This window comes from Misgurnus anguillicaudatus, chromosome 18, assembly GCF_027580225.2.
Source record: "Misgurnus anguillicaudatus chromosome 18, ASM2758022v2, whole genome shotgun sequence".
In the NCBI taxonomy this organism is placed as follows: domain Eukaryota; kingdom Metazoa; phylum Chordata; class Actinopteri; order Cypriniformes; family Cobitidae; genus Misgurnus; species Misgurnus anguillicaudatus.
This window is the reverse complement of record NC_073354.2, coordinates 5,835,647-6,310,967: the sequence shown is the minus strand read 5'-3', so window position 1 is coordinate 6,310,967 and position 475,321 is coordinate 5,835,647. Positions and strand designations below refer to the sequence as shown.

General features: G+C 37.5%; 10 protein-coding genes and 3 long non-coding RNA genes across 24 annotated transcripts; 5 read left to right on the top strand and 8 right to left on the bottom strand.

Annotated features, from left to right (window-relative positions):
* The first annotated feature begins 27,158 nt into the window (after positions 1–27,158).
* Positions 27,159–53,541, top strand: LOC129430122 (uncharacterized). Of its 2 annotated transcripts, none has more exons than XR_012358560.1 (6): positions 27,159–28,002; positions 28,097–28,212; positions 49,392–49,486; positions 49,602–49,748; positions 51,608–51,857; positions 52,017–53,541. It is a non-coding gene; the product is annotated as an uncharacterized lncRNA (long non-coding RNA). The 2 variants fall into 2 exon arrangements; XR_012358559.1 differs by having other exon boundaries at positions 27,160–28,002; positions 49,575–49,748.
* Positions 53,542–118,626: 65,085 nt separating this feature from the next.
* Positions 118,627–134,515, top strand: LOC141350497 (uncharacterized). Its single transcript, XR_012358558.1, has 4 exons — positions 118,627–118,724; positions 119,416–119,454; positions 119,660–119,766; positions 132,450–134,515. It is a non-coding gene; the product is annotated as an uncharacterized lncRNA (long non-coding RNA).
* Positions 134,516–227,462: 92,947 nt separating this feature from the next.
* On the top strand, positions 227,463–231,151 carry LOC129430744 (uncharacterized). Of its 2 annotated transcripts, none has more exons than XM_055188252.2 (4): positions 227,463–228,319; positions 228,756–228,950; positions 229,558–229,643; positions 229,753–231,151. In XM_055188252.2, the coding sequence occupies exons 1-4, from the start codon at positions 228,287–228,289 to the stop codon at positions 230,705–230,707; spliced, it is 1,269 nt and encodes a 422-aa protein (XP_055044227.1). In that variant the 5' UTR covers positions 227,463–228,286; the 3' UTR covers positions 230,708–231,151. The 2 variants fall into 2 exon arrangements, with proteins under 2 accessions (XP_055044227.1, XP_055044226.1); XM_055188251.2 differs by having other exon boundaries at positions 227,464–227,647.
* An 81-nt stretch (positions 231,152–231,232) lies between these two features.
* Positions 231,233–233,356, bottom strand: LOC129430742 (uncharacterized). Its single transcript, XM_055188248.2, has 2 exons — positions 232,464–233,356; positions 231,233–232,246 (listed from the first exon to the last, which is right to left on the bottom strand). Exons 1-2 carry the CDS (start codon positions 233,190–233,192, stop codon positions 231,494–231,496), a joined length of 1,482 nt encoding a protein of 493 aa, XP_055044223.2. The 5' UTR covers positions 233,193–233,356; the 3' UTR covers positions 231,233–231,493.
* A 1,689-nt stretch (positions 233,357–235,045) lies between these two features.
* On the bottom strand, positions 235,046–254,730 carry LOC129429356 (poly(A) polymerase alpha). The gene is made up of 13 exons (XM_055185979.2): positions 254,611–254,730; positions 252,341–252,425; positions 248,661–248,714; positions 248,413–248,532; positions 248,183–248,292; positions 244,080–244,204; positions 243,834–243,967; positions 243,660–243,733; positions 243,310–243,497; positions 239,691–239,747; positions 239,481–239,534; positions 239,357–239,392; positions 235,046–236,328 (listed from the first exon to the last, which is right to left on the bottom strand). The coding sequence occupies exons 1-13, from the start codon at positions 254,702–254,704 to the stop codon at positions 236,233–236,235; spliced, it is 1,227 nt and encodes a 408-aa protein (XP_055041954.2). The 5' UTR covers positions 254,705–254,730; the 3' UTR covers positions 235,046–236,232.
* A 1,053-nt stretch (positions 254,731–255,783) lies between these two features.
* On the bottom strand, positions 255,784–267,451 carry LOC141348980 (poly(A) polymerase type 3-like). Of its 2 annotated transcripts, XM_073855684.1 has the most exons (10): positions 267,275–267,450; positions 266,173–266,343; positions 264,979–265,045; positions 264,819–264,900; positions 264,613–264,722; positions 264,476–264,529; positions 259,757–259,868; positions 259,577–259,666; positions 256,052–256,190; positions 255,784–255,939 (listed from the first exon to the last, which is right to left on the bottom strand). In XM_073855684.1, exons 1-10 carry the CDS (start codon positions 267,280–267,282, stop codon positions 255,834–255,836), a joined length of 939 nt encoding a protein of 312 aa, XP_073711785.1. In that variant the 5' UTR covers positions 267,283–267,450; the 3' UTR covers positions 255,784–255,833. The 2 variants fall into 2 exon arrangements, with proteins under 2 accessions (XP_073711785.1, XP_055041955.2); XM_055185980.2 differs by lacking the exon at positions 255,784–255,939 and having other exon boundaries at positions 256,048–256,190; positions 267,275–267,451.
* A 1,740-nt stretch (positions 267,452–269,191) lies between these two features.
* ak7a (adenylate kinase 7a) lies at positions 269,192–294,814 on the bottom strand. 2 transcript variants are annotated; one of them, XM_073855674.1, is made up of 18 exons: positions 294,597–294,814; positions 294,358–294,513; positions 293,839–293,947; positions 292,926–293,020; positions 292,219–292,329; positions 291,607–291,690; positions 291,410–291,498; positions 291,011–291,101; positions 289,990–290,067; positions 289,762–289,911; positions 274,878–275,010; positions 274,421–274,522; positions 273,111–273,239; positions 272,955–273,020; positions 272,480–272,677; positions 272,142–272,362; positions 269,376–269,534; positions 269,192–269,289 (listed from the first exon to the last, which is right to left on the bottom strand). In XM_073855674.1, exons 1-18 carry the CDS (start codon positions 294,666–294,668, stop codon positions 269,254–269,256), a joined length of 2,079 nt encoding a protein of 692 aa, XP_073711775.1. In that variant the 5' UTR covers positions 294,669–294,814; the 3' UTR covers positions 269,192–269,253. The 2 variants fall into 2 exon arrangements, with proteins under 2 accessions (XP_073711775.1, XP_073711776.1); XM_073855675.1 differs by lacking the exons at positions 294,358–294,513; positions 294,597–294,814 and adding an exon at positions 294,168–294,197.
* LOC129428078 (uncharacterized) lies at positions 277,184–289,195 on the bottom strand. The gene is made up of 5 exons (XR_012358557.1): positions 288,697–289,195; positions 280,298–280,352; positions 279,694–279,844; positions 279,381–279,539; positions 277,184–278,043 (listed from the first exon to the last, which is right to left on the bottom strand). It is a non-coding gene; the product is annotated as an uncharacterized lncRNA (long non-coding RNA).
* Positions 294,815–296,604: 1,790 nt separating the features above from the next.
* galca (galactosylceramidase a) lies at positions 296,605–308,320 on the bottom strand. The gene is made up of 17 exons (XM_073855676.1): positions 308,117–308,320; positions 307,951–308,019; positions 307,793–307,856; positions 305,949–306,062; positions 305,707–305,845; positions 305,585–305,624; positions 305,373–305,500; positions 304,865–305,020; positions 304,658–304,782; positions 300,199–300,326; positions 299,994–300,083; positions 298,926–299,015; positions 297,967–298,111; positions 297,706–297,886; positions 297,116–297,279; positions 296,937–297,013; positions 296,605–296,854 (listed from the first exon to the last, which is right to left on the bottom strand). The coding sequence occupies exons 1-17, from the start codon at positions 308,243–308,245 to the stop codon at positions 296,708–296,710; spliced, it is 1,986 nt and encodes a 661-aa protein (XP_073711777.1). The 5' UTR covers positions 308,246–308,320; the 3' UTR covers positions 296,605–296,707.
* Positions 308,321–308,815: 495 nt separating this feature from the next.
* lgals8a (galectin 8a) lies at positions 308,816–316,307 on the top strand. Its single transcript, XM_055186758.2, has 9 exons — positions 308,816–308,981; positions 309,397–309,485; positions 309,848–310,058; positions 310,154–310,273; positions 310,485–310,535; positions 310,766–310,792; positions 311,513–311,601; positions 315,774–315,939; positions 316,133–316,307. Exons 1-9 carry the CDS (start codon positions 308,943–308,945, stop codon positions 316,280–316,282), a joined length of 942 nt encoding a protein of 313 aa, XP_055042733.1. The 5' UTR covers positions 308,816–308,942; the 3' UTR covers positions 316,283–316,307.
* An 8,286-nt stretch (positions 316,308–324,593) lies between these two features.
* On the bottom strand, positions 324,594–355,834 carry zdhhc14 (zDHHC palmitoyltransferase 14). 2 transcript variants are annotated; one of them, XM_055185890.2, is made up of 9 exons: positions 354,713–355,834; positions 344,755–344,915; positions 338,349–338,507; positions 338,093–338,230; positions 335,766–335,814; positions 333,912–334,014; positions 333,585–333,694; positions 330,653–330,755; positions 324,594–325,738 (listed from the first exon to the last, which is right to left on the bottom strand). In XM_055185890.2, exons 1-9 carry the CDS (start codon positions 354,964–354,966, stop codon positions 325,367–325,369), a joined length of 1,449 nt encoding a protein of 482 aa, XP_055041865.1. In that variant the 5' UTR covers positions 354,967–355,834; the 3' UTR covers positions 324,594–325,366. The 2 variants fall into 2 exon arrangements, with proteins under 2 accessions (XP_055041865.1, XP_055041864.1); XM_055185889.2 differs by having other exon boundaries at positions 324,594–325,783; positions 354,713–355,833.
* Positions 355,835–355,980: 146 nt separating this feature from the next.
* Positions 355,981–361,552, top strand: tmem242 (transmembrane protein 242). Its single transcript, XM_073855673.1, has 4 exons — positions 355,981–356,112; positions 356,929–357,035; positions 359,824–359,955; positions 360,054–361,552. The coding sequence occupies exons 1-4, from the start codon at positions 356,043–356,045 to the stop codon at positions 360,162–360,164; spliced, it is 420 nt and encodes a 139-aa protein (XP_073711774.1). The 5' UTR covers positions 355,981–356,042; the 3' UTR covers positions 360,165–361,552.
* Positions 361,553–363,160: 1,608 nt separating this feature from the next.
* arid1b (AT-rich interactive domain 1B) lies at positions 363,161–466,708 on the bottom strand. 7 transcript variants are annotated; one of them, XM_073855666.1, is made up of 22 exons: positions 465,532–466,708; positions 460,578–460,766; positions 448,233–448,373; positions 435,442–435,540; positions 404,749–404,992; positions 399,823–399,912; positions 397,267–397,437; positions 389,590–389,932; positions 387,411–387,536; positions 383,689–383,816; positions 383,316–383,422; positions 380,678–380,818; positions 379,620–379,829; positions 379,261–379,468; positions 372,740–372,878; positions 372,518–372,666; positions 368,366–368,498; positions 368,166–368,285; positions 367,990–368,068; positions 366,813–367,557; positions 366,571–366,701; positions 363,161–366,362 (listed from the first exon to the last, which is right to left on the bottom strand). In XM_073855666.1, the coding sequence occupies exons 1-22, from the start codon at positions 466,552–466,554 to the stop codon at positions 364,602–364,604; spliced, it is 6,477 nt and encodes a 2,158-aa protein (XP_073711767.1). In that variant the 5' UTR covers positions 466,555–466,708; the 3' UTR covers positions 363,161–364,601. The 7 variants fall into 7 exon arrangements, with proteins under 7 accessions (XP_073711767.1, XP_073711769.1, XP_073711770.1 ...); XM_073855668.1 differs by having other exon boundaries at positions 367,990–368,063; positions 368,167–368,285; XM_073855669.1 differs by having other exon boundaries at positions 372,518–372,660.
* Positions 466,709–475,321: the final 8,613 nt, after the last annotated feature.

Below are 475,321 nucleotides of genomic sequence, written 5' to 3'. Positions count from 1 at the left end.
AAACATTTTCATACACTGTAAAAAATTACTTGTTGCACTTAAATTTTTGAATTTTAAATTCATTTCAACTTTCTTGACTAGTGAGGAGTTGCTATAAATTATAAAAAAGTTGAATTAGCTTAAGTTATTTTTATAATGTATACAATAATAAGTTGATTAAACCTAAACATTTAAATGCAACATGGAATTTTTACTGTGTAGATACTTTCTACCTTTTACCATATTTTAACAGTTTTACAATTTTCTAAACATATTTTTTATATTTATTTTGTATTTACTATAGTTTTGTTTATTATTAGTTTAGAATAAAAAAGTAGGAAGGAGTTGATGTGTCCAAAACTTGAACTGGTAGCATTATGTCACGACTGGTAACAGGAATCAGGACGCAAGTGCAGGGTTCACCATGAAATAAATAACATTTAATATAAAATGAACAGAAACAAAACACGAGGAGTAAAACAGCAACACAGGAACATCCAAAATGTGACACGGGGAACAGACAGGGTAGTAATGACAATGACAATGATCCGGCCACAGGTGAGAAACAGACAGCAGTATAAATACACAACACTTAACAGGGAACAGGTGTGATGAATCAGTCCGTGAATGTCCAGGTGACGTAATCGGAGAGACAAACAAAACATGACACGGATCACCGTGACATGACCCCTCCCTCTAAGAGTGGCTACCAGACACTCACCTAAACAAAACAAACACAAAAGTCTGGTAGCGAGAGTCCAAGGGAGGGGTGGAGGGCTTGAGGACCCTGGCGATGCCGGCAGCCGCCGGGACGAAACCAACAGGACGGTGGGCCGGACTGCGCCAGGAGAACCGGAGCGATCGCTCCGAGAACCGAGGCAGACGAATTACCCCCCTCCTGGGAATCGCCGATGATCCGATGCCCCCCGGAAGTCATCTCCCGTCCCCTCGCGGAAATGGGGACCCTCACTTCGGTAGCCACCCCGGGGAAATGATTGGGCGTGGTCCGTTCCGGATCCCCCTACGAGCGGGACGGTGGTCCTCCGAGGGACCGTCGACGACGACGACTCAACCGTTGGGGGACCGCCTGGGCCGATCCTCCTCCCGCAGGCCCGCAGGAGCGAGCGATCGCTCACGGTGGTCCCCAAGAGACATCGGGGCTGGTGGAGAATGAACCCCGATGTCACTACTCCCCCTCTACGAAACTCCTGGGGGAGCCGCCCTCCGTGAACCCGCTGCGTCCAGTCGGACCGGATCATTCTGTCACGACTGGTAACAGGAATCAGGACGCAAGTGCAGGGTTCACCATGAAATAAATAACATTTAATATAAAATGAACAGAAACAAAACACGAGGAGTAAAACAGCAACACAGGAACATCCAAAATGTGACACGGGGAACAGACAGGGTAGTAATGACAATGACAATGATCCGGCCACAGGTGAGAAACAGACAGCAGTATAAATACACAACACTTAACAGGGAACAGGTGTGATGAATCAGTCCGTGAATGTCCAGGTGACGTAATCGGAGAGACAAACAAAACATGACACGGATCACCGTGACACATTATGCTATTGAAATGTTTAATGTTTAATTCAACTTAAAAATTCACTTTAGGTGAATAATTTTAGATAAAAAAAACATAACTTGACAAATCAGCACAATAAGATTAAACACATAAAAACACAGGTAGGTTACCAGGACTGTTTCTAAAAAAGACAGTAAAATCAATAATTAAACATGTAAGGAATAATTGATGGCAGGCCATTGAAATATAAAAAAATAATGCACACACAAGGTGGTAATGCGGCACGGCAAAAAAAAATCGAATTATTTAAAGGACCGGAGTGAATTATTCCGCTTATACCACGATTACGAAAATCATTGCTCTGGTGTCTATTTTTAAGACATTTGATAAGTTAGGTGTGTGGTTTACAGAAAAATAATCAACACCCATAGAACTTTTCTCAACCAATCAGAATCAAGCATTCAACAGACCAGTGGTATAAAGTAACTTATTACACGGCTCTCTGGAATGCTTGATTCTGATTGGTCAGTTGAGACATTTGCAGGTTCGTTCTTTTCAAATAATAACCGCTCCAAAGTAATAACGCGTCGGGTCCTGATCCCTTACATAATGCATAAAACCTCAAAGATTAGTTGGTGTCATAACTAAAATCACTTTCACTCTTAAATCTCACACTCGGGTAAGTATGCGTTTAGCGCCGTTAAAAAGAAGGGCATTGCCGTATGTACTATGGCAGTCCATTTCAGATCCTCAGGGCGGTAGCACCAAACAATCTGTCTCCTTTCATTTTACGAAATGTTGTGGAATAACTAAAAGATTTTGTGGCATAAACTGAAATGCTTTAGGTGGCGCACAGGTCGTCCTTTATGTTATTTTTATTGAGACTAAAATGTATTTCTTCCACTCATTCCATTATTTCCCACTGAACCTTGCAAGCTAAGCCCAGACAGGGCTGATGACCTTTGACCCGAGGACTTCACTAATTTGTAAAAACCCTCTTCTTCACCGCACCTGCCCTTCCTCCTCTTTAGTCTAAGTGCAGGGAGCACAAAATCTTATCTGACCTCTTCTGACCTCTCCCATCTTGTCTCTTTCCTTCTTGTCTTTTGTGAGGCAGGTGGGTCTTTTGTAGCTCCAACAATGTTTCATGTCGGGAGGGGAAGCACTTAAAAAACTCATCCAGCATTTACACATGGCCGGTCAAAGCTTAGACGTTTTTGAATGAGACACTCGTGTGGAGACCCACAGCCTTAAAGCCGCCTGCATGGTGACCTAGAGATATTGTAAACAAATTACTCCATGCTTGTGCTGTTTAAGCAACAAGCAGTGAATGTCCCTTTATAGAGCGAGGCATGAATATGGTTACAATGGAGCCGGACATCTGGGAGACATCTTCTGCCCGCAAACATCCTGATCCCGGCACATCCCTAGAAGGCAGATTCCCAGAGTCTCGATCATGGCACCAGAGGTCCCACTTTCACACTCTAATTATGACCGGCCACACCAATGTGCTGCCAAACAGCTCCGACCACGTCCCACACATGAGCTGGTGTCGTCGTTCAGATATGGCATTCCATGTAAAGTCTCGGTCCCATTGGGCCTGTCCTCTCTCTGCCACGGGAAGAGTCAGATCTCTCTGTGGTGGTAAAGTAGCCCCTTATTTGTCAGGCCAAAATGACCGGGACCCACACAGAGACATGGAAGGAAAATGAAGGGTCTGAGCGGTGTGCGGTCGCAGCACACGGGGTGTCACCGGGGGTTGCGGTTTGGGTTTTGACCGTGCTGAACGACCGCAGATTCCTGGGTCTTCAAAGGACGATAGGGAATCTTCCCAGCGGTCCCGTGCTCCATATATTCAATTACTAATCTCAGTTCCCCTGACCACTGCCCAATCACGCTCCATCCTGTGAGCGGGACGGACCCACGAGGCAGAGAAAACGCCAACCAGGGAAAATCTGCTCCAGCTGGGCTGCCGTGGGAATGAGAGGGTATGGAGGGGATTTTTTGCTACGAAGCGAGGACGCACTGGGGCTGTTCAGCAGCTGTTGGTTTTAAAGATCTGTCCACAGCAGAGATATGACCTGAAGGAAGGAAGAAAGTTTGGTTTTGACTTCCCCTTCTCATTTAAGACGTGTGTAAGGGCGACTGATTAAAATGAAATGAAAAGCATGAGAAGAACCACACTGATGCAGAGAGAGCACGCAAACGCCACACAGAAAGACACATTGGTCAGCCAGGACTTGAACCAAGGATGCTTCTTGCTGAGATGCAACAGTAATGCCCAATGAGCCACTATGTAGGGGAGAGCGGGGCACAAAGCTTTGGCTCTATCATAAAAAAATATTTAAGTTAGATTAATAATTTTTTTACTCAATACCACATTTCTGCTACAAATGAACACTTAAAGGAATATTCCATTTTCTTAAAAGAAAAATCCAGATAATGTACTCACCACCATGTCATCCAAAATGTTGATGTCTTTCTTTGTTCAGTCGAGAAGAAATTATGTTTTTTGAGGAAAACATTGCAGGATTTTCCTCATTTTAATGGACTTTAATAGAGCCCAACATTTAATACTTAACTCAACACATAACAGTTTTTTTCAACGGAGTTTCAAAGGTCTATAAACAATCCCAAACGAGGCATAAGGGTCTTATCTAGCTAAACGATTGTCATATTTGACAAGAAAAATAAAAAATATGCTCTTTTAAACCACAACTTCTCGTCTAGGTCCGGTCCAGTGCGACCTAACGTAAATGCGTAGTGACGTAGGGAGGTCACGTGTTACATATATAAAACACACATTTGCGGAACATTTTAAACAATAAACTGACACAAAGACATTAATTAGTATCAGTTGACATTCAACAATGTAGGAGCGGTCCTCTTTCAACACACTTGTAAACACTGGGGCGGAGTTTCGCGTTCGTCTTCTGTGATCTCTTGACGTCATAATGTATTGCGTGGGGTCACGCTGGTGCATCACGACTGGATCTAGACGAGAAGTTGTGGTTTAAAAGAGCATATTTTTTATTTTTCTTGTCAAAAATGACAATCGTTTTGCTAGATAAGACCCTTGTGCCTCGTTTGGGATTGTTTATAGTCCTTTGAAACTCCGTTGAAAAAAACTGTTAAGTGTTGAGTTGGGTGTTGAGTGTTGGTGTCTATTAAAGTCCATTAAAATGAGAAAAATTTCTTCTCGACTGAACAAAGAAAGACATCAACATTTTGGATGACATGGTGGTGAGTAAATTATCTGGATTTTTCTTTTAAGAAAATGCAGAGGTGTCAAGTAACGAAGTACAAATACTTCGTTACATTACTTAAGTAGATATTTTGGGTATCTATACTTTACTTGAGTAATTATTTTTCAGACGACTTTTTACTTCTACTCCTTACATTTTCACGCAATTATCTGTACTTTCTACTCCTTACATTTTAAAAATCGCCTCGTTACTTCTATTAATTTCAACTTGTTTTCTTTTTTTACATTCCGGCTTGTCATCGTTAAAAAAACCTATCTTGATAAATTGCATCATCCAGATGAATCCGATTGTGGTTGGATGAGAAGTATAAACATACACCATTTCGACTCCCTATTGGTTTGTACGCAATCCCCGCCCCCCAGCTGACTGCAGATGATCAAAAGTTTGTTCGATAGCGCTGCACAGAGAAACATAGAAGAACCGCGAGAGCGATTAGAAAGCATGCAGAGTGTCTCCCCTCGCGATGCTTTGATATCATCCGCCATCTGTTTGTACAGTAACAGAACGCGGCATTCTGTCTTCAAATGGAAAAGTACGAAATAAAACTCGCGCATCACTTTCAGGTCAGTTCACATTCACAAGCCTGTGTAAATGTATAGCTGGCGGCTGGCACCAACTCATCTGTGTGATTTAAATAGTGTAACAATTATATCATGTAACTTCAGTTGTTCAACTTAAATGACATTGTGCTGCGTTGCGTTTTGAAGCATGGCAAAGATATCTATGCTAAAGACATTGTTGTTTTGTATATGCTAATAACTGCCGTAAATTTTATTTGCATTAACAAAACCTACTTAGCTGAATGCTTGAGTGTTAAATCAATGAAACACATAACCATACATACCAACTTTTGCTTTTGTTAATAGACATCAGCTGTTTCCTTCAACCTGACTTTTAATTTACTTACAATAAAGACATTTAGTAATTCTCCAAAATTGCTTGGATTTATACTGACTAAAGTAAAGTATACTAAAGTCCATTAGCTACACAAGTACAGATGAGGAAATATAGGCTATAATATATAATTGCATATTTGTATAATTGTAGTTTGTGTTGCTGTCAAAATACAATTATAAATGATAACAATAGCATATTTCTATTCTCACACATACTATAGTTGTGTGTGATTTTGTTGTTTTTTAACTAAAGAGGGCACCACTGTAAAAGTTTGGCCACCAGCGGCACTGCTCTGAAGATTGACTTTTTGCACCATTATAATATTTATAGGCAACTAGTCATTATATCTTCCTCTCTATGGAACACATGTTAATGCTCAGTAGTACACATATATGGTTCTTTAATGCAGTTGTTATCAAACATTTTTTGCGGCCTCCCTTGTGTACAGTGGATTGACATAAATATTCTAAAACTTAAAATTTGAATTAAACAAAACATTTTAAATTATACAATTTATTGCTTTTGTTTAGTAGCCTTATTTTTCTGAGGTTTAATTACACAGAATTTATAATAAAGTAATGTATTTCATAAAATATTATAAAACTGGGGCCCCTGGCACCATCTGGCGACATCCAGTTTGAGAACCACTGCTTTAATGTATTTGTTTGCATTGTATTAAAATGCGTTAATTTTTAATGGGCATATACCGTATGTGGTTGAAACAGATAGCCTAGTGCAGGGGTAGGCAACATGGAGTGCCGATGTCCTGCAGTGTTTAGCTCCAGGTCTAATCAAGCACACTTGAACAAACTAATAAAGGTTAAAGTCACCTGAAACTACAGGTAACCAAGGTTTTATAAGGGTTGGAGCTAATCTGCAGGACATCGACACTCCAGGACTGACGTTGCCTACCCCTGGCCCTAGTGCATCCCAAATTTTTTAACATTAACATTTTAATAACACTATAGTTATTATGGCCTTTAGAAACGTTTTTTAGAGGAGATAGGGTAGTGCCCAAAAGGCCCCTGTGGTGCGGCCTAGGCTGTTTTCTCTAATGACATGTTTTTCCTTACATTACTTTTACTTTTATACTTTAAGTAGTTTTGAAACCAGTACTTTTTCACTTTTACTTGAGTAAAAAGCTTGAGTTGATACTTCAACTTCTACAAAAGTCTTTTAAAACCCTAGTATCTATACTTCTACTTGAGTAATGAATATGAATACTTTTGACACCACTGAGAAAATGGAATATTCCTTTAAAGTTTGTTTGTGGGACCTGCACTGAAAAAAATGATTCATTGAATTCAATAATTTTTTTAAGGTAAGTGGTTGCAATCAATCCCCCTAAGCTACATTCAAACAAAAAAGATTAGTAAAGTAAAATAAAATATAAAACTTTTGTTTAAATGTAGCTTAAATAAATTGATTGCAACCACTTATCTTAAAAAATTGATTAAATTCAATTAATCATTTTTTTTCAGTGTGACGTTATTGAACAATTACACCGAAAGTGACAGGAGTGCCAACAACTTAAACCATAAGTGGGGTTCATTGTAACAAACAGAGGATTTGTTGTAACACCTGCTAGAAAATTTAGTTTAATAACTTAATACAATTCTGTCTATATGCTAAAGGTGGATTTTGTTTATATATCTGCCCACAATAGATAGATATCCACACCTTCATCCATCCATAATCCTTCATCTAACCATCCTACCCAGTCTGACGAGGTTTCGTTATATAGTCACGTAATTTTTTGATTCTTTTTCGTGATATTATCACGAATTTCCAGGTTTTTTGTGATCGTATAACGAATTCCTGTTGTTGTGTGATTATCACGTATTGGTTACTCAACTGCTTTTTCCTATTTTTAAACCATTGTCGCTTCGTGGTAGGGTTAGATTTGGTGCTTGCATAAGAATGTCACTTTATAAATTGGTATATACTATTTTTTTCTGATTTTTTTATATATGTCGCCTGGCGTTAGGGTTAGAGTTGGGTTTGGGTAGAAATTATGTTATTTTATGTAAATCTAACCTTAAACCGAAGCGACAATGGTAAGAAAATTGGACAAAACAGTTAAGTAACCAATACGTGATAATCACATAAAAACAGGAATTCGTGATATGATCATGAAAAAACGCAGAAATTCGTGATAATATCACGAAAAAAGAATCAAAAAATTACGTGACTATATAACGAAATTTCGTGAGACTGGGCTGAACCATCCTTGTATTATGCATCAATGCACATAAATCGATTTTTTTGAAAGGGCTGCACAATTAATACAAAAAAAAAAATCATAATTGTGAGTTATTTTCCATGATATTATATTAGTTATTATTTTGATCAATAGTATTTAGATTGTTTTCATTTAGTTATCATTGCATACCTGAGGTTTAATTGTAAGACAACTAACCCCGGTGTGTAAAAATGGTTTTAATCCCAGCTGCAGTTACTAGGAGCTGCTGACATGTTTCAAAATAGTATTATGTTTTAGATAACAAGACAGTAAATAAAATAATACAAGGTTGGATTGGTGACTTACACACACAATAAAATAAAAAAACATAAGATGAAGAAATTTACTTCCATGCCTCCAAAACACTCTTTGTTCAATATCTTAACCAAAACACATCAAAACTTCTCACAAATTCACAGGAGATCTTCTGACAGTAAGAGAAAAAGACCAAAAGCACCGATTGGTCGGCCTTGTATAAATATGTAAAGTAGGCGTGTTACAATTAACCTCACATTAGTTTGTGCCTCGCTCACCCCCTACTCCAGATAGTTACGTAATACGCTAAATGAATTAGTACAAAAAACTGCACATGACTAATTAGTGAAAATTATAGAACAATTCAGGACATGACATTATTTTGACAGAGGAGTCAATTACTGAAAAATGTTATATATGCATTCGGCAGATGCTTTTAACCAGAGACCAAAATTTTGCTTCTTAGAACAAAATGACCCAACCCATTTTTTAGGACATATAAGAATCCATCTTAGCGCAAGTGTTTGTCGATTTGTCGTAGCGTTGTTCCCACACACAGTTTTCTTCCGCTTCATTTCTGATCATTGTCTTTTGGTCGATGTAATCAGTGTTTTGCACAATAACCATCACATCACTAGACTCCAGACTGGATTACTTTCCTTTCTTTTGGACTGGACTGAAGGCAAAATTTGTTTTTATAATTCAAACTTATGTCAGTGTTTTGTGATTGGTTAATGGTGTTTTCTCTCAAGGTTGCTTATTGTATTTTATAAAGAGAATGTTTCTTTTAATAACACACAGTGATAGTGCATTCAGGATCTGTCATGTTTCACAGTGTTTGTATTTAGTCCGAGTGAATAAATTATTTTGGTTATTCATGACTTCACACTGTACATCTGTAAACATTTGTGTTTAATAACCCAATCTCGAATAATTATTCATAGTTTCACTGAGAAGCAGGCACATACAGTAATGCCTCCCAAAATGTTTGTGTATGGCTCTGGGGAAATTCACATCTTTTATTACAGAATGTAAGAACGGCCTTGGGGACATGAATACATTTCATTATGCATTATTTTTCAGCGTAAATTCTACATTTTTATTATATTATTAACCTAAATTATAAAAATTCAGTTTTTATTTTATTTTTAATACATGTGTTAGATATGAAGAGCTCAGATGCAAAAGCTGCTAAACACCAACTCAAAAATTGAATGATGATATTGACCGAATGCTCTCGGCACATTAATGCGTTTCTGGTCATTCAGAAATATTATTTTGTTGGTAGAATCCATTAAACGGCACGACAAAGTTCTCAAAATGCATGGAAGATGATTTGGATGAATGATGGAGCGCGTACATCAAGGTGCAAAAGTTGGTAACGCTTTAGATTGCAGCCCGGAAAGTACTGTGTAAGTACAGCGAATTTACAGTGTATGTTTCTGTAATTATAGTACACTTATGAAGTACGTACGTGTAATTATAAGGGAACAATTTATAATATTTGGGGAATAAAGGGGTAACAACCAGGAAAAATACAAATAATGCAGTAAAGTACTGTGTAAGTACAGGGAATTTACAGCGTATGCTTCTGTAATTATAGTATACTTATGAAGTACGTACGTGTAATTATAAGGGAACAATTTATAATATTTGGGGAACAAATGGGTAACAACCAGAAAAAATACAAATAATATATGCAGTAAATATTTTATAACTAAGGGCTAATTATTTTAATATTACATGATATGTATGACTTATGCTAAAAACGTGGGAAATTACAAATTATTAATACAGTAAGTAATTCATAACTTCGGACTAACGATTCAAATACAGTCTAAGTCAATTTTTTTACCCCCTTGTTTCACGTAGTTACAGAGTAAGTATAGCATCTGCGGGCTTTAAATAAAAGTGGCACTTGTTACCCCCTTGTTTCACGTAGTTACAGAGTAAATACAACATCTGCGGGCTGTAAATTAAAGTGGAACTTGTTACCCCTTTGTTCCCAAAATATTATAAATTGTTTCCTTAAAAATACAAGTATGTACTTTAGAAGTACACTATAATTACAGAAATGTATGCTGTAAATTCGCTGTACTTATGCAGTACTTTACTGCATATAGTATTTGTATTTTTCCTGGTTATTACCCCTTTATTACCCAAATATTATAAATTGTTCCCTTATAATTACACGTACGTACTTCATAAGTAAACTATAATTACAGAAACATACGCTGTAAATTCGCTGTACTTACGCAGTACTTTCCGGGCTGTAATCTAAAGCGTAACCCAAAAGTTTTATACCCAGTCAAAGCAGGTTTGCCGAATATATTGACCGAATTTTTGAGCCTTTATTCAGAAAGGACAGTGAAGAGTGACACTTTTTTAGAAGTGGATTTTTTTGCATTTACTTAGAGGGTTTTGCAGCGAAAGACAGTCAAACTAGTTAAATACCAAAGAAATTTCTAAAGTGACATTTTTGAAAATACGACTTTGATTTCAATTACTGACTGATAACCTTTTCATTGCCATTAAATTGAAATCACTGAACCTAAACATAAGAGCCTGATAAAAAAATGCTAATTTGCAAGAAAACTTTCTTTAGATGTCAAATAAATCTTTGGTGTCCCCAGAGTACATTTGTGAAGGTTTAGCTTAAAATACCCCACAGATCATTTATTATAGCATATTAAAAATGCCACTTTTAGGTGTGAGCAAAAATGTTGCGTTTTTGGGGGTGTCCTTGAAAATGCAAATGAGCTGATGAAATGCAAACACTGATCACCATAATGGTGGTTTGTTAAAACTGAAACTCAATTGTGCTGTCTATTATTTTCTCTCTCTCTCTCTGTCTGCACTAAATGGCAGTGTCATGGTTGGATAGTACAGTTTAAGGGGCGGTATTATTATACAGTAATAAGATCCCCTTCTGACATCACAAAAGAACACAAATTTCAATTAGCTCTTTTTTCACATGCTTGCAGAAAATGGTTTACCAGAACTAAGTTACTGGGTTGATCTTTTTCATATTTTCTATGTTGATTAATGCTTTATAGCACTTTAAAAAGGAAAAAGTCCGATTTTCATGATATGTCCCCTTTAATATACAGCTGTATTATATTTGAAGAGTTTCGTTGCAAAACGAGATAAATCCATTTTTTAACATTTTTGTCGAAACATGTTTATTATTATGTTATCATGTTATTATTTTGTTTTATGGTGCTACTTAGCTTTATTTTTTAAGTTATGAAGGTTTAAATCAAAACAAACCAACTGCAGTTGAATTGAAATTAATTGGAATGCACAACCAAAAACCGTGATCTCTGAACAATTAACAAAACGGTGGTTATCTCGTTTTGCAACGAAACTCTTCATTTATTATATTTCAATTGGACCTGTGCCTGTGGATTTAAATGTCTGTCAGATCTATGCATTCCTACTGCTTATTTGTTCATTAAATAATGTGACTATATGATCACAGTCTCTTCTCAGCTATCAAGAATGTTTCAAACTTTCAGCTTTACTTAAAATCCATTTACACGCATTTTGCAGAATGCAAGATATTCGTGTTGGTAACAATTTGTAAAAAAATATAAAAAGCATGCACAGAAAACACAATAAATGCATTGTTTCAAAATAGTTAACAACCATTGGCAGAGCTTCGCCCTAAAAATGGGGGGAAGGGGGAGTGTGAAACTACGTTGTTTCCATCGCTATTGTATTCAAAGGCATGCTGACAGCCGTTCCACACAGTCCGATATTAATTTTCCCCCGCAGAACAATTCCATTTGTATAAATGAAACATGAGCTCAGGTCGTGCTGATACAAGCTCTCCAGATACTTGATGACACACTGGAATGGGTGAAACAGTGAAGCGTAGCCTGTATATAATGAAAAACCACACCTACGGTCGAAATAATTGCCATCACACTTTCCAAGTCGCAGTCATTTGAATTCCTGCAGTCAGACCTCCACGAAGCACCCAAACAGAGGTGAATTACAGCGCCGTTTAGGCCGCTCTTCTCTACCTCGGGGGGGTCAGCGTGTAATTGTTGACGCTGGAGTCCACGCTCGTCCCGAAATATGAAATCTTCTCATTTGATTTGAACTGTTATTATGTCGTAAAAGCAAACTGGCTGTGAAACTGCGGGCCCGCCGGTTGATTTTGCTTTCATCAAGTGCAGACTGGTTTAATTACAGACTACACCATCAGCCATCATTCAGTGCACAAACCTCCACTGTTGTTTTAGTTTCATTCTTCTGTTTGAAGCTAATCACAAGGTGATTGTGCTGTTTGCCAGAGGAATCTCGAAACAGGGAGACCGTGTGATCTCTCCCGCAACGTTCAAGGTTGGATAAGCTTTACTCTCCGTCAGGTATTCAGTCTGATGCTGTATTTCAACAGAAGAAAGGTACAGGAGGTTAATTTGTCAGACATTAAAAACTAAATCACAAGTATTTTTTATATGCAAACATGATAACAAAAATTCATGTGGGAGATTTGAATTTGACAGGATTTTTTATTCTAACTCTAATAGTATATTGTGAGGTTTATGATTAAATTAAACTAGAAAAAAATAAAATTAATATCGTATTTATATCAAGCCTGGTCTTACTGTTAATACATAGTATTAATATTTACTAAAGTTTGAGAATCAGACACAGTTGATCACTTTAAGTCTAAACTTAAGACATTCTTCTTTAAAAAAGCATTCACATAAAATGTCAAGTAAATGTACTTATCCCGCAATAGTTAGTTTGTCCAGAACAAAGCATTCACATAACTCATCTGGGTAATATACTTATGCCGCAATAGTTAGCCTGTCTGGAACCGAGCAGATATTAAACCACAATACTGTATGACACTTGCATTACATGTGAACGGTCCCTATGCTAATAGGATTCTGTTTCTCTCTCCGTGTCTCGTCCTCCATCCCGAGGACAATGATACAAACAGACCCAGTTCCTGCTGCTGTGAAAGTCATCACACCACTGATCTACTGGCTGTCCTTCAATGTGATGCCCAGCCGATGCACGTATAAAAAAGACCACCGGTTGAACCAGTTTAATCCGCTTACCCGTTTCATATCCCTATTGTGTTTATATATATATATATATAAATATATACATGCATCTCTCTCAAGGGTTTTTCTCCTTCTAGGTGTTTTCCCACATGGTTTTTCTCCTAGGGGTTTTTTCATCCCCGGGAGAGCACTTTACTGTATACGTTACATTATTATTACGCTCACTTGTACGGTTTATTCTTCGCCCCTGTATTCAACTTCTTATATTATCTATTGATTATTCTGTGTTTTCCCCTATGTAAAGCTGCTTTGAAACAATTAACAATTGTGAAAAGCACTATATATAAATAAAATTTAATTGAATTAATATGTAACTTTCAAAAACACAAAACATACTACTTTGTATGTTTAAATAGATGAAGCATAACATTTAGACGTATTTGCAACATGTAATCGTAGCATTATTATGTTTTTATAGCTACAAAATGTAAAACATTTACAAATCTTTCATACCATAAAATTTGCTGTATAATTTCCCTTAAACCATTTTATCGATAATGTTACCACACTAACCCGACCCCAAACTTTATCCTAAACCCAAATCGTTTATTAAAATCATCTACTGTTAAAAATAAAAAGCATAACAGACAGACAAGTATAATCACAATATTTATAAATATTTATAAAACGTATTTATTGCGAAATTTCAAAAGCACAGTATTTAAAATGATAAATGTCAAAAGTGCATTGACTGAAAGACAAAAATGTCATACATTTGTGACGTAGCACGCAAGAGCAAATGAACGTTTGATATCACTGCAGTAAAGTAATGTGACGTAAAGCTTCTTGAGATGCAATATTTAAATTCAAATTCATAACGAACTTAAGATTTGACATTTACGGGCGCTGATGACAACTGGGATCAAGATCGCTGGATAAAAGATTACAGTGAATGAATAAATGTAAAAATTTTTGTGATTTTGTGTTTTGGTGTATTTATTATTGCATAGGAGAAAACGCCTTTTGTGTGTCATGGCAAACAAACTAAATATTACAAAATAGTTAAATCAATACAGAAATGTTATTCATTTTAAGGTTTAAAGCGTAGTTTTGTTTAATGTTGTGTAATTCTCTGAAAGTCATTTCATTAGGTAAATAAGTAAAAAAATATGAGTAAGAAACACCAATGAACGCGATTTTAATATTTATAAATATGTACAAATCTGTACGTCAGTAAAGCTGTTAATACATGTATGTAAACAATTAACATATTAATTCACTTACAACCAGTGTTGGGGAAAGTTACTTTTAAAAGTAATGCATTACAATATTAAGTTACTCCCCAAAAAAGTAACTAATTGCATTACTTAGTTACTTTTCATGGAAAGTAATGCTTACGTTACTTTTAGTTACTTTTGCGTTACTTTTTCTTGGCTAAAGCTTGATCTCTTTCAGGCCTTGCAGGTGTTTTTATGACTGAAAAGTTCTGCATTCAGAAATTGCATATTTCATCACAAAAATGTTTAGCTCTGGCCTGCCATCTCAGTTTCTGACTCAAACTGTTTCCACACAGGCACAGAGAGTGCATACGTTTAGTTTAATTCAGTACATATTTTTTAATCAAATTAATTAAACTAAAAAAGTAACTTGAGTTACTTTTTTGAAAAAGTAACTCAAATATTAATGTGTACATTTAAAAAGTAATGCGTTACTTTACTCGTTACTTCAGAAAAGTAATATTATTACGTAACTCAAGTTACTTGTAATGCGTTACCCCCAACACTGCTTACAACCACACTTTACATAAAAATACACACATATTTTCATAAGATCACATTGTTGTATCTTATTGTCATACCCAATTTTTCTTATAAATCAAATGTGTCATTTAAAAGGGACATTTCACAAGACTTTTTTAAGATGTCAAATAAATCTTTGGTGTCCCCAGAGTACATATTTGAAGTTTTAGCTCAAAATATCATATAGATCATTTGTTATAGCATGTTAAAACTGCCACTTTGAAGGTGAGAGAGAAAATGTGCTAATTTGGGTGTGTCCTTTAAAATGCAAATTAACTGATCTATGCACTAAATGTCAGTGCCGTGGTTGGATAGTGCAGATTTCTTACATCACAAGGGAAGCCAAATTTCTAATTTTTTCACATGCTTGCAAAGAATGGTTTACCAAAACTAAGTTGGGTTGATCTTTCATTCTAGGTTGATAGAAGCACTGGGGGCCCAATTATAGCACTTAAACATGGAAAAGTCAGATTTTCATGATATGTCCACTTTAAATAATGATTAAGTGACACATTTAAATGGAGTAATTAACAAAGACACAAAACATCAGATAAAACACCAGTGGATTTTGTGTGTTTTTAAACAATTTGATATGAACTCTCTTTTTTACATATAGACTACATATTTTTGTTACCTATTTGCACACAACGTGCATATGACAAATGTCGATGAACTACTGTATGCCATATTTCATATGGTTCTTGTCTCCACTGAAAAAAGGAGAAAATGAACTCAAGGAATCTGAGCTAGTGGTATACATGTAATATATCACTTGGATTATAAAATTGAAATGATATGACAGGACTGTGGTTGAGGCCTTCAGTGCGTGTGGGAATAAATATGTGCTTCTCATTTACTAGCAGATCATTTGCTCCTCATTTTTACGTGACTTTTATATCTGTCTGTTTTATGGCAGCACATCTTTAAAAGTGTTTGCTCAGCAGTTACAGAAGTAAGTGAAGGCAGATACTTCTCACTTTCACTCAAACCATGTGCTTTAGGTTGTGATGCATTTCTCTTCACATTTAACCTTAGACACAACAACATCCTGGGGTCCTGAAAACACAAACATTTGATAACAACACTTAGGGCCCTATTTTAACAATCTAAGTGCATTGTCTAAAGCACACGACGCACAGTCTAAACGGGCTTGTTCGAATCCACTTTTGCTAATTTAACGACGGGAAAAATGGTTTGTAGGCCGAGCGCACGGTCAAAAAGGGTTGGTCCTATTTTCGTAATGAGTAATGGGAGTTTTTTTGGGCGTAACGTGCAATAAACCAATGAGAGTCTCAGCTCTCATCCCCTTTAAAAGCTTGCGACATGCCGATTCCCTATTTAGATGGCCGAATTTGTAAACTGATAAACTAAGCAGAGGAAGAAGTCCACCAGATTAAGATTGATGTTAAAAAATTTGTTGTTTTTCTTTGTATTGAAATTTAAATTTTTTGGATTAAAACCTTTAAAAGCCGTTTTCTTTTAGTCATGGAAGTAAAAATAGCAGGCTTTTCATTGCTGTAAATGTATTCATAACCTACATCATCAAAAAAATAATTTACACGTATGTAAGAAAAGGTTTGTACTCTAAAAATACTTTATTTGTAACAAACAGGAGATAAAGAGAGTTTTTCAGCACTCGGTCAGTGCCATGTTTTAAAATGTGTTTAAAAAGCATTACTTAAAAATGTTTCTCATCTTACCATATCCACAGGTATAAAGTCATCATATACAATAAATCCGTGGGGTAGCAATTAAAAAAAAAACATTTAAAAATAGATGTAATATTTGCATTTGTGTAAAGCAAAACATTTAATGACTTACACCAATAAATCACAGTACCAGGCTGCAGGTGAAGCAGCTCTTTACGCCTTCTAACGTCTCAAGAGACTCAATAAAAATCTTTTATATTTTTATCCTTTAATTTTTCATATTATAAAAAGGATTGTGTTCTGCTGCGCATCCATGTGTGTGATAAGCAAACGTGCATTGTTGTCCCGTATTATGAACATGGTCATTAAATAACAAAAACGATATTGCGCCACACTTAAAAAATGTATTCATTCAATTTGCTCAATTTTTTTAAGGTAAGTGGTTGCAATCAGTTCATTTAAGCTAAATTTTAAAAAAGTTTTTTGATTTGTTTTTCTATTTTTTTTGTTTAAATGTAGCTTAAATAAATGGATTGCGACCACTTACCTTAAAAAATTGAGTAAATTGAATCCTTGATTTTTTCAGTGCATGGACTTTAGAACAGGTTTAGTTGGTCAATGGCGTAGCCTATTTTAGTTGCCTCAAAATAGCAATGCCCCAACCATCCACCTGAACACACCTCATTTTCAGACCAGAACACCAATGGGCGCAAAATTGGGTGCAAATACATTTGCTATTTAAACAACGTAGCGCTAAACGTGAAAATGATCACTGTGCCGGGTTGAAATTAGCAATAGACACTTGCACTGTACATTGCACCACATTGCACCGGGTGCATGATAGGGCTCAGTGTTGACTACGTAAACGTGAATCTGTGACTGTTATAATGGTCTAGGTATGCGTGAGTATAACCAAAACAATGTCAGCCTACAGAGCTGCTGCTCAAGGTACTGAGATTATTTATCTTCAAAATGTTTACAGAATGTTGGCGCTTTATAGTCCAGGGTCACTTGTAGTAATAAACCTACCTCATTGTCCACTTAAAGACAACTGCTCAATGCTTTCGCCGTATTAATTGTTTGTATTAATCGCTCTATAAAAGAATGCATGTGTGTGCAGGCATGCAGTGTTTCTTTACAATGTAAATTCGCCATCTACTGGCCTGGCACACGTAATACAGCGCATTTAGTCGTCTTCGCAGATCAAATTCAGTCCTTTATCCAACAATCTTGATCCCAGTTCTCATCAGTGACCATAAATGTGTGGTGCGCCTCAGAAATCTTTACAACACATTGCTTTACGACACTGATATCAAATGCTAATCTGTACGTTGTGATTGGTCTGAATACCTCTGACGTCAGACAGAAATTGTGACGCTCCTTACCATGTTTGAAAGATTCGCTCACAATGCAATGCTGACAGGAGTTTACTTACATTTTAGTGTAACTGACCCTTAACTTTTGAACGGTGGTATATATTGTATTAATTGTGTCTTAATAAATATATTTATAGAATAGTAATAACTGCCTATAAATAATTATAAAGGGGGTTATAAATTATTATATGCGTGGGCTTCATAGAAAGTGTTACCGAAACGTTCTGTTTCTTCATGGTCTCAGCTGACTCCTGGTTGCTAGGATAGAAATCAAACAAGGCTATTTTTTATGGGTTAACACCATCCGCAAAATGTATGGATGTACCAAAACCTTTCCATTTCAACTACTTCCTTAAAAATTAAATGTATACGCCTGCATGTCAACTCTACTGTGAGCCACCAGAAGTAAAACTTTTGTCCTCAAGTGCAACCGGCAATCTTTTAAAACAGGCAGACAGAAGCCGGAGACCTCATGTGGAGTGAAGCGCCGTGAGCAGATCAGTGAGTTTGAACAGAAGGAGTAAAGCAGGAGACGCTGGTGAATTTGGACTGTATGGAGTTTGACCTCTTCTGTCTCAAGTGCATGATGGGGAATCAATAGGGGGGTCTGGAGGACCCAGGGGTCATTGTGAGCGTGTCTGTGAGACGTGGTCTTATTGTGAATGCTTACGAGAGCTCTTTATGACGTGATCACCTGTGTTTGGGCAGGTGGCTGGAGAAGAGCTCACATCTCCTCGCATGAGGGTCCTCTTTGTCCCTCGCTTAAAAGACTCTGTCTCATTAAAAGCCTTTTAAGAGGTTAAGGAAAATAGACTTTTCTGTGGAGCGAGACAGAGGCGCTTGAGGGTGAATATGAGGAGAAAAAAGCTTTATTCAATTGTGTGGAACCTGTTTTCACATTATATATACTGTATATATAGTATAACCTCTAGATTGCTTGGCAGATAATTGTTTGTCAATGCTACTGTTGTCGGTCACCTATTTTAATTACTTTGAAGTCACAACTGCATTTAATGCCATACACACAGGTGCCAGACAAGAGAGAAATTGTATTCGCCTGTCTATAAATAATCTACATTTAATTTTGATTGATTTTCACTGACTTACTGTTTTTATCAAATGATTAATATGATTTAACTTGCTTGTTTTTTGAGCATGAAACATATTTTTGTAATAAGCATTCAAGCTAATGACCAAACAAGCAGCTTATCACAACAGAACCTTAATATACAGCGTTTGGGTCTCATGATTGTCCAGCTTGGTCTCACTGTTATTATGTAGTAGTAATTATATGTAACTTTCAAATACACAAAACATATTATTTAGCACGTTTAAATTGATGCTGAAGTTTTCAAAATAGATGTATTCACATCATTTAATCATAACATTATTATTTTTATACAGCTACAAAATGTAAAACATAAACATTGCTGTATAATTTCCCTTCAACCATTTTATCGATAATGTTAACATCCTACCACAAACCTTACCCTAAACCCAAACCCCTTTTTATACAACATTTAAAAAAATATGTAATGTATTCTTTTTATACATAACAAACAAAAATGTGTAGGAAAATTTTAGTAACAATAGTAACAATATAGCATTTAAAAGATGCCAATAAAGTCCTAAACCTACCCAAAACAGTTTTTTAAAATCATTTTAAAGTGTTAAAAAAATAATCACAATGATTTATTTATTGTGCAATTTCAAAAGCAGCACCAAAAGTAGTTAAAATGATAATGTGCTGCAGTGTGGTCCTCTCTGGAGTTTATGAAGTACAGAGAAATATTTATATAGAAGTTATTAATCCACTACGTTAATCCATCTTCTCTTTGTCATGGCGCACATTTCAAATTTCAAAAGCACATCGACTGAAAGACGGCAATGTCGCAAATCTGTGACGTAGCATGGAAGAGCCAATGAGCGTTTGATATCACTGCCGTAAAGCAATGTGTCGTAAAGCTTCTTGAGGTGCAATATTTGAATTCAAAACGAACGCAAGATTTGATGTTTACAGTCGCTGATGAGAACTGGGATCAAGATCGCTGGATCGTGATCGTATACATTTTTATGATGTGGATTACAGCGAATGAATAAAATGAACATCTTTTGTGAATTTATGTTGTGTTTTGTGTAATTAATGTTGCATAGGAGAAAACGCCTTTTGCGTGTCATGGCAAACAAACTAAATATTACAAAATGGTTAACTGATTACAGAAATGTTATTTATTTTAAGGTTTTAAGTCTAGTCTTGTTTAATATTGTGTAATTCTCTGAAAGTCATGAACATTTCACTAAATGAATAAACTGTCTTAAATAAATACAACTGAAAACATGTCATTAATATGGAGTAAGAAATGCCAATGTCCGCAATTTTAATATTTATAAATAGGAATATGTACAAATCTGTAAAGCTATTAATACATAAATAATTAACGTTTTAGTTTATATCAACACGTCAGTAATATACGTTTCAGTGTGTATGAAAATGGAAATGGAAATGTAAAAAGAAATGGAAATGTCAAAATACCTGTGAAATATTGTTTGTGTGCAAATATGAATTTTTATTTTAGTTTAACTTTAAAGTTAAACTTTATTTTACTAGGGCTGAAACCAACGATATAAAATTGGGCAAGATTTTTATTTTGACCGGTTGGTGGAACTTTTGTTATGTTTTGGTAATGGTGGTCATCTTGATTGGTTTAATGCTGCCTTCACAAGCTTTTACTAAAACCTTGATGACATCACACGGGCGTGGTTTGTTGCCTGCTGTGAAGCCTGAGAGCCTCACAATCCTGACTGAATGGTGCTTTGAGTCTGATGATTTCAGGACTGTTACATCTTACAGATATTATACCCTAACCCCAACCCTAAACCACAATGAAGGTTTTAAGTTTGAGGGTTTGATGCGTGATGTCAGACTCAAAACACGAGGATTTAGTGATTTAGCTATCAGAAATTTGATAATTCCCACTTCTAAAAATTGATTACAACCTTCTTGAAAAATGGATGCCCCCAGGTTAAAATGTTAATTAAACACTAAAACATACAATAATGATTACAGCTTCAAATGATTATTAATTTATAGAGTATGTACTACTTTAACAACAAGACAAGGCAATGAAGCTCTTGCAGATAAAAACTATTATAAAACGGTTAGTTCCAATCCTTGATTCTGATTGGTCAATAGGTGTGTTTTATTCACGATAAAACACAGCTATGACCGCTTCACCCAACGGTTCTATATATCACTGCGCTCTTAGCAACACCCTTAGCAACCACACGTATCAGTTTGATGTTTTTATTTGAGCTTTCATGCATATTACACATTGGAACACATTTTTGTTCACAGTCAGGGACTATTTTTTCTAGCGGAAGGAATGCTTTTTATTGATTTAACTTCATGAAAGTTGCACAAATTTTTTTTGCTTTAATATTGTGTGGTAACTGTTTTATAAAAGCAATAAGGTACTCGAGGCAAGTGCTGTATCGTGAATAAGTAAAGGCTGAAGGGCTTCGCGTCGTGCCTAACAACGCCCTTCAGCCTTTACTTATTCACGATACAGCACAGCCTCTCGTACCTTATTGCTTACATAAAGCACACGTGCCGCAGTAAATACCTCTCTCATCCATCATTTTTAAAGTTTGAGGCCCGCCCACTTTGGGAATTTGAGTATCAAAATTATTTCCAATCTTCCCAGATGTAAACACAACATCAGAGGGCATTCATGTGCAATACCCAGGAAACTCGTATTTATGATTATTCCAATATCGTAGCATCAATTTGCGCAGATGCTGATGTTTAGGGATTTATTTGAACGTACAATGCAAAAATCCTATTCTTACTCAGCTTTTTAGTCAGGTTGTCTGGTTGTTCTGTGAGATGAAGAGACAACAAAATACAAAAATATGCCACATTTCCAAATGGCCGAAAACCTACTGACCTTCTTTATCAGTCATTTTGTTTGGTTATTCTCAACCCATTCTCACTCCCCAAGGCGTCAAAATCTGAAGCATGTCCAAACGCCTTCAGTGTCAGTATGAAGACGCGAAGGGTGCCCCTATGCGTCACTATATCGTCGAAATGGGAACTCCGTTGCTTTCATGCTAATCCCTCAGCGTCGGATATAGACGAAAGGGAATCCCGGAAGGTGATGCCGTCACGTTATGCGACGATCGGCAGGATCATGCCGCTTCTGGACGGTAACTACTCAATATTTGTTCCAAATTTTTTGGTTGGGGTTAGAATGACTTTCTGTTACATAAAATTACATCCTAACCCAAACCCAACTCTAACCCTAACCCCAAGCGACAATTGTTTAAAAATCAGAAGACAAAAAGTATAAACCAATACAGACATCCTAACCCAAACCCGAACTCTAACCCCAAGCAACAGTGGCTTAAAAATCAGAAGACAAAAAGTATAAACAAACTGACATCCAAACCCCAAATCTAACCCCAACCCCAAGCGACAATGGTTTAAAAATTGGAAAAAAATTGAGTAGTTACCGTCCAGAAGCGGCATGATCCTGCCGATCGTCGGCATAACGTGACGGCATCACCTTCCGGGATTCCCTTTCGTCTATATCCGACGCTGAGGGATTAGCATGAAAGCAACGGAGTTCCCATTTTGTCGATATAGTGACGCATAGGGGACCCCTTCGCGTCTTCATACTGACGCTGAAGGCGTTTGGACATGCTTCAGATTTTGACACCTTGGGAAGTGAGAATGTGTTGTTATTCTTTTTTATTCCAGCATCTATGTTCATGGAAAGTAGAGAGAACTGGTTAATCCATAAATAAGTTGGGGGAAGAGCAATTTGGCATTCCCAATTCCCCTAACCTGCATGTTTTTGGTTTGTGGGTAGAAACCGGAGTACCCGATGTAAACCAACTCTGACACAGGGAGAACATGCAAACTCCATACAAAAAGCTAAGGCACCTGACCTAGCCGGGACTCGAACCAGTGTTTTTCTTCCTGTGAGTGCTATCCATGAGCAACTGTGCCGCCCACCTCAAAATCATTTTAATACGAGAAGAATTACAACATTATTTGATTTGTTTGCATAAATCGTATATCCTCAAGTGGGGTTGATTTCTAAGAAAAAACACCTAACATCTTTTATTCTTTAAAACAAAATAAACTTTGGTTACTTTGTACATTAGCACACAATGAACTGACACCCATATCGGCCTAGAAAATCATAACTTTTAATTTTCTCTCTGTCTTAGTACACAATGTAACTACAGAAGAGTCAAATTTTAAACAGAAAAAATATACAAACTCTTTGGTTACTTTTGAGCGTGATGCTAATGGTCTAATCAGATTCAATGGATTGTGCTAAGCTATGCTAAAAGTGCTAGCGCCAGACCCGAAGATCAGCTGAATGGATTCCAAAACGATAAGAAACAAATGTTTAACTCTAGGGGAGCTGGAAAATGAGCAAATAAAGTGGAGTGTCCCTTTAAATAAAACCTCTTTTAATAAAATAAACCTCTGATGATGACCGCCTTTGTGATTTAAATAATTGGCTAAGACTTTAATTCCATTTTTTTATGTGGGGTTCATTTGAATCCTGTACTGTAGGTGAAAAACAAAATACACACCTGATCATTCCTGCAGTCATGAAGACCAAAGAATTGCCCATAGGAAATAAAACTGCTAGCAAGACCAAACAAGCTTATATAAAGAACAGTAAAGCTTTGAACTAGAAGAACCATGATGTACATTGTAGCAAAATGAAACATGCCTGGAGGAATCTAGACACTAACATCCAACTGTCCTACCAAACAGACCGCAACAAACACTAACCAGATAAAACCCAGTTCTGCTTTTTAGACAAATATAGTCAAAAATAAAACTGGTAAAACAGTCAGCCAGAGATTCCTGATAAAGGGAAAGATTTTTTTTGCATGATCTAATCCACATTGGAAAATATGCATGAATGGTTTGGGGTGAAAAGTTGGTATTGTGAAGAGGCCAAGCCCGGATGAATGGGGAAAATTGTGAAACCTAAAAATTGCTGTCCACAGATGCTCTCCATATAATTTGGAAGGGCTTGAGAAAATCTGCATAATTTAAACACACAAAGGTCATAGAAACAAACCCATGACAAATCAAGGCTATAATTATAATATAATTAATATAATTGTTGAAAAATGCATGTTTTTTATATATAATTCATAAAATGTTCAGTCTATGATTAAAGCAGTGGTTCTCGGTTTCCGTCCTACATATTTTGTATGTCTCCCTTACGTAACAGCAGAATTGAGACTCACGGAATAATGATTTTACATTTCCTTTGGTGTGTAAGTGTGTATTACTACATGTTAACGATATGCAAAATGTACAAATCTCAAAGTAAATGATGACGTGAGTTATCGTCTCCAACGTAAAGGCAGGGTCCATGATCTCTGAAAGCCAATGTTGACATTTGAAATCACCTAAACCAACACGCCCCTACCCCAATAGAATCTGGACCTTCTTTTAATAGACCTGCCCCACACATACGCAACCCAGGCAGTGATGCCGTTTAGTAGACACACCCCTTACTGCTGATTGGGTACAAGTATGTTTTGGTACTCGGCCAGACTCAGCGTTTTTCAGAAATCGTCCACTCTGCCTTTAAATCTCTTTTCTTGGACTACAACAAACACACAGATTTTAGGCAACAGTTTACTTCCTGGGCCGGTTGACGTGGACATGATGATCATTATCATAACTCCGCCTTCTGACTCACATCCTGTAAGTTGTCTATGTTTTCATATTTAAAGAATTTACTACCGACAAAAAGAGTTTTGTGCAGTGCAAAGTCACGCTTTTTTGTCGTTTCTACGATTACAAATGCAGACATGGTTTTAATGTTTTAGTATCCTTACCTTACCAATCTGTTTTTTGAACCATAAAACACACAAACACATTGTATTACACCAAATACACATAGCGTTGATTTTAGCAACGTAATAGAGGCTCTTTAAACTGTTTAACTTTCTTCTTGAAACAAAGGTTTTGAGGTTTTTCATGGAAAGTGTGTATATGCTGCATATATACAGGATATATGCCCATACATGATAACATATATGCTGCATATATGCAAAATTGAGGTGCATTTACAGTATGTGCCTATACAGGCCATATAGGTCTCTTGTTTTGTTTCTTCATAGTCACATATAAGCCCTATACATAGAAGATATGTCTACAAGCAATTTGACGGTGACATGTTGGCGTAGATGGTGTCTCGTGATCAGAAGGTTGGGTGTTCAAATCCCGACAGTGGTGAGATTGGAGAGCAGGTTGTTTCATGACGAATGATTGGGGTCTTGAATCCCGGCAGGTGCAGGCTGTCATTGGTTGGACTTTTATTTATGTTGCCTAGCAGCTATGGATTTTAATAATTGTACTAATATATAGGTGAACATATAGGTGCATATATGTACATATAATATAGGAAAACTGACAAATTTTATATATGTCACATATATTCAAAACCTATATCAAAACCTATATGTTTATATAGGTTCTTTCCGTGTGGGATAGCCCAATTATTAGAGCAGTGCAAAAGTCATGGGTTCGATTCGAAACACAAAAAAGCAAAGGAGCATAAAAGTGGTCATTACAACTTTTCAAATATATGTATACTGTATAACACAGCATCTCGAATTGTCAAGCAGGAGTTATGATTTCATTAAGTAGCGTTTCAGCTCTAAAATGGCCAACAGCGGTATTGTAAATTGTGCATAGAGTTATGCAAAACAATATATACAGCAGCGAAGATATACTTTCTATTTATACTTAATTATTCTGATCCATGCATATATGCCCTACACAATACCAGGACTAAGTTATCAAATTAAATGTCAAAAATTTGTTCAAGCACTTGGATATGTCAGCTAAAATTAATGCTCACTGTCTAATGAAAACCTAGCAATTTAATATATTGATTTCCATCCCATTGATGCTTCTTAGATGATGTTTGGACATTATGTATTTATAAAGTTAGTGCTTATTAGTGATGGGCAATGCAGCTCTTTTCATAGATTCGGCTCTTCTGGCTCGGCTCCCTTAGAAGAGCCGGCTCTTAAGGCTCCGACTCCGGCTCTTTCATTTTTGTATCAATGGAGCGTCAACTTTTGTATCAATTGTAAAAGCCTTATTTTTATAATTTTTTCGTTAGAAAAATATACACAGTTACTATTATTTAACATTACAATAAAACTTTACAACAATTGAACAATGAACACAGAACCACAGCAAACAAATAAATAAAGGCAAAATTTGTCTTTTTCGCTTTTCACTCATGACTTAACTTTCTTCTTCTTTTTGGTAAATGCCTTAACTTTCTTCATACGCGCTTAAATCCGGCTACCCCGCCTCTCTCTAACACAGGGGTGGGGGGCATTCCTGGTCCAGCAGGGCCACTGTCCTGCAAAGTTTAGCTCCAACCCCAATCAAACACACCTGAAAATCTAATTAAAGGCTTGCAGGATTGCTTGGAAGTGACATTCAGGTGTGTTTGATTAGGGTTGGAGCAAAACTTTGCAGGACGGTGGCCCTCCAGGACCAGGAATGCCCACCCCTGCTCTAATGCTTTGTACCTTCCCATTTGATTGAACGCATTGTGTGCCACATGCAAATAGGTCCCACCCCTGCCTGCGAATGAAGATTCGACTCTCCGTGACGGGAGTCGGCTCTTCTCGTCCGCTACTAAAAATCTGCTCTTAAAGCCGTCTCGTTCGCGAACGACCCATCACTAGTGCTTATATTTCAGATTTCACTTTGTTATCAGTAAATAATACTCAATCATTCATACAAAATGTATTTGCATAGCTAAACGTTACACATTTACATACAGTACAAGCACTTCATGGGATTCAAATCCATCATCTTGTCATTGCTAGCGCTGTGCTCAGAACAGCTTTACAGCACACAGACAGTTAACACAAAAGTTAAAGATGTTAAAGATCATGCAAAGTTATATGTATTAATATTTATTATTCATTAAAACATGTTTTTGTCATTTGGTGATGTCAAATTTATCCCCCTTAAATGTTGTCCCCACTTTTATAAACAACTAGTTAATCATGAGACAGATAAAGAGTTAAAAGAGGATGTTTTTGTGTTTCTTAGTGAAGTTACTATGAAAATATAAACTGAATTTATTAGCATATTTGCATAAATACAGTATATGTAAAAACTGCACAAAGTTTGTCAAATGAGGCAAAAAGCAGGATCAATTTTCCTGCTGGTGTAAATAAACGGGTGACTGTTTCGAAAAGCAATTAGTTAGTGAGAAAAGCAGAGCCGGGTTAGTCAGCGTGATTAAACGTGATCATGTTAATCCAACTGTATCTAGAACTGGATGAAATCTGTGCTATTTTAGCAAGGCGGCATCACGGATAAACAAATTTCTGGTCTAACGCAAACGTGGCATTATACGTGACACAAGGTCATCTCTGCTGTGCTAATAACGCTCCACTTCTCTGCTCTGTAGCAGGACTCTATTTATAAAATCATATTAATTAGCCAGTATTTTTAAGTCTTTGCATCTGAGTAATTTCCTGACACTCGAGGTCTCTTTCCTGTCACTCATTAGCCTTTATTATGCGACTCGATTTTTTTTCTTTGCAAGCCTCTCATCCGCTGAAGCACGGTCGCTCGTGGACCACCAGCTGGAGGCACTTAAGTCTCCACAGTTTAGATGTCTCGTGTCCATGGGAATCCGCATCATTAGCCCAATTCAAGTCCTACAGAATGGCACAGAACCTCTTTGACATTCACATACAAATCCTCTCGGCACAGGCATCAGATTTGTTTTGAACTTGGCAGCCTCCTCGACCTCCAGGTAACGTCATGCTACCGAATCAGTCGGGCAATTTGAGCGACTTTCATTGAGATTGGCGGAAGAGGCAGGGGATAAACATGAGCACACCCACACGCGACAACGACATGGAATGCAGCAGCTGAAATTTGCATGCCGCTCGGTAATACATTAGTGAACATCACTTGGCAATCTGTTCATTCTGGCTTAATTGGATTTTAATACTGCCTCTGATCTTGTTTTCTAATTAACGGCAGTGGCTGGCAACCAAGCAGAACCGTGCAGAGAACAACACCTTTGATCCCGGCCATATGGAGCTCCTCCAAGCATGCCTGGGATAGAGAAATCCGTCACCTCCACGCTGGGTGTAAAGGTACGGGGGCGAAACAGGGAGGGTGGCGTGGCGAAGACCGACGCTCCGGGTGGCTTTCCTATTGATTAATTTTCCTCACGATCGGTTGTGATCACAGATTAATAAAACATGAGCCGGTGAACTGATGCAAATAAGCCCTTGCATGCTTTAGGGAAATGTCAATTGCTTTTCTAATCTGTTTATTTCTCCCCTTGTGGCCGTGCTGTCTCTCCTCTGTTTCTGATGAAGACCTGCTGAAATATATTCCTTTTCTTCCTCTGGCATGTCTTGTGATGTAGGCAACACATTTTTACACGCTCAACTTCCTTTTGTTATTGAATGCTATTTGATGACAAAAAGATGCCCTCGTACGAGAAATGACACGTAATGTGTGATCAATAGATATTCTTATGTGGCCTGCTTGAATCATGACGCAGTAAACTGTAATAAGAGAAAGCCTATTTGCCAACTGCAAATAAGATAACGTATGACATTGTGTGCTAAACTTCATGACAAATGTTTGAAGGGGAAATGAGATCACAGTGGTCAGATAATAACTATTAAAATGTTTGCATCGTGACATTTTTTTTCTTTGATAGTGTGAGATCCTAAATGCACCGACTCTGGAATTGACCAATTTTACGCATAATCGTCCGTACCGCTAACCGGCAGGTCTGTCTCACCACATTCCAATTCCGAGCCGGTCCTTTTGTTGCCAGCGGTTCAAGCAATAACGTCACAGCCACACATGGAAGCACACACTCGCAGAGGAAGCAGCACCCGACCATTATCCAACAGCAGTATCTGTTTTGTGGACCCGGCCAGGGTGCCGTGGGTGCGCTTTGTGTCCTGTCTCAAATGGCACACTTTGGACTTGTGGATATCTTCAGAGTCCACACTTTGATGACATCATGTAGTGCAGACCTTATGACCCTTGACGCGAGTCCACGAGGTGCGCACCGAAGTCGTATTGTGGGACAGACTTGAGCATCTTGTCGGAAATAGGAAAAGAATTTGCCCATCAGTGTGAACTCCTCCCTTTCGTCGTCTGATTGGTCTGATTGCTCTTGCTCAAGGACTTTTGGGTTGGTGAAGTGCGTGAAACCTGCTGCAGTGCAGGCTTCCCCGAATACCGCATCAAAGGTGCAAAGGTGGCGCTGATGAGCACACTTCGGAGCTTAAAAAAGACAGATGGGACACCCTATGAACTCGTAGACTAAGCAAAGCCACAAGACAGGGCCTTAGGGCCTTTTGAATCATGGTACTGATGTCATACGCCCCAAGCGACAATGATTTAAAATTGGAGAAAACAATGAGAAAACAATAAATAAAATGACACGAGATCCGTGGGAGTAACACGGAAACAACATCAGTGGTCCCGTCACGGAAAAAAGCTGAATTCCGTGACATGGTCACGGATAAAGTGATCAAATTTTCCATGACTATAACACGGATTTCCATGAGATCATGTTGATTTTCCCCATGGTGGGTTTTTGTGTTTGTCTTGTTTTGTGTCCCTTAACCTCGTCTGCGATTGGGTTCTTCCCCCGCTGTCTCGCTCGGTCGTGATAGTGACCAGGCGGGCAGTTCATGACAGTGTTAGCTTGTTTCATGTTTCACTCTGTTCATACCTTACCATGGGATTGTAATTTATCCTGGGTATTCAGATTGTATTTTTTCCCATTGTACATGTGTAAACCTGGGTTAGTACAGTAGTTTAAATATAAAAATCTTTCATACTCACTTATATGGGAACGAACCGCGGGAAGCTCTTAAAAGCACATCCATCTATCAATAAAGGATTATGTTATGTGTGTTTTTTTAAGTTTGAGTATGTTTTTAATGCTTTTTTCTCATAAAATGCATTATTTTTCATATATTTTATCTTAGGGAACAATAGATCAAATGTATTTTTTCCTGAACATTATAAAACCAACATACAGCTTTGTACTAGGCATTTTACGGAGGACATCTTCCTCAATCTAAGACAGTAGCTGCGTTTACATGGACATTTGTAATCTGTTTAAATGATCAATCTGAATAAAAATGCTCCATGTAAACACCTCAATCGGACTAAAAAGTGCCAATCTGATTGAAAATCGAATCCGCTTGTTAGGGGTGGTTTATACCGTTTGTAATCCACTCAAAATGACATGTATACACTTGATCGGATGGATAACTGAAACTGGGATGCTCTGCGCATGTGCCATCTTTTCTTTTTTTAATGGCGGTTGGCAAACCCACTGAAAGGTGCATTTCCGCCACCTACAGGACGGGAGTGTCGAGCATATGCACACGTGCAATGACGTAGAATTGCTGTAATGACATGTGACGCAAATAACTCGAGTTCCCTTTCAGTCGGTCACTACGACGTCACGTCGTGACCGACGAATTGGGAACTCGCTTAGAGAGACCAATCTGCTTCGTATACTACTAAAACGCCAATGAACTTGGCATTGAGATATTTGCATAATGTTGGCGCCGCCCCGCCAGGTGCGTATATAAGGCGCACGTGCAAATAGGGAAATCAGCTTTTTCGCTTCGAAAGCCGGCTTTATCTGACTGAGAAGCTACTATCTGCTCTTCTGGGAACGGTTGCTGAAGTTGATTGACAAGCAGTACTAACACAGCGGACGCTCGCAGTATTCCACTGCTCTGCATATTTTTTGTTTTGAGTTTAGTGTGTGCGTTGCCTTTCCCTGTGCGCATCATCAGCTGAGCACCTAAAGAGTGATTTCCCTAAAAGAGTGATACGTGAGAGCTCTGTGTCTTTTTAAAGACAGCCACTCTCTCGTATATTCGGAGATCAGCGTCCTTTCAGGATTGCTTTTCGTCCGTGCGATCTTGGATGTGAGAGGTATAAGGGTTCCAGTTACGGTCACGAGCGCTGTCTTCATGCTTGGGCATCAAGCACTCTGAGGCTGCGCTCGTGGAGAGTTTTTGTTCTCTCTGTGAGAGCATAACCCTCTTGGATTGCGGAGACGACTGACGTTTCTACGGGAATGCTGTCCGCGTCTTTGCAGTGCTGACACCGCCATGGTGCGACTGTCAAGCGCTCGCATGACGCTCTTCGCATCACTACGCTGAGGAGGACAGAGGATGCGTCCTCCACCTACCGGCCTTTCATCCTCAGCCGGTTGAGGTTCCGGTGGAGACGGCAGAGTCGTGTTCTACGATGTCTGCCGAATCCATTGGACCTCCTTCTGGTCCCGTTCACTTCTGCAGCATCAGAGGGGTGTCCAATTTTCCTCCGAAGTGGAGTCGTTCCGGAGATGGCGGCCGTGCCCGCTTGAGCGGCGGTAACGGTAGAGTTGGAGGGGTTAACCCCTCTCCGCCCGAACCGTACCGCCCACGTGATTGGTATTTCGGAGCTGCTCGGGCCTCTCGGTCCTCTGCTCCTGTGCCTTTCTTCCAGACGGCACGAAGAGCTGACGTGGTTTGCGGCCATCCGGCCGTTCAGCTTCAGCTTTCACCCCTCACCTCCCTCACCAATGGAGCCGCTAAGGGCAGGGACCCTTCAGTGGAGCGGGGGGTTGCGATGCAGCTGCGTTCCTGGAGGGACCACCCAACCCTTACCACCCGTGTTTTTAGATAGTCGTCCGGTTACGGGCGCTGTCCGTCAGGCATGTGGAGAGGCGGCTTAAGCCCAGCACGCAAAAAAGTTGCGACGGGTTCAACAAGGATTTACGAGGGAGGCTGCGACCTTCAGTCGTGCGATGTTCACGACAGTGGTTCAAGATCGCCACCTTTGGCTGTGTCTGGCTGACGGACGCAGGCGAGAACAACTTCTTGAATGCTCCTGTCTCACAGACCGGCCTCTTCAGCTAGGCCGTGGAGTCGTACAGCTCCGCTGCGCAGACTGAGGCGATCTCTGTGGTCATGCCCCGGCGAAGGAGAGCTGCCCTTGGTAAAAACCACCACGCCGGTTCCTCAGTCTGCCTCTCGCCGTCGGCGTCCTGCGGCGACCACCTCCGTTCCCCTCTTCGGACCCCATCTCGGCAGCGCGGGGGGAACCGGTCGTCAGCAGCTCGCCCCGCCCTTAGCCGCTTCCCGTGAGATCGGGAGTTTAAGTGGCCAGTAAGCGGGCGACCTGGATTGGCAGAGGATCACTCTTCAGGAGACGGTGATTCGCTCCTTCCCCCGATAGAGGGTCGGGTGGAAAATTCTTGGTTTGCATATGTTCCACCGGCTGTTTAGCCGGTGCCCACTAACCACACACAGAGTGCATTCCTCTTCCCTCTTCAGGTCTCCAGAGGATCGAGAGAGCCGTGAGCGGGCACACACCAGCTCACCCTACCTCTCCTCTATCGCCAGCGGGTGTTCTGAGGAGTCCGAGCCCTCCACTCAGGAGACCGGACCACCAGCAAACCCGTCGGAGTCTGCGTCCTCAGCTGAGGAGACCGGACGACCGTTTCCCTCAGCGGGCTCAGGTCAGTGTCACACACACACATACTGTAGATGCTTATGCTGTCACGGCAGACGCACCGGCAGTCCCGCCTGTCCCGCTTCGCTGCCCCGCCGCGGGTACTCCGGTAGTGTCGTTAATTCTCCTCGTACGGTGCCTGGGTGCTTGGCTTCAGTTCCCAGCCCGTTTCGTTGGGTTTTACGCACGATCCGCCTCGGTTACGAAATACAATTACTGGCACAACCCCAAAATTCTCGGGCTTTCGTTTCACTATAGTGAAAGTATCCGATGCACATGTACTGCGTGCATAAGTCGATGTCCTGCTGGCGAAGGATTATCGAGCCGGTCCCTCTTACCGAGATGATGATATGATGATAGGGTTTTCCAGCCTTTATCTCATAGTACCCAAAATACGCGGTGGGTTACGATCGATTTGATTTACGCCCGGCTCTACGAAGGTGGTCTTTTTTTTTGGATGATAACGCCGAGGCTCGTATTTCAATATTCAGATCGGTTGCAGCTTTAGACCTGTAAGACGTGTACTTTTGTGTCCATCTCCCCTCGCCTTAGACCGTTTTTTCGCTCTGCGTCATGGGGTGGGCATATTAATATTAAGTACACCATTCGAGCTGTCTCTCTCTCTCCGTGTCTCCATGAAAGTGCTAGTCACGGCATTAAAATATCAGAGAGAGAGCGTTGTTCGCATTCTGCTTTATTTACGTTGACTTATAATAGCCCGTTCTTGGCAGACGTGCGCGAACACAAAGAGTTAATGCTTCGGCATCTCGCTCGTTTAAGTCATCAGGTCGACTGGGAAAGAGCAACTTTGCCCTGTGCAGAGGATTCTTTTTCTCAGTATGGAATTAGACTCGATCAACTAATTGGCGTGTTTTACAAGAGCGCGCAACTAGTCAGTTCTGACTTGCCTCGGTTTAATTCGAGGGAAGTACGCGGTCCCTCTGATACAATTTCAGAAGCTCCTGGACATATGACAGCATGCTGCAGCCGTGACACTGTTCGAGCTGCGTCATATGAGACCGCTTCAGCGTTGGCTTTACGATCGAGTCTCGAGGAGAGCGTGGCGCACCGGCATACATTGTGTAAACACTACACCTGCGTGTCATTTAAATTTCCCCGTAGTAGACCCAGCATTTCTGATAGCAAGATATGCCTCTGAGGGTCTCCTGGCATTCTGTAGCATGCGATGCCCTAAGCACGGGATGTTCAGCCACGTATGACGGGCCTGCAGTCTGGGGTGTGCATAGCACCCCAACTGCCGCGAGCGGTGCGCTGTATATCTGGGACTTGTACGCTCCGCTATGGAGATGCGAGGGAAGGATGTATTTGTTGACACCGATAACTTTGCGACTGTTGCGTTATTTACCGTTAAGGCGGTTTTGCGCTCTCGTCACCTGTCGCATCTCGCTCGTCATCTCCTCCTTTGGAGTCAGAAGCATCTGAGGTCCCTTCGTGCCATTTACATCCCGGGATCGCTCAATACAGCGGTACGCGCTTCCGAGCTGCGCCCCCGGCGAATGGCGACTCCACCCCCAGACGGTCCAGCTAATTTGGAAGAAGTTCGGTTGTGCGTAGATAGATCTGTTTGCGTCGCCGGACGATACCCACTGTCGCCTATTTTATTCACTAACCGAGGGCAGCCTCGGCGTGGATGCGTTGGCACACAGCTGACCGCGGGGGGTGCGTAAATACGCATTCCTTCCAGTGAGCTTTATTGCGCAGACACTGTGCAAAGTCAGGCAGGACGAGGAGAGCCTTTTATTAATCGTCCGTACTGGACGACCAAGAATTGGTTTTCATAGTTAATGCTCCTCGCGACAGCCCTCCCTGGCGGATTTCCCTGAGGAAGGACTTTCTTTCTTAGGAAGGGGCACATTTGGCACTCGCGCCCCGACCTGTGGATATCCATGTACGGTCGTTGAGCGCGCGCAAGGTTTAGGTGATTTATCGCAAGCGGTATCTAACACCATCGACGCGGTTCGAGCACCGTCCACAGGACGGGCTTACGCGCTTAATGAAACCTTTTCGTCACCCGGTGCTCTTCGCAACGCGAGGACCCAGAGAATGCCCTTTAACATTATGCTTTTATATCTTTAATATGGGTTAGATGGTAGGCTGTCCCTCCGCCATTAAAATTGATATCGCCGCTATTTCTGCTCATCACTCACTTATCTACGGCAGATCAGTTGGCCAGCATGATTTAATTATTACATTTTAAAGAGGCGCTCGCAGGCTAAACCCCTCGCGCCCTCCCTCTTTTTTCCTGAGACCTGTCCATGGTGCTGAAGCCTTCAGGTCTCCGATTTAGCCTTTGCAGTTTGCGAGTCTGAAGTTTTTATCAATGAAAACTCTGACCCTGCTAGCATTGGCCTCCATGAAGAGAGTAGGAGATTTACATGCATTCTCTGTTGACGATTCGTGCCTTTAGTTTGGTCCTGCTGTCTCACTGAAGACCCAGACCAGGCTACGTGCCCAAAGTTCCCACCACTCCCTTCAGAGATAAGGTGGTGAGCTTGCAAGCGTTGCCTTTGGAGCAGGCAAACCCAACCGAGGCTTTGTTGTGCCCCGTACGCGCACTGCGATTCTACGTGGTCCGCACGCAAAGCTTCAGGACCTCAGACCAGCTCTTTGTTTGTTATGGTGGCCAGCAGAAAGGGAAAGCTGTCACTAAGCAGAGGATGTCTCATTGGATAGTTGATACTATCGCCCTGGTTTATAATTTGCAGGGCATTCCTTGCCCCTTAATTTGAGAGCGCACTCCACTCGGAGTGTTGCCTCATCTTGGGCATTAGCTCGTGGTTCCTCGCTAACAGACATCTGTAGAGCTGCTGGTTGGGCGACACCTAATACGTTCATTAGATTTTACAATGTTCGTATCGAGCCTGTATCCTCTCGTGTTCTGTCCTCACCAGGGAGGACACGGAGGGCAGACTCGCAAGTCGGCTTGCAGACTCGCAAGTCGGCTTGCAGCCTCCGACTGAGGCTCCAAATTGAGTTTCAGTATGGAAGGCTAACAGAGCAAAGATGCGTAATGGTTTGATTTGCTCTCTCCACTGCCTTGACAGCCTTTGTTGCGGAGCATTGGCTGTCAGCCTTTCACTAGCTGTATTCTTACGAACCTACGTGTTTGGCCAGGGCCCCACATTGTGTCCCAACGGGTTCCTTTGTGAGTATTATTCCGTGGGGTTAATCCTACCAGCCCACGTTTCCCTTAGCAGAGCACTGCATTGCTTACACAGCCACGGCTGTCATTTATACCTCAACTACGATTGACTTTCGCCCACCAATTGCCCTTAACGGGGCGGTGGCTTCCGCAGCGTCCCTATACCGCTCAGATAGGGCGCTTCCCAGTCGCTGGCACTACTGTGGGTTAAAGGAACATCTAGTGCCCGGCCTTCTGCCTTAAAACCTAATTCTCCTTATCCTTAAGTGGAACCGGAGGGCTTTACGCAGACACTGGAAGAGGTCAGCCCCTAGTGGCGTTTTGGTAGGGATTCCCAATTCGTCGGTCACGACGTGACGTCGTAGTGACCGACTGAAAGGGAACGTCTCGGTTACGGATGTAACCCTCGTTCCCTGAAGGAGGGAACGGAGACGTCACGTCCCGTCGCCACAGGTGCTGCCACCTGCTGTTTAGGCCGGTCACCTTCCGGCTTTCTCAGCGAACAGAAGCTGATTTCCCTATTTGCACGTGCGCCTTATATACGCACCTGGCGGGGCGGCGCCAGCATTATGCAAATATCTCAATGCCAAGTTCATTGGCGTTTTAGTAGTATACGAAGCAGATTGGTCTCTCTAAGCGAGTTCCCAATTCGTCGGTCACGACGTGACGTCTCCGTTCCCTCCTTCAGGGAACGAGGGTTACATCCGTAACCGAGACGTTTGTTTTGTTGAAGGAAGTCACAAGAAGTGATTGTCTTGTTAATCTTGTTCCTATTATCCTTCCAATTCCCCATAAAGTGATAAAAGACAGCGTTGTCCGGTCAGTCCATGATTTATTCTCTGATCCACTAACGCATGTGTTTGGACTCGCTCTCGCGAACGGTCCCTGCAGCACCGCGTGAAGTAAAATACACTTTTTGGGCACACGTGATTGGGTGTTTTTGCTGCTGCTTTATAATCAGTGAGGCACAAAGCAAATCTTGAAACAGCGTGAAACTATATTTGTGCAATGTGCGCATGTCAAATGATCAAATCTGATGTAAATCTTGTGTCATATAAACACGCACATCAATCCGATCACATTATTAAGTGTTCATGTAAACGCTATGATAGGATTTATTAATCGGAAGGATTTTAATCCGATGGAGGCAAAATGTGTCCATGTAAACGTAGCTAATGCTAGCTTCACACAAAGGCTCATTCTCATTCCCACTGTATCAGGACAACCTGTTGATTATTGACCACAACATGTAAGTATTTTTTATTCTTTGGTGATGTGTTTTCTAATAACAATCATAATTGGTAGCAATGATGTAAACAAAATGCTAGCCAGTTAGCTAAAGGCTAATTCTGATTTGACAAACGCTGGCTAACCCCCAACCTGTTTTTAAATCCAACGAGTCTGACCTCCCTAGTAAGGCCATACTGTACAATGGGAATCTGCAACCCATTAACAGCATGGCATACAATGACTCCTCTTTCTCTAGAAACACAACAAGGTCTCGGCCCCTTTATTCACCGTAATTATTCAAATTATAGAAATTGTGATTAGGGCTGGGTATTGCCAAGGGCCTCACGATACAATACATATCACGATACATGTAGCATGATACAATGTATCACGATACGATACGATGCTGTGCATTGCGATACGTTGCGTGTTGCGGTACATTGCAATACTTTTCCTTTTTTCTATCAAACATGTAAAAAATAAAGCTGATTTTTTTTTTCTTTTTTCTTAAAGCCAAAGTGCATCGACACATCGGCTTTGAAAGCTGTGGGCGTTTTTAAATTTTCTGCCATTTTCTCACTCCCCCCGCTAACTTCTCAGACATTGGCCGAATGGCAGTTTTGACAAACAACTTGACAGCGACAACTACAGTAGGGGCGGAGGAGGTTGTTTGACGCACACAGAGGGATTTGATGTGTGTGTGTTTTTTAAATATCGATAGTAGAGATTGAAATATTGATAAACTATCGTGGAAAAATGTATCACGATAGTTCGCTGTATCTGTATTTTTGCACAGCCATAATTGTGATATCAGAATGTAAGGAAGAAAAGAGCTGTAGTCCTGTATCAGCTGTTTGTTTTAGTCCTTTGAAAGCAATTTCTGTGAAAGAGAATGCCTTTGCAGTGAAATTGGATCATTGTAACTTTGCAAATACTTTTTATGATCAGCATTAATGCACAATAAATAAAGTTGAAAAGGTGAAATCGCATAACAGCATGCGATTTAATAACTGATAAATCACAAGCGTCTATCTGTGAAAATGTCAGCATGCACATCCGGTCTGCCTGCTAAAAGCAAATACAAATATAATGTCAAAAGATTTCCTGTCACATTTGACATTTTTATAGATCTTTTTGATGCCATAATTAATTACTGTAGCAAACATATGAATGTTTAATGAGGTAAGCACTGATTGTGATTGGTTGCCTGTTACTAAACAACATCATTCTTGCCTTAAATACTGTACTGTATGCATATGGCATAGTTTTATAGTGCAGAGGTTAAACCCCTTTTCAAAATCAGATGTGGGAAATGTTGTGTACTGATTCATTTAAATTTACTGTGCACAAAAAGTTTATTTTACATTCATATTAAAAAGGGACACAAGTACTTATTGTTAATTGGGCATTTGCTTTTTATACAAATCAAATGCTTCTTCATTAATTTGTTTAGTTTTACTCATGAAAAACATGGCAAACGTTTTTCTAAATAGTGAATAACTGAAGTACATCTGTGCTCCTTGACCCACTTCAGCAATAGTTATTGAAATGATGTGTTTGCCCTTCAGAATGTAATTATTCAACAGAATGTGTTGTATCTTTAAGAGCAGGGCTTTTTGGCTAATATCCCAATACATACAGTCCTACTCTGTACTAATGACAAAACACTATTAAAGCAATCATTGAATGTTAAATATCAAGGTCTAAGTCTAATTCTTCAATTTAAAGTGCACAAGTTAATGCTTGGTGCTGACCCTTCTGCTTTGTCTCATTTTGCTCTAAACAGCACTTTACATTTTCACACAATAAACTAATCAAAGCAAACATGTTTTAAACCTGCCTTATTTATTGAATATACATCAAGTCAAGTTTCATTTTAGATGACATTATTTAAGGATTCACTGTAAGAATATATTTGAAATCTCTCTTTATGTACATGATTTTATATATACACAATTAAAATTGAACAAAATCACATTGCATTTTGTACGTTTTTTTATTACAGTTCTGTTTTTGTACCTGCATGTTTCACTTGGTTATCCAGTTATCTCCCTTTTATTAGACCCATGATCCCTCACTCTCCCTCACCTGATCATCGTCTGTCATCATCACACCTGTCACTCATCAGTTTATCAGTTCATCATTATTTAAGTATGTGGTTGTTGTCATTATTTGACCATTCTCGTTTGTATATCGTTAGTCGTATGTTGAGGCTTTGTTCCAGTTAATGGTGCATTTTGTGATGCAACTGTATGTTAGATCCTTTATGTTTGTTAAAAGTTATATGTTTGCTTTATCTCATTGTCCTTGTATTCATCCCACACCAAGCCATAACAACAAGATGGCTAATTCGTATGTTTTTGTACAATTTCCTTTTGCTTCTGTGACGTCTGTCTGCCTGTGTCTGCATGTTTTCAACCTTAGTGTGCTTTTTTGGCACGACTTTTGTAAACAAAGATTTACAGAAAAGCTAAATTAGTTAAAGAACAGAATAAAGAAGTAATGTACATTAAGTGACTACACATATAATAGAGATACAGCGCAACTTCTAAATGGGCGTGTCCGAATCCACTTTTGCTAATTTAACGACGGGAAAAATGGTTTGTGCATCGAGCGCATGGTCGAAAAGGGTTGGTCCTATTTTTTTAATGAGTAATGGGAGTATGTTGGGCGTAACGTGCAATAAACCAATGAGAGTCTCAGCTCTCATCCCTTTTAAAAGCCAGTTGTGCTGGCGCTATGTCTAATCCCTATTTAGATGACGGACTTTGTAAACTGAAAAACTAAGCGGAGGAAGAACATCCCCAGTTTAAGATTAATGTTAAATAATTGTGAAAAGGTTTGTACTCTAAAAATTCTTTATTTGTAACAAACAGGAGATTTACAAACGGCTCTCAGCACGTTTCAGCACTTGGACAGCGTCAGTTTTTTTAGCAAAGAGTTTTTTTAAGCATTACTTAAAAATGTTTCTCATCTCAGCATATCCACAGGAACAGAGTCATCATATACAATAAATCCGTGAGGTAGCATTTAAAAAAATAACATTTAAAAACAGATGCATTTGTTTAAAGCAAAGCATTTATTTACTTACCAGGCTACAGGTTAAGCAGCTCTTTGTGCCTTAACATCTCATAATCGGTCCTCATTTATGTCCAAGAGACTCAATAATAATCTTTTACATTCAATCCTATAATCTTTCATATTTAAATTTTTTTTTGTGCTGCTGCGCATTCGTGTGTGTGATAAGCAAACCCACGTTGTCATCCCGTTTATAGGCGCATATTACTAATGCGCTCTTTAAATAACAAAAAAAAAAACTTATATTGACTTTAAACTTTAGACCAGGTTTTTGTTGGTCAATGGTGTAGTCTATTTTAGTTGCCTCAAAATAGCAACGCGCCAACAATGCGCTTGAACACACCTCATTTTCAGACCAGAACGCCCATGGGCGCAAAAGGGGGCGCAAATGCATTTGCTATTTAAACAACGTGGCGCTAAACGTGAAAATAATAATTGCACAGGGTGGAAACTAGCAAAAGACACTTGCGTCGCGCATTGCGCTGCATTGTGACGGGTGTAAGATAGAGCCCTAAGTGTCTATAATGGAAATATTATGTCAGGTCAGATACATTTTCTCTTATAATGACATGCAGATACACATTGTGATGCTAACGCTCTAAAAACATGGTTCTTAAAAGTACTAAAAGCTCGTAATCATAGGGGGACCGCTAAAAAGCACCTTTGAACCATAAGTTGTGCTAAAGCATGACTACACTGTAAAAAAACACAGCATTTTTGTCTAATCAATGCATATTTTTTGTTACTTTAACTTAGCAAAATTAAGATAAACAATTTTAAGTTGAATTTTTAAGTTAAGTCAAGTTTTTTAAGCTAAAACTTAAAATAGTAGGTTGAATTGATTTGCTAAATCCAGTTGTTTTAACTTTGTGCTGAATTTGATTACAGTGTATAACACTACTTGTGTTTCAACAAAGTAAAACATGGTTCTCGACAAGTGATGAGTTGCTGTAACTTATTAAATCAAGTGAATACAGAAATTATTATTTATAATAAATTTGCTTTAGTTATGTCAACTTAATTTTATAAGTTATACTGTAGCAACTCATTACTAGTCAATACAGTTTAAAGGACAAAATACGTTTGTACAGTGCAGGTGCAACAGGTTCTACATAGGTGATGTTTAGCACTAAAAATGGTTCCTGTCTGATTACAAGCCAGTAAACCACTTTTAGGGGGCGTGCACACCAAAGCTTTTACGCATGCAGCTGGTGTATGTTTTCAATTGTTTCTAATGGAAGCGCGGCGTTTTTCGCTTTTTCCGCACTCAACACTGAGAGGTAAAAACAGGGGCATAGCACAAGGTCCCGGGCCCTATGCATAGGCAGTCCTGATGGGCCCCCCATTTTATTTTTCTAATCACCACTGTATGATAACCAACTTGATTCAGTCATATTTTATTTTGCTAAATGAACAAGACATTCAATTTTTTACATTACTTAGAACATTTATTTTGCTTTATTACTTTAAGGCATGAATTAAATTTTAAATGTGCCATTTTAGTTTTGTAAATTATCAAAAAGCTCCTTTCATAATAAAAGACAAACAAAAATTGTGTCACTAGTCATTTTTATTTGGAGAAAAAAGGCAAAATAAAACAAATGCTTTTGCTTACGTGCTATAGCTTCCTCAAATGTATAGCTTATACTGAAGTTTTTTCCCCAGTAAATGCCCACTGGCATTTATAATGTTTAATATAATGTTGACATGATATGTGCCAAGATACCTATGACACTGATTAGCCTATTATTGCTTATTCTGATATTATAGCATATTCATTTAAAAATAAACATGTTTCAAATTAGGCTATTATAATGGAGTTTTGTATGCAAACAGCATTGTTAGTATACAGTTTATTTCTTTATTTGAATGTAGTCTATAACCAAATGATCATCTGAAAGTGTATGTTCTGCTTTTTCAATGGGTTGTCTCAGTTTATTTTTAGCATTAATAATCGCGGGGATATTCAAACAGTTTAGCACTAGATTGTGATCGTGTTCTAGTTTGTGCTCACCTTTCTTTGAAAATAAGTCAGTCACAAATCGTTTCCCCTCGTTTCCTTCTCCTGTCTTTCCTTTCTTTTTAGTGCCTGATTTAGCTTTCTTTAAGAAAGACAATTCAACCGCACAGCAGAAATTTGCGCTTCACCAGACGCTCAAAAGCGTAAATGCGCGTGCAGATTTACTAAACCATTTGGCGCATTAGCAAGGGCTGGGACCGTGAGACTTTAAATAGTTTTTACTCAGTCCGATGCCCCTGGTTAAAAAATATTCAACTTGGGCCCTGTCCCAAATGGCGCACTTCATGTGGACTTTCGGTCTTGTGGCCTTAAATTGTGTGTGCTTGAGTCCGTAGGGCGTCCCATCTGTCATTTTTACGCTTTGAAGGGTGCTCATCAGCGCCTCCTTTGCCCCTTTGATGCGGTCTTCAGTGAAGCCCGCACTGTAGCAGGCTTCGCGCACTTTACCAACCCAGAAGTCCTTGCAAAAGAGCAATCAGACCAATCAGATGACGGAAGGGAGGAGTTAACAATGACGGGCAACTTCTCTTTCTATTTCCGGCGTGGCGCTCGAGTCTGTCCCAAAATACAACTCCGGTGCACCCACGTGGACTCGCATCAAGGGTCCCTTAAGTCTGCACTACATGATGTCATCAAAGTGTGGACTCTGAGGAGGACCACAAGTCCGGAGTGTGCCATTTGGGACAGGGCCTTGGAGTGAAAAGCTCAGCTCGTCAATGTCAGTTATCACACTTCCGTCCAACCACAGTGGAGGAGGGGCAGGACAAATATCAAAACGCATCGTTCAACGACACATAAACAAAGCACTCAGCTGAAGAAAGCTGGCAGTCGGCTTAAATAAAGCTGTGCGTTTTCAGCCACATAAAAAAGCTTTGCTGTGCACACACCTTTAGGGCTATTTAGTCCTTGTGTTCTCCTAATACAGAGATCAGTTTCTCATTGTTTGATAGCGTGTGAAATGTCTGGTGTATGCTTTTTATTTTTTGGTAGAAAATTGTCTGAATATCTGTGTGCATTCTGGCTTTGGTCACTGTGTGGACACAATCTCTCCTCTTGTGGCAGTCATGTCTGCCCAGTGAGCTTTAAGGGCTCATTATAGTCGTGCGTAGGTCGTACGGCGTAGCCGCCGGGCAGGTTTTCATTTATACTTTTGCGTCGTCCTCCGCGCCGACGCGCAAACACACGCACAAACCGCTGGTAGGCAGTATCCACGCGTGTAACCACAGTAGCAGGTGGACCGTCAGAGAAGAAGAAGCTTGGCAAGTTAACCCACAAACGAAGAAGAAACAGCAACTTGTTGTGTATGATTTGAGAAGACCAGCAATGATGGAAGTAAATAAACAGCGGCTTTTGTTGCAGTTTGAGTAAAATCACTCCTCAACTTGTCTCATCTTTGTTTTCACCGTCGCAAACGGAAATACCTATGACGATTTTTTTTTACCTGACGGGAGGGGTTCTGGTGGACCAATCACAGCGCTTGTGGTCCGCGTAGATCTGACGCGCTGTTAAAATTTTTGCGAGGTGCACGTCAGGCTACACAGAGCTAAGTAGAACTTACGCACGACTATAAATCGCCGTCGCAGCTACGCCGTAGGACCTACGCACGACTATAACGAGCCCTTCCACTGAGTCTGTCTCTAATCAAGACTGGTTTATCATTGTGTAAAGATAGTTTGTCATTCTGTAATCTCTATTTAGGGTTAAATTATATTACATTACATTTAGCAGTTGCTTTTATTCAAAGCGACTTACAAGGATTAGGAAACAATAAAGCGATTTGTCACGTGGAGGCAATAATACGAGAAGTGCTTATACCAAGTTACTTGTTTTCAGAATTCCTAAACGATGCCTGTTGAGACAGAGAGAGAAAGGTTGGGGTGTTTTGTATACAATGTATTTTACTTTGTTATTGTTTTCGTGTTTTCCAATGAGTGTTGTGGTTCTGGTTCAGAGCATCAGTATGATGATAAGTATCTCTCTCTCTCTCTCTCTCTCTCTCTCTCTCTCTCTCTTCTCTCTCTCTCTCTCTCTCTCTCTCTCTTTTTCTGCCCTATCTGTTTGTTTGTCTCTTTTTTATCACTTAATGCTTAATACTTTGATCATTGTTACTGATTTGAGGATTGCTGTGCATAAGAGGGTCTACTGTTATCTCAGATGTATAAAGCGCTTTACGATTAGCAGGTCTTTGATCCTTTTCTGACTGTCCTTACAGTGAGAGCAGCTGAAATGAAAAGTGAGAAGTTTAGAAACAGTAACTCAGCGCATGTAATTAATGCCCAGTGGCGGAGACAATCAATTCAGCCGTTGTTCCAGCGATGTCAATCAGTCATCTCCCTCCGGCAAAACAGTTTTGAGTCAGAGCGATGCACCTTTATACCTGTGGAATAATATCCAGTCATGTCAATCAAGTCAGTGAGCACAACAAAAGTATGTAAAGGATTATCACATGGCATTAAAAACTGATCCAAAATCAAAAACGTAATGATCTTTGTATGAGTCATCCGTTCAATGAGACTTCCTCCTGCTTGTTTGCAAGAGCAATGTTTTTGTAAAAAACTTAATTTTTTTTATCTTATTCGAATTTTCCACAAAGTTGGGAAAAGCCTGCATGAGTTATTTTATCAAGACTAAGTGAAATGTAATAAATCAATGTTGGTCATTGATCATTGCCATCATTGAAATATTACAACACAAGCATAACAATGAATGAAATTGTTTTGATATACACCAGCATATGTTTCACCTTGTATGTTAATATTGTGCTCATGGTCATGGGAACATTTTTGATGACCAAAGAGGGTTGACATGCTAATGGTGTGTCAAGAGAAGACAAATGTGGCCACACAGGTTTGGGCTGAACTACGCTAACAGTCACCACACCTTCTGTAAGCTGATTTTTGATTGAAAGAAAGTTATGCTTTGACACACTAATAAGTATATAGAATATATAACATCACACCCATCACAAGCATTTGATGTTTTTAATCATCCTCGTAACTGCACCGAGATTTATCCAAAGAAATTTGCATAGTTACTTCTGAAGTACAGTACACTCCACACCTCAGCCAGGTGTTTTTACATGTATGAGTTGACCACAACACCCAAAACCACAAAGCACATTCATTCGTTTCAAATGATTAACTTGTTGACTGTAAAGCAGAAGAGTGACGTGTCAAATCATAATCCTCTGCATGTGAAGCCGCTGCAGGTAAACTCGGTTATTGTGAGTCTTAGCCACTGGCCTGACATTAAAATCGCAGGAATGTTCTCTGAGCTTTTTGATTTATGATGTTTGTTGGCTTGCCAAACGGCCTGTTATGCGTGTTGGGACGGATTGATTGAAAGATCCTGAGATTCCAAAACCTAGTGAGTTACCTGTACACCACATAGCTAATAGAGATGAAACCTCACAAGTGACCGACTGAGAAAATTCTCCACAAGCTTCATAAAAATAGTGCTCATAACTCATAATTGATTTCAGTAAAGTTGGATTTTAAAGGGCATCTATTATGAAAAAAATCAAGTTTTACAAAGTGTTTGGGCATAAATGTGTGTTGGCAGTGTGTGAACACAACCACCCTACAATGAAAAATAATATATGTATTCCTTCTTTTTAAATCCCTATTAAATCAAAGCAGACAGATTAGACATGCTGTTTTGATTCTCTTAGCAATGTGATGTCACACTGCTAAAGCCCAGCCCACAGTCGCTGACGTTGTCTGCTATTTTTTTCTAACCAAAGCATCACTTTTGGTATAGGGAGAGAAGAGCAAATAGCTTATTTGCATTTTAGGGTACATACAAGGAAACTTCAGGTTTTTGTTCCCACGCAAATAGGGTCATTTTGGACATGCTATAATAAATGATCTGTGGGGTACTTTGAGCTGAAACTTCACAGACACATTCTGGGCACAACTGAGACTTATCAATAATGTCCTTTAACAACAACAACAACAACAACAATAATAATAATAATAATAATAATAATAATAATAATAATAATAATAATAATAATAATAATAATAATAATAATAATAACAGCAATAGCAATAACAATAACAATAATATTATTATTATTAATAATAATAATAATAATAATAATAATAATAATAATATTACCAATAATATTAGTATTATTAATACCAATAATAATAATAATAATAATAATAATAATAATAATAAAAATAATAATAAATGTTTGTGAAAGATATTGGAATAAATACTATAGATCCTTTTACTGTTTGTACACAATTGATAATGTAACAATGTATGCGCACGCATTTTGGCAAGGGAAGTATGGGGAAAATCAGCAGGTTTAAGCAACACAGACAGAGAAAATTATTTTAAAAAGTTGACTTTATCAAATGGTATCCAGCTACCAGATCCGTGTACTATAGTGGAGTGGATAGAAGACGTTAGCAGATGGCCAAATATACAGATATATACATATATTAGTATATTATATTAGTGCAGTAAATGCAACAACCAGACATTTTGATGCTGGGAAACCGTTTTGATAAACTTTCTGAGTTGCTAACACGTTAGAACCAATGGGGAACAACACCACTTCTGTTGCCAAAATGCACGCACAACTATTTGATCACATGGGCTGTATAATAATGTATATACTGACTGAATAAAGTTCCACAATGCATTCTGGGATTGCCTTCTCCATAAAGATTAATACATGCAAGGCTATCTTAGATTTTGGCCAAAAGAAAATATTTTATTCTGCTATCCACCTTTTAAAGCACCTATGACCTCATGGAGTCACTAGGTTTTCAAACATAGCCTCAGTGTTGGTTACTTGATATTTTTTATCTATTTTATTATTTTCCTATATGTTAAAATATTTCCTGGATTCAGGTATTCTGTTTGTAATAGATATTTCACATTGCATTCTCTTATCTCTTTTATGCTGTGTGTTGCTGTGACTTGTGTGAGAACTAGGCTATCTGTTAAAGTCCTGCGGTGAGTCAGAATGTCAACACTGTTCCTTCTCTGTTTAGACCAGATTAACTTGTCAAACGACTGGTCGTTCACCAGACTGGTCTTTCTGAGGGAATCTTAGAGTCTGATCCTTCATGGGCCAATGGCAAAGACTTAACAAAGCGCATGGCTGATCAGAAGGAAAACACCGTATGGGGGGATGTATACCTGGATATGGCAATGTGGTTCATATGGATTGGCTCTTTCTAAGTCCTGTCTGGCAACCAGCTCACAAAGTCTGAACATTGATCTTCTGCATCCCCCTCTTCACTGTAAAACAAGTTGGTTCAACTTAAAAAAGTAAGTAACCTGGTTGCCATAAAATGTTGAGTTAATTCAACTTAAAAATATTAGTTGACACAACACTTTTTTGAGGTTTTTAAATTAGCTCAAAATTGTAAGGCAACCAGGTAACTTACTTTTTTAAGTTGAACAAACAAAATAGTTTTTACAGTGTTTATCCTGTAGACTGTATTAAAAGATGGACGACACGACATCGCTTCCTTCCATTGTAATGAATTGAAGCCAAAAAGGTCCGACTATGGGCGCTGCCACGTTACGTAAAAACGTCAGTTTGGAGCCAGGGGCGAAGCCGCGGTATCAAACTTCCACTCAAACTCTTGCATGCCCAATTCACAACGGCGATCATAACGACACGCCCTGTTTCTATAGCATCAAATTACTAGCTAAAATGAAACTTATCACAAAAAAGAACAATTGAACATATATCAGCGTGATAACAATTACCTTAAATGACCAAAACCATCTTTCGGAAAATTTTATTGGAAGTGTAAATAATTTTTTCATTTAGAGCCAAGTTGCATTCGTTTGCCTGGAGAGGGCGGAGTTTATGACTTGTACTGCAGCCAGCCACCAGGGGGCGATCAAAGAGCCAGCGGCTTGACTTTTAAAGACGTATAAGGCACACCCGGTTTACCCTCATTTATTGTTTTTCTCTGTCTCTGCCTGAAGTGTAATTTATATTCATGCATAGGTCCTGTGCCGTAGCTACGCTGTAAGCTGTACGTAGCTTTGCGTAGCTTGATGCACACCTCGCCAAAATTTTAACGATGCATTTGTTCTGTGCTGACTACAAGCGCTGTGATTGGTCCACTAGAACTGTTCTTGTCAGGTAAAAAAATGCTACTGTGGGTTACACTCGTGAATACTGCCTACTAGCGGTCTGCATGTGTAATTGCACGTCGACGCGGAAGACGACGCAGAAGTATATGTTTCTTTTTTCCATTGCGCTATAAAATAGTCTTGTTATTTTTTCTGTATTGGAATAAAATTGAACTGTAATTTGTTGACAGACCAACAGTAAAGGCGTAAATGTAAAATCCATGTTCAATATTTTGCAAAAAGGTATTCAACATGCAGTGATGTGTGACTTCAAAAGTCATCAAAACTGTAGCCATTGTTTACGTCATAAAGTACCGACACTTGTAACAGCAAACTCTTGTTATATTGACAACATGGTTACAATGTAAAATTAACTCAAAATTTTAAGGCAGAATGAAAATTTACATTTTTAAGTTGAAACAACAAATCTTTTTTTACAGTGTCTTGTTCATGAACAGTGACACAATGACTTGTCATTGTGATGCCAATTACATGTTCAGTGACAGAAATATTTAATTTTGGGTGATGAACTAAACATTTTGAAGAAGTTACACTCACCTAAAGGATTATTAGGAACACCTGTTAAATTTCTCATTAATGCAATGGTGTAATGATGTGGGGAATGTTTTCTTGGCACACTTTAGGCCCTTTAGTGCCAATTGGGCATTGTTTCTGACCATGTCCATCCCTTTATGACCACCATGTACCCATCCTCTGATGGCTACTTCCAGCAGGATAATGCACCAAGTCACAAAGCTCGAATCATTTCAAATTGGTTTCTTGAACATGACATTGAGTTCACTGTACTAAAATGGCCCCCACAGTCACCAGATCTCAAATCAATTTGGGATGTGGTGGAACGGCAGCATCGTGCCCTGGATGTGCATCCCATAAATCTTCATCAACTGCAAGATGCTATCATATCAATATGGGCCAACATTTCTAAAGAATGCTTTCAGCACCTTGTTGAATCAATGCCACGTAGAATTAAGGCAGTTCTGAAGACGAAAGGGGGTCAACACAATATCAGTATGGTGTTCCTAATAATCCTTTAGGTGAGTGTAGTAACATAAAATAATAATAATATAATATGTTAGGAAACTTTGAACTAAATGACTTGTTTTAGAGGCAATGTCTGTCATTTGGTAATAATTGTTTTGTGTTTTGGCATGTAGGTGCATAAAGAATTTGGGATGTCTGCATGGGAATCACGCTCCATGAGCTGATATATGGGTGAAACAGCAAAGAGACAGGGATTAAAGTACAACACGTAAGAGCCCTTACATCACAGCTTGCTCTTACATTTGCCATACCTGCTCCTGTTTAGTGCTTTGATTTAATTGGTAATTATTTTCCAGGGTTAATGCCTTAATTCAAATTGTCAGTGTATCGTCAGGAGCAGAGGATTAGGAGCCCCGTGGAGACGCAAGGAGAGATGAGACACTGGCAAAGGGAGGACAGCTCATTTTTACACAGGCAGAGAGGGAGGACAGCTCATCTTTGATCCGGCAGGGGCTTCGCAGGCCAGAGGGGTGACAGCTGCATTTTCTTTAGCCCACATTTGAATTTGAATTCTATCTTATGATGCAGCTATGTGCCGGCTTGGCAGGGCAGTGGGTTAATCTGCTCCGCACAAACGCCCGGCCTTTCTTCCCACGTGCCCTCGCAGAGATTTGAGTAATTAAACTTGAATCGAATGCATAAAAAAAACTTCACTTGTACCGGTGGCTGTCTTGCTTGTGCCAGGAGTGAATAGTCAGGGCTGCCCTGTCTCTCTAATCCCTCTTACTACTTCTGCCCTTCTGACTTTGGCTGGCCTTGTGCTGGAAGCTTGGCATTTCTCTCCGGGAACAGCTTTGCATGCGGGAGAATGTAACTTCTGAGCCCCTGCAGTGCATTGGAATAAACATCTGTGTTGGTTGTCAGCTAAAGGATTCTGCTCCAGCAATTTCACACAGTCGAGTCAAGATTACGTCACTCGCCATAATTGATACTGATGTTATCAAAACCGGCCCCTTTTACTTTCTTGACAAATACCCCTGATGGAGTGCAACACTATGGTCCTCCTATCCCATCTTCTACATATAGTGAAATAGATTTGGGGTGGGCCCACATTAGGCATGGTTGCCTTGAACCGTGCCCGAGTGCGATTATCCCATTCCCCCACAAACTTGCCCTCACACTGTAATTTTTCGATCCGAGCACTCTCTCGTCATTAGGATGCGATTGTTTTGAAGAAAACACAAAGTAAATCGTTCTCTCGACACGTGAAACCCATCGTAAAGTTAAATGACTATAATATTGCTTAGTTGATCTATCGCTTGTGCCGCTCAGACCAGTGGCGCAGCGTCTGGCCATGCAGGGTATGCACATGCAAATGGGTCCGGGCCAATAGGGGGCCCAGCCCTGGGCCCACCCCAGCTTTTAATAAAAACATTTTTTTCAATTACATTTTTATTTGTGGCCGCAATAAATATTTTTTTGTATGCATATCATGTGTAGTGATATCTTGTCTAATGTCTAATTTCTCCGTCATTTCTTGTTTGCGTTTATAATTTTTTTGCACTCTGCGGCTGCCGTAAACTACTATGCCATCATTTTTTTACATGACGCATCGCCGCACCGAAAAAAAAAAAGAAAACACAGTGTGAGAGGTTACTATAGCGACTATCTACATGAACATTAAGGATGGCGAAGAAGTTAGTCACGAGTCAAGAACTACCCAAAACATTTCGTTTTTCTTTATTTAAATCTACCCTTTAAAGTAAAAAAGTAAAGTAAAAATATTTGACTACCCTATTAAAAGTATATGTTGTTAACAGATCTGCGTGCAACAGTTAACAGTGCCAAAGGCAAGGTTGGGGGGGGGGCTTTGGCTTAAGGGGGCCCGTACATTTTTTTTGCATATGGGCCCGGGACTGACTTGCTACGCCACTGGCTCAGACGTTCACGTTACCATGATCAGCGCGCATCAGAAAGTTTTTTACGGAGGCAGATGAAGTTGAATGACGCAACTGACGTCTCGCCATTTCAACAGCGCTTTGATGCGATTTGCGCTAACAATGTGCGATCCGAGTTACGGAGCATGTACACTAGTCCGTATTAGGTATCTAGTCCTTTGCATTATGGTTCATGCTTACTGTACGGTGAACGTGATTTCACCAAGTAAGATGTCCATAATGTAAGGGAAAAAAACAGAACATGAGGTGAAACGATGTTTTCACTGTAAAATGATATTGTTTGTTGGAATGTATAGCATGTGCAGGCAATTTAATGAAAGAGACTCGAGGGCCCACAATCTGTTGAAGGGGGAAATGCTTACAGATTTAATATTAAAAAAGTCCTTGGGCATAATACTTCTTATATGACCAAAATATTTCATTGTATACAGGGTGCTGTAATTGTAATTAAGTGGCTGGATGACAGGATAAGGAGATAAGGTCCGATTTGGCACAGTCTTCCATCGCAGGCGCCTCAGTGGCCGACGTGCAGATCCCACATCAAAGTGAGAGTGGAAAAAGTCTTGCGGGGATGACCTGTTACACCAAACAACAAATAAAAGACACAAGACAGACAAAAAGAGGGAATTGATCGCGCCCCACGTTCAGTAGGTGGCATCGGGCCGACAGCATCGCTGTGAGGTAATTACATCTTATACGTCTCGGTGGGCATTATACGTGTATGTTTTCATTTACAACACAGGGACCTCCAAGGCCTGGACAAAAATCCCATTTAATAGTTACCTGTCAAGCGTAATTAACTGTGTTTTTCTTATCCCCTGCTTTTCATGTTGCCTGCAGCGAGACGTTCCTTTCGAGTTGTGTCTGTCTCAGCACCTTTGCCACCCAAAGCTCGGAGACGGTTTTAATTGCAACACGACAACCACAAGAAACACACAAAATCCTCATAAAACTATAGGAGCTGGCTGCGTTCCCAATGAGGGCAGCAAATCGGGGCGTAATTACAGGTAAGCAAACTCTCCATCTCAGACAGCTCAGCGGGGAGAGAGATGTTTCAATATTTTAAGTACGGTCACAGCTTGGTGGTTTATTTAGTCTTTGAATGCTGACTGTAGGCATGTGCTCTGTGGCAAATAAGCAAATATTGACCAGTTATTAATCAATTATTAATTAATCCTTCTTATCTTACCTCTTTTTCATGATGTAGTTTATTTTGGTTTTTGAAACAAAAGAGATTTTACAACCACACCTTCAAGGATTAATTGTAATTGTGCCCTTAGTGAATTTTTGTTTGCAGCATCTTAAGTTTTATTTTTTAAGTATTTTCTGCGATATCTCTCTCGAGAAACCATGCTTGTGCATTTTTTCCAGATTCCATCATAAACTAGTGCATTGCGTACCATTTAATTATGCTGTCGAATGATCCCAGTTTCAGTGCGGATAGTGACAAGGTTCTGATCTCTGCTTCTTATCAGTTTGGAGACATTTTTGTTATGAACGTTGATCTGCATTTAAAACCCTCAATGATAACTGCATTGTTGTGATGTCACCATATTGACACAGTATAATTGTTCCTGCCTTTTGTTCACACAGGACGCGTTCTAGGAAATGTTTCAGCAATGTTACTACACATAAAAAATACGCAACATTTTTGTCAAGTCAACATATATTTTTATGTTGCTTTAACTTAAAAAAATATATAAAATAAAATACTACTTTAACTTATTAAAAAAAATAGGTTCTTTTAAACCACAAATTCTTGTCTTGCACTATCCGTGTGAAGCGCCAGCACGACCTCACATAATGTGTCATCACGTCAAAAGGTTACGCATGACGTATGCAAAACTACGCCACAGTGTTTAAAACAGTGAGGACCATTCCAACATTGTTGTATGAGGAATTATACTAATCAATGTCTTTGTGTCAGATTAATGTTTAAAATGGTCCGCAAATGTGCGTTTTGCATATGTTCGACAGCGACACATGCGATACATACATTACATTCTCCTATAGGCCCATGCACAACCTACACATACAATGTATGCAGAATTTAAAAAATCGGGCAGTGAGCATACAGTATGCGCAAACTCTTCTGATGACGAAAATTGCGTCATGCACACTGTACGCAGACCCTTGCGTACGCATAATATGTGTGGACCATACTTTAGCCTTAACCCTAAAACATTTACCAATTTTCTGGGATCAATGAACTGTGTGAATGGGATTTTAGTGTCGGGTAAAAATAATGAGGTTTAGGAATATAATAAAGCTTTATAATAAAGTCATACAATTATAAAGTTGTAATATTTTGAGAAAAATATCAAAAAAGGTCTTTTACAAGAATATAATCAAGAAATACAATTGAGTATTGAGTATATTGAGAATAATATTAAAATAACCATATTATTTGTTTACTTCATTTAATTATTATTATTATTATTACTACTTTATTATTATTATTATTATTATTATTATTATTATTAAATATGTATCAATAATTACAAACCAGTATTCATCCCATCTAAGTGATAACAGATTAGGCTACATTTACAACCATTGTTTTTACTCTTTAAAGTATAATTTTATACTTTATTTGCTAACTAATTTTTAAGCTTATGTTCACCCAAAATGAATTTTTTTTTTATAATTTAGCCACCTTCATGTCCTTTAAAACCGATTCTTTCTTCTGTGAAACAAGATATTTTGAGAAATGTCTCTATGGTTTTGTATCATATAATTAAAGCCAATGGGGGCCAATGTTGTTTGGTTACCAACATTTTCAATGCTATCTCATGGCAATTCATACATATTTTACGAAGTGGCTAATTCGTATTAATTGCTATCACCGCATTTATACATTTTTGCACAATTTGGCATGACCCCTGTGTCGTTGGGTTTAGGGGTGGGGTTTCGTTTCTTTTATGATTTGCATGATAAACTTTGTACGCATTTATATGAATTAGCCAATTTTTGTGAGATCAAGTTGACATTCTTCAAAATATCATCTTTTGTGATCTGCAGAGGAAAGGAACTCATGCTGGTTTGGGATCAGTGTGCGTAAATGATGAAATAATTTTCATTTTTGGATGAACTATCCCTTTAGTTACTAGGAAATTACCCAAATTATTTCAGATTTTGAGAAAAATGCAAATCTCATTAAAATTACAGGCTACAGAAAGACTGTTTTGTTTTGACCTCTTGAGGTTGATACTGAGAATTTATTGAATGTTAAGCACTGCCTGCCACTGACCATTTTATCCATTAAATAAAGGCTCTTCATGAAATGTGTTTACAACATTAACAGCATGGACCCCACCATGATGTTGTCTTTGTCCGCACAGCTGAATTATAAAAGTTTTGCTGTTATCCGCATATCTGCATGTAGTTCCAGCAGAAGGTGCATGCCAGAGGTCAGAGGTTATTATGGCTTTGTGTCACATGACCTGCTATCTCTTATTTCCAGTGTGAGTTTGTCTTGATCGACCAATCAGAGCAAGACTGCAGGCGTCCTATTAATCAGCCAATTGAGCTTTTTGTCACTTTTACATGTATTCACAGTAAATTTATCTGACACAAAATAATTTCCCCAATCATTCCAAAAGTGACATTCTGCTGAGTCTAGAGAAGTCGATTCGTGTCGACTCCACCCTGAGCCGTTCTTCTCCAGGACATCTTCGCCTACAGGGCTACCCGAGAGCCAGCGCAGTGTGTGGGAAAGCGTCCCTCCCTGCCCGTTCTCCAACATGCCTCACAGCTATTTCCACAGTTTGCATAATAACTGGCTACGTGCGGGGATCTCTCTAGAAAGCGTATCTTGGTAAGCGGAGCGGTGGAAGTTCTCTGGAGACGGGATTCCACCAGGAGATGGGAAATCACAAAATAACACTAAAAAAAGAACAAAACACTGGAGTCTTGCTGTTTTAACGATACTTTGGGAAGTTTTCAAACGGAGGCTCACACAACTGTATTTCAATAATCAAGGGATTGATATGTGAATGTGAAATTATTTAATTAGTCCCTATGAGTAATATTATTTGCTTCTTTTGTGCAAACCATTTTAGTTGAAAGCCTACATTTTTTTATTTGTTTTGTTATTCTTCAAAGCAATATCAACTAACACCCTGAAAATCTGAAAGTCACAGCCTATACTTATTCAACTAGTCCTATGTGATTGTTAACATGCTGTTGTCTAAGCACTAAGCACTCTTAAAAATTAAAGGTTCTTTGTTGGTCTATTGTGGTTCCATAAAGAACCTTTAACTTTCACAGAACCTTTCAGTTACACAAGATAAGAAAGTAATTATTATTTTTGGAACATTTGACTACAGGATTTTTTGAGGAATCAAAAATGGTTCTATATACCATCACTACCACATATATTTTCAAGAGTGTTGGATAAACAAGTGTGGCGCAGTTGCCAGTTCTCTGTCAATTAAAGTAACCTTAACAGAAATAGCTGTAAGCAAGTTGTTTAAACAAACTTTGAATGTCCCTGCAGCTGATGTACCATAATTTGCTTTGGAAGAAAATTATCAGGTAGATTTGCAAGGTCAAACGCATTTATTATTGGTTGGTCTATAAGGCTATGTTTACATTAGTGCACTTTCATTTAAAAATGCTTCACTTTAGCTATGGTTAGCCTACGCCTGCTGTCCACAACAACTACACAAGAGATTTCGACCCTCATAAACGGAGACTTTTGGAAACGCGTCAGACCCACTCTGGGTTTGCGTCTCATTGTGTAATGTAAAAAATGAAAGTTGGATCTACTTAAAGGATTACTACACTTTCATAAAAAAACTGATCATTTAGGCTATGTTTACATTAATGCGTTTATCAGAGGTGGGTAGTAACGAATTACATTTACTTCGTTACATTTACTTGAGTACATTTTTTGGGTAACTAGTACTTTTAGAGTAAATTTAAGAATGGGTACTTTTTACTCTTACTCAAGTACATTTCTATTGAAAAAACTGTACTTTTACTTTGATACATTCGGCGGCGTTAATGCGCTACTGTCAAGTTTATAGGGCGTGTTCGAAAGTTTCGCGAAACAGGCTGCGTCACCCTTTAGCGCGCGACCGCGCGGTCATTAGCGCGCGCGACCACGCGTAGATGATAGAGAAGCAGATTAGGGCGCGTGTGCTTTGTGCGAGATATCGGAGGCAGATCATGCGTGGCTTCAAGTTCGATCTATGTTTTCAATCCAAGAGGTCAAAAAGAATAGTTTCATAATGCGATGCATGCTTTGTTCACTAAACGAGCTGACATCTCAGCGTACAGGAATTCAAGATCCAACCTGAAGTAAGTGTCACAGTATGTCTATTTGAACACTATTAATGGTCATTTCACACACTGTCCGAGTTTTTTTGCCATGCACTCTTGTGCTAGTGTAAGTTAAACCATACAAACAAACAGCACGTTCACATCTGCACATGTCCATATAATTTTCCCACAACTAAACAAACTGAACAGCATAATGTAATGACGTCTTGCATTACCTCACTAATGTGTAGAAAATACATTCAAATAAAAACGGAATTGTATTTTATTTAAATCCTTCCTATAGAATGAATGAATAAAAATAAAAGAATAAAGTTTGATTTTAAAGAAACATGTATTATATATTATAATAAATGTAGAGTTGATTTGCACAAACAAATAAGTTCCATATGAAATTCTAAAATGATCATTTTTATTAAGCTCCTATTTATGTTCAGTAATTGCACTTTAATGGCAATTAAAATAACCTATTCATATAAAAACATGATAACAAACAGACACACACGTTCTTATTTGTTTACTGTTTGCATGTTTAAAGGCAGATGCTGACAAGTTTGTGTTGTGAACATGAAAATAAATACAGAGTTAACCGTCAGAAAAACATCTGTGTGTGTGTGTGTTTGAGATTTTTTTCTCAAATGACACATTATGTGATGTTAATGTACCCTTTGCAGGACTGAGATAGGCTGCTTTACTTGTATATAAGCAGAACAATGAGACTTTTAAGGAGAAGTTTGTAAAAACCCTCCAAGTAATATGAAATTCAGTGCTTTTGTGCTACTTCTTTATCAGATCGGAAGTAACGAGTAACTAACTACTTGAGTAGTTTTTTCATCTAATACTTTTTTACTCTTACTCAAGTAAATAATTAGATTGATACTTTTACTTTTACTTGAGTACATTTTTGCATAAGTACTTGTACTTTTACTTGAGTACAGATTTTGGGTACTCTACCCACCTCTGGGGTTTATCCTTTAAAACGTGTTACTTTTGCTACGTTTAGGCCTTTCATTTACACTACACCACAGTTTTCGACCCTCATAAAGATTCGTTCACAAACGCGGCAGACCCTGTTTTAGTTTGAGAACTCAGACGTTGCGCTGAGTGTAAACGAACAGCTGATGTTAACGTGACAGCGCATCATTTTCAAAGTAAAAATATTTTTATTCAGGTAAATGGAGGTTTGCAACAGAGGTTTTGCCAAAAATAGTAAACATCTACCAACCAGCTATTATAAACACTATATCAGATTGTTTTAACATGTATCCTTATAGATAATGTCTGTTTTATATTTATGTTTGAGTATTGTTAGGTTTGAATATTGTTGTAATGTTGTTGTTGTTTTGTTTAAATTTAGTTAGCTTATTACGAAAGATAGACTGTAATTTTAAACGTCATATAGGGTGTTGTAAAGGCCAATATGAAGGGAGAATTGTAATGGGTCAGACATGATTTTCGAGTTTAATTTAAGTTTTGTTTGCTACTTTAAAATGAATTTCGTTTCATATAATTTGTATCTTAATTTTAATCGATGTTTTGTTGATAAGTTTTGTAAATATAAATTAAAAACAATAAAATCAACGTCATATTAACATGGTCAGGCGCTAGCCTGGTTTAGGTCGTATCTAACCAATCGCTATCACTTTGTTTATGTAAATGAGGAAGAGTCATATCACTCCCTGGTTAAATACGGTGTACCGCAGGGTTCGGTTTTAGGTCCTATCCTGTTCTCGTTATACATGTTACCTCTAGGAGACATTATCAGGAAACATAACATAAGTTTTCACTGCTATGCGGATGATACCCAGCTTTACATCTCCTCACATCCCAGCGAAACACACACGTTTTCTAAGCTAACAGACTGCCTTAGCGATGTTAGTGACTGGATGGCACATAACTTTCTTAAGCTGAACTCCAATAAGACAGAGATACTTATTATTGAACCGAATCGCTACAAACATAATATGTCAGATTACAAGTTGCACATAGATGGCTGCACTGTGGTGCCATCTTCCACGGTTAGGAACTTAGGTGTGATGTTCGACAGCAACTTATCCTTCGATAGTCATATCGCCAACGTCTGCCGCACAGCATTCTTCCATCTTAGAAATATCTCGAAAATACGCCATATACTGTCTACATCTGACACAGAGAAGCTTATCCATGCTTTTATGACCTCTAGAATAGACTATTGTTACTCGCTACTCGGGGGATGCCATGCAAATCAAGTAAACAAGCTTCAGCTAGTTCAAAACGCTTCCGCAAGGGTACTTACTCGATCTAAAAAGTATGACCACATAAGCCCAATTCTGGCCTCTTTACACTGGCTACCAGTTAAATATCGCATACAATTTAAAATATCACTAATCACCTACAAAGCTTTAAATGGCCTAGCACCCTCATATCTTAGAGAATTACTATCAGAATACAATCCATCACGCACACTACGGTCGCAAAATTCTGGTCTCTTGATTATCCCTAGACTATCAAAAGTGTCTAAGAGTGGAAGGTCATTTTCCTACTTAGCCCCTAAGCTCTGGAATGATTTACCAACCGATGTCCGAGAATCAGACACAGTCGATAATTTTAAATCTAGACTTAAAACTTTTCTCTTCAACAAAGCATTCGCATAATTTGTCTAGTAAAAGTACTTAACTCGAAATAGTTATCTGTACGGAACAAAGCACTCGCGGTCATAACACAGACCAACCAAATAAATAAATAAAAACCTTATCTTAACCTATAGTCGGATTGCGATTTTGGAACTTTCGTGTTCTTGTGAATAGTATGCCATACAGACCCGTTTGCCACTGAACCTGCATTAACGATGACAGTGGGGCTTTTGGCCTTAGTCAAACGGGTTGGCACGTATGGTTGGGTTGTGATTTTGGCGCTTTCTTTCTATTGCGAATAGTATGCCATACAGACCCGTTTGCCACTGAACCTGCATTAACGACGACAGTGGGGCTTCCGGCCTTAGTCAAAAGGGTTGGCACGTATGGTCGGGTTGCGATTTTGGCGCTTTCTTGTGTCTTGTGAATAGTATGCCGTACAGACCCGTTTGCCACTGAACCTGCATTAACGACGACAGTGGGGCCTCCAGCCTTAGTCAAACGGGTTGACACGTATGGTCAGGTTGCGATGTTGGCGTTTTCTCGTGATCTTGTAAATAGTATGCAATATAGACCCGTTTGCCACTGAACCTGCATTAACGACGACAGTGGGGTTACAGGCCTTAGTCAAACGGGTCGACAGGTTTCATTTTCTCTTAAAAATCGGAAGGTGACCCTTAGTTACCATATATACCGTCGCAGTCGATTTGCAAAATCCTCAACTGTGGATAAAACAATTATGCCTCAATAGTTAGTCTGTCTGAAACTAAGCTGATTAAACCACATCACTCTGTGACACTTGCATTACATGTGAACGGCCCCTACGCTAATATGATTTTGTTTTTTTCTCCCTGTCTCGTCCCTGGGTCCCATTGACCCTGAGGACAATGGGACAAACAGACCCAGTTCCGGTAGATGTGAAAGTCGGCACACCTCTGATCTACTGGTCGTCCTTCAATGTGATGCCCAGCTGATGCCTGACCAACGACCACCGGCAGGACCCGCTTAATATCCGCTTAATCTCTGCTTAATCTCTGCTTAATCTCCGCTTAATCTCCGCTTAAGCTCCTTATCCGTTTATATGTGTGTATATACATGTATATCTCCCAAGGGTTTTTCCCTCCTAGGACTTTTATTTTTATTTCCTCGGCTAATCAACCCGGGGTTTTTGTTTTTTTTCTCCTAGGGGGTTTTTTACCCCGAGGAGGTAGCCTGCTTGGGCTTAACTTAGCTTCTTCTTCTAGACGTTACATTAGTAATATGCTCGCTCATAATGTCGCGTCATAGCCGCAGCAAATTTGACTGCTTATGCTATTGTGTATTATGTTATGCTATCTGTCGTTTTTCTGTGCTTTTACTGCTTCTATTAATGTAAAGCTGCTTTGAAACAATTGAGTATTGTGAAAAGCGCTATATAAATAAAATTGAATTGAATTGAATTGAATTTAATGCTCCTTTAGCCGATTGCGCTTTTTGCTATTTCTGTTTTGCTAGCGGAGGACGTGCACGAACCTTGCATACTTTTAAAAATTAACATCATATTAATTTTTGTTAATTAATTGCACACTGAACAGTGACAGGTATAAGGGAAGATAAGTTATTTGGCGTTTGATTGAAGTTTGCATTTGCTGAAATTAATTTTTTCAAGTTCGCTACTGTTTCATAGTGTTCACTTGAATGCTTCCTTTTTAAATCATCCTTTCTGTTTGGTATATAACATCAACATTAACTTATTAATCATATAAATATGTTGTAGGGGGGAGCTAGAACAATATAAGACTTTCCCAAACACATTTTTATAGGTTCAAAAATAGTGTCTGTTATAGTTGCCAGCAAAGATACCAGGTATAAATTTTTGTCAATATCGCACACCCCTAGGCTGCATAAATGGGCAAAGGTAAGCTATTAATAGAGTTATAAGTTATTTTACACTTTTATGTGCATGCCCAGTTACGTGATTGGTCATGTTTCATGCATTTATGATCGTGTATAGTGTGGATGAAGATTCTTTTTAAAATGCCAGTATAAACAAGGATCGTTTAAACAAAATGCCGTTTTAAAACGCAAATGCTCTAATATAAACAGGGCCTTACTCACCCCCATGTCATCCAAGATGTTTATGGATTTCTTTCTTCAGTCGAGAAGAAATTTCTTGAGGAAAACATTCCAGGATTTTTCTCCATATAGTGGACTTTAGAGGGCCTCCACAGTTTACAGTTTCAATGCAGCTTCAAAGGACTCTAAACGATCCCAACTGAGGCATAAGGGTCTTACTGTATCTAGCAAAACACTCGTCTTTTTTGCCAAAAAGTACTTTTAAACCACAACTTCTCGTCTTGCACTAGTGTGTATTGCGCCAGGGTGACCTTTCGTATTGCGTAATCATGACGAAAGGTCACGCATGACCAGTGTTGGGGTTAACGCATTAGAAGTAAAGTGTATTACGTAATAATATTACTTTTAATATTACTAAAGAGTAAAGTAACGCATTACTTTTTAAATGTACACATTAATATTTGAGTTACTTTTTAAAAAAAGTAATGCGAGTTACTTTTCAAATTAATTAAATTACTATTTAAAAAATTATAATGTACAAAATTAAACTGAACGTAGTCACGTAGAATTATGGACTCTGTGCGTGAGAACCTGAGTGGGAACAGTTTAAGTCAGAAACGGAGATGGCAGGCCAGAGCTTGACATTTTTGCGATGGAAATATACAATTTATGAATGCAGAACTTCTCAGTCATAAAAAACACCTGCAAGGCCTGAAAGAGATCAAGCCTCAGCAAAGTAACAAAAAGTAACGCAAAAGTAACTTAAAAGTAACACAAAAGTATTACTTTCCATAAAAAGTAACTAAGTAACGCAATTAGTTACTTTTTGGGGGAAGTAACGAAATATTGTAATGCATTACTTTTAAAAGTAACTTTCCCCAACACTGCGCATGACAGATGCAAAAGTACTGCTCCAGTTTTTACAAGTGTGGAGAAAGAGGATCGTTCAGATGTTGTTGTTTGTGGAATGATACTAAATAAAGTCTTTGTGTCAGTTTATTGTTTAAAATGATCACAAGTGTGCATTTCACATATGTAACGCGTGACCTTTTGAGTTGGAATTTTAAAGTGCACCTATTTCATTTCTAAATATTTTTATTTTGTGTGTTTGGTATAATACAATGTGTTCGCGTGGTTTATGATAAAAAATACGTTATTTTCCACGAACCATTAATTTTTGTAGCTCCAGATTTCACACTCTTCCTGAAACGCATGGATTTGAAAAGCTCTGTGTCCCTGATTGGTCAGCTAATCTGTATGCTGTGATTGGCCTGAATACCTTTGACTTCAGCCAGTAATGTGAAGCTCATTACCATGTTTGAAAGATTTGGTTGCTAACAGGAGTTAACTTACAGGCTGTGAGTCCGAAGTGGGAGGAATTATGATAATGTCAGCCTTCTCTACATCACCAATCCCAGGAAGTAAACTGTTTCCTACAATCCGTGTGTTTGTTGTAGTTCAAGAAAAGAGATTTATGTTGTAACCTCGTCACATCATTTACTTTGAGATTTGTACGTTTTGCATATCGTTAATACACACTTACACACCAAAGGAAATGTAAAAACGGGAATCGGACAATTGGTGCTCTTTAAACTGCATTAAAACTGTGAAATATTGAGGTCCACTAAAGTCCACTACATGGAGAAAAATCTTGAAATGTTTGCCTTAAAAAAAATTAATTTCTTTTCGACTGAACAAAGAAAGACATAAACATCTTGGAAGACATGGGGGTGAGTAAATTATCTGGATTTTTTATGAAAGTTTTTTTTTACTTTGTTCAACTTTATAAATGAAAGTAAGAAAATTCAGGTTGAAAAAACGTTTTGTGTATACAGACCAAAACGGAGACTTATGTGAACGAAGGCATGGGTTCCCACATTCGCTCCCTGATTGGATCATCAAGACCAAGATCAAATGACCATTACATTCCAAAAGGACAACAATGACCAGATGTTATGAGCATTTAAACAATAACACGCAAGAACAGCAGGCTTTGCTGACATTAAAAGAACAAACAAACTGATCACAAACTCAAAGGTCATAGAGTACAAGTCTGTTTACACAGCCATTAACTCTAGAAAAGTGTTTAATAAGTCGACTGTCAGGGCCAAGGTCAAGTGCACAACCTCATCCTATACAGCACTCTTAAAACGGCTGGGTTATTTTTGACCCATTATTGGTAAATATTAGACAGAACACATGCTGGGTTCAAAATGACCCAATGTTGGGTTGTTGTTATACCCCCAATGTTGGGTTGTTGTTGTTGTTGTTATGCATCCATGGGGTGGGTGATTCTCACGAAAACTTGGTTTTAAAAATGTCAAGCATCAAAATTTAAAAATTGCTTAAATTTACTTTTTTTCCCACCAGACATTGAAAAACAAAGTCTGGAGTAAATGGGAACATTAATTTAAAAACTTTTACTTATCATTTAACACTTTTTGTAACATAAATTAAAAAATTTGTCCTAAGAAATCTCATTACCGCAACAGTCAGAAAACATTAACACTGACATATTTTCAAAATGACATGACAAACCTGAAAGAACATAATTTGGAGATTCTGCACATGCATTTAAAATCAAAGTATTATGCTTCTATTAATTAAATTAACATTTAATAAGCATCTGTTGCGGTAATGATAATCAAAATGTCGTGTAAGCATTCTGACAAGACAATATTTCAAATTAACTGTAAAAAATGATCTTACCTGGTAGCCATCTTGAAGTAACTGGTCCATGTGCTTGGTCACTCAAAATCAAACTTTATTAAAATTCTGTATGTGTGCTTAAACTGTTCTCAAAAGTGTTGCGGAGGATGAGAACATCAGGCATGGACACATCATTTTCCTAATTTTTCTTCATTATTATTATACATGAATATTCAGTAAATATTTTTTCTGTCATCTAAAGTAGTCTAGCAAAACATCCATTTATTTTTTTTCTTAATATTTTTGTGTTAATTTGATTAAATTACAACATAACGCATGTTCAAACACAGCCGGCAGAGGTGGGTAGAGTACCCAAAATCTGTACTCAAGTAAAAGTACAAGTACTTATACAAAAAATTACTCAAGTAAAAGTAAAAGTAACAATCTAATTATTTACTTGAGTAAGAGTAAAAAAGTATTAGATGAAAAAAACTACTCAAGTATTTAGTTACTCGTTACTTCCAATCTGATTGAAAAGAAGCGTAAAATCCCTGAATTTCAGACTACTTGGAGGGCTTTCACAAACCTCTCCTTAAAAGTCTCATTGTTCTGCTTATATACTACTAATAAACCTAGGTTAAAGTAAAGCAGTCTATCTCAGTCCTCCAACACCACATAACGTGTCATTAAAAAAAATCTTAAACAAACACTGACTGTTTTCTGACAGTTAACACAACAAAATTTGTCTGGATCTGCCTTTAGACAAGCTTACAGTAAGCAAAAAAGAATGTGTGTGTCTGTTTGTTATCATGTTTTATATGAATAGGTTATTTTCATTGTCATTAATGTGCAATTAATGAACATAAGGAGCTTGATAAAATGCTTATTTTAGAATTTCAAATGGAACTTTTCTGTTTTTGCAAATCAACTTTACATTTATTATAATATATAAAACATGTTTCTTTAAAAACGTACTTTATTCTTTTATTTTTATAAGTATATAGATTATTTAGGAAGGAATTAAATAAAATACAATCCAGTTATTATTCGTATGTATTTTCTACATTTAAGTAAGGTGTCCGGTTATGTGTAGGGGAGAAATTTTTCAGATTTTTTAAAAAGTTTTTTTAAATTTTTAAAGATAATGTTTCAGACAGAGATATATTTTTGCTGTGGTTAGTAACTCACAAGTGTGGTCTATCAATACCAGGTGGAATTTTGAACAAATGTAAAATGACTAGTATAATTTCACTTTGAACATAAGTGGTGAATTGTTACTTTTTTTTAACACAACAAAACAATGTAGATTTTCGTGTTACACTTGTTTTTATTAACTATACATGACTATGACCTCTTTAATATGTAACTGCAAACATATTTTGTAATTTATCTTTGAAAAAAATAATGAAATTATATTTTCATTTTAAATTTCAGTTTTATCAAATGTTTCAAAAGCAACAAACAGTACAAACTTAAATTCAACAGTTTGAACACTATGAAAATTAAATTAAATAAAATTAGAATAATATAAATGGTACAAAAGTAAGTGTTACTTTCGTCCTGACAGGATCTCCTCACATTTAAACCAGATTTACTTTTATTTTGAAAAACTCTTGAGAAGTCAAACTTCAGGATGTGTTAGAGCACTAAATAACCTGAAGATTGATGAATCGAGAAACATAACGCGTTATAAGAAAACAATGACCGCTTTTGGAATTTACTTATGGTTGAAAACACCTTTCTGGATCTACACCCGGAAAATGGTGAGTAAATAACGCGATATTTGTCAGCTCTGTCAAGGGTTGCAAAGATGCTGTCATAGTTTGGGATGCAAATGTTATCAGTCCTCTGAAAAAATCGCTTTGTTACTTTCGTCCAGCGTTACTTTTGCCCCGGTTCTCCCGTATTATATTAATGCAAGACTTAACACTATGCTGTTCAATTTGTTTAGTTTTATGAGGAAATGATATGGAAATGTGCAGATGTGAACGTGTGTTGTTTGTAAGGTTAGAGTAATTTTCATTGCTTGCACAAGAGCGCATATGACAAAAACAGTGCGGGAAATTATATTATAATAAGGCACTGCACAAAGTGACACGTACCGCCGTGTTGTTTCAGGTTGGAGCTTGAATTCCTGTACGCTGAGATGTCAGTTCGTTTTGGTGCACAAAGCATACATCGCATTATGAAACTATTCTTTTTTACCTTTTGTAGTGTAAACATAGACCAAACTTGAGGCCACGCGTGATCTGCCTCCGATAGATTGCATAAGTCATCCTCCGCTTCAGTCATCTCCTTTCATCTATGTTTCATCTACGCGCGCTAAAGGGTGATACGTAGCCACCCCTCGCAACGCACGCAGCCTCTCTAACGTCTCGCGAGACTTTCGAGCAAGCCATATAAACTTAAAAAATAAAATATATTCATTAATTATTACCATTTGAAAGTAGCGTAGTAACGCCACCGAATGTAGCGAAGTAAAAGTACAGTTTTTTCATTAGAAATGTACTTGAGTAAGAGTAAAATGTACCCATCCTTAAATTTACTCTAAAAGTACTAGTTACCCAAAAAATGTACTCAAGTAAATGTAACGAAGTAAATGTAATTCGTTACTACCCACCTCTGACAGCCGGACACATTGCGGTAATGAGAATTTCAGCAGAAAATGAGATAAAATTTCCAATTATAAATTCTTATGTTAAAATCACACATTGTGCAAGGTAGAACACAGTATTGTGTTAATTCTGATGCTTTTTAATGTTACTATATTACACATTTTAAAGCTAAAATCATTAGTGCCGTGGTGTTTCAATGGTTTCGTGAGAATCACCCGGGTATAATAACCCAGCAGTTGGGGTATAACAACAACCCAGCATTGGGTCAATTTTAACCCAGCGGTGTGTTCTGTCCAATTTTACCTAATGCAGCTTAAAAATAACCCAACCATTTTTAGAGTGAGCAGAGATGCAAACAAGTCCCAAAAAGTGGGCATAAGAAAAAAATGCTTAAATGTATAATTTCTAGAAATCAACAGCATAAACATCCCACTTCATTTGAACAATTTTACATCACATATAACCAGGTTTAATCCTCTAACTTATATATCTATAACAGCACTGGGACGTTCGCCTGTGTTCGTATACAAGCAGTATTGAGTGAAAGCAGAGAGGGGAGTGGAGTTTTTGCCTAAAGCGAGGATCAGGTTTTTGAACGATGGAGCGTCTGTGTTTCATCTCGCTCCAGGATTGCTTGGAGCGGGGTTTCTCTCACTAGCAAGTGCGAAGAAAACAAGAATGTGAAACGAAAAACCCGGAGCCGAGCTGGAGTGGAGGAATTACGCAACACTTAGGGAAAAAATTCCTGTTACATATACTTACTGTATGTTTAGCTTGGCATCAAAGTGAGTAACAAAATCCCACAGACTTGCATTTAGAGATAAGCACGAGTTACATATAAGCAACAGAATGTCAAAGAGACCGGGAGGTCGTAGCACTTTTGACTTTTTCCAGAGAGCAACAGCACCCATCAGAAATCCCTAACAACCCCTCTGAATTCCCAAGCAAATTCATAGGAAAATGAATCTCCCACCTCACATATACTCAGAAAATTTGTTTTGAAATTATTATTGGTTTTCTGTAGCTCAACCAATGCCAAGCGTATGGGTTTGATTCCCAGGGAACACACAATCTGATAAAGTATACTTTAAAATGCACAGTAAGCCACGATAAAAATGTCCACCAAATGCATCTGTTTTCAGGATAATATGTTGTTTATGTGACATATGCAAGATAATTACATAATGTTTTTTTAAAGCATAATGATATACGTTGACACATTATTTTATGGTGTTAACCGAATAGCCAGCATGCCATGTAACCCACCAAAACTCCATAATTCATCATGTAAGAGTTTAAGTAATCATAACTGACCATGATGAATGTAGCAGACATTGTGTAATTATTGTCATAGTTATCTTTGTCATCGCTGATAGCTTACATCACACTGTCACAATCGATTTTCTGTGTGATTAATAGCCACAGTCGTGCGAAAGCATTAAGGGATTTAAGAGCGCATGGGTCTGCGTTACATTAAAGAGCTTCACATATACAGTACTGGCTGAAGAGAGATTTAACATCTCAGAGTCTATTTCACAAGAGTGAGATTAATCTTTATTGCTGATCTGGGGTCATTTCTACTGTGCAGTACAGTTTCAGGTTGTGTTACACTTACTGTTTTTTTTTCTCCCCAAAACTCTCTGTGTTTGTTATCTGACCTCATCAGTTATTGTCAGTCTCCCCATCCAATTCATCTTCTGTGTTGCTTTGTCATCTCTGGAGATAAGGTGTCACATCTGCAAACAAGAGGCCATTGAGGAAGACATGCTACTGTATCAACCCGCGGTATAGAGATGACCAAGATCTTTGCACTCGTAGTCAGACGATATGGTCACTTTACTGAAACCCTATCATTCATTTTTATGCCCTTTCTATTTATCCTGGGGTTGTGAGAAACAGCTCACTAAAACTCATGGGACAAGCAGTAATACTGTATGTCAGGTCAGTGGCGGGGTGGCCGTCGGGAGGGTCGGGACTTTTCCCGGTGGGCCGGTGGTGTTTTGGGGCCGCGCGATGGCCGGCCCGGTCTGATAGTGATTATACGTTGCGTCGTAATGATTACGAGTTAATATTAGCAAAAGCATCTGGGGCCGCGGCAGCCTGATTTGCGGCCGCTTCCCGCTGGTCAAACTGTGCAGCCTCTCTCTCTCTCTCTCCCTCTGCTCCACACAGTAGGCTATAATACAAGCGATCGCTCAACCCGTTCGGCAGGTCAAACCATGTCTAGGATTTTCACAAATATAGGGGGATCACCAAATGGAATAGCCCATCTGCCTCTGATGTAAAAAGCTGCTGAACACACCTCTTTTTCCTCGTCACATTTTGGGAATCTAACTTTGCAGTATCACATTTTATATTTCCTACTACTAGATTTCCATATTAATAGACGAGAGTATTCAACTTGAATATATAAATATCCTCACAACATTATTATTTCTCAAAACTTTGACAAAAATTATTTTCAAATTAACTGTATTCTTACAGTTATTCAAAGATGCACACATTATTCCAGATATGATTTGAATATTAGACTATTAGAGATTATATAATATCTACATATAAATTAACATTACAGCATAATGAAATTAATAAAAAGACAAGGAAGCAGGATTGGCATGTAAATTGTATTGTTATTATTAGCGGGAAAAAAAGCAATATTACTGAAATAAACTCTGAGGTAATGCGCCAAACACGTTAAAATAAATAAGCAATAACCGTGAAAAAAAACCATTATTATCTCTCAAAACTTTATATGACAAAAATTATATTTAAAGGAAATATTCTTACAGTTATTCAAAGATGCACACATTATTCCAGATATGATTTGAATATTAGACGAGATTATATAATATCTACATATAAATTAACATTACAGCATAATGAAATGAATAAAAAGACAAGGAAGCACGATTGGCATGTAAATTGTATTATTATTATTAGCGGGAAAAAAAGCAATATTACTGAAATAAACTCTGAGGTAATGCGCCAAACACGTTAAAATAAATAAGCAATAACCGTGAAAAAAAAACATTATTATCTCTCAAAACTTTATATGACAAAATTATATTTAAAGGAAATATTCTTACAGTTATTCAAAGATGCACAAATTATCCCATATTACTCCGTTTATGAGCACATTCATCTCTGGCCTCGCTCTGTTATGTAATAGCTGATTGAGGCGCGCATCTCCGTCTTTCAACCAGGTATCATTTTGTATTGTTACTCATTTAGGAAAATTAGCCATGATTTAATGATTTAATTATTATTATGAAAATGTTTTTTTGGGGGGGCAAATTGATTACGATTTGTATTACCCTAGTTTTACTACAAATAGGCTACGAAACCTTTTTTTTACCACGGAGGGCCGGTGGTATACGAAAATTTCCCGGTAGATTTTTTGGTCCCACTCCGCCCCTGTGTCAGGTGATCGGGGCAATAAAGGAATAGATCACCCTAAAAAAAGAGCCCATATTTTACTCACCCTCAAGCCATCCTAGGTGTATATGAGTTTTTTCTGGCAAACACATTCAGAGTTATATTAAATAATATCCTGCCTCTTTTTAGCATTATTGTGGCATTGGATAGTGCCCCATTTTTAAAACTCCAAGAAGCGCGTGCATCCATCAAAAACCTAACCATACAGTTATTAAATGTCTTTTGAGGCAAGGTGATGTTTTTTTTTCTTTGTAATGCTGGGACAACTCTCTCGGAATATTATTTAATAATCGTATGGATTCGTTTTTGCCATTATGAAGCCATTATAAATCTGAAAAGAGCCAGGATATTATTTGAAAAAAACTACAACTGTGTTTGGCTGAAAGAAGAAAGTCATATATACGCCTGAACTATTTCTATAAGGACATGTCAATCAAATTCTGTTTAATCTAAGTGAAAAAAGTGCATTCAGGCTTTACATTTTAAAGGACACCTATTATGGCCATTTTTACAAGATGTAAACTAAGTCTCAGGTGTGCCTAGAATGTGTCTGTGAAGTTTCAGCACAAAATACCCAACAGATCATTTATTATAGCATGTCCAAAAAGCACCTATTTGGAAGGGAGAAAAAAGTGCTGTTTTCATGTCTGTATCTTTAAATGCAAATGAGCTGCAGCTTTCGATCTGATTCCTGTGAATACAGTCTGGGACAATAGTATATTTAGCTGCATTAGCGCTACAATGTGCTAACAAACACATTTAGAAAAGCTTTTGGATTAAATTAACCAGTCAGTCGTTGGCTGTGGGTGGGGCTTTGTTTGTGTGATGTCACATTAACAAGAGAATCAAAACAGCATGAGACTTCTCTGTTAATGGGGATTAAAAAAAGAAGGAGAGGGGGCATTTTTTCTCATTGTGTGGTTGTTGTGGCTCATATATGTCCAAACACTTTTCCCAACTTGATTTTGCACAATATTTGCCCTTTGCAGTTTATGCATTCCCTGGTATTTGAACCCTGACCTTGGTTTTAATGTAGCCATGCAAAAACAGTAACCCCTGTTGACCAACACTCAAGATAACTTTCTACACAAGTTTTTATGAAGGTTGTTATTTATTAAAATCATTTATACCACAGGTCTGTTGAATGCTGTATTCTGATTGGCTGAGAAATGTTCTGTGGGTATGCATTAATTCCTGTAAACCGCACACCTAACTTGTCAAATGTCTTAAAAATAGGCACCAGAGCAATGTTTGTGGTAACCGTGTTATAAGAGGAATAATTGATTCCGGTCCTTTGAATGATTTGAAAATAATGCACACCCGCGGTGTAACACATTGCACCTTGGGTGTGCATTATTTTCTTATAATTCAATGGCCCATCGTCAATTATTCCTTACGTAATTTTACATGTTGAATGGTGACCAACCATATGCCTCAACACATCTTGTAATTGGATATTTGCTCAAATTTTCTGTAATGTTTAGGGTCACTCACTCATTCTTTACCACATTTTACAACAATAGTAAACTCACTAAAACTATAGTGTGACACTAATGTAACTTTGGGATTTATTTTGTGTATCAAACCATGTATTATTTTTAACAACTTATATTTTACTCTCACAGTGAGAGGCTTTTCAAAATCTATTGAAGGTGCAGGTTTATGTTGGACTCCTATTATTTATTAAGTGCATTTCAGACGGTTCATGGCAGTCACGAGTGTCTAGTTTATTTTTATTAGAAGACAAGTGGAAAGCAACAAAACGCGTGCGGTTTCACAGGTGGAGCGGAGGTAGTCGGCATACGATGCTTGTGCACCCAAAATCCAGACCCTTCTACGTGCAATGCACTGCAAGTGCAGCTGAATATACAAATATTTGCACTAAATGACAGAAATGAATATGTTGACACAATTAAATTTTGTTGACAAAAGTAATTTAAAACATTTAATTTGCCATTATATTAAATTTTTTTAACTTTTGATCAGTAGTCCATGGGATTATTACACACACACACAAAAGGTTTTGCAAGTTAATTCAACCTACTATTTTAAGTTTTTGCTTGCGAAAAGTTGACATAATTTATAAAATCAAGTTGAAATTCTTTAACTTATATGAAGAGTTTGGTTCAAAAACACCAATTTTGACCAATTTGGGTAAAAACGTGTTTTCTATAAGAAAGTGACAAGATGAAAACCACTATTTTTTGTTACAAACTTTCACATAGCATCTTTAGGTTATAATAACATAAAAAATCTAATCCATAACTTGATCTTCAAAAATGTATGGTTCTTTTTTCCGCAAAATGCAATAAATCCATTACAATATTTTTTTCACAATGCTATAAATCTATTGAATCAATATATAAATGTGTATTCATCTTTGCCATGTTATATTCATTCAGTTGACTAGTGCTATACACTGATTAAAAAAATAAACATTAATGGCATTAATCAAAACACTTACTTTGTCATATTAAGATCACTGTCATTGCTGCTGTCATCCTTGGGACGTCGCTGAACTTTTTTGACAGCAATAAGCTGTAAAATGTTTTGGTCCTGCTTGATTTTCGTTGACTTTGAGTAAAATAATGTTACGTTTTTAATAAGATCCACCGGGGTCAATGTGTTAGCATGACAGAAGCTTGATGCTGTTGTGTGAGAACAAGCAACAGCCGACATTTTTCCGTCTCCCAATGCCTCTCACGTAAATTATTATATTTTGATGGCTTACGTTTCTTATTGTCTTTCTTTCCTTCTTAAACTTTCTGAAAAAATACACTTTTTTTAATTATATTATTATGACTAAACTAAATGCTAACATAAGAATCTGAATCAGAATGAACTTTATTGCCAAGGAATTTGTATCTTTTTATTTTTGGTATGCATAATGCTTTTCAATACATAGTTAAACAGCAATACAACAGCCAGATACATAGTTAAGCATTACAGGAGTAAGAATACATATAAACAGAAATTCAAGAAAGTTTAAATAAGACAGGACAAACAAATACAAAGGTCAAATCACTATAGGGAGCTCCAAAGGTGACAATCCACTCTGACATAAAGGAAACCTATATTTGTGAAATAAATCCCAAAATCAGGTTAGAAGAAAGAGTTGTTAATGAAGAATGAGAGCTAATATCTGCTTACACTGACTACTATTATCATTCACCTTTGTTGGCTTGTCATTCAGTCATTGTTGATGAGATCTGGCTGTTATCCAGAGCCTTTTCAACACTTAAAGAAATTGCATTCTACGCACTATGAAAGGGTGGAAGTAAACATGTACCAGACAGAAGAGTCATGTCTTTCTTAAAACAACAACTCATAACAATGTGGTGATTTGACTCAAAGGTTTTTCGGTGAAGGTTTCTCCGAGAACAAGACCGTAGATTTAAGTTGAAAGAGATCTCGGGTCGCACCAATTCACACATTTGCTTCACACTTTCTCCCATCCTGTCATTCAGAAGTGATAAACTGTGCATTCACTGTATCCTTCAAGTGCTTGGTAGATAGATGAGCCTTGACTCATGTAAAGATTTACTTTGTGTTTCCACTGGAATGCCCATTGTCCAGCATCTACAAGTACAGTCTTACTTCGATTATGCCATATAAATCATGTTTAAGGTCATAAGCATTTTCTTTTATTGGGGAAAGTATATAAATGGCTAAACCACAGGTAGATTTCTGACCATTACCGCAATTCGAAAGTAAACGCCTTAAACAGCTTTCTGCCTCCATGTTTAAAAGATAAAGTCACGAACGAAAGTAAAGCATTAAAGTCGGCCCTCAACTCATGCAATTAACAAAGCAACTGCACAATTAAAAACTTGTGTTACGTTTACAGGTTTTGCAGACATGCTTTTGACAGATTTCCCCCTGGCTTTTGGAATGACTAGGCGGGCTATAGGCGGGCACGTCACTGCCTGCGTGAAACCTTCAAATCCCATGTGAACACAGTATTCTGTGAAGCCGGTTTATTGATTTGCATGTAATGCATGAAACCGGTTTCTCCTGCGAACATTTTTTGATAGATATACTTGCATACATCTGATGTCCAGAAATGGCCCACAAATGCTCCCCAACTGTCTTCCCTCATATACTGGAGATCTCCCAGCAACCTGCTGCTGTATAAATACAATATACTGACAACTTTCATTCTGTGTACTTAGATGTTTTGTGTTAATCAACTTTGGTTGAATACCCATTTAAAATCATGAGTGCCCTGTAGGCTTCAGTTTCAAAGCAGCTTCACCAACATCTAATACACAGTGATAAATTATCATGTCCTAACTTTCTCTTTCTGTCAAGACAAATGATATGGTGAAGGTCCCAGAGCAGGGCGCACTTACATGTAACCGTGTCTCTCTGGGGTTCATCAGCGCACCGCTCTTGAACTCACAGACACTCAAAAGGCCTTTTGTCCCAGCCATACAGAAAAACTTGCCCCACCTCCGGCATCGTTCTCACCGTTAGACGCTAACTGTGCATAATCCCCCCACACCCGCCGAGACCCTACGAGCAGCAGACGGCTTTTATGTTCACATGCTGGTTTACCCTGTCAAAATCCAGCTTTACAATAGACGTGCAAAGAGATTGACCATCCTGCACAGACACCCATTGAAGTACAAAAGCACCAGGGCAAAAACCACACCTGCACCTTTATGGGACAGGAAAGCGAACGCCTGTGCCGATACTATGCACGGCATCGGACGGCGCGCGAGTGGCACATGATACGAGCTTAGTGAAACATGAGCTTGCCGAGAACATTAACAGGGAGTGAATGTAAAGTGTGTCACTTGGACAGGGAACAGCGTGAGGTGGAATGATGTTTACACAGGGAGTGAATGTTGGCCATTATTAGACGAGGCGATTTTCCTAATGAACGTATTTGCTTACAGCAGCGCTCGGCTAATAGCGACATTATCCCAATGACCTGTGGCATCTCATAAACCTCTTTTCATGTGCTGGTAATATACTCTTACAGGATCGAATTTACATAAATCATCTATTTTATTGCTCGCAGGACTGATGCAATGCTGCAGAATCCAGACGCAAACCCATTTAAATTCACAGGGCCCGAGACCAATTTTTTGGGGAGCAAGAGGGCCACCTTTATCACAGATTTACCACATTTAAAAAAAGTTTACTGCATACAAATACTTTAATCTGTGTAATAATACTTTGTGTTTTTGTCTTGTCCGAGATAAAGTCACCAGACCACAGAAAAAACCTCCACACATTTTTCTCAATAATCACACCACGCTGCATCTGAAGCGTGAAACCGGCTCGGTCAGTCAGCGAGTGTTAAAAAGCCAAACAAGATAAAGCCGCTTCTGGTTTTGATTTCACCTGAGAGAGTGTCTTACCCCTCTTGCACAAGAGCGAACCTGTCCTCTGCTTGGACAGCGGCCAATGAACATGCTAAAACCAATTCTGATCCTCAATGTGTTTCCCTCTCATCCATAAACCCACCTCCTCTGGCAGGTATTGATAGTGTATCATTATGTTATTACTGAGGGACTCGGTAATAACAGCGTTGAGCCCATTTGCTCAGTTTGGGTTGGGGGTCATATTGGCGAAAGTGTCTGGAAACATCCCAGTGACTTGACGGTCATATTGTGTGTGTGTGTGTGTGTGTGTGTGTGTGTGTGTGTGTGATAGAGAGAGAAAGAGAGAGAGAGAGAGAGAGAGAGAGAGAGAGTCCAGATTTATATCTAAAGAAGTACTAGCCCCCCCTACTGGTCTAGAACTCTATATTGGTAAATAAAGTCATGAGACAATGTTTGATGTATCCCAGTAAGCAATTTTGCGTTTGACGTCTAATAGCCGTCCAGACACAACCCAGACATCTAGGCTAAAACAAGATTTGGTCTGTCAGTGAAAATTTATTAGACGTCTAACCATATCCTACAAATAATAATAATAATAAAATACAATTATAAATAAATAAATAAATGAAAGCAAACACCTTGTTACTCGTAGCCGGACTATATCAGGTCTATACAGTAGTAGTCTATACTAACTCAAGGCATTTCTTGGTATAGTCACAAAAAATATTTGATTTATTTATTCATGTTCATGGACATGATTTTCGTGTCATTAAACACGAATGTCTTTTTCATGTCCCTGGCACAATTTTTTTCATGACATTTTATGTATTGTTTTTCCTTTATTTTCTATTTTTAAGGCATTGTCGCTTGGGGTTGGGGTTACAGGAAAACACCACAGTTTTTCAATATACTATGTTTTTACCTCAATTTAGATGAATTAATTCATACCTATCTTTATTCAATGCATGCACTTTTAATCTTTGTACAGTGCGTCTTGAATATGTGAAGAGTTTGGTTCCAAAACGCGATAAACGCCATTTTTGAAAAAAATGAGTTACTGCCAAAATCAGTATTATATCAGGTCATTATTTAAAAGTAAATAATTAATTTTACGCAAAATCCAATGTCCGCCGTGTTATTCTGTCATCTTTTCTCCCTTTTTTCCCAAAATGCGATAAACGCCACTCCTCCTTTTTTACAGAATGCAACAAATCCATTCCTGATATTACAGCGGATCATTCACGCAATGTAAACAAACATGGCGGGGCGCGCTGAGTACACGGAGTCCTAGTGTTCCTCATCTACTTTGTACTTCGTGATCAACAAACAAAACAAAATAATACTTTAATGGCATTGATAAACCTGTGATGGTTTTCTGTGACGGGAAAGATTGTCATCAACATCTTATAATTTACGCGAAGCACTCGGGAGACTGGTGCTTATCTCCCGACAGCATCAAGCCTATCATGCTAACACATTGACCCCAGGAGATCTTATGAAAAACTTTACATTATTTTACTCAAAGTCAACGAAAATCGAGCAGGACCAAAACATTTTACAGCTGATCGCTGTGAAAAATGCTAAGCAACGACGTCAAGTACGCTGCAATGACAGTGTTCTTAATATGACAAAGTAAGTGTTTTGATTAATGACATTAATGTTTATTTTTTATCAGTGTGTACAACTAGTCAACTAAATGAATATAAAATGGCAAAGATGAATTCACATTTGTACCTTGCATTAATAGATTTTTAGCATTTTGAAACAAAAACTGTCATGGATTTATTGCATTTTGTGGAAAAAATAATTCGTTTTTATAATAAATCTTTGAAAATCAAGTTATGGATTTGATTTTTTTATGTATTTATAACCTAAAGATGCTGTGTGAAAGTTTGTAACAGAAAATAGTGGTTTTCATCTTGTCACTTTCTTGGTATAGAAAACACGTTTTTACCGAAATTTGTCAAAATGGATTTATTGCGTTTTGGAACCAAACTCTTCATGTTAGCATTTACCCTAGCCCCATTTATTCTTATGGCTCCAAACAAAAGTTTTATTTTGTCCCACCATATTTACACGTGTAACTACTCATGTAACAGTCTTTAAAAAGGGAAAACATGGAAGTGTTTGGTGGCTTCTAAATTCATCCCTGTTTGGAGCAATAGGAATGAATGGGGCCAGCCCAAATGCCAACACATCCACGAGGCGCCGCACAAAGACCAAAAGTGCACGCATCGAAAAAAAGACAGGCATGTATTAATTTATCTAAGTTGTGGTAAAAACATAGTAAAATATTGAAAAAAGAATTAAACACGAACAAATTTAAGTTGGGGTTTGGGTTAGGATGTCTGAAATGTAACAGAAAGTTGTTCTAACACCAATTCCAAGCGACAATGATAAAAAATCAGGAAAAAAGAGAAAATTACAGTAAATGACACGAAAAACATGAAAAAGCTGTGCTATGGACACGAAAAACGATTTAATGGAAATTTGTGCTGAGTTACACGAAAAAGACATGATCTCAATGACACGATAAGAAGCAGAAAATTGTGTCCATGAACACGAATAAATAAATCAAATATTTGTGACTACACTCACCTAAAGGATTATTAGGAACACCTGTTCAATTTCTCATTAATGCAATTATCTAATTAACCAATCACATGGCAGTTGCTTCAATGCATTTAGTGGTGTGGTCCTGGTCAAGACAATCTCCTGAACTCCAAACTAAATGTCAGAATGGGAAAGAAAGGTGGTTTAAGCAATTTTGAGCGTAACATGGTTGTTGGTGCCAGACGGGCCGGTCTGAGTATTTCACAATCTGCTCAGTTACTGGGATTTTCACACACAACCATTTCTAGGGTTTACAAAGAATGGTGTGAAATGGGAAAAACATCCAGTATGCGGCAGTCCTGTGAGCGAAAATGCCTTGTTGATGCTAGAGGTCAGAGGAGAATGAGCCGACTGATTCAAGCTGATAGAAGAGCAACTTTGACTGAACTAACCACTCGTTACAACCGAGGTATGCAGCAAAGCATTTGTGAAGCCACAACACGCACAACCTTGAAGCGAATGGCCTACAACAGCAGAATTCCCCACCGGGTACCACTTTAGGCCCCTTAGTGCCAATTGGGCATCGTTTATATGCCACGGCCTACCTGAGCATTGTTTCTGACCATGTCTACTTCCAGCAAGATAATGCACCATGTCACAAAGCTGGAATCATTTTAAATTGGTTTCTTGAACATGACAATGAGTTCACTGTACTAAAATGGCCCCCACAGTCACCAGATCTCAACCCAATAGAGCATCTTTGGGATGTGGTGGAACGGGAGCTTTGTGTCCATATTGATAGGATAGCAAGATGCTATCCTATCAATATGGGCCAACATTTCTGAAGAATGCTTTCAGCAACTTGTTGAATCAATGCCACGTAGAATTAAGGCAGTTCTGAAGGCGAAAGGGGGTCAAACACAGTATTAGTATGGTGTTCCTAATAATCCTTTAGGTGAGTGTATACCACAACTTGCCTTGAGATTGGGTTGAACCTAGATGATGAAATGATTATATATAACAAAATTAGGTTTTTATTTAAACCTTACTGAGAATTGTAAAACATTTTAATGTGAAAACTTGTATTATCTTACACAATTTTGCTTCCAAAATTATGATTCTTGTTTAAAGTGGCTTAGATATCAAGAGTATGCAGTATGTCTCATTTACAAAACCCTCTTTGTTATTGCCATGGTGACGCGTGCAAGACTGAAAATTACAGTGGATGCATTTGCATTGGACGCTGAAAACGTAAAGAAAAACAAACAGCCGACAAAGACGCCAGACCACCTTTAAACTCCAGGACCACCTAAATGTTTTCCATCTTGTGCTCACAGAAGCCATAACGCTGTAATGTTTTAATTGCTCTGGGACTGCAAGGCTAATAAGGTTTCTAAATCAGTCTGCTTTATTTGTTTTCATTGCGACTTGCGGCAAAAGGAAAATGCAGCGGGTCTAATTGGAAGACTGTCATTAAGAGATATTCTTTCTTCCTTTAGTAATAGTTTTGCGGATTTGTTTTATAGCTGACTTGTGTTCCTCTTGTCAAAGGAGCTTCAAGATGGAAGTTATTTAAACCTAATATAGCCGTGTCATAAAATACAGTAATTCCACAGATCCTTGGAGATGCGGTGTATAAAAGAAGACCACCATTTTCTTATTGCAATATGGACCCTTTACCTCCCATTCCACATAAGCAATTTTTTGTGATATATAGCAGATATATTATTTTATTTATTTTGACATTTTTTCAAAGCAGAACTTTGGGGGCATTGGATTCACAAGCAACAATCCATCCACATGGGTATCAATAAAGTGCACCAGTAAAAGTGAAGTTTGTCCACTAGTTGCATGTTACTAACAGTAAATTCCATTGTAATTTGAGTTCGGCAACATCGTTGAACTTTGTTGTCGTATCCTAATTGAGTTCCCGCTAATTAGCATTGGAAAGAAAAGCGAGGCGTCAAGGGTGTCACCCCGATGAACGTGTGACAGGTGAGTTTGACACTGGAGGGAAGGTCTGGATACCTGCTTCCCGACACAATGCCATCGCAACTCAATTATCACCTGCTATATATACATGTCGCATCAAGGGAGGCCAAGACGGCATAAAAACAAGACCTCAATCAACACAATGTCTGGAACGCATGTGAGAAAGTCAAGGAGACGCTTTTGTCATTTTCTCACAGGTACTTCAAAATGAGCCTTAACTTTAACACTTTTTGACACAATGCAAATCAGCGCAATTCATTTTAATTAGAAAAGACTGTGTCATAGACCTAATGTGTGGGATTGATTTCAATGTGATACAAGTCATTCTTCTATTGATGATTTGGTAGGATTGGACAATATTTAGATACAACTATTTGAAAATCTGAAATCTGAGGATGCAAAAAAATCGAAATATTGAAAAAAATCACCTTTAAATTAGGTCCTTAGCAACTGCGTCCTCTAAAGTTTTCTTATACATATACGGTAGGAAATGTACAAAATATCTTCAAGGAAAATTAACTTTTCCATTTTTCCAGCATTTCCCAACTCGCCTAAAGTTAAACATTTGATCTTAACCTTTTTGGAATCCATTCAGCTGATCTCCGGGTCTGGCGCTAGCACTCTTAGCATAGCTTAGCATAATCCATTGAATCTGATTACACCATTAGCATCATGGTAAAATATAACCAAAGAGTTTCGATATTTTTCCTATTTAAAACTTGACTCTTCTGTAGTTACATCGTGTACTAAGACCGACGGAAATTAAAAGTTGTGATTTTCTAGGCAGATACGGCTATGAACTATACTCTCATTCTGGCGTAATAATCAAAGACTTTGCTGCCGTAACAATGATATTACATAGTGCCTGAAAATAGTCCCCTGTTATTGAAAGTTACTAAGGGGACTGTTTTCGTCTGCTGCGTAATATCATTGCGCCTCCTGCAGCACGATGCTAATGGTCTAATCAGATTCAATGGATTATGCTAAGCTATGCTAAAAGTGTTAGCGCCATACCCAGAGATCGGCTGAATGGATTCCAAAAAGGTAAAAATCAAATGTTTAACTCTAGGGGAGCTGGAAAATGAGCATATTTTCAAAAAAAGTGGAGTGTCCGTTTAATATCCTAATGATTTTTGGCAAAAAATAAATATAATTTTGACCCATACAATGTATTCTTGGCTACTGCTACAAATATACCCGTGCTACTTGGGGTCCAGGGTCACATATATTTTTAGGTTTAAAGTGAAAAGCATAAATTGTTGTGAAGGACAGGAGCGAATCCTCCTTGTGTTTGTTTGTTTATATATTTCTTAACACCATTCCAGCATCTATGGTAAAAACTCTGGCATCTCCAGTTCACCCAACCTGCACGTTTTTGGCCTGTGGGAGAAAACCGGAGTACCCGGAGTAAACCTATGAAACAGGGAGAACATGCAAACTTCACACAGCAAGGCCTCTCAACCCAGCTGAACCTACCGACTGTGCCACCACAAATCATCCTTTTGCTCCTCGACAGAGACTCAAAGATCTGCTAAAAATCCAGATATCAGCTCTCAGTAATTGTGCTCATTCAAACAAAGAGATGACGTGACTATGCAAGAAACATAATTTGGAGATATACTGTAGCACCCATAAAAGAGACAAGCTAAATGTGATGACGATAGATTTATTATAAAGTCTTTGTGTTATTCATTTGTTATGACGTTGATCCAGGTTTTTGTCATTTGAAACAGAAGTATTATCAATAAAATTATTGACTAAACTTGGTATGAAAATTGGTACCACAATCTCATTGCAATTCATATATATTTTACAAGGTGGCTAATTCGTTTCAATTCGTACGACCACACTTGATTTCCTTTCACCCCTGTGATGTTATGGGTGGGGTTTCAATATTGTTTTTTATGATAGTAGTATGTTTTTTGTACGATTTAACTCATACGAACTCATACGAATTAAAATAAATACAAATTCCTGTGAAATCAAGCTGTATTTTTATCCTTAGCTGAACTGTTTTAAATGGAGCAATACTGTTGATATAAAGTTCACAAGTTTCTAACATGCATATTGCTCTTTCCCAACTGTATTGATGCTGTTGTTGTTGTTGTTATTGTTAGTTAGTGTGGTGATGTTAAAGGATTAGTCCATTTAAAAAAAATCCAGATAATTTACTCACCACCATGTCATCCAAAATGTTGATGTCTTTCTTTGTTCAGTGAAGACAAAATTATGTTTTTTGAGGAAAACATTCCAGGATCTTTCTCATTTTAATGGATTTTAAGGGACCCCAACACATAACAGATTTAATGCAGTTTAAAATGGCAGTTTCAAAGGACTCTAAATGATTCCAAACGAGGCATAAGGGTTTTATCTAGCAAAACGATTGTCATTTTTGACAAGAAAAATAAAAAATATGTACTTTTAAACCACAACTTCTCGTCTATCGCCGGTTCTGTGACGCGCCAGTGCGACCTCACGCAATACATCATCACGTCAAGAGGTCACGGATGACGAATGCGAAACTACACCCCAGTGTGGAGAAAGAGGACCGTTCTGACGTTGTTGTATGTGGAATGATACTAATGAATGTCTTTGTGTCAGTTTATTATTTAAAATGGTCTGCAAGTGTGCGTTTCATATATGTTACACGTGACCTTTCCACGGCTTTACTCAATTACGTTAGGTCACGCCGGCGCGTCACAGGACCGGAGATAGACGAGAAGTTGTGGATTAAAAGTGCATTTTTTTGTCAAAAATGAAAATCGTTTCGCTAAGACCCTTATGCCTCGTTAGGGATCGTTTAGTCCTTTGAAACTCCGTTGAAACTGCAATTTTAAACTGCATTAAATCTGTTACGTGTTGGGGTCCATTAAAGTCCATTAAAATTAGAAAAATCCTGAAATGTTTTCCTCAAAAACATAATTTCTTCTCGACTGAACAAAGAAAGACATCAACATTTTGGATGACATGGTGGTGAGTGGTGGTAAATTATTTGGATATTTTTTAAAGAAAATTGACTTATCCTTTAAGTAATATATATAATGTTTATTGCCACCATTACTCATGTTTGTGTATTACTTGTTTAGGTTTATGTGTGTGTACGTAAAACTATTGCATTTAATACATACGGGGTGGTTTCCCGGACAGGGATTAGACTAAAATAAAAATAAGAGCTGTCCAAACTGAAAACAACTTGCATTGACATATCTCTAAATACATCAGTGCCCTTTGTTTTGCCCCAAAATGCACACAAGTAATGTTTTTAGTAAGTGTTTTTTTCTTAAACTAGTTATATTTCATAATTAAACTGAGGCCTAGTCCTGGCTTAAACTAATCCCTGTCCGGGAAACCACCCCATGAATTATTAATAATTTACCAAAGAATGAGATTGTTTTAATATCTGAGTTGGTTCCCTTTTGTGCAAACGTCTCCTTACAGTTTTTTAAACAAGACCCCAGTTCACCTTTACAGGTTAGGAAGAGATCCAAATCTTTATCTCGGACGAAGTGAGCAATCACATTCTGGGTTTCATATAGTAAATGTTTATTTGCCCTGATAAGAATCCATATAATGCCATTTTGCATTTAGTGAACAATATATTTCAGATTATGTACAATACCTGTCAACCCTCTGGTTTTCCCAGGATTCTCTCGTATTTTTCCATTCTATCCCACTATCATCCTGTTTAAATATTTGTCCCGTATTTTAATCTCTCTATAAAATAATATGTTTGATACATTCGTCTGCGGTAAAGCAAGTGGCATTATATATAACATTAGCATTTAGAGGTTGTGTTGGGGTTAAAAAAAAATTCCCTTATTTTAAAATCCCAATGTTGATCTAAAGATTGATTCAAGTATTGATTAAGACAGTTGCCGACACTTATTAAAAATCCACAATGTAACGGTTTATGTTCACCGGCCCTTGTCGGCACGCATACAGCAGACTTCTCCTGATGTGCATCACCTTCAGCTCTCTAATATCCTCACAGTTTCAGGCCTCGCTCCTTTTGTTTAATGGCTGGCTGAGTCCTCTCTGGTGATTTGTCCTTTCCTCATCTGCATGGGCCGTAGAAATTCCCCCCGGAGCGCCGGAGAAGCTATTGTTCTCATCACAGGTTGGGTTCCTCCGCCTGAACCTGCTCTCGCTGATGAGTCGGAGCAAGAAAACGCAGGCTACGAATAAAAGACAGGCCTGACAATGATTGATGTCTGAGCCCTCTCCCTGATTCGCTGATTAAACCCATCAATCTATATGCAGAGGAGTTGTCCGATGCAAATGGATCCAATCTGCCGAAACAGAGCGGTATTGTCTGCGTGTTTTGCCAGAGCTGGAGGGAGCGCGATTGGCAGCTCTGGGCTCGTGGCTGGAAACGACACGCCGGTGCTATCGGAGGTTGTTCTGTGTTAATAGAAAAACTATTACACTCAAAGAGATATTCATATTTTGAGAGGGGCGGGGTTTCTGCTGTGTTAATTATGCATAAATTCTCATGTGTACAGTAGAGAGGGTGGAAAGATGTTACTCTGGCGCATGAGTATACGTATGATGAAACGCTTATTTTATCATTAGTGGGACTTGTGAAGAAACATCACGGTTATTATTGCTAATAGTTGGGGTTAGGGATTTGAACAAAGCACTGACCCTTGTATATCAGATATATCAGACCTAAAATATTTTGCGGCGGAAAATGGTGGGTGTCTTTCAATAAACATACAAAAAAGGGGCACTTTGAGAAAGAATATTATATAGGCCATATATTTACACTGTCATTTACACATTCAGATTTTTGTTGCGGTCTTGATAAATGTGAACTGGAATGGTTTATAAGATTACTTTTATTGCATGCAATATGGCCAGCCTGATCTCATGGGAATTTGTACATATTTTACGAATTGGTGAATTTGAAGATAAAAAAGGTACAAAAGTTGTCCCTGGGACGGTACCTTTTACAGCACAGTCTCACAAAATTACATACCTATAGACATGTAATTTTTTATTTCTTTCTATTTCTATGTTTTTTTTTCATGATCGTATCATGAATTTCTGTTTATGTGTCATTGTCATGTATTTACGGAGCCCCTAAGGGGACATGGAGCAAAAATTAAATAAAGTTTAGTATTGCCTGCGCACGTGAAACTATTGTGTGTACACGTAAAACTTTCACGTGTGCACGTGACCCCAATGCGTGTGCACGTGAAACTACTGCAAACGAAAAAAAAAAATCTGCACATGAAGGTTTCGCGTGAGCACATGAATGTTTCACGTGAGCCCATGAAACTAAGCTTTTGATTTTTTTACTCCAGTGTCACCTCAGGGGCTCGGTAAGTATTAGTTTTTTTCTATTTTCTTACCATTGTCGCTTTGGTTTAGATTTACATAAAATGACAAACCCAACTCTAACCCTAATGCCAGGCGACAATGGTTTAAAAATCAGAAAATATAAAAAAACAAATCAGAAAAAATAGCATAAACCAATACTTAAGTGACATCCTAATGCAAACACCAAATCTAACCCTAAACCGAACGACAATGGTTTGAAAAAAAGCAGTTGAGTAACCAATACGTGACAATGAAACATAAACAGAAATTCGTGATACGATCACAAAAAAAGTGGAAATTCGTGACAGTATTACGAAAAAAAATTACTATAGGTATGTCATTTTGTGAGACAATTTTGGTACAGATATGTACCTTTGAGTAACCAGTATGTACTTTTAAGGTACCTTAACCTTTTCTGTAAGCCTAGACAAGTTGATTCAACTTAAAAAAACATAGGGTAACACGCTGCCCTAAAAATCTAAATTTTGTCTTGTTAACAAACAAGTAATTTTAAATCTACTTAAAGTTGCTGAAGAGGCAATTTAAATTTTTCGTTCACTGAACATAAAATGTCTTGTTCCAGCAATATATATCCTTGTTAGATTAACTAAACATTTTCTGTTCTACAAATGGTCACTTAACAATATGAGAAACTTTATTTCACATTTTATTTTAATATAGTTCTATAAAACCTTTAATGTTAAGAGAACTCATTAATTAAGGCCGCAAATGTAACATCAAGTAAAGCAAAGGCTTTAACTTCACACAGAGACACTCAAGTCTCAATAATGGTGACAGTAATCAAATCTCATGTAGTGAAAAGCTGAGCTCTTAACTTCACCACAAAAATAATAAGCAACAATTATAACAAAAACAACTGGAGTAGTAGAAATAAACAGTATCAGTTAATTTATGCAATGCATGATGGGTAACATTTTCGAAATCAATAAGCTAAAATAAATTACAATTAATAAATCACAATTATACCGAGCCCCTAAGGTAACAAAAGTAAAAAAAATCTAAAGTTTAGTTTCATGTGCTCACGTGAAACCTTGATGTGCTCACGTGAAACCTTCATGTGCAGAATTGTAGTGTAGTTTCGCATGCTCATGTGAAACTATTGTACGCGCACGTGAAACTTTCCGTTTCACGTGCGCGTGCGATAGTTTCACGTGAGCATGCGATAGTAAAAAAAATTCTGCACATAAAGGTTTCACGTGAGCACATGAAACTAAACTTTATTTAAATTTTGCTCTATGACCCCTTAGGGGCTCCGTACAATTTCTTGTTGAATGACAGAAATCATGCAATTCGTGCATTAGAAAATGTGGACATTTTTCAGGGTTTAAGTTTACATATGAAGAGTTTCGTTGCAAAACAAGATAAATCCGTTTTTAACATTTTGTCAAAACATGTTTATTATTATGTTATCATGTTATTATTTTGTTTTATGGTGCTACTTTGCTGTATTTTCTAAGTTATGAAGGTTTAATTCAAACCAAACCAACTGCAATTGAATTATTAATTGTAATGCACAACCAAAAAACGAGATTTCTGAAAAATTTAAAAAACGGAGTTATCTCGTTTTGCAACGAAACTCTTCATATTTTATTTAAGATCAATCAAAATGAGGGTTAACAGTGTACTTTTGAAAATAGTGTACTTTTTTGAGAGTGTACAAAAAATTATTTGCTGCCTTCAATTTTTTGTTTAATCAACTCAGATTTACAAGTCATTTCAACTTACTTTTATTTATCTTAACTAGAGATGAGTTGTTATAACTTATAAAATATAGTTAAAATATGTCAACTTCATTTTATAAGTTGTAGCAACTCATCTCTTGTTAAGATAAATAAAAGTAAGTTGAAATGACTTTCAAATCTGAGTTGATTCAACTTAAAAGACAACAAATCATTTTTGATGGTGTATGATTATAAAAAACAATAACGAAATCCCTTTCCTAATCCCACCACTAACCCCAAAGTCACAGGGGCGAAATCAAGTTGTACAAAAACGTACGAATGTGGTCGTACGAATTAGCCACCTCGTTAAATATGTACAAATTGCCATGAGATTATGTTTATTTGGCCTACGTAAAAATTTGGCTCTACATCAGATGATCTATAAGATCGGATTAATGCGAGATAATACAAATGTATGATGTGCACATTTAAATTGCGGATGAGAGTGATGATCTTTCTTCATAGCCTTCATAAATTGTTTATTGAGTAGTATAGAAAGCAAAATGAAAATAAAACTGTTATTTAATTGCACACAAACGCACTGGATGGAGTGAAGAGTGATCTGTTTACTTGAGAGATCCAATGTGTGGCACAGATCAATTGCACCTGAAAAATAAACACAGAAAGTTATGTCTAAAGTGTAATTCAATTGAGAAGAGAAAATAGATTTGCGTCGAAATATAAATTCACACTGAGATTTAAGGATGGGTCTTCTTCCAGTAGCAAGCCACAGCTCCGACAAACAGCGTTCAATAAAACCCAGAAGAAAAGTTGCAACGAGGTTACCATAAAACCTTGCAATTAAACCAATCTTGTGTTTGAAGAGTTGAGAGGAGATGAGCAGAGGAAGCCATATGGCAGAATCCGCCTGTGTGGTTGGTTTGTGCTGCAGGAAACGCCGTCATGTCATTTCTTCATTCCCTCAGGCTAAACCTCGCAATGACACCAGCAGGAAATTATGTTTGGATGAGAAATTGTGTAACATTTCAAATGCTATTCAGCCATTTCTTGCCATCGCAATATTGTAAAGAGAGTTGTAGATCAAGTGTCAGGACCTGATATTCATTGTACATTATGTTGTACAGGCTGGGCATCAAATTGGCTCACGGTCAAAGATAAGTCTATTTTACTCTGCTAAAGTATGTGAATCACCAAATAAAAATACTTAAACATGCAATTGGCAGTGGTCATTGTGACATACAGCTAGCCCCATATACCCAAACTCTTCTGATTGGTGGAGCCAATGAGTGACAACGTAACCAATGATTAGATTGGAACGCTGAAATATCTCCGATGTTGCTTGGAGAAGTTTTCATTTAGTTAAAATACAAAACCTTCAAGCCATTTAATGCTGCACGAACCTTGATCCCACATTGACCTCTGACCCTACCTGAAACACCAGGTGTCAGTGTCAAGATCACTTGCTCGCCCAAAACCCGGTCCGCTCTCGCGAGTGTGCCAGGCAATCTAACAGCGCTTCTTCCTGACAACCAACGCCAGAGCCAGTTAAAAAGAGCAATAAAGCCACGAAAAATGAGTAAAGGAAGGCAAAGGGAAGCAGAGGGAGAGAAAGCAAGCAGGAGCGATGCCAGGGGGACCAACGGGCCGCTTTCCCCATCTCCCATAATCACCAGGGCGATGCTCGGATGCCTCCCCTATTTGCATAATGCCATCCTGACACTTTTACTTCCGCCATCCATCACCAGCGGTGTGAGTCCTGCGCCCGGCTTCATGCCTCCTTCTCCCCCCTGAATGCGTCCTGTGTTTATCTGCCCAAGCACAAAAGATTGATTCCCTGCTGTCTCTCAGCCTTATGTTCGGCAGATAGGGATTTTCGCAGAATGATGAAGCACCCAGTCAGCTAATGATAAACAGAAAACACATATTCAAAAGGACGGTCCCTCTTTCTTAGAGACGTCTGTCTTTTTTCCTTCCCGCACTTTCTCTCTCTGTTATGTTTTGTTTGGTTTTTTTCCCCGAGATGTGTGTGGGAAAAAACGGATGTCAGGTTAAGGAACTGAACACACTCTGCCGGGACTTCAATTTGAAACGCAATTGTTTTGCTGTCAACTTGCCCCGAGTTTTTCCTTGATTTGCTCTGGGGGTGAAAAAAGAAGAAATGGGTGTGTAGGAGATAGCAATTAAAATAAAAAACGGCGTTTTGATGGCCGGCCTTGTTTCTCGACGCTGGATCTGACAGCTCGGCTTTTGTGAAGACGTTACGTCGGGGAGATAAGAGACGTACACGCGTGTGCATGGAAGAGCATTAAGAGAACAGGCGATGAAACAAGATCGTCGTTATTGTGCCGTTTTGTTGTGGAAGGTTTAAATGACCCGGAAACAAGAAGTCAATTGCGATTAAAGCAGTGCGCAACATAAATGTATTTCAAATGTTTTTTTTTTCTCGAATGGCCGCAGAGATCAAAGTTACACCCCAGCTTCAAAATCACTCGAGCTCCGTCTGCGAAGTTTCATCTAACGATGACAAAATAGCATTAGCTGCTGTCACTTCTAAGAGAAGAGAGATTATTTTATTTATTGAAATGAGATTGAAATGATAAATCCCACCCCTCCTGATAAAATAGTTGGCCTCATAATCCTCGGCGTGGGGATAGGGATTTGAGAAGATGAAGGGCGAGAAGGAGAAATTCATAATGTATAATAAAACAAAAGGTGTCGTGGGAAACATCACTGATATTAAAATCAGTGGCAGACAGATCTATATGAGAAATGCAGATTTGCCCGTAGTAAATAACCACAGCCAGAGTGAATACTTTTGATTCAAAGAGAGACTGACAGCACAAAGAAACGAGAAAGACATTTACCCAACTAAAGAAAGAAAGAAAGAAAGAAACGCTGTGTTTGGAAAAGGATATTGAACACTACAGTGCATATACGGCTTACTGTTTTATGTAAAATAGTATGCAGTGTGCAATGATATATAATGATCATTTCAAACAATAGTATGGTGTATTATAATAACATGTTTGAATCAATATGTGATGTATAGTTATAATTGGTCAATTATTAAAAAAAACTTTAATTAAACACGTAATGAGCTCAGATTATGACGGTGTACACCATGCAATATACTGTACATGCAGGTTGTTGGACATTTTGCCAAATGTAGTACAGGTCAGTCCTCAAATCAAGTTTAGTTTTATAGCGCCTTCACAGTTTTGCATTGTTGCAAAGCAGCTTTACAGTAAATGCATACAAGACAGCAGAGGCAAGGGAAAAACCAAATATTATGATGACATGTTTTCCATATGATATACATTAGCAATACTAACTAGAAAATAATATCTGTATAGGTTTGCAATCCGAATGTTATGTTCATTGTGTTCATTTAAGTAAAGTATGTACATCTTTTTACAAAATACGAACTTTGATAAGAGGACTAAAATATCCCTAAATCTGATTTATTTGTTAACATAATTAATATGAATATAAACCAAAATGTGGATATAAACATTCCTTCTTCAAATGCAAGAACTTGTTAATAATATGATTTATGAGATTACTTTTGTCACGGTTGTGCCAATCATGAAGGTGATTGTGTGAATAATATTGAGATGACTGCAAAAAAGGACTTGTATGTAAAAAGTAAATTACAAGTTTCGCTTGATTTCTGTACTTAAATCTTGGGATTAAGGTTATTAGGTGTGAGCATTAATGTATTATTTTTTAGTATGATATGTGACCCTGGACCACAAAGCCAGTAGCACGGGTATATTTGTAGAAATAGCCAACATTACATTGTTTGAGTAAAAATTATCAATTTGTTATGCCAAAAATCATTAGGATATTAAGATCATGTACTATAAAGATATTTTGTATTTGGTTTCTTTCCGTAAATATATAGAAAATGTATTTAGCATTAGTAATTTATGGGTTTGTAGTCATTTTAACACTGGTCTGAAGTCAGTATGCTCAGAGGTTACAACTGTATTTTGTCTTCTTTAAAGCAGCTTTAGAACTGCAGCTCCTCCCATTCCCGTATTTCATCCAATCAGCTCTTCATCTTGTAGGACAAACCCTGTTTTTGTTGCAGCAGACTGAAAATTAAGAAAGTAAATAGAGAAATAAAATCCTGTAGTGTTTTCATGACTGGTCTGGATTTGGGATTGTATTCATTTGTTGATGTTGTGTGGGGATAGTGCCAAAAATATCAGCAGATTGATGCCCACAAAATGATGACTGAATGATGAGATGAATGCAAAAAGTATTTCTGAACAGAAAATATAAACATAAGACTAAATAGACAGAACATATGTGGAGCAACACATCTGTGCATGTTCTTTAAAATTTCTTTAAGACAAAGTCATCTTGTTGAGAAGTCAAAATAATTTTTGACGAAGATTTATTGTCTGTTGAGAGAAAGTAAATGCCGAACAGATTTTTATGTGTCCCAATATCTTTGTCGTGGTGTTGCTGTTACGTCCACAGTCAATGTTGACTGTCATCTTCTAATTTTCCGTCTGCAAGAATGTTTTGTGGACATTTTCTTCACGGCTCATCCACATGATCTTACTTTAACAGCCTGCGTTTCTCAAGACATATGGTCCTCGGTGTTCACCTCAACATCAAGAGGGGCTTTTGAAGACATGAAAACACACAACTCAGGGTGTCTGAGATACTCTCTATAGAAGAAGGCAAACATACTTCAACAACAGCTTTCCTCTTCCTCCCCACCTGAAAAAGTAAATATCACCAGATTTATGCCCAAAACATTCAAGAGATGACTGCAAAAAAGTATTCATATGAGATCTTGAAAGAGAAAAAAAATATATAATGTCTTCCAGTGTTTTAAAGACAACTGGATTCTGTATTCATTACTTGTGTTATTACAGTAGCTGATGCTGAAGTTAAAAAATATGATTCCTCCTGTGATCTGTAGATCATTATTACAGTCAATATTAAATCAAAGTTGACCCTATTAACTTTAGTATTACACATTTGTGCGCATGACTTATCAATTCATATAATGCTGAAGAAAAAAATCATCATAATCAGCTTTTAAAATCTTTCAAACATAAAGAAATTACTTTTTTTCTTTTTGGGACACGAGTTAGCCGATATGGGCTCTTGGTCAGTGTTAACCAATAGCTGAATTGTTTTGCTAGTCATTGTTTTAGGTTACTCTTGGAAAATTTTATAAATGCACAATGCAGTATTTTAATGTCTATTAACATCAAAGGTGACTGTGATTATATAAAGTATATACTGTAAATCAACTGGACCAAATTGAACAGATGCTGAAATGTTAGCTTTTTCTCTATGTAAATGGATAAGGAAATTAAATGACAGATCCCTAAAACCGTTTGAGATTCTCTTCTTCGGGAATAAAAGGTCATTTACCGCATATTACATCACAGAGGTTTAATGACATTGTGATGATGAATGATGTTTTGGTTAATGGTAGCAACACAGATAAAAGACAGAAAAGCCTGCACGAAAACATCTACACGGCGCTTTAACACCATAGCAGTAGTTCATGTTTGAAAGTGACAATTGACTACCAACAGCATTGTCTTAATTAGTTACTAGTAAGTTAGGCCTTAATTAGATACTTTTTAAGATAATTTTTTTTAATAGTTTTTAAATCATTTTTAGCCTTATTAATAATACAATTTAAAGTAATTATGAACACTATTACTTTTATTTCTGTTAATTAGATTTTTAAGTAATTATTGTTTATAAGCACTTTATTGGATTAAAGCTCAATTACAGCACAATTACAAAAAATGCTTCTTCAGTCTCATTCACAATGGTAGTAAAGCCAAGGTTATGACAATAATAGCAAATAAGAAACAAAAGAAGCACCCCTGAGAGTGAACTTGACCTTCATACTTGACCTCGTATATGAGTGCTAGTTACTTTTCAAGGGTGCATCAGAATGGATTATAAAGAAAGGGTTAACATCTATGTCCCAATTTTTGTTTCATTCAGAAAAGTGTCACATTGCAAAAGTTAAAAAGATTGCAAATGCCGTTTAATGTTGATGGTAAAGCTGAACCGGACAGGGGTGCTTTTTCCAAACAACGACGTAACTCGCTGATGAACCAACATAGTACGATGCATAGTTGGAGAAACTAACCAACTTGTCATGACTGTTTCCCGAAAGCATAGTAACTTTATCGCACATTCGTCGTTTGAACCATGGTGGTTTAACAACATAGTTGATGATGTCACGTGGCAGGTGAAGTACTAATTAATTTGTGCAAATCGATTTAATGTCAGATTATTGCTGTATTGACTGATTTTGTTATCGTGATTTAGTTATTTGTTGTATATTTTCAAGGTATTTAATTAGGGATGCGCAAGTTCCCTATTACATCACTCCTCCCAGGGATTCCCCAGGGTCTTAAAGCTTGTAGGACTGCGCACATGCGCAGTTTTGAAATACAGCGCTTTAATTCTGTTTACAAACTTAAAGATGTTAAATAAAATTGTAATATATTTAGAATGATGGATATAGAATGTACTACATGTTTTTTGCTTATTTTGTTCAAAAGCATGAACAACGTAAGTCTGCATATTATAATAACTAATAACAAGGAACGATGCTTCTAACGACTGGTGAAGAGCTGTCGTTCAAACCACAAAGTTTGCGATCCAGCTTGCGAATGTTCGTTTGAACTACGGTTTCGGGAAACACCAAATCCTTGACCTGCGTCAGTAATGTAGTAACTTACGACAGTAGTTGGCTAACGATGCTTTTGGGAAACGCACCCCAGATCGATGCAATTCGTAGATCTCATGACAATTGGGTATTTTATTAATTCGTAAAACCACATTTGTACATTTTTGTATGATTTGCTTTTGCCCCTGTGATGCAGGGATTAGGAGTGGGGTTTCATTATTGTACTTTTATGATAATCAAATGTTTTGGTACGACTTACTTCGTACAAATTCATACGAATTAGCCAACTCGGAAAATACGTAAAATTTTTTGATGAGATCAGGCTGGACAGATTCCTGTGTTTATGACCATAAGCATGATGGGGTTGACATGAATGTATATTAGACCTGTCTATCAGTATTTGCCACAGACAGAAAATCTGAAAGAATGTCTTTGTGTTTATGAGTGTTCAGTCATTTGGCTGCAGGCAGTCTGGTTCTCATGTTCGTAGGTCATGTCCAAACAAAGTCTCCATCTCTTTACAGTCTCTGCATTATATTACACATCAAGCCCCAACTTGCTAATTGTGTGTATGTTAAGCTAAAGAGGAAACTTAACCTGACCAGTGGACATCTCTCCCTCTCTCTCTCTTTCTCTCTAGTTGTCATATGTGTGGCATATGTTTAATAGTAATAATATATTAGTACAAATGAATTTTTAGTGTAATCATATGGCCATTTTTATTATTCATGTTATTATTAATTACTCTACATTGTCAAAAATTTAAGTTGGATCAACTTAAAAATTTTCTTCAATTGGTAACGCCTATAATTTCTGTTTTTATGGGTTTGTTTTGTCCTTTTTAATTTTTATATATATTTTAGTTGGCTAATTCGTATAAATTTGTAAAAAGTGAATCGTACAAAAACGCATGATTAAGTTAAACAATTTCAACAAGTTATGTAAACTTTCAAAGTCAAAACTTAAAATAGAAGGATGTGACTTGCAAAACCACGTTTCATGCTGCGTTTTTGTCACAGGTGCAAAAGTAAATTGTGCTAAAACATGCCAATGTGTTTGTACGAATTAATATGAATTAGCCACCTCATAAAATGTATACGAATGTGCTAGATAAACTTGCCTTGGGATTAATGTGACACTTTCTGTACTTTGTTACATTTTTTTTGTTTCATGCTAAAAGTATTTGCTGTGGTGCTTTAAGAATGTGCAAAAGTACTAAATGCTGGTGTTTAAATGTGTTATAAATGTATGGTGACACATAGGTCCCTCCGTATATGACACCCAGCCCCCAAAATGATAATATTTTGAAATCAAATCCTATTCTCCTGTGAGAAGGGGGGAAGCTTTCATTAAAATACTTCATGCATGCAAATCTTCCCCACAAAGAGACAGATATTTCACTCTATTTTTGTGTGAGAAAATCCTGAGAAAATCCATCAAATCCTTTGAAAATCCAATAATATTTGCATAGAGCTTAAAACACGCAAAGTCACTGAATATGAATTAAACCGAAAGCCCCCTGCTTATGCATTCAAATGGATTCTGACTCCTACAGGTAAACCCAAATCAGGGTCTTTGGTTAAATGGTACTCGTTGGATGGGCGAAAAAATTTGAAAGACCAACACGCATGCAGTGAAGAAGACACTTCATTCATTGCCATCTTTACAATGACGGAGGCTATTTACAATGTACCAAAAGGGGTGTCAGGTGTTGAAAACAACAGCAGCTTCATATGTAAACACCTATCTTTGTCTTTCGCTTCAGTGATAATACACCAAGGCCAAATGACTGAAGGCTGACCAGTTTGCTCTCTGCCAACCCTGTAATGACAAACACACATTGGCAACACAATAAGAACTCAACAGGCAATCTATTCAGCAATTAATGAGGTAGGAATCAGACCTTCTGAAGATGACACTCGCTGAAGAATACAAGCAAAGCTTTCTACAGCCTTGCCGTCTGCTTGCCCTTGATGCTTTTCATTGAGTGTCTCTACATTGTCCAAACCAAAGTGCTCAAAGAGAGCTCGCAAGGCCAATGTTAAAGCGAAAGTTTAGCGATGCATGGAGTCAATACCCATAAAGTACAGCAGAAAGTTGGGAGGTTTAGGAAGCTACTTTCACACTGTGGTTTGGCAAACTACAAATGTATGTAGCACCACAATCCTGGAAAAAACGTTGTTTGACTAAGAGCTACTAACACAAAGCAGCTACAGGTAGCTAAATTGAAATAGTCTTTCTTTATATAAAACTTCAGAACCATTTTTAGGCCAAGACCCCTTGAGCATACTGTTTCAAATTAAGCATTTTTAACCTGGCCTATAATAACATACATATAGTGCCAAAAAATGTTTTTACATATAATGCTTACATTACAATATTATTGAATTAATAATTCTTAATATGCATTATCACATACTTTTAATGTACATAACCATTATTTTGCTCAATAGATGATAACATGGAAATTTTGCCAGTAATTTGTGTACATATTTATTTGGCTATTTCTTATAAATTCATTCTAAGTAAATCAAACAAAAACATATGATTATTAAAAAAAACAATGTCACATACAGGGTTGCCAAGTCCATGGTTTTCCTGAAGAATTGGGCTACTTTAGTACTGTTGCCGCAGGCTGTTTTTTATGTCCACGGCACTCTTACCGTGGGTTCACACCAGCCGCGTTTGAGCCGTCAAATTCGCGTCTAGTGCGTCTAGTTTGCCACTTGAAAATTTTGAGTTTACTTGCTTAATTCGCACGTGAAAGACGTGCGTGAAATTCTAGTCATCGAGACATTCACATGGAAATTCGTGGGGCCTCGCTGCCTGTAATCACTAGTACTAGAGCAAGCTCCGGATTGGTTAACATGGTGCGTTTTTCCGCCAAAGTTCCAATTTTTCAACTCTCAATTCGCACCATTCGCATTTCAATGTTAAGTCAATGTGAAGACACGTTGACGCGAAATTGAGGCGGAATCGTGTCTACCATGCCGCACTAAACACCTCATTCGCGACTCCAGACATGTGTCAACGCGTCTTCACATTTACTTAACATTGAAATCACTCGCGCTTGACGGCTCTACCGTGGCTGGTCTGAACGCAGCATTAGGGCGCACTTAGGGTTGGGCGATATATCAAATACGATTGTCGTGTGCGTCTCGTCAGTAAAGCCGGTTCCTTGATTAGTAGTAAATCACCATCACCTGTTTTCAGATAGAGTTGCATTTACTACACAGAGCCGTAGTTCACTGACAAGCTGGGCCATATCGCATTAATTATCGCAGGCAATACGTCCTCGATAATTAATGCGAAAATTCCCCGATTGTCAGTGAACTACGGCTCTTTGTAGTAAATGCCGCTCCATCTTAAAGCAGCTGATGGCAATTTACTACTAATCAAGGAACCGGCTTTACTGACGAGATGTTCATGACAATCCCCCGATATATATTGCCCAGCCCTAGGCGCACTTACACTATCCAAACCAAAGCATGCCCCGGCGCGATTGTCCCCTCTCCCTACTCCCCCAGACTCCCTCACACTGTACTTTTATCGATCCAAGCCCAGGCGCGCTTTCATCATTAGGATGCAATTGTTTTGAACAAAGCAGGAAGTAAAGCGCTCTCTTAACACTGGAACCCATCGTAATGCTAAGTCTGTGTTTTTTATTCGGAGTCGTTTGGTGCACAGGCAGCCCTCTCACATGTCATCATATTGCTTAGTTGGTCTGTACCATGTGCAGCTCAGACATTTACATAACCCTGCTGCGCGCATCAAAATGTTTTTACGAAGGCAGATGAAGGTGAGTGGCTGCGCAATTGATGTCTCTCCTTTTGAACTGCGCTCTGGCGCAATTTGCAATCACGTTGCGCGTTCTGCGTTTGAGCCCAAGTGAACCGCGCTTGAGCCCACCTCCCCAAGCTGGCCAGGAAGCGATTAACCAAACCGAGCCTGTGCACTGTAGAAAGCATTCATACTAGTCAAACAAACTTTTGGGGGTTTGGTTTTGTATAGTGTGAGTGCGCCCTTAATTCTGCTGGGTTATTTTTAACCCAATGTTGTGTAAATATTGGACAGACCACATGCTGGGTTATTAAATAAACCTATGCTGGGTTGTTTCAACGCAATGCTCATGGTTAAGTTAACAAAAACCCAACATGTGTTCTGTCCATTATTTACTCAACATTGGGTTAAAAATAACCCAGCAGAATTTGAGCAACCCCAATAATGTTTACCCCCCTCGAAAGTGTTTTGGGGTAGTTTTGAGTAGCAATTTTTGCTGTGTAAACCTGGCAACCCTGGCCACTGTGAATTGTACAAAAACACATGAATGTGGTCGTACGAATTTATTTCAATTAGCCACGTCGTGAAATACATACAAATTCCCATGAGATTGTCTTTTTCAAAAAAACGTAATATTTTTGATATAAAATACAAATTGGAGGACCCTTTGCAGTAGTCTTAGGTGTCACAGACTACCTGTTGAAGACACGTGAAGTAATGCTTTTCCTATCAGACATGTATTTGTCTGACCTAGAAACATTACAGACATATTATAAGGGTGACTGCATTATCTGAATTTGTTAATTAATACACAAAAACGCTCTCTGAACTTGAATCTCCAAAAATGAATCTGTCAATCCTTATTGAACCAGTCCAACTGCATGTGTTTTTGTGTAAATATATTATTGTAGGACCTACACTTACGGCCATATGCTCCAAGCAAACGGACCTACGGTTTCCTTTTCTCTTCTTATGTGCTATATGGATGTCTTTCATCATCCATTCCTGCTATATTTCATGTGAGGTTACTCTGTCATGGCCCAATAGAACATTACAAACAGTAAAGAGCACCAGTGAAGGATTACCTGTGGTGTTGACAGCCCTCACCTTCTTGAGCTTTCAGCTTTGACTTATGCCCTACAGTAGGAATAGAAAAGCTTTTATGGGTCCACCAAAGGTAAAACGAGCAGCCTGAAGCCTCAACGCTGAACTGTACTCACGTGCATGTGTGTGCAGTATGAAATAACATGCAGGCGTCTCACGTGGCCGACGTCTGATCCGTGCAACAAAACTTCACGGCAACGACTCAAGAAAACTTTTAATTAATGGAATGTGTATCGTTTTAACATATGATCAAAATTAATCAGCCCTCGATTTGAGATATTAAAATCAAATTAATCATGTGAGAAAGCAAATGATGCTTGACACATCTCCAGCTGTGCCGAGTCCTTGTTTTTTTCTCGCTCTTGCTCATCTCTTCAGGAGGACATTAGTGCACACCACTTGAGTCAACTGTTACTGTCACTCCAAATAGTTCACATATGGTAGCTTTAATATGTTGTGTTTGGTGGGTTTGCTCACTCTAGCGTCTGTATTAATAGATGTGAGTTTGCACTGCTTGACTGACACTTAAGAGTTCATCCATGGCAAAAATAACATAAAGGGAGGGTGTAAAATATTCATAAGTTTCAGTTTCAAGGTGATATTTTCTACTTTAAATTACTGTTTCCTCAGTGCATTTACAATAAACCTTCATTGATGTCAGTTTTGGAGTTACTAAAAATACTGATGCTAAAACTTCATTCGGTGTCCCTATAAACACATTTTTAGTAGTGTGACAGTAGCTCGTCGTTTTAATTAACAAGCTACCTTCTCCAAAAAGCAGCATTGTCTTTGGGGGAAGACGAGAAATGTTGTCTTGGGCAATAAAACGTAGGGTTTGGGGGCTCTATTGTCCTCTATAGCAAGGCTTCCCAAACTTTTCAGCCCACGACCCCCAAAATAAAGGTACCAGTGATTTGCGACCCCAATCCTCAGTGGCGGTTAAAGTAGGCTATACAAACATTGTGGGCAATGGCGCACACTAATATGCAAACACAAAAGAACATAACAGTCTAAGTGCAATAAGATTATTTTTTATTAATTTACATTAATTATATTAATTTACTTTCATTTCAACATTAATCGCACCTAATGCATGGAGCACAGCAAGTCCATTCTTGTCACAGTTGCACGCAACGGCACACACAAACTGTAACTGACGAATACAAGCCGATTGGCTAAGTTTGATACAATTGCGGACTCTAATTCTAAAGCTGATGGGATATTGCTGGGATAAAGCTGATAAAGAAAGGCTGATGGCATTTTATTTTAAATTAAACTACTATTTTGTATTTGTTGTTACAATTATTTGACTTTTGAAAATGATCTTGCGACCTACCTCGTTGTCTCGCGCCGTTCTATGCTGGTGAATGATCTCAGCTGCAGAGTGGATATTTGACGAGCTCCCTGATCTCTGCTTTAATCCAGTATGCAAACATTTCTCATCATGATTGTAAATGTGGATTTAAAACCCCCATTTTGAGGAGCTGAACGATATATCTTGTTGCGATGACGCACATGCATTTTTGTTTATTAGCACGTGATGCGATATTCTTTTATGCTGCTGAATGATCTCTGCTTCAGCACGCTAAGTGACGAGCTAACTTACCTGATATCTGCTTCGGTCCAGTTTGCTGACATTTTTCGTCGTGAATGTTAATCTGCATGTAAATCGCTCATTTTAAAGAGCTGAACCATAACTTCATGTTGCCATGACACATGCGTCCTCACTACAGCATTATATCACTATTGTTTCTATGTCTCATTTATTATTTCACGATAACTGCTTCAGTCCAGTTTGCCGACATTTCTAATCATGATTGTTGATCTTCATGTAAATCTCTTGTTTTAAAGAGCTGAACCATAACTTGACCGTAACTTGACCATAAGATGACGCGCACGTCCTCACTAAGACACGTCCATTGCGGCATTGTTTCGGCTTCTTGAGGGCTTTCCGCGTATTCTAGGTAATGTTAGTAGGCCCTCTTTCCGGGCACGATCCCAGAAGATTTACGGGACGTGTTTGTGTTCACAGTCACACACAAGCTTGTCTGCCAATTTTATGGGTATTTTTCTGGGACCAAAGTGTTGTGTGAATGAGGTTCGACACTGATGCAGCGAAGCGATAAAAATTGGTCCACTCTAGGTTTATTTAACAACTGCATACATAAGAAAAACATACACAGTGTCACTTTTGTGTACATGTGTGCTATTACATTGTACTTACATTTAAAGTATGTAGTTACACTCAGTCTCTAATGTGGCTTTCACGTAGGACACGGCTGCGCTATGAAACCCATCCATTTCAATGGCTTGCACGGCACGAGGGCGTTTTGTTGTGTTGAGCAAAGCGCGAGCGCCGCGGTCAAAGTTTAAAATAGTTTAACTTTTGCGCTGCGCTCTGTGACGATTACCCATGTGGCCAATAGAAACGGGGCATCCAAACAAGCAAAATGGACGAAAAGCTTATACTCGGAATTCTCTGAGATTTATAATACAAGTTTACGCTCCTACAGAGACATCGGAAGGAAAGCCGAGTCATGGAAATGCGTAGCAATTCAAGTTTGCATGTCAGGTGTGTTTTAATTCAAGTAGCATGTTGTAGGTAGGCAGCTTAAAGTTACATGAAATGGAGACGGGTAACATCAGTCTCTGTATTCCTCGTCGACTATTTAACCCAAATATAAACACTGTAGTAATTAATTGAAAACCCGCCTCCTATGTGATAGCCGCATAACCCTAAACCCATCCTTAAAGTCCCACTTTATGGAAAATCTGTTTTTTATTTTTGTTTATATGTCTATGTGGTGTTTTTGATATGTTTTAAGACAAGTCATGTGCAAATGCATCATTCAACACCACTGCTGAGTATTTTCTCCATAAAATTGGAGACAGTCTCATTGCCGCAGTTTAAAATCGCCTTGATTTCCAACGTCACAAACATGTAAGCAATAACATCAATACAATTGAACATGTGGATCAGTAGTTTGAGTTATAGAAATTATGTATGGATGCTGCATAGACTTGGCACTGAAACTTGGCAGTTATGTGTCTGAAACGGCCAAATGTAGCATCTATTTATAAATATATCTATGGTCCATGGTGGTGTGAAAGAGGTGAGGCGGGGACTAATTCCCTTATTCATATCTATGGTCCGAGTTGTTTAATTGAGTAAAGGCATGAGCTAAATCGCATATTCATAGATCCACATATAAAACGAGGCAAGAATCTAGAGTTACATTGAAGCTGTTTTAAAGCATAAAGAAATTATGTGACAGGTAAAACTTTTAAATGCAGTCAGTATTCCACTTTTTTAAAAGGGGACATGTTATGAGACTTATTTAAGATGTCAAATAAATCCTTGGTGTCCCCAGAGTACATATGTGAAGTTTAAGCTCAAAATACCATAAAGATAATTTATTATAGCATGTTAAAATTACCACTTTGTAGGTGTGAGCAAAAATGTGCCGTTTTGGGGTGTGTCCTTTTAAATGCAAATGAACTGATGAAATGACTGATCACCATAATGGTGTTTTGTTGAAATTGAAACTCAATTGTGCTGTCAATAATTTTTTCTCTCTCTGACTCTCTATTTCTCTCTCTCTGTGCACTAAATGGCAGTGCTATGGTTAAATACTGCAGATTAAGGGGCAGTATTATTGTAATAAGACTTTCTATGTCACAACAGGAGCAAAATCTGAATGGTTTTTCACAATATGTCCCCTTTAAAAAGATGGGCATACGATTTGAATACGAGACTAAACACACACAAATGGAATGAACTTGAAAAAAGCACAGGCAAGTTGTTGTTTATACGAGCTTAAAATGAGACTAAAACGATCACAAATTCAGGTACAGATTGTGGAAAATATCACAATTGTTGCAGTTCGATCAGTGTTGCAGGAAGGTGGGACCTAAAGAGTGCTTCCTACATTAGTGCTTCCTACACTAGTTTTAACCAGTTTGGGAGCTAAACCAGTCAAACAGTTTAGGCTGATTATTCAACAAAAAAGCAATGTGCCCAATACTGGTGTGATGCCAGTTCTTGCACATTTTTCATATTTTTTTCTCTAATATTACAAGTATTTAATTTTATTAGATTCATTTAAATACTCACTTAACAAAAAAGATGACTAAGTGCCTAGCTGAGAGCCTGTAGCCTTTCATCGGTCAAAGCACGAATGGATGGGTAAAGTAACAGCCGATCACTTGATCGTGAGTGATGAATGGCTGAGTTGATAATCTCATCGCAGGGCTACAGGGATGATCCGATAAGAGCCGTGGAAACCTCACCGCCTTGCAGACTGCTCTGTGACGCATGCAGTGAAGGGCTTAGCACGCAAACAGTCCAAGAGAAGAGTTTGGAAAATGTTGTTAGAATTCTCTATACTTCAGAGCAACATGTTTCTGGATGAAGATGAAACCAATCACTGGTTGTTGTTAGCCATTTATGACTGTAGCGTGACGCTTTTGACTTATTGATTTGAATGAGGAATCGCTGGATGCACATTCATCAAACTGCAAAACCCTCCACCAAACTTCCCATCCATCTTGTCAAGTTAGTCTCTCTGTTAACTGATGGTAAACTTAATGATAAAGGGGAGACCCTGTAGTGATCCTGCTGATTGAAAGCCTTCTGTTTTGAAATGTAAATTCACTTACGAAGGTATGGAGGCATTCAGATAAAGGGCTAAAGCTCTCTCGGGATGATTCCTGCAATTGGCGCCTCAGCTAAGGCGTGTCAGGTGGCTTGATGAATCCATGGGGAGGCTGCACCTCAACACCGCGTTCTCTTCAGATCATCATCCCCTCGTCCTTATTCTGTCAACGCCATTGATGAGGCTGTCAGGGACCCTGCTCATTTGAGGAGAGTGCCTGCCTCTCTTTGCATATGCACAACAAGAAGAAGGGAAGAGAGAGACACGCCAGGTGCTTGAGGAGGATGCCGCGGGGAATAGCATCAGAGGCCGAGGACATGAAGAACATTCCCAGTGGAGTCGGGGAGGCCAGGGATGCTGAGATATACCCCCTTCCAACGGCAGGAGCCTCGAGCTTCACCGAGGCGGTGGGGTGCGGGTTGTAGGGTGCTGTAATCATAAAGTTCAGGAAGAGGAACGGAAACGTGGAGGCGTTACACTAAAATACTCTTAAAGCGTTTTGAAGAGGTCCCATAAGTTTGAGATTAAGTTGCGTCACCAAAACGGCGAAGCGACCAGGATTTCTCATCCGCGATTAATAGAGGGCGCTAGAGTTGGCCATGAATTGGAAACTCTAATTAGCGGCACAGCGGGGAGATTCTGCAGAGTTGATACAGCACTGAGCGCGTGCAGACTGGTTTCTGCATTAATGATCTGGAACACACTGAGAACCGCTAAACACGCAGTGCTGCAGGGGCTGGCGCAGAGGCGGGTGGGTGTCCTGTCCCCTCTCACATCCCAGCAGGTCAGTGAATGCGTTACAGTAACAAGAGACTCCTAATTAGACCCCGACAACTCACGAGGGTCTGACATTAATATTAATCCACCTCTAAGTGCTGTGGTTGGGTTTGTACTCCATATGCAAAACCCATGTAGTACAGCAAAGTGATGCAGGAAGATAAATGCAGAGAAAATTAAGAGGAAAAGGCAATACTGTAGATCTCTCCAGGGCATCATGCAGATTACAGTACACTTAGGAGACACAAGTCCTCGATCATTTGGGAGACCAGCCAAAATGTCTGATTAATGTACATTTTGTTAGTATAGTGTTACAGTTTGGTTAATAACAGTGCCATTGTGTTTTGCTTTGGGAAAAAGTTTTTCGATTCAATTGGACTGATCAAATTTAAAAGCAATTAAGATTAACAGCTTTATTGAAGTATAAATATACAAAAAGTGATGTAATTGCGAAGGTGTATATTGTAGGGGATCTAAATGGTGCGGGGCAGGGGATGTGGATATGGGGGATTCATGCCTGCAAGTTTGTTGCATGTGAATCTTGGCATGATTGTGAACAGTCTGAAGGTGTAATCATTCCAGGTGCCAAAGAGCACAGACAAAAGATACAGATGGGGTGACGGGCGAAATGTTTTAAATCTTCCTTCAGCTGTTCTTCTTCTTGAGAAAGAGGTGAAATAGTGTCAAGAGCCGGGTGTGAAAGTTCATGAAAAATCTTAACGAAGCCTGTGGGTGACTTGTAAATGAATCTCAGCGAATAAGAAGTGGTGTTAAAAAGCAATTAAAACATAATAAATATATCAATGTTAAGAAGAAAGTCAATGCTTTAAATGAACTTCCTTATTGAGTCGAAGACCACAACAACCAATGGCGACATCTACATTACTTTTGCTGTATTTCTCTAAAGTTGGCTCCTTTTGTGTTTCACAGAACAAAGAAAATCATACAGGTTTAGAAACGTCATGAGAATGAATAAATGACACAATTTTCATTTTTGTCTGAAGCAGCCCTTTGAAGCGAACTCTCCCTGTCTGAGAAAACAAAACACACACTCTGCAGGAACAAGCTTGTGAGGGGACGGGGGTCAAAAAGTTTGTGCATTCCTAAGAACCACAAAGCCGAGAAACCAGACAGAAGATTTGGGGGGAGCTGGCAGACCTCGGGTCCCAGAGAGAGTACTTAAGGGTAGTTTCGTTGCCTTCGGTATTCCAAAAGTTGGAGGCCCCATCAGGATGATATTGTCACAGAATGCATACCTGGAGGAGAGAGAGAGGGGTATTTGAGCTGTGCAGGAAAGCATCTGTTATTATGGTGGACCGGGCTGTTTGTCCTGCTGGGAGGTCTGGTGCACAGGGTACTTATTAGCCTAAGGACGAGACTTTGTGGACAGATTTAAAAGCATCAGCCAGGATGATTCACATTGGTGCCAAGTTAAGCCACAGCGTAATTAGTGAAGCTCAGAGGAATGCTCTTCATGTGGCCACGTACAATGGCCTCTTAGATAGATGCTGAAACATGCTCTTGCACTGTCCATGCATGCACGTACAGTACGGCTGTGATCTGATTCACACATTCCCTCACATCTTTCTGTTTAACACACACACAGAAGTGCAGAAAGGACAATTACTCCCATTAAGGTTGCCCAGATGCTTCCTTGATTAAATTTGACCACACAAACACAAATGAAAGCAAATGAGCGCACTTGAAGGGCTCCCTGAGCATATGTTCTGCAGGTCGTGAAGTCTGAAATTCATGCCGAATTCTCGTAGGGTAGATTTGTACATAGCAGGGTAAGATTGACCTCAGTAGCTCACAAGCTAGAGCTTCTTCTGTCCAAACTTTTATCCTCGTTCTAAAAAAGTCTGTAAACACTGCGTCATCTTAAGAAATATCTGCATACACAGGAAACCACTTAAACCGACTCAAATCGATGTAGTATACATGCCAGACCAGTTTGTGGCGCTGTAATTTTCCCAACTTCCATAATAATTTGTTGCTCACTGTAGCAGATTTTGCTTTAGTAAAGCTAATAGGCTCACTACCTTATCCAGCACAAACACAAGTTTTGTTTCTGTTACATGGTGTAGCCGTGTCCCACTTAGTTTGAGACGTGGGGTGATGATATCATTGTATCACAAAATAAATGAATTGGCTGTATACACAAAAAAATCGCTGTTTCAGGCTCCTAAAACCCGGGATGCATCTGGACGTGTGCAATAGGGAAATATCTGCTGAGCAAAAGGGGGCGATATCACTAGCTGCGTTTTCCTTACAGATTTGGACAAAACTTCAGCGTTATTTTTTAAATGTCGACAAAATACTATTTTCCATTTCCATTAACCAATGACATAGGTAGTTTTTCCTCTCGCGATAAGTTATTCCAAACATCACGTCGACAGATGTTGGTAGGTTAACTAATATTACATCCAGCGCACTAGGCATTGTTTTCAACCGAAGGACACATAAGAGTATTATACAAACATAAAAGCCAGGGAAAGCCCTTCATACTTAAGAGCGGCAGTGTATAGGTGTTTCTTGGAGGTAAAAGTACATAATTTTAAATCAAAAGAGATAGAGTGTTATCCGAACATTATTGGCGAGGAAAGCCTTGAGGTGACAGTTATTGATGTGTTTCTGGGTGGTTTTAGTACATAACACTTCATCTTCAAATAATAATTATGTTACTTACTTGCAACAGGTGACCTGAAAATGCCATTGTAGTTTTGTGATTTCCGAAATGCCTGAAAAACGACCTCATGCGAGCGTACCTTTTTTTTTGATATTTGGGAGTTTTGCGAAATTGACGTTCTTCCATTGGCCATATTTTTTAATTAATAATGTCAATTTGCGCAATTTAAAGGATAATTGAAACGCAGCTACTGATGATCACTGATCAATAGTCCTGTTGTATTTTGGCTTTCCCATTCAACAACATAACTCATTGCTTAACCACAATTATACAATGCATTGTTGAAGAACTTGAATAGTTAGTCACACTGTTTTGCTAAAAACTTTGCCGCATATCCATTGTTTGAAGCATTATTTCCTAATGATTCATTCAATCGCAATTCCCACACACATGCGCATTTGGAATAAAATAAAATGGATTGCAATTTACTTGCGTATTTCTCTCAAGAGCACATTGTAAGTGTAAACAGTCTGAGAGCTGTTCCAATGTACAAATTCATATGAATTATGGGGCGGTCACACAACACTTTTCATTCCTTTGACTTCCATGCATACGCATGTGAATACAACAGATAGGAAACGGAAGCTTGTGCGAAGATATTTTACTGCATACATGTCTTGTGAACTCTTACCGGTGAATTCGTATTACGTGAAGACACGTGACCAGTAGAAATTTGGTACGTCACTGCATGACCTGCCTCTACTGAAAAGCAAAGATAGGCGAAGCGCTCTCTTCCATATTCACAACAAGTGTTCGAAAAATATTTGCATGCTTAAAGTCTAGTGTAGCCAAAAGATTGTGTGGCAATATCCATGTTTTGCATTATCGCATCAGTCAAAATGAACAGTAAGTCCTTCTTCCATTACAGACCTACAAACTAAATGACAAATTAATCTGTCTAATGTATTAGAGTCATGCATCTGTCAGGCACTTTTATCCTTAGCAACCTACTTTGAATTCAAGGTACAGTATACATTTTATCAGTATGTGCGTTCTCTGGAAATCAAACCCATTGCCTCTCCACTGCAAACCCAATGCTCTTCCTACCGAGCTACAGGATCAAAATGAGAATGCAGGGTAAGGTAGAGAAGCCACTTTTTATCCAGGTATAAAATAAACCTAAAAAGCACTGACTTGGAAATGCCCTTCTCTGTAGACTTCAATAGTTTGTGTTTGACAGCATTGAATGCTGCAGACAAATGCAGAATAATTAGTATGGAGTTAAGCAAGGATGTTTTGTCTGATGTGAATGCCTTAGAGGCTGGCAGGACAGCTCCTCTAGATAAGGATGTGTTGACAGCAAAGAACAGATACGGAAGGGGATCAGAGGACATCAATTTGATTAGAGAGGATGGGATTGATGGGAGAGTGTTTGCAACAATGTTGGGTGAGGAGAATATTATTGTCTGAGCCAAGACTACAGGAAAACTTTGTGGAGGGAGTGAAGCAGACATAGAAAGAGTTGGTTTGGAGTGGAATGAAGAGATTTAGTAAGTTAGAAGAGTCTTGCTAAACATGATCATGGATAGGTTGAGTAGATGGGAAATTGGTATTGGAAAAGTTTATTAAGTTTGGAAAAATCCAATTAACCTCTGTAATTAGTGAGTCAACAAGATGGCAACCTACGGTAGTGCTAATGCCTCGACTACATAAGTGGTCTTTTCAAGATTTGAAAGTAGGACTGTACCTAAAGCATGTGTAAAAACTTTGGGCTTTAGTCTGTTCTTATATTAGACTCTCCAATGTTCACCTCCAACACATTCCCACTCCCAAGGCAAGGTCAAAATCCGAAGCATGGTCAAACGGCAAAGGTACCCCTTGTAGTGGTATTTTTTGTTATGCATAGTACTTCTTTGTTTTCTGTTGTTTGGATTATATATCAAATAAAGATGCTTTTAGTGGTGCTCTGATGATAAAACCAGATCTTTAAATCTGATGTGCGACAGAGTAAACAAAATGCTTACACTTCTGTACCGAAATTTGTTAAACCCCCGTTGTCTTTATAGACTTCAATAAGCCATCTAGATGATAGGACTTGATTGGAAAATGCAAATAGGCCATTGCATTTCAAAGGTTTGAGATAGCCTACTAATATTGTATGAGGTCTTATCAATTATCTAATGATCAAAAGGTGAAGCAGTTTCTGTAAGTTTCGCTTAAGTAGCGACAATTAAATGATTGAGTTCAAAGTCAGCCCCCCTTAACCATCACATCGAAAGTTGTCTCCTTCAAATTACACAACTTACCCACGCCTCATTGCCGCATTAAACACCAAAGAAGATAACTCCCAAGCTGGTGTGCTTTTCAAGTTAGGACTCCATTAACTTGGCAAGTGGCAAAATGAGGTTTTATCCCGGTTCTGCTCGGTTGAACTACAGACCATTTGAAGCCCTGAGTGAATGAGCGTTCCTGCGCTCATACAGAGGCTCTATTAATTACCCCGGCTGTGTTGAAGCTCGGGTGCGCCGGGGGGTTCAGGAGCTAATGCTTCCCGTTTGACCGTGGATGCTCTGTCTAATGCTTCCCCCAGGAGGAGTTTCACTAATTAATCCACCGTCTTCAGTAAGGCGATACCCCCCCCCCCTCCGCACAGATCTTTAGGGACTGAGAGAGGAGGAGGAGGGAGGACCGTTTCAATTATGCTCATACAATACTCAAAATCTGGAGGTGTGGTTGCAGAGTGGATTTTGATCAGCGAAAACCTCTGAGCTGCTGTAGTTCTAAAGCAGCGTGAGCCAACTGAGATCTCGGTTATCTGAACAGCCTCTTTATCTGTTTAAGGATAGGTATGGGCATGCAAACCATTTATCTATCTTCTGAACCCAATTGTCCTCTCCAGGGTCAGGACTGAAGCTTACCCAGCATTTTGATATATAGATGTCCAGTGCATAGATCTATTTTTTTTTAAGTCTATAGATTTTCAGGCAAAATGGAACAACAAAACTCAAATATAATGATGGACCACTCAATGCTTACGCACCAGTGACACAATTTGATATCTCCAATTCACAGTAGTTGTGTTGTGTCATCTACATAAATTACATTATCTATTTATATACATTTTCATTATATTTATTAAAGGGGACATTTCACAAGACTTTTTTAAGATGTCAAATAAATCTTTGGTGTCCCCAGAGTACGTAAGTTCTAGCTCAAAATATCATATACATAATTTATTATAACATGTTAACATTAGCACTTTGTAGGTGCGAGCAAAGATGTGCAATTTTTGGGTGTGTCCTTTAAAATGCAAATGAGCTGATCTCTGCACTAAATGGCAGTGTCATGGTTGGATAGCCTAGATTAAGGGGTGGTATTGTCTCCTTCTGACATCACAAGGGGTGCCAAATTTCAATGTTCTATATTTTTACATGCTTGCAGAGAACCGTCTACCAAAACTTAGTTACTGGGTTGATCTTTTTCACATTTTTTAGGTTGATAGAAGCACTGGGGACCCAATCATAGCACTTAAACATGGAAAAAGTCAGATTTTCATGATATGTCTCCTTCAAATAAAATTTTCCTCAATGGATCAAACACATTTATTTCCAGAATGCTGATATTTACACCAAAGTCTTTAAAACAGACACAGGAAAGGTTTGACTACTGTATTGTCATATGTTGATAAATCTCATCATACAGTATTTAAAATTTAGCCGTCATTATGTTATGTCATGTTTAATTATCAATAGTAATGGCCAGGATATTGTGACTAGTGCATTCCTGTGAAGTGAACAAATAGCGTTTGGACCTCCTTTTGGCACAGAGACTCTGTGATGGTGCCAGTCGTTTAATAGGAGAATCCAAGCGTCTGGCCAAAGCCTGACTAAAGTGTAAATAACACCAATGAAATCAAACAAGATAAACAGAAAACTATGTTTTTATAATTGTTGCTGTGTTAAAGGCAAGTAGTTCACTTGTTTATGCCATGTTTGGGATGGAGTGTATCGCATAACTGTATGGCCAGTGTTGGGGTAGTTACTCAAAAAATGTAATTAGTTACTAGTTACTAGTTACTTCTTTAAATTGTAATGAGATTACTTTACTAGTTACTGCATTTGAAAAGTAACTTCACTACTTATTACTTTACTTTCCTTTTTCTTAATTTACCACATAGATACATGGACATGGTTTAGGCGGGGTCGGCTGATGATGAGTGACTACTTTAAATGAACGGCCAGGGCTCTAGACTAACTTTTGCACTGGTTGCACTGGTGCGCCTAACATTTTTTCTTAGGTGCACCAGCACAAAAGTTAGGTGCACCCTAATTTTTGACCCCATCGGATTAATAGTTCGCCCAAAAATTAAAATTCTGTATAATTTACTCACTCTCATGTTGTTACAAACCTGTATAAATGTCTTTGTTCTGGTGAACATGAACGAAAATATTTTGAGGAATGTTTGTAACCAAACCATTCATGAACCCCATTCACTTCCGTATTATTTCTTCCTACTATAGAAGTGAATGGGGCTCATGCTTGGTTTGGTTGTTGACATTTCTCAAAATGTGTTGCTTCGTGTTTATCAGAACGGGGGAATTTGTGCGGGTTTGTAACAGAATGAGGGAGAGTTAATGATGACAGAATTTTTTTATTTTTGGGTGAACTGTCCCTTTAACACCGCAAGTTTAGCGCCCATGGTGGTTTAATACAGAATATAAACATGTAGGCTATTTTATAATTTTCATGTTGTCATTCCATTTTCCTTATACGAGTCATGCACAGTCCTGTTTGATAACCCGCATCCGCGCGATTAAAATAACAGTTGACCCGTTATCCGACATCAGCATCAATTTATTTCATACCCGTTTTACATAAAGACTGCGACCGGCCGCACAGCAAATCGTGATGTAAGTAGAAACCTTTAAAGATCTTCATGCAGAACACAGAAATAAGCACAGGACCATGCCCAGCTAACAGGGAACGTTCCCACAACATTCGCTAACGTTTTTTAAAAGTTCTTTAAAGGTTAGAGCAAAACGTTTTTAACACAACGTTTATGCAACGTTCCTATAACGTTATTAAAGGTTGAATAACGTTCTTATGATGTTGATGAACAAACGTTCTTCGAACAACGTTCTCAGAACGTTCTCTTGAGGTTATTTCTAAACGATGAAGGTTGTCATAATGTTACGGAAAAACGTTCTTCGAACAACGTTCTCAGAACGTTCTCTTGAGGTTATTTCTAAACAATGAAGGTTGTCATAATGTTACGGAAAAACGTTCTTAGAACAACGTTCTCAGAACGTTCTCTTGAGGTTATTTCTAAACAATGAAGGTTGTCATAATGTTACGGAAAAACGTTCTTAGACCAACGTTCTCAGAACGTCCTTTTGAGGTTATTTCTACACAATGAAAGTTCTCTTAATGTTACGGAAAAACGTTCTGAGAACAACGTTCTCTGAACGTCCTTTTGAGGTTATTTCTACACATTAAAAGTTCTCTTAATGTTACGGGAAAACGTTCTTAGAACAGTGTCCTCGGAACGTCCTTTTGAGGTTATTTCTACACAATAAAAGTTCACTTAATGTTACGGAAAAACGTTCTTAGAACAACGTTATTGGAACGTCCTCTTGAGGTTATTTCTAAACAATGAAGGTTGTCATAATGTTGTGAGAAAACGTTCTTAGAACATTGTTCTTGGAACGTCCTCTTGAGGTTATTTCTAAACAATGAAGGTTGTCATAATGTTGTGAGAAAACGTTCTTGGAACAACGTTCTCGGAACGTCCTTTTGAGGTTATTTCTACACAATAAAAGTTCTCTTAATGTTACTGAAAAACGTTCTTAGAACAATGTTGTCGGAACGTCCTTTTGAGGTTATTTCCTCACATTGAAAGTTCTCTTAATGTTACTGGAAAACGTTCTTAGAACAACATTCTCGGAACGTCCTTCTGAGGTTATTTCTACACAATAAAAGTTCTCTTAATGTTACTTGAAAACGTTCTTAGAACAATGTTCTCGGAACGTCCTTTTGAGGTTATTTTTAAACGATAAAGGTTGTCATAATGTTACTGGAAAACGTTCTTAGAACAATGTTCTCGGAACGTCCTTTTGAGGTTATTTTTAAATGATAAAGGTTGTCATAATGTCACGGGAAAATGTTCTTAGAACAATGTTCTCGGAACGTCCTTTTGAGGTTATTTCTACACATTGAAAGTTCTCTTAATGTTACGGGAAAACGTTCTTAGAACAACGTTATCGGAACGTCCTTTTAAGGTTATTTCTACACAATGAAAGTTCTCTTAATGTTACGGAAAAACGTTCTTAGAACAACGTTCTCGGAACATCCTCTTGAGGTTATTTTTAAACGATGAAGGTTGTCATAATGTTACGGGAAAACGTTCTTAGAACAATGTTCTCGGAACGTCCTTTTGAGGTTATTTTTAAACGATGAATGTTGTCATAATGTTACGGGAAAACGTTCTTAGAACAACGTTCTCGGAACGTCCTTTTGAGGTTATTTCTACACATTAAAAGTTCTCTTAATGTTACGAAAAAACGTTCTTAGAACAATGTTCTCGGAACGTCCTTTTGAGGTTATTTCCTCACATTGAAAGTTCTCTTAATGTTACTGGAAAACGTTCTTAGAACAACGTTCTCGGAACGTCCTTTTGAGGTTATTTCTACACAATAAAAGTTATCTTAATGTTACGAAAAAACGTTCTTAGAACAATGTTCTCGGAACGTCCTTTTGAGGTTATTTCCTCACATTGAAAGTTCTCTTAATGTTACTGGAAAAGGTTCTTAGATCAACGTTCTCGGAACGTCCTTTTGAGGTTATTTCTACACAATGAAAGTTCTCTTAATGTTACGGAAAAAACGTTCTTAGAACAACGTTCATGGAACATCCTCTTGAGGTTATTTTTAAACGACGACGGTTGTCATAATGTCACGGGAAAACGTTCTTAGAACAATGTTCTCGGAACGTCCTTTTGAGGTTATTTCTACACATTGAAAGTTCTCTTAATGTTACGGGAAAACGTTCTTAGAACAACGTTCTTGAAACGTCCTCTTGAGGTTATTTCCTCACATTGAAAGTTCTCTTAATGTTACTGGAAAACGTTCTTAGAACAACATTCTCGGAACGTCCTTTTGAGGTTATTTCTACACAATAAAAGTTCTCTTAATGTTACAGAAAAACGTTCTTAGAACGATGTTCTCGGAACGTCCTTTTAAGGTTATTTCTACACATTGAAAGTTCTCTTAATGTTACGGGAAAACGTTCTTAGAACGACGTTCTTGGAACGTCCTCTTGAGGTTATTTCTAAACGAAGAAGGTTGTCCTAATATTACGGAAAAACGGTCTTAGAACAACATTCTCGGAACGTCCCCTTAAGGTTATTTCTACATGACGAAAGTTGTCATAATGTTACGGGAAACGTTCTTAGAACAACGTTTTTGGAACGTCCTTTTGAGGTTAATTTCTAAACAATGAAGGTTGTCATAATATTACGGAAAAACGTTCTTAGAACAACATTCTCGGAATGTCCCCTTGAGGTTATTTCTACATGATGAAAGTTGTCATAATGTTACGGGGAACGTTTTTAGAACAACTTTTTTGCAAAGTCCTCTTGAGGTTATTTCTAAATGATGAAGGTTGTCATAATATTACGGAAAAACATTCTTAGAACAACATTCTCGGAATGTCCCCTTGAGGTTAATTCTACATCACAGCCAACATTGCAAGGTGGGGCCCATGTGGGCCCCATATGGGCTTCCTATGTGGGCCCTATATGGGTTTGTCCATGGGTTCCACTATGGCCCCACTTGGGTTGCCCACATGAATTTGATATAGAAACTGAGTGGGGCTTATGTGGGGCCCACCTGGGCAACACACATGGGGCCCATGTGGGCCCTATATGGGCCCCATATGGGCTTCCAATGTGGGCTGTACATGGGTTTGTCCATGGGTTCCACTGTGGCCCCACCTGGGTTGCCCACATGAATTTGATATAGAAACTGAGTGGGGCCTATGTGGGGCACACGTGGGCAACACACATAGGGCCCATATTGCACCCACGTAATGAAGCCCACGTTACATATCAGGGCCCAGAATGGATTTTTAATGGGTACTGGACTGGTCTCTTATTATGAAATAATTATACTTTTAATGCTTAAGTGTAATTTACTTAAATAATATATTTGTTTTAAATTGAAAACCGATAAAAGCAAATCATTTCAGTTCGGTAAATATCAGATTTCAGCATAAATATTCAACAGTTCATTCATCTGTAACATCACAAAACATGAAGGAGGTGCAATATGAGAAATCAAATAAAAAAACTGTAAAGGTTCAATATATCAAAATACTTTATTGTCAATTTATAACAATACAATGCTAAAATAATCATGAACATTTCAAAACTGCTAAGGCAGGTAATGACTAACAATTTAACATAACACTTAAAATAAGCATTGAAAGAAGTCAAACTCTTAAAATACTTTGAACTCAAAAACAACACAAACATTGCTCACTCTTCTGGAGATGGTCTTCTGATCATCAATTAATCTTTGCTCAAACGTTTTATGAAGAACTTCCAAAGCATCCACAGCCAAACTCATTAAATGTCCTTGCACGTTTGCTTTGATTCATCCCTGTGCAGTCCGTGAACTTGTACCGTAGAATTACATTTTCTAAAAACACAACTCAGGATAAATTACAAGTGTAACAGTTGTGAGAGACTCCTGCTGCTCCGATAGAAACCGTATCCTTGCGCCTGAGCGGAAATTCTTGTAGTTTAAATGTTTATCATCTTTATAGTTGAAATTTTAAAAGTCTGCATATTTTAGCAAAGATTATTTAAAATATTATATTATATTATGTGAAAAAAATCACAATTAAAAACATTTGAAGGAGGACTACTTTGTCAAGCGTAATGTGTCGTAGCAGTGAGCAGATTGTAATAAGGTCTCCTTATATGAAACACCTGACTCCACTAATCAGACTCCTTTCAGAATGTTTAAAACATTTCTTTAATTAACACACTTATCAAACTGATGAACTTTCTGACATTTCTTATTTTCACTCATGCTCAGCTGTGCAAATTTAAATTAATAATTGGCAGGTAAACATTACAAATATCACAAATAAATGTTAACAATAATGCATTTTTATTTAAAATGTTTTATACTGATCATATCCTATCTGTGATATTATTTGCTCTTTGTATAAAAGTGACTATAAACCAAAAGTAATAATTTTAAGAGTTTAAATGTATATAAAATGTATTTTAAGCATAATTTGTTTTGCCCACATAGGTGCCATGAGGGCCCCACGTTATTATCCCACATGGGCAAACCTATATGGGACCCACATAGGGAAACCCACATGGGACCCATATATATTGCCCATGTTAAGCCCATGGCCACATGAAACCCATGTTGCCCATATGGGACCCATGTGGGGCCCACATATCAATGTTAATTAAATTTAAAAAATAATGCATTTTTATTTAAAATGTTTTATACTGATCAAATCATATCTGTTATATTATCTGCTATTTGTTTAAAAGTGACAATCAACCAAAAGTTATTATTTTAAGATTGTAAATGTATAAAGATATATTTCAAGCATAATTTTTTTTGCCCACATAGGTGCCATGAGGGCCCCACGTTATTATCCCACATGGGCAAACCTATATGGGGCCACATAGGGAAACCCACATGGGACCCACATAGTCAACCCACATGGGACCCATATATATTGCCCATGTTAAGCCCATGGCCACATGAAACCCATGTTGCCCATATGGGACCCATGTGGGGCCCACATATCAATGTTAATTAAATGTAAAAAATAATGCATTTTTATTTAAAATGTTTTATACGGATCAAATCATATCTGTTATATTATTTGCTATTTGTTTAAAAGTGACAATCAACCAAAAGTTATTATTTTAAGATTGTAAATGTATAAAGATGTATTTCAAGCATAAAAATGTTTTGCCCACATAGGTGCCATGAGGGGCCCACATTATTATCCCACATGGGCAAACCCATATGGGGCCCACATAGGAAACCCACATGGGACCCATATATATTGCCCATGTGAAGCCCATGCCCACATGTAACCCATGCTGCCCAGATGGGACCCACGTGGGGCCCACATGTCAATGTTGGCTGGGATGATGAAAGTTGTCATAATGTTACGGGAAATGTTCTTAGAGCAACGTTTTTGGAATGTCCTCTTGAGGTTATTTCTAAACGATGAAGGTTGTCATAATGTTACAGGAAAACATTCTAAGAACATTGTTCTTGGAATGTCCTCTTGAGGTTATTTCTAAATCATAAAGGTTGTCATAATGTTACGGGAAAACGTTCTTAAATCGACGTTCTCGAAACGTCATGTTGAGTTTATTTCTACACGATGAAGGTTATCATAATGTTAGGAGAAAACTTTCTTAGAACAACGTTCTCAAAACGTCCTGTTGATTTTATTTTTACTTGATGAAGGTTGTCAAAATGTTAAGAAAATTTTTTAGTAGAAAACGTTCTTAGAACAACGTTCTTGAAACATCCTTTTAATGTTATTTTTACAGTACTTGATGAAGGTTCTCGTTTTGTTAAGAGAAAACATTCCTAGATCCAGCATTTTCTAAACTTCCTTTGATGATATTTGTACTTGATGAAGGTTCTTGTAATCTTAAAACGCTCTTGTTAAATAAAATAAAAAAAAACAAGATCATTGCACATCATTTATCTTTAAACCAAGTAATAAGAACAATGACAGACTCTAAAATTTACCTCCAGGTAAGCACCAGGCCAAGAGCTTAACATTAAATAATAGTTGCAACTACATGCGTTAGCCTAGTGCTAACTAGACATTCAGAACACTCTGAGATGTTTGTTGGTCCAAATAAAGGGTCTTTCAGGGTCAAATGTTTCGCAAATCCTGCCTTGAACTCACCTAGATTGGAGAAGCAATCGTCAGTAAAATAACAAAAAAGGGTTTTTATCCTCTGAATTTGATTTATCTTCATGGTAGTGAAAACAACACAAACTTGCCCTTACAGCTTAAAACACAGTGTCTTAGACATGATGTTAACACACCAACTAGTGTAAGGGTCTGTGGGCAGATCAGGGTTTTGGTGCAAGACTGTAGTCTTATGCAAAGTATTGCCTTTATATGTAAATAGACAACAGGTCAGAGATTCAAAAAGAAAATGTATGTAACATGGTTCAACTCCCTACTTTAGAAACTTGTGTGTTTGCACACCATAGATGGACAGCTACATGACACACTGCAATAAAGGTAATTTTCGATATTGAAACTGCCTGGCACTTTAATATCAATGTGTTGAAAATGACAACAAGACAAAAAATGTGGCATGGCTTTACATTTGGAAGATTATGTCACCGAGCCCACTGTGTGTGTATAACCCATGCAGGTTAAAGCCAGTTGTGCAAAGTCCTGTTGTCCTGTACACTATGAACCAGGAAGGGTTTTTTTGGGGAACTGTGTACATTACGTACAAAAGCTTTGACAATCAGAGAGACATTGTGTGATTGAAATGGTACAGAAAAAAACGAGAAAGTAAGTTGGAATGGAAGATGCTCCAATCATTCATATACATTACATGGTCAGATGATGCTAGAAAGAATCAAGCCACAGAGGAGAAAACCAATAAGTGCATAAGAATTTTAATGAAATTTATGTGATGGATAGGTTGCCCTTAAATTAAGGTGACCAGCTTTTTCAAATGACAAGTACGGACATGTCCTAATGATTAAAATATCCTTGAAATCTTATTTGTTATTGTCTAGAAATTTAAAAACAGGGTCAAAACCTTTTTAAATGTTTTCATCTTTTATGTGGGTTATGGAGAACACACCAAAAACGGGGACATCCTTAAATTACATTTTTTTTTTTATGGGAAAAGTGGATCACTGTTTTGAATCTTGACTTAATTATAAAAAGAAATTATAAACACTTACAGGAACAAAGTAAATGAAATAAAAAAATTACAAATATTAAAGTAGTATCTAAAAAATAACGAAAATGTGCAGCATCTCGTTTATGTAATCTATCTATATTATCTGAAATTTAAAATATTTAATGTTCCCAGATGCTTTCTTAAATAGGTTATAAATTAGTAGAGTAATATAAACGTCTAATAACGCTTATATGTATCACTACTGTCCGTTTTCAGCACTGGATATATTTATTTTGATATATTTATATAATCTAATATTTTATGTTGTGATGTATATTTTTTAAAACAAATTGGCGCGCAAGACGAACCGCGCATGCGCATGAAGAAACGTTCCAGATACATTCCACGCGGTGAGATCCAAACCGCGTTAGGTAAGTGTGTATATTATTTATCTTTCTTTATTTTCTTTGAAAAGTATGACCTAGCTAATATGGCATAAAGTAAGTAACGTTAAATTGATCAGTCACTCTTTTCTCCATCATACGTGTCGGATTGTGTTTGTTTATGGGTCTGGCTAGTGGCTAACTGTGAAGTTAACTGACTCAATACCTGGTCTGACATAAAAATATTTTGTTTTCCCAAAGACGAGGGCAGACGACAAGCATGAATAACCGCTGTGTGGACGTTATTTGTAAATGTGGTAACTTAGTTGACACGCTTTTGCAATGATTAGAACTTGCAACTCAAGTTTACTTACAATGTTTAACGTTATTTCGCTTCTCATCGAAAATAATCTACACTACAGGGACTTTGATAATGTTACTTTTATTTATTCTTTGTGGAAGTCAGTACAGTACTACTGTGCAGTACTTATAACAGAAACAGTATTGCTGTTTCTGTATGTTTGTGAATAGTAAACAATGTTTGCAGTATATCTGTAAACCATACTGTATAAGCAGTAACTTATACATGTAAGTTAAAAATGCACAGTAGGCTATACACAATGCAGCAGCAGCAGCAGTATAAGGCAAGTTACTGCTTATATAATAGATATTGTTAGTATAAAATACAGCATGGCATGTGGCTCTTGAATATATTTGTAATATTACTTTTCTCCTCCAGTAACATCTTTGAAGGTTTCATGAAATTCAGTCTGGCTCGGTATGTTGAGAATAATTCTTAAAAAAATGTAAAATAACTAGATAAATCTGTTAAAGATGTATTTACCTGTTGTCTGCATAATTTTTCATAAGTCCAAGATTGAACACATTGTGTACCATTTTAGAGGTCTGCTATAAGTGATGTGGGATTAAGATGGGAATAATGCAGCCTGCAAAGTGCTAAATTATAATTTATTTTGTTTCAGATCCGCTTGGTAGCAATGGTCCAGGTGATGCTGTAAGGAAGGTTTTGCAAGTTGCCACATACAATGGATCGAAAGGGAAAGAAATACCTTTGGCACTGTGATTATTCGTAAGTGTTTCAAAAGTTTCTGTAACTCAACTGATATTGCTTCTACAGGGAGTGCAGAATTATTAGCCAAGATGTATTTTTGAGGATTACTTTTGTTATTGTACAACTACAGTGCTCTTGGTCAATTCAAAATGTTAACAAACCCTCAAACCTGAACATTTAAGTAGTAAAAGTGAAATTTTGCCTTTCTTAAGAGAATATTTCTATGTACACCATTATTAGGCAACTATTAGTGTGCAGAATTATTAGGCAACTCAGGGCTCCAAACTGCGACTAAAATGGTCGCATTTGCGACCAAATATATTTATGTGCGAGTGAAATTTCTGTCAAGGTCGCCATTGGCGACAATACAAATTTACTCCCTTTGATTGTTAAATTTGCATTATATGTGCATGTTTTATAACCAGTAGCCTATCGCTTCATTCGTTTTGTTAACTTCATGAAATGAGATGCGTTGTGTGAACGTCACCCCTCGTTCAGACAGCCAGCGACGTTATCGCTGTGTGTCGCACGTCTCTTTCAATGAGGTGTGTCTAAATCTGCTTGTCATAAACAAATGAGTACCATCCACGCCAGTAACTGACGAGAGAATGATGATGTGAACTCCACTGCTTTGTTCTCATTGGTAGTCGCTCCCGAAAGTCACTCGACCTTTGCATAAAGTAAAACTTTTCTTAAAGGGCCATTTCACCAATAGGAACATTAATCTTTATGGAAAGTGAGTCATATTTGTAGTCAAAATGTAACATAAATGTAGAATTTTGTGCCTATTTGACCGAGAAAAGACAAAATGTGACTTTAGAGCACAATTGTATGAAAAACTACAACTCCCACTATGCACCACAATGCACAGCTCTGCAAGCCACTCCCATTAATCGGAACACGCCTCAGATATGATATTGTGTACATAAATGCCACGTTAGTAAAACAAAGAAAATAGCCCCCACCACTGTGTCTGACAGACACCAATCATGACTTACTTTTAAACGTGATGTTACATTGTGTTACACACAATAACACTCTGGTCTGGTGTGTAGCAAAGTCTTATTCAAACAGTAACGTGCGGTTTGAGATCTGCAGTACAAATGTCTTTTCAAGTAGTTAAAAAAGGGTATGCATTTTAAATGTTTATTTAGTTTTACCAATTTTCTTTTTGTCTCGTGTTTACTGTAATTACATCTGTGTTATAATGACACACTTAAAATAGAACACTTACTTTAGTTAGACATCCGTTTATCCCTGCATCCTGCACACAAACGCGTCCCCTACATAATATCTCCACAGACGCGCTGCCTCAGCTCTTGGAGCTTGTGCTCGTAAGCCGAAACACGTCTTTGAAATAAGCACGCGCCCAGAAACATTAACAAAACAAATGTTCATATCCTTATCTGATCCAGAAATGTTACACCGAAAGCACACAGCGCGAGTCCGTCCAAGCTCAGATAATCCGCAGCGCGTTTGCTCGGAAACCGAAACGCGTCCGTGAAATAAACATGTCCAAACGCGTGCAAAGTTGCTCTCTTGCCTAAAAACCTTTACCAAACGAACGTCCATATCCTTATCTGATGCAGAAATGTTAGAAAGAGGGCACACAGCGAGAGAACAGGCAAGCTTCTCTACACAGCAGAGGCGGATGGTTGCAGCGTCTTCCCCGGGCTCCTCTACCCAGCCGACGCCCAGGCTCCGGCCTACTCCTCGGGCTTCTGATCTGCCTCAGCTCTTTGCTGTATTGTGGTTCATAAAGGTGCAATGAACAGCAGATTAGAGCATCACGCTTGCGAAATCACCCTCTTCTATATTATATTGATTAACTTCCACTGTTATTGTAACATGAAGTCTGACTCGCTCCACAACTTCTGTTTAGCTTAGCTTAGCATAAAGATGGCGGCTGATCGTTTTTTCCCGTCTGTGTTCGTATATTTTCGTAAGTCCCACCCACTTATCTGTAATTGGTCTGAAGCGTGAGTGGGTCCCACCCATAGCCCTCACCTTGGAAAAATGAGGAATGAGTGTCTGTAGTCTTTCACACTCAATAGAGATACAGAATTTCCTTCTTTCAATGACGCAAAATGACGATTTGGAAGTGCCTCACTGAAATCAGTATTTCTCCCCTCTCAGGGGAAACTGAGGGAATGATGCACGATCATTCAAAAACATGACTGGGGTTCTAACGGTACAAAGCTTAATGCAAATGGGTGAAGTTTCCCTTTAACTTTCTCGTGTCGCTGGACACGCGCATACGGTCGCCAACGGTCACTTTCACTCGTGTCGCCGGAAGTCGCCCAGGTTTCCATTGAAATGAATGAGATTGCGTCGCTCTGCTACTGCTAACAAAAAGCAGGCTCCAGCAGCTGTGCCAGAACGAGCGCGGGAGAGAACGCCAGAGACACAGGGATTCATCTTTCCGCATCAGTCAGTGAACACCGTGCCGAAAGACATTTCAAGACGTCCTGGATTTTAGACTATTCGAACGACAAAGATGCTAAACGGAGCGTTTTTTTGTGCATATACGTGCATACACTCAAGCCCAATGTGCGTTTTAAAAATCACGCAAACACATGATTTCTTTGGGCTTGACAGGAGATATATGCACAAATGATCTTGTAATGCCACAGTCTCTGCAAATATACTCATAAAAACAGACAATTATAAGTGAGCAGTTGATCAGATGTGTCAGTAGCTACGTTTACATGGACACATTTTGCCTCCATCGGATTAAAATCCTTCCGATTAATAAATCCTATCATAGCGTTAACATGAACACTTCATAATGTGATCGGATTGATGTGCGTGTTTATATGACACAAGATTTACATCAGATTTGATCGTTTGACATGCGCACATTGCACAAATATAGTTTCACGCTGTTTCAAGATTTGCTTTGTGCCTCAGCTGATTATAAAGCAGCAGCAAAAACACCCATTCACGTGTGCCCAAAAATCGTATTTTACTTCACGCAGTGCTGCAGAGACCGTTCGCAAGAGCGAGTCCAAACACACGCGTTTGTGGATCAAAGAATAAATCATGGACTGACCGGACAAGGCTGTCTTGTATCACTTTATGGGGAATTGGAAGGATAATAGGAACAAGATTAACAAGACAAATCACTTCTTGTGACTTCCTTCAACAAAACAAACTCAAATATTTGCGTCACATGTCATTACGGCAATTCTACGTCATTGCACGTGTGAATATGCTCAACACTCCCGTCCTGTAGGTGGCGGAATTTCGCCTTTCAGTGGGTTTACCAACCGCCATTAAAAAAAGAAAAGATGGCACATGCGCAGAGCGTCCCAGTTTCAGTTATCCATCCGATCAAGTGTATACATGTCCTTTTGAGCGGATTATAAAAGGTATAAACCACCCCTAACAAGCGGATTAGATTTTTAATCAGATTGCCACTTTTTAGTCCGATTGAGGTGATTACATGGGGCATTTTTATTCAGATTGATCATTTAAACGGATTACAAATGTCCATGTAAACGCAGCTAGTGTAAAGATCAGTGCTTCTCTGTTCTTAAAGGGACAGTTCATCTTATAAGAAAAGCTTATGTTTGAGTCGTTATGTAAATCAGACTACAGAAGACAAAAGGAAAATCGCTTTTATAGCTTTAAAAAGATCAATTATATTTAATTTATAGAATGAAAACAGTGCTATATTAATTTGATACTGTTTCTCTACCTAATCAATACTGTTAGATCTTACTTTATTTGTAAATTTGTTCTTTTCTATTTATATGTTTGTAATTTCTTGATTTGTTCTTATTTAATTTTCCAACATCACTTTTTTGCTGAAAATTATTCAACTCATGACTCAAAAACCATAATGCAATTCATTTAACCAGTACTATATTGTAAAATTAAGTAATTTTAAAATACATGTACTGTAGGCATTCAGGTCCACCCTATTCCAAGGCCAACTTAAAATTGTTTGGCCTTGTGACTGATGGTCTGATTATGGCAAAATAAAATTATTGCAGATGTCAAATGGTAAGGGAATGCTACTTGTTACAGCTTTCCACATGTATTAACCCATTTAATTAAACATGGTTTTGGATAACCTACTAGTCAAATGTTTACATTTTAAATTTACAACCTAAATTGTCCGTCAGAATTAAATAATTGAAATAATGGTCATAATGTATTTTTTGCATTTGTTATGGTGTGCATTTTGTTTCTGCGCGTGTGGGGGGATGTTGGGTTCCTTCCTCATTTTTTGTCCTTGGCCAATCACATGCCTTAAGAATAAACAAGTTAAGTTACCCCTTATGAGGCCATAATATTTATTCTGGGGGAGTCCCCCACCTCCCGGCCCCATCAGAGGCCACGTCGCCCCTCGAGGACCCTTTTCACCCCTGACCATTTTCATGCCTGCTAAAAGTAAGTGCATTGTTATGTGGCTCTTAAAAAAATTATTTGGCGCCTGTTTTTTTCCCCTATAGGAGCCAATGGCTCCTTAATTGATTTTTTTTGTTTGGAGCCCTGCAACTAAATGAAAAACAAAGATTTTACCATCTCACTTGTTTTTTTCACCTGTTAAAGTGAGAATAATAAACAAACTCTACATTTACAAAAAAATTAATAAAACAATAAAAAATAAAAAAATATATAAACTCAGTGACCAATATAGCCACCCTTCTTTTCGATAACAGTCACAAGCCTTCCATTCACGGATTCAGTCAGTTTCTTGATCTGGTCTGAACCAACATTTTGTGCAACCACAGCCTCCCAGACACTGTTCAGAGAGGTGTACCGTTTACCTTCAGTGTAAATGTCCTGCTTAAGAAGGGCTCAAAAGATCTCAATAGGGTTTAAGTCAGGTGAAGAAGGGGCCATGTCATTAGTTTTTCATCTTTAAAGCATTTACTGGCCAGCCATGCAGTGGAGTACTTTGATGTATGTGATGGAGCATTGTCTTGCAAAATAATCAGTCTTCTTGAAAGATGCAAACTTTTTCCTGTACCACTGCTTGAGGAAAGTGTCTTCTACATTACAGGCAGGCAGGCACAGACAAGTATAATTAAAGATAAGCTTGTTGGACCTTTTTGGGTTGAAAATGGAAATAAAAAACAACTCTCAGACCTACTGACAATTTTTAGAAGACACTTTCTTCAAGCAGTGGTACAGGAAAAAATCTGCATCTTTCAAGAAGACTTTTTTTATGCAAGACAACGCTTCTGCACATGCATCAAAGTACTCAACTGAGTGGCTGGCCAGTAAAGGCCTTAGAGATGAAAAACTAATGACATGGCCCCCTTCTTCACCTGACTTAAACCCTATTGAGAACTTTTGATCCCTTCTTAAGCAGGACATTTACAGTGAAGGTAAACAGTACACCTCTCTGAACAGTGTCTGGGAGGCTGTGGTTGTGGCTGCACAAAATGTTGGTTCAGACCAGATCAAGAAACTGACTGAATCCGTGAATGGAAGCCTTGTGACTGTTATCGAAAAGAAGGGTGGCTATATTGGACACTGAGTTTATATATTTTTTATTGTTTTATTGGTTTTTTTTTGTAGATGTGGAGTTTGTTTGTTGTTCTCACTTTAACAGGTGAAAAAAAAAACAAGTGAGATGGCAAAATCTTTGTTTTTCATTTAGTTGCATAATAATTCTGCACACTAATAGTTGCCTAATAATGATGTACATAGAAATATTCTCTTAAGAAAGCCAAAATTTCACTTTTACTACTTAAAGGGACACTTCACCCATTTGCATTAATCTTTGTATAGTTAGAACCCTAGTCATGTTTTTGAATGGTCGTGCATAATTTCCTCAGTTGCTGCTGAAACAGGAGAAATATATATTTCAGTGTTGCACTTCCTTCTTTCAATGATGTAAAAATCATCATTTTGCATCATTGAAAGAAGGAAGTCCAATATCTTTCTTGAGCAGGTGAGACTACAAACAGCCCTTTTCTCAGTCAAATTGGCACCAAATTCGAAATGTATGTTACATTTCGACTACAAATATGAGACACTTTCAATGAAGATTAATGTTTCTGTGGGTGAAGTGCTCCTTTAAGTGTTCCGGTTTGAGGGTTTGTTGGCATTTTGAGTTGACCAGGAGCACTGTAGTTGTACAATAACAAAAGTAATCCTCAAAAATACAGCTTGCCTAGTAGTTCTGCACTCCCTGTATAGGGCTTATTCGCAAACACTGGAAGTAGCTAACCGCGGCCATCTTGTTGACATGACATCTGTCCTGCCCCTAGAGTTGAGGGGAGCAGTAGCCTAAATGGCATCATCTCGTCAGTATTAAGAGAAGATAAGCTTGATTGGTGTGGAACCATATCAAATAGACCCAATAGCCTTAAGTAAAGATCCGTCCTTATTGCCAGGCGTAACTTATCTGGATATTTATAACTATATCGTTCATACAGTATCCGCATACATCATACAAGCACTGAAGGGCTGTTCACATTATAACGATAACTATATTATCGTCCACATCACCAAACAATACGTTTATGCTAATTCGCTCACGGCACTCGCGCAAATCACTTGCCTTTAATATTGCTTGTATGTCCTCAACACGCTGCGTTTCGCGTAACTCTAAACAGTGAATATAATAGTTTGTGTAATCTCTTACCTTTTGGCATAACAGTTAGTTAATGTAATAGATTAAAAAAAACATTATGTCAATTTTCACAGCAACTGCAGGTAATCTAATGTTATAGACCTCAATGAGCTTCACTGTCATTTTAAGTGCTCGTGCAGTTGAAGTTCAATTCATTGTATCTGCATCGTTATAGTTTTGGTTTGAGCTCCGCTATTCTCTTTAATATAAAACGATTTTCAAAACTATATTTTTTATAGTTATTGTTATAATGTGAACGGCCCTTAATTCCCTACCTAGTATCAATGCCAGACCTATGTTCATAAAGTTATTAATCCTAATTTAATAACTGTCTCAATTTATGGCAGCTTAATTGAAAGAGCAGTTTCAGCCACTGCGTACAGCTAACCATATGTGATTAAATGATGGGGACAGACTTTGCTGTGAGGCATATATTTCTAACGTTACCTGTGGTAAAATGATGGGGACAGACTTTGCTGTTGGGAGTCTCTCCTTCTCTGGTTCAACTCCTCTGTCTCCTTCCTTTCATGTTTTCTGACAGTCGGTATCGCATAAAAACTAATTCCGGGGTTCTTTTTGCTGTTGTTAGAACAGTCGTGTATTACACCACACACCATCGCGCGGTTTAAAAAAATTACATCGATAATACCATGCATAATACCCACGCTGCCTCGCTTGTCAATTGACAGACTGACAGTTCTATGTCAACAATATGGCCGCCGCGAACATTGATGACGTAGATCGAATAACTCCTATACAAGTTCATTTAACAAACATTTTTTTTTTATGTTTCTGTAAAGCTCAGAGGTAGAGCATTGCATTAGCAATGCAAAAGTTCATGGGTTCGAAACTCTAGGAACACATACTGAAAAAATACATAATACCTTGTAATGCACTGTAAGTCCCTTAAGATAATAGCGTTTGCCGAATGCGTCAATGTAATGTTATAATCAATTATACCCCATGGCTGTTGAATGCTTCTGATTAACAAATGTTTCACAGGTATGCATTATTTTTCGATAAATGCACACCTGACCTGTCAAATGTAACCAACCAAGCAATGTCTTTTGTAACCGTGGTATAAGAGGAATAATTGACTCTGATCCTTTGAGTTATTTAAAAATAATGCACACTCAGCTTCGTGATGTGCCGCATTACCACCTTGAGTGTGCATTATTTTGAATTATCCAGCTGCCCGTCATCAATTATTTCTTACGTATGCAACCATTATTTCTGTTTCTGATCGGCTTTTAGAATTAGTAGGAAAGGCTAATCTAATGATTTGAGCAGTCGATCAAATATTTGTGACAGGAAAAATCTGGCACAACATTCACCTGCAGAAACACTATTTAAACACTTTGGGGCAGTTTCCTGGACAGGGTTTGGACTAATCCAGTTATATTAGGATATTATATTAGGCCTTAGTTATATTAGGATTAGAGCTGGGCATAGATTAATCTAGATTAATCTCATACAAAATAAAAGTAATTTTTTGCAAAATATATGAGTTTGTGCTGTGTGTAAATATTATGTATATGTAAACACACACACATACATATATGTACATTTAAGAAATGTTTTATTTATATATAATGTTTTTATTTATATATAATATATAAAAATATAAATAAATATATATACACATGTAAATGTTTCTTAAATACATACATGAATGTGTGTGTATTTATTTAAACATAATTATTACACACAGCACAAACTCATATTATGCAAAAAATAACTTTTATTTTGCATGTAATTAATCTAGATTAATCTATGCCCAGCTCTAATTAGGATATTAGTAGTTTTTTACAAACATACCTTACAAAAACCAGTACTGGGGTGAATCTTAAGACAAAACATGTTAAAATATATCAGTGCAAGATGTTTTTAAATTAAAGGTATTGCGGAGGATTTTCTTTTTCCGGGTGGATCATCAAGACTATTGGTCCTCCTAGTTGTCAATCAGGAGTGTTTCGCAATTGCATTTTTTAAAAAATTGAAGAAGTCGGTTCTTTTCAAAAATTTTAGAAAATCCTCCGCTACACCTTTAAGGCAGCTCAAACATGCATTTTAGTCTGGGACTTATTTGGTCTGGGACTATTCTGGATAAGCCCTGTCTGGGAAACTGTGTATTTATCAGGGAGCTACACTGCGACCAAAATGGTCGCATATGCGACCTTTTGAACTGCCGTTGCGACCCTAATTTTTAATGGGTCGCAAATGTGCTACCTAATGTTTTAGACAATATGCTATGATTTACTATGAGCATTTATTAAAACATAAATGTGGATTTTAAGAATACGTTTTATAACGTGCTCTGAGCCATCAACACGTTGGCTTCATTTTGCGTGAAAGCACGTCGTGTCTCTCCCCATCAGTGTGCGTTTGCGTGCTCAGCTGTTTCTCAATGAATAATTAGGTGCGACGCGACGCAAGCGCAGTGTCTTCCATGTTTCTGAACTTGAGCAGAGGTCTTTCTTCACTGAGGACGCGGGACCCGTATGGTTCCGGGTTTATATTTTAAATGGTCTGTCGGGTCCGGTTAGGTCCTAGTTTAATTACTTTGGGTCCCAAGTCTGATTAATATTGAGTTTATAACCCGAGTCGATCGGAAAACTGCCATGAGCGCTACCGCGCTAAAGCTCGAGTGCAGTTTAGCGTGCCTTCGGTTTCTATGGCGATGGTTCTTGTTACGACCACGCGCTGCGTTTTCTTTCTCACATGTTTTTAATAATCTTATTATTAATAAACCATATATTTTCTAAAACCATATCCATATTAAGTTTGCACAGATTGTAGTAAAAAAGCAGTGCTAATGTCAAGCCCATTGCACTAAACGAGCAAAGCAATGTAAAGTTTGTCATCGGGACAGCGAGTAGATTTGAAAATAAAATAAGTGGAATAATATTATTGAAATAATAAGTGGATTAAGCTTTTTAAATCGGCAAGAGAGAAATAGAAAGATAGAGCAGAAGCAGTAAAAGTGCCTATTTAATAGTAATTATTACCATTATAACATCAGTCATAACATCAGTCACATTTATAATCTATAGACCTGCACTGTCTATTAATATACTATACATAGTATTGTATTATATTGAGTTTGATAAAAGGGGTCTAATTGCTTCATATATCAGTGCAAAAACAGTAAGTGTTTTCGTGGTACTTTGACAAACAGTGTCAGCTTTGTTAATGGCAAAGAAAGTTTGGAGTGTTTAGATTAATGAAATATAATGTGAAATTAATATTAATTTTCAATAAATCAAAGTAGGGATGCATATCAATTAATCGCGATTAATCTATAGCAGAATAAAGGTTTTTGTTTACATCATATATGTGTGTGAACTGTGTATAATAATTATGTATATATAAATATGCACACATGCATGTATAATTTTAAGAAAAAAATATATTTATATACTAAGTATTTATATTTATATATAATATAAATTATACATAAATATACAAATGTATATACATATGTAAACATTGCTTAAATATATACATGCATGTGCGTGCATTTAACTATACAAAGTTATTATACACAGTACACACACATATATGTAAACAAAAACTGTTATTCTGCTATAGATTAATCGCGATTAATTGATATGCATCCCTAAATCAAAGTATTGTGTTGTGTCACACATTATTAGTTCTTCGTCACATGTATAGTAGACCATTATTTGTCAGTGGGTAATGATTGCCCTTTTTACCGGTTACCTCCACCAAGTAAATTTCAGATCTGTGGGAAACACTGACTGCAACGTTTAAGAAAACAAGGCGGCATGTGGTTTAAAAGATGGCAAGTAAAATAAAAAGCATATCTGTATGCAATACAGTTTCATTATTGTTCATTATTAACCAGAGCGCCTTAATATAACTTGAAAAAAATATGTGCGACCAAATCATATTTTGCGCCAGTAACTGAAAAAGTTGGTAGCGCAAGTGCCACCAGTGGAAAAGGTTAGTGTAGTTCCCTGTTTATACATGTCAAAGACAAATAAAAAACAAGCATAAGTACTAAAGTAAACGATAACAAACATATCATCATTAGTAAACGCCAACCCCATTCTCTTCTATTGTTACAGTTGTACAAATGACAGTGCATCATTTTATATCATTCTATACCAGTTTGTTTTTACAAACTATATCAGCACGCTGATATAAAGCCAAATCACACAACTACTAGAGCAATATTAAACATTAGTTTGACTCATTAGTAAGGGTGTCACGATTTCGATTTTAAATCGAAATCGATCGAAATTAAGCCACAACCTCGAACTTCGAATTAAAAAATTGGATCGTCGATGCTGCCACGCCCCCATGTCACGTCCGGTCGGCTTGCCAAGCGGGGGAAAATAAACTCTCAGAAGTGCCTTTAAAAACATCCATCCAGCGGAACGCGATTTATATTTTAAAACACGAGGGATGTATTGCTACAACTCCTTGAATGCATATCATAAACAGGATTACTACCTAGTGATCTGCCTTCGGACAGAGCGCAGCTCTCTGCACGTGCACGAGAGAGCCGCCAAGATGCAGCGGGTTATATTTTAAACAAAAGATATAGTTTGCCTCAGCTCGCATGAAACGCATAAAAACTGAACAAATACGTAAGGATTATTACTTTAGTTTATGTTTAGACTTTGGACAGATGCGAGATGCGCATGCACGTGAGACAGAGAGAAGCGCAGCTGCTTATGACGCACCGGTTTTAGTTCAGATAATAGGAGTCCAAGACGCGCGCATTAAGTCTATCTGCGTGCAAGAAGGAATTCTCTCTCTACAAGCTCTCTCGCGTAAAGTAAAGCCCACAAAGCCCCATGCGAGGAAAAGCACGCAATGTGCATGTTAATGTGAAACTATAATAATAATAATAATAATAAAGGCATATAATTTTTTGTCTTAAAAAAATTCATTTAAAAATCGAGAATTGAATTGAATCGTGACATCAGAATTGAAAATGTAATCGAATCGAGGATTTGGAGAATCGTGACACCCCTACTCATTAGTGCCAAACTACTTGCTTCTGCTATGGATTCCTGATACGGATGAGTTTTTATTGCATGTGACAAGAAAGAGGGAAGAGCGTGACACAAAAAAATTACATACTACGCTGTATGCACTTGTTTATCCTAGTACTTTTGCACTTGTTTTAAGTGTCTGACATGAATTTACACACAAACCCTGTTTTCACAGACAAGACTTAAGGATAGTCCTAGACCAGTGTTTCCCAACCCTGGTCCTCGTGCACCCCCTCCCAGAAAGTTTTAGATGTCTTCTTATTTAACACACCTGATTTAACTCATCAGCTTGTTAGGGGCACATGTTTACCATTTTAGAAGGAGGCTGATGAGTCGAATCAGGAAAAACCATCCAAAATGTTCATCTTGTCAAAATCCATTGTCCATTAAACATATCCTTTTAGACTGTATTACATTTACCCCTGTAAGAAATCGTTTTTACTCTGTTGATAGTTTTGAAAAGGTTTTTAATCAAGTGAGCCCAAGCATGGTTTTAAGATTTTTAGAGGAAATAAATTTGAAACATCTATTTTAATCTTCCTTTGATTTAATTATACTGTATTCTCGCCATGAATATAGCCTTTGAAGCTGGTATGCCGTTAAAAAAGAAAGAAAGAAAAGAAAGTCGAATCAGGTGTTTTAAATAAGGAGACATCTAAAACTTTCTGGGAGGGCGTGCCCGAGGACCAGGGTTGGGAAACACTGTCCTAGACAGTCTGCTCTGGTGGCTGCATTATCCAATCGCAAATATGTAATTGTACGACTTTAAGCCTCCATTACTAATTTTAAAATGACCAGTGGCAAATGATAGAAATGGTAAAGCAGTTCACGGGATGGTACTGGTGGAATATCTCTGGCGGTTGGAAAAGACTCTCAGCCAGTCAGATTCGAGAAACAGAATAAACATTTTCTATAAAAAGCTATAATCACACTTTTACTCAAGCTATATTGTGTTATTAAATGATCTATTCTGCATTTCACAAAGTCTAACCTGGTTGCAATTATTTACACATTTTAATCATTGTCTACTGAAGCTTAAAGCTATTATTCATGTCTGTATTTATAATGTTCACATCCAGTGTAGACCGTCTCAATCTGATGTTCCAGCTGTGATGCCTTCATTGCAGACACCTTAAAGTATGTTCCACATCGAGGAACAAGGGTAAGTCATATTCTGACTATACAAAGCTTAATGCAAATGGGTGAAGTGTCCCTTTAATGGCGCGCTCCGATTATTAGCATCAGTTTTAAGAAGGTTGTGGTCATGACAGTGTTGCCTTCTAAATCAGCTTCTTTTTTGTCCACAAATCAAGTGACTTTTAATAAATGAGTAAAAAATGAACAAATAAAAGAGTAAACTATTGCCCTGCCTAAGACTTATCTCTTTAACCAAGCATTTACCTAATTCATCTCCTATACATACTTATGCCGCATCTATTATACTGTATGAATGCCTTTAACACTACATGTGATGGGCCTCTTTACTAATTGCACCTTGTTTCTGTTTCCCTGTCTCATCCTGGTTCACCGAGGAAATCTGAGACGGACAGGTCCAATTCCAATTTGGAGGGATGCTCATCCCACCATTCATCCGCCTGATGCCCATCCTCATGCTGCTAAATTGATGACTGCTCACATATACTCACCGGCCACTTTATTAGGTACAGCTTACTAGTACCGGGTTGGACCCCTTTTGCCTTCAGAACTGCCTTAATCCTTCGTGGCATAGATTCAACGAGGTACTGGAAAAATTCCTCAGAGGTTTTGGTCCATATTCACATGATACCATCATGCAGTTGCTGTAGATACGTTGGCTACACATCCATGAAGCGAATCTCCAGTTCCACCACATCCCAAAGGTGCTCTATTGGGTTGAGATCTGGTGACTGTGGAGGCCATTTAAGTACAGTGAACTCACTGTCATGTTCAAGAAACCAGTCTGAGATTATTTATTCTGCCGGAAGTAGACATCCGAAGATGGGTACACTGTGGTCATAAAAGGATGTACATGGTCAGAATCAATGCTCAGGTAGGCTGTGGCATTGACACGATGCTCAATTGGTACTAATGGGCCCAAAGCGTGCCAAGAGAATATCCCCCACACCCATTACACCAGCACCAGCAGCTTGAACATTGATACAAGGCAGGATGGATCCACATTCTCATGTTGTTGACGCCAAATTCTGACCCTACCATCAGAATGTCGCAGCAGAAATCGAGACTCATCAGACCAGGAAACGTTTTTCCAATCTTCTTTTGTCCAATTTTGGTGAGAATTGTAGCCTCGTTTTCCTATTCTTTGCTGTCAGGAGTGACACCCGGTGTGGTCTTCTGCTGCTGTAGCCCATCCACCTCAAGGTTCAGCGTTTTGTGGGTTTAGAGATGCTCTTCTGCATACCTCACATTTTTATTTTGCTTTTACCTCCATTGTACCGAACTGTGACGCCTGAATATATATATATATATATATATATAGCATAGTATATACTAAATTCTATAGCTGAAATTAATAACAGGGTCTCTTTCCTTGGTTACAAACTGCACCACACTACAGCTGTAACATGTAAGATGGGAACTGGACCTCCTGGCTAAGCCTGGTTTTCTCACTGGGTTTTTATTTCTGTCTCCCTGAAAAAGTTTCCCCCTTGACCAATGTTTCTGTGTGGCTTGCTTACTAGGAAACTGCTGATATTAACCTTATAACGTCTTTAGAAAATTATGTTAATACTGGTATATAGTTTGGAGTTGGAGTATATTACATACACTGTTCTATCACTGTTCTATTACTGTATGTTCATAATTTAGCTTGGAATGGAGTAATTCTTATTATATTATTTATATAAGAATTAACTCCATGTAACCTCAAATACTCCATCCTTAACTGTATTTAAAACTTTGAGGTTCTTTTCTGTGTCGTCTTATATTCTATTACATGTACAGATGATTTGGTAAGATGAACTATTGTGAAAAGCACTGTATAAATATAATTGAATTGAATTAAATTGATGTTTGTTAAACATTTTTGAAAGGATATTGTACTAAGACATAAAGTTGGTGAAATGCTCAAAAATGTTTTGTAACCTTTAAATAATGGAAAGTAAGAAAGCTGGATATTGTATTGTTTTGAATTATAAAAAAATAATGTTTAAAGAATATTTGTGAAAATAAAGTTTTGAAAATATTGTAAGAAACTTTTTATAACCTTTGAACACAAATGTTTAAAATGATAACTATATTGTTGATATAATTTTAAAATAACCATTAAAAGAATGTTATACAGTATGTGAAAGTTAGGTGAATGTTGTGAAAAATGTTTTTGTAACCTTTAGATAACGTTCTAATCATGACAAGAAAACTGGACATTTTGACGTTTTAAGAATGTTAAAAATAAATGTTCTAAGAACGATGTATTATGGATGAGAAAAAAGTTAGGAAAACGTTATATGAAACGTTTTTAGAACCTTTAAATAACGTTCTAATCACGACAAGAAAACTGGTCAATTTAACGTTTTAAGAATGTTAAAAATAAATGTTCTAAGAACGTTGCATTATGGATGAGAATAAAGTTAGGAAAACGTTATATGAAACGTTTTTAGAACCTTTAAATAACGTTCTAATCACGACAAGAAAACTGGACATTTTAACGTTTTAAGAACGTTATAAATAAATGTTTTAAGAACGTTGTATAATGGGTGAAAATAAAGTTAGGAAAACGTTATATGGAACGTTTTTAGAACCTTTAAATAACGTTATAATCACGACAAGAAAACTGGACATTTTAACGTTTTAAGAACGTTATAAATAAATGTTTTAAGAACGTTGTATAATGGGTGAAAATAAAGTTAGGAAAACGTTATATGGAACGTTTTTAGAACCTTTAAATAACGTTATAATCACGACAAGAAAACTGGACATTTTAACGTTTTAAGAACGTTATAAATAAATGTTTTAAGAGCGTTCTATAATGGGTGAAAATAAAGTTAGGAAAACGTTATATGGAACGTTTTTAGAACCTTTAAATAACGTTATAATCACGACAAGAAAACTGGACATTTTAACGTTTTAAGAACGTTATAAATAAATGTTCTAAGAACGTTGTATAATGGGTGAAAATAAAGTTAGGAAAACGTTATATGGAACGTTTTTAGAACCTTTAAATAACGTTATAATCACGACAAGAAAACTGGACATTTTAACGTTTAAATAACGTTCCAAAACAACGTTCCCACAACCAAAATAGAACGTTTGGAAAACGTTTTTAGAACCTAAATTTGTTAGCTGGGTGACTGTTCAAATATATTACCATTTAATGTGAAACTTTGTGAGGGTCGGCTGATTGACAGCTGAGCGGTCAGCAGTGTTTGAACACTCATAAGCGCTGCGCTTATATTTATTATTACCTTATAAATAGATGATATGATTGCAGTGATTCCAAAGAGATGTCCAAAAAAACTCAAGTAGAATGTTAAATGTTTAAAGTTTAATGTCTCTTTCTCGCTGCCCTGTGTAAACCCACGCGGAGGAGCTGGCATTTTGCATTACCTTAAATTACCTTAAATTATGCTCATACAAATAAAAGTAAAACAACATTCAAAAACTGTAATGTGTACATTTATTTATGTAAAGTTACACTCGCAATAATAACAAAACATTGTGCTTTTTTAAATAGGTAAAAAGTGTTTTGTGCTGCATCGGTTTGGGAGCACGTCACACAAAAAATAAACTCATACAGTATAGGCTATAGGCTTCTTTTGAATTCGTTTTGTTAATTTGCTAATTATTTAAGTGAAACACATTTAATATAGGCTTATTTATTTTATTATTTTTTCACCAAAGAAAGACGTAATCATCACGTTCTATTCATTTTAATGCTTTTTGCGCATAAGCTAAACCCTTGGGGGAATTATTTATAAATGAATCAACAACGCAAATCAAGGAATTAACTTATTTCTCTATTTAAGACAGTCTGGCAGGGCGGTAACAGCGATACAGCAAACACCGAAAAGTTTATAGGATTAGATTTGGAAGTAAGATTATGAAGAAAACAGCGGTCCTGACTCCTGGCTTTTTTCTATAAATTGGGCGCACGCGACATTGCTGTTCGGGTTACGTTCAAATAATTTCCTTCAAAAGAATTATGCTCTGGCTCTGACTCGATTGAGGTTTATTACCTAATTCCGTCTTCGGGATCGGACCTCTCGAGCCCTGACCGGTAAGTTAAGCAGGATCTTTCGCCACAAGTGTTGTATTGCCATGCTGGGCTTACAAATGCTCAGACAGGTTGCTCATCGCGTTGTCAGCAGTTGAAAGACACTTGTCGTCTGGGCATAGTGTGCATTTCACACGAATATTTTTGTACTTTCGAGCAATACGCTGAAAGTTGTGTGAATATCGCCCCAGTGGCTGAAACCCTCCGTCTTCATTTCCCGCTCCCCTTTGCACCAGCAGCTACGTCAAATCAATCTCTATGGCAACGGCACACGTACAGGGACACGCATGCACGCACCACTTAAACAGACAGAACTTTACACCCAGGCAAACACTGCTTGGGTAACGCAGGAAAGCGCGTTCCTATAGTCTAGTAAAGTAGTGTAGTTACCAATATTATTAGTGTAATGCGTTACTTTACTTCGTTACCCAAAAAAGTAATGTAGTTACTGTAATCCGTTACTTTGTAACTCGTTACCCCCAACACTGTGTATGGCTGTCCCGGTTTGCATTAGCAAGAGGCCAAATGCCGCTTTCAAGGAACAAACACGTCAGCGGATCATGAATCAATTTACTGGAAAGTTGCAATTGAACAATAAATGGAGATAATAATCTCAAAGTAATAACAGGAATACATGGTTGCCCGAGCAGCTTAGAGTCACATCAATGGAGTATGCTGCGGTTGTACGGCAATAAAGCTGTGGTCATTCTTAATAACAAAAGTGTGGATTTGTCATGTGTGTCAAATTTTCCTGATATCTTTTTAAACTGGGTATTATTTAAAAACTGTGTATTTTAGGTTATTGAAATAGTTTACACAAACACATGCTGACGCACAAACACACAGGAATGTTTTGCAATTTGTAATATTTCTCAAGGCTAATTTTAAATGTGAGAGACAACTCATATAGGGAATAAAACAAAGATTGATTATTAAATCAATTAAAGAAGAGGATTTTAAAAGGCTCTTTAATAAAGACTTCTAAGCTGTGAATCAAATAAACCAGCTCCAAGATTAATCACGATATTAATTGAAGCTTTTTTAATTTAAAGCAAAAACTATAAAAACAATTCAGACAAAAAAAACATAAATACATGACTGTAAAGACTCCTACTGTATGAATGCATGACGTACTCATCCCATAAAGCATTTTAAAGATGTTCTCAAATAAATGTCAATCAAAATATATTCATTGATTATAAGTACTAAATAACCTATTTGAGTACTTATTGGAAAATATTAAAAAATATTTAATTATAGGAGGTCACTTTTGAGCATGCTTGGGGTCAGTTTGCATCATCATCATGACTTTTCTGATTGGTGCAGAACATTTTAGGATTTTGTCAGCATTGAGCTTCTTCTACAGAAGCATACGTGATGCGTCTCTCTCAGGTTGTAATTATAGTGCTCATACAATATAGTACATGTATTGTGATACAGTTTCTGTTGCAGCAGAAGCAAACCTCAGGATTGACAATGAAGTAACCCAACAGTAATGTAAAAGACTCGGAGCATGCCAAAAAACATGAAAGATGTGATTAAAATCAGGGTTATTCCATTACCAATATTCACGTTCCTAAAACACATGTAAAATATAAGCAGTGTATTGTTGAATTTTTTTTTTTTTACTTGTTTTCTTAGCAGAATTCAACTTCAAACAATTTACCTCCATTTCATTTTTTAGTAAATAAATGCAAATAAATAATTATTTTCATTAAGAATTTTACTTAAATGCATAGCAATAAATAGTACATAAAAATCTGAAAATAATCTTTGAGTGGTTTCTTAATTTTTTTTCTGTGGCCTTATGTACAAAATTTTGGGCACTGTATATTTTAAGTATACATTTTAAAAACTCTATCTGTTGATTAACCCTAATACTGAAAGTCCCTTGGGGTCAATCTTACCCCCAAGCCACTTTCTTACTTAAAAAACATGATTCCCTTCATCACAGTGGAATAAGATTTTGTGACTTGGTTCGATCGTTCTAAAGAGGTGTAAAAAAATAACCAAAAGAGGCCCTTTGGGGGTAAAAATGACCCCAATTGAAATGAATGGGAAATGCAAAAAAATCATTTTTTATTAGTTTATTTGTCAAAAAAATCAATGCATCCAGAATAAATCTAAAAATGTTAACACAGAAAGATAGGCCTGGCACTAGAGCACAAATGAAGTATAGAAAATACATGCTTAATCACACACACACACACACACAAAGTTATATCTGCCACAGAGAGTATTTTTTACAGAATTTGGAAAAAATAGCCACAGATGCAAAACAAAGATGTAAATGCTCACACAGGTGTGTGCACGCAAACACACACAATTTCTGTGAAATATTTGAAATAATATTTATTTTTAATGTCCTTTCTCATGTTTATATAAACATAAATTCACAAAATGTTTCACTAAAGTATTGATGTTGAGCTGTTGTCCGTATCCAGTGAAATGAATGGGTCTCTATGGGCCTCTGCTGGTCGAAATGATTTAATTCTTTAATTCTAAACTGTAATTCTTTTATGTTTTTTTTTCTAAACACCTTATGGCAGAATGTAACACATAACATCTAGATCAAAATCTAAAAACAATTTAAATCAAACTTAGATAATAATTTAAGTGAATTTTTCATTAAAAAAAGTATATTTTTCAGGCAAGCTAATGGTGTAGTTGAGGAATTGGGTGGTAAACAGGTACAAAAATACTTCGTATCTCCCAAAACACAGCATTAATGTATAGATGGGAAGTAAACAAAAAAAGTATATATTTTTGTATAATTAAAAATGTATATATTTTTTGTAATCAATCTTTTATCTTCTGGGGTCATTTTTACCCCGCAAGGAACTGTAACGTATACAGGAAAAAGGGGCTTATGAGGGTTAATCAGTTTTCAGCAAGTACGGACCAACCTAGTTATCGATATCGGTTGACCTCTACAATTAACTGCATAAGTGATCCTGTAGCTCAGTTGGATAAGCATTGTGTTAGCAGCGCAAAGGTCATGTGTTTGATTCTTAGAAAAAACAAATACTGATAAACTGTATAGCTCGTAAGGCACTGTACAGTAAGTCACTTTGGATAAAAGCTTTAGGTAAATGTACATTATTTTGACCATTTGAAATCACCAGACAAATACTCGGTTTTCTAAACAAACAAATGTGTATATATTAATTGCATGTTTTACTGCTGATCCAAGTGGCCTAATTCAGAACATGTTTTTGAAAGGTCAGGGCCCAGTTAAAAAAGCCATGCTCCTTAAACAAACTTTAGCTATAAACACTGTGACGCCAGTTAATTGTTGGTTTCTCTCTCTCTCTCTCTCTCTCTCTCTCTCTCTCTCTCTCTCTCTCTCTATGATGCTCTGAATGCAGTGTCGCTGTCTGTACTGTGAGAGCAATAAAAGAAAGTGAAGGCTTGCGTATGGGATCCATTAGTTTGTTTATTAAAAGCGGTTCTCTCTTCTCCAAGGCACTAAACCACAGACATCTCTGCATGGGCCTGAAGACGCAGATGCGAGATGAGATGGGAGGACTCTGGTTAGATAAAAATATTTTATATTAACAAAAAGTAGCAAAAAAGTTACTTGGTATATAACATATATCATGCTGAATTAATCATGACATCACCACAATATTTTCTTGTAAATGTATGTTAACATGCAGGTCCTTCAGATCATTCTTGGATATTCGTGATGTGGACAGAAAGCTTTTTAAAGCTAATGCAGTGAAATAAAAAGTAAATCATGCAGATCAGATGTGTATTTGCCCCAGAGAATGATGGGAAATGTAGTTCAGTCACACAAGCCACTCGCCTCATTAACCTGATAATTGTGCAGTTTCTTCAAGCAAGATTTATTTGCATTTTATCAACAGTTTTGTATCAGAAAAAGACACAAAAGACCTTTTAAAAAGGTCTAAATATATGTCCTTTTTGGTACATACACTGCAAAACAAGACTTTCTTACTTTCTCTAAAAATTCTTAAATCAAGGTTTGCTTGATGAGATAAATTACATAATAAAACAAATCTAGTTTTTAGACCAAAAATATAAGATTTAAGTCAATTTGTGCTTAAAACAAGCAAAAATAACTGCCAATGGGGTGAAAAAAAATCTTGAAATAAGTTAACTTTTTCCTTAAACATTTAATTCAAGAAAATGTGTCTTATCCCATTGGCAGATACTGTATTTTTGCTTGTTTTAAGCACAAATTGTAAAAAAAAAATTAAAATCTCTACTGTAAAAAAATCATACTTAAAACATTATTACCACTAATACCAACTTAAGTCTACAAAATAAATTAATTTCTTTGGCCAAAAATATGTTTTAAATACATGCTAAATACATCTTGTAGTAGAAAGTAAAGTTTATTTAAATATATTTTTGAATTTAAACATATTACATTTTAAACTTTATATATTAACAGAATTTATTTCAGGGCAACAAATACATTTCTAATTGTATAACCCATAGAGCAAAAAATATATATTCCTGGCCAAAATATATGTTTTTTATAAAATGTTTAAAGTATAGGTATAAAATATTTAAGTATGTAAAAAATATAAAATTATAAGTATAGCTATGTTTGCAGTTGAGCAGCTTAAATTTAATTTTAACATTTTTAAACATGTTATGTTTACAGGTTTGTAACATACAAAGTTTTTCTTCCAATTCTATGTTAATATAAATGCTTTAAAATATAGATATTTATTTCAAAATATAGCTGGCCAAAAAATATATTGGTACAAATTAGATTTTTGTAAACATATTTTTGGCAATTTTTTGTATATTCTGAAATATATATTAAAATTATATTTGATTTTTTTTGTTTTTTGCCATATGGGTATTTCTATTGTTCTAACAAACATCCAGCTTAAACAAGTAAGTGCACTTATTGATATAACATTTGGGCATGACTTGAAGGCAGAAATTGTCTATTTGTTGAGATAAAATGTTGTAAGTACCAAAATACTTCCCACGTATTTGCATATATGTTGCATACTGTATGTACCCAACGTATATGCATATAATTATAGTCTTGACCCCACCTATTCAAAACAGCATTTATGTACGCAATAAGTACAAAGTATCAAATGCTCTTCTTGTTATATAAGTACACAGTATTTAAAGAGACCTCATTTAAAGTGGGGCTAATATTGACTTGTTATGAAACTATAGAGAGATATACAAGATTATTGCACAAAGGCTAATATTGCCTTGTATAACTATTGCTACAGGCAATGCAACTCCAGAGGTGATGTATAAAAAGACTTTGCCTGTTATCTTTTGTCTGACTGAATATCTCTCGCATGTTATGACTTAATAATTTCATCAGCAAAACCGCCTCATGCATTATCTCTGACACACTATCTCGGGTGGAAGATTTCACGATAATCTGCACCGTTATCCCGTATATGACCACAGGCGGTTGTAGCGTATTGTACCGCAATGTATCACACCAGATTTGCTGTCAAGATCGGTCCCCAAAAATCATGCATTAGGTAAAATTAGCCTCATTTGACACGTTCCTTTCTTTTAGATAAGATGCCAGATTGTCTCTACAACACCGACTGCAAAGGCGACTTTATTCATATATGCTGCAGTTTTCTCCAAATAAATGCGTGTGCTAAATGAATAAATGTAAATGTATGCAGTGCAACCGCGACTGTGAAACTGAGAAGGCTTGTGTCGGGATTATTTACTTTTGCTGGTTTACATTTTGGTTCAGCCATTGGCCATCAGATGTGCTCGAGGTTATTGCTGTAAAAGCACGCTCCAGCACCACCGCACATGTGGTCAACAGACCAGAGGACGATAACCCACAAAATTGGATTAGCCTGTAAAATCACAGATATCAATCTAAAGGAAGATCTCCACATGAGATAAAAGACAGAGAACTGCTTTCAGTCATTTGGGTCGACGTGCGTGTGGTCTTGGGTGGGTTGGCCGGTCGAGTTGAGGGACTTGTTGTGTCCAGAGGTCCAAGTTAAGTGTGACATGGCGCTGTTTGTGTGTCCTGCTCACTGATCCACTTTAATTGGTCGTCATTAGGCCCTTCATTATCCAATTGGGCGATTGCAGGAGTGGGAACCAGACCGTGGTGGGGAACGGTGCGCTGTGCTTAATCTGAATAACACAACTGTTGGCCAGGGCCACAAAATATTTTGCTGAGATTTTGTATCCAAACAACTAAACACAGATATCAGTTCTCTAATGGGAGTCTTTTTGTGGACATGGGGGTATATTTCATCTACACAATGGCACTTAGAGGGGGCCTGCTTTTAAAGTCAATGTTTTCAATCTGCAATCAACAGGAAAAACAAAGATGTGTTTACCTTTGTGAACAAGGCAGCAAAATTGCCATTGTATTAATGAAGGCATCCAGACAGATGACATCTAGGGCTATAGCAGCAGTCAAACTGTAATTGTTTGGCTTTGTGTCAGAGGACATTATGAATTAGACTTTTAAATACGTAACATTGAAAACAGCTCAGTCCACAAACTGGTGATTGAGTTATGAATTTTAGGTACACCTTTAAAAATAGAGGTGCTTCACCGTGCCATACGAGAGCCATTTTGGGCTAAATGGTTCCATAAAGAACCTTTAACACTCTTCTGAAAAAATAAATAAATGATTGTTTGCACAGTGCAAAAAATGACAGAGGAACATGCATTTGCTGACTAGTGTTGCCAGATCTTGCATGAAAAATACAGCAAACAACAAAATATTCAAGGTCAAGATCAAATTATTGGGACTGACAGCTTCTCACTATAATGACACCAAAAACTTGATCGCTTCATGAGCTAAAAGCCATAAATAGTTAAATGCCACAACTGTTTGTAAGTACAAAAAAGGTGAGGACCTGGCAACACTGCAAGACAGCGCTGAAAGAAGCAGCTTTACGTGTACAACACACAATGCCAAGATGGTTGTTAATTGTAAAACACAACTCTGTAATATTATTTTGGTCAAACTTGTGAATGATAACCACGCGAGACGGCAAAATGTTGCGATGGTTAACTCCGTGTCAATCATCGCCGTCTTTTTCCATACACACATGGAGCGATCATTTAGGGGATTAACTCCCGATTGTCACTCCCGAAAGTTAGCAGTGTGTACGGGGCCTAAGTGTACTCAGCTGTATGGCCATTTATTTTAATACACTAAGAATCAAGTTAAGTATTACTGGTACGGCACTGAGGCACTGAACTGAAGTAGAAATATACTTTTAATTAGTATGTTTGTAGTGTACAAATTTTACATTTAAGTACTATTCGGATGAGATTAGTTTTACATAGGGAGGTGGGGTAAAGTAATTTTTGTCAGACCTTCTCAGTGATTTTAGTCCAGTCAGAATGCTCCATGTCAGTAATCATTACAGACAATGTCAGTAAAGATTACGGCGACTTTTACCTTCTGTAAAAAGGTCCGGAGAAGTTACCTCAGGTAATACTAATCCAGTGCGAATAGACCAGCTGTAAATATACATGTAAATCGCATCATTTCCTTTTAATTTGCATTTACTTAAATGTTTTACTGAGATTTCTAATCCCATCCGAATCATAAATATTATAGACGTCCTGTGGTAAAATTACATTACGCCATCTACCCCTGTAAAACTAATCCCGTTCGAATAGGGCTTTAGTGTATAATTTTAGCACAAAATACAACAATGTACTACAGATGCAATTGCTGTATATTAATTCATATTTAATTAATATAATTAAATAATATTTTAGTACGTTCAAGTGTACTTTATTTTTACCTGGATTAAAAACCTAGATCATCAGCAGATGTGCTCTCAATTTTTTTTTAAACATTTTCAGCACAAAAAATTTGCAGGGTTATTTTCGACCCAGTGTTATGTCAAAAAGGGATGAATCCAGCTATTGGGTTAAAGGTGCGCTATGTAACTGTTAAGGGCTTGTTATAGTTGTGCATAGGTCCTACGGCGTAGCCGCGCTGGCATTGGTTCCGCATCGGTTTTCATTTATACTTTTGCGTCGTCGTCCGCGTCGACGTGCAAACACATGCGCAGACCGCTGGTAGGCAGTATCCACGCGTGTAATAGCCCAGTCTCACGAAATTTCGCTATATAGAAACGTAATTTTTTTTATTCTTTTTTCGTGATATTATCACGAATTTCCGCGTTTTTTTTTGTGATCGTATAACGAATTCCTGTCTTCGTGTGATTATCACGTATTAGTTACTCAACTGTTTTGTCCTATTTTCTTACCATTGTCACTTCGGTTTAGGGTTAGATTAACATAAAATGACATCCAAACCCAACTCAAACCCTAACGCCAGGCGACATATATAAATATATCAGAAAATAAATCAGAAAAATTTTTATAAACCAATACATAAAGTGGGACTTGACTTTATGTACTAATGCAAGCACCAAATCTAACCCTAAACCGAAGCGACAATGGGTTAAAAATAGGAAAAAGCAGTTGAGTAACCAATACAAGATAATCACACGAAAACAGGAATTCGTTATACGATCACGAAAAAATGCGGAAATCCGTGACAATATCACGAAAAAACTAACAAAAAATGACGTGACTATATCACGAAACCTTGTGAGACTTATATTGTATATTGTATTTCTAATAGTTTTTTTCTATTTTCTTACCATTGTCACTTGGGGTAGGAGTTAGAAACACTTTCTGTTACATTTTTAGACATCCCAACCCAAACCCAAAATCTAACCCCAACCCCAAGCGACAATAATATAAAAATAGGAAAAAACAACGAGAAAACAATACATAAAATGAAACAAAAAAGAAAGTCATCCCACGGACACGAAAAACTATTTATAGAAATGTTTGTGTGTCACGAAAAAGACGTTTGTGCTCAAGGCAAGAAAAAAAGCAGAATTTCGTGCCATGGACACGAATAACTTAATCAAATTTTGCGTGACTATAACACAAGTTTCCATGAAATCATGTTGGAGATTTCTGACCCAGCAATTTTTTAGAGAGGGCATTTCTCTTTAACACATCTTGTTCACATTGTAACAGTCCAAACACAACATATCAGCATCATCTCTATTCTATGTATCTCTCAAGTTCTGACTCAGCGACCGAAGCTGTCAGATGTTGATTGAAAGACGCCACACTTGAGAGCATTAGCGCCTTGTTCCTCTGGACCCAAAGAGCAGGACGCCTTTGAGCTCAGGCCAAACCATCTGAATCCACTCGGCCCATATGAGCGCTTAGCTTTCAAAGCAGATTCACTGAGGTCAGGCACCAACATCCCTGCACCATGTGAGCGAAGGGATCCCAGAACATCTAAGCCATTAGAAATGTGATACATTATATGCTTGATGTTTAAATTGTCATCATGATTGCATCTGGATGTTACAATTTGTACTTCTTGCATACAGCCATGGTGGTTAAAAACTAATTTGTCGGTTGACTTTTATAGGTGTGACCTGTTGAACAATAGAAACTGAGGTTAAAACGGTAAACCATGCCTGGAAAATGTCACTAAATTAAAATAGTATGGGCATTTTTCTTAGTAAATGTTGATGTATTATGGTTTAAATTTCAAAAATCTTGATTATTTTTTAAGTACACTTATAAAAGCGACTTTCAGTTGATTTAATACAGTATAACTTTTCATTATGTGTTCAAACTTTTTGCAATGCAAATGTAAAGTAAATGCAAAACATAAACACTATGAACTTATAGAAAATATTGTTTATTGAGAAATCAGTATTTCTCCACAAACAACTATAACTATTAAATATTTTTATGTTTATTTAATGCTTAAGCAAATTGCAAAATCAAACAAATCAATGTTTTTAGCCATCAAATCTGTCGCAATAACAAATTGCATATGCTGTAATATTTCGTTTGACCTCCTAGGGTTGACATTTTCTAATGTCACGCTCATCACATATTAACACCTTTTCCATAACATCTGACACGCATTATCTGAGACGGCAAATTTTCGTAAACGCATCCCATATTTTCCAGTTCTCATTTATAGCGCAGTCATGCTATTCCACATGTGAAACCCAAAGCAATCACACTGAGCATAAATTATTACAATTGAATCAACAGAGTATGGGCAGTCGTGTGTGTGTGTGTGTGTGTGGGAGAGAGAGAGAAAGAGAGAGAGCTCTTCTGATGTGGTCTGGCTCCTAGTTCACATACTAAACTCAATCCACGCATTACACTCGTATATCTCCAAACAAGAGGGTCGCGAAGGAAAATTAAGAGCAGAAGGCCTGCCAATGATACTGATCTCATCGTATATGAGGTGACTGAATGATCTGACAAACCCAAACAAATCAAATCTCGCTCACGGTGTCGCTTCTGGCCTCTCACTGCAGGGAGAAGTTTCCATATTCTTGTAGTCCAACGCTGTGAAAAATTAGTGAAGGATTTTTGTCTGAGGTTTGAGTTCTCATTGTGAGAGGCAGTCAAACAGCAGGGGGATATGAGAAATGACAGTCATGTGGTTTAAATCATCAACATTTTAAAATGATTCTGCTCCTTTTCATTTTTTATACCATATATTTTTTATGGAATTGACGTGGAAACATTGGGTAAATCCTAAAATTAGTTGGTTTTGGTTATTAACATACATTTTACAAATCATGAGTTAATTTTTGTATTTGTTATTCAATATTTGTTTGTTTTTATTTTATTTGTTTGTTTTTTACTTTATTTGTATTTATTGCATGGTCTGTTTGATTTCTTTTTCTTCTGAGTATTTAGCTTTGATATTTTCCCCCAAATAATTTATATGGCAGTCTACACAGCAGTTACAGCTGTTTTGTTATGGTGGCACATACTGTATTAAAAATATGCAGTTTGGTTCTAAAACACAATAAATCCATTTTGACTAATTTTGGTAAAAATGTGTTTTCTATACCAAGAAAGTGACAAGATGAAAACCACTATTTTCTGTTACAAACTTTCACATAGCATCTTTAGGTTACAAAAACATAAAATAAATTCAAATCAATAATTTGATTTTCAAAGATTTATTGTAAGAACAGATTATTTTTCCACAAATAATCCATGCAATAAATCCATGATAAGTTTTTTTTTTCAAAATGCTATAAATCTATTGAATCAATATATAAATGTGCATTCATCTTTGCCATGTTATATTCATTTAGTTGACTTTGGTATACACTTATTAAAAAATAAACATTCAATGGCATTAATCAAAACACTTACTTTGTCATATTAAAAACACTGTCATTGCTACTGTCATCCTTGGGACGTCGTCGCTGAACTTTTTGACAGTGATCAGCTGTAAAATGTTTTGGTTCTGCTTGATTTTCGCGTGAAAGTTTTTCATAAGACACCCTGGGGTCAATCTGTTATCATGACAGAAGCTTGATGTTGTCGGGGGAACAAGCAACCGGCATTTTTCCATCTCCTGAGTGCCTCTCACGTAAATTTATTAGATGTTGATGGCTTACGTTTCTTATTCCCTGCCACAGAAAACAACCACAGGTTTATCAATGCCATCAAATTATTATTTTGTTTTTGTTTGTTTGTTGATCAAGAAGTACAAAGTAGATGAGGAAAACTAGCATTCTGTGTGCATTCAAAGCGTCGCCATTATTGTTTACAATGCGTGGAATGGTGCGCTGTGATTGGTTGAGTGTATTTATTGCATTCTGCAGAATTCAAGGAGGAGGAGGAGTGGCGTTTATTTCGTTTTGGGAAAAAAGGGAGAAAAGATGGCACAATAACACGGCATATATTGTATTTGGCGTAAAATTAAGAATTTACTTTTAAATACTGACCAGATACAATACTGATTTTGGCGGTAAAGATTTTTTTCTAAATGCCGTTTATCGCATTTTGGAACCAAACTCTTCATATATAGGTAAGATTCTATGCAAATTCAAAATTTCAACATTTTAACATTGTGCGGTTTCTAAGGCGATAACAACTGGTTCGAAAGTCACAACCACATATTTATGATCACACATTACTAGTTGTAAGCCCCGTTGACATCCATAGTGAGAAAAAAAGAATACTATGAAAGTCAAAGGGCTTGATCGTTTTGGTAACAAACATATCTCAAAATATCTTCCTTTGTGTTCATCAGAACAAAAAAGTTTGTAACAAAAGTCTGTCATCATTTAATTACTCTCACTATCCCTTTAAAGGAATATTCCATTTTCTTAAAAGAAAAATCCAGATAATTTACTCACCACCATGTCATCCAAAATGATGATGTCTTTCTTTGTTCAGTCGAGAAGAAATTATGTTTTTTGAGGAAAACATTGCAGGATTTTTCTCATTTTAATGGACTTTAATAGACACCAACATTTAATACTTAACTCAACTCAACACAGTTTTTTGAAACAGAGTTTCAAAGGACTATAAACGATCCCAAACGAGGCATAAGGGTATCTAGGTATTTTATCTAGCGAAACGATTGTCATTTTTGACAAAAAAAATAAAGAACATGCACTTTTAAACCACAACATCTCGTCTAGATCTGGTCGTGATGCGCCAGCGTGACCCCGCGCAATACGTTATGATGTCAAGAGGTCACAGAGGACGAACGCGAAACTCCGCCCCAGTGTTTACAAGTGTGTTGAAAAAGGACCGTTCCTACGTTGTTGTATGTGGAATGATACTAATAAATGTCTTTGTGTCAGTTTATTGTTTAAAATGGTCCACAAATGTGCGTTTTATATATGTAACACGTCACCTCCCTACGTCACTACGCATTTACGTTAGGTTGCGCTGGACCGGACCTAGACGAAAATTTAAAAGAGCATATTTTTTTTTCTTGTCAAAAATGACAATCTTTTCGCTAGAGAAGACCCTTATGCCTCGTTTGGGATTGTTTATAGTCCTTTGAAACTCCGTTGAAAAAAACTGTTAAGTGTTGAGTTAAGTGTTAAATGTTGGGCTCTATTAAAGTCCATAAAAATGAGAAAAATCCTGCAATGTTTTCCTCAAAAACAAAATTTCTTCTCGACTGAACAAAGAAAGACATCAACATTTTGGATAACATGGTGGTGAGTTAATTATCTGGATTTTTCTTTTAAGAAAATGGAATATTCCTTTAACACCTCCCTAAAATCTCTTTCATTTTTGTTATTAACTCATAATAGTCTTGATTTCGTCATATTTAAAGATCCCCAACACAGATTTTTCTTTGCTTTTTCAGTTGAACTCTGTTAGACTTGTTATGCCTTCATTTTTTCTTACTGTTTTTTTTCACCTCCACCCCCCTCCGCACATAAGGGCAGGTGTCACACCTACGCTCTGCTGCGTGGCGGAGGGTGCAGGCAGCCGGGTAGATAAAGTGAGCTCTTCCTGTGTGAGGTTAAACCCTGTGCCTGCATTGCTCTAACCACAGCCAGTTGTCTTAAAGACTGGTCTGGGACCAGTATCCCCCAGCCAAATCCACTACAAGCAAAACCACACAACAGGTCACAGATCAGCATGCAAGGATAAGATCTAACAACATCTCCACATGTCGGCAAAGCTACATGTGTGGTTAAGACGCCCAGGTGCTTCTCGGTGCGAGATGCTTTGAGAACCTCCGTAAGTCTCTGGTCTCATGTGTGATCAGATCATATGTCATTGCGAGGGTTGAGGTATTGCCGTTGAGACAGTGGTTTTAAATTGTAATCGTTCATGTTTCTTTCCCCCATACGCGCCCATGAGGTGACTTCTTATCATCAAGTGGCTTTTTAAAAACAGCGCTGCTATTTATATGTCCTGTTCTTAAATTACCAAGGTTAGCTTTTATCACAGATCGTGAAGTAATATTTACGCTTCTGGTCCTCTGAGGATTAAAATATAATAGGTGGGTGTTGGTGAAGAATGGAAAATTGCCTTCCGTGACAATGTATTTATTGAAGGTAAAGGGTTTCTCACTCTTTCAAAACGGCCTTGTCATTATGTTGCTGAGAGCAAGGCTTTGATTGCTATAATCCTTTCTTGGTATTTATATTGCATGCTAAATTACAGCAAGGGAATTGAACTTGTATCAAGAGTGTTTTTGTGTTACTTAAAACCACACACACACAACTAAAGTTTATAGGTATGGGATCGACAAGGCCATACAATTCAGCCGTAACGCTTCACAATTGATAGGAAGCGTTCTGCTAGAAAAAAGGATATTTAGATGGGGGCAGGGGCACTGCAGACTTCTGTCGTGCCGTGACAAATAGCTTCCCCTTTGAATGGGACTTTGCAGGCCACAATCAAGCCTCGCCAAGACACTGCAATTGTGACAAATCAAATCTGCATCTATTAATAATTTTTCCAGGGTTCCTTTCGGCGGAGACGCATGTCCTCTCCCGTCAAGGAATGTGTGATCGAGCGTTGTCTTTTTCCGAGCCAAGGCAGGCATCTGTCACCTTGATAAACAATTCCCATAGCAGTATGAATAAACATCTTCATTGTATACCTCTGGCTAAATATCTTTTCTAATTTTCATTGGCTTGTTATTTTTATGTTTGACTCCTTTCTGATGTTATGTAAGTAGACTGGAGTAAAGGATGGAGTGCCGCAAGGCTCTGTTTTAGGTCTTGTAATGATCTCCGTGTATAGGCAAGGTGGTTAGATACCAAATATAAACTTATAGAAACTTAAAGATATATGTAAAACTTAAAGATATATGTTAAACAAGTAATCGTGTGCACATCCCACCTTCTGGCAGGTGAAGGACAAAAAACTACTAAAGTGAAAAAAATGTAATGTAAAATGTAATGTAAAAATGTAAAAAACGCAACACTGCTTTTAACTCCCATATTTTAAAAAAGCAACATTTCAACCCTGCTGGGTCTTCTTCAGGCAAAAGTAGATTTTTTTCAACTTAAAGAATTTAAACTTAAAGATTACATATTAAATGTTTTAACTAGCATAGAAATATTGCTAATAAAAATTGATGTAAAAAACCTATGTCAGGCATTTAAGATGTTCCATACCTGATCCTTAAATCCAAATTGTGTCTGCTTATTTTTACTATTGTTACATTGGATAGGTTTCTATAAATTATCAAAATTTTTAAAACAAATAAAGAGCTGAATTACATCTATATTTAAAAAAACAAATACAGTTACAACCAAACTTAAAAAAAACCTTTTTTTAATTTTACTTGTGTGCCCAATTCTAACTACGTGCTGATGGTGGCACACAGTAGTTGTGGCCCCCTACTCTACTACATCCGCATCCGCTTGAAAAAACTGATAAAACAAAGAAAGATACAGCTTCTCTGAGGTGGCAAATAACAGTTGCGAGATTAATTATCTGTAAATAAAGCAGATACAAATGTGCCTGTGGGCGGTTAGGGGGTGAGAGAGAGAGAGAGAGAGAGAGAGAGAGAGAGAGAGAGCGATAAGTATAAGTCTCAGAGGAGGGAAAGAGGGAGTGCCCTGGGGTTGTCATCCTTTCTTTCGGACCAGCAATCATGGGAAATATGTGTTGGCATCAAGAGCAGCGGGATGAAGTGGGACAGGTCTGTGGCGAGAGACATTCTGCTGTGACAGACCCGGCAGAGTGAGAAATGTGCTGCACACAACGCAACCCCACAAACATCGCACCCCGTTCGCCCCGCCTCTGTTTCTCTCTTACTCTCTGACTGTACCAGTGTTTCTCTATCTTTTTGTCTATGCCATTTTTGGATTTGCTTCTCTGTTTATAAAAACCTAAAGCAAACCCTGTAAAATGACGAGAACAGAATTTGCCTAATATTTTGTGACATCAATGTGTGTAAAGTATTACTCCACTTTCATAAAAATCTTTAAAAATGTAATTTACTCACCCCCATGTCATCCAAGATGTTTATGTCTTTCTTTGTTCATTCGAAAAGAAATTTAAGTTTTTTGAGGAAAACATTCCAGGATTTTTTTTTATAAAGTGGACTTTAGTGGACCTCAGCAGTTTTAATGCAGTTTAAAATCGAAGTTTCAATGCAGCTTTAAATGGCTCTAAACAATCCCAACCGATGCATAAGGGTCTTATCTAGCAAAACAATCGTAATTTTTTGCCAAAAAAGCACACCTTCTTGTCTAGCCATGTGATGCGCCAATTCCCATAGCAGTATGAATAAACATCTTCATTGTATACCTTTGGCTAAATATCTTTCTTTGCCTTTTTCTAATATTTATTGGCTTGTTTTTTTAATGTTTAACTCCTTTCTGATGTTATGTAAGTGGACTGGAGGAAAGGATGGAGTGCCGCAAGGCTCTGTTTTAGGTCTTGTAATGATCTTCGTATATTGGCGAGGGGGTTAGATATCAAATATAAACTTATGTGAACTTAAAGAATATATGTTAAACAAGTAATTGTGTGCATATTCCACCTTCTGGCAGGTGAAGGACAAAAAAAACCTAAAGTGAAAATAATGTAATGTAAAATGTTTTTCTTTATAAAGTGGACTTTAGTGGAAAATTGAAGTTTCAACGCAGCTTCAAATGGCTCTAAACAATCCCAACCAATGCCTAAGGGTCTTATCTAGCAAAACAATCGTCATTTTTTGCCAAAAAAGCACATCTTCTTGTCTACCCATGTGATGCGCCAGCGTGACCTTACATATTACATAATCACGTCAAAAGGTCACGCATAATGTATGTGAAACTGTTTACAAGTGTGGAGAAAGGGGACCATTCAGACGTTGTTGTATGAGTAATGATACTAATGAATGTATTTGTGTCAGTTTATTGTTTAAAATGGTCCACAAGTGTGCGTTTCACATATGTGACGCGTGACCTTTCTACGTGATTACGTAATATGTAAGGGCGCACTGGTGCGTCACACGGCTAGTGCAAGACGAGAAGTTGTGGTTTAAAACTGATGGGGTTTTATTAGCAAAAAATTACGATTGTTTTGTTAGATAAGACCGTAATGCTACGGTTGGGATCTTTTAAAGCCCTTTGAAGCTGCATTGAGTCTGTAAACTGTTGATGTCCACTAAAGTCCACTATATAGAGATAAATCCTGGAATGTTTTCCTCAAGGAAAATTCTTCTCGACTGTACAAAGAAGGACATAAACATCTTGAATGACATTGGGGGGAGTAAATTATTGGAGTAATCCTTTAATAAAAGACTGGTACATCACAATTTAAACATTGATAAAATCTCATCTTACCTTAGATTTCTATTATTTGTAGTCTGTCCCCAAAACATGATATGCACACACGTGTGTCTGTGTCCCAATAAGACCAGGATTGTTCATTAAGAAAGTAATGTTGACTTTTAAGGGGTCATATAAATGTCATGTGGCGTCACTTAAAAGTCTTTGTTCCAGGAGAACCAATCGAGATATGGAAGAGATCTCATTTGTGATTTTTCTTGTCTATTGTTATGTCCCACACTTTCCCCGATGCATAAGCTCTGAGTGCAATGCCATGTCACTTTATAAGGAAACGACATGCATTTCCAGCACTGCAGCGATCATAAAGAACAGATGTTTTAATATAACTGACTCCACTCCTTGCATCCCATATGCAATTCTGTTCAACATGCAAAAACTCAATGGACGAAATATAGAAATTGCTTTATGCATATTGAGGACACTTGTCATCCACATGTCACATAAAGCGTGGAAGGACAAGAGGCAGCGTCCCTCTGAGGCCTTTTTCTTCTCAAAAGTATCAAATTAGATTCAGGGAAATGGCCTCGCGTCTGCATGCAAAGCAGAGAGTTTTTCTGTGCTGCTTTGCATATAAAAAAACCGGGGCCCATGTAAATGGTACGCGATATACAGACAAATTGGTCATTCAGGATCGAAATGAAAATGACACTCGAGCGCAAACAGGAAATGGAGCCGCGCACCGTGAGAATTAGAGCCGTTAAAATGTCACGCCTTTCAGGTGTCCAGATGTATGGCTGAAGGAGACGCTGAGGAAAAATATGAAGATGTTGATGAAGGTGACATATTATTGGCTGGTTGGCCAGAACGCATTGTCTTCCAGAAATGCTTTAGGTGGTCTACGAATTGTACCCAATCAGCTACATCGCCCAACTAGAGAAGGCCACACTGAGATCTCGTTTCAATTGGTCCCATATTTTCCAAAATGGTTTTCACCTTTCCTTTAAGGGGTTCAAGGCAATCACCGCAACCCAAATCATAACTCACAAGTCTGTTTTCCTTTTTGGAAGTAAATGATATCTGTTCTCAAGACAGAAGACTAAATGACCCCTTCGACTTCTACTTTGTGTTTTGAATGAGTCAGTGTGGCAATTTGCCTGTTCAAATGGACATTACTGCAATGTAATGCCAAGCTCAACAACACGGGCTGCCCTGTTCACGCTGAGACAATCATCATTTGGACGTTCAGTTGTCAGGGAATGGAAAAACAGAGATATTATTCGCATTCTGTCGGTATGCAAGCGAGCCTGAAATGAAATGCTTTTAAATGTAATAATCCATATTCGGTGCATTTGAAAGTGTTTCAGCACAACATTGGCAACTCTGTTGGACTGCCGTGCAGGTCCGTCGTCTGATAATCTCAAGGGTCCACTCGTTCGGAGACCCCAGCACGACGGCTGACAAATGACCCTAATGAAATTGGACAATTCAGCACACGTGCATATAAAAGAGACCTTAAATATTGATGCGGTATAGATTAACCCAGTCCTGCATATTCTGACGTTTAATGTTTTAAGTACCTGACGGATGGAGTATAATTGTCTGAATTCAGGTTTTGTGAGCAGACGATTCGTACGCGAGATGATGTTGATATGTAACAAATGTATCTCTTTGACGGTAAAAATTGAGCATGCACATATTCTTTACAATCACCGCAAGGCACATGCAAGATTAAATTAAAGCTATAGATTTAAAACAGAACGTAAGCGTGGACTGAGCTTTATTACAGAGTTTCATCAAAAGACAATACAAGCAAGATCATTCAAACATCCAGGATGATCTACTGACTCAGGGATCCACATTCATGCGATCTTCAGTTACTCTACCTATTGTACAGTCTTGACTATTTATTTCACAAGAAGTGCTAAACTTTCTGAAAATGTTATTGTCCATCTCAGGCAGTAAAATCACTATATAATACATTTTATTTATGTATTGTTTTTAATTATTTCATAAAAGTTCAACATAATGGATTGAATATGATTTACAGTAAAACTTTCATCTGTATTTTTTCACAGTAAAATATTATTATGGGTAAAATATGCCAGAATGGGTAACAGGTTTGAAGATTTAGATGTATTTAAACTGCCCTATAATAGGTCAATTAATATATTTTTTACATTCACGTGTAATTGTGCCCGAATAAATGCCTTGGATTTTAAAGACAGAAAGGAAATAATGAGAGAAATTAAACGTGAGTAAGATTATCTCCTCTGCTCCTGTCACGGCCTCATAAAGATGACATGAATAACAATTATTCAAATTCACTCTGATCTGGGTTCTCACAGCAATCAGTTAATGTCTTAAAAATCAATTTCAGTCCCACGTGGACTGCCGTTGAATGCCCTGAGAGCAGGCAATTATTAAACACACACACAGACCAAAGCCATCATTAGCGGGAGATCGTAATAAAGCTCATGCACTGAGAGCGACTGAACGCTGCACGGGACACAAGGGAAGTGCAGGGACCTCGTCTAGTTTCTTACACCATGGTTGCCAGGTTTGTGATGCGACACAGTTCAATGATGCAAAAATTCAAGACCAAAATCTGGAAATGACACAGTAGTCCTAATATGGATTTTTAGATTAGGCCTACTATGTGTAACTATGTGTAATGTCAAAGTAAACATTTCAGCCACTGAATAAAACAAGCCTGATAATGTCCGCATTATTACTTAAATTGTTTTGTAAATAAAAAAACGAGCCTCCTAAATGAGACAGTACAGACTTTAGTACATTGAAAAAAATTATTCATTCAATTTACTCAATTTTTTAAGGTAAGTGGTTGCAACATTTAAACAAAAAACCACTTACCATAATTGAATATATCAATTTTTTTCAGATATTGTCTTTACTTAAACAATCAAGTAAACATCACTTAATATTTTCTGTTTTGAAGCCAAAGCTTAAAAAGTTTAATTGATTTAACTTTAAGCTTACAAAATCCATTAAACTAAATCATTCATGTAAAATGAACTTAAAATGATTAGTTTATGTTGTGATGAATACCCATAATCCTTTGCACCTGAATATTTTGATTATTTTCTGCTTTTTCACAGAATAAAAGCTGATAAGACCTTTCACTACTCAAATATTTGTTATTAAAATGTTGTTTTGTTGTAAATTATAATTTTGTGAAGTCACCGTTCAGGTGATCAGTGTTTCTGTGCATGAACCCTGTTCAGAACATTTTGTTGTATTTCTATCCACAGTACTGACAATGTATGTCAAAAACACAGTTTTGTGTGTGTTTCAGTGGAGAATCACGTTTTTTCAATGATTGATTTAAAGTCATTCATTAATTTTGTGTTATAATACCATTTATAACATCAAAAGTAATATAAAGTGATAAAAACTAAAGTTATATGCAACGGGTTTTCTCACAAATTTCTAGTAATGTCAACTAACCCGGTTTAAGAGTGCAAAATAGTATCTTTATTGATTGGTTGAAATTAGTTTGAACCGTATTTGGGCAAAATAGGTGGGCAAAATGAAAATGTTCTCACAAGAAATCGTACATATTTTACGAGTTGGCTAATTCATATCAATTCAAATAAAGTTAATTGTGCAAAATTGTACGATTCTCATGAAAAACAACAACAATGAAACCGAACTCCTAACCCCGCCCCTAACCCCAACGTCACAGGGGTCAAGGCAAATCGTACCAAAACTTACGAATGTGGTCGCATGAATTAATATGAATTAGCCAACTTGTAAAATATGTACGAATTCTTGTGAGATAATGTTACAATAATAACGTAATAATTATGTTTTTGTATAATTCACTTCATACAAATTAATACGAATTCATTCCATCTGTTAATTCACTTTGTAATCATAACAAACACAATCGGCATATTTGTGTCTATAAAATAGTATCTGTATTAATTTGGTCGAAATTATTTGAAACCGAATTTATGCAAAGTAGATGGGCAAATAGAGGTGCAGGTCACACTTTATATAAGGTGTTTATAACTTTATAACTATTATGTACTTTAACAGTTGATACATTTATTTATATGCATACATATTGTTGCATTGTAATTGCATTTAAAGCACTGGCTCTTAATTAACATGTTTAGTTACACTGTTAATGTTACACCTTACCATAACCGTAAATCTTACTCTAACCCCTAATCCTAACTCTAACCCTGCCATTACTCCTACTAATTAACCATACCTCAATATCATTAGCAGTAAAAGTGAGAAATTTCCAATTACACAGTAAATCCATAGTATAATGCTAGTAGATAGTACTTAAGGTCACCCAACATAAAAAGTAAGGCAACAATTTTATGGTAGGACTTGGCAACCCTCGTGTACACCTCTGAAGTGGCACAGCTCGTGGGCACCTCCCCCCCTGCCCCGCCGCTCCTGCAACCCCCATCCCGCAGACTGCCATTACAGAGTGGTGCTGATGCTCCAGAGGGATGACCCTGACAATCTCATTATGCATGTACCCAAAGAAGCCTCCGGCATTTGCATACAGAAGACAGACCAAATAAGGTCATAAATCAGTATCCCGTATTCAAATGAATTTGGGGTGGGTGAGGGAGACCCCTGGCTTGCACTTTAAAGACCTATATGCCACATACGGTGCGTAAGGGGCTCGTTCTCATTAAGAGACGAAACCCATCTGACCAGCCGACTTGTATATATCTCCTCGCATTGCCCAGGGACAAGCCGTCACCCCTAAACATCAATATTCAAATGCAGATGCGACGCAAGACTTTCACTGCCGCTCTGTCTTCTCCTGTGAAGTGAAGGTCAGGCATTATTGTACGGAGAAGAGAAACACTTTAGGCCTCTCATGTTTTCTATTCACATTAAGCGGCGTGTGTTTTAAATCGTGGGAATATGACGAGAATAACTTTACAGCGAGCGCAATTGTGATTACTGTAAATTTCACCTAGTGTCAAGGATAATGCCGATGTTTCAGGGTATTGAAAGGAAGAGAAATCTTTTAAAGATACAAACACAAAAAGGTCCACATTTAAATGCTTTTTATTCAAGGCGGCATAAAGTAAGACTGATTCAGCTGTCAGCCAACCGCAGATAAAAGTGAAAATGTTTACAGTTTTCAGACAGTCTATACTTGAATAAAAATTTCCATATGAAAATAAATCTCTCTAATATTACTTTCTCCTTGTCTCTCTCTTCCAGGTGGGGATGGGGTTCATTTTTTTTTTAAGTTACATGCAAATAACTATCCATCAATCAATTTGCCCGTCCCGGATCCATCATCGGTTAAGCAGAGATTGTGAAGTGGGCCATTCTACGAAACAAAACGCAATCCTCAGCGATTCATTCGAAACCTTCCCCTATTGCTTAGTTTGTCTAAGTCGTTTCAAAACCAAACCCTCTTATGAATCTCCGCACTGAATTTGCTTGTTCAACACGGCTGGTCTTGATCCACTGCGAAACAGGAGGCAACAAAATCTGCCTGTTTTATTGCCAGCCTTGAACCGGCTGACAGTGTCATTATTTCTCGCCGAACACATCGTGATGCAAATGTGGCGCTAATAATGCAGGTTGGAGGGGAAGATCGCTTTATCCACACGCGAGCGAATGAACTGAGGAGCGACTGTAACGGCAGGCAAATGGAAATATGCTTTTCTTTGCTGCATACAGTTGTAATGGCTACACGGTAACACTTATTAAATCATGAGATTTAGGATTTATACCTTGTTTATTCTAAAGAACTACAGCGGTGAGAAGCACAAGCCGAATAGTCTATAATGCTAACCCATTAAGATGGAAATAAGGGTAACCACCTATACCCTCGAGCAATTATATTCCTATAAAGATGGTTTGAAATGTTAATAAGATGAGTAATCTTGAGTGACTTAGTCTGACCTCAAAATATATACAAGATTGTATAATTTACACTTTTGTGGGGTGACATTGACTTAAATGGTTAATATGAACTGTCGAGTATGGAGAAGATATTCATGGTATTCTACAATAAAATGACACAAACTTCTTCGTGTTTCTGTAGCTCAATGTTGGGCTAGCAGCGCAAAGGTCATAGGTTTGAATTCTACATAACTTGAATGCAAGTTCATTCAGATAAGTGTCAAATACATAAATGTTAAAGGTGACAGGTAGGGACATTTCAACGCTGATGTTTTCAATACTATTTTCTTTAAAAGTTAAAACAAAAAATTCAAAGCAGGTTCTCAATTATATCTTGGTAAACACGATCATCACTACAAAAACGCATGAAGAGCCAGAGGCCCTGAAGTTTACTCAAAACCTTGAATCCCGATTTGGGAGAGAATTACTTGAAAATGAGTCAGGGTAAACAAAACATGATTAAATTTCCCTCTGGTATAAAAGTCAAGAATTTCGTCCTCTTGAACTACTGTATTAATCTGTGACAGCAAGAGCAACTCAAACAAAAGTTCGGTCCAAAGTTTATTTGAATATTCAAATACATCTTTCCTCGAATTAAAACTTTCTTGAGGAGTTGTTTGCAGATGCAGAATACAGTGACTGTGGTTGAAACCTTTCGTAGATCTGGTGGAGCAGTCAAGCTCAACCTGACAGTGTAATATCTGGCTTTTGTTATGTACTGCACTGAAACCTGAGATAAGAAGCATTTGATAAACCCAACTGTTTATTTTAGGGGTGTTTTGTGCCAACCAGTGTGCGAGTTAAACAATGGTCTTTGGCTAAAACAATTAAACTCATTAAGTGGTGGTGTTGGCGACGGGACCCCTGTGTGCACTGACAGGTATCAGCTCTCAGATGACTGGGCTTCAATGGTTTGGATGTTTAACTGTGCAAACACTGAGCATGTACGTGTACGACTCCCTCCATCCTCCTGCTTAACGGTTCATTTAATCATCAGATGTTCATGGCTAAACTTCTGTCACTAATAGTGAAATAAGTCTAGATGATTCAAGATCAGACGGCTGACATTCAGCAGTGGTAATTGATTTTAATCCCCAAAAAACAGTCTTGTAGATGTTCCTGTATAGCTCCTCTGGCAGTGCATGGCACTTAAAGGGTACCTCGATGTTGAATACTTGTAATCTTTAATACTTTATATTTGCCTTCTACTACTAAAATACATTGATAGAAACATGTAAAATATTTTATTGCTTAAAAAAACATGTAATACTCATTTTAAGCTGTAGAGGCCACCATTACGTTTAACACATTCTGGGTCAATTACGGTGAGCAGTAGTGAAGTATTTTTACTTAAAGGGACTGTAAGTAGGATTTTAAGTGGTTTATTAGTCAAAATCAATGTTTTTATTCATAAGTTTGTCCTCTTTGGTATCAAATGACTTCTGCCAGTGATCTGACTTTTCTTTGTAAGCTTAGAATTTCTTCTCTTTACTTACATTAAACGGGTAAGTCCAAGGAGGCTTCCATGTCTAAGCATTAGCACTAGCCTACCACAACGTGTTTCCACAACGCGTTTTCATTCAGAACACGTCAACCAGCTGAAACGGACAAGGAGATCAGTGGGTACATAACGGATACCGTAGTTGCAACACGCATTTGGAAAGGGGAGGCGCTAGAGAGCACTGTTCGTTTGAATGCAAAATACAATTTCACAACTAGATGGGGCTAAATCCTACTTATTGTCCCTTTAATTAAATTTTTTAAGTATAGACCAGTTCAAATGATGTAAACAACACTGGTCTAGAAACACTTCCTGTTACAATTTGTGACAGTTATTTTTTTATTTCACATGTATTATTATCTTTAAGATGTTTGTTTAACTACAGTTAATTCAGGTTTATATGTTCTGTTGGTTTATTTTATCCCAACGTTTATCTAGTGTTAAAAAACGGAAACAGGAAGTGCTTCTGGACCAGTGTTGTTTACATCTTTTGAAATGGTCTATTCATATTTTATCAGTGTTTTTCTTTGGAAAACATACTTTTCAAAGCATATTTTACTCCACTACATTTCATAAATACAAGTTTTTGTTTTACATGTAATATTTAAGTACATTAAACATCTAGTACTTTCTAACTTTTACTTAAGTAAAAAGTACTTTTACTTGCGTAAAAGTACGAAAGCATGCAATTTTCATGTAATTAGGTATTTACTAATTCCCCGCCAGCCTTTTTTTAAAAAGTTACCCGCCAGCATTTTTTGTGATTTTCAAAAAAGTTTTACAAAATGCCTTCCAGGACATTTTTCTTCTATAAATATATAAACATACAAATATATTTAAAAATAATAACAGACCCTCTGCTTTCAAACAAACAGAACAAACAAACAAAACGGTAAAAAAGTTTCATCCTATCTTCATTTGTTCTCTTTTTATAACCTTTCAAATATAGGTTTCTTCAAAAATACCAAATTTTAAGCAAAAAGCTAAAATAATAGAATTTTTGTAAAGCAATTTTGTTAAAGATCAGAATGATTATGAAAACATACACAGAGTTGTAAAAAAAGTTTTTGCTTCAGTTTTTTTTATAAATTGGGTAAGAGCGCCATCTAGGATAATAGCAGAATTACAGATTACCATAAAAACTCATCAGAAAAGTGTCATTGGAAGGGACATGTTTTCTCTTAACTCTTTCACCGCCAGCGTTTCTAAAAAACGTTGCCAGCCAGCGCCAGCGTTTTTCATGATTTTTACCAAAGTTTAATGCCTTCCAGAAAATGTTCTTATTTAAATATATAAACATACAATATACCAAATGAAAGAACAGACCCTCTGCTTTCAAACAAAAAAAAACCTTCAGTAGTTCTTTTGTAATCAGCTTTAGAATATGGGTAGGTTTCTGCAAAAACACCACATTTTGAGCAAAAAGCAGAGATAATTCCATTTTTGTGACACACTTTTCACAGACATGCAGACGCTTGCCATAGGGCAATACTTCCGGGTTTAAAAAGTTGTGCCACCTGTGAATAATAGCGGTATTGCGGAATGACGGATAATCTCGTCATTGGCAGGGAAGCGTTTTCTCTTGATTGAAAAGACTCTTGGTGAAAGAGTTAACTGACGAGATAACTCGTCAATGGCAGGGAAAGAGTTAAATACATTATTGATTCTATACTTTAGTATGATTCTATACTTTAGAATCTAGTGAAGTAATATTTTTCCCAAGACAAACACTTGGCAAAATGTAATTAAAATACTTAAGGTCTGTCCGTCTTTATCATAAACTCTTTCGACACATCTGCAGCAGGCATGTATTTTGACATGATGCATGATGCACATAGGTTTACATGATGCACTGAACACATATGTTGACATGATGAGCCACAATCCAAACATATATTTCGAATTTGTGCCTCTCGGAGAAGAAGTCACCGGCCCCCCCTGAGTGTTAATAGAATAGGTTTTGATTGCAACCTCTTGTCATCATGTATTGTGATATAAACAAAATGTCACCCTCCAAATAAAAAAGTTTTTTCAAAGTTTAATAAAACTAAGACATTTGTAATGTTTTAAGTCACATTCATATAGCTAGTGCCAGTGTTAATCCTATAATCCTATAATGAATCTTTGCACAACCCTTTCCTAATAGTGACCATGGATAAAAGTTTTTTTAACACATTTCAGGTTTGATCTCATATTTAAGAGTCGCAGCAGAGAGCATTTTTCTGTAAAAAACAAAAACAAAACTAAATTATGCACTGTTCCTTTACACACCGCTATCGTATGGCTTCAGAAGAAATATAGTGCATGTGGACTACTTTTATGGTTGCTTTATGATGTTGTATGGTTTTATGGTATGTGAAGGACCCTCAAAGTCCGCAAGTCTCTCAGCCTTGATGACAATGCATGTATATTCCTGTCTTGTCATGGATCATACATCCTGCAATGCCTTTGTTTTTCTTCCACTGGAGACAGAAATTAAATCCAGTATATTATTGAGCCCAGCAGATCATCATCTTCATGTGCACACAAACAATGGCGCAGAATATTCCTTCACTTACTCTGCATGAATGCAACAGCGCAATTAAGCTATATAAAAAGAAGAGAAAGCAGGCAACTGCAAGGCACTAAGCTTCCTAAAATGGCCCAAAAATAGCTATTTAATCACGCTTACAATAACACTACTGTTACAACATGGTAAAGATAACTGTGACATTTTATTTACCCAAAGAAAAGGTTTGGACGACGGCAATTAACCTTGCAATGGTTTTATCGATATGCGACGATTGTGCGATAACGTCATGAATAGGACCTACTTCTCTTGTATAAGATCTGCCATTAAACAGTAGCTTCAGGGCCCTCAAAGCTTCGGTACTCATAAACAAATGATTTATCTGAAGTTTCTGCATCAAAAATCTACTACTTAATTATTCGGCGGGGCGGGCGGATTCATCTCGCGCTGAGTTATGGAGTGGCTCCTTTATGAGTGAAGCTGATGGAATATCAAGCGCAGAGTCTCGCCATAAATCCTCAATAACGCAAACGTTTGAAGAATCTCTCAAAATAAAAATGCAAATGTGATTAAGAAATGGTTACCTTGCGCTGATACGGCAGCTCATTTTCGAAACCCCCGCTGCCTCGCACGCCACCGGCGCTGAGCAGCAACGGCGTAAATATAGCATCAGCCGTGTGCGATAACATCTGCTTTTACTACGCGCAGAAGAGAGGGCTCGCTGAAAATAAAAGTGTCCCGTGTTTTTAATCTTAGACGACTGCTTCGTCTAATGAGGGGGCATAAACTTTTAGAGGGGTTGCGATGGAGTGCAGGCTTGGAGATGCAAATGGAGGCCGTTTGAAAATGGCATCTGTACAATGCGGCGGCTTGTTAGCGAGCGAGAGCCAAACACTGAGGACAATCAAGACACCTCGTCACTTCCTTTTTATCTCTCATCACTCGCAAGATGAAAAATCACTATGAATCCGCTACATCCCTCCACATTAGCATAACAAAGCCCCAGAGGGGAGAGAGAGCGAGCGAGAGAGAGAGAGAGAGCATGGAACAGAAAGACAGAGAGAGCGAGAAGGCAAAAACCTCCTTAAATCCCCCAAAAGTCCCACCGACATGCTTGAAATGCTCAAACTCTCTCTCTCTGCTGCCTTTCTTTTCCAAACACACACACACACACACAGTTATAAACTTGTAGAGAGTGTGCAGCTGTCTGCCAGGCACCTCAACATCTCCCACCGCAACTCCTCACCGGTGCTACGCTGTCAGCAGAATAGATTAGAAGCATTAAAGACAGTTCTTGAAGAGGAAGAGAAAAAGAGAGTAAAACACACACAAAAAATCCCCACCATTTCTTTTCCCTCCCCCCAACCCCGTTCTCATCTCCTGTAAAGACACTGGATGAAGAAACATTATGCATATGAAAATGTGCTGTGATTTATGCATGCCATGTACATTCCATTATAGGACACCGGGGCTCTGCTCCGAAACCTAGTGAGCTTACTTGCTATCTACTGCGTTAAATAGCCAGCTATCTTCTAAAGCAGTGGTTCTCAAACTGGGGGCCGCGAGATGGTGCCAGGGGGGTCCCAGTTTTATGACATTTTATAAAAAACATTCATTTATCATGAATTCTGTGTAATTAAACCTAAAAAATTAAGGCTACTAACCAACAGCACTACTTTGTATAATTTAATATTTTTTGTTTAATTAAAATGTTAAATTTTAGAACAGGTATTTGTCATAAATTTTTTTTGGGGGGGCCACGATGGAATGCACTGTACACAAGGGGGGCCGCACGCAGAAAAAGTTTGAGGACTGTTCTAAACCAACAACCTATCTGAAATGAATCTTTATAAGATCTTAAACACTATGTAGGCAGCAAATAAACAGTAGATTGACTCCTGCTAGCACGCAACTAAGCTAAGCTAAGCTAATGTACCCTAACTAACATAATGTCCACCTCACACAACTATTCTATCCTGGGAAGGATGTGTGCAATGCCTCTGTACTTTAATATTGAGTAATGAAATCCTAACTCAATTATGCTCTCTAGCTTTTGAAACAGTCTCCGTTTATGATGCCATAACATGCTGTCTAGTTAGGAAGCTCACTAGATTTTGGAGCGGAGCCACAACCTAATTTTTTTCTTCTTCTCTGTGCACCCTGCCGCCCTGATCCAACCAGTTCTCATTATTTCTCAAAGCAGCCCTCGAAACAAGTAGAAAAAGAGCAGTTTTTACACAAGCCCTAACACATGTCATCCTCAGGGATGGGATCTGCTCCAATCTGGCCAGGTTTAAACATGCATTATTACATCTGTACCTAACAGCATGACCAGCCAACGAGACGCGTATCGTTCGCTAATTCCCATGCACACAGACTTACTGACATGTTTGGTTTGTTAATCACGTTATTGTGAAGATGAGGGACAGGTGGTTTAGGCAGGGAAAATGTAGAAGCACTCCTGCCTCTCCTCTCCAGCCTCCAGTGATTGAGGTCAGGCAGCCGTTTCCTTTCCGGCCGGCTAATGTGATTGCATCGGAGCAATCCTGCTAAACCACATCCTGCTCTGATCTGCATAGTAATTGGCTGTGCTCTCCTTGGATGTGACCTTGCTGAGGTGCTTTGTCACTTTCCCCTACACCGCCAATCATGCAGAGACACCCATCTCACGTCTTATCACGCTTCTTTGCACGCTTTTTCTTTTTGTTCTTGCCCCCCTCGTACGGTCTCCCAGAATGCACCTTTCTTTTTCCAGGCCATCAGGCTAACAAATAGGCCCTGGTCAGTAAGACAAATCCATCAAATCTTCGGCTGGAATTGGAGGCTAATGATGCTTTTGAAGGCTAGCTATCATTTTTTATGTGGAATGTGGAAATTTAAGGTGAACTGATTTGTTGTTACATTAACATTTCATGGCATACATGTGGTGTGGCAATACAATGTTTGAATGCGTCAGTGTGGTCTTGTCGGACACATGCCAGGGTGAGCAACGCTTATGGTCTGACATGTTGTGCGATGGTGTAATGTGTGGCTGAGCCAGGTTCAAATTCACTATTTTAAACCTTGACATTTGGGGGCGTGGTGCGGTGGTAGTGCATTTGCAGGTTCAAGTCTGGTCTGCATCATTACTATTGGCATTCTCATGGCTTGCTGCCTGTCTTCACTTTGCTATCCAAACGTGACACAGTTCTAACCATCAAAGTCTCTAATTTTTGTGTTCTTCATCGAGAGCCCGGCCAGTGCTCCCCCAGCAAGTAACTTTCCTCATGTTCTGCTAGCAATAGATGTATTTGTGATGGATCTTTAGGAGATACCGCAGTCATATTTATGTTTTATGAATGCGAGCCTCTAGAATGTCTTCCATTACACCCCCCAGTCGTACATTTGAAACAAAGGCCTCCAGATTCATATGTCCCCAGATGTCACTGACGAGGTACGTGGTGTCTTTTTTCGCTGATTTGATGTGCATTTCAAACAGCGAACTTCACAATGGCAGTGCTGATTTGCAATGGAGATTCTGTGTTTTTTCCATTATTCTCTCCTTTGGAAGCAAAACAGAGTGTCAAGTGAGTGACAAGTTTGTTTTCCTGTAAAGATTCCTACAAACTCTCAGCCCGTTATGTTTTGTTCTCTCCGTCAGTTTGACCTAGTTGTAGTCGAATGCGGCGCCTTTATTTCTCTCACTCCATCTTACGCCTTGTTGGGTCCCCGGTGCTTACTTGCATTGTTTATTAGAATACAGATGACTGCCAAACAAACAAACAAATGACTCGGTACCACTGGAAGTGATGAGGAATACATTAAATCAATATCTAAAAAGATTTTCAGCAGCCAAGCCAAATACAGCAAATTGGTCTACTGCGCATTTGTATTTGAAGACTTTCAACTTGTTTTAATTGTGTACAAACAGCATACGGTTTTCTTGTAAACATTATGCATGGGACCAGGGTTGAACGTGTTTCATTAGGTCCTTAAGAAAGATACGGGTGCCAGGGGACCGCACACCCAGCCCAACGGATTTAGCTGGAATGTTCCCAACTGTATTCCAAATGTAGGAATGCTTTGTTAGGAGCAAACCGCATCCCCTGGGCTGTCTCTTAGCGTAAGCCAAAGGCTGTGATGACTTTTCTCACACCAAAGCATCACCTCCCCCTCCCACTGTCTTTATCTCTTTCTCCTCTTCTGTCTATCTCTCACACTCAGAGCAATGGTGGCATAATTGTGCCACAGGGCTTTAGGCGATGACATATTTGTCACCTGGTGATGTGCCACTGCGTTCTCAAAACCATACCCTTCTTCCTGTTTGGGCTCTCTGAGATAAAGTCTTCTTGTTGACTCGAACTCTTTTTCACTCACACACTTTCCTTTTTTCTTTTGTCGGAGCTCTGAGGAAAGTTTTTCTTTATGAGCACGGGTGCTGTCAGAAGTCGACCTGCTCCTCTGAGACCCAGGCTGGGTATTAGTTACATTTAAAGTGCATTCTGCATCTGTTCGTTCATCGCTATCTTGGACAAAGTATCAGTAGGTGCACTTTACAAGAAAAAATAAAAAAGAAGAAATTAAACTAGTATATACAGTATACTTATCATGGGCGTCAATGCAAAAAAATGTGGATCCAAAACATTTACTGGAGTAGATGGCATTTACTTGGTTGGTTTGGGTCGGGTCAGCTTACTTTTGGGGGCTTTTCCATTGGGTGCAATACATAGTACCTGATACTTCTTTTAGTACCACTGCAATTGGAGTTCCAAGCGACCCGATACCAAAACGTGACGCGAAAACACTGTGGATCACTGATTGGTTTGAGAGAATTGTCACTACCAGCGTCATCACTATAATGTAAAAGATTAGCTTTACCTCCCTGCTAGTTTGCGCTTTCTCAAGCAAACATATCATCTGTGCTCTTCTATAAGTTTCCAAACTCCCTTTTAGTGATGAAAAACATCCACAGATTAGAATCAGGGACACCATAACAGTTTTTTTCCAGACTTGCAGTTTGTGGCGGCACATTCGCGACGTGCACGTCCGCATATTTACTTAAATGCAACTTAAATGAGGCTCAGCGGAGTGCCGTGTTTGAACAGAAACTGTCATGTGAGACAAAGGTAGTGATAAACACGATGTGCAAACATTTATTTGTGATGGCCAATTTTAATTTTGTGGCGGACTGAGAAATAACGTTAAATTAATGTATGGTAATGTATTACAACTAGAGGTCTTCTCGGGTACATTTATTTGGACCCATATTGACTCGAATCACTTTATACCCGAACCTGCCGTGCATAAAAAAAAACTTTTAAAAGAAAGACTGACCCGAGACAAACTCGAGAAAATTAGACCCGAGTTGGACCAGAACCAGTGGCATTTTTTTTAACCTGACTGGACCCGAATGTAAACGACACCGACCAACGTGTGTGCAGTCTGCAGCCCCACACGCAGCAGTCAGACAGAAACTCCGCTGGTCTCACAACCAATTTGACCAGCTGCTCCATTTGTTTTACTTTGTTTTCTGAAACGACACCCAGGTAACTGCTAAAATCTACATTTAAAATTGACTGACATGTCTGTCTCAACGAAAATTAACCTACAGCCAGCCACACAATGTCGCAAGCGCTCTTGGCAAACAGAGGAGAGGTTTGAAAAGGCGGGCCTTTCGGCAATAACACATTCATTTTAAATTACCCGAGACCCGATGCTGCTAATATTATACCCGACCCGTGTCCGAGGCACATGTGAAACTTTTAGACCCGAACCCGATCGAGTCTCGGGCTGGACCTCGAGTTTTTGGATCTAAGTGGACCCGTGAAAACCCCTAATTCCAACAAAGCTCTCACTTGTATGATGTCACAGCAGTAGGCAGCGCAAATATAACCACACGCCTATAATCCCTCCCACTTTGAAGTGATACTAAACTTGAGGGAAAGCTAACCAAGCCAAAGTGAGGTGAGCTGATCCGACCTGACCCAAACCAAACCACAAGGTACTATGCAATGGAAGAGCGCCATAAGAGCTTTGTTTACCTTGTTGTGTCACGAGTCCTGCAGGCGAAAACATGAAATGGAGTTTCTCGGACAAGGTTAAGATTAATCCAGGACTAGGCCTTAGTTATATTAGGACATTGAAGTCGTTTTTACAAACATACATTACAAAAAACAATACTGCTGTGTATCTTGAGACAAAACAATGGCACTAATATATATGTTAAAAGATTATTCAATTTTCTTAAAAAAAAATTCAGATAATTTACTCACCACCATGTCATCCAAAATGTTGATGTCTTTCTTTGTTCAGTCCAGAAGAAAGTATGTTTTTTGAGGAAAACATTCCAGGATTTTTCTCATTTTAATGGACTTTAATGGACCCCAAAACAGTTTTAATGCAGTTTAAATTTGCAGTTTCAATTTGCAGGACTCTAAATGATCTCAAACGAGGCATAAGGGTCTTGTCTGGCGAAACGATTGTCATTTTTGGCAGGAAAGGTAAAAAATGTGCACTTTTGAACCACGGCTTCTCGTCTTCCTCCGGTCATGTGATGGGCCAGCGCCACCTCACGTAATTGAGTAATGACGTCGAAAGGTCACGTGTTACATATATGAAACGCACATTTGCGGACCATTTTAAACAATAAACTGACACAAAGACATTAATTTGTATCATTCGACATACAACAACGTAGGAACGGTCCTCTTTCTCCACACTTGTAAACACAGGGGGTAGTTTTGATATGTCATTCGTGACTTCTTGACGTGATGACGTATTGCGTGAGGTTACGCTGGCGCATCACATGACCAAAGATAGACGAGAAGTTGTGATTTAAAAGTGCATATTTTTATTTTTCTTGTCAAAAATGACAATCGTTTCGCTAGATAAGACCCTTATGCCTCGATTGGGATCATTTAAATTCCTTTGAAACTGCAATTTTAAACTGCATTAAAACTGTTACGTGTTGGGGTCCATTAAAGTCCATTAAAATGAAAAAAATCCTGGAATGTTTTCCTCAAATAACATAATTTCTTCTCGACTGAACAAAGAAAGACATCAATAGTTTGGATGACATGGTGGTGAGTAAATTATCTGGATTTTTTTTAAGAAAATGTACTTATCCTTAAAGATATGTCAGTGCAAGATGTTTTTATACTAAAGCAGCTCAAAAATGCATTTTATTCTGGGACTATGATAAGCCCTGTCTAGGAAACCACCACTAAATTAGCCAAGTGGAATATATTGGAATGAAAACAGCAACATGGAAGTCAAGACTATAGCTAAAACACAGAGGTTCCTTTATTAGGCCATTTCTCAAGTAAAAATGGATTTGACTGAAAAGTGAACAGACCTATGCGCTAATTTAGAGAAAAAGTGAGTGGGTCCAATATCATTGGTCTTAAAAAGTGAGTGGGTCTTGTCTCACATGTAACGGTTCTGACGCCCATGATATTCATACTGTTTATTGTAACTATGTTGAAAGTGATATTGCCTCACCATAGATCATCTTGGTCCAAATTGTTCAGTAGATAAGAAAGAGAGAGTGAGGTTTCAGAATGAAACTGGAAATCCCTCAATAACCAATCCAATCAATATCCAATACTGTCACTACCTAAAACATGCTCTTTTTTGGCCATCGACTGTAGATGTATGCATAACAAGTACCATGGTACACGTTGGAAAAGGTTTAAACTGTTCGGTGACCTAATTGCATCCAGCCTCATCCTCCTGTTTGTGCTACGCTTCCATCGCTTCATTTCTTCATTCAAATTATTCATCAGGCGTTCAAGCATTTGGGTTTATTTCTCCCCAGCTCTTTTAGTTTTTGATACCTTTGGTGTGCTCTGGTGGGATTTCAGCAGAAGAAAAAAAGCAGTTCTTTTTTCCCTCCTGCGGTACGTTATTGTTGAAACACCTTAAGTCCCAGGTGCGAGGGGGTGCGAGCAGGACTGACAGACACGCCTGGCCTATTTAAATGCTTCAAAGGAGGCGAGCGAGGAGCATCTGTGTGCCATAACCCTCAGGATCATCATACATGTGATTCTTTTTCGCTCTCCTTCTGTAAGAAACTTGCAACGGTTACCGAGTAAAAATGGCAAGTCCTTTGGAGACACACCGGAAAGTTTAGCAATTAGCTTAATGATTATTGACATGCAGGTGTAAGAAAACACGTGTGTCTGCGAATAAAACTGCAAGTATGAGGAAAAAAAATTTTGTATTGTAAAAAGCTTAAAGGAATAGTGCAGCCAGATAGGAAACATCTGTCATTATTTATTAACCTTAATGTCATTGCAAACCCAAAAACCAGGAATGCACCGATAAAAATTGCTGTGCTGATATACATGTTCATGGAGAAATACAAAAATAAATTATTTCTTTTTAGAAGAGACAAGAGAGTATATCTTCAGTGTCATTGCATGAATTAAAAGTTTAATAGCAATCCCAAAATACCTGATATTACAACCATTGCCATTAATTGTCATTAATAGGATTTGTGTGATTCACTAAAACAACCAAGTGACTTTGCGCAACCCACTAGTGGGTCCTGACCCACCGTTTGAAAACCCCTGCATGCTGCAGAGGATATTTATTTATTATAGAAGATGTTAAGGTGCATACAAAAAATAAGTTCGATTATAGTCCATGCAAACAATAGTTTTGTTAGTGATAGTTCACCATATAGCAGTAATTCCTATTCACTATAAACTTTTGTATGGGAGGAACTTAATAAAGTTAAGTTTTCAAAACTAAAAATAAATGCACATGTGTTTGAAATGACATAAGTGACAGAATTAAAAAGATTGAAGTAACAAAAATTAGTAACATTAGTTGTGGCAAATAATCAAAATGTCACACATGCAATAATAAGTCAAGCGAGTGCCAAAGGTGAGAGAATAATCGGAGGTACTCTGCAGCATGTTGCCTTATTAGTATGCAGCCTATTTATTGGCGCACTGGCTCGGGGTTGAGCTCGGCACTGCGACCCCGCAGGGGGTTCTGGGAGAGCGAAATCCACAGCAAGGCGGGTGACAACAGCTGTTGTGTGACAGGGGACGCGTGTAGCACTGCTCATCAAATCCTGTCACTCACATTTTCCCCTAATTAAGGAGCATCTGTTTCCCTGCTTCATTTACACGCTTCCCTGCGACCCCTGACCTCGACGGAGGCAACGGCCGCGAACGGCACTGCGTCAAGAGAGCTAAAAACAACTTGAAATCAAACTCATCAAGTTGCACAAAACCGCAGGTACTGATGGGAATCTTTCGGCTTGAAATATGATTGCATGGGTGTGACGGATAATCTGTGTCTGTCGTGTAATCGCAGCTTCTTTAAGATTAATCCTTGACCGCTTGAAAGTGTATTTTATTAATAATGGTTTGAGCTGTTTTATAGGTAGTATATAAAAATCTGTGATACCCATGACCACAATTGATGATTCAGGGAAAAGTCAAACAAATTATTGAAATTAAACTCCTTCACTGTCCTGAAGAAACTCAAATATTGGCCTGTGTGTGCAGACGTGCACAAAAATGTACCAAGCCATCCAATTCCTCTGTATGTTTCTTACTTATATGTGCTTTTGAATATCACACTACATTGAAATTAATATGCAAGACTGCTGATGTATTACAACTGACAATAAATAAGACATAAATGTCATTTTTGAAAAAGCAAAGGTGACAGCGTTTGAGTTTTATTTTATCTGAAGCGAAGAAGTAGATTTAAATGCATTGTTCTTTTTTCCATTCGTCAAAATTGTTTTGCAGCCAAAAACTGACTTGATTGAAGCTAGGATTCATTAAAACTTAATTAATATGCATCATTATGTAAATGAGGGTGCTGTTAATGAGTTTTTAAAAGAAGCATTCCTTAATTAGTTCACTTTTAATGGCATCATCATTTATCTTTCTCTTCTTTGAAGCGAAATGATGAGCCAGACCAGACAGTATCAAAATGCTAATCTATATTTTATCATTTGGATATCTCTGATTTTTTTGCAATTGGAGGGGCTTTGCAACACGCAGAGGATCCACATTAGCAAGCATGAACTTGAAACATACCTAATGACAATTTTATTATATTTCAAAAAGAATTTTACAGCGGTTACACTAATGTTATAAACTACATAGCAAGTGTACTTTATAGACAATAGAATAGAATAGAATAGAATAGAATAGAATAGAATAGAATAGAATAGAATAGAATAGAATAGAATAGAATAGAATAGACTGAAAAAATAAAAACCTTGGATCAACTTAAAAAAAAAAGTAATCAATCACACACAATATTTAACATTAACTCAAAGTAATAATTTAATTACTTTTAATATGAAAAGTTTAAATCTATGCAACCACTTTTTAAAGGTTGGAACAAACTAATTATTTTAAGTTAGAACAAACTAATTAAACTAATATGTATAGGATAAAGTAAATTAATTATTTTAGTTGTTATTGTAGGAAAACCCTGAGTTATATACAATCCTGGTACCCAACATGGATGAATCCAGATAATATTAGTCAGACAGGCTGCTACTACAAAATATTTATAAAATGATTAGTAATTAAATCACACCACAGTGACATTTTTCTTGACTTGTTGGTTTACAATATTACAACAGCCCAACCAAAGTAAACACTGTTCACTTTAAGGGTAACCAAAAATTGTCATTAAAATATCAACATCTGTCAGAATTAAAGTCAACTGACACATATCAATCACATAAAGTTTATTAGTTTTCTTTAGATAAAAAGTATGTAATCCAAATGGATGGAAATTTTATGTGCAATCAAAATACATAAATGTTATCAATTAGGCTAAATGTTTTTAAAGTGTGGTAAAAGTGTAGTAACCATTTTTGTGTATTGATTACTATCAGCAAAACCATGATTTTACTACACTAACCATGGGGTTTTTGAAAACCATGTTTGTCAAAACCATGGTAATTTTGTGGTTACCATGGTTTTACTATAGTAACAGTGGTTTTTTGGTTTTAACCGTAGTAAAACCATGGTTAATTTTCGTAAGGGTCAACAGACGGTTCAACTGTAACAGACTTTTTTAAACAGGTCAGGTGGTCAAAAAGCGGGATCTCCAACTCAACAATGTGCATTTGCAAATTATGCTTAATCTAATAAAAATGCTCTGATCAAATGATAAATTTAATTGAATGTTTCGTTGCTAAATCATTGTATCCATGTAAAAAAATATGGATTCAACCATAAATATAAACTAAAATGTTTACTTTAAATGAAAAAGCTAATCATTTTAACTGTTTCAACTAGAAAATACAATTAAACCAACAGCAATGTTAGACTTTTTTCAGTGTAGACATAAAATAGAATAGACATAATATAGAATAGAATATAAATAAAATATACATAAAATAGATTAGAATAGAGTAACAAAATAGAATAGACATAAAATAGAACAGAATAGACATAAAATGGAATAGAATAAAATAACATAAAATAGAATAACATAAAATAGAACAGAATAGACATGAAATAGAAAAGACATATAATAGAATAGAATAGAGAAGAATAGAATAGAATAGAATAGACATAAAATAGAACAGAATAGACATAAAATAGAATAGAACAGAACAGAACAGAATAGAATAGAATAGAATAGAATAGAATAGAATAGAATAGAATAGAATAGAATAGAATAGAATAGAATAGAATAGAATAAATAAGAATAGAATAGACATAAAATAGAATATATTAGACATAAAATAGAATAGAATAGAATAGAATAGACATAGAATAGAATAGAATAGAATAGAATAGAATAGAATAGAATAGAATAGAATAGAATAGAATAATAGACATAAAATAGAAATGATAAGAATAGAATAGAATAGAATAGAATAGAATAGAATAGAATAGAATAGAATAGACATAAAATAGAATAGATTAGACATAAGATTGAATAGAATAGACATAAAATAGAATAGAAAAGACATAAAGTACAATAGAATAGAATAGACATAAAATAGAATAGATTAGACATAGAATAGAATAGAATAGAATAGAATAGAATAGAATAGAATAGAATAGAATAGACATAGAATAGACATAGAATAGAATAGAATAGAATAGAATAGAATAGAAATAGAATAACATAAAATAGAACAGAATAGACATGAAATAGAATAGACATATAATAGAATAGAATAGACATAAAATAGAACAGAATAGACATAAAATAGAATAGAATAGAATAAATAAGAATAGAATAGACATAAAATAGAATATATTAGACATAAAATAGAATAGAATAGAATAGAATAGAATAGAATAGAATAGAATAGAATAGAATAGACATAGAATAGAATAGAATAGAATAGAATAGAATAATAGACATAAAATAGAAATGATAAGATAGAATAGAATAGAATAGAATAGACATAAAATAGAATAGATTAGACATAAGATTGAATAGAATAGACATAAAATAGAATAGAAAAGACATAAAGTACAATAGAATAGAATAGACATAAAATAGAATAGATTAGACATAAAATAGACATGAAATAGAATAGATTAGACATAAAATAGAATAGAACAGAACAGAATAACATAAAATAGAATAGACATAAAGTACAATAGAACAGAACAGAATAAAATAGAATAGAATAGACATAAAATAGAATAGACATGGAATAGACATAAAATAGACCTAAATAGAATAGATTAGACATAAAATAGAATAGAATATTATAGACATGAAATAGACATAAAATAGAATAGAATAGACATGGAATAGACATAAGCTAGAATAAAATAGACATAAAATAGAATAGAGTAGAGTAGAGATGAAATAGACATAAAATAGAATAGAATAGACATGGAATAGACATAAAATAGAATAAAATAGACATAAAATAGAATAGAGTAGAGTAGAGATGAAATAGACATAAAATAGAATAGAATAGACATGTAATAGACATAAAATAGACATAAAATAGAATAGAGTAGAGATGAAATAGACATAAAATAGAATAGAATAGACATGAAATAGACATAAAATAGAACAGAATAGAATATATTTTTGTAGTTTAGTCTCTGTTGAGGGGGAACTAGAGCTTATTATAGCAGAGATGCCACTAATGAACATCAAGAAAACAATTACAAACACATGTACATCTTCTCTCATCCTCATGACTGTGAAAAGTCATCAACAGCTTCTTTTAAAAGAAAGAAAACAAGTAGATGGTGAAAATGTTTTTCACATGGCCCTACTGGGAGGGTTGGTGTTTTCGTCCTCACATCACACCCTGTACCTGCACCCCATCTTCCTGTGAGAGCCCATCAACTTCCTGTATGAAAACTGTGCCGTCTCACACTGTTAATTGCTGCAGTAAATCCGCTCTGATTTCTGTTCATTCTCTTCTTTGTGCATCAATCACTTAAAAGCAGAACAAGCAAAGTACATTGACAAAAGTATAAATGATTCATTCTGAGATGTTATATACATACACGTTATACATTCAACTATCTAAACCTGATGATTATGCATAATGCATAGCATTTAATTCATGATAACATTAAGCATATTTGAATTTTTAAGTTAACTACAAACTATGTGTGTGTCCTGACCCATGCAAAATTAATTGTTATTATTATTTTTATTATTATTATTATTGATATTATTATTATTATCAAATTCCCTCACAAGTATTTTTGCTTGTATTATTTACATGTGTATGGCTGCAGAATCTATTCTGTGCGACACATATAAATTACTGTTTAACGAGAAGCCATATTCCATAAATTATTCAAAACACCTGGGATTACAATATGAGATCAAATGATGGTAGAGGAGCGGCTCTCTTCTGGGAGCCGCATGCGTTCTGCTTCACATCCTCCTTTTCATCTTAAATAAGAGAAGAACTCCACGAGTCCAGAACGACACGCTCACACCTTCACTACATCTTCTACAGGACCACACAATCCCATCTGCAATCATTTCTTTATATCAGATGTAAGTTTTCAGATGACTTACATTTAAACCCATATAGTGTAAAGCTGTTTTTAGGCATGGCTAGTACATTTTATTTAAAGTAATAGATATTAACTTTTTTATTTTTTTACAGTCACATTAAAACTTTTTTGTGGAGGTTTTTACTATGCCTTATTATTTAGTATTGCTACTTTCAAAATACTTTTACATTTTTTTTTTTTTTGTTTCCTGAAACTTTTAGTCTTAACTAAATGAAAACCCATTATAAAATAATTCATTGACTATTCAACAGAATCAAACAAATGACATTTCAACATGTATTATATGCAAATTATGTACATCAATTTTACAAAAATGTACAGTTATGACTTTTCCACCTTGACCAACATAAAAAGTTCATGAGTTACTATTTACAAAGCAGTACATGCTTGCGATGAAGTATGAGATATGTGATGTTTAAGGACAACAAAATTCACAGTAAATACCCTCTGTGAACAGCAAAGTTTATTGTGTGTCATTTTCAATCAGGCTGTAATTTTGTCAAATTATTCAAAAGGGATGAAAATATTATTAAATAAAATGCTCGATACAAGATTAACCTTAGTAAGACAAAGCAGTCCGTCATTTTTTTAAAGAAATGTTTGAATTGTCATTTCCACCAGAATTTTATCTAACTACATAATTTTGCAATGACATTTGATGGTTGTAAAAATAAATGATTTAGAAAAAAAATTACAAATCCAACAGTTGTAGGCAAATTAAACTTAGTGAAAGTGTGAAATATTTTCTAAAATATGGCCCATAAGGCCAAATTGATGCTATCAAAAAAAAGTTTAATTATGATGGTTTATGAATAGTTATGAATAGTAGTGTTTCAGCTTGTGCAGATACACTAACTCAACCAACTAAAATAGAAAAACATTTTACATCTTTATTTAACTATACCACTCCCAGATCTAGAAAGAGTAGGTGTTTCAGACAGCAGATCACATGTTTAAAAAGATTATTGTATGTATTAAGTTTTATTGCATTGTATTATATTATATAAAGATTTTATGTATGATTTTAAAAAAAGTGTAATTTTCTAAGTGAGTTTAAGTGTAAAAAGCAACAGAACAGACATATAGCACAGAAAGCAAAATCACCATTTCATAAAAATATATACATATGCATAAATACATTTAAAAAAATACAAAAAGTTATGTTTTTGTGTGAGAGAGAAACTCCTCACCTGACGACGGCCGATACAGAGTTTGATTATAAGAGAGCAAACCAGAAAAAACAAGATGATTTATGTGCGTGTGTGTTACTGTGTGTCTTCATGCTATGATACTGTACAAACTATATCTACAGTTTAGCTAGATTTGTCTCCTAACTCAAATGATGTACTCTAGCGCCCCCCATAGGTTTTAACATCTATCTTTACCACAGCTGTAATCTTCAGTGTAGAGAACAACAGAGACCACTGGGCCCTTGTCTTTTCTTGTAACTTTCAAAGACTTTCCTCAATCGTGGTGTCTCCGATCAGTGACGCACACCCTAATTCCCAAAAAGCACTGAAACCCTGCGTTAAGACCGAAAAAGATGTGATTCTATTGTATCGTTCATCCCGGGGACAAGAGCTTTACTTCCTGTAGGCAAACGTTGTTCTCCCCCAGTGACACGTCAGGAGACTTCACATGACACTGAGAGTGAATTAGTGTCGTTGCATTAGCCATCTGCATATGCGTAGGGGCCCAATTCTGTGGCCCTCCAAGGACGACACTGACAGTAATGTTAAACTGATTTCCCCTGGGACAAACCGGAGCTCAGATTACAGAAAGCCAATGGGAAAGTTGTGGAGACGGTAAGGAAGGATTGCGTTTTTATGGGGTTTTTTTGGATTATATATGCATTTGGCAGACGCTTTTATCCAAAGTGCATTACAAGGTTTACAATTTTATCAGTATGTGTGTTTCCTGGGTTTCGAACCCATGACGTGTTGTGCTGCTAATGCAATGCTCTACTACTGAGTTATACGCTGGTATGAAAGGTGGTGGACAGAGCAAAAATTCTTACCACCTAGAACCAAAGGTTTTATTTCTTCAATACGTTGTAAAGTTTATGATATTAATGGCTAGCTGTCACATATGGGGGTTCGGACCCACTAGAGGGCCTCAACAAATTTCCAATGGGACTTCAAGAACGACTTAAAATGAATAAAAAATTAAACTTGAAATCACAATATTTCCTAGTGTTATTTTTGCAAAAGATATACATCGGTCTAGTTATGCCAAGCTGTTTTATTTTATACTGAATTTTATTTGGTATAAAGGGTGACCGAAGAGGGGGGGTCTCGAAATCATGTTGTGGACAATATGGGGGCTTTGAAGTGAACAGGTTGAGTCGTTCAATTTAAAAGTACAAAGGTCTAATCTCTTAATTTCTTTACATTTTCAACATATGCTAAACAATAACAGCTTTTAGGAAGCAATAGCTTGTCTGTGGCTGTCAAATTAAGAAATGTGCAATTTATAAAAATTGTGAGTTAGGATAAGGCTTTAATAAGTTATGAGACTTCTATATTACTTTAACCCTAATAAGTCCCTTGGGGTCAATATGCCACTTTTCTTTAGTTAAAAAAACATGGTTTCCTTCATCACAGTGGAATAAGATTTTGTGACTTTTTCAGATTATCTGTAAAGATTCATATAAAAAACTGGGCTTGATTCTAAAGAGGTGTTTAAAAAATTACAAAAAGAGACCCTTTGAGGGTAAAAATGACCCCAATTGAAATGAATGGGAAATGCAAAAAATCTTTTTTTTTCTTTTTATTTGTCAAAAAAAATCAATGCATCTAGAATAAATTTGAAAATTTCCACACAGAAAAGTAGGCCTGGTACTAGAGCACAAATGCAATATAGAAAAGACATGCTCAATCACACACACACAAACAGACACACACAAACATACAAAGGTAAAGCATTTTTTATAGAATTTGGCAAAAAACAGCCACAGATGCAAAACAAAGATGTAAATTGATGGGCTCTAATGCTCACACACACATGCGCGCAAACACACACGCATGCGCATAAACACACAGACTCACACACACAAAGTCACAGTAAAACTTTAACTTACACACACATTAAGACACAGACACACACATAAAGACACAAACACACATGCACGTGCACACACGTACACAGACACTTACATTCAGTCAAATTTCTGTGGCATTTTGTAAAAACAGACATTTCAAAATGCATCTATTTGAAAAAACTACTATTTGAAATAATATTTATTTTTAATGTCCTTTCTAATGTTTATATAAACATAAATTCACAAAATGTATCACTAAAGTACTGATGTTGAGCAGTTGGCCACATCCAGTGAAATGAATGGGTCTCTTTGGGCCTCTGCTGGTCAATATGATTTATTTCCTAAACTGTAATTCTTTTATGTCTTTTCTAAACACCAAATGGCCGAATTCAACACATAACATCTAGATCCATATCTAAAAACAATTTAAATCAAATTTAGATCATAATTTATGTGAAATTTTCATAAAGAAATTTGATATTTTACAGGCAAGCTAATGGTGTAGTTGAGGAATTGAGTGGTAAACAGGTACAAAAGTACTTCATATCTCACAAAACATAGCATTAATGTATAGATGGGGAGTAAACAAAAAATATATTATTTGTATAATTAAAAATGTATATATTTTTTGTAATCACTCTTTTAATTTCTGGGGTCATTTTTAGGAGCTTATGAGGGTTAACATGGTAAATGTCTATGTAATGTTTCTAAATGGAGCTAAGAGTAGGGATAAGCGGGACACAAACTAACGTGGGGTTAATTGTAACGCAGCTACTTTACATATTTATAAAGGGCTGAGCAATCTGTGCTTTTGGTCTTTACTGTCAGAAGATCTCCTGTGAATTTGTGAAAAGTTTTGATGTGTTTTAGTTAAGATATTGAACAAAGAGAACGTAAATTTCTTCATCTTTTTTTCTGAGTTGGGTGTGTAAGTCACCAACTCCAACCTAATATTATTTTAATCACAGTTACCTAAAACATAACACCATTTTGAAACATGTCAGCAACTCCTCGTAACTGATAGCTGGGATTGAAAACATTTTTGCACAGCGGGGTTAGTTGTCACACATGAAGCCTCAGGTATACAATGATAATTAAAACAATGTAAATACTATTCATTAAAATGATAACTGTGTCATAATACAATATCAGGGGAAATAACTCTCTTTTGCAGAGAGTGCAACCCAAAAAATCTATTTATATGACTTAAATATTTTTTGAATGATAAAGCCAAATAGCGTTATTTTGTGCCCTTCTCTCCCCTATTATTTATTGTCAAATTATTGCCAAATTTAATAAAAAATTTCACAAAAAAAATAGATTGGGTTATGTAGATTTGTGATGAATGGTTAGCATTACAATACTGTGAACATTTGCAAAACTTTCTAAGATGTTGTGATGTTGTGTATTTTTCTGGTTTTGCTTAAAAAGTTTAAAATACCTCAATTAATAGTAGCCGAGGCCCTCTCTCAAAGACTGCTGCTGCCCAGTATCGGATTTGGCAAAAAATTAAATAAGCAATTAATTAAATTTGGGGGAAATATATTTAATCTGTGTGATTGTGTCAATTAAATCCTGCATCAATCTTTGCTGTTGTCATGCCAATCTTTGTACATCTCGGTACATCTTCTGCCACACATTTTCAGCTTTTTATTTTGATGTAAAATTACAGAAAAAACTATATTTGTGTATTACGGAAAAATTATGTAATTTATTGTGCCCGTTATTTTACTGTATTTTTCCGGCACCCCAACTACTGGAATTTTACATTTTTTACAGATTATGTAAAATTACAGATTTTTGTATGACGGAAAATTTCTGTAATTTATTGTGCCTGCTATTTTACGGTATTTTCCAGCATCCCAGCTGCTGGAATTATAATTTTTACTGTGTTTTTTAATAATATAAAAATTACAGAAAAAATGTATTTTTGTATGACGGAAAATTTCTGTATTTTATTGTGCCTGCCATTTTACGGTATTTTTCCGGCACCCCAGCTGCTGGAATTTTACATTTTTTACGGATTTTTTAATAATCTAAAATTAAAGAAAAACATGTATTTTTGTATTACAGAAAACTTCTGTCATTTATTGTGCCTGCTATTTTACGGTAGTTTTCAGGCACCCCAGCTGCTGGAATTTTATTTTTTTTTTACTGATTTTTTTTACAGTGTGCAGTATATACCAGTTTACATCTTCATTGTTTCTGTGCAGCATTAAAAAGTCTGTGTGAAAAACCGTCTGTGTCATGATATAAATGTCACTTCATACTGTATCTCCGTGTTGTGCCTGCGGTGTAAAGACTGTTTAACTGTTCAGGAAAAAAACAAAAAAGATCCTGTTAACCATATAACAACAATTTATGATAGATGATTTGCACCACAGTCCAGAACAACACACGCACACACTGATGTGTTTAAGAGAAACATCACCGCACACATTTATCCCTCTTCTTCCAAGTACTTCACGAAATGTGTTAAAGCCAAGACACCAACTAAGAAGGGAGGGTACGAGAAGCGCGTCACGCCAGCGACTGACAAAATAACTGCAGATAATTAGAAGCTTTTGTAGCGCGAGCATCTTTCAACAAAGACACCTGCATTTCCGGCGACACACACACGGTGATTGTCATTTTTAATCTGGCTCTCCCGCGGGGCTCTCTGAGTGACTGCGGGGAGTCCGCTGGATGTGTGAATACGCGGGGACGAGAATTCACACAGCGATTCGCTCTGACAGAACCCCTGCTGATGGATTCATCTGCGCCTGTGCACGGTCCATCACAACACTGGAAAGTCTGGAGCGAAGAAACAGTAGGGTCAGCTGTTAAACTGTCATTTGAATGCCTTTGATTTTAGCGTAACGAATTCAATTAGCACCGGAGCGCCAGAGGAAAAGAACGTATTAGGAAAGGAGGTGGATAACCGAGAATGTTTCGCTTTTCTTGAAACTGTCGTATTACATGGTAATAAAACAAACGTCTTGTTTGTTTAATAAGCACATCATTTTGTTCTTCGGGTTTGTATACCCGACTGCTGTATGAAGGTCTCTGCAGCCCAGGCCCGAGCACATCGGGTTTGGGAAATTAGTGCGGCTTGCCCTCCTTCATCTCTCCCGCTGAATGGAAATCCACATCTGATCGCCAAGCCAATTTGCAAGCCTGTGTGGCACCCAACCCATCAGACCTAGTCGGCGTGCCGCCCGTTTGAATTATTCCCCCACCCGTCCAAAAAAAACAAATGTGGCGATATGCACGGCTGCATCCGAATGCCCATCTCTGGCATAGTCAGGATCATTTTGGCCTGATGCCAGACGTATTATATTGATCTCTCTTTTCTACGCAGTTCAATGGTTTCAGACAATGCGGATTTCCAGCAGAACATATTAGGCAAATAACATGAGCCCAGAGGCCGGCGCTCGGAGACCGACAGGGTTCATATCAATGCTTCGGTCTCAGCCTGCAGCTCAGAAGCAATCAAGATGCAACGCTTTCAAACCCATCGCCATTTACTGCAGTCAAATCATCTCCTGACCTAAAGCTCGGTGTTATTGAGTCTTTCTTCAGCTATGGACACCTTTGACCCTACAGATAATACACTTTTATAAAACACAGACCTTCACACTCTCACTAGATGATTACATTTGTTCACTAAACATGTGGAGTATAAATGCTTTACAAAAAATTCTTTCTGTAGATGAAATGACATTTTCAAGATGTCTGCGACTATCCTGGTCGCTCTGTCTAGACTTAATGTTTATTTAATTTTTTAATTTTTATTTATCTTGCCTTGTCTCCATTTCTTAGGCATGTTGAATAAAGAAAATCTTGACATTTTAAATATTGTGTTTATGATGACAAAATGTTTTCTTCACACATCACAGGTCTTGTATGTTTCTTCAACAGTGAACAAGTACACAAATATTTGCATACAAACTTTAGAAAATAATATGTTAAAAATTAAAAAGACCTCCTTGTTTCCTTGGATTCTTTTCCATGCTGTTCATATCAATACTGATCCTTATTGATTTGTATCTGCAAGCAGATCTGTTGGGTATCCTGTTGGCATGGCACTCTTTTGGCACGTTCCTCTCTTCTGTGCTTTCCAAAGCTAACATGGGAGCAGCCGGCTGCTTTAAACTGGCTGGGCACAATACAACCGTTAATGGGCTTGTCGATGAGATCATCCCCACATCTTCTGGGTAGCATTCCAACGGGAATCCTCTACAGGCTTGGCTTGCCAACCTGGCAGCAACTTACTCTCGTGTCTGTGAAATGATTAAGCGTCTTTTTGACATGTCTAACAAGTGTCATATGCCTGTGATTGGCAGGACTGTGATGAGTTTGCTTTCAGGATTAAAACAGAGGCAAGACATTTACAATCATCAAGCATTCAAAGTCATTCGTGATGCGTACGTCTGTGCAATTTCACAATTTTCACATCTTTGAATTTAAGTTCAATTGTTTTAATATGTGCAAGAACATCTGTCCTGCAAAACAAGCAGTATCCTCCCACCAATAATCACATATCTTTAACTGCAAGACCACTATTGTTATAAAGTGATTTAATGTAGTGTTTCTTTAAGAGTTCCTGTGAGTTAATGTGAACACTTCCCCTTTAAGAGAAAAAAGCCTGCACTGTGTGTGACGTTGACTGCATTGCAAAAGTACAAGTAAAGTTGTGTGTTGTTTACGCTGCTCAGTTATTACATATTTGGTGACGAGGATGCAAAGTAAAACCCTCACTGTATTGTTTCAACTGCCGAAATTGAAAAGGTCTGCATCCGTGATAGTATATTGCTGGAAAATGGCGACGTTCGGAACAGTCAGAGAGTTTGTGGAGGAAAATGGTGACTGGCTGGAATATGCGGAGCGCTTGGAGCATTTCTTCGACGCAAATGAGATTGCGGACGCAGATAAGAAGCGCTCTATCTTGTTAAGTGTTTGTGGAGCAAAGACTTAAAACTTATGAGGAATTTGGCGACGCCAAGGAAGCCGGGTGAGCTGCCATACAAAGATTTAATTACACTCGTCCAGAATCACCACAACCCCAAACCTTCAGTGATAGTGCAACGTTTTAAGTTCCACAGTCATTTTCGTAAGCCTGGTGATTCCATTTCTAAGTTTGTGGCTGAACTCCGCCAGCTGTCGTAGCATTGTGAGTTCAGGTTGACACTCGAGGATATGCTACGTGATCGCTTGGTGTGTGGAGTTAATAATGACGTAATTCAACGTAGATTGCTCAGCGAAAAGCTCTGGAAATTGCGCAAGGAATGGAGTCTGCAGCAAACAATGCAAAAGACATTCAGAAAGCGAATGGCAGTACAGGTGCTGGTGCAAGTGATGTGTTACATGTCAGTAAGCCTGTAAAGGAAAAGACAGTAGAATGTTACAGGTGCGGAGGAGCACATTATGCAAATGTGTGCAAATTTAAAGAGACAGTCTGCCATAATTGTGGCAAGAAAGGGCACTTAGCGAACAAGTGTAGAGGTAATAAAGTTAAAACAAATCCATCAAAGGCTGCGAGAAAATTTAAGCCAGCTGCACATCACCTGATAGACACGGAACAGGAGGAGTCCTGTACTTATTCGATGTTTAATCTGCAAAACGCTCGTACAGAACCCCTTTTTGCTACTATTCAATAAATGGAGCAAGTCTTAGAATGGAAATAGACACTGGGGCTTCAGCATCACTTATCAGTGAGGAGACGTATGGAAAGCTTTGGCCTACAGCTCAGTCCCCGGCACAATCCAAATCTTCCATCAAACTGAGAACGTACCCCGGTGAGATTATTCCAGAAGTGGGGGCTATGGCAGTAAATATTGCATATGGCAGCCAAGAGGCTGGGGCTCGGTTGCTTGTAGTAAAGGGGGCAGGTCAGAGTTTACTTGGGCGGGATTGGCTGAGTAAACTTCAGTTAAATTGGGGTGGAATCAAGCTAATACATCAGAGAAGTGCAGATGAGGTGATTGCAAAGTACTCAGACGTTTTTAAGGACAAACTGGGAACCTTGAAGGGCACCACAGTAAAACTTTCTGTGGATCCAAATGCTACTCCTCGTTTTTTCAAACCCCGAAATGTTCCATACGCAATGAGACATAAAGTGGAGAAAGAACTGGAGAGAGTACAACAACTCGGAGTTATTGAACCGTCACTATTAATACCCACAAAGGCTTGTTTAAATACAACAGGCTGGTTTTCGGAGTGTCATCCAGCCCAGCCATATTCCAAAGAACTATGGATAACTTGTTGCAGGGAATTCCTCACGTGGTTGTGTACCTGGATGACATTTCGGTCACAGGGAAAACAGAAGATGAACATCTCAGTAATTTGGAACAGGTGTTAAAGAGGATGTCGGAAGCAGGCCTTCGACTGAAACAGAGTAAATGCACATTTCAGGCAGAAAGTGTAACCTATTTGGGACATCAAATATCAGCCCATGGCCTTTGTCCAGTGCCAGAGAAAGTCAGGGCAATCAGAGATGCCCCCAAGCCAACAAATGTGTCCGAACTCAAATCGTTCCTGGGCATGGTTACTTACTATGGCAAGTTTTTGCCTGTTCTTTCTACCGTTCTGGCTCCTTTGTACCAGTTGCTACATCATGACTGCAGGTGGAAGTGGGGAGCTGAGCAGAAGGCAGCATTTAATAAAGTTAAAGACCTGCTGCAGTCAGCCAGAGTTTTAGTACACTTTGATCCAGAGAAAGAGCTCGCTGTGTCCTGTGATGCCTCACCGTATGGCATAGGAGCTGTGCTATCGCACATTATGGAGGATGGTTCAGATAAGCCCATTGCATTTGCATCAAGGACGCTGACAAAGGCAGAAAAGGGTTACTCCCAACTGGACAAGGAGGATCTGGCCATAGTATTTGCAGTGAAACGATTTCACCAGTACCTTTATGGTCGTCGTTTCTCCATTTATACAGACCATAAGCCATTGATGAGTTTGTTCAGTGAGAATAAGAGCATTCCTTCCATGGCATCTGCTCGCATCCAGAGGTGGGCGTTGACTTTATCTGCTTACCAGTACCACATTATATACAGGGCAGGAAAAGAAAATGCCAATGCTGATGCACTGAGCCGTTTGCCTCTCCCAGACACTCCGTCGACCACCCCTCTGCCTCTTGTTTAAAACGCTAGCTGATTCACCAGTAAGCTCAAGACAGATAAAAGCTTGGACCGAGCAAGACAAAACCTTGTCTAAAGTTAAAAGATTTGTAATGCAGGGCTGGTCAGCCGCAACTCAAGATGGGGACATGGCACCTTATGAGAAAAGAAAAGAGGAGCTGTCTGTACAGGATGGTTGCATTCTGTGGGGTTCGAGAGTGGTAGTACCGCCTCAGGGCCGGGCTAGAGTACTAGAAGAGGTCCACTTAGCCCATCCAGGTATTTCACGCATGAAAAGCTTGGCTAGGTCATTCGTCTGGTGGCCGAATATGGATCAGGATCTTGAGGAAAAAGTAAAGAACTGTATTGAATGCCAAAGTAATCAGAAAATGCCCTCACCGGTCTTGCTTCAACCATGGGAATGGCCTGACAAACCATGGTCCAGGGTCCATGTGGATTTTGCAGGTCCCTTCATGGGACAGATGTTTCTTGTTTTGGTGGACGCCTACTCAAAGTGGATTGAAGCACATGTGCTTAAGAACATTACAGCAGTAGTGACGATTGAGACGGGGCCACGAGCACCATATCAAGTGACAAGTTCAGAGGAAAGCTCTGTGCTGGGGGAGGTTGAGTTTCCTCAACAGCCGACAAGCACGCAGAATGCTGAGAGTGCAAGTGTTTCCGCACAATCAGAAGCTGCTCTGCCTCAGGACAGTGTACCAGAGTGTTCAGGACAAACGTTAGAGACATTTAGGAGATCTGAATGCCAAAGAAAAGCACCTAGTAGACAAAATTTATAGGTCTTAAGCAAAGAACATTCAAGTTCCCGGTGTTAAAAAAATGTGATATGGACTGGGCTGGTTGTAATCTGAGTTTGTCATGAAATAATCCGGTTATAGCATGAGCTGGATGTGGACTGGGCTGGTTGTAATCTGAGTTTGTCATGAAATAATATGGTTATAACATGAGCTGGATATGGACTGGGCTGGTTGTAATCTGAGTTTGTCATAAAATAATCTGGTTATATCTTGAGCAGGATATGGACTGGGCTGGTTGTAATCTGTGTTTGTCATGAAATAATCCGGTTATAGCTTGAGCTGGATATGGACTGTGCTGGTTGTAATCTGAGTTTGTCATGAAATTATCCGGTTATATCATGAGTTGGATGTGGACTGGGCTGGTTGTAATCTGAGTTTGTCATAAAATAATCTGGTTATATCTTGAGCTGGATATGGACTGGGCTGGTTGTAATCTGAGTTTGTCATGAAATAATCTGGTTATAGCATGAGCTGGATGTGGACTGGGCTGGTTGTAATCTGAGTTTGTCATGAAATAATCTGGTTATAACATGAGCTGGATGTGGACTGGGCTGGTTGTAATCTGTGTTTGTCATGAAATAATCCGGTTATAGCTTGAGCTGGATATGGACTGTGCTGGTTGTAATCTGAGTTTGTCATGAAATAATCCGGTTATAGCTTGAGCTGGATGTGGACTGGGCTGGTTGTAATCTGAGTTTGTCATAAAATAATCTGGTTCTAGCCTAAATTGGTTATGGACTGGGCTGGTTGTAATCTGAGTTTGTCATAAAATAATCCGGTTATAGAATGAGTTGGATGTGGACTGGGCTGGTTGTAATCTGTGTTTGTCATGAAATAATCCGGTTATAGCTTGAGCTGGATATGGACTGTGCTGGTTGTAATCTGAGTTTGTCATGAAATAATCCGGTTATAGCATGAGTTGGATGTGGCCTGGGCTTGTTGTAATCTGAGTTTGTTATAAAATAATCCGGTTATATCTTGAGCAGGATATGGACTGGGCTGGTTGTAATCTGTGTTTGTCATAAAATAATCCGGTTATAGCTTGAGCTGAATATGGACTGGGCTGGTTGTAATCTGAGTTTGTCATTAAATAATCCGGTTATATCTTGAGCTGGATATGGACTGGGCTGGTTGTAATCTGAGTTTGTCATGAAATAATCCGGTTATAGCATGAGCTGGATGTGGACTGGGCTGGTTGTAATCTGAGTTTGTCATAAAATAATCCGGTTATATCTTGAGCAGGATATGGACTGGGCTGGTTGTAATCTGAGATTGTCATAAAATAATCCGGTTACAGCTTGAGCTGGATATGGACTGGGCTGGTTGTAATCTGAGTTTGTCATTAAATAATCCGGTTATAGCTTGAGCTGGATGTGGACTGGGCTGGTTGTAATCTGAGTTTGTCATAAAATAATCTGGTTATAGCCTAAATTGGTTATGGACTGGGCTGGTTGTAATCTGAGTTTGTCATAAAATAATCTGGTTATAACCTGAGCTGGATGTGGACTGGGCTGGTTGTAATCTGAGTTTGTCATTAAATAATCCGGTTATAGCATGAGTTGGATATGGACTGGGCTGGTTGAAATCTGTGTTTGTCATGAAATAATCCGGTTACAGCTTGAGCTGGATATGGACTGGGCTGGTTGTAATCTGAGTTTGTCATTAAATAATCTGGTTATATCTTGAGCTGGATATGGACTGGGCTGGTTGTAATCTGAGTTTGTCATTAAATAATCCGGTTATAGCATGAGCTGGATGTGGACTGGGCTGGTTGTAATCTGAGTTTGTCATAAAATAATCCGGTTATATCTTGAGCAGGATATGGACTGGGCTGGTTGTAATCTGTGTTTGTCATAAAATAATCAGATTATAGCTTGAGCTGGATGTGGACTGGGCTGGTTGTAATCTGTGTTTGTCATGAAATAATCCGGTTATATCTTGAGCAGGATATGGACTGGGCTGGTTGTAATCTGTGTTTGTCATGAAATAATCCTGCTATAGCTTGAGCTGGATATGGACTGGGCTGGTTGTAATCTGAGTTTGTCATAAAATAATCTGGTTATAGCCTAAATTGGTTATGGACTGGGCTGGTTGTAATCTGAGTTTGTCATAAAATAATCTGGTTATAACCTGAGCTGGATGTGGACTGGGCTGGTTGTAATCTGAGTTTGTCATAAAATAATCCGGTTATAGAATGAGTTGGATGTGGACTGGGCTGGTTGTAATCTGTGTTTGTCATGAAATAATCCGGTTATAGCTTGAGCTGGATATGGACTGTGCTGGTTGTAATCTGAGTTTGTCATGAAATAATCCGGTTATAGCCTAAATTGGATATTGACCTGACTGGTTGCAATCTGAGTTTATCATACAATTATTTAGTTATAACCTGAGCTGGATATGGACAAGACAGGGAATAAACTGAGTTTATCATAAAATAATCTGGTTATAGCATGAGCTGGATATGGACTGAGCTGGTTATAATCTTAGTTGTATTTATTAATCTGATTACTCTGAGTAAGGTGAAAATTGGCTTTAATCTTAGTGTATAAACTCTATGGGGGTTTCCGGACAGTGATTATCTTAAACCAGGACTAGGCCTCAGTTTAATTAGGAAATATAACTAGTTTTAACAAACATAGCTTACTAAAAACATTACTTATGTGCATTCTGATGCAAAACAAAGGGCATAAAGATATGTCAGTGCAAGTTGTTTTCAGTTTGGACAGCTTTTACATTTATTTTAGTCTAAGCCTAGTCTAATCCCTGTCTGGGAGACCGCCCCTAAAAAAGCTGGCTTGTTTTTAACCCATAAAATGGTTAAATACAGACAAGCACAATAAATGGTTTAAATTAACTTAAAATATTCATACTTCACCCAACCCAACAGAATTGAAATAATGTATACAGTTATTAGCCAGTAAATACAAGTTACACATCATGACTGGCACCACATGCTCTGATGTGAAATGATGTGAAATAATAAGGCTAATAAAAGATTGAAAGAAAAACAGTAATAGCACTAAACCTAGATTAATTTGTTTAAGGTTGAATAAGTATTTGTGTGAGCTATTATTTCATTGATTTAATGTGTAGTCTGAGACATTAAGACATCCGTATGCAGTTAAACTGTCCACAAAGAATTAATTTATCAATTAACTCATCTTTGGACAAATCAATCACTTTCCCATTAAACAATGGTTTCCTTGTCTAAGTCTTCATGGTCAACATCTCTTCGACTTCACAGAGGACACACACGTGGGATTTTAATTCATGAATTCATTTGTGTCGCCACAGACCACCTATTCGCTCAGCGGCTGGTAAGGGGACCCTGGGGATCTCTATCACAGTTTTATATGCAAATATCCTTGCAGCTGGGCAGCTGGGCAGTGGTGCAGGCATGCTGCAAGGTTATTTATGCAAATATGAGTGCACACACACACACATAGCCACAGACATTAGAGATAGGATTTTAGATGAGTGGTTGCCGGTTAGGATGGGACAGTAAGGAGAGAATTCATGAAAACAGAAATCTGAGATTGAGGGAAAAAATGGTATGGACTGCCAACAAATGCATGCACACATAAAATGTTTAGCTTGTAATGCAATGCGAGTCTCTTAGGATAAAATCATTAGCCAAATGCACAATTGTAAATTAATCTGTTTCAAGGCACAGTATACACCAAGCAGTTTTGCCAACTCTCGTAAGCCAAATAAGCAACCATTTCAAAAACATTTATTGTTTTTAATGTCAAAATTATTTACCATAAATTATTTATTATCAATAAATAAGTCGGAAAAATGTTAACCTTAAACTACTCTGAGGTTACAAAAGTTATATCACAAACATCATCAAGTTGCAACAATGCGGGAGGACATGCACTGTCCTCTCATTACATTTGAGCAAACTGGAGAGATTGTCAGATTTTTCTAACAAGCCAAATAAGCCAAAAAACCAACAACCCATTTTTTTTTATGCCAAACTCACATTATAAACATACTTGGCAACTCTCTGACACCACATCAGTTTGGATAAAAGATCCTGCCAAAGGTATAAAAGTAAATCCACCAACAGCAAAACCTTACCACAACCTTACAAACATGTTTTGATAGCATCACAGAAGCACGGCAGACTTTTGTAGAAATAAAAACGATCCACTAATCATCCATTCATATTAAGACCGATTGAAGAAAGTATTCAAATGTCTAACTGAGGAGTGTCAAACTCATTTTAGGTTGAGGTATATACTGTACCATCACCATGTGAGGGCCGGAATTTGTTTTAAACCTTATACTGTGATGATAATTGTGTTAATATTAACTGAATAAACTATAAATTAATTAGCAAGAAAACTGGAAACAAAACAAATTTTTTAGAAACATTAAAGGGGTGGTTCAATTGTATTTCATGCATTCTGACTTATTAACACAGTTAAGAGTTCGTTTCCTCATGCTAAACAAATCCAAAGTGTCAAAAAAGAAGTTGGACGTGCAGGTGTTTTTGTTCCGAATGCACTTCGCCAGGGTTTGTACAAGTTTCGTAAAGTTATTTTTTCAAACATGGGTACATCTTGCATAGGGTAGACTTTACGTATCATTTCTTTCATGGGCAGTTTCCCCGAAAAAACACGAAGTGTGTTTTTGGATGTAAGAAGGAGAAAGCCAGCATTATGGAAACAATGAATATAGTTTAATATAATATTAACACTGGATATCATTGAAAGTCTCAACCGGGTCATGAGTTGCATGCGGTAAGTAAGACTTCTGTTTTATTTTGGAAATTGGCACGTAATTGCATATAATGTAAATGACACCAACATGTAGTGAATCATGAGTTATCCAGTGGGCATTTCTCAATGTCAAGGATACTTCCTTGGCAGGACTGGTCTTTCCAAGTCACTTCCTTCAGAGGCTAGGCGAGGTTCCTCTTTAGCATTCGGAGAACAAGTAAATGGAACACGCTAGCAAGTGCACGTCATTGCGTCATTACCTCAGTAAAAAGGTGTGCTTTTGGTGCTGCGCGCATAGGACTGTGGATGATTTGAGAGCTTGAAGAGTGCGAAGGATACACATATGCATCCTTTCCTGTATATGGTACGAAAGATTCAGTCCTTGGTTGAAATTCCAAAGATCCTCGACATTGGAACAGTCCTGTCGATGACGTAGCATCCTCGAAATTCTGGCTTCCGAGGATCCTTCCTTGACATTGAGAAACGCCCAGTGTTGATTTCTCGTGACTCGCTCCTCCCACAGCTCGTGACTCCTCCTCCCGAATGTGCTTTTCCGGAAACCATAGCTAGAGCTGATCTGTCTTTTATAAATCTGATAAAACTAAAGGCTCTTCGGAGTACTATAGGTACTCAAGATTAAAGGTACAGTGTGTAATGATTAGAAGGATCTCTTGACAAAAATGCACTAAAATATACATAAATATATTATCAGTGGTGTATAAAGACCTTTCATAATGAACTGTTATGTGTTTATTACCTGAGTATGAGCCGTTTTTATCTACATACACTGAGGGTCCCCTTACATGGAAGTCGCCATTTTGTGCCGCCATGTTTCTACAGAAGCCCTAAACGGACAAACTGGTTTTGTCACTACTGTATTTTGTCTTAAACAACAACATGTTTATCCTTGTGGCAGCTACTGTAGCTTCTCTATGTGTTTTGGTGAACGGTGGACTGAGCCATTGGTTGCAATTCACAATCTAGATGCCGCTAAAATCTACACACTGCACCTTTAACTTTAAATATGCAGAAACAGCATGTGTTATGGGAGTTTTAACACACTGGTATACTGTACAAAAAAAATATACACATACAGTACCGTGCAAAAGTCTTAGGCCACCATGCCAGAATTACATTTGTTGTTTTTGCAATCTTATAGTGATCATATATAATTATTTTTCAGTCTCTTTAATAGAATACATCCAGAAAATACAGAAAATGTATATATAGTATTAAAAACTGTATAAAAGTGTAAACTGATGTGTCGAGATTTTAGGGTAAACTCCACTTCCACTTGAGCAATAGCAGAAAAGGATCTCTTAAACCTAAATAAAATTAAATCATAATTTCTAATTTTAAAGAAATTAGTCTTTTTACTTCATTCTGTTTAAAAACGCTCAAGATGTGTTTAGTATCAAGAGAGGTCACACTAAACACGGACGATCCTAAAGAAGACACTTAGTCCTGAATTTTTTTATTTTTATATATATTTCCTGTATTTTCTGTTTGTATCTTAAAGCAACACTATGTAGTTTTTTGACCTTTAAATAATGTCTCTAAAATAATTTTAGTGATAGAACAACTTTTAACTGGACAAATTGTACTGTTGCTGCAACCTGAGCAGCCTCCTAGCTGCTACAAGTACACTCTGAAAGTGGTGGTGGAGGGTAGAGCACACCGCCCCCGCCCCTCCCCTGCCTGCAGAAGAGTGTCTGATACCAGGCACTGTTGCACTTTTCAAACACATGGGGGAGCTGTAAGTCATTTGTACATGGAAACTACATAGTGTTGCTTTAATACAATTGAAAAATAAATGGATGGACATTAAAATCTCTAAAACAACAAGTCTGGTGGTGACCTTTTTTTTTTGCACAGTACTGTAAATTTGTAAAAACCCACTGGTCTTAGAAAAGCCTTCGTTTAATTTCCTCTGCATGTTACCTTAACAGAATTATATCTTATGCTTATACCTTTACTCTCTGTATTGCCATATAATGCCCAAGTCATTCATAAACCATTCACTTTTCTTTAGAATTTATTTGTAATGAGAACAGGCATGAGAACGTCTATGTTTCGCCTGTGAAATCGTCTGCATTTTGCTGCTTTTCACACATCTCCTACTGAAAATGAATCAGACACTTGCAGCTTTAATGTCCCGCCTGAAAGGGTTTTTATAATATGTAAGCTTATTTAATATTTAATAACATTGTATCCTCATGCGGGACAGATTGGACACCTTTGTGGGCCGTATGTTTGACACCCCTGGTCTTACTATACTAAATAGTGTAATACCTCAACCAACTAAAGATCTCATCACTGATTGACTGCAGTAGACTACAGATAAAATTACTGGCAAACTAACTTCAGCTGAAGTGATCACTGAATCATTCATCTGTCAGTCTCTCTCTCTCTCTCTCTCTCTCTCTCTCTCTCTCTCTCTCTCTCTCTCTCTCTCTCTCTCTCACTCTTTTCGAGTGATGTGGTGGTGAATGTGTTAAAGCAGTGGGTTGTAAATGAGGACAAAACAAATGATCAGCACGCGCAGTTGGAACGCCACCCAACCGCGTACCACTCCTGTGCAAAACATCACACAGGAAATGTCTTTTTAAAATAAACAAGCTCTCACAGCAGACAATGGGCAAAATTAATGTGCAAATGTATGCAAGAAATTAAAAGGCAAAATTAGGCAGGCAAATGAGGAAGCTACTGTCTCAAATTGTTGGAATTATGAATAATTGTGGCAAATTCACCGCTTCTAATATGACTTTTCAGGCTGTAAACAAAAGCTTAATTGTGGAAATTCACAGGTGATTGTGAGCGGCCTTGAATTTTCTTTCTTAACTACCGATAACAGTAAATAAATGGCACAATCAAAAGACAGTTTGTCTTACTTCACAGCTGTCATATCGGCAAGGCTCGCTTTACTTCAGGACCGATGGTGGTTTGTCAAGTTGTCCAGACTTTCGCTCTTTGAGAAGTGCCTGTGGCTTTCTCAACAGTCTTTCACAGGTAGCAGTAAAGTGAAACCTCTCCTTGTGTTGTGATTGACTGCGTGAGCTAACATACTCATGGTTGCCAGAGCGGTTGTCTAAAAAGACATCGGAAAAGCGAACGTACGAAGAGAATAAAGCTCGTCTCTCCGTGTGTTGGACTGGGATGAGGTGTGGTGGAAGTCTCTGGAGACTGCAAGGTGCAGTTTTTTTTTTGATGATCTGCTTGACAGACCTTAGAAGTGCTCATAACACGCCAAGCCAGAATAGCCTGTTTTATATGCATACATACTGTATACCAGAATCTCATGCAGATCTTTTGGGGATTCATCATTATTGTGTGTTCATAAGTTTATATGTACCGGGACAAGTCAAAAAAACAAAAGCACAGCCAGGTTGTTAAAGAATAGTTTTATTATTGAAAGTAGATGAAAGAAATGAAAAGGACACAAATGTCAGATAAATGATTTTACTCCCCTAATGAATGATACACTGTCTCGACATCGAAGGCTTTTCACAGCAATTAATATCTGTAAAAAAAATTTTTTTATTTATTTTATTTTATTACTACTTGATTTTATAATGATTTTATAATGATTTTTTTAATTTAATTTAATTTAATTTAATTTAATTTAATTTGATTTGATTTAATTTAATTTAATTTAATTTAATTTAATTTAATTTAATTTAATTTAATTTAATTTAATTTAATTTAATTTAATTTAATTTAATTTAATTTAATTTAATTTAATTTGTATTTTATTATCTTTATTTTAATTTGTATTTTATTATTTTGTATTCTTTTCTTATTATTTTTGTGTAATAGGCTTTATATACGATGGAAGGAAAGTCTGAACACGCAGTGTTCTTGCAGGGACGGTTCGAGGCATAAGCGAACTCGTTTTTTTTTTACAATTAAATAACTTAAACAAGTAATATAAATGAATGAATAAATGAATGAACACGAAAGAATAAATGAATAATTCAAGACAAAAAATTCTTATTTTTCTGCACTACTAGCGTTTGAATCATGCGCAATAGACACCTCTCGTGCATTGACAATTCGCGCTGGCGCACAAGTGACCGTCACTGTAATAAATAATAAGCCATGTCACAAAAAAATAAGTATGCATGATTATTTACAGTATGTTTAGGTTGTGCAGCTAGTGGTGTGACAGATTGCAGTTGATCTGTGATTGACCCACGGTTCAGCTCGCATGTGATTCGCTGATTAATACGCACATTTAAATAGGGAGAGTTTATCATTAATCAAATCAATAATTCACACAATAAAGATGATTCATTTGATTTGATTTCGGTACCTAATGCTTATTTTAGCCTTAACTTAATGTGCAACTTTGTTCTTTTTATAAATGTTTGTAATTTTTTTATTTTTTAATAATAAAATGGTGGGAGAGGGGCCCCCAAACAAATTCTGCTTAGGGTCCCCAAGAGGCTCGGGCCGGCACTGTGTGGTAATGCAGCAAACTGACTGTTGTGAGATTTTTACTTTTTTCTTTTATATTCTTAAGAGTGTTATCTATGAAAGACAGATTCAGATGCTGTATTATGGTTGACATTTAAAGGGTTGTGGGCCCAAACGCACACTTCTGCTTTTAACTGGGACTATGAATTGAGCAAACTCAATGCCAATGAATTTACAAAGTCACACGGCTTCCTGTGAAAGGACCGAGCTGCTCATTCTCACATTCCCTCCTTCCTCAAAACTGACAGGAAACAGTAACAATAGAAGATGAAGTGAAAACTTTGTAAGAGCTAGATGCAATTAAGAGAGTGTTAATGAATTTTGTTTCATTATCCGTGAATCAACAGGCTTGTGTTAATTACGAGCGGTACAGAGTCTTCACTTCCACAGCTCTGTACTCAGACATAAAACACCCTCAGCTCGTACCTGGAGCCACAGGTGGCCCCTTAGATGAAATGATGGCCTCACTCCATTTTACTTGATGTACCTTCATCATGAAACAAGAGCCTTTGAACCTGAATGAAGATGAGTGAGAAAATTGTGTCTGGAATACAGAACCAGAATCAGGTGCCATAGAGACACAGCTACATTCATTTCTTTCTTTCTTTCTTTCTTTCTTTCTTTCTTTCTTTCTTTCTTTCTTTCTTTCTTTCTTTCTTTTAATTTTAATAAAGGTGAAAGTTTTTATCAACTGGATGTTGTTGCCCCGGCGCATACTACATTAAAGCAATGGTTTACCAAAAAATGAATATTTTACTCTTCCTAAAGCCATCCTAGGTGTATACGACTTCCTTTCTTCAGACAAACACATTTATTGTAAGTTGTTATTTATTTCAAACTGAAAAAAAGAAAAAAAAATTAAATACACAAATAAATATAAAAAAACAAAACAACATAAAAGAAAAAAAATTCACATAATACTAAACATGCATTAGGCTTATCATATCCTATCCCCAATAATTATCTATACAAAAACTCTGTAAGGATCCTGAGAGACTGATTGGATGCCTGAGTAAAATCAGCCCACGCCTATATCTCTATAACACTGTGGTGCAAAGATATCATTCTGGGGATTTTATAATGACCGTTAAGGGATAGGTTGCTAGGGTGCCCAAAATGGTTGCTAGGGTAAACTTACACCCCATTGTGGGGTATGTCCTGATACAGTCTAGCACTCTCTTCAAATTAAGTAACCCACATGTTTCTATGAAATCCTCGATCGGAGCTATTACTCGTCCAAGTTTGTTGCAGTGTTAAGTCTATATGGGATTTTCGCCCATTGTTTGTCTATGGGAAATTTAGGTCGCCTCTTACACACCAAGGGTACAACTTACACCCCATTGTGATGTATGTTCTTACATAGACCACCCTCTTGAAATGTTGTAACCAACATGTTTCTACAAAATCTTCCGGATCTATGACCCATCAAAATTCAGCACAATGTTAAGTCAATGGGATTTTTTGGGTGGTTTCCGCCCACCATAAATGCAAGCACCACTAATAAATTGCTATGGTCATGGTACCTGGATGATCTACTTTTATAGCTTATTTCCATATGTGTCTAATGGAACTGAATAGTCCAATATTTTTAAAGCCCATCCATCATCAAATAAATTAATCCCTATGACTCAAGTGGGTTAAAGCTCTGCGCTGTTTCTGCATTTCTGATGTTAATCTGGAGTACCTATAGAGTAGTATGACATCCTTTATATCTCTGAAGAGTCTTTAGTTTCATCAGATTTATAATAGAAAGATTAGCTTTACCGAATCTTTCCGATAACGTACGAAAAAATGAAGAAGGAGGAGTTACTACCGCAGGAGGAGCGAGTACGAGTCATGCAACACTATACAACACTGTTTTAACTTATGATTCACTACATGTTCGTGTCATTTACATAATATACACGCGCCTATTTCCAACATAAGACAGAAGTCTTACTTACCACATGTAACTCGTCATGACCCGGTTCTGAAAATCCACCGCATCAAACACACACGCAAAACTCCGCTGCTAATCCGGATAATAAACTATATCCATTGTTTCCATAAGGCTGGATGTCTTCTCCTTACATCTAAAAACACACTTCTTTTTTCGTGGCATTGTTGAGTTTTGAAATTAAACAAAGCTGAGTGGCGTGATAAGCTGTTAGCAAGCTCTAGCGTCTCCCGCTGATTGACGGGTGGGCGGGGTTTTCCAGGGGAAGTTTTCCGGGGGAAGCCCATATAAAGAAGTGATACGTATCGAAAACCACTAAAATGTCAGTTAGAACTGTAATCGAAAAAAACTAGCCGAAACTTGTACGAACCCTGGCGAAGTGCATTCGGTACAGAAATACTCTGAAACACGCCCAACTGCGGTTTTGACACTTTGCCTACGTTTAGCATGAGGAAACAACTTTATAACTGTGTTAATAAGTCAGAATGCTTGAAATACCATTAAACCCCCCCTTTAATATATGAAGTGAAATGACATGTTGAAATCAAGGTGTATTTTAAGCGTATTTATCAGTGATTCCAGGCGTCTGAAACCACATACTGTGAAAGTACGTACCTTATTAGCTGAAGTACTTACTAATCGACTGTTAAAACAGTACATTCTATATAGCATGAATATGGCTAGTGTAAATGAAATTCGGATGTACTACCAGGATGGCCATTCGTGCCAGTTCCGCCGGACACATCCTGAACATGTTTTCAGGTGCGTTCTGCGGAAGTCGCGTTGGTCGATCGCATACCTCATCAAGGTTTAATATTTCGGGTTCAATTTCAGAAAAGCAACCGTTACATTTTAAGGTAAGAATGAAACTACAACGATTGTATGTCTTAAAATAAATCAATCTTTTTTTATGTATTTTAACTGAAATGTGAGAACCTCGATGACGTATGCGGTCGAGCAACGTGACTTGAATCGAAAACATGTTCGGGACGTGTCCGGCGGAACTGGCATGAATGGCCACCCTACGTACTACATACGCCATGTTGATACATCACGTGACACACATCATCATATCAGCAGGTGAGCAACAACTTGAATTAAACCACAAGGAACAGCGGTTTTCCTTATGCATTTTAATTTGAAAAAGATCCACATCACCACTTTACGACATTTTTGAAAATGACGCCGCCTCTTCTTCTTTGGGTGACTCCTCTTCCAGGGGGCTCATGGGATAGTAAAGTGTCCAATGAATGCACACTCCAAAATCTTGCCGAAAGAAGTATTGTCAGTCATCCAGAAACTTTTCGCCTACTGTTTTTCGAATACTATAGTATGAATTTGGAACTCACCTATTACTCTGAAAAAATTATTAAAATTTCTCTTTTTTTTAAGGTGGTCACAATCAATTTATTTAAGCTACATTTATAGAAAAACAAAACAAAAAACTTTTGTTTAAATGTAGCTTAAATAAATTGATTGCGACCACTTACCTTAAAAAAATTGAGTAAATTGAATGAATCATTTTTTTTCAATGTACTTTCCACCTACTATACAGTATGGAAGTAAACGGTTTCAGACGCAGCGCATGTCTTACTGAAGTGAAGCTGGCGTGCCACAATTTTTTATCTAGATGCGATGTTTCCTCTCAGCAGTGGGGCTTCATTATTGTTTTTTATAATAACTATATATTTTTGTATGACTAACGTCATACTAATTCATACAAATTAGCCAACGTGTAAAATGTGTATGAATTCTTGTGAGATCAGGCTGGCATTACGTAAATCTTAAATGACACTCTTAAAAATAACGCACATCTGTTTAAATCAGAGGTTTATTTTAATCCTTTGGCTGCGCTGCTGCTTTTCAGAGTGCCCTTCACAATGCACGCTTCCTAATTCGTCCCACCGAGAGCAGAGACTACATTACCCATACACCCTTGAGTTTTACAAGCTTTTGCTGCTGTCTGTGTCAACAACTCAATGTGGTCTTGAGAGGTGTGTGTTTGTGTGTGAAACGCGCAACCATAGCTGCTTGGTTAAAATGAAAATACAATGAACACTTAATATGCCCTCCTTGTTTTAGACTCTGAGTAGTAAAAGAACAAGGTCAGAATCAGAGGACTCGCTGGCTGACATTAGCCTGGCTCCGCCCTCCGTCGTGCTTCCGCTTAATTTTCATTTCGCTTCAGCAGTACGTCTGGGATTGCTCTGTAGAGTTTCGTTTTCTCCTGCAAAAATCTGCAGGACCAATCAGCAAACAGATGGGGGTGGCTAAGAACGATGACGTTTAGGTCGTGCGTCAGTTTGAGTTGTAGTTCAGTAATGGCAGCGGAGAAAGACGTGAGAAAAGCTATTCGCTCCGTTTGTGCAAAACTGCTGAATATAGAGCAAGAACCAGGTTTGCTAAGTTTTGTTTGTTTGATTATTCTGACTTGTTGTTTCCAGACGGTTTCGGTGCATGATATACGTCACGACCACACGTTAGCGATTGGCTTTGGCAGATCCTGAGTGACTCTGGGCAGATCCAATAGTTTTAAACTTCAGCAATGGACCCTCCTTAACGGAAGTAACGCTTTGCAATGGAGAGTGGCCAGACTCTCTGTACAAATGAAATGAATGTACGAGAGTCTGGTTGGACCAGGCTAGGCTGACATCCCACCAAGCCAGAATGATAGCTGCAGGTCAGACGCAAGCTTTTTCCAATACCCTTTTGTAGGTACGTGAAAATCTCCCCTGTCGCGGCTGTCAGTTTGTTTCCCCTCGACGCAACTTCAGATCAGTTCCTCAGGCGATGTGCGGAGTAAAAACATTATTGAAATTGTAATATTAAATTAATTGCTAAACCAGAAGTGAACGAAATTTCAATTAATTTAAACGACGCGCACATGAGTTTTACCACAATGGGACAAAATGAAGTGATGACTTTCGAGTTTCAAATGGCCAATATTTTGTTATTCTTGAACCCATAGACATGGTCTTGATGTAATTTTAAAGTTTTTCTCAAGCTCTTTCTATCTGAACAACTAGTTTTAGCATTTATCCATGTTGAAAATTTTACTTGCATACCTTTATGTTTTTATTTATGTTCAATAGCTCTTTCTACAGTAGCTCTTTCTAAGGGTATTTTTTCAAAATCCTTTTTCACATTTTATTTATGTTCAGTAGCTATTTCTAGTTCAAGCAAATCCACAAACTTATAAAAGGATTTTTTTTACAAGGTCGTCTGTTGACTGCTGTATATAAAACCCCTTTAATATAAGAGTCGAGTCAGCAAAAAATGAAAAAAAATTATAGAGTACAGGCAACTCTTTTGAGCCACTTACAGCACTGGTTATGAGCACATACATTACATAGTAGTTAACATGTATAGTTACATGATACTAGATTGTTTAAAGAAGTCATGAAAATTGTGTTTAACAGAAAGCCACAACCAACATTTTAGTAACTATCAAACCAATAATCAAAGATGAAAAGAGTTAGGACAATGCTATACAATACAAGTCTTATTACAAAGCACATTAAAGGCGGAGTGCACAATGTTTGAAAGCCAATGTTGATATTTGAAATCACCTAAACAAACACGCCCCTACCCCAATAGAATCTGGACCTTCTGTTGATAGACCCGCCCCACACATACCCAACCCGGCCGTTGATTTGATTTGATTGGCTATAAGTGTGTTTTGGTAGTCGGCCCGGCTCCTTTTCCAACGCGTTTTTCAAACATCGTGGACTCCGCCTTTAAAGACATGTAAAAAATGTGTCTGAACTAAAGTAAAGTTTTCAGAAGAGCGAAATATGTATGTATGTATGTGAAGTGTTCGGTAACAAATCCTTTAATCACCTTCTGCTCTGGCTTTTTTACACAGAAATGTCTTTACACTTTCACGTTTCAATGTTAAGAGCTTGCTGTAGTGGTCTTTATCATTGAATATGCAGCCCGGTGTCAAGTGAAGAAGAAACTTCTCATTTTTTCTACTTTGAATAGTGACCATCATTATTCTTTCTACAAGGTACTTCATACCTTAGCATATGCAAATCAGCAACCTTGAGATTTTTGCCTCTTTTATTGACTATTGAAATCTTCCAGCAAATAACACAAAAACCTTGATTGTTTTGAAAATGACAAGAAAACCTCTCAGCAGAAGGTCAAACAATTTGTTTATGACCGTCCGACCTGTTTTTGAAATGGAGCGTTTTTCAGGCCAGCTGATCCGAAACATTTCAGAAAGTCACTTTGTTCAACAAAACATTTGTGTCCCGTCGCTATTTTTCAAATGCAAAAATAAGTCGCTAATTTTGTCTGTGCTCTTTCTAGACAGTGCAGGTTTAATTGCTAATTGTTAACTGGGAATGAATGCATTTGCATATTAATTAGGAAGGCCATTTACATTTTTAATTTGCTGCCTTCAAAGGGGGTGAGATAAAAGGTCGCACAATTTTAAATAATTTATGCTCCATCGCTGAAAAGAAGCTGAAAAGAAGTGCTCAGCTGATTTTAACCCCTGAGAGCTTTTACAGAATAAGGCTCTCCAAAAATTGTTTTTACAAATCTAATTAAACGGAAGACGGCTCCGAGCAGACAGGAACTCAGTCCGACACGCTCTCTGAAGATCTCCGTGATACGTTCATAAACTTTATAGTTTGTTTTGTTTACTTGGATGATATGGTGAAAAGATTGGGTTTACATTTGGGACTCCATCTTTTGGTATACAACTTATACATTTAATACAGGAAATCAAATGGTTATATAACAATAACATAAACTTCAATAATCATATAACCAACACAATCTCGTGGCAATTCGTACAACGAGGTGGCTAAATCAGATTCATTTTTACGACCACATCCGCCCCTGTGACGTTGGGATTCGGGTGGGGTTTCATTGTTCATGGCTCAATGCAAATCATTTTTTATACTTGCCCGATCGGGCCAGTGGTTTAGGTTTTCACTTGCCCTTCCAAAAATTTCACTGGCCCCAGTAAAAAAATGTCAGTGTCACATATTTAAAAATAATAATTCCAAAGTCAAATATAATTGTATATATATATTCAACAGACATGTTCCAACAAAAAAAGGTTCCCAACTTTTCTGCTTTACCTGTAAACTGACAGCAAACTGTGCAAAGTATTGCATTGTTTTTTTCGTCGTGTTTTACCCAAGTAAATGTCTGCTTCCAAGATGTTAAATAATATACATTGATATACTATTGAGGTTGTTGATGTAGATTATTATTATTATTATTATTATTATTATTACTAATACTGTTGCTGTTTTTTTTACAAAATATCAATATCATCACCGTCCTTTTATATAATATTATATTAATTGTTGTCAGTATTGTTACTATTTTTACTATTAATAATAATCATTATGTTTATTATTTATTATTATTAAGGTATTATTATGGGATTAGGAAGAAAAACAATCCTAAAATCATAACAATCCCTAGAATTATTATTGGTATTACCACCATTAATGTACATACTATTATTGCATAATATACATATTATTGTTATTATTATTATTATTATTATTATTATTATTATTATTATTATTATTATTATTATTACTATTATTATTATTATTATTATTATTGTTATTATTATTATTATTATTATTACTAATACTGTTGCTGTTTTTTTTTACAAAATATCAATATCATCACCGTCCTTTTATATAATATTATATTAATTGTTGTCAGTATTGTTACTATTTTTACTATTAATAATAATCATTATGTTTATTATTTATTATTATTAAGGTATTATTATGGGATTAGGAAGAAAAACAATCCTGAAATCATAACAATCCCTAGAATTATTATTGGTATTACCACCATTAATGTACATACTATTATTGCATAATATACATATTATTGTTATTATTATTATTATTATTATTATTATTATTATTATTATTATTATTATTATTACTATTACTATTATTATTATTATTATTATTATTATTATTGTTATTATTATTATTATTATTATTACTAATACTGTTGCTGTTTTTTTTTACAAAATATCAATATCATCACCGTCCTTTTATATAATATTATATTAATTGTTGTCAGTATTGTTACTATTTTTACTATTAATAATAATCATTATGTTTATTATTTATTATTATTAAGGTATTATTATGGGATTAGGAAGAAAAACAATCCTGAAATCATAACAATCCCTAGAATTATTATTGGTATTACCACCATTAATGTACATACTATTATTGCATAATATACATATTATTATTATTATTATTATTATTATTATTATTATTATTATTATTATTATTATTATTATTATTATTATTATTATTACACAATCATGTATTATTATCTGTTTAATTTATTATAATTATTTTTTTGTTTTATTATTATTATTTTGCTTACTATCATTGCTTTATAACAATATCATAATCTGTATTATTATCAGTTTAATTTATTATTATTTTTATTATTGGTTTGCTTATTATCATTGCGCAGAACAAACCATCGTCACAATTGTTGTTTTGTTTTTGTTGTCTGTTTTGTTTTTGTTGACTGAGGGTGAAGCACTAGCCCGATTGGGCAAGTGACAATACTTTTTACTGGCCCAAACGTCTCTCACACTTGCCCCGGGCCACCGGGCAGTCCTTTATGTTGAGGCCTGCTGTTGCTTTTTATAATAATAATAAAAAATTTCAATCTTTGTATTTTGTTGTCCAATGCGCTATGTTTGAAAATTTTCTATTTTAGGAATATAATAAGATTTAATTTTATAAAAGCTGTCATTAAAAAAACGCCACCATATGCAAACCTTAACAAAAAAATGGTGGTGCACCTTTATGTTACTACGTCCTGTCACTGATTAAGTTCAAAGATAAAAAATAATGCTATCTAGTAGTTGGTGTAAACTCAAAACGAAACAACTGCCATGAATCTTGTATTACTTTTACTTCAAAAATATCAATATTGGTTGTTTGTTTGTTTGTTTGTTCATTTATTTATTTATTTATTTATTCAGATACAGTATTGCCAAACAAAATATCACAATACTCATGTTATTGATATTTTCTTACAGCCCTACGAATTCAAATGAATTAGCCGAAACTTAAAATTCTCGTCAGATCAGCCTGATATAGCCTACTATAGTAAATACAGCATTTATCTCATTGGTACAATACTCATTAATATTAATAAATAGTTTTTTTTATATCGATCAATATAGTTGATGTTTCTATGACAAACACTTTGTTCGAACTATATTCAAATTCACAGTGCTTGCTGTTTGAAAATGTCATGAGCTAGCATTTATAGCCAAACTCTTTTAACTATGTGTGATGGTATATTATCTGTGGTGCTATGAAAAACTAGCGGCTACGATCTACAGTGTACATTCATTTCTTTTATTTGTAGCCAATCGAAGCACATTGTGATTTTTTTATTCTTTTCTTTAGCATTGATCCTAATTACACACTCCAAGAGCGGCTACGTTTAAAGCAGAATACGTCGTCATTGTCTGTTTGGCATTTGGCCTTTATGCCCATGCGCTTAAATTACCTCCTGACAATCCCAGCATGCATTAGAGAATTGAGGGAGAGAGAGAAGAGAAAGGGTGTGCGTGCGTCCCTCTGCGAGCTAAATCGCATTTATAAAAACGCAGAACTGCGCTGAACATCATGTTGAATGATTGTGAGAAGAAACGAAACATTCGATTGAATTGCAATCGTCTGAAATTAAAGTCTCTGGTCAGGTTTATTCTCTCAGGACCTGAAATGAAGTGAACGAACTCCATTCGGAGTTGACAAAGGGATGCCCTCTTGATTGAATAATTGATTTTCTGGAGCGGTCTGTGTTTAAGAGGGATAAGACGACATCCTTCAGGCAGTAATGACTGTAATTACTGCAATGACTGGTCATGTCAAATATGACGCTGAAAGGACTGTTATTAACCTTTATTATCCAGCCTGAGAAATTTGGGGGGGCGACAAGAGGCTTTGGGCTCTCTCTGCCCTGAGACCCACCTCAGCTGAACGTGTGGATGAACTGATTTGAGATCAGGTCTGTGAAGCTTATAATCGGCGGCTGGTTAATTGACTGTGTAGTCAGGGTCACTGAACTGTCCAAAGTATTGATTCTTAATGACGTCCCGCCTCCAGTTTAATCAAGTGTGATTGACAATCAGCCGGGCAGAATTTTAAAAGCAGGTTTGTGATGATTCATGAGTCATCAGTATGGTTTAATATTTATTTGTACTGTGAACCAGAGGTCAGGTGACCTGGCCGCCTGATGAATTCATAATGGTTTAATCGGCTGTTTTTTGGGCCATTGAAGACTAGCAACCAAGGACCCATTGAGCTACCGATGGATTTTAGGAAAGAGGGCCACATTTTGGCAGCTGTGCTCATTTGCATATTCAGTCAGTAATTAGGACGTTGAGCAGAGAGAAGATTGGGACCGGACAGAGGGTGGGGGGAAGACTCACCCACAGAATGAATAAGGGTGGGCAGTACCTTCTAAAAACTAAATATGTTTGTGTCGTCATTCTTTAAAAAAAAGCATATAACAGATTTTACGAAATATAATTTGGTTAAAGGATTAGTCCATTTTCTTAAAAAAAATCCAGATTATTTACTCACCACCATGTCATCCAAAATGTTGATCTCTTTCTTTGTTCAGTCGAGAAGAAATTATGTTTTTTGAGGAAAACATTCCAGGATTTTTCTCATTTTAATGGACTTTAATGGACCCCAACACATAAAAGTTTTAATGCAGTTTAAAATCTAGCGAAACGATTGTCATTTTTGACAAGAAAATTTTAAAAAGTGCACTTTTGGACTGCAACTTCTTGTTTGTCTCCGGTCGTGTGACGCGCCGGTGCAACCTCACGTAATTGCGCTATGCCGTGGAAAGGTCACGTGTTACATATATGAAACGCACATTTGCAGACCATTTTAAACAATAAACTGACACAAAGACATTAATTAGTATCATTCCACATACAACAACGTTGGAATGGTCCCCTTTCTCTGCACTTGTAAACACTGGCGCTTAGTTTCATCATCCGTGACCTCTTGACGTGATGACGTATTACTTGAGGTCGTGCTGGCGCGTCACATGACCAGAAATAGACGAGAAGTTGTGGTTTAAAAGTGCTTACTTTTCATTTTTCTTGTAAAAAATGACAATCGTTTCGCTAGATTAGACCCTCACGCCTCGCCCGACATCGCTTAGAGTCCTTTGAAACTGCATTTTTAAACTGCATTAAGAGTGTTACGTGTTGGGGTCCATTAAAGTCCATTAAAATGAGAAAAATCCTGGAATGTTTTTCTCAAAAAACATAATTTCTTCTGGACTGAACAAAGAAAGACATCAACATTTTGGGTGACATGGTGGTGAGTGAATTATCTGGATTTTTTTTGGGAAAATTGACTAATCCTTTAAGCTCAAGCATTGAAACATTTACATTATTTCAACGTGACATCATGAGAATACATGTGTGCTTTTTTACGTAAGTGTGAATGTACCACATATACATTTACTTTCGTTTTCATACACACTGAAACGTATGATACTGAGGTGTTGACCTTTTACTCTGTACATAATTAAAGCACCTTTGGCAGCAGTTACAATCTCGAGTCTTTTTGAGTATGACACAACAAGCTTAAAACACCTGGATTTGGGGACTTTCTGACATTTCAGGGCTCTGGCAAAATTTAAAAAGTGAAGACTTTCTGGATGCACTATATTGATCTGACATTCCTAAAACCAATGAGCTTTCCTTATCACATTGAAGCAAATCTACCACTGATTATGACCTTAGTCAATATGGCTGTAAATGTGGATTATTTAGTATAAATTTTAATGGTAAAACACAAAGAAAAAACGAACATGTTTGAAATACTAACAAAATTGTAATTATAAGCGTGCCTGTACTGTATGTTATGTATGGCTGGACCATTTATACATGAGTAACAATGAAGCAGTGGAGGATTGACTTCGTCTACAAACAGGTGAGTGGAAATATTACACTTTGTGTGTTTGTGATTGAAAGATTATAACTTGTTATCAAGCCTTTATATATTATATGTACAGAAGCATAATTATCATAACAATTCCCAGCTATAATTCACTCATAATAACACTCATAATCAAAAGTGTAATATTTTTGGTTATTATAGCTCATTTTAAAACATCTTTTAAAGCCAAAGAAGCAAAATTACGTAAACTCCACCTTATGATTAGTTAATTCTGATATTACAAAAAATTTAATTGTGTTTTAAAATGTTATTTTAGAATGGAAGAAAAAAGTGTTTCCCAAAAGTGAAAGATCAAGTGCACAAACCAAAACTGTATAGATCTGTGTAACACAAATGAATCATTACAACAGCTAAACTATAGACTAAACTTTAATTCGAATGTCTTATAAAGGCTCATGCTTAGATGCACCTGAAGAGAGGACGTCACCTAATTTATGTCATTCAAATATTTCCTCATCAGCTGTTAACAAATATCATTTTTTTGCATGCCATTTTTAAATAATATCCAGCAGGTGCATGCCACCAATAGAGCATCATTTATGAAAGAAAGCCCTTTTTCTGATAGTGCTGGGTTTAAACGCTGCATTAATAGATTAAAATTTATAGAAGGTCATTTTTGGGGGAATTTCTGTAAAGATGGAAAGGTTGCCTTCATTCCACAAAGACTTAACCAAGCTGCCAAATGTGACAGCTACAATGAAAGCAATAGCGACATCTACAGGCTGTGATGTCACACTGAACACTAATGTCTGATCTAATAATAATAATAAAAGATATTTAAGCTTAATATTTCATATGCTTGTGAATTTTGTGGACAGGAACAAGAAACAATTTTGCATCTGTTTTATCATCGTATCTACTGACGACTTTTCTGGACAGGTGTGGAAAATTATATTAGTAGAAAATTGGGTTGTGTGGTAGAAATTGGTGTGTTTGATGTGTTTTTTATTTTTTATTTTGTGAGAGTTCATTTGGAAACTAATGAACAATATATTATACAGCTATACAAAAAACAAAATGGGCAGTTTGTAAACCAAACATCTCACATTTTATAAATGATTTCAAATTATACAGCACCCCTTTGGAAAAAGTAAAAAAAAGCTCTGAAAACATATAATATTTTAAAAGTACTCAATTTTATGTAATTTGTTTCTCTTTTCTTCTCTGGTAACATATGAATAATACCTCATGTTCATGTGGCATTGAACAAAATGTGTTTTGTACTTGATGTTGATATTCAATAAAAAAAATGATTCTTTTTTTACATTTTACTGTTTCAAATTTCATTCATTTGTCACATACACAGTTATATTAACATACAACCTGTAGTGAAAAATATATTTTTATTGTTTGAAAAGTTGAAAAATGTTAATGCTGTTTTTTATCCATATATGAAGGCAATGAGTATGGAGCTATAAAACTCCAAAAAGGATCATAAAAAGGATTTAATGTCTTTTGATACTATTGCTTTATGTACAGTTAACATTTTCACTGTTGTCTTCTAATCTTCTCTACTATAGCGTTTGAACAAGACATCTCATGCCATGCTTCATGTCAATGATACCAAACACAACTGGTTCTTGCAAATTGTCTCAAAATTTGAAATATGCTTTTGCTGTATTGACATGAGCATTCTTTAAAAATAACAAATCTCTCAGTGTTCTTAATTGGACAAAAGCCCCACTGACTACTGCAATGACATGAGTGTAAGTGGGGTAATTCTTTATTATTTCTTATTGGTTATGCACGGTCACGTGGGCACAGGTGATCACTTCCGTTTTCTTTATTATCTCTTTGTCGGGTTGATTGTGCATTGGTTGGAGAGGTTGAGTAGCGGGAACCAACTTTCTGTTGACCGTATGAATGCCGGTTTTATCATGTTGTATGTGCTTAAATAAATACTAAAAGCAATATAAATCGTCAGTGCTTCATTGAAGTCAGGATGACCGACAGCGAACGAGTCACGAGCCCACTACAAAGCCTCTATGTGGCTATGGGATGCCGCAATAATTAGTCAACAGAAAACGGCGCTTCGTCTTGGATGCGTTTATTCATGCGCTGCATTGGAACGCAACGACGTGGATTGCAAGCACAAACAGGACACGAGACGCACGGCACTTAAACCGGTATGTAAATAAGTTTATTCTTACGCTGTTTTGCTGCTGGTCGATGCAGGACGCTATTGCTGGTTGTGCTTGATGTGGAGCGCGGATCTGTTTGTTTGGATAAACAACGGTGGACTGGAAGTTGTGTTGTTCGTCATACGTGTTACATGACGCCCTGGGATTCGCGCGCGTGTATAAACGGACTGCTTTGGAAGTTGTATATGTGTACGAGTTCGTTTTGATGAAGGAAAATGGATGAAGATGAGGTTGATGCGTGTGTGGAGAGCAAAAGGGAGCGTACGCTCACCGCAAAGGCTTGGGAGTTTAAGATTGAATCTCTACAAAAGGACCGTAAATCTAAAGTGAACAAAATTAAAAATGTGATTGCTTCAATGAAGGTGCTTATGCAAAATGATGAAAATTCATCTAAGGTTTGTTCTTTACTGGAAACACTGAAGCTTTTGAGAGATGAGGTCAATTTGCTGCATGAAAATGTTATTCCTTTACTACCTGTTGAAGAACAGATGAAACAAAATGAATGGTATGGTTCAATTTTACGGTTCAACAAAGGGTTTATAGAAGATGTGGAGCAATGGCTGTGTGATCTTAAACATAAAGGAACTTCACTGCCTCAAACTACAACAACAGTGCTTAAACAGAGTAATGAATGCCCTCTGTTATCTCACTCTACAATGGATGGAATACAGTCAATGACCATGGCTGTTCAAACGCCAGCTCCTTTAAATGATCCATTACCTGTTGCAACTTCTGATGTAAATGTGAATTCTAATACTATGAATCAACGTGAAGAATGTAATGTATTGACTTGTGAGGATTTCATGGATGAGATCAAACCAACGGATAGCATCTCAAACGTATACAGTAAAAAATCAAGTAAAAAGAGCTGCTCTTCTGGTTCACGATCTAGTAGATCCTCTACATCATCTGCACGTCTTCAAGCTGAAGTTGAAATGGCGGCGTTGTTGGCCAGTCAGCAAATGCTGCAACAGAAGCATGCTTTGGAAGAAGAAGAGGAACGTTTAAGGAAAAGGAAGGAGGAAATTGATCTTCAAACAAAAATAGCTGTGTCTATGGCTAAAGTTAATGTATACAGGTCTGCAACATCAGAGCAAAGTATACATTTGGAAGCAAGAAAAACCAGAAAGAAAAATGATGAAATTATCTCCTCAAGTTTGACAGCCGCTGCATTAGCTCAAGTTCATACACAGGTGGAATTACAGTCTCTGCCGGTTAACAGTTTGACAAGAGGTGCAAGAAATTATGAAAGTAATTCTCAGCCTCACTCTGTACTACAACCAAGGTCTATAACACCACTACAGTCAATTGTATCAGTGAATGTACAGCCACCATCTGTTTCAAGACCAGTATTAGCTGATGGAGAACAAGGGAATATACTACGTCTAATGGAGAAACAGAATGAAATAACTTCCATGTTGGTTCAGCAATGTAATATTTCATTACTTCCTCACAGAGATATTGTATCTTTTGATGGAGATCCTTTGCAGTACCAATGCTTCATACGATCATTCGAGGAGATTGTGGAAAAAAGGGTAAATGATTATGGTGACTGTTTTTACTTTCTCGAGCAGTACACCCAAGGTCAACCAAGAGAATTGGTAAGAAGCTGCTAACATATGTCTTCTGCACAGGGTTATTTGAAGGCTAAAGCCCTGCTTAAGGAACATTTTGGAAACGAAGTCAAAATATCTTCAGCATATATGGATAAAGTGCTTTCCTGGAAGTTCATAAGACCTGAGGATACAAAGGCCTTACAAGATTATTATCTCTTTCTCAGAGCCTGCTGTAATGCTATGGAGGATGTTCGTTACATGAAAGAATTAAACATGGTTACTAACATGCAAATGATTCTTTCTAAGTTGCCATTTAAGCTCAGAGACAAATGGAGAGCAGTGGCATGTGATCTGCAGGAAACCCGCAATGAACCTGTAACATTTAAAGACATTGTGAATTTTGTAGAAAAACAAGTCAAAATAGTTACAAATCCTGTGTTTGGAAATATTGCTGAGGTTCCTGTTGGTGGAGGTCGAAGTTTGATTCGTTCTAAGCCTAAGGGAAATAGTTTTGCTACCACTGTCTCTGTAACAGGAATGGAAGACTTAAGGAAAACGCACAAAGGTGTATCCTGTCTTTGTTGTGGCGAAGATCATCCTTTGAATTCCTGCACTGTTCTTACAAAGAAATCCCATAATGAAAAGATGGATTTTTTGAAGAGGAAAGGAATCTGTTTTGGCTGTTTATGTACAGGTCATATGAGTAGAGATTGTAAGAAGCGAATTACATGTAAAGTGTGTGGCTTTAAACATCCCAGCATCCTTCATATCTTCCAACGGGACAAAACAGAGGAACCAAAGCAAGCAGTGGGTAATGCTCTGATCTCTGTTCAGTCCAGTAGCCTTACTGGGGCCGGTGAAGATGCTTGTGCTTTGTCCATTCTGCCGGTACGTGTTAAATCTAAGAATGGAAGCCAGATTGTGGAAACGTATGCCTTTTTAGACCCCGGCAGCTCAGCAACCTTCTGTACGGAAAGTCTCATGAACAAACTTAATCTTTCCGGTAAGAAACTGAATATTCTGCTTAAAACCATGAACCAGGATAAATTGGTTTCCAGTTATGTTCTTAAAGGGACACCATGAAACTTTTGGCCACTAGGGGGTGCTAGACACGTATTTTTCACTTCTAGCGCCCCTAGAGCCCACAAGCGCCGCAGCACTGTCGCAAAGGAAAGGAACTGGCCAACCTTAAAACTAAACTAAAAACTAAACATTTAAAATGCTAAACGATCAACATTTTGAGACAACAGGGAGAAACGCAGTCATGTTACAACTTTCTGATGAGGAACTCGTCGTGGCAGAAGCCATTTCTCAATCTGAAGGTTGCAGCCTCCGGATGTCGTATGTCTAATACGTCATCAAGACTGTCTTATTTCACAATATTAACAATTACAAAGTTGACTATTATACTTAGTTAATCGTAAATTGTTGCAGTATGCTTATGACTTGCGAATGTAATGCTCAGTTTACCTTAATAACCCAGGCTTGATGACGTGTGCAGCCTGCATATTTGACCTCCGGAGGCTGCAGCCTTCCAATTCAGAAACGACCAGACGTATTTCCTTGCCTTTTTCCAAACAAATATTGTTGCATCCTCTCTCTCTCCCTCGCCACCAGGATTTTCCGCAATGGCGCTCGTTATTCCTCTTTTTTGTGTGAAAATCGCTCCAAATCCAAGTAAACCGATGCGTTTAGGTCTGCCGCTTTGTAATACGTCACGCGAGTGACAGCGGAACGCAACAAATGAGGAAAAGAGAAGAGAGAAACGCTCGGATCTGATTGGTGAATGAATAGGGTTTGGTTTTACACTGTGAGCAAGTTTGAGTGCTATAGCATCCTGGATTGTAATGTAAATATCATAGACACAGTAAAAAGAAAGGTAAATACGTGAACACAGCATCTGAATACAGGGAACTATATGCAATATAATCGCCGTACTTTATAAAGAACATCGCATTTATGTATGAATCAACAGTTTATATAAAAAATTGCCTTAAAGGGGAATCGAACCCGGGTCGCCCGTGTCATAGGTCCGTGACACTAAAGACTGTACCACAGAGTCACATAATAGATACTGCTCTCTACACTCCTTTAGTAGCCTCCAGCAAAATTCACGTTAAAAACAAATTGTGTGGAGGAAGTGACGTATGCCGTAAAGCAGTCGAATTTTGTAGTTTTTTTTGTGCTCTGGTTACTACCACAAACCCTAAGTTTTAAAATACGAGTAAAAGTGATACAGACCCCGTCAGGCTATGGTAGACATGTCATTCAACCTATTTAAAGTCGATGTACTATCACAAGGGTCTTGAAAATGTATTATGAAGGTTGAAAAATTACATGGTGTCACTTTAAGGATCTAGAAGTTGCAGGATTGGATCAGACACAATATTGTTCACTTTCTGAAGTATATACTCAGAAAAGTATGCCAGTATCTAAATCTAATATACCCATGCAGAGTGATCTGGTTCAATGGCCTTACTTAAATCACATACACTTACCTTCAATCGAAGCAGGAGTTGAACTCTTAATTGGAGCAAATGTACCAGAGGCAATGGAGCCCTGGCAGGTTGTTCGGAGCCAAATGAATGGACCATATGCGGTAAGAACCATACTTGGATGCACGGTGAATGGACCGCTCAAAGGAATGGAAAAGAATGGAGCTTCCTGTAATGACCAACCTTATGCGACTGTAAACAGGATCTCAGTTTCAAAATTGGATGAACTCTGGAAACAACAATTTAAAATTGATTTCCCTGAAAATGCCCTTGATGAAATGGTAGGGATGTCTAAAGAGGATAAACAGTTCATGGATCTTGTGTCTCAGTCTATAAAGTTAATAGATGGTCATTACAGCATTGGTTTGCCGCTCAAAAATAAAGATGTGGTCTTTCCAAATAACAGAGTTGTTGCAGAACAACGTGCTTTGAACCTGCAGAGGAAATTCAAGAAGGATTCCATATTTCAAGGAGATTATACTGCTTTTATGGATGATGTCATATCCAAAGGATATGCAGAGAAGGTACCTGTGGAGAAACTTGAAAGACATGATGGCCGTGTTTGGTATATACCTCATCATGGGGTCTACCATTCGAAAAAGAAGAAGATCAGGGTCGTTTTCGACTGTAGTGCCTCCTTTCAGGGAGTATCATTGAATGGACAACTACTTCAGGGACCAGACCTAACCAGCACCTTAATAAGTGTCCTTACAGCATTCAGAATGGAGCCTGTCGCCTTAATGGCTGATGTTGAATCCATGTTCTATCAGGTTAGGGTTCCTCCAGAAGATTCTGATCTTTTAAGGTTTCTGTGGTGGTCAAATGGTGACATGAGTAAGGATTTGGAGGAATTCAGAATGGTCGTACACCTGTTCGGAGCTTCTTCATCCCCAAGTTGTTCTAACTATGCACTCAAGAGATGTGCAGAGGACCATGGAGGGGTATTTAATTTCAGAACAGCAGAAGTCATCCGTAATCACTTCTACGTGGATGATTGCCTTACTTCAGTTCCTACCGAATCTGATGCAATCCAACTATACAAGGGACTTCATACAATGTGTGCTAAAGGCGGATTTCATCTTACCAAATGGATGAGCAACAGTCGTAGAGTGTTGAATGCCATACCAGAAGAAGAACGGGTGAATGAAGTGAAGTATCTTGACTTGAACAATGATGTGCTTCCAATGGAAAGAGTACTGGGTGTACAGTGGTGTGCAGAATCTGACACTTTCAAATTTAAAGTAGTAATTAAAGACAGACCTTTTACTAGAAGAGGAATACTAGGGCCCTATAATTTCCACGATCACGGAATCGCGGACGGAATCACGGAATTGGCTAATTAACACGGAATCTAGTATTAACGCGGAATTTTGCGGAATTTTACATTTTTTGAATAAAATTATGTTTTTGTGTGGGAGACGAACGTATGTCTGGGGAAAATGCAGACCGGGGAAGTAAATCTGGGCGACACGCCCCCTCCCGTCGTTTCAGACCCCCTCCAAAACACTGAAACCATGGTGCTGCGGCTCTCCACGACTCTGCTTTCATCAGCGAAAGCACTTGGTTCCGAGCAGGTCTCACATGACTTTTATGTGACCGGACAACTGTTATTTTGGAAGTTTTGTCAACACTCTGTTCACGGTGAGCGCAAAGATACATGCACTCTCTCATCCACGTATGTCTCACTGTAGCCTACCTCTCTCACATGCACACGCTCACGCATCTGTCCGAAGTGCGAACACAAATCATCATGTATTTGTTCAGTTTTATGCATTTCAAGCGAGCTGAGGCAAACTAACTATCCCTCGCATTTAAAATAAAATCATCTGCATCATGGTGCCGCTCTCTGTCTCTCTTTCGCTCGCACATGCAAAGAGCTGCGTGCTCATGCTTTCCTAAGTCATATCACTATCCTGTGTATGTTTGTAAAGTTATATGCATTTCAAGCGATTGTGTATAAAATATGGATCGCGTTCCGCTAGATTGATGTGTTTAAGGCACGAAGGCACCACTGCTTTGACACCTTGTTGTAGCCTCCTGCAACAACACTAAACAATGCATTGAATTGAGTTGTGTGTGTGTGTGTGTGTGTGCGCGGCGTGTGTGCGTGTGTAAATGCATCTTTTATAGTCATTAAGTAATCCTGTTATCCAGTTTTTCCCTAAAGCATTTACATTTTAATCATTAACATTAAAGGCACACTGTTTTTATGACTAAAATAACAGTAAAGTGTAAAAAATATAATTGCCAAAAATTAAAACGGATAAAACGGAATTTGGAAAAATTAAAACGGAGAAAACGGAATTTGGGAAAAAATAAAACGGAATTTGGGAAAAAATAAAACGGATTTTATAGGGCCCTAGAATACTTTCTGTTATCAGTGCCGTATATGATCCCCTTGGATTTTTGTCTCCAGTTGTTCTTTCTGCAAAAAAGATTCTTCAGGATCTTTGTAGGGAAAAGATTGGATGGGATAGCGTTATTCCCCTTAAGTATGTACAGAGATGGAGAAACTGGCTTGAGGATCTTCATGGCTTGGAGAAATTTGAGACCAAAAGATGTTTGAAACCTGTAGAGTTTGGAGAAGTCACGCTGGCTCAGTTACACCACTTCTCTGATGCCTGTGAAGAAGGCTATGGTGTTGTGTCCTACCTGCTTCTACATAACAGTCAGAGCACCGTACATTCTGCCTTTCTGATGGGTAAGGCTCGAGTAGCACCAGTAAAATCTACCACCATTCCCCGCATGGAACTTACCGCTGCCACTCTTGCCAGCCGAATGGATAGGCTATGGAAAAGGGATCTAAAGATGAAACTACAAGATTCAGTGTTTTGGTCTGACAGCACTGCTGTGTTAAAGTATATTCAAAATGAATCTTCCAGATTTAAGTGTTTTGTCGCTAACAGAGTGTCAGAGATTCTGAGAGCATCCAGCGCAGCTCAGTGGAGATACATCGATTCTGCCAACAATCCAGCTGACCTTGCCTCAAGGGGGCTTAAGGTGGATCTTTTTCTAAAGAAGCAGACGTGGACATACGGCCCTCCCTTTCTTATTAGATCACAGGAAGAGTGGCCAAACAACCCAATTGATTTGGAAAGGAGTTTGATACAAGATCCAGAAATCAAACGAGAAGCTGTGGTTAACACACTACTGGTTCAAACTGAGGAGAAAGATGATGCTGTTACACGGCTAATCAATCACTATTCATCATGGTCACGTTTGAAGAAAGGTGTGGCCTGGATTCTTAGGCTGAGGAGAATACTTCTAGCTCTAAGTAAAAGGAGAAAACAACTAAAGGAAACACTCGAGTCTAATCAAGTAAAGGTTAACATCGATGAAGATATGTGTAAACTACAATCCAATATGTGTGAAGGCTATCTATCAGTAGAAGAGCTAGATAAAAGTGAGATGGAGATTGTTCGCTTCTCGCAAAGGATGAGGTTTCCAGAGGAATTGAAATCTTTACAGAGAGGTGAAGAGGTCAAACGCAGCAGTCCTTTGTATTGTCTCAATCCGATACTTGATGCAGGTGTTATAAGAATGTATGGACGTCTGGATAATGCAGCTATGCCTGAAGAATCGAAGCATCCAGTAATCCTGTCTAAAGATCTGCATATTTCTGAGCTACTCCTAAGGCATATTCACGATAAGGTTGGACATAGTGGACGAAATTACATGTTGGCCGAGCTACGTCAACGATATTGGATACCAGGAGCAAGTTCGGCCATACGTAAAATTCTGTCCAGATGTGTAATCTGTAAACGACTTCAAGGAACAACAGGTTGTCAGCAAATGGCAAATTTACCTTCAAGTAGAATCTCACCAGATGAGCCACCATTCACTCGAGTTGGAGTTGATTGTTTTGGTCCATTTGAGATCAAACGTGGACGAAGTACTGTGAAGCGATATGGAGTCATCTTTACTTGTCTGTCTATAAGGGCCATACATATTGAAGTGGCTGCATCATTAGACACAGATTCTTTCATTCATGCTTTGAGAAGGTTCATAGCACGACGTGGTCAAGTATCAGAGTTACGTTCAGATAATGGAACTAACTTTGTTGGAGCCGAACGCCAACTGAGAGAAGCCATTAAAAATTGGAATCATGAAAAGATCAACGATGTTCTAAGCCAGAAGAGTATCAAATGGATATTTAATCCTCCTGCAGGATCTCATCATGGAGGCATCTGGGAGAGAATGATTCGATCAGTGAGGAAGATTATGAATTCTATCCTAAGAGGACAGAGTATAGATGAAGAGGGTCTTCATACTCTTTTGTGTGAGGTGGAGTCAATTATCAATGGCCGTCCTATAACTAGATCATCTATGGATCCCAATGATTTGGAGGCTCTTACGCCCAACCATCTGTTACTTCTGAAAACCCAACCATCTTTACCCCCTGGTTTATTTCAAAAGGAGGACATATATGTTCGCCGTAGATGGCGACAAGTACAGTACATGGCTGATTTGTTTTGGAGGAGATGGCTAAAGGAATATCTACCTCAGCTACAGGCACGGCAGAAATGGCTTGTAAAGAAGAGAAACTTTCAAGTAGGCGATGTCGTACTTGTTGTCAATGATGCTGCCCCTCGGAATTCATGGATTATGGGTAAAATTACTCATACTTTACCAGATAAAAGGGGATTGATTCGCCAAGTAAGGATTAAAACCAAGTATAACTGCTTAGACAGACCGGTCACCAAGATTTGTCTACTCCTCGAATCTGAAGAGGACTGTAATTAGGGGTCAAGCCCAGAATGGGCGAGACCCCTATTGGGATTGTTAGTTTTCTTATTATTATTATTATTATTATTATTATCTATTATTCTTCTTCTTCCGCCATTGCGTCTATGGCAGCCCATAGAACCGTACGTAGGAAAGTTATGAAATTTGGCACACTCATAGAGGACATTCCAAATAGTCACCACACCACATTTGGAGTGTCTATGTCAAACCCAATAGCGCCACCAACAGTCCAAATTTTCACTTACATTTTTGGTTATAACTGCTGACCCGTACGTCATAGAAACGCAATTCTTGTTTCTTCTGATTCCTTGGCTCATGCCGATTCGATTGCACCATATGACGTCATTTCCGTTATGCTAATTATTTCGATATTTTGAATTGTTTGTAAAACCTACTTTTTCGAACTCGTCCTAGAGCTTTTGTCCAATTTGCTTAAAGAATGTGTGTGTAGGATCTATAGACACTCATGGCAAAAAGTTATGGAATTCGTGTTGATTCACCAATCCGTTACCGTATAACGCGTCAATGAATTTTACGTAGAGCGCGAAAAAACGGATTTGAGGCTGTATCTTCACCAAAGTTAAGCGTATTCATACGAAACTTGGTAGTTTTGATGGCAGTCACGACCTGAGGGTCCATGCCCAGTTTCGTCACAGCGCCACCTAGTGTTTACGAGATTTGAAAAATGGCTATTTTTGCTTATAACTACTGCAAACTTGAGTCTAAAATTATAAAAGTGCTATTGTTAGATTCCTTGAGGCATGCCGAGTCAAACGATACCAAAAGGTTTTCGGTCGGCCATTTTGGGGGTCGGCCATTTTGAATTTTAACTTTTTTTGTAGGAAAGTTATGAAATTTGGCACACTCAAAGAGGACATTCCAAATAGTCCCCACACCGAATTTGGAGTGTCTATGTCAAACCCGATAGCGCCACCAACAGTCCAAATTTTCACTTACATTTTTGGTTATAACTGCTGACCCGTACGTCATAGAAACGCAATTCTTGTTTCTTCTGATTCCTTGGCTCATGCCAATTCGATTGCACCATATGACATCATTTCCGCCATGCTAATTATTTCGATATTTTGAATTGTTTGTAAAACCTACTTTTTCGAACTCGTCCTAGAGCTTTTGTCCAATTTGCGTAAAGAATGGGTGTGTAGCATCTAGAGACACTCATGGCAAAAAGTTATGGAATTCGTGTCGATTCGCCAATCCGTTTCCGTACACCGCGTCAACAAATTTTATGCAGAGTGGGAACAAACGGATTTGAGGCAGTATCTTCGCCAAATTTAAACATATTTACATGAGATTTGTTAGTTTTGATGGCAGTCATGACCTGAGGGTGCGTGCACAGTTTCGGTACAGCGCCACCTAGTTTGAGCATGTTGATGAGCAGGCCGCAATGGATTTGCGGCTATATCTTCGCAAAAGTTTTGCACATTGGCAGTGGTTCAGTGGTTCAGGGGTTAGTGCTGGTTGTCTACAAATCGGAAGGTTGGTGGTTCAAACCCCAGCTCCACCTGACCAAGTGTCAAAATGTCCATGAGTTATATGTCATAACAGTCATTGAAAAGTGATTTTTTTTTTGCTTATAACTACTGCAAAATTGAGTCTAAATTCATGAAAGTGCTATTGTTAGATTCCTTGAGGCATGCCGAGTCAAATGATATCAAAACGTTTTCTGTCTGCCATTTTCAATAACAAAGCATACCAACTTTTTCAAAACTCCTCCTACAGCGTTCGTTTGATTGGCTTGGATTTGGTACACACAATCTAGACTCTAGAGAAAAAGTTTTTGTCAGTTGTTGTATAGCACATCAACAAGTATAATGGCGAGCACGAAAATGGATTTGAGGCTATATCTTCGCAAAGGTTTTGCACATTGATGTGTGTATTGGCAGTGGTTCAGGGGTTAGTGTAGGTTGTCCACAAATCGGAAGGTTGGTGGTTCAAACCCCAGCTCCACCTGACCAAGTGTCAAAATGTCCATGAGTTATATGTCATAACAGTCATTGAAAAGTGATTTTTTTTTGCTTATAACTACTGCAAAATTGAGTCTAAATTCATGAAAGTGCTATTGTTAGATTCCTTGAGGCATGCCGAGTCAAATGATATCAAAACGTTTTCTGTCTGCCATTTTCAATAACAAAGCATACCAACTTTTTCAAAACTCCTCCTACAGCGTTCGTTTGATTGGCTTGGATTTGGTACACACAATCTAGACTCTAGAGAAAAAGTTTTTGTCAGTTGTTGTATAGCACATCAACAAATATAATGGCGAGCACGAAAATGGATTTGAGGCTATATCTTCGCAAAGGTTTTGCACATTGATGTGTGTATTGGCAGTGGTTCAGGGGTTAGTGTAGGTTGTCCACAAATCGGAAGGTTGGAGGTTCAAACCCCAGCTCCACCTGACCAAGTGATGAGGTGTCCATGAGTGAGACATCTAAGCCCAAATGCTCCCGATGAGCTGGATGGCTCTTGTGTGGCTGACACTGTATGAATAGGTGAATGTTTCACAACTTGTAAATGTCATGAACTGAGGGTGTATGGAATGTTTTGTTACAGCACCACCTAGTTCATCAGTGACATTTTTTGAAAGCCCTTGTAAACTTTTCAGTGCTCCTACTGGTTAAGAGTTTTGAGGCTTTATCTCCAGATCACTTTATCGTATGTACACCAAATTTGGATTTGTCATCACAATCATGACCTGAGGCACCATATTGTTTCGGTGCAGTGCCCCCAGTGGTCAAGTCATTTGAGGCTATATTTCAACATTGCTTAATCATATGTATATCAAATTTTGTGGGTGTCATCACAATCATGACCCAAGGCATCATCTATTGTTTCGGTGCAGTGCCACCTAGTGGTCAAGTCATTTGAGGCCATATCTCCACATTGCTTAATCATATGTACACCAAATTTGGTGGGTGTCATCACAATCATGACCTGATGCACCATCTATTGTATCGGTGCAGTGCCTCCTAGTGGTCAAGTCATTTGAGGCTATATATCAACATTGCTTAATTGTATGTATATCAAATTTGGTGGGTGTCATCACAATCATGACCTGAGGCACCATCTTTTGTTTCGGGGCAGTGCCCCCTCGTGGTCAAGTCATTTGAGGCTATATCTCAACATTGCTTAATCGTATGTATATCAAATTTGGTGGATGTCATCACAATCATGACCTGAGGAACCATCTATTGTTTCGATGCAGTGCCCCCTAGTGGTCAAGTCATTTGAGGCTATATCTCAACATTGCTTAATCATATGTATATTAAATTTGGTGGGTGTCATCACAAACATGACCTGAGGCAAAACCCATTGTTTCTACACAGCACTCAAGATTTGAAAAATGGCTATATTTGCCTTAATCTACTGAAACCTTCTTAAATCTTAAATCATGACGGTCATCAACCAATACTTCATTCTGTGCCCTTTTCGGCTTGACCCCGGCATCGCTGCTTGCAGCTATAATTGATTTTTGATTTTTCTTTTTTTTGAGCGCTCAATGACGTACGGACATTTTGATTTGGATATTTTGACTGACTATAGACAGACTTTTTTGGACTTTCTTTTTTGACTGACTGGACTTAGGATAATTCCTACGAAGCAATACAGACTACTTATTTTTTACACGGACAAATGCATACACAAACACATATTTTTATAAATATCTATGAATGATTTGTATGTTGTTCAATTTATGTATTGATTGATTGTTGATTGTTGTTGTTGTTATATGATAATGATTATTAGTCTTTTTCTCGTAATAATCATGGGGCCGGAATGTAAGTGCGGTAATTCTTTATTATTTCTTTGTCGGGTTGAGTGTGCATTGGTTGGAGAGGTTGAGGAGCGGGAACCAACTTTCTGTTGACCGTATGAATGCCGGTTTTATCATGTTGTATGTGCTTAAATAAATACTAAAAGCAATATAAATCGTCAGTGCTTCATTGAAGTCAGGATGACCGACAGCGAACGAGTCACGAGCCCACTACAAAGCCTCTATGTGGCTATGGGATGCCGCAATAATGAGAATATATTTTCATTCATGAGTGCTTCAGAAAATGACAAAATAATAAATATTTATAGCAACAAATATACTAAATATAAAAAAGATTTTCAGGTTTTGTAGATTAATAATAAAACAATTCTACCCATAATGCTTTGCTCTCATTAAAAGCTTTAGCGGATGCCTCAATGCAATCTTACAATATGTTTTTAGCTTTTGAAGGTTTTGATCTGAATGAGAAGAGAGACGACCCTTTCATTTCACGAACATGGCATCTCACTTTGAACACAGCAATGTTTTAGTGCGAGTACTTCATTAATCTGAAGGTTATGCTTTTATCACCTGTGCTGAAGCTGTCAGCAAAGAAGAGAACAGTAACGGAGGTAGACGGGTTTACTGCAAACAAAAACAAAAAAATACCACAAGGCATTACATACAGAGTGAAGTGTTAAGTTATTGAGCTTCATGACAACTTTTGCTGAACTGCAAAGTTCGTGATATTCATCTATGCTCACGAGGACCCACAAAGTCCCTTATTTTGAGATATGTCCAATCACAGTGAAGAAGAGGAAGAGGTTAATTCAGGTAAATCGTTAGAAATGAAGGGTGAATTCTGGTACACTCTTTCACATTGAGATGACTTTCTGTCTCTTTTTTCTACAATACTGCCTGTCTGATCATCATTGGACACACAACTATCCTAAGCTTTTATTGAATATTCCCATATTTATCAGCTACAAATCTGTTTAAAAATCTACTTATTTAAAATGTTTTAGTGTACACGCCTGTGGAAAAGCTTAAACTGAAGTTGAGAATAAAGACAGCCTATACTTACTGAGATAGCAGTTATTCAGTGGGATCAAATAATTAGCCAAATAAATAAATGAAGAAATGCATTGACATTTCAGAAATTGTGACCTGATGATAAAAGATTTGGTTTTGTCAAGGTATATTTTGTACTTCAGGATGGTGGTTGTGGTGTTCATGTGAGTTTACCATGGGTACATGCAACTGTTGCAACACTGTGCTGTAAAGTGGGGGATTTAAAACTTTTTCGGTGTATGGCCCCTCTTGTGTACGGTGCATCCCTTCGTGCCCTGCCAAATACGCTCACTTATAATGTTGATTCATAGCCGCAGCAAACTCTGCTGCTTATGCTATCTGTATTTTGTTATCCTATCTGTCGATTTTTCTGTTTTTTCCTGCTTCTATTAATGTAAAGCTGCTTTGAAACAATTACCAATTGTGAAAAGCGCTATATAAATAAAATTGAATTAATTTCGTCTCGCTCTCGCGGTACTTTGACGTCACCCGCCGCCTGTCAGTTCTAGTGGCACCGCATGAAGTCGAACAAGCCTAAAGGTTCTTGTGTGTCTCGTGACTGAAGAAAGTTATATTTTAAAATTTTGTGTGAACGATTCCTCTATACAGAGAAAGACAGAGAGTCATTCATTTTCATATTCAGTTAATGAAAGCAAGATATGTAATTATTGCACATGATACATTCAGCAATTTTTTCTTTTGTAAGTTGTGTTGTTTTATTGCCTCGTAAAGTAAAAACACGTAGTAACCCCAAACTCACCATCTACCTGCTGTTTTTAAATAGTAAATAATCAACATTGACATGTGATCCCATTTACAACTAGTAATCCAGATTAGCTAATTTGAAAAGATATTGATGCCATGACTGCACTGAAAAAACAAACTTTTTGGTGTAGTAATATATATTAGATTAACTCTTATAATTTCTACATAGGCCAAATAATATTAACAATTTTTAATTGAAAGTAAGTAAAATGATGATAAATACATTAATTCATGTAGAAAATGAACTGTGTGGCAATAGTAAGTCGTATTAGATATTTTCTTGTATTATTTAACTGTTTTATAGTCACTGCACATAGTCCTAAAATAATTCAGTCAATTTTAATAAAAAACTTTAGTACATTCAAGTAAAAACTCTTAGTTCATTTAACTTAAGAATATAAAATCCATTAAACTAAAACATTAAAGTAAAATCAATTTAAATTTATTTGCACATGTTGTAAGGAATACCCATAAATCATTTGTGCCTGAATATTTTTATTTTTTTAAGCTTCATCACAGAACAAGAACTGATAAGAACTTTAACTACTTAAATATTTGTTAATAAAATGTCATATAGGTTCAAGCTCTTATATTATTGATGTTGTTTTGTTGTAAATGATAATTTTGTGAAGTCACCGTTCAGGTGATCAGTGTTTACTTACATGATGTTCGGAACATTATATTGTATTTCTCTCCACAGTGCTTACAATATACGTCAAAATCACAGTTTGTGTTTGTTATGTGTCTGTTCAGAATCAAGTTTATTCAATGACTGATTTATAGTATATAATTGTGTGTTATAATGCCATTTATTTAAGTCCATAGAACTGTGTTAAAGAAAATAACAAACAGTAAATACGATTTATTTCATATTTTTAGGACAGCAATGCTTCAGTATAAAAAAACTAGACTTTATCTAAACGATTAAAATAAATATAACTTCTAAAAAAACAGTGAAGTAAAATTTACTTAATTATTTAACATATGTTTTAATGCATTATTAAGTAGATTTTAGTAGGTAAGTTGTACTTAAAAAATACTCATAACAATTTGCACAAACTTTTTTAAAAGGGACAGTAAGTAGGGTTTTAAGTGTTTTATTAATCAAAATTAATGTCTTTATTCATAAATATGTCCACTTTGGTGTCAAATGACCTCTGCCGATGATCTGACTTTTCTTTGTAAGCTTAGAATTTCTTCTCTTTGCTTACATTGAACGGGTAAGTCCAATAGGCTCCGTGCACGACTCTACTTCCGTTCTACTTCCGCACCTCGACTGTGTTGGTGAGCACTTCCGGCAAGATGGCGATGTTTTACACCAGATGTCTCCAAGACCTGCCAAAAATTACTATATCAGACGTCCACAGACTCGTCCGAAATGGATGCTCTGCCCCCCGGAGTAAACGGGAAAAGGGGTACAAGATGTACCTTTCAAGTTTTATTGACAACTATGAAGGTAAGTTTGAAACTGACAGCAAAACACGTTCACATTGTTGTATCACTAACTAGGTAGCAGTAGCTATGTAGTTAACATTTAGGTCAGTTGTCCTGTACAGATTTTAGATTTGTAGAATTAACAATTGTTTTTAAACGTTTTATTTTTGGTTGAGGTGCATACGATACGACCAAAACAAAAACGCAGCACCCTGAAAAAGCGCTAACTTTCCAGAACCAAAACAAACGATTCAACCGGGCGTAGAGAAAACATAATCTATCGCTAAGTTTAGACAGCTGTCTATTTATTTGTCTATTTGAGCCGTTTATTTATTTGACAGGTCTGAGTATTTCTTTTTGGTTTATGTTAGTGCTGCACGCTTAATCATATCATGTAAATGCCCTGACTGTGACACACACACACACACACACACACACACACACACACACACACACACACACACACACACACAGAAAGACACGCACCAGTGTCGTGCGCACAGACAGTACGGCAGAATACAGTTCTGTTTCGTGCTTCTTTTGCAGCTATAGTAAGTATTGGTCTATATGTCTAACATTACATGAATGATGCTAAATTCCCACAGTTTCAAACAAAGACCCTGCAGGGAGGGTGACCGTCAGGGCTGTATGTTATAGGTCCATGAGGAAGCATGAGAAGCCTCACGACCTCAGAGTAGGGTGACAAAACATGTGTTTAACCAGTTCAAGTCAGATTCTGGGGTATTTTTGTGGCTATAGTTGGTGATGTGGATGTAGAATATCAATAAGAAAACTTAAGTCTGTTTATTTGATTTAAACCTGAACTATACTTTCATGGACACCCCAGAAACTGGTTGTTACTGCTCCCGTTCTTTGGAGCATAAGTAGGCCTGTTCATGATGGGTACATTAGTCAGTGTGAGGTAAGCGTTGATTTTGTACCCTCAATCTAGGCTATACTAACCTGTTCAATGTTTTACTAACACTGTTCATTTGTTCTAAGTAACAACTGTATTTTAATACAACAGAAAATCTTTTAAGATTATTGAGGCTGTCTTATTTGTTCTAGTTGTTCTGGTAGCCTTATGAATCATACCTCTACTATTTGCTAAAATCATGTTTTATTCATAGATTACTTTTGAGGACAGCTCACCGATTCAAATAGCGGTGGCTGAGTGCTCCTGTGTGGCTGGAACCGCTCTCTGCAACCACAGTGTTGCACTACTGTATCAGACCACAAAATACTCTACGCTACAACTAAAAGCAGTACCACCTGTCCTCAGCTGCACAGAAACTGAGCAGCGATGGCATAAACCACGAAGATTGGTAAGTACTTAAGAACTTAGGCTAATATATATATATATATTTTTTTTTTGAAATTGGATATAAGTTCTACAACCTTGTTTAAAAAGCACAATGAAGACAAAACAAGCGCATCATTACCAAATCTATTACAGGGTTAATTATATTGCTATATTTCAACAATATTGCAAAAATTATATTTATGACGATATAGAATATTTTTTTCTTATTACATTTATCTCACCTAAATGTTTGCTCTGCCATTGCGTTTTTACTATGGGGTATTGTTGTTGTTAAGAGTTTACACAACACAAGGAAGCTTGATTTCAATCTGTCTGTCACACTGTCACATGCCTTTTATACATAAGAGTCTGTGTGATGTAGCTCCCTTTTTAGGTACTAAATCATCATCGGAGGCTAACGTACTGCAGAATGGTGTTGTTGATGAGCGCACTAGGGAACATAAATGTGCCATACGTCAGTGTGTCGCTGTGTCATTTATATGTAAAAAATTATACCCTTATTATCGTGGACGGTATGATATGACACACCCCTACGTGTGATGGTATGTTATGGGGGCTAACCAACTGTCCTTAAGTTTTATTTGTTTATTTGTTTGTTTACTTGATAGGGTGTGAAACCAGGCAGAGTGGGTAACATGGTATTCATCTCAACCAAACCCAAGTCAAGACAGTACACAGCTGCTGATGGTGTAAGGTAATATTCACTCTCAAATAATAATCTATTCTGCAGTCATTGTCAGATTCTTGTTGTTTTAAGAGTTATTATTTCTTTTTTTATAATTATGACATAACTGTTTTCAAAGGAGCAAGCGCTACAAAGCAGTGCGGGGTGACTTGCCAGACCCAGATTCCCTGAAGGTTGACGAGGCATACCAGGACTTCGCGGCAGAACTTGCTCCGCTAATCACTACACTCTCGATAAGCAGTGATGTCCCTCTTGTTGATTCAACCTTTGGGACCGTTCAAGAAGGGAGCCCCATTTCATATCAGCACCCATTGCCAGTGAGTAGGGTAATCATCCACCACCCAGACGCACCCCCTCCACCACCCCTGCCGTTAGATGGTCACAGGCTGGACCCAACCACATGTTCCTTTGTGTGCACTCACCAACAACACCTTAATGTAATGTCCCTTAACATTACTTTTGACATGGCAAGATCCATCGAGATGGCTACGAGAGAACAGAGTGGCAGCGCAGAGTGGCACAGCCTGAGGAAGATGAGGATCACTTCATCCAGGTTCCGTGAGGTGTGCCATGTCCGAGGTCACAGCTCTGCAGAGAACCTTGCAGAACGCATCCGCAAAGGTGGGGTTCAGACAGCCTTGATGAAGAGGGGGCTGGCACTGGAGCCAGAAGCTATTCAGCAATATGCCCGCATTAAAAACGTCAACTACTGGCCATCAGGATTTGTCATCCATCCAGATGCTCCCTGGCTCGGATCCTCTCCAGATGGTGTCGTTTTTGATCGAACGGAGGCACCACCGTTCGGGCTGGTGGAGGTGAAATGCCCCAACTTGAAGAGCTATGTTGACTCTGGTTGCCTGCACATGCAGAGTGGCGCCTTGCGTCTGAAGCCAAGCCACAGCTACTATTGGCAGGTGCAAGGCCAACTGCTTATCACTGGAATGCAGTGGTGTGATTTTGTGGTTTTTGCAGAGGAGGACCTTTTTGTACAAAGAATTTATACAGATGCAGAGGTTGCTAGGGTTATAAGGGAGAGGGGGGATTTTTTCTTTTTCTATCATTACCTGATCTGATCTTTAAAACATTAATGGTTCAGCCTGGTGTAAAAGTTTTGTGATTAGCTGTAAAACAATTAATCACATCCAAAATAAAAGTTTGTATTTACATAATAAATGTGTGTGTGTAATGTGTATAATTATTTTATCTATAAAACACACACATATGCTTGCATATTATTTGCAATAACTATATTATTATCAGCAGCATGTGCATATTACTGCATTTATATGTAATTTATATTATATATTTTATATGTAAATACATTTCTCTTAAATGTATACATGCACGTATGTGCATTTAAAAACAAAGTAATTATACACAGTACACACACATTTATTATGTAAATACAAACTTTTATTTTGGATGTAATTAATCGTTTTGCGTCCCTAATTGTTAATATTAGATCGTTGTATAAGTGTTATTCAATATGTTCTTATTAAATTCTACATCTAATGTCATCTGTGGTGTGTGTTTTTATTTGATTTCAAGTCATCAGTAAAAATCCAAAGCTAATGTAATGAAGGCAATGACACAAAGAATTGTTTTTAATAAGCAAGATAGATCTTTAAGATCAAGGTCAAGTTTATTTATATACTGTAGCCCTTTAAAACAGCATAAATGCTGACCAAAGTGCTGCACAACATATCAAACAAAACGTCCACGTACAATACATTTTGAACACTAATAATAAAATATCAAAAGATAACCGAAAGTAGTAAAAATTAAGAGAGAAAACATCATACAATTTAAACACTATTTAAGACTAAACGATTTATTAATATCAAAATTACCAATTTAACTCATTGGGGAGTTGCCCATGCCTTCACTAACGGCCCATTCTGATAACTGACCAGGAAGCAGGCCACACTGAACAATTCATCAATGTTCCCGCATATAGACAGTGGTATGTCCTTGTCAAACAGTTTGTTTTCTTTCACTCTCCTTATGCACCTCTCCACATGCACTCTCAGACGTGCAATTGACTGTGTTTGTCTGACATCCTCTCGACTCATTTGTCGTTTGTTGCTGAGAAAGGCAGGCCGGTACACCTTACAAGGAGCAAGGTTGTCCACAACAAAACCTTTGTCCACCATGATCGCCATACCTGGCTTTAAAAGCTTTATAATCCCAGACAGCTTAAAGATCTCGCGATCACTCATAGAGCCTGCATATAGCCCAGACACAAAAGTGACAGCACCGTGGGGTGCCATGCCAATCATAGCCTTGAATGTTGTGTGCGATTTGTAGGTAGAAAACACCTCAGTTTGAAGGAGCAGAGAGGATGGCGTCTGACAGAATATCTCTGTACAATCGAGGACTACCTGTGTATCTGAAAAATCTGCAAACTCAGGTGGGAGGTGAGCTCTCACTACCTCTGGAGGAATCCAAAGGCGCTGGCTTCCCAGCAGGCAGTACAGAAAATGAGTCCATGTGGAGATGATCCGACTTGCAGTAGTGCGGTGAATGCTGAACCTCTCTGCAAGGTCATTGAGAGGAAAACCCACTGACAGATACATCAGGAACAGCAGCAACTCATCAATGGGTCTCAGTTTCTGTTCAGATAAAAAACAAAAGTCTGTTTAGTTACCTTGACATTGCTATTACTAAGTATAGCCTACATCAGAAAATAATACCAACATCAGCTGGCTGGCTTTTACTTTTTAGTTAGATGTAGTTAACTCCACAAACCAACAGGGGCAATTACAAAATATTTTAAATCTAATTTCAGTAACATTAAGCCAACAACTGTATGCACGTCATGTTACCTACCGTTGTTGGGTGATGGACTGTGCTGATGCTGGCAGAAGCTGTCTTGGCACTGGTTATGCGCACCATCTTGTGGATCACAGCAGGTTCAATTAATTTCCAAAATGCCATGAAACTCTTGTAGGACGCAAACCTGGTATAAAAGCGCATGTTCTCATCTGATGTAGACAGGCGATCTATCCCAAAACGCTGGCGAAGTTTCTGGGCTTCTAACTGCTGTTGTAGCTCTCTGATCTGGCGACGTAGGGCTTCATTCTCGTCTGCCAAATTACTCGCCCTCGCTCCTGTTTCAGGGACTACACAGTAGTCATGATCTATGGCCATTTCGGTATCCATCTCCGAGTCCGAGTCTGACTCTGGTGCGGGACTCTCGGCCCGCGGACGCCGTTCCCAGACGCTCGGTCGGGGCGCAGGTAGTTTGTACCCATTCCACGAAAAGTAAACTGGTACGGCTCCCTTCTTCAGCCTCCTCAACCCCCCGGCAGTCACATTTAAATCAGTCTGCTTAAAATGCCGACTACAGACCCGGGTGTTTTGGGTCGGGTTGAAGTCATCCCTCCGGATATTTTGCATCCACTTAGCCCGTACCGCAGCATCAACGGGGAATGCATGAAAGCTGATTACTTTGTTGTAGTTTGACGAAACGGTACATAATGGCACACAACAATGAAGTGTTGAGCCTGTAACTCTCTGAAAGGCAAGTCGCCTCTCTTTAATTCTAAAAACACTCATAATAAAAACATCTAGTCATCCAGTTTGTTGATCTCATTCACTGTTGTCTCTGTCTCCCGCTCTCACTCTCAGATCACCGGAAGTTTTCACCGGAAGTACTGGCCCACACAGTCAAGTTAGAAACGTCAGTGGTCGCCATATTGTGCACAGAGCGAATGAGGCTTCCATGTCGTTCCGCCATACTGATAAACTATAACTGTGCATTCAGACCGCCACCGGCGAGAGAGTCAATAAAAGCTCTGGCTGCCCTGCCAACGACGCTAAAGAAAAGGCGTAGTGGACGCTCTGACGCTCGAATGCATTCTCTGAACTCCTCTCAGGCGGAGGTTTCCGCCTTCCGATTGGTTGCCGCCGAACATTTCCGCCTTCCGATTGGTTGCCGCCGAACCGCGTCATATATCATTACCATAAAGTTGAGCTGATTTCAACTCTCCTCGACGCTCACGCTGTACATGACGCGCCGCGCCCCTGCTCGCCGGAGCTCGCCGCCGGCTCTCATTGAAAATGAATGACTTCCGGCCACTTTGACGCTCTCACCGGTGGCGGTCTGAATGCACAGTAATAGCAGAGAGGGACAGTTTCCATAACGCGTTTTCATTCAGAACACGTAAACCAGCTGAAACTGACAAGATCAGTGATTACATAACGGCTACCGTAGTTGCCGCACGCATTTGCAAAGCGAGGCACTAGAGAGCACTATTCGTTTGAATGCAAAATACAATTTTACCACTAGATGGGGTAAATACTACTTACTGTCCCTTTAAGTAAAATGTACTGCTTTTTAAAGTAAATTTTACAAGTTGTTTTTTTTTCAGTGTGTAAATGTCAATCTTAATGTTCAGTCCTGAGTCACACATTATTTCTTTGATGTTATCAGTTTATTTTTAAATAAGACATTGCTCTTCATGTTATTAGCACTAATGCAGCTATTTGCTAAATGCATGTATTTTCTAAATCTATAAAAACTCAGTCCTGTTGCCTCCATCCTCTATTAAGAAACCATGTTAAAAATAAACTAGTTACTTGAGATTGACCAATACTAATTTAGAAAAGTAAAATATGTGTTATTAGCTTTAGTGTTTAAAAAGATATAAAATGAACTTTCATTTTGAGGAGTTACAATATGCAAATGACACCGATTCACTCGTACACAAGTCCTTTCAGAGGGTCAAGGGTGAGCAAGGGCAACCAACTCACCTTTTTTGGACTTATGAAAACTTTTATATAGCTACACACAGATACACACGCTGAATAAAATGTAGGCTAATATGAAGATTTTCTTCTTGAGGAACAGGTAAATATATCCTCAAAACAATGAAACCAATACAATACAAACTAAATTAAGAAACACAGAATTGTGGTTTGCCTGAATATTAAAGGATATTTTTAAAAGCTTTAGTGATGTTTGCTATTACTGTTGCTCATATTTGGGGTTTGAGATTGTGACAAAACCCTAAATCTGATCATTTTAAGCAACTCATCCCGTAACTCATTTGTGTTACAGTCTATAGACATAATAAAAGTCTTATCAAAAGTAACAGGACCATCCCCTAACACCGCTCTGATTTCATAAAAAACAATTTGTTTGTTTTTTCATGCTGAGTGCCCAGAGATGAAAATGTTCAACTTTGGATGAAACACTCAGCTCATCAATGTCACTTTTCACTCTGCAGTCCAATCACATTTCAGGAGGGGTGGGACAAATATCCCACCAACCAACCTGCAAAAGTGCTTAGCTGAAAAAAAGGGCGTGCACACCAAAGCGTTTATCCCATTTACTTTGTAACATCAACAGGGGCTTTAATGAACTTTCAGCTGAAATCATTCACACAAGCACATAAAAATAAACAGTGTTTTTTCTTTTGCAACAATTTAAATCTTTATTTGTGAAAAATTACAATAACTTGTCCTTACAAATAAGCGTATGAAAGAACTGAAAGAACATTGCAAGGTCATAGAAGGCGTTTGACAGAAGTGAATCTGCGCTGTGACCGTGCTCCTGGGGCGCCAGATTTACTGTTATACAAATCCACGAGTCAACAAAGACCATCAGGACAAAACATACCTCTCACCGAAACGGCAAAACAGAGTAAGAAAAGTTTCATAACCGAACAAAATCACTCTCCAGCCCCAATAAACCTCATTACGGCTAAATTTAAATCATTTTTTATCCATATCCTCAAAATCAGGTCAACAGTAACAAGTCGACATTCAGTTTTCCTAGTTAGTGATTTGAAATGCACCTTTGATTTCACATTAGGGAATAAACAGCACGGTAATAGAAAAACAAAGCAGTTCGAAGCAAATAAAACGGTAATTATTTTTGCCTAGATTCTAATGAATATATATATATATATAAAATATATATACACACACACACAATCTAAATTAACGGCCAGCACTGGTCACATAGCTGAGATCACCGGAATCACCGGAGCATGCTGGGAAAACTAGCTATCCCACTCCTAACAACAACCATTATTAATGCCCTCGTAAGACAGCAGGGCAAAAAGATGATGTGTACACTAATCTCAGCCTGATCGCTTTAAACGACAGCTGCGTTAGTGAGCCGAATGCATCTAGAGCCGGCCGTGCATTTCTCACGTCAGATCACTACTGTCATCCGTTCACGCTGATTCAATATATCTCCACCTACTGAGCACAGTTTGATGCTCATCTAAAACTTTCAGCTCTGTACAATATGGTGGACTGGTGTACCCTGGAATAAAAGTACACACACCTCTTTAATGAGTGACCCCCCCAAAAATAAACAAAACGCATGAAGCCTTCCAGGTCAAATGAAAAGATGTGGTTGACTTCCAAAGCATGTGCACCTAATCACACAAACACATTTATTAATGACATTGAAGGTGTGGGGTATGACATCGTATTTTTTGCATTGCACCGGGAAGGGGAGGAAGGGTACAGGGACATTTGTGGAAGAACAGAGCTGCCCCCTTGTGGAGAGCCGCGATGCACGCGACCGGGACACCACAAAACATTCACCTCCTGAGTACGAGAGAGGCCGAGGACTGCGCCTCTATCTGCTGAGTCTCAGCTTGATGGAGTTCTTCACCACAGCAATGGGGTTCGCCGGGAGAATCTGAACATCCGACAGGTCAGCATTGGGAGTTTTCTGCACAAAATGTCATTAAACATCGCATTTCAAAACTTTGACAATGGGTATGGAATTGATTATAATGTCAGCGTTAAGGATAAAACCATGAGCTGTTTATGTGTGCAAGCTTTAGTCCAAAACTGACATTTATGTCTTGTACTGCTCTTAAATGGATTGTTTGCAAAGAAATTAAAGGGGTCATGGCATGAAAATCTGACTATTTCCATGTTTAAGTGCTATGATTAGGTCTCCAGTGCTTCTGTCAACCTAGAAAATGTGAAAAAGATCAACCCAGTAAATTCTCTACAAGCACATGAGAAAATAGGTCGTTGAAATTTGGCTTCCTTATGATGTCATAAGGAGCTCTTATTATACAGTCCTTCCAGAAAAACGCAGTTTTTTTGTGATTGTTGCGGGCAAAAATCCTCGATTTTGCGGCACGTTTTCTTAAAAAATGCGATGGAATATCATGCGGCGAAAAGTGCGTCGTATTTGGAAAAAATGCAACCCCGCATAAATATGCGGACTTTGGCTGATTATGCAATATATTGCGCGATCGCACAATCGCATTTTCCTGGAGGGACTGATTATAATAATACTGCCCCTAATCTTTACTATCCAATCACAGCACTGCCATTTAGTATAGAGAAAAAGAGAGAGAGAAAATAATTCAAAGCACAATTAAGTTTAAATTGCAACAAACTGCTCATTTGCATTTTAAAGGACACACACAAAACGGCACATTTTTGCACACACCTACAAAGTGGCAATTTTAACATGCTATAATAAATTATCTGTGGGGTATTTTGAGCTAAAACTGCACATATGTGCTCTGGGGACACCAAAGATTTATTTGACATCTTAAAAAAGTCTTGTGCCATGGCCTCTTTAAATGTCATTGATTACTAACCCTCAAGTTTTTCCAAACCTGTATGAATTACTTTGATCAGCTAAACAGTGAAGATATTTTGAAAAAAAGGGGCACCATTCACAGTATTATTTTCCCCTATAAGTCAATGGTGCCCCAGATCTGCTTGAGTAGAAACATTCTTCAAAATATCTTTATTTGTGTATAGCTGAGAAAATTTAACAAAGAAAGTTTGAGGGTGAGTAAATGATGACAGAATCATAATTTTTTTGTGAACTATCCCTTTAAATACATAATTATTAAAAAATTAATGTGAAGAATATTTTCCACATTTGAAATGTATAAAAAACACCAAAAACAACTTTTATAATTTAATAATTAATACATAAGCGTGGATAACAAATTGTTTGCCGACACTGTTTACAGCTTTTAATTGAGGATATGAATAATAATAGGGATGCACCGAAATAAAAATTATTGTCGGAAAATGAGGAAACCAAGGGCGAAAACTGAAAGAAATTATGGCAATTATTAGTACCATTGCATTTATGGCTATGACTGTGAACTACGAAAATCAAGGCATTAAAATAGCATAAATTAATATTAAAGTTTTAAAGAATAAATCAATTACAAATTATGCAAATATTTATTTAGCACATTGCAACAATGCACAGTATAAAATAAAATTCAAACTAAAATGTTTAACTTGACCCCACTCGTGTGTAGGGGAGAACCGAGGCAAAAGTAACGCGGGACGAAAGTAACAAAGCTATTTTCTAATAATATTTATTTTAAATTGTAAATAAAAGTATATTTGAAAATTTTATCATATTGCTCAATTTTTATGCACAGATAATGTAAGAGAATACGTCACAGGAAAATAGTGATCAGTGTCCCAATGTCAAGCGAGATGGAGTCCTTACCAGTGCCCGAACCTGTGTGAACGATATACTGATTCACACAGACCTCTGGTCCCAGAAAATACCCGTAAAATTGCCAGACAAGCATCGTGTGAACAAAAACTCGTTCCGTTAATCTTCTGGGATCGTTGCCGGAAAGAGGACCTAGTAAGATACACGGGTAACCCTCTGTGTGAACAAGAAGCCGCAAGAATGCCATAAAGGGCGTGTCGAAGTGAGGACGCGCGCGTCTTCATCACAACGCAAGTTATGGTTCAGCTCCTTACAACGAGAGATAACATGCATATAAACATTCACCACGAGAAATGTTGCAAACTAGATTGAAGCAGTTATCAGGAAATGATAAATGAAACGCATAAACAATGACGCACGTGCCGTAGTGAGGACGCGCGTGTCATGGCAACATGAAGTCAACTCTTTAAAATGAGGGATTTACAACATTCACGACGAGAAATGTCAGCAAACTGGACTGAAGCAGATATCAGGTAAGTTAGCTTGTCATTAACTGCGTTGAGACGGAGATCATTCAGCAGCATAAAAGAATATCGCGCCACTTGCTCATTTGAGCCATAATAAACGAAAATACCCGCACGTCATCCCAACAAGATATATCGTTCAGCTCCTCAAAATGCGGATTTTAAATGCATATAAACAATCACGATGAGAAATGTCTGAAAACTGTATCAATGCAGAAATCAGGGAGCTCGTCAAATATCCATTCTGAAGCTGAGATCATTCACCAGAATAGAACTGTGCGTTCACGCGCTCCTTTGTAGTCTTATCATAAACAAAAATGCACACGAGTTGTTTCTGGAGAGAGGAATAATAAATAATATGCAAACTTCAGACACTGCGTAGAAGAGAGGGCGGGACTTTCAACAGGTCACGTGTCTTTCCGGGACCATCAGATGCCGTGTAAACTTGGCAGTGTGAATGAATAAAATAGCAAGCGGTCCCGTAAAATTCCAGGATGCCTGTCCCGTGTATCTTCCGGCAAATCTGTGCGAAAAGGGCTCTAAGGAGCTAGGGAACGAATTGAGACACAGGGATACTGAAATACGTCCACACCGCAGACATGATGCAGTTTCTGTATGCATCATCACAACATTTCGGCCGTATTGTTTCGGTGATAAAAGTCTTTCGGCCGAAAATGCTATATTGGGCCATTTTCGGAAGGAAATATTCGGTGCATCCCTAAATAATAACATTACTCGATTTTAAGCATTGGTTTAAAAGACAATAACAATGAAGTTCTCACCTCATTCGGAGGCATCTTCTCTGTTGTGTCCACCTCCTAAGCAAGACAGGAAATGACATCAGCGATAACACAACAATTAAGTTACGAATGTTGAGGACGTGAATTCACTTTGGCTTTTGTTTACCATTAATTCAGTCTCTATTTTGAGTTCAGCCTCTGAAGGAGCCGTTTCACCTGCCTGAGAAAACAAAATAATAATACAGCAAAAGCAAAATCAACTACTGAGCTATGAACAGACTACAAATTACACATAAATGTAATTATAACAAGAGGACAGGATGAACTAAAAGTAGTGCAGTGTTTTCCTAATAAACATAAAGAAATAAGGGATTACCAGTGAATCCACTGCTGCATGGCCATCGGTGTCACCTGAGGACTCTGGTATCGAGTGCTGAAAGAGAAGATTTTATTTAAATGAAGATTTTTATTTAAACTTAAGATTAAATGCCTATGGGTTGATTCTTCATTACAGGCACTGTCATTTGAAACATTCAACATAGTAAATGCGTTATAGGGGAGAAGTAAAGTCTAGGTCGAGCCCAAGCCAATAACACAGATTTTTCTGCCTAATTGAAGAATCAACCTAATAAACCTCTTGCAAACAATGCAAAACATTTATTTATTTATTTTGTTGACGATGCCGTTTTCACTGGGGTGGCCAATCCTGCTCATGGAGGGCCACTATTGTGCATAGTAAAGAACACACGTCGTTTTTAAAAAACGCTTCCCTGCCAATGACGAGTATTTCTGGCTTTCCGCAATACCGCTATTATCCACCAGGTGGCGCCCTTCCGCAACTTTTTTAAACCCGGAAGTATTGCCCTATGGCAAGTGGCTGCATGTCCGTGTCTGTTTTAAAGATCGCTCTGAATGGGATCTATATGAAAAGTCCGTCACAAAAATGGAATTATCTCTGCTTTTTGCTCAAAATGTGGTGTTTTTGCAGAAACCTACCCATATTCAAACGACTACTAAAGGTAGGATGAAACGTTTTTGTTTGTTTGAAAGCAGAGGGTCTGTTCGTTCATTTGGTATATTGTATGTTTATATATTTAAAGAACAACATTTTCTGGAAGGCATTCAACGTTTGTGAAAATCATGAAAAACGCTGGCTGGCAACTTTTAAAAAAAAATGCTGGCGGCGAAAGAGTTAAGGGCCGTTTACACAACAATAATTTCAATTGTAAACGCCAATGTTTTAACCGTTTTGGCTGTTCGTTTACAAAACGATGGCATTGGGAGGTTCTGAAAACGCTAACTTTGAAGACGGGTTTCAAAGTGCAAGTTTTCGATAACGACACATTGTCGTCTTTGTGTAAACTGCATAAACGTGAATCTGTAATAATGGCACACGTAATAGAGCGCATTTCATTTTATTCGCAGATTCATATAAACGCGGATATTTTTGACAGCGTTGTCGTGTGCAAGAGTCATTTTTTATAAACGCAAAGTAAAACCTTTTCTGTTTTTTACTACATTGTTGTCGTGTAAACATACAGTGTGGTGAGAAAGTGTTGGCCCCCTTCCTGATTCTTTTTTTTGGATGTTTGTCACATGTTACAGATCATCAAACCAATTCAAATATCAATCAAAGATAACACAACATGCAGTTTTCAAAAAAGGCCCTTATGATGAAGAGAAAACAAAATCCAAACCGACATGGCCCTTTCTAAAAAAGTGTTTGCTCCCTAAACCTAATAACTGGTTGGGCCACCCTTAGCAGCAACAACTACAATAAAGCATTTGCGATAACTAGCAATTATCTGTGGCGGAATTTTGGTCCACTCATCTTTGCAGAATTGTTGTAATTCAGACACATTCACAGGGTTTCAAGCATGAACCGGCTTTTTAAGGTTTAAGGTAGGATTTAGGTCAGGACTTTGACTAGCCCATTTTGAAAGTCTTCATTTTGTTTTTCTTCAGCCATTCAGAGGTGGACTTGCTGGTGTGTTTTGGATCATTGTTCTGCTGCAGAACCCAAGTTCGCTTCAGCTTGAAGTCACAAACAGATTGCGCAACATTAGGGTTGTGCGGATAAACGATAGTAACGTGTTTTGACAATCGTCAAATATTTCGCTGTTAGCGGGCTTTCATGACGATAGTTATTATTATCATATTTTTATCATATTATCATAGTTTCACATTAACATGCGCATTGCGTGCTTTTCTTAGCATGAGAGGGTTTGTAGGCTTCACTTTGCGCGAGAGAGCTTGAAATGCGCCCAGATTTCTTCTCGTACGCACCTGGGGCCTCATTTATAAAACTTTGCGTAGGATTTGCGTCAGAAGTGGCGTACGGATGAAACATAGGATGGGCGTACGCACAGAAATATTCGGATTTATAAAACCGTGCGCACGCACATCCTAATCAATTTACCATAAAAAAATCACAATCAATTCTAAATGTAGAGCAGCTTTTGCGGCTTCATGACACGCCCATAGTTGCCCATAAATAGTCCGTGAAACGCCCACAAGTTAATATGCATTGATTGCGAAATCATGGCAAACACATAGAGGAAATAAAAAAAAATGTAAATTCACTCAATGTGAAGAAGAAGTTATCGTTGGGGAGGGGGAAAAGAGGAGAAAAACGTTGTTTGGAGGGCACAGTGTGGGCATTACGCATTGTGATGGGGCATTTTATTTCCATTCATTTAATTGCATCTGACAAGCTACAGATGTCGGTAATAATCGACGTGGAAATGGGACATTGTTCAGCGCAAATGTAATTTCTTGTTGCTTCCTGAATGGTTGAGACATACGCCATACATTGTTTTATCAAAAATAAAACACACTAAAGGCATATGCATGAATACCATAATTACGTACTAGATTATGAAGATATGGTTTACCATGAAAACAACTTTCCCCAGTGGACAATTAATACATCTATCTATTTATTTATCTATCTATCTAACTATATATCTCCTTAATTATCTATCTATCTGTCTATGTAATTGCATCTATATCTGCTCCGCCAGACGGACACATTGACAAGAATATCAGTTTTGTACATTATTTCGTTCTGTTAACTATATTCTTTATGAGGATGAATTGCACAACATGCCAATATTATTGCAGAACATATTTCACTTTTCTTTTAGCAAATATGTGTTCATTTGAATTTTTGTTGTAATTTTCGATTTATTTATTTATTTATTTTGTTTCACTGCTGATCGATCAAACGGGTGTTCGTGTAGGCTGTTAATTGTAAGATTTGCTTTGTGAAGTCTTCATGTTATTTATGAGGGGTAGTGTTGTCATTTTTACTTTCACTTTCACGTGTTTCTTCCATCTGCCGTCGGTGTCGCCATTTCTCATTTCACCCGTTTTTGTGCGTACGCCTGGGTCAGAGCTTGCGTGACGGACAGCACATTTTCCCGTCAAGTTTGCTTTTTATAAATAACAACTATTGCGTAGAGAGTGGCGTACGCCTTCTTTTGTGCGTACGCAACGTTTATAAATGAGGCCCCTGGTCTTAATGTGGGCGTCTTGGACTCTTGCTCGGACCTGAATGTGTGCTGCATAGACTTCTAGCATGTGAACTTGTAAAGCTCATGACTCGGACTCTTCCTTGAGTTTTTTTACACAGGACCATGTGGGTTTGGATTTTGTTTTCCCCTCATAAAAAACTTCACTTAAAAACTGCATGTTGTGTGTACTTGTGTAATCCTCGATCAATATCTACATTTGTTTCATGATCTGAAACATTAAAGAGTGACAAACATGCAAGGGGCCAAACATTTTTCACAAAACGGTAGCCAACTTCAGAATATCTTGACTTGTTGGTTCCGATGCGTTTTAACCAAGAGCAGGACCGGACCCCAACTTACAGCACACTATTTAAAGATCATTGGAAAAGATGCATAACAAAGCATTTCCATGAAATGCCTGAAATAAAATATGTCTTTTTTTAAACTAAGAAATACGCAAATGCAAGGTGGTTGCCTTACATCCTCTACTTTGGTTCCTGTAGATGCCTCGTTCTGGAGGGCTGATTCTTGTGGACTAGACTGAGGATTCTGTTCTTCAACTTTGAGTTTCTTCTCTGTGTCGTGTTGAACAGGTGAGGCGGGCCGCTTTAGTGCAGTCGGACCCTTCTGTGTTGTACCATTGCCAGTGGACCCCACGTTGACGTCCACTAAAATAACAATGAACAGTTTGTTCATCAAATTACTCACCTACGGGTCATTCGAAATCCATTTGATATTCCTTCTTGTGCAGAACACATAGAGGTATACCAAACAGAAAGTAATTGATAACTAAATATTATTTTAATGAAAAACAAAAATGCTAAACATACCGCCAGATGGAACAATGTTTCCACTTGAAACATCAGTTTTACCCTGCAAATCTGAGGTGGCTGACACAGTGGAGCTGCAGTCATAAAGAAAAAAAAATCATAAATGATAAAGTAACACAGAAAGTCACAGATTGAGAGGTTAAGGGAACAGGTGAGGAGGGGGGTATGGTTTACCCCTGAGGACTGGCAGCACGGGGAATCTTGGCCGCTGAAGCACCCGTAGGGGACGGGACTGACATGCTGTTGTCACTGTCAACTGATAGGTCGAGACTGCCATCATTCATTACACGGAGGCCATCAGATGAATGCTAAAAGATTGGATTTTAACAATGTCAAAAGTCAAAGCATGCATACAAAAAAAGTAAACGTATAAAAAATGAATCTAGTGTTTTAAGACTTTACTAAATGAGTTACACTTGCCTTTCTCTTGCTTCTGGGAATGGCAATTTTGGGCAGTAGTTGATGAAGCTGCTTTCTCTTGACATGCATGGCTGTGATTTTCATCTCCTGTTCAAACATCTTACTGCTGATAGCCTGTCTGTAAACTACAGCCATTCAAAAACAACACTGCGTTAGTTTTTAATTGTGTCATTAATTACACATCCATAAGACCTTTGTTTATATTCGGGACACAAATTAAGAAATTTTGGATAAAATCTGAGAGCTTTCTGAGGCCCCATAGACAGCAATATACATAAATGCCACATTCAACCACTCCAAGCCATATATATATCTTTCTATCTATATATTAGGGCTGTCAAAATTAACACGTAAATTAATTTAAACTACACTAATTTTATTAATGTGCGATTAACGCAACGCTCAATTTCAGTTTGACCCTTGGCCTAGCCCATTGTTGGATAAATTGAAATGCAGCCATAAACAGTAAATAGTCATCAAACGTAAAATTATCTTTATTTGTACGTTTTCTGAGAGGTGCACTGTGCGGGAACATGCAGGAATTTGAATTGCTTGATGTTAAAATAGTTATTAAGAGAGATAAAGTTCGGGACCTGATTGCCGTTTAAAGATTTATTAAGAGCGACAAGACTCAAAAACAATCTTCCTCGGACTCACTGACACATCTGAAACATGTACACAGGTGCGCAATAGAGATGCGCAAGTCTGATTATTAATAGACACCACTGTATCTATTTTACAACCCGGTGCATGTTGATTAGAGTAATAAAAACTTGAATTAAGATAAATATAGAATATATAAAATGTGCAATTAAGTTGCAATTAATCACGAGTTGACAATTATGCAATTAATCTAGATTAAATATATAATAATAACAAATGTTTTGGGTTCCTATGTAATCTAAGTGTTGTTTATTTTGCTTGTTATATAAATAAACTACTTTAAAAGGACTTTGTTGTTATTTATTCTTAGCGAAGTTCACCGGAAGTTACGTGTTGACCACGAAAGCCACTTGTTTATGTTGGTACTGCTGAAACGTCTATATAAACACACACACATGATGCATTTAAGAAACATTTACGTGTATATATAGATTTTTATATATAGATTAATCGCGATTAATTGCATACAAAATAAAAGTGATTTTTTTTGCATAAGATATGAGTGTGTGCTGTGTGTAATTATTATGTATATATAAATACACACAATATTTTTTTATATTCTATATACTATCTAAACAAAAAAAATGGATATATAAATAAAAATGTTCTGAAATGTATATATGTACGTGTCTGTGTTTAAATATACATAATTATTACACACAGCACAGGCACATATATTACGGAAATATACACTTTTATTTTGTATGTGATTAATCGCGATTACATACTAAAGCAATAAGCCCCAAGTAGCAGTGAGTTACCAGTGCATTTTATAACAGCCAATGGGCGTTGTTAGGCACGACGCGAAGCAGAGTAACACCATTAGCTGTTATAAAATGCACCGCAACCCCACTGCTTTGCGGGGGGTATTGCGTTTATAACTTCATATGCATAACGGTAGCGGGATTTTATAAAATAAAACACAAATAAGTTGTAATTATATTATTAGTACAAATATTACTCTTCTGCCAAACAAAGTAGTTCCTCAGAATCAAGTTACTGAAACAGAGCGCAGTTCACAAACAACACAGACACAATGAAAATATGATTTAAGACTGTGGTGTTTATTTTATAAACCAACATTCATCTAATTCATACATTAACATTTATATCGTGCAACTGTAGAAGTGATGATCAAATATGCTTGGAAGCATGCTGAACTCTTTCCCCGTCAGCGTTTTTTTAAGTTGCCACCAGTGATGGGAGTTACAAAGTAACGCGTTACTGTAATTCCACTACTTTTAGCAGTAACGAGCATGTAACGAAGTATTTTTTTAAATCAAGTAACGCAATTACAATTACTGAAATTTAAATGAGTTCGTTACTCGCGTTACTCTATTTTGTAAAAAATAGACAACATATCTGACGTCGCAGGACCGTGGTTGGCGGCGCAATGATTCATTACACTTCATCATAGCTGACAGTGCATATAGAATGAACATGAAAAATCTAAACGGGACAGCATACCTTTGTTTAAAAATTGTGCGCAAGTCATAATCCATCCAGGCTCATGTTTGTAAATTATCTTCACCAAGCAATCCCGGCATGACATTAACTTGCATTTGTAGTCCACAAAAGTAATAAATCTGAGAAATGTTCATATATTCTTAGATGTTTACATCGGCCTTCATGGAAGAGAACGATCCGCGATTGTTGTTTCCACTAAAATATTCAAACTGCGCTGTACGCCCGTGTTAAAACTCCATAGTATGTGTGAGCTCGCTTTTAGTTTAGTTTCAGTCTCTCCGTATCCGAAAAAACAATCCACTCGCTCTGTGTCCGTCCGACAAAACAATCCATGTAGCCTACTCCGTTTTCTGATTAAATATCTTCCTTTAATCCTGTGTATCATTTAAATCCAACAGAAAATATATACAAACAGTATATGACCAAAGAGCGCAGTCTCTGTCGCAAGCTTCACAAGCTGTGTTCCAATTCAAGGGCTGCACCCTACTAAGCATGCGATAAAAGGTGAGCACTCGGCCTTTCAAGGCGCTCAGAAGTTCGCGAAGAGAACTGAAACGAGACGGTCTAACCTTCGGATGACCCATAATTTGCCTCATCTGCTGCACGCGCACCGCGCCTGTCAGCAGGACACAGCGGAGACGTTTCTAACTTATTAAAATAAATATGAAATCAGAAAAATTATAATTTTTTTTAGAAAATATGACATGTTGACACAATTGTCTTCAAATTTTTAAAAAGACACTAAACAATTTTAACACATTATATATTTTTGTAAACATGCAGAATATTTGTCTAAATGATCTAAATGATACACATAAATAAAGTAAGTTTACACATTAAGATAATTTCTAACAAAAATATTCAAAGGTTGAATCTAAAGCAAAATAGGCTCCTACAGTATGTGATATATTAGAGTCTTACGTGTAAAATAGCGCATCCATATTATTTTATTGTTTGACTGTTCAGTACTGTTCATATTTACATTTAAAAAGCAGACATAAAAGTAACTTAAAAGTTACTTTTCTTAGTAACTAATTACTTTTGATATACAGTAACTGGTAGAGTAATTCAGTTACTTTTAACAGAAGTAACTAGTAACTGTAACTAATTACTAATTTTCAGTAACTTGCCCAACACTGGTTGCCACCCAGTTTTAGTTTAATGCCTTGCAAAAAAAATGATCTTCTTTAAATAAACATAAAATAACAAATGAAAGAACAGACGCTCTACTTTAAAAAAAAAAAAAAAGTTTCAGCCTACCTTCATTTGTTCTTTTATCACCTCTCAAATTTTCAGCTAAAAGCGGAGATAATCCCATTTTTGTGAAGAACTTTTGTAAGAGATCAGATTCAGAGCCTGATCAAAACTTGCACTGTGTTTTCAGTGTTGAGTGAATGCGTCAGTGTTTAAGTTGGGAAAGATCGCCACCCAGTGGATAGTGGAAATATGAATTTAAGTTAGAAACTCCTCATGGAACGTTTCCTCTTTACTGACAAGATGACTCAACAATATTTATTGACATTTATCTGGATATCGCCATTAATTGTGCAATTGTAGACAAATGAAAAATATGATTAAAGACTGTGGTGTTTATTTTCATAAATCAGTACGAAGCAACAGTGGCGCAGTGATACTTATGTAATGGGGTCTGAACGGTGGGTTTACCGGGGGATTTTATCACGGCTTAGAACGCGTTTCAACCAATCAGAATGAAGAACCAGAACTGCCCGTTTTATAGATAAATTTTTTCTTAAGTTTACACATGTGTTTATTTATACATAATAATAACACACATTACACACACAAATATACTATGCAAACATAAACTTTTATTTTGTATGCGATTAATCTTTTGACAACTCTAGTTAAAAGCATTTGGGATTTGGTGAAAAAGTGTGAGCAAACAGATATTCTTAGTTTAAAAAACACTATGAATGGTTGACTGTTGTGTGTCCGCCGAGGCAAAGTCTTACCCGTGTCTGTGAATGACTGGATGTCAAACGTCAGGTCCACGTTAAGATTTTCTGATCCCTCCATTTTTTTGAACACGATACCTATTACCCACATCGTGCTGAACTCCTCCCTGTTCACAAATAAAGCACAGACTCAACTTTCAAAGCCCATAATCAGTTTCAATTCAAACTTGTTAGCGAAGACAAAAACAACCATTTGTGAAAGACACAAGCATCTGAACTTAAACTCCTTGTCATTTCCCTCTTTTGGTCCTGGGAACGACTGTGGATTGACATGGGCGAGCGTGATGAACTCGTTCTTTTCCAGGTTCCCCACCAGGATTCGGATCTTTGACTCCACAAGGCCCACCCTGTCAGACAAAAAGCACATTTAGTCCTTATCGGCCACATTCTCAGAGTGACGTAGGGGACATGAGCACCACATTGATCCCACAAAGCATTACACACAGCTGAAGATGTGCCAGAAAGCTGTACTCACCATTCCAAATGCTGCTTCTCTGTCGGTGCGCTTGCTAGCAACACTATATAATGCCTTGGGACATAAAAGACAGAACAATGCCATTACATCCTTTAGACTAGAGCCACTCGTTTAGACCCGGCAAAACCTACAGGGCCGACCTGCCCCCATCTCAATGACACTGTACCGTTACAACTCTCCATAGACAGATAAATACTGATTCATAAACAAACTCGAGACATCAGAGATCATTCAAATCCTCTCCAGCTGCAAGGATTCATTTCGCACAAAGAAAACATATTTGTCTTTAACCGCACGTTTTACATTAGACTGGAGAAGTTTAAAAATCAATGCGGATCAATTATATCTGTCATTGTTGTCATGAACTGCAAAAAATCTTAAAACTCTTAAAAATGTAAAATATGATGTGTTAAACAAGATAAATTCACCCAAGCGAAGAATTTACAAAAAAAAAAAAAAACATTTGTGACCCTGGACCACAAAACCATTCATAAATGTATTTTTATATATATCACATGAACACTGAATAAATATGCTTTCCTTGCTGTATGATTTGTTAGGATATGACAATATTTTGCAGAGATACAACTATTTGAATATTGGATTCTAATATGGGGAAAAAATCTACATATTGAGATAAAAGTTGTCCAAATGAAGTCCTTAGCAACTGCATGCACTCACAAAATAAGGTTTTGGTATATTTATGGTAGGAAATTTACAAAATATCTTCCTGGTACATGATTTTTACATAATATCATAATTTTTGGCATAAAAAATTATAATTTTGAACCGATTGCTACAAATATACCCGTGCTACTTATACCAAAGTTGTTTTGAGGCCCAGGGTCACATTTGTAAATCTAATAAACAAAACAAAAATAATTGATTTCATTTTTTTTTTTTGCAGGGTAAGACATGAATTGTAAGCACAGGAGATATTAATTCAATAATACTGTTGTGTTTATATTGCACCCTTAAAAGATATGAAAGCAACACCCTAATCCAGGATTTAATGTATTTTAGTTCTACCAGAGTGTTTCATTAAAACTTGCTTTCCATTTAAACAGTCTAGTGTACAGAAAAACTGTAAAAAAAAATGGTATAAAAAACTTTGCGTTGAACAGTTCTTTGTGACATCACCAAAGCAAAAGTAAGATATTTAGCATTTTCATCACAAGAATAATATATATATATATATATATTCCCATATTGATGATGGATTAGCGTCTTGTATGGACAGAACTGAATGAGTCAATACTATTTTAATAAGTATGAATGTTATATACCCGGCTATCCTTTTAAAGCAAATAATGTCTGAAAACTATAGTGTCACTTAACTGAGTCCCGCTCCTAAAATGTAACCCTGGACCACAAAACCAGTCAATAGTAGCAGTTTATTAATAGCCATAGCCAACAATGCATTGTGTGAGTCAAAATAATCGATTTTTATGCCACAAATCATTAGGATATTAAGTAAAGATCACGTACCATGAATGTGTTTTGTACATTTCCTCCTGAAAATATATGTGTTTCAAATGACTTCATTTGGACAACAAGGTGATTTTCTCATTATTTTTAGGTTTTATTGCACCATCAGATTCCAGACTTTCAAATAGTTGTATATCTGCCAAATATTGTCCTATCATAACTAACCATACATTTAGGGCTGCATAACAATCTTTTGCACAATTAAAGTTTTTGTTTACATCATATATGTGTGTTTATTGTGTATAATAATTATGAATATATAAATACACATATGCATGAATACATTTAAGAAATATAAATTTTATATGATTTATATTTTATATAAATACGAATACTTAAAAATTCCTTAAAATTATCCATGCATGTGTGCATATTTATATATACATAATTATTATACACAGTACACACACATACATGATGTCCACAAAAACGTTTATTCTGCGAACGATTAGTTGCAATTATTTGTAATACAGCCCTGCATACATCAATAGAAAGCTTGTTTATTCAGATTTCAGATAATTTCTAAAAAAAATTACCATTTATAATCGGTTTTGTGGTCCAGGGTCACATATATGCTGTGATAATGTAAAAATATCAATTGCTATGTTGGGTCGTTCAAAGGGTCCAAGTATTTACACTTTTCATATAAATACAAACTTAAACACACAAAAGCTTGTAAAAGTCTCAGTAAATAAAGTTAAATGCAAGTATTTTGAGGGCATCAAAAAGGACACATTTAAGGAAAAATAAGGGCGATTATGAATCCTAAGCAATAAACTGTATACAGTAGCTGTTAGCCCTTATAGAAATAAATAAATGTAAAAAAGAAACCCACACCTGATCTAATGCATTGAACATCATTGTTTTTTAGTCGGCTATATAAATAAATGCATGGCGTCCATACGCAGTGGAAATGTTGACTGCCAAGCACTGTGTTTTAAACCTCCTTTACACTAGCGTTTCTTAATTTTAGCCCTCGCCCGCCCACAAAATATTTTAGATGTCTACCTATATTAACAAAAAAACACCTGATTTAATTAATCAGCCTTGTTGCATAAAAGGCTTGTTAGACTTTGTGCAGTGGTGCTGCTCAGAACGATCATCGTGTGACATCACAGTACCACAAGGGAAAGCAGACGAAGTCCTTTACTTTCGAATCGGTCTTGCGGAACTGTGATGTCACACGACGATCGGTCTGCGCAGCATCGCTGAAGTCAAACAAGCGTAGATGTTGTAGATGTCTCCTTAATACACCAATGAGCTGACGAGTTGCTTAGAACAGTCTTAAAAAAAGTTAGTCATCTATTTTTTCCAAGACTGGTCATAACTTTTTAAAGTCAGTTATAAAAAAAGGTAAACTGGTCTAATTGGAAGCCGAAAAGTGTGACTATTTAGTCCTAACTAATTGTGTGTTTGTAAGATTAGTTCTTGAGACACAGTCGTAACTTAGTGGCTATGTTTATGCAAATGGCCACAGGTCTTGCGAGACATTTAAAACATTATTGGGGGGGGGTTAGGACTGGAATGGAGAAACACTGCTTTACGCAAATATCAAAAATTAAATCTAAATTCACACAAAATGAATTTCAAGTCTATATAAAGTCTATAAAATGTTGATTTGCCCCTCTTGCGGGAAAAAACAGAACTTCAAAGTACACAAATTTTAAATGAAAAGAACAAACACAGACTAAACGCTCATTGACAGAAATTGAACAAAATAAAATTATGAATGCTATAAAAACAGACTAACAAGAAATACATTGTACGAATTGTGAACTAAAACATTTTATTTTTGAATTGTATACAAATTAAAGGCACAAGAAAATCAAAGACTTTTAAAAAGCCATTTAAACTTTAATACCTACCTTTGAATTGTATCAATTTTATCATTCGACAAATTGTTAGGTACATTTCAGGCATGCTCTACAATCTTACTAGCAGAATTAATACACGTGAAATTTCAATATCTTTAAGATGCCATAAAAGCCATTGGTTTGTACTCCACATAAATAAACTGAGAGTACGCAAAATTCAGTTTTATTTCAAAATGATGGTACCGATTACATAACAGTATCATAATACTTGTGCATAGGCTATGAATGAATGTGGGTGCAGTTTTGAGAAAGAAATCTTTATTGAAATGATTAAATCTCACCATCTGTGTCCAACAAGATAAGCAGCTTAATACATACTTGTATTTCTGAAAGAAGTTTGGAGCTTCAAATAGTTTGGACCAATCTGCTTTATTCTGCAATATTTCATCTGTGATGGCGAGACCTGTGAAGAGTAAAACAATCGAACACGCGCGTCACAACATCACGTCTTGAGTTGACCCATGTCATAGCACAGAAGAAATAGTTCACCCAAAAATAATTCATGTCTAATAAAACCTGGGTTCGGATAAAGTAGACATTCTGTATTTGACAATAAAATATAATCCATTCAGTGTCAGTTATATTTCAGAGCTTTTGGAGAGGAAGATTTTTATGATTTTGCCAAGTGTAGTCTGGTGAGGTAAGTTACCTGTGCTGACATGTGATAGTTTAAGCTTAAAAAATTACTTCACTTTCATTAAAAAAATCCTGATAATTTACTCACCTTGTCTTCCAAAATAAGGCATAAGGGTCTTACCTAGCAAAATGATCGTCATTTTCACCCAAAAAAATAAAATAAAAATAGAGGTACTTTTAAACCACAACTTCTCGTCTTGCACTAGCAGTGTGAAGCGCCAGCGCGACCCCACGCATTACGCAATCACATCGAAAGGTCATGCGTTACATATGTGAAACGGACACTTGCTAACCATTTTAAACAATAAACTAACACAAAGACATTAATTAGTATCATTCCTCATACAAAAACGTCTGAATGGTCCTCTTTCTCCACACTTGTTAACACTGGAGCGGTATTTTCGAATACATCATGCGTAACCTTTCAAAGTGATTACATATAAGTGCAAGGTCACGCCGGCCCATCACAAGGCCAGTGCAAGATGAGAAGTTGTGGTCCAAAAGTACATATTTATTTTAGTGCTGTCAAAAGATTAATCGCGACCACTTGCATACAAAACAAAAGTCTGTTTTTGCACAATAAATGTCTGTGCGCTGCGTGTAATTATTCATTATATCTAAATACACACACTATTGGATGTATTAAAAAAACATTTACATGTATACATTTATTTAGATTTTTATATAAAAAAATATACATAATTAACATTCTTAAATTTATACATGTATGCATGTATTTATATATACACAAAATAATGACACAGTGCACACATTTATATTGTGCAAAAACAAACTTTTATTTTGTATGCGATTAATCGCAATTAATCTTTCGACAGCCCTAAGTTTTTTTTTGCAAAAAATGAGGATCGTCTCGCTAGATAAGACCCTTAGGGGGCGTGCACACCAAAGCTTTTACGCCCGCGGCTGGCGTATGTTTTCAATTGTTTTCAATGGAAGCTCGCCGTTTTTCAAAAAAGCCAGCATCTAGCGGGTTTTCTGCAGCCCTGAAAAAAGTTTTGGCTTAAACACCCCCTTATGCCTCGGTTGGAATCGTTTAGAGCTCTTTGAAACTGCACTGAAACTCTAAACTGTTGAAGTCCACTATATAAAAAAATCTTGGAATGTTTTCCTCAAAAAACTTAATTTCTTCTCGACTGAACAAAAAAAGACCTGTCTCGTCCTCGACCCCGAGGACAATGGGACAAACAGACCCAGTTCTGGTAGATGTGAAAGTCGGCACAACTCTGATCTACTGGTCGTCCTTCAACGTGATGCCCAGCTGATGCCTGACCAACGATCACCGACAGAACCAGCTTAATCTCCGCTTAATCTCTTTATCCGTTTATATGTGTGTATATACATATATATCTCCCAAGGGTTTTTCCCTCCTAGGACTTTTTTTTTCCTCTGCTAAACAGCCCGGGTTTTTTTCTCCTAGGGGTTTTTTTACCCCGGGGAGGCAGCCTTCTTGGGCTTAACTTAGCTTCCTCTTCTAGACGTTACATTAGTAATACGCTCGCTTATAATGTCGAGTCACAGCCGCAGCAAATTTGACTGCTTATGCTATTGTGTATTATGTTGTGCTTTCTTCTATTAGTGTAAAGCTGCTTTGAAACGATTAAGTATTGTGAAAAGCGCTATATAAATAAAATTGAATTGAAAAAAATATTGTATAACATAGAGGTGAGTAAATTATTTTTATATAAAAGAAAGGGGTCCTTCAAAACAGCTGGTTTTTACCACCCCTTAAAATTTATCAGGGAGGAAGATTTACATCCAGGTCAGGGGACACGATTAATACCGTTTTGTTATTACACCGCCATTTACCTTTAATATATCTTAAACCCTAGTTTGACACGAAAGGAGGATGAGTAAATAACAGAATGTTCAGTTTTGAGTGAACTATTTCTAATAAAAAATAAATTTGAGGGATCTTCAGAAATGAGACTGACCACGCTTGAACTCTTCCACCATGATGGCTCGAGTGGAGGCCGAGACGTTGTAGGTGGAGTTTTGCTGAGGATAGGCAGGTGTAATGATCGGCATGAGGTGGTAACGGTCACTAGGGGTCACCAGAAAAAAAAAAGCTTGTATAAATGTCTTCTCATAGATGTATCTCTCTCTCTCTCTCTCTCTCTCTCTCTCTCTCTCTTGAGGTTATGCAGAAAGCCTGAAGGATTACATCCTTGATCATGAGCAAAAATATAAAAAGGTTTCAAAAATGCTATCGAACAGGTCAATTAAATATTTACAAAAAATGTGTAAATCGAAAATATCTCAATCAATATTTTCAAACAAACTATTCACACAGCATCAAATGTTTTTGCAAATAAGTGACCGAAATTAAATTTTCTAAATTTATAATAACCCCCTATATCCTTAACTAGTGCACTATTCGGGGGAACATACATTTCTAGTGGTGTCCAAAATTATAGTGGACATTATGCACCACACAATGCACCGCAATAATGAGTGTACAACTCAACGCTTGTCGCCACTCATCCACTGATGCTCGCGCAGAATAAATTCTCACGTCTTGGCGGAAGATGGTGCCTGCGCTGCACACTAGGTGGACTAATGTAAGGAATAGTGAATGAGGGTATAGGGGGCTATTTCGGACAAGTGTAGGTGAGCGCCTATGGTCTAGTCTATTATTTTGTCTATTCTGACAATTTAATGCATTTAAATCAAGTTTGTTTATTCAGCTAAAACCTGTGTCGACTGTCTGAATAACTGGATTTGTGTGTTCACACTTGGAAGATTTGGTTTGCTTTGTTTGTGCCATTCATTTGACTTCCTTGGTGTCCAGCAAATAAGCATTTGTTAACGTAAAAAGAGCATTTATTATGTTATACCACAAGGCTGTTGAATGCTTTATTCTGATTTTCAACGGCTAAAAATAACCTCACATGTATGTATACAATGAGCACGTTTAGGTTAGCACACAGTCTTGTTTTGGAAAATCAGTTGCAAAATAGACATCATAAAAGCTGAACAATCAGGTTGTGACCTAATCCTTAGATCTTCGGTCAAGTTTGCTATTAAAATGTCAGTGTGAATGCTAAGCATACCGAGAACAAGTATTTTTTTGGTCCGGACCAAAAGAACCAAGAGGACCGAACTACAAGTGTGAACACAACTTTACTTGCATTAACATGTTTGGTTGAACTGATGTTTACCAGTAATCAAATAAATACATAAAAAGTACCCTTGGGTCCCAGACTGGGAGATTGAGATTGCAGTCTTCAGGCTGTTTCAGAAGAACTGGGTTTGGCCATTCCCTGTACAACGAGAGAGAGAGAGACTTGAATGAAAGTTGTAACACAAGTCTGACTTACTTGTCTGTAATATTAGATTGCTTTCAACCATACATGCTCAGTTCGAGACACCTACCACTTTGAGAAAACCAAGAAGAATTTATGGACCAAGGTGGAGGCCACAGCGTTGGGGTAAAGCTGACAGGTTCTTGCAACCAGCATGGCCCATGACACACCACCCAGAAAACCCAAGATATTTGAGTAGATATTGTGACCTGTAAGGGTTTCAAAGTGTCTGATGTGAGTACACAATTTACACAACTCCTACTATAAAAAACACAAAAACTTCCCTTCATGAGCCAAGGCCAAAAATGGTTAAAGGTGCAGTGTGTAATTTTTAAAAGGATCTCTTGACAGAAATGCAAAATAATATAAAAAACTATATTATCAGGGGTGTATAAAGACCTTTCGTAATGAACCATTATGTGTTTATTACCTTAGAATGAGACGTATTTATCTACATACATGAGGGTCCGCTTACATGGAAGTCGCCATTTTGTGCCGCCATGTTTCTACAGAAGCCCAAACATTTTTACTAGGTTGTCTCCGATGATGACATGGTTGTCTGGTGGCGGCTACCGTAGCTTCTTTATGTGTTTCAAAAACGAGAGGTGAGCAGTGGACTGAGCCGTTGGTTGTAATTGCCACCTCACCACTAGATGCCGCTAAATTTACACACTGCACCTTTAAGCGCCACAACAGTATGAAAGCCCAAAAAAGACATGGGCATGGCAAAACTGCAAGACAGCCTTGAGGGAAGCAGCTTTATAAATGCTCAGGTAGAACTGCCAGACATAGGTTTATTGAAATTGCAGAACATATCTCTGTAATATTATTTTGGTCAAAGCAGAAATGGTAACCACATGAAACGGCAGATTGATGCTTATGTTCAACTCATTGCATGTTATGATCAAATCATGATCAAATCATTGCATTTTCAGGAGTGAGTCTTGTGCCGTAAAGACACGGAACGAACATTTAGGGGATTCACTCCCGTATTTAAATGTTGTTGTCACTTTTAAAACTTTTAAGTGTGTAAGGGGTCCATATGCACTGAATAAAATAATAAACACAACACTTTTGTTTTTGCCTCCATTTTTCATGAGCTGAATTCAAAGATCTAAGACTTTTTCTATGTACACAAAAGGCCTATTTCCTTCAAATATTGTTCACAAATCTGTCTAAATCTGTGTTAGTGAGCACTTCTCCTCTGCTGAGATATTTCATCCACCTCACAGGTGTGGCAAATCAAGATGCTGATTAGACCGCATGATTATTGCACAGGTCTGCCTTAGGCTGGCCACAATAAAAGGCCACTGTACAAATATGCAGTTTTACTGTATTAGGGGGTCGAAACCATTTGCATCACACAGTGCAACACATCCCCTTTGTGTAGAGTTGATCAGGTGGTTTATTGTGCCCTGTGGAATGTTGGCCCACTCCTCTTCAATGGCTGTGGAAAGTTGCTGGATGCTGGCAGGAACTGGAACACACTGTCGTATACGATCCAGAGCATCCCAAACATGCTCAAAGGATGACATGTCTGGTGAGTATGCTGGCTATGCAAGAACTGGGATGTTTTCAGCTTACAGGAATTGTGTACAGATCCTTGCAACATGTGGCCATTAGGGGTGCACCGAAATTTCGGTCGCCGAAAATTTCGGCCGAAAATGGCATTATCGGTTTCGGGCCGAAATAAAAAATCCATCCGAAAATGTAAACCGAAAATGAATGTCAACCGCGCCCCTCCCATCTGTGCGCTAGCGCTTGGGTTTCACTCACGGTGATCAGTCGTCTCCCACCCCTCCCCTTCGTGCTCAAGCAGGTTTCACTCACGGTCGAGCTGTTTGCACGCGTCTGCAAAGATTAAGCATGTCTTGATGTGTAAACTTTAGAGAGAGTCGCACTAATGTGTCTCATACTGTAAACCATTAACATACATTTGGCGAATAAAGCAACGAAACACAACGTAACGTTTTTATGTGGAGCGACTGTTGCGCTGTTTGGGATTCACCCTTGGTCTCTGTATGTGCATGCATTTAAGTGCCCTCGGTAGTGCACATACGAGAGAAAAGCGTAAAAAAAAAAACGCGTTAAAGTGCCCTCGGTAGTGCACATTCGAGAGAAACGCGTAAAAAAAAAAAACAAGCAAACATAAAATCTCGCTGTTATTGACAGGGCACATATGAACAACATTATCTCCACAGTATTCTTTTTCTAATAAAAACATTTGTTTATGTCTTCAGTGTATGTATAGATTACAGTCAGATTAACCTACTTAAGTCTGTGTCATTAATGTTGATCAAACAACCCATGACAAAGAGACAAATAGCTCTAAAAAAATAATATATTTAATTTATTGTGTTATGGTTCATTTAATTTGATTTCTGTACCTAATGATAATTTCAGACCTTATTAATGTACAACTTTGTTCTCTTTTATAAATGTTTGCAATTGCTTTATTGTTTATGAGATTTTTCCCACTTTTTGCTGATCCGAAAAATAATCTGATCTGTGCCTCAAAAACTGTAATGTGATCCGAACTGTGAGTTTTTTTATCCGTCACACACCCCTAGTAAAGTTAGTACACAGTGATAGCCATGAATGCAATTGTACTAATAATTGGCATAATAATTTAATTCGGTGTTTCGGTTTCGGTTTTTCTGCCTTGGTTTCCTTTTATCGGTTTCGGCCAAGAATTTTCATTTCGGTGCATCCCTAGTGGCCATGCATTATTATGCTCCAACATAAGTGGATAAATGGCACAACAATGGATCTCAGGATCTCATCACATTCAAAATGGCATCAATAAAATGCACCTGTGTTCGTTGTCCATAACATACGCCTGCCCAAACCATAACCCCACCACCGCCACTCGATCCACAACGTTGACATCAGCAAATCGCTCACCCATACAACGCCATCTGCCCTGTGCAGTGAAATCTGGGATTCATCCGTGAAGAGAACACCTCTCCAAAGTGCCAGACACCATCGAATGTGAGCATTTGCCCACTCAAGTTGGTTACATCGAAAACTGCCATCAGGTTGAGACCCGATGAGGATGACAAACAAGCAGATGAGCTTTCCTGAGAAACTGACAGTTTGTGCAAAAATTCTTTGGTTACGCAGCAGCTGTCCGGGTGGCTGGTCTCAGACGATCTTGAAGGTAAAGATGCTGGATAGGAGGTCCTGGGCTGGTTTGGATACACGTGGTCTGCGGTTGTGAGACCGGTTGGATGCATGCTAAATTCTCTGATGTTAGCTACGATCCGTTTGTTTGAAAACAGTTCAAACATCAACAAAAAGTGACGTCACACAGATTCGCTTAGAGCGCCTTTAAGTTAAGCTTAAGAAAAATGGGGGCAAAAGCAAAAGTGTTGTGTTTATAATTTTGTTCAGTGTAAAACCTAGTCTCTGCTTGTTTGTTTAAAATTTGAAATGTCAATTTGTTTCCTTAACACATCTAATCTAAAAAAATGTGTGTTTTTAAGGTCATAGGTCACAGATCATTGAAGGTCATTGTGGGTCAGGTTTGTTTTCACACTGTGAGATATCTCACTAACAGAATACAATAAGAAGTTGACAAAAGATGACTACTCACGTTTAGCCCACAATTTGATGGCTCTGAGAGTCAGTCGGAAGTTTTCTATGTTGGGCACCAGATGAAGAATCTCATCCGTCACTCTGCAACCTAAACAAAGCATAAGCATATATAACGCTAACATCATGATAAGAAAACTAAAGAAGCAAACAAGACCCATTGATTTATATGGTCAATTACCGTTCAAACTTCGGATGCAGCGAATGTCCAGGTTCTTTAATAAGCCATCATCTCGCAAATCCAGGTTTTCTGGAATGGTCTGCAGCGCCAGTCGGGCAAACAGTATGTCAATCTGCCACACACATAACAATAAATTTAAGATTGCCTGATATGGGGGATTTAATGGCCGATGACGATACCAATGCAACCTGGCCGACTGACTGAAATAAAACCGATATAACAAAAATGTAATTATAGTAAATGACTGAAAAACAAACAGAAAATTGATGATACTAAATAAACATTTGTTATGTATATTTACAAATATACCTTTTTAGGCACTTGAAAAATATTTACAAAACATGTACTGTAGATCTGACACCTTACGGTAATGTATGAATAAGACTTTGCTGCACACCAATGTGTTGCTGTGTAACAAAGTCACGCTAAAAAGTGAATTATGACTTTGGCTTTACATCTGCAGGGTGACCATATTTTTTGCAGGTGCGACTTTTTGTTAAAAAAGTCACACTGGTGCCACTTGCAAAACTGATTAGTACACATTTTTATTTTCAGGGCATTAACGGTAACGTGTACATTCTTCAAACTTTAAACGAAATCATTAAGCTCCACAATAAGAGTACAAAGCATATAAGTTTCATATGACATGATAAACAGCCTCTCTTGATGCAAATAAGATAAGCGAAGAAGCCAGATGCCGTTCACAAGTTCAAGGGCCGAGATACTTCAAAAGACTTTATTCATACCAGCCAGGCTACTCAAAACGACAACACATTACCGTATTTTCCGGACTATTTTTTTTCATATTTTTGCTGGTGCTGCGTTTTATTCTCAGGAGTCAGTATGAATTAATTTTGACATTTATGAGGCAAGAGACAACATTACCGTTTACAGAGTCCGCTATATGATGCTCCAGTATTTATGCAATTCAGTGAATTCAGTGATGTTGAATGACGAGTCCGTGAACTTGATCCTCGGTGGCTTGTTCGGTTAATTTATCCCCTTCAGCCTTCCAGGTATGTTCTGTATGCTATTGTGTATCGTGTAAATCAGGGATTCCCAAAGTGTGGTACGCGCACCCCCAGGGGTACGTGAGCTGCCACCAGGGGGTGCGCGAGAGGAAAAACGTAATGGCGGCCTGTTTCTTTAAGTGGGATTTTTCCATACAATTAATAAATAAAAAAATGAACAGTAAAAATTTCCTTTGTAGCTAATCACTTTTATTTTAAATAAAAAACTATAATTTATTAGTTTTTGATAAAAACATAAAAGACAGCTGCTGTCTTTTTTAAAGCACTGCTCTTCTGTTATGCACTGCAGCCCCTATATGCGTGTCAACTCGTTTCATTTATTTCATATATATTATAAATATGCTTAACTGGCTGAAATCAGGGAAACTGTCAAGTGTGGGACGTCTTATGATAAAGTTGTTAGTCACGAAGGAGGAGAGAGACTTTTTTCATGGCAAAAATAAAAATAATGAAATGGGACGAGACATGAGCGCGTCTAATGCACAGGATACACGAGCAATGTGTTTTCATGCATGGTAAAGAGACCGCCAATATAATAAAATACATAAATACTTACAAAGACACCGTAGAGAACTTATTAAAAGCTTTCATTTAATTTTGTTTGAAACTTGAGCTGTTATAATGAATCTGCAAACTGTTATACACCTTTTGTGCGAACAGTAAAGGCTTTGTGAATGTTTTTGATGGGTCTGCACGTGACGCACACATCTTGAGGGAGAGCACACAGGTAAACATGAGGAAAGCTCTCATATATGTATTAGCTGACGGCAGTAAGTGTACGTTTTTTACCATAGTAAGCTCGAATGGCGTCTAAATATCACAGTGGCTAAACGCATACACGGTGCGCACATCATCTACGCTGAGCATAGCTGCGTCTGGTCGTAGTTTCAGGTGGTGCAACAGGCGTACATATTTTTCACAATGTCGGACGTAGCTAAGCCCGACATAGGACTTTACACCCAACTTCTTAACGTCTGGCTGGTGCAACCGGCCCCTGGTTATTTGCGCATGATTAAACATGAGTCTTTATGGCGAGAAAACAACGTTTTTTTGCGGGGGGTTTTAAAGTGGGGATTGGGGGTGCCCCAACCTGGTTGGAATATGGAAGGGGGTGCGCAGGCAAAAAAGTTTGGGAACCCCTGGTGTAAATAACTGATAATGTTACGATTACGTACGAACATCTATTCAGCCTTCTGTTCTGTGTGCTATTGTTTAGTTGAATAACTTGCTTCTCCAGATGAAATGTGTGTTCTTCAGCGCGGATTTTGTGAAATTATTTTATAAATAAATGACACATATAGTCTTCTGCGACTTGTATATGTTATTTTGCATTTTTGATTGGTGCGACTTATGGCGCTTTTCCATTGCATAGTACCCCACGGTTTGGTTTAGTTTGGGTCGGGTCAGCTTACTTTTGGGAGCTTTTCCATTGGGATCACTTCTTAGTACCCGATACTTTTTTTCGTACCACCTCGGTTGGGGTTCCAAGCGACCCGAGCTGATACCAAATGTGACGCGTAAACACTGTAGATCACTGATTGGTCTGACGCCACGTGTGTTTGAACAGAAACTGTCATGTGATACAGATGTAGTTATAAACGCGATGTGCAAACATCTGTTTGTGGTGGCCAATTTTAATTTTGTGGCGGACTGATAAATAAATTAATGTATGGGAATGTACAAGGACGCTCTCACTTGTATGATGTCACAGCCGTATGCAGCGCAAATATAACGACACGCCTATAATCCCTCCCGCTGCGAAGTGATACTAAACTCAATGGAAAAGCTAACCACGCCAAAGTGAGGTGAGCTGACCCGACCCAAACTAAACTAAACCGTGGGGTACTATGCAATGGAAAAGCGCCATTATACTCCGGTGCGACTTATAGACCTTTTGCGTGTTTGCAAACAGAGATGACGTTTTTTGTGGGCGGAGCCCAACTGGTGGCAGAAAGTGACCGCTCTGCAATAGCAATGTGAAGTGTTTTAGCGTTAAATTGTGATTTTTAAGGATCCGGTGTTCTGTAGAAGTCTGTTTCCCCTATATTTCTCTTTAGTGTAATGTTTCTTATACATTTTCACCAAGTTACGTTTATTTTTGTATTAATTAAAAGTTTAAATGGCTTGGCTACTGATATGTGTGCATGTATGTAATGTATATGTATTGTGCTTTATTGGTAAATCAATTATTTTTACAGTATGAATCACTGACGTACTTATAAGAGCAATACTATCATGTATTCTGTATAATATCATTTATTAAATATTTCATCATTTCCTGTTTTCAATTTCTTATTTTTATCCTACGTGTTTGTTCTAAAACTATTATGTTTACAAACAAATTAATTTGTATAGGCCTGTTTATATATTATTAACACTTTACATCGTGTGTGCTATGTTTATATATTTATTAGTAAACACCATAATTTAGAACAAACAGGAAGAAGACATAGGCTAAGATATAAGGTAAAAAAAGTTATAGAAAACGAAAAAAATATGAAAACTTTAATAAATGGTAATATTATTGATATTATGAACTCATTCAAATATTTAATCTTTCTAAATAAATTATAAACGTAACGTGATGAAAACGCTATAAGAGACACATAGAGGGATCAGACTTCGACAGAACACCGGATATCTTCTCTAATTATTTTCTATTCTAATTATTAAAAGATTTTCAGTCTGTCCGGTTGAGGGCTTTTATTGCAACCATAAACACCTACGTTTATCTTCAAATGGTGTCTTCGACGACGGTATACTATAAAAATGAAGGTCATCTATTTTGGCATTCCTATTCTGACACTCAACAGCCCAACAAAACATTTTTTAGTGAGTTATCTTGTTCGTTTCACTCGTGTCTCATTCATTTCCTCTGTTTTTCTGCCACCACATTGCGCGCGTGACGTAACTGTGACGTTGACTCGCAAAAGGTCTATAGTCCGGAAGATACGGTAGCTCAAATTATTGGGTTCGTTGCAATCACAATGAAAAGCAAGAATGCCTATGAACCTGATTTGACCCAATTATCTTTAATGATTGATGGAGATTCAGATGCTCAATGTAACTAATCCATTTAAGACTATTGAAAACAAAGACTTAAGTCTAAAATACAAAGCTATATAATACAGCCTAACATTAGTATAGTTGACATGCGAATAAAATGATTACTTAATGAATGCAAACGACACCACATGAGCTCAATTTATTTGGTTTGTTGCGAACACAATGAAAAGCAAGAATGCTATATATTTTATGATTGACGGAGGCTGAGATGCATCAATGAAGGAGTGACATTTTTTTTGCACGACTGTGCAAAACTGCGTTGTTAAATTTTTACCAAGAGTCGCGTCACCCTATGCACAGCCTATGCATAGTTTATGACCTAGAACCTACGCACGACTATAAATTACACTTAAGGTGTAACGTGTTGCCATTTTTATTAAAACCACCCAACAGGATATTTATTTAATAATTTTTGTGTTGTAAAAAAGTCATACAAGCTTGGATTGTACTTCGGGGAGAACTTTTTGGGTGAATGGCAACTGATATCAGTTCATGTGTGTTTTTGGACCAACCACACATATATTCTGCAAAACACATCTTTTATGTTCCAAGAAAGAAAAAAATCACAAACTTGGCGCAAAAAGTATTAACTATTGCTATATAGACAAACGTTTAAAAATACCTCTATGCCATCAAAGGACAGCTTTATCACAGGAACAAATGCTTCCTCCACTGCCTAGAAAGCACAAATAAATATCCGTTGAAAAGCCAAATGGGTGAACAGCGTATATGAGCACATTACTGTAACACAACACATACCCTCAGGTCTTTGACTTCTTCATGCTCCTTTAATTTCTCATAAAAGGAAGAGAAGAAGTCTGATCTATCCACATGACGGGGAGCAACACAAAGAGCATCAATATCAGCACCTGTATAGACATTACAGACACAAAAAGTAAAAACAAAATTATGTGCATATATCCATCTCTCTGTCTCTCTATATATGCATGCATAGGATAACTTACCCTTAGTATGAACTCCAAGCCTGTAGGATCCGAACGTGAAGATTTTTCCACCGACATTATCAATTACTGACGATGGAATATTCTAGAAATATACAACACAAGTGAATATCTGATCATACGTTTCTGTATTTTTATCATTATTAAATCAACATAATCACACCTTAGCTTCACTGACTTCATGGATCCACACCCTAACCAGCGTATTTAACTTCCCAAGCACTAGGATTCTATGGGGGAGAAACACAACTTTAGACATCAATGTATTTTCAAAGCAAACTGGTCAAGCACTCAGCTAGGTCATTTCAACTTTACATTAGCCATGGTGTGTTTTGATTTGTTTATTTTTCGTGTGTGAAAGAACCCAGCAGTCAGACCTGCCATCATACATAACCCCATTCACACAGCACTTTGGTCCCAGAAAATGTCCATAAAAATGGCAGAGAGGCTTCTGTTTGAACACAAACATGTCCCTTAAATGTTCTGGGATGGCTTCCGTAGAGGACTTAGTAACATTTCCATAACATTCATGGAAAGCATTCTGTGTGAACAAGGAGCGTGCCGTAGTGAGGACGCGCGTGTCATCGCAACAAGAAGTTATGGTTAGGCTCTTTGACACAGGAATTTAAACGCAGATTAACATTCACGACGAGAAATGTTGGCAAACTGGACTGAAGTAGAAATCAGTAGAAATGAGGATACTTGCAAAGACGGGAATGACGCATATGTGTATGTAAAGCGGGAAAAATGCTCACGAGCTTAATGAGCAGCGGTTACGCGACTTGCGCGCTCCTGACAGACAGAAAAAGAGCAGCAGTTGCGCGTCTTGCACGCTCCTCACACAGAGAAAGAGCACACGCATATAGATCTTTTGTTTGTTTCAATGGCTTAAAATAACTTATTTTAAAAAGGCGGTGCTTAAATGCGTGTACAAACGTTACGTTCTCGTGACCACATGGACAAGAGCGTGACATGGGCGGGTAACCCCGATAGAAACAATATTCCAAAATCTCTACCGGTTGACAAATTTCTACCGCTTAATCATGTTTACCGGTTTATCGCCCACCCCTAGTGCCTGGTTTCTCAAGAGTAATCATGGATAATTAGCAAACTTCAGACGCTGTGAAAAAACTACCGAGTGCAGGACTTTAAATACGTCAAGTGTCTTTATGGGATCTTTACGGTATGTGTGTGAATGCAGACGCATATTCCAGAAAATCTTTGGCAGTGTGAATGAACCAAAAATCAAATGATCCCGGACAAATCACGGAAACATTTTCTGTGCATGTTCCGTAATCTATGTGTGAAAAGGGCTTGTGAAACATGCATGTGATTCATTGAAGTAAGAATCGTTTACCTCCGCTGGAGCTCCAGTTCTTCCTCAAAGACTCCGAAGGGTTGGAGCGTCTCCGTCAGCTTCCGGGTGAGCACAAGATCAGGCTCCTTTGGGGGTGCCAGACTGATGGGAGATGTGATCCCATAGTGCTTTGCAGTCTGTTGGACTGTCTGAACCTGACTGGTGATTGGACTGTGAAAAAACACAAATATCTACATAGGGACTCCATATTTAGGATAGGAACATTTCAAAAATTAAATATAACAACCAATATTAGTACATTGTCTTAACATTTTGTATTTATCTAAATTATAGTTATTACTACAGTACAATTTTCAAACCTTTGATCAAAGGAAAACACATTTTGTTTCATGTAAGATTTAGTCATCTATAACTTTTGGTTGATTAAAAATATGTTAGTGAGCAAGTACATACACATCAATGTTTTAAACAGTCTCTTTTCTTTACCCCGAAATAAAACGGGAAGCTTAAAACAATGATTTATCATTTGAGCTGTCCGGTACGATTTCATATCAGTCTGACTTCATTTGACGTCTACCCACGTGAAGAAAATAACTCTGGAAGCAACTTGTCATTTTGTGCTTATGTCTCACACGGACGTATTTTGCTGTCACTTGGCGGTGTGAGCATTTCTAAACTTTTCTTGCAATTACGGTCACGACGTTTTTAAAACGTTTGTATATGGACCATCGTCCTGCTTCTATCTGTCGCGCTTTGAACGCGTGTGTGAACGCCCCTTTATAAGGTATTAAGTATTAGCATTAACATTTAGATTACACCATAATATAAACAACTTATCTAACTTACATCTGTTAGTTAAAAAAAGCAAAATACACCGAATTAATGCGATTTAAATTGCATGTGTTTATACATATAACTGCTGTGCTTACCACAAACACGATCTCTATAGCGTCACCCGACAATGATTTTATCCCGCTACCAATGTCATAAATATATGTTTGCTGTACTTAAAATATGATCACTAATAAACTGAAGTGCCCTGTTCGTATGAATATGAGTCTGGACTGATTCGTGAGGTTAGGCCGCAGACCTGGCATTAACTCCAATCACATTTGTGTTTAAACTGCAGCGACATACTTACAAAGGCATTATGAAAACCTCCGGTTTATAAAAAGCAAAGTAGCATATTATATTCCGTCATTGTTTTCGTGCTTGCCGTGAAATGTTATGAAATCATTGAAGTTGTTTCTTTTGTTTGCACTAACATGGCGCTCCGGGTACACCAGCTGCCAATTGGGACCGGAAGTGACGCCATAACGCACGCCGTGTTGACGCATGAATCTTGTTTTTAAATTAAAAGTTATTTTAAAGGGACCGTTTCTTGATAAAGTCATTTAATTTTGTCACGTCGTTACTAGCTTTTGATGCATTCTTTATTTAATTATTTAACTACCTTTTTAAAGTGATGTGGCAAATTACTAAAACTTTGTTTTATAATATTGTGTTTTTTTAATACATTTTTTTTATCTGTGACCTCATTATTATTTTTTTAATCATGCACATTCATAATCTTAAATCAAAAACGCAAATCTCATCCCCTCCTCGAAACGATCTGCGAGGACGGGAGGACGCGAGTCCGGTTATATTGCAAAAGGAACAGCAGAGGTCGTCATTCAGTTTCACCAATACGTGCAGACCTGGCTATTCTTATTTTTATGTATTTTTACAATAAAACGAAATATATAAAATGCAAAATCCTGTTTGTTTTCGTTTTGAAAGAAGAAACCCAGTGATATCCAGTTAAAGTACAAAGGCAGTGATTTACTACAGTGTTAAGATTATATAGAAAATATATGTGATTAAGTTATAAAACTTAACGTTAACATCAGTTTAAACGATAGTAACTAGACTTCATATTCATAACAAAGATAAAAAAATAAAATAAATTGATGAGACCAAAAAAATGACAGATATATCCAAAGGGAATCCCTTATGAAAATTAATGGTTACTGTAGTATCTCCTTATCCGTTTACATACCCCGATAGTATTTATATATATATATATATAAAAATATGTATCTCTCTCAGGGGTTTTTCTCCTCCTAGGAGTTTTCCCTCTGGACTAGCCAGGAGGATTTTTCTCCTAGGTTTTTTTCCATCCCCTGGAGAGTCTGCCACCATTGGCTTAACTTAATACTTTACTGTATACGTTACATTATTACTACGCTCGCGTTTCTATGCTTTTTCCTACATCTATGTAAAGCTGCTTTGAAACAATTAACAACTGTGAAAAGCACTATATAAATAAAATTGAATTGAATAGTAAAACCATGGTAATCACAAAATAACCATAGTTTTAACCAACCATAGTTAAATATGATTGCTTGATTACTAATAGTAATCTGACGAAGCATTCTGGGAAACTTTTTGCTATCATAAGATATACGTCACCACTGGAAAAATAAGACAATTGCCCCTTCTGTTTCATGGCGACTTTAAAGTGTAAATGTGACCCACCACAAAACCAGTCATAAGGGTTAATTTTTTGGAAACTGAGATGTATGCATCATCTGAATAACTAAGCTTTCCATCGATTGTTAGGATAGGACAATATTTGACCAAGATACAACTAAAAACTAGAATCTGAGGTTGCAAAACAAATCCAAAATATTGAGAAAATCGCCTTTAAAGTTGTCCAAATGAAGATGAAAATACGTTTTCTATAAAGGTACAGTAGGAAATTTATAAAATATCCTCATGGAACATAATTTTAACTTAATATCCTAATGATATTTGCCATTAAATAAAGATAATTTTGACTGTAAATGTATTGTTGGCTATTGTTACAAATATACCCATGCAACATTGACTGGTTTTGTGGTCCAAGGTCACAATATGACATCAGCCGCTGAATTTCATATTCTGCAACTGTACATCATTTTAACCTATTGCTCTTATTATTTTTTATTTAGGTAGGTATAAACATTTATTTTAATCTAACAGGCTTTTTTTCTTTTTATGCATTTCAAGTATAAAACAATTAGGCAGTACAAAAAGACAAGGAAACAAAAACTTTTATTAAGTTTCCTACATATAATTTTATTTCAAAAGCATAGTAAGCTAATCCTCTGAGTTATTCCTGAAGAGATATTCAGCCTGAAACAGAAAAAGCACATGACAACAGATAATCCAGATCATTTAGTAAAACAAAACGCAAGATATGAATATAAGACAAGTGTTACCAAAAACTCCACAGGGTCATCAGGCTTGACTTTACAGCAGTCTAACAGTCCTTGTGTGACAGTGGGCATGACATATTTCATGAGGTAGTGCCTCATGGGAACAGATCGTGCCTCCAACATCTCGCGTTCCTGCTTCTTCACCTCAGTGACGTTCCTGTTCTACACATACACGACAACAACGCATATGATGGATGCATTGAACTTTATAATTGCTCTGTAGTAGCAGTGGTTGTCAAGTATTGTAGTACATGTTACAAAAGACATCATCATTCTTTATTTCAATTTACTATTAGACTTATGGATAACCTTTAGTTATAGCCTCTGGTAGGGGTAGTGGATCAGCCTTTATTGACTGCATGATCCAGAATGAACACAAAGCTGGAAGTTCCTCTTAATGTGGAAATGTCTATCCGATTGGCTCAGGTCCACAGGTTTTTATAATTAATCTGCTTGCAAATTCATTCACAAGGTACCAGCTTAATACATTGAGTAGCCTACTATATCTGCCAAATCTTTGGAAGATTGTTTATGGCACTTTAATACCAAGCAAACTAGATATTCATGAACTAAAATGTATATTCTGCTTTGTGTGCCCTGTACTTATTGCTTTCAGATTCTTACATTATAACACACAATGACAACCAGACCATTTCATTTTAGTCAGTGTTCTAGTTAAAGGAATAGTTCACTCCAAAATGAAAATTAGCTCATATTTTACTCATCATCAAGCCATCCTATATATAAAAGCCATCCAGTATAAATGACTTCAATCTTTTAGCTAAACACAGTTGAAGTTATATTAAATAATTTCAGCTTTATAATGGCATTGGATAGATATTACACATTAATATTTGAGTTACTTTTAATTAATTCGATTAAAAATATGTACTGAATTAAACTAAACATAGTCACATTATGCACTCTATGCGTACACGCCTGTGTGGGAACAGAGTCAGAAACTGAGATGGCGGGCTAAAGCTCGACATTTTTGTGATGAAAATTATGCAATTTTTGAATGCAGAACTTTTCAGTCCTAAAAACACCTGCAAGGCCTGAAAGAGATCAAGCCTCAGCCAAGAAAAAGTCAAGTAAAAGTAACTAAAAAGTAATGTAAGCATTACTTTCCATGAAGTAATGCAATTAGATACTATTTTTGGAAGTAACTTAAAGGATTAGTCCATTTTCTTAAAAGAAAAATCCAGATAATTTACTCACCACCATGTCATCCAAAATGTTGATGTCTTTCTTTGTTCAGTCCAGAAGAAATTATGTTTTTTGAAGAAAACATTGCAGAATTTTTCTAATTTTGATGGACTTTGGTGGAGCCCAACATTTAATACTTAACTCAACACGTGGCAGTTTTTTTCAACGGAGTTTCAAAGGAATATAAGCAATCCCAAACAAGGCATAAGGGTCTTGTCTAGCGAAACGATTGTCATTTTTGATGATAAAAAAAACAAATATACACTTTTAAACCACAACTTCTCGTCGTGTAGATCCGGTCGTGATGCGCCAGCTGACCCCACTACGTCACCGCAATACGTCATGACGTCAAGAGGTCACAGAGGACGAACGCATAACTCCGCCCCAGTGTTTACAAGTGTGTTAGAAGAGGACCGTTCCTACGTTGTTGAATGTCTTTGTGGCAGTTTATTGTTTAAAATGGTCCGCAAATGTGCGTTTTATATATGTAACACGTGACCTCCCTACGTCACTACGCATTTACGTTAGGTCGCGCTGGACCTGACCTTGACGAAAAGTTGTGGTTTATAAGTATATATTTTTCATTTTTCCTGTCAAAAATGACAACTGTCTCGCTAGACAAGACCCTTATGCCTTGTTTGGGATTGTTTATAGTCCTTTGAAACTCTGTTGAAAAAAACTGTTAAGTGTTGAGTTAAGTATTAAATGTTGGGCTCTATTAAAGTCCATTAAAATTAGAAAAATTCTGCAATGTTTTCTTCAAAAAACATAATTTCTTCTTGACTGAACAAAGAAAGACATCAACATTATGGATGACATGGTGGTAAGTAAATTATCTGGATTTTTCTTTTAAGAAAATGGAATATTCCTTTAATATTGTAATGCATTACTTTTAAAAGTAACTTTCCCCAACACTGTTCACGAGAGAGTTGAGGTTAGGCAGAAGGCTGACCTCTGACCCAACATTACAAAACCCATCGCTTCACCTCAAAGGACATTTATAAACTATAGGGGTTAGTTTTTGATGGATGGATGGATGGATGGATATATGTGGTTTTAGAGCTTTAAAAACGGGGCACTATCCAATGCCATTATAAAGCTGACCCAGCAAGCAATTTTGGCTAAAAAAAGGCCAAATTTGGTCAGTCTTGAAAGTCTAATAGCCATATACAGTAGCTCAAAAATAGACTATGCGTATTTGCTTAGAACATGTAAATAAAATGAAAGCAAACACCTTAAACACCTGTTGACTTTTTTACATGATGGAATATAGTACGTCTCCAAGTTATTTAGGCAAAAACGGCATGTAACCAAATTCAAGGTTATTTAGCGTAGAAGTGGGTTACTCATAGCTGGACATTATTGGGTCTACAGCTATAGCTGTCATTTCACTGTCTCGGTTTTTACTTGCTGGGAAATAGCCAGGATATTATTTATTATAACTCTGACTGTGTTTGACTGAAAGAAGAAAGTCATAAACACCTAGAATGACTTGAGGGTAAGTAAAATATGGGCTAATTTTTCATTTTGGGGTGAGCTATTCCTTTAAATGACACAACTTACCCATTCCTCCAAAAGAGCAGTCTTTTTGGCATTGTCATCTTTCTCCGCAAGTTCCTTCTCAGCTTGCTCCTGTTTGAGCTGCTGGTAAGACATCTCCTCCTTCCTCTTCCTCTCTTCCTCCTTTTCCTCTGGAGTCAGATTGTAGCTCAATGGCCGTCCCACTGACTTAATTATCTTCTCCACCACAAGCACATTCTCAGAGTCATCAACACAGTCGATCACTAAAAAAACAGCGACAAATACTATAATAAACAACACTGCTTCCTAACAGTCCACAGTTTAATGTGGCATTATCTTAACTGATCACATAAATAAATGTATTGTTTTCTGTCCCTAACCGATGTGTTCAGGGTGAATTTCGAGCTCATCGAAATAGTCGAGCACAGACTCGTCTTCTTTAAAAGCCTCTCTGAATTGTGCAAGGCTCTCAGTAAACTCATCTTCAGTGTAGTGCTTCTCCTCTGCCACGGTCTGTGGAAGATTTCGAACACGCTCCTTAAGAAACTCATCTGTGGCGTCAAGTGAAAAAATGAACTCTGTTGGGGAACAGGGCAAAGGTTGGTAATGTCTTCACGAAACAGCGTTCACAACCCATTTTACTTTTACTCTTTGTGATGTAAGTTAAGCAGGATACTCAATAAGCAAGATGCAGAATGGGACTTTACTGCATTAGATATCTCAATGGTGCATCTTTAAAATTGTGACTAACATATCCAATTTAAATTGGACACATTTGACCAATACCAACTAAACTATGCATGTCTATGCTCAAGATAAAATTAAACAAGTGACATGTCTGCTTACGTGACTAACCTGGAATCAACACCTCACTATAATTGGGTATTGCTAAGCTGGTATCTTCTGCCTCTATGTTTTCATCTGTAAAACGTTTAAAGAAAACAAGTTACAGCTAATAAAAAAATTGTATTTCCATTGTGTTTTATGTAGTTTAAGAGGGATTTGGTTGACCATAGAAAAGATCTTGAGCTTTTTTATAGGTGTCTGGGTAGCCATCCAGAACAAATCCTTTATTTCTGCAAGGCATTGAGTTTAGCTTCTCTCTTATGATATTTATCACATGTTGCTCATCTAATTGGCCTGTAAGAAAACATGACACAAATTCTGAATAAACACTTGTGGTATTCAATTTATTACACATTATTTGTGCTCTCTTATATCTGCATACACTAACATTTTTTAAACAGTATAGTCAAGGGGTGTCAAACATCCGACACGGCACACAAAGGTGTCCAATCCGGCCCGCATGATGATTTATACAGTTTATTAAATATTACATACATATTTTAAAATTCCTTTCAGGTGGGACGCGGCAGTCACGAGTGTCTAGTTCATTTTTAATAGGAAAGCGGCAAAACACGGAGCGTAGATCCAAAATTAATTTGCGGCATGTGCAGAGAAAAAGGGCAGCAGCACAGCGATTCTGCCGATTGTTGTGTACTGTGTATAAAAATGCTCATGAATCAGTTTTTGCCTGACAAATATATTCCAAAAAAAAGTTAATGATTTATGAATGATTTTGGCATTACTTGGCAATACAGAGAGGATAAGGTATACACTGCAAAAAAATGGCTTCTTTACTTAGTATTTTTTTCTTGTTTTCAGTAGAAATATCTAAATATTCTTAAATTAAGATGCTTTTTCTTGATAAGCAAAACGACCCAAGAAAATAAGTCTATAGTTTTTAGACCAAACATTATCAAATTTAAGTGATTTTGTGCTTAAAACAAGCAATAAAATCTGCCAATGGGGTAAGCAAAAAATCTTGAACATTTTTCATAAACACTAAATTCCAAATAAAATCAAGAAAAAATTGCTTACCCCAGTGGCAGATTTTTTTGCTTGTTGTATGCACAAAATCACTTAAATTTGATATTTCTGGTCTAAAAACTAAACTTATTTTCTTGGGTCGTTTTGCTCATCAAGAAAAAGCATCTTAATTTAAGAATTTTAAGATATTTTTACTGAAAACAAGACAAAAATACTAAGTAAATAATTTTTTGCAGTGTAAGCATAGACCAGTGGGTTTTTTCCAGTTGTAAATTTGTGTAAATTTTTTCTGTGTATTTGTGTGTATATTTTTATTGTACAGTATGAGTGTGTTAATGTTCCTGAGAAATTTAGTGTTCACAAAGCCGTGTTTAAAAAAATTATCCGGCCCTCACATGGTGACGTTATTTACTATCCAGCCCTATAAAACGAGTTTGACACCCCTGGTATAGACAAAACATGCTGTAAATCCAGGTTCATTCAAAGCATACCGTCATTGTGAAGCATGTTGTTCTGGAGAGTTTCAAGTTGTTCTTGAGCGCCATTGAGCATTTCCTCATTCTCACTAGTTTTCTCATTTTCTTTAAGCAGTTGCTCCTAAATACATATGGTTATATTGAATACACACACACATGCCCAGTTTATTTACCCTTAATGTTGTTCATTTTGTTTTACAGAGTGATTGTTTTATTCCATAAGACCTCAATATATCATCAGAAGATGCATGAAATCATTTTGTGTATAATGCATGTATCTGCATTTCCAACTCTGAATTTACTTTTTGTAATTATTTAACTACGTTTTAAGCTGAAACTTCACAGACACATTTTGGGCACACCTGAGACTTATATTACATCTTGTGCCTATTAAAACAGTAAGGTTTGGCTGTACTGTACAATTACTTTTCAAAGTCACAAAATATAGTATCTGCTACAGGTATATGCAGTTCCTCCAGCTTTCTGATTTTCTCATTGATGGCTTCCTTTACAGTAATATGTTGAAGTTTGTAATATTTGCACAGTTTTGCTGCAATTGAGCTTTTTCCAACAGCAGGAGGCCCAAGAAGACAGATCTTTTTTGGCTAAATGCAAAACAAGAATAAAATGCTAAACATAAGAAACCTGAAAACAAGTTGTCTAAAACTACATACTTAAAAAAATTCTGATGACTGTAAGACACTATGGGCCAGATTTACTAACATGGCAAATAAGGGTCAAAGCGCAATTCCAAAAAAATACAGAGTGGTAAAATCTACGAGTTATTTACTAAAAAAGCACAAATTTAATAACACAGACACAACAGCTGATTTATATAATGACCAATGCAATCTACTAGGACAGCGCAAATTAGTTCATGTCGTAAATAAGCAGAGCTGATGAGGTGCTGGTGATCTACTAACACCTAATGCGCTTGAATTCAGCACCACAGACATTGCAGCGGAAAATTTGAGGTTTGTAATCCCAGCTAAGCCCAACGAAACATTAGTACACTGAATAGAACCGGAGGACAAAAAAATGACAGTTTACAAGAAGTTTTGAAAAGTCTGGTATTGTGTGACTTTGCCTAGGGACTCCTATGTTATTTAATTCAGCAAATAAAAAATGGCTTGGCATATTTTTGAATAATATGTTTCTCTGGCATTCCAAAAAAACTTTTACATGTTAAAACAATCCTCTGCCATGTATCACGCGCTCTCTGCTCTCTGTGATGCCTCTTTTTTAACAATAATTGCAGCCATTTCAAGCGCAAAGTAATTTAAGACATGCCTTTTTCGGCATTAAATAATGGCGCAAATACCAGTCATAACACGCACAAACATTAGTAAATCGTTTGCGTAAATCATTTAAAGGCAGGATAGTGTCTCTCACAACTGTTTTAAACACAGCTAATTAATTCCATTCGGGAATAAACAAATGATTGGCTTGCGCGACTATCACTCTCTCTCGCAACCATGGCACCACCCCTGTTGCTACAGGATCTGCCCAGACATGCGCACGCCTGATTGATTTGAACGTGCACAAGGCACTCTAGGAAGAGCAAAAGTAAGGCAGAGAAAGCGCATTCAGAACTCACAGTACCTGCATATGCAGTCAGCAAAGGCAAACAAGGAATAAACGAAGAAATCAAACGAGAGTAAATATCGCGTAGCTTTTCCTCGAGTCGACGATGCGGTAGCGGTATTGTCTTCGGTGTGTAGTCCTCATCAGAGTCAACAATGCTTTCATCACGGAAACTCTTCCATGCAAAACACTGTATATGTTATTAATCTTCCACGAAATTCACCTTCATCACAGTGTAACTGATGGTAATGAAAAAACTTGTATCAATGCAATCTGTTTTTAACTTTGTCTTATAAATATAACAAGCTCGTTTATTACCGAATCAAACAAAATATATTTTAAACTTTACCAGTATCGATATGCTTGCTTAATAGTGAGTACTAAAAGCCATCCTATTTGTTTATATTAATAGTGATAAAGTTAGGTGGATTATTACATGTGATTCTGACATGATGTTACTACATGCACTGCGCTCCTTCCTCTCCACTCGTCTCAGGTAAATGCTTCTACCAGCAGAGCGGTCAGCGTTCATGTGTTTTGGGGGCGTGGCTTTAGAAGAAACCCAGAAGGGAGGGGGTGGAGTGAATGGAAATAATTAGCTGTGTTTAAAACAGTCGTGAGAGGTCTACAGACACTCGATTTGTATACTCTCTTTTTCAGAGTACTTATGTATTGGTACACTGTAAGAAATTTCCCCGTTAATTTACGGTAAAATACTGGCAGCTGTGGTTCCAGCCATTTACTGTTATTTTACAGTTTTCCCACTGTTTTTTCATTTTACAGTTGTGCTGTTATTTAACAGTTTTCCACCGTTTTCCATTTTACAGTTTTGCTCTGTTATTTTACAGTTTTCCCACCGTTTTCCATTTTACAGTTGTGCTGTTATTTTACAGTTTTTCCACCGTTTTCCATTTTACAGTTGTGCTGTAATTTTACAGTAAAGTACTGGCAGCAATGGTTCCAGCCATATACTGTTATTTTACAGTGTTGCCTCCGTTTTCCATTTTACAGTTGTGCCGTAATTTTACAGTGAAGTACTGGCAGCAATGGTTCCAGCAATTTCTTATAATTATACACACTCATTACTGTTTGTTTTCTTACATTTTTAAGTTGTGAAACATAACACAAGTTAGTTAATATTTACTCTACTGTCTGATATCCTAACATCTAATAAAAAAAGAGAAATGACTGACATAGTGCTCCATTTTCCATTTATTAATACAACTGTTATTACAATCTTTAAACAATCTTTTAGCACTGTAAACATTTACAAGTATGTTTAACAATAAATGCACTGTCACAGAGAAAAGGTGCCATTAAAAAGCAACCACAGAGTAAAGTAAGACCACATCACAAAAATAAAGTGCAATTGAAGGAGCTACGGAGTAACAGTTACAGTGAATTTAAGAGTATGTTAACTCTTTCCCCGCCAGTGTTTAAAAAAAGTTGACAGCCAGTGCCAGCGTTTTTAATGATTTTTACAAAAGTTAAATGCCTTTAAGAAAACATTCTTCTTTAACTGTATAAACCTTCAATATATCAAATCGAATCAAATAAAATAACAAACCCCTCTGCTTTCAAACAACAATAAAAAAAATTCATCCTACCTTAATTAGTTCTTTTTTACCACCTCTCAAACATGTGTAGGTTTCTTCAAAAAGACCATATTTTGAGCAAAAAGCTGAGATAATGGCGATTTTGTGAAAGACTTCTGACAGAAATCCGGAGCAATAATCAAAACGTTTGAATTGTTTGACCTGAGGGGTTGCTTCCAGGTTGTATAAGTTGGGTAAGAGCGCTATAATAGCGGAAATACGGATGGCTATAAAAACTTGTCAATGGCGGGAAAGAGTTAAAAACAGAAATCACAGAAAAAAGTGCAACTCAAGGAGCTAAAAACAAACTTACAACAAGAAAAAACTGCCAGCACGGCACAACATTTTTTAAAAACCAGGCATGAAATGAAGAACACATTAATCAGACTAATTGTTGGAAAAAAATTTAAGTGTCTTACTCCAGCTTCTGATTGCTCTGGCCTGAGAGGAAATCCAGGTCTGTAGATAGAAAACATTTTTTTTAAATGTTAGTAACAAAATATAGCACATGGCAAAAGCTAGTGCTCATACACTCTGAAAACACTTTTTAATTTATCAGACAAAACACAATCTTAACGGAACTGCAGGTCAAGACCAGAAAGTTCAGCTGTGTGTAAAAGTGATTGGATTTTCTAGTTAGCCAGAAAGGAGTGAACAATTACAGTATGTCACAAAAGTGAGTACACCCCACATATTTAGCAATATTTTAGTATCTTTTCAAAGAGACAATACTACAGAAATGAAATTTGGGTATGTTTCTGAGTTTTAGTGCTTCTTGCATAGAACTATAGATTTATTGTCCTCTGAACATAACTTGACATACAGCCATTAATGTCAAAATAACTGGCAACAAGTCAGTGAGTACACCCTAAGTGATAATAGATGTATATGGTTTAATCATGCAAAGCCACATGTCCTATTCATAATTCATGTTTTCATCTGCTTGTAAGGACAATGCATGTCTATCTTGTATTAGAGCTGTTCAAATTTGATGCTTTGCGTAGAATTCTCTCATACTGACCAATGGATGTTGACCATAGCACCTCATGGTAAACAACTCTGATGATTTGAGAATTAGAATTGTTGCTGTCCATAAAGATGGCCTAGGTAGGCTATAAGAAGGTCAGTAACAACCTGAAACTGAGTTCCAGTACAGTGGCTAGGGTCATACAGATGTCTTCCAAGACTGTTTCCACTCGGAACAGGACATGCAAGGGTCAATCAAAGAAGTTGAGTCCTTGTGCTATGCGTCATTTGCAGAAACTGGCTTCAAAAACAGATGCACAAGTGCTGCCGACAAGAGCATCAAAAAACGCTCTGGTTGCCCTGCCAATAACGCTATAGAAAAAAAGTAGTGGCCACTCTGACGCCCGAATGCACTCTGGAATACGTTTCCACCTTTAGGTTGGATGTCATCAAACCATGTCATAGCTCATTACCATAATGTAAAGGGTGTACTCACTTTTGTTGCCAGCTATTTTGACAATAAGGGCTGCATGTTAAGGTATTTTCCCAGGACAGTAAATATATACTGCTATACAAGGAGCACGTTGACTACTTTAAAAAATATATTTACTACTATAAAGTATGTATAATTTATTTCTATTAAATTGCCCCTTGAGAAGACATGCTAAAATATTTGCTGAAATGTGAGGGGTGTATTCACTTTTGTGACATACTATATGTGTATAATTAAGAGTTAACATAGACTCTTACCACTGAATTTGAAAGTAGATTAGAGGTGGTAACTCTTTCAGCAAGCATGTAAGTGGTGGGGGGTAATTAAGTTTAGTTACCTAGACAAAATCCCATTCGAAACGGATGAGGTTCTTTAGGATGGATGCAACTTCTGGGTTGACAGTAGCAGTCTTCTTATTCACATTCTTTCCAGTCTTCTTAACGACCTTGACTTTGCTGGTCTTCGAGCCTTTTTCAGGATTTATCCGACAAATTGTCTAAGGGTATTAATAAATATATTTATATAAAAAAAACACTTACACAGTCGACCCTTTTTAATTTAATTAATGCATTAAATATATAGTTGCTGAAATTAGGGAGTAATAAAAGAGAAAGCAATTTACAGGTTACAGAAGAAGAAAAATAAAATACCTCTAAATAAAATCCAATGTGCCACATGCCTCTGGATACTGAAGATTTAAGACGTAGTACATTGCGAATAGTAGAAATCTTGCAGTCCGAAATCTTGGGTATACGGCCTCACAAATCACACGACCCTCAAGGATAATCATCTCTGACCTCCCTGAAAATATATATTTAAAAAATCTGTAATAAAATAAATAAATAAATAGTTCTCAGGGTGTATTTTTTCCAGTTATGCTTAGATAATGGTCTATGACTTTTCTGTTATCAGAACACATACATTTTCATGAGTAAATTGGAACTTTGCACATGTCCAACCTAAGTAAGCGAAGCCAATAGTCAAAATAACATGTAAATGAAGCATTACAATAATCCACACGATTCCAGTTTATTAGTGAATGTTTTCTGTGGTGAAATCTACATGTTTGTAAGAAGCTATTTCATCATTAAGATTTCTCTGTTCTTCGTGCATTACAATACACAGAATAGACACAGGCCAAGCACTACTTGCATCACAATTTGTGTCTGTGTACTTACATGTGTCTCACAAATGCACAGATAGAACTGCTTAAGTCAATACAAAGTTTGCAAGAAAACATGTCGTTAAACTTACCTAATATAGCGTTGTTTACTGTCTCAGAAATACAAGTACATCGATTGAATGATTCCTGTACAAGATAAAAATAAAACAATTTATTTATTTCGGGTTATTAACTTTTTGGAGAAGACTTGAAAATGCTTGACCTGTATGGGGTTCCGGATGTGTCAAAATAATGTCGTCTGCTTTATACAATACATTTGTATATGTCCATTGAAATTGTCTGTATATGTCGTCTGTTTACGGACGTCGTCCTCCCTGTCGTCTGAATATGTCGTCTGAATATGTCGTCCTCCGTGTCGCCTGTATATGTCGTCTGAATATGTCGTTCTCCATGTCGTTTGTATATGTCGTTCTCCCTGTCGTCTGTATATGTCGTTCTCCCTGTCGTCTGTATATGTCGTTCTCCCTGTCGTCTGTATATGTCGTTCTCACCTGTCCAATGCTCGTGTTAATGTCGCCCTGTTCAGCTTTGCCTTTAATGAAGTGTCTATTCAAGATATTATTGGCAAACACGATTTACACAACTTTTGGCAAACACGATTTACACAACTCCGCCCATTATAATTTTTTATTTATGAGTAAAAAAATGTAAATTTCAAATGCCATAATAAGTCTTACACTGTAAAAAATAAATCAGGAGCAGGGCGCACAAATATTGGGCAAATGTTATAATAATTAAAGGGTAACAAGCAGGGGTCATTCCTATGAGGTTTCATACATTTAAAGATGGAAAATACCTACCAAGAAAATTGTTATTAAACACAGACAAATAAAGGTTTTGTTTTGATGTATTTACATTTGTGAAAAAAGATTTCAGCTCTATTATTATTGTTTAGTTAAAGACACGCGGGCATATTAACGGCACGTGCAGTAGAGCCTTGTATGGTCCCCTGGAAGTGGATTTTGCCGTGCTCGCTTTCTCACTTGCCCTCTAAAATATCACATCGAAAAGGAAAATATTTTCAATAAAACAAGTGGAAATAGTGTGCCTTTCGAGTGTTTAATAACAATGAAAATGCTTAGCTATACTGGGTAGTGTAACGGAGGGCTTTTGCACTTCCAGAATGCAGCATAAATTTAATAAATTTAATAAACATATTCATTTAAACTTATTATTGCATCCTATTAATGTAAAAAAGCTGAGGTGAAAATAGTAGGCTAGCTGCCAGTATAAGTAGCATCTAATTACGCTTTTTGCAAATAACTACTTTTGCTGAACACTATAAAGCGCTATTATCACCTGAAAATAGTGTATTGCTAAGAAAATTCTGTTATTGTCACTTAAGTGTTAATATAATACATCTGTAAATAGAATATACATAGAATAGATTATCTGTCCGATAACGCTCCGCCAGCAATGTTTTCCAATAAATCCTTTAACATGCATCTCGCTTTAACTCCTTGCATTTGGCATAATAGTCAAAAGCAAAATTACGTTTTTATACACATGGTGTATGTCTGTATTTAAATAAAGTCAGCTGATTATTTATTTTTACAGCAATTCAGCATCTTTTTTCGATTAATAAAATATTTTTCTGATCACAATTTGCCTTGATTAAGCACAATTTTCTCTTTACTAAATTGATGACATTATAGCAGAATTCTTTGTTATATTTAATACAAACACATTACTCACACGTTGAATTTATTTATGACATTTTTTATTAAAACAAAAGCTTAACGTATTACATTAACAACGAACAAGTTAGTAAGTGATAAAGTCGTATTGTGTAATTTTTTACACAACCTTTCAATTCACTGGGTAGCAAGTTACATTTACATTCTAAAAACAATGTTACACATGAGAAAAACGCATGCAGAAAAGGGTCATCACTTACGTTATGGGCTTATTCATACTGTACAAGTTTGATAAGAAAACACCAAAAAGCGTACAAATGACACGCAGTGTGATTATCGTGCAATAGATACGCCAAATTCCGATTTTGCGTGCATATGATACGCCAGTCCTTCCCATTCACTTATATGGCGAATCGTTTCGTGACGTTTTATTTATTGTTTTCTCATTTGTGTTCTGTTTTTTTACCATTTTCGCTTGGGTTTAGGGTTAGAACAACTTTTTGTTATATAAAAATGACATCCTAACCCAAAACCCAACTCTAACCCCAACTCCAAGCGACCATGGCTTAAATATAGATAAAAACATAGAGAAACCTGTATATTAAATAACCTGCTTAAATAAATGTGAAATCTAACCCTAAACCCAAGCGAAAATGGTTTAAAAAACAGAAAACAAATGAGAAACAATAAATAAAACGTCACGAAACGATTCGCCATATAAGTGAATGGGAAGGACTGGCGTATCATATGCACGCAAAATCGGAATTTGGCGTATCTATTGCACGATAATCACACTGCGTGTCATTTGTACGCATCTTGGTGAGAACGGGTAACTATACATGTATCGGTTCATAGAGCAAGATACAAGTCTGGTGTGGTTTAGGCAGAAGTTGAAAAGGCTGTATAGGTTGCAACAGTATCCCATATGTTTACAACGGCACTGGTTTGTCCTCGCGATAGAGCATTCCTGAAAGACATTACATTTCATTCAAACTTCAAGAAAAATGATACGGAACGTCATACTGGAATTTTTATGAACAATCTCGGTTCAGACTCTTCGGTGCCTTAATTGGACAAATAATAAAAAGTCCTGTCACTGGTTTAAACATTGAATTTAAACATCATTTGTCTGTTTGAAGAAGTACACATATCTGTCGAAATTATAGAACCGATTACCTTGCATTTGTCACTCCTGCAAAGTTTTTTCAAGCGCTCAACCAAAACCAGTTCGCAAGGAACAACCTAAAGTGGCGGCCCCGAAAAACATAAAAATTAGCCCAGCAGACTCCACGTGACCCCACACGCAGTTCTTTATGAAGTCCTGGATTTATTAACTGTGGGAGATCTATCTATCTATCTATCTATCTATCTATCTATCTATCTATCTAGCTATATAAAGAGTTTGGTTCCACAACAATATTTTTTGCGCCGTTTTTATTTTTTTATTATTTTGATTATGCATTCCAATTACTATCATTCAAATTGCATTTGGTTTGTTTTGACTTAAGCCTTCATATCTAAAAAATACAGCCAAGTAGCAAAATGAAACACAATACTACTAAAAAAAATTTTTGACAACAGTTGTCTCGTTTTGGAAACGAACTCTTCGTATATAAAATACAAACTTATTTTTATAATTAATAAGTCACAGTACATATTCGTCCGTTTTCCCGAACAGGCCATACTAAAATGCTTTAATTTTAAAACACCTTGCTTTGACATATTTTAACAATATGGTTAAAGGATTTAGTGGAAAACATTGCTGGCGGAGCGTTCGGACAGATAATCTATTCTATGTATATTCTATTTACAGATGTATTATATTAACACTTAAGTGACAATAACAGAATTTCCTTAGCAATACACTATTTTCAGGTGATACCGTAATAGCGCTTTATAGTGTTCAGCAAAAGTAGTTATTTGCAAAAAGCGTAATTAGATGCTACACTTTGTACTGGCAGCTAGCCTACTATTTTCACCTCAGCTTTTTTACATCAATAGGATGCAATAATAAAAATGAGTTTAAATGAATATGTTTATTAAAGTTATTAAATTGATGCTGCATTCTGGAAGTGCAAAAGACCTCCGTTACACTACCCAGTATAGCTAAGCATTTTCATTGTTATTAAACACTCGAAAGGCAATCTATTTCCACTTGTTTTATTGAAAATATTTTCCTTTTCGATGTGATATTTTAGAGGGCAAGTGAGAAAGCGAGCACGGCAAAATCCACTTCCAGGGGACCATACAAGGCAATTAAGGCACCGAAGAGTCTGAACCGAGATTGTTCATAAAAATTCCAGTATGACGTTCCGTATCATTTTTCTTGAAGTTTGAATGAAATGTAATGTCTTTCAGGAATGCTCTATCGCGAGGACAAACCAGTGCCGTTGTAAACATATGGGATACTGTTGCAACCTATACAGCCTTTTCAACTTCTGCCTAAACCACACCAGACTTGTATCTTGCTCTATGAACCGATACATGTATTGTTTTCCTACCCGTTCTCACCAGGATGCGTGCAGGTGACGCGCAGTGTGATTGTCGTGCAATAGATGCGCCAAATTCCGATTTTGCGTGCATATGATGCGCCGGTCCTTCCCATTCACTTGTATGGCGGGTCGTTTCGTGACGTTTTATTTATTGTTTCTCATTTGTTTTCTGTTTTTTAAACCATTTTCGCTTGGGTTTAGGGTTAGATTTCACATTTATTTAAGCAGGTTATTTAATATACAGGTTTCTCTATGTTTTTATCTATATTTAAGCCATGGTCGCTTGGAGTTGGGGTTAGAGTTGGGTTTTGGGTTAGGATGTCATTTTTATATAACAAAAAGTTGTTCTAACCCTAAACCCAAGCGAAAATGGTAAAAAAACAGAACACAAATGAGAAAACAATAAATAAAACGTCACGAAACGATTCGCCATATAAGTGAATGGGAAGGACTGGCGTATCATATGCACGCAAAATCGGAATTTGGCGTATCTATTGCACGATAATCACACTGCGTGTCATTTGTACGCTTTTTGGTGTTTTCTTATCAAACTTGTACAGTATGAATAAGCCCATAACGTAAGTGATGACCCTTTTCTGCATGCGTTTTTCTCATGTGTAACATTGTTTTTAGAATGTAAATGTAACTTGCTACCCAGTGAATTGAAAGGTTGTGTAAAAAATTACACAATACGACTTTATCACTTACTAACTTGTTCGTTGTTAATGTAATACGTTAAGCTTTTGTTTTAATAAAAAATGTCATAAATAAATTCAACGTGTGAGTAATGTGTTTGTATTAAATATAACAAAGAATTCTGCTATAATGTCATCAATTTAGTAAAGAGAAAATTGTGCTTAATCAAGGCAAATTGTGATCAGAAAAATATTTTATTAATCGAAAAAGATGCTGAATTGCTGTAAAAATAAATAATCAGCTGACTTTATTTAAATACAGACATACACCATGTGTATAAAAACGTAATTTTGCTTTTGACTATTATGCCAAATGCAAGGAGTTAAAGCGAGATGCATGTTAAAGGATTTATTGGAAAACATTGCTGGCGGAGCGTTATCGGACAGATAATCTATTCTATGTATATTCTATTTACAGATGTATTATATTAACACTTAAGTGACAATCAGGGGCGGACTTACCCATTAGGCAAAGGTCAGCAGTTGCCTTGGGCCCCGCCTTACCAAGGGGCCCCAAAACGCAGGGGTGTACTTGGTGAGCTGCCACTTTTTGCCCCTGCTTATCATCAAGATTCCCAGAAAACTATCATAATTTTGTTTAATTAACAGTTCTATTTAAACATCTTTTGTGTTTTTCAGTATATTCCCATAAAAGGTTTGAACGTTATTATTTCATCTGCACGAATGCGCCACCCATTATAGTTTAGAGTGGATCATTCCATGCACTACCGGATACTGTATGCGCGCGTAGCTCAAATCAACAAAGCGAGCAGAGCTGCAGGCAGCAGCGAGTGAGTTTGATACATTAAAAGAGCGAAGCTGCAAGGAAATAAACGTAGTGAAATAAAGAGTGAAGAGTGAAACGTAGCTACACCAATGGAGCAGAAAAGATGATTCACACAAAAATGTTGCAAAAGTCTCCGCTTTTCTCCACACAAACACTGCCACGGTCTGTGCTGCTCTCAGCAACCTCTTTTCCGTCAGACACAGCTCTCTCTCGGCCACGGACACTGATGGTGTGCCGGTGAGTATGCTCCGCAAATAATACAGGATCTACAGTTTATATAATATTAGCGTGTAATCTCAGGTACAGTAGCCTTTAGGTAAGCTTTAGTCCGCCGAAATGTCTGCCCAGCACCACTAAAGATTGTAATTTATCCCCAATCTGCACACAAATTCGTGAGCGCTTTAGTCTCATTTAAATCTCATATGAAAACGGTAACGTTAGCATGCTTCGGCTTTGCCCGGCCTGTATATCACTAGCGAACATCAAAGTACAAGATGTGTACATAGATGACATCTGTATAGTTCAATAATATAAAAACTGTTTACATAATGTAATGCAGAAGCAATACATGACGCTTTACCATCCATATAGAAAGTCAAATGTCACCCCTTGTTTATCTTATTTCGAGTTCTTAACACCTATGATTGCATTATTTTAAAACCATATTATGTCCCTTACGAAAATTAACCATGGTTTTACTACAGTTAAGACCAAAAAACCACGGTTACTGTAGTAAAACCATGGTAACCACAAAATAACCATGGTTTTGACAACCATGGTTTTCAAAAACCATAGTTAAACCATGGTTAGTGTAGTAAAACCATGGTTTTGCTCATAGTAATCAATTTGCCAAAAAACATGGTTACTACACTTTTACCACAATAAAACCCTTGTTAATTTTTGTAAGGGGGTTCTTCTCATCATATTATGTTCATTTGTATTTTATCAAAGTATTTTAATTTAAAATATATTGTGGATGTAATGTGGCATTAAATGAAAATGTATTAAATAAATTAAGTACACAAAGTAAAATAAAAAGTACATAATTGTTATACACATCTTTTTACCATGTAGTACTGCGGTTAGTATAAAATCCAATCATATTATCAAACAGTATTAATCTCAACCTCATTGGGGGCTGAAACTTATGTAACCTAGAGGAAAAAAGAGATAGCGATGAGAAAGAGAGAAAAATACAGTAAAGGTTGCATAAAGGGTGCATAGTTAGGGCCCCGACACATGGTTCGCCTTGAGCCCCCAAATCACTAAATCCGCCCCTGGTGACAATAACAGAATTTTCTTAGCAATACACTATTTTCAGGTGATAATAGCGCTTTATAGTGTTCAGCAAAAGTAGTTATTTGCAAAAAGCGTAATTAGATGCTACACTTATACTGGCAGCTAGCCTACTATTTTCACCTCAGCTTTTTTACATTAATAGGATGCAATAATAAGTTTAAATGAATATGTTTATTAAATTTATTAAATTTATGCTGCATTCTGGAAGTGCAAAAGCCCTCCGTTACACTACCCAGTATAGCTAAGCATTTTCATTGTTATTAAACACTCGAAAGGCACACTATTTCCACTTGTTTTATTGAAAATATTTTCCTTTTCGATGTGATATTTTAGAGGGCAAGTGAGAAAGCGAGCACGGCAAAATCCACTTCCAGGGGACCATACAAGGCTCTACTGCACGTGCCGTTAATATGCCCGCGTGTCTTTAACTAAACAATAATAATAGAGCTGAAATCTTTTTTCACAAATGTAAATACATCAAAACAAAACCTTTATTTGTCTGTGTTTAATAACAATTTTCTTGGTAGGTATTTTCCATCTTTAAATGTATGAAACCTCATAGGAATGACCCCTGCTTGTTACCCTTTAATTGTATCATTTGCCCAATATTTGTGCGCCATGCTCCTGGTTTATTTTTTACAGTGTAAGACTTATTATGGCATTTGAAATTTACATTTTTTTACTCATAAATAAAAAATTATAATGGGCGGAGTTGTGTAAATCGTGTTTGCCAATAATGGATGCTATCTTGAATAGACACTTCATTAAAGGCAAAGCTGAACAGGGCGACATTAACACGAGCATTGGACAGGTGGGAGAACGACATATACAGACGACAGATAGAGAGAACGACATATACAGACGACAGGGAGAACGACATATACAAACGACATGGAGAACGACATATTCAGACGACATATACAGGCGACACGGAGGACGACATATTCAGACGACATATTCAGACGACAGGGAGGACGACGTCCGTAAACAGACGACATATACAGACAATTTCAATGGACATATACAAATGTATTGTATAAAGCAGACGACATTATTTTGACACATCCGGAACCCCATAGACCTGTTGTTGATTGTCAACGTCTCTCTGCAAAACGCGATTCGCGCTAAAAACAGTCAAAAATAACTGCTACTGACTAACGACATCATTGGCTTTTTGAATAAGACTACCAACTAACATAAAAGCCTAACGTTATGTGTAAATCTCAAATCAATCGTATCAAATACGATTAACGTACTTTTGCGTGAATTATATTGCGTGGTGTAAATTTACTTCACATGTGCATCTGGTATTAAAAATCAAACACACAACAGATACACATTAAAGTTACTACTAAAAATGTCGAATTTATATCGCACATTTTAAACCAAGCAAAGTATTTGCTGTAATAATCAAAAGGTTGGAGAAAACTGAGTAACGAATGTTCAGAAATGCCTTCAAAACGCGATTCGCGTCAGGTAGCAGAGTCACAAATACTTCTTAAAAGACATATTACAAATTGGGGGAAGCATAATGAAATAACAACAAAATTACAAACTTACATTGAATCGTGTCCTTTGTAACAACGGAGGAAAAGCAGGAGAAGAGATGAGCTGCGACGTCATCTTGTTTACCGCGCTGTTTTGAAAAAGAGTGATGAGTTAAAAAGCCCCCCTACCCACAACGCAGAACTATACGTCAGCGCCGGCCGAGGCCGGAAGTGGGCGGAGAAGCAGTGTGTGCCTGACTATTTAAATTATTTTCTTAGTTTGAATTTTTTTATTTTATTTATTTGTATTTATTTTGGAGTAGGTACAGCTAGTGTGTTATGCTTTTGCTATTTAAGAGGACAAAAACACTTTATTAAAATTAGTCCTTTTTGTTTTTTCACTCTACTATAGAATTGATCTTTGAGAAAAAGAATTTCTTTGTTTAGTTGTGAAATTGAGTATTAAAAATGTCTTTTAAACAAAATCAAATGTTCAAGCTTTGTTATTATTTAAGATTAATAATAAACAATTTGTATTGTTAATAATTTCTGACACAACAAAACAGATGGATACTAAACTATACATTTAACTTAAAAAAAAATTAACAACTGTCTACCTTTTACATTATTTTACACACACGCACACACACTTGGTTAGTAGTGCCATATCCTGCTTTTTACAGCGCAAGACTGTTTTTTTTAGGCGCCAATGGGTGTACAGTTCAAAGCTGTAAATTTACAGAAAAAAATTATTTTATGGGCCTTTGGCTGTTAATCTACAGTATCAAACTGTTTATTGAAATAACAGTATTTTACTGTTGGAAATTGCCCGTTTTTTAACAGCAATTTTTTACAGTGAAAGACAGTTTAAACCAATTTGTAAAAAAGGATTTTTAGATAATTCCTGCCTATCCTGCCTTTAAATAATCTCAACTTTGTGTCTGAAAGGTAAACTCCTAGAAATGCAATAAGATCAGTCGCAAAAATAACTAGACCACACCTTTCCAGAGCTAATTATCCACTGTGCGTCTTTAGTAAATCCCGACAGTCGTTATTTAACAGCAAAATTTTGGTTTGCCCTGGCGCAAGCTGTTAGTAAATATGGCCCTATATTACTAATGTACACTTGATTGCTCACCAGCAATTGCCTCGTCCTTTTGTATTCCTCCACCACAGTCAATATGTTATCAACTATTCCAGTTTCACATTCCCAACGGAGGTTAAATCGGTCCTTTACGAAAGCAGACTCAGCTCGAAGGTTCACGTTAAGGTAATGCAGGTCAGTTTCCTGAAAAAATATGTTTATCATGTTATAGAAAAATGGCATATGTATACCATAAAAAATCATGTTAGGCTGAAACCATACCGTAATTTCGTTCGTGGCGCAGGCATCCTCTTTAGGGACTTTCTCTATTTTTCCAGTACCCAGGGCAGACGCAATGGCCTAAGGATACAGAAAGCCATTTAAGATATTATGCATGTTCAGTACAAACATGCTTATTTTTAATGGCACATATTATGCAAAATTCACTTCTACAAGGTGTTTAGAAATGAATGTGTGTTGACAACAACCCTAAAATGAGAAAATTCACCCTCTCCTTTTTTAATCCCCATTAAATCAAAACAGTCTCATTAGACATTTATGATTATCTTCCTAATGTGACATCACACAAACAAAGCCCCACCCACAGTCACTGACTGACTGGTTAATTTTACCCAAAAGCTTTTCTAAACGTGTTTGTTAGCACATTGTAGCACTAATGCGGCTAAATATAATATTGTCTCAAGCTGTTTCCAGTTGCAGCTTAAGTTTCTTGTCACTGATGTAGTATTATAAGTTATGTTTTGTATTATTATTATTCTGTGTATGTTGCATATATTTCTAAGCTTGATTAATTTGATATACTGTTGGTTAGTTTAATCTTCATCAATGTGTCATATTTTCTCAAATAAAATCAATAATTTTCTGATTCCATATGTTTTAATAAGTCAGAAACGTCTCTGCTGTGTCCCGCTGACAGGCACGTTTTACACATACAACAGGTGATCCAAACTATGGATCCTCCGAAGGCTAGACCGTCTCATTTCAATTCTCTTTGTAGATTTTGGAACCTGTGACCTTCAAAGACCGAGTGCTCCCCTATAAGGTCGCAGACTTTGAACTGGGACACAGCTTCAGACTGTATTCACAAGAATCAGATCTATTTTAACCAAAAGCGCTTACTGTCTCTTTTGTTAGGGTAGTGATGAGCAGTAGCTTATTTGCATTTAAAGGTACACACATATGAAAAAAGCGCTTTTTTGCTCCCACCCAAATAGGGTATTTTGAGCTGACACACTTCTAGGCACACGTAAGACTTATTTTGAAAAAAATGTAAATTATATACTTCCACAATGTCTTCAAAAGTGTTCTTGGATTCATCCACAGCAATGAAGTAGTACGTTTTCGGTCTGTGATCAATGATATTTTGTACCACCCTATAGAAACAAATAATGACATATAGAAAAATTAAACTTGAAGTTAAATCAATCTGCAACACAATGGGGCGGTTTCCCGGACAGGGATTAGACTAGTCCTAGACTAAAATAAATGTAACATCTGTCCAAACTGAAAACAACTGGCACGGACATATCTTAAAATACCTCAAAATGCACACTAATGTTTGTAGTAAGGTATGTTTGTCTAAACTAGTTATATTTCCTAATTAAACTAAGGCCTAGTCCTGGTTTAAGATAATCCCTGTCCGGGAAACCACCCAATTGTGACATTTACTGTTTTCTCAAACCTTGAAAGGTCGTGGATGTGAATTGTAGGAATAAAATTTGTGCCAGGTCCAAAAACCGGAATGCTGCTACGATTGCCGAGCCAAGCTTCCTAAGGAAAAGTGAACAGGTTAGGTAACAAACCTGTTAATTAAACTGTTAATTGACCTAAATTTATATTAGTAATTACACTACTCTCAAAGTAGAGTTATTTTAGTACTTTGAAGAAGAAGTGAAACACATTCTCGCCCATGCCATACTGCAGCCCCGCTGTTACAACATATGTAGCCAGCTTTGACTTTTTCTGAAAGACAAAACCAGAACGGTATACAACTTACATTAGGGTCTTAAACTGTAGTAAACCAAATTTAAAATCTTACATTGAAAATCCAATTTAAAACTTGATGTAAACAAACAGCTTCTGGTTGTTGTTAATTTGATACAAGCCAAATAAATAAAGCAATAGATGAAAGAATATCTCGAGGGTTTGAGGCATGATGATGACAAAATTGTACTTTTCCTTTGAAACAAAACAACATAAGAAAAAATATAAAGAAATGTTTAACACATTGAGTTAACTAGGTTACCAAATCAACTATAAAAAATGTAAACTCATTTGTATGAAAGGTCAGATTTCCATGCTTATTTTCAAACAGACAAGATGCTCAGAGTACCAAAGTTCATCCAAAAATATTACTATAACTTATGTCGATAATATCATTTGAAATTGGAAAAACTTTGTCCTAAATTAGAATAGGATGCAAAACAGATCTGAGATTTTGTACCCTACTATACACATGAAATCTAGGCCTGGTTCTGAATTGATAGTTACAGTTTTTCCCAGTTTCAACACAAGTTTCTCTATGCTTGTGTGTTCTTTAAAGTTTGGATGTGGTCGTCTTCTCCTGTAGTCATCTTCAGTCAAAGCCAAGTCAGGATCATCCTTAACATAAAATAACAAAACATTTGTATTTTATGGTCTTTGCAATGTATAATACAATCTATACTGTACATAAATGAATCTTAATACACTTACAGTATTTTATACAACAATATACATTTGTATAGACCCCTTCACGGTTCACGTCACAGGCGGTTCCCACTGCGCATGTCGGGGTCAGAAAAGTCATTACAGCAGATTGAGTTGCGTATTATTCGGTATCGTAAAAAATGCCTACTTACGCCGTGGGCTGTAAAAATCGCACCAGGTCTTCCATTAAGTTTTCGCGATTCATGCAGAATCTCAAAAACAAAAAAATACAACATCTGCAGCTGCAAGCAATTAACGTGCAGACTGGGACAATGCAAAGATCAAAGAGGCTTGTGTTTGTAGTGCTCACTTCATTTGAGGTAAGTCTTCATTTTTCAGCCCTGTTAGATTAAATAATAAAGCCTAAATGGTATGAACAGTTTGACCCCATGCTGCGCGCGCACCCGATAGTCATTCAATGTTTACAAACCTTGAAGGGGTCTATTATAAGTTAATTATAATGTATAATATATGAAACATCATTTAAGGCAAGGATCTCAGAAACTTACAGGATCAGCTGGTTTGGTCATTGCCCACGTCATGATTGTTGACAATAGGATGAATATTTTGCGGGTGCCGAAATGTTCGATTTCAGAGTGCAAAGCTACATTAAATGCAGTTAATACAAAAGAGTTAATACAAAAGTCTGATTTATTAGCATTAATAAAAAATAGGGCATACAAAATAAAAGTGTTTTTTGGCATAATATACGACCATGTGCTGTGTGTAATTATTATGTATATATACAAACACATTCATGTATGTATTTAAGAAACATTTACATGTGTATATATATATATTTATTTATATTTTTATATATTCTATATTATATATAAATTTTAAAAAATTATATATAAATAAAAAAATCTGACATGAATATATGTATGTGTGCGTGGTTAAATACACACAATAATTACACACAGTACACACACACATATATTATGCAAAAATAACTTTTCTTTTGCATGCGATTAATTGCTATTAATCTTTTCCCAGCCCTAATAAAAACAAATTAACATAAAGGAATATATTACCCATTAATGATTAATCATCATTTACTGTTGAAATTAGAAAATAAAAGGAGCCTGGGTTTAGCTGGTGTAGCAGGCTGGTTTTGGGGGGGTTTGGCCACTTTTAGCTGGTCAAGCTAGTCTTAGCTGGTTAGGCTGGAAGATCAGCTGACCCACCAGCTTGTCCACGCTGGAAACATGGCCAGCTTGGCTAAGCTGTCTGGCTGGTCTTATCTGATTTAGGATGGAAGTAGTTGGTTTAAGCTGGTCCTCCCAGCCTGGCAAAACTGGTCACGCTGGTCTTCCAGCTTGACCAGCTAAAAGGTGGCCAAACTCTATAAACTATCATTTAAATGTGCCTCACTATATTTAAGATGCAGCCTAATAATTGAGAAATTTAAGAAGCTGTCACCTGAAATGGCCCATGTTGCCTCGTCTATCAGATCGGGGTTTTCAGTGATATTATACACAATAACATCACACTGCATTAGACACTGCAGAAGGTCCTCTCGACTCAGAAACTAGAATGTAACAAAACAAGACACTTCTTAAACACAAACTGCACCCATACAAAAATACTATAGTTACTAATAGGGTACCGGATTAAATAGGACCTGGTGTAGTATGTTCATTCATGAGTGGGCTGCCTCTACTACCATGTGCTGGAGCCAATACTTTATAGCCTTTAGTGGTACCATAATGGGTATCTCCTTTCACAGCAGCCCTGGTAGGTAAACTCACCTGAACTTTCTGCATGTGACATCACTGATACAGGTAAATAGTTTGCCCCAAAACGTTGTCTAATCAGGTAGGTCAGTTATAAAAGATATAAAAATCAGTTATGACATAAAATTTAAGTTACACACTCGTTATTTGTTACGTGTCACGACTGCGCAGTTTTTAATAAAAGTCATGTTATGGATAAACTAACCGAATATTTTTCAGAGGCAAACCGAAGTTCATCTCCATCTTCATGCGCAACAGTTCCAACAATGTTGAAAGTGTCGTTTTTTGAAGACTTTTGTTTAGGTTTCTCCTCATCATCTTCCTCATGCAGCGATTCCCCGACCACACACGAGGACAAGAACTAAACGAACCAACATCAACATTAGCACTTGTGTTATTAACAATTGTTTCAGTCATTGTACCTCTTAGTTTTTTTTTTTTTACCTGAGCGATATATTTGGATGAGTACGAGTCGATGTTGTTGATAAATACTCGTTTAGTGCGCCGAGCGGCCATGTTTGGAGTTTGGTTTGGTTGCTAAGACACGACACACACACACGCACGTTCTTTAAAAGAATATATCCGTTTTATTTATAAAAATCTCAAGATGAACCCTTTTAATATTTGGACATAGTTTTAATTTTGACATATACACCACAGCCAAGTTTGGACGCATTTTAATAGTGGTACAAATGTAACACTGCACAAAAAATGTTGTTTTCATGACAAGTATCTAAAAATTATTAAAACAAGATTTTCATGATGAGCAAAACAAAATAAAAACTAAAAAAAGTATAATTTAAGTGAATTTTTGCTTAAAACAAGCGAAAAAAATCTGCCAATGGGGTAAGAAAAAAATCCTGAATTTAGTGTTAAAGGTGCAGTGTGTAAATATTAGCGGCATCCAGTGGTAAGGTTGTGATTTACAGTCCACTGCTCACCCCCTCGCTTTTGAAAAGCATTAAGAAGCTATGGTAGCCGCCACTGGAAAAACATGTAATTGATGTAGACAACTTAGTAAAAAAAGTTTGTCCCTTAAAGTCGCCATGAAACGGAAGTAGCGATTGCCTTATTTTCCCCGTGGTGACGTATATCCGAATGAAACGGCTTTTGAGATGAATTAAGGCAGGGCTGGATTTGAATTTGTCCATCGAGATCTGATTGGATCGTTTGAAGTTGGGTCGTGTTGCTAATTGCTAATCGCTGCGATCCTCTCCCGGACCCCGCCCACCTGCCATACTTTTGACCGGAAGTGAAGAGAGATCGTTTTGAGGAGGGGAGGAGATTTACATTTTTGATTAAAGATTATGAGCACACACGAATTTTAAAAAAATAATGAAGCTCACAGATAAGTCATTTGTTAATAATCCCACAATATTAAATATATATATATATAGTTTTTCATTTCAATTTCATTGTGACTTTAAGGGCTTCTGTATAAACATGGCGGCACAAAATGGCGTCTTCCACGTAAGGGGACCCTCTGTGTATGTAGATAAAAACGTCCCATTCTAAGATAAAAACATAACGGTTCATTTTAAAAAGGTCTTTATACACCCCTTTATAATATAGTTTTGTATATTATTTTGCATTTCTGTCAAGAGATCCTTCTAAAAATTACACATTGCACCTTTAAGAAAAAAGTTAACTTATTTCAAGATTTTTTTCTTGACCCACTGGCAGATTTCCTTTTCTTTCGCTTGTTTTAAGCACAAATTGACTTACATTTTATGTTTTTGTCTAGAAACTAGACTTTTTTCTTAAGTAATTTAGCCCATCAAGAAAATACATCTTGATTTAAGAATTGTTAGATATTTGTACTGAAACCAAGACAAAAATACTAAGTAAGAAGTAATTTTTTCAGTGTAGTAGGCTAACCATGTTTTTTGTGTATTGATTACTATTGGCAAAACCATGGTTTTACTACAGTAACCATGGTTTAACATTTTTTTTAAATGTAGTAAAACCATGGTTAATTTTCGTTAGGGAGGATTAAAAAAAAAAATCCCAAACCCAATAATGTTAATTAAGAAAATTATAGTTTTACTACAGTAAACATAGTTTAATTATGGTATTTGCAGTAAAACTATAGTATTACTAATTGTAATAATTACCAGTCCGCTAAAAACATGATACTATAATGATATTGATACTACATGATACTATTTACTGTAACAAAACCATGGTAAATTTTCTTATTTTTTTGTTTTGGTTTGTTGTTACCTGCTTTTCTTTTCAAATCTGCTTTAACTTAACCATTTACAAAAATACTAACTACAATTTTTGGTTGCAAAGAAAACGTTTTCAGATTCTGTCAAGTGTGTCCAAACACGTAACTGATTGTGTATTAGTCATACATTGTCTGCTGTGACAACAACCCAGTTCATTTGCACAATACGTCCCATTTCACATTTATAATCCACCAAAGGAATAAGATTTAAGATTCAACAAATGAAATCAAAAATACATTCATTACACCATAAAAAAGTGAATTGTTACAAAATACAGCAAGTGTGTAAAAATCATGTAAACATAAATGTAAGGACTCCGTGTGATCATAAATCTGCAAGTATTTTAAAATTATCAAACTGCGCATATTCAAATGATAGAGTTCCCAGTGCCGCCCAGCCTTTCTTGGGTTCGAGGACAACAGCATACTTCCACAGTGGGTAGCCATTTAGTTCCCCGAAGGCAAAATCTCCCTGTGACCAAAATATCCACAATTAGGAACAAATTATTGTGTGTTAAACGGCTACCGTAAATAAACAAAAATCCTGATGTTACCTTTACACTAAGTGTTAATGAATACCATACACCAGCCCTTGTTCCCGAAAGCCCTTCAGCAAGAACTCTCTGTCCACCTTTAATGTAGATAAAACATATTTTGCAAAATTACTGTATTTGCATTATGAATCTCAAATTAGATCCTAAATATATTTCAGTTATTAAAGATAAATGGTTACCTATGTCATTTGACACTTTATAAGTCCCATTTGCATAAAGCCAATAAAAGACACCCTTTGCTTTTCGGATGGATTCTCCTCCTTGATCAATTCTGGCAGCCAGGAACACTCCTCCGGTGTTAGGAGTTTCAATAAGCACATCACATGACACAGTGAGGTCTTTCCTGTGTAAAAACGCTAACAATAAAACACCTGTGCATAGAAATATCAATTGAATAAAGATGATCAAATGACTAATGACTGTTCAATATACTACAATGATATATTGTCTTCTCCTAAAGCATCAAGGCTGGATACAAGCTTTTAGATGAAATTATCTGATAATTTCTTGCCCCATCCATTTCCCCTAGGTGCCATCAATTCGGTCATCTTTCTAATTACTTTCGCTAATATAGATGATATGAAAAAGCACTATTTTAAACAATATTTTATTTGAATAATATTTTGGTCATACCACCAAACTCTGACCCTAGTATAGCATGTTATATACATGTACTTGCATGAAAGAAATTAAGGAAATAATAAATCATATCAAAATCAACTGGATCCCCATAATGTCAATGTCATGTATGTACAGATGACAAACATACCAGCTGTAGTCCCCGATGATGCTGATGGTCTGGTCTGCATCTCGTGCCCAGGTGACCGGTCGCTCTGTGATCACCTGTCGTAAGGTGAAAGCATGTGGCCCTGTGTCCGTCAGGTTTCTGAAGTACTCAAACACGCCGGTTTGATCGGCAAAATATGGTGCCTCAGAGAACGGAGGGTTTTCTTTAAAGATATTTAAATTCTGTTAGAAATGCTGAACATATTAATGTATCTAAAATACTGTAGTGTTAAAAGCGGTTTACCGACAGTAAAATCATCCGAGTAGTTCTTTGGAAATGAACAGGATTCAGGGGGATCTGGGTAGAAGCCTTTCTCTCCAGTAGTAAGGGATGTGATTGTGTAAACTTCATCAACATCTAGTTTTAGGGTAAATGAACCATCATAGACCTGTATAAAAACAAATTAAAAGCATAAAATTAATATGGGTCATTGTATGTGGTTGCTGTCTAGGTCAAGTCAAAACAGCTCGCCACAAAATCTCTATCATGTTCCTGTCCTTAAAGGTAAGTCTAAAGCATTTTTTACTTACAGATTCGATTACATTCAACTTTATTGTCACTGTGCAGAATACAAGTACAGGGCCAATGAAATGCAGTTAACCAGTAAAATGCAAACAGCAATATTATTTAAAGCTGCCAAAGAATGCATTGAAATATTGAGTTAACTTGTTCTCTGATATCTACATAGAAGGTATTTCACTTTATTAAGTGCAAAAATTATCCAGAGATGGTTTTACATGTCTATTTACAACCTTAGGATTTGCCTTTAGAATGAAATGGTCTATTATTACCTTATTTAAAAGGGTCATGAATAACAATGCTGAGCTCTGCTCTGATTGGCTGTTTCTCAGAGCAGCTCCTTCGGTAGCTCTGTGTGTGTGTAAACAGACCTTATGTTTGAGTCTGTATACAGATTTTGAGGAGTAATTAATTATTCAGAGATTGTTAATGGACGTTTCTGAGTGGTAAGTGTGTTTTTTTTCAGTATGGACCTGCAAAACGTAACTGTAAAGTCAATAGTAGAACTTCATGCTAAATGCTAGCACATAGCATTAACTAGCATATAGCACTAAGCAGTCACAACTTTGTTTTTAGCATTGTAACAACATTGTGATTAATTTAATATGTAATGTAATGTCATAGTCGGTGTTATGTTGAGATTGGTCTGTTTTCCAGCAGTTTTTTGCATGCATAAAATGTACCTTAATAGGACTTTTCTTTCTAAAAAGTATATCTTTCTTAGTCTCAAAATCCAACTTTGAATACCACACTTGCAGTTCAGTTAGATGTGCCTGAGAAAAGAAAAAAAGACATTACATTATAAATATATAAAACATTACGTAATATATATATAAGTAAGGAATAATTGACGGGCTGTTAAATTAGTTGAAAATAATGCACACCTGAGGTAGTAATGCAGCCACAACCTTACCAATACGTTACACTGCGGGTACGTGTGCATAATTTTAGAATTATTTGATCAGTGTTAATTATACCACGTTTACCACACCATAACACATTGTTTAGGTGTTTTATTTGAAGAATTTGACAGGTTTTGTCCTTAAAATGCTATTGTTAGTTTGAACTATTTTCTTACGCATAACATCTAAAGTCTGAAGAAGCAGGCTATCAGTGTTTATTTACTGTACTCATTCTTCTCTCTTTATAATTATTTTATTCATTGTTTTCACTACCAAACATATATTTATGCTTTATTTGTTGAAATAAATAAATCTGTTATTTTAGTTAAACCCGGTGTACTGATATTAAACTGTGATGCAGTCGAGAGTAGGCATGGGCCGGTATATGATTCTGGCGGCATGATAACCTTTAGCAAAAATACCACGGTTTCACGATGTTGCGGTTTTGCCATTGCAACATTAAAATGTGTTATTTATTTTCAAATGCCAGGTAAAAATAAAGCCTTTAAATTATAATATGCTTTCAAAAAATATAGAATATTTTCGTAATGTATATTAAATGTTAAGTAAATCAATCACATGAGTTAATGAATTTTGTATAAACACAGCTCATATCTTGGAGACGGTATCACAGAACATTTTAGTGGTTTTGAATCCTTGACCGTTTAAAACCTCGGTATACCTTGAAACTGGTAATCGGCCCATGCCTAGTCGAGAGACCTGGAACTACTTACTGAAAAATAATGCACAGCTGTAGAACGTTTCTCAGCCAATCAGAATGAAGCATTCAACAGTACCTTGGTATAATATACATTATAACATTATTATATCAGAAAGAGCTTCACTTACAAAAGAAGCTTTAAGCTGAAAAGTGACTTTTTGTGCCGAGACATTAAACTGCGGTAGAGGAGGTCGGATGCACTCAGAGTGATCGTGTGTCTATAAAGAAAGAAGGAAGGAGTGTTCAAAGTGTGCATGGAGTTGAAATGATTCACTAAAACTTGTGACCGTCACAAGACCAAAAATATAAATAAATGACCAACTAACCACCCACCATAGTTTCAATCACAATAGTAAGATTCCCTTTGAGGTCGGTTAAGGCCACATAACTTCCTCCATGGGTGAGATTGCCCACAGTCTGCAGATAAAACCAGCCCGGTTGTGCAAACTGGGTTGTGTGTGCTACAGGATAAAGCAACAGCGTTCTTTAAAAAAATCCTCAACATGTTTGAAAGACGTAACACATTAACTATCCCCTAGTATTCTAGCTTGTTTTGGAAATTACTTACAAGAACAATTCACCAAACAAGTATAAATATTCAGTGGAACATAAATGAAAGCAGACAATGACCAAAAAAGCCCAAAAAGTATGATTCAAGTAATTTATGTGACTTCAGTCTTTCAGTAAGATTAAGGGCTCTATCTTACACCCGGCGCAATGCAGCGCAATGCGCGACGCAAGTGTCTTTCGCTAGTTTCCACCCTAATTTTCACGTTTAGCGCCGCGTTGTTTAAATAGCAAATGCATTTGCGCCCCCTTTGCGCCCATGGGCGTTCTGGTCTGAAAAACGAGGTGTGTTCAGGCGCATTGTTGGCGCGTTGCTATTTTGAGGCAACTAAAATAGACTACGCCATTGACCAACAAAAACCTGGTCTAAAGTCTAAAGTCAATGGCGCAATATGTTTTATGTTATTTAAAGAGCGCATTAGTAATATGCGCCTATAAACGGGAGGACAACGCGGGTTTGCTTATCACAAAGTACATAAATGCGCAGCAGCACAAAAATGCTTTTAAATATGAAAGATTAAAGGATTGAATTTAAGAGATTATTATTGAGTCTCTTGGACATATTTATAAATGAGGACTGATTATGAGACGTTAGAAGGCGCAAAGAGCTGCTTTACCTGCAGCCTGATAAGTAAATAAATGCTTTGCTTTAAACAAATGCGTCTGTTTTTAAATGTTTTTTTTTTAATGCTACCTCACGGATTTATTGTATATGATGTACCTGTGGATATGGCGAGATGAGAAACATTTGTAAGTAATGCTTAAAAAAACTCTTTGCTAAAAAAACCGCTGTCCAAAGTGCTGAAACGTGAGGAGAGCCGTTTGTAAATTCTTTATCTCCTGTTTGTTACAAATAAAGTATTTTTAGAGTACAAACCTTATCTTACATACTTGTAAATTATGTTTTGATTATATTGGATAGCCATACATTTAAAGCAATTACAAGCCTGCTTTTTACTTCCATGACTAAAAGAAAACGGGTTTTAAAGGTTTTAATAAAAAAATAACAATTTCAATATAAGGGAAAAACAACACAATTATTTAACATTAATCTTAAACTGGGGATCTTCTCCCTCTGCTTAGTTTTTCAGTTTACAAAGTCCGTCATCTAAATAGGGATTAGACATAGCGCCAGCGCAACTTGCTTTTAAAGGGAATGAGAGCTGTGACTCTCATTGGTTTACTGCACGTTACGCCCAAAATACTCCCATTACAATAGGACCTACCCTTTTCGACCATGCGCTCGGCGCAAAAACGATTTTTCCCGTCGTTAAATTAGCAAAAGTGGATTCGGACACGCCCATTTAGACGTTGCGCTGTGCGCTTTAGACAATGCGCTTAGATCGTTAAAATAGGGCCCTTAGGAGCTACAGTACAAAATATTAAAAAAGAACAATAACTCGAGCGAAAAATTTGCATGACACGAACACGAAAGCCAGCGACCAGCAGTAGCAGAGCTACGCAATCTCATTCATTTGAATGGAAGCTTGGCAACTTCCGGCGACACGAGCGAAAGTGATCGTTGGTGACCATATGGGACACGAGAAAGTTAAGAAGGTTTAACTTTATGTAAATGATGAGCGAATTTCAGGAGCGACTACCAATGGGAGCGAAGCAGTGGAGTTCACGTGTGATGACGCGTTTTGGGCATTTGACCCGGATGACCCTACAGTCACATTAGCTACAAAAGTGAGCGATACCGAGCGACACGCACACGCTTGATGGGCGTTCCATGGCTATATCTAAAAGCGATATCAAAAGTCACTTCAGAGGTATTGTTAAAGGTAGGGTAACAGATTTGATCAAGAAACATTTTTAGTTATGCTGGTTAAAAGTCTCCTCACATCCTGATAGCAATCACTGTGTTAAGTTGTTTAAATGTATTTGTAGAAATTTATGTCATCTGTGAAAGGCGTAGGACCAAAAAAATGTTCAACCAATCATAGATTTCGGTCCGAACGGACGTTTCCATTTTTGTCCCTCATACGTAAGCATAATTTGAATGCCCACCGCGCAGCGAGTCCACGCAGACACCATACGTCATTGGCGCGTTCACGTGCGCTCACCTCCTGCCTGTGAACAGCGAGAACAGCAAACTTTTCTGCTGAATTGACAACCTGTACAGGAGTCACAAAACTAAAGGCATCTTTTATAACAACAACAGCAAAAACTGCCTGGATCAGCAAAGAGCAAAAACCTAAATGAACATCGGTTTATTTTCTGCTTTACCACGAGATGCGAATGGCTGCAGGAGGCAAAGGGTCTGAAAGAGTCGTTGCACTGTTTATTTTGGTAAGGTAGGTACGCGATATGTTTGTATTGAGATGGATTCAGATATTCTACTTTGATGAAACATTGTGTTGCTTATGAAATTTGTGTTCATTTGCGGATTAGCGTAACAGTTAGGCTACTACGTCTACACAACCGAACGTGTGCTTAAACTAATAATTCTGATGTAAACCAGTTGTTTATGTTGGCTATTTTGGAAGTGTTATTCACTTTGTACTGCAAAGTTTTCTCACTGGTGAATGAGACATGACATGTGACCGTCTGATCCGTGCGTGTTCATGTGTTTTGAAAGAGGCGTGACTTTGGATTGCGATTTGACTTGAGGGTGGGATTGGGATTTCATTGCTAGGCGGCTACCGTTAGCATTTTTCAAAATGTGTTACCCTACATTTAAGTTACAAGAACAATGTTTTTGGATTTTAAAGTATTTATTTCTCGATAAAAGTAACAAAATACATGAGATAAAATGCCAAACTTATCAGATATATACAGAAATACGAATTTTCCGTCATCCTGAATTTGTCAACTCGAGCCACAGACCTACGTCATGCTGCCCCTACACTCCGATTGGCAGTTGCTTTGTCGTGTCGCTCAGCATTTGCATAAAATAGCCTTCTTGTCTATTTTGGCTCCACTTTGCTCGGCGCAGCGGCGAGCATGTCGCTGGCAAACGGCCACTCCCATTGACAATGAATGGTAGCCTGTCGCTCTGTCTCTGTCTCTTGTAGCTAATGTGACTGGGGGGTGAATCGCGCACATTGCAAAATCTGCACTTTGGCGGATATTCGTGCCCCATTAACCAGGAGCTTGCACTAGTAGTGACGTGATTACACTGTAGCGAGCTAAGAAAAAAATACGAAACAACAATGACATCGTCGCTGTATGTTGACACCCGGAGCTGTACGACACATCTTCAAACTTTTATATAATAAAAAGGATCTTGCTTGGTAGAAAGTGAGTAAGGAGGTCGGACAATCTGTAAAGTTGTAAAAAACAACTTTACTCAATTTGAGTTATTTATATACATATTGAGACTACAAGCTAGCTAAATTACGGGTAAATTGAGTGTATTTTCATCTAAATGATGTGCACGCGCAAATGACACGCATTTTACGTGAAATGACACGCATTTCACGCGCAAAGTGAAATTCAAGCAAAGAAAAATGCAAGCTCCTGGTTAACGTGGCACAAATCTTTGGGCAAAGTTCAAATTCTGCAATTCACGCAATATGCGCGTCAAATGCCCAAAACACGTCATTCTCGCAAATCACGACGCAGGATGTCTATCGTGGATTACACGCAGTTCACGTGCGAATGACCCGCATATCCTGACGCGCATTTCACACGCAAATGACATGATTTATTCGCTTCATTCGCGTCAGGGTACAAAGTAGCGGAAAAACAAGAATCAAAGTTGCGCAGACTGTGAGTTGCCTGTGTTTGGGTCCAAAGTTTTCCTGGTACACCAAATGGACAGCGGCCATGTAACACTTCAATTCTGTGCCAGCAGGTGGCTGTAGTTGGTATTTATTACTCAAAACAGGAAACAAGAATAGCTAGTGACTGCAGAACTACAAAACATAAATAAATCATCACTCGCTTCCAAGTTTTTCTTGTGCAGCGGTTGGCAATGCCGAACAGCCCATTAGAATTATCCGACTCCCAGGCGAGCACCGGCACTGATTTGGCATGCTGAAATCAGCCAAGATAAAGGTGACGGTGACTTACTTTAGCTAACTGGTGACTTACGAAACCTGCTTAAAATCTGTCTGTTTGGTGTGTACCTAGCCTAACACTGTATCTACACCAGATACGAGCATTTTTTTTAAACAGCACAGGACTGAGTTAACGGTGACAGAATTATCATTTTGATCAAATACACCTTTAAAATAAAGAATATAATGAATTGAATGCAAATAATTTACAAACATGTTACCAGTTATCCATATTGGAGAATCCACTACATAATGTCCACTCCAAGGCTCTTCGGCTGTCATCAACCCATCTCCGCCAAAAGACAGATCCTCGTAGTAACTTGCTATCAGATTCCAGGATATGGTCCTAACATGAAAAAGTGTTACTTTAGCAACATCGACGTGGGATCTGCTACTGCAAAGTTACAAACGTGTAAAAAACTGCTCACGAAGTCATTCTGCCGTTCACGTAGTTCTGGTTTAAAATGCGAGCCCAGCATCCAGCACCTATTTCATTATTAAACGTGCTGTAATCTTCAGAGGACCAAAGTTTCTTCTGAGTCCACAGGGCGTCCTTTACTGTGTTGGTGCCTGGGTAGTGAACACTGCAATAAAGGAGCAAAGCTCTGTTGTTGTTGTCTGCACATGATTGAATTTGAAGAAAGTAATTTAAACAATATTGAAATTGGCATCATTATTTTTTCTCTCTGTCTTCATAAAAGTACATTTAAATAATAAAAGCTCCTTTACACAAAAAATGTACATGGGAGATTTTACCGTGTGTGTGAATCTTTTTAAATGAAAAATAAAAAGGCACATGTTTATATTATTATACATTTTATATTTGTATGAATTATTATTATAATAATTGAATGATTTATTGTATTTAATAACGACAGAGCCTTTCTGAACGATGAGCTTTGTACAAAATCAACTTTTGTGAATATATTCGCTCACCCTATCACCTCAACAGCATCATTCAGATATGGATCTTGGGCCATGAATGTAGCAATATTCCAGTCCCCGTCTGCAGCGATGATTCCAACATCTGTCAAATTATTTTGGTCCAAAGTGTTTCGCAGAATCTGGTTCAATGACAAACATATGCATTATATTTACAGATGAAACTGTTGGCTTTTAGGACAAATCCTAAATTGTTACTTTCTTACCTTGATATACGTTGCATCAAAACTTTTTTCATTCCATATCTTAAAAAAGAGGGAAGTTCACAAAAACAGCTGTCAGTAAGCAGATCAGCTTTAACTGCACAGTAATCTTGTGCACACATATCCCAACGTAGTCGATGTGCAGGTTATGATGCTGCTTTGCTCCAATAATCCAGGAAACGACATATTTAGCAGTCCTTTTTGGGAAAAAGTATGGCCATTGCATGCCCTGACCAATCCATCCTGGAAACGCCCAGGGAAGACCTTTACAACCAAACCATTAGTTTATTATTATGTTCAATACAACACTGATCTCTATCATACGCATTATAGCAGTTTACGGAATGGAAATTCACAACGTGTTTACCGATCAGTTTTATGTCTGGATTTCTCTTCTTGGCTTCTTTCATAAGCCACCACTCATATCCACGGAAGAAATTCACATCATCTTCACTGTGCATATGAGAGGGCTCTGTCCCATCTGTCAAACAGTTAAATCAAAGCATTTGTTAATATAAGACAAAACTAGTCCAGTCACCATTTAAAGGGGACATTTCACAAGACTTTAAGATGTAAATTAAAACTTGTGTCCCCAGAGTACATGTGTGAAGGTTTAGCTCAAAATACCATATGGGTGATTCTCACGAAACCATTGAAACACCACGGCACTAATGATTTTAGCTTTAAAATGTGTAATATAGTAACATTAAAAAGCATCAGAATTAACACAATACTGTGTTCTACCTTGCACAATGTGTGATTTCAACATAAGACTTTATAATTGGAAATTTTATCTCATTTTCTGCTGAAATTCTCATTACCGCAATGTGTCCGGCTGTGTTTGAACATGCTTTATGTTGTCATTTAATCAAATTAACACAAAAATATTACGAAAAAAAATAAATGGATGTTTTGCTAGACTACATTAGATGACAGAAAAAATATTTACTGAATATTCATGTATAATAATAATGAAGAAAAATTAGGAAAATGATGTGTCCATGCCTGATGTTCTCATTCTCCGCAACACTTTTTGAGAACAGTTTAAGCACACATACAGAATTTTAATAAAGTTTGATTTTGAGTGACCAAGCACATGGACCAGTTACTTCAAGATGGCTACCAGGTAAGATCATTTTTTACAGTTAATTTGAAATATTGTCTTGTCAGAATGCTTACACGACATTTTGATTATCATTACCGCAACAGATGCTTATTAATTGTTAATTTAATTAATAGAAGCATAATACTTTGATTTTAAATGCATGTGCAGAATCTCCAAATTATGTTCTTTCAGGTTTGTCATGTCATTTTGAAAATATGTCGGTGTTGATGTTTTCTGACTGTTGCGTAATTAGATTTTTTAGGACTAATTTTTTAAATTATGTTACAAAAAGTGTTAAATGATAAGTAAAAGTTTTTAAATTAATGTTCCCATTTACTTCAGACTTTGTTTTTCAATGTCTGGTGGGAAAAAAGTAAATTTAAGCAATTTTTACATTTTCATGTTTGACATTTTTAAAACCAAGTTTTCGTGAGAATCACCCATATAGAACATTAAAATACAACATGTTAATAAAAATGTCACTTTGTAGGTGTGAGCAAAAATGTGCTGTTTTTTGGGTGTGTCCTTTAAAATGCAAATGAACTGATGAAATGCAAACACATTGATCGCCATGATGGTGGTTCGTTGAAATTGAACCTTGTTTATGCTGTCAAATATTTTCTCTCTCTCTCTCTCTGCAATGGCAAGTACTGTGGTTGGATAGTGCAGATTAAGGGGAGGTATTATCCCCTTCCGACATCACAAGGGGAGCCAAATTTCAATTACCTATTTTTTCACATGTTTGCAGAGAATGGTTCACCAAAACTAAGTTACAGGGTTGATCTTTTTCACATTTTCTAGGTTGATAGAAGCACTGAGGACCCAATTATAGCATTTAAACATGAAACAAGTCATATTTTCATGATATGTCCTCTTTAAGTTAAATGCTTGAGTCTGGGTATTATTTATGTAGCTCTGTTGGTGAAACATTGAGTCTGTAATGCAAACATCATAGGTTTGAATCTTAAAGTAATGTATAGCTACAGTGCACTAAATGCATAAGTCTGAAATACTGAATGTGTGTTAACTTACAGAAGGGATGAGAGTATATTTAGCATTTCAATATCACATAACCACTCCTGGTTAAAATAGATTATTTGTATTACCGGTGGTTTGGGCATCCCCTCCTATTTCAACCTTCAGGATATGCAGTGAAGCTCCAAAACTTGGCTGATGGAAACCAAAAGCACAATAACTCAACCGGTTAACTTACTCAACATCATGTGATATGGGACACGCATCTGTAGTTCATGTGATCCAGTACCTTAAACAAGAAATCCAGTATTTGTCCTCGATACGGTTCTTCATAGTTTACCAAAAGTCTCGAGGTGGCCTGTGAACAAAACCAAACCACAAACACTGACAGTAGGCAAAATAGTAAACGGACAGTGTGCACAGTTCCGTTAAGTTATTATCATAGTTTAGCCTACCCCTCCTCCGCTTAATCCACCTATCCCATCAAACTCTCTTCCTAATCCAATGCGATCATCTATAACATAAAACTCAGCAGAAGACTTGAGGATGAATGAGATTACGAACAGCAGACTGTGTGCGAGCATGATCCAGTTTGTTTATATGAATGAGGAAAAGTTTCACATGATGAGTTTTTGACTACAGCTACTTCCGTGTCACGTGAAACACGTAAAACGCTTACATTGAAATATATTTATAAAAAATATATAATAATTCATTTTTATTTTTTACTTATTTCTATATCATTAACCAATTGTTATGTTGTGTTTTGATTAGTAAGTTGTCTTGTTTATTTATTGACAATAAAGATATATTTATAAAAAATTTAAAGAGCAATCCGAATGACAATGTTGTTTATACAAGCAAATACTCGTATAAAAGACAAGCTTTTTAATTGAAAAACAATACATCCGACGTCTAAAATTATTTAAATTAAACCAAGTACAGTATTTGTATTTTTGTATTTGAAAATAAATCTTTCAAAATTCTATATAAAAAGCATAATTTAACAACTTACTATATTCGACAAAATAATATAAATAAATGTATTTTCGTGTAATAAAAAAAATAAATCGAAAGCTTAGTAGAAAACGTCAACTGGTTGGTCCGTACGCATACCGCACTCTGATTGGTCTGTACGCATACTGCGCTCTGATTGGTCACTAAATTCATTGCGCACTCAATCGCGGAAGTGAAAGTGCAGAATCGTTTATATTTTTAATATCGACTGGTGATCATATTAAAAGAATATAAATATATTTTTGTCTTTGTAGCATCGCCATAATGGCAGTGGCAAATCCGAAACAGACAATACTTAATCCAGTAAGCGTTACGCTACTTTTTATTCACTGATTTAATTTACAGTGCTTGTTGTTTACGTATTCTGACAGCTAATTTGTTACACTTTATCCTTTGACATGCGCATATTTGCTCAGTATTTAATGCCATCTGTGCTGTTGTCATGAAAATTTAATGCGTTTACTTTGTAAAGCCACTGGGTAGTTAAACTGTCTTATCTCACGTGGATACTGTAGTGTTTTCAACCTTACCATAGTAATTATTAAAATATACTACATTATTTACTACAGTCTATCAGTTCATTGTAGTTAATCCTACAGAATACCATAGTATACAGTATATTAACAAACTGTAGTATTTACTACAGTATACTACAACTTTATGACCTATAGTATACTACAGTGTTTGTTTATGTGCTATGGCTTTTTTCTGCATGTAGACGATTCCTTTTGCTGGGACCATTCTGGGCGGACTTCATCCCGGAGAGATGGTGCTTATTCAGGGCAGTGTGCCGAGTAATGCTGACCGGTGAGTAAAGACAAAGCAATAATTTCCTTCACTTTAAATGTCAGGCATTGATTAATACCAAAGTAAAAAGTTGGAATGAATCATTTCAATCGGATGCAAACTTTAGATATTACTGAAACATTCCTTTTTATTAATACGGTATCCTCAAAACATATTTGGACACTTAGCCATGTTTATAAATGTCCCTTGAGGCTCACACCCAGTTCAGTTTAACAAAGTTCACTGTTAACCAGCTGATGAATTGAATCAGGCCTGTTACATAAGGGAGATTTACATGGGCATGTGGTGGGTCCTAAAGACCAGAATTAAGTCCTCAGCAGTAAATAACAAACCAGTGATGTAAACTGTGAACTTGTTTTTAGATTTCAGATTGACCTGACATGTGGGAGTAGCATAAAGCCTCGGGCAGACGTGGCTTTTCATTTCAATCCTCGCTTCAAGAGCTCCCCCTACATCGTCTGTAATACCCTCCAACAGGAGCGCTGGGGAAAAGAGGAGATCCACTACGTGATGCCCTTCAAACACAATGCTGTCTTTGAGATCATCATACTTGTAGAAAAAGATTTGTTCAAGGTTATGAACCGATTCATCTTAACGTACTCTGTCTGACTTACAAATGAGAGTGTGTTTAAATGAAAAGGTTATGTTTGTGCTTTTATTGCTGTCAGGTGGCAGTTAATGGATCTCACCTGCTGGAATACAGGCACAGGTTGGAGCTCAAGAAGGTGGACACGCTGGCCATATCTGGAAAAGTTCGAATTGAGGCCGTTGGATTTATTCCCAGTTCAGTAAGTATGACAGTAAGGCATTTCTGTAAAAAAAAGTTTGTTTACCGTGAAACATTGTTGTTATTTGCATTGCATTGCGACTGTTTCAGTAGGTTGTAAGGCAGATATATGTCATACATTAGGTTTGTTTAATCATTACATTGTTATACTGTAAATAAGCACAGTGATGTGGCAGGTACTGTATTTTCTGTGATGATCTGATGATTTCTAGAGTCCCGTCATGTCACCAAATAAAGCCGAGAGCCAGAAATCACAGTCTCATGTAAGTGACTTCAGTACTTTTTTTAAGTTTTGTTTTTCTAACGTATTTTAGGTATGTACCATATATGTAGTATCTGTTTAATAGATTTAAAGCAAACACATTTTTTCCAAGTCCCCTATGAATAAGCTTAAGTGCTCTTTATATGTGTTAAATAAATATGTTATGCACCTTTTTAGTTATTAATTGAAACCCTTTTTTCAATAACATTTCCCTTCTCTCTTGTCCAATAGACCGTCATATCAGAGTCAGGTGACATGGTGAGTATACACTTGGCTGCAGAATTGCCCTAAAGAGACAAACATAAAATTGTTTTCACATGCATCATGACATCATTAAATTGGAAAAGTGGATTGTAGCATGATTACAATTAAATTCAAATGGCTGCCTTACAGTCTGGACAGAAATGAAGATATTGACGTTAGCAACCTTGACTTTCTGACTTGATTCTTTACACCAGTGGTTCCCAACCTGGAGTTAAAGCTGGGGGGCATGGGATCTATTATGCTTTGAGCTCAAGTAAAGATGCATAAAACGTTCCACTAATCCCTTTATTAAACATATTTATTAAAAGTTTATTTTTAAATCATGCTGTAATGTTAAGTAATTATTTCAATTTTGCTCGCTCCATCTCATTGTGTTTGTCAACGTAATGGCAAAATCAAAAGGAAAGATGGATGACATTGACGAAGGTTGGAAGTGTTGTATATTTATGTAGGTGGGGGGGGCAAGGATAAAAAGTAAAACTGAATACAGAACTAAACAAGCACCTTACTTATTAGGTAGGACACAACTTATAGCTTAACCAGCTTTGTGCAACAGTCATGAATGCTGTCATGTGTTAGAAGCGTTGTGTTGTAACATTTCTAAGCAGCTGAGACGATTTTAGCGTAGCGGATGATAAAGCATGATAACAAATCCAGTGATGTGTCTGCTAAACTGTGTAACTTTTGAAATCGTATTTCTTTCTATTTTTCTAGAGTCTTCCATTTAAAAGCAAACTTGCCAAAGGATTGAGCGCAGGAAATTCCATAATGGTGAAGGGTCAGATCAGTCATTTCCCACACAGGTACAGGAGGATAAACAACTCCTTATTCTTATGATCAGTTACATTTTCATTGAACCATAATAGGGACATACCCGGGTGATTCTCACGAAAACTTGGTTTTAAAAATGTCAAGCATGAAAATGTAAAAATTGCTTAAATTTACTTTTTTTCCCACCAGACATTGAAAAACAAAGTCTGGAGTAAATGGGAACATTAATTTAAAAACTTTTACTTATCATTTAACACTTTTTGTAACATAATTTAAAAAATGTATCCTAAAAAATTACCGCAACAGTCAGAAAACTTCAACACTGACATATTTTCAAAATGACATGACAAACCTGAAAGAACATAATTTGGAAATTCTGCACATGCATTTAAAATCAAAGTATTATGCTTCTATTAATTAAATTAACATTTAATAAGCATCTGTTGCGGTAATGATAATCAAAATGTCGTGTAAGCATTCTGACAAGACAATATTTCAAATTAACTGTAAAAAAAAATGATCTTACCTGGTAGCCATCTTGAAGTAACTGGTCCATGTGCTTGGTCACTCAAAATCAAACTTTATTAAAATTCTGTACGTGTGCTTAAACTGTTCTCAAAAAGTGTTGCGGAGGATGAGAACATCAGGCATGAACACATAATTTTCCTAATTTTTCTTCATTATTATTATACATGAATATTCAGTAAATATTTTTTATGTCATCTAAAGTAGTCTAGCAAAACATCCATTTATTTTTTCTTAATATTTTTGTGTTAATTTGATTAAATTACAACATAACGCATGTTCAAACACAGCCGGACACATTGCGGTAATGAGAATTTCAGCAGAAAATTAGATAAAATTTCCAATTATAAATTCTTATGTTGAAATCACACATTGTGCAAGGTAGAACACAGTATTGTGTTAATTCTGATGCTTTTTAATGTTACCATATTACACATTTTAAAGCTAAAATCATTAGTGCCGTGGTGTTTCAATGGTTTCTTGAGAATCACCCACCCAGAGTATTCAAGATTTCGCTGAAGTAGCATAACCTGTTTTGACCGCATGCATTTGAGCAATTCCAGGCGTTATGGATGTGACACTTTCAGTCAAAAATGTAAACATTATTTCTCAGAGAATGTATTTATTACCAACATATTAAAGGCGGAGTCCACGATGTTTGAAAAACGCGTTGGAAAATGAGACGGGCCGACTACCAAAACACACTTATAGCCAATCAAATCAAATCAAATGCCGGGTTGCGTATGTGTGGGGCGGGTCTATCAACAGAAGGTCCAGATTCTATTGGGGTAGGGGCGTGTTTGTTTAGGTGATTTCCAACATCAACATTGGCTTTCAAACATCGTGGACTCCACCTTTAAACCATCTATTTTCAATTTCCTAAACTCCTGATAATAGACTCCAGGCATCAGAAAAATATCAGTCCTGACTCATGTCTTTACTCAAGAGAAATAAATGTGGATGTGAGATTTTTTGGAGACAGCAGACTTAGTAGGAATTATGTGAATACAATTGTACAAACCAGAAGCAAAATACCCAACAAATGGAGAAGGGACGCCTTTTCAAAAATCAAAAATAATAATAATAATTTTCATATGCGCATTTATGAGCAAGAGACAACTTTATGGTTGGGACAGTTCTGAAAACTGCAATTATTTAACTATGGAAAATAATTTGAAAAAATGTTTGAAAGCTTTCTATGGAGACCTCGCCTTGGCATGCAAGCCAACACCAAATATTTACATCTGAGATATCAGTATGGTTAAAAATGTTTGGTAGAAACTAGCGTTGTAGTTCTCGAGACCGGTCTCGGTCTCAAGACCGGTCTCAAGACCACTTTTTAAAGGTCTTGGTCTCGTCTTGGAATCGACCACATTTTTACTCTGTCTCGTCTCGGTCTCAGACAAAGAGGACTCGGAATTTTATTTCAAGACATTGTTTAAGCATTGTTTAAGTTTCTCCCAATGACAATTTTTCTAATTTTATGACTAACAACACCTGCATTGTGTTAAGTGGATGGCAAGCCATGGAAAGATTCAGATTAATGGTTAAGTTGATTTCAGCTCTTTAGTGTTTGTTCACTTTTATTTGCTTATAGACAAAGATAAATTCCCACATATCTGCAATGCCTTTGATTATTTGTCAACTTCTCTGATGGCATACACACACACGCGCACACACACAGACAAGAAGTGCCTAATCATTATGCATTTTCCACATTTTATCATAAGTGTTTTAATGCAGTGACTTGCACTGGTCTTGGTCTTGACTTGGTCTCGGCCTGTTTTGGTCTTGACTTGGTCTCGACCCTTTAAAGTCTTGGTCTTGTCTCGGTCTTGGCCTGTCTTGGTCTTGGTCATGACTTGGTCTCGGTTTAGGTGGTCTTGACTACAACACTAGTAAAAACATATTTTTGTGGTTATATACAGCTAAGTGACATTTACCAAAATTCATACCTCTGTAATTTTGGGATGGAAAAAAAACCTCTCACAAACAAAAACATGGTTGGTATTGTCAGGACTCTGCCTTGAAGTCTTGTGTTATATTTGTATTGTGTCATGGTGGCAGAGTTCTGGCAGTCCCTGGCCTTTTGTGGAGGTTCATGCCTTGTTTTTGTGTTTGGCATGTGCCTCCGGTGTCTTGTCATTTGTCCCTGCCCCCTCGTCCTCCTGCTTATTGTTAATTATTACTTATTCCCATCACCTGTTCCCTCCTCGTTATCTTGTTTAGTTTCTCTTATATAATGTTCTCTTGTCCTTGTTTCTGTGCAGGTTCATTTTGTATTGTCAGTGGTGTGTAGTTGTATGTTTTCCAGTCAAGTATCAAGTATTGTCAAGTCAAGAGTTTAATAGTCTAGTCTAGTGTTTTGTGTCTGTCTATGGTGTATGCCCCCACGTGGGCTTTTGTTTTTGTCTTGTTTTATATTAAAGTCTTTTGTTAACCCCTTCATCGTCCGCTATTGGGTTCATCTGTCCAAAACCCTAACAGGTATGTGCGTGCACTATTCCGGTTAAAGTGCCCATATAAGGACTTCCACTGTACGTCCTGCACTGAAATTGCCTATAAAAGAAATAAAGCAAGAATGTTACGTAGGAAATCTTTCATGTTGGAAAAAACTTTCCAAAACTTGTGCTTATAAATATCTGTTTTCTACAAAGTGGAATGAATGTTGCCAAACAAAAAGGTTATATGGGTCAATGACGTGACGTTAATTATTTTGTGTCTGTATGGTTCAATTAAATGTAAAAGGGTTCAAATTTCAAAATAAATTTGCAGATTACTTGCATGCATTCTCTTTTTTGAGGACCAAGTCTAAAATTTCTGGTTTTATTTTATTTTGAAAGAATATTTGGGGGATAATTGCAAAAATGTCAATGTGGTGTAACCGGTCTGTGTTAATTGGTGTAACTAGTATTTTTTTAAATGAAAATATAAATATATTCATTAAAAAATGTGGAATAAAATATAATCATCTAGTTTAGTGTAATATGATTTTTTTACATACAATTTTACAGCATACATACGCTGTTTTCAGCATATGTCAGGACAAGTATTACAAAAACGCATTGAAATTTACATTTAGAAATAACTAATAAAATTATATTTTGATTTTTTTATGATTACGCTTACATGCCATCAAGGTGGATCAAATATTTAATATTTCTCTTTTTTTGGGGGGGCAATTGGCGGTTACACCATTTGACATTTTCAGGTCCATTAAGTCTTAACTTTTATAAAAATGGTGCAAATGTAATTTTTAATTGCATAAAACTACACTGTGTGCATTGAAACAAACCTGATGCGTACTTTTAAAACAAGTTTTTTAAAACGATTTTTTAATTCCCAATCTTGCCAAACCGTTTTTGTCACTGACCCGTATGTCAGATGTCACAATTACCTTTATCAAAAAAGCAAATTAAGAATTCGAAGACCATACTGATATAGATTGTATTGTGTCATCCTGTATCCCACTGGGGAAAAAATATACCGATATATTATACCAAAACTTGATATACCGCCCAGCCCTATGGTAAGGTTTACACTTGCATGTAAGTGTGCATTTAAGATAAGAAATCCTTTTGTTGTCACTGGTGTTGTTTTAAATTTCTCATTAAATTGCAGGATGATGTGTTAATCTGCTTGTTGATATATATATATATATTTTTCTCCATCTCTAAAGTCTCACTGTAAACCTGCGAGTCGCTGACTCAGAGGACATTGCTTTGCACTTAAATCCTCGATTCAAGACCAGAGTCTTCGTCCGAAACTCCTTTCTTTCGGGGTGTTGGGGCTCAGAGGAGCTTTCACTTTCCAGCTTTCCCTTCGCAGCCGGACAATACTTTGAGGTATTAGAATTTATCTGTAACTCATGAAGAGCTTTGTCTTAAATTTTAAAACGAGGAAATCCAGAATTATAAAGTGCCCATATAAGGACTTCCACTGTACTTCCTGCACTAAAATTGCCCATGTTGACTTTGAAGAATAATGGTTTTAGTGTACGTCTGTGAAAATGCATGATGATGTCTTGTGCTCCTGCAGATGATCGTCCTGTGTGAAGCTCAGCAGTTTAAAGTGGCAGTGAATGGAGTCCATCAGTTGATTTACAAGCATCGTGTGCAGGATCTGACTCGGGTGAATGAGCTTGAGATTCTGGGTGATCTAGAACTGATGGATGTCAAGATGTGGTGAGAAACTCCAGCCGAAGAACAAATCCTTTGCTTTCTCCAACCAAGTGCGCCCAGGGCTCCAGCAATCGAAACCGTACTAAACACCACTAATTTAACTTAAATGTGGACTAAATCTGGTTGCGCTTTTATTTTACGATCACTGGCCAGTCCAGTCTGACTAAACATCATACTTCTCAACTACGTTATTCAGCTACCTGTTCTTTGTTTATGTGATAAAGATCTGATACAGTATGTAATTCTAATGAATCTATTAACACTTTTGATAAGATGTCATTTGAATGATATGTTGCTCTGCAAAGGTCAGCTCAGCAGATGTGTCTGCCCATGGGTGCTCACAAACAGTTCAGTTTCGGCAGCATAGGAGAATGTTGGCGATGTGATTGTGAGAAAAAGTTAAGAAAAGTTTAACTTTATGCAAATGAGGTATAGTGACTACCAAAAACTGTCACTGGGACATAAATAGGTCTTAATATTTACCATTTAGATACAGATATGTATACATTTTGTACCAGTATGTACCTCTGTGGTACAAATATGGACTCTTTAGGTATAAATGTGTACTTTTTGAAAGAGTACCATCCCAGTGACAGCTTTTTTTGAGAGTATAAAAGTGAATAGGTTGCACACACATGGTCTGAATGTAGGCAAGATGGAGAAGTTAAACTTAGTGTGGGCAGTTTCTCACATGAAAACCGTTTTATTTATTCTCAAATTTCATTTTTCTGGATTCTGCTTTTTAGTATTTCAGTAATCAAAGTTTTATTTAAAATTGCATATAGACCGATGTATTTCGGCTGTCACAGTAACCACAATGTACTACAACTATGCTATTGACAAGCAACCAAATGTTTAGTTTTTCTTTTAATCATAAGACTAATACTCATCTTGTTTTATTTTTCAGGCATCTGTATTAAATGTAAATATATTGGTTATAAAGTTGTCTGTCACATTCTATAATTTAACATTAGCAATAAATACAAATAAAAAACTGCACAGTCCCCTCTTAATTAATGTTTTAAAATACTGATAAATATACAGCTGTTTATGTTCACTTAATGCCGGTGCTGATGCTCCTTTTGGATGTGAGCCCTGATGCTTTAAATAGACGTGAAGAGCGTCGAAGAAACAAAATCAGATGAAATAATACCCAACAAATGGAGAAGGGACAGCTCTTCAAAACTCAAAACATTTTTTACATTTAATTTTCAAATGCACATTTATGAGGAAAAGACAATTCTGAAAACTGGGCTTATTTAACCCTAATATGTCCCTTGGGGTTAATCTTACCCCCAAACCACTTTTCTTTAGTTTAAAAACTTGGTTCCCTTCATCTCAGTGAAATAAGATTTTGTGACTTTTCTAGATTATCTGTCAAGATTCATATAAAAAAAACTTGGCTTGATTTGGTCGTTCTAAAGAGGTGTAAAAAATTCACCAAAAGAGGCCATTTGGGGGTAAAAATGACCCCCATTGAAATGAATGGGAAATGCCAAAAAAAAAAAAAAATTCTTGTTATTCATCAAATAAAATCAATGCATCCAGAATAAGTCTGAAAATTTTGACACAGAAAGGTAGGCCTGGTACTAGAGCACAAATGCAATATAGAAAAGACATGCTCAATCACACACACACACACACACACACACACACACACACACAAACACAAACACACAAAGGTATGACTGCCACAGAGAGCATTTTTTTTTACAGAATCTGGCAAAAAACAGTCACAGATGCAAAACAAAGATGAAAAATGCTCACACAGGTGTGCACAAACACAGACTCACACACACGCACAAAGACACAGTAAAACTTACACAGACACACACACAGAAAGAAAGTCAAACAGACACACACACAGACACAAACACACTTACATTCAGTCAAATTTCTGTGGCATTTTGTAAAAACAGACATTTCAAAATGCATCAAAAACTACAAAAAATTCTACTATTTGAAATAATATTTTTTTATGTCATTTCTAATGTTTATATAAACATAAATTCACAAAATGTATCAATAAAGTGGTGATGTTGAGCAGCTGGCCACATCCAGTAAAATGAATGGGTCTCTATGGGCCTCTGCTGGTCGAAGTGATTTATTTCCTAAACTGTAACCATAAAACTGTTTTTTTCTAAACACCAAATGGTTTAATTCAACACATAACATCTAGATCCATATCTAAAAACAATTTAAATCAAATTTAGATCATAATTTATGTGAATTTTTCATAAAAATTTGATATTTTACAGGCAAGCTAATGGTGTAGTTGAGGAATTGAGTGGTAAACGGGTACAAAAGTACTTCATACCTCCCAAAACACAGCACTAATGTATAGATGGGAAGTAAACAAAAAATAATATATTATTTGTATCTTTAAAAATGTATATTTTTTGTAATCACCCCTTTTAATTTCTGGGGTCATTTTTACCCCCAAGGAACTCTTAACGTATACAGGACAATTATGAGGATTAACTAAATGTTTGAAAACTTACTACAGAGACCTTGCATTGCTTGGATTCATAGGGCCCATACAGTACAGCAATATAATGAAAATATTAAGTGGTTGTAATGTATTGGTAAATGATGCTATGATACAGTGATTCCAGATGTGATAGTGAGTGTATTGTTGTTTTTAAGCCATTTGTTTACAAAGTGATTCTAGGTTAATTCCAGGCTTTTAAGAAATTAGATTTAAATCGGCTAATTTCACACTATTACGTTGGAAGCAGGGTTTAAATAAACATTCATTTGGACTCAAACTGTGAATCACCATTGAGCGAATGAAGTTTCCTGAATCATTATTTGAAGAGTTTGGTTCCAAAACATTTTTTATAAGTTTTCAATATAGCTACACTGATTTTTTTTTTTTTGTAGGCCATTTGAAATTACTCTGAGAATAAAATGTGTGTTCTCTAATAATTCCTTTAAATATGTTGGTCCCAGGATAGAAAATACCTATTTGAGTGGGTCACAAATTGAAACGTTTGGGAACCCCTCATTTAAGGTGACACTGGCAAGAAAAAAACCTTAACCTCTTGGGGGTTTTTTTAGGAAGAAACTGAGGGAAAACAGGCAGAATATTAAAGGTGACGTAAAATGTTAAACTGTATTTATCTCGGCATAGATGAATAATAAGAGTTCTGTACATGGTAATGACATATCATGAGCTTCAAACCCAATTGTTTTCTTCTTCTTATGTAAACCTTGTGCATGTAAAAGACAGACCAATCTCAACATAACACTGACTGTGACATTACAGTCCAGATGTACACCCCCAACATTAAATTAAGTACAATGTTGTTACAATGCTAAAAACAAAGTTCTGACTGCTGAGTTAGCGCTATATGCTAGTTAATGCTATATGCTAACATTTAGACTGAAGTTCTACTATTGACGTTACAGTTAAGTTTTGCAGGTCCATATTGAAAAAAACACAAACTTACCAATCAGAAACGTTCATTAACAATCTCCAAACAATTGATTATTCCTCAAAATCTGTATTTTCGTCTAATACAGACTCAAAAGATTTGTTTACACACACACAGAGCTACTGAAAGAACTGCTCTGTGAAACAGCCAATCAGAGCAGAGCTCAACATTGTTATTCACGACCCTTTCAAATAAGGTAATAACAGACCATTTCATTCTGGGGCAAAATCTAGGGTTGTAAATAGACATGTAAAACCAGGGGCGTCATGCACCAATTTTTTTAAGGGGGCACAGTGTCAACAGCTCACAGAAATTTGTGCATACACAGACATCAAACGAAATATTATAGAGCTTTCAGTCTTTTCCATGGCACTAACATTTCTAACAATCTGAAAACCTCTGCTTTCATGCAAAAACCTCCAAAATAAAAGTGATGACTAACTTTAATATCAAATACTATTCAATCGGAATAATGACACATTTGCATCATATTTACATCTGAAACGGCATGTTTTATTTATTTAAGTCTTAATGGCTTGTTTAATTGTGTCATTAATGCATTTTGCACAACAACTGCATTATCATATAAAATTAATGTAATTTTAAATCCATAAAGTATATAAACAACGAAAATGACATAAGTATGGAAGCCCATTTCCGCCACATAAGAAAAAAAATCACGTTCTGATAAATCATAATTATGACTTTAAAAGTCGAAATTATGACTTTTAAAGTCATAATTATGAGATAAAAAGTCGAAATTATGACTTTTAAAGTCATAATTATGAGATTAAAAAGTCATAATTATGAGATAAAAAGTCGAAATTATGACTTTAAATTCATAATTATGAGATAAAAAAATCGAAATTATGACTTTAAAAGTCATAATTATGAGATGATAAAAAGTCGAAATTATGACTTTTTATCTCATAATTATGACTTTTAAAGTCAAAATTATGACTTTTAAAGTCATAATTATGAGATAAAAAGTCATAATTATGAGATAAAAAGTCGAAATTATGACTTTTAAAGTCATAATTATGAGATAAAAAGTCGAAATTATGAGATAAAAGTCATAATTATGAGATAAAAAGTCAAAATTATGACTTTTAAAGTCATAATTATGAGATCAAAAGTCGAAATTATGAGATAAAAAGTCATAATTATGACTTTTTATCTCATCATTTCGACTTTTTATCTCATAATTATGACTTTTAAACTCATAATTTCGACTTTTTATCATCTCATAATTATGACTTTTTATCTCATAATTATGACTTTTAAAGTCATAATTTTGACTTTTTATCTCATAATTATGACTTTTAAAGTCATAATTTTGACTTTCTATCTCATAATTTCGACTTTTTATCTCATAATTATGACTTTTAAAGTCATAATTTCGACTTTTTATCTCATAATTATGACTTTTGAAGTCATAATTTTGACTTTTTATCTCATAATTATGACTTTTAAACTCATAATTTTGACTTTTTATCTCATAATTATGACTTTTTATCTCATAATTATGACTTTTTATCTCATAATTTTGACTTTTTATCTCATAATTTCGACTTTTTATCTCATAATTTCGACTTTTAAAGTCATAATTATGACTTTTAAACTCATAATTATGATTTATCAGAGCATGATTTTTTTTCTTATGTGGCGGAAATGGGCTTCCATACATAAGCTATAGACACGTGATTGATTTTAATGTTCAATAATGATTTAAAAAAAATATGTTTAGATAAAATTATTAGAGGAACGGATTTTTGCATTAAATTTTACCTCATATGTGTAGGTATGTGACAAAATGACGTAATACGCACGCGCGCTTTGTTCCCACGGCTGTGGTCCCAGCAGGTATTCAGCGCCAGACGCGTTGGTGATTTAGGAAATCTGTCATATCTTTGCTTTGTGAATACCTCTAAAGCCCATATACTAGTGACATAAATTACTTCCTCACGTTGATTCTCACGTTCGAATTTCCAAGATAGCTGTCGTAAGAAGAAAGTTATAAGCGAAGCAAAATTTCTCTCGTGTTTGGCATTGAAATCCTCTATGAAGGCGAGTTTTTTTTTTTGTTTCAAACCAAATACTTTTGATAGAATATACATTTAACTTGAATTAGGTGAAGTTTGGGATTGATTGTAACATTCGCATGTGCTTTTTTAAGATCCGCAAGTGACGTTGTTGTCAAAAGCAGAATCGCCCATTCAATCATTGGCTTCCAAAACTTCTCCGTTTTCATCAATCCGTGCATTATTTTTCAAAGTAATCATACAGAACGAAGGATTAGAATCTCTAGATTACATTACTGGCATAATTTTGTTAAACATATAAATAAATACATGCATGCAACATGCATGCATTTATTGATTTATTAATGATAAATAACATAATCATCAATTAATGTATTAATAATATCTGACCATTTAAATTGCTCGCCAGCATTATTAGTCAATTAAGAAATATTAAAGAAACAATTAAATGTTTCTTTAATATATAAAAATATAGCTTTTATTTGAGAGCGCATTGATTTCATATGGAAAGATATGCGTGGATTGATGCTCTCGGTTTCATTAATTAGTGGTTAATCAAAAATAATAACATTTATTTATATATCTTTTAAAAAGATGTCATCTTAATCTTGTTGGGCTTTTAATTGCCTACAATGTGGTGTTTGAATTATGCAAAGGACCAAGAAATGAGAAAGTTATGATATTTTAAAGTGTTTGGTCAAGCGGAAGAGGTCACAGTTTTTCATAGTTTTATCGTTTTAATTGGGTACAAAAATGCCCCCTAATTTTCGAGTTAAAAAATTCCATAACTTTCTTAATAATTATCCGATTTTAATAATTTAAAAACCATGTTAAATTTCTTTTTATTATCTATCATATGGCTATAATTATATATGAATTTTCTAGTATTTATATATTTTTGTCACATACCTAATATGTGAGCATGTGAGATTCCGCGCCCGCGTGAACTCAGGCGAACTTTGGCGTTGTGCCAAGAAGATGAATCTCTACTAATATAACGTTGAAACGGTCACATTTAAAACCATACATTTTCTACACGGAGGAGGTTAACTGCACATTACTGTACTGGGGTTTGGAAATGTTGTGAGCGTTTCTAACACGTTTTACTTCCTCAGATAGCCAAATGCAGCAGCAAGCCAGCAACAGGAGAGAGCTCGTGTGCGCGCGCCAAGACGCTGATGACGTCTGCGACTGTGCTGAGTGCAGCATCAGCTGCTGCCAGAATGTAACATGATCAAAACACTATCAAAACGGCGAAAATCTCCGAAAAGTGACAAGGATGCAGCACAGAATGTATAATAGTGTGCATATTAAATAGATTAAAAGTCAAATAACAGATTAATGGACGCTTATTTGATTTTGAGGTTGGATGCAAAATCCATTGGCTCAAAAAAACCAGGGGGGCACGTGCCCCCTTAGTTTGAATGGGCATGACGCCTCTGTGTAAAACCATCTCTAGATAATTTTTGCACTTAACAAAGCCACAAACCTTCTATGTAGATATCAGAGAACAATTTAACTAACTACTTACATGCATTCTTTGGCACCTTTAATAAAGTTCAGATAGCCTACATTTAATGTGGTGTTGTTTTTCATTTGAAAATATAATTGTATAAAATATTCACAGTGTACTATATAAATATATGAATTCATTGTATAATATTTACCTGTATGACAATCTGTTTCCATTACATGCACTAATGTTGAATTTTAGAAATCTCACAAATAATGTTATCCACTAGAGGGCACTAAAAAGTTTTTGGAAATGTTAACTGTATACTGCTGTATCCCATAATGCAATGCACTTGACTTTACATTTCCTGTTTGATGAATAAACTGAATATACAGTCCACGCCAATTAGCAACTCATTTTATATCAGACTGACAGTCAATATAAAATGTTTACACAAAATTCAATTTAAAAAAACTTTCAATCTATCCCTTATAAATGCATTTGTTATGTAATATCTCTTTCAGGAAAATGGACCAAAAATATTATCTTCTCAATTTGGACTACACAAATTTTCTTTAATAACTTTTGTTTAAATCATGCAAATTACAGTTGATATAATCATGGTTAATAGCTTAAGCCTATCGGCTATTAAGTAAATGTTTTTATGTCATATTCAGTTTTTGTGTCTGCACGGGAAAGGAAATATATTTATGTAATATACTATAGTGTATGTACTAACATTTAGTTTGTAATAATCCATTATGACTGTAGTCTACTAATGTTCCCATAAAATACAACAAAGAGCCCATAGAGCTTCTCACACAACCCAGGTAAAAATAAAGTATACTTGCTAGTATTGAAATATATTTTTAGAATATTCAAGTACATCTGCATAAAAGTTTAAAAGTTATACACTACAAATATACTAATTAGAAAATCTGGCACTTGAATAAAGTATACTAAACACCAAAAATACCTTAATAGATTTTTAATGTATTCAAATAAATGGTGTCTCAAAAAAGCACAGTTGAGTACCCTGCGATGTTTTTAAGTGTTTATAAAGATAAAGATTTTTGTATATCAAGTAAAAATGTGCAAAATGGTGACTTCTATTTAAGGGGACCTACACTGTTTATATGTAGATAAAAATATAACATTTCATTGTGTAAGGTCTTTACAAACCACTGATTGTATATCATATTGCATTTCTGCCAATAGGTCCTCCTATAATTAACACAATGCACCAATAATGCTCTATGAAATGTCTCCCAATGTAACCAATAACATTATGTTGACTTAACAGTGGGATTAACCTTGTACCATGTACCCCAGATCTGATTTATCTTCATTTTTTAGTAAACAAACAAAATGAGTCACTCTCAGTGCTTCCTTAAAAATGTGTGAATTTATTAACATCCACAATATTCAATTTTTGCTGAAAACCAGTAAACCGTTTTTTTTGGCACATAATCACATGACCATAAGGTTGGCATCTGATTAAGATTTGATGCAATACATATCCGAATATTTAACGAAAGCATAATTATCATAGATAATACCACTAATGTTGTCGACAGATCCCCAGAGAAAGAAGGCAGTGACGTTGCATTCAAGTTCTGTGTCTCTAACGTGTCCGACTTTGTGAAGATTTGAATCACAGGCTGTACAAACAGACAAAAGACTGCTGTGATTCCCAGTCGTCCCAACAGCTCGGATAATATTTGAGAACCACGAATGAACAGATAGAGTCACACGGGAACACTGTTCATACGAATGATCCCACCTATGGGCTGACTGACAGCTCATGAAAGTCGACCACCTTGTGCCTACACTGTTGGGTTCCAGATGTAAAAATCCCATAGATTTTCTTCATAGACAAACTGAATGTATAAGATAAGAGTTTCAAGATTATGTACACCATTAAAGTACGCTTTTTTTACTCTTAAAGCAGGCTGGTTTGGCTTGAAATGCCTATGGAGAAGATAAACAGGAAAAATACTTCCGGACCCAAAACCATTAAAAGAGGCAGTCAATGTTACTCTCTATAAATCCACAATCGTAATACAGCTCGGTTATGACCCACTGCTTGCATCTTCACAAGACGTCTCCATCGAACTATTAAAAGTATGGCTTTCTGGCAGCAAGGTCTTAGAAACAGCTCACACCGAGCTGAGCTTCACCAAACCCCGCACAGAATCCTCATGGAGCGAGTCTTGGCTGACCGGATCAAAGAGCTGTGCCGGGTGGACGTGGTGACCCAGATGGGTGGCGCAGGGCAGCGGTGCGGGCGGGGACGGCGTCTCTTCTGGGCTGATGAAGTGCTGATGGTGCAGATGATGATGGCAGTGAATCTCTGAGTCCCGCAGGGCCATCAGCTCTCCTCCGCAGCTAAGGCCGGGGATAGAGGAGGGCAGCGTGGGCTGAGACGGCCCCAGAGTGGAGCACGGTCCTCCCAAAGAGGTTTTGGCCTGGAGGGTGGGGCCTCCGCTCAGAATGACAGGCTGGCTGTGGAGGAGCGGGTTGGTGGCGGCCTGCAAAACGAATTTGGTGCTCTGAATGCACTGGTCCTGAGCACACTGGGAGGACAGCGAGAGAAAGAGAGGATAGGTGGCAGAAAGTCAGACAAAGAGATGTAAGAATGTTACAGAAAAAGAAGTCACAAAGCTCCAGATTGACATTGAAATAGACGTCGATACATTAAAATCAGATACACATTTGTGACAATGTGAAAGTTGTGGTGCATGTGAAGGTTTTTGGGCTCTATAAGTCATTTCTTTACCATTTTTTACATCAATTTGTGATCAAATGGTGTGTGTATATATATATACACACTCACCTAAAGAACTATTAGGAACACCTGTTCAATTTCTCATTAATGCAATTGTGTAATGGTGTGGGGGATGTTTTCTTGGCACACTTTAGGCCCCTTAGTGCCAATTGGGCACCGTTTAAATGCCACGGCCTACCTGAGCATTGTTTCTGACCATGTCCATACCTTTATGACACCATGTACTCATCCTCTGATGGCTACTTCCAGCAAGATAATGCACCATGTCACAAAGCTCAAATCATTTCAAATTGGTTTCTTGAACATGACGATGAGTTCACTGTACTAAAATGGCCCCCACAGTCACCAGATCTCAACCCAATAGAGCATCTTTGGGATGTGGTGGAACGGGAGCGTCGTGCCCTGGATGTGCATCCCACGAATCTCCATCAACTGCAAGATGCTATCCTATCAATATAGGTCAACATTTCTAAAGAATGCTTTCAGCACCTTGTTGAATCAATGCCATGTAGAATTAAGCCAGTTCTGAAGGTGAAAGGGGGTCGAACACAGTATAAGTATGGTGTTCCTAATAATCCTTTAGGTGAGTGTAGGTATATATATCTTTCATTCTGTCTTAATGACAACTAAATTTTAAAATCATTGTCACAAATTTGCTATTTGTTTTTGAAAAATGTCTTGTTTTGGAGCACTGGGTTAATAAAAGAAGGTTTTGGTTATCATATTAGGAAAAATTAAAAGTGTCAAGCTGCGCAGATCAGACATTTAAAGAAAGAAAGACAGTAACAGACAACAATTTTTAGAATCATCAAGGTATTTACATATTTAGGTATTTAGCACATGCATTTTTCAAAGGATTACTTAACTTTCATTAAAAAAAAATCCCGATCATCCACTCACCCCCATGTCATCCAAGATGTCTAAGTCTTTCTTTCTTCAGTCGAAAAGATTTTTCTCCATATAGTGGACTTTATTAGACCTCAACAGTTAAAGGTGCTCCAAGCGAATTCAAGTTTTTAGACCATAACATTTTTTTGTTACATACAGCAAACATCTCCTCACTATCTGCTTGCTGCCTGTCCGCTGATCAAACTGTAAAAAACGTGATCTCTGTAGACAGCTCAGGCTCAACAAACTGCAATAAACACAAAGTGGCCAAACCTACAAACAGAAACCATAACAAAGTGTTCTAACCAATAAACAACAAGAAGGATTGGGGGTGGGGGTTGGGCGCGTTCATGAAAGCACGGAAGGGAGGGGGAAGAGTTAGCTACGCTCCGTTTGTTTGAAAACAGTTCAAACATCAACAAAAAGTAACGTCACACAGATTCGCTTAGAGCGCCTTTAACGGTTTCAATGCAGCTTCAAATGGCTCTAAACGATCCCAACCATGGCATAAAGACGAACGAATACTAGGGACGTTCGCATGACGTCACTTTCGTCATCAGAAGTGTCCGCAGTCATCCGCGCGCACTGTCCGCGTGCTGCCCAAAAATTTTAGACCACACGGAAAGTTCGCATACGACAGCGCATACGTGTGAAAATGTTGAGATAAAACAGTACACTCCAAACAATTACATAACGGCAATAGACAGCATTTGCACACACACCATCATCTTTTCTTCTTCTATCTTCTTCTTCCAAGAACAGAAAGCTGTGGAGCATTTTTGTCACCATAATGTTTGATTCCTGTTTTTTGTTTTCTTGTTGTTTGTTCTAAACTGTGTTTGCAATGGTGCAGTCGCTATTTTCTTCATCTATCCTAATTTTTTAATGTACTGTAAATGTTGTGAATCAGTGCTGCCCTGACGGCCTGGTAGAGTAATAATTTGAAATAAAAGAAGTAATTTATATGGTGGGATGTGTCGAATGCGGCCATCTGCGCGTAGCCACGATGAGTATAGACATAAACACGGGACTTTCGTGGTCATCATGTAACTTCTCGTAAACTCTGCAAAGAATAAATAACAACGAAGTCCTTTTAAAGCCGCTCTATGCATTGTCAGCGTTTTTGTCAAACAGCGACCCCTAGAGTCGCTGGAGAATACTTGCAACTGTCGTAATTTCCCACTCTAGTACTCCGATGATAATGACCAGGTAATGTTTCACAATTTCATACAAATATTAGGCTACTGCATAGTCTACTAAACTACAGATGATGTTAATAGGATAATAAGAAGTTTATTCCAAGTGTAGAGTGCATATAATAATAATAAAGTACCGTGTTTGCTGGCTTATAACGTTTTTACATGATTGCAGCTTAATCACAATTAAACATTACAAAATGCCATGACAAAGTTAATTGTGTACGTTGCATTATTTCATAACGTTGTTCGTTATAATGTCACTATACATGATTATTGCTATTTATCATAATAGTTTGCAAATTGTACATGTTTACACTATTTAAAACCTTTAGGCTTATTTATGTCCTGATAATTATGTGAGATATTGACAACTGTTGTCATGATAATCGCATGACATACTACAAGCAAGCGCAACAACATACAACATAGACCGCAAACAAATTTACAAATAAGAGATTTACTTTCTAGTCCATCAACAAGATCGCCAGATCAGCATCCCTCCAGTGCTGTCTTTTAGCTCACGCCAACGAGTAAAAACCTGACCGTGTGGGACTCTTGTCCGGTTCCTAACGCGGTCAGATTCTCTTTTCCTTTTCCTACTCACTTCCGAATGTACTTTCTTAACTTTTAAATCGTTTAGCCTCACGTCTCAAATTCGCGTGTGCAGTTGTTGTTATAGGCTTGATCGACTTCATGCAGCGCTGCAAGAACCGACAGCCGGATGACGTCAAAGTGCCGTCTCGGATCATTCTCGCGGTACTTTGACGTCATCCGGCGGTCGGTTCTTGCAGCGCCACGCGAAGTCGAACAAGCCTAACGTGTGTGACATTGTTCCCGTAAAGCAAGTCGTGATTCTCGCTAGATTTGTCAGGGGCGGTTCTCTCAAGCTTGCATTGCTGGTTTTGCTAGCAGCGTCCTCCCCGAGCTTCAACAGAAGGATGATTCGCCCTACTATGACTTTGTTTACCACTGAAATAACTTTGAAGCTGTTATATTAAGGTAAAATAACTGCATAGTGTGTCTTTAAAGTAGTTTATTTATATAAAAAGCAAAATAAACAACATGTAGATTACATAGGAACCCAAAACATTTGTTATTTTCGACGAGGTATTTGTTTAAGAGTTCAGTTTCAGCTACTAGTCAGACCATAAACCAACAGAAACCGGAAGTAAAGTTCGTATCAGACGCTTATCGCGTAACCGCATGTGCCCCTGATGAAACGGTCTATACTTGAAAAGCTGCGCAGACGTGTGTGCGCGCAACCCGGACGCTGAAAAAAGGTATACCCAGCCCTTAAGGGTCTTATCTAGCAAAACCATCCTCATTTTTGCAAATAAAAAAAATAAAAACGGTACTTTTAAGCCACAACTTCCTGTCCTGCACCAGCCGTGTGATGCGCCAGCGCGACCTTATGTATTACGCAATCACATCAAAAGGTCATGTGTTACATATGTGAAAGGCACACTTGCGATCATTTTAAACTATTAAGTGACACACACAGACATTAATTAGTATAATTTCTCATACAACATCATCTGAACGCTCCTCTTTATTCACACTTGTAAACACTGGGGCGGTAGTTTCATATACGTCATGGAGTGCAAGATGAGAATTTGTGGTTTAAAAGTACTTTTTTTGTCGAAAATGACAATTGTTTTTCTAGACTAGACCCCTATGCCTCATTTGGGATCATTTTGAAACTGCAATTTTAAACTGCATTGAAACTGTAAACTGTTGAGGTCCAACAAAGTCCACTATATGGAGAAAAATCCTGGAATGTTTTCCTCAAAAAACGCTTCTCGACTGAACAATAAAAGAAATCAACATCTTGGATGACATGGGGGTGAGTAAATGATCAGAATTTATCTTTTATGAACATGGAGTGTTCCTTTAAAGCAACTAACAAAGGTGAGGAAAACAGCAAAGCGATTTACTCAAAATGATAGTTTTTTGTTGTATTTCCTTTGTGCCATTAAAAAAAAACATTTCTAATGTAAAACATCACTGTGTTATACTGAACAGATGCAACATCCACTACAGCAGTTCTCAAACTGGGGACGGGCCAATTTTGACATTTTTGAAATGCATCATAATCATCATAAATTAGATGCAATTTAGCATTACATTTTATATTCAATTGTGTTATGTTTAATTCAAATCTGGTCTAAGGTCACGGCGAAAAGTTTGAGAAGCACTGCACTACAGGAACACAAAAACATATTCAAACACACATTCAGAGGACTGGACTTGTTGTGATTCAATTATCTGTTCTTAATCCATACACTCCAGCGTTGGGTTAAAATGGACAAACCCAGCCCGTTGGGTTATGATTTAACCCATGTGGGTTGCTTTAACCCATTGCTGGGTCAAATATAATGGGTTCATCCAGTTCTGACCCAACGCAATAAGATAATTGACCCTAGCCATATTTCAAATCACTTTATGCCCTATCATTCTTACTATACTAAAAAGCTTGCTGTGGTTTGTACAACTCCATTACAATGAATGACAACAGATGGACACACACACATACATACACACGGAAAGAGGACAGAGTACAGTCGACCTACCATATGACTCTGAACCTGACTGGACGGACAGGCGCTGTTACCGTTAGCCTGGGTCACAGGCTGTGGGGTATCTGGTTGGACAAACCCTCTTCTGTCAATCAAACTGCAGAGAGATAGGAACAAGATAATTCATTCAGATGATGAGTCAAAACGCGTGGGTGGAGGAACCGGCGGAGTCCTCCTCCGACCGAACAGACCCACACACACAGAGCAGATGGCAGCGAGCGATGCTGTGCCCACTTCTGCTTTGTGTTCCTGGCTCCATGTGAAACTCATTAATGGCGTATCGAGCTCTGGTGTGGGTGTGTGAGAGTGTTTTGACGTCAGCAGACACCATCTGAACCAATTCAGGAATATACTTCCGTGATCCAACAGATTCACACTTCCTGAGTAAGAAAGCCGATGGTGGAGAGAACTGCTGAGGTCAATATTCGTTTTACGAGATCAGCACAATACAAGCTGATACTGTATATAGTGCCTGGGTAATGATTTTCAGATGGAGTTCATGTTGATAGATATCTTATTTAAAAAAAGAGACTTCATTCTGTGAACTGGCAAATTAAAATCTTTGATAGAGAAATAAAATGAATGCAAGGCACACAATTTTGAAGGGAGAAAGAAACTTTTGCAGTATTCTATATATGTATAGTAAGCACTGTATATGAAGGTTCTTTACACATGGAATATATGACTGATCCGTCCATTCATCCATCTATATCTCCCAAACTATCTGTCTGTCTGTATCTATATATCTCAATAGATGGTTTCAGCAGTAACAACATAAACAAGTGGCTTTCGTGGTCAATGCATAACTTCCTGTAAACTCTGCTAAGAATAAATAACAACAAAGTCCTTTTAAAGTAGTTTATTTATAAAACAAGCAAAATAAGCAAGACGTAGATTACCTAGGAAACCAAAACATTTGGTATTTTCGACGAGGCATTTGTTCAAGAGTTCAGTTTTAGCAACTTGTCAGACCATTAAACAAATAGAAACCGGAAGTAAAGTTCGGACCAGCACGTCCGTCTGATGAAACCGTCTATAGCTGTATATTGATTGGCTGATCCATCAATCTCCCTATACATCCATCAATATCTTATATCTATCTATCTATTCATCTATAGTTTATATCTGTCTTTCTGTTTCTCTATCCATCTCCATATATATCCACCCATCCATCCATCTATCCAATCTACCCATCCATTCCCCTATCCATCCATCCATCATCCATCCATTCTATCACCCATCCATCCATCCATCCATCCATCCATCCATCCATCCATCCATCCATCCATCTATCCATCCCCCTATCTCTCTATCCATTTTATATCTATCTATTCATCTATAGTTTATATGTATCTATCTGTCTGTCTGTCATTCTCCATGTCTATCTCTCTATCCATTTTCATATCTATCCATCTATTCCATTCACCCATTCATCCCCCTATCCATCCATCTATTCATCCCCATATTTCCCTATCCATCCCCTATATCCCTATACATCCCCCCCTCTCTATCCATTCCCCTATCTATCCACCCATCTATCCACCTATCCACCCATCTATCTATCCACCCATCTATCTATCTATCCACCCATCTATCTATCTATCCACCCATCTATCTATCTATCCACCCATCTATCTATCTATCTATCTATCTATCTATCCATCCATCCATCCATCCATCCATCCATCCATCCATCCATCCATCCATCCATCCATCCATCCATCCATCCATCCATCCATCCATCCATCCATCCATCTGTCTGTCTCTCTCTCCGTCTGGCTGTCCGTCTCTCTCTCCATCTGTCTGTCTCTCTCCATCTGGCTGTCTGTCTTTCTCTCTCTGTCAGTCTGTCTGTCTGTCTCTCTCCGTCTGTCTCTCTCCATCTGTCTGTCTGTCTGTCTGCCTCTCTCTCTCTCTCTCTCTCTCTCTCTCTCTCTCTCTCTGTCCATCTGTCTCTCTCCGTCTGTCTATATGTCTCTCTCTCTCCGTCCGTCTCTCTCTCCGTCCGTCTGTCTCTCTCTCCGTCCGTCTGTCTGTCTGTCTCTCTCCGTCTGTCTGTCTGTCTGTCTCTCTCCGTCTGTCTGTCTCTCCGTCTGTCTGTCTCTCTCCATCTGTCTGTCTGTCTGTCTGCCTCTCTCTCTCTCTCTCTCTCTCTCTCTCTCTTTGTCCTTCTGTCCATCTCTCTCCGTCCGTCCGTCTGTCCATCTCTCTCCGTCCGTCCGTCTCTCTCCGTCCGTCCGTCTCTCTCCGTCCGTCTGTCTGTCTGTCTCTCTCCGTCTGTCTGTCTGTCTGTCTCTCTCCGTCTGTCTGTCTCTCCGTCTGTCTGTCTCTCTCCATCTGTCTGTCTGTCTGTCTGCCTCTCTCTCTCTCTCTCTCTCTCTCTCTCTCTCTCTCTCTCTCTCCATCTGTCTGTCTCCGTCTGTCTGTCCGTCTGTCTGTCTGTCTCTCTGTCCGTCTGTCTCTCTCTCCGTCCTTCTGTCCGTCTCTCTCCGTCTAACTGTCTGTCTCTCTCCCTCTGTCTGTCTGTCTCTCTACATTTGTCTGTCTCTCCGTCTGTCTGTCTGTCTCTCTCCGTCTGTCTGTCTCTCTCCGTCTGTCTGTCTCTCTCCGTCTGTCTGTCCGTCTGTCTCACTCCGTCTGTCTGTCCCTCTGTCTCTCTCCGTCTGTCTGTCCGTCTCTCTCTCTCCGTTTGTCTGTCCGTCTCTCTCTCTCCGTCTGTCTGTCTCTCTCTGTCTGTCTGTCTCTCTCCGTTTGTCTCTCTCTCTCCAGCTCTCTCTCTCTCTCTCTCTCTCTCTCTATCTGTCTGTTTGTCTCTCTCTCTCTTTGTCTGTCTGTCTATCCGTCCATATCTATTTCTATCTAAAGTATCTATCTATACAGAGGCAGATAATAAAACAGTGAACATATGAAGTGGTCTTGTGTTTACCTCGGCGGCAGAGGTCCACACAGTGCAGCGCAGCAGTTAGTGATGAAGTTTCCGTAGCTGTAGGGATTGTAGTTCCCTTTGCCTCGTTTGGATGACCATGAACCTTTGATCTGAAACATTCATGTAAACATTGAGAACTAGACAAAATGGCAACATGAGAGCAGACAGCGAGATACTGAGAGAGCCACAGAGATGAACAACACTCTTAATACAGTCAGACAGAAATAAGATCATAATGTCTGGCTTTTATGATGATGTAAATTCACTTTTGTAACAACAGCGAGTTTGAACTACTGAAACGAGATCAATAGAAAGAGTAACACTCACATCTTCATTGGTGGTCTGGTTGGAGCTGATCAGGTAAGTATGAAACCCTGACAGACCTACAATAGACCAGACAGAGAAAAAGCACACCACCACCTCCAGAACAGTGCAAATGTTAAGGAAAACACAAATCTGGATCAACACCACAGATATAAAGCATTAGGAAAACTGCTGGCTTGTGTTAATGGACATTAAATAGCTCTAGGTTTACATAAAGACAGAGAGATGCAGACATGCAGGAAATTATTTCTCAATTACTGCTTGGGTCCTGTCTCACAGCAAAAACACAAACACCCTTATAAAACTTTTTTTTTTGCCTTTTTGTCTATCCGTCTCTCTCATATATGGGTGATTCTCACGAAATCCAGTGTCCATTCTCATGAAATCTGTGTCCAGCATCAGAATTTTTTAAAAGCCCTTGAAGCCATTTTTTTTGCACATATAAGATTAAGGTCTGAACTTACTATAAGCATTATTTTTAGAGGATTTAATAAATATTTCCTATAAATTTCAACTTTTATCTGGATAGAAAAAATAATTAAATAATACTGCTTACCCGGTAGCAATCTTGAGTGTCTCAGTAAATTATGTCCCTTCCAACAAGTTTTTTTTGAAAATGTTAGTTCATTGAGAGCTTAAAGAATGATTGAAAATTGTTGTGGAGGATGAGAAAATTTGTCTTGGACACATTTATGTTCCTTATTATTGTCTCTGCATTTACCAATAATCACCAAATACCACATGTTTCTTTACTGTAAATGTTTATAGTATAACATGCACTGAAGCTTTTTATTTTTAAGATTTTTTATTTATAAATATTTCCATGTCAAAGAACCCAAATCCAGCCGTGGACACGTTGCGGTAATGAAATTTTTCCCCTTCAATATGAAAAAAAACAACAAAATTGGTTTGTATGATGTCATTTGAAATCATGTGCAAAATAGTATGTTTGTAACTCTATGCTTCTTATTGTGATACTCTTACTTTGCATTTACTTTTTCTAATCAAAATGTTTCATGACACCTCATAAGTCTAATTTTGCGAGATACAGTGGAGGCCAAAATGATTAAAACACCTGACAGATCAGAAAATATTGTTATTTTTTGGTCTCCAAAACATGATTTAATTTGATAATGATGGTTGCTCTTAGCACAACAAATTTCAGGTGAAGTCAGTACTGTTTTTATCCACTTTAATATTTGGTATGTCCACCGAAAGGCAGGGTTTAGGGTTTGAATGCCTTCGCACAAATCGTTTGGAGAAATGAGGTAATATTACATTTATATTTTGAGAAAATAACCACTTACCTTGCATGCATTTAAACGTTTTATTGGGGACTCCTTAACAATATTAGGAAGCTTCGAAATCTCATCTGACTTTTCCAGAGCTGTATATATCTACAGTATTGCTAAAGCACAATGCCAGTGTTTAACAGATGTATTATGTGCTGCTTTCGTGAATACACGTTGGAGGCTGACTTTGAGTATAGCTTGTAATGCATTACATCACTTTGAATAAAAACATCTGCCAAATGCTTAAATATAAATGTGTGAGCGGCAAGCTAATCTCAACTATGCTACACAAAAATCACTGTGTCACAGATTTACAGAGGAGATTTCTTCTTCCTTAAGCCAATCTCAGACTTTCCACAGACCGTATTTAATAACATATTACTATCCACTGAAAAGGGAGAGCTACAGAGACTTTGCAAAGAAAAGAGAGCGAGAGAGAGAGACAGCGAGAGAGAGAGAGAGAGAGAAAGAGTCACTGTCGGTGATCTGCTTTTCTGCAATTGAGTTCTGGAGGTGTGAAATCCAGAAATAGTTTCTTCCCACATACACTTTAGTGAAAGGATATCTAGCTGGGCTGTCTTTGAGAGCGCTGAGAAAGCCGGTCCTGTTGGATCCTGCAGGAAAACAACTGCTTATGTAAGAAAGAAAAGCTGTCATAGAAACATGAAACTCTCATATGAAATGTCATGCGGCATATTGAGCTTTAAGATGCTTTAGGCATAGAGACGCTATACCTAGATACAGCTATTAACCATAGATACAGAATACTTGAATGCCTCAGTAGCAGCTATTGTTAAACCAAAAATTTAAATTAACCCATAATTTGTAATGGCACCAAATAGTGGCAACGAGTTTAACGCCAATCCATCATCACAACAAGTACACATTTTATTAGACTACTATTCATCCAGTAAAAATTGGAAGTCATCTGCTGTGTTTAACACTAATGGTCTCGAGAGGGCATCTCAGGAGAGATTGGCGAGTAAATAAAGCCACAGTGAGGGTGTCCTGTCTAATAAACATCATACAGGAGTCATCTATCACTACAGTAACCTCAGTATAACCCTGTCCTCATAGTCTGATCGATCAGTTTTGTGCAGTAAACAGAGCTGAGCTCAGGTTTACAGTCTCTTCATCATTCGTCACTGTGTGAAGAAACTGATATGTCAGCAAGTTCATGACTTCTCACTGTCAGTCAAGGGCCAAGAGCCAATCGATGAGAACCTGCATCGTACTGTACAGATATACAAAGAGCCTGCCGTATGGTTTTAAAGCGAGTTCAAACAAAAATCAAGTTGTATAGACTGCAATATTTTAGGTTTTTCGGTCAAATTACTGAAACATCAACCAAAAATCATTATTAAAGCCACAATATGTAGGATTTTCACCACTAGAGGTCACCATTACACAAAAACAATAACAAAGGCGAAGCTTAATAATGTGATGAAGAAGAGAGGAACGATGGGAGATGTCGGCCCTGTCCCAAATGGCGCAATTCATGTTGACTTTCGGGCTGGTGGCCTTAAAATGCGTGTGCTCGCTTAGTCTATGAGTCCGTAGTAGGGGTGTCACGATTCTCCAAATCCTCAATTCGATTACATTTTCGGTTCTAATGTCACGATTCAATTCTCGATTTTTACTTTTTTTAAAGACAAAAAAATGCAATGCCATTATTATTTATTATTATAGTTTCACATTAACATGCACATTGCGTCCTTTTCCTCGCATGGGGCTTTGTGGGCTTCACTTTACGCAAGATAGCTTGTAGAGAGAGGATTCCTTCTTGCACGCACATGGACTTAATGCGCGCGTCTTGGACTCCTAGCATCTGAAATAAATCCAGACGTACATGACATGGGGGCGTGGCAGCATCGACAATCCCATTTTTTAATTCAAAGTTAGAGGTTGTGACTTAATTTCGATCAATTTAAAATCGAAATCGTGACACCCTTAGTCTGTAGGGTGTCTCATCTGTTTTTTATGCTCCGAAGTGTGCTCATCAGCGCCCCCTTTGCACCCTTGATGCACTTGCGAAGTCCTTGCGAAAGAGCCACTAAATGACAGATGGGAAGAGTTCACACTGATGGGCAACTTCTCTTCCTATTTCCGGCGTGACGCTCGAGTCTATCCCAAAACACAACTCCGGTGCACCCTCGCGGACTCGCGTCGAGGGTCCCTAATGTCTGCACTAGATGATGTCATCAAAGTGTGGACTCTGAGGAAGTCCATAAGTCTGAAGTGTGCCATTTGAGACAGGGCCGATGTTTTCACCATATGAAATTCGCTAATTCATTCATTACCTCATCCGTGAACATGATGTTTTATCACCTGTACGTTTGATCACAATATTTTATGCCATCGTAATGAATTAGCGTTTGTCCACTTGTGTTGCCATAGTTTCCACAACCGGAAACTACTATACAACCCTAATTTATGACAAAAATCTTACATATTGTGGCTTTAATATACATAAGAGGCAAGATTTATTTCTTTGGACCCTTTGGGAAATAGTTTGTACTTGTTTGTGATGTTCATGTAAAAACAAGATCATTTGTTTTCTAGAAAAAGACACGTAAGTGCATACTGTTAAGCATTTTTACAAGAAATTCCTCTTTATAAAGGTTGTGATGGCCAGCATATGTTGTGTTGTGGATGGTGAAGTGCTGCTATCTAACTAACCACCACGACTTCCTTTTTCAACCAAAACCAGCTCCACCTTTACAGTTTGTTATTGTGGTGTAGTTGTTCATACCGCTGCAATACTTTTGTCCAAACTGATATGGACCAGGAACTGTTTCTTATCTGAATCATGTTAAGTGAGATAAGTGAGATGAAATGTTGTGGGACTGAAGAGTTATATTATATAAGGAAGTAGGTGGTAAATGCTCTTACTCAGTATGACGTGTGTAATGACGAAGGCGAAGATGAAGATGGTGAGGAACGAGAGCGAGAGGATAAACAGGTAGAAGAAACGATAGTTCCTCCGTCCCACACAGTTGCCAACCCACGGGCAGTGATGATCGAATCTCTCTGAAGAGGAAAATCTGATGTTAGCACATCATCGCAAGAGGCAAACTAAAATAAACATCATGATGATAAAGCATATCTGCACACACACGCACACGCACACACACACACACACGCTTACCTACACAGTTGTCACACAGACTGCAGTGTGAAGTCCGTGGTGGTCTGAAGATCTTGCAGGTGAAACAGTATTTTAGTTTGACTGTTTGACCGTTAATCACCACTTCTCTTGTTCTGGGGGGAGGTCTGTAACCGGGACCACTCGGCCCATTGGCTGCATCTAAAACCGAATAAAACAAATCTCTTAAAATAATATACTGCAAAAGACCAGGAATGCTTTACCCTTATCATTGTATAATCCTTTATTATTAATACTAATAGTAAAGGAATGTGGTAAAAAATAAAGCGCAAGTTTAGGTCAATGCATACAGTCAATGTCTATAGTCTGAACGTACATGAACAGCCTTCCAAAGCATAGTTTATATGAAGCGTCGCATGCAGCGTGTTATATATTATGTTTACTTGCGTACAGACAGCGGTCAGACCCATTCGCGGTCACCTTTTTGTTGCACAATTTGCAAATTGCCTCGTCCGTATTTACCGCCTCTCCCTTCTCGTTCGGTCCAAACCCGAAATAATGCCAAACTGCAGAAGTGTTCTTTTTCGAGACCAGGTCACTCGCCATCTTCCCCCCTTTCACTTTCTCCCCCACACTGTCATGTGATGACAACCACACATACACATTTTTAGGCATTAAAGGTATTTTCTTTTTCCGGGTGAATCATCAAGACTATTGGTCCTCCTATTTGTCAATCAGGAGTGTTGCGCAATCGCATTTTTAAAAAAGTGGAGAAGGCGGTTCTTTTCTAAAATTCGAGAAAATCCTCAACTACACCTTTAAATAAATTATATTTAACCCTTGTGCATCAATTAAAAAAAGTTACACAGAGTTACACAAAAAGTGTCATAAAAATAATATAGATTAATATTTTTTTCCACTTTCACTGATGCCATTTTTTTAACCAACATCAGCTCCAATCACAATGACCAAACATTCATTAATTCATTAATAATTCATTAAGTTTGTTTGCACAATGCCACTGCTGTTTTTTTATGAAAAAAAGAAAAATTTTAATTATTTTCAATTTACTAAATGCTAAGCAGATTTTTTTTCTTTGATTATTACAGCCTTGGATATGTCAATGATTAACAACAATATTAATTTTTATGCATTCATATTTTTATGCAGTATCAGATTTAAAAAAAAGTTACCTCTCAGGTCCATAAAGGACAAAAATGTCAATGTCAAAAAAGTGTCATAAAAATATTATAGATTAATATTTTTTTTCCACTTTCACTGATGCCATTTTTTTAACCAGCATCAGCTCTAATCACAATGACCAAACATTCATTCATTTTCAGAATTTTAACCCTTCAAATGTTGGTTTGTTTACACAATGCCACGGTTGTTTTTTTTGGAAAAAAAACGACACCTCCTTTGCAGCGGTTGTAGTCTTGTGATTTCCAGTACAATATATATTTTTTTTCATTCAAACTGTTCACACCACACGCACGCACGCACACACACATACATTCTTGTTCCATGTTTTGTGGGGACATTTCATAGACGTAATGCATTTTATACCATACAAACTGTATATTCTATTCCCCTTACCTACCCCATTCCCTAACCCCAACCATCACAGAAACCCTTCTCCTACTTCACATTTTCAAGAAACATCATTCTGTTTGATTTATAAGCTTGTTTTCTCATGGGGACCTCAAAATGTCCCCAGAAGGTCACAAAAATACTGGTATTCCTATCTTTGTGGGGACAATTGGTCACCACAATGTGATAATTACCAGGTACACACACATACAACATTTTCAGTACACACATACAAACCACACTCTGACATCCATACCAACACACCCACACAATTATAGCTTCATAATATATCTAATTGGCTCTATAATATGCATAAGCAGAAAACAACAATAAAGCGATAATTTGCTTTATATGCCAAACCTGAAAAAATGGCACCATCTGGTAAAAAAATAGTACAAATGTAAATTTTGATGCCTTGCCAAAAGAATGAAAGCCTGTTAACAAAGATTGCATCATTTTATAGTTGAATGGCACCGAGTTTAAAAATTGCAGTTTTAATGGGTTTCAATGGGGACATTTTTGTCCAAAAGGTCCTGAAAGGAAGTATTTTGTGTACCTAGTGGAAAATAGATTTTTTTAAAGAAATGAAGGTGAAATATTAAAATTCCAATAAAAATACACACCCGTGGCAAATTTTATGCAGTTAGCATTGACGCAGGCAAAGTTATCAAAAAAACAAAACTGAAAAAGCCAAAAATGTCCTCAAGGATGCACAAGGGTTAATATTTGATCCTTGTCTGCTGTATACGTGCATTGTTTTTTTTTTATGACAAATTGATATTGTGAAAATACGGCGTAAATTTCGCAAAAACTTCCATGTATTGCAAAAAAATTTACACTCGCATGAGGTTGTTTTCAGGCAATTCAGAAAAGGTGTATTTCGCAAAAATGCAATGGAAACAGTTTATCGCATTTTATGTGCCTGCTCCCTAATATAAGAGGCTTTCCTTGGCATTAATGTTTGTATAACACTCCTACATCTCTTTTGATTTAAAATAATTTACTATTACCTCCAAAAAAACACCTATACATTGCAGCTCCTAAGTATAAGGGACTTTCCTTGGCATTATGTTTGGATAAAACTGTTACGTATCCTTCGCCTAGTGTAGTGGATGTGATATTAGTAAACCTACCAACATCAGGTTATGTGATGTTTGGAATGACTTATCGCGAGAGGAAAAACTATGTTTCAGTCGCATATCATTGATTAATGGAAATGCCGTTATTTAGCAATATTCTTTTGTTGACATTTAGAAAATAACACTAAAGTTTTGCGCAAATCTGCAATGGAAACTAAGTCCATTGTAAGAGTTATAAAACTTTATTTCATTACGTCATCCATGAACATGATTTGTGAGTCCCGCTGGATTGATTTAAATCAGCAGTGGAGGTGAAGACTACAACTCCCATCATTCCATGCTCCTTCACAGCGTCATCAAGCTACACCTTGTTATTGTTTTGTGACCTTTATATTTGAAAATTACATGTGTCTTTAAATCTTCAAGACAACAATGTGTGTTTTATAAAAAATCTATAAAGCTCTTTAAGCTCATTTTTGTAGTAGTGGATCTTTTTTCTAATTGGTTGTACATCTGGGCCCGTATTCAAGACAAATCTAAGTGCAAAGAGTTGCTCCTAGTGACAAAATTCTAAGAAAATTCTTAGAATGGTCCAAAATTAGGAGTATGGACAATAACTTTTAAGAGTTTCTTTAGCAGCAGTGGATGGGGACAAAACGCAAAGAGGGAGACGAAATGTGTTGCAGACAATGCATGACAGTGAGTTAATAAGACACAACACATTAGATCATGCAGGGGTCATGTTTGTGATCCATCTTATTAGAGACATGCTCTCATTAACTACATTAACTACAGTAACAGATTCAGCAACTGGAAAAAATGCAACTATGCAGCAGAGATGATTTGGGTCTGTTATCGCCCTCTACAAGCAAAGTAATCACACGAACAATTACAGCACTAACAGAACCTATTGGGTGAAGTATCACTACATACAACTAAAACTACATACAGAAAACCAACAAATCCATTGCTCATTAAACTCAAAATATAAAAATGTGAGGATTTGATTGACTATAAAACTATTCAAATTGTTTTTAAAGCACTTAACCAATTGCCTAGAAATATCCAAGAGCTTTTTCAACTGAGGAATTTCAGAGGAATATCAATGTTTAGTAAACCTTTAATTCGAACAAATAGTACGTTTCACTGTATAACAAACCAGGGTGTTATCCTGTGGAACAACGGTAATAAGGATTTAAGGTTAAAGGTGTAGTGGAGGATTTTCTCGAATTTTAGAAAAGAACCGCCTTCTACACTTTTAAAAAAAATGCAATTGCGCAACACTCCTCCTGATTGACAACTAGGAGGACCAATAGTCTTGATGTTTCACCCGGGAGAAGAAAATCCTCCGGCCTCCGCAAAACCTTTAAGTAAAAACTTATTGCAATTGAATTTTTTATTTAAAAAAAAAAATTAACATGGATATGAGCTGGAACAGGGATTTTCTTTTTGTTAAATTTAATTAAAATTACATTTTTTAAAATCATTAATAATCTAGATTCTAGTATGTTAATTTTTTTTTGTCATAGTTTCTTCAAAATGAAGTTTTATTTGAGTGTTTTAAAAATAAATATTTGATTTTTTATTTTATTAAAATATTTTAATTTTCATCATGACGCATACGCCCCGCCCATTTTATTGCCACGCCCTCTTAGTTTTGGTAAACCACTCTCTGCAAGCACGTGAAAAAATAGGTCATTGAAATTTGGCTCCCCTTGTGATGTCAGAAGGGGATAATACTGCCCCTTAGCTGCCAATCACACCAAACGCGTTTTAAACGCGTGGAAACGCAAGGCGTGCTGCTTTTTATATTGCTAGGCAACCACCGAGTCAGCTATCTTGTCAATCGAAAATTGAAGCGTGAGCGCTCTTATGCTGTTAACTGTCATATTAGCAGAAACTTTAAAAAGAGGACGCTTGCTATGACTTTGTTTGAGGGTGAGAGGTGCACAAACACGCAGGAGACAGTGAGTAGAGTCCGGTTGTACCCGTCACTAAACAACTGTAACTTCTGGCACCATAACGGAAGGCCCGCCTCTCCCCTCATTCAATTGGACAGACGCGAATGACTTAAGGCGCTGTTTTAATTTTTCAAATTCAAGGACTAAATGTGGAGACACATTACAAGTGAGAGAAAGGTTACATTGTGTTACCTTTCAAGATACATCGTTACAGTTCCCTTTCGAGGGAACTCGTGCTGCGTTGCTGCGGTGACACTTTGGGAACGCGTCAGAATGTGTCTATCAAATTCAACCAATGGTGAGGCTTAACGACAAAGACAGGGTGACGCAGGAGCCAGGAAGTATATCGCTATCTGAAATATTGCCAAAGACGGCATTACAGGGACGCAGGAAGTATGGCAAGGGAGACGCAGCGTCTCGTTCCCTTCTTAGGGAACAACAGTTACATACGTAACCCGAGACGTTTTCATGTGTCAAACACAACTATGCAAAAAAGCATTTTGGTATGAATCAACATTCGCATACAGAAGATATAAGCATTTAGTTTAGCACGTGTGCTTAAAAAGTCTAGAAAGTCTGGGTTAGTTTTAGCGTTAGGTAAAAGGGGGTAAACCCAACACAGTGGGTTGTAAATTTCAGGGTTAATTTAACCCAGCAGCTGTGTTTGTCCCTATTTGACCCAAATTTTTACCAGCATTTTTAGAGTGTGATATATCTGAATAAAACACAAACATACATCCACGTATAAAGACATATTTTCAACCCACTGGAGTCATTTGGATCATTTAATGATTTACATTACATTTATGCACTTTGGCAGATGATTTTATCCAAATGCACTTACAGCTCATTACAAGGTATACATTTGATCAGTACAAGTTTTCCCTGAGGATGGAGCCCATGACCGCTGTGCTGCTAATACAATGCCCTACCAACTGAGCTACACGAACACAAATGATGGGCGGATCATCACTTTAGCGTATCAAATATGATAACATTACAGCATATTAATATAACGTTGTTACTTTGCGCTTACCTGAAGAAATGAAGAATAAATCTGGGATGGCATTTGGTTCAACAGTGCATTACAAGGTATACATTATATCGGTATGCGTGTTCCCTGGGATCGAACCCACAACCTCCTGCGCTGCTCTATGTCCCTAATAGCCCCAGTCTCCATCCACTTTCATTATAAAACAAATAGCATTTGACATTAGGGCGAGGACATGGTACTTTTATCTGTCTGCGAACCCTATGACACCATCCAGCATCTTCTAAACAGCATGCAGCATCCCTGGGGCTCACAGCAGTGTTTACTTGACACTACATTATTTATTTGAACAGCAGGGACACATACTGTAACTTCAATTCCCAAGTTGAAAACCCTGAGCTTCACTGAATCAGTCCAAATGATTTCCATTTCCCAACACCGGGGTCCTCATGAAAGCGAGCCAATTCGGTCACTACTACATATAATTATAACCAGAATATTCATGCACACTCCAAGTGAATGAAATCAATTCAAAAACACCCCAACCAACTTGTAAGAAAATGTTACCTCAAAAGGGATTAAAATATCAGGATAATGTGAACACATACTGTAGGACATCTCGAATCTGTGCTAGGTATAAATATTTCAGCAGATTTTATATTACTCTGGGATGTCAGCAGCATGCATTATTCACGTGACACACGATAGGAGAATAACATCAAATGTTCTGGTTTTACTTAAGAGAAAATCTCAGTCGATCATCTCAGAGACCTGCAGCGAGAGCCGGCAAATTTGGAGAAAACAAACAGGAAGAGCCATCATCTCACCTATCTGTCTCTCGATGTCCGCCGCTTCCTCTGGTGTGGCTCTGGGCAGGACGCCCGGGTCGCTGAAGCTCGCCCGAAGCAGCATTCCCATCACAAAGAAGAAGAGCACGCCTCCGATGGCCGGAATGGCCGGAGTCAGGTTGGACGCCAGGAACGGACAGCTGGAAGAGAAGGAGCGTAAACAGTATTAAACGCTTGGAGAATGTTGTGATATTACGTCACTAAAAAGTAAAACTGATTACTTTTCATTGCTTTTTTGCTATACATGTCACAATACTTTAAAGTAACGTTTGCATCTTTATTGCCATCTCTGTTTGAAACAATAGCAAGCTACTTGTGGAGTTATTTTCTTTACATGAATTAAAGTCAAATAACATATTATAGCATGACTTCATCTTTAAAAAATATTTAACAATACACAATACCATTTGATAGACATCTGATGATTTTAGTTGGGTAAGTGATATGGGTTAACCTTTATATGACTAACAGGAGTGTTCAAATAATAAACTGAAAATGTCACCAATTTTTTGTGTGTTTTTCCCATTTTTTTCCCTCCAAAACAAAAGTTCATGTTGGAGTTAACAAGTGACAAAATCTTCCTGCCATATTATCTAATGGCCTTCAAACTGTTAGACATAAACATTATAACTGTCTGCAACAGTTGCTATTTTTTGCTACTATATTGGACGCCTGCTAAATTGACCAAGCAAAACAAGGCATGGGAATTAAATTATCCAAAACGGTCAGATGCTATCGAGTGCCATGTTAAAATAGCAAAGCCCTAGAGGGCCTTTTATAAAAGTCATACTGTGTTTATCACAGCGTCTGCGGTATGTTGTAGTTTGCTCTAAAAAATTCATTGCACAGTACTCTCCAAAGTCCAGTTATGAGGATGTCCTGAAATACAGAGAGGTTGTAAAAAGGACCATTTCATACCAACACATAAGGAGTTTTACTTTGGCAACACTATTTATGCCGACTACATTATCAAGTGGTTTTATTGCAAATTAATGTAAACTCCTCCTCTTATATTCCTTTTTACTTCTTTAATGTAAGATGGAAAGATTTAGTTTAATATCACACCTATTATATGTGACCCTGGACCACAAAAGCAGCCATAAGTCGCATGGGTATATTTGTAGCAATAGCCAACAATCATTGTATGGATCAAAATGATAAAAAAAGTCATTCTAAAAATCATTAGGATAATAAGTAAAGATTGTTTCATGAAGCAATTTTGTAAACGTTTTTTTTTTTTGTACATTATCCCGCTATTACACAGCTATTTATCTCATACAAGTAAGGTAAGAAACATTAAAGGTGCAGTGTGTAAATTTTAGCGGCATCTAGTGGTGAGGTTGCGAATTGCAACCAACGGCTTAGTCCATGGCTCACCCCTCGCTTGAAACACATAAAAAAGCTACGGTAGCCACCACCGCACAAACATTTCATTGTCGGAGACAAAAATTGTCCTTTCATTGTCGGAGAAAAAAATTGTCCTTTAAGGGCTTCTGTAGAAAACTGGCAGCACAAAATGGCGACTTCCATGTAAGGGGACCCTCTGTGTATGTAGATAAAAAGGTCTCATTTTAAGGTAATAAACACATAACGGTTTATTATGAAAGGTCTTTATACACACCTGATTATATAGTTTTGTATATTATTTTGCATTTCTGTCAAAAGATCCTTCTAAAAATTACACACTGCACCTTTAAATATTGATTTGAAATATTTCATTTCCTCTCTTTTAACAAATATAGACCTTCCGTGAGAAAAACATGTTTACTTTGGGGACAAAACATTCAAATGTCAAACACATTATTTGGTTTAATCATTTGTAAATATAACGCCATAAATGTTATTAAAAGGCATATTTATATTTCATTTTGTGTAATATTAAACTGCACCTGTTTGATTTGCAGTATCCCGGATACCGTGTTTTCAGTTTTCAGTTTTGCGTGGTTGTTTTCTGAAAAGAACGAACCTTGGAATGTCGCGACTGGCCAATCAGAATCAAGTATTTTAGAGAGCCGTGGAATAAGTGTTGTGTTATAAGTGTCGTTAAAAACTTCATTTGGACAACTTTAAAGGCGACTCTCTCAATATTTTGATTTTTTTGCACCCTCAGATTCCAGATTTTCGAAGAGTTGTATCTCGGCCAAATATTGTCCTATACTAACAAACCATACATTAATGGAAAGCTTATTTATTCAGCTGGTCCTGCAGGTCTTCATGTTTGATAGTCAATCAATGTAAAAACTGCACTTAAATTGTTAACTATAAATCAAAGTTTAGTAAATCAACAAGTTTAATAAATCAAAAACACACAAAAATACAAATCAAAAAGTTACAGTAATTCATCACTAGTCAGGATAAAAGATAAAAATGTAAATAACTTGCAAATCCAAGTTGATTATCCTTAAAAAAAATTTTTTTTTACAGATAACCCATTTAATTGTTTTACAATCCATCTATGAGAACAAATAAAATTGGCAATAATACATTGACTTCATGTATTATATAATAATTTTCCCATTATTCTGTTTTTTATTTTTGTGTGTTTTTTATTATCTCTTCATCTTTCTTGTAAAGCTGCTTTGAAGCAACCAAACACTGCAAAAAAGCGATATATAAATAAATATTACTTGATAAGACTGACTTAAAGTTGATTTATTGCAATTAGCACTGATTTGCAATAAATGAATAATTTTAATATTTCAAAAAGTGTATGTCTAGTCAGAGTTTTAGGTTGATGCAGATAGCAGAGACTGGTGAGACAAAGAGAGTAATGCTTACTTTGCCCAGAAACAATGTGAAACATGTATGTTGTTACATCATTTTTAGTTTTTAAATATATTTTATTATTATTCAAACTGATTTTACACACTTACAGCGTTATTGTTTTGCATATCATGTATCATATTACTTTGACGGTATTGAAGAAAATGCAATATCTTTCTAAGATATTTTACCCAAGATGTGTCTTTGCTATTGCTATGAATGGGGGAGATTGCAGTGGTCAATATGGCCACTCTAATCCCGCTTTCCAGTAAAATGAACAAATCGTCAACCGTTAAAGAATGACATCCACTGGAAAAGGGACTTTGTGCATGGTTAGTTTTTGACAGATCTTGCTTTACCAAGACTTTGATATCATGCAGCCATGAAAATAATGTGGACTTTAGAGCTTAACTAAAGTTCCACTGTGTGGAAAATCAGGTTTTTATTGTCGTTGTACAGTGGCAAGAAAAAGTATGTGAACCCCTAGGAATAAACTGGTTTTCTACTGTGATTTGCCATAAAATGTGATCTGATCCTCATCTAGGTCACAACAATAGACAAACACAATGTGCATAAGGTGACAACACAGAAATAATTCTAGTTTCTTGTCTTTTTTGGAGAACCCCCATTAAACATTCATAGTGCTGGAGGAAAATGTAAGTGAACCCTTGGATTTAACAGCTTGTTGAGCCTCATTTGGCAGCAAATACTTCAAGCAAGCGCTTTCAGTAGTTCTGAATCAGACCTGCTCATCGTTCAGAAGCAATTTTTGCTCATTCCCCTTTACAAAACCACTTTAACTCAGACACATTTGTAGGATGTCTGGTGTGAAGTGAACCGCTCTCTTGAGGTCATTTCACAGGTTAAGGTCTGGGCTTTGACTAGGCCACTCCAAATGGCGCATTTTGTTTTTCTTAAGCCAGTCTGGAGTGGATTTACTACAATGCTTAAGGTCATCATCCTGTTGCATCAACTAACTTCTACTGAGCTTCAACTGGTGGACAGCCACCCTGACATTGTCTTGTAGGATTTTTTTTTTTTAACTTAATAATTCATTTTACCCTCGATGATGGCAAGTGGTCCAAGCCATGAGGCAGCAAAGCAAGCCCAAATCATGATGTTCCCTCCACCATACTTCACTGTTGGGAAGATGTTTTGATGATGGTAAGCTGTGCCCATTTTGCACCATAACATTTTTCCCAAAAAATTCAAATTTTGTTTCATCAATCCATAACATATTTTCCCAGTAGCACTGGGGGTTTGCCAAGGTGCTCTTTTGCAAACTTCAGGCTCACAGCAATGTTTTTCGGTAGAGCAGCGGCTTCCTCCGTGGTGTACTGTCATAGACACCGTGCCTGTTTAAAGACTTGCGTATGGTAGACTCAGGAACAGAGCTGTGTGCCCGTTCCAATGATGTCTTCAAGCCTTTAGCTGTTACTCGTGGGTTCTTCTTTACTTCATTGAGTATTCTGCATGGTGTCTTAGGAGTCATCTTGACTGTGCGCCCACTTCTAGGAAGGGTAGCTACAGTATTTAACTGTCTCCATTTATAGACAATTTGTCTAAGTGTAGACTGATGAATAGGGCTGTTGAAACGAATTTCAGTAATCGAATATAATTCGAATATTAAAAAAAATAATACTAATCGAATGTTAAAACTACTTTTCGAATGGGATTAAAAAAATTGATTTAAAAATATTTTTTTATGTGTTCACTATCTAACGCATTTATGCTGTTAAATACCGCTAGCTACCGCGACCCGCATTCCATCGGCTAATTCATTTGAAAAAGACCAGCAGCAGGAGGTACGTGAGAAAGCGGAGCTGATAGCGATTGCGGAGGAAGGTTATGAGGAAGACGAGAATGGAGCAGCCAAGGTGAAGAGGACAGTGTCAGGAGAAAACCGCTTTCAGTCCTATGGACGACCGTTTTGGGAATGTCTTTAAAGCGTAACTAAACCCCTGGTCAGAGCCTGACTCCACCCACTGGCAATATTTGAAAAATGCAAGAAAAGTAGGCAGATCCCAACAGAGAAAGAGGGGATGAACTAAGCTCATACCAAGTGTGTGATGAGATCGTAACAAGGGCGTGGTGAGCTTGAACCTGCTTACGTCACAAGTTATTTTTTGGACCCAACATCCAATAGGAAAATTCAACTGCAGTAGCCACCGTTCAACCTGAAGAGGGCAGCACTCAGACGTTTTTACACCATATATTGTAGTATTGAAACACTTTATATCCAAATGTCAAAAAACTTACTTAAATCAATGAACAGCACTAATAAACTGTCATTCTTACAGATCAGTAACTAAAAAAAGTTGGATTAGGGTTTAGTTACTCTTTAATGCTAATTTGTTTGGATAAGTTTGTCTTTTCGACCAGTGACAAAATACTTGTTCAAGATCACACTTCCTCTAAGGTGTGTTTAAATGAAAAAAGAATATGAAATTGGAAGCCAGGGGATGTGTGTGCTGTGTGTAAGTATAACTAATGATGCGATCTACGCTGCCCTCATACGTGAACAAAGAGAACTGCGTTGATAATGAAATTTTCATTAAAGTTGACAACTTTGTTAATTTTGTGTCTAAGCTTAGTCATTAATTAGCAAGAAAGATATCACCTGTTATTAAATAATTACATGTTTATTAGTAGGGGTGTGACGGTTATTGTATAACCGTGAGACCGACGGTTATAGTTGAACACCGTCATTAGAACTCTATAACCGACAAAACCGTGTTATTAAAATATTAAAAAAAAAAATATATATATATATATATATATATATATATATATATATATATATATATATATATATATCATAAAGAATGTTTAAATACTAATTAAAAACAATTGTCAACAGTCTGTGTTACACGCCCCACCATGTTATCACGTCACGCAATGAAAAATACAGAGCAGAGCAGACACTAACAACGCGCTGACATACAGGAGAGACCAGGGCAATTTTTGGTTACTTTTGAGATTAAACATATTAAACAAAGTCTCACCTTTCAAATCATCTCTTCCTTCTATTTAATTTATAGAATCAAATAAACATGAACGACCATAAGATGTTTTAACCACGGAAAGGCTCCGCCCCGCTTTTCAAGTTCAAATCCTCCCATCTACCAACTCTCCTGAAAGCACATTCACTGCTAGTTGTCTTGCTGTTAATTGTAAATAAACTTAGAGCAACTAGCTAATCAGTGTTTAGTTTATTCAAATGCTGGTTTCACATCGCAAGCATGAGCAGCGCGTATGCGGAGAACGTTTGCCGCGCGTGGCCATTGTGCTTTTACACCGGCTGCGTTTGCAGCGCATATGGCGCAGTTTAATAACAGTATAACAATCTCAAGTTCACATTACTTTATTTTACATGCATTTATGAGCAAAACCTCTTCAAGACGCTTTTAATCCACATTGTTTTCGTGCTGTTCTGGTCCGTGTAATGACAGATATAGACACAATTATAGACATTAAAAGCCCATGGCACAAATCTGTTCCTCTGAAGATTATTATAATGATAGATAGAGGATTCATTTATGCTGGGCAGAGAGTGACAGCGCAGTCTGGCAACAGTGTGTTTTTTAAATATTGAATTGCTTTCTGTTAAATTTCTCAAAGTCATTATGGTTTAAAACACACTTGGCATCACATTCATGATTTTATGGTAAAATGACACGCGTCAATCCACGAGCATTTAAACAAACCCCACCCCCCCAGACGGTTATGTGACGAACCGTTGTTGTGTCGAAGTCTGTTCCCCCTATGTTCCCCCTATTTTTCCCTTCAGTGTAGTGTTTTTAACGCGTTTTTATCACGTTATAGGTTTCATTATTTATATATTTAAAGTTTTAATGGCTACTGAGATGTTTATGTGTGCATTTCTGTAATGTATCTGTATTGTTCCTAATGGTAAGTCGATTATTTTTACAGTATAAATCATATTATATGTATAATATTTATTTAATTATGTATGCAAACATTACATTTTTAAAACAACCAGTAAAGGGAAAAAAAGAAAAAGACAGGCTATATTTTAAAAGAAATACCCTAATAGAAAACTGTCAAATGTATGAAATATTTAATAAATTGTATTATAAAATACATGATATTATGCCTTTTTAGTATAACCAATTCAAATCTTTAATCTTTCTAAATGTAACGTGATGCAAACGCTATAAAAGCACTACACTAAAGGGAAACATAGGGGGAACTGAGTTCGACACAACACCGTCACATTTGACTCACGTCTTAACCGTCATCACCAATTCTGAAACCGGCACAGCCCTATTTATTAGTAATACTGCAATGTCTTCTAGTGGACATAATTTAAAACAAGTCAACTATACGAGCTCATAGTGGCATTGGCAATGCATAAGCCCGTTTTTACAACGTGTGTAGATAGGTATAGTAAATATTAATAAGTCAAATTTGAGCATTAAATAATCGATTATAAATCGAATATTAAAAAAAATAATGAATGAAATTCGAATGGGATAGTAGAGGCAGATTGACAGCCCTACTTATGAAGGTCTAAACATTTTGAGATTGTTTTGTATCCCTTTTCAGCCTTATGGAGTGCAACATCTCTTGATCAGATATCTTTATAAGAGCATGGTTCAGAAGAGCTGATGCTTCTTAAGGAGAGCAATCTTAAAATGTGTGAGTGTCTTAATATCAATCAAAGTTGCACTAAACCACACATTTAAACTCATTTTATTAATTGGACTCCAGTTTGCCAGCTTCTAGCTTTCAATAAAGTAATTAGTCCATGGGCTCACTTACATTTTCCTCCAGCACTGTGAATGTTTAATGGGTGTTTCCAAAAAAGACACAAGAAACTGGAATTATTTATGCCTTGTGATCTTATGCACATCATAATATCACTACGCCTGCTGCAGCCATGTTACATCAACAAACTCCTTGATTGTTACGGCAGAAGTTTTAAATAGGAAAAATATTGAAACTCTTTGGTTATTTTTTGCGACATGCTAATGGTCTAATCAGATTCAATGGATTATGCTAAGCTATGCTAAAAATGCTACCGCCAGACCCAGAGATAAGCTGAATGGATTCCAAAATGATAAAAATTAAATGTTTAACTCTAGGGGAGCTGGAAAATGAGCATATTTTCAAACAAAGTGGAATGTCCCTTTAAGACAAGCCATGTGCAAATTCATCATTTAACACCATTGCAGAGTATTTTCTCCATAAATTAGAGACAGTTTCACAGCACTGCTTCAGCTCTGCTTCTGTGTGGCTCACACATGTAAGGGCAGTGCTGTAACCTGTTAACAGCAGCGCTAAAAGATTAGTGTAGCAAATGCACAGACAGTTCACATATGCATTATGTGAATCGGAACTTAGCAGTTATGTGTCTGAAACTGCGGAACGTAGCATCTATTTACATATTTATATCTATGGTCCGAGGTATGCGAAAGAGGAGGCAGGGACTAATTCGCATATTCATTTTTATATGCTCTGATCTGCGCAATTGAGTAAAGGCGGGGACTAATTTGCACATTCATAGATCCACATATAATAACAAACGAGGAAATTGTGTAGAGTTACATTCAAGCAGTTTTAAAGCATGAAGAAATTCCTGTGACAGGTAAAACTTTTAGCTATTATGATGCTGAAAGATGAACATTTCTTGACTACAGGGAGACTTTAACAGACATTTCTGTATGAGGTGAATTAAAATGTGCATTACGTGCTTTAACATCAATGAATGCTCAAAGTGTTTCGCTTTCCACCCTCCGGAATGTCTTGCCCCATAGACTTCCATTGTAAGTGCATTACTGGAAACTCAATATTTATTTGATTTTACGAGCTGAGGGACGACTCAAACGATTGTGGTTATCAACGGCATGACCATGATCTACAAGCTCACTGCAGTACACTAGATCATCATTTACTCCTCCTTACAGTGAATTTCGAGTAAACAGCCTGTGCTTAACTGCGCAAAAAGACCAACCCAAGTGCCTTTCACCAACACAGCTGATGTGTTTTCACTCATGTCAGAGATCTGGACTTGAAGGCTTTGCGGAGGCCTGCAATGACTTAATAAAAAGCACGACACAATTAACTCGAAAGCACAGAAAATAAAACCGTGGGCCGGGTCGTCCTGTTGTTTCCTAGGAGACGCTGCTTATTCCAAAAGCACACAAAGATCGGGAAAGGGAAATCGTTGCTATGGAAACAGGACCACACTACGTCTATGTTTTGGAAGTTGTGGTATGGAATGTATGGGGTTTGGAGAGATGGGGGATGGGACACATCCTGTATCCACATGTAGCAGCAATCCTGGGATAAAACGGAGACATTCTTCCACATACAAAAATGGGATACAGGAAAAACAACCTTAAGCTATATACTGTCAACGCACAATGTGCACAAGCTCTGAGCACAAGGCTCTCGTCTAAAGTTTTTAGGAAATGTCTGGAATGCAAACGTTATTCGTTGACAGTTTCTACAAGGGCTTCCTTGCAGCGTGCAATGTGTCATAGGGTTGCAAAGCTTGGGAATTTTGGAAAATTCCAAGTAGGACACTTAAAGTATTAAAAAAAATGATTTGTACATTTTGTGTAATTTAGACAAAATGTATCACAAACATTAGCTTCCTCTGCATCTAACTCATCTTCTTCCGTGTGCCACAATTCCCATATATTTCCGTGTAATTTTCCTCGTAAAGTTCAATGCAGGGGTGGACTTCGAGATAAAATGCCACACCGACTGTACATACAATTAATATAAAATACCCAAATATAACTGAAGCACAACAGCTCCTCTATCAAAGCAATCAGAACTAAAAAGAAAGGGAACTATGTAGACTTGTTTAAACAAGTATGTGCTTTAGTTATGGTCTCTGTTTTGTTTAATGTTTGCATAGTTACTTTGTTAACCTCTTGCACTGTTATAATTGTACGATTTAACTCCTCAAATATTAAAAACACTAAACTTTTTCAGTTTTTGAACTTGATTCTGCTCCTCTTACTAAAAAGTTAACTAGTACTTTGGTATACTGAATGATACGATGGTATTTGCATACAGCAACACCAAAATACACCATATGATATTACCATTGTGCTTTTAGTCATTTAACTAGGACATGTGGGTGAAAGTAAGCAGCTTAGCCCCAAAAACCACAGTACCACCATCATATTACACTTACTCAAAGGCAAAGAAGAGGCCACTGGTCACCAAGATGAGAACCATGGTAAGGTAGAAAACCCCCGTCTGCTTTGCCATCATGATCCTCCCGTCGCAATAAAACTTATTTCGTCCAGGAAAGACCTGCCATTTCCTTTTGCTCTTCCTCTTGATGGTGTGTGGGGTCTCCATGGGTGAGGAGTTATGTGTACAGATCTGGTTATACTGACACTCTCTGATGGGCTCCTCCATTCCCAAATGCATGGTGCCTGTCATTTACCCCCCAAAAAAACAAGCTGAATCAAAGCAGGAATCTAAATGTTCTCCAGTGAACGGGGAACTGATGAGACGGCTGGGTCCTGGAGAAACATCACTGATAGAGAAGGCATTACAATACACAGTCAAAGAAAATCACGCAACTGGAACCAAGCGACCATTTTCTTTGCTCCATGTTTTAGAACAATCTTGAGTTATTTAATAGCACTTAGTTTAAACAATTTACATCCCAGATGAAATCAGATCCGCGTGTTTGTTTGGACAACTTCCTCGTTGCAGATGTCTACACAACAGGACGCGCTCCAGGAGGATATAAAGGCATGCGAGCATCATGTCCAGAAATGTCGCTTTGTCTCGCGTTCCGATGAAATCAAATCCACGGAAAACACGTAAACGTGTCCTTCCGACGTCCGTTTATCCAAATGATTTTTATCGCGTGAACTTTAGTAATTGGTTAACGTTATTAATGTCATAACGCGATCAAAGAAGAAAACAGCGTATCTGTATCCGTTATAACGGTGAAGAAGGCGACGATCGCTGCGCGTCCTCACTGACGAACAGAACACAGCGTGAAATGCGCGAGCTCCGAGCATACGATGACCCTATAAACAACAGCAGTGTCTCAAAACCTAGTGAGCTCACTTCCTAGATGGCGTTTTACCATAAACTGGGGTGCCTAGTGGCCACATTTGCCGTTGAAACCTAATGAGTTGCCTAATAAGAATTTTTGCCTACGTGCTTCTCGAAAAACACTCCGTCCAATTGAACCGGTGCCCAAAAATTGTATCTAACTTAAATAGTACGTAGGCAGCTCACTTCGTGGTGGTCATGAACATCTACATTCTTGTGGATAAATCTGTGACATTATTAAAATTAAATATGGCTTGTATTGTTGTTGTTTTCCTGTCTACAAACATATCAGATAACAATAAATAAATAACAATACACCCGACTGTAACGGAACTTTGACCCGTGAAATGTGTTAACGATGTACATGTTTAATATTTTAATGAGACGCCAAAGGTTCCGCCAGGTTTGTTTCGGCCGGACCCGTATGAGTGTGGGACGCGTTCAAGATGTCAGTGGAGCACGAGAGCACGACTGTAAATGTGACTGAGAATGACGACAAATCACTCTTGATCAAAGGTTTGTTGTTATTTAATAGCGTATGCAGATATTACCACACACACAGACAGCTCTTATTAACTACTCGTCAACATGAGTCATAATCTAGTTAACCAGCTGTAGGTCAGATGGGTCACATCAAACTCAAATTCATCAAATGAAAACTAATGTAATTTTTTGCACTTTTGATTTCGGGAAGACTGTGCAGGCATTCAAGAACAATATAATATTTTATAAAGCCGGTTGTTATTAACACTACTACTGAAATAATACTATTATCATAGTACTAATGGTAGTGCTAAATATTTTTTTGCATTTTTTGTATATAACTTAATAAATTGTTGAACTGTCGCTACTACTAATATTAATAAGTAATAATAATAGAGCGCAGCTTACATTTTGCTTTGTTTCTGGAAGTATTTGTTTTTCTACTTATTTGCTCCATGAGCATATGAAAAAAAGTTAATGTATTTTTAAATACATTTTTTTAATTATTTATAAAAGCAATACATTTTCTGTTTATTGCAAACTGTACAAATATAAAGTGCAGGATGTTACACCGGGAATGAATCTGAAATGCTTCCTGTGGGTGGTTGCTGCACAGCTTTTACGCAGTTAATTTTTCCATGGTAACAGCAACTTTTATGACTGGTGAAAATTGACATTTTAGGCATTTAGCAGATGCTTTTATTCAAAGTACAATATACAGTACAGTAAGGTTAAACCTAAGGAAGCAATAACATGGGGTTATATTAGTGCAAAATGGACCAATCTGCATTGATTTACAGTATATAGTTACTAGCTGAGAGTCAATACAAGTTACTTTGTTTTATGCAGGTGGTGTTTTTCTCTCTACTGTGGGCACAGCAGGAATGATTGCAGGGTTTGGCTCCACCCTTGCCATGGCTAAGAAGAAGAGTCCCGATTGGTTCAATAAGGGTATCATAAATTTCAGTAATACAGTAGTACACAATTAACAATAAATAGTTACACATTAATGATCATTCACTGCAATCCGGTACACCATTACTTGCGGAAAATGGTTTACCAAAACAAAGATACTGAGCTGGTCTTAATGTTTTCTAGGTTAATAGAAGCACTGGGGACCCGATTATAGCACTTAAACATGGACAAAGTCAGATTTTCACGCTATGACCCCTTTAAAGGACCAATGTGTAGATTTTTAGCGGCATCTAGTGCTGAGATTTAGAATTACAGCCAACGGCTCAGTCCACAGCTCACCCCCCTCCTATTCGAAACCATATACTGTAAAAAAAGATGGACGACGCCCGTTCGCTCTCTTCAATTGGTGAAAGTGTAGCCGCCAGTGTCCCGATACGGCGCTGACATCTTGGGTCTTGAGTCTGCGCAGTAGTGATTTTGGGACCAATCCTGTGCGATAGTGAGCAGGAAGTGAAGCCGCAAAATCAAGGCCCCGCCCTTGCAGAATGCGCATATAACAGCTGTCAATCATGACGTGAATCCACCGTTTTTATAGCATTAAATAACTAACTAAAAACAAACTTATTTTAAAACACTTGAATTTACATCAGCGTGATAAAAACTACAGTAAATGACAGAAACCAGCTTTGGAAAAAGATAATTGAAGTGTAATTAAATAGTTTAGTTGGTCTCAAGTCCCATTAAATAACATGGGGAGGCGGGGTTTATGACCTATACTGGGACCAGTCACTGGGGGGCGATCGAGACGTTTTGGCTTCACTTTTCAAGGCTTTGTTCGGCAGGCTTGTTCTAAATGCATAGAGAAGCTACGGTAGCAACCAAAGGACAAACAAGTCATCATTTAAGACAACGCAGTGACCAAAAGCACTCTATAAAACACTTTGTATAAATAAATACACACACATGCATGTATATATTTAAGAAATGTTTACATGTGTATATACATTTGTATATTTATGTATAATTTATATTATATATAAATACTTAATATATTAATATATTTTTTTAACTTAAAATTATACATGCATTTGTGCATATTTATATACATAATTATTATTTACAGTTCACACAAATATATGATGTAAACAAAAACATTTATTCTGCAATAGATTAATTGCGATTAATCGTTATGCAACCCTACTGTCAAGAGATCCTTCTAAAAGTTACACAATGCACCTTTAAACTATATCATTTACAGTACTTTTAACTTTTTATTCAGGTGTTTGGTGGTCTTATTCCAGCTAAAAGAATCGCACATAAATACATTACAAGATTTGAAGTCTTTTAGCCTTTAGTTCAGTTGTAATAGTGCAATAGTACCGCTAATGTTCAAGAAAACCATACTGCTGCTCTGTTCAGAGAGAAATCTGTCTTCTTTGGGAGCTGTAAATGAAATGGCCATTTAGTCTTTTTAGTTCTATTTTTAAAACCACAGCAGTACAGATGTCTTGCCAAAAGTGACTAAATAAAAATGTACAATGAAAACTATAAAAGTTCTGTAACACACCAACTGCATTTCCAGCTTGAGTTTTTTCATGAGAAATTAATTGACGAGATGTTTCATGTCCTTTCTAAATGAGTAATAATAATCTAACAAATTACTCATTATGTATACATGTACATTGCATCTGTTGCAAACATGCAATATCATCCACAGAATTGAATGATACCCAGATAGTGTGACTTGATGTAGAGAGGTGTGCTAAAGCTTTTCAAAGACTTTAGACATTTCTCCTGGTAGATAATAAAATGTTTGGAAAGATAGACCTTAATTTTTTTCTATGTTTTTATTTCTTTTTATTCCACGGGCTGTTGAATGCTTTATTCTGATTGGTGCACACCCACGGTGTAAAGACACAACGCCAACCTTGGGTGTGCATTGTTTTTTTAATAATTCAATGGCCCGTCATCAATTATTTCTTGCAAAACATATATTGGCGCTTCTTTACTTTATTTTTATTTTAAAGTTTTATGTAACAAAGCGAAAACACTTGGCTCTATGTGAAACGAGAGATGATTCCCACTGTAAAAAATAAGGTTTGGTCAGTTCAACTTAAAAAAGAAAGTTAGCTGGTTGCCTTTACAGTTTTTTACAGTGAGATGAACATGTTCCTTAAAAATGAGTTTTAAAAAATAAAAACTAATTTAATATCTAGAGCAATGAAGATATAAATGACATTAAATTGACGTTATCAAGGGTGGCTGTGTCCGTGTAAGGAAGTTAATGAATTTTTTTGTGATTTCTCTACATAAACAGTTAGTTTAGTTGTTTAAATCAGTGTAAAATAACATAAATGACCTTATTTTCTTATATTATGTTTCTGGTCTTCTTATGAGCCATGGCTTTTCTTTTTATGTTTTCTATGATGTAAATGTCTGGGTGCAACAACCAACTACCTGTCTGTATCATCTCTGCTTGCAATGCTGCTTTCATGTGGTAAAACCAAAGCAGAGGTAATGACGAGAGGAGCTGGGTTTTCACTCAAAATCCTGTTGATATGCACGTCTAACATGGTTATGGCTACAGGCTTCATTTTTTAACTTTGAAGAAAGAGCAGAGAGTGTGGTTGTGCTCAATATATTTCACTTTTCAATGCTATTAAAGGGGTTTACTGAAGCTAGCATTAATATAAACACCATTAAATTTGACCCTGTTTGTTTTTCATGCACATTACTAGTCTTATTGATAAACGTTAAGTAATGCTGCTAAAATAATTTGCAATGAATAAAACAACGCCTCGTTTTTCATCTTCATGTGCTCAGGGTATCGTTGGAAGTGCTGCGGTGCCAGAAAGTGGTGCATCATTAGCGTTGCGAGCGCTGGGTTGGGGTTCGCTCTATGCGTGGTGTGGTGTTGGACTCCTCAGCTTCGCCGCATGGAAGGCCTTGGGCGTCCACAGTGTATGTATCTCTTCAAAGTATCATTTCTGGCATCATACAGTATGCACAGTTTTTATCTTACTCTTACTACAATCTGTAGTATTCTTTTTTTTTTGCAGCTGAAGGAGTTTCGCCAGAAAATGCAAAGCATTTTTCCTGCCGTCCCCAGAAACGAGGCTGAAGAGAATTCTGCTCCATTTGACTGGGATTCAATCTTCAAATCAAAATGAATAGAAATTATATTTGGACATGATTTTTATCGGATGGTCGGTCCGAGTGCCCACCTTTCAGTGTGATTATTGGGGCATTAAACTGGATTAAATGTCTAGTGTGAGGTCACAAGACTGGGGATCGGGTCATTGAAGGCCTGCAGGAGTCAATGTGGTTTGTGTTTGCCCTCATTTGCCACAAAGGACTTCACAAAACCCGAGCCAAGCTCTCCTATCACTCACCGAAGCTAACTGCAGGATTATCATTTATACATACATTCATTTCTCAGATATTAGTCTGATCTCAAATTGGCCACATCAAGTTCTTGACAGCACGGTTATGTGCAGCCCAGTATAGAGACACATGGAAACCTTCAAAAGGTACCCTGGTTATCAACACGTGTATGATTCAATAGATTAACACTGGGATTGGCAATATAAATGTGAAAATAAAAACAGTGCAAATGCCTTTTTTTCATCACTATACATGACGTCAAATGTTTGCAATAAAACCCCTTCTTTTAACGCTCCAGCGAGGTAAAAGTGATAAATGTGTCTTCAATCAGTCGATTATTAACTCGTTAACTAACACTGTCCTGTGAGCGGGACACCCTAGTTTACTTAAATATTTTTAATGTTAATCTAATAATAGTAATATTAATGCATTGACTGCAATTTATTAATTTGTGACAAGAGTATGCAAGAAACCTCTTTTATTTTTGATAATTTTATGTATAAAATAATACCAATTCAAAATAATGTTTTTTTTATATATTTTCCAAGATCTCTGTTAGCAAGGACTATGTATCTTTCTTTTCCAATACCTCCTGAAGCCAAGGAAGTACACTTTAAACTTTTCAATGATATTTACTTAGATGCAGATTAAATATTTATCACAATAACTGTTCTTTCTGTGATTAAAACGACAGTACCATATTGTTTTTGTTGAGACTTTATATAGTAATGCTTTTTGGTCTGATATGTATGAGTGGCTCAAAGTTACAAGTGTTCTCATATCTCAGTTCTCTAAAAATGATATAATTTTTGGTACACTAATGGAAGATAAACAAATTCAGTTTCTATTGAATACTTTTGTTTATAATAGGGAAATTGTACATTCATAAATGTAAATATATGAAAATAAAGCCAAGGTTTTTCAGAAACAATTTTGGATTTACTGTAAATCTTTAAGTAGAGTAAAATTGAAAAGTGAAAGAAGGTTATTTAACCTGTTGAAGGACTTTAAACTTTTGAAGACGCTGAGGTTTTAATTTTCACTGAATTGTTTATTTTTTATGTATTTATTTTTTGTCTGTGTTTTATTTACTTCTTCCTTAAAACTGTGTTCGTAGTTATTTGCCTTATTGTAATTATAATTCACTCCCCCCCAAAATAAATAAATAAAAGTCTTCTGTTCAGCACTTTCACAGAGTAACATAAATGAACAATACAGAAAAGTTACTAATGAAAGAAAAATGTGTGATATAAAATTCTCAAACGAAACACTATAGAAGATACCATAGTATTTACTATAGTAAACTGTAGTAGTATTTTACATATAAAAGGTAAATATAAAGTATTAAAGCATAAATGTATTCATAGTCCGGGTACCTTTTAAATAGTTGGATGACCAAAATGCATGGGCTTAACCCTTTAGTAGACTGTAGAACAAAAAAGCCACGAACAACTTATTAGGGAGAAAAAACTAAAAACTGATGCTGCACAAAAACTAAAAATGCATCAAAGCCAATGTTTTTACTAATCTTTGACAAGCCCAAGACTGTGAAAATGGTTAAAAAAAATCCAGTTCACAATCACTTTTTATATTGAAAATCTGTAATTTCTTATGGTTTTTCAAATTTCTTATATGGTTCATCAAATCAGTGACACCACTTATGAACTTGGCAATTAAAGAGTTAAAATCATGGAAATTTTGTAAGCATTTGGCAGTTTGGTCAGTACTGAGGGTGTTTAACAGATTTATGAAAAAAAATGTGGAAAAAATATTCATCTGGTACATTTTTACAGCCGTTTAATTCAGTGGCTTTTTTGTACACGAACAACCCGAATTTGCCCACAGTATACTGTCGAGTTTTTGAAAAATGTCAAAAAAATTTCTCAAAATATGTGTAAATATAAGATTTGTCACCAAAAATCATTCAATTTGCTGAAACACAGAGAAAGTTGTGGCCAAATTAAGACATAAAAAACAAAAATGGCATCAACATCCCATAAGGGTTAAACCTGTATGAATTTATTTTTTTTGATGAACACAAAAGGACATATTTTGATAAACGATGGTAAGCACACAGCTGATTGTAACCATTGACTTCCATAGTAGGAAAAACAAATATGATGGAAGTATTGAGAAAATTGATGAAAAAGATATTTTGATAAATGATGATAAGCACACAGTTGATGGTACCCGTTGAATTTTAACATATTTGTTTTTCCTACTATGGAAGTCAATAGATACAATCAGCTGTGTGCATTCAGAAAGCAAAAAATTTATATAGGTTTAAAACAACATGAGGATAAAACGATTTTTGGGTGAACTAACCCTTTAACAAATATAACAGTCCTTTAGCTGTTCAGTTTTTTCTACTAACTTGAAATGTAGAAAACTAAAGGCTTGCCGTTGTGCTAAATTGGCATCATGTGGTTTGGAATGCATAATAAAAGCAGTTTTCAGTGTCCTTGTAAAGCATGATTTCTTAGAAAAGAGGTCCGAAAGGCAATTTTTTTTACTGTGCCCTGCAGTGAATACTGAAGCTACACAAACATCATTTCTAAGTATACCGGTGATGTCTGTGCATTTATAGCTTGTGATCCGGTTAAACTAATGCAAGACAGCTGCAACACAGGGTTGTGTACCCATCGACCTTTACTTAGTAAATAACACTGCTTTTACCTTAATGTCTGCCAGGCTAATTACACCATTACAGTTTGACTTTTAGGTTGCACCCTTGATGTAATAAAACAGACGACACTCAAGAACAACAATCGCAGTGGTCGACCAAATTTCATGTACGTTTACTTTTAACATGTGGAACATGTATAAAGACTTTATACTGAATAAACAATGGTCATCAAATCATATGGAGCAAAAAGAGCTTACATAAAGAGTTGTACATATTTTTTGTTAAAATCAGTCATTTGGGGGTAACTTTCATTTTCACATTGAATTACATTTACGCCATCGGATGTTCAGTTCGCCAAAGGCCATTAGAGGGAGCCATCGCTAAATCTGTTAAATGCACAGGAAAGTCGTACGGGACGTTCGCATGGGATGCATTCTTGCATTGAAAACACCGAAGCACAGAAGGGATTTATTGGTGCAATATACCGTTGCTAATATACACAATATGCAAATGCTTATCCCTCGCCACCATGATACATCTGATTGGCATTCATTTAAATCAGACATTAGTATTGTGCAATAAAAACACCGTTTTAAAAACTGCAAAGACATCTGGCATGTATACAAATAAAAATTCACGCAAGAATGCATCCTGTGGTAAAAGTCCCTTACGCTTAAGAAGAGCACCCTCATCTGAAAAAATGACCCTTTTATATTATTTAGCAAAATGTCAATAGCATGTAGCATTAACTACTCACTTTGTATAATACCACATCTCCTGAAGAAAAAAAAAACGTGAAAAGGGGCCCATTTAATGTACAGTTCCTATATACAAATCGACCCACGGGTATAGAATAGAGAAGAGGATAACCGAAGCACTTTGAGTTCACCGTCAGTACAGTACGGCGGCACTAATATGGAAGCAAGTCGGTTTAAAACCAACACTCGCTTGATACTGGTGCGGTGAAACAGTGCAACACTGATAGTCTGATCCGAACATGGCCTGTGGTTCACATTTCGTCGTCTCCCCTCTGAGCCAGCTAAAACTATTGCACAATGCTTTTATCAGAGCTGTATACATGTATGTTTTAAAATCAGTGTTTTTTTGTTTGTTATTTCTTTTATCGCAACACATTGCAAGAGAAGTTCTATCTACAACATCTCACAATTTAAATAAATCTGCATTCCCCGAACAAACAAAGTCCCACAAAAAAAAATAAAACTAAACATAAAACAAAACACTGCATCGAAACGAAAACATTCTGAGAGCGAAAGCATTCTCGTAAAACTATGCCAACTTTGGTTAAAACAAACAAAAGAAAATACACAAGACGAAACGGAAATAAAAAAGGAATAGAAAAAAATGAAAAGTATTAAATATTCGTATTAAAATCATTTAAAAATCCAAAATGAAAACTGGGAAACGGGGCAGAGGAGCTATATATATTCTCTATATATTTATTTATTTGTATGTAAAAACATTTTTGTTTCTGTTCGTTTCCTTAAATAAAAATATAACACCGACAGTTCCGTGTGATCTCTGTGGCTCGGCTCGACCGCCCGTTTTCACGATAGCGCTACAGGCTCCTGTGTGCGTGTCACGAACGGCCGAGCTTAAACAGTACCTCACACAAGATGGCCGCCACGGCAGAGTTCAGCACGGAGGACAGCGAGATATCGAGCAGCCTGCTCTCGTAGAGCACAAACTCGGGCCTGTTCTCCTCCACCTGGGCCATGGCCAGCAGGGCTTTGGCGGCCCGACACATCATGTTGATGCTGGGTGGCTCAGAGTGCGTGGGGTGTCCCATGTGCAAGAGAGTGTGAGGACTCTGCTGATACTGTGCCACGGCAACACTGTCCTCCAGGAAACTTATCAAGGCCCCCACGCTGCCCTTCTGAATGGCGACGGCTCGGGCGGCAGTGGGGTCGCCCTGCGCCAGATTGGAGAGGACAGCTACGGCCATCTCGCGGCAGACCTGACTCTTTCGTTCGCCCACGTGCCGCACCAACGAGGCGAAGAGGCGCTCCTGTCTGGTGAAAGGAGGTGTGGCCAGTAGAAGGTCTACGTTGGAGTCTTGGATGCTCAGTTTGCACAGACACTCCAGCACCAACCTCTGCGGCGTGAGGGAGGAAAAGCCGTTCGCCGTGCAGAAGGGGTCCTGGGCCTCTGCGGAAGGGCACACCATCCAGTGGAGCAACCCGTTCAGGATCGGAAGGCAGATACTTTCTGGGTAAATAGACAGGTCGAGCTGTCCAGAAATGTTGGCTAGGGTGACCAAGGTGTTCTCTCTCAAGGCACCGAGGCAGTCCCACCACCACTCGTCCTTACTGCAAGCCAGACCTCGCTCTTCCTCGCGCTGGTAAGTGGGCGGCATCCTTTTTCGTTTCGGGTGCTCGTGGTGCAAGAGCACCAGCTTACCAAGAATGAGCACCAAACCTGGGTGCCGAGCCATTTCGCTGTCGTTGCCCGGGACGAAGGAAAGTCCACGAATGGTATTGGACACGCAAATGCAGCGCTTGGCCAGCTCATCCTGCCAGCCCTCTGCTACAGACAGAGGGGCTTCATCCCAGCATCGGGGCTCATCTTCCAGTAAGGTGATGCCACTCGGTTTCTCTCCGTAGCGGAAGGGGAACGTTTCGGTTTCACCTTCTGACAGAGACCCTGGAGCAGAACTTAGTATGTCATCGACAGTGGCAGTCACAGTTTCCTCCGAGGGTCCAGGAACTTCACTTTTCAATTCCTCAACCCTACTTGGCTCCTTCTCAACTGTGTTTAAATTTGCATGTGCCTCCATAATCTCTTGATTTTCCAAAGGCTTGCTTTCTTCCTCGTCCCTACGTCTCTCCAAATAGGTCTGGATGTGGGCAGTGGAGTCCCCTCCGCCAGCCTTCCAGTGCAGCAGGCCACTGGTAAACTCCCCAACTAGGCCTAGCAGCTCTGTGCGATCCTCTACTAGATCATCCACAGCCTCCCTCTCCTCTATCTTAATTGGCAACTTGTCATGCTTACTGGCTTGCTTGGGTCTCGGCTCTGATGGAGAACCCGGGTCTTTATTAACGTTCTTTTCTTCTTCGTCATGCTTTCCTTCTTCGGTCTCCTCCTTCTTCTCCTTTATGTCTGCTGATGCTAAACCGCTGGTCTGAGGTTTCTCAGGCTCCGAGTCCAATTGCTTGTCCACTTGTTCAGATTGACTTTTTGGGTCTTGATTCGAAGGTTGATCTTTCTCGGTGGGCTCTGAACAGGAACCTAGAAGAGTTTTCTGACCATCGGTGCCAACTTCATATTCCTCAAGGATCCCAAAGATCTCTATCAGACACCTTCTGAAATACTCAACAATGAGCTCCAAGAAACCGGGCAACTAGAAAAGCAAACAGAAAATCCATTGTGTTATGTTAAGGCTGATTCACAAAAGGTGTCAAAACGTTTTAGGGCATTAGGGTTAGAAAAAAAAATGCTTACAGACTTGGCAAAAATCATAAAAAGTTCTCTACAAAGATTTTTGATCAAGATTGGCACCTTTACCATGGACAACAACGCAGTTGTGCGATTGTGCTTTTAAAACTTACCTGGGAAAGGGTAAAGGAAGACACTGTGCTATCATCATAAAGCAGGATGTTTATAGTATCTAGGGCCCATGTGCTCTCCGCAAGCAAACCAGACTTCAAAGACATCATCACACGCCAAGCCTCTGGTGTGCCTATAAGATATGAGCCAAGAATTTTATTACAAACAGACCATTCAGAGACGGTTTCTTATAAAGCTTATTCACAGCACCTCTTGTGAAGTATGACCACTGCAAGAGACTTACCAATGTCTTTGGATGTTAACCTTCGGCGAGGTTTAAGCTGGGGCTGCGTAGCCTCCACAGAGTCCAGTGGGAAATTGACCTCTCGATGAATTGTTGGAAAGCCTTGACCACTCTGTGATCCTGGCCCTGTACCCGGGCCACCCGGCTTCTGCATCTGCTTCATCATATGAGCTTTATTGGGTGACATAGAGCCGCTCACAGGCCGAGGGAACGGCGCGGGGCTCGGTACTCGAGATATGTGATTTGGCATAGCAGGAGGAGATTGGTAGGAAGATGGCGGTTGCCGGCTGTTCATGGGAGGCATGGAACTGGAAGAGGAAGAAGAGTGGGGCGGGTACGGGGACTGACGCTGAACAGGCCACTGACCGTCCTGGTTGATCCTGGCTTCCGGATCATCCGCACGGCTCATGGAGTGGTAGGGTGCCCCGTGACCTTGCCGGCCGGGGTAAGGGTAGTTCATGTCGGATCTGGCATGCCACATGTTCCCCTGGTGCCCACCGCTGGAATTGGAGGCTGGGGGTGGTCCACCACTCATCATGCTGTGCTGGGGAAGTCCCTGTCCACCGGGGTGAATGCGATCACGTCCGTATGGATAAGAGAACGGGCCTTGCATGGGCCTACGATCTGGGTAGCTGTACTGGCCATACATTTCAGGCTGCTGGCCACCGTATTGCATACCGTAGGCTTCGCTCTCGTGCCGTTTAGCAGGAGGGCCGTACATCCCTTCCCCAGGCCGCTTGTAACCCTGCAAATCCAATCAAAGAGAACGTCTTATCTAGGGCCGAAAGAAATACCGAAATTATTGAAATATTGCAAGCTGTCATATCCCAATGGTTTGCGATAACTAAATGCGTATGAAATTTACAAAAAAATTTAGGTCGATGCCCATTGCAGTGAGATCAGTGAGACAGACGTTGTGTTGCTTTCTTTTCCAAAATATAATGTGAAGCATGTATATATTTTCAGTTTTTAAATATATTTTATTTAAATTCAATTTACAAATGTAAAGCCTTATCATTTCAGTACCATCTATATATCGTATACACAGTTTTTTCCTGTGTCTATTGTTTTGTGCTTAAACAAACCTTATATTATCCTATCACAGTTTTTGAGCTGCTTTGCAACACTGCAAAATTGTCAAAAATGTTACAAAACTAAAACTGAATCAGCTACTGACCTGCTGTTGGGGATACATCCCATGTCCACTGTATGGCATGCTGTGAGGGTACTGCTGCCCATAACCGTCATGTCCATGTCTATTATAAAACACACACACACAAAAAAGGGTATTTAGCAAAAATACATTCATACATTCATATCATTCAATGTTTATCAATGGTGATGACGTTTTACCTCTGATGAGAGGGATATCTACTGCCTGAGAACATGCTGGGATCACTGTTGGAAGGCACCATGTTGTTCTGATTTCCAGAGGGAATAATCCCACCCTCTGGACCCATGACATGGTCTGGCCTGTGGACATACACATTACATGATTCATATGCTATCTTAACATTTTGTACTTTATTAAAGCAGTAAATCAACTGTCCTACCTTCTTTCGAAGCCAGGGTTGTAGGGATACTGGGGCCGCGGGCCCATACCCATTCCTGACGGAGGTCCACGTGAATACATATCCTGCATGCCACTGCCTGGCATCTGCCCTTGCATATAGGGCTCAGAACCACCTGGTAAGAAATTAATACTTATCTTAAAATGAATTTTAAACCCATTTACCTCTTTAATGTGTGACCCTGGACCACAAAACCAATCTTGAAGTGAGTTCGGCCAAACATGAAAATTACCCAATGATTTATCCCCCTCAAACCATCCGAGTTACACATGTCCATCCTTTACATGCGAACACATATTCAGAAAATGTTCTAGCTCTTTCAATCTTTATGACAGATGAATAGGGTCCAGCTCCTTCAAGCACAAAAAATGTGCATCCATCCTTCACAGAAGTAATCCCCACGGCTCCAGTGGGATAAATAAAAGCCTAATGATGCTAATCAATGCGAATTTGTAAGAGAAATATCCATATTCAAAACTTTACAAATGAAAATAATTAGCTTCCGGTAACGCAGCCATCTAAAACACCGCATTCAGCTTTTACTTGGCTCCCTGCTTTGTCACAACTAAAAGTACATACTATAGAGATCATCATGGGTCCACTTATGGCGCTTTTCCATTACATAGTACCCCACAGTTTAGTTTAGGTCAGGTCAGCTCACCTCACTTTGGCGTGGTTAGCTTTTCCATTGAGTTTAGTATCACTTCGCAGTGGGAGGGATTATAGGCGTGTCGTTATATTTGCGCTGCATACTGCTGTGACATCATACAAGTGAGAGCGTTGTTGTTCATTCCCATACATTTATTTATTTCTCATTCCGCCACAAAATTAAAATTGGCCACAACAAATAGATGTTTGCACATCGCGTTTATAACTACCTCTGTCTCACATGACAGTTTCTGTTCAAACACACGTGGCGTCAGTTGACGGCGCTCCGCTGAGCCTCATTGAAGTTGCATTTAAGCATACATAATGCGGACGTGCACGTCGCGAATGTGCCGCCACAAACTGTTTTTCATCGCTAAAAGGGAGTTTGGAAACTTATAACAGAGCACAGATAACAACATGTTTGCTCGAGACCGCGCAAGCTAGCAGTAAGCTAAAGCTAATCTCTTACATTATAGCGATGACGCTGATGACGATTCTTTCAGACCAATCAGTGATCTACAGTGTTTTCGCATCACGTTTTGGTATCAGCTCGGGTCGCTTGGAACCCCAACCGAGGTGGTACGAAAAAAGTATTGGGTACTACGTACTGCACCCAATGGAAAAGCTCCCAAAAGTAAGCTGACCCGACCCAAACTGAACCAAACCGTGGGGGTGCTATGCAATGGAAAAGCGCCATTTGATCCGAAAACCCGAGGTCCGACTCGAGACCCGAGTGGTTTCGGGTCTAAAAGTTTCATGGGTCGGATATGATATTAGTGACCTCGGGTAATGTGTTTTTGCTGAACGGACCCGAGTCCGACAAGACCCTAACTATCTTGCGTGGGTGCATCTAGTCCCCCCCGCAAAGAGCAATAGCGACATAGTGTGGCTGACAGAAGGTTAACTTTAGTTGAGCCAGACCTGTCAATTAATTTAAAGTGCACACTGTAGTGGTTACCAGGCCCGGATTGGCCATAGGGAGAACCGGAAGAATTCCCGGTGGGCCGGTCTGTTTTTTTGGGGCACGAGGGCCGGTGTTATCATGCCACCAGGTTGAAGGTTGCTGTCCCTATGCTGACAGCACTCACAGCAGCCCCATTCGCGTAATTTGCACCCCCACCACTTTATGCCCACGTTGATTGTGCCCCGACTCCCGACCACGGAGTAATTCCTGCGTTCATAATCATAATTAGGGTTCAAAAACATCTAAAACGCATGGACAACGCAGGACGCGCCGCTTTCTTCTGCTTTTCAAAGCGCTCAAAATTGCCACTGTGTCGAGGGGTCAGACTCTGGTCTAATTTTGCCAGTTTTTTTTTTAATTTTTGTATTTATTTATGCACGTCGGGTTTGGGTAAAAAGTGTTTTGGGTGATTTTGGGTCGTGTACATTGATACTGTCTCCTGAATGCCGAGGTGTCTAAGATGGCGGCATTTTTGGAAGCTAATTTATTTCCTTAAATAAAGTTTTGAATATGGATATGATTTCTCTTATAAAATCGCATCGATTACAGAAGGCCTTTATTTATCTCCCTGGAGCCGTGTGGATTACTTTTGTGAAGGATGGATGCACATTCTTTGTGCTTGAAGGAAGCAGACCCCATATTCATCCATTATAAAAATTGAAAGAGCTAGGACATTTAAAGGCGGGGTCTATGATCTCTCTGAAAGCTAATGTTGATATTTAAAATCACCTAAACAAACACACCCTACCCCAATAGAATCTGGACCTTCTTTTGATAGACCCGTCCCTCACATACGCAACCCGGCAAGGATGTCAGTTAGTAGATACGCCCCTTACTGCTGATTGGCTACAAGTGTGTTTTGGTAGTCGGCCCGGCTCCTTTTTCCAAAAATTTAATTTTGGCCGAAATATCCCTTTAAGTAGCATGGGTGTGCATGTGGCAAAAGCAAACAAAACATTGTATGATCATAGATTTTTCGTTTATGCCAAAATCCATTAGGTATGTTCATTAGATATTAGTAAAAATCATGTTCAATGAAGATATTTTGCAAATTTCCTACCGTAAATATATAAAAACCCAAGTAGATGCAGTTGTTAATGACTTCTTTAAAGGCGATTTCTTAATATATTAAGAATATTCAAATTTCTTAAGATATTCAAATAGTTGTATCTCGTCCTATCCTAACAAACCATACATCAATGGATATGTATACATCTCAATATTTTTTTAAACTGACCCTTATGACTGGTTTGTGGTCCATGGTCACATATAAGAAAAAATATGATCGGTCTCGGTCTAACTAAATGTTGAAAACATCCAGATCAGGACCAGATTGAACCCAGAGCTGCAAGAAAGTTGATTGTGGAGAGGATATTTTGTTTGAATATTTTACAATTTTTTTGTATTAAATTTTTTGAGCATCTATCCCCTGTGAAACCAACATTGTTACTAAAACATAGAGGCAGAAGGCGAAGTTCATTCTCAAATGTGTCTCTATGTATTCCAATATGAATGCTTTTATTATCTTTTGTAAACTGTAATTTAGAACATTTTTAATGTCAGGTGGTACAACCAATCATTGTCTATTTGCCAGAATTAGAACAAATCATTAGCTGAAATTTTAATTCATAACATTTATTTAAAAAGATTAAGCTTATATATAAACACTTGGGTCAATGACAAGCTCCTAAAAACGTATTTTTTACAAATCTTTTAAAATGGATGTAATGCATATTTTTGATTCAGGAACAAGGTGTTTTTATTAAAGTTTTATTGAACATTTTTAATGTCAGGTGGTACAACCAATCATTGTCTATTTGCCAGTTTTAATGCGCACCTTGTGTCATTATTTGTTTATTTAGTGGCATTTAAAAGTATAATCCTAAAAATAGTTGTGTAAAACTAATTTACCATAAAACTAATATTTGGGTATCATAAATTTAAGAACAATAATTAAGAATAATTAAGAAAAAATAACCATAGACAACCTTATTTCTTAGGAGCATTCATGGCAGTTGCTCTCATTTGACTTTGTGGTTGCACCACCTGACCTCTGCATTGAATGTACATTCAACAGACGACTTCTTGGATGCTGGTATAAGCTTTTGCCTGCGATATCAAATTCATAAATATACTTTTTAAATACCATTAAAATGTGTTTGGTAAATAGCATTTTTTCTAATTTCAAAGGTCTTAAACATAAATTAAGTATCTTCATTTATTAATTTATTAACATTAACTGATACAGATTTGATACAGTCTGTAAACATTAGCCTGAAAAAGCCTAAATAACAACGTGTCTATTGGTGATAGAAATATTTTAATTGATAAAAAAGGACGAACTAAAGTAAATACATTTGCATTTATTATTAAAAGTAAATAAGTTGCATTTTGATTTCATGTTGACTATAACCAGCAGACACTAGAGGGCAGCAGCATCCAAGCAATTGGGTACCTCAAACCAAACATTAGGAGGCTGCTGTGATCAGATCTAAAACCAGCCAGTACCACCAACAACACACCTTTTCTGACTGCTCCATACGGCTCCTTACTGGGGTCAAACTGCATTCTAGTGCTGGCATCTCCACTGCCTCCATGCATGGTGCTTCTCTTCTGATAGGCTGGATCACTGCTTTCAGAGAAAGGGTCTTGTACGCTCACTCCACTGTTTCTGGAGTAAAAAGACAATCAGTACACGATGCACACAGTGGAGTAGCACACTAAACATAACATCGACAGCACACCTGGCACTCGGCTGAGGAGCGGCTTGTCCGTGCGGTGTGGTTGCTGGTGTTGGAGGCTTCAAGTCCCCTGGCATCTCTGTCATAGTGCTGCTGCCAGTTGACTGAGGAGTCTGAGGGCCCTGGAAAGAGCCTGAGTTTGCTGTAAAAGACATGAAGTAGGTTTGTTAAACTAAAGAAGAAACATTCGAGACAGGCATGAATAAGGTTTTGTTGCAATTAGGGATGCATCGATATATCGGCCTAAAGACGGTTTCGGCGGAAGCACGTGCGGTTACGCGTCTGGAAGGAACTTAACTTCCGGTCTCTGTCTGGCAGACTCTATTGTTATTGATTCTTTGCTGAAGTTTACCAGAAGTTCCACGAAAGCCGTTTTTTATGTTGTTACTGCTGAAACCGTCTATAATCGGTATCGGCAGATGAAAGTATTTTTTCTCCCTATTAGACATCGACCGATTATATCCTGACAATCAAAATGGATGAAAATGCACCAAATCTCATGCTGTGTGATTATTTTAAATTGGGTGACAATGATTTGCACTTCTAGGATTTCATAACTGGTGTTTGGCTAGTTACTTAAAAAATGTAATTTCTTTTAAAAGTAATATTATTACTTTACTTAATACTCCCAGCCAACAGTAATTAGTTACACTACTAGTTACATTACTTTCCATTACACCCCCAAAAATTGGTAATTGCATAATTTTGGCAGTCTGGGAATCCATAAAAGTTACAGTTATATGAAGAGTACAACTAGCTCAAACTATTTTTTAAACAGCTTCTGTAATTTAATAAAGCATTATTATATATACTTAAATCTGCAATAGGGCTCAAGCAGGTGGAACCAACAGAACATTAACAAAAAAGAGCCAACTCCCTGCGTTGGTGACAAGTAATTAGCCATTTTTTTTGTTAACTGCAATATTATTACAAAACATGTTTAGTAATTAGTTACACTATTAGTTACCAGGAAAAGTAATACTATTTCAGTAACTAATTACTGCCCAACATGGTTCATATAACATAATGATTATGGAATAAAGCATTTTTCAAACACTTTGTCAGCTGAACCGATTTACCTAAATTATTTACTTGAAGTACCCCCTGAGATTTTAAGTTAACTTTTTTTTATTTAATAGCACATTTGCATATTAACTTTCTTTTCATCCATATAAAGTTTTTCTATTATTAGTATTTTACAAAGTTATTGTTTTAATTACAGTTAACTTACCTAATAAAATCAAATAAAATCTACTTAATAATGCATGAAAAATGTGTTAAATAATTAAGTAAATGTCACTTAATTATTTTCATTTTAGAAGTTTGAATTATTTTAATCATTTAGGTATGGTCTATAACTTTTTTTGAATATTGAAGCAACGCTGTCCTAAAAATATTAAATAAATCTCATTTACTCTGTTCTATATGGTAGATTGTATTTACTATTTGTTATTTTTATCAATTATTCCTTACGTAAACCTTTATGACATTTTATTAACAAATATTTAAGTAATTCCTATTCTGTAAAAAAGCTTAAAAATATCCAAATATTCAGGCGCCAAGGATTGTGGGTATTCCTTACAACATGTGCAAATAAACTTAAGTTAATTTTCCTTGAATGTTTTAGTTTAATGCATTTTATAAGCTTAAGTTAAATGAACTCAGATTTTTGACTTGAACGCACTTAAGTTTTTGATTAAAATTTACTTAATTATTTTAGGACTATGTGCAGTGACTAAAAACAGTTAAATAATTCAAGTATATGTATATATATTTAATAATTAATTAATTAATTGTGCATTTAATATCATTTTACTTCTCAATAATGTTAATATTACTATGTAGAAATGATGAGGGTTAATCCAATATATTTTACTACACTAAAATGTTTGTTTTTTCAATGTGACATGCAGATTAAACAAATAAAATGTTTCTTTTGTTAGTAAGTGTTTTATTTTGATTACAATTTAATTGTTAGCAATTAATTAAATGTTTTACTTCAACCCCTGCAATTCCCTTGCAAACCATCTCGGCACAAAAATTTTGCATCAGTGTATCCCTAGTTGCAACGGTGAAAAAAAACACCTTTGGAAAATTAAATTGTGCACTGAAAATGGTTTGCGGTTGCATTCATTTCCTGAATCAAAGAGTTTTAATTGTGCATTACCAAATTAAAATATACAAAGTAGAGATTTCCAAATATTTTAATTTAAATCCCATTTTGCTTTATGCAAGACATTTCTTTTCTCTGACATTTTGAAGCTACAAAATGCATTAATCAGTTCCCCCGAGCTCCAGGAAAAGAAATCTCACAATTCCCAGAGTGCATTTCCATAATCCAATAACATTTGAATACACTAGTTATTAATTTCAATAGAAATTCAATGGCATAAAAGGACACCACCCTAATAACTTCTGAAATTTCCACGGCTCAGTTGATGCAAAGTAATAAAACCAATTTGCATTTCTCTCTGCAGCTCAGAGCGGTAAAAGACTTCAAAAGATGTCAGAGCGCCGAGAAGAAAGCCAACTGGGTTGAAGGGAATGAAAGACGGACTGCTTTACGAGTCCTTGATCTGTTGCCAGCCACAAAACCTTCTTACTGCACTGAAAATAAACAATACATGCCGTTATGCTGTAATGCTTCCAGTCATGTGACCGCAAGTGACCTTACACATATATTTACACAGAGAGAGAGAGAGAGGAAGTGCTGCCTCACTGGTCTGGAGCGAGCGAGCGAGGGGTCGAACTGAGGTCACTTTTGTTTTTATCCCACACTCCTCCCCCATTAATCTTCTCTGAGGGAATCCCCCCTGCTGTTTGACAGCTCTCTCTCACTTCCTGTGACATCATCAGCCATTAGCCTAAGGGAGGGGAGATCCTTCAGCTGGCTGCTTGACAGCTCTCGCTTGCCCCACATCCCCAGTCTTTTTTTCTCTCTCTCTCTCGGTTTGATTCAGTCACCTGTCAGATATTTATAGCTCCGTCTACAGCTGCTTTGAATTCATTATAAGGCAGGCAGACCACAGCGACATGTGGGTGATGCAGACAAATCATGGGAAGCAAAGAAAATGATATTATTCTCCAGAGGCATCTTTGACAGATAGTCCAGAGCATCACCACAAATCACAGCGACTCATCCCGGCGAGTAAGGGAGGAAAAAATACAGAGAAACATTTTTCGAATGCAAGTGATGCCCACGCAAAAGTAAATCTAAATGTTGGTATGTAGTTGCTAGGACGTTTCTAAGGTGGATTCTTGTTGGCCCAAATACAAATCAATGAAACTTTGATGCTCCAAATCTCATCCGATTACGAGATCACAGACAGGCTAAAAAAATTACAGCACATATTAACATAGTAACAGTGATTAGATATACATTATTTTAAACCCTTAAGAGATCCTTAAAAAAACTTATGTATGTGTTCCTAAGGCCAAAAAAATGACACGTTCCCAAAAACTGCTCTAAAAATATTTCCACTTTAATCAAGTCAATTTTTAAACTACTTTTGCTTGAAACATACATATTAAATACTAATTCAATTTGTGAAACATTTAACCCATTATATGCCAGTTTGTTTACATTAATCCATGTTTTTAACAGGAAAAAAATAAATATTTTCCAAAAATAATATTTGAACTACCATGTGATTATTATTATTAGACCCTGGGATGGGTCAAAGGTTTGTAGCAACATTGATTTTGATGCATTGTTATTTGTAAATTTTATTAAAAAAAAACTCACACTTGTGATCCTGAGGCCAAAAATGACACCTTCCCAAAAACTGCTCTAAAAATATTATACATCAATTTTTTTTCACTTTAATCAAGTCAATTTTTAAACTACTTTTGCTTGAAACATACATATTAAATACTAATTCAATTTGTGAAACATTTAACCCATTATATGCCAGTTTGTTTACATTAATCCATGTTTTTAACAGGAAAAAAATAAATATTTTCCAAAAATAATATTTGAACTACCATGTGATTATTATTATTAGACCCTGGGATGGGTCAAAGATTTGTAGCAACATTGATTTTGATGCATTGTTATTTGTAAATTTTATTAAAAAAAAACTCACATTTGTGATCCTGAGGCCAAAAATGACACCTTCCCAAAAACTGCTCTAAAAATATTATACATAAATTTTTTTTTCACTTTAATCAAGTCAATTTTTAAACTACTTTTGCTTGAAACATACATATTAAATACTAATTCAATTTGTGAAACATTTAACCCATTATATGCCAGTTTGTTTACATTAATCCATGTTTTTAACAGGAAAAAAATAAATATTTTCCAAAAATAATATTTGAACTACCATGTGATTATTATTATTAGACCCTGGGATGGGTCAAAGATTTGTAGCAACATTGATTTTGATGCATTGTTATTTGTAAATTTTATTAAAAAAAAACTCACACTTGTGATCCTGAGGCCAAAAATGACACCTTCCCAAAAACTGCTCTAAAAATATTATACATCAATTTTTTTCCACTTTAATCAAGTCAATTTTTAAACTACTTTTGCTTGAAACATACATATCAAATATTAATTACATTTGTGGAAATTTTAACCCTTTATTTTCCATTAATCCATGTTTTTAACAGAACAAATATCAAATCAAAAACATCATGCAATCAAAACCTGAAGGCCAGTAGTCCAAAATGATATATTGACATAAAGGTATGCATTACTTATGTTAAGATAAATGGGAGAGTCAAAAATGGTAGTTTTAATGGTTTTCAATGGCCCTAGGATCATGTGTGTCGGTTTTTGCGTAGCTTAGCCAGTTTAAGCTAATTTAAAGGGGGGGTTTAATGGTATTTCAAGCATTCTGACTTATTAACACAGTTATAGAGTTGTTTCCTCATGCTAAACGTAGGCAAAGTGTCAAAACAGCAGTTGGACGTGTTACAGAGTATTTCTGTGCCGAACGCACTTCGCCAGGGTTCGTACAAGTTTCGGCAAGTTTTTTTCGATTACAGTTCTAACTGACGTTTCAGGGGTTTTCGATACGCATCACTTCTTTATATGGGCTTCCACCGGAAAACTTCCCCTGGAAAACCCCGCCCACCCGTCAATCAGCGGGAGACGCTGCTAGCAGCTTATCACGCCACTCAGCTTTGTTTAATTTCAAAAGTCAACAATGGCACGAAAGAAGAAGTGTGTTTTTGGATGTAAGGAGAAGAGATCCAGCCTTATGGAAACAATGGATATAGTTTATTATCCGGGGTAGCAGCTGAGTTTTGCGTGTGTGTTTGATGCGGTGGATTTTCAGAACCGGGTCATGACGAGTTACACGTGGTAAGACGTCTGTCTTATGTTGGAAATAGGCGCGTGCATATTATATAAATGACACAAACATGTAGTGAATCATAAGTTAAAACAGTGTTGTATAGTGTTGCATGACTCGTACTCGCTCCTCCCGCAGTAGTAACTCCTCCTTCTTCATTTTTTCGTACGTTATCGGAAAGATTCGGTAAAGCTAATCTTTCTTTTATAAATCTGATTAAACTGATTAGACTCTTCAGAGATATAAAGGATGTCATACTACTCTATAGGTACTCCAGATTAACATCAGAAATGCAGAAACAGCGTGTTACGTGAGCTTTAAAAAACTGACACTAAAATTCATAAAAAATGATTAACCTCTGGCAATTTAGGGCAATATTCATTCATCACAGTCAAAATGGTTTAAAAATCAAAATGGTGCAAAATATCCCTAGGATCTCTTAAGGGTTAAAGTTTGGGTAAAGTCATTTTAGAGATTTGTTTCTAAACACATTATAAATGTTAGCTATGTATGGCTTAAACATGTTGCAAAGACTGTACTGAATTCTGGAGTTAAACAGTTTTTCACCTTTCTGTGTTATGGATGTTACGCCCCTAACACAATTGTGAACATCCATTTACTTTGTAGTGGTATTTGAAAGTTGAAAGAGACCTGTCAGCTTTCCCGGGAGTAGGCAGTGTTCGAATTATGTCAAAGATTATGGCGGGTCCCCTAGCTAAGCCTCAACCCCCACTGGCCTAGGATTAGTTTATTACTTTATAGGGGATCCTTAAAGGAGGTCTGGGACCACCCCAGTCCCCCCTCAATTTGAACACTGCAAGTAGCTGTGGTTTTAGCACAGACAGCCGACACGCCCCCAGCGGCTGATGGCAGAGAATCCTGCCTGTTTTTAATTTTTTTTTTTACATTTTCTGTGGTGAGAACACATTTAATTTTAGACTTTATTCAGGGTTCCTACACCTTGGTTAACTTCAAATTCAAGGAACTTTCAAGGACTAAATGTGGGGACACATTTCAAGTGAGAGCAAGGTTACATCGTGTTACCTTTTAAGATACATTGTTACAGTTCCTTTTCGAGGGAACTCGCGCTGCGTCAATGACCTGTATGTATATTTTCAAAAACTTCCCAGGGCCTTGAATTATTTCCCCCAGATTCACAAACGTTTAAGGATTTCAAGGACCTGTGGGAAGCCTGTTTATTAGAAATTTGTTCAAGATCTTTACCAGGTGAGGGCGGCTGGATCTTGGCATGTTGCTTCTTGCCGTCTCCTGTGTTGAAGACGTCGGGCGGAGGCTCTTCTCCACGCTCCACCTTACATTCGTAAGCAAACAGGTATTGGATGTACTGCTTCTTCAGAGAACTGGCTGAATTGCTGGACGTCCCCACGTTCAAGAGGGTGGAGAGCTCTTTCCATTTTTTGTTCTTGTTTACCTGTTCAAGAGGTCAAAGGATTCATAAATGACCTTTTCTTTGTCCTCACATCTATATGGTTAAAATCTGAAAGGATGTTTCAGACTATGTTTCAATTAAGAGGCACATATGCACAGCCTTTAACATCGCATTTAAATAAATCTTTACTTACCATTGCCAGGCCTCCGATCTCTCTAACACAGAAGTACAGTCGGCACAGATCCAATGGCTTCTTGCTCACCGAGGGCAGATTGGGGACAGGCGTGCCCCTCTCGTCCATGAAGGCAAGGTAGCGGTCTACCCAAGTCTTCCTCTCAGGTTCACAACCCATGTCATACAGTCGTATTATCTTCTCATTCGTCACGTTTCCCAAGCTGAGTTTCTGAGGCACACGAGTAAATGAGATAAAAGAGGGAGATATCTCACCAGGTATTCAACTAGTTTTTTTTTACTCTGCACTACTATTGCTGTGAACACTTATGGGCAGTTTCCCAGACAGGTTCCAGGACTTGGCCTTAGGACATTCAAGTCGTTTATACAAACAAACCGTCAATACCGGTGTGCATCTTGAGACAAAACAATGGCTCTGATATATGTTCAGATATGTCAGTGCAATGTGTTTTTAAATTAAAGCAGCTCAAACATGCATTTAATCTGGGACTAGGATAAGACCTGTTTGGGAAACCGGCCCTTAATGTGGAAAATTTTTTACCAAAAGCAATATGAAGCCCCTTTCACATGACTGACGTCAGGGCACCAATGTGCCTCTCAAAAATTTTGTGCAGATTTTGACGTCAGCACAGGCCAATTTTTCTGATAATAAACAGGTGCTTTTCAAAAGGTCAAACAAAACAGGGGTCAAAGCAGAAATGGCCCAATCAGAAATTGGAATTGCAATTTACTTACCCTACAGGGCACCACGCTTGCACTCAACATGGCAATTGTAGATAAGGGTAAATTAAGCTTTTCTAGAACGTGAGCTTTTTGTAGATCATGTTGTTGTTTTTTGGTGAAAACTAACGTATCACTTCTTTGCCAGATTCAAAAACGAATAGGAAATTGTGAAACTGTGAAAAACTGAGAAGTCTTGGGTTAGCTTCTCAAAAGTCAAAAAGAGAAAGTCTCAGTATGATCCGAGGTCAAAACTGCCCACAGCTTCACACCAGCAGAAGTAAATAAACCCAGAAGAAGAAAGAAAGAGAAGACAGTAGATGTGGATAAGGCACTTACAGGACTGCTGGGGTTCTTTGGCCAGGCAGGGCTACTAATGCTATCACTGTCATCCCCCTGATATGAGGACAGACTAGCTGGGCTTGGGGACAGAGGGGATGGGGTGGGAGGCTGAGACACACACTGAGAACCATAACTGTCCTGTTACGAAAAACACAGAGGGATAAAATTAAAACTCACAATTCGTAGGGTAATTTTTTGGCATTTATTGGGGACAAAGAGTAATGGCCTAGTGGTGAGATGATGCTGTACTAAAATTGTGAATGATATTGCTCCATATTATACATTGTTCTTTTATTTATGTATTTGGTTTATTGTGAAATTTACATAGCAATCTAATGGTGCGTTCACACAAGACGCAAATGAAGCATTAAACATGAGTGATGTACATGTTAAGGTAATGCAAAGGCGTGACACACATCAGGCTGCATAAATTGAGCGTTTCAGGCATTTGAAGGAAGAAACTTGTGATTCGCGAGAATCATGCAAGTTGAAAAATCTGAACTTTGGTGGATATTCGTGTTGCATTAACCAATGAGGAGCTTGCTGTTGTAGTGACGTGATAATGACGTAGTGAGGAGGCTGGACATACTGTAAAAAACACTCTTTACCCAATTTGAGCTATATACATATTGAGACTACACGCTAGCTTAAGCCGACAAATTGAGCCGTGTCTGAGTTTTATGCGCGAATGATTCATATTTCATGATACATGTTAGCATATGTCAATGCAAGGTGTTTTTAAATTAAAGCAGCTCAAATATGCATTTTAATCTGGGACGAGGATGTCCGGGAAACCGCCCCTTTATGTTAAAATGTGGAAAAATTGTCTTTAACCAGAGCAATCTGAAGCCCATTTCATGACTGATAACAGGGCTCCAATGCGCCTCTCAAACTTTTTGTGCAGATTTTGAGGAACAAAATTTTTCGAATTTTTCTAATAATATACAGTTGCTTTTCAAAAGGGCAATTCACATATTTCACGCGTGAATGACACAAATTTCACATGCAAATGACGCAAATTTCATGGGGCAAATTTCACGAGCGAATGACTCATATTTCAAACGACAAATTTCACACACGAACGACGCACATTTCATAGAGCAAATTTCACGCGCGAACGGCGCACATTTCATGCGCGAACGGCGCACATTTCACGCGCAAATGGCGAACATTTCACACGCAAAATTTCATGTGTGAATGCCAGGCATTTTAGACGCAAATGATGGACATTTCACGCGCGAACGACGCGCATTTTACGTGCAAACTATGCATATTTCACGTGCGAATGACGGACATTTCACACGCCAAATTTCACGTGTGAATGGCTCATATTTCACACGCAAATGACGCGCATTTCACACTCCAATTATGCGCATTTCACATGCAAATGACGCGCATTTCACCTCCCAATTACGTGCATTTTACCGGCAAATGCTGAGCATTTCACGCGCAAGTGACACGCATTTCACGCGCAAATGAAGCAAGTTAACTCAAAATGTTCAAGCATCCAACTACGCGCAAATAGCGTCATTTATTCACTTAATTCGCATCTGGTGTGAATGCACAGTGTGACCACAGCATCACTGACACATTATGAGTGTAAGGGGATTGTTAAAAATGTGAAAATATTTGTGTGTAAAATAGAGACGTTTTAAAAATGCTGTTTTTAAAATAAAAAAGTGTGAATCAGAAAAAAATTCACAAAGAGATTTTTAAGTGTGTCCAATGACTAGAGACAACAGCACTGAATTCACTGATTTGTAAATATGGAAACATCAGAAATGATGAATAAAACATTTTTCGGACACACCACATCACGTTATATATGAATTATATATTTATTTTACATCATTCTAGCCAGACAGTTGTTTTAAAACTGTACTTTGTGAAGAAATTTTCCTTTGGTTTATGGTTCAGTACCAGCAAACTTAAGGGACCAGAAAAGTCCGCTATCATTGTCACCTAGTTAAATAAACCAGCTCATGGCATGAGCTCATAAGAGAGACCATCAGGTTTAAGTGCACAGAAAACATGGTTAACCCACAACAAACAAGACAATTGAGAATTATTTGAGGTGACAAAGCTACCTCCAAAGCTTTATTTTCAAAAAGAAAATCAAACAAAACAGCATGTGAATTTGAGATGTAGCAAAGAACAGAGATGATGGGAGAGGTGACTCAACCAATCAAAAGAAAGCTCAACTTAATGACACAATGAAATTCTGATGAAAGTAACAGCAATGATGGAAGAAGAAGAAGACGATATACAAAAGTATAAGCTGAGAAAAGGTCTTAAGGCGTTACATGGGCGATCATTAGAATACATAAGAGAATCTTCCTTTACTTATTACACATAGATGGAAGAACATTCAAGAGTAACACCAAACGAATAAAAAAATGATCAAATTAGACATTTACTAAGCAATAAATGTTTTGTTTTGATAAAGATTTTTACTGAATGATCACATGTCATGACTTTTAGATCATTTTTAAAAAGTATGAAAGGCTGTGTGTCTACCACCTCATAGTATTGGTTGAAGCATGAAAAATAACAAAGCAAAAGTTGATTTTACAGTACAGATATTCAAGAATAATCGTTTATTAGTCTGTAAGTAAGTATATCCATATGTTGATACCTTTGGCTTTGGAGGCTCTGCGTTGGGTGTGTTGCCCTCCTCCTTGTGTTCAGCTCTCTGTTTGGGATCGGTGAGCATCATGGCATCTCCTGAGCCCGTCATGGGTCCTGCAGGGACATTTGTACACTTGACATCAAGAGATCTGATCATTCTCTAATTCTAAGTTTTTAGCTGCTGGTTCAAAAATTGCAAAGTGCAATGGAAAGCATCAAAATCTCAAAATCCCAGGCAATCATATTGGGTAGCTACACCCATTTTTGGTAGGCAGAAATAGAAATGTCCTGCCACATATCCCTTCACAGCTAGTTTCATCCAAACTTGCATACTTAACATAAGAGGAGATTTTGGTGTATTGTTTAAGATGTAAGTTTACCTGTAGGCATGGTGTTGTATGAAGGTCCTTGAGGTGTCATCCTGGATGAGCTGTTGCTCGGTGGATGGTTGTAGGGACCTCCAGGGCCCATTCCAAGCATATGGGAACCACCCTGATACCCGCCTGGCCTATGGATAACAACAACGAGCATAAGCAAACATTTTACTTCTTTTCCAACTCATTTCCAACAAGAGTCAGTCTATGCTGTTAAGAGTTCATTGGTAGGTTGTTAGTATTCATTTCTGCATTTCCTTTCAGCAGGCAAGCGAAAACCACAGGGACAGAAGAGGTGGTTAAAACATTTAGCATTAAAGCATTCAGTTGTTTGTAGCACGCTTTTGTCCTAAAGGGTTATTTATCTGCAAACAGTTACAGCAGGTGTGTATCCCTCATTTTTGCAAGACCAGTTTAGTTTAAATGAGAAACATAAAAAAACACAAACTTGTAAAAATTAAGACTTTTAGGTCCATACACTGAAATCACAAGAATATACAATATATCACAATCCAAAAATCAAGAGGGCCTTTTTTAAATTGATGTGGTTCTTGGTTATGAATTTCTGTATAAATTGTTTGTAAAAAGATTCGTATAGTGTTATATTCAATTCAGTAAGACAATTTGTGCAAAAACACATTTATATAAACAATTTTTATGAGAAATGTCTAAAGAAAAGATCCGAGTTCATTTTAAACTCAATCATTCAGTACACTTCTGTATCAAAACTTGATTTATTTGCACTGCTTGTAGTTTTCGCACAATATGAGTTATTGCTGCTGCAATTAATCACAATATATGTTTCCATATCGTGCATCTCTATTCAGGACTTTTACATTTTAAAAAGTTAACGAACAACTGTTAAGTATTTACATTTATCAAAACAAAATTTGACAATGATTACTTTTTTGTGGTCTTATGTAAAAAACTAAACCTCCTGAAATATTTATACATATGAATCATCTGTATCACAACTATTTAATATCACAGCTCATCCAAAAGTAAAAAGGCGGCATTCACATTTCGCATCTTTTTGTAGGTCGAACTGGTGCTCCCAAATTTAAAATTATAGGAGCATCCATTAAAAATGATAGGAGCACCACATCTTCATCGTCCTGAAGATTAAAAGCTTGAACAATTAAACTTGTTTATTTCAAATTCAGTTTTTTTCAAATCCCATTTTTTTCTGGATTCTGTATTTTCACTTTTAATTTTTTAATGGTTCATTACATTTTACTTATAAAATAGCATGTTTAACTCTTTCCCTGCCAGCATATTGATTTGATGCCAGCCAGCGAGCAAGTTTGGTGGTACAAAATGAAACGTAGCGCTTTTCCAAGCGGATTCAAAAGAGGAACTACACTGTATGGCGCAACAGCACTTTTGGGAGTACTTGGACTCGGCGCAGTAACACCCTCCCTCTCCCATTATGAGAGTGAGAAGGGGAGCGGACTTTTCAGGCGAGTCGAAGTACTCCCAAAAGTGCTATTACGCCATAAAATATAGTTCCTCTTTTAAATCCGCTTAGAAAAGCGCTACGTTTTGTTTTGTGCCACCAAACTTGCTCGTATAGCTACTCGTCTTAAATAGGAAAAACGTTGATGTGTTTGGTCACTTCTAACTTTATCTCTGATTGGTACCATTGAATGAATGGGGCTAAGCTAAATGCTATCGAAGTGTGGCAACTTAAGGCGCGCTCCAGCGCTTACGTGCGCGCGCACAGATGGTGGAGGGATGTGTCAACGGTTCTTGGTTGGGGTAGTAACATATTTTGGTGTTGAAAATGAGTAGACTATTCCTTTAAAGGCGGAGTCCATGATGTTTGAAAGCAAATGTTGATATTTGAAATCACCTAAACAAACACGCCCCTACCCCAATAGAATCTGGACCTTCTTTTAAAAGACCCGCCCCACACATACGCAACCCGGAAAGGATGTCGGTTAGTAGACACGCTCCTTACTGCTGATTGGCTATAAGTGTGTTTTGGTAGTCGGCCCGTCTCCTTTTCCAAAGCGTTTTTCAAACATTGTGCCCTCCGCCTTTAATTTACGAGATAACCCGTCAATGGTGGGAAAACAGTTAAAGGTACTTATTTTACTATACAAAAGTATTAAACAGTACTGTGCAAAAGTCTTAGGCCACCATGCCAGAATTAGATGTGTTGTGTTTGTAATGTTATAATGATGATATATAATTGTTTCTCAGTCTCTTAAATAGAATACATCCAGAAAATACTGGAAATGTGTATATAGTATTAAAAACTGCAGTAGCACCTCACTGCAGAACATGACATCCAGGCGGCGGGGTTGGATTCAGATCCAGGGGCGAAGCTGGATCCAGATCCAGAGATCCCATTGGTCGGCAGTTTTACCACAAGACACGTCATAGACGTGTTGCTGCGTTACCATTTCCGCATTAAGTCGTAACTAAATTAAGTTATTCTATTGACATAAAACCGAACTTTACTTATGACTACAATAAAAGTAGTGCCTTTAGGGTGAAATGTAAGTTTTTTGCTATAATGTTTTGGAGTAAAACATTTCGGGTAAGCCTACTACAAGTAATCTTACCACATGCAGTTTAAGACCTATGAATGGATACAGTATAAATATGCATAATTATTAAAATAGGCTATGGCATGTTATTTAGAAACTAATAAATTGAATGTTTATCTTGTATGGACTTTGAACTTGTTTTAACATGTCTTTGCTTACAGCCATTAGGAAACAGGTTTCCCTCGTAGATGGTCTTTTATTTAATTTGCTAATAAAAGATATCAAATAAGTATAGGAATAGCTGTGTAATAATGTACAAATAAATCCCTTTAGTGATATCACAATGTCGGGAACGTGTCCTTACCTCCCCTTCCACCTAACTGTGATACTTTCTAAATTATGAATCTTTCTCGACTATATTATTAACCAAACGTACACTTAAATTGATAAGAGCAAATATATTGGTTCATTTGCGCGGAACAAAGTATATAAAGTGGGAGGGGTTGGATCTAGATTTAACCCCGCCCCCTGGATGTTGTGTTCTGCAGTGAGAACCATCTCAAAAACTGTAAAAAATGTAAACTGATGTGTCAAGTGCAGGTAACTGCAGGATCTCTAAAACCTAAATAAAATTAAATCCTAATTTCTAATTTTAAAGAAATTTGTCTTTTTACTTTATTCTGTTCAAAAACGCTCAAGATGTGTTTAGTGCCAAGAGAGGTCACACTAAACACTGATAATGCCTAAAGACGACATTTAGTCCTGAAAATTGATTTTTTTTTAATTTTGTGTACATATTTCCTGTATCTTCTGTTTGTATCTTAATAAAATAGATTGAAAAATAAATATGGATGGACATCAAAACTTCTAAAACAACAAGTCTGGTGGTGGTGGTGGCATAAGATTTCTGTCAAATACATTACATTCAATGAACCTTTATTTTGATGGGTTGTCAGTGTTTATCTGACGATCACAATTCTCAATAAAGCAATAAAATTTGTGTAAACGCTGACAGCAGCTCTGAATATGAACTAAAAACAGCACAAAACTGAGCCATCCGTGTAAAGTATAACAAAAAGTATCCTTCCTGTATTTAATGCTTGGAGTAAAACGGGTACACTGAAGGAGAAAGAAAAGGCTGACGCAGACACTGTGTGTAAGTATACATTTTCAAGCAGAGTAAAGCCATCCAGCCAATCACAGCAGGCCGCAGGGGTCAGAGTTTAAACCTACCCATACAGCTCAGTGTGTGCCTGCCCCTGCCCAGAGCTGTAGTGAGGGTGAGGGGTGGGGAAGGAGGCCGGTCGCACCCCTGGCCCGCACAGGCCGGGGTACACGGGGGACCTGGCAAAGGAAGGCCTGAAGCAGGGGAAGAGCACATGAGTCTCCAAGGTGCTTTCTCACTTTCATTCCAACTGACAACTCAAAGGATGTGTGGCCCTGTCCCAAATACTGACCGTCACACTTTGGATAAGTAATGCTGCGTATACTGTCGGCTAGCGGCCCGCCAGTGCAGGCTCAGCAAAAATGTGTTTAACAGCCACAAAAGAGTGGCACGTAAGCATTCTTCTGAATCATAAAATGTGCTCCTGTATAACTCAGTGATTGAGTTAATAGCAAAGAAGGTCATGGGTTCGAACCGAGGGGCAACCTTCCAATCTCTCTGAGGAAGCCAATACGGACTGGCTGCTATTGGCTGGCTTCAAAAGGGAGTCAGTTTCCATACAGCCATATTAAAATGACCAACTTTACAGCAGAAATAATGTTTACAGTCTGGTACAAAATGTGTTTTTGGTCTATATAGCTAATTTTGCCCTTCATGACTACTGTGAGGAGGGTACATTTTTTGTAACTCATCCCTTTAAATTATATTAAACAAAATTTTAAGCAAAAAGATGAAATAATTGCATTTTTGTAAAGGAATTTTGTTAGAGATCAGATTCAGAACGATGATCAAAACATACACAGAGTTTAAAATGTTGTTAAATTAGTTTTTGCTTCAGTTTTTAAAAATTGGATAAGAGCGCCATCTAATGGATAAGAGCGGAATTACAGATTACCATAAAAACTCATCAAGAAAGCGTCATTAGCAGGGAAATGTTTTCTCTTAATTGACGAGATAAATCGGTAATGGCGGGGAAATAATTAAGGCCGTCGTCACTTGAGTGGCGGGTGAAGTTCCACTGCTGTCACTACCATCGAGCTAGGCGGGCATGGTTTCAGCAACCAGCCACCTCAGCTCTACCCGCGTCCTGGCCATTTACACGTTTTCGGTTATCCGCTGACGCGTCAACTCCGCTGACTACTATTGGATTCAAAAAAACTTTTCACAAACCTTTGGGTGATGTCACGGACACTTCGTCCATATTTTTTACAGTCTATGGTTCGAACCCAGGGAACACACATAGTAATAAAAAAGTATACCTTGTAATGCATGGTAAGTCACTTTAGATAAAATCGATTGTGAAATGCATAAATGTAAATGTAAAATTACAAATGGGACATCAAGTGGACTATTTGGGACAGGGCCCTTTGTTTTATGCTAGCTGTCAATCATGTTATAAAACAACTATCATAAAACAACCAATTCAAATAATTATAAAAATATTATATTTATTACTAAAGTATTAAAATGTACATAGAATTTATTGTATTTTTATAAATATAAAGTAGCATTTTAGTTAGCTTGCTGTCTTAAGGGGGTCGCACACCAGACGCGCAGCTCAGCGCCGTTCTAAAAAAATCGAAAACATTGTTTTCTATGAAAATACTCACACTGACGCCGACAGGTGGCGCCTGTCCACGCCGCCCAGCTTTGACTCAGGAAGTTGCTCAAATCCCTGTCGCGCCAAAGAGTGCCACTCACATTTACATTTAATGTTACACTTAACATTAAATAACATCATATTTGTCCCAAATCATTAACGGTTAACATTGGCTGCTAACATATATTTTGCATTTTGAAGTAGACGCTATCTGACAAAGCTCGCGCTATTTAATGTGCACTTCCGGTTTACGATACCTCCGAGTTGTACTGAGCTGCGCGTCCGGTGTGCAACCCCCTTTAGTTCACTAGATGAAACAGAGCCCTTGACTGGGCAAACCACCCTATGTAGAATAAAACATCTCAGCGATATGAATTCATCTAAAGTATTATTAATTTCTTTAAGTGTGTACAACTATAAACACAGATTGTGCGTTTTAATTCTTGCCAGATTTCCCTACAGTTTAAATAATTTGCACTTTGCTGTTAAGCTGTTTGCTGTTTTTAATATCTTTTTATTTGTGCAAATACGAGTCAACTTGTCATCTTTAACCACCTATGCAATCTAGATAACAGAAAACATCTTGGTGTGATGAAGCAGGGAGCTACATGGGACTTTTGGAAAACATAATTAAAGCTGTAATTTACCTGGCCTGGCCCGAAGGTGCTGGGTTCTGCTGGGCAGGCGGAGGGCCGCTCTCGTGCGGTTTGCGGCTAACGTTGGGTGGAGGTGGACCCATCCCTGGGCCAGCAGATTGAGGCATGTTAGGAGAGGTTGGAGCCACATTGCTGGAGCCTGCCGGGTACGGTCGACCTCCAGCTGAGTGTCCTGGTCCTCGAGCCGTGGTCATGGAACCGCATGGCTGCCCTGGACCCTGCCCGTGCATCGGACTGCTGGCATTCATGCCAAGACTGTTGCCCATACCTGGGCCGGGGCCACTGTAGTTGGCACCAGGTGTCCCACCATAGTTAGGAGGCCGTGGGTAATTACCTATAAGAGATAAGAGAGGAGTGTCCGCATTAGCACAGTAAGCCAATGTAATAAGGGGGTAAATTTGGTAACTTTTCATTTTAGTTTAGTTTCAGTGTTGTTTACACAAGCAGGCGCAAGTATTGCTTAATACATTTAAGTGAAACGTGACTGTAAATATTAAACGGCATGTAACTCGTCCTCTGTCTGTCATCACTTTTCATTTTCAAAGTAGTTCAGCTGTTATTTTTAGCCAGACTTTCTCAGGGTGTACAAAATGAGAAAAAATCACTTATGCTTAAAATAGGGACCTGAGTCATATCTAGAAACCAAAATATGAGCGCAAGGGGATTGTGCTCTTTTGACTTGAGCCATTAATCACCAAAACCACTGAAGAAACCACAGACATTCCCGGGCAATCACCCACAATACCTCAGAATAGTGAGTAAATGTTCCTGAATGAATGAGCACCGTTATTTAGAACATGTAGAAATCTAGTCTTACTTCCCTCTCTCTTAGTGACGCATGTCTCAGTACATTGGAAATTTTAGGGGAAAATAATGTAGGGCAGGACTGGATTTTAGTCGTAGGAATTTGATTGGATCCCTAATAGATGATATGGCCATCATTACACATATACATCTATCATGATCCATGTAGTTTTTGCATAATATATACATGGTTCCCACACCTTAGCTACCTTCCAATAACTTTCCTGGTCCAATACCCTCAAATTCAAGGACTAAATGTTGGGAACCCTTTTCAAGTGAGAGCAAGGTTACATCGTGTTACCTTTTAAGATACATTGTTACAGTTTCCTTTCGAGGGAACTCATGCTGCGTCACTGCAGTGACACCTCCAGGGGTAAGTGCATCTGAATGTGTATATCATATTCAACCAATGGTAAGGCTTATTGACAAAGACAGGGTGACGCAGGTGTCAGGAAGTATATCGCTATCTGAAATATTGCCGAAGATGGCGTTACAGGGACGCAGGAAGTATGACAAGGGAGATGCAGCGTCTCGTTCCCTTCTCAGGGAACAACAGTTACATACTTAACCAGAGACGTTTTCATGTGTCAAACACAACTATGCAAAAAAGCATTTTGGTATGAATTAACATTCGCATAAAGAAGATACAAGCATTTAAAGTGAACAGTTCAGCACTAGAATTTTTATGATATTATCCTACACTACACAGGGAATAATATGGATTTTTTTCCCAGAAAATAGATTCAAACACTTTCAATTACCTGTATCTAATGTATGTATATTTTCAAAAACTTCCCAGGGCCTTGAATTATTTCCCCAAGATTCACAAACTTTCAAGGATTTTAAGGACCCGTGGGAACCCTGTATATACATGTATACACACGGTTGTAACTTTGGTTTGAGAAGTGGGGGTACACAAAATGGGGAAAATATTTTTGATTTGAATCCCATTTCCTGGGTTTACATACGTTTAGGGACTATGGTGATAAAAAAATCCAGGAAATAATTAAGTTAATGCAGTCATGCTCCTTTGTGACGTGGTTCGCTTAAAATATCATGACAAATGACTTTGAAACTGGAGGGGACACGAAAGGGACTTTGATACTGAAGTGGACACGATAGGGACTTTAAAACTGGAGGGGACACGCAAAAAGGATTTTGAAAAGTGGGGGGACAGGTCCCCCATGTCCCCAGTGGAAATTATGGCCCTGTGTATACATGTAATCAACGCAGGACATCTATGATTTTTTTATCATGTTATCTATGTTATTAATTACTATGGTTTTCTGTGAAATATGATATATTTTAGATAATTATGGGACAAATTACACTTTTTTTTTAATTTTGTGAGCGTTGGAAAGTTGTGCGAGTTTATTTCATCAATTGCTTAAAGAAATTTTCCATTTTTTACAGGTTTACAAGCAACACAAGCAGTTGACTCTGACCTAAAATTAGTTTACGGCATTTTAAACCCCTCCTCCTGCTCATGTTTAAACGAAAGCAGGGACTCATTCACAGACCATCCCCTCAGAAAATCAGGACAGAAGCGGTTGAAAGTGGCAAAAGACATGGATTTAAATACTAGGTGTAAATGTGAATGTGTCTCTCTTGTCCACTTGTGATCCGATTGACCAAAACGCATTTTAATTCCAGGTATAAACAGCCCCAAAGTACAAAGGTGCTAAAATCTCATTTTTCAAAATGACCAACAAAATCTACCAAGAGCAGCACAAAATTGTTTGAGACATTTTTTGGCCGTTACATATGGCCAAACTTGCCAGAAAACTGACAAGCACAAACCTTAGTTAATTGTATTGTAAATACTCCCATAAATTTTGTGTCTGAAAGGGAAACTCCTACAAATGCATATACAATAAGGGGCTTTTTACAATTTGGTATTAAGATGTGTTTTCGTCAATTGGATCACAAGTGGACGAGAGGGACACATCACGTTTACACCTGGTATTAAAATCCATCTCTTTTGTCCACTTTCGACCTCTTCTGTCCTGAATACTGTGAGGGGGTGGTCTGTCGAGACGATGGGCGAGTCTCTCCGCTGTCATTTAAACACGAGCGGGAGTAATTATGAGTTTATATGGACGCAAACTAATATTATGTCGGAGTCCACTGCTTGTTTAGCACTGCAGTGTTTTTAACATGTATATGTTAGAGCTTTCTCTGAATTTTCAGCGCAATTGATGAAATAAGATTGCGCAACTTTCTCATGCTTTCAAAATGAAACTGCAGAGATCAGCCGCTTTAGTTTTATCAATGAAAGGCTAAAAATAGCGCTGTTCGCCATGTGTTCGCGCCAGAAGTCAGAAAAGACGTAAAACATTGTGTTCAGTAGGCCTACCTCAGATTAGATAAATGGGCAGATAGAAGGTGGTCGCGTGTGGCTGTTCGAACACATTCAACCACATGTGCGTTTACACTACAAAAGCAATCTGATCGAAAGGGTTTTTGACTACCTCTGAAAGTGGTTGAAAGTGGTCGAAAGTAGACAAGCTCAAAACGTTTTGAACACCGTTTACACCTGGCATTAACGTCGTCCACTTGTGATCTCATCGACGAAAATGCATGTTAATGCCAAGTGTAAACGGCCTCTAAGGTCAGTCGCAAAAATAACAATGTCCACGTGTTTTCTGCGCTAATTTTTCACTGCGTGTCTTTAGTAAATCATGATAGTAGTTTTTAACATCAAAAGTGTATACTATTGAGTTATATAAGGTTATGATCCGATTCTCCTTTTTGATGATGGTTTTATGTTAGACAAGAAGCATCTTAACTCATGATGAACACAGAAACTGTGATTTAGTTATGGTAATATGGTCGTTGACAGAGGTAAAAAATTAATAACGTATACCACAATTCGTTTTAAAATTAAATTACCGACTTTAAAATAAAGAGCATGCGTGCTCGAAACGTAACACACTATGGGAAAGTCTTTAATTAAATACATTGTTGATACTTTTGGAGCTTTGGTGTGACAACTTTACTTTATATATATACACACATTGTAAAATGTATAATAATTTCCAATCAATGTATTGTTGGCTGTTTCTACAAATATACCTGTGCTACTTATGACTGGGTTTGTGGTCCAGGGTCACATATTTTTTTATAATACTTTTAAATTGACAAGATTACGATCCCAAAGTATGTTTGTGATACAAATACTGACTTCACCTGCTCAATAAAAACTAAAAACGTTAAAATAATGTGACAATAATTATTTAAAAATATTTTCCCCTCCTTTATAATCAGATCTTCATGTGGGAGAGTTTTATCCGAATGGATTTTCTGTATATCTAATGCGGAAATAAACAGACAACTTTCAAGTTCATCTGAGGACATTCAGGTTGACACCCACTGGACGTTGAGTTTCTCTGGGGACGAGCCATCGCGTTCGCCGTGTGGAGTTTCGTCTAGCGCACTGATGTGCATAATAGGCATAAATTTAATCGTGCCCAAGTTGCTGGTTGGCAGGAGGACTTTGCCAGGCACAATTTCAGTCACAATTAGAACTGGGATTTCCACTCCTAAAGCCATCCAAACCCAAAGATCTCTGGCTCATTCAAATTTCAAGAGTCCCCCGTGGAAATCAGAGAGTCTTGGCATGTTTTTCTCTTTCCCAGCACAAAAAAGAAGTAAAAATGTATTTCAAAATCACATGAAGCAGGTTGAGTAGGAAGGGGGCGGGGGGTGCTGGCTTTTTTTGGCCCAGTTTTGTAGTTACACTGAATCGAGACCCTTAACAAGCTCCTTCACGGTGGGGAGGAGGAACGCTGCTGCCTGCCAGAATGTCGACATGGACCTGGAGCAATGCCAATTACATAGAGATGCTGTACACCACTGTCAGACTCTCTGTGGTGACTTTTCTCCAAACCTGTTAATCCCAAAATTCCCTCGGGTAAAAAAAGTGGGAAAGGTGCCATGAATCTCCAGGATACAGGTGGCTGCTTTACTGACAACGCCTGGAGCGATGCATAGATGATGGGTTTGAGGCACAGGAACGCAACGTGATGACTATTGGAAGTTAAAATGATGTGCATACCTCACCTTGTTTCAAACACCCTTAAAGGATTAGTCAATTTTCTTAAGAAAAATCCAGATAATTTTCTCACCACCATGTCATCCAAAATGTTGATGACTTTCTTTGTTCAGTCAAAAAGAAATTATGTTTTTTGAGGAAAACATTCCATGATTTTTCTCATTTTAATGGTCCCCAACACTGAACAGTTTTAATGTAGTTTAAAATTGCAGTTTCAAAGGACTCTAAATGAAGATTAAAAATTTATGTAAATTAATATCCAATCAACCTTTGCAAGTCTTCGGTGCTGGACTGCTGCTATAGGTCAGTGAGTATCAGCAGAAGGATTCATTGCTGTTGTCGGCTGTCAGTCATGTGAGTGAGTACAAGGCAACAGGGACTATCAATCAGACAGAGCGGAGGCCACAACATTATAAAGGCACGCTTAGCAGCCGTTCATTTATTTCACCAGCATGCCATAACATTTCTGATGAATTACTGCTGGGGTCTGTTAATGGACTCTTCGACACACGGCACACACACATACACAGCTGAATCAACAAGAGACATTTCAAAGAAATGTTCCCTCAGAAATGAAAATCATTTACTTTTTTAAACATGTAGGCGTCACATATTTTCGCACCAATCAAGACAAACCATGACGTGGTATGAATGTGATTTGAGATTAAAAATAACATGACTGATGATCTATTCCTCTCCCAAATCTATCATGCTATGAATGCATTTATATTATGAATGCGATTTATTTTATTCTTTATGTGAACTTTTCACAGTTATATTTTAATTTAATTCATATATCTAATATCTAATCACCTGTTGGTTCTAATCGCCCGCTGGGTATAATCGTCCGCTGGTTATAATCATTATTTAGTTCTAATCGCCCCCTGGTTCTAATCGCCTGGCTGTTTCTAATTGCCATTGGTTATAATCACTTGTTGGTTTTAATTACCCATTGGTTATAATCACCTGTTGGTTCTAATCCCCTGATGGTTATAATTACCTGTTGGTTATAATCATTCGCTGGTTTTAATCACCCGTTGGTTAAAATCATTAGTTGGTTCTAATCACAATCACCCGCTGGTTATAATTGCCTGCTGGTTATAATCACCTGTTGGTTCTAATCCTCTGATTGTTAAAATCACCTGTTGGTTATAATCATTAGTTTGTTCTTATCGCCTGCTGGTTCTAAATGTTGTTGGTTATAATTGACTGTTAGTTCTATTTACCCGTTGGTTATAATCCTTAGCTGGTTCTAATCCCCTGATGGTTATAATCACCCGTTGGTTCTAATCGGCCACTGGTTCTTATCGCCCACCGGTCCTAATCGGCCGTAGGTTCTAAATCACCCATTGGTTCTATTCACCTGTTGGTTATAATCATTAGTTGGTTCTAATCACTTGTTGGTTTTAATCCCCTGATGGTTCTAATCGCCACTTGGTTCTAACTGCCTGCTGGTTCTAATCACCCATTGGTTCTATTCACCCGTTGGTTCTAATCATTAGTTGGTTCTAATCACTTGTTGGTTCTAATCCCCTGATGGTTTTAATCGCTCATTTGTTCTAATCACTTGTTGGTTCTAATCCCCTGATGGTTCTAATCACCCCTTGGTTCTAATCGCCTGCTGGTTCTAATCACCCATTGGTTCTATTCACCCGTTGGTTCTAATCATTAGTTGGTTCTAATCATTAGTTGGTTCTAATCACTTGTTGGTTCTAATCCCCCAAAGGTTCTAATCACTGATAGTTATAATCATTTGTTGGTTTTAATCGTCCGTTGGTTCTAATCACTTGTTGGTTCTAATCCCCTGATGGTTTTAATCGCCCATTGGTTCTAATCCTCTGATGGTTCTAATTGCCCCTTGGTTCTAATCGCCTGCTGGTTCTAATCACCCATTGGTTCTATTCACCCATTGGTTCTAATCATTAGTTGGTTCTAATCACTTGTTGGTTCTAATCTCCCGATGGTTCTAATTACTGGTAGTTATTATCATTTTTTGGTTTTAATCGTCCGTTGGTTTTAATTGCCCATTGGTTCTAATCACTTGTTGGTTCTTATCCCCTGATGGTTTTAATCGCCCATTGGTTCTAATCATTAGTTGGTTCTAATCACTTGTTGGTTCTAATCCCTTGTTGGTTCTAATCCCCTGATGGTTCTAAACGCCACTTGTTTCTACTCACATCTTTTGGTTCTAATCATTAGTTGGTTCTAATCACTTGTTGGTTCTAATCCCCCGATGGTTCTAATAACTGGTAGTTATTATCATTTGTTGGTTTTAATCGTCCGTTGGTTTTAATCGCCCAATGGTTTTAATCACTTGTTGGTTCTAATCCCCTGATGGTTATAATTACCTGTTGGTTATAATCGCCCATTGGTTCTTATCACTTGTTGGTTATAATCGCCCATTGGTTCTAATCACTTGTTGGTTCTAATCCCCTGATGGTTCTATTCACCTGTTGGTTCTAATCATTAGTTGGTTCTAATCCCTTGTTGGTTGTAATCACCCAATGGTTGTAATCACCGGTAGTTATAATATTAGTTGGTTTTAATCGTCCGTTAGTTTTCATCTGCCATTGGTTCTAATCACTTGTTGGTTCTAATCGCCGGCTGGTTCTAAACGGCCATAGGTTCTAATCACCCATTGGTTATATCATTAGTTGGTTCTAATCACCTTTTTTTTCTAATTATCCGTTGGTTCTAATCTTTAAAAAGCCACACATGACAAGTAATAGGACAAACCAAGGATAATTGGCTTGAAATCCTCGTACAAGTGGTCTCACAAGCAGAAAACCTAATGATACAAGTATTTTTACCTGAAGGGCCATACTGGCTGCTCTGGGGACCATAAGAGGAGCCCATTTGATAGGAGCTCACACTGTGGTGCATAGGGCCAGTAGGACAGGAGTGTGGGGACATGGAGGGTCCTGGCTGCTGGGCTCCAAACTGTGGACCAGGTGCGTTGCGCTGCATGTTAGGAGCAAATCCTACAACAGTGAAACAGAAGGGAATGAGAGATAAGCTTGATCTCACACAGCCATACCAGCAAGCAGCATAAGGTCTGGTCCACACTGCTGATTTTACGGGGCAAGAACTGCCAACTATGAGATTGATATGTAAATATTTAATGCAACCGAACACAGTTTAGTTGTGTAGTTGGAACTACAGGTCTCGAGCTGTGGTTAGAAGCATAGCTAGTCTGACAAGTAGACTTACACAGATCACGCTCTTAAGTAAAATAAGCAAGCAAACATACAGTACATTTATTATAGAAGTTCATCAGATGCATTGTCACGGTTACGTCACTGGCCAGAAATTAACTTTCAGTCTCTGTGCTTGTTTATGAGTCTGGCTTGTGACTAAATTGACTTCTGGAACAAATACCTTGGAGAAAATAAAAATATTCGGTTTCCTAAGGACGAGGGAAGATGGCAAGCATGGATGACTGTTGTGCAAAAAAGAGATTTGGCAGACATGCAAGAATTCAAGGATGTGAAGCTAACATTATATACATTCATTTTACACAATAACATTAGCTCTGTGTAGTAGCTGATACGCTTAAGCTATGATTTAGTCATTTATTAGTTATTTATTTAGCTTGTTATTAAAAATAATCTACATAGGAGGGACTTTGTTATACACAAAACAGCTGAAAGATGGCGGGGCATTTACGTCAAAAATAAGATGGATATACCATTTGAGTTTTTGGTTTCTTGTCACAACCAAATTTGGCTCATGCACTGGGAGACTGCTGATATATTCTCACCAAAATAATTATTAGGAACACTATACTAATACTGTGTTTAACGTGGCATTAATTCAACAAGGTGCTGAAAGCATTCTTTAGAAATGTTGGCCCATATTGATAGGATAGCATCTTGCAGTTGATGGAGATTTGTGGGATGCACATCCAGGGCACGAAGCTCCCGTTCCACCACATCCCAAAGATGATCTATTGGGTTGAGATCTGGTGACTGTGGGGGCTATTTTAGTACAGTGAACTCATTGTCATGTTCAAGAAACCAATTTGAATTGATTCGAGCTATGTGACATGGTGCATTATCCTGCTGGAAGTAGCCATCAGAGGATGAGTACATGGTGGTCATAAAGGGATGGACATGGTCAGAAACAATGCTCAGGTAGGCCGTGGCATTTAAACGATGCCAAATTGTGTGCCTAAAGTGTGCCAAGAAAATATCCCCCACATCATTACACCACCACCACCAGCCTGCACAGTGGTAACAAGGCAAGATGGATCCACGTTCTCATTCTGTTTACGCCAAATTCTGACTCTACCATCTGAATGTCTCAACAGAAATCGAGACTCATCAGACCAGGAAACATTTTTTCTAGTCTTTAACTGTCCAATTTTGGTGGGCTTGTGCAAAGTGTAGCCTCGGTTTTCTATTTGTAGTGGACATGAGTGGTACCCGGTAGGGTCTTCTGCTGTTGTAGCCCATCAGCCTCAAGGTTGTGCGTGTTGTGTCTTCACAAATGCTTTGCTGCATACCTCAGTTGTAACGAGTGGTTATTTCAGTCAAAGTTGCTCTTCTATCAGCTTGAATCAGTCGGCTCATTCTCCTCTGACCTCTAGCATCAACAAGGCATTTTCGCCGACAGGATTGCCGCATACTGGATGTTTTTCCTTTTCACGCCATTTTTTGTAAACCCAAGAAATGGTTGTGCGTGAAAATCCCAGTAACTGAGCAGATTGTGAAATACTCAGACCGGCCCGTCTGGCACCAACAACCATGCCATGCTCAAATCACCTTTCTTTCCAATTCTGACATTCAGTTTGGAGTTCAGGAGATTGTCTTGACCAGAACCACACCCCTAAAGGCATTGAAGCAACTGCCATGTGATTGGTTGATTAGATAATTGCATTAATGAGAAATTGAACAGGTGTTCCTAAAAATCCGTTAGGTGAGTGTATATTAATACACATACACACTTAATACCACTATAAATAAAAGAGTTCGATTACAATCTATTAGGCAATCATTTTAACTCTTTGTAATGTAAAATGAAATGAAAGATTTGATGCCCTTTATCGTGATGACGCCTATTGTTTATATAGGTTATTGTCAGAGCTCCAAACCAACAACTTTCCACAAACTCAGATGATACCAGCATCAGCACTGTTTATGGAGAAACAAGCTTGTGCAGCATCACACGATAGCAGTCATCCAGAGGGAGAATATATCCATTACAGTCATTAATATACGTCTCACAAATGAGCCCATTCATCTAAAGTGACTCCGGAAAATACGCCTTGTAAAAGATGACAAATAAGCACTCTTTGGGCATTCAGCAAACAGGTCCGGGATGCTAGCTGTTAACAGAGGTGAGGCGAGTGTGGGAAAAGAGCTCACCTCTGTCCTGAGACATGGGAGACTGACTGTGGGCCGAATGGGAGCCCACATCTGGAACATTGCCTGGGGTCTGAGGGGCCATCTGTGTACCTGAAAAATAATACATACAGTACTTGTTCATGTATATCTAGACTTTTTTTAGGTGGTGCACAAAAATAAGTGCTAAAAAATCCCCTGTCAGTTGCATATTTGGGTTCATTTTTGATTTGGTGCACTGCTAACACCCAATATACTTTGAGCTACATTTCAGAACATTGCGTTATAATGAAGCAGACATAGACACAGTGTATATAAGAGATTTATTGTGTAGAGCAGACAGCTTTGTTGATTATAATGGGAGTGTTTGCGAGAACTCAGACATTCGCGAGCGCCCGCCAAACTGCAGGGCTCAGACAGACGCCTGAAACCCTGTAAACCTGCAATGAGTGACAGCTTTGTTGATTATAATGGGAGAGTTCTGGTATTGTTTCACTGCCTGCATTTTGTGTATCATTTATTCAGATTTGAATAACGGCTTTGTTTTTCATACAGCTAGGAGTGCCAATGTGAAGTTGACCGATTGGCACAGTCTCAAGTTAGTGATGTATAAAACACAGGTTTTTAGGAACACAAGCTGCGTCCAATTCGAAGGGTGGACTGCGAAGTCAAGGACTTGGTTTTAAAGGACGCAGCATGAAGTGAGACGGACTAGCCTAGTTGCGTCACCTGCAGTTTTGGCCCATCACGCCTGTCAATAGTCCTTTTCACACATACGGTCTTTACTGGTAATTTACTGGTAAATTGCTAGGAACAAGTCATGTGTAAACAGAACCTTTTTGGTAAATCTGTACTGCCGATTTACCATTGAGAGGTTGTAAGATTACGGTAAGCGCTACGTGTGAACAAAAAATAAAGATTACCAGCATTTTGAACGGATGATGTCAGACCGCGCTGACAGATCGGGCCAATCATAACGTTTTAATATACAGATGACGCATTTATCCCCAGCATTGTTTACGGACGTTTCACGAGCACACCCAAGGTTTGACATCGCCTAATGCAATGTTGTTTGGTTACGAGCAACTTCGCGACTGTCAGCGTTTACCAAAGAAATAAAAACAACAAAATACGGACCGTGGATATGAACAACGTGGATTGTTTACAAATACAACACTGAGCTTGCCGCGCGTCACAGGTAACTTCTGCTTTCTCACCGAATTTACAGGTATTTTGATACTGATGTGTGAATGATGTAAATTCATGGTAATTTACCGCAGATTCTGTGTAAAAGAGGCTAATGGGACACAGCAGAAGAGACGTTTCTGACTTTTTAAAACAAATGTCATAAGCGTCAATTTTTGAAATTGAGATTTATACATCAATGTATTGTTGGCTATTGCTACAAATATAATAAACAATTATTATTTTGTCACAATCGTTTCACATACACACACAAAACCGCAAATACAGTTAAGGGTGTCGTACAAGAGCTATTTTTCACTATAAAAATCAGACAAATTAGCCTAGAGGGCAGAATATCTAACCACAAGTCTCACGGAAGGCGTTTAAGGCAAATTTTATAAATCATAAATCATGGACATATTTGTACCAATAGCCAACAATACATTGTATGGATCAAAATTATATATTTTTTTCTTATGACAAAAAACATTAGGTTATTATATAAAAATCATGAAGATATTTTATGTACATTTTTCCGTAAGTATATCAAAACTTTTTTTGTGAGTGGACATCATTTGGGCGATTTTCTCAATATTTTGATAGTTTTGGGCTCTCAAATTTCAGATTTTTATCTCGGCCAAATATTGTCCTATCTTTACATTAAGCTTTCAGATGATGTATAAATCTCAATTTCAAAAATTAACCCTTAAGACTGGTTTTGTGGTCCGGGGTCACAAATATGGAACCAGAAATTGTTTTAACTTTTGACATGTTGATTTAAACAAACCAACAATATATCAAATTATTTAACCTTAGAAACATACAGAAGTAAAACACAACATATACAGTATTGCAAAAAAATTATATTAATACAAAACATAATTTGTAATACTAAAAAAGTGACAAGCACTTTTGGCAAAATATCCACTTTAATTTTAAAAGGCTTTCAATGTTTTTTTTTAAAAAAATATCCAGCTAAATATCCACTTTAATTTTAAAGTCTTTCTATTTTTTTTTTAAATATCCAGCTAAATATCCACTTTAATTTTAAAAGGCTTTCAATGTTTTAAAAAAAAAATATCCAGCTATTGTAGATGTGTGATTAATCTCTGGATAGCCTAGGCTATTTGTTGTATCTTTGGCGGTTCAATCCTTCAAATTGGAACAACCTTACTAGCCTTTAGTCATGCTGCTGTGATGCAATCGCTCATCATCATCATCATCATCATCATCATCATCATTTGCCTCTAGTCCTGTTTGGGACATAGGCCTTCAACAAGAGCTCTCCAACAGTTCCGGTCCTGGAATCGCTCTTGAGTGCGTCCAAAAAATTAAGGCAGCTGACTGGTTGCCTCACTGCCTCATGAGGCAATGATTTTGGCGACAGCTCTGGGAAACGCATTTGGACAGCCTTCATAGGCAGCATAAAAAAAATTTTCATTCGACCAATCACATTCTCCGCACATGCACATGCATAGAATTGTAAGACAAGATGAACAAGGTATCTTAGGAGACAGGAAGTAAAACAAACATTGGATTCGGACGTACTTTGTTGCCTTTGAATTGTGCCTCCGAAGGCAGCATTTTAGAGATTTCAGCCCTTGAATTGCAGCTTTTTAAGGACGTGGCCTTCGAATTGGAACGCAGCTCTTTTTTTGGGACGTGTAGCTTACATGAAAAATCCGGCATGACTTTTTTGTAAACTCTAATAATCAAAATCATTAACCGCAATTACATAATCAATGGAAATAATAAACAATGATTATTTTGTCACAATCTTGCCGCCTAAGTTTCACATACACACACAAAACCGCAAATACAGTTAAGAGTGTCGTACAAGAGCTATTTTTACTATAAATATCAGACAAATTAGCCTAGAGGGCAGAATATCTAACCACAAGTCTCACGGGAGGCGTTTAAGGCAAATTTCATCTCTCCAAGGAGCAATTGTGTGCGTGTACGTGTGCAAGATATTCAGTCTGTGGTAATGGCACAAAGATCATATGTCAGGGTCAGTCCAGCATGCAGCTAATGGCTGTCAGTTCTCCCAGTAGGGATGAGGCAGTTTTGTGTGCAGCAGGGTAAACGCTCTCCTGTGGACCTTGTTAGTGACATCCAGAACGGAAGGGGAAAACGCCGGCTTCGGCTACACAAAGCCCTCTGCTGCCAGGCTATCAAAAGAAGACCGGCTAACAATGCAGCTCACAGCAGGACAGTAATTGTGTCAAAGTGACTCCAAACTGCTAACAGACTTTCAAAACTATTTTAATGACTGGGTGACTTTTTGAGAGTCAGCTCGAATCTTGCAGCTAACCCACTGCTGTCTGGAGCTCAAACACAATTTTTTTTCCACCAATATACATCCAAAAACAGTTTAATGTGCTTTATTCTATGAGAATACATGACTGCATGCTCGTCCGGTCATAGAGGGTTTATTTCAAAGAAATCTATTTAAAATAATTTGGTAACATAACAATAAGGTTATATTTGTTAACACTAGACAGGTACATTTTCTGAAGAATAAGAAGAAAAATTCGGACCACAAAAATGATAATACTCCAAGCCACAAGTAAAACGATCCAATGCCCATGTCTCTTTGGTATTCTGATGCAGAGATATAGGCTTTTTTAAATTGGTATCTACGGTACATCTGTTTGGTTGCTATGGAGTGAATTAGAATCCACCAGTGATAATACTCCAAGCTAGGGCTGTGCAAAAAATCGACTGTGATTATCATGCGCGCGTCATCAGTAAAGCCGGTTCCGTGATTAGAAGTAAATCAGCTGCTTTCAGATGGAGGGCATTTATTACACAGACCTGTAGTTCACAGAGAAGCTAGGCAAAATCGCATAGATAATCGGAATCGATTTTCCTCGATTATGAACACGATTTTGCCTAGCTTCTCTGTGAACTACGGGTCTGTGTAATAAATGCCGCTCCATCTGAAAGCAGCTGATGGCGATTTAATACTAATCACCGAACCGGCTTTACTGATGACACGCGCATGATAATCGCAGTCGATTTTTTGCACAGCCCTACTCCAAGCCACAAGTAAAATGATCCAATGCCCATGTCTCTACAGTGTTCTGATGCAGAGATATAGGCTTTTTTTTAATTGGTTGCTAGGGTACCTCTGTTTGGTTGCTAGGCAGTGAATTGGCATCCACAGTAAATGCATTAGCTGCTAATGAGAAATAATAGTTTTTATTATTTAATCTGTTTACAGGGGTGGTCACACTATACTTTTCATTCCATTTTATTCATACACATACGAACGCTTCAGACCGAAACCACAAGCTCATTGCAAATATATTTCGCTGCGTACCAAAGTTCATGTCTGGTGAACTCTGACGTGGAGGTATGTGACCAGTAGAAAACTGGTGCGTCACAGCATGACCTTTCTTTCTACTAAAAAGCAAAAATGGACGAAGGCAAAAAACACATCGATGAGGCACTCCCTTCACAGTAACGTCCAAATATGCACATGCTAAAAAAATATGCACATGCTAAAGTGTTAGCAATAATTTAAAAAAAATTTTTTAACCAATTAATCTTAAATAGCAAATTAAGATTCCATATAACCTAATTTTGCACATATTCTAAAAAAAATGTAAATAGTAATCTTAAAAGGAACATAATTTAAATATACAAATTATGTTTTAAATTGAACAATAAATATAATTTTGCTTCGGTCAGCGACATAAACCAAAAATTTGAGACCAAACAAATGGATAATCTCGATATCACACAGAAACAAATGTGTACCTGGCCCGCTAGCAGGTGATATGGGCCCAGAACGTGATTGATTAGAACCGACAGGTGAGCCGACCGGTGAAGGCGATGGCCCACTGCGCAAACTGGGAACTCTAGGAGAGGCGTGGGGTGAAAACGGTGACTGGGCGGGGTTACTCTGCTCGCCCTGGCTACTGGTGGACCCCGAAGCGCTGACAGCCGAGCTGAGACCCGCCTCTGTTCCTGTGGGTAGGTCATCTATAGAGCCAGACAGATCCTGAAAAACAAAAACAGGAGGGTCAAAATCAAGATCTGACCGCATCAAAAGAGCCAATTAGAACAGCCAAACATTTATATGTAGATATTGGGTGTTTCAAAAGAAATAAACACAGACTGGTGGAATTGACTGCACGTCACGTTCAACAGCTGAGGTGATAAAAGGTTCTGGCCCAGGTTCTAGCAAAGGAACTTTGGTTTTATGAGCTCCAGGCGAGCTGGCGGTTGTCAGGTCTCAACGACTACAAATTTTTCCTGCCTGTGGTCTCAGATTGAGGAAAACTGGAATGCACATAATCAACAGCACCAGAAATCTTCCGTTACTACCGAGCACTGAGCCAAAAGAAAAAATACAACCAATTTTGTCTGCCATGTAGTACAACAGTCTGAGCGGTGCTGAACAAAACTTTCCTACAAGTCCTTAAATTCCACGACAGATGAGCAGTGTGGTTTATGGAGCTGAATGAATTACCATAATGGAAAATGAGTCGGCCCTCAGATGGGACTAACTTCATGTTGCAGGCGTTATGACGATGACCTAGTTGTGGATGAAGAGGAACATATGAACATATACCGCGTGTTGACCTAAATGACCGAGCATCTTGAAGGCTGTGGGTCACAACTTCCAGTTGTAACTTTCTCCAACGAATTTTCCAGTTATGCTGGAGTGCTTGTTAATGTCATTTTGGAAGCTTTTTCCAAATGACTCAAAAGAGGTTTGGTTTTGTGGGATGGCCCTATATCTTCACCCTGAGTAAAGACGTCCATGTGGGGACAAGAAAAGCTAGCACCTTCAGTGTTGTTTTTTTGTGGTTGTGAGGACTGCTTGCTGTAAAATGGCACCAGATCAAAGTGTCCATCGAATGAACACTTCGGGATCTCCCGGAAGTAGTAGGTCATCCAGGTATTTTTCGCTTACTGTTTTTCGAATACTATGAATTTGGACATACTACTCCCCTCGCCTACTGCTTTTTGCTTACCATAAAATATGGAGGTTTGGGAAGCATGTTTTATGTTTGCATTCATATCAGACCAAGCTTATCTTAAAAAAAACCTACCCTAAATGTCATTCCACTTCAACCTTGCACAAATTAGCCTAGACTTTAGCTTGCTTGATTTATGCCCATAATTAGACATTTTCGTTAAGTCTTTGGGTTCTTTAATTGATGAACGTAATTATTCAGGCTCATTGGTCACTCATCTACCTCTCTTACCAGAGACGAGAAGACAGAAACCGGAGAAAAATAAATGAATGCAGCGTCTCTCTCTTCTGATTGGTGCGACTGAGTAATGCAGCCCACCCAACGCTCATCCTTCATCATTCCACATGACAGCCCTTGTACGAGCCAATTAAAACACAGAGGAATTATGGGAGTTTAACTGGGGAGCCAGGCGTGGCCATATAAAACCCTGCAGTCTTTAAAAGAGCTCGGACCAGCTGGATTTATATCCAATGTCAGAGCTGCGTGTCAAAATGAAGAGATATAACAAGAAAAATGGCAAGTAAGATGTGCCTCCCCTAGTTAATGTTCCTTAATCAAGCTTTACTAAATATTTAATAGCGCTGCATGATAACTTGCTAACAATGTCAGATACGATATAATAATGCTTTAAGTTGATAAATTCCGATAAAATCCAATAAAATTATACAATCGTTTTTTCAAAAACTGAAAATTATATAACCAATAATTCATTTTTACATTCTTGCAGGGGAAAAAGCATCTCTCCCTCTGTCTCGCCAGTATCTCTTCTATTTGCATCAACCGTCTAATTTGCCATTACGGAACTTTTCAAAGTATTAAAACTATGGATGCATAGCAATTAATCGCGATTAATTTAAAGCAGAATAAAAGTTTTTCGCGATTAATCGTTATGCATCCCTAATTAAAACCATTCAGTTACCGTATTTTTCAGGTTATATGCCGCGTTTTTTTCATAACTTGGCTAGTGCTGCGTCTTATAGCCAGGTGAGCCTTGTAAGTCAGTAATTTTTACATTTTTGAGACATTACCGTCTACAGCTGCGAGAGTCTGCCATATGCTGCTTCTGTACTTATATAATTCAATGGGTTCTGTAATATGGAATGACGAGTATGCGAACTTCACGGTAGTTGGCTTGTTCAGTTAATTTAGACTATTCAACCTTCCATGTAAGTTTTGTATGCTATGGTTTATTGTTTAAATAACTGATAATATTACTTTAACGTACAGACATCTATTCAGCCTGCTGTTCTGTCTGCTATTGTTTAGTTGAATAACTTGCCTTTCCAGATTAAATGTCTGTTCTTTGGCTTGGATTTTGTGAAAATTTTTTCAAAATAAACGCAACGTATGGTCCACTGTGACTTATATATGTTATTTCGTCTTAAAGACGCATTTTTGAATGATGCGGCTAAATATTCCAGTGCGGTTTATAGTGCGGAAAGTGCAGTTTTGTAAATCGCCGCAATATGCATATTACGGTATTGCTATTGTTTTTTTTTTTGCGATAAATTGCTGCCCTGGTGTTTTATGTGACTACCCATTGGATGTCCATGAACAGTTGAGTTTTTTAGTAAAATATGCTTAAAAACGCCTTAGCTGAGACCAGAATTTACACTTGAATCAGCTGCTAATAAACTGTATTTCTGAAAAAATATTAGGTTAAACAAATTTTAATGTCCTTACTTGGTTTTATGTTTATTTGTGAATGAAAACAGACCAAAAATAGTAGAAATGCCACAGCAATTAAAAAAAAAACCGTATATGGTATAACAAATGCACCCCAAATATTATTGTTTGTAAAATTTAGATTTTTTTATTTAGAAGTTTGTAAACTTTTAAATACAGACCTACATCGGAAAAGAGGTTGTTTGAACATATAGTGGTTCAATTAAGGAATACAGCAGAAACAGCAAGTGATGATGGGATTTTCACTGCAGAAATGAGCTTTGCAGTTTGACAATATAAACGATAAATGAAAAAGCCCAACAAATGGATGCAATTTGGGGAGTTCAATCACAAGAATGAACAATAGATGGGTTTTAGCAAAGGTGAGGGCCATACGAGTACACATGACACACACACAAACACACACACACACACACACACACACACACACACACACACACACACACACACACACACACAATACCCAGATACTCTTCTCTGTTTGTGAAGCCTGACAATCTGAGGATAGACTGACATATTCGGTTTGACGCCAACACTCCCCAGACACAAAGAGCGTACTGGAGTCAGGAGTAAAGCTGGATTAGGCAACCGCAGAAGAGACACAAGAAAAATGACACTCTTATGACAGCAGAAGGCAACCATAATAAGTCTTCACGCTTAAAACCACCTATGACACAGCCAGGCTTTTTATACTTCAGGTATGAAAAGGTTTTTATTTCACACAACTGGTGAACAGGTAGATGTGGTTATTGTGTGTGTGGAAAAAAAGATTGATGAGGTGACACTTCACTGAACACCAAAGACTTCAACAATGGGGGATGTGAACATAACAGCTCAACATCATGAAGTCTTTAAAAATCTTCAATCTTAAAAACTCCATAGTGAAAGTCATCACTTAAAAATGCTTCAGGCAGTGTTTACTTAATTTTATATAAACACATGTCTGTCGTTCTTATTTTAATTTAAAGTGATCATATGACGTTGCTAAAAAGAACATTTTTAGAACAAAAAACACATTATTTTCAACTAAGGCTGGGAAAAGATTAATCGCGATTAATCGCATACAAAATAAAAGTTATTTTTTGCATAATATATGTGTGTTTACTGTGTGTAATTATTGTGTATATTTAACCACACACACATACATATATTCATGTCAGAGTTTTTTTATTTATATACCATAGAATATATAAAATATAAATAAATATATATACGCATGTAAATGTTTCTTAAATACATACATGAATGTGTTGTATTTCTATGTACATAATAATTACACACAGCACACACTCATATATTATGCCAAAAATCACTTTTATTTTGTATGCGATTAATCGCGATTAATCTTTTCCCAGCCCTATTTTCAACATTATTGTTGCTCCTCTATGCCACGCCTTTCTGAAACGCATCAATTTTAACAAAGCTCGTCACTCTGAAAAGCGTGGTGTGCTCTGATTGGCCAGCTATCCAGTACATTTTGATTCGCCGAATACTTCAAATGTGTAACGGAAACATTACACCCCTTACCATATCTGGAATATCAAAGCACAGCGTCTCCACGATATGGCTTCAGCTGCAACAATTCCACAGCAAGAATAGAAGTTACGCCTTCTTTCTTTGCGTATATTTGGGCAGTGAAACGCAAATCTTCCGACACTGTGACATAGATATGTGGGGCCGTGTTTGGATGAGGCGTTTAAGGAAGGCCTGGATAAGCTTTTACTTTTAGTGAAAATATCTCTTTGGGTTTAAGACTTTAATCTTTGCGACTTTTAACACTTCAAAAATAGGGCTGGGCAAAAAAATAGATTTTTCAATTAATCGTTTTTTTTTTTTACGTGGTCCAATCAAAATCGATTCTCAAAGAGCAGAATCAATTTTTTTTCAAATTTATTTCCGCAAACATTGAACGTAAGATTAACGTTAATCTTATTAGTAGTCTTCTTCACTAGATGTCACCCTCTTTTTTGCCTTGCGCAATGTTACCAAGTAGCGAGAGGTGAGCCTGTCATTCATTCATTCGGTGCTTAAAATGGAGGATTCAGGTGGAAGCATTTTATATTTCGCAAGCAAGACGACGACGATAGTGTTGTGGCTTTTAATTTCTTTTTATTAATTACCCACTTGTAAATGGCTGTTCACTGTTCTTTTTTTATTAATATAGCATTTGTATTAAATCTATAGTAATTGAGTTGAATCGAGAACCGAGTATAAAAACCGCCCAGAAAACTGGAACCGAAAATTGAAAGCTTGTGAATCGAAATCGAATCGATCTGGAACATCTAAATCGATACCCAGCCCTATTCAGAAACAAAGGAAAAAACATGAAATCGCATCATAATAATTTTTACATTAATATTAAACTTTTTAAATAAAGAAGTGCATTTGTGTTTGTTTTGGTTCTGAAATTGTATAGACAAGAGTAAATCTTTACTGGCATTGGTATTTACTATATGTATAAGATAATATAGTCAGCTGGTTTATTGTGCAAAATAAATCCGACAGGATGATCACGACTTATTTTACGATAATAAGCAGCTGACTGTGCATTATCCCGTTTATTATGCAAAAATATTAATGCATTTGTTGAAAACTGTAAATGGCAACTGTCAAAAAGACTTGCAGTACACAGACGAGGCCGTGTTTTTAGAATCAAGCAAATGTTATCTGCCTGGGATAACAAACTTTGCAATCTCACCACACTGACCAATCAGAATCAAGCATTCCAGAGTCCCGTGTAATAAATATAACACAATGACAAAGCACTGCATTACTTCCTACAGATCTATAATTTATTATATAATGTTTAAATTATTAAAAACATCGATAGGGAAGCAATTCAGATCTACAATAGTTTATATCTACAGAGACAGGAATATGAATGAAAATATCTCCCTTTAAAAACAACAAAAAGGGATGCAGAACAAACACTCAGTGTGATAATAAGAGATGCTGTGCTCGTGTGTATGACAGAAGCGTGCGACGGAGAGGATGTCAGGTCCATAGGTGTGATTGGCAAAGGACAAAAAAGCAGGAAAATATACGGCACACCTACCATGACGTGGCGACACACACACACACACACACACACACACACACACACACACACACACACACACACATAAAATAAAATACAGTTGAAATATAATTTGGGCTCAAAGTTGATCGATCTGAGTGGCCAATCGTCAATCTGTGTGGGTTAGTGCCACCCTGACCATTATGTAGCCTTGCCACTGCTTCAGACTGAACAAAATCATTTTGTGCATTTAAAGGTAAATACATCAATGTGGTGCATTTAGAGAGTAAAAATAAGTGACTACATCTATGAGGATTTTATGTTCTTGTAAACAAATGTGTGCCCTTTTAGTAAAATCTTTGGTTGCATATTGTAATAATAATAAGGCACACAAGCCACATAAACATATGATAAATGAGATTCGCCATTGGTCAAAACATGTTTAATGTTTATAGAATAATTAGTGGGGGCATTTAATACAGATTAATTATTGATTACAACATTTGTTACTTTATTCAAATGTTGTGACTTTCTGGAAAGGCAGTCAAGTGCATTTGTCTTTTGCATGGTTCTTTTGGCAAAGCATCTAACAGTCAAAGCTACGCGTTTCACACACCAGATCCATGAATGTTTGTGCTTGTCATTATATTATTCTGTAATCGCAAGCGTTACTGCCAGATTCACAAACCATTAAGAGGAGCAAACATATGCGTGTGTTCGTTAGGATGACATTGGATCTGATTCGCGTATATGCGCGCGTTAACGTATGTGATTACAGTATAATATAATGCAGGCAAACTTTTTGACAAAAACGCAACTTTATATTGATATTGCGAGACAGCATTTCACCTCGACGAGAAATCTGTTATTTACATTACTGGCATAGCCTGATTTGAAACGGACAATTTTGTCAAAGCAGCAAACACCTGGTTCTCTTAATTTTTTTCCTACTAAAATACTGTTTGTCTCTGCCTATTCCTTCTATCCATGCCCAGCGCCACTGATTTAAGTCCTTTATCAATTAGGTCGTCTTACCTAGGCTTCATAAACTTACTCTTCATCGTGCTGACTCAACGTAAACTTATGACTTCACCGCGGCCGCGCGGCATCTGTACCTGAGCTGGACCTCAGCCGCACCTCAAAGACCCCTCCCTATTCTACTTCTGATTGGCTAGTTTGTTAGTTTGGTTGAGAGTGAAAGACGTGTTTCTCTCATACCATTTGTAGGCGAACGCATGATTTTTTTTAATTCGCAGCCAACAACACACACCGGAGATCGGACTGCAGGCTCTGTGAACTCTGCTTTGAATGAAGTTCCATCGTGACAAATAAATAGATTATTGCGGAGTGATATGCGGTTATTTATAACGGTGCCTTGCAACCCCCCCCCCCCACACACACACACGCAAAAAATTGGATTTGCATGATTCACGAAAGCCTCATTTTCAGGTCGGAAAAGCCGGAATTCCGGATTTATCCGGAAGAATCACACCCCTGCAGGTCTTTCTACCGTCATCTCATCATATCTCATCTTGTCAGTGGTAGCATCAAAGAGCTGTCTGATAAAATTTCTACCGCCGGCTCACGTACACGCATCACCGAGTGCAGCTCCCATTCACAGGCCATTAAACAGTGAAGTGTGACAGTGGCTTTCTGTTGTGGCTGATGTCAGTTCTTCAGCTGACAGCAGTGATAGCAGTCGTCTATGGAGGATCAGACTCGCTCAGCAGGTGTCCTGTCAAATTCATCCCAGCAATCATTTCTCACCAAGAACGTCTGAGTGGTCTCAAGCTCATACACGTGGCTTCAACCGAGCTCAGTGGTCAAAGATATGGGCTTACACCAGTAGGATTGGTCCAGGATCAGTTTATTTTTTACACTATGTAGGATGATTTTATGTAGAAGAGTAAAAATTACTTTTTTACAAACTGGGTCACAAATTTTGGTCATAAAAATGGACCATTATATGAACCATCCTATTTTGATGGACTGCAACAACGATCAGGTCTTTAGTAGGCGGTTTAATCCGTATTTGCTCTTAGATAAAAGACTGAACCCATCCTCCACACTTGGAGGTGACATTGCAGCAGCTGCAGGCGTCGTCTGGTGTCTGCTAACAATAGCTGGGAGTCTGGTGATTGTGGACAGGGTTGATGAGCATCATCCTGGGGTGCACATCTATAGCAAATCAAAGGCGGAACGGTATTTGTCTTCACAATGTGAAATATAATGACCATTGCCTGTTTTTCAAATCCTGAATAACAACATCAGTTCATTAGATATCACAGAAAAGGTATTGATTAAATATGATGAGCACACTAAAAGTCAATGGTGTGTCATCACCGCTGGAATTAAATGCTGAATGCGTCTCTACTTGAGAGGCAGATCCCTCGGTGTCCTTGTGGGTCCAGACCAATACCTGAAGACCGGAGAGCGAGTCCCACTGCCGGGTCAAGATGCCACTCTTTTCTCCATATGTGGATTGAATCCTCAGTGCACATTTATGCCCTATCTATACAACGATGCCTCCTATTATTATATCCCAGACGGACACTTTACATTCCATTTCATGTTCATGCTGTTTTAAAAATAAATCGCCGCTCTGACCTCTTCGAGTTTTTGCTCGGCCACAGAGGGTTCATGTTATTTTGCCCCAGAGCATCACAGAAATAAATGGATGAAAGAGCAAACAGACGAAGACGGCAAGCGCACTTCAACTCAAGTGCATCGACTTCAAGCTGAGCTGCTCCGAGACTTTAATATCACGACCGTCTCGGGTTAAAAGAGGGAAAGAGAGGGGCTTCTGCATCCACGCTAACGTTCGAGAGTTTTCCCTCTGTGACCCTCGAATCTGATTTTTGTTAAAAGCAGACATTAATCTTTCATTTCCTGTCAAAAGCCAAGAGGTCCACAGAGTAAAACCACAGCAAGACTAAGCTGCGGCATCTCACCGGCCGAACGACCTCCTCGTCAAGGTCTTGGCATACGATCCAAGCGAGAAAGTGCGAGCGAGAAAGTGCTTAGGGTTTGGAGTTTCGGGGCCGTATGAGAAACGATGGCCCTTCACGGTTGGTTTTATATCTCCCCTGACGATCTGAAAGAAGGTCAAAGCCGAAGCGCTCTTCCATCGCCACTTTAACTTCAATGGCTTTCTCTTTGATAGAGAGTCATCAATCTATCCATCTACAGCGGATCACGATTCCCCTCGGACACCATCAATTAACAAAACAGCACTGTTTGAAGCCTACAACCCAAATTAAAAAAAGAAATTGGATTCAACGAACCAATTAGTGTTGGTAATATGGGCAATGAGACCACCGCCCGAAGGCGCGAAGCAGCTCCGAGATTATCTTTCCTTATTGACAAGCCGTAGCGACTCGTTATTTATTTGGAAAGACGTGAGGTGAAAGGGAATAAAGGGACGGATAAAAGATTTTGGCGATATGTAAAAGAGCTTCTTTAGTCTCTCGTGCAAGCGGTGACTAATGCATGCGTCTGCCGAGCGATTCAGATGCGGCAGACAGCGCCAAGGCTGCGCTTGATTTGATGAGCTGTTGATGAGAGCGGCCCGGATCCCTGCAGAGGCTTCGGAGAGAAAACGAGCGTGAGACGCACACACGCAGCCGCTCCGGGCCTCGCTCTAGCCTTCTCTTCCTCCCCGAAGAGCAGCGCTGGCCAATCGCGTGCCGGATTCCCATCCCCCCAACGTCCCCTGCCAACGGCTCAGCCAATCAGACGTCTCTCTCGTCTGCTTCATCAGCACGGCCTCCCCTCCCTCATTTTCCATCTCCTACGTGCTCGTTCTAATTATGGAGAACAAGTCACGGAGCACAGAGAGAGGGAGTGGAATCAAAGGAGCACGGGAAGATGGAGTGGAATGGAACGTCGGAATGGTGGGGGAGAAGGGCGCATTGACAGGATACAGATCAGCCTGCAGGGCTCGGGGATAAACAACGCTTCTTTCAAGTTCACAGTAAATAAGAGCGCTGCGGAACGGCGGCGAGAGCGAGTCGGCCGTGTCTGTCTCACTGCAGCTGTGTTCTTCCCCTTACAGCTAGTGTGTGACGAGAGAATGGGACAGGCAGAAATAGAGCAAAAATGAGGGAACGAGAGACTAAAATGAGGGGGGGGAAACAAGGGAGGACAAAAAGAGAGCTGCTTGTTTGAGATCAGTGAAGCACCAAAGTGATACGGCAAAAGTCCTTTGCGAATCCTCCGTTCCAAAATCTAGTGAGCTGCCTACGTAGGAAGCATTTGAGGCATCACTCCCGCTTGTTTACATTGCCTCATAAGAAATCAAACTGTAAGGCAGCTTATACCATTTTCTGAAGAAGCCAATCCCAGAACGCAATGCATCTGACTAAATGAAAAATGTAGAAAAAACTGAAAAGTATCAGGGCTCGCAAAATTTCTAGATCCCTGGTAGCCCTTCGGCAGGCACTCTTCAGTTTTTGGTGGCTTGAAATGAATGCAAGTAGCCCGAATAAAAAATACATTACTTTTAATGTAAAAAATTGAGAAAAAAAATCTATTAAACACGGCCCAAATTTTGCCAATACAAAGCCAATAAGGCCTCTATCAACAATGTTTAATTTGCTATTCTTGTTGTTGTTTTGATGCTGTTGTTTTTTTAACAAACAAAAAAAATGGATTTCCATGCAAGCCAACTGGTGGTTCAATGTGTCACAAAACTTACAGTCTCATCCAGTTACAGATTGGATAATTTTTTCGATCAGAAAAACAGGGGCTACTGTCGCTTTGAGACATTTTTCGTAATTCTCTTCACTGCCCGTACAATCTTTATCACTTTGAAGCTTGCTGCGAAAGATTTATTTTTTTTACGTGAGGATAGTAATGACTGACAGGACAAAGTTGGAGGATTTCGCACAACAAATACATGACAAATCATTACGGATTGCTTCTTGTACTGCGGCTTTACGCGATTGCGATCGCAAAAGTAAAACTCGAGTGTGCGCTCAAACGCAATTTAAATACCTGAATTTCATACACCACAATTACCCATCCAAATCTGTGAGAGAATGCACGAGGATGCATTTTGATAGCCCGACTGCAAAGCACAATAGCCCCGGGACGTCAGGCTAGCAATTTTGCGCGCACACTGATATTAATAAAAGTACGGTAACACTTTACAATAAGGTTCATTAGTTAACATGAATTAATGTATTAACTAACATATACAAATCATGAGCAATACATTTGTTACAGTATTTAATAATCTTTGTTAATGTTAGTTAATAGAAATAAAGTTTTAATTGTTTGTTCATGTTAGTTCACAGTGCATTAACTCATGTTAACAAGATTTTAATAAAGTATTAGTAATTGTTGAAATGAGCTTTTACAAAGATTAATAAATGCTATATAGGTGCAGTTCATTATTAGATCACGTTAACTAATGTACATTATTGTAAAGTGTTACCAAAAGTACTTTAGTAAATATGATTAAAAAAGTACTACTTTACCCAAAAATCCTTTTACTACTTTGTCCAACAGTACCATGTTGTTAGCTTAGCAAAAAGCTTACAATACCAAATCCTGCTTTTTAGTTGGCTTATATGGAATAAAGTGATCTGGTTAGATAGTTTAAAGGAATATTTAATTTAAAAAAATTCTGATAATTTACTCATCCCAATGTCATCCAAGATGTTTATGTCTTTCTTTTTTAGTCGAAATGATAATGAAATATTTTTTTAGGAAAATATTCCAGGATTTTTATCCATATAGTGGACTTTAGTGGACTTCAACATCTCTAAATGATCCCAACCGAGGCATAAGGGTCTTATCTAGGGAAACAATCATTTTCGACAAAAAAATAAAAAATTAACCCCAACTTCTCGTCTTGCGCAAGCTGTGTGATGCTCCAGCGTTGTATTACGTAAACACGTCGAAAGGTTGTATGCGAAATCTTGTTTCACATAACACGTGATCTTTCTATGTGATTGCGTAATACGTATGGTCACGCTGCGCGTCACACGGCTAGTGCAAGACGAGAAGTTGTGGTTAAAAAGTACTTTATTTGACAAAACGACAATCATTTCTCTAGACCATCGGCTGGGATTGTTTAAATCCCTTTAAGTTGCATTTAAACTGTAAACTGTTGAGTCCACTATATTGAGAAAAATTCTGAAATATTTTTCCTAAAAACGAAATTTCTTCTCGACTGAACAAAGAAAGACGTAAACATCTTGGATGACATAGGGGTGAGTAAATTATCAGAGTTTTTTTATGAAAGTGGAGTAATCCTTTAAGAGGTAATGTGATGTCTAGACCATCTGAAAACCAGCACAAACAGGCTAGATTAGCTTAACTCATCTTAGTTATCCTGCTCGTTTAAGACGAGCAAGAAACTCCATTTGTAAACCATCAGTGAGTAAGAAATGCCATTTGCATGACACATAAAGTTGCTGCTTATGTGGAGGATTTTAAATCGATGACTTACGTGGTTGCATTTCAATTATGATGCTGGCTTAAAAGGCAGACAGAGCAAGCCAGTAAGCTGGCTCACTATGTTTTGGAACAAAGCCCTTATCTTTTCCTCTCCAATTCTCTCTTTCTCCTTTTTAATTTCAACCCAGATTTAGTCGTGCCCTGTCTGCCTCTTATTAATGGAGCTGAATATTCAGCTCCTGAAGGCCGTGCTGAGCTCTCATCCGCCTCCCCAGCTTTTCCTCATTAACTGCTCTAAATTCGACCTCTCTCGCTCATATAAACATTAGCTGGCTACACTGTGTGCAATTCAAAAGCTCTCGGATAAAGGCCATGGAAAAAACTGAATCAAGGAGTATCTGGAATATGTTGCTTTACAAAGCCTCTCATTTGTGCATGCATCCAGATATTTACAATTAATACACACGCACAAACTATGGAGGTCTAAAATGCATAAAGAAACGTAATGTAGCTCCAGACACCTGAGCTATAATTGCCATGTGAATTATCACTTAGGAGTCGCGAGAAACCGAAACCCTGACAACCGTGATTGGTTACCGGCACCAGAAGAATGAGCAAAATGTCAAGTTGCACAGCTGTGAAGGGGAGCATAATGTCGATGTATGAAGCCTGTATTTATAATGCATCATAAGGGCATCCTTAACGCATTATATGTATTGTTCCCTTGTACTCTTCATTGTAATCTTCCATTTCACTTTAAGTTTAATCAATTATTGTTTCTACATAATGATGTTTATGATGAGACCTAGCCTTAGCTATTTTCTTTAAAGCCAACAAACACCACTTACACACACATTATAAAGCCTTTTGGATGCTTATAAGACGACTTTGCATTTGTCATTTACTTTAGATAATTAAAGACTTTTCATAAGATGTAATTACATATTATGAAAAGCCAAAATTTGAAGCTTATAATACATTATAACTTGAAGTTATAATACACTACAGAGCAGGGTTTATATTAATCCAGTACTAAGGCTTAGTTATATTAGGGCATTTAGGTAGTTTTTAAAAGCAAACCTTACAAAAAACAATACTGGTGCGCATCTTGAGACAAAACAACAGCCTTGATATATATGTTAAGATATATCAGTAGGTGTTTTTAAATTAATGCAGCTCAAACATGCTGGGACTATCACAAGCCCTGCCTGGGAAACCGCCCCAAAAATATTGCAACAAGGCTATGTGGAGATCATTAAGGTTACAAGTCATCATACTCTTACAAGTTATAACCACAAATAAGTGACAATTTTTATGTATTGTAACTGTTGCTACAATTATTTATGCAGCTATTTAGCTAAAATGTAATAAACTAATATTTTTTGAGTTTAAATTGTATAATTTCTGTAAAGCACAATGCAAAAAGTGCTATACAAAGCAAATCAGACATTATGTATGATTTTTAAAAGGCAGCGGCTATTAAAGGATTAGTCCATTTTCTTAAAAAAAAAAAATAATTACTCACCACCATGTCATCCAAAATGTTGATGTCTTTCTTTGTTCAGTCAAAAAGAAATTATGTTTTTTGAGGAAAACATTCCAGGATTTTTCTTATTTTAATGGACCCCAACACATAACAGTTTTAATGTAGTTTAAAATTGCAGTTTCAAAGGACTCTAAACGATCCCAAACGAAGCATAAGAGTCTTATCTAGCGAAACAATCGTCATTTTTGACAAGAAAAATAAAAAATATGCCATTTTAAACCACAACTTCTCGTCTATCTTCGGTCCTGTGACGCCCAGCGCGACCTCACGTAATACGTCATCACACCGAAAGGTCACGGATGACGTATGCGAAACTACGCCCCAGTGTTTACAAGTGTGGAGAAGAAGGACCGTTCGGATGTTGTTGTATGCTGAATGACACTAATTAATGTCTTTGTGTCAGTTTATTGTTTAAAATGGTCCACAAATGTGCGTTTCATATATGTAACACGTGACCTTTCCACGGCATTGCGCAATTACGTGAGGTTGCACTGGCGCGTCACAGGACCGGAGATAGACGAGAAATTGTAGTTTAAAAGTGCATTTTTTTTCTTGCCAAAAATGACAATCATTTTGCTAGATAAGACCCTTATGCCTCGTTTGGGATCGTTTAGAGTCCTTGAAACTCTGTTGAAACTGCATATGTGTTGAGGTCCATTAAAATGAGAAAAATCCTGGAATGCCCCCCTCAAAAAACACAACCTCTTCTCGACTGAACAAAGAAAGACATCAACATTTTGGATGACATGGTGGTGAGTAAATTATCAGGATTTTTTTAAGAAAATGGACTAATCCTTTAACACCAAATTAAAAATCTAGAGATATTTGCTATGTACACTAAAGTGACAATAGCAACATTTTCTTAGCGCTACGCTATTTACAGCAGGTGAAAATACGTTTTATTTCATAAATAAAATTATAAAATTTGCAGTAAGTGTAAAGAGTATCTATGCTATTAATATATATTGGCAGATACTAGTATAGATACTACAGTATTTTTGTAGATTAACAGGATGCAATAATAAAATTTTTCCATTACTCTTTAAATTGCGCAAACTGACATTGCGAATTGAAAATACAGCTAATTGAAACACGCAAAAACTTCCATATATCGCAATGGAAACGCCTTCATTTTGCAATAGTCTTTTGTTGACACTTAGAAAATAGCGCTAAAGTGTTGCGCAAATCTGCAATGCAAACGCAGCTACACTTATTAAATAGATGCTGCATTAAACACTCATTAGGCACTTTAAAATAAATGCCTTTTGATATAATATGTAATAGAGAAAGGGAGAATAGTGAGGTCAGCAAAAGACGGATTCAAACTAGGGACACCGCGCCAAACGCCAATTCCACAAGACATACGCTCTACTGCTTGCACCACTAAAGCTGTCGATTTCACCAAATCTTTTCAAAACTTAAGTGCTCCAACCAGACGTGTGGGTGGAGCTAGTGTAAATAGCATTTGCCAACAAGGGGCACAATTTACACAGTGTAAATAGACACACCAGGCCAGCATGAAGGGACACAGATCTTGTGAAGGACAGGCATACCAAGTTCAGTTAATAACATTCTGTTCAAAATGTCACATTTGTGCTGAGATTGTCTTTTGGGAAGCATGCGATGGCACCAGTATCAACATACAGTAAAATGGATGTGATGAGTAATGGATGGACCCTCCCCACAAATCGCGAGATGCATGTTACTGGCAGGTGTAAACATCGACCCGTCTCATAGTGACAGATGGGGTGCATATTTTGACAATTTTTTCTAACAGTGTAAAGGAGCAGCCATTGCGCTTTAAAGCTTTTCTAAACCTTTTTCCACCTATAGACACGGCAAAAAGCATAATTGACTAGGAGAGACCAAAGAGCGGCCATTTACATCTGCAAGGTCCAGCACATGTTTATTTGATTCATCTCTTAAAGGAAGTGCTTGATTAAATAAACAGAGGCCAGGAAAAGCATTTCGAATTCTCTTTAATGGGAGATGATGAAAAGGCTCTAGGCGAAGCGCGAAAACCCAGCACGAGAGAAACGCAGGCCATCAATCTCGCTTTCGCTCATACACGCCGCACATCTTAATGTTTTCCCCAACTGATGTTCTGAACGCAGCCAAAGACAAAGACTCTGAAAGACTCAGGTAAAAAGAGAATAAACTGTACAGCGATTCCCGCAAGCCTGTGATACCCCAGGCACGTAGAGGGAGGTTTTTTAAAAATGAAGCTGAACAACAAAGCAATATTTGTTCAGAGAGAAATATGACACAGAGGGAGACATGAATAAAATGCGTGTGCATCTGCGTGTGTGCTCGGCTGCAGAGACGAACCCATTTACGATAACGGCAACACAAATGCTGCCAGAGTAACAGCGTTTTACCCTTCACAGAGGTGAGCGTTGAGCAAACCGCAGGTGACAGCGGCTTTGATACGCAGATAAACAACACAGAGGCTTTTCTAATGCCCGTCTCTTTCTCAAACGCGCCAGCTGTGAGGTGAGGTCTTACACGCTTAATCCCTCTCTCAGAAATACACTTTATCATGGCAGTTCAAACTACTCAACATGCATACAGAGAAGTAAAGTTGTTTTGTGCATCGATTAATACATACTCAAAGGTGTGTATGCAGTCATTTTATACGTCGAGAATTGGATACTTTTGTAATTTCAACGTACATGCTTAAATATTTGATTAGGCTTCCGAATAGCATTTTTTTTTAACAAAACGGAATTAAAAAAATAAAATAGAAATACGTAACGAGTTCTGATTGTGTAGTTTGTTTAGCGTGTTGTGATTTGATAGCAGCTTAGCTTAGCAGAGCCGTTTGAACTTAGCTGGCGACTGACATATTGCCGTGGGCGGAGTTTAGTCAAAAAACCGTTTTACTGACGTCATTAAAGCAGTAGTCATTGGCTGTAGTCCAAACCGGCCGTTCGCTGTAGGCTTTGAAAGGTGAATTCTGTTAAAAAAATATATCGCCTGGCAGTGAACTTTGAGCATTATCATTTTATAGCTATTATTTACAGGGTTCCCACACCTTGGTTAACTTCAAATTCAAGGACCTTTCAAGGACTTTCCAGGTCCAATACCCTTAAATTCAAGGACTAAATGTGGGAACACATTTCAAGTGAGAGCAAGGTTACATCGTGTTACCTTTTAAGATACATTGTTACAGTTCCCTTTCGAGGAAACTCATGCTGTGTCACTGCGGTGAAACTTTGGGGACACCTCCATGGGCAAGTGCGTCTGAATGCGTTATCAAATTCAACCAATGATGAGGCTTAACGACAAAGACAGGGTGACGCGGATGCCAGGAAGTATATCGCTATCTGAATATTGCCAAAGACGGCGTTACAGGGACGCGGGAAGTATAGCAAGGGAGCATGTCGTTCCCTTCTCAGGGAACAACAGTTACATACTTACGAGACGTTTTCATGTGTCAAACACAAATATGCAAAAAAGCATTTTGGTATAAATCAACATTGGCATACAGAAGATATAAGCATTTAAAGTTAACAGTTTAGCACGTGTGCTTAAAAAGTCTAGAATTTTTATGATATTATCCTACACTAACAGGGAATAATATGGATTTTTCCAGAAAACTTCTTCCATAAAATAGATTCAAGCACGTTCAATGACCTGTATCTATGTATGTATATTTTCAAAACTTTCCAGGGCCTTGAATTTTTTCCCCCAGATTCACAAACTTTCAAGAATTTCAACCCTGAATTTATGCTATTATAGCAACATTATAGCACACTAACTAGGGTTTAAAAAATGGGATCTGAAAGAATGTGACCTTTAATATACATTACGAAAATATTATATATTTTTTTAAAGCATTTTATAATATAAAGGCTTTATTTTTACCTGCCATTTGAAAATAACACATTTTAGTGTTGCAATGGCAATACCGTGAAACCGTGCTATTTTTGCTACAGGTTATCATACCGCCAGAATCTTATACCGGCCCATGCCTAGGGCAGAATAGAATAGATTAGCATATTGTAGCATAGAGTACAGAACGTAAAAGCCAAAATAGCATAGATTACCGTAATGTAGTGTACAGTAGAGTAGCCAAGTGTAACGTTGTGCAGAATAGAATAGAATAGAATAGAATAGAATAGAATAGAATAGAATAGAATAGAACAGTAACGTAGCATCACATAGCATAGCGTAACATAACGTAACATAACGTAGCATAGAATAGAATAGAACAGCATAGCGTTCAATAAAGTAGAGTAGTATAGCATACAGTAGCATATGGTAGAATAGAGTAGAGTAGCGTAGACTAGCATAATGTGCAGTAGCATAACATTGAGTAAAGTAGAGTAGAATAGATTAGCGTAGCGCAAAGTAGAGTAGCCTAGCATAACTTGCCGCAGCATAGAATAGAACAGAATAAAATTGTAGAGTAGAGAAGCGCAGAATAGCATAAATTAGTGTAGCATAACGTACAGTAGAGTAGCCTAGTGTAACATTGTGCAGAATAGAATGGAATAGAATAGAATAGAACAGTAACGTAGCATCACATAACATAGCGTAACACTGCGTATCGTAGAATAGAATAGAACAGCATAGCGTTGAATAAAGTAGAGTAGTATAGCATACAGCAGCATATGGTAGAATAAAGTAGAGTAACGTAGACTAGCATAATGTGCAGTAGCATAACATTGAGTAAAGTAGAGTAGAATAGATTAGCGTAGCGCAACGTAGAGTAGCCTAGCATAACTTGCCGCAGCATAGAATAGAACAGAATAAAAGTGTAGAGTAGAGAAGCGCAGAAGAGCATACATTAGTGTAGCATAACGTACAGTAGAGTAGCCTAGTGTAACATTGTGCAGAATAGAATGGAATAGAATAGAATAGAACAGTAACGTAGCATCACATAACATAGCGTAACACTGCGTATCGTAGAATAGAATAGAACAGCATAGCGTTGAATAAAGTAGAGTAGTATAGCATACAGCAGCATATGGTAGAATAAAGTAGAGTAACGTAGACTAGCATAATGTGCAGTAGCATAACATTGAGTAAAGTAGAGTAGAATAGATTAGCGTAGCGCAACGTAGAGTAGCCTAGCATAACTTGCCGCAGCATAGAATAGAACAGAATAAAAGTGTAGAGTAGAGAAGCGCAGAATAGCATAAATTAGTGTAGCATAACGTACAGTAGAGTAGCCTAGTGTAACATTGTGCAGAATAGAATGGAATAGAATAGAATAGAACAGTAACGTAGCATCACATAACATAGCGTAACATTGCGTAGCGTAGAAAAGAATAGAACAGCATAGCGTTGAATAGAGTAGAGTAGTATAGCATACAGTAGCATATGGTAGAATAAAGTAGAGTAACGTAGACTAGCATAATGTGCAGTAGCATAACATTGAGTAAAGTAGAGTAGAATAGATTAGCGTAGCGCAACGTAGAGTAGCCTAGCATAACTTGCCGCAGCATAGAATAGAACAGAATAAAAGTGTAGAGTAGAGAAGCGCAGAATAGCATACATTAGTGTAGCATAACGTACAGTAGAGTAGCCTAGTGTAACATTGTGCAGAATAGAATGGAATAGAATAGAATAGAACAGTAACGTAGCATCACATAACATAGCGTAACACTGCGTATCGTAGAATAGAATAGAACAGCATAGCGTTGAATAAAGTAGAGTAGTATAGCATACAGCAGCATATGGTAGAATAAAGTAGAGTAACGTAGACTAGCATAATGTGCAGTAGCATAACATTAAGTAAAGTAGAGTAGAATAGATTAGCGTAGCGCAACGTAGAGTAGCCTAGCATAACTTGCCGCAGCATAGAATAGAACAGAATAAAAGTGTAGAGTAGAGAAGCGCAGAATAGCATAAATTAGTGTAGCATAACGTACAGTAGAGTAGCCTAGTGTAACATTGTGCAGAATAGAATGGAATAGAATAGAATAGAACAGTAACGTAGCATCACATAACATAACGTAACACTGCGTATCGTAGAATAGAATAGAACAGCATAGCGTTGAATAAAGTAGAGTAGTATAGCATACAGCAGCATATGGTAGAATAAAGTAGAGTAACGTAGACTAGCATAATGTGCAGTAGCATAACATTAAGTAAAGTAGAGTAGAATAGATTAGCGTAGCGCAACGTAGAGTAGCCTAGCATAACTTGCCGCAGCATAGAATAGAACAGAATAAAAGTGTAGAGTAGAGAAGCGCAGAATAGCATAAATTAGTGTAGCATAACGTACAGTAGAGTAGCCTAGTGTAACGTTGTGCAGAATAGAATGGAATAGAATAGAATAGAACAGTAACGTAGCATCACATAACATAGCGTAACACTGCGTATCGTAGAATAGAATAGAACAGCATAGCGTTGAATAGAGTAGAGTAGTATAGCATACAGTAGCATATGGTAGAATAAAGTAGAGTAACGTAGACTAGCATAATGTGCAGTAGCATAACATTGAGTAAAGTAGAGTAGCATAGATTAGCGTAGCGCAACGTAGAGTAGCCTAGCATAACTTGCCGCAGCATAGAATAGAACAGAATAAAAGTGTAGAGTAGAGAAGCGCAGAATAGCATAAATTAGTGTAGCATAACGTACAGTAGAGTAGCCTAGTGTAACATTGTGCAGAATAGAATGGAATAGAATAGAATAGAACAGTAACGTAGCATCACATAACATAGTAACATTGCGTAGCGTAGAAAAGAATAGAACAGCATAGCGTTGAATAGAGTAGAGTAGTATAGCATACAGTAGCATATGGTAGAATAAAGTAGAGTAGCGTAGACTAGCATAATGTGCAGTAGCATAACATTGAGTAAAGTAGAGTAGAATAGATTAGCGTAGCGCAACGTAGAGTAGCCTAGCATAACTTGCCGCAGCATAGAATAGAACAGAATAAAAGTGTAGAGTAGAGAAGCGCAGAATAGCATAAATTAGTGTAGCATAACGTACAGTAGAGTAGCCTAGTGTAACATTGTGCAAAATAGAATAGAACAGAATAGAATAGAACAGTAACGTAGCATCACATAACATAGCATAACATTGCGTATCGTAGAATAGAATAGAACAGCATAGCGTTGAATAGAGTAGAGTAGTATAGCATACAGTAGCATATGGTAGAATAAAGTAGAGTAACGTAGACTAGCATAATGTGCAGTAGCATAACATTGAGTAAAGTAGAGTAGCATAGATTAACGTAGCGCAACGTAGAGTAGCCTAGCATAACTTGCTGCAGCATAGAATAGAACAGAATAAAACTGTAGAGTAGAGAACCGCAGAATAGCATAAATTAGTGTAGCATAACGTACAGTAGAGTAGCCTAGTGTAACATTGTGCAGAATAGAATAGAATACTGTAGAATAGAATAGAATAGAATAGAATAGAATAGAATAGAACAGAATAGAATAGAATAGCAGAGTAGCACAGAATAGAAATAGAATTATATGAAAATGGCCCTTAAAGGAAGAAAAAAATATTTAAGAGCAGACTTTGACATTACATAAGGAATAATGCAAACATGTAACAAATATATTTTACATTTATTTACGTAGCAGATGCTTTAATCTAAAGATATTAAGAAAGCATTTTACCGACAATAAGAGCCAACAATAAGCATAGTACACAAACGTATACCACGGGCCTGTTAAATGCTGTATTCTGATTGGCTGATTGTTCCATAGGTGTTGATTAATTTTCTGTTTACCGCACACCTATCCAAATGTCTTAAAAATAGGCACCAGGGCAATGTTTGTGGTTACCGTGGTATAATCACAATGAATGACTCTTATTTAAAAATAATGCACCAACACATCATGCCGCAATTCCACCTTTGGGTGTGCATTATTTTCTTATAATTCAACGGCCCGTCGTCAATTATTCCTTACATATACAATAGCATACAAACAATGTGGCATGCTAATGTTTGAAACCTTTTCAATATGAAAAAAGCTTAAAACTTGCTTAGTATTTTTTATAGTAAACTGCTATTCCACTCCAAACACAGCCGTTCAGACGAACACAGTGCACAAGAGACACAAGGAAAAAAATGAAGCAAAGAATAAAGAGAAGTAAAAAAATGGTGCCAATGATTCACCCCTCCAAACTCATTGTTCTCTAATTAAACTCTGATTGGTGCTCTCTCTCTCTCTCTCTCTCTCTCTCACGCACTTTCTAATGAAGCCTCTGGAGGTAGAAAACTGTGTCATGATTTTAATGTAAGGAACATCTCCTCTCAAAGAATCCATTATCACACACATCAGGAATGACAAATCTCCATCTGATGGTACAGGATTGCCAAATAAAGAGAGTTCAGAGCGACACCTTCAAATACAGAAAGGAAAAGAATGAGGGGACCAAAAAGCAAAGCGATAAGCGCTCAGAGAAGAACAAACAGCTCTGATGAATGTGCATTTGGTAGACATTTTCATTCAAAGTAGTTTACAGTGCATTCACCATATTATATAATTTTAGTTATAATTTTAGAAATGTTATATTAATTTTGTTTTGTTTTTTACTCTGAAGTATTCAGATTTTATTTGGTGCTTAAATGGTACGGACCACAGACAAAGTCAAGAGGGTGACACGTTTCTAACTTTTTGTTTCTGCATAATACTGAGTATACAGTATCGTACCGTAATCACACACACTGCAACAAAGACGCACGGTATAAAATCAATTACATGCGAACTGCACAAACTATCATCTACATGTGAGATGACTGTAAAGTTCTGCCTATAGCACTTTCATTTCAAAGCTGTTTTTGATCTCAAAAGCTTCAACTTCACATAGCACGCCAGGAGCTCAATACCTCCAAGGGTAAAAGTAGCTATGCTGAATGCCACATCTTACTATCATTCCTTACTTCAAAAATGTTGCAGAAAAAAAATGTCAAGGTCTTTTTGCAGTCAGGAGAGTGGATTACGCCAAGCTAAGCTCACGCTGTTTTGGTGCCAGTAAAGTGGATTACATCGTGCTTTGGCAAATAAAAGACAATGAGCCGAATCCGTTTAAAAATCACGTCCGATTTTACGGGGATTGTGCGATTAGGAGCGCGACCAGGTGGAGAAGACCGAAGGGCAAATTTGCTCCAGCGTTTAATGCATGCAGGATCAACATTCTTAATTATTATCAACATAAATTATTTCGTTTTAACGTGCGTAACAAAGATACACATTTCCCATGTTTTCTGTCTGTCATCAAGTTAATCCTACTTTCACTTGCCATAAATTCCATCAGAGGAATAACTCGAAATGACATCAGTGCACAGTTGTGGGCCGTTAGTCGACATGTTGCTAGGAAACGCCACCATCAGCACCACGGCTTCAAAGGCAAAGCGGGGAAGTGAAGGCAGATGTGTACTGATTATGAAGCAGTCTAACTAAAGCAGTCTAAGAGATACACAGATAAAATATGCTAAAATAAGCTTACGCAAGTCCTTCAGATGTGTTGAAAACCTTATCATACAAAATCAAAATCAGACCAATACAACCCTGAAAACGCAATACTTAGGGATTTTTCTGATGTTTTACCCTAATTTTGCTAAATTAATGCACTACAGGCCCTTACTTTCCATATGCATCACCTACCAAACACTAAGGGACAGTTTCCCAGACAGGGTTTAAATTAATCCAGGACTAGGCCTTAAAGGCACAGTCCACTTTTTTTGAAAATATGCTCATTTTCCAGCTCCCCTAAAGTTAAACATTTGATTTTTATCGTTTTGGAATCCATTCAGCTGATCTCTGGGTCTGGCGCTAGCACTTTTAGCTTAGCACAATCCATTGAATCTGATTAGACCATTTAACATCGCGCTAGAAAAACCCCAAAGAGTTTTGATATTTTACCTATTTAAAACTTGACTCTTCTGTTGATACCGAGGGGCAACCTTCCGATCTCTCTGATGAAGCCAATCCGAAAGTGATTTAAACTGCAATTCATCGACTGGCCACTTGAGGCTGGCTCCAAAACGGAGTCAATCCCAATAGACCACCATGTTAAAATGCCCAACTTTACAGCAAAAAAATATGTTAACAGCCTGGTACAAAGGTCTGTATAGCTAATTTTGCCCTTCATGACAACTGTGAGGAGGGTAAATTTTTTTGTAATTCATCCGTTTCAATTATATTAAGCTTTAAAGTTCTGCATAATTAAGGGCGTGGCCACTTGAGTGAGGGGTAAACAGCCACTGCTGTCACTAGAGTCGAGCTAGGTGGGCGTGGTTTCAGCAACCAGCCACCTCAGCTTTACTCACGCCTCGCCTCTTTACGCTTTTCGGATATCCGCGAGTAATGCGCGGTGACGTGCGGCCAATATGGCGACGGCAGGAACCGCCTACTTTAAGCTTCAAAAACGATCTTCACAAACCTATGGGTGACGTCGTGGATACTACGTCCATCTTTTTCACAGTCTATGGTAGTTACATCGTGTACTAAGACCAACGGAAAATTAAAAGTTGTGATTTTCTAGGCAGATATGTCTAGGAACTATGCTCACATTCTGGCGTAATAATCAAAGACTTTGCTGCCGTAACATGGCTGCAGGAGGCGCAATGATATTACGCAGCGCCTGAAAATAGTCCCCCTGGTAACTTTCAATATTTTCGGGCATTGCGTAATATCATTGCTCCCCCTGCAGCCATGTTACGGCAGCAAAGTCCTTGACTATCGACCTAGAAAATCGCAACTTTTAATTTGCTGTCGGTCTTAGTGCCTAACTAGAAGAGTCAAGTTTTAAATAGGAAAAATTTTTAAACTTTAACTCTAGGGGAGCTGGAAAATTTGCATATTTTGGGAAAACCATTGGGAAACCGACCCCAAAATATTTGTACAAAATATGTACAGTTTATATTTATTACAAAATTACACTGATTACCCTCAGAATGCCTACTGGAGCCGTGTGGATTACTTCTGTGATGGATGGACTTTTTTTGAGATTCCTACCAATATAAGGCTTGAAAGAGCAAGGACTTATATTAATTGATTAATCGGGTGATTTTTTTCGATTAATCGACTAATCGGATAAAACAAATATTTACTCAATTCGATTTTTAATTTACTATACCTAAATAAGGCACTAACTTAGGGTATTCATGTGTAGAAGTGAACTTTGCACGCTACAAATCTTTTTGATTTTGATATTTTAAGCCTTAAAATTAAAAAAGTTTTTAAATGTCTTTAAATGTCAAAATATAAATAAATAAAAAGAATCCAGTCTTCAGGGATGTGCTGTGAGGAATTTTGCTCAATTTAATCTTTAATTTTAGACTGTGATGAGAACATTATTCATTATTAACAAAATAAATAAGTCATTATGATATGAAAGTGATATACATGCGTTGTTACAGTAATAAAAACCTGGATTTCCCCCTTATATTAAAACTGATGATTAGTTTGTGGTTCAATACTATCTTTATGAAAACCCAACAATTAAACAAATATATTAAAAAACGAAATTAAACCTTTATTAAACTGTGTTCATTTGCACTTTTGCTTCCGTCAGACCCGTCAAAGTTGCCAGATCTGTGTAACAAAACCAGCCCAATGCACATTCAAAATTAGTCCAAAAGCATCCAAATGTATATTCACAGCCCAAATACCAACAACTAATGAACCAAATCCTTCAATCTGTAACCTGCAGAAACTAAAACGTTTAAAAGTACCCCAATTCAGAACTCAGCCGAAAGGCAGAGGACCTGGCAACGCTGCCTTGCTTTTAAACAAGCTAGTTGCACGGCAAGAAGAAGAAGCGCTTGATAAAGATGCAGTTTGCGTTGTATGAAGAAACAGCGCCTGACTGTAATTATAAGCGAACAGTTCGCGCTGTATTAAGCAGACGCGTGTCCTTGCTGTCCGACCGCGGTGCATGACTAATTGATAATAAAAATTAATTGACAACGAATTTCATTATTGATTAGTTGTTGCAAATCATGGGGTCATTTTTATTTTTGACTGAACTATCCCTTTAGTTTGTTAAGGTAAAGTAACATAAAACAATGTTGATATGACTTACTGATCATAACATCTTTTACAGTGTATGCTCCACAAGACATCTTCAAAGTTCATTTAACCACAACGGACAGCACCAAATATCCAAACATTGTATTATTCACCTATACTAAAAAAAACCTGTTTAATTAATCTTATCAATCTGTTTAGTTCAGACTGTGTGTCTGGGTCACATTGTGGTTTCTCAGCCCCACTGACCCGTTGTAGTTTTTCACTGTCTCTGGCACTTAGATAATTATCCAAACACACACACGCTCAAAGGCAGACCGGCTATTCATTATTGCTGTTATTCTCTTTGTCCTTGGCAGAGTTCACTGGGCCATTGTGTCAGAATCATTTAAAAATAGTCCTGTCGGCCGCCTGAGGCTTTTAAACAACGTTACCTCAAAAAGCCATCATGACAGCACCAGAGACTGCCGCCCAGCATCCCATGATGACTCTCCAACATGATCGCTGCCAACACTAAAATCGTTACTAGAGCTTCAAGGCTGGACTACTATTTTTAAGAAATGGACGGTAACTGGAAACTTTTCATCTTCACAAATCACATCTAAAGGAAGTGTCCACCCAAAAATTAAAGTTCTGATGACATTTGTTTACTTAAATGCTGTGTTAAGATGTCTCACAGGCAAACAACACTGATTCCTGCACTGTAAAAAAAATTGAGTATGAAGTTAAAACAACTTGGAATTGCAAGTCAATTCAACCTACTATATTAAAGGTGCAATTTGTAAGATATTTGCAGTAAAATTTCCAAAAACCACTAGGCCAGTGTTATATATTTTGTCCAGCTGATTACTATCAATATCTGTAATGTTTTCAACTACTTGTAAATCGTGAGAAAATTTCCATTCAAAACATTGACACGGGGCAGTGCAGTCTCCTGTCAATGACGTTAATATCCATGTGACCCTTTGTCACCGCCTTTACTGACGTAAACCACATGACAACAGTGAAAATATAATGGCGGCCAAGGAAGCGGCTGGAGCACAAATTTAGTGAAAATAAACGTATATTTTCACTTTTTAAGCATTTTAATTGCATTTCTAGCGAGAAATTAGTATTGTAGTTTTCAAATATGTGATTAGTTATCACAAAGGCGCTCTCTGTTCATATTTCAAACACGCTGCCTTTGAAGTGCGGCTGAAAGCCTTTCTCTGAGCGGCCTTCAGGCCTCCGAGTCCGAAGTCATTTCCTCATGAGGCAGCGAGGCAACAAGTCCTCACAGTCCTCACTGCCTTGAGTTTTCGGACGCAGCCAGTGTTGTGGACAAATGCGGAACTATGCGATAGCGCCTGTCGGGCTACGCGCTTGCTTATGAACTTATGGATATCTCTGTACCGTCTGCCGCTTCTTGTGTCAGCTCCTGTAAGCGTACGGGTCAACCAAACGACCCAAGAAGAGTTTGGAACAAAACGAGGGAGGATCAATTTGTTGTTGCATTATCTGGATGGAGAGAGCTTCACGACAACATTTAACTAGACCGAGATTCTGATCCTGCTTGTGTTTTACACGATGGGTGAGTTGTTTTGATTCGTAACCCAAAAGACGTATGCTATTATATTGATCACAACATTAGTGTGTAGATTGTAATCAGCACGTCTAACCGCGGACGATATGCACATCAAAGGTATTGTACAGCAATATAATCGGTCATTTTAAGACACTTCACCATAAGATTTGTACTGTCAATACATTATGTGAAAAATCATTGTAGATTGTACATTGAAAACTTAATTCTGTGCTGTGTTTACCATCGAATTTGGACTAATACTGTATTATCAATATGACTAACAATTTCGTTTTGAACATCACATATAAACGTACATAATGAAATAAACGATGTCATCAAACGCAACATTTATAAGACTTGATTACCTTATCCGTCAACGTGATTTCTCGTTCTCCTCTGATTGATGGCCATCAGCGGTTGAGTTAAAGACTACAAATCCCATAATTGCACGCTGCTTCAGAGCGTCAGTAAACAACATCATTGTTTTTGTTTGATCTGGCGCCATCTAGCGGCGCATAAATACAAATTGTATCTTTAAGTTTTGACTTGTGATAACTTATAAAAACAAGTTGAAATTGTTTAACTTAATTTGGTAAGTTAAGGTAACATAAAAATAAGGGGCAGGGCTCGACATTAAGGCTTGTCCGCTTGTCCGGGACAAGTGGATTTTTTGTAGGACAAGTGTAAGAGAAAATTAGTTGTCCGACTGGACAAGTTAAATTTCAATCAATGTTACTTCACGTTATGTGCCGTTAACGACAGAGCAGAACGCGCAGCGCAAACACAGAGCGGAATATTGAACAGAGAGCGCGGCACGCGTCGCCGACACACACGTTTACATGTACTGTTATTGTTACTAAACAAGCTGTGCGCGCATTAAACCTGATCGACGAACATGTGTGCGTGCTGCGCAACAGCGATTTGAATCTGACAGAGTTCGTCACTATACATTAAAAATCCCACACGAACATTACAGCGTAAATGCTAGGTTTAAGATTGATTTTATATATATAACAGATAATCTAGATACATTTATTGTAATAAGTTTTAAAACATTGTAATGTTTTGCTTTAGTGTTTTTATGTCAGACAATCATTGAAAAATCTTCTATTATTTTGCTTTAATTGCTAGTCCGGGTTTGGTTGAAGGCTACAGTTTGTCCGGTTAGAACAAGTATGTCTCACTCAAAGTATTCAAATCGTTGACTTTATTAAATGTGCATAGATGTGTGGTTAGTATAACACACGCACAGTCCACAAAACCTCCCATGATTTGAATCAATCCTGCTTATTTAAACTATAACTAGTTACACTAATCAGCCGATCTCCTTTCCCGTTATCATTCACCTGCTCTATTCTCCGACACTGCGCAGACTCTCTAGCGGTAAGTTTTGGAACAGTCCATTTCGCACTTAATAACAGGGGTGATCGGATTAGTCCATTTATTAAAGGTGACACTTTTCTACAATCATTGAAATGTGGGGAAAATTAAGAGAAAGGCAACAGATATAGCATCATTCTTCAGAAAGAGTAACAAGAAGCAGCCAAATGAATCTTAGTAAAATACATTTTAGTGGCCTAAATTCACATGATTTTCTGGTCTCTATATTATTTTCAGCAATGGGAGATATAAATCCTGGTGTCAAAGTAAATTTCAAAAGTTTTATTTGATCAAATAGTTAAAAAAAACATGAGGTTGAATTATGACTATAAATTGTATGTTAATCTCAATTCATTTGAATTAAAATTCAAGTATTGTAGCAATTGTATGTTATACATTATTCTTATTAACACACCTATAATGCTTAAAAGGATTTTAAGGATGGATGATAGAGATTTTATGTGCCACAACTGCTGGCCCCTGCCTGGCCACCACTGAAAATCCCTTGCTCCGCCAGTGATTTAGCAAAACACAAAAAATACATTATATTATAAATCTTTATCCGGACAAGTGACTTTTGTGCATGGACAAGTGAAACACAAATTTGCTTGTCCGAAGGACAAGTTGCTCAAAAAGTTAATGTCAAGCCCTGAGGGGTGTAACAATACATTGCTATGGATCGATACGATGCATCAATGCCACACATAAAATATCGATATGAGGTCCCTTTATTTTTACACTCTTTGCGTCCTCATTCCTTATAACGACCATCTACGCATTTCCGCCAAAGCGTTATTTTCGTTTATTTTCATGTGCTAGTGTCAGCAAGTGAATTTAGCGATTGTAGCAGCAAAAACACAGCGAAAGAGGCAGAAGACGTTGTGACTGTTATCAGATGCAAATCATGGGTTTGGAAATATTTTATATTTGGAAAATGAATTAGACAAACAGATTGGCAGAAACCTTTGCCTGTTGCCATCATAACCTTGATTTTATGTGACTTTTTTCCCTCATTTTTTTTTTATTAAAGCAACACTAAAGAGTTTTTTTTTTACCTTAAAATAACGTTTCCAAAAAAGTTTCAGTCGTTCATCCACTCGAAACAGGGTGAACGGCACTTTCACATTCGCTTTGCAGCCCTTTATCGGCCAAAAGCGCACTAAAGAAGTTTCCAACCGTCGGGTCGCGGTCCTGTAGTTCAATTGAAAAATACAAAAACTTGCTTTACGGCAGACCTACGATCCAATCAGAGCCAGCTTTGCTGCAGTAGGCTAAATTATTTACGACAGTGGTAATGGACAATTATACTTCCAACCTGTAGGGGGAGCAAAGAGCAAAAACTCTTTAGTGTTGATTAAAAGTGTTTATTTTTCTTTGTTTTTTAATTAATCAAATCGTAATTGCATCGAAGAAATGTTTGATGTATCAGCAAATACTGCATCGCTGGCGGAGATAATCAATACTGTAACATATCGCAATGAACTTTAAAATGTAGATCCCTAATAAAAATTTATTTTTTATATAAAGCACACGATACCATCACAACACAAGACAATAAATAATAAGCCAGACCTTCCATCAGTATTGCAGTTGAATCCAATTCAAGTCCAAGTCAAAACCAAAACCAGAGATCAAGAGTCAAGTCCAGTCTTGACTCGGACTTAAGTTGGACTCGACTACAACACTGCCTTCCATGCTGTTGCATGCAACATAACCCACCAACTTCCTGTTGGTTAAACTGTGAGGTGAGGAGTGAGGTGTCTTTCTGCGGAACCTGCAGCACATTACGAGAACCTGTCCAAAAATACTCGCCCTCATTTGATTCGTTTATCATTTCTGTGCCACTAATGGGACCAAAGTACAAAAATAATTGTCCTTTGCCAAACTGGTTCTCCAAGCACTCAGAACAGATGTGCGAGTCTCACCGGTAAGCTGGATGGACGGTCCTGTTGAGTAAGACCCATGTCATCGTGGTTAGGTTTTCCTGGCTGACCCCTGCTGCCGTACCCCTCCTGCAGCGCATCCTATGTAGAAAACAAAGACGCTTATAACAAAACAAAAGTAGAAACCCTTCAGCTTCAGCAGGGTGTTGTATAGCACAGAAGGGCTGCGTCATGATTTACTCGCAGTGTAAACTATCAGGCCTTGACTCAGATGGGAATCAAGTAATTAGACAGCGTAATGGTAACACCATCCCATCATCTCTCCTCGTTCAGAGGCTCTGTGATTCACACCAGCAGAAATGCAGAGGCGCGTCTGAAGCCTAAAACAATGTGCACTTATATCAAGCGTAAAATTACACACGAGGTGAATGACAAAACCAAACAAAGACTGATTAAAGAAACAGTTCACCTAAAAATGATTTATTCACTCTCATCTTCCAAATCCATGACTAACTCGTTGTTTCTGTAACTTAACTGGTAAAGCATTATGTTAGCAGTGCAAAGGTAATGGGTTCAATTCCCATTAAACAGACATACTAAAATATGAAGATCTTAGATGCAAAAGCTACTCCACCTCCATCAAAAACGAGATAATGATATTAACCAAACGCTCTCGGCACATATTATATGTTCATCAAATATTTCTGCTTAATCCGCTTAATCCCGGCCACAGGTCATTCAAAAATACCGCTTGTTGGCAGAAAACGTTAAATGGCACAAAGATTTTTTTGCAAAGTCCACTAAGTGCACGAAAGACTAATGCACAACCGTGTTTCATATTCAAACTTGGGTCCTTTGTGAGTACTTGGACCTGAATACAACCTGAATGTGGCAGTCACATGAATCACTGCACCCCCTAATGTGTGCCTCAGTTTCTTTTTTTACACTTTGACTTTTACATCATTTGCAATGTTTCTAGCTGCATTTTTAGTGATTTTGCAATGGTTTACTTTGTCTTGTCCAAAGAAGTGGATTTTTTTTTAATTGGAGGTTTTTGCCAAAAAAGCTTGCGTGCACTTAGAGCGTTTTGCAGAGATGAATTTTGTAAATACCTATGAAATGACTAAAGTGACATTTGTGAAAATAAGGCATTTCAATTACTGACTAATAACCTTTTCGTTGGCATTTAAGTGAAATTACTCAACCTAAACATAAGAACCATAATAATAAAAGATGTTAATAGGGTTTACTATTCATACATTTCCAAGGTCTTATCAGTTTTAGAGGGGCGAAAAACCCTTCAAAATCCACTGCTTTGTTTGTCATAAGGGATGCTTCGATCAGGATTTTTGCAGCCGATACCGAGTACCAATTTCTTGTCATCATGATCGGCCGATAACAGTGCCCCATAATGATTCTTTGAGCTGATATGTAAGTTCTATCTAAAAAAAGGTTAACAGTTACAGTCATGAAAAAGTAATACCACAAATGTTGCCTTTTCATATTATTTAATTAGGTATATTATTGCTTGATTAGAGAATCAAATAAATAACTACAACAAATATTCATTCTACAAAGAGCAATTTAATATGCCTTTAAAAAGGTTAAAAGTATTGAAAATAAAACACTGCACAGTCTTTAGTGTATGAATTAAATATACACCAGCTTAGTTTACATTACCCTTTAAATTGCACAAATTGACATTGTGAATTGAAAATACGGGCAATGGAAACATGACATTTCGCAAAAACTCCCATATCGCAGTTTTAAACGTTTTTATGTTCGCATAAGGTGATTTTTTAGGCAATTCAGAAAAGGTTTATTTATTTTGCAAAACTGCAACCGAAAAATGATGAAAGTAGTGATGTAGTACTCGAGTCTGGTCTCGGACTCAAGACCGATTTCTGCTTTCTTGGACTCGTCTCGGACTTGTTCCTTCAAAGACTCGGTCTTGACTCGGTCTCAGACCACAGCGGGAGGAGAAGGACTCGTAATTTCAAACCGAAACCTCGAGACCAACGCATTTTAACAACAATAATAATAAAATGCAATGTTTACGGGCATTATTTGAAAACGACATCCCATGGTGCAATGCAAAGCTACTGCCATCAGACTCATTTATTTATCTCCAGAAAATAGGCAGATGATGCATGTGGTAGGGATTTTTTTAATGATGAGTAAAAGCATAGTCCATATTAAGACGTTAAGACTGCTCCTCTAAACAATTCACAATCTAGCTTAGTCTGTAGGCCTAACTGTTGATTATTAACTGGGGTGATATTAAATCATGAATATGAAAACTGACACGTTTTTAATGGTCTTGGTCTCGACTCAGACTTGCTTCCTCAAAGACTCGGTTTTGAATCGGACTCGACTGTATTTGAAAACCAACGGACTTGGTCTCGACCCTTCAAAGACTCGGTCTTGACTCGAACTTGGCATAGGCGGTCTCTTCCCCATCACTAGATGCAAGTAAGTATTTACTATGACGCAGTATGTACTAAAACCTTCCAGAAACACCTCAATACATGTCTGCTCCCAAGTATAAGCGTCTTTTCTTGCCAATAATGTTTGGATAACACTCCTACATCTCTTTTGATTTAAAATAATAATCTACTATTACCTATAAGAAACACCCATTACGTTTGCTGCCCCTAAATATAAGCGGCTTTTCTTGGCATTAATGTTTGCATAATACTCATACGTCTCCTTTGTTAAAAATAATGTGTAGTGCGGTGGATGTAATATTAGTAAACCTACCAACACCAGTAGATGTGATGTGGAATGACTTATTGCGAAAGGAAAAAATATGTTTCTGTTGCATATGAACTATTTATGTAAAAGCCGTCATTTCGCAATAGTGTTTAGTATAATAGTCTAAATGTCAGAAAATAACACTCAAATTTTGCGCAAATCTGCAATAGAAACGCAGCTACTGATTTTTATAAAGTACAACAGTTCTTCAGTCAAGAGCAGAGAGTGATTTTCTTTTTAATATTACAGACAAATGAATAAGGTTACTGTAGCTTTAAGACGTGAGAGAGATCTTTGCTTTCGTGCGAGTGACTTGTGGGAATAACATGCTGTGTCTGTGCATCGAGTGTACTCGGACAAGAGCAGCTGCAAGTGAAAGTTTAAACTGTCAAAACGCATGAAAATAAACTTGTAAAATTTTAAAAATGCTCACACTGCGTAAAAATGGTCTCAAACTGCACCCGCATTCAGGAGCCTTATGATGACAAAAGTAAATAGAAAGATGAGATCTGCAAATTTAGGGAGAACCGATCGAGTCATTTAATAATGCTATGATCGACCAATACAGATCTACGGCTGATCCATCCCTATTTAAAGTGTTGGCAACAAGTATGAATATTATAACAACACATAATATTGATGAAATGTAGCTTTTATATAAAATTAATACATTTATTATATTGACATTTCTTAAATCATCTTTTCAGTGTTACACAGAAGATAAAGTCATACAGGATTATGAGCACTTAAGGGTTAAGTACATAATGACCAAATTGTAATTTTCGGACAACAAACTACTCCTCTTAAATATTTCTTTAAACTAAAGGTTTTTGTTGGGTTAGGACGGCACTGTAAATATCGACCCAAAGGGAAAATTAATTACAGCATCCTTTCAATAAAAGTGGATACTAGACTTCCCTCGGCAAATACGCTTAAGAAAGGAAAACAAGCTTGGGGGGAAAGAGTTTGAAAGTGTGCCAGCTAAGGTCGCCCTGCCGGTAATTCCCTCATGTACACAAACATTACCAACTCCCTCTCCACTTACTTCATCCAACTGTGCACAGGGAAAAAAAAGGGGGGCATTCCCGCGGCAGACGGCCCGGGTTTGTGTATGCGTGTTGACTCTGGGTCATGGCCAGGCCACACACACATATAGACGTCTGTTTACAGTTGGGCCGTTACATCACAGCTCAAGCATGTGCTGAATCAGAGTAACAGCTGTTCTGCTGCGATAACGGCCAGCGAGACCCCTGAGATTCCCAGCGTCACTGCTAAACTATGCCATACCTCCCCTGCCGAGTGTGACATGGCTTTTCTCTCAAATACCCCAGATTCAATTTAACTGTGCCTGTAATGTCACTCAGCGTGTGAACAGATATGTGGAAAGAGCTTGGGTTGAAAAAAAAACAAGCTTCAGCATTTCCTTTCTCTCTTCAGTGCTGAATGAGCTCTAGGGATGTCCATGTTACTTGTTAGGTTGGATAATGAATATTGGTAGAAAAGTGAACCGAAAAAATTATTTATAATTATAATCTATAAAAATGGAACCACGATAGTGCAGATACACAAATGCTTGCAACAAGATGTAAAGCTTTTGTGAGACACGGGTTGAATGTCCGTCTATTCTCTTTATTGTATTTATCTATTATAGGTCTGGTCCTGTAAGCTAAGTAGTCAACTAAACTACCCGGGGTTTGGTTAATCGCCCCCTTGCTGGCTTCCAGAGGCATGCTCGAGTGTGGTTCACTTGGGCTCAGGTGCGAAATGTACAATGTGATTGTATATAGCGCCAGAGCGCGATTCAAAAGGAGAGACGTCAATTTCGTGCCCACTCACCTTTATCTGCCTTAATAAAAACCTTTTGTTTTTAAACGTCTTTAAATGTCAAATATAAATAAACATCCTGAGTTCTGATCTTATGGGATGAGCTGGTGAGAAAGTTTTCCCATTAATTTTACTATCAACTTTGATAAGTATTAAAGGTGCATTGTGTCTTAAAAAGAATCTCTTTACAGAAATGCCGTTGGTTGCAATTTGTGGTTCATTACTATTTTTATGAAAACACAACAGTAATGAAACAAACTCACTTATATTAAAATGACACTTTATAGTTTTCAACCTTCAGAATATATTTTCAAGACCCTTGTGATGGTACATCGACTTAAAATAGGTTGAATGACATGTCCACCATAGCGTGACGGGTCTGTATCGCTTTTACTCGTACTTTTAAACTTGGGGTTTCGGGTAGTAACCCGAGCACAAAACAAAAAACTATAAAAATCTGCTTTACGGCATACGTCACTTCCTCCACTTCCTCAAATTCGGACGTGATAGCGCAACTATTTATTTTCCTGATGTTTTTGTCATGGCCAAAGCAGCAACTAAGAAAAAAAAAACAAGGTTTTGTCGGAGGAGACCAGAAAGAGAAAAGGGGAGAGTGAGAGAATAAAAACAAGGATGAGAATCAATTATATTGGGCCAGCGTTCGCTCGCTGGCGTGAACTAAAAGAGGAAGAGGGGTTTCTGATCGATGCTGACCGATATGGCCCTCATGCTTTTGTACTAGTAAGTCATGTTATATTGCTTGCATATATAAGTCCTGTCTGGCGCCCGAACACTATTTTTTTACGTGAATTTTACTGGAGGCTACTTGGAGAGTTTAGAGAGAGACTTATATCATGCGACATTTAGGCGCCTTGGCGGCGTCGTGGACCTAAGACACGGGCGAGCCGGGTTTGATTCCCCTTTAAGGCAGTTTTTTATATAAACTTTAACCAAGCGACCACCGTTACAACTGGCTTGTGAACGTGAGCTACGCGATCTTTTGGCGTTTGAAAATAATAAAACCCATGAAATTATATTATATGACACATGATATGCTGGAAGGCACACTTTGTGACCTAAAGTCACAAAGTCGCGACAGTGCTGCGGCGCTTGTGGCCTCTAGGGGAGCTAGACGTGAAAAATACATGTCTAGCACCCCCTAGTGGCCAAAAAGTTCCATGGTGTGCCTTTAAAGGTAGGGTAACACATTTTGAAAAATGCTAACGGTAGCCGCCTAGCAATAAAATCCCGATCCCACCCCCAAGTCAAATCGCCATCCAAAGTCACGCCTCTTTCAAAACACATGAACACGCACAGATCAGACGGTCACATCTCATGTCTCACTCTCATTCAGCAGTGAGAAAACTTTGCAGTACAAAGTCAAATAACACTTCCAAAATAACCAGACAACTGGTTTACATCAGAAGTAGTTTAAGCACACGTTCGGTTGTGTAGACGTAATAACTATATCGTTACGCTAATCCGTAAACGAACACAAATTTCATAAGCAACACAATGTTTCATCAAAGTAGAATATCTGATTCCATCTCAATACAAACATATCGCGTACCTACCTTACCAAAATAAACAGTGCAACGACTCTTTCAGACTCTTTGCAGCTCCTGCAGCTGTTTCATCTCGTGGTAAAGCAGTAAAGTTACCGATGTTAATTTCGGTTTTTGCTCTTGCTGATCCAGGCAGTTTTTGCTGTTGTTGTTAAGATGCCTTTAGTTTTGTGCCTCCTGTGTAGGTTGTCAATTTAGCAGAAAAGTTTGCTGTTCTCACTGTTTACAGGCAGGAGGTGAGCGCACGTGAACGAGCCGATGACGTATGGTGTCTGCGTGGACTCGCTGCGCGGTTGGCATTCAAATTACGCTTACGTATGAGGGACAAAAATGGAAACGTCCGTTCGGACCGAAATCTATGATTTGTTGAACATTTTTTGGTCCTACGCATTTCACAGATAACATAAATTTCTACAAATACATTTAAACAACTTAACACAGTGATTGCTATCAGGATGTAAGGAGACTTTTAACCAGCATAACAAAAAATGTTTCAGGATCAAATCTGTTACCCTACCTTTAAAGGAAGAAATTAAACAGCACCAATTATCCGATTCACGATTTTTCATTTCCTTTGGTGTGTAGGTGTGTATTAGTACATGTTAAAGATATGCAAAAGGTACAAACCCCAAATTAAACAATCACACAAGTCTCCAAAATAAATCTCTTTTCTTGGATTCACAGATTGTAACAGTTTACTTTCTGGGATTGGTGATGTAGACAAGACCGACATTATCATAATTCCTCCCGCTTGGACTTACAGCCTGTAAGTTAACTACTGTTAGCAACCGAATCTTTCAAACATGGTAAGGAGCGTCACATTTCCGGCTGACGTCAGAAGTATTCAGACCAATCACAACGTACAGATTACCTGGCCAATCAGGGACACAGAGCTTTACAAATCCGTGCGTTTCAGAAAGAGAGTAAAATATGGAGCCACAAAAATTAATGGTATGTGGAAAATAATGTGTTTTTTAACCATAAACCAGTCAAACTCATATGTTTTATACCGAATACACAAAATAACATTGTTTTAGCAATAAATAAGGTGCACTTTAAACTTTTATTAACAAACATTCTCTTGCGCTTTTGCCTCTGTCATCGCCCTGTCAATCATTGCGCTATTTTACTGTCGTCACGTAACTCCCGCTATCCTGTGATGCGTGCCGCAGCTCGCACTCATCAGGCCAAATCTTACCAGCTGAGGTGTAATAAATATGTTATTACGTTGTCTTAATGTAGCTGTGTGACGGAGGCTTTTATTCTAATTTCTCTTTTTGCCGTTTTATACTTTTATGCTGATGCTGTTAAGGCTGTAAAAATAAAAACATGAATAAAACATCAATAAAGCAGCTCAGATTCCCTTAGGAAAGATGTTCGAGGTCCATACGTCTTGATTTAAGTCACAGCTTTCCTTCGTATTATAATGGTTTTGTATCCCTGCCTGACTGTGAAGAGAACCTGTGTCGCATGAGACTCAGGGTGTGTCTAGCACTTCTGAGCTGTTAGCAGACAAACGCATCAGAGACTCAACATGAAAAGATAAAATACTTTCAGGATATTAAAGATCCTAAAATATCTTTTTACATCTCTTGTGACGGGAGTTTCAGCACAGCGATAAACTGGCCGTTCTTTAAGCAAAGATCAAAGTAGAAACCTCCCCTCTGTGTGTTTTACAGGCTATTGCACAGCTACTGTATGATGTTTAGTTCCCATGTGAGGGATGTAATCTCTCTCTTTCTTAAAACAAAATGAAAATAAAAGTGATCTTATTTACTTTCGCATTAAATGTCCTTGGTCTGATCCTCAGTCAGTGTCATTGTAAAGAAAGAAAGGTTCATTTGCATAATCTTTCATTAATATGTAATTTCTATCTTTGCCTCTGTAATGACTTTTCTCCTGATCGTAATCAAGAGCATGTGCGGTAGGAAACATAAAAGTTACCAATAATATCAAAGCCGCCCATTAGCAGTCCAATCAAATCCAGAAAGATTCTACCAAGTCCCACCCAACAATAAACCCTGCCAAATAAGCCATGTTATAGAAGTTAAACGCATAGCGAGCTGTGATAGACTAATACACTCACATAAAGGATTATTAGGAACACCATACTAATACTGTGCATGACCCCCTTTCGCCTTCAGAACTGCTTTAATTCTACGTGGCATTGATTCAACAAGGTGCTGAAAGCATTCTTTAGAAATGTTAGTCCATATTTATAGGATAGATGGAGATTTGTGGGATGCACATCCAGGGCACGAAGCTCCCGTTCCACCACATCCCAAAGATGCTCTATTGGGTTGAGTACATTTTAGTACAGTGAACTCATTGTCATGTTCAAGAAACCAATTTAAAATTATTCGAACTTTGTGACATGGTGCATTATCCTGCTGGAAGTAGCCATCAGAGGATGAGTACATGGTGGTCATAAAGGGATGGACATGGTCAGAAACAATGCTCAGGTAGGCAGTGGCATTTAAACGATGCCCAAATGGCACTAAGGGGCCTAAAGTGTGCCAAGAAAACATCCCCCACACCGTAACAATGCATGATGGATCATGTTCTCATTCTGTTTACGCCAAATTCTGACTCTACCATCTGAATGTCTCAACAGAAATCGATACTCATCAGACCAGGCAACATTTTGGTGAGCTTGTGCAAATTGTAGCCTCTTTTTTCTATTTGTAGTGGAGATGAGGGGTACCCGGTAGGGTCTTCTGCTGTTGTAGCCCATTTGCCTCAAGGTTGTGCGTGTTGTGGCTTCACAAATGCTTTGCTGCATACCTCGGTTGTAACGAGTGGTTATTTCAGTCAAAGTTGCTCTTCTGTCAGTTTGAATCAGTCGGCTCATTCTCCTCTGACCTTTAGCATCAACAAGGCATTTTCTCTCACAGGACTGCCGCATACTGGATGTTTTTCCCTTTTCACATCATTCTTTTTAAACCCTAGAAATGGATGTGTGTGAAAATTCCAGTAACTGAGCAGATTGTGAAATACTAAGACCGGCCCGTCTGGCACTAACAACCATGCCACGCTCAAAATTGCTTAAATCACCTTTCTTTCCCATTCTGACATTCCGTTTGGATTAATTTGCATTAATGAGAAATTGAACAGGTGTTCCTAATAATTCTTTAGGTGAGTGTATATTGGCAATACCAATATATCAACTAGTATTTGCACTGGACATAAAAGAGCACATATTATGCAAAATTCACTTTTACAACATAAATGTGCTGGATATAAATTTGCTCAGTGCATCGGCATAAAAAGTTAACGATGCATTTGTTTCGAACATATTTTTCTTTTTTAAAAAAAATGATATTTAAACTTATATTACATCTTGTAAAACTGGGCCCTTTAAAAATAAATATAGCCCAACAACTAAATACGAATGCTGTTTTGAATCATCTTAACTTGAGAGTGTCCTGGCTTCTCAGAAATGGTGTGGCCGGCAGATGCAAAGACAGACTTCAGCGAGCTGTGTGTTTCATGACCAGCACATTGAGATAATTCATGATGTCAGGAAAAAAAATAAAAAAATAAAACTGAGGGTCAGTTAGAAACACTTTTATGAAGCTCTAATAAAAGCCATGACTTTGATTCAGAGGTTGATTTTATCCAGACACTATGTGCTGTTGTCTCTTGGGAGGCTGAGAATGCCTGGGCCTCAGGCAGTCCATCACACAAGGGCTGCGTCCAAATACTAGCTATCCTAAGTGGTATGCAAGATTAAGTTAGCATGTCCCAAATCAATGTATGTTCAAAACATTAGGTGGTACTCTTTCATGTGAAAATTTGCATTCGTACATGTTTTTTGGGCTGAGCAGTCTAACGCTGTAGAAAACGTTGACAGTGCTTGACAGAAAGGAACATAAATGTGAAATCAGATGGGAGTACAATGAATTTCATTTCCAAATCTAAAACCGGCAAACAAAATTTCTATTTCTCTTTGTCCATCAGGTCTCAGCTTACACTGCAGCAACTTTTGCTCTTATATAAAAACCTTCACAAGCTTTGCATTTTCCTCTGCATCCTTCAGATGCACGTCTCTAGCACGGCCCACAGCCCTCGACACAACAAAAAACATGCAGTTTACCACTTGTCCCACAAGCTAGCAAATAGTTAGGAAATGAAATGTTTTCTACAATCTAGATTTTTAATGAGGTGTTACACTGTAACAATGCTGTGTTCTTGTCCTGTCAGAGACATTGGAAACCAAATCAAAGAGAAAGAAAATGAAAGTGTTTTTCTCAATCAGCTTCGGTATCATATATATATATATATAAGAGAAACTGAAAATAATGCCTTTAAGGTCCAGAGAGTCTGATAGCAATATGAGAGTCACAGGAGTGATGTCCACACTGATATTAAACGCACACCCCTGAGAGATTCACTCAAGGCAAGTTTCTTAGTACTGCCATCTCCAAGCTGTTTTTGTTACGGACAAGCAAGGTGAAATACAAAAAGGATGAGACAAAAGATCTGGGTGATTCAATTCTTTCGAGATACTCAACTGTGTGTGTGTGGTAAGAGAGAGAGAGAGAGAGAGAAAGAGGGGGGCTAATAACAGTTTTATGCAATCAAAACAATGCAAATTTGTAAATTACAGACAAAAGACTGTTCACACTACAGGGGTTAAATTGGGATTTGTTATTTGGGGGCTCTGTTTGTGTGTGGGGGGTCCAAGGGTAACATGTTTAATACTGACGACAGAGGTTGCAAATCTATATGTCTGGCACCCTATATGCATTTGTTGCACGTGTCATTATACACATTTGATCAAACTTTCAAAGAAAGTTATAAGAATCAACCTCCTTGACTAATTCTAGGCATAAAATACCACAAAACAATCAAGAGAGAGAGAGATTCTTTGTTTATGACTGTCAGTTCTGTTACATGACTGTCAAAACCAGAGGTGTCATGTCCATTGTAACTGAGGTGGCACGTGTCCCCTCAGATTTTTGAGCTAAGTGGATTTTGCATACAACCTTAAAATCTATTTCTACATCTTTTCATCGGTTACTTTGTTTTATTGGGAAAATATGATCAGTTCTTTTACTTCCTTCGATTTTCACAGTTTTAATCACGTGCATGCTTCATTCTGAACGCAATGAATTATACAAATCCAGACGCAGACGCTTGGTTGTGCACGGTTGCGGATTATATGTGTACAGAAATTACAGTTTAAAGTCCATTATTTTATATCTAGATTTACTTATAGAGGGTGCGCGAAATCACTGTGCGCTCTATCTCTGGCAGATATTTTTGCTTGTTTTAAGCAAAAATTCATTTAAATTGTATATTTTTTGTATATTAATTGACTTATTTTCTAAGGTCATTTTGCTCATCAAGAAAAAGCATCTGACGTTATGTGACTGTTAAGCGAGTTTATCGCTAAAGTGTAAAATAGCAATAAAGGAATTCATAAATGATTCTCTTTTTGTCCATGTAGGCCATGAGAGTATGGCGTATTAAAGGTTTTGATGTTTAATTCACATTAATAATTATGATTACATGAAGGGTATGTGTACACACTGTCCCCCCTTAAAAATATGGTGCATTATGCCCTTGGTCAACACTGTTAGTTTACCTTTGTAACAGAGCTTGACAGCAACAGAGTTGACACTGACTAATTCAGACAATAGGAAATCATGATTTTCAGCTATATAAAGACAACTTTACAGAACAAATTACATTGTTATGGCCTGTTACATCAGGTGATAATTGCCAGTGAGCACCAAATCATTAAAATAATTAAAAATATATCCATTTTAAAAACACAAAAAAAAATGACATCAGACACCAAATGTACCTGCAATAACATAATCACCCATCTGCTTAACCACTAGCATGTGTTATGGGCAAGACAATTTGTTTATCTAACCCATCATCAACCTTTTTCACTTCAAGGCCACATAGTTGCCCACAACAATATTTGAAGGCCTCCCAATCACTCAATTTTTTCCACATAAAATTAAATAGAACTTGGAATGAATAGACACATGTATATATTCGCTACTAAAATGGCCAAAACAAATAAGAAACATCTTGATTTTTGCTTATTTTAAAGCTTGTTTTGTCCAATTTTTATAATTATAAGTCATCTTGAGGCCCCCTTGGAAATCTGCTGAGGCCCCCCTGTGGGCCCCGGCCCTCTGGTTGGGAACCACTGATCTAACCAATAGCCTTTTCCTTTGATTTTGGAGTAAGATGTGACTCAGATATTTCACACAACACTATCAAAAATGCTTAACAGTCTGGTATGTGAAACTCATAATTCAATAGCTGATATCTCAGTGGTTGTTAAGTTTTTTTCTAGCTAGGGCTGCACATAAATTGTTTCAGTATCAACATTGCAACGCCTACATCTGCAATAGTCACGTCGCAGAACATACAGAACTTTTATTTTCTCAAAAGAAACACTATTTTGGACCCCTAGGTACACTATATAAAAAGGTTTCAGACGGCAGAAGGAAATCATGTGAGAAATCAGTGAGCTATACAAAAAATCCGAGGCAGAAGTTATTTCCTCCTAAACTGAGTCATCTGGTAAAGTCATCCAGTATTTTTCACATCGCAAAAAAAACCATTGCAATCTTAGTTACCCCTAATATTGTGCACGCCTACTATCAGAAACTTTTAAAATACACAAATGTGATGTCCTCCAGGACAGGTAACAGTTATGCCCACCTGTTGTGCCGGACCCCGCTGCTGCATGTATGGAGGTTGAGATGGGGTTGCAGTCTGCTGCTGTGGAGGGCTGAAGTACGGCGGCTGCCCCTGCTGGCAGTATCCAGCCATTCCCTGCGGCCCGTACTGCGACGGCATCTGCTGAGAGAGACGACGAGGACAAACACGTAAGACACATACGCCCAAACATTCACTCGGTGAAAGCTTTACACGGCATGTCAAGGCAGAGAGGACTGTTATTATAATTAATCCATAAAGTATGTTAAATGGTGATCTTCCCCAGGACATTAACAGTCTACCTTACAACAGTCTGTTTCAGATTTGACTGCATTTACTAATAAAAGAGTGACTCTCAAATTGACTCTCAGATTGCAGCCCAATGAATGACTGTGTGAACCTAAATCAATCCTCTTCTCCTTGAGGCTCTGTAATAAATTGGAAAACATTTAAGACATATTTGAAAAATGACCTGTATTGTATTGTGTCATGTAGCTGTCCATCAATGTAAACAATGTGCAAAGTAGTTGAACCAAAAAGTGCACGATTAATAAAGTTATTGGCTTCTAAAGTAGGAAGTCAACACTGAATCGCTAAAACGAGTCATCATATGGATTGAATGTCCTGCCTGTTTTCATCCACGTAATACCAACACTTTGCATAATAATCTCCGCCTACAGCCTTGCCCGCGGGAGAAACGAAAACTATGACCTGCCCACAGCTAGTTAGTGTGTAAACATCATATCATGCCATGTTTTCAGTTTGTGTTGTTTTCACTACCAAAGGATGAAGATATATGAAGAATCTGTGATTAAAATTACTTTTTCAAGGAGGATATACTAAACGTTTGTCTATGAAGAATCTGTGGTTAAAATTACTTTTTCGCGGAGCGATTTACTAGACGTTTGGCAATGAAAGATGGTTCAGTACCCACTTTATTTTGAACAACATGCGTCTCCTTACAACAACCTGTAAGTATGATTATAGCTACCTACTCCCTTAAATGAGTGTAAAATGTTAGTTTCTGTCGTTGTTTTTATTGCTTGGATTAATGATGAATGATGTCGTTGTTTAAACTCTGAATACTGTCAGAGAGTCACGTTAGCAAGCGGCTAACGCATGCTCACTTACGGTTTTGCTATGACCCGGTTAGCTTACATAAACGCTTAAATGAGTGTAAAATGTTAGTTTCTATCGTCGTTTTTATTGCTTGGATTAATGATGAATGATGTGTATTGATGTCGATAATGTCTTCTCAGTAAATCATGTTAGCACGAGGTCAATACATGTTGCACTATTTTTGGTCTGTGCCACTGATCTGGGGTTTATGCAGACTGAGTCGTTGAATGGCTTCACACAAATTGTTTGGGGATCTCTGAGAAATGGGGTAATTTTAAATTAATATTTTGAGAAAATTACAGTGTTTTTTGACCTTGCATGCATTTAAACCTTTTATCCGGGACTTACAAATAGTGATAGGACGCTTAAAATTGGCATCTTACTGGCTCTTTAAAGGTGATGTGTGTGAATTTTAGTGGCATCTAGTGGTGAGATTGCAAATTGCAACCAGCAGCTTACCCCTCAATTTCAAAACGCATATGGTAGCCACTAGTGACGCGTCGGTCGGGGTTTTTTCCAACCCGCGGGTCCCGCTTTTATGAACTATTTGGCCCGCCTCAGACCGGCCCACACCACTGTATCTATTTTTACAACCCACCCCGCAACCATTACAATAGACATACTAGGCATTTGTGAAGTACATGAAAAGAGGCTTTATTTCACCTTAAAAGTGGTTGGAAACAGCCATTAGATTACATTGCCATGTAAACTGGCAAACACATATGCTTATGAACCATAGAAACTGGCATGGTTATATTAAATCAAAATAGGATAATGATGAACATTTTCAATATTTACAAAGCATCGTTTATATTATCTATATTATCTACATGTACCTTCTATATAATTTAAACCAGACGTCAACGCCCATGCACACTAAGGGTTGCCAAGTGCACGTAGCAAAACCAGCCCAATGGCCATTCAAACTAGCCCAAAGCATCTCAATGACCATTTAAAACTCAAATACCAACAACTAATGAACAAAATCTTTTCATCTTTAACCCGCAGAAAAACAACCCACAGAAACTGTTTAAAAGTAGCCCAATTCTGAACTCTGCTGAAAAGCTGTGGACTTGGCAATGCTGCACACAGAGTCTCTCATTAAGTTCACGCTTTATATCTGGATGAACGTACAAAGTCAAAGCTGAGTCGGACAAAGTTGTTCTTTAAAAGTTTTCAGATATGGGCAATAAAAACACAATTTTCAAATGGCACAACAACATTATACTCCTTTGTAAATGTTATGAAAGTACACACATAAAACACTGCAATAATGCGTGTTGCCAATGCTTGGCTATTGCATGTTTTTGCGACAAGCATCATGTTATACAGAAAGACAACGACACAGTTACAATGCGCATGTGCACAAAGAATTTTTGGATCTGATGATTTACAGGTTTACATGCTTAATTCCGGATGATCGGATCACCGATCCCATTGAAATTTTAGTCTGATCGACCTCATTCTGACATATAAAGGCTTTTCAGTCCGATTTAGCCATTAATAGATTACAAACAAATGATTGTGTATCAGTTCAATATGCCTGTTTCTAACAAATCCAAAACTCCAATTGAAAGATTAATTTGCAATTTTCATTCAGAAAAAGTCTCTGCAGAGCATTTGTTATATATTTAAGTGTCTTGGTAAAGTAATACACATAGAGAAATATTTGTTTTTATATATGTTTAATGAAGTTATGAGCACATACATTGTATAAATCGAGAACGGTTGAAAAGTATATAGCCAACTCCAAGCCCCAAAAATAAATACAGTGATAGATGAAGATGGTATCTAGTCTTTTGTATGGGATTTTAAAGATGCCATATATTGTAAAACTGTATTTATCTAGGCATAGATTGTTTCCTCCTTCTCATGCAAAAGACTGCTGGAAAACAGACCAATCTCAACATAGCACAGACTGTGACATTACAGTCAAGATGAACACCCCCAACATTTATTTAGACATTAAATTAAGTACAATGTTGTTAGCTGAGTTAGCGCTATATGCTAGTTAATGCAAATAAAACTAACCACTTAGAAACGTCCATTAACAATCTCCAAATAATTCTTTATTCCTTTCAAATCTGTATCTTCGTCTGATACAGGCTCAAACATAAGGTCTGTTTGCTTTAAGAGCGGCCAGCTACTGAAACAGCCAATCAGAACAAAGCTCAACATTATTATTCATGATCCTTCCAAATAAGGTAATAACAGCCGTTATGGAGAGAAATCCTATGGTTGTGAATTAACATTTAAAATTGTTTCTAGATAAATTATGCACTTAATAAAGTTACATACCTTCTATGTAGATATCACAGAACAATTTAAAGGGGCAATAAGTAGGATTTACCCCATCTAGTGGTGAAATTGTATTTTGCATTCAAACGAACAGTGCTCTCTAGCGCCTCCCCTTTCCAAATGCGTGTTGCAACTACGGTAGCCATAATGTAATCGCTGATCTCCTTGTCAGTTTCAGCTGGTTCACATGTTCTGAATGAAAACGCGTTGTGGAAACACATTGGTAGGCTAGTGCTTTTTGTCCTTCTCTGCTATTATAGTTTATCAATACGGCGGAACGATACGGAAGCCTCTTTGGACTTACCCGTTCAATGTAAGTAAAGAGAAGAAATTCTAAGCAAACAAAAAAAGTCAGATCACTGGCAGAGGTCATTTGTCACCAAAGAGGACAAATTTATGAATAAAGACATTGAATTTGAATAATAAAACACTTAAAATCCTACTTACAGTCCCTTTAACAGATTGAATCAATGCATTCTTTGGCACCTTTAAGGATTTAATTTATTCAGAACTAGGCTATATTAGCCACTGCTTTCATCCTCTTAGATACAAAGCAGCCAAAAAATTCACATTCAATCAAATTAAGTTTTTCCTTTCTCCTCCATCCGAACATTTTACTACACTTCGGTTGTAGTACAGGATTGTCACTTAAAAATAAACAGCGTAACGCCTCCCAAACAAAACTGACAAATGTATTGTGCTGATGTGTGAATGTCCCAGAGTGTCTCCGTTGATGATGTGTTATCACTTTAGTAATCTACAACTGTTCCCCTCCGCTTCGATTCACGACAACCTGTCTTACATAAGAGAACATCTGTCATTGGCACACCCTTCATCCGCTGGAATTCTCATTTGTCATTCATACCGAATAGAAAACAAATCCACGACCCATGATGATGTGTTTTTCTCTGTAATGTATGCAGAAGTGTGTCAGCGAGCGTACACACACACACACACACGCACGCACAGTGCTCAGATGGGAACTGAATGTAGAGCTGTGATCTCTGAGCGCTTTTTAAAGCTTTTTTAATGAGGAAACGCGAGTCAAGCAAGGACAGAACCCAAAACAACGCTGCGAAACATCATTAATTAGTCTTTCTCTTGTTTTCAGTAAAAAATAGCTAAACATTTTCCAAAAAGCCTGACCCCAAACTTAATTTGAGATGCACTCGACTTATTTTAGACAAAAATGCCAAGAATGGTTGGATGCAGCCGAACCATTACACATAAATATTTAGACCATTTTTCAAGGATTTTCGAATGCTCTGTAGGTCATGTTAAAGGATAATTGCCTCACTTGACTTTTCAGTCTTTCCAACACTTCTCAAAAATACAAAAGCATGACAGCACAGAACTGCTTCCAAATCCAAAAAGGAAATTGTGTCCAAGCACAAACAGCAAAGTCAATCCTGGATTGCTTTTGCATTGTACGGTGTTTGTCATACAGGACAGTTGAGTGGCATGTGGTCAGATATGCCTCAGGGTGTCCATCAGTTTCTGCTGACTGTCCCGGGATGGGACACAGTGTTCTTATACTAGACACCTGTCAGGACCTGCGGCTCCCATCACGCAGCTGCCCATTAAAAAACATCCATCTTTGCAACACATCTATGATATCTATATCTATACACACATATGCACTACGCATACTAAAAATCGTTTATTTTAAGTGCATTTGCGCCTCATTTCTTTTGCAAATTAAGCTTGTACCCAATTCACCAAAGTCAGTACTATTTTCCTGGCTCAATTAAGGTGGGCCTATTGATGGTTATGGAAACAGACAGTAAACATTTTAGAGAAACATCTTATTAGGTTTTCTGGCAACAACGCAGAAATAATTCATCAAATGACATAAATGGTGTTGCAACTGGGCATATAGTGTATCCAAACACATTAAAGAAGAAAAATTACCCCTTTATTGGAAATGGGAGTCCATATTATTTTAGCCGTGTAGCAAATAATTACGAGCAATAACTGTAAAGATAACTATAACAATAACTAAACATACCAGATTATAACATTTTGTTTGTTCTTAGCTTGCATACTGGCGTTTAAATGCATGAACCGTTTAAATTTGAATGGATTTTAATTGACGGTCAATGATTAAATTTTTTTTGGATCAGCTGGGAGCTGTCAGGGTCTGCGGCTCCCATCACGCGCCTGCCCATTACCGTATTTTTTGGTCTATAAGCCGCAGGTTTTTTCATAACTTGGCTGGTGCTGCGTCTTATAGTCAGGTGCGCCTTGTAAGTCAGTTTGAATTAATTTTGACATTTATGAGGCAAGAGACATCATTACCGTCTATAGCCGCAAGAGTCCGCCATATGCTGCTTCTGTATTTATGTAATTTAATGTAATTCAATGATGTGGAATGACGAGTCTGCAAACTTCACGCTAGTTGGCTTGTTCGGTTAATTTAGACTATTTAACCTTCCAGGTAAGTTCTGTATGCTATGGTTTATCGTTTAAATAACTGATAATATTACTTTAACGTACAGACATCTATTCAGCCTGCTGTTCTGTCTGCTATTGTTTAGTTGAATAACTCACCTTTCCAGATTAAATGTCTGTTCTTCGGCTTGGATTTTTGAAATAATTTTCTAAATAAACGTGACGTATAGTCCAATGTGATATATATATTTTATTTCGTCTTAGGGCTGGGAAAAAAATCTATTTGATTTTAAAATCGAGTTGGTAGGTCAAATCGATTCGCCCAGCCCTATTTCGTCTTATTGACGCATTTTTGAATGATGCGGCTAGTCCGGAAAGTAAGGTAAAACATCCATACTATACATCTTTGCAACCCATCTATGATATCTATATCTATAGATATAAAGGCATTTTGCATACTAAAAATGCTATCGTTTTATTTTTAAGTGCATATCATTTCTTTAGCAAATTATGCTTGTACCCAATTCACAAAAGTCGGTACAATTTTCCTGGCTCAATTAACGTGGGACATGATGTTCGTTTCTATAACCACGGTTCGGCGGGGCTTTGAAAGTGATGGCAACAAAATGGTTCCTCTGTGAGAACGATTTTTTTACTTAACAGTTATCGTCTCTAGTGTGAACGGGCTTTTAAACCCGTCAATTTTAAGTGGGGAACAATAGTAAATACTCTCCAGAACAGATTTATTCGACATGATGTCAATTTCTTGACATGAAAAGTTTTATACGCTTTCCCTCCTTAAATAACTTGTACGACTAAAACAAAAAGCAGTCAAAAGATCAATATAAATAACACAGCAGGGTTCCCCTGGTATCAGGCCAGATGAAACATCCAATTTCAGGTAGAGTTGCTGAAAAACACTGTCCTCTGGCCCCCTGGTAGATAAAAGTCATTACAGAGCTCCTCGCGGTTCGGCACGGCAGCGACTAACAGCTGTATAGACGCGCGGCGCGTCCCTCAGGTTAGAGATTACCCAAAACCTCTCTCCTGTAATGATCTCATTACGTGCTGGCCGCATTCGGTGATGTCTTCCTCGATTAGCGCCTCTCCTACATTCCACCGCGCCAGGAGGAGATTGCTAATTCTGATCTTTAGTTCTGAAAGGTCACGTCCGTACCCAGGGGCAATCATGGGAGTAAACTGCACAGGACTGCTGACCGTAGAGCGGTGCAATGGGATCTGGAGGTAATAAAACGAAAGTGGCTGAGGGCTGAGATTGCAGACGATGTTTCTGAGGTCTGAAACATGCTCGGTGTGTTCACGGAGAATTGTAGCTACGCAACCTGATAGAAACTTGTAAAACGTTGCATATGGAAATCTCAAATATTAACAGATATGCATTTTCAACATAGGTAGTTTTCTCTTTCATGTCAGCTACTATGAGGGCAAAGCAACATTTATAACCTATTTAATTTTTTTAATGTGACGAATCGTATTTGGTGTACGATAACTTGATTTTAACCATCTGGATTTGATTGTTTGGATTTGAAAAAGAAATATGTACGGGAAGCTATAATTGGTTATTTTTGGTTATGCATCTGCCTTTGATGTGCACAGCAAACGTGACGTCATCGTGGAGCGCACATGGCGGAGTGCAAGACATTTTTCGTAATTGCGCATGGCTTTCGAAAATAAACAACCTGACCACATATTATTTACCCATTATTTATCCATCCCCTGTAGAATGTGCCGCCACAAAAAATCTACTCATGTAACAGTCTTTAAATAGGGCATTTATAAAAACAACTGTTGGGGGGTGACTAGCAACGTGACAAAGTTGAGAAAAAGGTTTAAAGGAAAACACCACCGTTTTTCAATATTTTACTATGTTCTTACCTCAGCTTAGATGAATTTAGAGAGATTAAATGCATGCATTGAAAAAAGATAGGTATGTATTAATTAATCTAAGTTGAGGTAAAAACATAGTAAAATATAAAAAAACGGTGGTGTTTTCCTTAAAAATAACACAAGTAAACAATGACAAGATTTTTATTTTCGGGGTAACTACAGATGTAAATGTAATTGTAACTATTATATACAGAACTAAACACTTGTTCTATCTATTTCTCTATATACACACATCAAATAGCGGCCAAAGTTTGAATCTACGTAAAGTTTGAACAGAGTTGACCAATTATTATGTTTTTCAAACCCACCTTTCCCATCAGGGATCGTATAGTGATTACCAGCTGGTCTGTGGTGCTGAACTTAACTCAGTCAAGCAGTCAAGTCTAAATTTAGTAGTGAACTCTGTACCCAGAATAGGCGTCCCAGACCAACCATAGAGCCTGCCAACCTCCACTGACAGACACGCAGCGCATTAGACTGTCAACATCTCTGGTACACTGGGAGCAGTGTCTCTCCACGCTGACAGGCATAACAGATCCGTTCCTTCTGCGCCAAGGTCTGTCAGCCTTCAGACTTCCAGGCTGTGGGTCATTCCAGTTTTCCTATTACACGATAGCACGGAGAGCCCCGTTGCTATCCCGGTTTGGAAGCTATGAGTCAATGCTGCTAATTTTGAGCGTCTAAGATAACGGAAGATATCGTAGAGGAACAGTCACCTGTGTGACAGTCCACTGGGGTGGGTAAAAACATTGTGGCATGATCAAAATTGAAGTATTTCCATCAGACAAGCAATATAACTCCATACGTGATATATGCACATTTTTCCACATCTCCTGCGCAGCGAGATGTGGTTTAAATATAAGTGGAACCACTTTAGTGGTAGTTGAAAGCATATTACATTTGCATTTATGCATTTTGGCAGACGCTTTTACCCTTGCATTACAAGGTATACATTTTTTATCAGCATGGATGGTTCCCTGGGTTCAAACTCATAACCTTTTGTGCTGCTAACACAATGCTCTACCACTGAGCTATACAGCAACTATAACGTGAGACAAACTCATTCATTTATGTCTGCTCCCATGTGTTTGTGATGACAGTGCTTCACTGACTGAATTTAAATCCCAAAAAATTTTCACATTTAGGAAAATGTAGTCTTTCTTTTAGGGATGTGCATGTATGTAATTTTTCATTTTGATTAATCCATAGGTCTGAAAAATGAGAACTCAATTAACTGGGAGCGGGGCAATCAAAGGGACGGGGCGTATACATCATGGTGAAAATGAAAATATTTGATTAAATTGTGACAGAAAAATGAACACATACTAGATTATAAATTAATTAAATGTTTTAAACAGAAACCTGTAATGCTGCGTTTACAGGCGTGAAGCGCGAGTGATTTCAATGTTAAGTCAATGTGGAGACGCGTTGATGCGCGTCTTGTGGTCTCGCAGCGCAAATGAGGCATTTGGAGCGGCGCGGATGACGCGATCCCGCCTCATTCGGACATCTAGTTCAGGCAAATGGCGCGAATTGAGCACCTGGCGCGGTACGCATTTTCGCCTGCCGCGGTACGCATTTTGCGTTTGACGCGAATTTGCGGCTGACGCCCGAGTTGAAAAATTTGAGCTTTGGCGGAAATTTCGCACCGCGTTAACCAATCAGGAGCCTGCTTGCTGCAGTGCCGGCAGCCCCGCCCGGAGTCACTCATTCAACATGAAGGAACGCTTGATATTGTCCGCAAGCAGTCACCCGGAGCTATTTGACACAAGCTTTTATTTCTATAGAGACAGTCATCTTGCAAACAGACAACCGCATAGCAATTGCCCATCCCACAAGAAGCGAATCAAGTGCTTGCCTTTTCTGCGCGTCTACTTTGCTCTCGATGCGCGAATGCATTCAAACTGTTCAAGCGGCAAACTAGGCGCGGTAGACGCGATTTTGATGCTTGAAACGTGGTTGGTATAAACGCAGCATAACAGGAAAAACTGCGTGATGAAGTGAAACTACAGGGTTAATAAACACAAACTGACGCGCTTTATATATGACGCTCTCTACATAATACAACATAAATGTATTATACAACGTGCATATATCTGCACAAAATGCAAGACTTAAACTAAGTTATGTACTGGAGAGACAGTTTAACTCCCGTTGTGTTTGCGCACATTAACAGCGCGCTTTTAAACACGTCCAGCCAAAGCACAAGCTTCATAACATTAACCAGCTTTAAGTCTTTTGCTATCATTTTAGCGATTAGCTGTGTCGTGTCGTCCTCTCACCTGTTCATAGTCAAGATGTAATGTTAATGCTCGTATAGTCTCAGCCTCAGACGTTTAGCCAACAGTCTGTGGGCGTTTTTCGTACACTTTTCTGGAAACCCTGTGAGAATGTCAAAGTCGTCTTTGATTGGTTGAAATAAACCGGATTTCCAGGAGACGCGAGTGTCGCGATTAGTTTTGGTCCCTGGAAAACAAAGCTCTGACGTTCCATTGAGGAAGAGAATCAGTCGTGTTCACGTGGATAATAATGACCAGTTATCATGATCGGCTAAACATTCTCAAAAATATGCAAAGTTCGCAGCATAGACCCTCTAAAAGACGTCTAAGAGTTTTGCTTGAGGTAATTAGTGGAGTCAAAAAGTTCGGTTCTCCTGAATTGCATGTATGTGTTAAAAAGTGAAGATATGCTTCAAACAGACATTTAACGGGAGCGTCTCATTGGTGTGGCTGTTAATGAAGTGCACAAGGTTGATCAATGGTGAGTAATGTTGTTTATTTAGATGCTAATCGGTTGCGGCTGGTTATTTCAATAACTGACTTGTTGCCAGCCGGCTTGTTATTGTGGGGAGTCCGAAACGTGACGCTAGACGAAACAAACTGTGATTGGTTGTTTGACATGTTGGTCAAACAGCTCGTGGGCGGGCTTTGTCCAGAAAAAGCAGTGAAAAACATGCGAGACTAATGCTCGTATGGCTCTCTGGTATCTCTTGACATTTGATGTTTAAATATGAGATGATATGAGGGAACTTGTGACGGCCATGTACATTTTGTATCTGACTGACTGTATTTTCGTCCTACGTAACGTAGTGATGTGAAGTGTGTTCGGCTTCACAGCATTGTGCGGTTCGGCGGGTTGACGCGAAGCGGGTGCGCGGACTTTATCTGTTTGTTTTTGAATCATGCATGGTAACGTTACTGATGTCATATAACGGTCTGCGTAGCTCGACACAACGTCAAACACGCGCTTCTTTAATACCACAGGCGCTTGTAATGCTAACCAGACATCCAAATGCCGCTATAATCACCAAAAAAATAATAAACCCACATGATCATCGTTTTCATGATCGATGCCACGTTCGAATACTCGAGCAATCGAGTACTTGTGCCCATCCCTACTTTCTTTAGACAGATCCATCTTTTCTATTCATTTTCCATTAAATGATGTGATCTGATGTTTGTTTCTTCAGCGATTGCTGTGAGCGCAGGTGTCGTGCAGCTTTACTCCTGGGTCCTAAAGTACCCCTGTTTCTCACAACATATGCATACAGACTTGCTGATTTGACCTGTTTTTATAAGAAATTCTGATTTACTCACTTGTGTTTTATCTGAACTAGATAAACATTTATCTCAAAACCCCATATGTACCACGATTAAGTGTTAAAGTTATTGATTTGATGTATATGCAAACAAGTAATGTAAAAATCCATTTTAAATTTGGTTTCCATCCAGTACTTTTACATTTCTAGAAATTTTTCACAAAACCATGATAATATTGATAACGGTGGTGATTTTGTTCATGTTTCATGTTTGATCTGTATTACCTTAGTTGAAATCATAGCTAAAGCATATCAACTATAACACCGAGCTAACATTCATAAAAATAATTTTAAAAAATCTGCACAGTTTTTCCTGGTTAAGGCACTAAACAGGTAGTTCAGTAGTAAGTTAAATTCCACAAATTTCATTGGACAAGAAGTTATTAGACCAAAAGAGCACAGGCTTTACAATTTCCTCAGACACCACACGTCAGACGTGGGTAACACACAAGCTAAATCGTCCTCTTATTTCGCTCAAATAGTCCCAACTGTTACTGTTAATACAAAAAAAAATGTTTTTAAATTGCCAACAAAGGCTAAGATTGTAGCTAGCAACAGCAGATCTAAAAACAGCAGCATTAAAACAGACACTGTTTAAAAAGCTCTTTTTTTCTTAATTATTTGCATATTTTTAATCACACATTGAAATGTTTAAAAGCAATATGACACTTATGCCATCATGGCTGACTATACCGAAATATGACCATAACAAATATCTTGTGCTTTCGTCACACAATTCATACCAACATCTACTGAATAATATTAGGCAAAGCATGATGTGATATGTGGAAAAGTGCTGGCACATAAACCAAAAAACGACAGAATAGAAATGGACATCTGTGCATCTCAAAGCATAGAGTATAATGCTGCATTCCTGCTACCTGCCAATCCTGCAAAACTGACCTTTCATGATGCAAAACATATGCAAAACTTTTTACATGCAGGTCAAAGTAACGCATTATGTTTGTGTTGACTAACAGTCACGTAACAGTAAGTAGACACTATCTGCAAACATCCTCTATATCACCTCTTACCTGTTGCTGAGGATACTGCATCCCTCCCATGCCGACCTGGCCACGCCCCTGCATTCCCATTGGGTATCGATGAGAGGTGGGTGATCCGTACGGCTGTCCCGGATAAGCTCCGCCTGGCTGGGAATAGGCACTGTTGCCCATCCCGTACATCTGAGAACGCTTCATGGCCATCGGATCCATAGGTGCCACCTATAGAAGAGGATCTACACTTTAGCATGGCAGAATAGCAAAGTACAGCGGTATGAAAACATTCATGAAACAACTTCAATGCCTGACCATCCTGGAATACAAATAGCAATCATAAGGCACCGCAGTTCAGTAAATGGAGAGATTTAGGGCAACGTGCCATCAACTGAAGGGGCTCGGGGGGTCAGGTTTACTCTCGAGTGTCTCATCTATGCCAGAAAGACTGAGAGCCATCCAAGCTAATCTTCTCATGTCACTGCCAAATTCAGGCCAATTGAAGCGCCACTTACAGAAAATGTGACCAATTTCAAAAAGCCTGGGAGTGCTCTATAAATGAACGGTTTGAGCGGTCACGCAAGAGTGCTTTGCACACACACACACACACTTTCAATGACTATTTTGTCAAATTAGAGCTACTTGGGGAGACTTGTTCTAGTTTTGAGTAAAATGAGTTGTGTACTAATAGGTCATACAGTTTCCAGGGAATTCTTACATAAGGTGCAAGTCTGCTATGACGTACTACTATTATTATCATTATTATATAACAATTAGAAACATCCTCTTTAAATCTACTCCTAACACACGCCACTGATGCTTTACGATCAAGACCATCATCAAATTAAAATATATGTGCAGTAGTGTGACTATATTCACATATTAAGCAGTTATTAACTACTTCTATGTTCTCAATCTGATTTCACCATCTGGTCTTAACACAGAACCTCTGTGTAAACTCTGGCTGCACAATATATCGTTTCAGCATCGACAACGCAATGTGCGGCATGCACATGTGCAACAGTCACATCGCAGAATATTTTTTCGAAAGGAAAACTACTTCAGATGCCTTTGCCAGTGTTAAACTATATGAGATGAGAAATCTGTGAGCTATACAAAAAAATGCAAGGCCAAAGATAATACCTCTTAAACAAATCTTTTCAAGTCATCTGGCAAAGTCATCCAGTATTTCTCACACCGCAAAACACTGCAATATATTGCAATTATGCCGCAATATAAACGTGTGTTTGTGTATGCTTTTATTTCTATAGTATAGTTTATATTTGAATAAAAAACAAAGAGTTTGGTTCCAAAATGTGATAAACACCATTTAAAACAAAATATATATATATAGTTACTGCAGAATGCAATAAATCCACTTAACCAATCACAGCGCACAGCTCCACGCATTGTAAACAATAATGGCACACGTAATCCTAGTTTTCCTTATCTACTTCGTGATCAACAAACAAACAAAAACACAATAGTAATTGACATAGTAATTGGTGGTTTTCTGTGAAAACCAGGGAAGAAACGTAAACCATCAAAATCGAATAATTTACATGAGAGGCACTCGGGCAAAGAAAAAATGTCGGCTGTTGCTTGTTCTCACACCACACCATCAAGCTTCTGTCATGCTAACATACTGACCCCAGGGGATCTTATGTTATTTTCCATTATTTTACTCAGAGTCAACGAAAATCGAGCAGGACCAAAACATTTTACACCTGATCACTGTCAAAAAAGTTCAGCGACGATGGGGCTGGGTATGGGCAAGGGCCTCATGATACGATACGTGTCACGATACGATGCATATCACGATACGATGCAATGCCCTGCGCATTGCAGTACATTGCAATGCTTTTTCTTTTTTTAATCAAAAATGTAAAAAATAGAGCTGATTTTTTTCTTTTTTTAAAGCCAAAGTGCGTCCACACGAAAGCTGCAGTTTTTTTGTAATTTTCTGCCATTTTTTCACTCCCGTTAACTTCTGAGACATTAGCCGTATATGACAGACAACTGGACAGCGACATCTACAGCAGCGGCGGAGGAGGTCGTTTGACGCACACAGAGGGATTATTAAGGGTTTTTAAATATCGATAGTAGAGATTGAAATATCGATCCACTATCGTAGGGAAAACGTATCACGATAGTTAGCTGTATCGATATTTTTGCACAGCCCTACTAGTCAAATAAATAAATATAACATGACAAAGATGAATGCACATTTATATATTGATTCAATAGATTTATAGCATTTAAAAAAAAACTTTTTGGATTTATTAATTTTGTGGAAAAAATAATCTGTTTTTTTTTTATAAAATCTTTGAAAATCAAATTATGGATTGGAATTTTTAATGTTATTATAACCTAAAGATGCTATGTGAAAGTTTGTAACAGAAAATAGTGGTTTTCATCTTTTCACTTTCTTGGTATAAAGACACATTTTAACCCAAATTAGTCAAAATGGATTTATTGCGTTTTGAAACCAAACTCTTCAAATGTATGTGAACAAGTGCAAGATACACGAGATACAGCCTAATAAATAGTGTATTTCAATATGTGAGTAAGTATTGTGGAACTATATACATTTCATGCAAATAAAATTAAGTTAACAGCTCAGATTTTATTATTAAAGGAATAGTTCATCCAAAAATGAAAGTTCTATCGTCCTTTTCTCATCCTCGTGCTTTTCAAAACTTGTACGAATTTATTTTTTCTGGTAAATACACAATCAGAAATTTTGAAAAATGATGAAAAACACACAGCTGCCATAACCACTGACTTCCATAGTAGGAAAACAAATATTATGGAAGTATTGTGATAAATTATGAAGATATTTTTAATAAATGATGTAGACGGTATACATTAAATTCAATCGTATTTGTGTTTCCTACTATGGAAGTCAATGATAACAATCAACTGTGTGCTTACCATCATTTATAAATATCTGCTTTTGTGTTCATCAGAAAAAAATAAATTCATATAGGTTAAGAACGACATTATGAAAAGAAAATGATGACAGAATTTTCATTTTTGGGTGAACTATCCCTTTAAGACCCCTAACTTAAATTTTACATGAGTGTAAATGTCAAATCACATACAAGCAGTAGTCTGTAAGGCAAAATATGAGCCAGTTGATGTTATTCAGTCGGTCTGTTACTGCCTATTATTAGTCCTAGTCGAAGTCTTGATATACTAGTCAACATCTGAAGTGGATCCAAAACGTTTATTAACGGGTATTGGTTTTAAGACAACTTTTAGGAAAGGTTATAATCCCCTTCAAATGTTGACTAATGTATTTAGTTATTACGTTGGTGGTTACGTATTTAACTAAATTTTGTGGTGCAAATAATAATATTTAGCCGTGCCCGTGATTTGTATTATAAATGCTACTTCAGTATATTGTACATTTTAGCAAGGCTGAAACAATTTATTGACCAATCAGAAGCCAAGACACAAATTTACAAAATACCGTTATGAGGCGAGCATTACACATTTATTACATTTTTTAATGGAGATAATCTAACCAGCAAAAAACACACAAGTAAGGACACTTGGCATTCCAGAATGAATTGTAGGCAAAACAGTAAATCTGTTTAATTACTGACTACATTAACCTTTATTATCAACTGTGTTTATCTGAGGTGTGAAGGCATTAAATGTAAAATGCATCTTGCCAAGTGAGCTCCAAAACCCTTTAAGTGTCTCTCCTACTAGATTTCTCAGGAATGAATGGAGTGCATAAGGGGTATCAGGTGTCTTGGCATGCGTTCCAGTCATGTTGTGTGGGCAAGCCCTGGAATTACCCGAAGCAATAGAGCGCAAATGTTCCTCATGTGCCACTATGAAAGCACATGGCTAATCTGCATGTGTGAAGGTCAGGACTGTTCATCCATACACAGAAGGGCCCGCGGCCAAAACTTATCTCATCACAATAAGACGCAGAAGTGGAGACACCTCAAAGGCAAGCAGCCTTTTGTATTCTGGGTGCATGTTATCATATGCAAATATATTCACCTGCTTTCCTTCTAAACCTGTAAGGGTGAGGAGATTTGAAAAACAGTACCTCAGCCAGTTGGGCAGTAAAATTCAAAGTCATATCCCTAACTGGATAGCTTTATATTTACATATTAAAACCTACTCAGCTGCGTTCAGTTTCAAAACTGATGGACCTTGCAAAACAGACAGCATTTTTAGCGTTAAAAATCTTGAAACAATGGGTGCTGACCATTTTTGGGCATCATAATGTTGTCTATTGAAACACGTCCCTATCTAGACAGCATTTAGTTATTATTATGCTAGGCTCTGCTTAATACAAACCCATTGTCTTATTATTATGCTACATCTTAATTAATTATGTGCAGACGAGGCGCAATTGCGCTAACAAAACTAAACAATACCACTCGACAGTGTCTAACATTTCAGTTGGCCATGAAATGAAAACAAAAACATTTTATCTATAAAATCCAACATTCGCTTTATTTCCGCGACGCCGCCGTCTGATATTGCGAATCGAACGAATTTCACAGGGCAGTATCCACCTTCATTAATTCTTACTAAACTGATTTCCTCATTGACAGCCGCGTATTTATTCACAAACACAACATTGAATCCTCTATAAAAATGTTACACACTTATATTGTGCAAGAATACAACCCACCCCGCGAATCTGACCGCGGTAACGTGCAGCTATCGGAGCCAGAAATGAAGTCTGCCTCAGCGCAGGCTAACGCATGCTAACACCGTTAGCACAGTCACCTTGGGCAGAACTTGACACGTTCTTCCGTCTGTACACAAATAACACACAAGTCCCAAAACACCCGAATAATAACATAAGGTGATAACGGGAGGTACACTATTTTAAAGTCATTGATCGCGTGCATTAAATATAAATATGCCGCGCTGTCTATGCTAATATTATGAGTAGCATCAGGCCACGGTTAAGAGAAACTTGATACACATGCGCGCTAAAACGGTCGAATACGTTCACCTGAGCTCTGCCGTTGCCGTTATTCCCCGGGCTCATGGCCGGGTGGCTCCTTTGTTGTGTTGCCCAGCTGTGACCGGCAGCGGGGCTATATGGTGAGCCCATGTCTTTCCCTAGATCCATAGCGCTCTGTTGTTGCTGCTGCTGCGGGTAATCTTGATAACCGCTGCCGTATCCCCGCATCATCGGGCTCGGGGACGTCAGGAGCTGGTTAAGGGTGGGTGTAGCTCCGGATTGATTCTGTGCTTGGTACCTCTGAAAGCCGCCGACATTGGAACCGGGAGCCGGGGCGGTAGAGGCCAGGACAGTCTTGCCATGACTAGCAGCAGCGGTAGGCGAGTTGGTACCTGGGCCCATCATGTTCCCCTGGCGTGACGGGCTCATCATACCGTATCCAGCCCCACCGTACCCCGGCCGGTAGTTGGGATAGTGGTTGTACGGATTGTTGTGGTACCCTTCGTGGGAGTTTTGCACTTGATCCATGTTGCCCTGCGCCGAATGCATTAAAGCCGTCCCAGGGCTTTGTTGTCCGCCATGTTGATCAAAGCAAGGCCCTCCTCTTCCATTCCCGTAATAATGATTAAACTCTGAAACCGAGCTGTTCCCGCTTTGGGACGCGTTAACGCCGCTCCTGCTGCTGCTGTTGTTGTTATTGTTGTTAGCCGTCGGTCCGAAGTTGGAGCGCTCGTACTTGCTGCCCATCCGATCCCCCCCGACTGTGGACGACCGATCCTCCTCGTCGCTTGTATTCAGCAAACGCGCGTGCTTCGGCTCCTCCAAAGCGTTTTCTTTGCCTCCATGCTGTCGATTCGCGGGATCTCCGCGCGCGGGTGTCGTGGTGATGGTGTTGATGATGATGTTGTTGTTGTTGTTGTTGTGGTGGTGAACGGCTCGCGGCTGGTGCTGTGGCTGCTGATGGAGTGCTTGCGACTGTTGCTGTGGAGGTGTGCGATGATGAGGCGAAGGAGGGGGATCTCCGCTTCCAACATTTTTCACTTGGTGATTCGCCACCAGACCCGTTTCCATGCTTGAAGTCGGGCTTAAATAGAAAGAAAGCGATGTCGGTTTATTTCCAGCGCCTTTGAGAGAGATTATCGTCGCTTTAGATCCTGGTGCCCATCTACATTATTCATTCTGCATCGTCTCCTGCATCGTGCGTTGCCCACATCACACAGATTCCTCATTGGCACCAAAGCTAGATTTTAGCTTGTGGTACGTGGATGGGGCTTGTGTCACACATGACATGTCATGTCTATAGATGCTTCAGTGCCGTGCAAGCTGTGAATAATAACCAATGCATTAAAACAGGTGTATAACATAAGTTTTATTGGCACTATCGGCACACTACATTAATTAAAATGAGGTAGTTTGCAATAACAAAGTCTCCATTCCCACAGAGTCAACGTTATGGTGTGTTGATGTAAATAAGACCCCTAGAGGAGCCCCTGTACTCCAGCAGGCATGGCATTATCAAACATCTCATCCAGCTCTTCTGCACCGAGTCTGCTGGAAAACATGGACTGCACTATAAAAAATACTTTGCTGCCTTGGAATTTTTTGTTGAATCAGCTCAGATTTACAAGTCATTTCAACTTACTATTATTTATCTTGACTAGAGATGAGTTGATATAACTACATGTGAGTTGTTATAATTTATAAAATTAAGTTGACTTTTCGCAACTATATTTTATAAGTTGTGACAACTCATCTCTGTTGACATGACTTGTAAATCTGAGTTGATTTAGCAAAACATTTTGAGGCAGCAAAGTTTTTTTTACAGTGTACATTCACATTTTCAGCCACCTGACATATTTTAAAATAGGACTGGGAAAAGATTAATCGCGATTAATCGCATACAAAATAAAAGTGATTTTTGGCATAATATATGACTGTGTGCTGTGTGTAATTATGTATAAATACACACACATTCATGTAGCCTATTTAAGAAACATTTACATGTGTGTATATATATTTATATTTTTATATATTCTATATAATATATAAATTTAAAAAAAATATATATAAATAAAAAAAATCTGACATGAATATATGTATGTGTGTGTGGTTAAATATAAACAATACTTACACACAGTACACACACACATATGTTATGCAAAAAATAACTTTTATTTTGTATGCGATTAATCGCGGTTCATCTTTTCCCAGCCCTTAATTAAAGTTTATATAATAGATAAACCTGATGAAGTGGTTTCCCGTACAGGGATTAATTTAAGCCGGGACTGATTAGGATATTTAAGTCATTTTTAAAAAGATAATTTTTAAATAAACACTGGTGTGCATCTTGAGACACAAAACACGCACTAATATATTTTAAGATATGTAAGAGCAAGTTGTTTTCAATCAAGACAACGCTAACATTTAAGTTGGAAATAGGCCTTACGGAAGTTCACCCAAAAAACAAAATTCTGTCATCATTTACTCACTCTTATGTTGTTACAAACCTGTATACATTTCTTTGTTCTGCTGAACACAAAGGAAGATATTTTGATAAATGTTTGTAACCAAACCATTCATGGACCCCATTTACTTCCATAGTATTCTTTTTTCCTACTATAGAAATGAATGGGGTCTATGAGTAAATGACAGAATTTTTATTTTTGGGTGAACCATCCCTTTATTAAGCCCTGTCTGTGAAACTGCCCCCATATCTTCTACAGTATGTTGTTTATATTTACCTATAGCTACAACTCTCATAGCTTTCTAAACTATCTCTGGCTCCTTAGACAAAATTTCTCATTTGTAAGTCAGTTTTCATAAAAGCGTTTTCTAAATGAGCAAATTTTAATGGTTTAATAGAAGAAATTAAATTAGGATTTTACTGTATGTTTATCCTGGCTCAGTTACAAAATTTGCCTTATCTGAAAAAACAAATAATATTGATTTTATTTATTTTCATGCACATTTTTGAGGAAGAAATAACGCTATGGATGTAATTGGGTTGCAAACACTGTAAAAAAATTCTGTAGAAATTACAATGTTATTGCAGCTGGGTTGCCGGTAATTTACCGTAGATTTACATTTATGTTATTTACTGGCAAGAGTTTGTTCAAAGTTAAATAAATTTTAAATATATACAAGTCTTTATCTTTACAGAATAAAACTATACAATAACAGCCTCATAAAGCATTCTGGGAACCAGAAATCATCATCAACCTTTTTCTGTTTTTTTTTTTGCTACAGATTTTGTTTCCCAGAATGTTTTGCTTGATGCTGTTTTTTTAGTTTAACTCTTTAAAGACAAAGACTTGTAAATGTTTAATGTTCATTTAACTTTGAACAAAATGTTGCCAGTAAAAAACATAAATGTAAATCTACGGTAAATTACCGGCAACCCAGCTGCAATTTCTACGGAATTTTTTTACAGTGAAGGAACGGAAAGTTTCTAGTAAATTTCCTGAAACTTCCCATGCACTTAATCTGGGAAATTTTGAAAATATATTCCAAATTGGAAACCTAACTTTAAGGGAATTATTTGGAAATGTAATAAACATTTTGTTTGGTCATAAGCAGACATGCATGCAAGGTAATACACATTTTGAAGAATCCTAATACTTACACTCATCAAGCTTGGAATTATTTAATCAAAAGTCCTTCTGAAACCATTCTAATATAAATAATTTATGAAGGATTTTTTTATCAAATAAATACAGGCTTGATGAGAATAAGAGACTTCTTTCAAAAACATAAAATATAATAATGTGCCAAATCTTTTGGGTGGTTTTGGGGTACTTTTTTATTTATCTCACCTAAATGTTTTCTTAGTCATTTGTCTCTACAATGGTAAAATGTTGTTGCACAATAGCTTACACACAGCACAAGGTGTGTGCACAAGCACAAGTTTTAAACAAATGTATGTTATTTACATGAATATATGCAAAGATTTTGACATTATTTTGTGTGCAAGACTCAAGAAATGATCTGTGCTATGGAAGAATGCAAGTTCATGCAGGGGGTGTGGCTTCAATGGCCCTCCAGTAAGCTGTGTGCATGTGACTGAGGAATGTGCAGGGTAGAAATTCAACTAAAATTGCATTAAATTTTGTTTTTTTTATGCTGCAAGATTTTTTTAACTATACATTTGACTTTCCTGTTTTAGTCGCACTGCAATTCTTTTTCAAATTCCCAGTTTATTCCCATTAATTCCAGTTTATTCCCATATATTCCTGTTAATTACCATGGAAAGTTTCCAGCCTTGAAAATCACCAAAATTTAGCAATTTGAAAAATCTGAAAACGAATAAATGCTTGAAAACCTAAATAAAAGTCCTCAAGCCACAAAAATGGACATCAGGGCAGTTTAAAAAGTTTTTTAATGTTAAGGTTGACATCTGCATGGAAATGTGTACCATTATATATGTATATATTTAGGTATATAATTTAGCAAATTCTTTTATCCAAAGTGACTTACTGTGCACTTTTATTCATATAATACTCATAAACCGATCCATAAATTCAATCATTACCCATAACCAATGACAACAATAAATAGAATGACATTAAATTTATTTTTCTTCAAGTTTTATTCAACTTCTTATAGAAAGGATACATTTACATCTAAGAATGCAGTTGATTTTTAGACACACTTCCCTGTAAGCTGCTGCATGTGTGTCTCAAACACATTCATTGGCATTAACAGTAATTATTCACCGCTCTTCCTCATGACTGGAATCTGTAACTCCAGGCCGGATTTTCCTATGCACTGTGGAAATAAATTCGATCCATTTCTCTGCAGCCTTACACACAGAAAAGGACAGAATTGTTTAATTCTGTGTTCCAGACGAGTCAAGGATTCAAACTATTGTGTACTGTCACATTTAAATGTTTCTGATAGTGTTTAACTCTGTCTTGCAAGGTAAAGCAAATTTATGCATTAGCCAGTTCTGTTACGTGTAGATTTTTGTCTCATCCTCTTCATCATCTTCAACTGTTCACTCCATACATGTTTATTACACTTATAATGTCAAGAATTGGTTGGTATATTGCTTAGCCTGCTGTATCTGTACAGCATGACATCTCTGAATATTGTGTGCGGTGGACTCTGGGGACCCCCCCCCCTCACAAGCACAGAAACTGGGTCAGATAAAAAAACCTCCACTGAGGCAGTCAGGCTTAGCTCAACAACGAGCCTGACACTACAAGCTCTCTCTTCCCAAGCGCTCCCTGCTGAATATCTGAAGGGCTTTTAAGGTCCAGAAAATAATGAACAGATTTTTTTCCAGAATGGACTGGATGCTAAAGCTATTGTGTATTAGCAGCCAACATGCATAAAACCACTACTACAGGAAATACACATTTGTGATACAACTTCTATATGTGGCAACAAGACCTGGTCTCCTTTATGTGACATGGATCATTAAAATAACTGTGCCAATGATAGCTTGTATTAGGTTGTGATCAACAGCACTTGCTCCTCTTGACGTTGCACATGAAAGAGCACCCATAGTTTTAAAAGGAATCGTTTAAAATATCATAATTTAATCTCCCTCATTATGACTAGTTGAACACGAAGGACTTAACATTGTGTTATCTTTGTATGAGAACTGGTCACAAGACATAAGAGAACCCAGTGCAATCTCACGTGTCTTACAAGGTGGCTAATTCATATTATTTGTACGACCACATTTGTATGTTTTTTGTATGATTCACTTTGTGCGAATTTATATGAATCAAGGGGCGATCACACTAGAATTTCAGAAGGTAAATATTTTTTATACTTTACATTACTGCAAATATGGGTGGGGAGCGCGTTGTCTTTGTTTTTCGGTAGCAGTGGCGGCCAGTGTCTTCTTTTTTCGAGGGCGCTCAATGCAAAGTTCGTCACAACACAGCCCTTCATGTGTGTGGTTCTTTTTTTTCAAAATATGTGTTCTGCGCTTTGAGAGATCGTGTGTGCATCACGTGTTTTGTCAAAATAAGTGTCTTGTGCAGATGCGTCTAAAGGGTTTATGATAAAAGAGACGCTCACGTTTGCCAGATACTTGCATAATCTCATGTGGAATCAAAGTTTACTGTTATTTCTTGCATGAGCGTCTCTTTTATCATTAACGGTTTTGACGCGTGTGCAGCGGGCACTTATTTTGAAAAAACACATGATGCACATGGTTCACATGACACTACGAACACATATTTTGAATTTGCACCCCTCAGATGAGCAGTCACGAGCTGCCACTTCAGTAGATAGAAAGGTCATGTCGTGTCATGACATACTGGTTTTCCGCATGATTTGAATTTGCAGGTTGGAATTTTCAAGGCCTAAACTTTTTCATACGGCAAAAAAATATGTATTTTCAAACATAATTTTAAATATATTTCAAAATCTAAAAAAATTAAATATATTTTGAAATATGTTTACAAAATGTATTTTTTTTATATTTTGAAATATATTTTAAAAATAAATATATTTTAAAGCATTTATATTTGCGTTGAATTGGAAGAAAAAACTTTTGAGCGGTTTCCTGGACAGGGACTAGTCCTAGACTAAAATAAATAGCTTTCCAAACTGAAAACAACTTGCACTGACATATTAAACTACATCAGTGCCCTTTGTTTTGCCTCAGAATGCACATTAGTAATGTTTTTAGTAAGGCATGTTTGTTAAAACTAGTTATATTCCCTAAGGCCTAGTCCTAGCTTAAACTAATCCCTGTCCGGGAAACCTCCCCTTTATGTTACAAACCTGTAAACATAACAGGCTTGAATAGATTAAAATAAAATATATTTTTAACTACAAAAATATACTTACTTATTTATATTTTATACAAACTTTTACATTTTGGCCAGGAAAAAATATATATTTTTTTATATAAATTTTTTGCCATATGGACTGTAAAATTATAATTTATTTGTTGCCCCTGAAATAAATGTTGAAATATATATTTATATAAAATACATATAATATTCAAAAATATATTTAATTAAGCTTTACTTTATACTAAATGTTTTTCACATATATTTAAATTTTTTTTCCAAAGAAATGTATTTTTTGCTGTATAGGTAGGTACGAACTTCGCACGAGCTTGCGTTTATGTCTAATGCAACCTGATCTCACGAATCAACCTGATCTCACGAATTTCCGTGGCATAGTCATGGAATTTTGTGCTCATTTTTCCGTGGCATTCTCACGGATCTCCGCATTTTTCCGTGGCCCTGCTACGGACTGTCTTTTTCTGTGGCATTCTCATGGATTGGTTACTCAACTGTTTTGTCCTATTTTCTTACCATTTTCGCTTCGCTTCGGTGACTATACCACGGAACGCCACGGAAATTCGTGCAACCTGATCTCACGAATTTCATTCGCATGTATGAATGGTAGTCAACAGAACAAAGAGCATAGTGTGACTGCCCCTTTTGCTAACTCGTAAAATACATACAAATTCTTGTGAGATTGTGCTGGAGAACCAATGAGATGCAAAGTTTCGATGTGCCGCCATATTTGAATTCACTGTGCTGATTTGCATGTGTAAAATATCGTTTGCAAAAATCTACTCAAAACTTGCTTTTTGGCTTCTGAAGACATTTATTAGCCCACTGGACTCATATGGATTAATTTAATGATAGATGTTTGTGTTTTTTAGAGCTTCACCATCCACTGTAAAAAAAAATCTGTAAAAAAACGGTAAAATTCCAGCAGCTGGGGTGTCGGGAAAATACCGTAAAATAACGGGTACAATAAATTACAGGAATTATCTGTAATACAAAAATACAATTTTTTTTCTGTAATTTTACAATGTATAAGATAAAATAAGGGCTTTTTTATACAATTATCAATATTCTCTGGCTTTTGTTGTAAATGTTTTTTATTTATTTAATTTATCATTTTTTTCCTATACATGTACAGCATTTTGATTGTTAAATGTGCTATAGGAATAAATTGACGTTTATATAAGGCCGAATACATGCACTCTTAAAGATAAAGGTGTTTAGAAGAACCATTTTGGTTCCTCAAAGAACCATTCACTCAAATGATGTTTAAAGAACCATTTGTTTCATATCATTTTATAATTTAGATATATAATATTTAATGTTTATTTAAACAGAATGGTTCTTCAGATGTTAAGGGTTCTTTTTGGAACCAAAATGGTTCTTCAATGACATCATGAAGCACCTTTATTTTTAAGAGTAACCAAATGATGAATTTTCACATTTGTGAGCTATATTCCTTTAATTTCTTTTTAATTTAATGATGATATGCATTTTTAAGCTTTTCTTGAAGCATTGAAGAAATGTTACCATTCTTTTGTAATGAAGTTGCTGTAATGCTTCTAGCATACACCTACTCTTGATCTGTATGGTGTCGAACGTTCATTTCACATAGCAACACAAGATGGCAACTATCCTTCAGTAATGCACTCTGAGAGACAGCTGAAGCTGGCAGAGGTCCAGACAGCATTTAAAACAAGGCACGGATGTCGCTGATTGCATTTTTCCTAATTAAGCCTCGTCTGACCTTGGCAGAGGCAAATCATTAGATTCTCATTTTAATAATCATACCGCAGCGCTCATATTCCTCTGGGTCTGCACTTAAGCTGGCTATAAGCTTTTCTTCATTTTCTTGTTTACAAGGGGACCCAACTTTACAGCTAGAATACGTCATTTTGTTGCTGGATATTATTACATAAACGACTCTCTAATTTAGACCCACACGGCGTATGTTTGAAGAACAGAAATGCTTCGGCTCTAAAAGCTATTTGTGTTCCAACGGCTGCTTATTTTAAGTACACGTGCAGATAATGTTACGTTTAGTCAGAGTTTAATGATAGGATCATTATTAAATTATGGGAATCCTTATTATTTGTTACTATTGGGTATTAACTCGACTGTCTTCAATTGTGCTAATGAATGGTTACCTAGCAACCACTGTTACACTTTCAAGGCACTATTCAACACACTGATTCATTAAAATAAACAAAACCTGTTTTCCCTAATGACAAATTGAAGTGAGACCGAACAGGTACTATGTTTTAAACTTGTATCATCACCATCATGTTCAACAGGAATACATAGGAAAGAAACGGTGATGGTTAAGCCACTGGGCCCTGAAATGTAAAGACAGACGATTGGATTGAGCACACAGAGTCACCTGTATTATAAGCTATTGTTAAACGGGTCAGACATGATCTTTCATCCATTCATTAATCATTTCACCAGTAGAGTACTGGGTTAAGCTGGTTGGCTCGCCATTAATGGGTTCATACTCCCTGCAGGTTAGTGAAATATTTATTTGATGGGAATGACAGGGAATTATAGCTGTGTTTGATGGTTGCTCATAAAGGTTTGTCAAGGTTTATACTCTCTGCTTGAATCATTAATCAGACAGGAATGAAGCTTCATGTGTAAGATTGTTGCTGAATTTTAATGAAAACTACATCAAAACAAGATAATAGTTGAGCTGAATTAGCTCTGAATTACATTGTCAGTAAGAAAATATCCGCAAATCAAAATGATCCGAGAAAGACACAATAATGTTTTAATGTATTAGAATCTATAGATGTGCGACTGTAGGACTGCAATACCATACACCAGTGTCTCCAACCTTTTTGTGATCAAGGGCTACCACAATGGATCTGGAGGGCTACTTTTACTTGTTTTTTTTTATTGATTTTACCTATTGATGTTTTATCGTTGTTTAAAATGTTAACATCCATAAAAGAAGCCAAGTTAATATAAAAATATGTAATAAATAAATGCACACAGACTCAGTGATATGGGCAACCTGTTGGAGACCACCGTCCTTAACAAAAACACATCTAAATCAAAATTAATACAAACATTGA

Excerpts from the sequence above, each read along its gene's own strand:
- galca (XM_073855676.1), bottom strand. The coding sequence starts at position 308,245 with ATGCTCGCACACAGTCTGCTGTTCGTAATCTCATTCATCCTCAAGTCT. Across the intron at positions 305,501-305,584 it reads TTGATGCAACGTATATCAAG|ATTCTGCGAAACACTTTGGA; the intron begins GTAAGAAAGTAA and ends TCATTGAACCAG. Across the intron at positions 297,014-297,115 it reads TAAAGTGTCAAATGACATAG|GTGGACAGAGAGTTCTTGCT; the intron begins GTAACCATTTAT and ends TCTACATTAAAG.
- arid1b (XM_073855666.1), bottom strand. The coding sequence starts at position 466,554 with ATGGAAACGGGTCTGGTGGCGAATCACCAAGTGAAAAATGTTGGAAGC. Across the intron at positions 399,913-404,748 it reads ATCACCTGCTAGCGGGCCAG|GTACACAGATGGCCCCTCAG; the intron begins GTACACATTTGT and ends ATTATTTTTCAG. Across the intron at positions 368,286-368,365 it reads AACCCTGGCTTCGAAAGAAG|GCCAGACCATGTCATGGGTC; the intron begins GTAGGACAGTTG and ends GTATGTCCACAG.
- LOC129430742 (XM_055188248.2), bottom strand. The coding sequence starts at position 233,192 with ATGAGTGTTTTTAGAATTAAAGAGAGGCGACTTGCCTTTCAGAGAGTT. Across the intron at positions 232,247-232,463 it reads CAGTCCATCACCCAACAACG|AAACTGAGACCCATTGATGA; the intron begins GTAGGTAACATG and ends TTATCTGAACAG.
- zdhhc14 (XM_055185889.2), bottom strand. The coding sequence starts at position 354,966 with ATGACAGGCACCATGCATTTGGGAATGGAGGAGCCCATCAGAGAGTGT. Across the intron at positions 344,916-354,712 it reads GGCCTCTTCTTTGCCTTTGA|CTGTCCGTTCCTGGCGTCCA; the intron begins GTAAGTGTAATA and ends CTTCTCTTCCAG. Across the intron at positions 338,508-344,754 it reads GGACATCGAGAGACAGATAG|ATGCAGCCAATGGGCCGAGT; the intron begins GTGAGATGATGG and ends ATTCGGTTTTAG.
- LOC129430744 (XM_055188251.2), top strand. The coding sequence starts at position 227,570 with ATGGATGCTCTGCCCCCCGGAGTAAACGGGAAAAGGGGTACAAGATGT. Across the intron at positions 227,648-228,755 it reads TTTTATTGACAACTATGAAG|ATTACTTTTGAGGACAGCTC; the intron begins GTAAGTTTGAAA and ends TTTTATTCATAG. Across the intron at positions 229,644-229,752 it reads ACAGCTGCTGATGGTGTAAG|GAGCAAGCGCTACAAAGCAG; the intron begins GTAATATTCACT and ends CTGTTTTCAAAG.
- tmem242 (XM_073855673.1), top strand. The coding sequence starts at position 356,043 with ATGTCAGTGGAGCACGAGAGCACGACTGTAAATGTGACTGAGAATGAC. Across the intron at positions 356,113-356,928 it reads CAAATCACTCTTGATCAAAG|GTGGTGTTTTTCTCTCTACT; the intron begins GTTTGTTGTTAT and ends TGTTTTATGCAG. Across the intron at positions 359,956-360,053 it reads AGGCCTTGGGCGTCCACAGT|CTGAAGGAGTTTCGCCAGAA; the intron begins GTATGTATCTCT and ends TTTTTTTTGCAG.
- LOC141348980 (XM_073855684.1), bottom strand. Across the intron at positions 264,530-264,612 it reads AAGAAGTCAAAGACCTGAGG|GCAGTGGAGGAAGCATTTGT; the intron begins GTATGTGTTGTG and ends TGTGCTTTCTAG. Across the intron at positions 259,869-264,475 it reads TGTCCTTTGATGGCATAGAG|ATTGACATACTGTTTGCCCG; the intron begins GTATTTTTAAAC and ends TGTGTGTGGCAG.
- LOC129429356 (XM_055185979.2), bottom strand. The coding sequence starts at position 254,704 with ATGCCGATCATTACACCTGCCTATCCTCAGCAAAACTCCACCTACAAC. Across the intron at positions 248,293-248,412 it reads CCAAAAGAGGGAAATGACAA|GGAGGAGTTCAGCACGATGT; the intron begins GGAGTTTAAGTT and ends ATTTGTGAACAG. Across the intron at positions 244,205-248,182 it reads CCAGTCATTCACAGACACGG|TTTACAGACAGGCTATCAGC; the intron begins GTAAGACTTTGC and ends GAATGGCTGTAG.
- lgals8a (XM_055186758.2), top strand. The coding sequence starts at position 308,943 with ATGGCAGTGGCAAATCCGAAACAGACAATACTTAATCCA. Across the intron at positions 310,059-310,153 it reads TAGAAAAAGATTTGTTCAAG|GTGGCAGTTAATGGATCTCA; the intron begins GTTATGAACCGA and ends TATTGCTGTCAG. Across the intron at positions 310,274-310,484 it reads TTGGATTTATTCCCAGTTCA|AGTCCCGTCATGTCACCAAA; the intron begins GTAAGTATGACA and ends GATGATTTCTAG.
- ak7a (XM_073855674.1), bottom strand. The coding sequence starts at position 294,668 with ATGGCCGCTCGGCGCACTAAACGAGTATTTATCAACAACATCGACTCG. Across the intron at positions 292,330-292,925 it reads TGACCAAACCAGCTGATCCT|GATGATCCTGACTTGGCTTT; the intron begins GTAAGTTTCTGA and ends TTTTATGTTAAG. Across the intron at positions 290,068-291,010 it reads CTTTTGAAGACATTGTGGAA|GCCATTGCGTCTGCCCTGGG; the intron begins GTATATAATTTA and ends CTGTATCCTTAG.